General features: G+C 40.0%; 1 protein-coding gene across 3 annotated transcripts; it reads right to left on the minus strand.

Moving 5' to 3' along the window:
• Positions 1-248,846: 248,846 nt before the first annotated feature.
• MLLT3 (MLLT3 super elongation complex subunit) lies at positions 248,847-481,488 on the minus strand. Of its 3 annotated transcripts, none has more exons than XM_081150532.1 (11): positions 481,176-481,488; positions 479,621-479,801; positions 345,890-345,972; positions 338,536-338,679; positions 308,828-309,532; positions 269,712-269,787; positions 267,776-267,905; positions 265,094-265,193; positions 259,149-259,220; positions 257,845-257,916; positions 248,847-250,327 (listed from the first exon to the last, which is right to left on the minus strand). In XM_081150532.1, exons 1-11 carry the CDS (start codon positions 481,185-481,187, stop codon positions 250,196-250,198), a joined length of 1,707 nt encoding a protein of 568 aa, XP_081006658.1. In that variant the 5' UTR covers positions 481,188-481,488; the 3' UTR covers positions 248,847-250,195. The 3 variants fall into 3 exon arrangements, with proteins under 3 accessions (XP_081006658.1, XP_081006659.1, XP_081006660.1); XM_081150533.1 differs by lacking the exon at positions 481,176-481,488 and adding an exon at positions 480,737-480,980; XM_081150534.1 differs by lacking the exons at positions 308,828-309,532; positions 338,536-338,679; positions 345,890-345,972; positions 479,621-479,801; positions 481,176-481,488 and adding an exon at positions 282,576-282,846.
• Between the last annotated feature and the right edge of the window lie 6,099 nt (positions 481,489-487,587).

The following is a 487,587-nucleotide window of genomic DNA, read 5'->3' on the forward strand; positions in this document are numbered from 1 at the left end:
GGACCCACAGTGCCACTCTCACTAACGGCACTCCAGCCTACCCTCGGAGGGAAGTGGCTGGGTTTGGGGGCTACTTTGAGACCTGCTGGCTTCACCAAAAAACGAATTGCTGAGTATTTTCAAGTACTGGTAACTATTTTCCTACTGAGTCTTTAAGACTGTTACCTGGTTTGGGAATCACGTAGTAATGGCTCCTGTTCATGAGGTCACCAGCTAAGAGTAACCTGTTCCAAAGAAATGAGGTTTCACAAAGCAGTGCCTATTTTGATCAATCTCTAAAATGTTTAGTAGAATGCTATCTCCCAAAACGTGTTTCTTGAAACATTTGTCCCAGGATATAACCTCTGAAAAATGTCCATCATGGAAAGCATTTGTTACAGCCTCTCACTCATCAGCATATCAAAGGTGGGAGTACTCTCTGTATGAGTTTAGCACAGCACTTCCCAAACCTATTCATTCATTGAGTTCCTTTGCCTTTCATCACGCAGACACCTCCCTCAGCCCTGGTTTAGTGGAAAGTGCTTCGGTAAGTGCTGACACATCTGGAAGGATGGCTTCTGCAGCATGATGTCTAGTGCAGGGGCAGGCATGCTGCTTCTCACCCTGAGATTTCCACGCCAGGGAGCGATAGTAACACCAACAACGCTCACTTTATCTTCACATCAACACTGCCTATGTGGCTGACAAGCCAGCACTGCCTCACCAGCAGCTGGAACGTGCCTCTGAACAATGCACGTCGCTTCCATGTTAGAAAAACAATTAGTATTTTCTTCTGCAAAAAGCCTTACTGCAGTATTTCAACTTTTATTGTCAATAAAAATAGTCAGTTTGGTATCCCTTTGAAAAGATGATATATAACACCAGGAAAATCTATAAATGACCAAGGGGCACGATCAGGCATGAAAGCAGAATGACCTTCACTGCACTTACTATTAAAACCTTTTATTAGACCCATTTTACAGATGAGGAAACTGAAGGCAACTTCTCCAGGATCTCACAGGAAGTTATCTTTAGGTCTTGAACTCAGGCAGACTCAAGATCCCATGCTCTTAACTACAGAAGGCATAGGTGAGTGATGGGGACTCCAGGTTGGTACACTCAGAGTGGTTGCCACAAGGAGGCCACAGAGGGCCTGGTGCTGTCTCTTCCAGATGCAGAGCAGCAAAATACTTTCTTCAGATTTTTATGCCATCACTGCCCACTGCCCACAGTTCCAGGAGGGCTCAACAGCTGGGGCTGTCTTCTAGTTAGCAGGGTCCTTACTAGCTGTGCCTTCCACACACACCCACTATGAGAGGATTCTTCCCAAAATGTGTGGAGAATGTTTGCTACAGATGATACATGGCAACTAGCCAAACAATTGAATACATAATATATACTCATGTTAGAAAACTATGCCCATGACAACAGGCAGATTGATGGTTCTAAGACTCTATTCCAGCAATTAGCCATATATCCAGACATCTGCCAAAATCTGCACCTCTTTTTTGGGTTCAAATGGTGATCACCCTATTGTCAAAGAAATGCACCAATATTGGACAAACTGATTTGTTTCATGAGGTTTTATCTAGAAATTATGAGCTATCCAAACATTCATACCTTCTGATGCAACAATTATACATGAGGGAATTCAGGCTAAGGAAATCCTTTTTGAAAAAAGAAACAAAGTATAAACCCTGATATTCAGTGAGGTGGTAGTAAGAAAGAAAGAGAAAGCAACCTAGATGTTCAGAAACAGGGGGATGGTTAACTAAATTATGGAGCTCAGCTTGATGGAAAGTATGCCAAGGGTTGGTAAACTTTTTATGTAGACGGTCAGAGAGTAAGTATTTTAACCCATGCAGGCCATAGGGTTTCTGTCACAACTACTCAATTGTGCCATTGTAAGGGCCACAAGGCAATACAAAAGTGAATAGATGTGGCTGTTTCCAATACAACTTTATTCACAAAGACAGGCAATAGGCCATTTTTGGCTAGTGAGAAGTAGTTTGCCAACCTATGGCACCACAATTTAAGTAAGGATTATAAAGACTGTATTAATATAGCATAATTAATGAAAAAGAGCAGGATAGAAAACTGTATATTTAATGATTCCAACTCTGCATAGGTGTATAAGTCCATGTATATTTAGAAATCTGGAAAGAAAACATACTATATAAACCAGTAGTTGTTGGGCTAGAGAGCTAGGATTATAGGGTGATTTTCTTTACTTTGCTCTGAGAGTGATTTTTTTTCTCAGCCTTGATACTCTTCCATACGTCTAATGCTGAATATCTATAAAATAGACATAAATTCAGGTCTGATAACTGGGTCTCTCCACCAAACAGCCAAAGGATGGTGAGAAAGCACGGACTGTGCTTGTGCAATCTGTATTTTTATAATAGCCTTTGTTCCCTGACTCTTTAGTCCCTACCTTTGGAGGCTTCCCTCTGATTAGCCTAAAATCAGAGAGGAGGACATTTTTGCTGACCTTGGCTCAGCTGGGCCTGTGGCCACCCTTGTGGTTGGCCTATTTCAGGGAAGCTGGGCACCCCACTGAGCACCCAAGAATCTGTAGTGGGGAGCACAGGAAAGAGAAGTGACATTCTTTAAGAAGGAAAAAGAACAATGCTGACTCTATCTCACCATGAATCCTTCCAGTTAATAACTGAACATAAGCTATCTTGAATCTGCGTTAGGAGACCACCTGCCTGCAAGACTCCCTTGTTGTGTGTTGTTTTATTGAACTATGGGGTGGTCTCCATTAGTGGATTTCACCCTATACAGATTTAGTCAAAGTCATTATTATATTTAAATTTGTTGAGCTGGAGTTTTATAAGGGATTTACCCCCAAAGGAAATCGACTTAGCTTTGTATATGTGTTCATTTCAAAATGCAGTATCTTGTCTCATTAAATCCCAAAGAATGAGGGATTATAGCAAAACAAAGCAGGCACTGCCTTCAGTACGCAGACCCAACAATGCGCTGTGGAGACAATGCGCTTTCTTTTCTTCCTTTGGGATTACATAATTGAACCTGAGTTGATGTAAAGAAAAGATTTCTGAATGAGGCAAACTTGAACACAATATCATTTTTTTGAGGGAAAAAAAAATTGTTTTTTTCTCTTTCCTTGAAAGTTCTGATATTAAATAAGAAATTTTCTTTCTAGTGCTCCAGTCTGTTATCACAATGAAATAATTTCCCAAACGACACCTCTTGTTGTCGGTTGTCATGGAAATAGTTGTGCTCTACCCAAAATTGAGCATTAAATGTCACAATAAAATTCATAGAGAGAAGAGTACATGGGGGAGAAGTCACTTTAATTTTAATCTGTATGCATCTGGTAATCACCACAAAGATAAATGGTTGGCGTTCCCTTTATCTACAATTGATCTCAAAGTTGGACAAATCAGAAGGTCCTCTTCTCTTTTGTATAAATTGTTGGGCCCAGAAAATTATCCCATGAAAAGCACTGGGACAAAGGCATTCAATCACCTGATGATGCTAAAAGTAAAAGGGTTTAGGGAATAATAATTAAAGAAACACATTTTGAGGGCTGGCTCTATACCTAATAATGTGTTAAGACTTTTGCATGTTAGCTCATTTCATCTTCACAGTAGCCCAAGGAGTAGACACTGATATTGTACCCACTTTACAGATGAGGAAATAAATAAGAAGTCCAGCATGTTGCTTAAAATCACGGAGTTACTAAATTGTTGGGCAAACACTTGAAATCAGGTCTCTGAGATTCTAAAACCCTTAGCCAAAGGAAAAGGTCCTAATGATTGAGAAGGGGGGGCATTTCTTTAGTATTTCAAAGGAGGATTCTCCCAGGAAGAAGTTCTATTGGGTAAGGGTGAAACAAAATAATTTTACATTGTTTGCAGAATGTAAAATTATTCTATAAAACTGAGGACCAGTGATTTAACCAGGTGCTAAAGATGGAGTGGAGATGGGAAAAATATAAAGCTAGAAATCAGGAACTCTAGGATCTCATTCCCTAATTCTAAACAAACAAACAAACAAACAAACAAACAAAAACACAAAAAAGTTAGGGTTATTTATTATATGAAATTGACCTGAAAGTTAGGGGTGGGAGGCATAGCTAGTAACTAGCATTTCAATAGCTTCTCTTAAGAAATTTATACATATCTTCTGTCATATTGCATTCATGTGCTTATATACACATAAGTGCAGTAACCCAATTTATCTGGCTTAATAATGGACTATATGATATAGTGTAGTACAATATATACACATAATAGACCATGTAAATAATATTTAAAGCATTTTCATTAAAAAAATTAAAAATATATTTTATATTTACCTACCTTCCTTTTTTATAGAACATATTAATTTAATGTTTTCTTAATGACTCAGGGTAATCATCAGAAACATTATGTATTATCCTATTTTAAAATTTATGCCTTTAGGTCCCATTGATCTAGGGGACTTTCTGCTACTATATTACATGACAGCAGGGAACTATACTCTTGGAAACCTTAAGCCTATAATTTTTTGGGAAGGGTGAGGTTGGAGCTTTAAAGACCTGGAATTGATTCCCAACTGTGTGATCTTATTTAAGTCACTTAAGTTCTCTGAGCCTTAGGTTTTGTCATCTATAAAATGGGAATAAATTTAATACTTAGCTTAGAGCACTGTTGTGAGGATAAAAGAAAATATAGATAAAGGTCCTGGAACAAAGTTAAAAATGCTTAGTAAATGGAAATTATTTTTATTATGTCACCTTTTTTTGTCAGTATCCTGGCTTCCTACTGTTAGTGCTGTTTATTCCAGTAAAATCCCAACTCTTAATTAGCTTCCTCTTTCATGCTGTGGAGTGATAAATCAGATGACAGCTGATAAAGCTTACGAGAATTAAGCGCACAGTAAGAATAAATAGGCTGTGGGCAAATAAAAGGCATGGTCTTCATGACTGCTTAAAACCAGACTCCCCGCTCCGGGTCCGTGTTCTAGAATCTGGAGCAGGGATGGTAACCAGGCTTCATGTTGGAGGCCAATCCGCTCTCCTGGAAGAGGCTGCCTGGAGTGTTGGTTTGAAAGGGCTCTGCCTGGTTCCTGGGTCAGTGTGAAAGGCCACAGCGGCCAATGTGCAATGTCTGCCTTGGGCATGGGGGTGGGTGGGGGTGAGGTGGGTGCCATATGTGCCACATATTTGCTAAACCTAATCTAGGTTCTCAAGCTTTCCGACTCAGTTATCTTCGTGTAGGTGAGGGGGTCCATACATGCGTGAATGTATGTGTGCATAAATCCATATCTATGTCTATAAAGTACCCGCTTCACTGAAGACTTGGAACGCAGTGGGAATTCTAACATGGAATCGTTTTATTTTTCACTAATCACTGTTCTCAGCTGGTATGTCAGAGGTCTCTTCCATTACTGTTTGTTAAAACTTTGTTACTTAAAAGAGATTTAGTTCGGCCCAGTTTGAATGTTTTAATCCCAAAACTGTTACAAATCTCCCCTCCTTTTCTCCGCAGCACAGGCTCGATATGTATTTCAAGAGACTTGCAGAAAGTGCAAGCTGGCTTCTTGTTTAATTTCTCTTTTCCTTCCTCTCCTATGTCAGACTCTGGGATGCCTTCTCTTCCCCAGCCCCAGCTGCTTCTGGGTCTCTGGATCCATTTCCTTGGAATGGGAATGGGGAGAAGATAAGGGTCCCCGGCTGCCTGTCTACACTGGGAGGCATCTCTAGTCTCACTGCGGCTTGGCCTGGTTCTGTCTGCCACTGGTGGGTAGTCTCCACATGGTTTTAGGAGGTAATGTTCACCTCTACTCTCCATTGCTCAAGGGTGCTTGTGTCTACCTTTATAGATGCAGTTTCACGTCTCCAATCCCATCTCCAGACGGGGCAACCTTCCCTTGGTAGCCACCTGGGTAGCTTCATAGCTTCTGCCCCCTGAACTAGAGCCCTAGGGAAGCCCTCTTATAGACTCTCAAAGGCAAGGTGGGTGGGAGTTTGCTGCCTTCTCAAGCACTCTGACCACTATTATCAGAGACCCCTAGGGAAGAGGCAGACTCCAGACTCCATGTCCACTCATGCCCCAGACTCCAGAGGATGCATGGAGTTCTCCCGCTTACTCCCTCTCCACGCACAGTGGCAGGAGCAAGGACAGTTTTCAGGTTCCCAGCTCAGAGGAGCATGCAGCCGGGATGGAGAGATGCTGGTCTTCCCTTCAGTAGGGAACCATCAATCTCCAAGTGCACTCATTCTCTTGAGTGCCCCCTCTTTCCATTTAGGGCTTATGTACAGCTGTTCTGTCTGCATCTGGTGCGGGGCCTGACGTCAGCAGATCAGGCAGTCAGACAGGAAAGGTGGATGTAAAGTGGGGAGAGCAGGGATAAGCTGCAGCCCACAAGGATGGACTAGAACCTGTGTCAGTCTCTCACTGCCTCAAGTCTCCAACTTCAAAGATGGGGAGTCCTGGAGAAGCTGCCACCTTTGTCCCGGAGCTGAACACACGCCTGACCCAGGAGCTGAGGAGAAGGGGGAAGCTGAGAGAAGTAGAAGGGCTCTGGGCTGGGCTTCTGCCTTACGCCTGTCAGATCACCAGTAGGTTCCCAACAATATGCTTGAGCTGAAACAGCATCTCATCTTTTAAGAGTAAGATAGCTGCTGCTTTACTGTGCCTTCATGTTCTCAGGAGAATTTCTCTTGTGGCCAACCTGAGCCCAGACCATACTGAGAAGGGAATTCTGGGAAACGCTGTTCCAACTTAGCTATGTTGACACAGTACAGAATATCCCAAGGCCTGTGACTTCTGACCCCAATGATTCATTCCCCACCCACTTCTGGTCTTCTCATATAAACTCAGATGGGGATCAAAATTGGGGTGGGTAGTGATAGCAGAGCTAATCTCAGTAGTCCTGGGTGGGAACTGAGCCCCAGGTGTTTGAAGGTGAGGGTGGGCCTCTCATTCCTACGGTTCTTAGCTTCAGGCTCTAGTCACCATTTCCAAGGAAGTAGGAAAAGTCCCACTACATAAGATTATATTTACGTTAGATTGTATTTTATTAGATTATATAAGATTCTATTTTCCAATCCCATTACATAAGATTACATTTTAAATGCATCATCTGAGAGGGAAGGGATTGGTACTGGACCATGCTAGTGTAGCCTTAGCTATTTAGATGTTTCTCTCTATCATCACTTGAAAATTGTTCACAACAGTAATGGAAATACTGAAGTGCACATAACAATTTTACTAATTTAGATCTGTACTGCAGACTGGAAAATCTAAGCCAATGCTTTTTAAACTATGAGAGGATTGTACAAAATGATACCAAGTAGATCCATGTTTATCTTAACTACATAATCTATCCCCTTTCTTAGAAATGTCATATTTCTATGGGACCAAAATGTTATTCTTAGCTTGATGTTATTATATTATTAAAGAACTCAGAATCCTTTCACTAGAATATTATTAGAAAAAACACTAAAATGTAATATATGCTTTGTTGATTGATACATACAATATCTAATTCTAGGGCTTGGATTAGAAAGACATCTACTCAGGCCGTAAATGTAGATGTATAATAGAGAAACTTAAGAAATCGTTTATAAGGTCAAATGAACTGTATTCTACATTGACTCTTAAGTGATTTCCTGACTGTGTTTGGCTTGTAATCTATGCTGCATTTGCCCATACCCATCCACTACCAAAAGGATCTGAGGTGACTGATTTTCTAGATTTAACCTAATCCTATGCATAATTCAAGATAAACAAACTATGAACTATGTATGATTTATTTTACTCTTCAACTAAAGCTGTATAAATATTTTCTCTAAGTACTAACTATTTCTAAATCATAGAGGATATATTTAAATTCAGTGACTGATTTGCTGAAAAAGAAAGTAATAAAAACCTCCAACTACACAGGCACGCACGCACACACACACGCACATGCACACGCACACGCATGCAGGCACACATTTAGAAAAACCTGTGGAAGGATAAGGTCCCAAATGTGAGCAGAAGTTCTTTCTGTAGAGAGTGAGACTGATGATGGAGGAGGAAGGGGACAGCTTGGTATGAGGGGAGATAAAAGAGGGCTTTACTTGCAATCTTTATAATAAATGTGTGTTTATGTACTACTTGTATACTTAAGGAAACAAACACTATTTTAATTGAAAGATGATAGATTTTAATTTAAAAAGGCATAGATATGGATAAAATAAAATTAATCTAAACATTTATAATACGGTATGCATAATAATTATAATTATAATAAACTTCTATTTTTGGACATGAAAAGATCTTTATCATACATTATTAAGTGAAAAAATATTAAAAGCTTGCTTTGGGCGATTGAAATTTTACAAGTCTATAATCTATCTGTCTCTATCTAGAAAGTATGTGAATGCTTGTGTTTTTGCATGTATATGTAGAGGAACTGGCACAAGGATAACCATGCACTAAAACATGAAAGTGATCACCTCTAGGTGGAGATTGCAGGTGGTCTTTCTCCTCCCCTTATGCTGCTTTTACCTTTAAAATTTAGGAAGATCAAATAAAGACATTGAAATAAAAAACTCCATCAAATTCGACATCATTTAAATAAGAATATATTGAAAGAATATTTTCCACGTGACTCTATCTCACTAGTCTTTATTTTTTATTTGTCCCTTGGAGATCAGCAGTTTACCCATCACATGTACACTAATATACTTCTGAGACCACATACTGTATCCATAGACATAATATATAAATACACACACACACACACACACACACACACACACACACACACATCTCCAACAGAGGAGTAGGAGCCTAAAAAATAAACATCTTTACATTAAAATAAGTAACCACTCTTATACATACAAATAATTGAATAATTTTTATTTTTTAAAGAGTTACATAAACTAGAAGGGAAATGGGTATGTGTGTATACTATATTTGTTCTTAAAAGTATTTAATAGATTGTGAAGATTTCCCCCTTCTTTATATATTAAAGCCTTAATGAGAGACTGTGGGAAGCCCATATTATATGTGGTTCACCAAACCGCAGCACCAGGAGAATGGGCTCCAGGCTTCCTTGTCCTGAAGTGTTTTCCATGCTGGGAAGGCCATCAGGTAAAAGAGATGAAGCAGCGAGGTAGCATGGGTTTACACAGGATCAGACTGCAGCACCACAGAAGTTTCCAGCACACAGGTGAGTTCGGTACAATCTCCTGTGTGGATAGCTCTGTCCGTTTCCCTTGTGCTGTCTTCTGTCTACTTTCCAACCCTGTTCCTAACTCTAGCTCAGATTGTCCCCCCATGTGTTGGGCTACTCGGAATAGCCATTTACTTATTTTACATCTGTTATATTTCATTAAATTACTATGAGTGCGAGGAGCCGCTGGTCCCCACTGCATCAGCATCACCTCCCACCAAGCCTGGCAGGAGCTGGGACAGAACAGTCCGTGCCCAGCTCCCCATTCTCAGCAGACTCTGCCCCAGTTGGTTGAACTCCAACCATGATCCAAACTCACCTCACTCTAGAGATCCCCAGATGAAAACAGCCTACATTTATGCCCTGCCCGTTCCTCCCGATGTCTCCCCTAAAATACCTGATCTAATTCATTCTATATATACCACCTAAACCCGACACACCTCCCCCCTCTTCAGTGTTACTACATTTAAGCCATCTTTTCTGGCCAATACTACCCAACACTCTCTCAAACTATTGCTCATGACTTTCTAAAATGTCCTTCTTCTCTGCCTCTAAAAGGAAGCACATCTCTGTATTTCCTTACACTCTTTTCTTCTCAGTATCACCTTTCAAATTTCTTTCCACTGTTTACCACAGAGATGAGGGTATTTTGAATGATAATAATATAAAAAATGTATCAATCATAACCATACAACAAATATTTTAAAGCAATTTATATATTATATTAATATATATTATATTTATATATTAATATATTATATATATAAGGTGTCTCCCAAAAATGTATGCATAATGCCTGTAGGTTCTATTACATTTTGAAAATGAAGTGTATTTTAATAAACAATGCCTTTATAATTATTCAAAGTGTGTATACATTTTTGGGGGACATCCTCTATATTAACTTATTTAATCTGTATTTAAAAACCCTCATGGTAAGTAAATTATTAGCCACAGTTTATAGATGAAGAACTGAGGCACAAAACAATTAGATAATTTGCCCAAGTTTTCACTGCTTGTAAGTGGTAAAGTGGTGTGGCTCAGTGGTGGAACACTGACGCGTGCACCAAGAGGTCACAGGTTGGATTCCTTGTCAGGGCACATGCCCAGGTTGTGGGCTCAATGCCCAGTAGGGGGCGTGCAGGAGGCAGCCAAATGATGTTTTTCTCTCATCAATGTTTCTATCTCTCCCTCTTTCTCTCTCTCTCAAATCAATAAAAACATATTTTTAAAAAATCAGTCCACTCAGTTATAAAAACACAACAGACTGACTCTTAAATCACACCCAGTATATATTTTCACAACATATTTGAGTGAGGACGTGGAAATAAAATGCCTGGTTCAAAGGTTTGAAATGATCCATTTGACCTGATATCAAGCTGGTACAACAGAATATAGTTAATAAGATCAACACACAAAAGATGGATTTCCCAAGCTTGCTTTTAAAGAATATTTCATGTGAACCACTCTGCATTACCATGGAAACACAAAGGGAACTCCATAGTGAGGTGAGCAGGAGGTAACAGAAAAAGGGGACAGAATTAGCAGCCTTGGTTACTGTTAATAATTACCTGGGCAGCAATGACTGCTTTTGGAAATCATACAATCTTTGTAGCTGTCACTCATTTGTGACCTCAGATCTCACTTGGACTGGAAGTCAGGGGTTTTATTTCTTTCTTTTTCAGAAAGCCCAGCACCTACCACCACCAACCCAAGCTATGTTTAAGGACTTTTCTCTGATCTTGCTTAGAAAGGACACTCACTTGTGGGAGAAAAGGCACAATCTGTTTAGCCTTAAGGTACCTACTTTTCCATTTTCCCAGTTCTTGGCTCCTGGTGATTTTGTTCAGATGAGAGAAGAGTTAGCCAAATGCCCAGAGAGGCAGCTGTTCCTCAAAAACAAACTGGGAAGGAAAACAATCGCCCCTCCTGCCCCTCGTTGGGAAAGGCAAATGGCTGGCCGACGTGTTCACAAAATGATGTCTTTTGGGAGTGCCTACCACTCTACTTGAGAGGATATTTTCCAAAGAGTGAAAGCCCTGTGGACATCCTAGGACTGGGAACTTCTGTACTGTAAAGGAATATGGTTCTCAGGCCTAAGGAAGAGCCCAAGACCGGGCTGGTTACTTCAGCCTTTAATTAGCTGCATCTCCACGGAAACGCTTTCCCATTTTCCCAGTTGTCTCCGTAAATCAATTTAGAGGCGCTTAGCTTGGGCTCCAGGCAGACAGAGTGGAATCACAGCCCTTCCTAGAGGTGTGAGTTTCTCCCATTTATCATCCTAGGGCGTGTGCTTCAAAGCCTAGTCGGAGGACTACTTAAAGGAAAACAAATCTAGACAAAACGGGATTGTGCTGTCTGGATTTGGCTGAAAATTCTTGAGGATGTGTGGCAGAAAATTCCAAGCACAGACCTGGAAAACGATTTGCAGGAGACTGCACAAAGGGCTTAGAAAAAATAAACAACCGAACTCCCATCAACAAACACACACATATACACAAGCGATGGGACTGGAATCAAAATATAAACTTCATTGGAACTCACATTTGGCACAGGAATTGGTTTTCCTGGCTTTGGTCTTCAGCAAGAAGGTTACTACTGAATTATTGACAACGCTGCCAAGCTTGACAGCCTTTTTACATTTATTGGTTCCCACTCAACCCTGTAAATATTTCAGCTATCTGTGACATTGGGAATGTGATTATGTGATTAAAATTAGTGGATTCTCCAATGAGAACGCCTTGGAGCTTACACATTAAAAAAAATTATAAAAATATATGCATGTGCGTGTGTGCGTGTGTGCGTGTGTGCGTGTGTGCGTGTGTGTGTGTGTGTGTGTGTCTAGCTAATTTCAGGCACTATCAAAGAGGGGCAAGAAGGTTTTAAGGCCAGAAAACAGTTCTAGTCCCAAAGCATAAAGCATCTGAGAATTTTGGACTAGTGTTTTCAAGTGCTTTTCAATCTGTGGACATCTGTTGACTTACCGAGAAACACCTGAGGGGCAGAGGAAACCCTTGCGATGCAGCCATCTGGTCATCTTCTTGTTCAAGCATCTGTTCTGCGCCCCTTCCCTGGACCACCAGACCAGCGGCCTTCAGAGCTGTTTGATCTCTCAGCCTATTGTAAGAAATGCTCTTTACGACGCCACTCAGGATATTCACAATGCATTCATAGATACTGTGGAGATAAACTCATAAAATAATACCCGAAGTTCAGTTTAGTACCTGCTATTCTAGTCTCTTTCATTTTCGTTAATGCTTGTCGCGACTCACTAAATTAATCTTATGTCTCACTAATGAATTGTGTCTTGCTGTTTGAAAACACGGCACGAGGACATATTAACCGTAAGCTCTGAAATTCTAATCTCTCAGTTTCCCAGCTCCTAATATCGGTCACTCTGACAAGTATTTGTTGACTAAATGAGTGATGAATAAATAAACGCAAACCCTGAAGCTAATATTCTATATTTAATATATAAGAAGGAATATTGACCAACCTGGAAAATTATTTAATTTACAAATTAATTGGAAAAGATATACTCATAAAATAAACGGCAAATGTCACTCTCAAGTGTTAGCTTTAAATATTTGGGTGAGTGTTATTATCTGTTAACCAGCTCCTTGGTAGTAATAGTAATCACAACAACAGCAACAACAATAACACTACTAAAACTACGACAATAGCAATAATTATAACCCACACTTATTGGTCAACTACCATGTACCAGTTTCTGGGCCAGGAGGTGGAGTTATGAAGGTGGATGCCACTAGTTTCTGTTCTGTGGCACTCTTTTCATGCATCTCCCAATCCAGAAACCAAATGCCCCGGAGCTCTACTCACAGGTGAGATGAGAGCCTTTGGCTAGTAGGGAGAAAAAGAAGTGAAGCTTATAAATGAGGTAAAGATGGGAGGGACAGCATGCATGTGCTAATAGTTTTTATAGACAGCTGAAGTGGGGAGCTAGGAAAGAAGAAGAGGCATCGTGGCTATTAAAGTGTTTAGGACAACTTTTCTTGTCCCTAAAGAAAGACACTATACCGCCCTGTGGAAACCTCACCATGATAGTACATTGACTAAGAGCTTCTTCTTTGGTGAGAAGAACTTATTTTCAAATCCTAACCTACTCACAAACTATGTGGCATTGGTCAAGTTGCATATTCTTTCTTTGTCACAGCAATAAAATGGGGACCACATATGATTTATGTCATTGGGCTGTTTTAAAGCAGAGGTCGCCAATACAACTGCCTACAGGAGCTTGGTGATAATATAAATGAATTAAGGGGGCCTAAATTAGGGAGTGGTGTGGAAAGCAGAAAACCAAAGAGTACAGATCCCATTTCAAGACATTCAAATTTACAGTTAGAAAACAAAGTTTCAACCTACAGGCTGGATTTTCCTGCATGCCACCAGTTTGCAATTAATAAGACAGTGGTCATAAAACACTTCTCGCAGTGCCTAGCACATAGTAAGCACTCCATAAATAGGAGCTATTATTAGCTAGTATTTTATCACATTTTAAAAATCCCTGGAACCGTTTGCAGATTCTCTTTAAAAGAGAAAATGAATGGCCTCAGAATTACTTCTTTGCATGCCTCAATTAATGGCATCATTAAAAATAAGTGGGCTTTAGGCCAACGCAGGGATAGAAGAGTTTGCAGTCGATTGTCTGCAGATGAGAGGATGTGAATAGACTCGTGCTTAGTATGCCAGACCCATCCCTGGGGTGCAGGAAAATCATGAGGAGACCCTTGGGCCCACACTTTGGGTAGCCCTCTACCATTGCTACAAGGAACAGCAAGCAGTCGCTTAAAGAGGCAGAGAAGAGTGAGTTCCTGCAGCTGGCATTAAATTCCTGCCTGCCCCTTCTAAGGAAAGCATGAGAAGGCCCTGGAGTCAGGTGGAGGTGCGGACCATCCTCACTTCCCCCTCTCTCAACATACATGATGAACGAACCAGCCTGCGCTTAGGCCTGACGTTAAGGATGGAAATGGGTCAGCATTAATTGGCCAGCCAGCACTCAGCGGCATAAGAGGAGCTCAATACTTTCAACCTTCCTTCCTCTCCATTTCCTGTGAATGGTTTTAAATTGTTGAAGGTTATTTTGTGCTCAAACGTCTCCTCGATTTCCATCTGCCTAAAAATTGGGGCAGGACAGTGCCCAGAGTCTCATTTGTCCGGCAGTCTTCACCCCTCCACTCCCTTCCCTGATTAACTCCCCTGGGTCCCAAATGACCCAAATGGCTCTCACTCTCTCCTCTGCAGTCATTCACAGAAATGTGCTCCGGCTTCCGCCCCCACCCCACGGGGTCCATTGGGCTTACTAGAAAGCTCCCCAAGCGGCAATGAAAGTTTATGTCCATCTCGGCCCACCTGTGGCATCTCTCAAGTACACACCCTCCTGCCCCAACCCCCCTTTGACTCCAGGCTTTGTAAATCTTTCACCACATGTTGTCCAAAGCCTGGCAGATCCCCAAATCCTTCCTTGATAACACTCATTCTCTTTAAACAACCTGGCAGCACTTCTAAGTGAGAAAAAGCCCTAAAATAAAATACACCGTGTTTAGTCTCTAAGGTCATTTCCTGGCTTTGTCCTGCAGTTTCTGTTTCCTCTAACTAATCACCAAGCGACAGTCCTGGATTTACTGTGGAGGCTACTTGAAAGTTTGGGTGAGCCTCTCAGCCAGACTGCACACACCCTCCACCACTCTTCTTCCCCAACAATTTATCACTTGCTGGGATTTCGCGTGGGGGCTCTAGGTGCAAAGGTAGCAGGAGCCAGATCTTTGTCACCAAAGCTTTTCAGGACGCAAAGGGGCCAAACCAGCATGACCTGCACAGCTGAGCACTGTGGCCACAGTGGAGCCCATGGGTCACTGCCTGGTCAGGGGCAGCAGCCTCTATGTCTCAGGCAGTCACTGGCAGTGGGAGCTGTGTGTCCCCCTTGGCACTCTCATCATTCCTTTCCAACTTAGTGGAGGCACCTCACCTCCACTAAGTAATCATACGAGCAAGAAGAATCGCTTTATTTCATTTGCAATTCACACCAACCCTGTGAGATTAGAACTCTTATTATACAATTTTTAGAGATGCCATAGCTCAGCCTTGCAACCCAAGCCCGTGTGATTCCAGAGTCCATGCTCTTCACCCCAGTCTTAGTTGAGCTGTGCTCTACTTGACCCATAGTGTTGATCCCACAGAGTTGAATGGTTCCTGGTCACAAGGAAAATATCATCAAATTTACTGAGCACTTATGAAATGTCAGGCAGTGTTTGAGAACCTACATAGATTGTTGCATTTAACCCTCACAACAATCCTAGGTGATTACTCTTATGAGCTCCGTTCTACAAATGTAGAAATGTGATTCCATCTAGAACAGAATTTGAACCTAGACAATATGATCTTTATTTCTGATGTTGGCTAAAATTGTTAGGACATATTCGTGTGTGTGTGTGTGTGTGTGTGTGTGTGTGTGTTAGGAAGGTGGGCTGAAACAAGCAAACAGTGTGACATATATAACAGGTGACAAATACCATGTTAAAGTTGTACAAAGAGTGTTTTGGATGCTTAGAAAATGGGGCTATTGTTTAGTCCATTCAGGCTGCTGTAACAAAATACCATAGACTGGGTGGCTTATAAACCACGTAAGTTTATTTCTCACAGTTATACAGCCTGGGAAGTCCAAGACCAAGGTGCTAGCAGATTCCATGTCTGGTGCGAGCCCACTTCTTGGTTCATAGATAGCTGTCTTTTTGCTGTGTTCTCACATGGCACAAGGGGTAAGAGAGCTCTCTTTTATAAGAACACTAATCTCAGTCATGAGGGCTCCACCCTCATGATCTAAATATCCCGCAAAGGCTCCACCTCCAAATATCATCACATTGGAAGTGAGGTTTCAGCATATACATCTTGGGAAGACAAACATTCAACCTATAAAGCCTCCATTAACCTTGAGGATGTTTGGATTGGCATCACAGAGTAAGTAGGTGATGTTGGAGATGAACTTAAAAGGAGTAGAAAATTCGCCACATTAGGAAGGCAATGGGGCATCTCTGGAGAGCACATTTCAGACCTAAGGAAGAGCAGGTGCAAAGGCATAAAGCACCACGGACGGATTAAGACCCAGCGCCGGCGCAGTGCGGCTGGAGGGGAGGGACATGACATGAAGTGGTTTTCGAGTGGAGCAGAGGCCAGATGTGAAAGGCCTTTTCATTCTGAATGCTACAGGGAGCTTTGAAGGCTTTCCAGGAGAGGAATTGGGTGGCCACATGTGTATTTTAGATAAATCATGATCTAAGGAGTAGACCAAAGAGGAAGCCATATCTGAGGTCTGGGGAGAGGGAGGCAAGGAAGAGGCTGCTGCAGGGATGAGCTTAGCAGTGGGAGGACCTGAGCTCCTCTCACACAGTCCTGTAGAAATACCACGGGAGAGCGCAACTGCTTCCCTTAGGAGGACTTCAAAGGCCGTATAGTGGATAGAGAGGGGACCAACTGGCTGCGTCACAGGGTGGGCCAGTCATCTGGTCACTCATCACATTTCCTAGGTTCCCGTGAGATCTGGGGACTCTGTACCATGTCAGGACAGAGCGCATTCTTTCCAGCCCCGTATCTTTGCTTATGCTGAATTCTTTGTCTGCCACGGACAGCCTTACTCACACAGCTGCAGTGCAAACATTAACTCCTCTAATTCTTAGAAGGCAGGTAGGAGGCAGGTGTGACCTAAGCACAACTGTATAGATGGGGAGACCATTAGTAGCTAGTCAACTGAGTGCTTGCAGGGGGACAGCCAGGAGAGCTGAGGAAGACAGGAAAGCCACAGGTGTATGACCTCTTAGAATGGGATGCAGGGTAGTAAGTGACACGTTTACCCAATCACAACCCCCACTCCCACCTCACCTCCTCGCGAGCACTTCTCTCCAGAGGAAACCCTGTCTGTGAGGAAAGCGTCTGTGAGGCTGCTCTGCTATTTCTCAGCCCCTGCAGAAACACCATGCATGCTGTTTCCACATCATCCTGCCTTCAGTAAACGTAAAAGAACCCAAAACATAAATTTTATTCAGAACATGTGTATATATGTACATATGCACCCTTTACAAGTAGGAAAAAAATCTTACTGTTTGTAAAAACGCTAAGAATGTATTAAATTTTGAAAAATTAAAGAGTAAGCCACTGACAAGTGGATGATAAATGTTTTAAATTAATGGAGAGTAACTGAGAGGGAAGTATGTACTTTTTTCAAATCAAAAGATTGCTAGCAACGGTAACAAGGTTTATCAGGGTTGTTTGGGGATCTGCTGAGATGAGAGGTGAAGAGCTGCCACAAGACTGGTCATAGAGCAGAGACTCAGTTAACTGAGTTCCATTCCCAGGTCCTCAGAAACAGAACACCAGTCTGCAGGCCAGCCTCGAAGCTGACTCAGATTTTGGCACTTGTAGATAAACAAACAAGGACTCGGCCATAAGTCGCCTCTGCTGCTCTAGTTTAACAGTCAGCACTCAACAAAAATCTTTTTAAAAAGAAAAAGGAAAAGCTCTGATTTGTAGTGTACCCAATTGCCATGGTGTAATGGTGTACCCACGATGACTGATTTCAAGCTGTTAAAGTGATGGGGAAGAATAAAGTTGGGAAGAGAGTCATACAGTTGGTTTTCTTGAGCCACACAACTTGCCCCTGGGACTCTGACCATGTGTCCAGTCTGATGGGCTCTTGCCTTGCTCCCAAGGCCTATCCTTTCTTTGTCAACCAACCATCTTGTTAGGTTCTGTAGTGTGTGTTACCCTGGATTGTATTAATTGATTAATTCTTTGGGTGGGTGTTGAGGCTAGAGCTGCTCTTGTCTCTTTTAAATGGGAAATACTTCAACTTAAATTCCCTAATTCTCCTTGTTACAAGGATTTCAAATCTCTTCACTGTTTAATTAACAGAGGAGAGCTCTCTTGTATATTTGGCCCAGAGCAATTAAGCCACCAGCAAAGTTTACAGGGAAAGGAAGGATGATTACTTAATTAGACATTAAATAATGATTAATTATTGAATTGAGTTAGTATTCATTAATTAGTTTATAAAGTGCAATAATTACATCTTTTGTGTTCTAACACAGAGCGGTGTTTTATAATTATCTGCTAAGTCAATTATGTAGCCATTAGCATTTTGCCCAAGGGTCAGGTTACTATTGTTTTTTGTTCTCTGCAGACTGCAGATGACAGAAATACTGTAACTGTGTTCTTTCACATAAATGGTATCCTGTTTACAGCAAAATGTTAACCAACATGGGTCACTGAGTCAACTAACTCAGTGCAGTTAATGTAGGCAAGGGAACAGAGAATTCTGCATCATTTGCTCTAGAAGAAATTCTGTCAATAGGGAGGATTTCCTGCTACGAATGAGGTGGTGCTGGGAGCTGGTTCTGCTGGGGACTCGGAAGGACCCAAGCCAGGGAGAAGGGGGGTGAGTTGGGGTAAGGATGGGCATCATGGTGGGGAAATAGAGAGTGTGAAGACTGCTTCTCTTTCAAGCTCACTTAGTCATTCTTCATTCTGTAGATCAAAAACTAAAAAAGAACAAGACACAATTCCAATTTTTTTCTTTCATAGCTGATGTTCTTTGCCTTTTCGGGGTCAAGGACCCTTTTGAGAAGTCGATGAAACATAGTCTCTCAATAAATGTACACAGAACACTTGCACAAAAAGTTGAATGCCATTTCAGAGTTCACAGACCCCTGAAGTCCATTAATGAACCCCACCCTAACGATTCTCAAACTTGAGTGTAAATGGGGATTGTTTGGGAATCTGCATTAAGATGCAAATTCCCAAGCCCCATGTTTGGAAATTTGAATTTTAAACAAGCACTTAAGGGAATTTTGATGTGTCTGAGAAACATGATCTGTGGTTCTGCAGGTTAAAAATCCAAACTCTCAACAATAAAGATAAATAAAAAATAAATTCTAAAAAACAACAACTCTAAAACCCTCCTAGTGCTTTAGAACGACCTTGGGCTGCATGCTAATAGTGAGAGGAAAAAAGAGCATGTGACTCAGACAGACCCAGCTCCAAAGCCACGTCTCTCCACTTAATTGCTGAGCATGTCATTGGATTGCTCTCAGGCTCAGGTTTTTTCACCTGTAAAACAGTTATAATATCTAACTTAGCAGCAGGGCTGCTAAGAGAACTAAATGAGAAAATGAATCGGAAAATGAGCTCATAAGAAGTGTTTGTGATTTCCCTTTTAGTTTTTAGTAGACAAGCTGGATACTTGATTGAAAGAGTCTGGAACAATGGAAAGAACTCTCATTTCAGAGCTGGTGAAAAACTGCAGAGTTGCTGAAGACACGCGTGACTTTTAGTACGTGTCGGCAGCATCTGCTGTCCGAGTAAATCATTCTCGCCTTGATAGAGTAAATTGGAAATATCCAGGCCAAGGAGGAGGGGCATTTGGCTGGAAAAATTGGGAAACATCCTAGCACTGTAGCTATTTTGCTAAACTAGGCTGGAATAGTGAGAATGAAGTTGACTGAAGAGACAAAGTTATGGATGGACATGGGGGTGCTTTTGCAAAAATCTGAAAATCGTTGGAAATGTCTCAGCACTTTCAGCTTCACATCGGCAGTTCTCTGTGTTTGGTTACTGACATGCTCCTTCCTTACAATTTTTTTTCTTTCCTGTTGGAATACTGGTCAAGTTTTGTAGCAGATGTTGATGTAAAAGCATAACATTTGCTCTACACAAATGTTATTTGTGAACGACATCTCAGATGAAATCAAAGATGCCTGCATTAATGTTTGGGCAACTCTTTATTTAAGGTGCTGCATTACATTTGTCTTCATCCCATTCTTCAAAATATTGACAAGTTGACTCAGCTACTGGGGAAAATGTGCTTATTCCTAAGCACTTTGGCCCTTTACGATTCAAGAACCAGTAGAGAGTGTTTAAAATAGAAGTAGCATCGATCCTGCAATTGTCTGTGAAAGCTCACTAGGGAAAAAAATCTCCATGTTAAGGGCGCTTATGGTATAAAATTATATTGGTAGAAATGGGTGTTTGAAATTCATACTGCATTTCCTTTGTAAGAATATCATAAGTAGTGATATTTTCTAGGTTTTCTCAAATAATTAATTTTTCTAGAATGTAGTTAAAATATACTATATAACTAAATAGAAAAGATACAATGCTACTCTTAGAAAAACAATATTATGCTATTTTTAGAAACTGAGGGGGGAAATCACAACATTGAATTTAGTGAAATACTAATTACCAGAGTGCTTGAGTCCTGGTTCCAACTTTTCCTGACTTTGCGAAAACCATTGAAGCTCTCAGACTGCCCACAAGGCTTAAGTATGCAAACCTTAACTCAATGTCTGGGATGACATAAATTCTGAATAATTCTGTTAAGTTACATTTTGATGATTAAATAAGACAGTACTTGTAAAACCCTTAGAGTGTCCATCATACCAGTAGTATTCATTTGGGACTGCTGAAAATTTAATTATGATACATAGGTTTGCTAAGAACATGCTAGTTCCTGGAAAAGCAGACTGACAACGAAAAATGAAGTTGCAGAAAAAAGCTGCTATCAAGGTACTGAAAGGGACACCTGTCTGCTTTCGAAAGGTTTCAAGCTTGATGACTCCAGGGGTTTTCATCTCACACAATGTCATGTCCCAACGTCTGCCTCGCCTTTTCCTGGAAAGGGAATTATCAATTGCAGAACAGTTATTCCTTATGCAAAATGGCTAGATTATATTTGAGCCCAGACGGTGGAGAGGGAGAATGAAAACGAAAGAAAAGGGAGAAATAAAATGACCCATGAGGTAACTGGAAAAGAGGTAGAAGAGAGAAAGGGGAAAGGATGTGGGGACAGCCCGAGATTGGTAAGAACGGAATGATTCTCTGAGGGGCATACATTGTAAAAGTCAAGAGAAACATATTCAAACAGCTGTGCACACCACAGTCCAAGTGAAAAGAATATTTTGGTTAAACTCTGGGGCAAGGCTGAGTAAGACACTGGTCCCATACAGACCATTTGCAAGTCGAGTGCTTATGATCTGGGTAACGTCTAACACAGTGGGTCTCAGCTAGGATGATTTTTCTCCTCCCCCCAGGAATTATTGGCAATATCTGGAGACATTTTATTAATATCTGGAGGCAGTATCTGGAGACTCTGGAAAGGGGGAAAAGAAAGGCAAAGGGATGGCTTGTGTTCCTGGCCCCCAGTGGGTAGAGGCCAATGTTGCTGCTAAACATTCCACATTAAGCCCAGCCTCTCAAAACGAAGAATTATCCTGCAAAAATGTCAGTAGTCCAAGGTTAGGAATCCTGACCAAATGCAACCTCAAAATATTACTCTTGGATTATGAATCTTGAATTACTAAATTAAAAGGCTAGGTCTGAAAATATCAGAATTGGCAGAGTTCGAGAAAGTGTGATGATTCTCCATTGTCTGATAATATAAAGGTTGGATCCTCTAAGGTCACAGCCCCTTGGGCTCACCTTAATTCTAATGTATGGTAAACTGTTTAAAATTGAGTCTTCCCAAAATATTCTTGTATAATTAAGGGCACTGACTCTGGAGCTAGGTTTTCCAGCACTTGAACTCTAGCTCTACCTTTTACCAGCTGTCTAAATTTGGACAAGTTACTTAACCTCTAAGATTCAACTTTTTCATCTGTTAAATGGAGATCATGAGAAGACAGCCCTTAGGAAGTTGTGAGAGATCAACAAGCTAATCAAGGTAAAGTGCTAGGTCCAATACCTAGTATAGTATAAGTGCTCCTGAAATATGAGCTGTCATCCTTTGCATTATAAAAATATCTTTGTGCCCAGTACCCCAGAAAGGACCTTTACTATTCCTTCCTTGCTTTTAAGGATAGAACTATGCAGTATCAGAGGTGGAAGGCCCGAGGCTGGAAGCCTGACTCTCAATGCAGTGCTCATTGCAGGTGACTTTATGAATAAAAATTTAATATATGCTTCAGAAATGCTGTGTGGGGCACTTTCACATGTGGTGTTTTCCCTTCCCTCTCCCCTTCTATAATCTACCTCCAGCAGAATCAGTAAAGGTACCAGAAAGAAGGCTTTTCCCCAATATAACATTAGGAATTAAACTAAAACCACTAGTCGCCTCATTTGCATTTAAATACTACGAATTTCACAAATAATAAGCGAAAATAGATTGTTAGATTACAGTCCTGATATTATAGGGCGCAGATAACGAGCAAAACCCATGTGGAGGCAGAGAATTTCTGCTGCTAAGGAGGCAGGAAAGATAAGCCAAGAAAGGTGCTAGAATGAAAGAATCAAACTGAATTTTAAAAAAGTTATATAAAAAAATTTTTAGAGCCGACTCAAAATGTGTTTTTAAGTATGAAAAATGAATGGGTCTTAAATGGAAATGGAAATTCAACATAATATAAAATGTCACAGAAATAATGGACTAAGAGAGAACAGATGTTAAAATTTAAATTAAAAAGGTGTGGGCGAGGGAGGAAAAGCGAGCAAGAGGAAGCTAGAGACAGTGAGAAAAGCAGGCAGCATGGTGCGGTGGGGAGATGCTGCGCCAGGTCTGGGCTCCCGAGCCCAGCTCTGTGACCGTAACAAAATCCCTGAACTTCCTCGGCCTTGGATCCAAACGAGGGGTTAGGCTAGGTGGGCCCTGCTGTGTGTAGAGATACCCTGGGCTTGTCCTGGTTGATTTCAGGGGTGCCGGTCAGACCCGGGGGAGCTGTCATCTGGAATTGGGTGTGCCCACCGGCTGGGGGAAGGGCCGGGTGAAAGGGTGGGGAGGGAAGCCCAGTCTGGGGCAGAAGCGTGTACCTGGAGAGTGCAAGAGCACTGACGGGCACCAGGGGGCAGAAGGTGCCAGAACAGAGATGTTCCTGCAGGGAATCCAACCATAGCAGGTGAACCGGACAGGTAGGAGGCTGGCAGTGTGGTCATTGGCAATAAGACCTCTGTTCCCGGGGTTTGGGTCTGGAGGCACATTTCTACTACCTGAAATGGTGGCTTACTGGTGGGGCGAAGTGGAGCTCCATGGTGGCAATACAGAGGTACTGGGTGGGGGAAGGACATGGTGACCTAGCTGTAAGAACTGAAGAACGTGCCAGGCATTAAGTCACAGAAACGAGGGTCAGTCTGTCCTACATTAGGAGATGGACAGCGCTGGAACTGTCGCGAAGACAGCAAGGAACAAGGGTGAGGGACGCGGGGATGTCGAGAAAGTTCTCTGAAGCTATAATATTCACCCATTCCTCAGCTCGGTATAGGGCAAAAATTAAATATTGTGCTGACATGCAGTTGTCCCATGTCTTCCATTTTTCCAGTTTCATGACACTGGGCGAGTGACTTAACATTTCTAATGCTCAGCTGCCTAATAAGGTCGAGAGCACCTCCTAAGGCTGTTTTGAAGTCTCTAAATATGTGTTTGGCACAATCCCTAGCACAAAGTATGTGCTTAATAAATGTAAGCTATCATCATTCATTCAGTCAACATTTACTCAACGCCTACATGGGTCTAAGTCGAGAGAGATGGAACCACGTTCTGTTGTTATTTTAGAGAAACCTTGATGCTATATACAATAAAAACAGGTATATGTGAGACGTTCGGGCGATAGTTTGCTCTTGAGGAATGTGGAAAGCAGCCGGGGAAACACATGCTAACGCGCACAGTGCAGAATGATTCCAGGTTTCGGGTGGGAAGGAGGGTGGGCTCCGATGGAATAATGAGTCCGATGCCGGCTGTGCTGTTGCCAGGAGCTCCGAGCTGACAGCGAGACGCCCGAGGGCCTTGCCGGCTCCATCCCAACGTGCGTCATCGGTTCTTTTGAACTCCCACCAAATGACCGAGGCAAAGCTTGCTTCAAGTACAGGAATCTGCGTTCTGTTTGGGTCTGCTTCCCCGAGCTCCACTTTCAGTTTGTTCTTTGTGGCTGCATGAAAATACATGAAGTCCTGAGGTTCTAAGTGGTTCCAGAACTATCTGGGATTGCCCAGCATTCCCCATGGCTCATTAGTGGAAATGCAAGTCAAGTCAAACATCAGGACTCCTTGCGGTCATTGTCCCTCCTGGCAAGCTGAGCCAGAGAAGGGAGAGGAGGGCTCTACTCAGAGCCCACTCGGGGTGCTTTCCACACGCGTTTGGTTGTTTAATCTTCACAACAAACCTGTTGTGAAAGTCTTTTGTCCGCTGGTGGCAGATGAAATTTACAGGTTTATCATTTTCTCTGGGTCACACAGCCTATAAAATTGGGAGAGAGGACTTGAGCCATGGCTTGTTTAACTCCCAAGATGGTGTTTCTATTCTCTCCTACAAAAGGCATCCCTGAATGTTTAGGACATTTCCTTTTTTAAAAGAAGTAACATCTAAAGGTGTGTGCATGTGAGCAGGAGATGTGCGTGAGAGAGGGCGGCATTTCTTCCGTGTATAAAGCGGCCCCTCCTCACTCTTTTTCACTCCAGTGTTATCTGTGCACATGCAAAATAATTACTTCTTCCTGTAGGAAGTGTCAGTCCTCCAAGCAAAGAAGAAAAGACCACAGCATATGTTACCGACACATGTTTTTGCTAGTCTTGTCTCTGTTCCGCCTGCTGTGGCAATCAGCTTTTGCAAATACTGTCACTTACCAAATACAAAAAGCATGTGGATGCCCAGCCAATGGCCTGGGATAAACACAGCCAGGCTTTCTGACTTGGAACATCCACCCAGAACAGAGGCTTTGTTTCAAAAGAACAAAACCAGCCTTGTATCATCAAAACCGTTGGTGGGGAGAGAGGGGGCAGCGAGGGTAGAGGACAGACATGGCCCCAACCCAACAAACTGCTCCAGGGTCAGCCTCATGCATAAAAAGGAAAATTGATAGTATTTGATAGTGGGTCTGCTCAGTCCAGCCAAGCCAAAGATGGGTGGGGTTCAAAAACACTGCTGGAAACGTTGGTATCTGTCCAAATGGCCAAGTAGGCAGTTGGGGGTCCGAGAAGCACATGCACAGAAGGGCTTTGAGCTCTGCCTCTTGGCAAGTTGCCCACCCATCAAGTTCTTCCAGAGGGAGTGCTGGCAATGGGCACTCCTAATCCCAGAAGCACTTGACAGGTAGGCTGGCTGCCGAGAGCCCCCCCATGCCCCCTCAGGTGCCAGACTCCGTACTTGGGCCACAGCAGCTCTGAGCACTGCGATGAGACAAAGGAGGGGAGTCTGGCACTTACAGTGGGGAGCCTGTTGTCTGGTGGTGGGCATTTCTTTGTGCTTCCTGGCCTGGCAAGTGTGGCACTGAGGAGTGCACTGTCCCCCGTGGGCAGACTGTGATGGGAATTGGTTGAGGTCAAGAGGGCACAGCTCTGGGCATCTCTAGCCTGCCACTAGTCCAGCACTATCTTGAGGGCAGCCTCTAAGCACATTTATATAGTGGAACAGGGAAAAAGTGGTGGAAATTTGTGGTGTCAGTGAAAGGAAAAACACGAGCTCTTTTAAGGATAGTGTCTGTCCCAAGAGAAATTGGAACTAAGTTTGCCCCCTGTGGAGCTCTAGGATGTTGAGAAGGCATTAGGGACTCCATTCGTGTAAGGACGTTTGAGCCTCCTGGATGACACACTAGAGAGCACTTTTGAAGCCTATAGTTAAATTCTACAATCCCTAGAACTAAGGTCCCTGGAGAAATAAGGAAAACCAAAATTGTCTAACCCTTGGGGACTGAGTTCTGGGAGGAGGTGCCCCTTCTTCCAAGTAGGAGTGAGATGGTGCAGGCTTCCTTGTTGGTCCGAGGACTCATCGGTGAGGTCTTCCAACACCCCTAGTTCAGTAATGAGGAATATATGTTATGGACTGAACGTCTGTGCCCTTTCCCCCTCCCCATTTCTACGTTGAAACCCTAATCTCAAAGTGATAGAATTAGGCTGTAGGGCCACTGGGAGGTAATTAGGTCATAATGGTAGAACTAGGGTGGAACCCCAATGAATGGTATTAGTGCCCCTGTAAGAAGAGGTCAGAGAGCTAGCTAGCTCTCCTTCCACATGTGAGGATACAACAAGAAGCCAGCAGTCTGCAATCCAAAAGAGGGCCCTCACCAGAACCCCACCATGCTGGCACCCTGAACCTGGACTTCCAGCCTCCAGAACTGCAAGAAGGAAGTGCTTGTTATTTAAGCCACCCAGTCTATGGTGTAATTTGTTATTTGCAGCCCAAAGTAACTAAGGCAATATGCTAAGCTTTAGCAGAAAGGCTTTTAGGGCCTAAAGGGCTAAAGTCACAAGAGGGAAGCCTACCATCTCTGGCTCTGGCAGACGCAGGATTTGTGAGAGCAGGATCTTGAGCTGCTGCAGAGCTGTGGGCTCACTTAACACTTTGAGGCAGGGTGTGCCCAGGGGTGAGAAGGCATCTCTTCCCTAACCCAAATTCTGTTTGCTGGGTCACAAGAGGCAAGTTGGCCTAGGAGGAAAAGTCTGGGCTTAGGTCCTACCTGGGCTCTTGAGAACATTTTCTCCCATACAGTAAATTGGGGATAAAACTGTGCAGTGACTCAGACTATCATAAGAGAAAACTGATGTGGAACTACAAAGCTATACACCTCCAAGGAAATGCAAATTATTAATTTTTACTTTACAATTAGAATTCTCCTAAGTTATCCTATTTCATTTGTCTGTTTGTGCACGGGCCCTAATGCCAGTATGCGTACACCTATTATTGTAACACATTAGGCTTCCATAATATCAAGTGAAGCAAAAAGTCTCCCAACTCCTACCTGGTTGCTGTTAGAATGAATTGCATGTGGTGGACACGAGACTTCTACAGGCTTCATCCCAGTGTGGTGATGGACCTGACTCGTGGTTGTTGAGCACAGACTGGGTTTTTTAAGGGCAGGAACCATCTTTTCCATCTCTGCCTGTTCAGGGGTGAGCACAATGCCTGGTACAGAGCAAGTGCTCAGCACAGTTTTGTTCTATTAGATAAAACTTATTGATTTAGTTGCTTTAACCATTTCTATGTGTGGATCATTCACTCCTGCATTTGGCAAGAGTTTGTTAAGAACCTAGAATGTGCTGGACACTGTGCCAGGCACGGGGCATACAGTGATCAAAGGGAGCTCACAGCCCAGTGGAGAAGACAGACGTGTGCCAAGCGAGTACATTCAGAAGCATGTGACTGCAAAAGCAGAGCAGGTTTCTTTCCTTGAGGATGTGACACTTACGCAGGGACCCTAAGGAAGGGTGAGGGTTAACACGCTTAAGGAAGTCATAAAAAGGAACAATTACATGCTGCTCCTCTGTGCCACACATTCTTCTGTTTGCTTTACATACCCACTCTTTTCATTCTCACAACGGTCCTGGGACCAAACTGCTACCATTATGCCTGATGGCGCAGGTGAGAAAATCAGGGTGGAGGGGTTGAAACTTGCCTGAGGCCGCAGAGCCAGAGCGGAGCGCAGTCTAAACCTGGCGGGCCCTGGAGTCATGTTCCCCACATTGGCGAGAGCAGCTTGTGCAAAGGGCCTGCGCCTTAGGGAGCCGCAGAGAACAGGTCTACTCACCTCTGGGCTAGACAGGCTCCCAGCGGCTCTCATACCAAGTCTTTCCCAATACTGACAGCTCCCCTCCCCTGAGAATAATTCTGGCGTAGGCAATGCCCACCGCCTTCACCTGAAAGGCTCCTTTCACGGTGCTAACTCACAAATGCTTTAAGAGCCAAGGCATGGGGATGAATGGCCAGAAATGACAGAGAAAAGACAAGTGCCCGCTGTGTGGCGTGGCCAGGAAGGGCCTTAGAAGGAGGCTTGCTGGTATCCAGCTCCACATGTCTAATTGCTTCTGGAGGAGAGGAAAGAACAGGGAGAGGAAAAGCTGGCCCAGCAGGTTTCTCTGTTGCATCTGGTGACTGCGAGCCACAGAGTTAGGAAGTACTTAGGCGAACAAAGGCAAACCTTGGGCCAGGATGGCAACACCACGGGGCTTTTCATGGGCACTTAAAGTGGGTTGTCAACAGAAATGCAAACTGAGCCCATCTTTGTCCTGAAGCCATATGTCCTCTGGGGTAGGAAAAGCATTTTTCCTGCGGGGAATGCTGTTCAAGATTTACTTGGTTACAGCCCAGCAAGTACTGGATGGTAATTGAGGGGGCCAGTAAATGGAAAAGAACACCCAAAGAGTTACAACGGAGCCTCTACAATCTTTAGAAAGAGAGAAGGGATTTGCAAGCTGAGAAGCAGCCTGTATGGTTCATGGTGGAGAGCAACGCTATTTTCCAGGGGCCTCTACTCACCTCCTTCCATCCCCAGAGAAGCCCTCTGCTATTTGACTTCACTTATTGCCTTTCAATTTTTTAAAGCAAAGTTTTCTCTCCCCTTAAAACAGTGTTTCTTCACAATAAATCTCCAGAGTGTTATCCTGTCTATCTTCTTTCCAATAAAATGCAGGACTCTTTTTGTTTCTTTAATTCCTGATTTCAATGTCCACATGAAACAACCAGGAGGGCCGCTTAGGAAGCCTTTGCTTCTTACGGGACTGCTGTTCCCCTCCGTAGTTATATAGCTCTAGTTCTTAGCATTCGAATTTAGGAGGGGCCCCTCTTAGCAAGAGCCTATCGGGACCGAAATCCAGAATAGCATCGGCAGAACCTGGGGTGATGACAGGTGGGGCTGACTGACACTAAGGCCCAAGGGCCCAGGCGGATGGCCCAGCATTGGAGAACACAAGCTCTGGAGTCAACTTGCCTGAATTCAATTCCTGCTTCTGCAGGCATGCTATGCAGGCATTTCCACTTAATCTCACTAACCTGTAGTTTCTAATAAGTGAAAAAGGAAGGGCAATAGGACCTATTGCACAGGATTCTATGAAATAATACTTCCAAAGCACTTAGCATTGTACCTGACAAGAGCAAAAAGTTAGGTTAAATGTTAGCTGTTATGATTATTAAGACAAGGGGATTAAAAGCAGTTACTAGAACCAAGGTTAAAGTGGATAGGTTAGTTAGTAGGCAGATAATAGTACTAGTATGCAAATAAAGTGGATAGGTTGGTTAGGAGTTAGGTTAAAGTGGAGAATATGGGCAGAATCACATGGCCTGTATGCTTAGCCCAGCTTGGTTTCTTACAGCAGGGAAAGCCCGTGATCCGGATATAAGACCCCAGGTTATTAACAATAACTACCATTTACTGAGCACTACTGTGTGCATGAACAATGCTATGGGGATTATATTTAAACAAGTGTTGAAATGCTTGTTTAAATATAATCCCCATAGTACTGTGACTTTAGTTGTTATAAGCATCCTTGGAATGCCTATCATAGTGCTTGGCACATAGTAGATGCTAACAAAGTATTTGTTGATTTTGAAACATTTGGCAGCATTCTCAGATGATCCTTTTTGAATACACACAATTTGCTTTGCAGTTCAAACATGGGAGGACTATTACAGGCGTTTGCCTGTTAACCACCTGAAGCACAGGGGAACATACATCAGATACTAAGATCTTTCTACATTGGTGAGAAGGCTTTTTGACAGTGGCCTAGATTAAAAAAAAAGTAGCACAAGCCAGTGATGTGTCAAAGGGGACATTATTTAGAGAGATTGCTTCAAGTTTTACAGTGACACAGGACTAGACTAAGAAGTATTCTTCTTGGCAAATGAATAACAAAGTAATTAAAGGAGTCAACATTCAAAACAGGGAAGTGAAAATCTGAAACGGACACTGAGACAAATTAAACAGGAAGACAGCCTCAGCTGAGTAGGAAATGCCAATAACAGAGCTACCCTAAAAGAAAGAATGGAATTCTCTAATGTAGTTCCTCTTAGTACATTTGTCTTTAAGCAAGGACCTCGGTATTTCTAACGCCAAGGAATTTTATAAGTAGCAAAACAAGGTCTAAAAATCCTTCCAGAATAAGTTAGGTTTGGACTTTCCCCCACCCCAGTTCTATTTTTAACTATTTAATGATATTTTATCAGCAATCCCAGGTGTCGGGTGACTGTTCAGATCTCCTATCCCATTTAGAGGAAAAGTGTCATAGAAGAGCAACTACACTGCCTGTGGCAAGGGTTTCCCTGGGATTATCTAGCAATAGAAAAGATATTAAGATGAGCATCAAATTCTGTTTTCTTTCAGAGAATGAGTTCAAGAAGAAAAGGAACTATTTTCTATTTTGTAATGCTCCGGAACCATCATATTAATTGATCAAGAACTATATGTTTGAACACCTATGAAAATGTTCATTAATTCATAGCATCACCCTTCACTGAATGGATACAGCAGCAGTTACCATTTTCTGGCAGCTAATAGGAAGCCACTGTCACTAAGGTGGGAGAATGTACTTTAACTCACTCCTAGAGATAATCTCCCTCTCTCTCTCTCTCTCTCTCTTTCTCTCTCTCTCTCTCCCCCCCTTCTCTAACACCCCCCCCCCCACACACACACAGTTTCAATCATGGTCCAACCAGGATGACTGAAGCCACACTAAGTGTTTATACAAGAGGGTGACAGGTTACAAATATGAAGGAAATACTTGAGAAATCACATGGGCAACATGGAAGTAACCCAGAGATTAGAAACATGAAGAAGTTGCTGCCATTTTAAGTTAGAGGAATTACAGGAGGTTCCCCCCAGGTAGAAATCACCGAGTAGCAGTTAGAAATCTACTGCATCTGTTCAGAGGACATCTGAGCAATGGGAGAGACACAGCCACCAGGGGGAACCGTTCCAGATGCAAAGAGAGAAGGGAAACACACCCCAGCTTCTTCCTTCCTTCTGCCCACAATCCCACTGAGGCATCCCATTGGTCAAACCTAGCAAGAAACCAGCTGACAGGGGACACTGGGAAGGACTGGTTTCCATTATCAGTCACCATGCGAAACTGAGCAGAGCAGGAAAGGGCATGGAACATGCTTGGTATCAACAGGCCAAGAACTGACAGGCATATAACCACATATGTGTGTGCGTGCACACACACACACACAACTGGGTTCTCACATCAGAACTGTCCCTTTTTTAATTTGAAGCTAACCAAATCAATGTCAAATAAATAAGGCCAGACATTTACAAAATAATTTAACTTTTCAAGTCTACTTGACTCTAAGAATCCAGGGTGTTGTCTTCAATATGGCCAGGGATAAACTTAGGAAAAGAAAGGGGAGAGCAGAAACCTGATGCTTCCCATGTGTTAGGATCAGTGTCTGACGCTTCTCAAACAGCGTCTCACTTCACATCAACCCCATTTGTTTATTTCAGAGTTTAAGGTGATAAGGGGATATCAACCTTATTGCCCAAGTGAAGAAATTCAAGGAAGTGAGTACATTGTCCAGGAAAATACAAGAAGTAAATATTAGAGCCCATTATATAGGTGGGTCTGACTTAAAATTTTCACTGACAACATACACCCTGAGATGCAACTGATATAAAGCTGTAACCTATTCATTTGCCTTGTGTTCTGCTATTTATTGTAATGTTACAGTGATTGAAAAAAGGAAAAGAACAATTTGAACTAAAAAATAATGAAAGGGTATATGACTTTCAAGTTAACAGGAAAATGGAAACAATTTTTGGCATAATAAAAATAAGGGAAGAAAAGGAAAATAAATATGTAAAAGAATAAGTATTAGAAAACACATAGTGAGATTATAGATTTAAGCCCAGATACATCACGAATTGCATTAAGTATAAGTGGACTAATGTTCCAGATAAAAGATAAAGATGATCAGACTAGCTAAAAACACAAAACTCAACAATGTGCTGTCTACTAATAACACATAAAAAACAAGATAGAAATACAGGGTGTCCCCAAAAATGTACACACACTTTAACAGCTGATAGCTCAGTTTTGAAAATGAAATGTACTTTAATAAACACCGCCTTTATAATTATTAGAAGTGTATGCATACATTTTGTGGGACACCCTATAGTTTAAATGCGAAAGGATAGGAAAGGTTGTACCAGGCAAATACTAACCAAAATAACAATAATATTAATATTAAGCAAGAGGCATTATTAAAAATAAAGAGGGACACTTCATAATGATAAAGTTTTAATCAGTATCAGAGATCAGTCTACTTTTTTGTACACTTAACATAAACCTTTAGAATCACATAAAGGAAAGTTGACAGAAGCACAAGAAGAAACAGATAATAATAGAAATCCGAGGACATTTATCCATCCAAGTAATTGACAGAACAAGAACAGACAACAAATCATTATGGATAGGAAGATGTGAACAACATAATTCACAAACTGAACAACGTGATTAACAAACATAGAAAGAACAGTACTGTCAACAACGGCAACGCATCCATCTCAGTGAAGCACCCATTGAAACTTTAATAAAAGTTACTATATACGAAACCATAAATTAAGACCAAGGCACTCTTTATCTCTGTTACTGTGGGTTTATTTCTTATTTTTCTTATTTGTTTTCTCTTCTTTCTTTTTATTTCTCCCTCTTTTCAATTTTCTTGTCTTGGTCATTGTATTTCATTTTGGAGAATTTCTGAAATGTATGGTAATCCTTGGCATTCTGTTAAAATATGTAGGAGTGAAACATTGGAGAGCTGGTTTTAAGCTCTGAGTATGGAAGGCAGAGGATTCATCGTTCACTAGGGGACCCCTTGTGGTCTTTTTTTTTTTTTTTTTCCCTGGGACGATTTGGTTTCACTGAGAAGAATCCTTTAATCCTCTGTTTTCTCCTATGTAAACTCAGGATGACAACTGTTCCTAGCTCACAGGACTATTGTAAGGATTAATGAGATAATCCATATCAAGTGCCTGCAATAGTTCCTGGCACATTGCAGCATTCAATATATATTAGCTATTATTATTTGAAGTGTTCTACCCCCCTCCTGGTTTCAATATCATTGATTCAATATGTTGATGGTACCTGAATGTATATAACCAGTCATTTCTATAACCTCTCCACATGGATGTGTCTCAGCCAACTCACACGTCACATGACCGCTCTTCTCTGTCTCAGTCAAGAATCACTGAGTTAATCAGCACTGTCTTATCGCTAAGGCTGCCATAACAAAATACAAGAGACTGAGTGGCTTCAGCAATAGGAATTTATTTCCCGTAGTTCTGGAGGCTGGAAGTCTAAGGTTAGGGCACCCCCATGGTTGGGCTCCGGTGAGAACCGTTTTCTTGGTCACCTTCTCACTGTGTCTTCATAAGGTGAGGAGGGAGTGCAGTCCAGCCTCTTCTTCTTATAAGGACACTAATCCCTCCATGGGGGTCTCACCCTTATTAACTCATCCAAACCGAATTACTTCCCAAAGGCACCACCTACGAATACCATCCCAATGGGGATTAGCTCTCCCTTGTAACATTAGCTGGTGAGAACTCTACTTGGTTCCCACTTGTCCTGCCATGGCTGCTGTCTCCTGGGCTCCCGGACATCATAAAAGACCCTTGGATTCTTCACGGCCAACTGCAGACTTTGGAAATGCAGACCCTCCTTCAGCTATTTTTGGCTTTCCCTTTCAGTCTGCACCGTGAGGCCTTTGGGGCTTCATATTGTTTATCCTTGCAGACTTCCCGGAGTGTCAAAAATGGCTTAACACGATCCCCGTGCTGGGCATTGGCCTACGTGACGTTCGATCGCCCTGCCCCGAGCTGAATTTCGATGAGATTTGTGAAAATGAGTCAGGAACACGTGGAGGTCATCCTCTTGAACTCCCTCTACTTTTTCAAAAGTAGGAACTCGGCATTTGAGCTTCACTGCTATAAAATGTTTGAAACTGAACCAGATATTTGACATCAGAGTGGGAGAGGCTGTCATATACCTGAATGGCATTTGTCTCATCCCTTTCTAGTTAGTGATGCATTCGTTGGTGTCTGCTCAGCTTCACTGCCCTCTTGTTCCTCTAGTCTAAGCCCCCATTCACCTCCACCTCCCCCGTCCTTCTGTCCTAGAAATAGCTACCTGTTGGCCACTGCTCTGTCCTACCTGTGCCCACCTCCGAGAGAGGTAACAGGTATTTATGGCCCAGGGACTCCAACACATTGTGAAAGTGACACAGTTGCGGAGCGTACACAAACTTTGAAGGAAGGACAACTCTGGGGCATTTTGTATTTTCCTATCTTTTGTTGGCTTTACTTCTCAACTCTCTTCACAAAAAGCTCTCTCCGTTCCACTTATCTCCTTGCTCTGGTCTCTATCTCCTTGCTCGGGTCTCCACTTCCACTCTTATTTCTCCCACCTGAGTTTGCAGCCAGCCACGTTGGCTCTTTCCAGTTCCCCACAGAAAAAGCTCTTCATCTCCGTCCGTTGCTATACATGCACGAGGGTTTGGTGCTTTCCTCTCCTAGGCCCTTACCCATTGTCCCGGGGGGGGGGGGCTCACAGTGGGAGCCTTTTGCTGCTCCCCGGCTGCCTCAGCTCAGTGCGGGTCCCCGGGGAGCAGGGCCGGCTTCTGGCAGGGCCTAGCTGAGTGACTACATTCAGGTCTCCAGTTGCACAGCGCAGAATATGTGACCGTGAGCAGACAAGACTGATGAAATCCTATCACCGTGAGGAAACGGAATGAAGCGTTGAATTACGTGGATTACCACAAGGGATACAGCCCCTAGGACAGTCGGCAGCTCCGATGAATATTGCCTCCCTCTGACCACAGTCGCATTACCTTAGTCCCCAAAGTAGTTTTCCAAGAACTTCCTCAGTGAATGAGTGTCCTTTCTGTTCACCTTTAGCACATCCGAAGCATTCTGCTAAAAAGCAGTATTTTATCAATTATGAACATGGCAGGCTAGATACGAGACCTTTGAGGGCTAGGACTGCTACGGACCTGAACATTTCGGTAAGTTCGGGTGTTCGTTAAGCTCTTTCCATTCACCTACGCATTTCCTGCCCGCATCAAGTTCTTTATCATCCCATAGCAAATCCATTAAACATCTACGGATCGAGTGTTCCACGGGAGAGCAAAAGAGAAAATGCTACTTCTTCTGTAAAATTTCCATTATGTGATTCACAAAATTAGAATTTAGGTAAAACTAAAGGGAAAAAATACATGGTATGAGAAGGGTTAAAGTACATTTTATTTTTAACATTTTACCTATCAATTGTTAATATAGTACTAGACTATTTGCCAGGCACTATTCTAAGCATCTTACAAATATTAATATGTGTATTTTCATAACAACCCTCAGTAGGGGGACTGCTATTATCTATGATTTACAGATGAGAAAACTGAGACATGGCAAGATTAAGAGATTTGTACATGGTCACACATTTTAAAGGGTAGAAGCCAGGATTTGAACCGAGACATACCAGCTTCAGAATTTATGTTCTTACCACTCCACTATCCTGCTACGCTATGTTAGAGATAACAGATATGTGGAGTATTTAAACGTTTTGAAATTGATATTTAGTGTCCAAATTCTAAAAAGAACCAGACACATTCCGCCTCACAAAGGTCATATGTAAAATGGGAATAGTATCTCTCACAAAGGAAATTGTGAGATTTAAGTTAGCCAACATATTTAGCAAAGAGCCTAGCAGTTGATACAGTGTCCATTTTTTCCAAGAAACAAAAGGCAAACTGAGTACTGTATACATGCATTAATGAATGGATGAATAGCTGCCTGTCTGGCTGGATAATTAAATAAGCAAATAAACAAATAAACATTTCTTTCAGACTCCAAGGGAGGAAAAAGACTCAACTTTCAATGAGTTGAGTGTCAAGGTCACATTGTTTGACAAGGGTGTGGAATGGGAAATATCTGCAAAATACTATCTGCCACACAATGTTCTAGTCCCAGTTTTATGAGGGAACCAACAGATGCTTGGATTAGTCACTTGAAGGTTTAGCAGTGTCTGGTTATCCTGGTTATATACCTTTTCTTAACAAGTTAATTGTGTAATAAGTAGTGGGCATTTATTTTTGGCTCATTGGTATCCGAAAGTTTTCTAATTTGGGAGCATCCCTATTGAATATACCTAAGTGGAAGTCAGATCCTTACCTTTTACTATTAAATATACTGGCTATCAAAGCAAGGGTACATGACATGATCTCAGGCAATTCAACCTTTTGTGGTTTCTAAAGCTTGTTTGGGTGGCATCAAGACCTAGGGATAGATAGATGTGGCCACATGACTTTGCTCCTGCAAGGGAATGCCAGTATGTGATATGTGCATTTCTGTGTACTTGAATAACCCTAATGAACAAAGAAACTATATTTCTCTGTTTTATCTCCTTCTTCAAGTAAAATGGAAACAACAAATCTTTCTCTACTATAGCATTACATTCTTTGTAAATCATCTTAAATTATTTGGAGAGAGTCATTTCCCTTAGTTCTTCTTGGGTGGTGTTGGGAGAAATTATTTCCCTGTAGAGCACTAATTTCCATTTCAAACCTACGATGGAGATTAAAGACATAATTTTAAAATCATGAGTAACTTTTGGCTCACCTAACTCAACAAAATACACATGTATGTGTGTACATGTGTGTATACATCATACATATTTACATAAGAAGATTCATATTCTCAGTGAATATCCTAGTTGCTCATGCTGTTTTCAATACTACCATTTTAAAAAGACTAAATTTGAGAATGTGACAGTCTTTATCATTCATAAATTATTAAATAATTATTTATCAATATTAGTGACCATATCCCTGGTCTTTTGTTTTACTGGCATAAACGTGGCACATATGACTTAGCAGTAAAGGGGTTTGTGTCTTCAGCTCCTCTCTTCTATAGTAGGGGTGGGTTTGTCAGATCTATCCAGTCTTGGTAACCAGGTACCAGTGATTTGTGAGATGCCTGGTCAGAGTTAGGCTGTGGCAAAAAAGTAGAGGGAAATCTCATTTGCTCACATGAAGATAAATGAAAATAAAATATTTGCGTTTATCCCTTTGGCCCCATTATCTAGATATCTGAAACCTATCATACCCTTGGATGGAGCACCTGTTCCCACAAAATACATTCATTCTTAATTATGGCAATTCAGTTATGTGCAAGTTCATTATTACCACTTAAGATGGAGTGTTTTGTTTTTTTTTCATTTGAGAGGAATGTAATCCATTTCACTTGTTTATACATAACACTTTTCAAAGCATGGTCTCATAACTCTCAAAACTGTCTGAGGTAGCTATAACTATCCATTTTTACAGATGAGAAAACTGAGGCTCAAAGAGATTATTTGGCTTTCCCAAGGTCACATAGGTACAAGAACAAGAACCGGGGTATGAAACCATATCATTTGACTGTACTCCAGTAGGCTATCAAACTATTCCCATGTTATTTTCTACTGGACTTTTCAGTTATCCTTCAAAAGTCCTCATCTTGGTGAACAAAAGCTTTAAACTAAATTATAACAAAGAAGCTCAACATTGAACATTAAATTTACTGGTCAGAAAACTTCTTGGCTCATGACTAGAGATTTCTAAATGATGGAAAGAGGGCAGTTAACATGCTGTGATGTTCTGTTTTTCAGCCATAACTTTTCTTCTAGGTTTATAGTAATGGTTTGGCTTTAGAGTACAAAGCAGTAAAACTTAATTGAATAGAAGTCAGATCAAGGTCTTTTCAAGCTGGACATAATGTGAGTAACAGAAATACAGATGAATCAACATTTAAAAAAAAAAAGTTACAAAGACCCCAGTGGGAAACATAACTCCTAATTTATAAAATCTCCTAACTGTGAAGTATATTTTGTGTGATATACACAAGAATAAGCCCATAACTATTATTATTGGAAAGAAAACTATACCGTAAAACTCCTATCGAGAGGCTCAAAGTGCACTTTAGGTACAAACCCATGTCCTTAAAAAAATTAATAACCCAGAAATATTTGTGGGTGACTCACACTATTTCTATCTTAGAGTATAAGAAAAAACAACTCCCCCCGTGCAAAACCTCTTACGTAGTCACATTAAATACAGTTAATTCAATAAATATATTAAATATACTTTTCTAGCCTAATTTCCCTTGTCCTGTAAATTAAAGTTCCATTTTATTCTGATGGAATAATATCCATCATTCTGACAATTTTGGAACCCTTCAAAATGCTACTTTGATGTGAAATTTTGCCCCAAGCTATTGTAGTTGCATACTCTTCCCCCTATTTCTGAGTCAGTGCTGTCCTACCCTGGAGGTCGTGAATGTGCTAACTGTAGATAAGTATTTAAACCAAAACTGTATAGTTACTGTGGTAGGCTGGATAATGGCCTCCCAAATATATCCACTTCCTAATCCCTGGAATTTGTAAATATATTCCCCTAAAAGGAAAAGGGAGGTTGCAGATGTAATTAAATTAAGAATTCTGAGATGGGGAGATTATCCTGGATTATTCAAGTGGGCTCAATGTACTGTAAAGCAACTAGATCTAACAGATATATATGAAACAATCCATCCAACAACAACAAAATACACGTTCTTCTCACATGCACATGAAATATTCTCCAGCATAGACCATTAAGCCACAAAGCAAGTCTCAACAAATTTAAAAAGATTGAAATCATACAAAGTATCCTTTCAAACCACAATGGAATGAAACTAGAAACCAATAACATAAGGAAAGCTGGAAAATTCACAAGTATGTAAAAATTAAACAACACACTATTAAATAATCAATGGATGAAAAAAGAAATCAGAAGGGAAATTAGAAACACTTTTAGAAGAATGAAAATGAAAACACAACTTATGAAATGCAGCAAAAGCAGTGCTCAGAGGGAAATTTATAGTTGTAAATGCTTACAACAAAAAGAAAGATCTCTCTCAAATCAATAACCTAACTTTACACTTCAAAGAACTAGGAAAAAGCCCTGGCCAGGTGGCTCAGTTGGGTGGAGCGTGGCCCTGTACATAAAAATGTTGCATGTTTGATTCCCCATCAGGACACATACCTGGGCTGTGGGTTCAGTCCCCAATTGGGGCACATACAGAAAGCAATGGATCAATGTTTTTCTCACACATTGATGTTTCTCTCTCTTTATCCCTTTCTCTCTCTGAAATCAATAAAAACATGTCCTTGGGTGAGGACTTAAAAAACCCCCAAATAAACCTAAAGCTAGCAGAAGGAAGGATATCATAAAGCTTAGAGCAGAGCAAAATGAAATAGAGAATAGAAAAAAATGAAAAAACAAAATAGAGAAGAGAATACAAAAGTTGATTCTTTAAAAAGATCAACAAATTTAACAGACCTTTAGCTAAACTGACTAGGAAACAGAGAGGAGATATAAATGACTAAAATTAGAAATAAAAGTGGGAGCATCATTATCAACTTACAGAAGTAAAAGGGATTATAACAGAACACTAGCAACAACTGTAAGCCAACAAATTTCATAATATAGATAAAATGGACAAATTCTAAAAACACTCAAGTGACCAAAACTGATTCGTGAAGCAATTGAAAATCTGAACAGAATTACAAGTAAAGAGATTAAATCAGTAATCAAAAGCTACTCAACAAAAAAGAGTCCAGTACCAGATGGCTTTACTGGTGAATTCTATTAAACATTTTAAAAAGAATCCTTTTCAAAATCTTCCAAAACAATAGAAGCAGAGAAATACTTCCTAACTCATTCTAAGAGGCCAGCATTATCTGTTACCAAAGCCAGACAAAGATATCACTAGAAAAGAAAAGACCAATATTTCTTAAAACCACAGGTGCAAAAATCTTTAAACTACCAGCAAACCAAATTAGCAACATATAAAAAGAATTATGGACAATGACCAAATGAGATTTATCCCAAGAATGCAAGGTTGGCTTAATATATGAAAGAATTACTATAATACATCATTATAGATAATAAAGGACAAAGCCCACATGGCTATCTAATAGATGCAGAAAAAATATTTGACAAAATTCAACACCCATTAATGATTAAAATCGTCCAGCAAACCAGAAATAGAAGAAAACTTCCTCAACTTGATAAAGGGTGTCTATGAAAAATCTTCAGCTAATATCATACCTAATGAATAAAGACTGAAATCTGTGTACCGAAGAAATTAAAGGCAACTGGATTGGAAAGCAAGAAGTAAACTTAAAATTTCAGGTTATATATATGATCCTATATGTAGAAATTCTTAAGAAATACACACACATTTACACACACAAAATGTGAAACTACGAGAAAAGCTATAAGCAAGGTCTCAGGATGCAAACACAATATACAAAACTCATATTTCTACAAATAATTCTTTAAGAAAGTAAATTCAAGAAAATAATTTTGTTCACAAAGAAAGACACAGAATAAGATACTTAGCTGTAAATTTAACAAAAGAAGTTCAGTATTTGTACAATAAAAGCAAAAAAAATTGCTGAAGTAATTAAGGGACATATCAATAAAATGAAGAGAAATTCTATGTACCTTGATTAGAAGAATTAAGAATCTTTTGTAGAAATTGGCAAGATAATACTAAAATTTATATAAAAATGAAAAGATCTAGAAGAGTCAAATCAATTTTGAACAAAAACCAAAGTTTACTTACTACAAAGCTACAGTATAAATACAATGTGATATTTGTACACAAATAGCCCTATGGATCAGTGGAACAGAATTGAGTCCAGTAATAAACCCTGGCATTTATGGTGAACTGATTTTTAACAAAGGCATCAAGACAACTCAATGAGGAAAAGATAATCTTTTCAACAAACAGGTGTACCAGCACCACATACTAGAATTAACTCAAAACGGATCATAGATATCAATGCAAGAGCTAAAGGTACAAAACATCTAGTAGAAAACACAAAAGGAAATCTTCATGATCTTTGGTTAGGCAAAGAGCTCTTAGATATGATATCAAAAACACAAATCATAAGAGAAAAAAACTGATAAATTGGACTTCATCAAAACGAGAGCTTTTGTGATTCAAAAGACACCACTAAGAAAATGAAAGGACAAGCCACAGAGTGTGTGAAAATATTTGCAAATCATATATGCAGGGTGGGGCAAAAGTAAGTTTACAGTTCTTCTAGTAGAAAATAATACAATAATTATTAAATAACAATACAAGAATAAACTGTGTTTTGCACACTTACAACTGCAGACCTACTTTTGCCCTGTATCCAAAATACATAAGAAACTCTTAATGTTTAATAATAAAACAACTTAATTACAAAATTAGCAAAATGGCATATGAATGGCTAACAAGTACATTAAAAAGTGTTCGACATTATTAGTCCTTGGAGAAATTAAACCACTTTACATTACCATTCTATAAGCACTAGAATGGCTATAATTAAAAAGACAGACAATATCAAGTGTTGATGAGTATGTGATGAAACTGGAAAGTGGATCCTCATAAATTGCTGGTGGAAATGCACATCTGCTTTGCAAAACAGTTTGGCAGTTTCTTAAAAAGTTACATAAACTTACCAAATCCCACTCTTAAGAACCTACCCCAGATGCCCTGGCTAGTGTTGCTCAGTGGCTAGAGTCAGCCTGTGCACCAGAGGGTCACAGGTTCGATCCCTGCATATGGGAGGGATCAGGGTGCATGTGGGAGACAATCAATCGATCTCTCTCTCTTTTCTTCCCTCCCCCTTCCTTCCACTCTGTCTAAAAATCAATGGAAAAAATATCCTCACTCCTTGGGTAAGAATTAAAAAACAGAAAGAATCCACCCTAGAAATGAAAACACATGCACAAAGACTTGAACATAAATGTTCATAGAATCATTACCATAATTGCCTCAGATTGGGACCAATCCAAGTGTCTGTCAACCTGATGAATGGATCAATAAAATGTGGTATACCCATTCAAGGGAATATTATTCAACAATCAAAAGAAATTTAACAATGATACATGCTAAAGCATGGATGCACCTCAAAAACGTTATGGTAGATAAAAGAAGCCACATCCACAAGAATACATTCTGTGTGATTCAATTTATATGAAATGTACAAAAATGCACATTTATAGAGACAGAAAGTAGATCAATAATTGTTGGGGCTGGGGTGCGTGAGTGGGGATTGACTACAAATAGGCTTGTGGGAAATTTAGGGGGGTGATGGAAAAGTTCTAAAATCAGATTGTGCTGATGATTGCACAACTTTATACATTTGTTAAAAATCACTGAATTGTATACTCACTTATGGTATATCCCAGTAAAGATGTTGTTAGAGGGGAAAAAAAGTTAGCCAAGAAAAAAAATAAGCTTAAGCGGCTCTTTAATCACAAGGCCTGCTGGCTTTCTCTTATTGTAGCTCTTAATTATACTCATTTCAAATCAGCTGCCGTATTCTCCAACTTACATTCCCCACCAGAAATGTAAACAGAAGCATAATTGATTAATTTGGTAACTATTCAGGACATTATTCAACATCAGCTCTTTAGGTGGAATGTATCTGTCTTGGCCAACTGACATCTCAAGCACCTGGCACTGAACCCAGCGGCAGAAATCAGGAGGAGGCAGGAGACTAAAGAGCAGAGGCGCACAGTGTACGAGTCCAAAGAGGCGGCTCCAAAGAGCCCAGTGCAGCCCAGGGGCCCAGCGTGAGGATGCCACTGTGCAGCCCAGGGGCCCGGCGTGAGGATGCCACTGTGCAGCCCAGGGGCCCGGCATGAGGATGCCACTCTGCAGCCCAGGGGCCCGGCGTGAGGGTGCCACTGTGCAGCCCAGGGGCCCAGCGTGAGGATGCCACTGTGCAGCCCAGGGGCCCGGCGTGAGGATGCCACTGTGCAGCCCAGGGGCCCGGCATGAGGATGCCACTCTGCAGCCCAGGGGCCCGGCGTGAGGGTGCCACTGTGCAGCCCAGGGGCCCAGTGTGAGGGTGCCACTGTGCAGCCCAGGGGCCCAGTGTGAGGGTGCCACTGTGCAGCCCAGGGGCCCAGTGTGAGGATGCCACTGTGCAGCCCAGGGGCCCGTGTGAGGATGCCACGTGTAGCCCAGGGGCCCGGCGTGAGGGTGCCACTGTGCAGCCCAGGGGCCCGTGTGAGGGTGCCACTGTGCAGCCCAGGGGCCCGGCGTGAGGGTGCCACTGTGCAGGCCAGGGGCCCGGCGTGAGGGTGCCACTGTGCAGGCCAGGGGCCCGGCGTGAGGGTGCCACTGTGCAGGCCAGGGGCCCGGCGTGAGGGTGCCACTGTGCAGCCCAGGGGCCCGGCGTGAGGGTGCCACTGTGCAGCCCAGGGGCCCGTGTGAGGGTGCCACTGTGCAGCCCAGGGGCCCGGCGTGAGGGTGCCACTGTGCAGGCCAGGGGCCCGTGTGAGGGTGCCACTGTGCAGGCCAGGGGCCCGTGTGAGGGTGCCACTGTGCAGGCCAGGGGCCCGTGTGAGGGTGCCACTGTGAAGACTACAGTGTGTCTGCCCGTCAGCCTGGGTCAGGGAAGAGATACCAGCCCAGAGGAGAAAAGGAAGAGAGAGGCCTGGGGCAAGTGAGGAGACAGAACAAAATGCCAGCAAATAACCTTGTTATGGGCCATTTGTTATTCCAAAACCGCATCCAACCGACGAGCTGCTAGACGAGGGCCATTTGTATTATCAGATAAACTGAAAACATTTGGTTCATGGCCCTAAACCAGTGAATCCTAGGGACTTACTATCACATGTCATAGCTTTGGGGAACCCCAGAAGAGGAGAGGCTGGCAGGGGTCCAAAGAGGAAACGCCTTCCATCGAACCGGGCCACCGGAGCTTCCCGTCTGCGCAGCGCCCGCTGAGAGTGGGCTCCGGGGCAGCGCTGGCCCAGGCTCCCCCGCAGGCAGCGGCCTTGCCCGTGAGTCAGCGCTCACCTCACCAGCGGCACAGGCGGGGGCAGGCTCACATCTCATCCACATTTTTCCCTGTCGAAGGCAGAGAATAAAATTAGATGCAAGCTCCACGTGTGTGCAGTGGATGTTTATGTGGCTTAGGCAGAGGAAGGAAGGGAAAAATGGGAGGCGATCCTCAGAGGAAGGTAGGGGCCCAAGGGACAAGCACTTCTAGGCAGTTTTCTTTCATTTAGTCCTTCCAGCAACCTTATGAGATGGGCATTATTACACTTACCTTACAGATAAGAAACTGAAACTCAAAAATCTTTCCTACCTATCAACTAGGTAACATTACACATTATGTATATTATATACAGGTAAGAACTTAAGACTCAAAATCTCGAGTGACCAGTGTTACATATTTAGTGAGCGGCAGAGCTGGAATTTAAATTCAGGTCCGTAGGAGCCCTGAGCTCCTGTTCTTTCTATTATACCTCACTGCCCATTCAGGTTTGGATAGTTAAAAAAAAAAAAAAAATTCGGGCTTTCAGTTTAGGCGCTCTGATTTCTTGTTTCTGGATGAAAATAAGCCAGCCAAAAGTCCTCCTGGGAATTCCTTCCTCCCCTCGGGCTAGAAGAATAGAAAATCACCACCGCGCCCTTGAAGCTTCACTAACAATCACAACTATAAAGGCTGGAGTCAATGCTGAGAGGATATTATTAACAAATGGCTTAAGAAAAACCTTCTGAGGGTTTGCAGCCACCCACACCATTTGTAAAATCTTAGGGAAGAAATCTGATCCAGAAAATGGTTGGAAAGAAACAAGCCCCAGTACCAGAAATATAAAAGGAGGGGGATCATTGCCTTTAGACAACTTGTTTTATCGTGAACAATAAAAGTGTTCCAGTTGATTCAACAAAAAATAACCAAAAACAAGGCTATTTTTAAAAAGGCATTTATGGGACCGCGGGTTTCATTTCCTTTGCCTTTAGATCTTTAGCCTCTCATTCTAAGCAGCAGATGCTGTTCTGTAAGGAAGACCACCTGCTTTCCAGGGCATCACTGCAACAAATAGCTTTGAGGCAGAGGGAAGAAAGGTCACAGGATGAAAAGGAAAGAATTAGAAAGGGGGAAACGGAAAATTAAGAAGTTGGCTTAATGCACATCTTCTGAATTATTCAACTGCTAAAAAGCTGACAGATTTCTTTTGACACTTGACTGTCTCACTGTGTCTAAATCCATATTCCACTTCTTAAGGACCTACTTGAAGAGAATTCTGTCCATCTGCACAGCCCAGTTTAGTGACATATTTATCTTTCTTTGCAAAGTGGAGGCATAAAAATTTTAAAGAACATGGGTATTAATTAAATGGTGTTTTAGTCTTGGAAAGTTGCTAAGCTTTAAAAAAGACTCCCAGGGGTGAATCTTTTTGTAAAAGAAATATTCTCTTGGAAATTAAAATTGCCCACACTCACTCACTCCTTTCCCCCAATAAAGTAACTTGAAAGTATTTTTGAGTTCCAAAGTTTCTAAAAATGTCATAAACTCTTACTTGAGGCAACAGGTATGACTTGAGTCACCTGAAATTGTAATCTCAAAGGCTGATCCTTTGGGGAGAACTGGGCCCCCACATGCCAAGGAAAATAAGATATTAAGGAAATTATTCATATAATTCCAACCAAGTTAACACGCTCACCTGAAACACACCAGAAATAAAATAACAGGGAAACGTCTATAGTTTGGAAGTCTCAGGAAATAATTTGTTTTTGAAAGCTGGATTTTCCATACATTGAAGGTTTTCCTTTTATTAAATACCCCAAAGTTGTTATTTTAAAACTTTAACTGGTTTTAAGATCTTTGTCAAATATACATTGCTTTGCTTTCTTAAGCAGTGTTTATTTAGTTATAATTTATTCTATTAATACTTTCAAAAAAGATTTCAGAGAACCATTAAACTATGTTCAGAACAAAATTTGAACTCTTTGCTGCCAGGATCTTGACCTCAAACACCAGTGACAGCGTGAGGCTACACTAAGGCAATGGCCGCGGAAGACAAGCAGACTCGGCCCTCTTAACTCTGTGGTGGTCACAGACTCTCCTCCCGTGTCTTCATTCCAGTGTGTGCTTTCCAGAGTTGCCCTGTCTCTTCCCTTGCTGCCAAGCCATCACTTTTTGTTCATTTTGTTCATTTTGCTACCTCTGAGAGTCCCCTCCCTCTTGCAGAGTAATACTTCTAATATTCCACAAGCTTGCAAACCAAAGGACCCATTAGGATAAAAAGGTACTAAGTCAGGGCTCAAGAGAGGACCCGCTGGGTTAGTAACATTAGAGCTCTTCTCAAGCACAGCCTAGCAACCAGAAAGCAAAAACAAAGACCAGGTTGAAGCCGCTTTCTCTAAGAGTATGGGTGGCAGGTGAAATCCGGGGAGCAGTATTTGGGACAGACTTACACTAAAAAATTATTTGCTGTTTATTTGAATTCAACTTTAACAGGACATTCTGTATTTTTGTTTATTAAATCTGTCACCTCTAAGAGGTGCTGCTTACCTGCTTCAGCCTAGTCTGGCTCTTGATTGTAATGGTTGAGTAGATTTGACCTCAACCAGGTGGCTCTCAAAGAATTCTTTAACTTTAGATATTATGGCAACAAAAATATTCATTAGGAAATGACTAAAAGAAAACTCTCTATAAAGAGCCATATACTTTTAAAATATAGTTGACATATACAAAAACATATCAATAAATTATAAAGCTCACCTAACAGAGTCCTGGTATCAATCCTCAGCTTCTCTCTGTAAAGTAACACTTAACCCACATGACTAAAGGAGGAGACTCTGGGCTGGGTCTTGTTCCTGGATTTTGCTGATGTTTTTCGTGACTTCGTGGTCTGTACTTGGGCATTCTAAAAATTTGAAGCTAGCTGAAAAGTATTCTCAGTTTCTGCTAACTTATTCTATAAAAACATCCTCAAATATTGATTTTTCTGGGGGTATTTAACCTCCTGGAACCTATTCTGCAAAATGACCATTAGAATTCACATTTTTACCTTGAACAGCTTGTTTTGGCCTTAATCCGAGACACTGCCAAGTTGTAGAAGTTAATAGTCTAAACCTTCTGGCAAGGAGATTCTTGTACTGGCACAAACTTCCAGAGTAATAACATTGATATCCCTCCCCTCCTCCACTGCTACACACACAATCCAGAGTCACTAAAAATCTGAAACACACGAATGATATAACAATGATGTTGGTGGCATATACACTGCTTTAAACTTTCTTTTTGGTTATTGAACGTATTCCAGGTAAAATAGTTGTCTCAATAATTGAGATCTGGATAAATGAGATGTGTCAGCAGTGGAGCAGACCAAATAAATTAGGATAATTCTCCACTTCAAAACGTAAAAAATAGATGAGGCCATCCCTTCTGTGGTACTCCTGCCAAAATGCAGAATTCAAATCCAATCACAAGGAAATGGACAAAACCAACTCGAGGGACATTCTGTAGAATAATTGTCCTATACTCTTCAAAAGTGTCAAGATCAAGAAAGACAACATCTTAAGAACTCTTCCAGACCAAAGACTTAAGAAACATGACCATAAATGGACTGTGTAATCCTCAATTAACCTGATCAAATAGATATAAGGAATTTTATTGGGATAATTGGTGAAATTTGGATATAGATGGTAGATTAAATAATAATATTGTATCAAGTTAAATTTTTCTGATTTTGATCATTGGACTACGGTTATTTAAGAGAATGGACTTATCTAAGAAATATACAGTTTGGTGTTTAGGGATAGAGGGATGATATGGCCAACTTATTCTCACTATACACACGTAAGGAGAGAGAGTGATAAAGCAGATTGGGGCGATACTTAAACAATTGGTGAACCTAAATAAAGGGTATGCTTGAAACTTTATTGTATATATATGTATTTATTTTACCTTTCTGTATATTTAATGTTATCACACGAGTTATGCAAAAAGTAAGGTATATAACATTTATCTTACTAATAACATAAGGCCTCTTTTAAAATGTGGAAATAATACTATATGCAATTGTACTATCAAATTTGTATATCAAAATAAAATGACATTTGATAATCATAGTACCATAATTATAATAATATCATATGGAACTATACTATCAAAGTGAAATGTCACTTGACGGTTAAAAAAAATAGACATAGACCTAATGTTTCTGACATGTCCATGAAGCGAAGGCTTCATCTTAACTAGAGGTTCAACAGAAGAGCCATTACTTAAACAAAATCCTTAACATCGAAATGGGAAAAGATATTTAGGGCAGCTAAATGGGAGAAACGTGATAGAGAAAAATGCATGATGACCAATTCTGTCTGATGATATTGTAGCCAAAATTGCTTAGAATCTGTTTTGCTGATTCTAAAAACAAGACTCAGTTCATAGATGCTGTGGGAAAACAGTATATTAAATAGCTGCATTGGTTCCCTTCATAATGATAAACCACCAGGTTATAGAGATCCAAAGTTTTCTTGAAAAATTCTCCCATCTAAATATCTTTAAAAAGGAGCTGAGTCTTTGGGCCTTCCAGTTTCCAGTTTATATAAGGAGCATGAAAGCCACCACTTCATTCTAACAACAAGTGAAACCATGAAGAGACTGAGAAATCAACTACTCTTCTTGGGTCCTTAAGAGAGGGGAGACAAGGACATACCACTGCGCCCAAGGCTGAGCAGACAGACAGGTGAACACGGGGAGGCACAACTTACCTGGAGTAGAGACTCATGAGTGGAAACGTCTGATTGGAAATCACTGGAGCAGAAATTGCTGCAGGAATGGTTCAGGGGTAGAAACGCCTAAAATGCCATTGAAAAATTACTGGGAGTTTAGTGTGCACACTCTGAGAGCTAGAAACTTCAAGAGGGCCTGGCCGGCGTGGCTCAGCAGTTGAGCACTGACCTAGGATCCGGGAGATGGCAGTTCGATTCGGGGCATATGCCCGGGTTGCGGGCTCAGTCCCCAGCGGGGGATGTTCAGGACTCAGCCTATCAATGACTCTCTCTTATCATTGATGTTTCAATTTCTTGCTCCCTCTCCCTTCCTCTCTCTGAAATCAAGATATGTTTTTTAAAACAACTTCAAGAGGAACCAGTAATTGTCCTCTGCCCCCTTTATTTTTGTAAGATTTACCTCTAGAAGCTCAAAAAGTATTCACTGTGAAAACAAAAATCATCTATACCTACACAGCATTCTGTCTACGTTAACATAACTCTATTCTGTCACTGTCTTAATCAATTCATTAATTCAGGAAAATCTTGCCAAGGACAATAAAAGTTGTAAATAACTTTATTTTTTATTTCAGAACTTCTCCAATACTTCAGTGGACGGTGTCAAACAGCTGAAACAACTCCTTGCTTTCCATGATTCTTTGAGCACTTATGTCTATGCTGAACTATTATATCATGATTGCCACCCAATCCTAACCAAGCCCCCACATTGAAAGACTTGCTTTAAACCAGACTCCAAAACTCCATAAATAGCCTGATTTTGCCCTCTGCCCTCTGAGATGCATTAAAATTCTGTCAAGATAGTGGTTGGTAATTACAATGAGCATTTGCTCTATAACTGTTACCTTTGCCATGGTAAGAGTAAATTCAGCTTTGGCTCATTAACAGGTTGTCTTGATGATATTTTCAGGGAGCCATCATCACACATTTGATTGAGTTTGTAAATGAACCAAGGAAACCACAGGCCGCACACTCAGGTTAGAGAGTCAGTGTGCTTTGGCACCACACAGCATTCCTGCTGACTGCTTAAGCATCCAGTGCTTTGCAAACAATAACAGAGAGGCAAAGACTTTCAGAGAAATCCATTTATAAAAGCTTGGTACTTAAAGATTCTGCTTTATGCAAGATCATTAGGAAAGTCTAAAAATAGATCCTCAGAACAAGGTATTAATGATGCTCAGCAATTCTCTTAGGAGCTACAAATAGACCTTCAACACAAGACTGCTTAGCCCACACTTCATGCTTTCTAAGAAAAGGTGGACTCTCAGGGTGTCTGGACAAATGCATTTCATGGCCAAGTGTACTGGCCCTGAGAAACTGGGGTTCCATTCACTGGAAGAGGTAGAGGGTCCAGAGTTTCTAATAATTGCCATGACCATTAGCATCAACAACACCTCACCCTCATCTCACAGTAATCTCCAGATAAAGCAACAGTGCTATGGGTGAGACTTTTGGGAATCTTAGGATGGAATGGATGTATTTTGCATGTGAGATGGATGTGAATCTTTGGGAACCAGAAGGTGGACTGTGGTAGGATGAAGAAAGGACTCCAAACATATATATATGTGTGTGCGTGTATATATGTGTGTGTGTGTGTGTGTGTGTGTATGTGTGTGTGTGTGTACATATATATTCTTATCCAGGAAATTATTCTGTTTTATTTATTAGAAATCTAGGTCAGAGAAAAAACAAATTGTTACCTAGAATTATAAAACAAACAAGTGGAGGCCTGGGATCAAAACCCAGGTCTCAACAATTCTTGTTTAAAGCTCTACCCACTGTACCATAATGTAATCAGTATTTGCTTCTAAGAAAACACATAATGAGCTCAGTATGAGAATTCAGATTTATATGCTATTGATGTCAATAATTTCCAGCAGGAGCCTATAATACAAGTCCTCACAAATGCTGGTGTTTTTCCCTTCATACCCCCAGGGAAGCGTAATCTTCCAATACTATCAATTAAGCACTGATACTGTGTTCTTATTGCCTTGTGTGTGTGTTTAAAAATTGACATGGCCTCATTGCTCAATGTATAATACTATTTATAAAGTTCATGTCCTTGCCATTTAATCATGGATTCCAATAATTTATTATTCATTTCATTTAGGACCATTCATTGGTTTTGAGGGCAATCATTTTGCAGCTACAATTGGCAGTCCTGATTAAGTCATGTCCAGTAGCCTCATGAAAATAAGAGAAGGAAGGGAGGGAGGGAGGGAGGGAGGGAGGGAGGAAGGAAGGAAGGAAGGAAGGAAGGAAGGAAGGAAGGGAGGAAGGAAGGAAGGAAGGAAGGAAGGAAGGAAGGAAAACACCTTTATTTTTGGTCCTTTCATTCAGAGCTGTTACTGGTAAAACAAGTTTTTATTCAATGTTCTGACCATCATAGTCCCAGTAGGGATCTAGTAGGATAAGAGTTTTTTCTAATATTTCATAATGCAAATAATGCTTTTTCCCCCTTTTCTTTTGCCTTCTCCTGGAAATCAGAATTTCTACTGCAATGGATAAAACTCTAGGACAGAAGTTCGGCTTCTAGCTCCAGCTCTTTCTCTTATAAGTTATGCAGCTTTGGCAAGTTATTCTGGGCTTTGGTTTTGCATCTAAGAAGTAGCAGATGATCTGCAAGCTCCATGCAGCTCTAAAATTCTATGATTCTCTACTGAACGAAATCCAAATGAAATTCAGTATATTTTTATGAAACAGTATTTTGTGTCACTACTTTGATATAACTCCTTTTATCACTTTTTAATAGCTTGGAATCAACTCACATTAACTGTAACAGCAAAGTAGAAATGAAAGTGGGAGCAGAAATAATGATAAAACTGCCATCAAATGAGTACTTAGTATGTGCCTAGCTCCCTGCTAAGTGCTTATACCTTTTATTTAATCCTCAAGACAATGCTCTGATAGGATTATTACCACCATTTTTCAGATGAGGACCCGGAGTCTAGAAATAGGTAGGTGACCTCCCTAAGGTCACATCGCCAGCTTAGCAGCAGAGCTCCAATTAGACCTACACCACCAGGCGCCAAGGGCTGTGCTTTCAAGTTGGGCTCCCCATTCGCCAGCGGCCCCTCACTTTGTGACGGCTGATCGAGCCCAGCACTGAGTGGGGGAGGGGAGTTGCCCAAGCAGGCCTTGCACACTGCTTCACACCCTCCCTCCCACACCCTGTGGGAGCACACTGGCAGGAGATTGAATGGCTGTAAGTGTGGACTCCTTTCTGCTTTCAAATATTCCGCTTCTCAGGGTCTCGCCTCCTCTCATCAGCATTCCCCATGGCTTTAGGAATCAGGGGAGTTAAAAGATCAACCTTCTGGAAAATCAGGAAGGCCAGTTGCATCGCTGCATCCCAAAATACTCGCCGTCACCAATATACAACAGGGGGCAGAAATCGACCTCTATTTTCCTATTTTTAAAGAAATGATTGTAAAATTAATATGTGACAAATAAAAGTTTAACACTGATCAAAGAGTAAAAGTAAAAAGTTAGCGTGACCTAGAACTTCATAGTTGGACAAACATTAGAAGTCCTTTTTATTTCCTAGATGATAAACTCGAGTCAGTGAGTTTGTACAAGTCACTCGGCTACTCAGTGTGGTAGGAACAGAATTGACACCCAGTTCCCTAACTCTCCAAGTTTGGTGCTTTTTCTATTACCGGGAAGTTCTGGTTAAAGAAAGAACACAAGACACGCGAGGGGAGAAAGCAGGGCAGAGACTGAAGGAGGCAGACACTGCAACTGCAGGCCAAGGAATGGCGAGGGCCTGTAACCCGCAAACCCAAGAGGCCAGGAAGAAGTCTCCCCTGTTGTTTTAAGCCCCAAAGTTTGTGGTCATTTGTTTTGATAGCCCTAGGAAATTAATAGGCTTGTTGATTAAAGTAATAGTATTGCTGCCTCTTGGGTATAATTTGCAATGGATATGCCAGAAAGACAAAGTACCATGAAAGAGTGAGCACTGGATTGAGGGTAAAACGACCTGAAGTTCAAAAAAGGAAGAACACAGTCATGCAGCTACCTTCCCAAGTGAAAATGTGCCGAGCAGTTTTTTGCATAACCTTCCTGCGATTTTCTGGGCAAATATAAACATACATTTACCTATTCTTCTGTTTATCACAAGTGGGATTATACTATTCTGTTTTGCCACTTGTTCTTTCCACTTGATATATGACATACACATTGCACATTGGCCACAGGGAGATTTGCCTCTTTCGATGGCTGCAATATTGTCATAAGTATGGCTCTGTCACAATTTACTGAACCGTTCTCTGCAGAAGGACATTTAGTTTGTTTCTGTTGTTTGCCATTTTAAACAATGATACAATGACAGCAGGGCACATGTATTTTTGTGTATTTGGCAAATATATCTGTGGGATAAATTCTTAGAGATTGAACTGTAGGTCAAAGGGCATGTGTTACTCAATTATTTTCCAAAATGATTACACCCAGTTTTAATCTCACAGGGTTTGAGAGAACCCACTTCCCCACATCACTGATCACACTAGGTACTATCAACAATTTTAATCTCTACTGGCCTATGTTTTTCACATTCCTCAAATGTTATTGGGTAGGGGTGAGGAGAGAAAACTTCTATGCCTGGTTTAGGAGCTAAACCTCAAATAAAACCCCTAAGTAATGTTATTTTTCTCATCTAAGGGAAAATATCCTCCCCAGATAGATTACACTGTAGCTTTGTTCCCTCAACCCCACATGTAGTGTTGGATTAATCCCAGCCATCCCTCATCCCCTTTCAGGGGATTCTCACCATGGCCTGAAAAATATTTTGAATTTCTAAATCTTGGTTTGATGACTTAAGTGAATTTCATGCTGCTCCCTTAATCGTATGCCAGATAAATTTGTCTGTCGCACATTGTACCTTAGGTCTCTGTTCCAGTTGACTCAGATTTTATTTTGTGATTGTTTGACATTGATTGACAACATTCCAGGAAATAAAGATACAAACTTGATACCCTCAACCAGAGTGCCTGCCAGAGCAGGCTGCTGCGTTTGCTCGGGATCCCTCGCCTCTTTTTAACCCCGGTGTTGTGTTTGTGCACGTTGGCTTCTCAGTTGCATGGCCGATCCAGGTCCTGAAACCTCCTTTTTTGTCCGTAGGGAAGTCCTGAGGAAAGAGTATGTTGGAGGGGTCCACATGGCCTTGTTTCATGCCCGGTTATTTGCTGTCTGCAGAGCCCTGTGACTGACACCCAAAGCAGCAGATCTGCTGCTGTGCAAACCCGCCGTTCCCACCGCGTCCTTGCCAGGAGCTGCAGCCTGGCCCCCCAGCTCCGGCTCTGTGGTGGTTTTCTCTCTGCTTGGCTGCCCCCGGGCACCATCACCAGCTGGCTGCCTGTCAGCAGCGTGAGATGAAAATGCCCTTGTGCTTCCAGCCCGCCTTCACCATTTCTTGACATTTGCTGTAATCTGGAAGACGCTCTGAATTCCCCACCTCTAGTCCCCATGGTGGGGCAGGGCGAGGGAGCTGCAGGCTGTCTCTTGGAATGAATTTTTAATTCTTTCTAAAAACAAATTAAAAATTTTATGTTATGCAGATTTGACCATAGTAAAAACAAAACAAAACAACACAACAGAAAAATTAAAAGCTGGGAGCATCCCATTATTTTCCTTCCTAAAAAGCCGCCTAAGCAAGGTACTTAACAAATGGTGCCTCTCCCCTCTGCATTATTCTGTCCTAATAGGGCAGCCTGATGGCAATTGGGCCTTTCCTTGGCCTGACGTCCCTGATGCCCAGCGTGCTGGTTGGCTGTCAGTGACGGACCTGGTGCTGGTGTTGGGGAGAGTTAGCATGTCCTCTAGCAGATCTCACTCAGGCAGCACGTGATTAGATCATGACTTTGAGCTTCTGAAACTTTGATCTCATGGTCACAGCAGAGCCGTGGGTATTTCACCCCTGGATTCCCTCTACCCTCCCCTTCTATGGTGCTTCGGACTACAGGAGCAGAGAATCACAGTGAACAAGGGCATTGTCCAGACCCTTTCTCCTGATACTTCTCAGCCTGCCTACTTGCTCTTTGGGACTTCAGGAAAGGCTGCCTTCGTCTCCGATGTCCCCTTCCCAGCAGCTCTGCAGCACCTCACCGCTGACCCAGCTCCAGCTGGGGGGAAATGGCAGACACCGTGCTTTTCACACAACAGCCCAGGTCTGGGTGGGGTCTGGGCAGAGACCTGAAAAAGGTGGAAATAAGTGAGAAGTGAAGCTGAGTGTCAAAAACTGGATGGGGGTCAAAGATGGAAATGAAAAGAATCACAGAGAAGACTTTTGATCCCAGCAATGTGACCTGATTACCGCACCTTCTCACACTCTGTATTAGAGATGCATTAGCAGCCCAATTGCCATTCACTCGCGTCTGCCAGTGTCTGGAAATCATTTAAAATACCATTTAGCAGCATTTAGATTATTTTATGATAACGCAGTACCCATTGAAAGGATTATTAAGCTCATATTTGCAGTGGCCTGGGAAAAAAATAATAAAACTTATCTCTTCGAAAGCTGACTCTCACAATTGCCCCTTCAGCAATTATTCATTTAAGAGCCGCTCTGCCTACATTAGAACCTGAGATAAATTGGCACATGCTAATGCAGGGCCCTGCTGTGGGTTTCTCCTTTAGCACTCAGGCCCGCATTACCTACCAATTGATGCACAGGATCCTGGACCCCATTTCCTTTGGTTTGGTGTCGCAGTTATATTGTTTGCTCTGCGCCAGAGTAATTTCTTTTCCTTTCCATGTTCCTATTGCTCCTTTGATAATGGGTTTCCAGAGCAGTATTGCAAATAATAAGCCAATGGTCAGAGCTCGTCTGCTTGCCTCCAAAAATAATACCTCATTAAGCAGCAGATCTGGGCTTTTCACTGTGGAATGGGGATATTTTATAAAAAGCACCGGTTTTCATGGCTCACAGAAGCCCAGGATTCACTCGAGGGAGATAGTGTTGCAAAGTTAAACCTGGTAAGCTTCTCAGCAGGCACCTGGAGGTTGGAACAGGTCAGAGGTGTGCTAGAGTTGACTTGGTTTGGGGAGTGAATGTTACACATTTCTTCCCAACTCCAAGTTCAGTGACCTGCTGTCAGGCTGGTAGCCTGTAATGGGCCATGAAAATTGGGAAATGCTACAAATCAGAATTTCTTCCCCCTCCCTTCCTCTCTGTCTTTTCTGTTTTGTGTTTGTTTGTTTGTTTTACAGAGCTGATTATTAAACATTTTCGGCATCCCACCACCTCATTGGACTCTCCAGAGTGAAATAGTTTACCAGATACAGCTGGCTGAAAACCAAGACTCATTCATTGCTAAAGGCTGACCATGAAAGGGGCCGGCCTGTTCCCGGGTAGCACCAGCTCTGACACCAGGCTCATTATTTCTCTGCAACTCGTTCAATCCAATACCTACAACTTCAGCTTCTCACACATACCCCTGGATCATCACTAAGAAATTCCTGCAATGAAAGGACCATGAGCCTGGTTATACTTGGTTTTGAAAGGGGGGGGCGAGACCTTCTCTTCAATGAGTTAGTTATGAAAAACATTGAGAGGCTGGGTGCATAGTTCAGGGTTTTGAGAGCGAGAGGAGATGGGAAAGGGTCACTTCTGTTATTATATATATTGTTTTCCTAAAACACTGAAAACAGGACAAGTCTCAATGTCTGTTTTTAATTACTTTAACTTAAGGCTTTAATTATTATTGAATCAAAATTTCATTACTTAAATTCACCATTATATTCTAATGTGAAGGGAAAATATTTTGATGGGGATAAAAGACATAGAGGAAAGAAAGTTCTTGAGAATGGAGTTCCCAAATAAAAAATTCCTCAGTTTATTATCATTTCTAGAAGTAGCCTAGACTATAATAGTATTACTTAACTAATATTTTAATTACACAAGCACATTGTTTAAAAAATACTTAAGTAGCATGAAGAATACAAAATGAAAAGTAAAATTTTTTCCCCACCCACACGGCTCCCCATCCTGCTGTTTGTAGTTAATTATTGGCAAAATTTTATTGTGACCTTTCCGATTTAAAACAATATATTTGAATGCTAAGTCCATTATTACAGTTGATTATTACATGTTCATTTCACAATAGTTAAAAACAATTTTTCCAAATATGCTTTTACTCAGACATCAAACAATGGTCATTAATATTAAAAACGTGGCTTAGTTTGCTGCATTAATTACAAAAACCTGTGGCTTTGCTGTTTTCTCTTTAGAGCTGTTTTACAACTTAACCTGAATACGGTGGAGAGAATGCATGGGAAGTGGGAGTTCAGGGCTGACTTAGCTTCTCCTGGCAGGATTTTCTGTCCGGAAAGATTAGTGATACCAGGAGAATGCCCCTGCCCACCTCTCGTGCCCTACATCGCAGTTCGCTAGACTCATAAAACCAAACACCACAACTGCCCCTCTCTCTCAGAGTAAGGACTCTTTGGTAGAGTCAAATCCCTAAATCTCACCGAAGGTCTGCAGTGGCAGCCTTCTGAAGTGTCCTCTGCAGCAATACCAATGGCCTGGGTTTCCTGCTTAGTGACCTCAAACACTCATCCCTCGCCCCCAGCCCCTGCTGTTTCATTTCTTGGACCTCATGGCCCATGTTGCAAGGCTTCTGTTTCAGGGCCTCTCAGGCTTGCAGTTCATCCCACAATTCACAGTGAGTCCCAGCCTCCAACCTGAACTACTGCTTTGCGTTTGCCTGCTTCTGACTTCTGACTGAAGAGGAAAGGGTGGAATCCTGATCTTGCTAGAGTGGCCTTCGCTGCATTCACTTGCTTAGCTACAAGCCTCCGAGTAGTTTCTTGTCAAGAGAAGTGCATGTACCCAAGTCCCTTGCTAAATGCTCTTCTGTGGCTGGGAGACCTCCCATCCCAGGTCTTGTTTCCGTTGTCACAGCCTCAGCCTTGTCTCAGCAACAAGCACCTTTGACTGGTTTCCAGCCTTTGCTCCTCTGTCACCTCCTCCTTGTTTTGTGTGCCTCTCAGCTTCCTTGTGCCACCCAACTCCTAAAGCCTGGACAGTCCTAGCCTATTTAAGAGAAGTATTATGTTAATCTTTTTACTCCTGCCCGTGAGCACCTCATCCGAGCTCCACATCATGGAACAGCTGGGAAGGCACTGGCAGGGGTTGTGATGATTATATGCATGAGGCTTGTTTTCAGCCACATTTGCAGGAGGTTATTTGAGTAGTTGATTTACAGCCCCCTTCCTCTTCCCCATACTCCCAGTATATTCTCTTCCTTAGAATGATGTTGCAAGGGAATAAAATACAGCTCAGATCCTCCCAGAGTGGCCATGGAGATTAAATTTCCCACGTGGAAAATGGTAGCTCTGGCTTTTGTATGGATTTTGTGCCGATTTTCACTGCCTTGCCCCCATCCCCATCATGCTAATCTCAGTATCTGAACTTCAAGGGGGATCCTCATTCATTCTGCTCCCAAATGTGGACATTCATTCATTCAATAAATGTTTTATTGAGCACCTACTATATATACCAGATATTGTTCTAAATGCTAGTGATAAGAAAGATTCTTGATTCTCTTTAGCTCCCCTATAGTACAACTGAAACAAGAACAGAATGTTTACATAAGAATAGATGTTAATAACAGGGGCATAAATAAAGAGAACCCAAGAAATTGAAATTATCTGGTTTACAAGATACACTTGATGTCTGGGGCTCATATGTCAGGTCATATGTGAAATCTCGGCCTTAATATTAGACTCACCACTCAGGAAACCATTCACATAAATCTACTGCCCTCAAAGCATAGACCTCACTGCTCGAGTCTCAAGATAATATTACCTCTTCCTACAGTTTAAAGCCTGTCTTGTTCTACAGGAGGTAAAGTTGATATAAAATCAGCATGCACTATGTGGATGCCCTGTAGCCTGCCTTTCTTTCTTTCCTACTTGATCTAAGAAAGATTTAAAAAAAGATGCATTAATTTACCACTTCCAGTATCTTCTTTTCAACTTCTGCTTATATTAGTATGCCTGTTTTCATTTTGTTTATTTTACTGTGTAATATATCTGGTTCATAAATGTCTAGGGAAGCAGTTCTTTCTTTGTAGAATGAAACCACAACCATTGTAAATAACTGTCTTAGTTCTGTTTAATGATTTCTGCTGTGAATTGTACTTTGATGATATTTTGATTCTTACTTCCTTTATATTTTTGGCTTTTTAAAAATACATTTATGCATCTCTTTTATCTTGAGTCACTTTTTTTAGGTCTCTTTAAAATAGGATACAAATTAATTTTGGTTTTTGATCCCCATGAAATGTTTGTCTTTTAATGGAGAGAGTAATATGTTTGGTAAAAATATGTAAGACATCTTACAAACTTTGTCTCTCAAAATGTGTATTGCTCCTTCATACTCTCACATTTAGAATTACAGAGGCAACCTGATTTTTAAAAAATTCCTTTGTAGAATACCTATTTTTGTCTGTCTAGATGATTACAAAGAAGTGGTTCTAAAAGTGTGGTCTGGAGACCTAGGGTCTCAGGACCCTCAGGCAGCCCATGAAGTCAAAACTATTTTCATTATATTACTAAGATACTATTTTCTTTTATGGTGTTAACATTGCATTGCAAAAGCAATGATGCCTTAGGAAGAATCAGGGCAGTGGCACCAAAATGCACTAGTCATGGTATGTTCGTTCTATTTGGTAGTAAGGGAAGGAACACATAAGGTGCTTCTGTAACACACCTACGACGTGCAATGACTATCTTGAAGAAAACCACTTGGGCAATTGTTTGAGTTGTTAACTGAACTAGTCAATTTTCATGGAACAACACTTTTTTACCTAAAAGAATAAGTAGCAGACTTAGATATTTCTCAAGCATTTTCTTAAAACTGGACTGAAACAACCACTTCAAGGAAAAGAACTGACAGTATTTGTTCTCAAGGAGAATATTCAAGCTTCTGGGTGAAAATTATAATTTTGGAAATCTTTTAACCACCACATGAGCTTGCTAGCTTTCAGTAAGACATTTCTGATGATATCAGTGGTGATATAAAGGAATGTGATCTTTAAAAATTGTATAATGAAATGTGTCTACATTTGGAAGGTCTGAATAACTCAGGAAAACAGTATATTTCCAAGTTACCAATTTGTGATGTTATACAGGTAAAGATCCATTTGAAGTATAAGATAGACCAATGGATTTTACTATAACTGAGCATGAGAAGTTATGAAATATGATTTCAATCCCCATAATACAATTAACCTTTAAAAACTACCACTTTTCAAGTTTTGGTGCAGTATTTTAAAAAATATCTACAATTGTCTGTTAAAATGCTCTCTTTTCTAACTACATATCTGTGTAATGCTAGCTATTTTTCATATATTTCAACCAAAATAACATATTAAAACAAACTGAATACAGAAGTAAATATGACTCCTTCTGCTTCTAGTAAGCCAGACACTGAGGAATTTGTAAAAATGTAAAAACAATGTTACTCTTTCCACATTTTTTGTTTTGGAAAATATAGGATTTCTCCCCCATAAAAATATGCTATTTATGTTAATATGTAATGGTTTTCATGTTTTAATGAATACATCAATATTTTCTTTAAATTCTCTATTTTAATTTCTAATGTGGTAAACATTGATAGATATAGTCTATATAAACAAAGTTCTCTGGGGTCCTTTTTTAGTAATTTTTAAGAGTGTAAAGGCATTGTGAAACCAAGAAGTTTGAAGACTGTTGTAGAGTATACAAGCTTATATAAAAAATATTGCCAGGGTGTGACCAAAAGTGAGTCCTTTATTGACTCTGCCTGGGTAAGCCATCTTAATTCATAAATTATTTTTTCTCTCAGGAATATTTTCATATATATGTACATATATATATAATTGATTATTGATTGTTATCTATTTACTCTCCTGTAGAAACACCAATTATCCACATGTTGATTCTTCATTGTCTGTCCTCCATGTCAATCGTCATCTCCCTCATCAGTTTTGTTTACTTTTCTTTTGATTTTATTCAGGGCATTTTAATTCTGTTGTAAGCCTCCTGCATTTTATACATGTCTCATTGCAGCTTGTTCTGTCGGCCTTTTGCCCAGCATTTTATATCCACATGGCTTTCTATTTCTGTTTCATAGAGGCAAGGTCTTCTTCTTCTCTATTGTTTATTCCAAATAGTTTCCTAAGAGTTTCTTCTTGACAGAAAAATGTTAATTTGAAAATGTACCTTTCCTCCAAGCCTTTTCTTATTATGTAGTATTATTTCTGTGGCTCTAGCTGGATTTTCTTCTTTCCTCTTCTTTTTAATGTTTCTTTGCGAATCCTGTAGTTAGAAAATTCTTTTTAAATTTGTTTGTTTTGTTGTTGTGTGTTGACATTGGTCTGCTCACTGCCTTTGCTGTAGCAATTCCTCCTCTTTCCACAACTATATCTGGAAGATAGAATGACATGCACTGGGTCCCAATTGATTAGGGCTTTCACCCAGTTCAAATCTTCTTTACCAAGGTAATATCTTCTCTTTTCTCTACAACCTGATTCTTATACCTGTGAACCAATATAATTCATGAGAAACTATAATTCTTGGCTTACCATTATGCCCCACCTGCCTCTTGTCCAGATCATTAATGTTAACCTTTATCTCTGATGGATATAATCTGATGATTGGGGGCAAAGAAGATTAACAGAGCGCTCATGCTGCCTCATAATTCATTATACCTTGAGGTGAATTCTAAATAACCTGTTTTCAATATACTTCAACCTGCCTTATATTTATAGTCAGCAAAGATTCACTGCCAGATATTGGCAATGGCTTGTCTGCTAAACTTAATTTTCAGTATTGATATGAGTTTTCCTCTTTTTTCTGTATCTTTACAAAAACTGTATTTGGAGGTTGTGAGACAAGGTAATGGAGAAAAGTAGACAATTGCCACTTTGAGATCATCAGAGATATTAAACCAATCTCTAAATTATTACAACTCTGTGAACCCAATGAATAGCCCTGTGTATGATATGATTTCTTCTACTGGGAATACAGATTAAACTTCTTGCAGGATAAACAGGGTATCTAATTCCCCTTTAAGGTGGCTTAGGCAGTCCCATGTAAATGCCAACCAGGTAGACAGTTGTCAAGATTCACCCCAGGTTTTCAGGACCTTGAACAGTCTAAAGCAGATAGTCCCAGGAAATAAGTATTAATGTTGGGGAAAAGACGCAAAGGTCAAGGCAGAGAAGGCTACTTATTCCAAGAAAAATGGCTAATGACACTCAAGGTCATTCATTCAAAAATATTCATTCATAAATAGTCATTGAGTGAAGATTATATTATTAGTGCTCAAGCCAAGGAAAAAATAGGAATCAAGCAGGAAGAAGGAATAAAGTGAATGGGGAAGGTCTAGAACTTTTGTGGATATAAGGCTATAATGGTCAAAACCTTTTCTTCTCCAGTGCTGGGTTTCCTGATTTTAAAGAAATGGAATGAAAATAGATACTGAGAAACATTTCAATGGCATAATACACACCTTATGGATCTCTCCATTTGATCCCCCATCAAAGCTAAATGGGTGTGGAACAAACCCAATGTGTTTAAAGAAGAAACTGGCCTTATGTTCTAAATGTAAGGAACTAGGCATTAGGTTCTACCAAAAGGCCTCTGGTTAGCTTCCCAAAGATACTGACTGGCTATTTTCTCTTTGTCCCTAAAGTGGGAAGAAACATTGAAGCACATCATATTCCTTGAATAAAAATGTCAGGTTATAAGCCTGTCTGCAAGTGATTTTTAGAGAATTTATGTCCCACTTGTGACTGTCTCTTACTAAAAGGCAGGATGAAGGGGAAGATAGTTAAATCCAAGTCCAGCTCCCTTGGAAAATCTCTTATAATTTCTTTACTTACACAAGGAGTAGCTCTGGCTTGGTATTTTCAAGGTGCTCCTAGCTTATTTTCTCAGTTTCCCTGCCACTGGTTTTGGATGCTGCTTTCCTTTTCAAACAATGATTTAGGATATGGGCAATTTAAGGAAAAGAAAGCCAAAGAGGAATAAAAGCTTTAAAATACATCATTATGCAGATGGTAATGCATGTGCTGCTTCTGCTGCCAACAGAGGAAAAAATAATGGTGTACGTAGCAGCAGACAGACAAATTTAGGGTAGACAGCAGAGGAAACTAGACATTACTAATCAAAAGATGAAAATAATGTATTGTAGGTTTCCCAAGGGAGATTGTGTAGCTTCCCCAGTAGGTTTTTGAAAGAAATAGTTGACAATAATATTTCTTGATATATGTAAATAGAATTCTATCCATAGTTAGGAGAAAGTAGCTGTTCACGGTCCCCTGCCTGTCCTTTGCAGCCAATGATTATAAATCACGTAACTGTAATAATTCATTCGCCTGGAAAAGGACACTTCCCTTTATTTCCTTCTTCCTTAGGCAAGGAAATCATTACCCTTTCTGAGTTGAAATCTGCTCATGGGTTGCTTTTTTTTTTTTTTTAAATATATCTTTATTGATTTCAGAGAGAGGAAAGGAGAGCGAGAGAGAGAGACAGAAGCATCGATGATGAGAGAGTCATTGATCGGCTGCCTCCTGCACGCCCTGGACTGGGGATGGAGCCCACAACCCGGGCATGTGCCCTGACCGGGAATCGAACCGCGATCTCCTCCATCCTAGGGCCATGCTCGACCGCTGAGCCACACAGGCTGGGTGCAGGTTGCTTTTTGTCCTGATTTTGCTGTTCATTTATCAAACTGATGAAAGTATGTATATCCCATAAGGCCTTCTAATTGTAATGCAATATCAGAAATCTTCCATTAAACAAGCAAGCAAACCAAAGAAAGAAAAAGTAGGTTTTAGCAGGATGAAATGGAGACAAACTGCTTGCACTTCTGTTAAAGGCCAGGCCCCCAAAGCTTTCCAAAGATACTTTTCAGGCTCTTTCCAGGATTACAGCAAACATCAAATCCACATAAAACAGTCAGATATTAGAGCCATTATCTTTTCTGTCTCCAAAGTAGGCTGACAAGCCTCAGCTACACTTTCTAGGTACTACAATTCTATGATATTTTTTTTTTCTGTAGAAAAAAGCTGTGATATATAAGGCCTTGATAATAGTGAAATGTTAACAGGAATTTTTTCAAATCCTCACCTACCCATATATGCCCAAATCCCACCTCCCCTGACAATTTCATAAGTCTCCTTTAATAACCACTTACCCCTGAGCATGTCATGAAGACATTTTGTGCTCTGCTGATTAGTTGCATTACTATCTCAGGCAAGATTTTCCTGATATTTCAGATTTGATTAAGTGCCTTCACTACACACTCCATACCCAGCTGCATTTTTTTTGCACAGCTTTCATCATAAGTGAAGGTATTTGTGCAAGGTCTGTTTCTCACTAGATTCAAAGTTCCTGAAAGTGAGAACCTTGTCCAAGTTCACTCTCTAATTCCAACATCTCATACAGTGCCCAACACTTAGTAAGTATTCAACAAATATTTTAAGTTAGTTTATTCATTCGTTAATACATTTCAAATATACCAATGCCACTATTAATAGTCAACTTTTTATTACCATATAATCAAGTTTTTATTACCATATAATCAAGTTTTCAGTCTTAACATTCTACTTCATGATTGGTATTTATTTAAAATTCCTTCTACCCTGATCATTTTCTCTCTTCAGGGGTGGTTTCTGTTATTGTTTTTTCTTTTTCTCTTTTTCATTCCTTTCCACTATCACCCATCCTCCTGGCTCTTTTAGCCACCCATCCTCTGGCTCTTCCTAGAGACACGTGGTCTCTCTAGAACTTTACTTATCCAACAGGTACAAATCTATAGAGGTAATTCATTCAGGTGGGCAAGACTGATTTCTTGGAGCCATGATTTCATCTTTGGAATTTTGAGGAAATCGTGCTTATACATCACCCGGTTCAGATGCTGCTAATCCCATTAGCAGGCGGGATGTTGAATTTCACAGTCAGAGCTATGGCTTTAAATGTAAGTCCTTACAAAAGAAATTGTACTTTTATCCAAGAGTATTTTAGAACTATAAATGCCAGGGCTCCTCCCAGCCCTACTGAAACAGAATCTTCATTTTTACAGGACCTTCAGACGACCTGTGTACATTAAAGTTTGAAAAGCACTGGTTTAACACATCAGTGGGTATAATCAAATCTGGCATCAGAATGTTAATGGCTTATTAAGAGACTATTTATTATCTGGTCCTCAGTGTCCATTGGGGGATGCTTCTCCATATCTTCTTACTTTATTTGAACCAAAAAGAGAATATAATTATCTAAAATGAAAAGATCCCTACTTGGCAAACATAATGAGTCTTAAGTAAAAAGTTGTTGGTTCTCATCTCGAAACAATTTCACTTTAAAATCAGTAGAACATTTGGAAGGAAAAGGAGAGGATAACAGTGCTTACAGATATAATTATGAATAATAGCTAGGTTCTCCTATGCCAAATAACATTAAAATAAGAAACCACTAGGGTTAACTGTTGAAAATCTTTGCCTTATTGCATACAACTATTGGAAATTGGAACCTCATTTATCAGCACTAAGCTATTCCTATTGATTTTTCTACTTCTGCAAACTGGAAGTTTGGGATGCAGAATGAAGAAATAATTGTAAGCAAGATCTCTCTGGATGAAAAAAAAAAAAGAACATTTAGTCAAACTAAGTGAGCAATCCTCGATAATTTTTGACACTTGTGTAGACAGAAAGCAAGGCAGACTCCAAGGGAGGCTTTGAAACCCTGGGGATTTACTGGTCTGTTTAAACACTTCACACATCATTCAAGGAAAACTGGGCGCAGACACCCTTAAAGGCTTCCTTCTAGGTTAAAGAAACTTATGAAAATGAGGTTTAAGTTATTCATCCTTCTTACCATATGAGATTACCTCACTTTGCACCAGGTGTTCTTGAAAATAATTGGAAACTTCCTTATATTAAAGGAGAAATGTTTGATTTATAGCTTGGGCTTAAACCTATAATGAGGCATTCCACCCTGCCTGAGCTCATGCACCCAGAGCAGTAATAACCCCAGGGAGCTGTGTACGGGAAGCCCTGCCCCGATGGACATCCTGCAGAGCATGTGTCAGCCCTTCTCCCTGCTCAGGGGTGCTGGGAAGTGTGGCCTCTGGGACCGGGGGAGAGCTTGGCTGAAGGTGAGCCGCCTCACTGAATTTAGTGAAGTCCCCTCAACTGCCCGCCTGCACCCGCTACAGCTTTCTTCTGTCTAGTGGCACAAGTAAAAGTTAGGCCTTCAATCCCCAGATGTCAGGCCAATAGTCTTGGGGTGAGAGGCACCTGGTTAGAACTGGAAGGGCACAGGTGAAGCAGGTAGCTCTGGGTTCAAATCATGGCTCTATTATATTAGCTGTTTGGCCTATGGCATATGTGGCAACAACCCCGACATCTGCTCAGTCCCCAGAGTTTTGAGGACAGAGCCCTCTCTTATACGTGAGTATCTCCCAGTCCTATTGCCGAGGCCTTGGGATTTCGGTCACCAGCAGCTCTTTCCCCAGGTTTGCTCAAGAAAGCTCCTTTAGCCCTTGCTACCCCAGAGTTCTTGGGAGCAAGGCAGAAGAGCACGGTGACAAAGAACAGGCTCTGGACCCAGCCCGCCTGGGGTCAAATCCTGGCTTTGCAACTTAATAGCTGGGGAAAGTGGCTTAAACTCTTGGTGCTGCCCTTTTTCAATAGAGACATAATTATTGCTATTTTAATGGGTTGTTGTGAGGACTAAATGATTAATATATAAAAAGCACTTAGAATAGTGCCTGTCAAATAAAAGAGGGCTATTTATATTATGATTATTATGTTCATTAAAAATAGGTTCCCTGCCAGGCCAGTGTTGCTCAGTGGTTGAGCACTGACCTAGGAACCAAGAGGTCATGGTTAGATTCCCAGTCAGGGCACATGCCCAGGGTTGTGGGCTCAGTCCTCAGAAGGGGGCGTGCAGGAGGCAGCCGATCGATGACGTTCCTCTCTCATTGATGTTTCTCTCTCTATATCCCTCTCCCCTCTCTCTCTGTCTTTAAAAATCAATAAAAACATTAAAAAAAAAATAGGTTCCCCAATAAATATCTTGACTTAGAGTAAAATTTAGCTTTGCAGGTTCTTTATTGAAATCCCTACTTTTAAAATGTTTGATTAATATTTTTACTTGATTATTATATATTGATTGTAAAAATTAAGAAAATATAGCACTTACCATTTTAATGTATTTGCTTTTGTCTTTTTTTCTCAGAACATATTTTTGATCCATTATATTAAAGACTATATATATGTTCCTTTTTATACATACATATTAAAATATATACATTTATATAAAAAATATATATTTTCATATATATTTAATGTAGCAGACACATGCATTTGTATATTATATATTCATTATTTATATTTATTAACATATAAATTATATATTACATATATTTATGTGATATTATATACATATATTTATATAATTTGCATACTGAATTTAATATATTAAATTATATATAAAGTATGTATTTATATTATAGTGTATATAATATATACATTTTTACAAAATTGAAATTATAAAAATAAATTTATATATGATCTTTTCAATGAACATAATGTCACAAATATATCCCTGTTAGTAAATATTCATTGAAAATGTGATTTTTCATGGTTATATAGTAGCATATTATATGGACACCACAATACATACTATATGAATATCACAACTGCACAGATCCCATGATTTCTATTTTTGTCTTGCTTTTTGTGTATTTCCAATTACTCTTCAAAAACAACAATGCTTTGATGAATGATTTTATACATAATCTTTTATGCACTGACTGCTGCTTTCAGCCAGGATGGAAAAATAGAGATCAGATTTACACTCCCATGTCAAAAGACTAAACCAATAAAATAAAATATGAAACAATGGTCTCAGACATTGAGCAACAGGCAGCTTAGGACAGTGACCCCTGAGAGAGGGGAAGCAAATGAGAGAAGTCCTACGATTGTCCCCAACTTATTACCTGGAAAGGGATAACAGACTACATCCCAGGAAGGGAGAATCCAGGCAAAGCTCAGTGGTTTATCCTGGGTGGAAAGGGATGACTTTGGGTCTTCAAGAAATCTAAGGTGACAGAAGGAGAGAGTGACAAATCTACAGTGTCAAAGAGGAGAGAGCTGCACTATTAGATTGGCTATTAGAAAGAATATTGCAGAGATCTGCACAGGAAGCCCACTGCACGCCTCCTAGCACACCTGTGCGGGAAGGCCGAAGGAACAGATGAAATGCCCATGCACTTCACAGGGTTAGGAAGAGTCTATGTTCCCAGCAACCACTGGGAAAACCTCATATAACCTGCAGTGTCAGGAAGAGTCTCAGAAGGCAATCACCTCAGTTGTGGGGCAAAATTAGCCATAGATTAAAGGCTGCTCTGGCTCCACCTAACAAGTCTAAAAGCAAAGACCAGAAAGGACAAAATGTTTCCAAGGAACTTACCTGCATCACCCGGTAGTATTTGCTCACAGTGAAATCAGGGAGAAGTGCCAGGGAATGCAGTACATCATCACAGAAGGGCCATGCTGTGCCTAAGGAGACATGTTTGATAGAAGACAAGCCCTCCCTGCCATAGAGGAAGGGATATAATGTGCTACTATATAACCATTAATGTGAATTAATTAATTCATTCAAGTATATAATGAGCACCTACCATGTACCATGAGCCTCCTTGCATTTTAGCACCAATCAGTACACACACCCTTCTCCACACTCCATTCATAGAGCAGGTGCTCAGCCACTGTTTGGAGAACGAGAGTATGGCCAATTCCATTGCACCCTCTGGCCAGCTTCTCTGGAATATGCCTGTGTGATAAAAAGAAAGAAAGCATCTGATGAACATGGCAAATCTGGTTTCTTAAGATATGATCAAACTGCATTTCCTCTGAAGGCTTGATTTGATTTGTGCTAAGCCAACAAAAGGATCCGCTGGTCAAGACCACCCTGTTATGGAACTCACTGACTCTCTGTGTCCGAAACAGCACAAACTGAGAGTCCTGCTTTTTCTCCCTGTTCTTGGATTGCACACTGGCTGTCTGTGGCATGTTGAATCTCTTCCATTTTCTTCATTCCAAAATTGGCTATTAGATGGTTTCAATTTGAGACAATTTTAAAGCAATGATTGCATCAAACTAGAATCTAATTGGGGGAAAGTAATTTCTGGCAAAATCCCAAGCCAGGGGATTTTCTATCTCAGAAAATTATATACTGAGGCTGCCAACTCAGAATGGAAAGCTTAGCAGCATTAAGCACAACTCTGCCATTGTTCATTTTTGTACCCTGGATTTGGTGAAGAGCCACCCAGGACAAGGCAGAAGTTACTAGGATTTATTCTGCAGTTGTCTCAAGACCAAAGAATGAGACGTGTACCATTTCAAGGACACTTAGTGATGTCTAGTCCATTTTCCCACTTCAGGGAGTCAGCACATGCCATGCCTTTGTTCAAACCGCTCCCATACTGGAATGCATGCCCTCCTCACATCTCTAAATCAACCCAAAATGTTCTTGAAACTCGCCTTATCCAAAAGCTTTTGCTGTCTGCTCCAGACCTCATGGATTTTCCTCTCTACATGCCTGCAGATCTTAAGACCCTTAAGCATTTAATGAGGTGTGATTTCGAAAAGAGCACTCATTGTTTTCTGAGTGTTTTGATGGAGAGTGCCACATCCATCACAGCAATGAATTCAAGTCAAGGGCACCCCCTCCCTGAGTAGTCGTCTCCAATCGGCCCTCATAAGATCCCGGGCTTGCTTCTTTCTCAGCATCTACCCACTGGCACTGTATTGTGGTCTGTTCAATGCTTGTCTCTCTCAACCACTCAACAAGAGTTCCTTGAGGCCTGAGTTCATGGCTAAGATGCATTAACATTTCCAGAACATAGTGCAAAGTAAAAACTAAATGGATACTTATGGAATGAGTAGAAGTGAGAGGGTGAATAAATGAATGCATGAATAAATGATTGAATTCTAGAAGCTCGGTAATTGTTGATCAAGTCATTGACTCTGGGGCAAGAGAGCAGAAGAAGGATTGTTCCTCTCTGTGCTGAATGAAAGTTGAAGATAACTTGGTCATCCTTAACAAGCATGAGTTGTAATAAAGGAAAAAAACTGAGAAACAAAAGCATCCACTGTCGTGTTAAGCCCTGTTAATGCCCAAAATATAAGGCCAGTTATGCAAGCATACCAGTCTCCATCTTTTGAACAACTGAACACAGGCAGCACTTTTTTATTCTCATTCCCAGGAATCTCACCTCTACCACTTTAGAGGGAAATTGGGTCTCAACCTCATTTCATCTGGTAGGTTTAGGCTAGAAATATATCTTGGCAGAGACTGATTGCCTCATCTGCCACCCCCCCATCATGCAGAGCCAAAGGTAACACCTCCTTTCTTAGCAGCTAGGTGTAGTCAAATAACTAGGTTCCAGCCAATGGTGTATGATCTGCTTTCCTGACAGAGAGGAAGGGGTTCTGCCCTTGGAGGGTGAGGGAACAGGACAGAATGTGCAGGCCCATACCCTCCAGTGTCCTCGATGGCAGGGACAGGTGGCTCAGCTCAGGTGAGTTATAGAGCAGGGTGGACTGGTATAGGCAAAGGGTGGGGGTAGGGGGTCGTCATGGGACAAGGCACAGGAAGGATGGATGGGATCTTCTAACGGGGTGTGTCACTCCCAGATACCTCATCTCCTTCACTCCCAGCCCCTCCTCCTCCTTCCCTCCCTGAGCTCTCAGCCCCGGGTCTTGGCACCCCTACTTTCCCAAACAAGGCTCAAAGTGGGTAAGATGAACTCAGATGTAGGGAACTGCCCCCAACACCTTAAAATCCTATTTACACTGAACCAAGAATCTCCACTTCTAGAGACCTGTCCTAAATAAAGAAGATGTTCTCTTCAACACGATGATGGGAGTGAAAAATTGGAAATGGCCCATGTTCCACAGCAGGGCTTCAGAAACTCTGGTATGGGGACAGTTAATGCTGAGGAGGAAAAGGAATGACTGGCAGTGTCCGTCCCTAGGGAAATGAGGTTTCAGAAGGACACATGCCCCAGAAATGTCCCTGCCCAAACCCATAAGTACACACACACACACACACACACACACACACACACACACACACACACGAACATGCACAGGCACCCATGTGCACGTATGAGCACGGGAACACAGGTAAACGCACATGCACATGCACACACAATGTGCACACCCAGGGAAAAGGCGAAGAGTGAGCACCTCTGTCAGGGTTCTCCTCCCTGGAAGGACTTTGTTCTTTTATTTGATTCTGAATTCCTTTAGAGTTCATTATTGTACTATAATAAATCTTTATTTTTTGTCCTAAATCCTTTAAAAATAAAAACTAAGTAATGTACATTACTCCACAGACAACTTAGAAATGGATAATATAGAACATATGACTTGAACATATGACTTCAATATTTTTAGAACTATCAAAGTCAAACATGCATTATTAAAAAATTAGGAATCACATCGAGGAAAAGATAAGAATTAGCAAGCCCCACCCCAGAGGTGACCATCATGAGTGGCTTGGTGGGTATTTCTCAGGCTCCACTTCCCACTCTGTTTGTCTGTCTCTGTCATAGGCAGACTCATTTTCACAAATGCGTTTCTGCCTATTGAAATCACATGTATGGGATCTAACAGGTGGGATCCTGGATGCGGATGGTTGTTCCACATTTCTCACAAGAAGACTCCTGAAGTTTATCTGTTGGCACATAGAAAACCCTGTGCCCCTGTTAGAGCTGCTGCTCAGATTTCCTCATTCATGTGGACCAGGACGTGGACGTGTTTTTCCCAGTTCCTGGCTATTTCATCAGAGTTCTGATAGGTAGTCTTAAAAATACATCTTTGAAAACTTGTGCAAGAACTCCTGTGGGGTGACCTCCTAGGGTGAGCCCTGCTAGGTGAAGGGGGCACCTGTAGAACTTTGATGGGTCCTGTTCCCTGTTCTCCCAGAGGAGGGGCCTTTCCCCCGTGTTTCCAGGCAATCTGCTGGGGCCTCTGCTGCCTCACTTTGTCCCCAGGGCTAGTCACCTCTAGATCAGAAGCCTGCCAGTCTGATGGTGACAGCGCTCTCTCCCCAGTGTTGACAGTGCGTGTGTCCCCATCAGGGAGGTTGGGCATCTCTGACATGTACTGGCATGTGCTCTGCCTCTCCTTGGAAGTGCATGTGTTTGCCTTCTGTCCCCTTAGAAAACACTGACTTTCCAGAGTTTTCTGCACCACAAGGATGTGAAACCTTTCCCTCGCCTTGGGTTGTGAGGAAGGCTTTCCAGTTCGTGGTTTGTCTTCCCAGCTTTCTGCATTTTTCTTATTTTTATTTTGGGCAAAGGAAGAGCCAGCTGTCTAACCGGTTTCTGGCCCTGGGGTCACACTTAGCACAGTGGTCTCTACCCCGAGAGGATGCTCACACTTACTAAAAGGGCTTCTTTTCTTACATCTGATCTCTAATCCATCTCAGATTTCCCTTTCAAATAACAAATATGCTCTCTGAGATAAAAACAAACAAAAGTATGTGAGCAGACACAGAAAAGCACTATTGTAAGATTCCATTTATAGGTAACGTATGGAACAGTTAAAGGAGCAGAGACAGAAGGCAGATCAGGGGTTGCCAGGGGCAGGAGGAGTGGGGAGTGAGCACTGCTGGTGCAGGGTATTTTGGGGGGCAATGGAACATCCTGCAACCAGATAGTGGTGGTGCTTGCATAGAATCCAAAATGTACTTCATTTTTGGATGGCACAATATAAAATACAAACAATGAATTTTATTCGTTACTTAAAATGGATTAAACCAAGGAATAATGGAGGCTAAAGACATAAAAAAGAAAGTAATTCAAGCAAAACCCCTCCAAACCTCCAAATAATAAAAGTAAAAATGTAAAAAACTGAATCAGGCCAAGAAGAAAAGGAAAATGTAATCATTAAAATAAAAGATAAAGGTCAAAGAGTGGGGGTAAATCCAAGTCTTCTGGGGGAAGAGGGCGATCACTTTCGACACGTAGCTGCACGGCCAGCCCTCATGAGTGTTCCTCCTCTACGGCAGGGCCCAGGGCAGGTTCTGAGGAGCGTTCTCCAGGGAACAGTGGTGGGATCTCAGTTACATCAGGAGACGCTGGACAGGCCAGCCCTGCCCCGGAGCTGCAGCTGGAGCGGGTGTTACAGCAGGAGCCACCTCTGTCTCCTGGGCTGGTGCTGGAGTTGTGAGAGGAGAAACATCACCCATGTACCTGCATGTGTTACCTCTGTGTGCTGCCTTGAAAAGGGCCACAAGCATCTGGGCTGAGTTGGGACCCAGTGGTGGCCATGGCAGAAAAGACTGTCACCTCTTTTGAGGCCTTGGCCTCAGGACACTGGCAAACAGCAGAATATGACATGCTCTCCAACGTCTCTCACCAAATGATCTGGGGTGAGGTGCTTTTAGGATGTGGCTGCCTGGATACCAGGCTTCCAAGTTCTGTTGGGCTCTGTCATCAGGAAGCAAGGTTGCTGCCTGGGTCCCCTACCATGAGCATCTGCTCAGACAAGAGCAGTGACTTCATTTCCTGACAAGGAGTGACATCACTATACCAAACAGTGACCTCACTTCCTGATGATGGAGCCCAACAGAACATGGAACCCTGGTAAGCAGGCAGCCACGCTCTATAACTGCCCCTCCCCAGCTCATTTGGATCGAGACATTGGAGAGGACGCCATGTTTTCATGTTGTCTGCCAGTGTCCCGAGGCCGAGGCCTCAAAAGAGGCAGTGGGGAGAGTATATTCCACCATGGCTGCCATTGGATCTGAAATCAGCCCAGACGTCTGTGGCCCTTTTCAAGGCAGGACCCAGAGGTAACACAGGGAGGCCCAGGACAGTTTTGTTTGGGCCAGGCTACTACTCTGATTCCACCTCACCAGCCCTATGTCCAGATGTGTGTGTGTGTGTGTGTGTGTGTGTGTGTAGAAGGGGGTTCATGTGGGGAGGGCCTGCCCCAAGCAGGAATAGGTTGAGGGGAAGTCAGAAGCCTGGTGGGCCTGTCAGGTTCACAGCCCAGGTCAAGGCTGGCTGGGTGGATGTGGAGTGTGGGTGGCATCCTCTGCCCAAGGTTTATCCCGAGCCCTGGAGGTAGAGGTCTATGCATACACAGGGCTGGGCCTGATCCAGGAGCAGAAGGTCCAGTGGGCAGAAGCAGCAGTGACTATGGCCAGGCAGGGCTTGAGGCCTCCTGACCCACTTCTGGTGACTGTCATTGCAAAGTTCAATTCAGGTCATGGAGGAGCAGCAGCTGGTCGACAGAGCGCCCTGGTCCATGTCCACCAGTGTGGGGCTGATGAGCTACACCACTGAGAGCCAGAGCAGGCCTGAAATGAGTATGTCCACCTGGGGGTCTGGGGAACCAGGGCCCGTGGATGGCCAGAGAGGGACACCTCCCCCAAAGCATCCCAGATTCCACAGGCTTCCAACCCCAAAGCAGCACAGGCTCAAAAGGAAGCTCAAAATTTTCAACTGCAACCTAAAGCATGGCGCCTATGTCAAATGTACCAGGCCAAATGACCTGGAGCCCAAGGAGGCAGAGCCCAAGGGTGAGCAGGTGGGGGACGTGGGGGTAGGATGAGGGGTGGAGGTGCATGTGAGCTTATGGGGAAGAGTTGGTGCAGATACACAGATAACATCCCCAGAGGCTTGCCAGGAGCAAAGACTGGCCTCAGACCACCCATCTGCTAGATTGCCTGCAGGGAGGACATCCTGTGGTGGGTCCTGGTCTGCGGCTGTGTTCTGTCTTTGGGGAGCACAGGGACATGCAGACATGTGGATGATCTTTTCTTCTCTCATAACTGCAGCACCTGCCCAGGAGGCAGAGATATAACACCTGCTATAACACCTGATGTCCATCCCAAGGAGCTGGAGCAGGGGCAGACCTGGAGGGGTATCCACTTCCAGAGGTCATGCCACCTCCAGCAGCCCCTCCAACTGTAGCTCTGGAGTCAGGATCAGCCTGTGCAGCATCTGCTAATGTAACTGAGGCCCCACCACCCCTGCCTGAAGAACCCTCCTTAGAACCTGCCGTGGTTCCTGCCACAGAGGACCAGCTACCTCTGGAAGATGCATCAGGGCCAGCTCTAGATCTGCTCATTGAATGTGCTCACCTTGTTCTACCAGAGAAACTTGTTTTACCCACACTCATTGACCTTTTTCTTTTATTTTTAATTGCTTTATTTCTATTTTCTCTATAGCATGATTCAGATTTTTATTTTTTTATTCTTATTATTTGGGGGGTTTTGCTTTTGTTATTTTCTCTTTTATGTTTTTAGCCTTCAGTTTTTCGTGCTGTAATTCATCTTAAGTAATAAATAAAGCTTATTGTTTATATTTTAAATTGTGCCATTTCTGAGCATGAAGTATATTCTCGATGCTGAGCAAGCATCACCACTATCTAGCTTCAGGATGTTCCATCACCCCAAAAGGAAACCCTGCACCAACAGTATTCACTCCCCACTCCTGCCCCTGGAAACTCCAGATCTGCTTTCTGTCTCTGCTCTTTTACCTATTCTGGATGTTTCCTATAAATGAAATCTTACAACAGGTGCCTTTTTGTGTCTGCTCACATACTTTTGTTTTTAACTGAAGTAAAATTTTGGCTCCTACCTGGTGACTTACTAAGAACCTAGTCATGCAACTCCCATATTGCCAGAGGCTCTTTCAGTGACAGCCTAACAGGCAGCAGGCAAGCGGAGGCAGATCTCGGAGTTCCTTGAGCCTTTTGCTGAGCTGCTCTCCAGGCTCATTACTGGTGGAAGCCTGCCTTGATACACAGCCTGGCCCCTCCATGTGTAGCCAGGCCCAGCAGAGACAGCCACAAACTTTGGATCACTCTGTAGTTTCAAATTGGTTGCCCAGGGCTGGTTACAGACAGTGTCTGACATTGACCTGAACTGGAGTCCCTCCCCAGAAGCCCCAGAACCATCACACCCAGTGGCAGGCTTCAGACCACATCAGAGCACAACACAATTAACTCCACAAATGGCACACCCAAAGAGACATCTTGGCAGGCTCCAGACTCTGAATTTAGCTTTGTGAGTTCAGACCCTACACAGTAGCTCATACATGTGGTTGGGGTTGATCCTCATAGTCAGCCAGCCTGAGGGTCAATTCCACCCACATATGGGCCAATAGCAATAAAGACTCCACTACAACAAAAAGACTCACATAACCCACAACAAGGAACATTCCTGCAGCACTTAACTCAGGTGATCAGGGAGACTGCATCACTGAGCCCCACAGGACACCTACTACATAAGGCGACCATACCAAGATGAGGAGACATACAGACAATACCTAATACACAGAAACAAAGACAGAGGCAGCCTAAAAGACCAAAAAAAAAAAAAAAAAAAAATGCTCCAAATGAAAGAACAGGAGAAATCCCCAGAAAAAGAACTAAATGTAATGGAGGGAAGCCATCCACCAGATACAGAGTTCAAAACAATGGTTATAAGAATGCCCAAGGAACTTAGGGGAAGAATGGATAAACTCAGTGAGAACTTACAGAGATAGCAAGCATGGAAAAGGACATAGAAACCATTTAAAAAATAGTGGGAAATCAGATGGAATCAATAGCAGGTTAAATGAAGTAGAAGACTGAATCAGCAATTTAGAGGACAAGATAACAGAAAACACCCAAGCAGAACAACAAAAAGAAAAAAGAATTCTTAAAAATGAGAAAAGTCTAAGGGACCTTCAGGACAACAACAAGTGTGACATCATCAAGTGTAACAATATTTGAGTCATGGGGGTACCAGGAGGAGAAGAGAGAGAGCAAAGGATGGAGAACCTATTTGAAGAAATAATGGTGGAAGACTTACTTAACCTGGTAAAGGAAAAAGATACATTGTCCAGGATGGGCAGGGCATCTCAGTCAAGATGAACCCAAAGAAAATCACACCAAGACACAGCATAATTAAAATAATAAAGGTTAAAGACAAAGAGAGAATCTTAAAAACCACAAGAGAAAGGCAGTCTGTTATCTGTAAGGGAGCTCCCATAACACTATCAGCTGATTTCTCAACAGAAACACTCCAGGCCAGAGGGATTGGCATGAAATATTCAAAGTGAAAAAAAGCAAGAACCTACAACCAAGACTATTCTACCCAGCAAAGCTCTCATTTAATATGGAAGGAGAAATAAAGAGCTTCCCAGACAAGAAAAAACTAAAGAAATTCATTACCATCCAACCAGTATGATAAGAAATCTTAAAGGGATTTCTTCAAAAAAAAAGAAGAAAAAAGAGGAACATAGTTATAAAGAATAAAATGGCAATAAATATGTACCTGTCAAAGATCACTTTAAATAAAGGATTAAGCATTCCAATCAAAAGACACTGGGTAGCTGAATGGATAAGAAAATAAGGCCCATATATAGTCTACAAGAGACCCACCTCAGAACAGAAGACATACACAGACTGAACGTAAAAGGGATGGATAAAGATATTTCATAAAAATGAAAATGAAAAAAAAAAAGCTGGTGTAGCAATACTTATATCAGATAAAAAGACTGAAACAAAGACGATAATAAGAGACAAAGAAAGACATTGCATAATGTTAAAGGGATCAATCCAACAATAGGCTATAACACTTGAAAATATTTATGCATTCAACACAAGAGCACCTAAATATATAAAGCAAATCTTGATGGACGCATTGGGAGAGATCAACAGCAATACAATCATGGTAGGGACTTTTAACACCTCATTGACATCAATGGATAGATCTTCTAGACAGAAAATCAACAAGGAAAAAGTAGTCTTAAATGATACAATAGACCAGATGGATTGAATTAATATTTTCAGAGCATTTCACCCTAAAGCAGCAAAATATACAGTCTTTTCAAGTGCACATGGAACATTTTCCACAGTAGACCACATGTTAGGACACAAAACATGTCTCAATAAATTTAAGAAGATGGAAATCATATTAAGCATCTTCTCTGACCACAATGGTTTGAAACTAGAAATCAGTTACAAGAAAAACCTGAAAAACACACAAATACATGGAGGTAAAATAACATTACTAAACAGTGAATGGGTTAACGATGAGGTCAATAAAGAAATGAAAAGATATCTTGAGACAAATGAAAATAAAACACAACAACACAAAATTTGTGGGACAGTCTTATATGGGAAATTCATAGCAATACAGGCCTACCTCAAAAAGCAGAAAAATCTCAAATAAACAATCTAACTTTGTAGCTAAAGCAACTAGAAAAAGAACAACAAACAAAGCCCCAAGTGAGTAGAAGGAAGGAAATAATATGGATCAGAGCAGAAATAAATAAAATAGAATCTAAAAATAATACAAAAGTTCAATGAAACCAAGAATTGGCTCTTTGAAAAGATAAACAAGATTGATAAATCTTTAACCAGACTCATCAAGGAAAAAAGAGAGGACCCAAATAAATAAAACTAGAAGTGAAAGAGGAGAAGTAACAACTAACACCACAGAAATAATATAAAGGATTATAAGAAACTATTACAAGCAACTATATGCCAACATATTGGACTATCTTGAAGAAAAAAAAGATAAATTCCTAGAAACATTCAATCTTCCAAAACTGAATCAAGAAGAAACAGAAAATCTGAACAGACCAATCACAACTAATGAAATTGAAGCAGTAATAAAAAATTTAAAAAAAACTCCCAGCAAACAAACCTCCCAGCAAACAAAAGTCCAAATTAATTAATATGATATATTACCAGATGGCTTCACAGGTGAATTTTACCAAGCATTCAAAGAAGAACTAATGCCTATCCTTTGCAAACTATTCCAGAAAATTCAGGAGGAAGGAAGAATCTCAAGCTCAGCAATCTAAGCCAGCAATTTCTTAATACCAAAACCAGATAAAGACACTACAAGAAAGAAAATTACAGGTCAATATTCCTAAGGAACATAGATGAAAAAATCCTCAATAAATGCTAGCAAACTGAATCCAGTAATACATTAAAAAGATCATACACCAAGATCAAGTGGGCTTTATTCCTGGGATGCCAGGTTGGTACAATTATCTGCAAATTAATTACATGATACACCGCATAAACAAAATGAAGGGTAAAAATCATATGATCACATCAGCAGATGCAGAAATAGCATTTGTTGAAATCCAACACCCATTTATGACTAAAAACTCTGAGCAAAATGAGAATAGAGGGAATATATTTCAACATGATAAAGGTCATATATGACAAACCCACAGCCAACATCACACTCAAGGGGGAAAAACTAAAAGCATCTCCCTTAAGATCAGCAACAAGACAGGGATGTCTGCTTTCACCACTTTTATTCAACATAGTGCTGGAACTCCTAGGTACAGCTTTCAGACAAGAAGAAATAAAAGGCATCCAATAGGAAAGGAGGAAGTAAAACTGTCATTATTTGCAGATGACATGAAACTATATAGAGAAAACTCTAAAGATTCCACCAAAAACTACTAGAACTGATAAAAGAATTCAGTGAAGTAGCAGGATACAAAATAAATATTCAGAAATTTGCATTTTTATACACCGATAATGAACTTTCAGAAAGGGAAACTAAGAAAACAACCCCATTTACATTTACATTTACATTTAAAAAATACCTATGAATAAATTTCACCAAGGATGTAAAAGACCTCTACTCGGAACATTATAAGACACTGATGGAAGAAACTGAAGATGATACAAATAAGCGGAAGCATGTACCATGTTCATGTGTAGAAAGAATTGACATCATTAAAATGTCCATACTACCCAAAGCAATCTATGGATTCAATGCAATTCCTATTGAGATATCAATGGCATATTTCACAGAACTAGAACAAATATTCTAAATATTTATGTGAAACCACAAAAGATCCCAAATAGCCACAGCAATCTTGAGAAAGAAGAACAAAGTTGGAGGAATTGCTACCTGACATTAAAGTAAACTACAGGGTCACAATAATAAAAAGTGCATGGTACTGGCATAAAAACAGACATAGATCAATGGAAAAGAGTAGAGGGCCCAGAAATAAACCCACACCTTTATGGTCAATTAATATTTAGGAGGCAAAAACATACAATAGAGTAAGGATAGGCTATTCAATAAATGATGTTGGGAAAATTGAACAGATGCGTGCAAAAAATGAAACTATACCACCTTCTTACACTATACACAAAAATAAACTCAAAGTGGATTAAAGACTTAAAAATGTTAGAGTTGAAACAAAAAAAATCTAGAAGAAAATATAGGCAGTAAAATCTTGGGTATTTCTCATAGCAATATTTTATTCTGATATAGTTCCTCGCTCAAGAGAAACAAAAGAAAAATAAACAAATAGGACTGCATCAGACTAAAAAGTTATGCAGGGGAAAGGAAACCATCAACACAATGAAAAGATAAGCCACTGAATGAAAGAACATACTCATGAATGATAAATCTGATAAAAGGTTAACATTCAAATTTATAAAGAACTTATATAACTCAACACCAAAAAAATCAAACAATACAATTAAAAAATGGGCAAAGAACCTGAATAGACACTTCTTGAAAGAGGACATACAGATGGCCAATAGACATATGAAGAGATGCTCAAAGTCACTAATTATCAGAGAGATGCAAATTAAAACTACAATGAGGTATCACTTCTCACCTGTAAGAATGGCTCCATCAACAAATCAACAAACAAGTGTTGGTGAGGGTGTGGAGAAAAGGGAACCCTCCTGCACTGTTGTTGGGAATGCAGACTGGTGCAGCCGCTGTGGAAAACAGGAGGAGTGTCCTTAAATAATTAAAAATGGAACTGCCTTATGACTCAGGGGTTCCACTTTTTCGAAAGAATAAATGCACCCCTAATGCACACTAATTCGAAAGAATAAATGCACCCCTATGTTCATTGCAGCATTATTTACAATAGCCAAGATTTGGAAGCAGCCCAAGTATCTGTCAGTATATTAGTAGATAAAATCTGTGGTACATTTACACAATGGAATACTACTTGGCAATAAAAATGAAGGAAATCTTACCTTTTGTGACAACATGGATGGACCTGGAGAATATTATGCTAAGTGAAATAAGCCATTCAGAGAAAGACAAATGCCATATGACTTCTCTTATATGTGGAATCTAATGAACAAAAAAAACTAACAAAATAGAAACAGGCTCATAGATACAGAGAATAGACTGACAGCTGTCAGAGAGAAAGGGGCTTGGAGGCTGGGTGACAAAGGTGAAGAGATTAAGAAAGAAAACAAAATTCATAGATACAGACAACAATATGGTGATTACCAGAGGGAAAGGGGCTGGGGGAAGGAAGAAGAGCGTAAAGAGAGGGAATAAATGATGATGGAAGGAGACTTGACTTCGGGTGTTGAACACACAATACAATATACTGATGATGTATCATAGAATTCTACACCTGAAACCTATATAATTTTATTAACCAATGTTACCCCAATAAATGTAATTAAAAATATTAGCAACTCAAACCACAGAAATAATAGTATATTGTAAAAATGTAAAGTTGGTTCAACATTCAAAAATCAAGAAATAATTTTGCCACATTGGTAAAATTATATCAATAGTTGCAGAAAAAGCATGTGACAAAATTAACACCTTTTTAATAAACATTTTTAGCAAACTAGAAAAAGAACGGAACTTCCTCAATATGATAAATGGCAACTGTGAAAAACTCACATTTAACATCACACTGAATGGTGTAAAAGCTTTTCCCAAAGATTGGGAACAAGACACGGATGTCTGTTCTCACCTTTTCTTTTCATCATTGTATCAGAGTTCCTATCCAGTGCAATAAAGAAAAACAAAGAAGGAAAAGTCATAAAGATTAGAAAGGAAGAAATTAAATTGTCTTTACAGAGACAACATGATTGTTTACATAGAAAACCCTAAGGAATTATATTTGTTTCCTATTGCTGCTGTAACAATTGCCACAAACTTAGTGGCTTAAAAATCACACTAATTTATTCATAAAGTTGTGTAGGTTAGATGTCCAATATGAGTCTCATTGGGTTAAAATGAGAAAGATCTGGGATATTTTAAGAAAATACAGGTACCCAGACCCTACCCAAAGCTACTCATAAACAGAAATTCAAAGCTTCCCTCTGAAGAAGTCATTCCAAAGTATTATTGACAACACGTTCATTTTGGTTGTAGTGGTGTTATTTTTTTTCTTCTTAAAAAAAATAAAACACATGCAGGCCCTGTTTTACTGTATTACTTTCATCTTTAGACACCTAAAACTTTGTGCATAGCACACATTATGCATAACCTCAAAGGATGGGCGGATAATTGCTTGCTAACAAAAACAAAACGTTAAAGGAAATCTGCTAAAGCTGCATTCCAAGCCATCTCCTGGGAAAGTGTTCACTGGACTGAAGGTGTTTCAACGAGGTGAGCTGGACTGGCTATGTAGTTTTGGGGCCAACACAGAATGAAAATGTAGATGCCTTGTTCAAAAATTATGAAGACTTTCAAGGCAGAAAGGCACTTATCTGAGCATGAGGACCTGTGCAACACACGGGATACTTTTCCCGAGGCCTGCCCCGGCTCTGAGGACCAGAGTGGTCCCTTTCCATTCAGCCCTTTTACACACTTGCCAGTAATCGGCAGGCAGGGAAGCAGTCGATTGCATTTTCATCCCAAAGGTCATGTTAAAAAACAAAACAAAACGAAAAAACCCTCTTTGGTTCTTAATGTTTTAAATTTATCCTCTCTTTTGACTCCTAGAAAAATCATCTGAAATGTAATCGTCCTATCTGCTGCTCTTGTTTTGGAGAAGCATACGTATTTTTAATGTTGCAAGTTTTCTTTGTTGGACAATTCCCAGAAAACTTGAAAATCTGAGATGAGGACTTGAAGTTCATTCAGCTCCATTTTTACTTGAGAGTCGGTCATTAAATGCCATTTCTGCCACTTTCAGCTGTTGTCTTAAATAGAAGCGACATTTACTGAGTACCCACTAAATGCATTATATTGACCCTCTCTTAACAACAGAACTATGAGGGAAATCTTTCCTCTACATTTCAAATGATGAACTTAAGGCTCAGAGAGGTTAAAACTTGTCCAAGTTGGGGTACAGAGAAGTCATTTAGATTATGGACTCAAAATCAGGCAGATTTAGGTTCAAATTTCATGTTTTACTTGTATATATAAGTACTAAACTCCTGTGAATTATATTTTTTGTAACTGTACAATAGAAAGAATAATATGAACCTCATAGGATTGCCATGTGGCTAGAGTTAAGTAAAGTTCCCAATTCAAAATAAACACTCAATAAAAGTGGTGATTATCATTAAAGTCACATCTAGTAAGTAGTAATGTTCAGATTTTTTTCTCCCTCTCTGAAGATAACATTGGTAAATTTCCACTCTCTTGTTTTAGATAATCTGTGGATTAAAGATAAAGTAATAAGCATCAATTACTTTCAAGCTGAGCCTGAGGCTAGGAAAATAAATTATTACATGCAAATATTGGAGGAGATACAAAATACAGTGCAAACTAGCCTTTTGAAAATACCATACTAAACTGTTAAAAGCCTTGGCTGTCTTCCCTATTCCTGATTATTAGGCTTAAAATACCAAGAGTATCTTTAACGAATAGAAGAGTGTGCAGAGTTGTCTTATAGATGCACTTAAATAAGTTAACAGCTCATTTAAGTTAATAGTTAACTTTACAATACTTTCTACTCACCCCTGACACAATGGTGGACACCTGGCATATGTTACCTCCTAATATGATTTTCCTCTCTCTATATCTCTGCTTCTCAGGGGGTAGTGAGATCAGAGCCTCAATCCTATTTTATTCTTTCTGCTATAACTCTGTGTTTGGCAAAGTGCCCTGTATATAGTAGGCAGAAGATATGGTGGTTGATTACAACGTGCAAGGGAGAGATGATGTCAACCTGAGTATTTTTAAAATGAAATTTGTGATTCTACTGAAAACCTGTAGAGAGAAAAGATACATGTTATTATTATTTTTTTTTTAGATAGAACTTATCACGTTTGTTTGTTTTTAATTACAAAAACCCCTTGCTTATTGTAAAAATTTTGGATAATACAGAAAAGTAGAAAATTTTTAAAGAAAAAAGTTATCCAAGTTTCTACCCTCAAAGTCAATTACATTCTGATGCCTTTTCTTTGAGTGCCTTGTTGTTATCAAGTCTCTGCATGTGTCCTTCGCTCCCTTCTTTTCTCCTTCCTTTCTCACATACCTAGTGCCTTCATGCCACTTTTTATTCATTCCCCCATCCACCTACCCTTCATGCTGTCGTCAAGTATTAAAACCTGACCCATACACCAGACTTCTCATAATCCTCTCACTCTCTATAAAAGTTTTCAATGCCCTGGGTTCCATTTCCTAGGGCCTCAGCCCTCTACTTAAATTAATCTGGTAATGCACCTGTTTATGGTTGTAACTATATTCCACAGAGTTTATTATTTTCAGAAGAGAAATCAGAGGGTAGGGATTCCAGGTAGCCCAATGAAGATCCATTTAATAGAGGTAAGACAATCAAATGTATTAAACAAATATTTACTGAAACCAACTGGAGGTAGCATCACAGTATGGTAAAAAGAAAATGGAAAACCAAGTCTAGGGACTTTAACAGCCCATGGACATCAATAGATACATCTTCCAGACAGAAAATCAACAAGGAAACAGCAGCCTTAAGTGACACATTAGACCAGATGGATTTAATTGATATTTATAGAGCATTTTACTCCAAAGCAGCAAAATATACATCCTTTTCAAGTGCACATGGAACATTTTCCAGGATAGACCACATGTTAAGCCACAAAACAACTTTCAATACATTTAAGAAGATTGAAACCATACCAAGCATCTTCTCCCACTATAATGTTATGAAACTAGAAATCAATTACAAGAAAATGACTGAAAAACACACAAACACATGAAAGCTAAATAATATGTTACTAAATAATGAATTGGTTAACGATGTGATCAAGGAAGAAATCAAAAGATACCTTAAGACAAATGAAAATGAAAACACAACAACCCCAAATCTATGGGACACAGTGAAAGCAGTCCTGAGAGGAACATTCATAGAAATACAAGCCTAACTCAAGGAACAACAAAATCTCTAATAAACAACCTAACATTACACCTAAAGGAATTGGATAAAAAACAACAAGCAAAGTTAAAGTGAGTAGAAAGAAAGAAAGAATAAAGATCACAGTGGAAATAAATGAAATAGAATCTAAAAAAAAAACCCAAAACAATACAAAAGTTCAATAAAACCCAAAGCTGTTTTTTTAAAAAGATAAACAAGGTTGATAAATTTTTAATCAGACTCATCAAGAATAAAAGAGAGAGAACCCAAATAAATAAAATCAGAAATGAAAGGGGAGAAGTAACAACTGACACCACAGGAATACAAAGGATTATAAGAAAATACTGCAAACAATTATACTCAACAAGCTGGACAATCTGGAAGTAATGGATAAATTCCTAGAAACATTCAGTCTTTCCAAACTGAATCAAGAAGAAACAGAAAATCTGAACAGACCAATAACAGATAATGAAATTGAAGCAGTAATGAAAAAACTCCCGACAAACAAAAGTCCTGGACTGGATGGCTTCACAGGTGAATTTTGCCAAACATTCAAAGAAGAACTAATGACTATCCTTCTCAAACTACTCCAAAAAACTCAAGAGGAGGGAGGAATCCCACTTTCATTTTACAAGGTCAGCACTATTCTGATTCCAAAACCAAATAAAGACTTTACAAAGAAAGAAAAGTATAGGCCAATATCCCTGATGAACATAGACGCAAAATCCTCAATAATATTAGCAAACTGAATCCACTAACGCATTAAGAAGGTCATATACCATGTTCAAGCAGGATTTATTTCTGGGATGCAAAATTGGTTTACTATCTGCAAGTCAATTCACATGATACACCACATAAACTAAATGAAGGATCAATATTATATGAGCATATCAATAGATGCAGAAAAAGCATTTGACAAAATCCAGCACCCATTTATGAGAAAAACTCTCAGTAAAGTGGAACTAAAGGGAAAATCTCTTGAGATAATATAGGTCATATATGAAAAACTCACAGCTAACACTATACTCAACAGGGGAAAACTAAAAGTATTTTTTCTATCATCAAGAACAAAACATAGATATCCATTTTCACCACTCTTATTTAACATAGAATTGGAAGTGCTAGCCACAGCAACTAGACAAAATAAAGAAATAAAAGGCATTCAAGTTGGAAAGGAGAAGTAAAACTGTCATTATTTGCAGATGACATGGTACTATATATAGAGAACCCTAAAGATTCCACCAGAAAACTACTAGAACTGAAAAATGAATTCAGTAAAGTAGCAGGATACAAAATAAATATTCAAAAGTTGGTTGCATTTTTATACACCAATAATGAACTATCGGAAAGAGAAACTAAGCTATTTACATGCAATTTACAATTGCATCAAAAAAACAAAAAACCTGGAAGTAAATTTAACCAAGGATATAAAAGTTCTGTACTTGGAAAATTAAAAGACATTAAAGAAAAATATTGAAGAGGATATGAATAAATGGAAGCATATACTATGCTCAAGGAGAGGAAGAATTAACATTGTTAAAATGTCTATATTGTCCAAAGCAATCTATATATTCCATGCATGTTCTATTAACATACCAATGACATTTTTCATAGAACTAGAACAAATAATCCAAAAATTTATGTGGAACCACAAAAGACCCCGAATGGCCACAGCAATTTTGAGAAAGAAGAATAGATGTGGAGGTATCATGATATTTGATATCAAAGCATACTACCAGGACATAGTAATCAAAACATCCTGGTACTAGCATAAAAATAGACCTTAGATCCATGAAACAGAATAGAGAGCTCAGAAATAAACCCACAACATCTATATGGTCAATTAATACATCACAAAGGAGGCAAAAACATATAAGGTGAAAAGACAGTCTATTCAATAAATGGTGTTGGGAAAATTGGACAATAAATGCAAAAAAACGAAACTAGACCATTTATAAGAATAAATTAAAAATAAATTAAAGAATTAAATGTAAGACTCAAAACCATAAAACTCTTAGAAGAAAATATAGGCAGTAAAATCTCTGACATTTTTCTTGGCAATATTTTATTCTTATATAGCTCCTCGAGCAAAGAAAACAAAAGAAAAAATAAACAAGTGAGACTACATCAAACTAAAAAGTTTTTGCACAGCAAAGGCAACAGTCAACAAAATGAAAAGACAATCTATTGAAGGGAGAACATATTTGCCAATGATACATTGGATAAGGGGTTAATATCCAAAACGTATAAAGAACTCATACAACTCAACATTGGAAAATCAAATGATCCAATTAAAAATGGACAAAGGGCCTGAATAGATAGGTCTCCAAAGAAGACATAGAGAAGGCCAATAAACATATGAAGAGATGCTCCTCACTAATCATCAGAGAAATGCAAATTAAAACCACAATGAATTATCTATCATCTCACACATGTCAGAATGCTATCATTAATAAATCAACAAACACGTGTTGGCTAGGATGTGGAGAAAAGGGAACTCTCATGCACTGTTGGTAGGAATGCAGATTGGTGCAGCCACAATGGAAAACATTATGAAGTTTCCTTTAAAAATTAAAAATTGAACTACCATATGACCCAGCAATTCCACTTCTGGGTCTTTATCTGAAGAAATCCCAAACACTAATTTGAAATGCTATATGCACCCTCATGTTCATTGCAGCATTATTTATAATGGCCAACATATGGAAGCGATCCAAGTGCCCATCAATAAACAGTTGGATCAGGAAGATGTGGTACATATATACAATGGAATATTATTCATCCATAAAAGTGAATAAAATTTTACTCTTTACAACAGCATGGATGGACCTAGAGGGTATTATGAAATAAGTCAGACAGAGAAAGACAGAAACCATATGATTTCACTTATATGTGGAATCTAAAGAACAAAATAAACAAGCAAACAAAATAGAGATGCATAGACACAGAGAATAGACTGATGGTTGCCAGAGGAGGTTTTGTGGGTCTGGGTGAAAAGATGAAGGGATTAAAAAGGGCAAATTGGTGGTTACAAAGCTGTCATGAGGATATAAAAGTACTACTTAGGGAATATAGTCAACAATATTATAATTACTATGTATGATGCCAGATGGGCACTAGAAATATAATTGCTACACACTAGGCTGTACACCTGAAACTAATACAAAATGATATTAAACGTCGGTTGTAATTAAAAATTAAAAATTTTAAAAATCTAGATTTAAGTCCAACTACTCACTTGCAGGCAACCAACTTAACCTCTCTGAGCCTCAGTGAATTAGTAAGGCCAACTTTATAAACTTTTCATGAAGCTTTAATAAATAAGACATATAAAATGCCTCGTCCATGAGGGTTCCTTTAAAGATTAGTACAAAGTAAAGTGAAGTGAAAATTTTAAAAAATGAATCATATATGACTCATGTCCTCAGGGAGCTTACTATCTAGGAAAACAGATAAGACACATAAAAATAACCATAATACTGAATTTTTAAAACTCATTAAGATCCATGTACATGTGCCCATTTTATAGTTGAGGAGACCGAAGCTCAGAGGGAGGGAAATGACTTGACCAAGGTCACACAGATAGAAAGTTGCAAGGCCAGAATTTGAACCCTTGTCTGCCCAAATGCACAGTGTACTTATACAACATAGGCACTTGCTTTTTAAAACCTATTTATATTACTAACCCTTGATGCCAGCAAACATAATCTTGCTAAAACAAACTATGGATCCCATTTTGAAATTTTGTCTAAAATTTAGACCATGACTTAATACAGGAAGGGGCTGGGGAATAGGTCAGAAGATCTAGGGCTTCAAATTTAAATTTTGACACCATTCAGATGAGACTACAAATATAGTCACAGAGATACATTGTGAAAATTTTAATCACATGACTTAAAACAAGTCCCACTGCTGGCTTGCAAGGTTGCTTACACCATCTGTACTGGTATTTTTTAAATCAGTAGTATAATTATCATGCCAATATCATATTGCATTGTATTTTCTCAGGGTTAAAAATGTTAACTTGTTCAATTTAAATATTTAAAACATAGCACAATTTTTGTAACCCTATTTTGTCACTTTCTTATTTTTATTCTGAAAGCCTCAAAAAGTAGAAAAGGCAACACTTCTCTCCACCAATTCTTCAATGTTCATCAAGGCCCAAGCAGGAAGGGAATCCCACCGTCCACATAGGCAGGGCCTTGTCTTTCACATATCCCACACTCTTTCTCAACAACAATGCTGCGCCCTAAGAAATAGGGGCAAAGGCTTCCAGGCCCAGCGGCTTACCCCAGAATAGATTTGCTACCATTACTAGGCGGCCAGGCAGCAGACTGAGTCATCAGGGCCTCTGGGTCTCTACATAGCCCCAGAGAGATGAGCCATACTGGCCAACAGAAGCATTAAACAGAAATTTCTTCTTACATCAATCAGTGTGAAGACTCTGACCAGACTCGATTTGATTGTCAGGCAAGACTTCCATATTTTATTGACCTAAAACTCTCTTTTTTAAAAAGATGGTGGGACTTCCAGTTTCTGGTCTGGCATGCAAGGAGCATGAAAATCACAACTCATCCTAATGTGAAGAAAATGCTAAAGAAACAGAAAATGAACAACTCTTCTTAGATTCTAAGGGACATTAGGACACAGGCCAGATCGATGCCCCACAAATGGAGAGACAGACAATCGGATACAGAGAAATCACAACTTACCAGAGCAGGAATCTCTGTGGGAACCAGTACTGGGGTAGGAAAGCCAGAATTGTAATTAATCAATTGCTAGAGGCTCAGCACGGACAAGTCTGAGAGTGAAAATCTCCAGGGGCACTGGCCGGTGTAGCTCAGTTGGTGGGGTGTCGTCCTGTGCACAGAAGGGTTGCGGGTTCAGTTCCCCATCAGAGCACATGCCCAGGTTGAGGACTTGATCCCTGGTAGGAGGCAAGTCATGGTGTGGGGGAGGGGAAGCGACACTGGCTTTATGTGAGTTTTACCTCCAGAAGCTCAGCCAGGTTCTCACAGTGAATATCAGAGAAAAGGCTCCTCTTGCCTCGGGCAGGGGTGGGGGGAAAGTAACCATTTGAAATTTGCCAGAGCATTCTGTTCTTCTTCACAACCTGCCAGAGTTTCATCAGAACCTAACTGACCTGGGGCAAGGAAAAGACCCAGCTCCATTTGGCTCTGGCCTTTCAAGTGGAGGAAGGGGATTACCAACTCCAGCCCATTCTAGTCACTTTGTCCCACCTAAGAGGAGACAGAGAAGCACTTGCGAGGTTCCCAGTCCAGAGGCACAAACTCACTGAAAGACTGAGACCTAATCATAGGGCTACAGGGTGCTTCTCCTCCAACCACAGCCATCACCGCGTTAGCAAATGTCTGTTTACAGCAGCTCCTTTACCCATTATATCCTTTCCAGCTATCGAGAACAAACTACAAGGCACACTAAGAGGCAGAAAGCAAAGTTTGAATCGACAGAGCAAACATCAGAACCAGACTCGGATATGGCAGGAATGTTGGAAAGATCAGACTGGGAGATCAAAATGACTGTGATTCATATGCTACGGGCTCCAATGAATCAAGGAGACAGCAGCACCAAACTCCTTCCCAAAGTAACCCAACCCCCTTATACTCCTACAACATTGGATGAGGGTCCTATTGTGCTACATTTTTACTAACTCTTAGCATTGCCTGAACTTTTAATTTTGACAAGCTGCTGGGTCTGAAAACAATCTTTAGGTGGTCTCAGATTGCAATATGTTGATTAGGTTCAGCATCTCTTTAGATGTTTAGGAAAACAGTTGCATTTCTTCTGTGAAAGTGGGATCATACCTTTCTCCCTTTTCACCACTAGGTTGTCCATCTTCTTATTGACTCGTAGAAGTTTCTTTATGGATGTTAAATTCTCTCGGTTAATTGCCCTTAATCTTCCCATTTCCACTAAATTATCCATGGTAGTCAATCAATGAGGTTAACTTTCCGCAGAAACTTTCACCATATGTGCTTATCTAATTGTCTTAAAATTCTTTTGAGAATTCCGCAAATAAAAATTTTAACAAACAGTTCAACATAATTGATACAATTAAACACACGTTTTCTTTCATCTCATCCCAAAGTTAGGGAAAGTGCCGGAAGTGAGTGAATCTTTAAGGATCAAAAGTTTTCAACAATATCTTAGAAGAGGAATTCTGCTCAATCACTGCTCATCTTGATCTTTTTGCTTTGACAGCACAATTAAACACACATGTATTTTATGTTCATGAATATCCTTAATTCCCCTAATTATACCAGCTCTGAACTGTAGGCAGAATCACAAGGTTTTGGGGGGAGGGCGGGGAGAATGTGGACCCAGAGGCAGGGAACTTTATTGATGTTGCCTCTGTCTACAGGGTGTATCATATTTTAGGGGGAAAAAATGTATTTTGAACTGGTTTCAGTTACTTACATTACAGAGGGACTATCCATGCTGGGAACAGCTTTCAAGGATTTATTTGCCAATTGACATAAATTAAAACCAGACCAAATCTCATTCCTCCTCTCTTTTTTTTTTTTCTGTAGAATTTCCTTGCCTTCTCCCCATCCTCTCTACCCTACCCCAACCCCTTTCTTCTTAATGTCTTTAAAATTAATTTTGCTTTGTATACATTCTCTGCCTTCCCAGGAAACATTTTCCCATTGCGCTGGCTCCCATTCTGCCTGAGGGAACATTTCCCCCTCTCCTTTATTCCTTCCTTTTAATCCTTTCAATTATCTAGGCCCCTGCCTAGAATCCCTAATAAATATTTAGAGAGAGAGAGAGAGGGTTCAGTCTTGTTGAATAGTTTTGATTTGTGGAGTTTTTTTTGAAACCAGGAAACTTCAGTTTCAGTCTAACATATTCTTTTAAGGAAACACCCTTTTTGCATGAAGGCAAACATTTACGTTTTTTGGTCATTTTAACAACAACCAAGGACTCCTTAAAATCATAAAAATGTCTAAACCCTAAAGCTTATCCCGCTCTGGAGAGGCAGCCTGCAATGATGGAAAAAATGAAGAACATTTCCTTAGTAAGACATGGGCTCAAACCCCAGTTCTCTCTCTTCCCAGGGCAGGGCTTCCCTCTGAGCCTCAGTTTACTTCTCTGTAAAATGCTGAATGTGCAGGTATGTTATAGAGATTCTCAGTAAGATAATATAAGAAAAGACTTTGCTTGTTGTCCCAGTTAAAGTTCTAACTTGAGATGAAGGGTATTTAATAGGAGGGTGATGGGAGCTAAGAGATGGAGAGCAGATTAGGAAGCACCCCTCACCAGGGGCAGTAGCCACTCGGGCCTGCAGGATGAAACAGCGGCAACCACAGCATCACCAGGCAGCAGGCCCGGGAATGGATACACTCAAACCGCTTTGAATCCCATGGCAGTTCCTTAACCAAAACAGAAATGGTCACCCTGTTAACACCCAAATCTTCCCTCCGATCAGAGAGCGAATTGCCTAAGGAAAATGGGAATTCCTTTAGGAAGGGGAAAGGGATACAAGATCAACCAGTGCCCACTACATAGGTTCTTAGTGCCAATTTCAGCCTTGAATCTTTTAATTTTGCTTAAAGTCCCCAAAATATAACCCCTAGGATGGGATTCAAGAGGCATATCTACTCTGTGTGAAATGTAACAGCCACCCACCTGGGATGGCCTGGCTCTTCTCTGTCTGCCTAAATCTTACCATCCTCTAAGGTTCAATTAAAACCTCACCTCCTCCATGAAGCTTTCTTCTACTACCCCAAACTGAAGGGCTTTCCTCTTGCAAAACAGCCTACACTCACTCCAATACTGGACGCACACAGGCAGCAATTCTAACTATTTGTGTGTGTGTGTGTGTGAGAGAGAGAGAGAGAGAAGGCGCGTGTGAGAGAGAGAAGCCTTACACAACAATATTTAGCTTTAGTATGTGATGCATGTTGATATTTTAAAATTTTATAATGTTTTATTTTTTAATGCTCAATGATACTAAATTGGTTTCACAATTCACTGATGGGTTGTGACAGTTTTTAAAACATTGCCTAGTAGCTGAATGTGGACTATGCACTTGGAAGAGCCAGATTGAAGACCTGCCTCTGTCACTCAGACGTGTGGGCTTACACGCAAGTGACTTTACCTCTCTGAGACTCTGATTCTGTGAAATAGGAATCATAGCAAACCATTTCCTCTAACATGACTGCAAAATGATATATGAAAAGTGTATAACATAGTTCCAGGAACATAGTGATGCTAGCGATTTTTAATATTAAGCATTTAATAACTAGTTTAATGATGAGTAAAACTGAAATTAAAGAATAAGGACTGTAAAATAGGGAAAAAAGAAAAGTAAGCCCAAATATGGTAATTTAACATCACCCTTCAAACGAACGTGATCTTTTTACAAGACTCAGGTGACTATTATTACCATTGGAAAGCCCCAAGCCAGGAAAGTCAAATCCATAAATTATATAGAGTCTCCTTTTTGCCAGATTATCTGAATACACCTGCCATTAATAAGGACATAACGTGGCCTGGGGTTTGGGTTTCTCGATCAGGCTATAATCCCTCCCCTGATCCATCACCACCCTTACCATTCTCCCATCCGTAAGGCTTGGCCCTCCCTCTCAGTCTTCATTCCCGCTGCTGGCTCATAACCCACACAGGTCCTCAGGCTAGAAACTTGGCCATGCTCTTCAACAACCCAGCCTCCACTCCTCACATGCAGTCCTGCCAATTCTACCTTTAAAATGTCCTTGGGACCCATCATTTCCTCTGTATTTACTGACGTCGCCCTAGTATAGAGCTTTCCTCGACCTTCCCTTGGTCTATAGCAGTCTCCTCAGTGGCCTCCCTGCCTACCTCACCAACCCCAATCCACTTTCCAAAGTGTTCCCTGAGTATTCTCTCTAAAGTACAGATTAATTTTCATGTGACTCTTGGTGTTCCCCACTTCTGCCACTAACCTGGGCTTATCAATGACCCATGTTTCCCAATAGCCTGCAGGATAATCTCCAAATTTCTTAGTATCATTTGATGCTCCCTACAAATTAATCCTTGGCTGCTTTCCATCCTCACCTCCTGCTATCCACGCAGCCTAAGACTCTTGCCACCTTTCGTTTCTCAGTGGAAGAATCACACTCTTAAACTTCTATGCCCTGTATATGCTGTTCCCTCAGCCTAGAATTCTCCTATTCTCCTTCTCTACATGGAAAACTCTATTCATCACTCAAGTGTTAGCATGTATATTTACTCAGCAAACATTTGTAGTTCACATAACGCTCAAAAATTCTTCTCAGCAATGGGGGTACAGAGTTGAAAAGAGAGAGAGAGTTCTCATCCTCAAGTAGCTCTGTCTAATGGAGGAACTCTTCTCCATGCTATCTAAATATTTTGTACATAACATTTTGTGAGGCCTTTATCACATTATAGCGTAGCTCTATGCCTATGTACCTATGCCATTCTTGGATAGTAAATGCCTCAAAAATAAAGAATATCTCTTAGATTCTTGCAATCCCAGAATGCACCCCAGGGCCTGAAACTCCATAAATAATGTCTCCTATAAAGTAAGTGTATAAACCATGTAAACTGGAGTAGTGCCGATTGATCTCAGCAGAGCCCATATCACCGGGTCCAGGTGAGCCTTTTGAGTCTTCATGGTGACAGAAAGGGTAGGAAAGGCAAGTGTTCTAGAAATGGTTACATATTATATCTCAATTATTTTTCCCCCTCTGTCTGTTATTCAGTTCTTAAGATTGTGGAAGTACTGGTGAGATGAGATGACATCTTCAAATGTGGCCAGAGAAGAGACTCGAGTCTTGAGAGAAACATTAAACTAATATTTATTATTGAATCATATGTCTTAAAAGACTGCTAAGATTCATTTAAAATTCCCATTACTGTATCGCTAATAATATCATCTCAGCAGGAGGTTTTGATCCTAAACTACGGTAAGTACAATAAACTTGACATTGGGTTGCGTACCTCTAATGTGTTAAAACCAGATTCATCAGAACAATATTTAAATGATAGCATAAATTTTTAAAGGCCTCTTTCCCCAGGATCTCAAGATACATTAGCAGTGTCTCCTTTTAAAGAGGTTAGATTTTCTATAGAATTGAGAGTTCAGGAATTAATCTATTCATCTATAGTCAATTGATTTTCAATAAGGGTGCTAAGACTACCCAATGGGGAAACAATACTTTCTTCAACAAATCATGCTGAAACAATTGGATATCCACATGCAAAAGAATGAAGCTTAATCCTTACCTCACACCATATATAAAAATTACCTCAAAATAGACTAAAGACATAAATGGACCAAACTCTTTGAAAGAAAACAAAGGGATGAATCTTTGTGACCTTGGACTTGGCAAAAAATTCTTAGTTATGACACTAAGTGCCTGAAGAACAAAATTAAAAATAGATAAAATAAATTTCATCAAAATTAAAAACCTTTGTGCATCAAAGGACACAAGAAAGTGGAGACAATCCACAGAATAAAGAAAATATTTGTGAATCATTTATTTGATAAGGATCTAGTATCTAAAATATAAAGAACTTTTATAATACAACAACAAAAAGGCAAACAACTGATTTTTAAAATGGGCAAATGACCTGAGTAGACATTTTTCTTTTAAGAGAAATGGACATACAAATTGTTAAAAAGCACTTGAAAGATGCTCAAGACCATTGGTCATTAGGGAAATGCAAATTAAAACTACAATGAGATACCATTTTATAGCCACAAGGATGGCTATAATTTTGGTAAAAACTCCAAAAAAATAAAACAAGACAAGAGTTGGTAACAATGAGATGTTGAAATCCTCATACACTGCTGGTAGGAATGTAAAATGGTGCAGCTGCTGTGAAAAAAACATTTGGTGGTTCCTGAATGGTGTATTAGTGTTCTCTAGAGAACAGAACCAATAGAATATATGTATGAATACATTTACTACAAGGAACTGGCTCTCACAATTTTGGTGGCTGAGAAGTCCAACTATCTGTTGTTATCTGTAAGCTGGAGACCCAGGAAAACTTGTGGTATAATTCAGTCCAAGTGCAAAGGCCTGAGATCCAGGAGCCCATGATGTAGATTCCAATTCAGGGCTGAAGACCTGAGAACCAAGAGCACAGAGAGCAAGAGAAGGTCAATGTTCCAGCTCAGCATTCAGGCAGGAAGAGCTCAATTCTTCCTTTCTCCAACTTTTTGTTCTATATAGGCCCTCAGTAGATTGGATGATGCCCATGCACGTTGAGGCAGGCAAGCCACCACTTTACTGAGTCCACCTATTCAAATGCTAATTTTATCCAGAAACACCTCACATACACACTCAGAAAAAATATTCAGGCAAATATCTGGGCACCCCAAGATCCAATCAAGTTGGCAATTAAAAGTAACCACCACAATAAGTTAACACATAGAATTACCATATGACTGAGCCATTCCACTCCTGGCATTTAATCAAAAGAACTAAAAATGGGTGTTCAAATAAAAATTTGTACAAGAATATTAATACAGCACTATTCACAATAGCCAAAATATGGAAACAACCTGAAAATGTCTACCAGCTAATTAGTGGATAATCAAAATGTGGTATATCCATACAATTGAATATTATTCCATCATAAAATGGAATGGAGTATCGATATATACTACACCGTGAATGAACCTTGAAAGCATACTAAGTGAAAGAAACCAGTCTCAAAAGGTGACATGTCGTATGATTCCATTTATATGAAATACCCAGATAGGCAAATCCAGAGACGAAGCAGATTAGTGATTGCTATGGGTTGGAGGTGGACAGTGGAACAGAGTGACTGCTTCATGGATATGGGTACATGGTCTCCTTGGCGATGCTGAAAATGTTCTGAAACTAGATAGAGGTGATGGTTGCGCAACACTGTAAGTGTAATGAATGCAACCAATGATAAATTTTATGTTATGTATACTTTAGCACAATAAAAAAAGTTAAGATTTCCTAGCACTGTTTGGGGGTCTTGCAATTCCCAGTCTCTTCAACCTGAAGCAGCAGAGAAAAGATTCTTTCCCTTTGATCCTAAAACGTAGTCCTCAGTCACACACCTTTGTCTTCGTTACGGTAACCCAATTCTCCTGTGTATAACTCTAAGAACAATTTATAATTGTGTGCCAGGAATAATTGATTGATTTCTTAAATACTTACAAAACTCCTGCTATGTGGCAGCCTCTGTATTAGACACTGGAGATACCGCAGTGAACAAGACAAATGGGAAATTTATTCTCAGAGAACTTAAATCACAGAAAAGAGAGACAAAATAAATAAATGAAACAGGTAATTTCACAAGTGCACGGTGTTATGAGGAAAATAAAGCAGAATGACATGCTGGGGAATGATAGGAAGAGAGGGGAATCTAGTTGAGTTGAGATCTGAATCAGGAAGAAGCTGTCTGGAAGAATCTTCCAGGGAGAGGGAAAGGCACGTGAGATGGCCTAAGGCAGGAAAGGCTTTGGCTTGTTCAGAAAAGGCCCAAGTGGCTGCAGCACAGGAAGTGGGAAATGTAGGCATGGATCGATCCTGTAAGGCCTGTAGGTTTATTGGGAAGCCATGGGAGGGTTTTAGGCAAAGGAAACCATAATCCGGTTGATGTTTTATGAAGACCACCACACTGGCTGCTGTGCATAGCATGCTTTGTGGGACACAGAGTGTAAGTAGGGAGATCAGTTAGGAGAGAGTTGTGTCGGATTCCACAGGAGAGGCAGTGGTGGCTCAGAGCTGTGTGGGAGCAGTGGAGGTGAAAAATCACGCAGGACTCTTCGCCCTGTCCCCTGCAAACCATTTTTGGACACCCCTGCCTTTTGCCTTTTGGGCACCGTGCACTCTACCCTAAACCCAGCCTCAGTTCCCTGCTCCAGTATGACTTTCCTGCCTGCACCTTGTCATGACCAGAACTGTCTTGATGTCCTTGCACGGACAGAGGGGCAGAGGTCTGAAAGCATCCATGAGCAACAACAAAAAAATGCAAGGAAAAACAATAGGCTGAGATTCCTTCTATTTTCCAGAATGTGGGCTCTGTTACAAGTACACTGGTCCAGACACTTCCTGTTTATGAAGGGAGATCCTGCAGTTCAAAGCAGGGCTTGCTTTCAAGGGAGGCCGTACGTGCCCTGCACACACGATGGGAGCACAGGCTCTCGGCTTGTCATTACTCCCTGAAAGGTGATCCCCAAAGGCCACAACCTACCTCTGAGAACAGTTCATTTGTCCCATTATCGGTGGTCAACCCCAGGCAGAGTGCCCAGCTGCTGGGTCCCCTCTCTTTCCCCCTCTTCTCATCATTGAGGACCAGCTTGGGAACTGAACCAGAGGCAGATAAAGTGGACAAGGAATCCAAAGTAGACAAAGAATTTGAATGGAGGGAAAATGACACCTGTCAAGATATGCCTTGGAAAACAGAACTCCTTCACGCTTCGACTTCCTTAGGAAAGGCCTGAGGTCTTGAAGGAAAATGCCTCACACTGATTCCCTGTTTAAAGAAAAATATAGTTTAGTTAACAAGAAGCCAAAGGTCTATAAAGCAAGTCTGGGAAGTTTTCATGTGATGAGAGAAAGCTGGGGACCACTGGAGGCTTTTGATGACTCTCATTTCAATTGGTGTAACACATTGCAAAGGGGGACCAGAAAGCTGGAGAGCTAAAATGGGCTACTGCAGAAGTTCAGAGACGTGGCAGCGAGAGCCTGGACAAGCGTCTCTCTGAAGTTTTTAAGTTTGTAAGTAGATCTCCAGACAGCATGCATGTGGGCTACTGGGTAAGAGAAGCAGTGATGGAAGTGGGCTACACATACGGCCTTAGTGTCATAATGGAACTTAGCGCCGGGTTCATCTGCCACCCATCGCCAATGGAGTGCACAGTTATGCCCGTGCTTTGGGCTAATTAGGCGCAAATGGTAAACAGTTTATATAATTAAGTGTAATTGGTGTTACTTTTACATAACCGAACACATTTTAGCTTTTCTTTTCTCACTTCAAGTTTTCCGGTACCCACACTGCTATCAGTCTGGCTGGATTTCTCTGATGCTGACACTGAATTACCAGCATCCGAAGGAAGGGCCAAGCCAATTAGTGAGGAAGGTTCACAGCCTCTCCCTTCTGCCTGCTCCTAAGTCTTTAGATCTCCCTGGTCCTCCGAGGAGGGTCCTCCTTGGTTAGAACAGTTATTTGGGGCTTGACCATGCAGAAGAAGAAAAGGGGAAAGAAAAACATACCCAGACTAGGGCTGAGAATTCGAGAAAAGTTTGCAGAGGGAACTGCAGACATGTCGTGTGTGGGAGTTGGCCAACAGACAAAAGAAGGATTCTTTTAGAAGTGCTGCTGTGATTGACTATTGCATCAGGAAATGCAAACACAACCCTCATGTTATTTTGAAATTTCTTTTGATTGCTGGATGTTATTAGAAAATTTTTTACCATGATATAGCTCTGAGCCTGGACCACATAAATCATGGGATTATAAGTATTTTAGTAACCATCATTATCAAGCACTAATACAAATATATTCTAAAGTTTTCAAATCTCACTCCATAATTGAATTCCATTTTCCATAATTCCCATTCTATGTCAGGCCTGAGGACTCTTGCAAACTGTCCAGTTCTACTCTGCAAGGCTCCATTAACTGAAGGTTTTTTTTTCACATATGTGGAAAGCTCTGTGCACTTAAAGGACTATCTGTAGCTATTTGGTTCATTATAGCTGCTAAAACCGTAACTATTAAAACCTAGGTTTTTTCATGTCTTTACATTCAATTTATAAACTGTATCATTCTATTTATAAAACTAGCAATTCTATCTCAAAAGAAAAAATATAACTTTTACTTTGCGTTATGTATAATCTGTATAACAGATTAAATCTCACTAAAGTGTACAACCGATTTACAAATTAATTAAAATATCTCAAACATTCTGTGATGGTTTTTGATGTGTCAGCATGGCTCCGCTACAGCCCTCCGGTTAATTAACCATACATTAATCTAGGTGCTGCTGGGAAGGGATTTTGCAGATGTAATTAGCACCTTTATTCAGTTAACTTTAAGGGAGGTTTGTCTGGGTGAGCCTGACTTAATCAGTTGTAAGGTCTTAAAAGCAGGGCTGAGGCTTTCAGGGAAGAAAAATCGAAGTTCCTCCTGTGGACAAAGCTTTGGCCAGTATTTATGGAGTTCCAGCCTCCTTGTGGTCTTCCTTCCAGCAACCTGCCTGCCAACTTCAGAGTGGCTTAGCCAACCCCCACAATTTCATAAGCCAATTTCCTAGTGATAATCATAAATCATGCACGCGCGTGCACACACACACAATACACAAACACATCTACCTACTGGATCTGCTTCAGACTGAACTCTGACTGACACATTTCAAATGTGGTACAGCCGATTCCCTCACAAACTCAAATACCTGACAGGGCAAACTTATAAACCCTACAAGATAAACTTCTACAAATCTTCTAAAAATTTTTAATGTTAAAAAATCAGTTTTCTTAAATATGCAACACTGTTTAGAAAATGAACCGTAGTCTTTTTCAAGTTAAAAAACTAAAAATCTAATCATAATTAAAACCACAAAGTAAATATGCCAGTTTCTCTAAGCTGTCAAATTTTCTTCCTATTTCAAATGCCTAAAGTAACAAACACAATATAGTACGACAATTGTTTTAATTTCCCCCCAAATCACACAATGTAGTAACTATAGATTTAATTTACTTCATTATGTCTATATTTCTATTTTTACATTGCCAAAGTTATAACATCACTCCCCAACTCTTTAAAGGTCATACAAGTCAAACTGAGTTTGAACCAGGGTAGCTTTATAACTTAAGCAAATGGTACAGGCAACTGGGCAGTAACCTCAGCCAGCCTGAAATACATTTAAGATATTTAATTTTTATGAATGTGTCAGAGACAGTTTTAAAGACAAATACTTATGAGGAGTACATACATGTGAATTTCAGTTTAATTTAATAAGGTAAATTCTATTTGAGTCTCTGCTGTGTTAACAGGGGGAAAACCGCCAAAAAGCTGGAGGTGTCTGAAGTGTAGAGAAGGGGATGGCAAGGGAAGAAAATGGGAGATGGGACACAAACCCTCCCTTGGAGAAGGTTGCAGCCCGGTGGGCAAGACTGTGACTGATTCTTCCAGTTCTTTGGGAAATTAATTTCGCAACAGCTATTAAAAAGTATAAAATTTTATTCACTCCAATAAATCCAATTCCTAGAAATTTGACCAAATGAAATAAATTTTTACTTTTTATTTAATTTTTAATTCATTTCAATTTAATATTTATTTCTTAATAGCTTTAGTCAGCCTCATGTCTGTTCAATCCTGTTTCTGCCCCTTATGAGACTTTCAGCTTCCCCTGGGTCACACTATCTGCTGTAACATGAAGATAACAATTCTAGCACAGGGGTCATTGCAGGTATTAACTGAGGTAACGTCAGTAGAGTTTATCCCTGTGCCTGCGACATGGAAGATGCTTAATCAATGATCATGCCTGCCTTAAGTGGTAACTATAGAAGGGTTACAACTACACAGAAGTCTACAAACATGTAAACAAGGCTGAAAAATATGTGCTCAGATTAAACAATTTTGCTAAGGTGATATGATTATTGGCTTATTTTATATTTTTAAAATTTGATTTCCTAGAATGTTTTTCTGTGGAGAAACTTGGAGCTCCAGATTCTGAACTATAGTCATACAGTCATTGTTTTGGGGAATGTGATTGTTTTTCTTTTGCCAAAGGCCAGGCACATTTTGAAATATAATAAGAACAACACTTCTTGGTTTCTATGCACCATTGGGGTTGGGTGTTCAACACTATCCCATTAGCCACTCACTTATTAGCAGCTCAATAAACATTTATTGAAGATCTACTAAGGGCCAGACACTGGCCTGGGGACTGGGCATTCAGAATGAAATGATGAGATTCTTGACCCTGGGGGGGGGGGTGGTGTCTATTTCTGGTATTTGCTGATAAAGAAATCTATTATTAGAGAACACGTAAATCCTCCCATGGGGCTATGCCTCGTGTTACTGTGGGGATCTGGAGGAGAGGCATCTAAACCAGAAGTAGTCAGTATGGAAGGCTTCCTGAAGGAGGAGTGCCAGAACTTCATTTTGAAGGATGAGGAGAGTAGCTGGATAAAGAATGCAGGAGTCATGCCAAGAAAGGAAAGTATAAGCAAAGGCAAAGAAACCATCTTTCTGTACTTAATATTTACATTATGTTCTCTGGAATTGTTCTTGAGATGAATTTAAACCAGTTTTCCCACAAGAGAAGAAAGGAAGCCTTCACTCTGAAAGTACCCCAACATAGTCACACTCTGCTCCTTGATTGGGCCTCTCTCCAAAGAATACGGAACAGCAGTGATTCAAATGAGCAGGGAGGCAGAGTACCACCTGAAACATTCATTTTCTTGGCCATGCTAGTCTGGCAGAAGATGAACTTCATTGGAGGAACCAACAGCACTGAGCCTTTACCCAAAATGTGGCTGCACATCTTTTCCCTTGGAGCACTTTCACCTCCCATCAGGGACTTTCCAGTTGCATTAAAGGCAAGAAGTGGGGATGGGCAAGTTGAGTAAGACTGGTGAAAAGAGTGTGTTTTGTGATAACTGAAATAAATGCTCTCTGATCTATGCTCTATGCTCTCTGATCCATAGATATTATAGTAATGGAATCATATCTCATACAGGGTCTATTTCTGAGACTTACTTAGATGTAAGGTACATCATGAGTGTGGTCAAAAGTACTCTGGAACATCCCATAGGCCATCCACAAAGAATAACATGAATGTTTTGTATCGACAGCTCTGTTAGTATTGTACGTATATAAATATACAATGCATACAGTAATTAAAGTCTATGATAAATGGCACAGGTGCAAAATAAAATTTAAGGCATTTTCAAATTAATTATTTAAAAGAGCACTTGTATAGTTGAAAAATCTTAAACATGTGATGGGTCTCCACTTTGTAAATTCCTATTTAATATTTAATGCAGGTCCAAGAGCTTAGGATTTTTACAGGCCTAAGGAATTTATTCCAGCAGAGACAACACTGGACTTGGAACCAGAAGCCCTGGTTCAAGTCCTGCTCCTGTCACTCACTAAAAAAGAAAGTCTAAAGATTTATAAATCTCTGGTGACATCTTTGGTGTCCAAGTCTTTATAATATTTGTCCAAAATGCCAGGACAGTCTTGGAAAATATTCACGTCTATATGTGTCATTCAGTGTGTAAGCACCATGTATTTAATGTGGGAGTAAAGACCCCTGGGCCAACCAGCCAGGTACCCACAACTTCTATCCCTTTCTACACCAAATAAAAATCAATCAGGGACCCCTTTATTTCCCTTGGGTATCTTCACTCATTCTCCTATTCACTGCTCAAGAAATGCTTAGACTTTATTTATTTATTTATTTATTTATTTATTTATTTATTTATTTATTTATTAAATATATCTTTGTTGATTTCAGAGAGAGGAAAGGAAAGGGAGAGAGAGAGAGAGAAACATCAATGATGAGAGAGTCATTGATTAGCTGCCTCCTGCACGCCCCCGACTGGGGATCGAGCCTGCAACCCGGGCATGTGCCCTGACCTGGAATCAAACTCTGATCGCCTGGATCCTAGGTCGATGCTCAACCACTGAGCCACGCCAGGCTGGGCTAGACTATTTTTAAATTGTAACTAGATTTTAAAACAGAGTTAAATAAATTTCCCCATCTCTTCATACATGGAAAGAAAGATAGCCACAGGAATCATAATGTATACAATGAATTGACCACAGATTTTTTTTTCTTTCAGGAACTCAGTCTCATTCAGCATTGATAATGACTGAGTTTCAAAATTAGGGAACAGAGTGAACAGCCAAGTTTTGAGCCTATCTGCCAAAACTAGTAATAAGAGGAAGGAAAACAGAGGGAGAGGGAGACAGACAGAGGAACTGAGAATCCACATTGCCTCACTGGCTCCAGCCCAGAGAGTTCTGGTAAGTTAAATGTATGATCAAGACTGTCCAGGTCCACTCATCTGTGCAATCCCTCAAAACCTAGGCAAAGCCACAAGCTCTTCCCTTCCCTTCCCTTCCCTTCCCTTCCCTTCCCTTCCCTTCCCTTCCCTTCCCTTCCCTTCCCTTCCCTTCCCTTCCCTTCCCTTCCCTTCCCTTCCCTTCCCTTCCCTTCCCTTCCCTTCCCTTCCCTTCCCTTCCTTTTTTTATCTTGACCTCTATATACTCTAATGGAGACAGCCCTTTTTATATGAATGGCTAAATTTCATTTTTCAAAAATGGTTGGTAAACTAAGCTCCATTTGGAACTTCTAAGGTATCATGAGACTGTTTTCCATATAATTCAAGCTTAATAAAACTGCCAAGTGTGCTTTGTCTTTTGATTTTTTTTTCCAAATATGGGTAATTTAATCCATATGTTTCTCATTCATAAAAAACTGTACGATGAAGTTGAAGACTTTTAAGAGCCCCTTGTTTTCCCAGGAGGCACTGGGGCTTACCTCATCGTTTTCTAGAAACTATTTAAAAATCAAATTTCAAAACAGGCAGCTCTCTTTTCCTTACATAATCTGGATTCTGAAATTTTAGCTTGGGTTGGAGAAGAGATTCCAAATGTTTTGCCTGCGATTTTGTTTGTGGGCTATTTGTTCTGAGATCTATTTCAGTAGCGACTCCATGGCAGCTTTGTGTGGAACTTAGAGTCTCTGTTAGGGAAAGAAGGCGATTGGATCCCACTGCACAACATTTGTTAGGAGCAAGCAGAACCCTCCATCCCAGGAGTTAATGGGAGATCCTAAATGTCCTTCCTGGTGTGGGGGCTATATTTTCCCAGCGAAATGAAGTTTCGTTTAGAAAATTACTTTCTCAGTGTTCTCCGTATCCTACTGCCCTGGAAGTTGAACTCACTCCCTGCAAACATGAGTGACATCTGTCTCAGCAAGAAGAATTCTCTCCCAATGCATGTGACTCAAGTTCCAACCTCAAAGAAGTCACTTGGCTCCCAGGCGAAGGCCTCACCAATGATGCAAATTCAGAGGCCCTGCCGGTTTTCTCTCTCTCTTTTTTTTTCCAACTTTTATCTTAAAAAAAAAAAAATCTGCTTTAAGAACAGCAAAGAAATCTGTTCTCACCCCCACTCCTCCCTGCCTGACGGTCACCCTCCACTTGTGTTGGTCTGCAACCAACTATGTAAATGATTTCACTTCTATATTGCTAATTGCTATGAAAGCTGAGGACTCAGAGACTGCAAATATGTCTTTGTTTTTCTTGTCATTTTAAAGTACAGCTAGCCTTTTAACTGCCTTAGGAATAAAACTGCTGCCCAAATGGAAGAGAGAATTCCCTATGACATCGTGATTAAACGTAGGGCTTTGGAGGCAGACTGCCTGTGTTAAAATGCCAGCACCACCTCTTACTAGGTGTGTGACCGCAGGCAGATCACATTAATCCCTCTGTGCCTCAGTTTCCTCATCTATAAAATGCGGATGACAATGATATTTACCTTAAAAGATTACTGTGAGCAATGAATGAAATTAAGGAGTTAGACAGGGCCTGACATACTGCCAAACACAAAAAACATCAGCTTTACCAGGCTCTGTCCCCTCCAAATGGCTCCCCCTCTGCTAGAAGATATTCTTTAGAGAATTCCACCTTTGTTTCAAGAGACGCACACTCTAGGTGTGCCTCTACCTGCTGTTTATTTCACGAATATCTATGGAGCTCTTGCTAGATGACAGGCTTTGTGATAAGCACTGGGATATTATTTTGTCCCCATAAAATACAGACTCAAGACTCCCTTTCATCAAATGGTAACAAAGAAAACCAATTTCTCTCCTCTCCCTCCCTTCAGCTCCTATGTGCATCAGCCTGCTGAGGTTGCAGAACCAGATTTGTCCCAAAGGGTTCTCACACACCAGAGAACCATGAAATTACAAAGCACCAATGGCCCTGGGAGAAAAAGGCTGGAAAATATCAGCACTTTGCATTAACAGCGTCCACCCAGCCGACTGGGGCTCCTGACCCAGCAAAGGAGCCCCTTCTGTAGGGAAAGAGCCCAGGCCGCCGAATGAGACGAAGTGATGCTTCCCACCCGGGCGCCCAGGGACCCATGCGTGCTGCTCATTAGCAGTAGATGGTCGCTCCACGTGTAAATCCCAGCACATTGAAAAGACAATACAACCCTGAGGAACCATAAATCACCCACATTGATTCTAAAACCGACTGAGATGTGGCCGGAGTGCTGTTTGTTCAGAATTTAATTTGATCACCAGTCATTGGACAGGCCTTTATTTGGTGCTAAACTGCTCCTTTCCCAGCTGCTGAGGCTGGCTCAGGTGTTCCTGACCCTTTGCCACCCCCTACCCCAGATTTGTAGCTGAAGAGAGTGACATCTGTTCCTTTCAAATCCTGCCTCTGCCCGTGTTGAAAAGCACTCAACTCAAGAGTGCAACACGCCGATCGAGTGACGTGGTAGATTGTGATGCCTGCTGCAAGTGTGGATTCACAGCTGGGCACAGCTGGGTACAGCTGGATGTGGGTTAGGTCTGGCATCTTCCAACAGCGACCTTTATATCCCCTTACGAAGACCAAGGCACAGTGGAAAATACAGCTATCGGGTACCCATTGGCAGGCAAAAGAGAAAAATACGAGCCCCTATTCCCAGCACTCAGTTAACTAGGTGAATTTCACACCTTTTGCTCTCCGCTTCCTTGCATGCCCTTCCGTATCAGCTGCTCATGGTGCCAAGCTCAGCCTGAGCCACCCGTGGCCCCGTTCCGTCTGCAAGGGCATGGTGCTCACCTTCTCCATCCACAGCCTTCCCCTCCCTCATTCCCCACTCTAAGGCAGTTCCTTTCCTGCTCCTTCGCTCACTCCCTGCCTCGCAGCCCGTGGGCGTGCTTCTGGCTGCATTTGCCCCCTGGCTTAGCTTGGGCTCTGAGGTCAGCTACAGTAAAACAACATTGACTCACTCATTCCTTTAAAATGCTTCCACAGGCAAGCCCACCACTCTAGCCACCTGTAGCTTGTGTTCTATTCCTGAGCCTGGAATAGGAGAGGAGTCTTGAATTAACTATTGCCAGTGTGCTTATATATGCCATCCTTCCAGGCTCCCCTCCAAAGCCCTCTCCTTCTAGATGTCCTTGATGGTCTCAACCAGATATGACTTCTCCTATCTCTGAATCCCACAGCTCCTTTCTTGTGAGCCTTTTACCTCCTCATACCTTTTAGTGTTTCCATTTAGTGTCTAAATAAGCTTATCTTCCTTGCAAGATGATCACTCTCTAAATGCAGGAACTATGTTTTATTCATCTCGAGTGGATTTCTTTGCTTTTTGACACAGGATATGTGTTTTGCTGAGTTAATTTGAGTGAGCGATCAAGTTGTCACTTGGAAATACTGGTCATTTTTAACCATCACATATTCCACATTCATAAACAAATTGTTGTTTTCATTATATTTGCAACAAGTACTTCCAAGCATCTCTCTGCCATTATGGCTAAGTCAGGAAGCTTAAATGAGTGTGAGAGAAGCTGACACTGAGGGAAACCCCCCCAACAATAAAGAGGAATAGCAGTCCTTCAGCAAGGAAAGGCCAGCTCTAAGTGTATGAAAGGAAGGAGATCAGCGATGTGAAGATACAGACTCCCCCAGGATTCAGCGAGTTTGGGTGGGGCTCAGGGAGAAATTAAAAATCTTAGATAAACTGGGGAGGAAAGTGGAGAAGAAGGAATCTTAACTTACTAGGATTATGCCAGATACTACAATTTTCGTGAAGAAGACGTGAAGCCAGCATAGGGTCACCTCTCAGCGGTGCAGAGGTGGTGGCCTCGCTGACTTGGGTGGAGAGAGAGCCTAAATTAGTACGCTGGCTTCCTTTTGTTGCATAAGCATAGAAGGGAGCTATATATCCCCTTATGCCTGCGAAGGTAGCAAATTAGAGAGCCAGGGACACAGCCCGGGGGCCCCCAACGCAAAGAGTGAAGTGAACTAAAACAGGGTCTTCTGGGTGAAATGGAAAATGTGAAAAGGGGGCAAAGGGGTGAAGAAAAAAGAAGAGGAGGTCCCTGGGCCCTGACCACGTTAAGAGCATAGCTATGAATCCATCAACTGCAAGCGCTAGCCAAAGGCCTGGTGTCCAGATATGCAAGAGCCATCCCCACGAGACCTGGATACTGCTCTCCTAAGGGTACCCTTCCTGCTCACCAAAGGCTCATCTGCTTCTCAGAAAGAAACTAAGGTGTCATTCATTGGAAAGCTTAAGTGGGCCCTGCCCCCCCGAGCGCAAAGAGTTCATGAAAAGGTTTAAATTAGCTGCAGAAAATAAATTTTCTTTTGCACAACTGGATTACACTGTATAAATATGCACACACATAGTGATGGTTACATGTGTTTACATGTCCATAAGTACATACACATATGCATGCACACACATATAAATGTATACACACACACACACACACACACATATATATATATACACACACATATAAATATGTATAGTTGTGGAAGAAGACTGATCCGCTTCCTCCAATTCTACTCAAGGAACACAGCAAAGCTTTGGCATAAAAATATAAAACCTTGGGTTGAATGATCATCATGCTGGACCTGATGGTGGGTTGGGGATGATGCTTGGATCTAATTTCTTATCCCCAGTGGGAGCTGGTGGCTGCCCTCTGCTCCATCTCTGGCTGCTGTCAAACCTGTCTTATCTATTGGATTGCCCATGGTCAGAAAGTCAGTATCTGCACAAGATTATGGGATTTAATGTTTTTTCAAATACCTGATCTGCCACTTAGTAGCTATGTGAGCCTGAGCAAGTTTTCATGTCTGCAAATTGCAGGTTATCATTTATATGACACACTCAGTACACCCCTTATTGGCAGTTTTGCTTTCTGAGATTTCAGTTACCCACGGTCAACCATCGTCTGAAAAAGTTAAATGGAAAATTCCAGAAATAAGCAATTCATACGTTTTAAATTATGTGCCACTCTGAGTATGTGAGGAAATCTCATGTCCCCCCTTTGCCCCGCACACTGCCATGGACATGAATTATCCCTTTGTCCAGCTTATCCATACTGTGGGTGTCCCCCCTCCCCATTAGTCACCTAGTAGATGTCAAAGTGATCAAATCCACTGTTGTGGTATGTCAGTGCTCGTGTTCAAATAACCAAGATTTTAATTAATAATGGCCCCGGAGCACAAGAGCAGTGATGCTGGCTATTTGAATATGCCAAAGAAAAGCGGTATAATTGTTCCATTTTATTGCTAGTTTTTGTTGTTAATCTCTTACTGTGCCTAATTTATAAATTAAACTTTATCATAGGTATGTTTGTATAGGAAAAACATAATATACATAGGGCTTGGGTCTATCCATGGCTGCCGGCTCTTACTGGGGGTCTTGGAACATCTCCCCTGCAGATAAAAGGGACAACCATATTGTTATAAATGGGAATGAATACAGCTTGGTACACGCAGTAGACTGCATTCTGAAACCAGGGGTGCATTCCTTTCTTCCCTCTACCTCCTGCATGTCTCCACCGCTTCCCCACCCATGCTTTCTACTTTATTCCCTTCACCCTTTCCGTGGACTGGATCCCACAGCTATCCTCCCTCCCTGCGGGTTCTCCCATAGTCCTCTCATTGTTGTTTCCCCTGATTACTTAACATGCACTATCTTCCCTATCCTGAATAAAATCCTCTAAAGAGCTACAACTATCTTGGCTAAGTCTCATGTTTTCACTTCCAAAATGATTGCTAAGAGTATTTTGCTACCTCCTGACTCTATTGTCAAGGCCGACAGTCTCCTTAATTAACTGCAATCTAGTTTATATCCTGACGTTCTACTTGAAAAAGCCCTTTCTCTGAGTCTCACCAAGGGCCTGGTACGTCACCAGTGGCCCACCTTTCTCAAGCATTACTTAGCTACTTGAATCATGATACTCCCTTTCTAGAAATGTCAGTGCCTTTCAGGTCAAGTTCCGATTTCTACTTTGCCATTCACTTTCCATGACCCCAATTTACCTTTCTACACTGAATTGCCATAAAGACAAAATTAAACAATCCCATGATCAAGTAAGTGCAGAAAACTTTGTTTACTACTCCCTTCTTAAACATTCTTAATGTATGTTGTGATATTAAAGGCTCTATGTGGAGTACCGCAGGCAAGAAAATTTATTCAATAAATGTTTGCCTATTGCTTAGTAATATCCATGAAATACTTATTGTTATCACTATTTGACTTTTTACTATACAAATCTTATCTCAAGTTGTTTTTACGGTACTATAGGTTTATGGTGCATATTTATATCCCTCCCAGAACCTGTTCTAGGACTTGGACATAGTATATGCCCAATAGAACCTGGACTGCTAGGTTGCTTTCCATCACCAGTATAAAAGCATGTATTTTTCTTGCTTTAAAAAATTAATTTATACCACATTTGTCTGAAATGATCAGGAAAGCAATGAAATATATAGTCCCTATGACACAATTTTTTTTTTCCTCTCTGAATGCCTCATTTCTCCTTACCCTTCACAACTTGAAGAAGGAAGGGGGAGCAGGCTTTTTTCTCCCTACAGAGCCACGGTCGAGGCTCCTTCAGGTACCTGATCACATGTAAACTCCTCAACCCTGTAAAACAGACAAGAGTGTACACATTTTTACTGATGATAAACTGAGGCTCAGAGTCATCCATCAATTAAGTGGCATTGTCTGTATTCAAATTCAGGCATGCTGATTTGAAAAATCTTTGATCTTGGCACAAAACTGAAACCTTTACAAGTAGTGAGATGGGTAGAAGTGACACAAATGTAGGTGATGAAAATGGAGGGAGCCCAGTAAAGAGAACCATTTGTCCAGTGGCCTAGGTGATAGTCTTTTTAAAAACTCCTCACCCAAAGACTTGTTTCTATTGATTTTGAGAGAGAGAGAGAGAGTGATAGGTTACCTCACGTACGTGCCCTGACTGGGAATTGAATCTGCAACCTTTTGGTGGCCAGGAGAATGCTCCAGCCCACTGAGCCACCCAGCCAGGGCACTAAAATCTTTACTAAGAGCATTATGAGGAGCTGGGACTATGGTTACCAGCTGCCAAGTCGCAGTCCTAAGCCATGCAGAACCAAAAAGAAGGAAGACTGAACAGAGAAAGAAACAATAATGTGCTCAGATTGCCTGAGCTGTTGCAGTTATTTGCCTTAGGGAAAAAATAAACTGTGAACTGTTTTTCTTGCTTTGACTTAGCTCTGATCACCTGGTATTAAGAAAATTTGACTAGACTATGCCAAGCAGGTTGTCTACTACCGAAAATGATGAGAGAAGAAACTATAAGCTTCCATCAGAGGCACAGACTGTGTTTTATAGTTTCCACCATGTGTTTCCCACTTCCTAACAATTAAATACATGAGTATTCATTGAATGCCAATTGAATGAATGAATGAAAATAGGTTTGTCAGAGGACTTTAAATTCCCTACCACCCTATAACTAGTGACTGCGGCCCTCATAACTGTAAGAAACAAGGCATTTAGGAGTGAAATTATTTCAGAATTTGTATTCTGAAAATAAGAAATATGTCAACAATGCTTGTGGGTGGCTTAGTACATCAGTCATCAAAATGTCAATATTTCCACACATATGACTGTAATATTTTGATGGTTCATTATCATAACATCTAGTATTCACTCCACACTCCTGTGCATTCCTGACCTCAAGAGCAAATCAAACTGTATCTTGTTGATGTACAATGAGTGCAAACTCCACGGATGGAATAAGCCCTCCCTCCACAAGACACTGGTAATGCTCCTTACATGTTACACAGCAAATAAAACCAGCACGTGAGAAGGAAGTGGCTTCGTGGCAGCGCTTCACTGAACTATAGGATGACATGGGCAGGAATAAAATAAGAAACCCTTTGTTCTTGGTGCTTTTCGCAGAGGATTCTTCGACCCCCTGTGAAAGCCCAATTCTGCAAGGGTTTTTTTTTTCTGCGAAATTACTGGCAGGTAGGAGATTTTCAGCTAGCACATGTCAAAGCCTCTGCCAGGAATGTAAACTGTACAATAATTTTTTTATGTCTTTAGACACCTAGAACAGAAACCTTAAACACCCAAGTGTCAAAATAAGACAGATAACCCAATAAATTTGCTAGAGCAGAGACAGGGAAAACAAACACAGCCTTCTGTTATACGGATGTCTGTTAACTCTCTCTGACCACTAGCCTGAAACCTAAGCCTGCCACACGTCTTTCCTGTCGGGCTGTTTATTTAGACTCCCGTAAAGCCTCTCGGCACCCATTTTTAATTTTCAGCTTGCGTCTTGTCAGCTTTCTGAAAAGCATAGCAAGATTCACTGTTTAACAAAAACACATACAAATCAGGGAAGGAGGAGATGGATGGTGGGAGGCGGTGGGTGCAGCCGTCTCCCAGCAAGTGGGAGAGGACATCATTCCTGGTCCCGTTTGTTTGCAACATGGTTCAGGGGTTGCCCACCGGGGTGATTCAATCATGCATGCTTGGGTTTAACTATATGATTGTCCCCACAGAGGAAAGGTTTTGCTTTACTCGGTGTTGTATTTTGCATTCGTTCATGAAACACTCTGTAGATGCAGTTTGGTAGTATAGGAAAGAAAAGCAACCTTCACTGGCAGCTCATTTCATCTTCATGATTAGAGGGCTTGAGGAGGCTGCAAGCAATTATTTGTCCTAAAGAGGAAAGACTTGAATCCAAAGATCATCATCAGGGAGTGTTCTTTTTCTGCGATGGGACTGATAATCCACGAGGCAGCAGCTATTTATCAAGTAACTGTTACATGCAAAGTGCTGTGCCTGGATTTATGGGTAGAGTGAACATATTTTGTGAACCAAAAATTAGATTTCAGAGTCTCCTGTGAAAGAACTGGCAGGTTCCAACTCAAGAGGCGGCCCGGGAGATGGAGAGCCTGTGCCTCAGATGCTGGAGTTTACAGGCATTCTGATTACTGAAGGGGAACAGTGTCAAAGACAATTGAAAGGTGGGCAGCTTGCTTGCAAAAGCAAGGCTTATGGTCTCTGCAGTTGGAGGAAATATAACATTTTTCTATCTCTTCACTGTCTTTAGACTCCCACCCTCATGCAATTGGAAGCAATCTCTCAGTACATAGGAACTCATATCAAGTTATACTTCTTTTATAGTATTTATCAATTTCTACAGTGAATAATAATTTATCCCAGAAAGTAGTGATTTCCTTAAGATTGTAAGGTTTTCAAGGACTGTTGGCAAGAGAAGGAGAAAAGAGGTCCTTAAGAAAAACACAAAAAAAACCCACAAAGTAAATTGCACCTATAACCCCACAATGTGCTTGTGTGTATACATGTATGTGTGTGTGTTTGCACACGAAATCCTGCTCTACCTATTAATATACAACTTGTTTTTATAATAGCATTTTATTATATCTTGTCAAGTCAGTACATATTGTCCTATGCATTCTTTCTAATGGTTGCATAGTATGCCTATAAATAAAGATATCATCTTTTATTTTACCAACCCCGCAACTGATAAACATGTAGCTCATTGCCACTTTTTTTTGGTAGTACAAACAAGGCTGCAATTAACATCACTTGTATGTATATTTTTACTGATTTGTGTTACTATTATTTCTGAAAGATCAATTCCTAGAAATAGGATGCTGATGACCGGAACTTGCCTTTAATTATTAATTTATCAAAAGGAAGAATTTGAGATTGTGAGGGAGGAATCATTGGCAACAGAAGTTCAGAGAGTCTGGAAGACAAACATTGGTGGAGCCCATCCAAATGCTGTTGAGAGAAAGGGAAGTCTGTGACTCAGACATCAGGTACCTGGTTTGATTGGCACGTTGTCTCTTTGAAGGGAGACTTGCGTCCAGCCCTCTTAGATGATCATATTCATTTTAGGTGATAATTGAATAAATTTAATGGTATCTAACTTCTATAACTTACTCATACTCTAAGCTCTTTAAGGAACATTCTGAATACATATTATTTCTCGAAAGGTCTAAACTGAGAGAAAGTTGAACATGGGGAAAATGTAGGTAGTAAGCTCTCTGCTGGTCTGTGCTTTGGGTTTGTGTAAATCCACCCCTAAGACCTGGATCCTTCCAACATGCTTATAAAATTAGTTCTGAATCTACAGAATTACCACCCTGTGGGGCCTTTTGAAAGACATTCTGTGATTAACATGGTCAACACTTTGCCCCCATTATGTATCTTGAATTCCAAGCTTGGATAGATGGCAAGCCTCTAGAAGGCAAGAGACACTCGTGATTTGATTTGTCATCTCTACAGCTAGAGGACAATGGCAGAGTGGGCATCATTACCAAGTAAATTTCTCAATGTCCTTTGCCCCGAGATCCTCCTGGTTCAGGCTCGCATCCACGTCAGCACTGCTCAAAGCTGACTCCATTGTCTTTAGTCTCACACTCCTTGAAAGCACACTAAAATAGTGTCGTCTTACTTATGAAGTACAATCCTCTAAGGACTGGCATTTAAGTCCCAAGATTGGGATCCATCACAAACATTGTAGTCCAATTTCTCGCTATACCTTTTCATTCCAATCTCCAGGCCTCTGCTTAATTATTCCCTTCACCTGAAAGATCCTTCCATTCTCACTAGCCTTTCCTTGAGAATCTAAAATATATTTGTAAGATAGAAGGCATAAATGTTTCACAAAGGGCAGACATTTTCATAGTAAAGCAAAAGTTGATAAGTCTGGGAGACTTAGGCAGGGATGTGGAGAGTTTTGAACTCACCAGGCACGAGGTCCTATCTACTCCTCTCTCCCAGCCCTGGCTTTTCTTTTGAGCTATGGCATCCAACTAAGAATAAGATTTAAATAAAATTATTTTTATAAATAGCTATTGTTATTTTATATTTTTATTTTTCATAAGGTAAAATTGGCATTATATCTCAACCTTTCTAGGGTGACAAAGATGGCAAAGAAAAGCTGTGAAACTCAGAAATTAAATATGTATTTGTTGGATTAACATGTTTCTGTTTCTTACTACTGAACAAAAAGAGAATTATTTGTTGAAGAAAAAGACTATTTCTATCTAAAATTGACCAATTTGATGTTTATTTCCTTTTTGAACTTGGTTACCTGACACCACCACCAAGCAATCATTTATAATGTTGTTTTAGAAAATTTTTGGTCAAGTTCTTCATATGAATATTATAAGTTTAAATTTTTTCTCTTTCCTTGGGAAAAACATAGAAATGTTTAAAAATTGTTGTTAAATGTTATTCTTATATAAGGCACTTCAAGATTTGGAGCACCATTCTCAGAAGGATTCTTATTTTACTTTACTATAATATATGGAGCATGTACTGCTTTCTAAGTTCCAGGAATAAATCTCTGTCTAAAAGTTTCCTTGACTTCCTGTTTACCTTGCTGCTAAAGAACAGGGAGAGCCTGGCCGGGTGTGGCTCAGTGGTTGGGCATCGACCTAGAATCCAGGTGATCGGGGTTTGATTCCCCGTCAGGGCACATGCCCGGGTTGCGGGCTCGATCAATGACTCTCTCATCATTGATGTTTCTATCTGTCTCTGCCTCTCCTTTCCTCTCTCTGAAATCAATAAAGATATATTAAAAAAAACAAAAACAAAAAACAACAGAGAGAGACCTAACTATGAACCCATCTCAAATAAAGTATAGATTTATGCTCAGATAGCTTTGTTGCCAATCGGGTCTGTCCCAAGAAAGGTTATAAAAAGACCCAGAACACCTCTCTTCTTGGAATCAGGTGTCCAGTTCTCTGAATACCCCACCTTCGAGGTTGGGATATCCAGGTCTGTTAGATATATGAAATAAAGTAAAAATTTCACAAAGGACTGAAAACTATGTGATGACACATGAATATTGTGTAATAAAGTTTTGAGGCAAAAATAAATGGGCAGCTTAATAATGACTTGACTGATTTTTAGGTTTCTTGATCTCTGGAAATACCTTATTTTAGAAGAAATAAAAATGGGTTCAAAGCTAGAGATAAGAGCTAGTCCTGAGTTTGGCAAGTGTTCAATGCAGATGTGCAATAAATATGTGACTAAAACTCAAAAGATTGAAGCTTTAATCTGAGTTAAGGATTTTGTTTTTAAAAGAAAAACTCATCTACAATAGCTAAGATCTGGAAACAGCCCAAGTGCTCATCAGTAGATGAGTGGATAAAAAGCTGTGGGACATTTATACCATGGAATACTATGCAGCTGTAAAGAAGAAGGACTTTGTACCCTTTGGGACAGTATGGAAGGACCTGGAGAATATTATGCTAAGCGAAATAAGCCAGGCAGAGAGAGACAAACATCACATGATCTCACTTATATATGAAATCTAATGAACAAAATAAACTGATGAAAGGAATGAATTCAGTGACATGGAGGCATGGATCAGACTGACGAATCTCAGAGGGACGAAGAGGGTGGGTGGGTGGAGGGGGAGAGATTGACCAAGGAATTCATAGGCATGTGTGCATGACCCAGGGACACAGACAGTGGTGTGGGGAAGGGGTCTAAGGAAGGGGTTGGGAAGGGGTGGAATGGGTCATTGGGAAAAAAAGGGGACATCTGTAATATTTTAAACAAAAATAAACACACACAAAAAGAAAAGAAAGAAAAACCCATCTACAAACTTTAGGGGATGGCCTGTGCCAGTACCTATCCTACCAGTCTTGGGGAGAGAGCATCACAAAAGAGCCTAATTAACCAGGGACAAAGAGAACTGGATCTCTATGCAGCGATCACCACCTTAGGCAAGTCATGAGTCAGAGTCTTATTTTTCTTCCTGAAAATGTGGATAACAACACTTGCCTTCCCTGTCTCAGAGGAAGATTGATAGAATTAAATGAAGTAATGTATGTGAGAATGCTTTACAACTATCATACACTAGTGTTCTTATCACAATATGATTTCCTATTTTAGCCCAAAATCGTCTCCTGTGTTCTACATAGTCTGACAAGTACTAAATGGGCAGGGCAACTATGTCCTAGATTTTCCTGGATGACCTAGATTTCAACAGTTCTGCCCCACTGTCCTCATGAGCACACTTATCAAATCATGTGTCCTTATTTAGATTAGAAATCACATCAGCTTAGTTTTTAATGAACTATGTAAATATATATCATATAATTAGAAGTCTTCACACAGACAATATTTTAATAATAATATCCTTCTGAAAGATGTAGTATGCTCAATAGTTAAAGTCTTATAAAAAAAAATTGGTGAAGTGCAAAAAGAAAGAGAATGCAATATGGAACTAGCTCCGGAGAGAAAAGGGAAAGAAGCTCCCAGAGGTACCTGTTTCTAAGCCACAGTACAACTTACTTTCGACACTAGATAAAACTACCCTCCTTTACCCTTTCCTACGGCACAAAGCCACCAGAGACATTTCTCCAATGAGAGGTGGGTGTGAATTATGACTAGTTTAGAAGAAAATGCCTTTCAGAGGAAGTCTGGCAGCTGTGGAAGCTGGATTAGAAAGGAGTTAATTTAAGTGCACAAATAAATGGAATCTATATACATAGGTATTAAGAATGTCATTTGCAACATTTAAGAAGAATAGATTTTGACCTCCGTTGGAATATGCATGTGATGTGTCTCCCATCTCATTCCTAGCATTACAAACTGGTGCATTATTACTTGGCCGCTACAGGAAGAGAAATGGCATTCCGTCACTGGATCAACATGTTAGTTACTTTAGAAATCCCAGCTTTAACACAAGGAGTATGTTGACAACGGATGGAGCATATACTCTGAAAACCTCATACAGCGCAGCTGGTAAATCACCCAGAAAGCCACTTCTATTTAAATGCTAATGAAACCTCTGAGGAGAAATCCAAAACATTTTTTAAAATCACAGTTGAAAATGCACTACAGTCTTCCAAGAGTAACAAGCTGGGAAAGTTAAGGCAAAATTCAGGATCTTTCCTTCCTTTATTTCTTATTTATTTATTTTTAACAGGAGGCAAGGAGGGCTTACATTTGTATCCAGGTTGATTCTAAAACGTTGAGTAGGTTTATATAACAAATCCTCAAGGAGGTGAAAGGTCCGTGAGAAACTCAGCTGCAATATCTGATTCAGGTGAGCTCCTAATAACTCTCCTGGCTTTCCTCTCCAATTCTAGTCCAATTGGGATGTTGGATCTCAACTCTCATCCTGCTTCTCTCCATGGCACTGCCATAACCACAGTAAGTATGCATACTAACCATGAAAAGATTTCATTTTTCTGTTTTCAATCCAATGAGTTAAATTTGAAACATCTAGCAAATAATCACTTCCCAGGCAACCATATTGAAATGACCATGGTTTTCCTCAGGTCCATGCCTAGGATCAGTGATTGGCAAACATTTTCTGTAAAAGGCTGGAGAGTAAAATTTCTGTTGCAACTCTGCAATTTTGCCACTGTAGCACAAAAGCAGTCATGGGCAATACATAAATAAGCATGGCTGTGTTCCAATAAGACTTTATTTATAAACATACGTTTGACTTTCATAAAATTTTCATGTTATGCAATATTATTTTTCTTTGCACATTTTGCAACTATTTAAAAATGTAGAAATCATTCTTAACTAGCAAACCATACAAAACCAGACAGCAGGACACATTCATCCATGAGCCAAAGTTTGCTGACCACTGTCTTATAAGCTAAGAGGGAAGAGAGTATGAAGGGACACTTCCAGGAGTCACTTTAGGAGGTTAGCCATGGGAGCAGCCCCTTCCTCAAAGGTTAAAGGTCACTCAGGTGTGACGGTTACTAGACACTCAGATACGTTGTCCAGTGCCTATTCTCTGGTCTGTACCTGGGCTCAGGGTAGCATTGGCCTTTCCTATACTCTGTAGTCAGTATGGCCACAAAGCTTACCTTGAGTGGAAATAACATGTGTCCCTTCTAGGTAAAAAAATTAAAGAGCAAATACATGACTTACTATATTCCCTTCTCAAGGTTAGAGAAACTATGAATGGCAAAGAATCAACTATTGACCCGCAGTGCAAGTAGCCTGAACAAGAAGTAAAATTCTATTGTATTAAGGAACTGAGATTTTGAGGTAGTTTGTTATCACAGGTTAGCCCAGCCTGTACTAAATGCAATAGGCTTGTTACATATTATGATCAGAGGCCGCCTGTGGTTCCTTAAAATAAAACATTTATACCCTCATCAGCAGGAGACAGCCACCTTGCCAACTGAAGATCAGTTACCAAACATATCATGGATTTACTGTCTTTTAGTCTCTGGACTGTAGAGAAAATGATAAAAAGTCATAGATAATATTTGTAATGATACTATTTAATGCAGATGAAAGTGTTATAAGACAGGCAATATCATATTCTGCTGGTGGAAAAATAACCTGCAGCAGTCTTTCTAGAAAGCTATTAAAGATCTCTCACAATTTTCAAAATCTTTACTACAAATTCTACTATTAGTAGGAATCAATCTTTAAAAAATCAAGAATCCAAGTAAATATTTATGAATAATGATATCCATTCTTGTTAAAATAATATTAAAGGCCTGGAAATAATTTTATCCAACTTTATGGGAAATGCCCAAAATTATGATATATTCATATAATGAAAATATTACACAATTATTTAAAAACAAGTCTGTGAAAAATTTTAATGACAAAAACATTATATATTACAATTAGTAACATATTGTAATTATGTAACAGATATCTTACATATGTTATAATTAGTATTTATATAAATAATAAATTCAGTAATTTATATGTGTATTACATATGATATATTCAGAGATGGAGGGGAGGGACTGGCATAAAATACACCAAAATGTGGAAGGATTACAAATAGTTATTATTTTATTCCATTGACATTTTTATATTTTCCAATTTTTCTACAAGGAGTGTGCATTACTTTTATAATCAAAAAAGCAATAAAATGTATTTTTAAAGTAGTCCCAGGCCAGCTAGCTTTAGAGTCACCGTCAAAGCACACCAAGTCCTTTTCCTCTTTCCATAGGCTATAAAATGCCCAACTACCTCCTTACTAAAGAAGCCCCCCCTTTCTAAATTTTTTACTAAGGACCCTAAATTAAGTTGTCAGCATAAAACCAGTCCCCCCCAAAAGTCATGACTTGTGGAGGTCCACAATGGAAACAATGAGCTATGCCTTCTTCCTGATTCTGGCCTGTACTAATTCAAACCTTATTCCTATTTAAATTAATTTATTATCCTAATCCTTGTAAATGACTTTCTTCAGGAGGATTTCGTAGGCCTTTAAGACCTACTTTTTAGCCTTGCCATTGCCCACCACAATGCTAGCTGCTGTAACAACAAATCTCAGTAGCTTAACGTAATAATTCTTATTCATTTCACAGTCTAATGTGGTATTTGGTGGGCAGGCTTCTGTCTGATGAGTTTATGGGACCACCCTCTGCCCGGGCCTCCTCAGAGGACTTTGCTGGATCCTCTACATTTAGCTTGCCAAACAAGCAAAGAGAGAAGCTTAGGGCAAAATGACTTGCCATCACTCGACCTTGGTGTCATTTGCCGGAAGACAGTAACGTAACCACATGTAACCTCAGGGGGGCTGGGGAGCGCAGTCTTTCTGTATGTTCCAGAAGAGGAGATGGGGCTGGGGAACGTCTAGTGTGTCTCTGCCATACTGGCTGCAGGTAACTGGGAGGAGCTCTCAGCTCTCAGTACTATGTATTCTGGTTCACCTTAATCCCTTTGCTAAAAAAAACTTTCCACTCAGCTGCCTTTCTCCTTCTAGGTCCTTCAAGATGGTTTTCAATTTACCCCCAAGAAGCTTTGCTAAATGCTCCAGTCTGAACGAAGTGGTCCCTTTCTCCACGGTTCAATCGCATGACTCTCTATTACATTCCTTCTCATAGTCTGGGTTGTATTAAAGGAAATCATGTATTATTTTTCTTCATCAGAGCGAAGGGAAAGAACCAGGTGACACTTTCATGACCTGCCATGGTGCCCAGCATGATCACACAGTAGGAACTCACCAAATGTTAATTCCCTCCCATTGCCTTTCAATCAGTATTTGTGAAAGCCAACTGGACAGAAACACACTGTTCTAGTGTTTCACACACATACTGATGGTTTTAGCTCTTCCTCTTAGCAGATGTCATATGAAGAACATTTATAGTGAGGTCCAGAAGAAGCATCCAAAAAACATATGGGCTTTAAAACTTCTTTGGGGATTGATTTAAGCACCAAAGGATCTAGCGTAAGATTTCTTATTCATCTGATAATCCTGTCGTATGTTACACATGTTAGAACTCTCTGTGGATTTTCCTTTTCCTGGAAAATCCAAGTTCTTCAGTAAATTAACTTTTCAGCCCAGTGGGTGTAAAAACAGACCATGTAGTAAACGTGCTTCAGCTTTGCTGAATTCGCAGGGAAATGGAAAGAAAAGCAAAGAAATAAAGTAAAAGTGAGAGGTGTGAACTTACCGCATCCATCTTAATGGAGTGCTAACCTTCCTGCCTCAAGGTGACCGTTTGAATTCTAGAACTATTAAACAATGAGCTGAAATCCAAACACTCTGTCCGGGAGTGAAATCTCCTTGAGAAAGGACAGCTGTGTCCAGTGTTGACTAAGATTTGGGCTTAAGAAAGCAAACACACACCAAATAAAACTGATCTTGGCTGTCCTCTGTCAGCTTTAGGCTCTAGAATCTCCTCTTTGCTCTGCTCTGAAAGGGTCACCCTGTTTAAAAGGTGAAAAGGGTGCAGAGAGTGGCCTTGCTTTTAGAGGTGGCACCTGAGGCAGGCAACACTAAATCAGAGGCATTACCTTTTGTCGAGGAGTGTCTCAAAACTCTTAGAATTTGCAACCTCAGTGATTGGTGTTCATTGTTTGGAGTGATTTCTAGGGTGCCTGGAACTATGCCCTGACCATTGAAATAAGCGCTCAACAAATGCGTATGAATCGCAGGGAGGGAAAAGGCTCAGAGTGGTCAGACAGACCAATAGAGCTTCACAAGAGCCCAGGGAGCGCGAGCACGAGCATTCATTTCCCAAGTGCTCTTCTTGGTAGTCTCCCCCTCTGTGAAATAAAAGGCTTGGGACCAAAGGACCAACAACTGCCTGCTGGTTCTGATGTTTGGGAACTGGGTAAAAGCACAAGAGAAAAAGGAAGGCCTGCTTTGAAGTCCGGTCAGACATGGGCCTCGTTTCCAGTTCAGGACTCAGCAGCTGTTCTACCGCAGGCATTTTCCTGAATTTCCCTGACCTAGGTATCTCATCTTTAAAGTATGAATAACAACATTGTTTCATAATTACGCTATTTTGAGAACTAAAGGACACCATGAACACAATAAGCCATCAAAATTGTAATTGCTCTTCCACGATGAATAGGTGCTCAGGAGGGGCCTGGGGCTGTCCTTCTTAACATGCACTCCTTCAGTTTCTCCTCTTACCTCAGTTCTGTCTCATCAATAGTTGCAAACAAGCAAACAGAACCCCCCACTGAAGTAAAACACCAAAAGGTTGGCAACATTGTTCTGGAGTGCAGGGACTTGGGTGATTTTTGTTTGTTTCTCTCTGTCTGCAGTTTTCAAATTTTCTATACAAGCATGCATTGCTTCTAAATATTTTAAAGTATATTTTTGACAGGAAAAAAAGAATGAACAGTCAACAAATATGGAGGGATCAGTAGACTAGTTATTAAGCAGCCCTTCGCAGGTTGATGTATATAAATCATGTAAACACATACCCCAGATTTCATGGGAGAGCTCTAAGAGTGGATATTCTGTTCCATGTGTTACTCTATATATCAAAGGCTGTATCAAATTAGGGAAAGCACCCATGATCCTACTTATCTGAGGACTTAGATCCTTAAAAAGTACTGTGTGTATATTAAAATAACAATAAAATCAAACTGTGTAATGCCTGAGCAGAGAGCAAGCACATAGTGTAAGACAGTAAGTGGGGGAGTCACACTGGGTACAGACAGCCTGTGTTTAGGATCCCAGGAACCCTGGATCCAGCAGAGTAGTTTATGTCGATTGGTGGGAGAGATGGCAAAGAGGAGAGAATTTGGGGAAGTTTAAAATGCAAATTAGAAGTCGCTAAAGGCTTTTCACCAAGGATGGAAGAAATGCAGTGGAGAAGGGGTGTTGAGAATAGGATTCTGGAATTATAATCCTTATAAATTCACAGACTCTGGGTTATAAAAAAAATTGTGACTACAGATGTCAGTCAGGCATCAAAATTATGTATGGTGCAGCTACAATCACATTTGTTTGTTTTTTGCCAATTCAACACTTTTTAATGTGAAAAATTGGTTACCATACTTAATTAAAATGTGTTTGGCTGCATATAATGGAATGTGTAACTAAAAGTGACTTGAATAATAGAAACCCAGAGGTAAGTGGTCCTAAGGTTGGCCCAGTGCCTCAGCAGCACCAAGGATGCAGACTCTCCCGGGTGTGTTTCTCTTTGCCCCCCTCTTTGCCTCCGTGCCTTGAGGAGCTGCAAGAGGGCTGCAGCCATCCCCAGCATCGTCTCCTCATTCAACCTCCAAGATAGCAGGAAAGAACTGTGGTAGGGATGCGGCAAGGAAGGCCAGAGGGGCCTGGACATTTTCCCCACGTGTCTATCTTTATCAGGGAGAAAGATATTTCCCATAAGCTCCTCAACAAAGTCCCCCTTATGTTCAATGGCCACAATTGTGTCGAAAGGCCACCCCCGTCAAAGAAGGTCCGGAAGTAAGGGTCTGCATTTTCAATTCCTAATATGGGCTGTTGCCCCTACCCACATCAAAACAAACAAAACAAAACAAAACAACAAAGCAAAGCAAATGAAGTAGCAATTAACTGTTGTGTAGAAAATCAACAAGGGGCAATTTTAAGTACAATAAAATGTCTTTCTTCAGTTAGTTCACTCACAAATTCTTTATTCTTGCAGAAAACTTACCCTTTCACCAAGTGATTTAATTTGATTAACTATTTTAGCAGGTACTGCTTAAAATAAAAGTACTGTACTATTCTTCATAGCCCCCCATCCAATACACACACACACACACACACACACACACAGCAAGCACTCCTAATACTGGCCTCTGCTTTTATTTTCTCTCTTTATACTCCAACAATGTTTGTCCCTTGGTTGAAACTAAGAACAAGATCATCTTAAAATTACAAAAGACAGCTTTTTATCTTGTGCTTTGGACATTTGTGAACTTTCCTTTAAAAAAAAAAAATTCAGGTGTAACTAAAGGAATTGTAACGACAAAAACCAGAAGCCAAGGAAGTGTGGTTTCTGCAAATGTTTACCTTTTTTCTGTAAAGTTGGAAAGAAATATTTTATAAACACTTTTGAAATCATACAATAAATGATGAACATGGTATGTCCTTACGTGTGGAAAGAAAATAGAAGTTACATAAAAATGCAGTGCGTCATTGGAGCAGCTTCCATTCACTCAGATGCATCAACATGGTAATTTAAGAAACTGAAGGTGATATACATTCATCATAGTTTCATTTTTGAACATATAAAAGTTGTTTCTGAATAGTGTTTGAAATTAAAAGTTAGCTGCTTTGGATAAGTTAGAATATGAAAGAAAAACTAAAAATAGGTGACAGATTTTTATGTTTTGTTTTGCTTTCCAATAAAAACTAAATGCAACACAAAATAAGGAGAGCAATTTAAAATTGTCATGCATTATAATAATGCTTTGTAATGAACACACTTCATCTTTTATAAGAGCTCATTACCTGTATAGTGCATTCATCTGCACAAATATTCCTGAATTCCCTCAGGTAATTAGTTTTATAAAATATTGGCAGATGCCACATTCTCCTTCACCATTACTCCGGAGATTTCATAAAATACAAGAACTCTTACTACAATGTTATGTTCAGAAATGTAATTAACAGAAAGTATTATATGATATTCAACTCAAATATTATTTGGGTAAAATGCATACAGACCCTAAGTATTCCTAGAAGACCTAATTAGCAAACCGAATTTATCTCACAAACTTTAATGTCATATTCCCTTTCCAGAAAAGGCATTCAAGGTCTTAAGAAGCATTTGATTCTATGTTTAACCTCATATAGATTCCCAAGATTTCATATCATACAGTCAATTTCTGAAAGGAACCAGGTGAGTTCCCTTCCACTCCTTTCCAGTGAAGTCTTCATCTCTCTAATCCACAGGAGCCCGTCCCACCTCCCTGCTGGCTCCTCGTTGTGACATCTTTATTACTTGCCGTCTTGAAAACCATGGTCCATATGAGATCTTTTGTTCATTAACTCCCCACGCAAGGTACACATGTTGCTGAATTGAATTCTCTCCAGTAATTCATAAGAAGGGAAACTTCTTTGGTTAGATGGTAACATCACACAGTTTTCTTTTTCCTGTTCATACTGAATCCTACACATGCTGTTCCACCTACCTAATGGTCCACCAATGTCTAGAGCTTATCTTCGCATCTGCACCTTGCATCCTGGCACTGTTCTCTTGGTACTAAGTATAAGAAAGTCATTTCTACCAAAAGGTAACTTTTGCCACAGTATCTCAGTTAACTTTTTCCCATGTCAATAACACAAAGATCCAGCCCTGGCTGGTTTGACTCAGTGGTTAGAGCTTTAGCCCGAGGACTGAGGGGTCCCTGGTTCAATTCCCGTAAGGGCACACACCTGGGTTGCAGGCTTGGTCCCCGGCTCCGAGGCATGTGCAGGAGGCAGCCAATCCAATAAATGTGTGTGTGTCTCTCTCTCTCCCTTACACTCTCTCTGAAAAACAATGGAAAAAATATCCTTGGGTGAGGATTTAAAAAAAACCCATGAAGATCCAAGACCAAGGTAAAGAAAGAAAATGCTTTTATTCACCAAATTGCGATTGGTTTTTCAATTAAGAGTGGCTGTCATGAGAAATGATTGGTTCCAAGACTAAGATAAAAATTATTTTTATAAACATTCATATAATTTTTTTATATAACTCTGAGTTACAAAATAATTATAGTACTTATACTACGCTATTACTGTATTACTTTCTCATGGTCATCTAACTAAACAGTAAGTTCCTTTGGGTTGAAAATCATTACTTATCTTTGTATTCCAAGACCTGTTGTTATTGGATAAGTAAATGAATGATGAAGGAATAGGGGGATTAATTAATTGAACTAAGGATTTAAAGAGCTATTATGAGCTAGAGAGAAACTAAAACTGGAAAGAGGGAAGAGATCATGGAGGGGTGTGATCTGAGCTAGGATGTCATGGGGGACGTGGAAGGGCAAAAAGATAAAGTGGGGACCCATTGAGCATAAGAAACAGAGAGGCATGAGCAAGTCACATGCTTCCATGAAGCTCTAATAGCACTAGGACTGTTTCATTCTTACCTTAGAGGCACTATGTCAAAAGCTTTGCTTCTAGAGTAGAGACTCAATGAAGGTCAGATTTATCAGTTGATCAAATTAAAAAGCTGAAAAATGAAATAGTGAGTCTTTTTTCCTACCCTGTCCAAAATAAGCCCCCCCCCCCATTTTTTAAATAAAATATCTTCTGATTTAGTTAATTTTAAGATAAGGTCAAATGATCTATAAAATTGTAGCTATGATTTTAGTTAGATGAATCAGATGGTAAATCAAATCACAGAGAAAGAGGCCCTGGCCAGGTGGCTCAGTTGGTTAGAGCGTTGTCCTGATACACAAAGGTTGCAGGTTTGATCCCCAGTCAAGGCACATACAAGAAACAACCAACAAATGCAAAAATAAGTGAAATAACAAATTGATATTTCTCTCTCTCTCCTCCCCTCCTTCTCCCCCTAAAATCAATAAAAATATTATTTTTAAATCACAGTGAAAGAACCAACAGCCTGTGGATCAATCAGAAAATATTCTAACTAGAATTTTAAGTATAAAAAGAGAGGTCAATAAAGGTTTTAAGAGTAGTAAGAAACCTCTTTCAGAAACATAGACATTAAAATTCTTCCTGTAATCTCCTCCACTAGAAATAAACTCTGGAAGATTCTGGAATCAGCAATGTCTTGGGAACACAGTGTACTATCTGGTAGATGAGAAGTACCAGCCATAGACACTGCTGAACATGCATAAATTTTATTTCCAGGAATTCACCCAGGGTTATAAATGAGGGAGTTTGTAGACATTGATGACTATGGGTCTTACTTAGGTCTGTTTCTTGTATAAACATCACCATGTCTATTCTTCCCTCACTAGTTTTAGCAAATAACTAGTCTGGATTTATAATGTATTGAAATCAAAAGATGCTGAATGAAAAAAGCCAGTTGTAAAATCTAGAAATAAACCTATAAATATATATGTACTAATATAAGTCTTACAATTCTGGAGAAATATACACTAAACTTTTAATAGCTATCTAATAGTTATCTAAAGTGGGAGGTGAGTGGGGAGAATGGAGACACAGGGAAAATTAGAGACAACTGCCTTACTATTTATTGCTCTGCACGTGTTTTAATACTAGCAGTATTTATTAACATTTAGTATGTACTAGACACTGTTCTAAGTGTACTTCTGATGCATAAACTCATGTAACCTTCACCTAAACCTCATGAAGTAGGGAATACCATTGTCTCATTTTATAAATAAGGAAACCAAGGCCCAAAGAAATTAAACAACTTCCCTGACCTCACACCGTTGGTTTGGTTAAGGAGCCAGCATTCACACACAGGTAGAATAGCTCCACTGTGCTCTACCTTAAAGCACACAACAATCTGATAGTCACAGAAGAGGCAAAGCCATAGCCCCTGAAGGAGCACGGCATTCCCTTTAAAGAGCTATCACTTTCTGGGGCCTCCTGCCAGAACCACCTCCTTCATCTGGGAGCTGCTATTGTATTTCTTGACCCCATCATCATTGGCTGAGCCTAGGGCGGGACCCAAGCTCTCCAATCAGAATTGTCCTTCCAGATTTCCTCAGCTAGACCTGGAGGCATGGCAGCCCCTATCAGGTGGTGGGAGCCATGGGCTGTGAGGCTCAGAAGTGCCATAGCGCCACGCTTCCCATGCCATGGGTCCAGGACACACATGAGTGAGAAACACATCAGCAAGCAGAAAGAGTGGAGAGGGTGAGCTTGGGCAGCGACACCTAAGTCCCTGGCTCTGGTTGTCCCTGAGGCCCAGCTGCAAGCCTGCCCTTCCACTGCTGGCCTGTTCCAGTCTCTGTCACTCATTAGAGACCCTCCTTTAGCCTTGCAGTCCACTTCTGTTTCTTGCTTCTGCTATTTTGACCTGGGGTTTAGGTGGTTTTGCTTCTGCTACTTTGATCTGCTTATGGCATGTAACAACAGAAACAAATTCATATCAATCAATGGGAAAGGGACTGTTTTGATATTTATCTTAGGGGCCCAGAATTTCAACTGCTGATACTGAATAGATTTTATGCAGTATGTTTAGAAAACAACAAAAAATGTGTCTTCACTTTAAAGAAATAAATCTACCATTAAAAAAGAGTCACTGATTCATAGAAACTTTTATATTAAACCATCAGCATCATTACTTTGGCCATATGTCTCCAGAGCAAATATTAGGTTAACTGGTATTTATTTTTACTATTTTTGTAAAGTGCTTTGCTCTTTTCATTTACTCATTCTTTATAATATAGACCAGTTGTTAAATGTATATATGTGAATTTAAGTTTTACATTATCATAAGATTTTTTACATAAACTTTCAAAAGTAAAAAACACCTTATCTGACCATGTTTCCTGGCTTCTGATTTTTTAAATGGTCACCCAAAGCTGTGCTAGCACCATATTTTTTTGGCCTATTTCCCTGTTCACCATCTTTAGAAGGAAATATTCATTTCCTTTCTCTAAATGATCTCTCCCCAAGGAGCTACTTTGTCTCCTCTGTAGCAATAGAACAATTCCTACTCTTAAGATTCAGGTCAGAGAAGCAAAGAGGCGCAAGTGTTCCTTTTTCCTGAGGAGGGGCATTCGGGAAGAGGTGTCAACACTGGTTACGTGATCTGATCAAGTCTTGAGAGGAAGTGTGTGGTTTGTTTAGCACCTACAGAGTTAGATGTCAGATTGGGGAACCAAATTCTAACCTGTAGTAGCCACAAGTCCTAAATTGATCCTTTAATCTTCAGGTGAATAATTAATTAAAATATATTCTGAAATATAAAGAAAATATGCAAGACAAGAAAACTAGCATTGATTGAGTGCCACTTACACCAGGTACAGTATACTATATATTATTTCAATGAATGTTCACAATAACCCTGAATGAGAAATAAGCATCCCTCTTTTTAATATGAAGAAAACAGAGTCACAGAGAAATTACATAAATTGCCCAAGGAGACACACTAAGTACATGGAGAGTCAGGATTTGAACTCCTCTGTCTGCATGCAGAGTCCATACTTTTCCCACTACACCAAATTACCTTTATCCAAGTCAATATGCTCCTGCATCCATTCTAAATAATGAGTCTATCATTTATAGCATCCAGTATTAACTGTAGAGTCTGGATTGATAAGGTTCTGTTTATTTCTCTAATGTAAACTTAAATATTTTCATCCTTATAGGTAAAAAGGTTGATGAGCTGAAGTGTTCATGGTGAGTTCAGATCCACAAATAAGACCACACTAAGCCAGTGTTATCAAGACAAAATGTTTCCTAAAAGTCAGTAAGTCTTTGCAAGGGTCCTGTAGCCCAGCAGCTGTAACTGCCTTGGCACCTCCTGTCCTTGGGTGCTAGGCTCTGTCCGCCTCCGCAGAGCAGCCTGCAGAGGGCTTTGTTATTATTACCAGCTGAGAGCCAGGGCACGTTGTCACTACAGTTTGCTGCCCCACATGTCAACATTTTCTGAAAGCTAGTGACATCTGATTTCAGCTCTTTGCTGCCTTCTGTTCCTCTGACTTTGACAGATTTTAATGAGACAAAAGCTAGCTATGGGTTTCCTTTCCCCATCTTCCCATACCTTACCCCCTCCGGAACTCACTTTTTGCTGCTGTCCTTTGCAAAATGGCAAGTGACATGAAAAACTGCCGATAAGGAGGAATAGGCTTGTGCCCGGAGGGTAACCTTAGCAGAGCTTTCCCAGCCTGCCTGACATTGACTCCTGCCTCGAACTTCTCAGAACCGCTGGCCAGGCCTGCTCCTGATAGTCAGGGACATGGACATCAAATGGCTCCTAAGAGAGAAGCAGCTGATGCTTCCAGAACTCTTTTATGTAATATAAATACCAGGAGATTGTTGGGTATGGCTCAGGTTCTCCAGCAAGTTGATGACCTTAGGGTTTCTTAGGGAAACCCACGTGAGTTAGAAGGTAGATTCTCAATCCAAATACTTGAGAGAATATCAGAATAAAGACATTTATTAGAAATCAACCATGTCAGCTACTTTATATATATTGTCTTAATTATCCTCAGAGTTGAACTACTAATACAATACTCTGACACCGAAAGACCAACTTATCTTTTTTTTTTTTTTAAGACCTTTTAAAATTGATTTTAGAGAAAAGAAGGGAGAGAGGGAGAGACATTGATGTGAGAACGGGGATCATACCCACAACCTGGGTATGTGCCCTGATGGGGAATTGAACCCGCCACCTTTTGATGTATAGGACAATGCTCCAACCAACTGAGCCACCCTGCCAGGCCCTAAAATCTTATCTTTACCACATGTGGAGTTTCCTTTAGAGCTTGAAAAATTCCACATGGCAGACATTCAACTAGGTGATGGGAATTATCATGGCCAACTCCTTTCCCTCACCTCCTGCCAGATTTTCTAACATCTCAATCAAGAGGCTCAAGGTTGGGGGCCGATGGAAGAAAGAGGAGATCATAGAAACCCTGCGCAGGTGGGAAAAGACGCTAGGGCACAGGGGGTTTGTGACTTGCTTGCCTGGAAAACAACCACTTACAAATTGCCTGTGGTGCAGAGCAGCAGCTCTGTGGTGCTTGAGCCGAATGCACTAGAACCTGAGGAGTCCACCTTGTCCCAGGAGGAGCAAAGGGCATGCAGCGCCTGGTGCACAGACATGAGGCCCAGGCTATGACGGCATCGCAAATGAAGGCTGTGGTAGGACTTTCAAACATCACCAGAGGCCAGGTGAACCCATTTCATCAAACACAGAGACTGGACAAGGCCACAGAGGCCACAGGCCCTTCTCCTGTGGCAGAGATGTTATTTCTGAAGGCTTCCCTCTGCGCACAGATGTCTCCTGGAAAAAAGGAAGGAGAGTGAAGGGGAAGGAGCCCTGAAATACTGCGCTTTTTTTCAAAGTGAACGGGTTAAGACAGATAATAACACTTATAGTGACAGAAAAAGTCAATGCAATAAAAGGGGGTAGCATAGATTGTGAACTTAAGAGCAAAGTTGCATTCAAATATAGAGCAAGGAGAAAGCTACATTTTGGTATGTCTAAGTTGCAGTGTGTGCTAATATTCCCCGGTACACGTGTTGTTCATGTTTTTATGTATTACTTAAAATTATTGAACTGGACAAAGAAGAGAGCTTGGCACACACAGTTCTGAATAATTCTTTTGAAGATGACATCAACTGGTAAATCAATATTAATGGATTACATTGGTCAGACAATCACAATGCAATATATTTGCAGTCATCCATTATGCCCTGTACTTCCATGGGGATGCCAATGAAGATTTGGCCATTGCTTGGCTCAAATCAAGATATGCAATATCTATGGAGAGTATGATATATGATATAAGAAACAAGTAGAGGCCTTGGAGTTAGAAAACCTCTTTAAATTCTACAATGTGCTAGGTGAGGAAGATTGTATAAATTATTTAACTTCTCCAAGAATCTGTAAAATGAGGGTCAAGTTTATTAATAGTACTTGACTCAAAGACTTATTATGAAGAGATGTGGACCAATTGAGGTCACATATATTAATCACCACATAGATGTTGGTTTTAGCTATTAATATATAGATGAGATTTATTTGAATCTTATTATTTTAAAAAGAAATGGTTGACTTAAAATATATCTCTGTAATAAACCCATGTTGGCTCCTGGAGATTTCCAATTAATTTTCCAAGTACTTATAAACCATCTATATTTAAAATTCATCCAAAGCTTTTGCCAAAGACAGTTTCAGAACTCCTTTGTCCTTTCATATTCAGCAGACTGAATAAAAGGACTTTTCTGGGGGGAAAAAGGACTCTTTTGGCATCTCTCCAGTTCTCCATGATTCCATGGAAATAATTGGCCTGGTTAATGATCACATTAAAAGTTGTATTAAGTTTCCTGCGAGATTAATAATCAGAGCCTTAAAGACTTGGGAGTAATTATCACCATCATTTTCACTCTCAACTAACCTGTTTTTCTTTTCCTGCATCCAGTGAAACACAGACCTCTCAACTATGTGGACTTGCTCCCCCTCCAGTTTGAAAATAATCTTCCTTAATAGAGAAGAGACAAAACAGAATTTAAGAGCATTGCTTTCTCTTCATGCTCTTGGAATATACCTTAAGTGCCACCCACTGTGAGCTCTTTCCTTCCCATTTCACTTCCTTGCCCTGAACCAGCCTCAGCTCATGTTGGGCATTAGTCTTCCTGACACTGACAGTCTTCTTGGGAGTCATGCTTTTCTTTGGCAGCTGTCTTTGTCATGAGCCCCTTCTACCACCTTCAGCACATGTTCACATCAAATAGAAATTGTCTTCAGAGAGCCCATGCAGGGAAATTGCTGGCATTTGAGAGAACTCCAGGTACTAAACCAGAGTCTGGGGTTGTGAGGGACACTGACTGACCAGGAGGCCAGGAGACAAGCCACACCAGTGCCAATTGGCGAGGCCAGTGCAGACCCAAGTGCTTCCAGCAGCACCAAGTCCCCCTGCCCTGGCGGGCACATAAAAAAGCTTGGTATAAAATAAATAAATTTATTTAGTATGTAAGTATAAAGGGAGGAGGGGAACCTAACGGAAATAACCAAAATCTTAACAATTGATGTGTTTGAGGCTCAAACTTCTGTTCTTCTTTCTACTTGCTAGAATGTTCTAAGATTTCCTTAAGAGGCAAAAATTACTTTTAATATTGTTTTATAAAAATAGTTTAATAGTTCAGTGCTGTCTATGTGACAGTGATAAGACAAAAGGTTTTAAAAAACAAAAAATGACCATGTTTTTAAACATTACTTAGAAGAAACACCTCCTGCGGAGAAGACAATGTTGGACTGAACCTAAGATCCATTTCTTTTTGTTGGGAAAAGAAATTTTATTTGCATTTGAGCATGTATTGAGTTCTTATTAAGGGATCAGCCCTAAGATAGGTGGGGAGAGGAGAGGCTAGGATAACACCTGATTCCTGACCTCAAGGAGCATTTGGCACAGCTGAAAAAGATCAAGAGTAATACAAATAAGTGTCCCATTTTGCATTATGAATCACAAATATAAGAAAGAAGTTTACAAAACAGGAAGATGGGTATGAACAGGAGCACTATGTCCCACACTGTCCTCTACAGAAACCCAAGGGGCCCCTCTCTTGGAGAGTCATATTGTTCATTGTAATATTTAAGGCTCTGAGAAGTCTGCAATAAAGGGAGCTATTTAACTTTGAATAACTGTACTTTTTCAAATGTATTGACAATAGAAGCTCTTTTTTCAGGGACTACCTTTAGTATCATGTAGAATTGTCCCCAACACAGAGCTGATGTTATCAGAAACAGACTCATGCAGGATGCTCACTAACTCTGGGCCTTGAAGATGGATAACTCTTGCATGAGCAGAGAATGGAGGTGGCTTCAGAGGGTGGAAAGAATCCTCTGGGGCTGAAAGCACAGATTCAAGACATCATAGTCAGGGTAAGATTGGTCATGAGAACTAGAGACAGGCTGGAGGGAAGGAGAAAGAGTCAAGTGGCCCCAGGTGTAAGGATCAGAAGGCTGTAGAGCAACGGTTTCCAAAATGCGAGCCTAAGACCACCTGTATTGACATTTTCTGAGCTGTTTGTTAAGAAGTCCTCAGTTCCACTGAAGGTGGGTTCTGGAAATTTGCAATTTTTAAATTTGCATTTTAAAACGGGTGATTCTTAAGCATTCTAAAGTTTGTAGAGACTGGAAACCAGTTAAGGATGGGAAAAAATAGATTGGATGGGCACATGGAGTTTAACTGAAAAAGCAGACACCCCCACGCCCATGCATGTACTCATCGGATGGATACTGAACACCTGCTGCATGCCAGGCCCTTGCTGTTGTGATTGGAACAACACCTGTCCCTGACCTCCTGGGGCTTACATCCAATGGTTAATTAAGACACTTCTTTTTTATATGCCTCTTACTACTTGACTGGTTTTCAAAATTTGGCTTCTGCCTTAGCCCTGAGACCCGGCCCTAACGAGTGTCCTGTTCGGGCAAATGGGCTTCGGCCCCAGCCCGGTGATCTGCCCCTGCTGGCTGCCTGTGCCACCAGCAGCCCCTCCCCTGCCTCTGCCCTCCGAGCATTCTGGCTGGAGGGTTCTAACTGCGGTCCTAGGGGCTGAATGACTGACCCGCCCGGAACTGGCTCAGTCCTCGCCACCTCCTGGCTAGAGTAACGTGTCTGGCCACTCCGATTCTCAGCCAATGCCTGGACCACCTCACTACTTCTTCCTGCTGAACCCATCCTTTGTCAACTATCTACCTGAACTACAACAAACCTGTTGATCCTGGTGTATGTTTTTAAATAGCTTATTGATTTTTTGAGAGAGGAAGGGAGAAGGAGAGAGAAACATTGATGCAAGAGTGTAACATCGATCAGCCGCCTCCTACACACCCCCTACTGGAGATCGAGCCCGCAACCCGGGCAAGTGCCCTGACCCAGAATCAACTGGCAACCCTTTGGTGCACGGGGTGACACCCAACCAACTGAGCCACACCTGCCTGCATGATCCTGGTGGTTTGGTAGAACTGGCTTTGGGGTCAGGCAGTCCTGAGTTCAAATCCTGATTGCTACAATTTCCAGCCACATGACCTTAGAAAGTTTAATTATTTCTCAGAGTCGTAGTTTTCTGATGTGAAGAGAAAAAAAAACCACAAGTAAAAGGAATAATAATTCCTGTCTCACCAGATCAGCTGAAAAGCCTGAAAGCCTGGCACATAGGTATTCAATCAGTGAGAGGCATTTTTATTCGTGGTGGGGATCTTTGCCCTCCAGGCTGTAATTTCCTTTTAGCACCTACATCCTGGTGGGTTTCCACATGTCCGTGCTGATCTTTGGGCAGGAGCATGGGTGGGGCATGGGGTTGAGCTCTGAGCCCTGGCCCCACACACTCTCTGAAAGTGGCACATTTTAAAAGGTGACCTGCTGACTAGATATTTAGACTAAGATAAAAAGAGGTGAGCGAAAAAAGTGTAAAAGGAAGAACTTGGGACACTGTCCTCACCAAGCAGCAGAGCAGTCCTAGTCTTCCCATCCCTGCACCCAGGCCTACTTCCCATGGTGTCAGAGCCTGGGTCAGCCCCAGCCACCACGCTGCAATGCAACCGAGCACAGATGACCTCAAGTATCCCATCGCCCTGATATGCCTAAGGGTTCTAAATAAGGTCTGTTTTTTAGAGACAAAGTTTCCTGTCATTTATTTAATTGCCCTGTAATTTGCCAACCAAAACAAGATAGACATTTCCCAGAATGGGTCGTAACAGAGATAATCCTCTGCCTCCATTTTCTCCTCTCCCTTAGCTTAAAAACCTCTTTCCTTTGCATACTTGATGAAGTCCAAACTGCTTAGCTGGGTGCAAGGTCCTACGTGATCAGCCTCATGTTGCTAGCTCAGTAGCTTCATCTCTTGCCACTCCCCCATCCTCAAGCTCTTTGCTGCTGTCATTCAGCGATACTTGGAGTTCTAGAAATCTCCCGTGTTCTCCCTTTGTATGTGCTGTTCCCTTTCCCCCAGTTCTTTGCCCGGAATGCTTCCATTCAACCTTGTCATTTCCTCTGGTAATGATCCCCTCCCCTTCCCCCAGCCTTGGGCAGGCGCACTCCTTTGTGATCACATCTGTGGATTTGCCAGTAAAGTGCCTGGCATATCATATCATAATTAATTACTAATTTATGGTCAGCCTCCCCTAGACCCTTGCTACCTGAAGTGTTAGAAGTGCAGAATGTCCAGGCCCATCTCAGGCACCAAGGAATCAGAATTTTCATTTTGACAAGATCCCCCTGTGATTCCTCTGCTCATGAAAGTGTGAGGAGGTTTCCCTAATGGGTAGATCTGTGAAGGGCCTCAGGAGGTGAAACTGGCATCTCTGAATCCCCAGTAACTACTGTGGCACCTGGCACATCCCAGGGGCTGAGTTTGGCGTCATGCCTATGCCTGAACCCCACCTGGCCTCTCAGGTTGGTTTGGCCTCCCTGCAGAGAGAGAGTTAATGCCAGAGCTGTTTACAACAGAGGCCTTATAGAAGTCCAGTCGCTAGCAATGTTTTGTGGAGCCCACGTGACAGCCCCAGAACCAGAGAGAGGAACATTCCCCGCATTTCCCCTGTGGGACCCAGCACTGCTGGAGCATGAGTCCCAGGTTCAGGCCTCGGAGTCCTCACCTTGGGTGCCACGGTGAAGCTTCCTCAGGTGAAGCTTTTCGAGTGTCAGCAGACCTCAACAGGGGGAATCTGTATTGAGCACCTGCAGAGGGGTGGGGACACTTTTCAGGAACCCCAAATAACACTGTAGGAGTAACTGCATGAGTCAATGGTCTGCATAAGCAAATGGGAGCAAGATAGTGGAGTATGCAGAATAATGACCCTAGATACATCCATGTCCCAGTTCCCAGAATCTGTGAGTATTACCTCATATGGGAAAAGGGACTGGCAAATGTCACTCAGTTAAAAGTCTTGAGTTGGGAGATTATCTTGCATCATCCAGGTAGGTTTGATGGGATCGCAATGGTCCTTATAAGAAGGATTAAGGAGTTAGAGTCGGAGGAGTGAAATGGCAACAGAAGCAGTAGCTGGAATGATGTAAGAGGGGGCCAGGGGCTGAGGAATGAAGAAAGACTCTAGGAATTAGAGAAAGCAAGGAAACAGATTCTCACGGAAAGTTCCTGAGGAAACCAGACCTTCCCTGGCCAGTGTGGCTCCATGGTTAGAGTGTTGGCCCATGGACCGAAGGGTCACGGGTTCAATTCCCAGTCAAGGGCATGCACCTGAATTGCAGGTTCAATCGCCAGTTGGGGCACATTCGGAAGGCAAACAATCGATGTCTCCCTCTCTCTCTCTCTCTCTCTCTCTCCCTCTCTCTCTCTCCCCCCCATGGATGTTTCTCTCTCTCTTTCCCCCTCCCTCGCTTCCTTCCACTCTCTAAAAAAGAAAAAAAAAATCAATGAAGAAAATATCCTTGGGTGAAAATTAACAAAAACAACAACAACAACAAAAAGAAACCAGACCTGCTGGTAACTTGATTTTAGCCCAGTGAAACCCATCGGACTTCCATCCTACAGAACTCTAAGAGAATAAATGTATGTTGTTTTAAGCCTCCACGATTTGTAGTAATTTGTTGCAGCAGCATCGGAAAACTAGTACAAGTAGGAAATCTGAGTTGTTCATATTAATGTGAATTCCTTTGTTCACACAAGCTGGAGCATGTGGCAAAGTCTAGGTTACTCAAGCTGAACTCCTACTGTCCTGGACTGCCAGAAATTGGTTTTATTTCCAGTTGATTGGCTTTTGGAAAGCTCTAGAAATAAAACATATTCCCTTGGGGGGGGGGGGAATGGAGCAAGGGCTTGGTTCTATCTCAGTTTCAAAAGATCCAACACACTTCAAGCAGATTTACTACTCCGCACAATACTCTCCCAAAGGTACCTTGCTAGCCTAAAACCCCAAGTAGTTCTTGAGAGCCAAAGCTTCCAGAGAACAACAATGAACTTGTCATTCTGTGTTGATAAATTGACTGCTAGAAGCTCTGGAGGCTTGGTGGGGAAAGCCAGTCATCATAACCATGTAGAGAAAGTCCCTGGAGCCATCAATGCAGAAAAACAGTAGCTTCTATTAATAAATCAATCCCTTCCCAGAAGAACGTTATATACTTTTTTCATTCCTGTTGGTTTATGGGGAAATCTTAAAGAAAAAAAGGGGGGCCATGTCCGATCTGTCTAGACCATGAAATTCACCTGACATTATGATTCTTATGAGCCACTTGAACCATCCCCCTTTGAAAGGCCTCATTAAGAGTGGAGCTCTCAGCAGCTTTGAATTCCACACGGCACCAGCCTCCCTTTGGAGAACTAACAGTGGTCTAGATGCCGGAGAATCCCCAATGCTGAACAGTCTCCTTGGTGTCCACAGCTAAAGCTACTTTCTCAAGGTCTCTGCAAATCACATTACTTTAGCTATGGGTAACTGATTCTGAGCCCCTTGGAAGAGGTTTCTCCGGAGTTTCCAACCCTCAAAACAAGAGGCAGTGACTGCCCAATTCTGCGTCTGAAAGGAAAGGCCCATCCTTCATGCTCAAAGCAGCATTCTCAGTCCAAGGGGAGCTGAGAGGGGAGGGAAGATGGGCTGCTGGTCAGTGTCTGAGACAGCCACTGAGAGGGGCCAGTCCATGAATCCAGGAAGAATGACAGCGAATTCCTGGCCCCCCCACCAGAAAGCTGTGGCAAGGGTTAATTAATTTCCTCTCCAGCAGTTCCCTGGGAGGGTTTATGTTGGTTCATAGCTGTGTGAACCCACAATACTCTATCATGAGGCCTGGCGAAGGAGGCAAAATGAGCTTGTTACTTACCGGTATCTTTGTTTCTCCATCTCTGGAGCTGGTTAACTCAACAACTATGCTTAGAAGGGGCAGCAGCTAGGGCAGTCTTCAGGGAAACTGCAAAATTTATTAGGGTTGCCCCTGACTTCTCAAGATAACCCTTTTTGGGCCCCTTCCATCTCCCTCTATATATGTGTGTGTGAAGTTGATTCCTAGGCCCATTTTATAGAGGAGAAAAGTGAGGCTCAGAACAGTTAAATAACTTACCCAGCATCGCATAACTAGTAATCTATAGACAAAGCAAGAACTTGAACCTAGTCTGCCTGATTCCAAACCTGTGCCTTTTTCTGTAATAGTTATGATCAACATATCAAAACAAAGCTAGGTTCAAATCTTGGCTTTGCTACTTAGTAATTGTATGACTTTGGCCAAATTACATAAATTATTTGTCTTGATGTTTTTATCTTTTAAGAGGGATGATAAAAATAGTATCTACTCTATAGGGTTAATGAGTATTAAATAAGATAATGTTTATGCATTATTTAGTACTGTACTGGGTACACTATGAGCTCTCAAAAACTATTAACTATACATGATAATTTTCCATGCTATTCTTAAGGAACTTATCCTGTGATAATAATTCCCTCACCAACATACTTCCCCTTTTCTAAAATGCTAATATTTTTAAATTGACTTTTTAAGATTGTTTTTCCAGTTTAAAAAATATCTCTGATTAAGTGATTTTGAGTCACTCAACTCATAAAATTAGCCTAATCAAGCTGTGGCACCATGTTTTCTGGACCACTTTTTCTTGGGACAGACTAGACCTTTGGATCTCTTAGTCCTGCTCATAAAATTATCTACTATTGATTTTAGTTTATAGAATATCGTTGATGATCTCCTTAGTAAGTGTATAGTTTTAATAATTATTGCTTTAGCAGAAATAAAAATATCTCAATGACTTTTTGTAAACACATAACCTCAAGATCTTGACTCACTTTTTCCTATAAGATCTTGCATTCATAAACAGTGCCTGGCCTTGCCAGAGTGGCTTATGGGGACATAGAATAGATACAATATAAAAAGTGAGTGGCTGAGATCAGAGGAGAGGTGCAACTGCAGGGCATTTGGTAATAGCTGGTGAAACTGAGAGAGCATATGTGCTGTGACTAGTTAGTCCATTCTTCAGTTGGAATTTCAGAGAAATTCCCACACAGATCCATCAGGGACCACCCACAAAAATGTTCATGGCAGCCCCCTTGAAATAATAGAAGGTTGGGGACAAACTGGAATCTGTCAAGAGAACAGACAAGTAAATGTGGTGGTGAATGCCCCCTAATAAATATAATGTAGCAAGTAGAAGTAATAAATTTGATTTAATTTAGCAATATGCATAAGTCATAAAAATCTGGGATAAAAAAAGAGTGAGGTATATAGCATAAAACCATTTGTGTAATTTTAAAGTCTCTATGCACATACACAAAAATGACTTCTAAAAGGATACACACACATCTATGGATACTTTTGAAACATATTAGAGAGGTCTGGCACTGACTAGTGACAATAATGTGCCATGCCAGAGAGGTATGATGAACTTATCTTTCCACAGCTCAAACCAAACAAAATAAGAGAAAGCTCAGCCACTTGCAATAAGCATATAGAGAAAAGCGTGAATTGTCCTAATTTGGAAAAATCATAGTTTCATGGAAGTGATGGTGTTCTAGCTGCTGGGGAGCAGGATATACGTGGGCCAAGGTGGGAAAGGCCTTTGAAGGCAGAGGTAACTGCATAAGCAAAGGCTCTGAAAGAAGGCAGAAGCTGATTCTGAAAAGGATCCAATATGCATGTAATGACAGGTCAAGAAGATGTATGAAAGCTGGAGGGGAAAGACCTTCAAAGCCATACTAAAGGTGGTCTTTTGAGGACAATGGGAAGCAGTGAATGTTTTTAATTGGGGAAGAGATATGTATTTAAGAAAGATATTCTGAGAGCCAAGTGAAAGGTAGATGGAGATAGAAGAGACTAATGTCAGAAAGAACCATCTTTGTGGAAAGCAGGAGTCATTTACATCACAATCACGTGGACTTTTGTTAGGAATGCAGATTCCTAGACTCTACTCCAATTCACTGCCTCCGAAGGTATCTAGGTAGAGCCCTGGATTCTACATTTTTTAAATTAGCCCAGGTGACCCTTTGCTCTGTGGGGATTGAGAACTATGTCATTTTCAACCATGGCTGCATATTAGAATGAGTTGGAGAGATTTTTAAATTCCTGATAACCTAGCTGCTAATCAGACCAATTAAATTAGAATTTCTGGGGGTGGGGTCTGGATGTCAGTATTTTTTTAAAGCACTTTGAGTAATTCCAACACTCATCTAACACTGAAAACCACTGCACTCCAACCATGCTTCTTTAGAAAACTCAGGAGCAAGCAAGACTTCCCCTCATTCCATCTTCATTTTATCTCCAGCTAATTTGATTCTCTACTTAATTGGATCAAAGCCTCAGGCTCTAAATCACTTATATTAAAAATATAAATTACCCAACCTTTTATTTCGAGACCCCCCCCCCAGGCACACAGTATAGTGCTTTTCCATCCTTGGTCCTGGGCAATTGACATTTGATTACCATAAAAGAACTAAAGTTGGAATTAAATAAAAGTAGCAAGATTCCTGCTCTGGTTGGGTCTGGTGAAAAGCAACAATGACAGGTGGTGAAACACGCCACATATACGTGGTATCCTAAGCACACCTTGAAATCATATACATTAAAAACCGAAACATATACAGATATTAGATGCATATGTCAATGACAGTGACAGGAACGGGTTTGAAAGCAAGCAAGCAACACACTGGATCTGTAACCTCGAGCAGCACTAAGACACATGAGTTATGCGTTGGAATTCTATTATTTATTAGTCAGTGAACAGACTTCTGGTTTAAAATAGTGCCTGGCTAGAGTTGCCTGGTGCATCCTCCTCAGCAGCCCACTAAACCATCTACGGAAACACAGAAACACAAGAAAACTTGAAAACTCACACTACCCAAAACAAAAACTGTGAACTCAGTGCCAGAATCCGAGGGTTGGGTTTGATCCCTGGTTGGGCCCTGTGAGGGAGGCGGCCAACTGATGTTTCTCTTTTATATAGATGTGTGTTTTTCTCTCTCTCCCTTCCCCCTCTCTAAAGTCAATAAACATATCCTCGGGTGAGGGAAAAAATATATAAAAGGAAATATAATGTATTTTTTAAAACCCAGGTGACATCTCCCAATGAAATGCAGCTAATTTTTAATGTACATAAATATCCATCAAACTAGGTTCTAAAATTAATGCTGGATCCTGAAACTGATAAACAAGATAGCTTATTTAGAGATGATAAATATTTAGAATATTGATAAAGAAAAATCAAAACCCAGTAGAGAAACATACAAAAATAACTGAATAATTAGGGACACAAGGATCCATTCTCTGTGTTGCTACTCAAAGTAATCTGTAAAGTCTATGATTACCATATCAAAGTCCCACCAGAGTTTTGTTTTGTTTTCAACTTATTTTGTTCTCAAAAGTGGCAAAATAAATCTAAGATTTAAAAGAATCGTCAAATGGGAAGTACCAAGGAAACACTCACAAAAAGGACTTTTAAATTTATCATAAAACTATAGGAGTTTTAAAGACAGCAATAGCACAGAAATAGAATCCATGGAACAGAACAGAAAGTATGTAAACATGCAATTTAATATATGAGTAAATGAGGCATTTTAGATTATCAGAGAAAAAGATCGAACTGGCTTTCGGGGAAAACAAACTGGAGCTCTCCCTCATCCTTACACTATGTAAATTTCTAGGCAAATCTAGGATTTTAAATATTTTTAAATGATACGATGTCTTTCAAACATATTATAAAAACCAGAAATCAAAAAGTCAAGGCTGATAAACTTGAGTATCTCTAAGTTTTAAATTTCTGTAAGGAATAAAGAAGTAGGAGGGGGAAGAAGAGAAAATCCTGCCATAAACCAATATACGTGGGCATCATTCTTGGGGGACTTAATTCCATTTGGCTTAAGCTCCCATTCCAGATCCTGTGAGACTCCAGCCCCTCGCTGAGGTTTCTGTAACATCCAGGCTCACACCCTCATGGCCACTCCTCACCGGTCCCAAAGAACCTCTGATCTAAATCTAATATACCTCCCTCCCTCTCTTTTTCAGGCCAACTCCTTGGCTTTTCATTGATTTTCCCAAAATCTCAGAAAAAATGTTTAACAAAACTTCTTGAAAGTTTATAATGAGGCAAAATATACTAACAATGTCAAATTGAATATTGGATAGTTTTGTCCTGAAAATTCCTTTGTTCACTCTACCAGTAAGAATAAATAATTAATATTTCTCTGCAGGCTTTAGTTTCCTGCTGTGTCATCTAACCCCTTCTCTCACAGTATTTCTTTTCACCTCCTGTATCCCTACTTCTCTGCTCTTTCTAACTCCCCAACTTCCTATTTTATTGTTAAATATAAAATGCATTTTAAAAATGCATACAAGTTAAATAGCAAAGACTTAGGTAAACATTAAAAAAAAATTTAAATTAAAAAAATACATCATTGGCACACTAGGACCCATCTCAGAAATAAACAGGTACGCACACTCATTCTTTCCCATCACAATTACCACTCCACCTTCTAGAAACAATCAATATTCTAATTATTAACCATGTCTTTAAGTTTTAATTAGTAATCAAGTCCTTGCTTTTCTTTATAGTTTTACTACCTAAGCATACATCCCTAAATCATATAATTTCGTTTCATTTTGAACTTTTTATACGTGGAATAATACTGGGTATGTTCTTTGTGTCTCATTTTTCTTGCCCAATCCATGTTGGTAAGCTTTATCCATGCTGGAGCATGTCGCTTTAATGTGTTTATGTTGCAGTTTTCCTCATTATAATTCATGTATCTATTCTACGTTGATGGCTTTTTTAGTTGTTTCCAGTTTGCAGAAATAATAAACAAGACTTCAGTAAACATTTAGATTGGGATATAGAAAATTATACATTTTTCTAGGAATAAAAATATGTCCCTTGGTCATAGGATATTTGTGTACACACTAGAAACTTTTGCCAAAAGCTTGAATAGTCCTATCAGTGAGTTATAAGAATTCTTAATCTTCCACATCCTTAAAAGCATTTGACGGCAATAAACATCTGATAGGTGTGTTTTTACTGATGTTTTAATTTAAATTTATCTGATTACTAGTTAGGTTTTAGGAAATTTTAATATATTTATTGGCCATTTGGATGTCTTCTTTTGTGAAAAGTTTGTTCAAATCTTTTATAGTGGTTGTCCACTTTTTTCCCCTCTCAACTTTTGGAGTTCTTTATATATACTGAATATTAATACTTTATCAATTATATGTGTTGCAAAAATTTTCTCCTACTTTTCTTTCTTTTTGTTGTGCCTTTTGCCAGCATTTCACTGAATCTGGCTGTTCCTTAGTTTGAGTTTTTATATGAATTTCATCCTCACTGTTTATAATCTGATTCCTTAAGTTATTCTCCTAAGCAAAATTAGCTTCCCACTTAAAATAATAAAAATTTTGAAGGTGAAAGGAGTAGCCAAAGAACATATAGGTATAACCCATAGACACAGACAACAGTGTGGTGATGGCCAGAGGGAAGGGGGTGGGGGCTGGGTGGAGGTGGGCAAAGGGGTGCGGGCAAGTGAGGACATAATAGTGCCAAAAATTAAAAATTTTATTATATTTAAGAAATAATTTTTAAAATTTGGCATATATCTTAAAAATTCTTTTGTCTATGCCTACGTATCATCTTCTGTATTCTGGTATTTTCCAGCATTCTGTGTCCAAGGCATTGCATCATAAACAGTTTTTGAATATTATTCCATACCATGGAATAAAACATAATTTACACAGCCACTCTTCTAATGTTAGACATTTAATTAGATTCTGTGTGTTTTGTGTGGGGGAGGGGGTTATTTTTGGTCTTGTTTTTGCTTTTATTGTAATAAATAATGCTGGAGTGGAGGTCTTTTACTATAGTAAAACTATAGTCTAATGCATTTCTTTATTACCTGTACGAGATATTCCCAGAAATAGGACTTCTGGATCAAAGCATATGAGCATTTTTTTTTTTTAAAATATATCTTTATTGATTTCAGAGAGAGGAAAGGAGAGGGAGAGAGAGAGATAGAAACATCAATGATGAGAGAGTCATTGATCGAGCCCGCAACCCGGGCATGTGCCCTGACCTGGAATCGAACCCTGATCGCCTGGATCCTAGGTCGACGCTCAACCACTGAGCCACGCCAGGCGGGGCACCTATGAGCATTTTTAAGGCCCTTGATATACAGAGGACTGACACATTGCTTTCCTAAGGATTAATTGGATCAGTTTACATTCTCACAAGAGGAGAAAGGGCCCCTTCTCAAGTCTGTATGTTTTCCCGTAGATACAGACACTTCGGGGCCATTTCTAACATGAAGGCTTCTAAAATCAGTTTAATTCTGTTGATTGGAGTCATTACCCGTATTAGTTAACACCGTAATAACCTTTGTCAGTCAGGGCCTCGCCTGACCATAGAACAAACACCGGCAGAATTGGTTCAAAGAGACTATATCATCCGTAAGGTCAAGCCTGCGATTGCTCATGAATATAAAACTGAAAATGAAAGCGTACCTGCCACCCTGACCCTGACCTCACTGTCTTCCCTGCCAACCCTTACTCTACGAAGACCAGACGGTTCTCTCCCAAGGACAAAACTGCCAGAGACTTCCCTGCCACTTGGCCACACCAACAAGCGTAAAAGGGGCTGACAAGACGCTCCACTTTCAGAGGCAGTTCCCTCCAGATGTGCCTGCCCCAGGTACCACGGCTCCGGGCCAGATGTGACCCCCAGGGAGCTGCCGGGTGGGAGAGCGTGGAGCGCACAGCTGCAGATGGTGAGGTCACAGCACAATCTGGGGAATGGATGAGTTCACTGGGGAAAGGAAAAAACAACAACATGTCACTTTCTTTTTTCTTGTTTGAAGTCACTAAGCTTCAGGGTTCAGGAGGGAATTGTTGCTCTGACTTTTTTCTTTGGGAGGCGGGTGGCTGCGTGCCAGAGGCAGCTGCACACGGGGTCATTTACATTGCACGCAGTCTCTGGTTTAAGAGGGAAGCTCTTCCTTTTCTTAGATCATCTGCCTCTTTAGAGTCAGGGCCACTGCCTCACACAGATTGTATTTGCCCTTTAATCTTTTCCCCACCCCTCCCTCTCCCTGACTTACTTGGAGCAGTTTAACAAGCTTCCCAGACAGGTCCAGCAGGCTCATCCCAATAGCTTTGAAAGCCAGCTGGCAGACAAAGGAGGAATTATTTCATACACTCGTGGCTGGGTGCAGGAGAGAGGCACTTTGTGGGACACATGGGGTCCTCTTACCTCTCTCTGTCTCTGTCTCTGTCTCTGTCTCTGTCTCTGTCTCTGTCTCTGTCTCTCTCTCTCTGGTCTAACCTGAGATGCTAATACCTTATAGCCGGGACCTTAGCTGGGCCTGACCTGGAGCGCAGTGCAGATTGCTGGACTTTGAACAGGCTCTGACAAACCTGATGGGGCCCCGAGGGAGCAGTTTCCCAGAAGGAGGGGTAAATTGGCTTTTGTGTGTGGGCACATTCTTGAAGTTTCACCACGGTGATGCCTGGGCGAAAAGGGATGGGGATCTGGTTCTCTAATGTGGGGAAAGTTGCTTTCAGTTAAATGAGGTACCTTTGTTTCTTTCGGATGATGCAGGGGAAAGAAAGCAGAGACTAGGGTAAGGGAAGGTAGCCTGGGCAGGGGACAGGGACGCATGGCCTATTTTTCAGCAGAGAAGAGCTCATTTCTAGCCAGCAGCCGGTTGCTTATTAACTGACAAGAATGTGTCAGGTGTCATTTTATTTTTTTATCTCTCCGGTTAGAGATTATTTCGTCCATTACTTTAGAAATGACACCAAATGGAGAGTAAGTGGTCCATTTCAACTTCATCTTTAAAACTCAGACTGGAGAGAGGCTGTGCCCTATGAGCCAGTAAAAAGAGAATCAGAGAGGCATAATAGTTGCTGTTGAGCACCTGTGTCATGGGACCGGCACCATATACTATTAAGCCCCAAAATGTGCTTCCTGTCCTCAGAGAATCTAGCAATCAATAAGGCAGTGAGCTGCTTCATAATATCAGATGGATTTTGCTTCTTACCGATGGCATTTGGAGGATCCAGATTCTTACTATTAATGGTGCTATGAAGCACCTTAAGGATGTTTTAAATTTTTAGTCATTTAAGAGTGAGAGCATTTCTAGTCCCTGGAGTCCAAATAACCATCATCCTCAATATTTTCTCCAGCAACTCCCTAGCAGAATAAGTAGGCAAAAAAAGGGAAAAAAGTAACATCAGATATTTATTTTTTTAAATAATATGTTTCAAGGGTTATCGCAAACTCCCAAGAATCCTCACAGTGATGGATACTGTGATGCTTCAAGTAAGAAAAATAAGTACCTTTATTTACCAACTATTTATACTAGAAATTGGTTACCACACACATTTTATTTTATTTAATCTTTATAATAACTTCACAGTATATTTTATATTATTATAATATAACAATAATATAACACAATAATAATCATATAGATATCATTTTAAATTATATTTCACAGGCTAGTCTCTATCTCCACGCGTTTCAAACCTCGTTTCCTCTCCCCCACTGCCCACATGTTTCCAGTGCCAAGCACCAAGGGACACTTTCACGGGCCCTGCCTCTTTCCCTGCCTCTTTGTGTCTTGTTTGCAGACAGGTCAGCACAGTGGGCTGTAGGTACGTACCTGTAAACCACTTCTATACCGAGATGGCCAGCAATAAGTGATCATACGTGGAACTGACTTTGATTCTGTTAACTCTATCTCACTAAACCAAACTAGATACATCACCGACTCAACTGTCTTGGGCCACTCCAACCCCATGCAACAGGAAGAGAATACAATAGAAGGGACGTCGAAATGGAGACAGCAGTCAACTCATCGGGCTTAAAATACCTTATTTTTGCCAATTTTGCAACAAAAATACAAACCTTGTTAAGACTCCTTCTCTGGGCCTCAAAAGGAGCCCAGAAGCTTAAGCTTTATTAGCTTCATGGTAAATTGGCCTCTGCCCAGGGATCCTGCCATTGTCCAAGCATTTGGCATTGACTTCAGAGCTCACTTCATGCATGTCTGAATAGTCTCACTGGTAGCTTTAAGGGTTGATTGGACTTTTGGAAACAACCAGTCTTTTGGACTCAAGTGCTGTGGTTCAGGTAATTGGTCAAGCTGTGGAGTCCTGTTTTAAAGTCAGAAGTGTGGTGGTTTTCTTCTGTAGCTCATTAACTGTAGATGAGAACAGTTCTCTAAAATAGGGTGTTTGCCCTGCAAACCACAAAATACAGCCCAGGATTTTTCCAAGAACATTCAACAAAGAAGAGACAGATTCCAGTTTGCATCTCCCTAGACCTAATGTCCACATTGTAACCTGGCCCACGGTCTGCCGTCTGCTGACCTCAAGTGCACAGAGAGTGGAACCCAGGCTAGAGCGCCCTTGGCTGTGCACTCCAGGCACCAGGGATTACACCCTTATAGCCAACAGCTATCATGAGTTGTCTTTGAGGAAGGGTTTTGTTTTGCCCAGACTTCATCCCATTGCTTTAATCCCATGCATTTGTCATCTTTGGCCTCACTGAATACAGAGAAAGGGAGACTTCACCCAGCGTGCCAGAAAGGTAAATGGGTTTAAACCTCACCACAGATGGCTGTGTCTCTCGGTGCCAGATTTTCATCAACAACTGGTATAGCTAGTGACATGGCAAAGAACCACAGCTAAGCCTGGCTCTTGTCCACCTTTCTAATGGAGACCAAGAGGGGGATGGAGGAGACAGAAACGACCTGACAGTATGGGGTGGAGGAGAGAAAAGGAATTGAAGGAGAAAAGAGCACTACCATGTTACAAACTGGGAGCAGGATCTTAACAGAAAAGAATGGGAACTTAGGCATATTGTCTAATTGATTTACTTACTGAATCCCTGCCTCATTCTATAAAGAACTTACACCCCTCCGCATTTCAAATTTAGGGCTATCTTAAGCTAAGAAGTCTTTTCAGTCTCTTCTTTGGGTTTAGACAGAAGGGGAAAGTCACATTTTAAAATGGCCTATTATTTTAAAATTTCATTCTTTCGTTTTCCCTGTGTAGCTGGCCCCATACTCTCCCACTGGTCTCAACTTATTTTCTTCAAAAACGTAGCAATTACATCCAGTATGCCGTTACCATTGCTGTAAGGCTACACCTCAGTGGTTCACTAAAATGGGGAGAGAAAAAAAGAGAGGGAACCACAAAAAAGAAAGAAAAAAGGAAAGACATGACTTGGCCTGTAATCTTTGGAAAGTTGCCAGAATCTTCTTCTAGCAAACCAATGTCATTCCATGGTGTGTGTGTGTGTGTGTGTGTGTGTGTGTGTGTGTGTGTGTGTGTGTGTGTGTGTGTATGTGCCACACATCTCTAAGCCTGGGTGAGCACAGAACACTCGGATCTCCATGAACTGCTGAGAGATACATGAGGCAGAAGGGGCGCTTCTAGCAACGGTCATGGTCCACACGATTATCAAAGAATTGCTCTCCTGAGCAGGTTTTGTGCTAACCGCGCCGGAGGAAGAAAGGAAGGGCTGATGGTGCTTGTTTGGCATTTCTTTGTAGTCCGGGATTTTCTTCCCCCGAGGTGATTGTTGTTGTTCACCGGGGCTGTGTGAAACCCCTCCTGTGCAGAAACTGGAGCGTCCGCTTTGAAGCCGCGGGTCATTGTCCTCCACCTAAGTTGGCCGGTTTCCACAGGCGCGTTCGCTTGGCAGTGTGGCCAAGGCCCGCCGGCCAGAGGCAGCGAGGCGTCTCCAGGTGGGCCGGGCCGAGGGGTGCGGGGAGGAGTCGTCTGCACATGAAAATACAGAACAAGGTGCTGAAAAATTGCTTTGATTGGGGGTCAGAGTTCACGGTTCCCCTCTGGGATTGCAATGCTCCGAAAAAGAGTGACTGGGACCAGAGGAGAGAACGGCAAGTGGGATATATTGCTAGATTGCAAAGAAAGAAAAAGAGAGAGAGAGAGAGAGAGAGAGAGAGAGAGAAGGAGGGAAGGAAGGAAGGAAGGAAGGAAGGAAGGAAGGAAGGAAGGAAGGAAGGAAGGAAGGAAGGAGAAAATGGAGAGATGGATAGATATTTACAAATTATAATTATAATAGAACCGCTTGATAACTGGCATTGAGATAGTAGATATTAACAAAGCAGTAATTGTCAAGGTTTCCCCAGAACACTTATTCCAATTTCACGTTTGAAAATTATATTTAAAATTTTAATATAGAAAACAACTTAAATGGGTTAAATACTAAATTTCTAATGCACTGGAGTAAAGTAGATTTCCGTCTCATCCAGAGTTTGGTTTCCAGGTTGGCAAATATTGCTTATTAGGAAAATTGGCTTGAACAGTCTTAAGTCCCCCATTAATTACACAATCCCTGAATAATAACTGTTATCCACACCACATTTGGAGAACCACTGACCTAAAGGGAGAAATAAAAAAAGAAAGGCTGAGTTGGCAAGTCATTTTCTTTGAACAGCACTATTAAGTCCACTGTGAATGGGGCAAGAGCCGAGATCTCCATAGTGCTAGGCAATAGGGTTTACTTCTATCCCTCTCAGTCTGGAGCCCCTAGTGCCTTAATGCATATTATGATTTTGTTGTTGTTGTGACAATTAAGCTAAGTAGTATAGTTCCTTCTTATGGCAGGGAGTTGCAAATTTACATTGGCATATAAATTTGCTCCTAATTCAGTTCTACTGTATATCAAAGCATTTACTTATTGGCTCAGCCCTACTGTTAATTAGCAGGTGAACTTCAGCTTTCCCCTCTTGCATGTATTTGTGTACTTGATGGCTCCTGAATCGCCTCCAGCCCTAACAGTTCATGCTGCTACAATTAAAACCTCATCTTTATGCTGATAACATCACACCAGGCTTTAATTGTATACTATATTTTAGGTCAGTGGCAGGGTCATTCAAGTAGGAAGAGATCATCAGCATATGGACAGCCAACTTTGCTCCATTCTGAGGCCAGAAGCTGCTCCTGACACTGATTGGACACCTGCAATCCTGCATCTTGGGGTACATTGAGGCACAGGTAAAGATAGGCAAATACATCATCACTAACTGGAAAAAATATATATCCCAACTCAAGCTCTGGGGCAATGGTGCTTTGTCATTCATGTTTGTTGAGATGACCTGTGGTATGTACATGTTAGTAGAACCATAATATGATACCCCTTAAATCAATAGTCTTTGAATATTTATTGAACATGTATTTAGTGGAGATGGGCAGAAACTTTTTCTAGTAAGGAAAAATTGTGTTCAGAAACAGATTCACATTACTAAGTTACTCTTCTTGGCTGAATTAGACCCAATATACAAAAGAAAATTCAACAGTATATATTGGAAAGCAAATTCAGAGTTTAAAGATAAAAGACTTCAAATATTTTAAACATAGATGTAGAAAACTTTTAAAAGCCAAAAGTTATTGCTTACATCTTTTGGACTAGAAATAAAGAAGCCCAGAGGCATCTTATGGGGTAAATCATGGAATTGCATTGGCTAGAGACGCACACACAGTAGCTGAGAGACAATAAAGCCTTGTGTAGTTGAACTGAGAAATGCCTGCTGGATGAAAAGCCAGTAAAAGGAATTCACAGCACTGCCACCTCCCAACAATACAACAACTTGTTGAATGAAAGATTTAGCTGGAAACATGAAGACTAACTTGTTATCTTTTCTGCAGAATTGTACTTTTGCCTCTTTAAAAGAAGAATCTATAGACATGGATGGCTATTTTGCTTCTATTTGGCCAATATCAGAATCAACAAACATTAAAGAAGATTCTCTTTCATGTGAATGCTTGATAACAAACATGAGCAGTACTGAAATGTTCAGTATTCATTATCTTTTTAAAAACCTATTGATTAATCCTGGAACAACCATGTTGACTTTGGATCAGACCTCTGGCATCTTGGCGCAGATCAGGGCAGCAGCCCCAACTGCGTGTAGTTACTGTAATCTTCCCCATCACACAGTTAAAATAAAAACAAACACTTGTTTTACTTAAGGTTACCTTGATGAATCAATAAAAAGTGGTACTTTTATTAAGCTTGACCCTTCGGTACACATTTTTTAATTCTCTGTGACAAAATGGGAAATACACACAAAGTGCCTGTTGAAGTACCATGGTTCACTTCTGTGGAGGCCTTGATAAAAAGCGTGAGTGTGATTGAGTTACAAGCTGAACTACTTACTTTTTTCATGGAATGCCATTTTTACTTAAAAGAATGACTTACATAAAAACTATGACTATTTAAACTTCCATATTTGGCCAGCATTTTCTAGCAAATGGATGAAGTGAGCCTGTCTCTTTAAAGAAAACAGCTGGCGCTGTTTGCTACCAGTGATGAAAGTTGAACTTTCAAACAAAACTTAGAATTTTGGTAAACTTGTCACCATGAGCTTTGCAGCTTCCCAGTAGTTATGCTCTTCTAATGAAGTCAGCCATGATATTAATAAATTTTTATTTATGTTTACTTATGATATTTTATTGTTATATGTATATCATGTTTATATTATGATTTGATGTTTTATAATGAAATGCATCTATGGCTCACTCAGTGAGCCAATATTTTCCAAATGACTAATACCTGATGTTATAATGCCTGGTTAAAAGATTCATTCAAAATGCAAAGTAGATCAATAAATATTTATGTGACAGAATAGGAGAAGTTTATTAATTAGTTTCAGATTTCACATTGCAACTAAATGTTCAGAAACTACCACTTGTCAAGTTTTCATGTAGTGTCAAAGAAGAATATCCATGATGATCTAAAAAGGTTATTGAAATATCTCTGCCTTTCCCAACCACATAACTGTAGAGGCTGGATTTCCTTCATGGATTTTAACTGAACAGATTGCAACAGATTGAATGCAGAAAACAGATATGAGAATTCAACATCTATTAAGCCAGGCATAGAGACTTGCAAAACTGTCAAACATTGGCACTCTTTTCACTAAGTTTTTGTGTGAAAGGAAAATAATGATGATATAGTTATTTTCATAAAAATATGTTATTTATGTTAACATGTAATTGTTTTATGATTTTAATTAATAAACATTTTCTAAATTTTCTGTTTTAATTTGTACATACAGGGTGGGGCAAAAGTAGGTTTACGGTTGTTTGTGTGGAAAACAATATAATAATTAATAAAATGATAATACAAGAATAAACTCTGTGTTTTGTGTACTCACAATTATAAACCTACTTTTGCCTCACTCTCTATATAAATAATATATGTAAATTATATGTATATAAATTACATATATAATACCCTCATAACAAAATGTTTTGGGATATCCAATAATATTCAGGAGAATAAGGAGTGGTAAGACCAAAATATTTGAGAACTGCTGACTTACACTGTTGTACCTATTTACTCTTGTTTAAGCAGCTGTCTCCCTCTCTACCACTGTATCTTATTTGAATCTGTAACTATCCTCAGTGCTTAGTTCTTAGTGGGTACTAAGTAAACAACCAGTGAAGGAATGAATGAATAAATTATTTAATTTCAGTGTCTGAAATTTTTCAGCATTCTGTAATGCCAGCCTTGGCCTCACTGACCAAGGAAAATACCAGCAATTACAATGCCCAGGTGGTGGAGAAAAACATAAAGGAAACAACACACATGATTTGGTGTGTCTTCTAAGATCAGCCATGACTTACTCCTCTAGCCTCACCTCCACCACTCCCTACCTCAAGCTTCATGTTTCAACAGCATCAACTACTACTAAATCACGCTCTTTATCATTGCCCCTGGCACTGGCATCTAGCTCACACACACACACACACACACACACACTTCACAATTCTAACTCTGAACCTTGAAGAGTCACATCAGGTTAAGACATGAGGTATCTCTCTATTCTTTGAGATCCCATAATACTCTATGCATATCCTTTTCATTGTATATGCAACACTTTGCCTTTAATTATTTCTTTGTGTGTCTATCTTCCTTTCTAGACCATCAGCTCACACATTTTTGTATCCTCAGTACTCTACATCAAGTCTGACATTTAATGGGTGCTAATAAATATTAATTAGGCTGAACTGAAATGCTTCCTATCCATGACATTAAAGCTTAGGTGTAAGTCATGCAAGTTCCATTCAATTTCACTCACTTTTATTGAGCACTTTCATGTTCCACTATGGTGGGCATTGGGGGTTATAAACATTTCTGTGAGTGAGCTTACAATCCAACAGGACAGATATATATACATATGGCAGAATATAAGAAGCAAATCCACATGCCCATGTTTCTGTGAGGCCAGGAGAAGCACATTCCCTCAACAAATATCTGAAACGCCTTCTACGTGGCAAGACACTTGTGAGAGACCTTCATAGAAGTGTGTGCTCTCAGTGAACTTAAGCCTTGTGAAGGAGATTGGCATTAAACAAATGTCACACAAATCAGTATCTTATTACGAATGGTGAGCAGGGCCAGGAAGAAAAACTAGTGAAAAGATACCATCTTAGATTAGGGCTGAAAAAGGGATCAGCGAGGTGTTTCTGGGGAAGCGACTCTGTTACCCCTGAGTGCAGGTGTGAGTGGGAGGAGCCACGGGAGGAGCACCGAGCAGCCCTCCAGGCCGCGGGAAGGGTGGGTAATTTGGCTGGGGTGGAAGGCTTGACACGAAAGTAGGCATTTGCCCATTTTGCCAGGCCAGGAATGGAGAGAGGGCAAGGGCTGGGTGAAAGGGGGGAAAGACTAACACAACCCAGCACAGAAGGTGGAAGAAGCCTAGAGCTAAGATTAGATGCTTCATTTTCCTCTTGGGATATGCAGAACCATAATTCTGGGTGGTCTGTGTCCACCTCACATAAGCCCTCGCAAGATAAATGGAGCCTGTTTCCTCAAGTAACTCCTGCTAAGAGCAAAGTTTTCTTCAGATGTATTTCTCCCTCAGCGCTTCCCCCATAGGGCACCTAAAAAGTTGATTTATCATAAATGTTTCACCCAGAATACACATATAGTGATACAAATGTGGCATGTTTAAATGCACTCCTCAGAGGAATTTTCTGGCAGTGATCACAAACCATAAATAAAGGAAAAATAGCCCAGCTATGGTTGTTTCCTGAATGGGTAGATAGACCCCCTATTCTGGCTACTGCCTGGAAGCGGAAACATAGCCCAAGAGGGCCAGGGCAGTGCTTTAGAAACACCCATCCCGGGCGGAGCCCAGCTCCCCCTGGAGGGTTGGGGTTCACACGGGAGGAAAGCTAGCAGAGCTCAGGGGGCACTCAGCTGGCTTGTTCGACTTGAGGCAGGAGAAAGCGGGGCTGGCCAATCAGCAGTGCAGGCCCAGTTGGGTAATGAGGGGTCACTGCCTAGGTTCAAACTCCAACTCAACCATCTACTAGCTCTGCGGCCTTGGTTAAGTTATTTGACCTGTCACCTATATGCTCCTCTGCAAAATGAAGTAATAGCTATTTTATAGACAGTTGTGAACATTAAATGAGATCATGTAAGTCCGTGTTTAGCAAACATTCATTACATGCCAGCTCTCATTACCATGATCACCCACAACCAATGAACCAACCAAGAGGATTTCCAAGTCTCAGCCTACCAGACCTCAAGACGAGCTTAATGGCCTGTTTTACCCCCACCTGTAACGACTCATTTGACATCTTAAGGACACAGTTTTTGTAATGAATCACCCTGTTTTTAGTTTTCCTGGGGATAAACGCTCATTTTATGAAATCCTAGCCCACCAGCCATGCAAGAAAACTACCTTCCCCCCACCCTTCCTTATTGCTCATAACCTTTATATCCTGTGAAAATATCCTAAGAAAGCCCTCTCTATTAAAATCTCAAACATGGTTCTAAAAGAGCCCTCTCTTCACAGAGTTTGCCAGCTGCTTCCTTTTACTGCTCTGAACAGACACCGCAGTTTTGAGATTAGCAGTGCCCCCAGCCTGTCACTTACTAACACCCGTCCTGCATCTCTGTCCAGCCCTGGGCGCCCTCACAAGCCCTCGTTTCACATCCAGCAACACCTCGAAACCAAAGCGCCTGCCACGCTCCCCCGAAGGCCGGGCAAAGCACGAAGTAATCACAGACTTTGATATTTTTCCAACCACAAGCCCCATCACAGTCAAATGTGTCCGTGAGAGAAAAGTGACCCTTTCTTACCTAATCCACGGTGGAACAAGGATCAGTGGAAACCACATCAAGACTGTGCTTGGTGAGAAATAAGAAAGACTCTCAAGAGTCTACATTTGGTTTAAGCATGTCTGAAATATGAAATAACTCAAATAACACCCTCGACCTCGGCTGAGGCCCTTTCATAGGAGTATCTCAGTATCTCAAGTGAAAGAAAGTACTTAGAACCTTGAAACGCTTTTTAAAATGTGCAGACAGCTGGGTTTAGGTCCCGAGCAGGTCTTGTGAACAGGTCGTTGTCAGGGGTTTCTAGTGTTATTTCTTCCTGAATTCCAAGAACCGAGTACTCTGAAGGCTACATTCACACAGGATGGAAAAAACCACCAGAGAATTAAAAGAAAAAAATCACCATAGCTTAAAATAAGAAAATGAGCCACGTGGCTTTCTTTGAGGGACAGGTTGAACCCCCGTAACACACGCTCGGACCCTGGGCTGGTAAGAGGCAGAGAGGCAGGTGGTCCCCGAGGTTGGGGCTACACGAGCATCACATACAACATGCAAAGCAAGTGCTGGCAACCAGGGGAGTAATTTACGACCGCAAACAAATGGCTCTTAAAAAATCTGTCAGGTGATAGAAAGCAGTGAGAAAAGACAAACATTTGGCTAAATAACATTTAAAGGAGAGAAGAAAAGATGTACAGAATCACCGTGCAGAAGGTTGTGGTGCACCTGAAGGCTGCCACACAAAGGGCTTGTAAGCAGCGAGGGGGAGGGAACCTGAGTAAGGTTATCACCCCATCACATTGCTGTTGCTGGACCCTTCCACTGTACCTTAGTCAGAACGGTTGACACAATCCCTTTGGGTCTAGAATGTGTTTCAGGACAGGCAGAGCTTTCATTACGAAGAGAAGCTTGATTTTGGTATTACAAAGAAGAGAAAAGAAATCCTTGTATTATGGCCATTAAACATATACCTGCTTCTAAGACATCCCTCAAAAATAGCTGCCGGGGCTAACGGCAGGAAAACCATGAACAAAGTTTTAATAAGCATTTGCTATCCCGATTGGTATTGCCACTTATCTTTTATATCTTCTAAAAATTCCTGCTTTTTATGTGGTTATAAAAATGATACATGTTAATTGCAAAATTAAGAGACTCAGAGTGAGTGTTGAAACCAGTTAGACATGGATGTCCATCTAAATAATTGTACTAAGGAGGTGATTACCAGAGAGAAAGGGGTGGGTGGGGGGAGGTAGAAGAGGGTATGGGGGATAAATGGTGATGGAAGGAGACTTGACTTAGGGTGGTGAACACACCATACAATGTATAGATGATGTATTATAGAATTCTACCCTGAAACCTATATGGTTTTATTAACCAATGTCATCCCTATAAATTCAATAAAAACATCTTTTAAAAAAGAAAGGAAAGACATTTCTATAATCCTCATCAGTGGATTTAGGTATAAATTCATGGGCTACAGGTAGGTCACATGGTCATTTATAGATGCAAGTAAGTCTGGGAAAAAGAGCTGCAGTGGGAGGCAGTGAAGTACTTTGTCCAGGGAGTCTAGAATGGTTTTTAGGGAAACAATCAGAAAGATCAATCCCACAAGGCAATATGAGCTGATGGAAAAAATTATGCATTGAATAAATTAAACTTTAACCCTAAAAATGAATGAATGAATGAATAAATAAACTGAGTATGGTTGCAAAAGCAAGTGCCTCCATAATTAGTCTTTAAAAATTAGACATAAAATATAAAAAATAAGTCTTATAGTAATAATTAAATAACAATAATCTAGTGCTACCCTCATAAATTATATTTTCAAAAACTGGGAAATAAGAAGGGAAGAGAGCATGAAAAAATATAAGAATATTAAATTATTTATCTTAAATAAAGGGTCTCGAAAGATTCATGTTTATTTTTTATGTTATTATTTAAGGAGATACTGATCAAAGAACAATTTTAACTTAAAAAAATTAAAATAGAAAATAAACCTTCTAGAGCACGGTAGAAGATAATAATATTTATACTCTATAGGGGAGAGAAAATGGAAACAACAAAGAAGCCTAGAGAGAATAATTAAAATATGATATTAGAAGTAAAATCAAAATAGTTATGTCAATAAATGGGTTGACCTTCCCAATTAAAATGCAAAAGGCTTTCAAAATTCAATGATAATTTATTAAAAGTGATAAACCTAAATATAAAAGATACAAAATATTAATTGTATTTCCTCCTCCCAAAAATATAGGTGTCACTATACTGATATAAGAAAATTCAAGGCAATAAGCATAAGACAAATGTATAATTTCATGTTGATAAATGGTTCAATTCATAATGAAGATACAAGTTAACAAGTTTCATGTGCCAAAAACTCATTGCATCCAAATGTACAAAGGGAAAATGTTTGAAATATCAGGGGAAAGAGAGAGAAAATAAAATAGAATTGGTAAAAGAAAAAAAACCCTTGCAGTTTTAGGTAGATCAATAATGTCAAAGACTCTGTGCGTAAAATGTATATAAATATATATATTTATAAATCTTTATAAATAAATGTTTATATATAGAAGATATAAATGTATAGAGAAGGTATAAATGTTTACCAAAAAAGAGAAATTTTATCAATCCCATTGACCATGCTATAAAAACAATTGTAATACTTACCTGCCTAAGAAACTTCATATTCTTGAGAACTATGTTATAAAAACAGTTCTTTCAATGGGAAGCCTCACTATAACAAATTACTTTCCTGTAGGAAGTTTAATAATAATTTTAAATAGAAAACAAAAATGAGTAGCTGGAACAATCAGATACGCTGAGCTAATCTAGCCTCTGATTATGGTACATGCTTAAGCGAAGCATTTTCCTGTCTCTTCCCAGACTGTCATTAGTCCGGGACTTCTTGCACACACTTACCCGCATTATCGCCTTTATCAGACCACTTTTCCTTTTTCTGTTACTATTTCCATCAGTAAGCTGATGACTTCAGCTGTCGCCCTTGTAGTGCGAGGCCATTGCTTTTGTCTGCCAGCACCTCCCCTGACTCTCCTGGTGACAGACCTGCCCCTGAGGGAGAGAGCCCGTGACCCAGGCCGAGTTCCTGAGTCCGCCTCAGCCCAGCCCACTGCAGCCACCCCGACTGGCCCGAGGAACGAGCACTCATCCAGACTGGGTGGGCCCTACTGGTCAGCCATTACTTCAAGTCCTCCCAGTCCCCTTACTTGACAGAATCATTTTTAAATGATAAGTCACAAAGCCATCCAAACAAAACAAGAGTTCTTTCTTTCTTTTATTGTCCATTGCGGTGTTAGTTCCTGATATTAATGGTGCCTTGGGCAGCCGGTCTACCACAAAATGTTTTTCCTAAATAGTGCATCATATTGTAGCCAGTTCACCTTAGGAAAATGTGTGCTGTAAGGAAAATGTCAGCACTAGAACAGGATAACCTGTCAGAGATTAAACTTGATTTTGGTTTCTTTCTCTATCTCCTCTCCCAAAGAGGAAACAGAGAAGCATCCTTAGCCTTTCTTGGAGAACAAATTTCTTCTAAGGCAAGAAGTGGGGGATGAGTGGAGAGTATTTAAGATACTTTTGTTATACTAACCTTGGCTTCCATTAGGCATTAAAGCTCTACTGTCTTTATCAGAGAAGGGAGAATTATCAAGTGTTTCTGTTAAAGTAGCAAAAACTGGAGCGTGCCTTTTCTATTCTATGGCACATACAATCATGATAATATTTAAGTAGGCACTGGGGTAACAGAGGTTGGCCAACCTCTTTGGGGTTGGTTATGGAATTCTCAAAAGGCAGCCCAGGTAGGAACCCTTGGTTCGGACCCCTTTTTATTGTCTCCTCTGGGGCAGTGATAACATCCAGTGCCTCCTTTGTGGTAGGTTCAGTAGACAGCTATCTCTCTTTTTTTTTTAGTAGCACAATTGAGCAGAAAGCTGGCTCAATTTTTGAATAACAGTTTCTCACCAGATGCTTGTACACATCATATATTTCACTTGTAACCATGCTTCACAAAGATCTTAGTGTGACTTATTTGGGAATAATAATCACAACTGGTCATTTCCATCTTTTCCCAAGGAAGACAGAGGGAAAATAATAATTAAATGTGTCTTGAGCTCATGGGAGCTTCAGACATATTTGAGAAGGTTATCTCAAAAAACTCTTAAAAGCTGGTTAAGACAAAAACAAATGTGTACATATATATGCTCACCAAAACATACAAAAATGTTCATGATAGACCCAAACTGAAACAACCCAATGTTCATCACAAATAGAATGAATAAATATATCTACACAATGGAATGCTATGCAACAATGAAAATGTATAACTTCATGCAACAACATGCAAAACAACTGGCAAGCGTAATATTGAGCAAAAGAAGCCAGACATAAAAACTGCAAGTTCAAGGTCAAGCAAAAGTGATCTATGCTGTGAAGGGGTGAGTAGTGATCAGAAGGAAGGTATTGTTTGGGTGGCAAGAAAGTGCTTCTGGAGTTCTAGTAATGTTCAACATCTCCCCCGGGTGCTGGTTACACAGGCATGTTCAGTTTGTATACAATAATTCATCAAGCTGGAAACCTAGTGTTTGTGCTCTTTTCAATATGTGTGCAATACTTTGATATAAAATTCTTAATTGATAGTATTTAGGAAGAAGGACAGGCCTGTGGTTCCTAACCTTTTTAAATTTATGGCACACAGAGACCATGATAATATTTGAATGCACATTGGGGTAAGAGAGAGAGAAAGAAAGAAAAAAATTGGTTAGAGCCTAAAGATCTGGCCCAGGGGCTCCAGCTGCCTTGAAGGCTAAGAAGATTCATTTGTCAGAAGCCTTGTCTTCATCACAGTGCATCACCTATGACTTTCCCTTCTAGCCAGAGGGATCTAAGTGCACAGCCAGGAAGGACTGGGGGAGCATGGCTTCAGACACTTAGAACAACAGAATTACATCCCCCCTCCATATCCATTGACTCTCTCTAACTGTGACTTCCAACCCACTGTGACCAGTGTTGGTCACTGTACAAGCATCAGAGACCCTATTTGCCTTAACAGTTCTTCCCAGGTTTCTCACCATACAACTGCTCTCCAGATTGCTTTTTCCTGGAGAGTATCTGTTTCAAATTAGTGTCCCCCACAGGTTCTGGGTTCCTTTTCTCCAATCGGAATCACATCTGACTATTTCCCGGCCTACATTCCTGATCTCAGTCTGCTTTTGTATTACTTTTTTATCTTCACTGCAACTTTCACCACCTCCCATTTTTGCATCTTCCAAGCATTTTGTTAAATCAGTTATATCCATTTTTTTAAATGATCTCAAAGACAATAGATTTATTCCCTGAGATGATGCTATGTGGCTTTAGCAAGGCATTTTTCTTCTCTGGGTATGATGTGTGGATTGAGGTCACATTTTCCTAGCTCTCCAACAGAGAAGTACCTGTAGAAGTAGGTTCCCATAATGTAGAGCCTTGAGTTTCCAAAAGGTATTCAGGAGAAAATTAATTTTAAACAAGGAAGTCATCACAGGCCAACATTACTAAAACAGAAATCTCCAAGTCTATCCACTCATTTGCTCCTGTTGGTTGTCACATCAAAATCCCCATGAACTCTGAATCTCACATTTGTCTGCTCAGTCACTGGTATCTCTGATTTGACCCCTTTACATGTCACTTATAATTAGACTTTGCCTTTCCACTCTACACTTCCCTGGATTTTTAATGCCCCATCCAACTATTCTGGTCTCATTAAATAAGTTGCTTTACCACCGCTACAACACACACACACACTCTCTCTCAAGCTTGTATCAGGAGCATTGCAAACCACTCCAGAAAATCTGTACTCCATATTTAGAATGTCTCCAAACCAGGGATTTTATGGATCAGTAGAAAAACATAACAGGAGTAAGTGTTATAAGATTGTTCCCTGGAGGCCTAACATCCTATGAAGTTCTAGTTCTGATGCTACATATGGTAAATTAACCTATTCAAGTTCATACAGGATTGGCTCAAGGATAGGTGCCCAGGTTTTTTAATGCCCAGATGTATTAGTTTTCTATTCTGTGTAACAAATGACTACAAATTTAATAGCTTGAATCAACACACACATGTATTATCTCAGTTTCTGTAGGTAGAAGTTCGGGCACAGTTTAACTGGGCTCTCTACCTCAGGATCTCATCAGGTTGTAATACAGGTGTCAGCCAGAGCAGAAGTCTCATCAGAGGCTCAACTGGGGATGGATATGCTTCTAAGCTCTCAGATTTTGACATTCATTTACTTGCAGTTGTAGGACTAAGGTCTGCATCTTGCTAGCTATTGGCTTGGGATTGTTCTCAACTCTGAGAGGATGCTCCGCGTTCCTTATCATGTGGCTCTTTCCAGGGCACTCATATATAATATAATAGCCTACTTCTTCAAAGCCAACAATGAAGTGACATTTTCCTTTTTATTTTCCAGTTTTATAATGAGATATAATCGACATATAATATTGTATACTATGCTGTGATATATTTGATATATTGCAGAATGATCACCACCATTGCCATTAGTTAAACCTCTATCCCATCACATAATTACTATTTCTGCGTGTGTGGTGAGAACATTTAAGGTCTAATGTCTTAGCCACTTTGAAGTATATATTAGCTATAATCATCATATTGTACATTAGGTCCCAGAATTTGTTAATCTTATAACTGGAAGAAGAGGCCTTTTCTTTGCCAAAATAAAAATGTATCATCCCAAGGATCTATTAGGCTTCCTCCATTCTTCTATCAAAAGCTAGATAACTGACCATATGGTCCCTTTTCCCTGAGAGCTAGGAAACTCAGAGCCAAATATCTGGCTTGATCACAGCAGCAGTGTAGGCTAGGCCTACACAAAGGAATTTCACATTCCAAGGCACCTCCTTACAAATAAACGGCCACTACCAAAAACAGACCTCTGGCGTCCTCCAGGCCATGGTCTGCTTCTGGCTTTTTCATCAACTAATCTCTGAGTTATTGTTCAGTTAACAGCTTCTCCTTGAGGCTCTAGAAACCTCAGCCGTGCTTCTATAACTTTGACTTCTTGCCACCATAGACATGCTGTTTCTTCAAACAAAGTTACCGCGATTTGAAAAGCAGTGCTGGGATCTATTTTTTGTATTTATTACATTAATCAGTTAATGCATATTTCATGGCAAGCAACTTCACATTTCTTTTGTAAAACAAAAAATTTCAATAAATAAATAAAACTCAATAATTCAATTCTAGAACTTCCATATGAGGCAAAGTAAAAACCTAGAAAAATATTTGGTAAACCTCTAAATATATCCCTCCTATCAATCATTGCCTTCTCATTTAAAAGATTTCTCAGTATAAAGCTTGTCAATTTAGAATTCTCACTTTTTTGAGATAAATTAGTCCAAAACCAGTCCCTTCTTTACTCCTAATGGGAAGATAAAGTCACCACTGAGCCCTTTAGCAGCCCATAGTCACTCACTAGTGTTATGGTAAAATATAGGGCCCTCCAGAACGGGATAAAGAAAGGAAAGGGTGGGGAGACAGCCCTAGATCTTATTATGTAAATGCGCAGTGAATTAGTGGCAACTCTTAACCACTGGCAGTTTTAGTGGGGCCAAAGTGAACCAGAACCTTTTGGGACTCAAGGAAAATGATTTTGTGTTTGGGCGGATCCTAATGATGACGTGCTAGTTGCTTAATTTATTTTAACAAAATAAAAAAGTTAGGGAATTGAGAAAGAAAGAGTGACAGATATTCCCTCTGTTGTTGTCTATATATGAGTGAGGGAGATGGAGAGGGAAGTAAATTTAGAGACTGCTATATTTTTACCCAGTAGGATTAGGTGGGCCCCAGGATATTAGCGTTAGTGAAAGTCTTCACGAGACATTAACATGCACGGCAGATGGTATGGAGAAGACTGCGTACACTGGCTGGGAAAGGGAACGGAGAGAAGTCTCCTGCTAGCAGGTGGAGGCCTGCAGTGTGCAGTGGGTCTCCATCCCGATATAGGAAGCACACTGGAGCCTGCAGCCAGGAGATCTGCCACCTGTGTGTGTGTTGAAGCGGGACGCTCACTGTAAGAGAAAAAAAGGGTGAGGCTTTTTAGGTCACCTAGGGCTGGGAAGAAAACATTGTTTTGTTCTTCTTGAACCTCTTTGGCACTGCTTCCTTGAGGTTAGGTCAGTCTTAGATACTTTAATAAAATTTCCTGGAATAAATGAATTTGGACATTCTAGCAAGCACATTGGCTATGCCAAGCTTCTTCTAACTAGCGAGTTGTGCTTATGTTAAGCAATTCTTAATAGTGACTTCATTGGTAGATTATTAAATTTTAGGTAAATCAACAGTAGCTCTTCATCAGGAAGATCCATGACCCTTGGCACAGGATCATTGCCAAGAATGCTTGTCTTTTCTGTTCCTGCACCTGTGTGGTCTTTGGACACTAGCACACTGGCAGGGTAAGGGAGAGAATATTGAGTGCACAAGACTTAAAAGGTACTAGACATGCTCCTGAGTCCAGCTGTGCCATGCCTAGCTGCATGATGATTGGCAACTAGTAACTTCATAATTTCTCTCAATCTCAACTGTAAAATGGGACTTAATATAATAAAGAGGGATTAAGAGCTCTTTACGCATCCAGCACTATATAGATCCTGGTAGGGTAAGGAGGGCTGGAGACTGTGGTGAAAGAATTATGGCTCAGTTCCTGCTTTCAAATGGTCTGTCCTACCTACCTCAGAGGGCAGAAATATCAAATGAGGAGTTTTATATGCTTTGAAAAAGTGTAACATGCTATATAAATGCAATTTATTATTGCTTTTATTGAGGAATACATGCTGGTTCTTATAGTTGAAAGTAATTTGTTTTCCTGGTGACATGCTGCTTCCATGTATTTCTCACTAATCTCCATCCCAATAAAACGTGTGGTTCTTTAAGTCAGTGACAGCATCCCGTAATATCATCACCTGGAGGAATGGGGGTCATTCTTTCCTTTCTTGTCAGGAATTCTTACCCTCTATCCACCTCTACAAGGGCTTGGTGGGAAAGTAATCCCTTTGTTTCACCACCACCTTTGATGCACCCCCATGCTGACTCCAAACAGCTCATGTTCACTAAAATTGCACTTTCCCCTTCTCACATATTCAATCAGAGCTCCATATGGGTTAGCAGGAGATCCCAGATGGCCTGACCACTTCCTGGATCATAAAGCTTCTCAGTATATAAAATAGAAATCTCTTTGATGATCCATGTATTTGTCAGGACTTGTTACACAACACATGTTCCAGGGAAGTCTCCTGTGATTTCCAGCACCTCCGTCATAAGCCCAGAAAGACAGTTGGCTGGTTTGTTTGTTTATTTAGCTTTCACTTGGGCAGTTGGTTGCAGAGTTTCCCATTTCTTTTTCTTCCGCTTGTCTCAGCATCTCCTAACTTCGAATGCAGTCACGATGCCCTTACTTTAAAATTCACATGCATGCTAAGATCCTGGACGGAACACTGATTCTCTGAAACAGGCCCATGTTCTTTATCTGAGATATGTTTCCCAGCATTTATTTTAGTTCTCTAGCTCTCATCTACCTAAGTGGAAAATATCTAGTCTGAACAAATTTCAGCCCAACAGGATATGCCCAAGACTTGATAAATCGAAGAAAAATTTTACTTTAAATATATGTGTTTATTTAACAAGTATGTAATGAATTCTTACAATGGTGACACTGTTCTAGATGCTGAGCATATAGAGTTAACAAAATAGACAAAAATCCTTACTCTTCTAAGCACCCTTATTCTCACCTAACCAGAATTTACATACTAGTGAGAAAGGAAAAATTGAAAATATTAAAAGAAGAAGAAAAAGAATAAAATTATATATACCTAAAGTTAATCATGTTAAGAACCATGGAGAAAAATGGAAGATTAGTATAGCAAGGGTGGGGCGCAATTTTAAAATTTAAATGCTAAGAACAGGACAAGGGAGAAGGGGGAAGATTAGGGCAATTTAGGACAAAGTAGTGACAGTGAGGGTGAGGAAAAGGGGTCACTTTGGGGTTTATTTTAAAATGAGGGGCAACAGGTTGTTAGTGGATTGAATCTGAAAGAAGCTAACTTGTGATAGAAGGTAAAGGACTTGTTCTGAATGATGAAGGGAGAGGAAGTGTAAGATGTTTGAAGAAAGAGAAGGTATGAAATAGTAATTCAGGAAGGAACAGAATGAAGAAATATACATCTACAGCTACAATAAATAGCTTTCTAAAATTGAAAGAATACATAAGTCCTCAGATTGCACGTGCATCCCCAAGTCTTGAATGGAATATGCAAAAATAAATCCACAGGTAGACACATCATAATGAACATGTAGAGCATCAAGGAAAATAAGAAGACTTTTAAAATATATATATATCTTTATTGATTTCAGAGAGAGAAAGGAGGAGAGAGAGAGAAACAACAATGATGAGAGAGTCATTGATCGGCTGCCTCCTGCACGCCCCCTGCTGGGGATCGAGCCCGCAACCCGGGCATGTGCCCTGACCGGGAATCGAACCCCGATCGCCTGGATCCTAGGTCAACGCTCAACCGCTGAGCCATGCCAGCCAGGCGAGAAGACTTTTAAAGCTCTCAGATAGCAGACTTTTCCTTAGCCAAAAATGAACAGAATAATATCTTCAGGGTTGACAGGAAATGACGGTCAGTCTATAGTTTTCTGATCAATCTTTCAATTGTATAGGTAGTCATTTTTTGCCACATAAAGACTTAAAGCATTCACCACCTATAGACCCTCACGAAGGGAACTATTAAATTATTTACCTCAATAAGAAGAAAAATAAACCCGAAGACAGAAATGAAACAGCCAACACAAAATATTCCAAACTTCTCAAGAACATAACATAAAATTCAGTAACATAGTCTCCTCTAATTAATATATCAATTGAATTCCAATTGAAACCCAACAGACATTTTCATTAAATTTTAAAAGCTGGTCTTAAATTTTATATGAAATACAAAAGGACAAAAAATCTTAGAAATTTTTGAAGAACAAAATGGGTAGTTTGGCCCTATTAAATATCATGATTTATCATAAAGCTGTAGCAATTAACACACGATACAATATGCAGATGATGTATTATAGAATTGTACTCCTGAAACCTATATAATTTTATTAACCAATGTCACCCCAATAAATTCAATATAAAAATAATAAAAAGGTGAGAAAAGGGAAAACAATAAAGCTATAGCAATTAAGAGAGTATGCTATTGGTATAGGGGAAAAGACAGACAGATTAATGGACAGAGCAGCAAGACCTAAACACAGATCTGTCTATATAAGAAAAATTCACATGTGATGGATACAGGAAAAACCGACACATTATACATTCTGGGGATAACATGGATTATTCAATAAATGGCTATTTGTGTAAAAAATAAAACAAACTTCTACCTAATCTACAACCTGCCCCAAATTAATGGATGAATGAAGATCTAAATGTGAAAAATAAATTTTTAATTCTTTAGAAGAAAATAGAGTAAAATGTCTTCATGTCCCCAAGCTGAGAAGAATTTCATAATAACTGTACCAAAAAAGCATAAAACCTTAAGGCAAATATAGTCCAATTCAATTTTATAAAAATATAAAACTCTGCACATCAAAAGACACCACAGTCAGATAGGTACTAGACTTATGGGGGTGACCTCCACATAAGTTATATAAATGTCTAATCGCTGTGTTGTACACCTAAACTAATATATAATATTGTATGTAAATAGTAATTTAACAAATTTTTAATAAAAATTTAAAAAGATACCACAGAGTCAAGTCATACACAGGGAGAAGATATTTGCAACACATTAACATAGATATATACACATACACAAAGACCTAGAAATCAACAGGAACGAAGGACAATGAATATGAATGGTCAAGTTGCAAAAGGGAAACCTGATTGGGCTATAAATATGAGTTGCTCAGTTTGAGTAGTAATCAGAGAAATTCAATTTACAACAGTAATGATGTATCCGTTTCATAACCATAAATCTGGTAAAAATTAAAGTCTGAAAAGAATGACAAGTATCTACCAGAGGTGATAAAAACCAGAACTCTCATTCTATTGGCAGGTAAAACAAAAAAGAAGAAAAAAAAGATTAAACTCTGTAGAGCCATGTGGTAGCATCTACTAATTACCCCAGCAATTCCCCTTCTAAGTATATCCTAGAGCAAGGTTTTAAAAACTTCAGGTTGTGACCCATTAACAGATAAAATAAATTTGAGTGGGCAAAGAACAGAAGGGGTGGAGGGGGAAGAGAGGAGAGGGAAGGGACAACACATTTAGATCTTTGTTTATCTAAGAATTTGTGTTTTGTGTGTGTGTGTAGATTAGGGATATAATTTTACTTTACTTTGTACATAAATAGCCAATTGTTCCAGCACCATTTATTGAATAATCCATCTTATCCCCACTAATTCACAAAATTAATGAAATCAATCTGGTGGGCAATGAGCAGAAGGAAGGGGGAGGGGAGAGCAGGACAAATATCAGAATGCATCACTATGGGGAAGGTGTGGTCTGCTAGGATGCCCTGCCCAGGTCCCCTTTTGGAGCCGGTGTGCTCACCCCCCTGCTGTAGAAGCTGCTAGCTGCTCACAGTGGCGCTTTTGCAGGGCGTTGTCACTGGCTGACAGGGGCCTCTTCACCTGGAAACGCCTAGCAGGCTACACTCTCCTTGCCCCAGGCCTACCACCGCCACCCCAGGGGCGAGCAGCCAGTGGCTGGCAAATAAGAGGCATGAAAGCCAGACCCCCTGGCCTCGGTGAGAAAACCTGTGGTGCCCTTCACAGCCCAGAATTCCTCGAGGGTCAGGCTGACCCTCCACGTCCACAGAAAGCTTCCTCCCCTCTCGCCTCCCTCCCTGGCACAAGCAACTCTGACTCAGGCTCTGCTGCCAGGGGACCTGACCCGAGACAGAAGGGTAAATACTTCTGTTTGTATGTGTGTTGCAGGTTATAATGTAAAATGTATTTTTAAAAGTTTGAGCGCTTCTGCTCTAGGGAGACTCTTGAAAATGTGCAAGAGGAGATGTGTACAACAAGGCAAGTTGTTCTGTTGTGGAAACAGAAACATGTAAATGCCTGCCAGTAGGACATGCTGAAATGGGCATTGGAATAATAAATCCTATGTTCATAATCGCCTTCGGAGAGGTGAAGGGGAGTAGGCAGGAATTTTCACTTATTTCTGAAATATTGTCTTGATATGTATCGAAGCAATTTGGAATAATTTTAGGCTTTATTATAGCTGGGAGGTGAGTATATACACTGGGTGTTTCTAATGTTTTCTACACTTACCTGTTTATTTGGAATATTTCATGGGGAAAGAAATCCTCATTCAAACTGTCCCACTCGCTTCCCCTGTTCACTCCCATGGATCCATATATAAGAGGGGGCAATTTGTTTCCTCCTCTTTGACAATAAAACATTATGTAAGACATGAATCTCCCCTTTGATCTTTACTGGAAGGGCACCCATGGGAGAACTGCTGTGTGGACGCTCAACGATGATGAACTCTTGGTCTTTACGGTCAGCTGGCGCTCTCAGTCGCCATGGTACTGAGGTTACTGTTAAATTGCACTTGTTCTTGTTGACTGTCCCAAATCCTTTATGAAGTGAGCCAAGTAATATGCGCATACATAGGAAGGAGGAAAGGGGGGAAGAAGAGAGGAAGGAAAGAACACAAAAGGGAAGCGAGAGAGAAAAGAATTGGAAATCGCAGTTTGTCAGGTGGAGATGGCCATTCCTTTCAGCTCCTAAGGAGGAATCAGAACTAGCCACGTCAGAGGAAGCCCCGGTGGCCATTAAATTTGGACTGCAGGTTGTTTTCGTTTTTCTATTTGCTTTTTGAATGTGTAAGGAAATTAAGAAAAAGTTGACAGCCCCTCCATCACCCCTTATAGCTTCCTATACCACAGTTCCACAAAAAATAGAGGCTGCCCATCTTTCTGTCAAAATACTGCATATTTTCCTCTGACTCATTTGGAATAAAGTGAAGCATATGGGGAATTTGCAGGAGACCAAGTCCATCAGCCAGGCATCAATCTGTAATGATTTGTGGCCATGTACATATAAAGAGACCATAGTTGTCCGCTAACTGCATACATATGGCATCTGGGAGCGTAAACTCGCAGCCTTTGCCTTCAAAACCACATGCTACCCAGGGAGGTAAAACTGTGGTTCGCAACATGTGGGTTGTGATCCGGAGTAGTCTGCCAACATGTGGCAGGTGGTTGTCGAGAGATGAATTGTGTGCCTACTGCAATTTCCTTTCTGTGGGGCTCCCTTGGGGAGGGAGGGTACTCGCACATATTCTGTAGGCTATAATATATACCTGACATGAGCTGGAGCGGTACTGACGAAGGCCTGGGACAACACACACACACATTCCTGTCTCCTCATCTAGTGGGCACATTCTTCCATCTGTCTTTATTTTAAACACGTTACAGATACATGTTTATATATTGCACGGGCCTATGCAACTTTATAATCTCCATCAACCATGTGTGTGTCTTACAGCCCCTATGGGGAAACCTGACCATTTGCAAGTAGGTACATCCAGCCAGTGAGGTGGGCTCTGACTAATATCAAGGAAATAATTTAGGACTCGAGTATTTGTTCTGATTTGAGTGAACAGAATGGATGGGAGTGGTAGGGGACCCAATAATAAGGACTTACTTGAATAGCTGTCTTCCTTGACCTTACATCAAAGCAAAATTTCCAAATCTTTTTAACAGAGTAATTGCATCGTTCACTCTATAAATCCAAAATCAGCAGTAACTTCATTTTAGCATTATTAGAAGCCTCTTTTTATTCTGAATGGCCTTAAATGTTGCCTCTTTGCACATGGTCAGATTTTCATATATGCTATGACACAGAGTCAGTTGTTTTAAAATATAAATATGACATGCTGATTTTGCTGCTAAATTCAATTAAATATTTTAAGTACACTTTGCCAATAAAAATCTTTGGTTTGTTTCTGGTTTCTCTGGCATGTGATGGTGTAAAGCTCACTTTTCTTCAGGCTTGGGAAGCTGTACTCACCTGGCAAAGTGGTCTATACCTATCTGCACCTTCCTCCTGGCATTTTAATACCCAGTCAGCCACAAGAATATTTAATGACAGCTCACCCACTTGAGTTGAAGGTCTCATGGAGTACTAAAAGCATAATATTGTGCAAGTTTACACACTTCTAAAGAAAAGCCCAAGCAGAATGAATTGAAGGCGATGGATGCTATGGAGCAGCTGTGGTTCCTACACATTTCCATGCATAGCTATCAGTGTGGCTGGCCTTGTGACATTCTAGGACAGTCTAGACAGCCAACTAGGTTCCAAAACTACCTGAGCTCAGGCCCAAAGACTTGATCTCTTAATGATTCTTCCTAAAGTTTTCCCACTTCTCTGTTGGGCTAACTGCCCCAACAAGGTCTCACACACATCTCACAACAACTAACAATAATATTCAGGGACTGCGTGGTATGAAATATGTATATTTTGGCCAAAGGAAATACAGTTGCAGAATTTCCACTCCATCACCCTGAAAACAACCTGTTTCAGGGTAGTTTCTTGGACTCTTTCTTCCAGAATAGGATCTTCACTTCCCTTTGCAAAATCCAGAAGCCCAATGCAGTCGGTCATCCAGAAAACAGCTTATAGTTGTTATAGTTCTCCCCACACCTCCACCTGTATAGCACAAGAAATATTAGACGCTTTGAAATTGCACAGTCCTTCACTTGCATATTCTCAGTTTACTAACTTTCAAATATTATAAACGAAGCTTTCTTATCACATGACTTGAGAACCAGTGGAATCTGGACCTAGTTTGACATAATATCTCCACAACTAGAAGAGATTCTAAGCAGTGTTTTCCAAGGATCAGATGTTAGGGCTCAAAATCAAAATCCTCAGGTTTCCTTTTCTTCTCCTGCACAAGACATAAGCTTTTGTTGAGGTCTTGCTGTCAGGTACAGAGCACTGGCTTGGAGGGGAGGCTCACAGGCCTGTCAGCCACTTCTACAGTAAAGTCGGTTGACTCATATATACACTCAGAGTAGGAGGGGTGATGGTGGAGCATGAATCCCCAAGTAAGGGAGTAGGCACCGCCCCCCCCCCCAAAAAAAAGCTCAAAGGGAAACCAACTCGAGTCTAGAGAACTGGGAAGTTGGGTAACTCAAAGTGGAAGGGGGGCTGGTGCGCTGGAGGGTGCACACTTGCATCAATGGTTTTCTCAGAAGCTGTCTCTGTTGCCCTGAGAGGGAAGGAGGGAAGAACCCCCATTCTCCCTAATCCAGAAAGAGAGAGGTGGAGCCTAGAAGAAAAGCAAAGATTGTGATGATCCCAAGGTGGGTACAATCCAGCCTGGCACCCAGGCCCCAACCTGTTGTGTCCCCTAAGCCATGCACAGCCTGAAGCATGTAGAAGAGAGAAGAGCCCCAGCAGAGAAAGGAGAGATGAGGTGCTCGCTCTGGAGGAGGGGCACCTGACAGTGGTAAAGGGGCGTTGAAGTCTGTGGTGAGCGCAACATGTGGATTCTCTCAGAAGCTTTAAAAGCCACCAATGGGACCAGTCACCCCTGGCAACAGGGACATCTGTGGAGTCATGGAGGAAAATGTGTGCTTTGGGTGAAAGAAAGGGGTTTAGTGGAGCTGTAAAACCTGGGGGCAGGTGGTAGGGGTGAGTGTGATATAGCTGCATTGTTATTCCCTTGTTCCCTTGTAACCACCAGAGCGTTCATCCCTGGGGGAATACAGGCTGTTTTCTATTTCCATTTGTTTCTCTGACCTCATCACAGTCCACCACATCCCTAGTCAATGCAGAGCCCATTAACTCTTGAGGAGCTGTGTAGCACCATGGTTGAAGAAAAGATTCAAAAGTCTGATGGCCGAAGTTCAAATCCAGAGCCCACCACCTAATATCTGAGTGACCTTGCTCAAATGCCTGACTTCTTTGTGCCTTGATTTTCTTATTTATATAATGAAGGCATAGTACTCATGCCTACCTCAGATCTTTGAGGGAGAAGTGAATAGGCAAATATACACAGACTTAGAACAATGCCTGATCCGTGCTAGGTACTCAATAGACAGCATGTACAAGCTTTTACTTGTTGAAATTAGAGACTTTGAGCAAAAAAGGCCTCATAAAAGGTGATTTAATTTACACAATTAACTAACAATATTCCAGGCATTGGGCAAGGGCCAGAGTATACAAAATATAATATTATCCAGTTTGTGACTTTGTCAACATCTCCTTGTAGCAGCTTACTATCTTAGGTTCCTTATTATATGCTCCTTTTAGGCTATTATTATTATTTTTTATCAAAGCACTTATTACAGTGTGTAAATTTGGATTTTGTGTGATTTTTAAAAATTAATATTTGTCTCTTCCCCCATTATTGTAGGCTGAGTGCAGGGACTGATATCTTTATCTTGTTACAGCCCATTGTCCAACCCAAAATGTCATATTAGGTGCTCATTATGAATATTCGTTGAATGAATTAATGAATGAGTGAATGGGCCAAGAGAAATAACTAGATATCACTTTCTAAAAGATTCATTAAATTCAGTACAGCAAAAGAGACAGGTGGTGAGTGTTAAATAAACATCTTACCACCAATAGTCAAGAAGTGCTTTCTTAAAGTAAACCTCATGCTCCCCTGTGCTAAATAAATCATTTCTCCAAGAATATGGAATCTGTAATATAGCAGGTTCTTGAATAACATCATTTTGTTCAAAGTCGTCAATGAGAAAAAAATATCAATTTCCATCAGGCCACTGTCATTCTCCCCATCTATACATGGGCTTTCCCTGGGTACTCCGGTTTCCTCCCACATCCCAAAGATGTGACTTTATGTTGTTTATAATTGTCGTATCTAAGCTGTCCCAGTCTGAGTGAGTGTGTGTGTGTGTGATGTGCCCTGCAGTGGATGGGCATCCAGTCCAGGGTGGATTCTTGCCTGGTGGCCTGAGTTGCAGGGACAGGCTCCAGCCACCCTCAGTTCTGAACTGCAATAAGTGAGTTGGAAATAATTATTTTACTTGTTTTTATTAATCTTTATTCAATGTATGTATCGCTCACATTTAATCCAATGACTAATATTAGCAGTGTTTGGGGTCTGTATTTAGAAGTTGGGTGATTTTTTTGTGACCAGAAATATGCAGTAGGAACTTAACTCTGATTTATCTCAATTAGCCTATGATAAAATTGGTTTCTTTATACTTCATTTTACTTAAAGTCACAATTTCCAGGAACCCATCGAGGATGTTAACGAAGGACTTACTGTACCTCATCCTGAGGCTGATTTCTCATCTGAAACAGGAAAACATGGCATCCTGGTCGGCAGGCAGGTAGCCTACCCTCAATTTTAAATATTCAAGAAGGGATACATGGATACTATTTGAGTGGGTAGAGAGAGGGGAATTTACCTGAAATAAATCTCCTCATGACACATAAATTGCTGCTCATTGATTTCCAAAAATCTTCCTGCCAGCGTTGGCCTGAAAGGGAAGGATCATCCAAAAACTAAGCATTTGTAGCGGTGAAAGTCTGTGGATCAAAAATTTTCAAAGACAAATTTTCCTTTGTATTTGATTCTCTGTTAAAGGGCTGTCCATTTCTCTTGTCCATATTTCCTGTCACGTTTGAGAGACATACTGAGCAGGCCCGAGCTTTAGGACCAACAAATGCTGGATTTACTCAGAAACCCCCGAACTGAAAAAAGACACGAGCGTCCTGAATAATTGAAAGGCTGCTGCTTCCCAGTCAGGCCTCCCACCTGGGGGCGGTGCATTGTTCCCACCTGCGGTGGGCCGAGCTGTTTACAGCGGACCCGGACCCGGACCCGGACCCGGACGGCGCAGCAGGCTTGTCGGGGCGCTGGGGCCAGACAGTGGGGCACTTATGCTACCTGAAAGGTATGTGCCTGCGATTTCTTACTCATTGCTGCCTACTTGTTTGGTCTTGCAGGTAAACAGGTAAATGGGACCCAAATCAATGAAGGATGGAGGCGGTGGGGACAGACAAGCAGAGTGAGCCAGCAGAAGCAAGGTGTGTCTCACACTGTGAAGCCAAGTGGCAGGCTGAATGGCAAAAGCCAGGGACCCATAGGAGCCCTCTGAGCTGGGGCTCAGGGCAAGAGAAAACATCCAGGCTACTCCTTTGTCTGATTTCTGCTTTTGTGAAACTGTAGTTTTCCCAAAGAGAACTTTTCAGAAAGTATTCCTTCCATTTGTTTATGCTTTATTGAGCGTAAAGTATAATCTCATTTATACATAGTAAGCATCATGTTCAATAATAATAATGGCCACCATTTAATGAGCACCTTCTAGGTGCCAGGCACTGTGCCAACTGAAGACAGGTCGTATAATTCACTGTTATGTTGCTGACCGGCTATTTCGAGCCAGAACTCGCCCGTGCGGCCAGCTACTTTTCGGCTCTTTTAAAACTCTACATGGCTTTCAGACCTTAACATTACTTAAATTAATGTAAGTGCAGACACAAGTTATCTCATGACCAGTCAGCAACGTTCAGACACAAAAACACAAGTTTACTCATGACTGGTCAGCAAGGTGTAAGAAGCTAAGGCTCAAAAAGGTTAAGTAGCTTACCTAAGATTACATAGCCAGGAGTGGCAGGGCTGGTGCTGGGACTCAAGTCTTTCTGACACCATGTTTCCTGCATCACAGTACCCCACCTTCCCCTTAAAGGATTCCTGGTTCCTGAGGCTTGTGGGCAGATGATTAGAAATTAATTTGTTGGGAGGAAGGAAGGAGGGAGGGAAGGAAAGGGGGAGAAAGGAATTAGGAAGGTGCTGTGAGCAATGACTAGAGGAGGCTAGGGAAGTGCTGAGCACATGGTTGTGCCACGTGTTGGGAATGACCTGTGTTTCTCTTTCTATAACTTGCTATCTGTGATAAAGAAAGAGCACTAACCTGGTGCTAAAAAGGGGTCTGCTTTTTGTTGGTTTGCTTGATAATTCTTAGTAAGACTTGATCTTAGCAGTCTGAATAAAATTCAGGGAATAATTCAGACTTCTGTTCTGATGGATGATATAGCCCTATCTTGGTGGGTCCCCCTTGCCTTCTAGACAGAAGTCTCATTGTTTGCATGTTATAGAGTAATTTTGAGTGGCAGACCTAGAGTCAGATGTTTATGGAAGGACATGCCCCTGGGTTCATTTATCCAAAATGCTCCAGAGAGCTTTGGTAAATGTGACATCCCTGCTCCATGACTCAGGAGCCATCTCATATTGGCTTCACAAAATATCCAAGGGCCCCCAGGCTGGAAATGTGTGTGTAGTCCAGCTGACTTGGACAGAAGGAGAATGCCCAGTGTCTGTTTCTGCCTATTCAGACTCAACTGCATTTATGAGGCTTGACACCTGCCGAGTACTTTGATACTTTCATATGTTATTTCATTTCACCTTCACACACACTCCAGGAGGCTGAGGTACGTTTCACATGTCATGAATGAAAAAAGTGACCTCAGAGAGGTGAAGCATTTCATTCATGGTCTGGCACCTTATTTACACACTACAGTAAAAAATTTTAACCAAAAGTTGGCCAGTTTGATTCCCAGTCAGGCCACATGCCCAGGTTGCCTATTCGATCCCTGGTTGAAGTGCGTGCAACCAGTCAGTGTTTCTCTCTCACATCGATGTTTCTCTCTTTCTCCCTCTCCCTCCCTCCCCCCCCAAATCAATAAAAACATATTTTTAAAAAAAAACTTTGACCCTCACATCTAGAAGGTTTTGGGTTTTCCCCCCATTTCATAGACTGAAAAATCCATCAAGTCATCTGCTTCAACATTTAAATTTCTTGGACTAGAATTCTGAGTAGCTTGTTTTAGCACCTACCACTTCACCCCAGATCAAGTTGGAGGTGAGGACAATAACAGGGGTCATGATCTGTGGATGAAACTGACTATGGAAGTCACAGATAAAAATTTAGTTAGGAAATAAAGCAATCTATGCTTTAAGTGGGGTCTGAGAAGCAGGCATATCCCTAACAAGGACATGTGTGGAGGGTACCAGTCAGATCCCCTTCTCTTGCTCCATGGGCTCCTTCTATCCCTGAAACTGGCCTTGCTTGCATGCCTTTGGTATGCATGTTTGAGTTCTGTGCACATCCTACCCAAACAGCTACCAGGAAGAAGCCCATCAGGTTCTGGAAGTGGTCTGGGGCTAGGATTGCCAGAAGACATACAGGATTCCCAATTCAATTTGAATTTCAGATAAATAATGAATAATTTTTTGGCATTAAGCATGGTCTAAGTATTTCATGTGATATATATACACTAAACAATTGTTTGCTGCTCATCTTCAACTCAAATTGAACTGAACACACTATTTTTATTTGCTACATTTTGCAATCCAGCTAGAGTCTTCTGGTCAGAGAGTTCCAGGAGCCTGAGTATTCTGAGTAGAGTGTGGACCCTGAGAAGATTCATTGGACGTGAGCCCTAAGAATGAATTTATCTGTAGAGAGGGAATTCCCATGGTCAATCAAGGGCCCAAATTTTATAAAAAAATCTAGCAGCCATTTGCTGACAGGGGCTTCTCAAGTACTCAATATACTGGGAAGAACCTCAGACTGAACTCTGGAGTTCCTGCACTATGCCCTCATTGGTTACACAGTCTGAGTCAACAAATGCAGGGAATCCCTGGATTCTTTTTTCAACCAATGGATTGAGACCTGCCCCATCTGATCATAACTGCACAATTAGACCCTCATTTGCATCTATACAGAACAATCAGAACTGCTCTGTAATGACCAATCAGAATGCAAGATTCTGACCAATCAGAATTGCACGATTCAGGCCAATCAGAACTATATGAATTTTGAAACCCCACTTGCAAAAAAATGGATCAATTGGGAACCTAGACAGGAGCTTTCTCTATAAAAGGCAGCCTACCCAGTGAAGTGTACTTCAGCTTCCACTAGAGGTTACCATTCTGTGTTGCAAACTGTTTCACCAGGATGAAGTCTCTCCTTTTCTAAATCTCTCCCTTTTGGCACTTTGGGAATTTTGGTTTCCAATAGTCTGAATTGTAAGGGGGCTGGGTAGGGGGAAGGTGGTCCCTGGGTAAGCAGTGCATCCTGGTCCCTCTAAAGCTCTGAGCCCAGGACAGGGACCCCTCTTGCCCAGACCCAAGGGCATTACTGATGGAGATTTGGAAGGAGGCACATGAGAGTAACAGAGCTTGAACTTTGGAACAGAGACCTGGGCTCCACTATGGGCCTTGGGCAAAGTCCCTTCATTTCTCTGAGCCTGAAGTTGTCTGTACTTGGATTAATATTTCTAAAAAATCTAGCCCCATGCTCAACACCTAGTAGAACTCAATATCAGCAGCTTTCATTATAAACTTGAAAGACCTGTGCTAGGAAAATGCTTTGAATTTTTCTGCCTTCTGTTTTTTGTTGAGTTGATTGACCTCAGCTGAGCCAGGGAAAGGTGTCGATGTGTTTCCATTGCCCACATCTGGGTTAGGGAAGGGTCATTCTGTTCAATGGTAGCTGCCAGGGAATCTTAGGGAGAGAGACTGGGGCCAAGTATTTAAGGAGAGGTGAGGACTTGATCCCTTCTGACCAAGGAATCCCTTTCTCTCCCTTTTCCCTTCTCTTCCCCACTGTTCTTCATACCTGTCTCTGGAGCCTGGTGTATAGGTTGGTCACTGTCCTTTCCAAGGAAGTCGGGAAAGAGAATGGGAGGGAAGTGGGGTTGGGGGAGAGAGCAAGCAGCCACCTTCCCTGGCCAGAGGCGCTATGAAGTAGTTATTCGCCTAATTCACATACCTGCTCTTCCTTCTTGGGAGGGGCTTTCCTTGGAGGGGAATTTAAGCCCTTTGATTGTAACTTGGTGCTGCAGCAGTGCTCACAAAGGGGGCCCAAACAAGCTAGCCCCAAGTGCTGAGTGTTGGCGGAAAGATGTAAATGAACTTGGAACCTCATGAAAGCTAAGGCTCCCCTCTTGATTTCAGTTTCATTCCTAACCTCAGCCCTGTGGAATCTTACTCCAATGTCTTTCCGCTTAAAAGTCAAGAGTGAAACATAGGGGGTGAGGGCAAACTGGCTCAGGACCAAACGGAGAAGCTTCCTATTTAACTTGAGTGATTTAATGGGAGTAGAAATTTTTTTAACTCTAAGTAAGACATTCATGTTCCTTGTTTTTAGATTATAGCAGGGTTTAAAATGACTAGGGTCTGAATGGTTCTGCACTGAGGGGCAAGCAGATGGGATGAGGGCCCCAGGAAGAAGGGCCGGTGGATTGGGGTTTTCTTCCCCTCACCAGACCTGACTCTAGGATGAACACCTGACAAGGGAGAGAGCCTCCACCTAATGACCCCAACAAAAAGATCCTGATGCTAATTAAAAGCAGAATTTTTGCTGAAGTAGAAGTAAACTTTGCTCTGTGAATGGCTTTGTCTTTTGCCAAAACCTTATTTCTTTGTTGCTTTCATTTAGTTAATTAGCCTTTCACTGTTGATCCGCTGCTGTCAACTAGGCCATGTATGCAGATCACATGCCTAACTCCAGCCTGTTCCTCAGCCTTCGAAAGATGGGAGGGAGGCGGTTATAACAAATCTACAAGTCAGTGCAAAATGAAAAGTTTCATTTCCGGTGCTGAAGGTGCCAAGACCTTTCTTCAATAACCCAGCAGCGTTTTATTCCTCAGCTGGTGGAATTCAAATTAGCAAAGGCTTCCGTGGTTTCTCAGACCTCCTTGGTTTCAGGCGAAAGACCCCGCTTCCACCCCCCACATTGAGTGTTTCACTTCCCTTTTATTGCTCAGCTTGCATGTACCTTCTTTTTTACTTTCCCTTTGCCCAATTTTTAGAAAACTATAAATTAGCTCCTTCATTCCCTCATGGTTGGCCTCGGCTGCATTTCAAGTGAGAATGCATTAAAATCCCCTTTCAGGAGACTATCCCAATCAGAAAAGCATGTGAGCAGAATGCTGACATACTGGCTCCTTTTCTTATGATTATATTTATGAATATTCCATACATACAATGAGACACTATCTATAAAATTGTATAGCATACTAAATAGTACATGATACTGTTTTGGATACATATGTACATGGTTAGTAAATATATTTAGTAATGCTTAGAAATTATAAACGTCGCCTTCACTAACTGAGGGGATTGACCCAGGATACTTTTACTAGCCAGGTTGTAAACATGCTTACACACACAAATTTACATGAACACACACATTCTCTATTTGTTACATATATAATCAAGGTGTTCTGGAGTTTTATTACTAGTTTAGAGAAAGTCTCAGAAGACTTTTAATTTTACCTTTAAATGAAAAGGAACGCAGAACACGTGAGAGTTGTTGAGGGTGGGGGCGGGTAATGACCTCCCCCTGGGGGTTGACTTCCCTGCAGGAGGCCCTCTCCTGGGCTCATCTGAGGCGGGCTCAGGCTCGGCTCCAGGCCAGGGTGGCAGTCAGGGCCTGAGAAGTCTTCTTTCAGAGCCTTTCTCAGGCTTACCGTCCGGTGGACAGGAGGAGGGGCAGCGATGAAGGGGCAGGGACCGCGCAGGATGGCTAACCTCAAGCAGGACGGCCTGCTGCTGTGCCGGCTGCCCCCGCTCAGGGCTTCAGCTGGTCCAGGGAGTCTGGGCCGCATTGGAGTCCCGCCTGTGAGAGGCTCCAGACCTCCCAAGGGCACCCCGCACTCTCGCCTTCCAGCCAAGGTAGTTTAGAAGAACATGGAACTCGGGAAAAACAAAAACAAAAAAGGAAAGGAAAAGAAACTCATGTTAAAGCTCGTGCCTTGAAGCAGCTGTGGGCCAGACACCGAAAGGAGGATAAGCTGCCAAGGGGACAATTAGGGGAAGTGGGAACAAGTGCAGAATCGGGTGCTTTCAGCATTGCAAACAGCAGAGAGGAGGGGCGGAGGCAGGAGGGAGCCTGTAAGCGGGGTGAAGGGTGAAGGGCCGATGCCCTCCTGCCAGGCAGGGAGAGGCCCCGGCCCGGTGCCCGCGGGGCCAACGCGCAGCCCAGCTCCCGCCCATGGACACCCGCCGGCGGCCGCGGCACGGAGGGGGCGCCTCACGGGGCATCTCTGACATTCTGCCTGGCTTCACACGCAAAACTCTTCTGCCTCCAAAACCAAATGGAAGTTTGGTAGAGGCGTGTGCTTCCCTCGGGTTTTAGAGAAACGAACATCCCGCGTCTCTGCGCAGCTGCACTAGTTTCCTTCAAGGGAAAGGAGGGGTTAGGGCGGGAGGCGCCCCGCGGACACGGGTCAGAGAACCACGCTGCTGCTCCTGCGGAAGCAAGCCGTCCTGTGTTTCCTTTTCACAGAGAAATGCGATTGGCTTTAAAGTCCATCTAAACACAGTACAAAAAAACCTGTGGTTTTGGTAGGGTGTCATCGTGATGATTTACTTCCATTTTATTTTAGAACATTTGTTTGTGTTAGTGTTTGCAAGGCAAATGTCTGAAATGATATCCATTCACCTTGGCAGGAATTAGCACTGGGTGCAGGGACTACAGGGGACTTGCGCATCCTAACTCATTTATTCCTGTACAGATATAGAAATATACTTTTCCATGTAAATATGTTAATTTTGTAACAACAAAAAATAATTTATTGAACTGCAATCACGTATTAGGCCCCAGCCTAACACAAAAATAGATAAAGATCTCATGGTCTGTGGTTCTTGCCCTCAAGGAGCTCCTGTTTATGGGGGAGGCAAGGAAGGCAGAGAGGGGCAGGTAAACAAGTAACACGAAGTGATAGGTGCTATAATCAAGTTAGGAATCAGGTTCTGTGGGGCATATGTGCAGGAGCAATTATTTCTGTAGGACTCTCACATGGTATCAAGGAAAACTACACCAAGATGACACTGGTGAAACAAGAAAGGTAAGGGAGTCCCAGAGAGGGGTAACAGAGGCCGAGAGGAGTGGAGTCTGATATTTCCCAAAGCAGTAAGGAGGCCAGTGTGGCTGGAGTGTGGAGCCTGGGGGAGACAGGAGTGGCCCAAGATGGGCGGAGCATGTGGGTTTGGAGCCAGAAAGCAGTTCCTCAGAGGCTGGGATAGCTGTGCTCAAGAAGGTGGACTCCCAAGCAATGGGGAGGGAAATAATCAGTTTAGAAAGAATATCCTAGTCTTTGGAGGGAGGTTGTGTTGGACAAGAAAGGGAACCAAGATTTGCAATAAGAACCACTTGAACTATGGCAGTGTGGGGGCCACAAAAGCAGGGAGAGGCGAAGTCAAGTTAGCTCCTGGGAGAAGGCAGGAGGTGAGCTTGACAACAAAGTTTGTAACAAAGTTCCTAACCAGGTATTGGCTGAAACTGAAGATAACAATAGCTAACATGTACTGTGAGTTACGTGCCATATCCAAGCCAGTCACTCCAGATGAATCCTCACAACCACCCTAGAAGATAGGCACTATTGTTAGACCCATTTTACAGATGAGGAAGATGAGGGAAAGAAAGGTTTATATTCAAAGAGGTAAATATTCTAAGGTCACAGATTAGTAAATGAGAAGCCATAATTCAAATGGAGGCTGTTCAGTCTCCCTGGCCACTCTCACAGAGAAGGAGATAGGGTATTTCAGGGAAAGAAATGAGATCATGTGTGTATGTAAATTTTGAGGTTGCTGCAGGATATCAAGACAGATGTCCAATAAATAATTGGAAAAATAGGTCTGGCACTTGGAGAACGATTCATTCATTCAACAACTATTTTGTGAGTGTTTATTGTGTACCTGGCCTTGTGTCAGAGCTGGAGTTAGGACATCATCAAAATATTTACTAAGCACCCAAATGCAAAGTATTTGTGTATCAAATTTTAGTAAAGCAAATAGTTTCCCTCACCTAGTTGAATACATACTCTTTAAAATAACTCAGAGATAGCTTTACGTATAAAACAAATAAATCACCCGTTAAGTACCTGTTTTTGCAATTTTGGAATTACTCATATTGGCTTTTCTTTCAAACAAAACACCCAATAAAAGGGTAAAAATTCAGGAAGAAAGAGTTCATTTGAATTTTATGACCCACTCAGCACATGTGTTGGGCTCAGGAAATAATAAAATAAACATATCTCAGTCATTTGTGTTGATGGAATTAAACAGGAAGACAGTAATGAACGGTTACCCACAGGTAAACATGCAGATCCGCCTCAGGAAAAGAGGGGAGAAACTCAATCACGAAGCTCAAGAACACTGGGAGGGGGTCGATTCTGGGCCTGCCCGGGTCCCTGGGCCTCTTACACTGTCTGTACCACCAGGCCCGCCATTCACAGACAGACCTGGTGGCCTGGCAGGAGTGCCATGGGGGTTCCCTTCATGCACACCGCGCCCAGCTCCTGCTGCCGAGTGAAATCCGCTCCAGCCCACCCTTAAAGGGGAGAGCAGCCCGGACCCCCTCCGTCCCCGGAGAACGCGGCTGGCTTGTTTGTGCCAGGAGACCATTATGCAGTTGCCGCATTATTATAAAATGAGAATCCTTTCACAGAAAAACAACATTTGAGATAATTTATGCCTTGAACTGAATAGCACCTTCTGCTAAGTACCTCAACTGACTTTATTATCCCATTAAATCTTCACAGTGTTCAATATTAAAAATATTTTTCATCAGTGGCATAAAAATCAAGGCATTTCCGTGAATGTACCCAGGTGAGAGCAGTTACTGACATGTTCACCCACTAGAGAATCAACAGATCATTTTCTTTTCAAGCCAATTCCGTGGAGCGGCCCTACTCCCTTTGGCGGCAGCAGGCCCTCACCACAAGCTCCGAGCACATACAGCCTTGCCTCTCCCACCCACCTCCACACTCCTTACCAGCAACTGTTTTCCAGATTCAGAGCCTTTTCATGTGACTGTCACAAAGACCCAAGGGGCCACATAGCGTAACAGTTAAGAAGCTAAACTAATTTACTGTGTCAACTTGGGAAAGTTTTCCAACCTTTGTCAGCCTTAGTTTCCCCATCTGTAAATGGGAATAATAATAGTACCTCCCAATATGCTCATGAGAATTGAGTTATTACACAGAGAGTGCTTGGATGATGCAGGCACATTGAACGCCCTCAATAAATATGGCTCGGTTTAAATATGGCTTGGTTAGACCCACCTGTCTGTCCACATGTGTATGAAGCAAAGACCGCAAAAGTAGATGTCAGAAAATCTGGAGGCTAGACCCAGCTCTTGCACCAACTAGATGTGTGTTCTTGAGAAACTCGACCTCTCTGAGACTCAGCTGCTGTTTCCTAAGATAGAATGGAATATTCTATGCTGCTGCTTTTGGGGAAGTGGCTGCAGGTAGGACCAGGGATGAATGCAATGGACCCTTATGAGCATGCCCACCAGTCCACACTGTGCATCTTATAGGTCAGGATGCTCTGTCTTGCATAATAGATGTCAGAGGATGCCTCCCCCCCTCCCCCAAGAAAGAGCATTTCACTGGCATCTATTTTTCTAAAGCACCAACATGGCAAAGCTCCTATAGGGCCTTCATATACAGTAAAGGATCCTCTAAACAGTCGTTTCCTCCAGAGATCTGCTCATAGTTCTTCTGCTTCTGGTCTCTCTCCCTCTCCTCCAAGAAGCTTCTCAGTGGACAGCCACAGACTGCACAGGCCAGAGAGTGCAGTGGACAGAGCACAGGCTCAGCTCTGACAGCCCTGTGCTCAAGGCCAAGACAACAAAGTGTAGTGGACCCTAGAGTCAGCCTGCCTACCTATGAGTCACACAAGCTGTGTGACCTTGGGCAAACTGATTAACCTCTCTGAATCTCAGTTGTTTTTTATCAAGGGATAAAAACATGGATAATAAAGTACCTACCTAACCCGTTTGCCTCAAAGGTCAAATGAAGTAGCACATGTCAACAGTTAGGATAGTTCCAAGCACAGAGTGCTCAATGAATGTTAGATGTGATCATAATTCTCACTGCTCTGCCATTTTATAGCCATGAACTATGCACAAGTTACTTAAATTCCCCAAGCCTTGGTTCCTCATCTGTAATCTGGGTGACAATAAATATCTTATAGGTTTCTTATAAGGATTAAATGAAGTAATCCATCCATGAAAGGTCTTCATTATTAGTAAGCACTGAGAAAATATCTGCTATTCACATTACTACTAAGATGATTATTATATCTAATAGGAAGTGAGGATGGGGTGGTCACAGCACTGAGCTGACTCCCCACACTCACTTCTTGGAATCAGGACTTCTTCCACAGACATAGACAAATCTATACAGATTCTTCCCCCAGTTGCATGTTTGAATAAAATGAAATGTGTATTATAGAACTTCCTTAATGACTCAGAAACTAAAACAAAGAAAAGTTACATCTATAACCTATCTTGGATAGAAGCTCTCTTCCAAATTTTGCTAAATAATGAGCTTGCTGCAGTAAAGATTTTAAATAAAATCAATACAACAGAACAATGGCAACATTTGTGGGTATTGCAGCCCTTCTATGCGTAGCATCATACTTTATTCCCACAGTGAGCCTGAGGTGTAGGCAGGGAAAGGATCACTGACCCCATCTTGCAGGTGAAGAAACTGGGAGCTGGAATAATCACTCAGCCTCCCACGCTAGATAGTGGCAGAATCAGAACTAGAGCTCAGGTAGCCACTGTTTCTTCCAAATTCTCTAAAAGCTACTCTCCACCTCAGTTAAGACGTTCTCCAGGTCTTCTCTTCAAAATGTTGAGTGGTTGACCTTTAGACTCCAGGTGCCAATGAGCCCCCCATTTGGTGCCCATGGCAGAAATCACCAATCACTCTAGTGGCTCTTTTCTAATGAACCCTAGAATCCTTAGCAACAACCCTTCAGGAGCCAATACCACTTGATAAATATGGCAAATGAGATGACTAGACCAGACAGAATGAAAAAGCATTCCCTCCAACAGGGACCAGGCTGGTCATGGAAATAAGTAAAACAGGTGGGGTATGAGTATCTGCATACCTCGTGTGAGTGTGCTGAACATGCGATCATTATGTCCTGGATGAAGGAGCTGCCAAGTCACCTCCAGCTAATGTCTTCCTATGTTGAAGTGCAAGTTCAGCATTGCCATATCTTTATATTATTAAACATTTAAAAAAAAATCTAAATAGGTTGTAAAAGTAGTGAAATCCTTTTGTCAGAAGAAGGAAACTACTGAATAACTTTAAATTTGTTTGAAAAAAAATATAGTTTGCATATAGGTTAACAACAACAAAAATCTGAAATCTAGGCATGTACATAAAATCTCCCAATTATTCAATACTATGCAGACTAAATCACAAAGTATGCATTCATAGATCACACACAGCCACGAGACTGTCAGCTTGTAACCTCTGCCAGACACCAAGTCTTGCAATTCTTGCCCTTCTCTGAATTCTGAGCATTGCATGAGTTTTATGTCCTGATTCCTGGAAGCACAGCTCTCACCTCCATTAATGAGACCACTGAGATGCATCTGGACGAGCTGCTCAGAATCTGCAAGGCGCCAGCTGGCTCCAGCGTTCACGGCCTCTAGACAGAGGGTCAGGATTAGTCTCTGCAGGCTTAGCCCACAGAGGAGGAGATAGTGGAAAAGGAAAGGCCCCCCTTCCTTGACATGGCGAGGAAAGCCAGAGAGGGGAGCAAGGCCAACCTTTGAGGGAATTTTGAAGGTTACATTTTGTCTCAGAATTTCCTCTTCACTCCTCTCTCTTCCCAAACCTTTTGTACTCTTTGGTATTTCCTCCCAACAAGGTTTCCCAGATTTGCCCCCACCCTTTTTTTGACCTTCTAGAAGGACACAGATCTAGCAAAGCCTATTGTGAGTTTCCTCCGCCTCTCTTCAATCTTTTATAAGAAGTAAAGTCATGTTACTGTGAACACCAAGGAACAATTGACCAAAATGTTAGCTGTGGCTTTCTCCACGTTGGGAGGCCATTATGATTTATATTTTCTTCATTAAGTATTTCCATCTTTGCCAAGTCTACTATCATTAACAACCATCACTTTAATAATAAAGAAGATGGGAGTTATTTTTCACAAAGAGAAAATAATAATAAAGAAAAGTAAGTATCAAGACTTATGTAACATTATTGGTCAAATTAGAAGGTCTATAAGTTAAGATACCTTTGGCTGCAGCAATTTTAAATACCTTCTCAAATTGGCTCAAACAAAAAAGAAACGTATTCTCTTTGGATACAAGGAGTCTACAGGTAGGATGGCATTGGGGGTGGTTGATTCAGCAGCTCAGTGGTTCTCAAAGGTCTAAGGTTCTTTCTAAGTCTTCCCTCTGCCACCCACGATGTATCAGTTGTGCTATAAGGCAGCAGCTTCCCTCTTGGACTCAAGATGCTGCTGCTGCTGCAGGCACCCTGGCCAGGCACCACAGTGTCAGGAGGTCGAAAGGGATCATCCTTCCTCTGTCTCCTAATTGAGAGCAAGGACATCTAGTCCAGACCCCCCAGCAGACTTCACCACATGCTTCAGTGGCCAGGACGTGGGCCACCTGCTGATTCCTAGACCAGACAATGGCAAAGAGAATGAGACTGCAGTGAATAGTGTGGGCAGTTATTTGGGAGGAACAGATATTGGGAGCCAGTCACAGGAACTACGAGATAATGCGTCACATGGTAGATAAAGGTAGATCACTATGAACAGTGATAAGATCATTATAAAGGTCATTTTGAAGACCTCAGAGTCCACAAAAAAGGCAATATTCAATTAAAAGGGTGTGTCTAGAAAGGCATATGGGTTGTGATCCTAATGTTACTTGACATTTATGCAGCAATCAATAGTTTGTATTGCGCTTTCCCACAAGCTCCTTCGTTGGTATTTCACAGCTCCAGGGATAGCGCTGCAACTATTATTTCATTCAGAAATAACAGAAAAGGGGGCAGTGAGCATTTTGTCTGGTGTCTAATGACTAGCCAGAGATGGAGGTGGGTCGGGATGCCAGGCCTTCTGACATCTGGTTTACAGGTCTTTCTGCTACATCAAGCTACTCCTTCCAAATACTGCCTAATGGGGACAGAGCACCCTGATTTTTCCCAAGTGCACACACATAATCTCTCTTGTTTCTCAGAATATCATGAGACATCCTAAGAAGGGGCAATGATTTCACAGCTAGGAACATGGAGGCTCATGCAGGAGGACGGCAAAAAACTCAGGATCAGGTGAATTGAACGGTTTTATTTTGTTTCTGCTACCAAGTGGTAGTTCCTTCTTATATGTCAATAGCTGTCTCTCAACACCTAGTCCTAAATCAGCAAGCACTTCTCCAAAAAACATGTGACCCTATTCCAAAGTTCCACTCTGAGCCCCCTGGCCCCACTCCACCAACCTTCATGTTATGCCTGACTAAGCAGCTGGTTCTCTGAGCTCCTGCAATCTCCCCTTTTATTGTTGCCTCGAGGCTCTTGACCTTTCTGGGATCATCGTTAATCTTATCGGCTAATTTGCTGAGGAAAGACTCCAGGTTCTTGGCCTTCTGGGGAAGAGTAACAATAGCATCCTAAAGTCTAGGCACCCACTTTTGTTGTTTATCCCAGGGCAGTTACCCCAATAGTGAGCACTTTAGGGCAGGCTAGAGGGAAGTCTTAACCCTTAGCCCTTGGGTGAGAAGGCCCACTCCCCCTGTAACTGTCCTAGAGGAGGGCAAAGGGAACAGTGTGATCCAGTAGGAAGGGCAGGGGCCCGAGAGAAGACATGCCTACTGAAGACCTCCAGTCCAGGCCACTTCCCAGAGTTTTTATAGGACTTTATCAGATTATTTGTGAATGCATTTTGAGCTAACCAGTTGTTAGTTATTTTATTAAATGGTTGCATCTAGTTGAGCGGATGCCTTGCAATTTGGCATCACTTTGGTAATCATTGCTTGTGTCACTTCCAAGTGTAACAGAGAGACAAAATAGGAAAGACTCGATCCCACGGCTGTTTATCCAAGGCTGTTTCTAGGGCAGGGTTCTCAACCCTGGCTCTATATTAGGATCATCTGGAGAGGCTTATAGACCATGCTGTTTGGACTCTATTCCAAACAATTAATTCAGAATCTAATCTCTGAGGGGGTGGGGCGGGACATCAATACTCTTTTAATAGCTCCTGAGGCGATTCTCTGTGCAGCCGGGGTTGAGAACCTCTGCACTGGGGCGATTCAGTAGCAGAGAGATTAATTGGAGTCTTTTCCCTTCAATCACGCAACCACACTTGAGGGACACAGCGACACGGTCGATTCACAAGGGGTCAGAGCATCCCTGGTTCTCTTTCTTGGCAAGTGGGTCAGCGCTGCAACGCTCTGTCATGACCCATTCTGGCATCGCAATTACTTCTCAACCATGAGAGGTTTCATTTCAAAGGCTTTAAAAATGTGACTTGGGGCTTGAAGAGGGGACAAATGAGGAAGAATCGTAGGGGAGAGAGGGAATTTGAGGTTGAAAGAAAGAGGTAGAAGCAAAAAGAGAGACAAAGACAGGCAGGGGGTGGGGTGCAGAGAAGCAGCAGCAGAAAATAAAAGTGCTGATAGTGGCTTTCAGAATTGAGACCTGCTTTCAGACCATATGGCGGAGATATTAGCTTGCCTGTAATTACTACAACATTCTCAATTGCAGAATGACTTTCATTAAAACCCATGGATTGAGGCACTTGGAATTTGTGAATAATTTTGCTTTGAGCTCAGGCTCTATTATGCTTCTGTTTGGATTTGATATCTTTTAGGGAGGGAGAGACTCCACTAGTTCATCAAGCAACTATTTTGGAAATAATGCCAGCAAAATCAATTTAATGAGCATTTGTTTAGCACCCATTGTGTGCCAGGCTCTGTGCTAAGAGCTGGGAAGTAGGAATAATGAGAAGGTTGACCCCAGCCCTTGGCCACATCCATTCAAAAAATACTTTCAGCAGCAATAGCATTTCAGGCACCCTGTGAGGTGTTATGGGGATGGGATATCCTTAGAAGACTGACAAGAATACAGGCAGTTACTTGTAGTAGGGTCACTTGGGTACACACATCAGACATCCATTAGACTGTTTCAAGCGGTGAAGGGAAGAGAATGGTAAATACATTCATCCATGACCCCAGGGGCCCCTGGACTAAGTCAATAACACCAACCACCATCTAGTGAGCCATGAAGGAGGCAGAGGTGACAACTTTCGGTTTCATGATGCAATCAGCTTCCCAGAAGGCTCTAGGATAAGGGGTGGGGGTTGGGGGTCACTTTATCTCTCTTGAATGAAATGTGACCAAAAGAACTCCCAAATTCAGAGTTTAGCATATCTAATATCTATATCATACTCCTCGGTCACTTAGTCCAGAGGTGACAAAGTTCTGTTGTTATGTCTTGATTGCCCAGAGTACTGCTGATAAGGTTTCCAGGCTCAGTGAGGCAAGTTTGGTGACTGATTATTAATGTCCACTATGGAGGTTTCATTAAAGAGTATAGTTTCCATCCTTCACTTAGCACCACTCTTTTTCTAATTATCTATTGCTTGCTGTTCAATAAACCACTCCCCCAAACCGTCCTTTGAACAGTGGCTTAAAACAACAATTCTTTATTTTCCTAATTAATTTGCAATTTGGGTAGAGCTCAGAGGAGACAGCCCATATCCAACCTATAGCACCAGCTGGACAGCTCATCTGAGGCTGGAGGATCTATTTCTGAGATGCCTCATTCACGAGCCTGGTAAGTTGGTCCTGCCGATTGGCTGGGTGCTCAGTTGGGGTTATCAACCAGAGGCCTCAGTTCCTCTTCATGTGAGCCTCATTAAGGGGCTGCTTGGGCTTCCTCACAGCATGGTGGCTAGGTCCCAAGAGATGGCAAGTAAGAGTCACTAGTGTCTTAACACCTGGCTCTTGAAACTGGCCCAACATCACCTCTGCCATATCCTATTGGTCAAAGTAGTCACAGGATCCACTCAAGTTAAAAGGAGCAGAAAGACCATCAAGGAAGAATGGCCATCTCTAATTCTCCACACTATTCTACTTGGTGAAGCAAGCTGAGCCCAAACGTCAATTGTTCTGCTAACTTTAAAATGAAAGTGTGTGGGGAAACTGAAGACCAGTGTCTTGGGGAAAATGGTTTAGAATGTGAGACGTATCATTGCAGTCAACTCTGCTTTCCTCTGATGGGTCCTTCCTGCTACGCCTTTGTTCTCTTGTACATACTCAAGAGCTCCAAAGGCTACACAGTGAAGGCAGAGAGTCCTGCCAAGCCTTTGCCAGTCATTTCAGGAAGTGAGGTGCCTGAGCCTGTTCTTTATAACTTTGGGAGTTTTCTCTCCTTTACCAACTGAGGCGTACACTTTCTACATTATATCTTCTGCCCAACCCCCACCTCTTGGGGTGATTCTCTTCTTCAAGTTTCTCACACTTACAGGCTCTGCCATCAGCATTGTAAATGCTGTGGTTTTCCAAATCCAGCTGTGCAGGGGAGAGACGGGGCTCAGGTTTTCTTGAGCTGTGCATTCAGGGAGGGCTTTCTGAGGACCCTGGGGATGATCCCTCTACCTTATCCATGCAGTAGAAGCAACCTTTGGAGTTAATGATTCCAAACAAGCGTGTGGCTCTTTTTATTTTTATTTGCTTCTGCCATGTCCATTGAGCATAAAATGTCTCCCAAAGGAAGGAAGAAAGGAAACTGAAAAGAAAAACATAATAATAAAACCCTAGTGCATACACACACAGACACACACGCGCGCACACACACACATGCTTCCCTGAGGTGAATGCACGTGCACAGCCAGCATTATTGTTCTCTTTGCACAATAACAAGATCCTTCTATTTGCCTTTGGTTACCAAAAGTTTAATCATTTCAGATAACCAGAGGACTCAGCACTTCCTGCCAGTATAAATTAGAGGCACTGTCAACGTGGTTTTAAAATTGGGTGTGGGTTTTCTGAGGTATATCGTTTCAGCTTATCCCAATGCCTAGTTCTCCCAGGTCCCTTGGCCTGCTGTATACAAGGCCAGACCAATTTGGGCCTAATTTGATCAATACATAATAAGGTTAAAACTCTTTGTTAAGGCTTAGAGATTTAGAAACAGACTCCAAAAATAGGAGAAACACTCAGCAAACCTTTGAAAATTTTAAGCTCCTGAGATTAAAATCTACCTCTTTATAGTTGTTAGCCAAATTGAAGAGCCTGGTATACTAGCTTCTTCTATAGCTAACTTACTCTGTACCAGTGGTCAAACCCTTCTGATCATGCCAAGTTTCCAGATCATTAATACTGCACACACATGCACACACGCATACATGCACATACACACACCAGTGTGAGATTAGGCTCCTGACTTAAACTAGCGATGTGGCCTCGGCCTCTGGGAAACCACACATACATAAATGTGGAAAAAGAGCTGATTTCAAACCAGACTGAAAGGAGTTTAAATCCTAGCTCTGCCACTTACTAGCTTTTTTAACTTAGCCAGTTTACATACATCATTGACTTTCTTTTCTTCATCTGTAAAATGAGGACAAAAGTACCCAATTCATCAGTTTTTTATGACAAATAAGGCAAATACCTTGGCACACAGAAAACCCTCAGTTAATGATGGTTCCCTTCCCCTTGGCCTCTGCTCTTGAAAAAATGAGTGGGCCCATTGGATCTACATCACCACAGAGAAACAGTCAGTGTTCACCATGACCCCATGGATTTGGGGTATGAGTAATTAAGAAGAGAGAGCCATCCAGAAAGAGCCTCAAAACCTAACTTGGAAAATCAAGATGAATGCTGAGAATAAGTCCCTGGCTTCCTTGCCTTGAAACTCTTTTGTACTGTAATTTCCCTTTTCCCAATCTCCTCTCCCACCACACACACACACACACACACACACACACACACACTCTCTCTCTCTCTCTCTCTCTCTCTCTCTCTTAGTGTGATAGGCACAATAATGTCCACCCCCCCCCAAATGCCCTGTCCTAATCTCAAGAACCTGTGACTCTGTTATTTTACATGACAAAAGGGATTTTGCAAATGTGATTAAATTAAGGACCTTGAGATAGAAAGATTATCCTAGATTATCTGGGTGGTCCCTTTATAAACACAAGATCCCTTAGAAGTAGAACAGGGAACAGGAGAGTGTCAGAGGGAGATGTGACCATGAAGGAATAAATAGAGAGATTCGATGTTGCTGGTTTAAAGTTGGAGGGAGGTGGCTGTGAGCCAAGGAATTGGGCAGCCTTGTAGAACTGGAAAAGGCAAGGAAACATTCTCTCCAAGAGCCTCTAGAAAGAATCACAGTCCTACCAACACCTTGATTTTAGCCCAGTGACATCCATTTTAGATTTCTGTCCCCAGAACTGTAAAATAATGCATTTGTGTTATTTTAAGCCATTACATTTGTGATAATTTGTTATAGCAGCAACAGAAGACTAATACATGCAGATACTATTTTGACAAAATAACCACCCCAGCCCCAGAGAAAATTGTTGTTAATACCATAGTGTTGGCAGGTTAAAATTTCTTAACAAAAAATTTTAAATAAAAATTTGATTTTAATATGTTCACAATGCACCACCCACACACACACCTCCAAGATGAGAGGTTTTCAGGTATTGAACAAAAGCCCCTGGAAGCTCCTTGAAAGATGAATGAATCATAGACCTACTGTTTGGGATGTTGTCAGAGACATTAACTGGAACTTAATCCTCTCCAGTAATTAAATAATCCCAAAGAGTCCCCAGTCAGTCAAAAGAAAGCTCCCTCATTGAGAGAGTTAAAGAGGAATTAACAACATTTTAAGGTTGAGGGGCATAAGGGAGCATCCTTCATTCCACTAGAGAGCTTGGCTTTTTAGCTAAATACAATTAGATATCAATTCTCAATTTTATTTTTAGAAACCCACAAGATATAGGTCAGGATTAAAATGCTGTTATAATTGTATTCTTTTTCATGTAAAGTTTACTGTATTGGTAAAGTAAAGCCTGGTTATATTGGAAAATATGGAAAACACTAAATCATTTTAAAAAGCATCCCATAAACAAAAGACAGCATTGCTCAGGTTACATTTCCATAGGAAAGGGAGAGAGAACCCTGCAGTCCCATTACGCTCTGCCAACTCTTGCTTCCAGCCTGCTCAGAGTCGCCCTGGTAGGAAATAACCCACCCTCCCGAAGGAGAGGGCCCCCCTGGGGCCACACAAGCATGGCTGGAATCCCCATGTGGTGCTTCGCACCTGTGCCAGTGGCCCCATCAGCTACTCCAGTGGCCTGCATTTCCTCATCTGTAAAATGAGAACCATCAGACCTGCCTCCCTGGCTATTTATGTGAAGGTTGGAAGTAACTTATGTAAAGGGTCTAACTTAGTCCTCAATAAAGGAAAGTGGTCATTGTTGGGCCAAAAGTCACTTTTCAGGAACTTATCAACTGGGGCTTTTCTGATTTCCTGAGAGCTTTTGGGCCACTGATGCCCGAGACACCTGCAGCTCTGCTACCTGCCAGAAAAGGACCTTTGTTTTACCCCAGCACAGTCCAGAAATCATCAGCTAATACCTAAAATAGAAGTGGCTATTTTTTGCTTACAAAGCCCTATCATGGGCATTCTCTCATTTTGTATTTGGGCAGCACCCTGTATGAGATGGTGACCGTCAAGCTCGATTTGTTTAGAATCCGCCGTCTGGGCGTTTCGCGCCTGTTCCCCTTAGTGGACTCTCCCTGCTGTGCTCTTCTCACCCACCCTCCTACTATTCCCTGTCCCTTGCCATCCTTGGTATCCAAACTGGAGTCTGTGCATTTTTCTACCATCACATATCTCTTTCTACTCTGCAGGGTTGGTTTTTATTTTTTCCCTAATCTTGAGAACAAGACCCATGGTTAGGCAAGTCACTTAACCTCCATAAACTGTTGCTCCTGTAAAATAGACAGGTTGGTATCCGTGGCCTTCGGGGGCCTATCAGTTCTAAAATACATAAATCCCTGAGTTCAAGATGACACATGGAGTCATCATTGTTAGAGTGTCTTCTTGGGAATGTGCCCACTTTTTGCCACTCCAGCCGTGAGCACAGAGGGGCAGGTCTCAGCTCATGCTCCTGCCCTTGGGTCCATCAGCAGGGGGCTCTCACCACCTGAGGGAAATTCAGGCCAGCCAGAGAAGCAACATCTTGCTAATGTCCTGGGGCATGTCCCTCCTCCTGCAGCAGGCTAGAGCAGGAGAGCCACATATTTGACTGGCTGAGCCTCTGAGGCCTTCCTCAGTCATGCGAGGATTAGAGCAGAAGGACAGACATGATTTCCGGCACAGGGTGGACAGCCACTGTTGTCCACTGAGTAGACTCTGGGCAAAGGAAGGAAATTGACTGTCCTGGCTTATTGATGATCATAAAAGAGAGCTAAGGAAAAGTCACCCAGTCCCTGCCCTCAGATAACTGTTTTCTGGAATCCATAAAGGCCCTGGTCTCCTTGTTTTGCACAATTTGCTAAGCACCTCATGCAGTTTCTTTCCAGGACAATTCAGGGGACACACACCATTATTAACCATGGTACCCCCAGGCTTTCGAAAACATTGAGCTATGTTGTACAACCTACTTTCTTCTGAACACCAAGTCTCCCCAAATCCAATATGTTCCACATGAGCGAGTTTGAAAATCTCTGCGTTCTTGGAGAGTCGCAGTGCACATTATATCATAGCCAAGGCACTGAGAAGTTCCAAATTCAAAGAAAGCTAATGTGATTTTATTTAATTGAAAGATCAAAAATTTACATAAAACACAGAACATTAAAAAAAATTTTTCCATAGAAATACAAGTGTTCATCAGACCCAGCTGGGAAAATGTCAAGCTAGTGTACTTCTAAATGGAGATGAAATGGCCTCTTTCACCATGAAGGTATTTTCACTGTGTAGCAAATGTAGTTTTCATTATCACCATCACGACCACTGCTCACTCACCTCAAACTTGTCCAGGTCTCAGAAAATTTGCAATAAAAAATGGCAGCTGCTTGTCCATATCCCACTGGGAAGTCCCCTTCAAGGTCAGTGTGGCCATAGTAGTGGTCTCCAATAGTCCATGGCATGGTCAGGCCTCTTTCCATGTCCCCAGCACCCTAAGGCTTTTCTGGGGTTTGTTGGTAGGAGAAGAACAACATTCTGACAAATAAAGGGGTTCCAGCCTTTAAAGGGACCTAGAGTAGGCAGTCAGGGGAGACCCTGAGGTGAGACATTAGATGCCCCACCCTCCCAGGCTCCCCTAACACCCTGAATGCACATTCCCAGAGCCTAGAACAGTGTCCACCACATGGTAGGCGATCAATAAATGGATGACTTGTGCTCAGCACATTGCAGGACAATGTTCTGTTTGTGGGAGAGTCTTTGCCTCTCGGCTGTGAACTGCTTACGGGAAAATACAATTTCCTTTCCTTCCAGTGCCCAATATCTCTAATGGGCCTGGTTCACAGACTTAACAAGCGAGTGCGTGACTGAGTGAATGAAGTAACGAGTGAGTGACCTTGAGCTTCTTCTTGGTCCTTCCTTCTGGGTGCCGAGAATGGGAGCACCCTTGATTTCCTCTGGAGTCCCCATCCCGCTAGGCAAGCCTGGCCCCTCACCCCCTTTCCTCTGCCAGGGGCTTTCCCCTGCTCCCATGCTGTTCGGTTCTCTGCCGGAGAGAGAATGGGAAGTGTCTGGCCTGGGGTGCTAGCCAAGCCCTCAGCCACTTTTGCTTGAAGAGATTAACACTTATTGGGGAGCAGGATTTAGGGATTAGCTGTCTCCCACACTCACGTGAGGTTGTTTACACTGCCACTGGAAAGCTGACCATGGTCTGGGGGGCTGGGGGAGCAGGGGAGAAGGGCAGGAGAGCTGCTCACAGTCAATGGCAGTACCCCCATGGACCTTTCCCTACTATTACCAGGCCTCATAGCCACCTCTTCTGGACTTACTCTCTGCTCTCATGTGCAAAGGATTCAGGCATCCTTTCAGGGCCTATTGGAAGATACTTTGTCCTTTACTCACTGTAGACGTGCTGTGTGTGGGGAGAAATAGTAAAGGGGTCTCTTAGGAGAGTGCCATTCTGGGACATCTTCTCCAACAACTAGCTGACAAAAGTGGGACTTGCTTTGGACGCTTTGCAGCTGGGAACTTTTGTTGCTGCAATTTATTTTATTTTACTTTTTTAGGTATAATTTTGCAGCTAAACATTTAAACTTTGCTGCTTTGACAATTGCAAGTGACCCAAATAGACCCCTAGGGGAGGAGAGTCATTTGTTAGTTTGCCTGAGGAATGAATTTCAATGCTCCACATATCAAGGCTGGTGTGGGGAAGGAGTCTTAGCCAGGGGAGGGCCCAGACATCACTAAATCTCAGCCATTTTGTGCTCTCTCTTAGTATGAGTACATTTTGACCTCTGGGGTAGGCATAATTATCCCAGTTGTATAGATAAGAAAACGAGATGCATCCTTGATTTGGGAAATTGTGGACATAGCTATCTCAGCAATGTCCCTGCTATCCCACGGTGCTGGATCCAAATCCCATGCTTCATGCCTCAGCTCATCTCCTTCTCCCACCCCTGCCTCTCCCAAACTTCCTTCTCATTTGTCTGTTCTCAGGACTTAGAAGTTCCAAAGGTAGGCAGGGCACAATGAGAAAGGGGTCTGGAGGAGGGGGCAGAGTTCTGGCTGTGTCTTTTCATCCCCAGCAGCTCTGCTTCATTTGCTTTCTCTGAGTCCCTGATATCAGCTGCCCTTTAACATCCAGATGAGATCAGCCCAAACCCTCTTCTACAACCAGAAGGAAACACAAGCTCCCCTCAAGATTTCTTCAACTTCTTAGAGGCCTGCCTTTTCCAATCCCTTCTGTCACATACTTCTGGCCCACAGAGTTTTTTGTCGTTGTTTTTTATCTTCTAAGTGTTGACCCTTTCCTCTTGATACCCTTCCCAACCTCACACATAAGGAAGATGTGTGGACTATATTTTTCCTGGAGAATTGGGGGTTATAATAAGGTGTTTCCTCACAGCACCTACACACGGCCTGTAACTTAAAAGCATTAGTCATGACTATTCATGGCAAGACCAGTTCCTGGGCCTCTCCTTCCTTCCCTCTCCCCTCTCTCTTTGCTACCCATCTCCCCGGCATCAAATTCAGGTTTGTTACTTACGCAAAGCCATTAGCTGTCTCTCGGTTGCCTTCTTCCCCAGGTGACTCATCGAGCTATTTCCCTAACATAAGGCTCTTTCCCTAAGGAACTCTGGCATCTGCTAGAAAGCTAGTGATCCTTCTCGGCTCCACTACATACCTGCTCACTCATTCACCCAGGCATTTAACAAATATTCATTGAGTGCCTGTTAGGTAACAAACTCTAGCGAAACAAGCGTGAACAACAGGACAAAATCCCTAACCTCATGGAGCTTATATCCTATGGAACTGTGCATAAACTTCATTTGAAAAATAAAAGGTTCCAACACAATAAGAGCCTGAAAACTGATGTCTTAGAATGTTTTTAAGGAAGCACTCACAGTCGACCACACTGGGCCGCCACTGTTCTGCTGCTTCCTCTTAAATGGAAGGGGGACAGAGGAGGGACCTGGCTGCTGCTCTTCAGAACCCAGTTTCCCTTTTATTTTTCTCTTTTTGAAAGGACGATCCTCCTCTGCTCCCCCAGGCTGGGCTGGCCGCCTCCTGTCTCCGTTTAAGCCTCCCTCCGAAGCAGCACTGCCTTCTTGACTCCACCCCGCCGCACCTTCAAGGTTATTATTTCCAAGGGCTCTTCCTGCACAGCCCGGTCGGCCACTCACCCACCTCACCACTCTCTTCTCTCACCTAAATTAATCCCCTTGCCCTATTTCAAAGATGCTATCTGTGCTGGCTGGATGTACTGCTTTGCAGATCATTAAACTGTCCCCCATGTAATTTACAGATCCCTCCAATGATGCATGTCTGACTGTAGATGTCACCAACAGATGTCTGGGGAGTTCCATCCTACCCAGAATATGCTCTCCTGCAGCTTCCAGAGTGAGGCTGTGTCTTTATTCTTCCCCTCCTCCTGGGCTAGCGGGTTTTGCCAGAGAGATGCTGCTGCTGCTTTTATGGGATTTCCTTTTTTATTTCTCCTGCCATACCCAGCAGATCATCTCTGAAGAGTTCCTTTACAACTGGCGGAGATGATCAGGGCGCAGAAGGCCCGTCTCTCAGCACCGCCAGGCGCAACAGACACACGGCATCAGAGGTGGGTCTACGAGCTTTTGTTCCCGAAGCGGCTTAGGAGACAAAAGCTCAAGCAAGAGACTGGTGCAAATGTTGCACATAAAAGAAAATCGTCTACAAACAGCACATACTTTCCTAATAAGTTTATATTATTTTATTTTCTTGAACTCCATCTTGTTCTTTTGCAAGACACTGTTCTGAGCACTGAGGATATGAGAGAGCAAACCAAAGTCCAAAGCTTATATTCTAGGGCCGGGGCGGGGGGGGGGGGTAGACAATGAAACATTAACATAGATACCAATTGTTGGGGGGGTGCTTTCCACACAGAGTGAACAGAGGGGGTGTCAGTGGCTCTGCCGGAGCAGCCAAGGGAAGAGCGAGTGTAAAATGCCTGAAGCAGGAGCCCTCGGCCTGTGTGAGGACCAGCCAGGGGGCCTGTGGCTGGCGGGGAGAGAGAAGGGAGACGCAGATGGGGAGACTGAGAAAAGGTGAGGGGACAAGGTTGTGCACGCCAATCTAGGCCACATTAGGGACTTTGGCTTTAACCCTAAATGAGCTAAGAAGCCCTCAGAGGGTTTGATGAAAAGAATGGCTTGATGCACCCAAACTTTTAACAGGATCACTTGGTCTGCTGGGTTAAGAATCAACTTTCAAAGTACATGAGGAACAAAGAAGAGGCTGATGTCACCCCAGGTCTCTCTCCTGGCCACAGCGCTATAGCTGTAGAGTGGGAGAGGGTCTCTGGGGAGGACCTGGTCAAAACTGTGATAAAGCTCGGAATGTGAAGGGCCCTCCATTTCACCGTCAGGGTGAGGCGAGAACTGGGCCTCCCCCGTGGGCCTGGGCTCTTCTCCCTGAGCCACAGTGATGACAGTGGGGGTGTGGTCCCTCTTTTCTGCCCAAGGATGTTGGACCAATGTCAACAGATTCTCAGTAGTGGGCCCGAAAGCTAAAAGTAAGCATAGACATAGCCTGGCAGGAGGGTTCAGTTGGCTGAGCATCGTCCTGTGCACTGAAGGGTCGCCGGTTCAATTCCTGGTCGGGCCACACACCTGGGCTGCAGATTTGATCCCCAGTGGGGGAGCGTATTGAAGGGAGGCCATCGATGTTCCTCTCTCACACTGATGTGTCTCTCTCTCCCCCCATACTCTCTCCCTCTTCCTTTCTCTCTCTAAGCATATCTTTGAGTGAAGGTTAAAAAAAATAAGTAAACATAGAGTTGGGGTAAGGCTTACGACAAGCAAGCGATGAGGGAGCAGACCCACAGAGAAAGGCAAGGAGGCCATGATACCACGGGGCCCACGGGAGTCACAGGAGTGGCTGGATCATATTAATGCCAGTGCACTCACAGGAGAATCATGAACTCTCTTTGCTCAATTCCCTGAGCCAGCTCACCCCGGTTCCTGGTGGTTCTGCTTTTTGTTAAAATGGGTGGCATCTGCTCCTAAATGTTCAGGCCTTACAAGTGTCACCTCCACTCAGCCAGTCTGGACTCCAGACCACCAACATAAAGACCACACCTACTTCCCAGCTCTGATTACAAAACCTCAAAGCTGGTTCCTAATGCCACTACATCCAGGCCAAGTTTATAGTCAATGTTGTTTCACTCCAAGGGTATGTTGATTGAGATATGTCTGTAGTGTTATATATCTTGAAAATACAGCATGTATTGCTTATTTAAGATGAAAGCTATCTTTAAAAAGCTTATGTTGATGGCTTTGTAGGTCCATCAGCAACTCATTGATCTTTTACTAACCAAGACGTCTGGACAACCCTGCTGCCAGACTAATAGCTCACTTGGCTCATAGAATTAAATGCCAAGGGGCTCTATATTTTTACTGTCTTGTGTGAACTATAATTAGAAAGACAAGATCACATTTTAAGGGGCAGAAAAGCCTTTCCTTATATTAATGAACTGGTCACTTCACCCCCACCATAAAACAAGTGTTCTTTCCAATGGCTTGTGTGGCTGGTCATAAACGGGTCTCCAGGTTCAGGGACTCACTCTTGAATAATGTTGATCTTCCAAGCTGGGTATTTGTAAAATGTGTCAGTATAACCATTCAGGGTCCAGACTTTAGGATTCAGCTTAAATGGCGTCATTAAAATCTTCACACATGTGCACCTGCCAAACAAATGCAGGGTTCTATGCAGCACGGTCAGGTGGGAAAGATAGGCTGTGGCCAGTGGCAGAGGCACTGTCTTAGTTTGGGTCCCCAAGAAGCAAAGTCTGAGACAGGGATTCTTGAAAAAGGGATTTATTGGAGGAGTGTGCTCAGGAGAAAGGAAACATGAAAAGCAGAAGAGGGTGAAAAAGTATGTTAAGCAAGGATGTGGCTCCGATGGTTTTGGTGTGGCCCCCCAGGGAGCTCTGGGACACAAATCATATTACAGTGTTGATCCTTTCTTCAGTCAAGGGGCCACCTTGTACCCTTCGTCAGTCATTGGTCTGTCGTGGAAGGTGGGGAGTGCATAACCTCCAGGCTGAGCCAGCTCCCATCTGACCTAAAGCAATTCTCTGAAGAAAGTGCTGTGAGCTGTTAGCAGGACCACAGGGTGCACCAACCTGATGAAGGGGGTATGAGCCAGGTACCAACAGAATCCTCTGCAAGCAGCAAGAAAGGTGAGTAGCAAATTCCCAAGGCATTTTGTCTCCTCACTGGACTCTGACACATCCAAGGAAAACCAAAGGGGGACTTCTAATCACATAGATTAATTTTGCCTGTTTTTAAACTTTACATAAATGGAGTCATTCAGTATGTACTCTCTTACACATTGTTGAAGAGATCTTCCCATTTTATTGCATGTAAAGATGGATTCCTCATTATCATTGGTGTACATCACTCCATATGGGGAATGTACCACTGTTGGTCTATCTATTCTACTGCTGATGAGTTTTTGGGTTGCCGTCAATTTTTGTCCATTACAAATTGTGTTGCTTTAAATACTCTGTATCTTTTGGCAAACATACATATAGATAAATCTGGGAAAAATAGACCTCTCTACAGTATTAAACCTTTCAGAACACAAATATAGTACATCCCTCCATTTATGTAGGTGTTTTTAAATTTTTCTCTCAATAATGTTTTGTCATTTTCTTTGTTGAATTCTGTCACATCTTTCATTAGATTTAGTCCTACATGCTTTGCATTTTTGATGATATTGTAAATGGTTCAGGGACTCTGTGAGGTTTTAAGGAGATGGAAATTTTTAATAGTCTCAGCTTTACTGCCTCTCTAGAAAAGGATCATAAGATTTTTGTTTATTAAAGTTGTACAAGGAGAAAAATTGTTTAAATTTTGCAAACTGTTAAAGCTGATCAAAAGGAAAACAAATAGGACCAGGGGTGACAATTAGCCAATTAGAGTGTTAGTAACAAATTCTAGTTTTTATTTCCAACAGTATCTAATATGCCCTAGGAAACCCTTTCCCAGAAAAGTATCCAAAACAAAAGAAAACCTTGAAATTCCATCATTTGTGTAAAAAAAAAATATATGAATTCTTCTGATCTTTGGCCAGAGTTTAGTACTTTTCTAATTTCAAAAGCTTGAAAAGGGAGACAAAATCCAACATTCATATGCACTATTATCTGTCAAGTGCGTTTACATAATTACCTCTTTTAATTCTCATGACAAACTCATATACTGCTAGCATTTACTCGATTTTACAGTTGAGAAATATGAAACACAGAGAGATTAATGCCCCAAATCACACCCCATCAGTGATAGAAATGCGAATCCAGGCCCAACAGATGCCAAAGGTATTTCATTCCATTTCAAAAGTAACACTAATGAGTATCTTTCCAACTATTAAAATTAAAGACATGCTCATTATAGGGATTTTGAAAAAAATGTAGAAAAGTGTGGACAAATTATTTTCTAAATATATATTTTTCACTCTACAAACATAATTCTAATGCTGGCATAGTATTTCATCAGTTTAATCTACAATAAGTATTTTGTTTTATTGATTTGAGTGGGGGGGAAAGGGAGAGAGGGGAAGGGAGAGAGGGGAAGAGAGAGAGCAAGAGAGAGAGAAACATTTATGCATTTATTGGTTGCTTCTTGTATGTGCCCTGACTGGAGATTGAACCCACAACCTTGGCATATGGGGACGACACTCTAACCAACTGAGCTACCTGTCCATGGCTTCTACCATAATTTTTTAACCAAACGCTTTTTGTGTTAGATGCTTAAACTATTTCTGTTTTTCATATAATAGATAACTCTGCATCCATATCATTACAACTTTCCACACACTTATGATTACTCCTTTATGATCAATTCCTTGAAGTGCTCTTCTGGATTAAAGGGGTAGAAACCTGCTATGGCTCTTTAATATATAGGACCTAATCCTCTCCCCCTCCCTCATGCCACATGCCCCTGAAATAGGTCACAGTCCCCACCCCAGCTAGCATGATTAAACAGCCACCAACTGTGTCTTTGCCTGTGCTGGGTGTCATTACTTAGAAAAAAATTTGGCAATTGAACGGGTTAAAAATATTGTACTTTATACTTCTTTAAAAACTAGTGGTTTTTCCCTAGCTGGTTTTGCTCAGTGGTTAGAGCGTCATTAGCCCACGTACTGAAGGGTCCAGGGTTCGATTCCAGCCAAGGGCATGTACCCAGGTTGCAGGCTAGATCCCTAGCCCTGGTCGGGGTGTGTGTAGGAGGCAACCAGTCAATGTGTGCCTCTCACATCAATGTTTCTCTCTCTCTCTCTCTGTCTCCCCCTCTTCCACTCTCTCTGACAAAGCAATGGAAAAAATATGCTCGGTTGAGAATTTAAAAATAATAAAATAAATAAAAACTAGTGGTTTTGAGCATCTACTTCTGTGTATTGCTCCCTTGGACAGCAGTGTTTCTCAGACTAGTCTCTGGACCACCTGCATTAGACTGCTTTGGTGCATACTAACCAGGCAGATTGCTGAGTTCCTACCCAGACCACTTACTGAGGTCCTGGGGTGGGCACCCAGAGGGGAATCTGACTCTGCAAGCACTCTGCTGGCAGCTCACATGCAACTGGGCTTGGTAACCACTGTGCCCCTCCATCCCACTTCTACCAATTCCACACCTAGAAATAGCAAACACGTAGCAGAGCACCATTCCTTTGAAGGTCAAATCAGCAGTCACCTCACATGAAGCTCCTGTTCGTCTACATCATTTCAAACGTGTATTCAGGTATGTTTACAGCTGTAGAGACCTGCAGAGATGTGATGGTTCAAACCTGTCCATTTAAATAAACTTACAACACATTTTTGGTGCTACAGTCAAGTCAGTGACTTCAGAGTCAGCATCTGCACCCAGTAGGATACCAACAAGATGGCAAAGAAGAGATTTTTTTAAAGCAGGAGATAAAATTTTCCTTTTGAAGTGTTCAAAAAATTCGGTAAAAGCTGTGAAATTAAGGAAACAACTAAAGAATGAAGCAAAATAGCATGCGATCCAGTGCCCACTTTCAGGGCCAGATGGAAATATAGCAGAGTGGGCTCTCAGCCTCGCCTACCTCACGCCCCTCCACTGACTTGGGTCCCATCAAACAGAAACAAAAGCATTGCTTTTTCTGAGGACAGCATGTGTATGTCTCTGGGCATTTGGTCTCTGTTTTTAATGCCTTACAGGGAGTTTTAGGGACAGAATCTACAGCTGTATTGTTTGAGAACCAGCTTTTTCTATTATACTTTGCAAGTCAAACAAGCAAACCTTAATTCCAAAACAGTTTTAAAACATTACAGTTCAAGGAGTTTATTACCAGCAGGCCAAAATGACCCAGACGACAGCCCAGCGCTGGGAGGATGGGCAGGAGAGGGCATACCATGTTCATGCGTGGGAACCTTTCCTCCAGGAAGCAGAAACACCCTTCTCCTGGGGAGGAAGAGGAAACAGTTTTATTGTTGCTGACTATTACATATTAGCACCTCATTCCTGCACAGCACTGCGTGCTTTTCACGCACTACTTCATTTATCCCTAGGACACTAACCCGAGCGGGTGTGCAGGTGTTTATATCAGTTAGGAACAGGTTGGGTTGGCACCCAAGCCACCATGGTCTGACCAATGAAAGGCTGATTTTCTCACTTATAGTAAATGCAGAGAAAGCGCTTTCGGCAGAATTGGCACTCCACCGACGTTTATGGATAAATGAACGAGGCAACAGCAGGAATCGAACTCTCGTCTCTAGACTCCCAAACCCCGCCTCCTCTTCCATCATGCTGTCACTCTTAGGCCTTGCAGCCAGGAGAGCTTTTCTGGCCAGAAAATGTGTGCTGGCTTGGCCCGGAATGGAAGTATTTAATTTTTTCCCTAGGCTTCTAAGAATCTAGCATTCATAGAAACACAAATTCAGAATTTTAACACAAGCTACACACTGGCGCCATCCCACAGCGATCATAAATCAGGGCTGGGTGACCGCTCCTTGAGCACTACCGCCCCAGCCTCCACCGAGCTCTGCCCTCTAAACCGGCTTACAGTGCCCCCTCACCCTGCGCCCAACCCCAGTGTGAACTCTGTCACTTTCCCAGCCGGGCAGAGTGGCACTAGCTGCTCTCTGCTGGAAACAAGGCCCAGAAATCATCTCCTTTCCAGCCATGCTGAGAGCAGCATGCAGGGTAAGACCAAACTCTGTCAAACACACAATGTATAAAATCCGAATTAATACCACGATGGACCCAATTCTCTGACAGGCGTGTTAAATGGGATTAAGTCTACACAGCATTCTCTGCATACCCATCTGCTGCGCTGGGGAGCCCACAGCTGTTCTGATTTCCGACGGACAGTTTCTTGTCAGTCGTTTCAAATGCGTCTCATCCTGCGCTTAATCTGGCCGCCCTGCTCTGGCCTCGCCGGGCCAGCCGTGCCGGCTCCGTAAGAGTCGCTGATGGCCACATGCGGTGGCCGCGGGTCTGCGCAGGCATGTGTGAGCTCTGGCTGGTGCAAAAATGTGTGATCACAGGGTGAGCTTAGCGCTTTAGTGGCTGGAATGAATCTCTTGGATCCTAAGCTGTGGTGACGCCACCACCTGCGGCTCCAGCAGGCTTATGCTGTGGGTCAGAAGAAAGGACAGGAACAAATTGTTTTTGATGCTACAGAGAGCTGCCCCCGAGGTGCCCACCAGCGACCATAGAAAGAGGCACCATAGAAATACGTTATAGAGCTCTGCCAGGCCAGGGACAAAACCACAGAGGCCACTGAGACCTTGAGGGCAGAGGGCACAGAGAAGGCAGAAGAGACAGCTGATTTCAGGAGAACTGGCAGGCTAGCGCTGGCCCATACAGCATCTTCATGAGAATTTTTTAAAAGTGACCTCTCCTGGCCAGGGGTCCCCATGCAGTGAACAGCCTGCGCACCATATGCACCAGCTCTGGACAGAGGAAGAGGCCAGAGGCAGCAGAGGAAGTCACCGTCAGAAACGGGGAGACGAGATGAGCGAAAAATACCTGCCCCAAGTAACCAAGTAGGAGCAAGGCTAGAACGTGTATGTGGAAAATAGAGGGGAGCACAAGGGAACTAGATGAGAAACATACAGTGAGTGTCAAGTTGGTTCAAAGAGGCTGACCTGTCTTCCCAGCTCTGGTGGTTTGCTGGCAATTGTTGTTGCTCCTTGACTTGTGGATAAGGCCAGTCTCTGCCTCAGTCATCACATGCCTGCTCCCTGTGAGTCTCTCTGTCTTCATATGGCCATCTTCTTACAAGGACACCAGTCACACTGAAAGAAGTTATTGCTACAGGACTGGTTGTTGCCTCACATCGCCCTGGGAAGCGAAGCACTTGACTTGCTCCACCAGCCACCCAGCTGGGCAAGCTGCTGCTCTGCATTCCGGGTAAAACCTGGCCTCTTACTTGTCTCTGAAAGCAAAGCAAACTTTCCCCTCCCCCAAGCCCCAGTTCTTTCAGGTCTGATGAACAAATACTATCTTAAGATAAAGGCTGAAAACATCAATTCTCTTATTAAGAGAAAAACCTGAGTATACTCCCTTGAGTTCTACTAAAGACATCAGAAATCATTTTATGATTTTCTTAAAGAAAAATATGTATTAATTGAAAAAAGAAGTTTGTCATTATACAAGGGCTGCTGTTTAATTCAATAAACATTTGCTGGACACATTAGGTTTCAGGCACAAAGAATACAAGAAAAATCAGACGCCATCCCCAGCATCAAGGAATGTGTGTTGGTGGCGGCAAAACACACATGGCCACAGGACATGGGACTCAGTGTCAGGAGGTCACATCCCTTCAGCCCAAGCTCTTCCTTCCCCCAGATCTCAGACCCTGTAAAATTCCAGTTGTCACTCATTCAACACATCAATTTTAGATCAAGGATAAATAAATAATAGGATACATAAATAAAAGAATAAATAGATATCTGTGCAATAAATACACATATATATCATATACATATACAAATATAGTGTGCATGTGTGTGCATTTTTTAAAAAGCCAAGTGGAATCAGAAATGATACCAATCTACCACAACCACACTCATCCCACAGCCCAAACTGACTCATGGTCTGCTGAGAATGTGCAGTGGCCCAGGAAAGTCACACTGAGGATACAAAGGCACTTTATCTTTAATAATAAGGATGATTTAAAAAATTACCAGTACAGCTTAGGGAATATAGTCAACAATATGTAATAACTATGTATGATGCCAGGTGGGGACTGGAAATACCAGGGATACTGGAAATAACACTTTGTAAAGTACATGATTGTCTCACCACTGTGCTGTACGCCTGAAACCAGTACAAAATAATATTGAAAGTAAACTGTAATTGAAAATCAAAAATTTTTAAATTACCATTAAAGAAAAAGGGAATATATTTTAGTCCATTGCCTACTTTGTGCTTCAAGACCACAAAGGAAATAAATATTTTAAGGGACACACGAGAAAATAGTTACCATCTGAGCACTCGCTAGCGTCAAACATTACATTTATGTTTCACATCATACTTTTATTGAATGCATGCATTTGGATTGTCTCATTTAATCCTTACCTCCACTTTGAAAAGAAGGTAAAATTTTCTCCATTTTACCTGTGAGGAAACTAAAGCTGGACAAGCAATTGGCTCAATAAATGGCAGAGCAAGGATTCAAATCCAGGACTGTCCCATTCCAAAGACAGCCTTGGGTGAAGGTTCCAGAATGAGCCTCGAGGTCCAGGCTGGGCTCCAAAAGACCATATCAGCATCCCCAGTTTTAACATTCTTTCTGATCAAAGAGAGAAACCAGACACGAAGACCAAAGTAGCGGAATTGAAGGGTCTGGGGGAGGCTGTAAACAGGAGCGCCAAGGGGTCTGAAGCTTTGGGGAGGGAGGAAGGTAAGCTGGGCCTAGGGAAGGATCTGGCACGTGGAGCGTGAATGAGGCAAGGGTCTCAGGCATGTTCTGATTAGTCACTGGCTAGATGGGTGGGCCTGCCTACTTAAGGGACAGTGGCTGGTGTGGGATAGACCAAGGGGGGTTGGCCAGTTCTCTCACCGGGCCTTGTTATAGGTAGCTGGCCCCTCCCTAGCACATCTCCCTCTTCAGCAAGTAGAACCACTTACCCAAGAAACAGCAGTGGCGGCTTCCAGGGGAGAGTCCCGCGCAGAGGCCCACGCTGCTGGGTCTGGCCTGTGACAGCTCAGACGCTGTGCAGGTAGCTGTCTGGGCGCTTCCCTGGGGAGGGTAGGCACAGCCCGAACAACAGACAATAGACTTCACAGCCTTCCCCACCAAGCCTTTTTAGGTCACAGGCACAACTGTGTTTATATTCCCAGGCATGGAACATCCTTTGCTCACCGCCCCACGTCTCACCCCCACCTCCCATCTCCCTCCCTTTGGTAAATGCTTGGACTCTCAGCAGTTTGTGCAGCTATGTGTGAATCACTGTCAGCTCAAGTACACAATAATCCCTGACTTTAACCCCCATCTGCTTGCCCTGCATACTTCCCGCTCGCAGTGCTGGTGGAGGCAAACCCCACGAAGCAGCAGCCCCAACACTCGGGAACATTCGGCAAGATCAGGCAAGACAACCGCAACACTAGGTGACTAATACCCAGGATGCGCAGGCTGTGCCAGACGTGGTCCTAGAGACTTTCCCTCCCACACGCCTGTCCATTAGAAGGTTCAGGACACCGGCTCAGGGAGGTTGATTCCCACAAACACTAAAGTGAGGCGGCTGCGAATCAAAGACATGTTCTTTTTAAGATGCAATGTTCCATCTCAAATCATTATGTTCCCAATTATTTTTATTAGCAGTCGTAACAGCAGCAGCAGCTTGTGGACCAGACACTACGCTAAGTGCTTTGTATGTGTTCAGTTATTTAATCCTACTACAGGGCACTGAGAAGATACAGCTACAATCTCCGTTTTAGAGATGAGGGTCCGAGGCACTGAGGTTAGCCGGCATGAGAGGGTGAGGAGGAGCCATCCCGTGCATCCCTCATTTCCTTTCCCTTCTCCTTGGTGACTTCACGTTGTCACTAGCTCACCCACAGGCCCCTGCTGGGGGTGGAAGAATCTGAGATGTACAGCATGGAGTGTCTGAGAGACAGTTTGGAGGCTGAGATGTGTGTACATCTTCATAAAGTTGCTCCCTAAAGAAAGTGCAGAAAGAAAAGGTGGGGGTAGGGGTGGAGGGGGGTCTTGAGCTAAAGAGGCAAGAATGGCTGAATGGAGAAGCTTGGAGGTTTCTGAAGACTCATAGGAGAGGGGGCAGGAGTAGGCAGGGCAGGCCCATGAAAAGGACAATAAAAATTAGCCTTTTCATGTGGCAAACCCTTGGTTCCAGGTCACAAGTTTTCATGCATAAGGCAGCCTGACGTATGGGAGACTAGCTAGAGTACATGGAAGGATGCAGTTCTTCAGCGGGTGGGCACACACTGAGGGTGGTCCTCGAGGGGCCTGCCATGCCAGGAAGCAGATTGATGGGCTCCAGAAAGAATGAAATCAATGCTAGAAGGAGCCACGCCAGCATTAGCCATGTCCAGCCATGTTCTCATGCTCATTATGACATGATCACTCCCTTGAGGGGCATCCAATATCGAATTTGGACATGTCTTCACTCCAGTTGTCACATTGGCTATCGTTGGCCAGGAAGGGGAGGCTCCTTATGAATTCACTAAACTGCTGATTCCTGAAGACCTAGAATAGTCCCCAGGGGCTTGGGGGACAAATCCCTCTCTATTCCTCACTCTCACTACTAGGACCAAATTCAGCTTTACCTCACCTTCCCTGAGCACCAAAGTGATGCTAAGTGGAATTCTAATTCTGAAGACAAGGAACTTGGCAGCGAGGGACTTGCTCAGAGTCACAGAAATCAGTAAGTGGCAGAGCCAGGATCCAAACCTAGATCTCTTATTCCAAGTGCCCTTCTCTTTTTACCTCACCATTTTGCCTCCCAGAAAAATCAGCTAACCCTGCACTTCTATAGTAAACCTCAGGTTCAAAATCTATGACCACTTTGAATTTAGACAAATGCTTATCAGTTGGACCAGAGTCTGCTCTATAAGCGCATCTTTGTTTCTAGTACTTTCTGAGAAAGCATACAGTATTGTAAAATATTTATAGATAGAGGAAGGATGGATGGATGGATGGATGGATGGATGGATGGGTGGGTGGATGGATGGAAGGATGATGATAGATAGATAGATGATAGATAGATAGATAGATAGATAGATAGATAGATAGATAGATAGATAGATAGATAGATATAGATGATAGATAGATAGATGATAGATAGATAGATGATAGATAGATGATAGATATAGATAGATAGATAGATAGATAGATAGATAGATAGATAGATAGATAGATATAGATGATAGATAGATGATAGATAGATAGATGATAGATAGATAGATAGATAGATAGATAGATAGATAGATAGATTAGATAGATGATAGATAGACAGATAGATAGATAGATAGATAGATAGATAGATAGATAGATAGATAGATAGATAGATAGAATGGTGATAGACTTTAAATCAAATTTTGTTCTTAGCTCATTAAACTTTGTGACCTTGGAAAACAACCATTTAAATAGCTTCTTTTCTATAAAATGGCCTGGTCAAAGCCTCTACCTCAGGACCATTGTGAGAAAACTATCTAACAAGCCTGGTACTCTCATAGACTCTCACTAGCCTCCTCTGTGTTCACACCCCTTAGCCTTGAGCCCAAATTCCACAGCAAGGACCTAACTCAAACATCATTTGAAACATTCAAAACGTCTGTTTTTGACATCAATTTGGCCCTGAGGTTTGACTGCCTGGTACCTGCAGAGTCCCACCCAAGAACATTTCCTTCAAAACAGGTTCTTGTTACAGAAACAGCCCTGCTTTTAAATGTATTCCCTCCCCTCATAAAAATGCCCCAGCCAGCTAAAGTCATGCTGCTTCAAATATTTAATTAATACCTTCACAGGGGTCTGGTCCCCATTAAAGACTCTTGGGGATCATGTCTTAGGGGCAACGCTTTGTTCTAGCAGCTCTACGTGTTACAGATAAAATAAAGTGCTGGAATGTGCTTTCCATTAAAAGCAGGGAAGCTTGCCTGCCCGCTGCTGGAAGCCCCTTTGTCATCAGAGTGACACATTAAGGCATAATCCAAGTACAACACACAAATACAAACAGTGTAAATCCTCCCACTTAGTAAAAAGAGTCCCAGTAAAACCACAAGAAAGGTCTGGTAATTAGCTGAGGGGATTAAAAACTGGATGAGCATTTCCTTTACCTCATCTCCCCACTAAGGAGGCCACAGAGGCACATGGCTCCCCATGCACACAAGAGCCGACCATAGAGGCACAGGGCTCCCCATGCACACAAGAGCCGACCACAGAGCACAGGGCTCCCCATGCACACAAGAGCCTACCATAGAGGCACAGGGCTCCCCATGCACACAAGAGCCGACCACAGAGCACAGGGCTCCCCATGCACACAAGAGCCGACCACAGAGCACAGGGTTCCCCATGCACACAAGAGCCGACCACAGAGCACAGGGCTCCCCATGCACACAAGAGCCGACCACAGAGCACAGGGCTCCCCATGCACACAAGAGCCGACCACAGAGCACAGGGCTCCCCATGCATACAAGAGCCGACCACAGAGGCCCTCTGCTCTGCCCCTTCCAGCATCTTCTGGGATTCTCAGCCTTGCACAGGTAAGAGTCTCCTTGGTTAGACTCCCTGCCTTTCCAGAAAGCAAACGCACACTTTGCCACCTTTGCCTCATGTGCTGAAGACTGGCAAGTGCTTGCTTGCATTTTGTTGTTTGGGAAGTTTTTTTCTGATTATAAAAACAGTGTAGGCTCAATGTTGAAAACTTTGGAATACACACGAAAAAATGACAAAGAAGATAAAGAATTAGTTGCGGCCCTACCACCTAGAGGTGACTGACGCGCTTCACTCCTTCGATGCATGTGGTTTCACAAAACTGTTACCACGGCCTACACTTTATTTCCTGCCGCCCCTCTCACTTCTCCACCCTGGCATTTCCCTCTATGTCATTTGTTTTCAATCACCGGGGAGGGTATCGCTGTGGGGCTAGACCAACATGAATATGACCAATTATTTCTCATGTGATAAACACTGGGGTTCTCTGAGATTTTCACTGTTGTAAACAATGCAATGATAGCATCTTGATACATCAGTCTTTGTCTAGTTTTTGGATTATTTCCTTCAAACAGACTCCCCAAGAGGGACTAACTGAATCAAAGTCTATGTATATTTTTTTTAAATTGATGTATTTTGCTAAACTGATCTCCCAAAAGGCTGTACCACTCTATTCCTAGACCTACGTGAGCATATCTCTCTTACCACGCTCTTTTTTTTTTTTTTCCATTGTTACTAAGGTATATAGATATAGCTACTTTTTCTTTAAAGCAGAAAACCATCATGAGGCTGCTGCCCCTTTTCATGCCTCTTGGGAGCACACCTACCTCTCTTCTTGCCTTTCTATTTGCATGCGAAAGAGTCCTGGGGGAAATGCGCCTCAGGGGCCCCCTAAAAGAAGGGTTCACCCCTCCTCCCACCTGACTGAATTGGAAGGGAACACTGAGGGTCTTTTGCAAAATCTAACATGGTTGAGAACAGGGATTTAAACTTTGGCCCTTGTACTGCAGCCAAGATCTTGTAAGAGTTTGTTTATTTTTTTTCCACTTTTCTCTTTGATAATCAACAAATTTAATGCATTCATTTAAAATCCCACAAGTCTGTTCCCTTTCCCAGGAGCAGAATGAAGTAATCTAGTTCCCACGTTCTGACTGCATGGTTTGGGGGGCCACAAAAGATGATAGCCCCCAGCCCACAGAGCCAGGGGCAGTTCAAACAACTGGAAGTTTGCTAAAACAATCAAGCAAAAGGACGTTTGCACCAGAGCCCTGGAGGTCTTCCAACACTTAGCTGCCCAGCTATTCCCTCCTCGAGTTTAAGTCTTTCCCCTACCTGACTGTAGCCACATCTTAAAATTTAATTGAGCTCTGCTATCAAAAGACTCCATCTTCTCCTTGCTAGGGACACAGGCAGTGCTTTTGTTTGGGGGGTGCTTCTGGGATGACCTCACAGTGTCCCAGGTCTTAGCAGCCTTCCTGAAGCTAATTTGGAGACAGGGAGGTGAGCTCTCAGCTCATTGCATGTTGGGCATCCTGTTTGGGGGGGTTGGATGGGGACAGACAGGAAGTACCTTGAGCCTTATTGTCCCTAACTGACAGTGACCACACAAGATGTCCTCAAGTCTACTGACGCCCTCCTACATTTCCTGACACGGCTGTAAAAGTTTTCGGTACGAATATGTTCGTCTTAGATTTTATGCTGAGTGATCTGGGATATTGATGAAAGAGGCTAGCTTCAGTTCCTCTCCAAAGGCCTGGATGGATTTGCTGCTGCCTCCCAGGAGAGTGACTCAGGCTGGGTCTCTCCACTTAAGTGACAGGCATGCTAACTGTTCCTCTGCTGGACACTAGCTCCATCCCTCAGCCAGCAGCCCACTGCCCCCGGAGTGTGTCCTCCAAAGGCTCGTGAAGCACTGAGGAAAACTGATTGTCCAGTCTAAGAGCCTTTTTTTGAAGGCAAAAGAAGATACAGTGGTACCTCAGTTTTTGAATGTCACCCGCTCCAGAAGACTGTTCAAGTTCTGTAACGTTTGAAAACCGAGGGATCCACAGCCGACAGCGAGGCCTCAGGATCTTGCCCTCAGCGGAAGCCGCGTGGCATGTTCGACTTCCGAGGCGTGTTCGAAAACCGAAGCATTTCTTCTGGGTTTACGGTGCTCGTAAACTGAAATGTTCATCCACGGAGACATTCGAAAACCGAGGAGGCGCCACTGTATTTAGAAAAAGCTAATTGCGCTAAATACATTTCAAACTTGTTTTAAATTTTTTAAAAATACAGAGACACAAAGAAAAAAATTGTTTTAATTCTCACCAGGCAAATAATCCTCACTGATATTTTACATAAAATACATGGTTAAGTTAAGAAAGTTTAGATCATTCAGAAAGGTAGAGTTAAACGTGTGAAAATAATGCAATGCTTACTTTACCCATCAGAAAAGGATAAAGCTCATATATACTTATTTTTATAAGGTCAGTTGCTCCTTTGAGTATGAATGTTTTGAATTATGCTAGGTTTTCAGGAACACAATCCTTATATAAAATGAGACAGCCCTAAACTGTTTTTATCCTATTTCATAGAGGAAGAAACTAAGTTAGAGAGAGAAAAGAAGTCTAGCTAAAGCCTCAGAGATACTAAGCAACCAAGGAAGGATGTGGGCCCAGAGTCACTGGACCACGTGTTCTAGCTCCTCACAGCTCACCTATGTCACTGGTAACTGACCAGCATCTCTGCTGCCATGTCCAGTGTCCACCAGCCCACACTGAGCCTACTGTCATGCCATGCCCCCACTCTAATACCTTCCATGGCTCCACTTCACACACCCTCACTGGGAGCCCAGTGGATATGGAAAACACCACTCAAAAAACAAACTTTTAAAAGCAAGTGGGCTCTATCAAGCAAGGTGATACATTTGAATAGTTACAAAAGATCCTGTGTAGGTGACTACTTATCTTTGTAAGGGTTATATGATAATAGCAACTAACATTTTTAAATATTTTTTAAATTGATTTCAGAGAGAGGAAGGGAGAGGGAGAGAGAGAGAAACATCAATGATGAGAGAGAGTCATTGATCGGCTGCCTCCTGCACGTCTCCTGCTGGGGATCGAGCCCGCAACCCGGGCATGTGCCCTGACTGGGAATCGAACTGTACTCTCCTGGGTCCTAGGTTGATGCTCAACAGCTGAGCCAAGCTGGCCAGGCAGCAACTAACATTTAAGCTTTAGACCAAGTGGCGGCAATAATAGCTATCACTTTTTGCCTTAAGTCCTTTTTGAAATGGGAGGGAAAGGGAGGTTTATCTGAATAAGTAAATGAAAATAAAATAGTTATCAGTGATTTCAGAATCCACGGTGCAGCAGGTGCTGTGCTGAGTGTTTTACGTGCATATTTAAGCACATAACTGTGAGGTAGAAACTAGTATCCCAATACGGGGGGGAGGGGGCAAAAGTAGGGTTACAGCTGTGAGTACATGAAACAGCTTATTTTTGTATTATGTCTTAATTATTGCATTATTTTCCATATGAGCAACTGTAAACCTACTTTTGTCCTACCCTGTGCACAGATGAGAACATTGAGACTCAGGGATTTGAACTATCCAAGGTTTGTGGGTGCTGAGGCTAGTTTGCTAGCACTGCCATAACAAAGTACCCAGACTGGGGCTGTAAACAAGACATTTATTCTCTCACAGCCCTGGAGGCCAGAAGTCTGATATCAAGGCGCTGGCAGGGCTGCTTTCCTGAGGCCTCACTCTGTGGGTTGTAGATGGTCATCTTCTCCCTGTGTCTTCACAGGGCCATCCCTCTGTGTGTCTGTGTCCTAATCTCCTCTGTTTATAAACTCACCAATCATGTTGGATTAGGGACCATTCTAACGGTCGTTTCAAGTTAATTACCACTTAAAAGACCCTATCTCCAAATACAGTCCCATTCTGAGGCACTGGGAGAGACAAAATCAGCCCATAAAAGTGGCCGAGCCAAGATTCTGATCCTAATCTGTGATGTTTGAAGCTGGTATTTTTTTCTGTCCCCCTGTGTTGCCTCAGAATTCAGAGAGTTTCTCTAACTCCTTTGGCCTATTCCAATGGGATTTAAGGAAACAAAAAATAGACACTATGTATTTATAATCACTATAGCTCTTTTAACCATAGTGAACAAAAAAATTCAAGGCCTAAAGAACAGCAATTGATTTGTTTCTACTGCAGGCAAAGGCAAGATGATGACCCTTTATATAGTCATATTGTCGCCCCCCCCCCCCAAAGGCTCCATGATAGAAAAGGACCTAGCCCATGGTCTGGATTTAGCTGCACATTCTTGGCTGGAATCAAGACTCATCTCCATGTCCTGCCTGAGGACCAGAGGGTGGGGTTACCAACCAAGAGCCAGCCACAGGGAGCGTCCACAGACCCAGCAGGTCATGGCCAGAAATCTGTGTCACGTGCCCTTGTCTCCCGGTGAGTAACAGCCACGCCCTTTAAATTCCTTCCCATTATTATCGGAGGTGGACTCACCTGCATCACCTTCATAAATGTACTGTATTTACATTCAGCCTACACAATCACTTACTCTTTTTAAACATTATCTTACATGTCTTATTTAAATTTATCTTTAAAGGGAGGCCTTATAGAGTTATCTTAAATGAAAAACCAGTATGTTTTGCCCCAGATTAAAGGTAACTACAAAATTATAAGTAAACAAAACAGTGCTATTAAAGTTTAACTGAATACAATGGCTTGCCACCTTTCTGTTTAAGAGAGCGAGAAGGAGATTAGGAAATGTGAAAGAAGCGTTTGAGATGCACTAGCACTGAAGTGAGGCTTTCTTCCAAATTCCTTGGAAGATTGAGAGAAACAGAGGCATAACTCTCACCGGGTGATGAATGTCCTCTGGGTCTTTGTTCTCTCTAGAGTCAATCCCAACCACATTTTGGAAATGCTGCTTTCTACTCTTCAAAGCGCTCTCACAGCAGCCCTCTAATATAAGCAGAGCAGATAGTTTGCACTTTTTTTCTAAATGGAGAAAATTCCAGTGAACTGTAGGCCCTGTTAAAACTCCTAAACCCCAGGCAAGCCTCTTACTTTGAGTTTAGATTTGGACAACTGCGCTCAGGGTCCAGGAATGCAATCCCAACCCAGGGAGGGGGGAGGCAGGAAACACTTACTGCTAAAGAGATGACTTTCTATAGTTGGCTCAGCCCCTTCATTGGTCTTGAGCCAAGTGCTACACAACTGGAAACCAAACCTAGGTTCAGACACACGTGCTAGACCCACATTTCCTGGACTGAGTCTCTGACCAGGCTGCGGAGGGTGCTGGGAAAACATCCGCTTCTCCCAGGGAAGGAGGGACTACTCGCTGCTCTCTTTGCTCAGCTGTGGCAATTGATTTGACCACAAGATTGACCAGGTCCTTCCTTTCCTGCCTTTGTTTTGCAAATAGCTAACCCCGTTGTCAAATCAGAGAGCCCTCTAAACCCTGGCTGTTATGTCCCTCACCATCACCTGGGAGCTTATTGGGAATGCAGACTCTCAACCCTTCACCCTCCACATCCCTCCCAACCCCCAGAACAATGGACTCGGAATCTCCAGATTAACAAAGCCTCCAGGTGATTTGAGAGCACATTACATTTTGAGAAACACTAATTAAAAGATTGTGGCCAGGAGGTAGCTGTGGGCTTCAGGCCATGGATCCTTCAGCTCTATGGCCCTCAAGCTCAGAGCTGGGAGCTGCCACTATGAATGTTGCAACTGTTATGAGCATGATTCTCATCCAGGATTCCCTTCTTACCCAGCTGGGGGATCTTGAGCAAGTCACTCAGCCTCTCTAGGCCCCTGTTGGCTCACCCATAAAATAAGGGAAACAAAATCTACCTCCCAGAGTTGTGGGGAGTAGTCTGTGAGGATGCCTGCAGAGCATGTCACTCAGTGCCTGGCCCATGGTGAGCACTCAGTCAAGATGCTCACTCAGCAAATGTGCACTGAGCACTTAGAGCATCCAGGCTTTGCTCCAGGCTCCAGGGCTAAAGCACTGAACAGGACAGACAGGGTCCTGCTCTTACGGTGACTACGTTCAAGGGGCAAGACAGGAGAAACAAAGAATTAAGACTTTCAGTATGAATAAGGACCCAGAACAAAATGAATCTCATCAGAAAGTAGGAGTGAGAAGAGACACCATTAAGCAGGGTGGTCAGGCGTGGTGCGTTTAAGGAAATGACATTCAAGCCAAGGCCCAAACTGAAGAGAAGGGCAGCCATGTGGAGGCCCGGAGGCAGAGCATTCTGGACAGAGGGTGCACCAAGCGGAGAGGCAAAGGTTCTAATCTGGGACAAGCTTCGACAGAAGAGAAAGAAAGGCCAGGCCTGCTGGAGGGTAGGTGTTGTAAGATGAGGCTGCAGAGGCTTCATTTCTATCCCCATCATTACCTCTCCGAGACTCCACTCTTCTGCTCTACAATCATGCTTATCCCCCCATTGGCTCCATTCAGGAAGCCATTCACAGTAGCCCACAAGACAGATGGTGGAGAGACTTGGAGACCAAGAGTTCTCTTTGTCCCAGTGTCCACAGCTTCCTAGGGATCCACTTACCTGAGGTCGCGATAGGGAAAGAGCCCACACTATGGGCATCAGAGAGGGAAGTGACACTGTCCCAGGTAGAGAGCCCCGTGTGCTCTGACTAGAGAGAGCTGACATCTTTGGGGTGGGATGAATTTTCTGCTGATGTCACAGATAAGACACAGGTGCCAAATACTGTGAGAGGCATGGCCAAAGCAGTCAACAAGATCAGGCTGGGAGTTTTCACCAAATTGAGGGTGTTAGTGGAAGTCCAAGGTTGCCTCAAATGTGTCAACCAGAATTCAAGGAAGTTTGGGGCAAAGTGTAAAACAGGTAACTTGCTCCAGAGACTTAAACCTCACCTGTGACATCACACCAGGTTATGTATTAAAAATCACAACTGACAAATAACCAATGCCTGCTTCTCCTTGAGCCTAACCACCCTGGGAGGAGGGTAGTCTTACCATCCCTGTTTTGCAAATGCAAGTTCTGGTGCTCAGAAAGGTTATAACCTGGACTAGTAGAAACAGGACTTGAAAGCAGATCTGGCCCCGACCCGTGGTCTTTCCAGTGGACCAGCCATTGCCACGGGCGGCAGAACTGTGTCTCCCACAAACTTCCTTTCAAGAAGGTCTTTCATTCCAGCCTCCTGCCAGCTCCCTCCCACTCTTGTGATTGCTACCTTTGGTTTACCCTCTCCTTCCTTGCTATTTTCATTTTATCCAAAGCATAATCCAGGGTAATCGCCCTAGTTTAAGATCAGTTAGCACCTTCATTCCCCTTTGCCACGTAACCTGTCATATTCTCAGTTTCTGGGAGTTAGGATGTGGACATCCTTGGGTGTGGGGGGCATTACTTGGCATACCACATGCAGTCTCTCCCTGAGCAACCATTTCTTGGCAAAACTTGACACCATGGAAATTTACCACCACACTTGATAAATACTGACTGTCATCACCACCTTCATGTCTCCAAAGACCCAGTCAGGTGTTTCTAGTTTGCGGTGATTTAATCCTTAAGAATCTTTCATTTTGTACACTCTATTGACTCAATTTTTTATTTTTATTTTTTTAAGAAACCCTCCCACATTGAAAGGAAGAATCCCTCAGCCCCACCCCCATCCTCTCAGACGTTGAGACCTAGGGAAAGTTTAAATTCCACTTTGGGTGGAGCACAAACCTGTAAAGTTCCGTTCCTGAAGAAAAATGCACGGAGAACATCACTGCTGGAGAAAGGAGAGCCACTCGGCAGTCCTCCTGGGAACACGCCTTTCTTTACAGTCGCCCCAGACAGTGTTTAGGGCCACACAGCCCTGTGCTGCGCGTCAGCCCCTCGGCTCCTGCGCATGGGCCTGTCCGGGGCCGAGGGGAGGCTGCTCAGCTGCATTCAGCCAGTTGCGCTGCCAATTACATCACGCGCGGAGTTACCGAGGCTGAATCTAATTACGGTGAGTGCATCTGCCCCGAGATTCCCAGCACCCCAGGGAGAGGCTCCAGAGATGTGACGCTTTGGGGACGGCTGTGCCGGAGCCTGGCCTGGGGGCTCTGCTGGGCGCGGTCATGAGACACGGGGGGCTCTGCGCGCCGACTCTGCTGTGACCCCTTCAAGGGGCCGCGGGGAGCAGCGTGGCCCTCCCCGCAAGGGCTCCCTGGGGAGCTCTCGCCCACTGCATGGCTGCCCCCCTCTCCCGAGGCCAAGAAAATGCAGGACCCTCACCTGCCTCTTTCATGTCACAGAACTGGACTGAGCATGGGCCTTATCAGGAGCTCAGGGTGATGCGGGAAAGGAAGGTGGAAGAGACAAGCTCCGGGCAGGCCAGGGTCTGGGGGCCCATCCCAAGCAGCCTAATTATCTGGTGCTGCTTTAAATAAATATTCTTTAACTATTTTTTTTAATATTTATTTAGTGATGAGGAGGAGAAAATGACTTAATAATCATTATGCTGAAGGAAAGTCACTTACTTTACCCCTCTTGGCTAAAATAAACTGTTCAAAAATTTTTTTGCCGTTTTCCAGTTTTTGTTTTCTTTCTAGTTTCAAATTGTGATTTGTTTTCAAATCAGACAGCTTCCTAGGCAGAGGGACATAGTAAAGAGTTTGAATTAAGGCAATAAAGTAATTCACTCATTGCCAAAAAACAGCATCCAACCAGCACTGTGTGGTTTCAGAACTGTGGCTCCAGCTTCAGGCCACTGTCTCCTTGTAGTGCGGCCTTCGGTTCGCTGTGAAAGTTGCATGTGCTTGTCACAAGAACTCTCAGCAGGTTAAGTGGATCCTGGAAAGAGGATTCATGTTTTCATTCCAGGATGCTGTCTACCATAGCAGAAGAGGGACTCATTCCCATTTTGTCATGCATGTGAAGAATCATGTCCTATACCTGAGTCAAGACATGTTTTTAATTTTATTCATCCAACAAATATTAATTATGTGCCAGGACTGTCCCAAGTACCGAGCCTACTCCAAAGGACCCAAAGAATGGCCCTGTTCACGTGGAGTTTGCATTTTAGTCCGGTGCGTGGCAAACTAACAAATGGGAAGAGGTGGTTAAGAACAAGAGTCCTAGGCATTCAAGCACTCAGTATATATGCTGTCTTGTGACTATGGAATGGGGAGCCGATTTAGGTTTTTATTCGTAATTGAGCTGAGATCTGATTGGTGAAAAGGAGCTGCCCAAAGACCTTGGGGAAAAGCAGTTCCTGCAGAGGAAACAGCAAAGGGCAAAGCCCATGTGAGCTGGTGGCCTAGAGGAGCAGACGGAAAGCTGGTGGGGCTGCAGCAAGCCAGGGGTGACAGGAAATGAAAGGCTGGGTGGGGGGAGACCCAGATTTCACAGGCTATCATAAGGAGATTAGATTTTGTTCTAAATGTGATGGGAAACTATAAAGGGTTTAATGAAGGGAGCGACATGATCTCATTTAGCCTTTTAAGAGATCATGACAGTTACTGTGTGGAGAATGGATTATTGTGGGAAAAAGTGGAAATGGGATGAGCATTTAGGGCACATTGCAGGAGTCTAAGCCAAAAGTAAAGACTATGATTACAACTGTGCAGCGGGCGTGGTGAGAAGTACTGAGAACCAGGATGCGTCTGGAGGCAGAGCCTACTGGATTTGCTGGTGGCCCAGGGTAAGATGTGGGAAAGAAAGGCATCAAGGGCAACTCCTGCACCACTGGCTGTGATGGAGGCGGCTGTCAGGGGAGGGTGATCAGCAACAGATGGTGAGGCACAAGGCATCGCGAGTTCTGTTCAGACATGATGCATGTGGTGGTGTGGCCTGGACTTGTATACATCACTGGCAGTTGGATGCACTTGCTCAGAGGACAGGGCACGGCAGGAGCTGTCAATCGGAGACCATTCCCTGCAGGCAGTATTGAAAGCATGGGGCCAACAAGAGCGTGTAGACAGAGATGAAGTCCTCTAATGCATCAGTGTCCTTTATTAGATCGGTGCTTCCAGAAGCTGCTTGGCTGGTTCACTCTCCACCGAGCTCTGAACAGGGTGTCTGCTCTAGAACAGAGCTCCCAGCCTAAAGGAAGACAGGCAGATGGTTACAAACAGTGTATTATGCGTTATACAGAATGAATAGATGGGCTGGTGGTGTTGGAAAACAGAATAGAGGATGACAAATAGCCTGGGTCATAGGAAGACTCCACGCTAAACATGGCATATGAAAAGGGTCATGAAGGTTAAAGTTTGCTGAGTGAAGGAGAGAAAACAACGTGTGCACAGGCATGGAGGTGGCCACATCGCTGAAGTTCCATGAAAATATATATATTATATACATATGAATAAGAAAAATAATAAAGCAGCAATAAACAAAATTAGGACTAAAAAATCAGTAGCCTTAAATATAGGAACAATGATCAGTTGAAAAGTATAGTAAAAGAAAAGATCCTATTTACAGCAACCTAAAGAATAAAATAACTAGAAACAACCTAACACTTGCTTTCAATGAAAATTCATTACCGCCCGGCCGGGCGTGGCTCAGCGGTTGAGCATCGACCTGGGATCCAGGTGATCGGGGTTCGATTCCAGGTCAGGGCACATGCCCGGGTTGCGGGCTCGATCAATGACTCTCTCATCATTGATGTTTCTCTCTCTCTTTTCCTCTCTCTGAAATCAATAAAGATATTTTAAAAAAGAAAAAGAAAATACATTACTTTTTTCCCTAAATAAACTAATTTTAAATTGTTTATGTAACAAGAATACCTAGAAAATTATCAGGGGGAGGGAAAAACAGAAAAGGGCAGACTGGTTCGACGGGCTGGTATTACATAAAGCAAGAGCAATTAAAGCACTGTTGTACTGATTTTAAAAATAAAACCCAGGAGAAAAACTCCAAAACATACAAGAACGTATAATATGACAAAGATGGCATTTTATCTCAGTGGTTGAAAAACATAATTCAGCACATGGTGCTGAGATATCTAGGTAGCCATTTAGAAAAAAATTAAGCATGGTTAATTACTAAATTTACATCAGACAAAAGTAAATTCTAGTTAGGGGGAATCACTTAAAAAATGTAAGAACTATTTTATAATCTTAGAAGGGGAAAAATCTAAGTATGGGGGAGAGAAAGCCTAAAAACTATAAAGAATAAAATTGATAAACTCAAAGGTATAAAAATAAAAATTTGTGTACAATAAACACATGTGTACACACAACAAAATTAAAAGACAATAACAACACACAGAGGAAACAATTTTTAACACATGTAACAAAGGAATAATTCTCTAAATATATACTCACACTATAAATCAATTTAAAAAAAACTGAAATCACAACAGGAAAATGGGCAAAGGACCTACATACACAGTACACACACACACACACACACACACACACACACCCCAACAAATGAATTTAAAACCTCAAAAATGTATTTAAGAGAAAGCGAATAAATTACATTTCTCATATTCCAAACTGGCAAATATCAAACCCTTGGAAGAAGCCCTCTTGGAGAGAGTGCTAGGAAACAGCCACTCACCTGTATTATTGCAAGTGCAATAATATTGATGTAACCTCAGTGCAGGGCAAGTTGAAGACATATATAAAACGTGTAACATATATACACCCTTAAACCCTGCTATTCCACTTCTGAGAGTTTATCCTAATGATATACTGGCATACGTGCTCAAGGAGGGAGCCACAAAGACATTCTTGCAGCACTGTTTATATTAGCAAATGACTTAGGTGACAATCAATAAAGCCCTGGCTTAATAGATTATGGCATTTCCTTACAATGTTTCTCCAGAAGCCATTCAAAGAAGAAACGCTCTATCTGGACGAATACGGAACCACTGGCAAGATACAGTGTTAAAAGGTTTAGAATAACGTGAAAAGTAATCTACCATTTCTGGGAAAACAAGCAAACGAGAGGACGCGCATCTACGCTTGTGTCTGTGAGAGACCCAGCGTCTGCAGGGAGGGGGACGGGCCGGCGGGGACCGGGATGGGAAAGGCACTCGCCCCGCACACTCCATACTCGGGGTTTTGAATCACGTGCTGGCATTACCTCTGAAAAACCAATTACGGAGCAGAAAGACGAAGACAGCAGTCATTTGACGTCACGACTTGAGGTTGGAGTGCGGGGTGTGGGGAAGAGAGGAAACTGACCAGCGACAGCGACCTCGTGGAATCGTGACCATGAGAGAGAGAGTGCTGGGACACAGCGGACTGGGTAGGGTGTGACACCTGACGCAGGCTGAGCCCATCAGATTTCCTTCTTTGTGCCTCTGGACCTCGAACCTAAGGAGCAGGAAGCCAGCGTCTCGGTGGCTGCAAGTATAGTATTTACATGTGACAGTGTAGACTAGAGGAAAATCTGTAACAAAAAAGGAAAGAGGGAGGCACAAAGGGTGCGCTTTCACTTTCTGATTCCACTTTCCTCCCTTCCGGAGGCCCGGTTACATCGATGTCTTTGTATTTTGTCAGATGTCTCTGGGTCCTTAGAATTCGTGTCCCCTGCCCCCTGTTTCTTTTCCTTAGGCTAGATGAATTTAGTTTCTGGATTTTTGCAACGAAAACATCCAAACCAATACAGACACTGAAAACAGGGTAAATCCCTACGTCCCACTGATAGTAACAGAGGAACATGGAGTGAGACCCAAACAACTGCTTTTGACACTTCTCCCAAAAGATAAGCCTGGCTCACAGATTCACTCTCCCCCAGTGAAACCAGGGTAAAGCGTGTCTTCTATTTGTTCCCTGAGGCTGTCACACCAAAGTGGCACAGACCAGGTGGATGAAGCAACAGAGACTTAATGTCTTCCAATTTTGGAGGCTAGAAGTCTGAGATCAGTGACAGCAGAGCCATGCTCTTTTTGAAACCTATGAAGGAGAACCGTCCTTGCCCCTTCCTGGCTTCTGTCGGTGGCTGTCAGTGCTTGGCATGTGTGGCTTGCAGGTACATTGCTCGCTGCAGTCTCTGCCTCTCCCTTCCCGTGCTGATCTTCCTGTGGGTCTCTGTCTCACGTGGCATTCCCCTGGGCGCGTCTGTGCCCCAATTTCCCTCTTCTTATAAGGACACCAGTCATTGGGTTAGGGCCCACCTATTGACCTTATCTTAACTTAATTACACCTACAAAGATCCTATTTCCAACTAAGGTCACATTCACAGGTACAGGGTAGGAGATTAGAACTTCAACATATCTTTTGGGGAACACAGTTGAACCCATAGTAGCTGCCAATGGGACGGGAACCACTGCCACTCGCTGTGTTGGTTACTGTCCATTCGTTGAAGGCAACAAACCCCTCTGAGTTTAAGACAGGGGTTCCAGTGGTAACACAGGTTATAGAAAAGACTGAGATGCCAAACAGGCATCTTCGAACAACCCAGAGATTAGGAAAAGCAGAAAGCTACTGAAAGTGGAGGGTGGTCTTAGGGCAAAGTGGGGCCTGGATCACTCTCTAAGTGGAAGCAAGAACCAAGGCAGCTCTGTCCTAAGGAAGCTGGAGCTGGGGAGGGTAAGGGAGGGGGGAGAGATAGCTGGGCCTCCTCCCATCCGCTAAGATCCAACCAAGGCCTCCACTGGCCAGGGATCCAGCTGACACCAGAGCCCGCAGGGAAGGCTCTTTGCTGCACAGAGAGAGCAGGAAAGGAAAAGGAGTGGAATGAAGACAAGCCACCCGAGATTGGCCCTCCTGCTGTGCACCAGACTGCTAAGGCAAACCTCAGGACAACCTGGGAGCAGGGCTCACTGCCCTAACTTTAGGCATGGGGGGCTGGGGCTCTTAGAATTGAAGTAGCTCTCTCCATCCAGATCACCAGCAACAGCCCCATTCTTAGGTGGGGGTTGTTATAGCTGAAGTTATTTCCCCTCAACTGTTGCTGGTTCCACATCAATTCCTTCTCTCTTCTGTCTGTACTGTCCCCAAGGAGACACCCCCTTTACAAACCAACCACTTGAGGGGAAGCCCTTCCATACGGAGAAGGGCAGACTCAACCACCATTGACTCAACATCGCTATTTCCTTTCTCTCCTCCTGCCCTTTGGGCTTTTTCTTCTCAGGCTAGGCTCCCCACTCACTCGGACTCTGTACAGACCTTTAAGCCTCGAACCCTGCTCTCCCTGGATAGCTCCCTCTTTATCCTTGAGGCCTCACCCCGGTCATGCCTTCCTACCGCGGCCTTGTCCCTCGGACCAGCCTGTCCCGTGCCCCCTTGGCTGGGCGTAGCTCTTTCATTGTCCTCATGCAGCTTGTGGTTGCGGGCCTGGTGGGCCCTAACTCTGAGCTTGGTGGAAACCAGACAGGAGGGTAGCCACGTGTAGTAGAATAGTTTCCCTCAAGCACATTTTTCCAAAAATTCAGCCTTTTAAATAATCTTAAGTCATATATTAACATGGCTGCTGTTAAAAACATAGAGATGTTTGAAGAGAGTATAAAATACATCAAAAATTGGACAATATCTGCTCCCCCACCACCCGAGGGTGGCTCAGGTCATCCTGCAGAACTCTCCCTCCCCATGCAGCATGGACCTGCCTGTGTCTCAGAGTGAAGCACCGGGAAGCTGTGCAAAGACCGCGGAGGGATGCCCCGGGCTGCACCTGGGGAAGCTGTCACCTGGTCATGGCTGGTCCAGCTCTGGCAAAGAAGCGCATGCCCACAGGTGGTATGGAAGTAGAGAAATCTCTCTCGGCTGCCTGGCATCTCAGGCCTCCTGGCCCATCTGAGGCCTCAGGTGCAACAGGGATGCCAGCAGCAGCTACGATGGACTAGAAACTGGAGGCCCTAACTGTGTTTTCAAAGTTGGCACAAAAGCCCTGGGCTTCCAGTGCAAACCTAGGAGCTGGAATTTCCCGCTGCCCTGGCAGGATGAGAGCTTAGAGTCAGCTTTGAGTTCAAGAAAATAAACACAAGTGTGTATTTTTACACATGAATCATGGGCTGAGGTTCATGCCCATTCAATTTATTTCATGTCTGACTTCCCTGAGTCCCCGACAGCTATGACTGGCTGCCTTAACCCATGGCCCGACACATAGGAAGTGTGCCGTCAGTATTTGCAGAATCAGGTGAACAGATAGTTTGGAAGTTGAGTCTTGGAAGAGCATCTCTGTTTCCTGCAGCCATGCCCTGCACACATCAGCTCCTGCAAGAACTGGTCCTGACTGTCCCCTAAACCCTGCTGACACAGGAGCAGATGCTGCCAAACCGCGGGCAGTTTCTGTCCAGGCAGGCATTCCCTCTGCGGTGAGGAATACCTCTGAAGTTGCCTAGCATCTCGGGGCTCCTTGCCCATCTTTTGAATTTTCAAGTGCCCCAAGCTATTGTGAGTGCATTCTGTGTTTATATTCCAAGCAACTTGAATCTGTGCCTTGCAAAAGTGCAAGTTGGAAAGTTAATTCATTCCTTTATGTCAAGGTAATTGCAATTTCACCCTAATCCTCTCTTGTTAAAGATATTTCCACAATGCAGGGAGTTATCTTTTACAAGAGACACTCAAGGTGATTTAATAACAACGCTAGCCTGAGTCACATTTTCCCTGTAGTCATCCACTCTTCAGCTTGGGACAATAGGGTTTCAAGTACAGAAGAGAGAAGGCATTTGGCGAGGCTCACAGCCCACTTACACACTCAGCCAAATGCACACCTTCAAGGAAAAAGAAAACCCTAATGGGCACTTGTGATAGCGAGGGTGCTAAATGGGTCTTTCAAAGCAATGCTACTTTTCTTTGTTCACTTTGGGGCAACCTGTATTCATTTGATGCTTTGAAACTTCTTAAGACACTTATGAATTTGACAACTGTGGACAAAGAAAATTTAATATTGAGATCAGTTATTAATTTGAGCCAAGCACTGTACTAGGTATTTGGATATAACAGCTCATGGGCTTGTCTGCTAGATGCCCTCACCAAGCTTAGAGTCTACCAGAGTAACAAAGGGCTCTCTACCTCTTTACGTCTCTGTCTTTGTCTTTGTCTATGTCTATGTCTATGTCTGTCTATGTCTATGTCTATGTCGTCTACCTTTGTGTCTATGTCTATGTGTCTATGTCTATGTCTGTCTATTTCTATGTCTATGTCTATGTCTATGTCTATGTCTATCTCTCTGTCTACATCTATGTCTATGTCTATGTCTACCTTTGTGTCTATGTCTATGTGTCTATGTCTATGTCTATCTCTGTGTCTATGTCTATCTCTGTGTCTATGTCTATGTCTATCTATGTGTCTATGTCTATCTCTGTGTCTGTGTCTATGACTATCTCTGTGTCTATTTCTATGTCTATCTCTGTGTCTATGTCTATCTCTGCCTATGTCTTATCTCTGTGTCTATGTCTGTGTCTATATCTATGGCTGTCTCTATGTCTATGTATGTCTCTGTCTCTATCCTATCTCTATATGCGTATTAAAGGAAATGGGGTAGATTTCCCCACCTCACTGCACCGTGGGAGGAAGTCTGGACATGCTTCATGGTTTCTAGTTCCCATCTCACACTAGGTCAGAGAGCAGAGAGAACTGGCTGAACTGTGGCAAAGCTTCAGGAGATTTGGTTGGGAAGGCCAGCAGTTGGTCCAATCTTGAAGACTGTTCAGTTCCAGGGGGCTGAAATCTTCTCCCACCAGCTATGCCCTTAGACACACCATCAAATGTTAGCCTCAACCCAAGAGGAAATCGAGTTGATGAAGGGAAGGCTCTGAGGGAACTGTCTTTGAAAGGCTTACCATAATGTCTCTCCCCAAAATACATTTTTAAATCAAGACTAGGCAATTAGGACAAGAGGACAACCTTGCCAAGTGCCACTCACTTCCACCTCCAGTTGGAATTTTCTGAGCAAGCCAGCACTGGTGTTACTTGCTTTAGGCAGATTTCCTACCCATACTTATAAAAACCCATACTGGTTACTCCTAATGGAGTTCTTAGAGTGTCTCTTTCAACTGGATTTCTAAAACAAGAAACAATGTAATTGGCAGGTAACGACAGGTTAACAGGATTGTCTTAACAGATCTTGTGCATTTTCAGTTCAGACTTTCACCAGCCAAGATGTTCTATACAGAAAAAAAGGGACGTGTTGAGCCAAGCAAAGAGACATGGAAACTCTGGAGAGCTATAACCCAGAATGAGAGTCAGGTCTGCATCTTAATTAGAAAAAAAAGTTGCTACTCTTATGAATACGTTATATCATATTTTGAATATGGTCATTTAAAGTATACAATTACTTGGAGGTTAGCCACCTTGAACCCTTTGTGAAATTAAATGGGACACAACTGTCTGTGCTACATTTTTGGAAGAGAAACAGAGAGCAACAATAGCTGTCTTCATGTTGACAATCATTTCTTCTTCTAGCAGTCGGCTCTCCTTGGCCGAACTTAATCATTTGCCTTAACAGAGGTTCTAAACTACCAGCAGATGACCCTCATGCTTGGGAGAGATTCTTCTGAAAACAGAAAACATTTGAACCTGGGATCCCCACTTCAGTCTCATGTGTGTCTGAGTGTCTGAGTTTCCCTGAAAGGGGTCCATGCAGTCAGTGGAGTCACCTTTGCCTTCCAGGAGTTAGATGGCCTCCTTCCTGATGACCTTTGTATGAACTAACGATCCCACCTGAAACGCACAAACACTTCTCATGTGATTTCAAGACAGAAGTAAAAGTTTAAGCTGAGGAAATCATACAGGGTTCTGTTAAGGTCCAATTAAATCTCTTAAGTGTGGGGTCCAGACATGGGCACAGCCAAGGCTGGGAACCACTGGCTTAGCTTAAAACAATTGCCTTTCTTGACAAAAAGATATGGGTCAATAACGCACCCCATCTTCCAGATGAATAATGCACATAAGTGCTCTGATAAGGTGCTTGTGTCCCTGAGGATGGTGGCAAGACAGCTAGAGAAAGATTGCTCTGGAGTGGAGATACAGTACTGCCAGGCGCCAGATGTGTGGATCCCAAAGTGGATGTCAGTGCCCACAGAGGAATGGGAAATTCAAAGCTAGAGATTTACTGTGAGATACAGGTGCAGGACCCAAGAAGCCCAGGGGGTAGAAAAGGGGACATAGAGCTGGGCTATCAAAAGGGAAGGTGGAAATGGTTTGTATGTCAGAAAGAAGCCAGTTTTAACATTGCTCTCCCAGGGGGACACACAGAGGCAGACCTTCATCCCAGGAGTATCCCTGTTCTCAGCTCATTGGGTGGTTACGGTCTTCAGTGGTTAGTTTGGTTCTGTGTAGGACAGGCAACTTGGAGGGGGTAGTGGCCGTTAGTTCAGGTCAACAAACATGAATGTATATTTACTGGGCATCAGGTGCTGGGGTTTCAAAACACTGGACACTGATACAATACAGTGATTATGGAGCCATTATCTGAGCCACTCTGGAAAATCCAGGATGGTCACTGAATTAGTCAGGGTTATCCAGAGAAACAGAACCAATAGGCATTGGCTAACGTGATTATGGAGGCTGAGATATGCCACAGCATGCTGTCCACAAGCTGGAGAACCAGGAAAGCCCATGGTATAATTAGGTCTGAGTCCAAAGGCCTGAGACCCAGGAGCTCCGATGTTCAATGTTCATGGACAGAAGAAGATGGAAGCCCCAGCTCAATAAGAAAGAATTCGGCCTTCTTCTGACTTTATGTTCTCCTCTGGTCCTCAATGGGTTAGGTGATGCCCATCACATTGGTAAAGGTGGATCTCTACTCAGTCTACTGGTACAAATGCCAGTCTCTTCTGGAAGTACTCCCACAGGCATACCCAGAAGTAATGTTTTACCAGCTAACTGGGCATCACGTAGCCCAGTCAAGCGGACTCATCAAATTAACCATCACAGTCGCTGTACTTAAATTCCACAGAGAAGGTGTCACATGATAAGGGCTTTGGGCTCCAGGCCTTTGCTCATGTTTGTGCTGCTCACTCATGACCTCCCACAGGACCTAGTGCTGCCGTATACTAGAGATCTACTTATATGAGGTCTTCACATGCAGGAGACATGATACTTGGCTTCAACTTGGTGAAGATCTCTCACTCAGGCTTTCTCTCCAAATCTCCTTTCCACTCTCTTCAAGTGCCTTGCTGGGAGAAAACAACTTTGGGTTTTCAAACAGAAATGAAGAAAGGCCTAATGTGCACAGCGATGTGATCATGGCCTGTGCCCTTCAGCATCCCACTTGGATTCTCAGCCACAGCACCCTGTTTACTTCAACTCAACCATACTGCTGGCCAAAGATGGTTGGTGACATTAGGGGACCTTGCTCTAACAAATTTAGAGTAACCCAATCCCATTTTCTCTACACTGAATAAGATTTACAACTATCGCCTCAATAATCGTGTTGGCTCTCATTTACTGGGCCACGTATTCTCTCCATGTCCAAGTTTACTTGCAACCCCTGAGAGCTGGATGTTCAGTCCTAGTGGCATATTAGAATCAACTGAGAAAGTGCTGGTGCCTGGTGGCCCACCACTCAAGATTCTGACTTAATGGTGCTGGGTGGGGAGTGGGTGGGTGGCATTTAAAAATATATATATTTGCTAGGCTTCTTAATATTTCAGCTAATTACTACTAATTGTTTTTAGTGAGTAAGCACTTATAACCAATCTCCCAGCCTGTCTGCAGCCCCTATATTTCCTCCTTGACACCGTTTAATAATCAGCCATCTCTAGTTCCCTAAATGGAAATCTGAAGATTAAGGGGAACTTCTTTGCCAAATGGAAGCCTGGCATTTTTAACAAAACTAAAATAAACTAGTTGTTCTTTGTGAAGTTATTCTGAGAGGTTTCTAAGAATTTCCAATAACATTGAAGGTTAGTGGCTTAGAGTCCCCCCCAAAGGCGGAAGGTGTGCTTAACTGTGGGATACAGTTGTCCTTGACATCTTCCAAACATTACCTGCTACCTTCATATGTCATGGCCTTCAAAGCATTGACTCATAGAAGCAGCCTGAATTGTTTAACCCAACTTTAATGCTAGTGCGGTCTTGGCCATTAACAATGTCTCTTTCAACTTCAGAAAAAGCCACTCCCAAGTTTTACCAAGTCCTCACTCTCTCCACCTAACAAATAAGAGACAAGCTGCCAATTATCTGACCTGCTTGGATCTTTTTATCCCAAGGAATTTTTTTAAATGCTTATGTGGGTTGGGAGAAAAAAAGGTCAGGATTGGATTGATTTCAGGCTCACTTCTCGTTTCCCAGTGAACTTTGAATACATGCCATCTCTTCATGCTTATATTTAATCCTGATTATGAAAGGAGGAAGGAAAAAGTTTCCGTCATTCAGAAACATCTCAAGACTCAACCCAGAGTGAAAACGCCAGGTCCTAGTTCTCAGATACTTGCCGGAGGGAGGTTTTGCCTGCTAGAGTTTCAGTACTTTTTGTCTAAATCTGTACAGATTCATTATTTATTTTCATTAGCTGGGCTTGTTTCCTGTCTCCCTTCCATGAGGTTCTTCAGGGCTGAGGCTGCATCTTTTCTTCTAAAAATATCCAATCCCACACAGAGTAGGTACTCAAATGTGTGGCAATAAATGAATGAACAAATCAGTGAAGAGCTGACTCTCCCAAAGTGAGCTGATAGTAGACTAGTTGGAGGACAAGAGGAAGAGCAGGGCCCGGGGCCCTGAGCAGAGGCTGGCCTGCAGAGATTCACTGCTGAGGCTTCTGTTTGTGCCTCCATCTGCCCACTGTTGTGTTGCCAGTCAATACCAGCAGTTGTTGAATAACGTTCATTTATGCATTATTTAGTAGGTGCAATCAGTCAACGTCCCTGTGATCATGGCTCAGCTTTTTAAACTTGCCTCTTATCTGTAAACACATTTCCTGAGCAGCTCTATCTGTTCATCTTGTCGAGGTGATCTATGGCAATACCCCAGAACCTGCCTGTTTTCTTTTTAATCCCCTGATGGATTATAAATAGTCTGCTCTAAACCTCCCCAAAGCTTTGAGGGCAAATTCCTTCTTTCTGAATTACTATCAACCCTTTACCCACGAGGACCCCTTCAGGAGGCTGCCCTCCTTCCCCAGGGTGACACAAACGCCTTCTGCACTTTGCTCAAGTAACGCTGTGCAATGACCAGTGTGTGGGCCGATCGCTGCAAAAACACGCATCACTCACTGCCTCGCACTCTTCGTAGACGTGATTAAAGAAGAGGAATCTGGCAAAAATGGATGGCAGGGGCAGAGCCAGTGAAAGAGAACAACAGTATGTGACAGGAAAGCAAGGGGGCAAGGGAAGTGACATGAGGGGGACCTGCAGAAACGGGACTGAGGGAGGCATGAACAGTGGGTGACAGAGCGCGCCTGGCTGGCTGGCTTCGACTTTCAGACGCCACAGATTTGCTGGAATCTGCAGGTCTGTCCGACCACCGCTGAAGTAAATGCTGTTAGGAGCCCAAATGGCCCTCGCCGCTTTGGCTCAGTGGCCAGACTGTTGGCCTGTGGACTGAAGAGTCCAGGTTCGATTCTGGCCAAGGGCACATGCCTGGGTTGCAGACTTGATCCCAGGCCCCAGCCTGGGCGCATGCCGGTGGCAACCAATCGATGTTTCTCTGTCTCTCTCCCTTCCACTCTCTCTGAAAAGCAATGCAAAAAATATCCTCAGGTGAGGATGAAAAATAATAAGAAAAATAAAAATTTAAAAAAATAAAAAGAGGCAAAATGGCCTGGAAAGAATTCGGCTCCCGCATCAAGGCGCACAGTGGCCCCTGGGAGCCACAGTTTTCGAGGTGCCCCTTTGAGGAGCATGCTGGACGCTCATTTACAACAGGGGTGAGTTTCCAAGCCTCTTTTCACCCTCTGCTTTTAAAATTCACTCCGTTGCAAACCAGAACCCTCCCTCCCCAGCTCTCCGGGCTGCCGCCCAGGCCAGAGGTGAGCGGCGAGGCTGCCCTTCTCTGGGCTCAGTTCTTCCTGAGTAGCCTTCTCAGTTTCCAGTTACGGCCTAATCCATTAAGCCAACCTCGGGAGCGAGATCTAATTTGCTGTTTCTCAGCACACGCGCGTTTTTACCTTCTGGTTCAGTGTTGGCACTAATTAGGCAGAGCACTCACCCCCTCGCCATCACTGGCCGCCTGCCTCCCCCGCATCAGCCCCAGGTTGGCTCGCTCCCGCTCCCGCGCCATTGGATCAGCCTCGGCCTTCCCGGTGTCTAGCAGGCTAGCAGATGCGTGGCAGTGAATAAATCCAGTCTCTACAGAGCCATTAGCAAAAGTGTGCGCGGGACAGCCTCGGCCTGCTGGGGTGTGCTCTGAGCTGCTCTGGAGGCGCCCTTATGCACAGCTATGATTTTGAGCCACTAACCTCCGAACAGCCCTTATCCACCTCCATGAGGGGTAAACCCCACTGGTATGGAGTGAACATCCTTTATGAAAAACAACTGTTTCTTAGGATCTAAGGCCATTCATCTGGAAGACATAAACTTTGCAAATGTGTTCCCAAAGGCTTGATGCCCCTTTTCCCTGGAACTAACATTTATTGTTTTTTTAAACCATGTTCCAGGCATTGTGCTGATTTTCTTGCACTATCTCATTTAATCCACCCCAAACTCCAGAATGATCCTTAAAACAGCAGTCAGATGATGACACCCATCTGCACAGCACTCCCCCCCCCATTCTTGTCTCACTGGGAGGAAACCACGCCCTTGCTACAAGCTCGGTGAGGCGCCTGTGATCCGCCTGTTTCCTGAATGGCTGCCCTTCGGTTTCTCCACTCCGGCTGTGCTGCTCTGCGTGCTGCTCCTCCAACTTGCGATGCTCCCTCCTTTCCCTGACAGTCACACCACTGTCTCTTTCACTCTCCCTACGCCCTTCTCAGTGGGACCTCCCTGGGCCATCCGTTTACATGGCACTCACCTCCGCTGATACTCCCTCCTCCGCTTACACCCTCCCCATTCCCCCTCTGCCCCAGCCTGCTACGTGTCTGGTGTCCCTCCAGCTAGCATGTAGCCGCACAAGGGCAGGACTTCATTTTGTTCACTTCTGAACCCCCACTGCCTAGGACAGTGTTCTCAATAAAACATTCTCGAATACAGAAATGAATCAAGGTATCCTTCTTACCCCATGTTACAGTCGAGAAAGTGGTTTAGCGTGGCTAATTAACTTGTCCTGAGGTCATAGAACCGATATATGGCAGAATTACACAAATGGTACTGAGGGCTCATGAACAACCCTCCCCAAGCTCAAAGTGCCTTTGTGGGAAATAATTTTACTAGTCTCATTCAAATAGAGGCAATTTTGACCAAAAGAGGAAGCAGAGGTGGAAGACGATAAATAAGAAATCTGTGGGGAAGCTGGGTCAGGAACCCGCTGTGTGCTCTCACACTTCCTCCAAATTCACTTCCCTAGGAGGTGCTCTTCTCCTTGCACTTGACAGGGACCAAATTTAATACTTCCTTAAATATACACCATAGCTTTAAAGTAAAGTGGAGAGGAGATCACATAAATTTTTCAGCATTTTGAGGAACGATTTGTTGTTACCTGTAAATATTTTGAAACCATTTACTAGATGGTGCTTTTGTAAAAGGGCAAGATTATATAAAATGAGACAAGCCAACCTCAAAATATTCTAGAGTCTGTAAGCTCCTACAGGGCTGATACTGTGCTTTATTTTCCCTGACTGGCACTGAGACTGACATTCAACAGGCACTCAATAGATGTTTAAAACAAATAAATGTCACTGGAAAAGAGATATTAGTTTTGTCTAGGAGTAGATTTGGATTCTGGTCACCTTGTCTGGACCAGCCAATTACATACACATCCATGCAAAGAGTGGTGGCATCTTAGAAATTTGGGTGGGACTTGTGGAATCACTCGCATTGGAGAGAAAGTCATAATCCCAATGGAACATTAAAAAACAAAATATATAACTAGCAGAGTGGATTATCCTCAATCACAAGAGAGAAACCCAGAGCAGAATCTGCCATGTTAGTGCTGCTCAGGAATGCACTGGGTTGGGACATGTGCTCCAAAACCAAGTCAGAGGTGGCTGCTTTCCAACCACTAAAAACTTCCCATGGGGAAAGACAAATGGCCATGATTTACAAACCAGAGAGTTGAGCTGGTGAAGCATGAACAGGCAGTCTACAGGAATCTGAGCTGACACTTTCTAATATATAAAATCTTCTCTTCCCCCTCTCCCCTCATGTGGGCCTTGGAGCTCTACTGCATTTCCCTTCAGGGACAGAGGATGGAGCCCAGCTAAGGATAAAAATTACTTCTCCTACTTCCTCGAGCCTGTCCTAGGGTCTGGGATATCAGAAAGCACCTCCAAGAAACATTACTGCTTCTTATCCAACCACCAAGCTCCACTGAGAGAAAGGCTGGCCTTCCAAATGGGGAATCACCCAGATGGCATGTCCAGATTTCTCCTATTGACATGGTAACAGAGGTAACCTCTCCTTCAGTGGGGGCTGGACCTAGGGACTTGATTCTAGTGAACAGAATGTGGAAAAAGTAATGGATGTCACTTCCAGGGTTAGGTTATAAAAGACCATTGCTTCCATCTTGCTAGCAGACTCTCTCTTGCTGCCTTTAATAAAGAAGTTGTCAGCTGGAGAAGCCCATGTGGCAACAAACTGAGGGTGTCCTCCAGTCAAAACCAGCAAGGAACAGAGTCCCTCAATCCAACAGCCCATGAGGAATTGAATCCTGCCGACAACCACTAAATGAACTCGGAAGCACACGACTTGTGGCCTAGCCAGCATCTTGAGTGCAGTCTTATGAAAGACCCTGAGCCAGAGGACCCAGCAAAACCACACCTAAATGCCACAGAAACTATGAGATAATAAATAGGTTGTTTGAAGCTGCTAAATATTGGGGTGATTTGTTACACAGCAATAGGTAACTGATACAAGGATACTGAAAATACTGTGAGATTCATGTAACTCAGGTTCAGGCTAAAAGTTTCATGAGAGCACAGCAGCTTGGAGCCAGAGGGCGCTTACAGCGTACACCTTGTGGAGGGGACGAGTATGGGACCCTACTTAACAATGCAAAGCTGCTCATGCTACCATTTGTCATGCTGCTTCTCTATCCAGTGGCTAACGCCCATGTTTCTAAGTCTAGCAACAAGGACTGGCATCAACTAGACTTAGCCAACTTCTCCAGTTTTTCCTGCTGCTTCCTCCTACCTGCATCCTATCTTTGAGTCATACCAAACTCAAGGATGTAGTTGACAGAGACACTATATTTTCCCCTTTGTCCATGCTGTTCCTCTTCTTAGAATGCCTTCCAGTGCAGGCTCCGTTACATGCCTTCCTGGTGCTCGCTGGAACTCCACGCAAACCCCCACACCTGCGCCTTCAGCGACTCTCACACCACACATCCCGTTCTGCAACCTTGACTTTCTTGTTCCGCACCGCTTCTCTCTCTAAGCTCTATATCGGGCCTCTTCTTCAACAAGGCATCCTCAGCGCTCATTCAGAGTCTGGGAAATCACTTCAGTCAACAACTGATGGAAGAATAACCATGGGATGGAACTGCCAGGAGGATGGACAGTTATTTATTGGTTTAACTATAATTTACACCATGCTGCTGAAATAATAGGCAGCTTACAATGAAAAGACCTGTATTCAGGAAGGTCAGTGGCCCACAAAATCAAAAGCTACACAGGAGGAAGAAAAAGCAAAGCCTACACACTACAGGTAAATTTGTCACAACAGAGGGTTAGGTTTCACTCTGTTTGCCCCTAGACAAGCAAGGAAACTCCAAAAATTATTAATTTTCCTACACCTTCCACTTCAGTTCATGTCAAAAACTCCCTTAAGGCAAGAGAATGGCTTTCACAAGATTTGTCACATTACTTAGGTCCCCATCCTATATAACAGTTCTATTCACCAATAACCAAATCAACTGAAAGAGAAAGGGGAGGGTATAAAAAAATCAATATCTAATTTTTATGCCCTTCAAGAAATCAGTTTTCCTCCCCATTTGCTACCAACTGAAATGGACAGGCTGACCCAGAATTAAATCAATGCAGGAATCACTCAGGGGGTGGAGTGCTCAGGGAAGAAGGTAGCAATTACCCTTTAATAGAGAAAATGTCTTTCTTATGAGGTGTGGCTATCAGGTGGAGATATTTGATGACCCTTTTAAAATATCTTTAAGTCAGTGGCACCTTCACATGGGTACTTATATTTTAAAGAGAGAGAAAATATTGGGTGATTTAGACAGCTTATCAAAAATTTGTTCCCATATTATCATGAGGGATTTCAATGCAAGATCAACAATGAGTCTTGGAGAAAAGGCCTTGAATCCTATGAATGTGGAATGACATACAAAGAAATTACATTCCTGCTTAGTTGACTTACTGGAAATGACCATCATTTTTGGTCTATAGAAGATAAAACATCCAAAACCTAAACTGAAATCTCTTTTCCTTTAGTCAGGAGTGGGGAACACCCAGATTGTGGCCCCTGAAATCATTTGGTCTGGTCCTGCCAAGGCCTCGCCAAAGAGAAGCAGTTCCAGCCATCACATTAGAGGGAGTTAATTAAATGTTTGACCACATATAGCAGGCTAATTTTTAAGCTGATAATTTTGTTTGGCCCTCGAATGATGTTATAAATATTCAAATGGCCCTTGGCAGAAAAAAGTTTCCCTACCCTTGCTTTGGGTCATACATAAGCCAAGGTCTTCAGTCAAGACTGGGGATTCCTGGCAGGGCAAATGATGTTGGTTAGGTGTGAGGACACAGTCAATGGATTGATGATTTGACTATGGAAATTTGCTGGAAAATCGCAAGGAGGGCTTAGATGATTGTACAAAAATTCAGCTAACAAAGCTACTATCTGCCACCACATGAGAAGGCTGCATAATTTCAGGGAAACAATTTTTGACGTTGGTTACTGAATAGAGACATGAGAAAATAATGCATTCATTGAAAAGCAAACTAAAATGGTAAGAATAAATAGTTATTTTCTATACAAAAATTGCTAAAATATTTGATTATGTTAAAGAAACCTTAAAAATGTATACTTGGTGCAGGTTTGTGGAATCAAACAGGCTAAGGCTTTCACTGCCAACATGTCTCCATCGGAGAAAATCCGATTGGTACATTGTTAAGTACTTCTGGTTTATGGATTTGCATCTGATTTGTGTCTTTCCTATGCTTTAGAACAGCTCTGCCCCTTTCTTATTGAGAACCTATCAGATGACCTAACGGATCTACATATCACTTTCCAGGTGGCCATCAACACACACAAAGTCCGAGTAGAATCACCCAGGTACGGCAATATCCCATGCCACTAGCATGACACCTTCCTTACACGTGTCCTTCAGAGCCCACTAAGCCAGCCCCAGGAGCATTGGCCAAACGCCTGCACTGAGAGTGGATTTGTGGGCTCGATTGCTCAATGTACTAAGTAAAGGCCCAACTTTCAGCCCGTTGCCTCGGGATCCTCATTAGCCATTGGTGTTCCCTGCAGTTCCCTGGTCAGAACCACCTGGAGCCCGTGTCAAACCTGCCCCTCTGTAGGCACACCCCTCCCGGCCCGAGCCTAGGTCAGGAAACCTGAGATACAGATGGAACCCTGAATTTGTATTGGTAACAAGTCCCTGGTTAGCTTCAGGGACCCCTGGGAAACAGACCCCTGGTAGCTGAAAGATTGTTGCGAGGACAGCAGCCCCCAAACCTGGCTGCACATTAGAATCCCTGGGGAATTTGAATGATCCGGATTTGTACCCTAGTCTTACGCTTACTGGATCAAAATCTCTGGCAGTGGGAACCAGGACTTTATTTTTTATACTCCCTGCCCTGGCTTCACCTTAGAACAATCTGGGGAGCACTTGAAAATACCAATATCCCAGGCCCTGTGCCGAAGAATTGACTCAGAACTTCTGGAAGAGGAGCAGCTTGTAAACGCTCCCTAGGTGACCCTGCTGAACCCAGACCACAGCTGAGCATGCAGGAACCACTGAGTCAGGTGGTGCATGATAAACTGAGGTCATGGGCTTTTTCATCTTTATTCAACAAACCCGAGCAGCGAGGAGCAACGCTGCGCTGACTGTGGCAGACACTGCATGGCGGGTTCCTTTGTTTCGTCGGTGTCCCAGGCTGCTCCCTGCCTATGGCTTTAAGTGAACTATTTATTTAGAGTTATCCTTTTAGTGCTTGCGACTCAGATCAGATTGAGAAGTTTGCCTTCAGCAGTGGGTATAAGAAAACTGGGAGCCCAGGAAGGCTGTTCAGTTTGCTGCCAGTTAAGGACTCCCAGATATCGCTCCAAAGCAGCTCTAACCACATGAAGACATTGCTGCTCAGGAGTGAAGAGTCTCTGTCCCATGAAAATGGGAAGAAAATTCTGCAGGCACAGCTGCTACATTTTCACAAGCTCCTCGGGGGAGTGGCTGGCACATGGTAGGTACTCAATAAATATCTGGTGACTGACTGAATTTCCATCACCACAGCTCAAACCTTAAATAACCTTTTAACATGGCTCACTGTGAATTTTTCTCCAACTTCTGAAGAAATCACCACCACAGGCATCATCAGTAAGATGCCATGAACAATTGGAACTAGTAGCAAAATTACTTTAATTTTTATTGTGGAGCAAATAAGTCCTCCTCAGATAGTAAGTAGACTTACTTAAACTTCCAGAAGGATGGGATCTTAACACAAGCATCTCCTCATCTGTGGTAGGCGCAGTAATGGCCCCCCAAAGGTGGCCAATCCTAATCCCCCCACCTGCGAATATATTACCTTACATGGCAAAGGGACAGATATGATTATGAGTAAAGGTCTTGACATGGGAAAATTACCCTGGAGTATCTGGGTGGTCCCAAGGTGATTCTAAGAGTCCATAAAAGATGAGAGAGAGAGGCAGAAAGTCAGCCGGAGAGAGGTGTTAAGAAGCTATGCTGCCCACTTTGAAGATGGAGGGAAGGGCCACGAGCCAAGGAGCGCAGGCAGCCTCTGGAAGCTGGAAATGGCAAGGAAATGGATTCTCCCCTCGAGCTTCTGGAAGGAGCCCTGCTGACACTTGGATTTCAGCCCAGTGAGACACATTTCAGACCTCTGACCTCCAGAACTGGAAGATACAGTTGTGTTGTTTTAAGCCACGAAGTTTGTGGTAATTTGTTACAGCAGCCATAGGAGACTAATACATCACATTATACTTAAGGGGAAAGAGAATCCAGAGAATAGTGACTAGCGTAGCATTTCTTTGCATTTCAACATAGTGAAAGGCTACTCGACATAGTGTAGCGGGGTCCTCTACAAAGTGATGAAGCCGACCACAGCCCACCAAAACCGCGGCGTGGTTTTAAGAGTACAACGCTGAAACGAGCTACTGAAGTGCTTGCCCTACAAAACAGGCTCCCAGAGAGCAGGCTGACAGCTGTCGGGGGTGCTGGGGGGCCAAGTGTGTGTGTGGGGGTGGTGGAGTGAGCAAAATAAGAAGAGAAAAGCTCATGGACATGGACTACAATGTGGTGATTGGTGTGTGGGGGGGAAGGAGTTAGAAGAGGGTATAGGGGGATTAAATGGTGATGGACAGACACGTGACTTGGGGTTTTGGACACACAATACAATGTACAGATGATGTGTTGTGGAATTGTGCATCTGAAACTTGTAGAGTTTTGTTAACCAGTGTCACCCCAATAAATTCAATAAAAAGGAAAAAATGAAATGCTCGCGCTATACGTAAAATCACAGGATGGTTAAGATAACAGCGGCCATTTCTACACGATAGACGTGTCTGCCTTTAAAAAATGCTTGCTATCATTCTAAGGCCTGTATGGTGAGCAGAACACCCGGCTAACAAGGTCACAACCTGGGCTTCCTCAGGCGAAATGGCAACGTTATCAAGAGGATGGTCTTCTACCTGAACACCCCTCACCAGTGGTAAGCCACAGCTGTGCGAAGATGACAATGACCCCACTGTATAACCATGCCGTCCAGGTGTCGTAAAGCCACGTCTGGAACAGCATGTTCTCCCCCTGGCCCTCTGACCCAGCAGTCACTGCACGGTTGTGTAGGATTAGGAAGTCTGTAGCTACGCAAGTGGATAAACCAATGAACTCACAGGGGTCCTGAACCTATGGCCTCAGCTTCACCAACATTCCCTCCAGCGTCTGAGCTCATCAAGTGGAAGCGTGTTCCGTTCTGCTTTATGCGAACTAGTTCTGAGGCCTGAAAGAGACCTGAAAACCCCGATGCTTTATTTCTGGCTCCCTTTCCTTCCCATGGGCTGAAAACAGGTCAAAGGCAGCAGTTACGTAGCCGATGGCTGCCCTGCAAGAACGTGCCTGTGTCCATGGCTGTTAGTGTACTGAGCACATCACAACAGGCTGACAGCTGAGGCTGAACGAGAGGTGGCACCAGGACACTCTGCTGGCAAAATTATCCACCAATAAAAGAGAACAGAAAGCTCTCATTAGACTCCAACAGCATACTAAAAATTAAAGTCACTACCATTTACTGACACTTTGCTACAGAGCAGGCACAGTGTGCTAAGTGCTCTAGAAGCATCTGCTCTTCACAACACCAGCCAAACAGAGGTACCTGCTAATCTCCTCTCACAGGGGAGAAAACCGAGGCTCAGGAAAGCTTCAGGTTACAGGGCGTGAGTGGCAGAGCTAGGACTCGAAAACAAGCCTGACTCCAATGTCTGTGATTTTAGTCACTGTACTAAACTGCCTTTAATACAACAGCAGAGTAAAAGACAAAATTTTAGAGTGAGGCAGCAGAGAATGACACCAATGTAGCAACCCACTTGTAAGCGGAGAGATTTATTTACAGCCATTCACTCAACATTTCTTGAATGTTTGTTTTGCACTAAGAATTGTGCCTGTGCAACTTGGAATCATTAAAATATTAAAGGATATCAGGTAGCAGGACCTGGAGACGGAGTGGAAAGCAGCAAAATTCCAGAACAAGCTCCAGCAGTGAGAGAACCTGCTGAGTGGGCAGCTCCAGCAGCGGGCAGCAACTCAGCAGGCGGCCACGAAGAGGTCGCATCTCCAGCGAAGGTGTCAGGTGTCCTGCATGGAAAACCACCCAACCTCAACATGCAGCAGGCTCTGGGAACAGGGACCAGGGGCCCAATAAAAGAATGGGTCCTCCTTACATATATTGTAGAAAGAACTGATCATCACTACTAGCCCACCCACTGACTCAAATGATAGGCTAACACAGGCACAGCAGCGGGGGAGCGAGGGATGGCCCAGGGACCGCTTCAGCCAAGAGGGATCCTCAGCAACAATGAAAATGCCTTTACACCCTGGGTCCTGAGGGCCTGCTCTTAACATGAGGGAGATGCTCTCCCGTTGCCATAAAGAGCCCAAACACCTTTTATACACATGTGCCTAAGGGAGGGAGAAATCTGAGGTTGTATTTTCAGTTCAGCACTTCTCAAAGTGTGTTCCTTGGAAATGGGTGATCATGGATCCTGATTTGCCAAAGACAGGCCTGGTTTACTTGTGTTGTCCTTGAATAGTTGATAGTGTCCCATTTCATTCTGAAAAAGGTCCCAGTTTGGGCAATAAGTTAAATGATCACCTAACTCAGAAAACAATTTCCAGGTATGTGGAATAGCTACGTGGTCCTCCTCTGAATCTACAGCATCCCAAATTAGGTTGTAAACCTTGAAGAATGAAATATACCATAAGAACTATTTTGATTAAGGAATTTAAACGCAGAACATCTTTTACCATCTTGTGTAACTACTGTTGTGTTATATACAACTTGGGAACTATTGTGTTAAACAAGTTTGCTTATTGTTAGAACAATCTCAGAGATTTAACACAGTAGTAGCATGTCATGAATTTCCAAGAGGGTCACATACTAGGCAGTTTTTCCAAACTTATTGAAACACAAAATCATTTTTTAATGAAATGTCAAAAGAGATCAGTCTTCTACAAAATGCTCCCACATTTTTGTTTGACAAACATGGGTCCCTACCACGACCTGGGCTTGTTCTAGGTCCTGGGGAAGTCAGCAGTGAGAAGACAAAGTCCTTGTTCTCATGGGCTTTCATTCTAGTGGGGGACACAGGCAGTAAACCCGAAAACAGATAAATGAAATCTGGAAAGTGATGCTCTATCCCCCAAGCAAATGACAGTCAAAACAAAACCCACAACACCCACCAATTCTGAGGAATATTCATGAAGCAGCAACCAGTCTTCAGACATGAGCTGGCAAGGATTCATGTCTGTCAAAAGCCATCAACGGGTCCCATGTTTTCTGAGCAGCAGACATTCCCTTCACAAGTCTCCCTCCTGAACTGACTGTGCTCCATCAGCACTCTTGTGAGTATCCACGTGCCTTTGGGGGAGTCCATCTTCCTCTGGCTTTTGTTTGTGGACTGTGCTCATAACTTGTGCTTTTAGTGGTCTTTCCTGTTGTATCTAGACTAAGGTGTTATTGAAAACAGCATCCCTTCCAGAGAGATGTTTATAGTTGCCTAGCACCCAGGGAATCCGTCAGAACAAATGGAGAGTTATTACATTCTCCACCACACATCCCGCCCCCTAGGGCTGCGACAAGGGACTAGGAGGTGCCTTAGGAACAACACATGCACACACACACACAGAACACCCCTACCCTTTGGAGCGATTCTGTGCAGAACAGGCTCATTTAAATGAGTAAGCCAAGTTAACACTTCCCCTCCTGGAACAAAGCGAAGGGGAAGCCTCTCCATGTTGCAGGGCCTCAGATGCGCCGAGCCCTCCCAAAGCTTCCCTGGCCGCTCAGCTCAGCCCTCCTGCTGCACTTAGCACTTCCCAGCGGACCACCCACCCGGATGCGGATACACAAACCACATGTGTGAGGAATGCTGCTCGCCTAGGAAATCCGTATCAGTATCTCAACCTTATTACTTGCACAGACGGCCTTTTTCGCGAGACTCATTTGTTTTATCTTTTCAATAGCTTTGATTGTTTTAATGGCCTGGCCTTATCCTTTGCTACTCTTTTGAAACTTCAGAGCTCTGCGGTGGGGGCCGCATGTGGCGGAAGACATGGTTACGAGGGAAAAAGAGCCAACAGCTCTGCCTTCGCTCCCCAGCTATGTCCCCTCCCGCGGCCACCTATTCTGCGGGGCTCGCCCAGGGCCCCGAGTTGGGTAACGCCGGCCTCCAGGAGCCTTTGCATTCAGGTGGGAGGTTGCTGCTGTTGCTACTTAACAGCTATTGAGCCAGTTGTAATTACTGGACTGTTTTCTAGTTTGTGTCATGTACTTCTCTCCCCAGCCCTCAGGAACCATATGGGTTACCCTTCTTTAATTAAGGGGAAATTAAGACCAAGAGGCTGACAGCCCAGGGCAAGTTAACAGCCTGTGGAAAAGACTGGAATTGACTTAAAGAAGGGGACCCCATAAACAGGAAGGTGTGGATACTGTCCCCTGGCAGAGGAAGCAGAGCACTGAAATGTGCTCAGGGTTTCTATCTGGGTGGTATCCTGGGCAAGGAAACCAATAAAATATTCTTAGCTGCTCCACTAATCAGAACAAACAAGACCATTGGTTTGCACACCATGTCCCCGAATTACCAAGCAGACAGGTCTGGGTATCAGGCCTCAGTTAAGCTGACTTCTCTCTCCAGGACCGCTTGCATATCCAAGTGGGAACACAATCCTGAGAGATGGTGGGACAAACGTATTGGGGGACACTGGCTCGGCGCACTTCCTGCGTGGGGCCACTTGCAGACAACATCCCGAGTCCCGAGTCGTCAGCAGGCCCAAGATGCTCATCTTGACTTTCTCCAGGCTGGAGAAAATGCAAGGCCATTATTTTAAAATAAAAAAATGAGTATCTATGCTGAACCAAAAGATTAGTCCAATTCAAGCCTGGTCATTAGAAGGCTTAACTGTCAGCCAGGCCCATCTGGGACCGATGCTTATACACCTAAAGTCAGGTTCCAGTTAGTAAGACGCAAGGCAGTCACTATCATCTCCTCCGTGGCTGTCAGCCTGCAGATATGGCAAGTTTCTCAAATTTGATGTCTCTTACATCCAATTCCCTGGTTATCTGCCACACTAAAATATTCTATTCTCTTTGTTGAAGTAGTTTTCCTCCTTCCCGCCTAGTGGTGGTAGCATTTCTTGCTGCTAAAGTCAATGCAGGGCCTTTGTCAGACTGACTCTGTCCAGTGGTAGCACGTTGTTTAGTTTATGAAGAAAACCTTCCAGAGAGATTGGGGGGGAAAGAAAAAAATATCATGTGCAAGTAACCTGATTTATTCCAAGAATGTGTGCCACCGTTTCTTGTCCAACTCTGCAGCACTTAGAAAACATACTGGTTTTAGGACACAGAAAGCGGTGCTGGGACACGGGGACTCGCGCACTGACAGTCCTTGGCTAGGCTGGTCAGGGCTCACTCTTCCTCAGGACCAGCATCTCTTCTTGAGAGAGGGTCCAGGCCCATTTTTCTGTATGCAAAGCAAAACCAAACTTTGGTGAAATGACTCTTAACAAACCAGTAAGACTATACACTGTAAAGAAAATGGAGCCACAATAGCTTACACATGAATTTAAGTAAAACACCTATTTCTGTCAATCTGTACATACATTTCAACAAGGTTTTTCGAGATGGGAAAGACATCTTACGAATGCCTTGTAGTTCACATAATTGCATCTACACACATACACAGTGTACCTTTCAACATAACTCCATTTAAAAAGATACTGACAGATTCATAAAATGTACTGGCCTTGCACTATTAATCTCAAGAACCCATTTTTACTTAAATTTATTTTCGCACTGCATGGTAGCTCTGGCCACCGTTAAGGATCTGTCAGCATTTCCATCATAACTCTATTTTCAGAATGCTGGAGTGTAAGTGCCAAAGTACATATTTACAGTTTACAGACAGCAGTGGCTTTGTCTTCCTCTTAAATTGACTTCTTCAACGCATCTTTACAAGGAATATTCAGGGATGGCAGTGCCTACGTGATTAAAAGCATCAGATAAAACAAGAGGTCAAAAGACGCAGACTTCCAGCCCAAGACTAAACCATGGGGATTGACTCCTTTACGTTCACTGCAGCTGTAGTAGACTCTACATCACAGTCATAGTTTTACAGCAACGGTCCAAAGCAAGTTTGTAGCATGTGTGCATGTCTTCATGTGTACGCAGTACAGAGCATTAACACACACAGTGCGAAAGGTGGCAAGCAATGAGCATACAGCAAACTATTCCAGAGCTGGTCACATCCACAGTGAGAAAAGTGCACACCAGCCACTAAACACAAACACTGACCATTTCCAACACTGAACATCCAGCTCCATTACCTAGCCAGAGCTACAACATTTAAGAATAAGGTCTCTCTTAAACACGCACGCTAACTCGTTAACATGCACAGGGCTTGGAATGTTAGGCAGGTCTGAACTGTCTTTTATAAAGATTAGCTGAGTCTGCAGAAGGTATCTGCAGAAACACTTTTGGTGGAAGGAAACCAAATTTATTGGCTCTTTCCATGAAAAGCTGCATAATTATTCAGATTAGAGAGATTTGCTTAGCAATTTAAAATGTTTAGGACACTCTTTTATGATTTTTTTTCCCTCTAGTCTCCTGATGTTAAGTTTTCGTGTTCTCCCCTACTTTGACACAATATGCAAGCATATATAGACATTCCTATTTGTCTACATGGAGAGGTGGATTATGCAAAGAAACGAAATAATTGCAAACATTATTGCTGACATGACTGCCATTTGTTAAGACAGAAGCACCCACTTCCATACATATCCTGCTGCAAAACCAGAGGCAAAAGCTAATCTACTAGGGGGAAAGTTCTGCACATACCCCCCCCCCCCTCGAATTACTGGGGAAAATTTTAAAGTAAGTTTATCACATTCTGTCTGGCTCAAAGCACATTCACACTCACCCAATTAATTGTATTTGAAACACCTATTTATATATATACACCAAAGAAATGAAACCCTGCCATTTTTCTTTTGTGCTTAAAAAACCAAAGCCACTGTTAGGATACACATGTGCCAAAAACATTTTTTAACAGGTTTCAAAGGTGAGTGTATGTAAATGTGACAGAACTGAGTGGGTTACTTGAAGTATAACTATTTGAAATTAATTGAAAGGGGATTTATATTTCTGCATTTATAAATTAGGTGAGAGCAAGAGTATAACTTCTAAAAAGTTAATAATGTGACTCTTGCGCTCCCAGAATTTCATGGAAAACTCATTTTGCTATCTCCACAGGTAGTAAGTGGTGGATAAGTTTTTCTGAATTTTGTTATCAATTATAAACTTACATTTTGACGACATTCTGAAGATATTTGCTTTATTACCTACACTTTACGTCTAAATCTTATCACTGTAATAGTGTCCCTTCTTATTAACCTTTTGTTCGATCACTTATGTTACCTACTTGGTTAGTAGCCTAAGGATCAAACAAATCTTTACATTGCCAAATCATAGTTTTTGCCACGCAGTTTAGTTACAAAAATAAAAATGGCCCAAACTACATATATACATTCCTAATTAAGCTACACAGATATTTTAGTTAAACCACATACATTTCTCGCTTATTTAGAACATGTGGATTAGCAGATAGAAATTTTAAAGAGTTTTAAATTTTGCAAATAATTCCACATGAGCACTGCCCTCCCCCTTTACCTGTAAAGTTCAAACAAAAATAAACTAAACTAAAAGCACACTATTGGTCAGTAACCTAACGTCTAAAACGACTCAAAGTTTTTCTGTAATTAAACACTGAGGATTGGAACAGACAACGAATGCTTCAAGGACGGTTTGTGCCAATCATCAAAAGTCACGACGTTATTGAAATGTACACTTCTCCCCAGGGAGGTCAGCGACAAGAAGCATGGCTGTATTACTTTTTAAAGGAAAAAATAGTGTCTTTGGATAGAAAGAAGCAAAGGTTAAAAATATCCTTTTAAAATGCTGGAATAACTCCCTTATCGACTGCATTTACATTACTGCCCAAAAGAATGGGTCTGGAAAGACCATTTTCTGTACAGACACTGGTTAATCTCTGTATGAAAAGCCAGCATCTGGCAAGGGAATAAACAAGGGAGACACTGGCCTGTTAGCACATAGGGACCTTCTTAAGGCTGATCCAGTGAACGAACCTTTGGATCCAGAAGCATTTCTCCATTTCTTTCCTTTTCAGTTGAGTTTCTAGCAAAACTTGGAAGATGAGCTGTTCCCACTTTGCACTGCTCCATTTACGGAGAGGATGAATGACGACACCAAAAGTACTTTGGTTTTGTTTTTTGCTTTTTTTTTCTTTAAAAATAATTTGCTTTCTTTTGCATGCCACAGGACAGATTTCTAGTTTCAAAACAGGGTACATCAAGAACAAAAATATCCCCCCCTCCCCAACCATCTTTATTTTCACCAATACAAGAAATCCTTCTGGCAACATAAGCAAGTGACTAAACAGGTATCGAACCACTGAATCTACAAGTTAATACATAATCTGTTACGGCAGAATAACCAAGAGTTTCCCCCAAAGAAAGATTTTAATTTTCCAAATATAAAAAAGTCTGAGGGGGTCATATGTGAACAAACAAAAATCTCTTATTCCAGGTTTCATGGTAAAGATGAGTAACACACTGGCAGCTGAAGAAAGCTGAGACTCTTACTAATAAATAGATCCAAATTAAGAATTTCTACAACATTTCTTTAGAAAACAGAACCAGAATTCCTTTTTTAAAAATGACGATCCTGTGGAATGCCTTTACTTCCATATTCATCTAATGGTGTAACAGTGAAACAGACACACGGATGCTGACGTGACAGCTCAACAATGCTGGATGCAGGACGTTTACATGTACACTTTTGTTTAAAAGTCCTACAGGTTTATTGACTAAGGCTAGACAGCAAGTCATGATCCTATTTGGTGCTTTTTCTACCATGGTCCAAGATCATTATATGGATACAGCCAAGGACTGGGCCCCAACTTTCAGGAAAAAGACCACAAAGAAGAAAATCAGGGTGGTTATTTGGTCCCCCCAGTTGATCGTTTGTGTCCTGGAACTGGAAAAACAAGAGGTGGAAAATACAGACTGCAACGAGTTCAAGGAGTTGGAAAAAGTTGGTGGAGAGTGGCACGGTATACGAGTAAGGTCACTGGGCTTGGGATGGCAAGGGCGCTGCACTGAAAGAGCATCCACGGGACCGAGTACTTGTAATGTCTTGTGGTGTCATTCCCTCAACGACTTTAGGATATCTGTATGCGATAATAAATAGATCAGTTATGTAATAAGGCAGTGTGTTGAATATGCATTCGTCCTGTGGAACGAACCACCACAGAGAGAAATACAGGACACCATACACATTCTTTAAGTTTTCTTGTGTTGTGTTGGATTTGTTTTCAAGGCTATCCAGGCAAACTCTTCCCGGGGATGTCCTTGGAGAGAAGAGCGGTCCTCTGAGGCTGGTTTGCTTAACCTCTCCTTTATCAAGAGATGATGACTGGCTTTAAAGAAAAATAAAGCTGAAGGTTGTTTGATTTTTATTTTTTCCCTTTTGGTTGCATCATTCCGAGTGTTTTCTTATAAACAACAACAAAAAAAATCACAACCAAAAAAAAAAAAAAAACCCCAATAGTTTTTGATGCATCCAGTTGTTGTATCCTCAGGATGTTCCAGACGTTTCCAGGTAACTCTGTAGTTTACGGACTGTGGTTTTGTCCAGCGAGCAAAGGTCAAAATCAAATGTTGTGTTTGTGATATGAAAGTGTCCAGTTTCTTCTATAAGGTTCACGATCTAGAGGAATAAAGAAGAGAAAGTTTGAGCAATAAGAAATGGACATTAAAAAGGGAGAGAGACGGAGTGGGTAAAATATGAAACAGTTGACATACACAGTAAGAAGGTCCTACACTGTTAATGGCACCAAAATGTCTCTTAGCCAATTTGTAAACCAAAGGAATATTAACCCTTTGAAATTCTGAATGACAGCAGATTACCTGTTCTCATCATTCGTATCCTTTAAATTGATTCATGCTTTCAAGTGATCAACAGACTATTTTGCTGTATGGGTGGGAGCAGGAGTGATTTGTTAGGGGGAGATATAATTCCAAGACCCTTTTAAAAATCAGTTACTGACTCAATGGACAGTGACTATACCTAATAGATGTATGGAAATTCCAGCCTAGAAATAATAAAACTCCTTATTAAAAAAATAGTATATAGCCCTGGCCGGTGTGGCTCAGTCAGTTGAAGTGTCATCCAGGACACCAAAAAGGTTGTGGGTTCAATTCCTGGTCAAGGCACATACCCAGGTTGGGGGTTCGATCCCTGGTTGGGGTGTGTACAGGAGGCAACTGATCGATGTTTCTCTCTTACATTGATGTTTCTCTCTCTCTTTTTCTCTCTAAAAGAAATTTAAAAAAATAAAAATGTATACACACAACATACACACCTGCATCCACACATATATAATAATGAATATTTTTCTTTCTGATTACATTATTGTTGAACTTTCAAAAACTACGAGAACCCACAAAGAAAAAAATTGAAACCATCTACCATTTTGCCCCCTGAAGATCATGGGTAGTAAGCGACTGGAAGGAGGCCTCAGGGAGCCTTCTGGAACTGTTCTGTTGTTTAGTTTGGGTGCTTTATGAAAGATGCACTCAGTTAAAATTCACATAGCTCTACATTTTGTTATATTTCAATAAAAAATGAATGAAAATCTGTATTTGTTACTTATAGCCATGTTCAGTTGATTCCCTTGAGTAACTGGGGGTGATAAGTATTAACTAGAGAAAGAAAGGATGCCTTTATCTCCCCATTTTGAATAGTCATACCTCATTTCTTATTGCACTGGCTCCAACTCTCAGAAATATGATAAACAAAAGTGGTGACAGAGGTACTCTTGTCTTGCCCTGGCTTCCAGGAGGCGTCAAAGGTTTCCACATTAAGAAAGATGTTGGTTATTGGTTTGAGAGAATCTTTTACCATGTTACGTGTTTTTTCATTCCTATTGTACTAATAATCTTATCAGAAATGGATGCTGTGCCTGGGTAGTGTGGGATTTAGGCATGTTTGTTGTGGGTAAAATGGGATGGAGGGGGTTAATTTTAGGAAGCTTTTTTTTTGGGGGGGGGTGATTAGCACCAGGGTGAAAGAGAAAATATTTACACAGAGAAAACAATTGGCAAACTTTTATTTTTAGTTGTCACTATTACTCCCTTTCAAAGTATCACTTATATATGATCCTCTGGTTCAATAATCTTAAAAAAGAATAATTTTAATTATTTAGCCTATTCATTCAAAGAAATTTTAGATTACCTAATTTCAGGTTGAAAACAGCAAAACTTTTGACCTCCCCTTCTTAAAATTAATTTTCCTTTAAGAATAGTAATTTGTGAACTATTCCATATGGGCCAGTGGCTCTCAACAGAAAATGTGCTCCCCACTCCTGACATAGCTGACTTCCTCAGAAGCTAAAAGCCATACTGAGCCTCGTCCAACTGCTGCGCAACTCCATCCAGACTTAGCTGTTACTGCCTTATTCAATCTCCGGAACTATTTTTTACAGATGTAACTATTAGTCTAATAATAAAACAAGTTACTCCCATTGTAAAACCATGACACACACAGCAACTACCTACCTGATGTCCCTTCCTCTTTACCACCAGAAGCGTGACTTTCTGGGAGTGGCCACACACCCAGCTACAATGCCTGCCCCCAACCCCCCGACCCACACGCAGTGCTTGGCAGATACCGCTATTTACCATTTATTTTTCAGAAATCACTGGGCTTTCAGGAAAATTTTAGTCAAGGAAACGGACAACAGACAGGTGCCTTGTGCCCTCTGCCCTTGTCCTGTCTGGAATGAAGATGTAATTCTGGAAGTGCAGTGGCTATCTACCCCTCAAGAGGATGAATGCAAGACGTGAAAGATGGCAGAGCAGGACAGCAAGGAGTCCACGTCCTCAGTGGCATCTTTCAAGCCACCACACTGACCATAAATTACTTACCTCTAGGGCTGTTATTATGCAGGGTGACGTGGAGAGGGAGCCTTACTTGCTTAAACCACTGGACCTTGGGTTCTAGTACATGCATCAAGACATTATTAAAAGGGGCATTCTCAATTATGGTTAAACTACTACCATTCACATAAGAATTGATGAAGCAAGCTCTTGGTATTAAAACTAAAATATCTAAAATGGACCCTCATTTTTTAAAAATAGTTAATAGTTATAGAGCTTTGGATAAGTCACACACATGGTCTACATATATAGAGACACACACCCAGCTATGTCCACACACAAACCTTTCAAGGCAATCAAATGCTTACTATATAAATGCTTTATATATATAAATTGATTGATTTAAGAGTACGTTGCAGAGTAAATTATCTGTTTTGCTCCATTGTGTAGAAATATTATAGAGCTAGTGAAAATTTGTAAACTTCAGGATAGACCCAAATAGCCTCTTCAGAGAGCTCCTTCTGGATACAAACAAGTAGCCTTTCAATTGATACAATGGAAGTAAATGACAATTATTCCAGAGTGTGACTTGTTTCCCCAACTAGCAGGCCAGTAGGTAAGTGACAAAGCATTCAGAATAGAGAGCCCTGAATATGGCATATCAAGTTCTGACCCTGCTCATTACTTGAATGGCATCAGAATGGCATATAACCTCCGAGGCTCAGTCTCCTCACCCGTAACGGGAGGACAGTGCCAACTGGTCTACCCTCATACAGGGCTCTGCAGAGGGTCCAATAAGATACGGTAAATAAAGCTCCTTTATAAACTATAAACTGCTACACAGACCAGGGTCCCGTGATTGTGGCTACCACATAAATATAAACGCATCCTTAATTATCTGGGAAGTAACTACACAGCACACGAATCACCAGACCCAGTGCTTTTCCCTCCTTCCCTCATTAACTGTTAGCCATTCCATTAGCACTAAAACAGATGAAGCAGGGAAAATGCCAGAAGCAAAACTCACGGAAGATCTACTTGGATCTAAAAAAAAAAAAAAAATGATAAGAAAAGTTTGCAGCGGGAAGAAAAGAAAGCAGGGAGAACAGTAGATGAAGAAAACTAGTTGAAATGACAAACTAAAACCACAATGTGGGGGTTAAGGAAGTCCAACCCCACCTTTTCCCTTGAAAATGACCGGTACCTCACCATTTTAAGAAAACAGCTTTCCCTTGGCCAGTGTGGCTCAGGTGGCTGAGCACCAGCCCACGCACCCAGAGGCTGATGGTTGGATTCCCAGTCCGGGCACAGGCCCACACGCGGGGTGCCGGGCCCCGGGAACTGACCAACCCCCAGTAGGGGGCATGCAGGAGGCAGCCTAGCCATGGGTCTCTCTCATCAATGTTTTTTTTTTCTCTCTCTCCCTTCCTCTCTTTCCAAAATCAATTAAAAAACATTAAAATTAAAAATTTTAAAAAGGAAATAGCTTTCTGTAACTCAAAATAGCTGCTCACTGATTTCTCACTGATTTCTTCGTAAGTAGAAAGCAGAGAAAAATACCTTTTAGAAAAAGCCACTTGATTTTAAAGCAAATAAACACATCTGCCCACTATGAATTCAGCTTAGTAACCTCACATGCATTGTAATATCTTGTAGGTTTCCAGGGCTTCCATCCCAGTCCTCCTAGTTCCTCCACAACCAGCACATCCCGCCCCGCCTGCAGCCACAAACACACAAAGATATAACGGGGAACTGATCAATCCCACTAAATGAGCCCTGCATTTTTATGGGCACCTATAAGAGCACATCAAGGCAGATGCAGAGACAGCCTGAAAGCAGGAGGAGTGGTGGCAGCTGGGGTGTTCGGAACTATTTGCCAAAGGGAACGGCATTAATGATTTGAATTATTAGAGCATGTACCCAAGTCCTCAATTAAGTAAAGACTTCATAAAGAAAAGACAAATGTGGGCTCCTTTCCTGGAATCCTGAGTTAGAACATCAGAAACACAGCATTCAAACGCTTTACTCCAATGGCACAAGACTCAAAGCCTAACAACCCCATTAGTCCCCGAAGGAAACCACCCTGCTCTGTCAGAATCCCCTGCTCCGTGGGTGCAGGGAAGCCCAGCTCGGTGTCAGGACCCTGCATCATATCGCAATAATAAATGCCTCTCCAAAACAATAGTCATAAAAGAGAGAGTGAGCACAGATAAGAAAAGGGGGCAAGGGCACAGGGCGCACATGGGAAGTGGAAGAGTATATAAACTGCTTAACGCGCTCTTCAGATGATGGCTGTTGTGAACACACTGGTGACGGATCATTTCCTGCCATGTCAGCCTTTCAGGGGGTACCATGCAGGCTGGTTTTTCATGTGTATTTTTTTTTTTTAACAGGGAAGATCCATTTGTTAAATCAGAGACTCTTTTCCCCCAACCCTTTTAATTATCAAAAGGTAGAAGCATTATTTTCTATCTGATTATATATTTTTAAAACCAGGGTTCTTTCTACCTGAAGCAACCCCTTGACTGAGTGGGAGTAGTAAACAAGCTGGGTTTTACTGCATCTGTCTCAAGGGAAGTCAGGGCCGGGATGCGTTAGGTCTTCCTGCAGAATGACCGTGGCTGTGGACTGGGGAACACTGCCCTGCCGTGTGACACTGTGCGTCCTACCTTGGGTTAAGAGGCAGGCCGTCAGCCTCCAATCTACAGGGGATTCTAAAGCATGACAGGCAATTTCCCAGGACGGAGAAAAATCATCATCAGCAGAACATTTCTCAGGGAGGGCTCTCCACGTTGTTAGAAGGAACACTTGATACCCCACTCATTCCCTGTATCCCTGAAGATAATTCTGAAAGTGTAATAGCTATTATCTAAAGTGTCTCCTAAGGAAGCTCTGGCTTTCCTCAGAGCTTTCTTCCTCCTATGCAGATGCAAATCCAGACTCAGAGTTGCATTGCTGAGGATTTTAGAAGTGCTCCGTCTCCCTTTCCTAGTAAGTGCAGAACATGTGGTTTAAAGAGGAATCAAATGATTAGTCAGTCCTGGGACTGACATCTCTGGATTTGACTGTATCCCCTGTACTGCACCTTTACCTTATGGAAAAGCAGCTTAAGGACACAGGCCCTCTTGATGCAACGCTTTCTGCTCATTAAACCAGTACCGCTTGCCCCCAGATTAAGACAAAGGTATGAATCACTTTCTGTGGGCCAAATAAAAGTGTCAGAGTGGATTCAATGCATTTAATAGGAAAAGACTTAAGATGTGATCTGGGCTGACTAGAAACTCTGTCTCAGTTGTCAGGTCTGCATGGCAGAGAATACGTCGGCTTTGGGATGCATTCCACAACACGAGCAGCTCTCAAGGTGCAGAGTAACATCAGTCCTCCACGGTGCTAGGTTTTACAATAGGAATTAATTAAGCAGTAAACTGTGACAGGACATGCATCATGGTATCATAATCACAAGCCTCCGCTGCATTACAAGGCAAAAGGCCAAAGACAGAGAGCTTTCAAGCAGCCTGGGAATGCAATTAGGGTGAAACGCTGTGCGCCCTTGAGTGCCTTTATGCCGGGTTTAAAATTCATAGAGATCACTCTCTTCCTCCAGAACACTAAAATAATCCACTTCGAGAGAACTCTCAAGTAAGCCACCTTCCCTCAGAATTCTTTCAAAGGTCAAAAAAAAGGACAATGTGAAATTGGGAATGCCAATGATACCCCCAAGGTAAGACCGTGCCCAAAAGCCTAGTAGCCTCAACTCGTTGGCTGGGCTTCCTTTGTAAAGGTGACCCAACCCTGTCCAAATGTCTGTCTCACTCTCCTGCGAGACTCACTATTTGGGCCCAGCTTCTACATTAATAGCTTTATTGGACAACTGCTCCACAGTGGTTCAGAGCTGGCATTTGTGAAGGGATGGGGAAATCAGCTAATAGAGTTACCATCACCATTCAGCCAATTAGCTCCAAATAATTGGTAAATGGTGGCTGAACAATTGTCAGTTCTATAGAAGAAAGCTGAAGAAAAATATTAGCAGTGTCTCAGGGTGAGCCATTCAAATCCTGCTCCCCTACCCATACTCACTTAAATGGAAATGCAACTTATACCCAATTAAGAATCATAGATCTGTACTCTTTTGTTCAAATTTGAAACTCTAGAAGGATCAAAAAGCTTATCAGACCAATCAGGAAACTTAGCCAGTCTGAGAGTATTTATAGATTTAAGCAAAAACGTACACAGAATATAAATGTTACCATCAGCCATTAAACTTTAAAAAAAAACAAACATACACAGCTGGGGTAGATTAAGTACTAACTTCAAGTCATTTGAAAGTGGTAAAAAAAAAAAACTTAAACAGTGAAATAATCTAAAACCCACCCTGGAATTTAGAACACAACTTTCTCTTTGGGTGTTAAAGAAAAAATATTTTATCAATAGCCACTGTTCATGCAACGGACACATGTAACTGTATGAAAACCAAAAACCACCCTTCTTATCCTCTCAACACATCAAATTGTACTAATAGGAGTTTCCTCACTCTACAAGTATTCCAGAGTTGAGTTCATAATAGACTGTATGTTGTACAAGATAAGAGAAATGAGGGAAATATTTATTTCCCTTAGAACAGCATTGGCGAAAGGTTACTAAATTGAATCACAAATGTTTACAACACTTGACTGAAATTCTTATCACTGTTTTCCCAGGAAACCAGAAGCCTGGCCCCACAGGTTTCTGCATTCCTACTATCCCTTCCCTCAGCCCGTAGCACAGCATCAGCATGCTGAGGGATCAGAACATTCCAGCACCACCAGTCTTCACTGCCCACAGCACCAGGGAAGGGAGATAAAGCAGATTTCCAGGTGCCTTGGAGGTGAGCGCCCTCCCTAAATACAGTTGACCCTTGAACAGCGCAAGGGTTAGGGGGTGCCACACCTTCCCCCCACCCCTGCACAGCTGAATATCCATGTACAACTTTTGACTTCCCCAAAACTTAACTACACTCCCTCCATATCTGCACAAATTTGGATCCAGGACTCCCTGTGGATACCCAAATCCACACAATCAGCCCTCTGCATATGCGGAGTCCCAACTGCAGACTGAAAATACCATTTTTGATCTGTAGCTGGTTGATACGAAGGGCCGACTGTATATTCATTGACAAATATCTGCATAGAAGTGAAGCGGTGCGATTCAAACCCGTGTTGCTGAAGCAACTGTACTTTTTCTGCAGGCGGCATTAGCCCAGTTCTGACAGTGTGGGGCTGGCATGGCCACCAGGTGCTATCACATGAGTCCAGGACAAGCTAGGCCTTGAGGCTTCTGGAAAGGGTTGTGCCAGAGAGCATTTCTCACCTGCTGCAGAATGTGTCTTTCCCTCAACGTCATTAACCTTCTGTGAAGCTCTACCAGTTCATCTAGGTATGCCTGAAAGAGAAGAGCATGCCCCAAAGAACAAGCACGTTAGGGAGCAGTTCAAAAAGCAGAGAATAAATCAGTAAGACCATACAAACAGCGGTGCAGGTTCCTATTCTACCCCCACCCAGGCTGCATGGACTCGGTGCCCAAGGACTTTGTAGACCAAGTCTCTCTTGGCCAACTATGACCTTTATCAAGCCAGCTTTTTAAAAAGGAGCAATTCTTGTACTTATTTTCTCTCAAGATTCAAGTGAACAGCCTTACCTACTGCCAACAGTGCCTCTATAGAGAGAAGGGGGACTCAGCGATAAATTGTGAGTTATCAAATCTACTTTCCTTTTTAAAAATTCTTCTATCTTAGAAGCTTTAAAACTAAGAGAAAAAGTCTAAGTTTGAACATGGAGGTATCCATGCACATTACCAATTATGGCAGGGCAATTTTTTAAAATTAAAATAAAAAAGCCTTCTGGTTATCTAACAAATCCAACATTGCTAGTGAATAGCAGGTGAAAGAACAAAAGAATGTCTTATGAAGAATAGAGATTACTATCCAATTTAGCATGTAGTTTGTTAAGAGCTCCCTGAAAAGGCAGAGGTGACCTCTCCTTCCATATGATCAGACCCATGCGTCTCTGCTAGCATAGCACATGGGTGCTCCTACCACCATCTGCCATGAGGCAAAGGGCTGTGAAACATCAGCCCGGCCTGCCCTGTTAGGACCCTGCTCACAGCAGGAGATCAACCCCCACAAGGTCGTGCAGTAGGATTTCAGATGCATGATGCGCACTTGGGGAAAGCGCACTGTGCTGGGGTCAGATGTCCTGCTCACCTATGTCTGAGCTTCCTTCACCCTCTACCTCCACCACAACTCTCTCACCTCCCACTTCAATGTGCCTGAAATCCCTGGGCAATGTAGGCATCAGGACAAATGGTAGCACAAGGCCAAGCTTAACAATGGAGATATGAGGAAGACTTGGAAAATAAGCTATTCTGGGGGAGGGACAGCGGGGAGGCAGGCAAAGGGGGGGATGGGGGATATTTGCAATAGTGTCAACAATAAAAAATTTAAATAAAATAATTTAATGCTTTTATAATAATAAAAATTTTGAAAAACAAACTGTTCTCAGGCACTTCTGATGGAGACAATGGAAGGAGACCCAGCAAGGATGATCGAGGGAAACACAAAGAAACAGAGGACAGGTCAGTGCTGCGGCACTCAGAATGACGGACTGGAAACCTACCTTGTCACATTCGCCATTCTTTATTTGCTTATCTGATTTGCTTTGCTTTATTGGACTTTTCACTTCAAGAATCTAGGGATCCAAGAGAACACTGTTAAATTTGATTTCAAGCAGTTTGTAGCTAACCAGCCACCCGAACAAAGGCACTTATGGATGAAATGTCACAGGATAACATCGTTTTCCAAATAGCAGTTCTCCTTTATACATTTTCTTTCTTCTCTTCTAACCTTACTTTTTCTTGGAAAATGAATTACCTATATCTAAAATGCTGAGTCAGGGCAGTAGAAAAAAAAATTTTTAAGTTGACACTAAGGAAATTGAGCTAAGCTTCCAAGGCTGCTGCTTTGTGACAACACTCTCACACATATGTGCAGCAGCTGAGTTCTACTGGATTTTAGTTCCCTTTGGAAGAATTTTTTCTTATTCATTCTGCTGTTTCAGCATGTCTACCAGTGCTCAGGACACTAGAGATGATTCAACAAAATTTCAAACGCTTCTTTTAGTACCTGACTTTCAGATTCTTAAAATGACTCATATAGCCCTGGCCAGGTGGCTCAGTTGGTTGGAGCATAGCCCTGTGAACCAAAAGGCGGCGGGTTCCAATCCTGGTCAGGGCACACACCTAGGTCTGGGGGTTCAATCCCCGGTCTGGGCATATACGGGAGGTAACAGATTGATGTTTCTCTGTGTCTCTCTCTCTCTCTCTCTCTCTCTCTCTCTCTCTCTCTCTCTCTCTCTCTCACACACACACACACACACACACACACTCTAAACATATCCTAGGGGGAGAATTAAAAAAAAAATTACTCATATCCACAAACTTGATGCTGCTTTGAAAATAAAGATGGTCACTAGAGACACTGGTTGTTCCCAACTTGGGATCCTCCAATTCAAGAAATAAAAAGCCAAGACCATCTCAGGACTATCTTCTGTGTTTCAAGAAATGGTATATTTACCCATGATAAAATGCCAGGTGCCCCTCCTTTTAATTGAGCCAATTACGGCTTAGGTTATGAACAGTGGTTTTGCATACTCTTCATAAGCTTCCCTGGGGAGTGAGGTTTCTAATTAATATTAAGAAAAACCAAATTATTATTTAATAAATACAGTTGATTTCTTAGAATCTGCAAATTGAAAATTATGAAGAAAATATTTTTAAATGACCCTTGCTTAAAATGGCTGAAAACCACTGAACTTATTGTTGAATACTTACAAATGCATATAAACATAAAAAGCAAAGTAGTTTGTCTTTTTCATTATAACCCCATTATCAAGTAAGCTGTTATAATATAAAACTAATATTAAGGAGGAAATGCCAAATAAAGCATATTTAAGAAGTTTCATATTCCTATTGCTCTTCTCTTTACCCATTCTCTGCTTTCACACACACACACACTCACACACACACACACACAACCATAGTTCTGTTCAAAGATCTACCATATTCCATAACACAAAGAAAATTTTTAAAATGAGTCCACTTTTAATTTGTAGTGGAAAGAGCCCTGACTGGGCTCAGAAACCTGGTCCTAGCTCTATCATTTAACATTCTGGGGCTTCAAAAGAATGAGATGACAGAGGAAAACATGACAATGTCCAGCTACCCATTCAGCTGTAAAATTTTATACTACTAAACATTTTACCTTTTGAGGATAGGACCATGACATTCTAGAAAGGTATATATTTCCTTTGCATTTAGAAAAACGTGTGGGTAAGAAGTGAGCTTCTTTCTAACAGAGTCTTTCCTAAGAATTACCTTTATTCATTTTTAACGCTAAGATAACCAGATGGCCAGTTTGACCGAGCTAACTTAAAATACAGTACTCTTGGCAATACAAGGAAATTACTTAGTAGCAGAAGCAAGCTGGTCATTTTTTAACATGGTCCACTGTAAAGGAAACCAAACACTCCACTATATTCAGAATTTCCTTCTCTCTATTGTTGGAAATGAGACCTCAGGGGAAAACTCGGCACTCAGAGACCTAAGAGTAAGTAGGTCAGTAGATGGCACTCCTCGCCCAGTCAGATACAGTGCTGGGCAAACCTGAGACAATCTGAGATTTCAGGCCAGAAAAAGAAACAGTGCCTGCCTGCTTGCCTTATGCATTAGAAAACTGAATTTTGTTGCCATATCCCACCCTACCCACCCCCCTCCATCCCCAACTTACTGCACTTCAGGGGTCAGAGTGACTGAGAAATTCTATATTTGCAATGGAACTTTGCTAACTAGGCTTAGAGAGTTAGTTCTACCACCTTCTCTTCAAAGCAAAAAATAGACAGGACATTGTGCGGTGCTTAAGTCCAACCCTACACATTCTGTAAGTGCTACAGCACGGAAGGCCAAACTACATTGAAATCCTAGTTTCTTTCTTCTGAAGCTGCAGTGGCAGGAACAAAAGCTCCGGGTGTCAGTGATCCGCCTCAAGTTACTGAGTGGCTGCCCAGAGAGGGCTCAGTTAATCTTCCTCCTTTGATCTCTCCCTACTCCAAAATAAACAGCTTTGTCAAAACCTCATTCTGAGAGAGCTGAGCCATGCTATAGACAATTGTTTTATTTATGATCATTTCTTATCTTTGAGGAAACGACTCCAGAATATAAAAGTACAGCACCTTGTCTTCCACGGGCTTATTTCAAACCAGTTTAACTGGATACTCTTTAATTTCATTCAGCGTGCCTTGCAGGCTGATAGGTGATTTATGATATTCTGAATATTAACTCAGGTCCAATGGATCACTTCCTTCCTTCAAGGCCCCTCTCTCCTCCTGCCCATCCATACTTTCAGCCAAAAAGGATCTGGAATTTTGAATTTGTTTGAAATTCACATAAGGAAGTTTTAAAGGGAGGAAAAAAACCCCACACAAAACATCTCTGGTTAAAACAGCACAGCATTCACTGTTTCTCCCTATTAAGTTGTACTGAGGGAAACATCCACCCAGACTGCAGACACATCATTTATACACAGGGCAGTCTCTGAAAACAGAACTCGGATTAGCGGCACTTCTACACTTAATCTGAGGATATGGCTTGAGAATTAAAATCTCAAGATTATTATTTTTTCTGTATCCCTTTGTGAGGACTGACAACTCAATTATTCAGCAGATGGATTCTCTACTGATAGGTCTTTCATGCTAATGATCACTAGTTGCTCCTAACAATACTCAGGTTAATGACTTGCTTTGTTGACATGGGGCTATCTCTCTGCTCACTTTTTCCCCCCCCCAATAATTAACTGAGTCAAAATGTTTGACTCAGTTAGCACTTTCCCTCTTCCCTAGTCCCTGGAAGATTTGAGACAAGGTAAGGAAAACTCAGCTTTGCCTGGTAATTTACAGAAACTCGAAATATCATTATCAACATGCAGACAGAGAACAGACAAGTGGGATGAAAGAAGGAAACTCGGTCTTCCTATTTCAGTTAGGCCTTCCCAGAATGTTTTCATCTGTTTTATTTGATGTGAAACCTCAGTTAATCACACACCCACACTCACATATAAGGCTAAAAATACATTCCAGGGTGAAATTTACAGACTTTAGATTTCTAAGAATTTTTTACTACTTCACTTCTTTGGTATCAAGAGCTAAGGAAGACAAGTAAGAAGTCCCACGGACACCGATGGAAAGGCACAGCATCACACCTGTCCCAGTGCCCGTGATCTGAGGGGTTAAGAAAGCAATACCATGCCAAGTTTGAAAACCTTCTCTTGCTCTCAGTTCCAAGACACAGCTCCAAGGAGGGAGGCGCTCTTGCGGTACGTGTGTTTTCTACCCTGACTAGCTAAAAGTGAAAGCATCTGGACTTTCTTATTATGCTCATAGCGCAGGGAGAAAGTGACATATGACTGAGCATTCCTGACACATTGATGATTCACACGTGTGAAGCTACATTTGTTGAATAAACATATGCCAAGGAGCCAGTGGTATGCTATTTAATCAGATAAAGTACTTTACCCTCTCCAGGTAAATGATTCTATTCATTTTTGTTCTTGTTTTGCTAGACAAGTTAAAAAAGAAAGAAAAAAGTCTGATGAGGAATTTGGACCTTTCCCTGAAGCCAGGCTCAGCTCAAGTGCTGCCCATCCAGGTAGGGTGTAGGGGCAGCTATTAGGTTTGAAAGGCAAGAGAGGGGCTTGTTGGAGCTGCATTTATTTAGCAAGCACAGTCTAAACCCTGCCTGGGAAAGATGCTAAAGGAGCCTCCCGAGGGGCAGGTAGGCACCCCCTAATGCCCTTCGCCCCTGGCACTGCAGCCACAGCCTGTGAAGCAGCCTAACTCTACTGCACCAGGCTCTGGAAGCTAAGTTTAAGCTGCATATAAAAATATATTCAAGGTTCAAATCCTACTCTTTTGCCAGCTCATACTGAAGCACAAAAATTTACAAAAGAATTCCAGGTTCTCCAGTTAGCCAGCCCAGGGCTCGTCTCAACCGGTTGGCGATGATGGCGATGCCTTGAGCCTTCACTTCCCCCTGAAATGCTGCACTTGTGGGGCTGGGCCGCCATGCCAGGGGTGAAAGCTGGCTCGGCCCCAGGCATGGCTGGCACTGGAGATGGGGAAATGCTGAAGTACAGGGGGTTAGGACAAAGAAGAATTCACCACTCCTTGAACAGCTAGTCTGTAGCAGATGATGAGGCAGGGCTTGTACTCATATGTGGGACACAAGGAAACAGCAGCTGAACTGGAACTGGTAAGGTAAAGAACAGTCATATTCCTACCTAATAATGAGGGCTTTAAGATAGAGGTAAACATTATAAATGAGGAATTTTAAATTTTAGGAGCTCTTTGCTTATGCTTTATACAAAATTTGAAAAGAAAAAGTCTTCAGCTAGAAAATTACATTTTCCTAGTAAAACAAAGATCCAAATTCAAGGGCCAGGCCATTTAAAACTGTAGGACATCTGTGAAAGAGAATAATCTTAGAAAAACATAGTTCTTTTATTTTCAAATTAATAATATTCATACAGTAAGTTGGATTAAGCAATTATTGCAGAGGTCACCAAGAACCTAAACAAAGAGACAAGGATGAGCTTCGGTAATGAGAGTATCAACTCAATGCACAATGAGGCTTTTACAATATTCACGATATTTGAAAACAGTTTATTTTAGTAAGTATTTAAAATATCCCAATCCTAACCATTTGTTTAAGGAAAGCTCTTCATCATAGCTTTCAAAGTCCTGCCTAGACTTTATCCAAACAACTATATTCTGAGTTAACTATCAAATTAATAAGTTTTCCTTTAGCTCTATTGTAACAACAATGTAATGGCCATTATTTACTCTGCATTTTATTAACAATTCCCTACATTCCCAAGTGGTGATCCTCTTTCCCTGGATAAGCACACAGAGGCAAGCACATACAATAATAAACCTCTGCCGTCAACTGAGTGCCAAGCAGGGATACAAGCACCTATAATAATAAACCTCTGCCATCAACTGAGCAGCAGGCAGGGATGGGCACTGCCTCATGCTCTTCACATGTATCATTTATCCTCTCGCTAATACCCAGCAAGGTAGGTATTAATACCCGTGTACAGATGAGGAAAGTGAGGATCGGCAGTTAAAGCTAGTTTCCCACCAGCAAATTACTGTCAATTAGTAAAAGCAAAGAACCAGGCTTTATACTAGCCCCAAAGGTCTTACCGTCCTAATCCATTAAGTTGCCTACTTACTGCCAAGGGGAAAAATATATACAAATCAAGAGTAAATGCGCAATACTTTTTGTCACCATCCCTTCTTACATCTATTTAACTCATCCAATGGAACATACTTTCCATGGCAATAGAAGTTTATAAAACCCTAACTACATGTTTATTTCTAAGGCTGTACATTACCATTTATCTGAGATCAAGAGGGATTTGCTTAAAATTAAGGGGTAAAAAGTTTGAATGCTTTGTAAAATGGTCACATGTAGTTCTGCGGTCTCAAGCAGTGCAAACCCAGAGATTTACCTGGTTGTTGTTGGTTTTTAATAAGGGTGGCGGGGGTTCATGATGTAGGGGCGAAGAAGCAGAACTGCTTTCACTGTCGCTGCCATCGCTTAAGCTAACTCTGAAAAGAAACAGAGAGACGTCATGTGCATCACTCCAGACCATTCTCCTATCTATGAAAACAGCGCAGAGAGTGGTATGTAACCACTCTAAGCATTGAAAACTGCTTTAATTTATACAACTGCTAACACATACTGACACTTTGTATCTGGGTCTGTGTTGTGTGTTGCCTGCCTGCTATTTCTCATTTAATAATCCCTATTTCACAGATGAGGAAACTGAGACTAGGAGAGACTAGGTCATTCACGTAGGGTCACAGAAGTAAACGTGGTTCTTCTAGGATTCAAACCCAAGCAATGTAACCCAAAGCCGGTGTCCAGCCACTAAATTTAACTGCCTCATGTATTCATGTATCTCCCTGCTCCAGCTCCACCCACCTACTATCATCAAGCATGTCACCCAACCTTGCAGAAGGTCAGCTAAATTAGACAGTTTTTAAGTTACAACCTTTTATTTCCCTTTCCCCCTGCCTCTTTGCTACGGGTGAAAATTTTAAAAATATGGCTAAATTCAGCTTCTGGAGTGAAGCAACGGCTAAGAATGTGGACAAGAGCCCCGCACAACTGACAGCTCAGGGGACACCTGAGATGGGATGTGTGAAGCTCGTCATGCTAGAACCGCCACCTATCATTTCTACTGTGTGATTCAAAGCTGTCCCTAGGCCTGAACACTGATCCAGTTCACTGGGAACATACTACAGCAGTTTGCAATAACTGCTTTAGAAAGATACAATGATATCTTTCAACAACTAAAGACAATAAAAATATCACCCACTTCCCTATTTTTTTTCTTTTCAGAACAAAACGAAATTTTCTTCTAGCCAAAGTAGGAGGTATTTCTTTATTCTACACTGCTGAATGTATGTATGTCCTCCCTCAGAAATGCCCTTCAGCATGTGCTCCCTCGCTTGGGTTATGTAGCAACCTAATAGAATATTCTTCTCAGAAACACAAAACGCTTTAGAAAGCCAGATAGTTTTTCTCTCACTCTGAATAGGCAATCACATTCTAGCTCTATAATATATTCAGATAGACAAGATACAAGATAGGAAATGAAAAGGATACTGGGACATCCTTTTAGTAAAAACTGATGGAACTTGTTTTTCTTAAGTAAATTACATTAATGAAGTGTTCAGTTGAAGCGCTGCTTTAAAATGCTTCTTGACTGAAGTGGAAGGCTGAGTATTTAAACTGATTAAACAGTTGAGACTTCACAAGTGCAGTGAAGATCAAGTGTTACACTGGTGCTGCTGTGCTAACAGCACATGGCAGGCAGGGGAAAAAGAAGAGCATCTCCAACAATGTGTATCACATCGGACAACTCGCAAATGTGTATGATCGGACCCACACTGACTCAGAGGATGGGACAGTAAGCGGGTTGGCTGCAGCTAATCAGAATATCTACCTCTTCTAAATAACGATAACTTGGGTAACTGTCTACACAGGTCAAGCATTTTGCATCAGCTAAAATTGAGAGCAGCCAGTGGTCAGGATTTTGATTGTTATAAACACACTCCTCACCTCCAAGTTTCAGTCCACTTTTAGCTCTTTTTGCCCTAGCAGTTTCCTTCTTGTCAGATTAAAGACTCCTGAAGGGAAATGTTATAAGGCCATGGCCATAAGGTTCCTTATTTTCTCCTATTTAAAATGCATACAGACAGGTGAGTTTGGGAGATAAGGTGGAGAAGAGGTATTGAGCACGGCCATAAGGAGAAACTGAGGGATCTGATAGGACATACATGCTGAGGAGTCTCTTCCAAAAGGGCACTAAGAAATTACCAACCAGGAAACATGGTCTGTCCAGTTTGGGCTCAGATCGCATTCCTTTTAGCAATTTTAGGGCCTTCTAAATCATAATGAATAATGGGAAAAGATGTAATGCAATATATTATAAATGTAATTGGATTTTAAGTTCAAGTAGTTTCATATTTTTTTTCTACTCAAAACACATTAAAGTAAGCATGCCTATTTGTTTTCCTCATGATAAAGAAATAAAATCCTCAAGGCAATTTCAAGCTGACTATTAATTATAAGTGACATGAATTACCATCTTATAATGTGGAATTATGCCTCACAGCATTAAAGCTACTTAAGGAACCTAATTGTCAGCACACTTAAAAGGAATTTATTTTCTGGAAAACACACAGGTGATCCTAGTTTTAATTAGGTCACACACATAATTCACTGAAGCCAATTATGTATTTCTAACTACAAACAGCAAACACATTTCCTCAAATTCTGAGACTCCCTACAGCAATGGATCTACACAAACTCTTCAAATGAAAACAGAGTTCATTTCAGCAACCAGGCCTGCCACCTTGTCGTATACTTTCAAGAACAAGGACTTCTAATAGGACTTTTTCCCTATAAACTTTGTAGAGGAAAAACCTCTCCTTACTGATAAAAGGGATAAAGTTCTCTGCAGAGGTGAGTGCAAGCATGCCAAGGGGCCCCAGCTTAAAACAAATGTGGCCATTTACTGCCCTGTTTTGGTGTTTCACACCTTGGCTGTAGTTGCACTAGTAGCTCTAGTAAAAAGGTGTGATTCTATCACAGGGAACCCTTTTCCTTCCAAGACACTCACCTGCGACTTCGGCTGCCTCCTCTATTTACAGGTCTCTCCATTTCGGAGTCATTGTCATTATCCTCTGCCTCATCTGATTCCTCCTCATTGTCATCGGAATGCAGATCTTTCATTATAGACCTTAAAGGACCTGAATAATGAAAGTGAACCACAGGCAATCAAACATACTATTTCAAACACTCTTAGCCATATTAGACACAGGGGAATGTTCACCAGCACTGAACACTGGTAAAAATAACCATCATCACATATATTTCCACAATTTACAAGACAAATTTAGTAGTTTCTGGAATGAAACCTCCACCAAAACACTACTGTTTTCATAATAGATGCTATTCAAAATGTTCACTAGAAAAACTATTTCCTAGGAATTGTTTTCTATGTATTTTTCTTCCCTAAAAAAAAAGTCCCCTAAAAGAAACAGAAAGATCTATTAGTAAATTGAATGTTTTGTTAGGTTAATCCATGTATTGAAAAGTTGAGACTAATAAATCACCGTGGTTGTAACTTGTTCTTGGCAATGCTGCCTTTGTGTGGTAGTTTTTGATCTATTAAGGTTTAGCTGTTCCTTTTATTTCAAGGTCAATTTCAGGTCAAGCAAGCATTTCAGTCAAGTTCAGATTATAAAGTATTTCAATTCCAGGGCATAATGTCCTATCTTTGATCTTCATATTGATCTCGGACACAAGGTCTAGTTACAACAATTTTGTACAGCCAATTTTTAATTTAACTTTTAAAGAAATTCTTGGCAAAATACCAGCATATATTTACATAAATAAGACCATGTAATAAATCAGGTGCCCAGAAAATTCAAGAGAGTATTCAGCATTAGATGGAAGAAAAAAAAATCAAGTCATAACTGATTGTATTCCAGAGTAGAACAAAATAAAAAAAGAAACCCTCAGAAAAACACATTAGTGTAGCTTATTTTCACTTTACTGCCCTAATGAAATGAAAACAAGATAGATACTTTTAATCTTAACTGAAGAGATTGTAAAGACAATGAAGAAAGTGAGAGAGGCACTTTCATTCTGGATTAGGCAAATCCTAAAGTCTAATCTAATAGGAATATCTGAGCTATCACTAACTCAGTTCTAAAGTAAGTACTGACTCGGCAATCTCACATTCTTCAAAGCCCACATTTCTCTGCTTTTGTCCTGGGTTTATACCTTTGGAAGTCAGTGGAACAAGAAGTCTGAATAGCCTCAATGATCAGTGTCTTTTCTTTTTTCCTGGAAGCTTAGCCTTAGCCCAAACACATACAACAATTTAATCCCTTTCAAAACACACAAGGCCATCAGGAATTCAGTGTGGTCAATGAAAGAGGCAATGTGCAACATGATGCTTAAAAACAAATTATTCCTCGATATTACTCCACTTTTCATGTTTCCATTTTTAAAAAAGGACCCCATAGTTGAAGATTTTTCACACACAAAAGTGAAAATTATTCAGTTAATTTTCTGGTTTAAATTTCTTTTAAAAATTTCCTAAAATTTAAATTTCTGAATTTGAATATATATTCAGACAACAAATTAACACTTGTCAAAGAAAAAGCTTTATTAATCTGTAGAAAAATAAACAAGTAAAATGAAAGATGTCCAGGAGGGAAAGTAAAAACCTCTTTCTCTAGTCAAAGTCTCTCAGGTCCAGCTTTTGCTATAGTATTTCCTTTGGGAACTCCCTGGAATGGGCTGTGTCTATAATCTTTTTGTAAAATGGGACTCTGATGGCAGGGACTGGAGAAAGGGGAATTTCTGGAGGCTGGCCTCATACATCAGAACAATACTCAAGTGCATTCCTAGGGGAAATAAATACAACTACATAAAAGCCAAGTTATCATTCAAATAATAAAGCAGTAAAAAATAGACCATAAATCAACTCATTAAGATGTTTTCTGAGAAAAATGTCTCATAATTTGCCTGGGAGATGTTGATACCTTGTTGCCTTGTCTGGGACGGTGTGAAGCTGGAGCTGGAGCTGGAGCTGGAGCTGGCAGGACTGGGTTGTTCAGACTTTAAAGAAGAGAAAGGCATCATCAATATATTTATGGAACACTACATCTCTAGAATTAAAAACAATATTATTGCTCAAAAATATTTTGCTCTGCAAAAACAGCCTGACACTGCACAAGAAAAGTGATAACACACTGCATTATGTCAAATGCACTGACACAGGAGAGTCAGGTGTCCTTTTCATTTTACCCACCATATTTTTGCTAGATGCAGAAACAACCATGTAAACTCAAGGAGAAAGAGATAAACCCCTGGGTTTTCCATGAGGAAGGAACCTGGCTTTGATTTCACTCCTATGCTTACTGCTTCTCAGATCTTTCTAAAAGATACCTTGATTACACTTTCTGCAATGTTTGATTGACTCAACTGGTTAAAACATAGTGGTAATGAGGCCAAGGTCATTAGTTCAATCACATTATGAGCCAGTTAATTTCACTCTGGTCCAAGGCCATGACCCAACCCTAACCCCATTCATCCACAGTTCACAAACGGAGGCCAATGTTCACAGGAGACCTGGCCAAGTCCCACAAATGAGTCGGGGAAAATGTTGCCACTACTTAAAAAACAAACAAACAAACAAAAAAAACCCTTTAATTCCACACAGTCCATTGATGCAGGAAAGCACATCATATACACACCCATTCTCTCACTCTCGTGAATTCTCCTAACCCTTTAATGAACAGAACAAGTGCCGGAGGCTACTTGGCCTGCCCGACTAACTCACAGTTCTCTTCCTTCACTCCCACTGAAAATACAGATCACCTCTGTGCTGATCGGATATGCTGCAGCATTGTGCTACTTCTGATGTGTGTCATTTCTCTCCAGTAGACTGCCAGCGCTTGAAAAACTGGGGGTGAAGGGCCTGTCCTGTGCTTCTTGTTAACCCCTCCTACTTAGCATAAGGTATTGCATACATACAGCAAGCACCCTGTATTTGCGACTGAAGGCAGCACGTTGGGCCCTCTGTTCCACCATCTGCCAGTTTTTGAGACTTTATAGTAGGTAGAGATGGGGAGAGTAAATACATGTTCAGAATTATGCAAAGAATCTGATCATACTATCAACACACTTAAAACATGTATATTTAAGGCCAAATTTATTTTTAAAAACTTAATAAGGTAATAAATTTGATTGTAAGTGTGGGCTACTTCTATCCCATTTCTAGCGCACTTATAGTCTCAACTACATCCTCAGGTTACTGAAGCAGTATTTGAGGTCTTCTCGTGGACAGGATACATCTTTCTACCTTGCTCAATAGGTGACCAAGTTTATCAGGGCCACATAGAGGACAAATTAGGAACACAATGAGAAGCCACTAAGTGAGGATGGAAATCTCAGTTCTGTTTATATTGCAGTTTCTTGCCACTGATTTTTTTCATCACCCCTCCCGGCACTGAACCCCCACCCCCTCCTCTCCAAGCAACTCCAAGCTCAGACTGGAACACAAGGAAGCACTTTCAGGCATTCCTAATGCACACTTCACATCCTCAGGCTGGATGGGAAAACAGGTGTCAGCAATCTACCACTCATTCTGCAGGAAAAGAGCCAGACAGGATCTCTAATGAGCAGCAGGCGGCCCACCAACCCTTCACCACGGCAAGATTTACTTGATATTTGCAGTACAATGTCCTGCATGTTGCCGTTTGCAGCCACAAAGAAGAGCTGGTTTACCAATGCACACGCCTGTGTGAGGCACTCTTCATTTCTGTTGAGTGGCTCTTCCACTGGGAGGCACAGCAGTGAGGTACACAACTGAAAGGGCGTTCAGTTAGCATTTATGGGCAATGCCCAGCTGCAAAACATTTCTCCCATGGTCTGCACAGTACTCCTTTTCCTCTCCAACTTGCTCTTTTCAGCCATGAAAAGTGTCTGCAAACAGTATTATTCTGATAGCTCTGGAAACCATTTGGGAGCTAAGAAAGAGGTTTCCTTAGAGTGAGTGGGGAGAGCTCTGATTCCCGATCTTGTCTGAACAGTACATGTAGCACTGGACTTCAAGGAGCCATTCTGCCAGAGCTGTTTGCTAGGAATGACATTAATTAGGATAGCAAGAGAGGATGGTGGCCATCTCTCCAACTACCCCACACTAAACTTGATCCATCTGTCTCGAGCATCATGCCAATGCCAGAACCAGACCTGCAGGCAGCCTTCTTTTAGCTTCTTACCCATCAACAAGGTTAATAATTTCACAGTTGCTAACCATTAGAAAATTGACAAAGAGTCAAAAACATAACACGATAGGAGAAAAAGGCTTTTTACTCAACATTTTCCATTAACACTCTGCCTCATCCACAAAGCACTTGAGGAGGTTTACAACAGAAGACACATTAAACAATGAGACTGTTTAAGTAGAAAGCATAATGCAGCAGAAGTGGAAAGACAGGAATGAAATGCTGAATGGTAGGGACTTGAGAAATTTTGGAGCTGAGGAGACCGTTGGCGGAAGACGAGATTCTCACTTTCATGGGCATTAGATCACCTGCAGGACTTGCTGCAAAGCCTGCTGAGCCCTGCCCCGGAGCTTCGAATTTAAAAGTCTGGGATAGGGATCAGAACCTGGAGTTCTTACAAGTTCCCAGGTGATGCTGATGCTGCTGTTCTGCAGACCAACCAGACCTGAGAGAACACTGATCAGGACCAAGATTCACAGCCATGGATGGAATCAGGTGGAGGGATTGTATACACGAGGACATTCTGATTCAACAAGTTTGGTGTGGGGGTCCAGGCATGTTTATATTTTAAAAGCTCAACAAATGATATTAATGAAATTCCAGGTTGAATACCACTGATACTCGGTTAATCACTGCTTGTTTTCTCAATGCAAAACAATTTTTCTTTAAATAAATCTTAAATTTAAGATGTCATTAGAGAAGAAAGCATGAGAAAAATTGGAGACATTGATTTATCCAGAGATAGTATCCCTGAATACTCTTCAAGGTGTTTTGTAAGAAAGCACCCAGAAAGAACACGGCCACCACTCAATAAAAACATTTATAAAGTATGTACAATTGTGTTCTGGTGAACAGACTTCAAACTAACCTAAGAGATCAGGATAGAATTCAACTAAATGTTAACTGCTCAAAAAGCCATTCAGCTACTAGATGAGGTTGACACAGTCTTACATTTGATCAGTCCAACAAAACAGAGCTGCAGCTCACTTTAAGTGAAGTCCGTGTTTTATTTTGTAAAAACTCAGATTTACCCTCTAAAACACAAATTAAGGATGACTATATAAACTAGGAAAGATTATTTGCTTTACAAAAAATATTCATATTACCAGGGCTAGATTAAGATCTTTATAGGCCTTAAGGATTGAAAAGATTATGGTTTGCTCTTTTCCCTATGCATGTATGTGCCAGAAGCTAAGTGTAGGGAATTTCAGTGAGGTTCTGATTTTTCCCCTAAATTGATACTTGCTTTTGAAATATCAAAATTCTTCCGACTAAAAAACTGTCTTGTATCTTCTTGCTGATGCCCTAAGCACATGCTTAGCTGACCTACTGAGTAATCAAACACTAGACATGAAGTTTCTTTAAACGGTGTGCTCCAGTGACAAAAGTATGGGCTTAAGAATCTCAAATTCTATTGCTCGCTAGCATGTTTGGGGGAGGACTGCTTAGCATCTGTTTCCTCACAGAGTGGGGGCAGTGGCCCTCATGTAGACGAAGTGTTAAATTGATAAAACAAAGCCAAAACTCCTAGCCCACTGCTGTTATAATAGCTCATCAACATTTGGTTGCTACTCTTATTTACAATAGATCAAACTCCTCTGTGGCCTAAAACAAGATATATCTTTACTACCAAAACAATGGGCCTACCAAGATTTGCAATGCAATCTTCAGCATTAAGTGGCTATGCAAAATCATTTCGTAAAGGATTTTCTACGGAGGATTACTTTTGTCCAAGACAAGTAAAAAAACCACATGTTTACAACTCCTAGAAGTTAAGTGCTTCAAAAGAGAACACCTGTCAAGGTAGGTCACAGGAGAAGGCTTGTAAAACCTGGCACTGTTCCTTACACTGGAAGCAGACTTCCTCCTTAGGTAATCAGAGGACAGAAGCCGTTTCATCTTTTCTAATAAGCAACTAGACTTATAAACAGAATTTCAACGTGATCTTTAAAACAATCTTTAAAAAGGGGGAGAGGGAATAATACACACCTTTCATCAGAGGAAAGAGGAGAATGCAGTATAACAAGTAAAACAGAAATTAGTTTAGACACATTGCTCCATTTCCCCCCCCATAAAATATATACCTAGTTTAGGGGGGAAAAAATAGAATAAATATCTTTTCTTTGCACAAATATCCAGAGAGACTGTGTCAAGAATGAGTCCTACTCAAAGAAGAAAACACAAATATAATACACTTTATTTATCATTCAATTTTCATTAGTGACTGATGTCCTAGTTCTGGTCAGTTTAGTTTTTCCTTCATTAAAAATTATAATCATCTGATACTTTTTTTTTTTTTTTTTTTTTGCCTAGCATAAAAAAGTCACTTTAAGGACTGACAGATGTTAACTAAACTTATTGCGGCAATTATTTCACAACATGTACATGTATCAAATCATTGTTATAACCTTAAACTAGTACATTATAAGTCAATGATATCTCAAAAAAAAACCTGAAGAAAGACTACCTCATTTAGTTTCTCTTCTATAAAAAGTTTAAGATAATCCAACTCAAGTTTAAAATATACAATTAATTATAAAGAAAAATGACATATAACATCCATTCTAAACAATTGTGGAAAATGTTCTTCATGTAAATACACTCTACTTACCAATTCCCATTAATAGGTAATGTATTGTGAGAACTATGTCAATAAAAGGTTAAGGTCAAAGTTAAGCAAATAAACAAGTTTTAAAAGTTATAAAATTACATTTAGGTTAAGTTAACCTGAGAAGATCGATGCAAGAGTGAATTGTCAAAAGACTATCAACAGAACTTTTATTTTCATTTGGTTTTATATTAATAATTGCTTCAAAATAAACATGCTAAAAGTACAAAACTTTATTATATACAAAGGTATATTTTAAAAAAATTGGGTAAACATCTATCAATAACTCTAACCTCTTAATGTAGCTCTATCATATTCCTTATTTCATTTGCTCTACCATGAGCAAGGAAAGTGTTGTGGACTGAATTGTGTCCTTCCAAAATTCATACATAGAAGTCCTTACTCCCTATACGATGGTATTGGAAATTGGGCCTTTGGGAGGTAATTAGGTTTAGATGAGGTCATGAGGGCGGGGCCTTCATGATGGGATTAGTGCCCTTATTTAGAAGGGACACCAGAAAGCTTGCTCTCTCTCTCTCTCTTGTCCCTCCCACGTGAAGACACAGTCAGCTGTAAGCCAAAAAAAGAATCCTCACAGGGGAACCAAATCAGCCAGCACTTTGATCTTGGACTTCCCAGCCTTCAGAACTGTAAGAAATATATTCCTATTGTTTAAGCCACCCAGTCTATGTGGTATTTTGTTATAGCAGCCCAAGCTGACTAAGACAGCAGGAGACATTTTTCCTCCCCTTTCTCATGATGATGAAACTGAAGTACAATAAAATGATCAGTGGGTAATATTTAGGTGTATTAGAACCAAGCTTTCTAACTTCTAGTCCAGTGCTCTTTCTACTACAGCTATTAACTTAGAAAAGTGCAATTAATTTAAGGCAGTTCTGAACAAACTAACCGTCATTTACAACACTAGTGAAAGAGAGCAAAGTTTTCAATGTCACTTTGAAGGATGAACTGAATATCCCATCATCCAAAGTGGATATCTTGTGATGGGCATCCTAAGCAAACCAATAGTAAAAAAAACCCCTTCATTTCTTGGGTGTGAATGTGTCTGTATCAATTGCTTCTAACATTTGTTCAATCGATACTACAATGATCCTGGCTTCTCACCTCACTAGTTTGATAGTTTTGTTTATAAAAGCGACAAAGTCTCTCCTCTGAATTGTCCTAATCCTCCTGACATTGGCACTGATCAAGAGGATTGAGAAATCCATCAGGCAATGCACTACAATAATTTATTTTATTTGCCTTCAAAGGCAATCTACTCTCTTTTCCCAACTCCTCTTTACAAGTCCCATAACCTCCAGGAACGAATAATGGATTTAATGCTTTCAATAACCTGACAACCCTTTCTTTGAAAACAAGGTGAAACTGGGAAAAGGACACTGCAATAGGAAATTGCAACCTTTATCGCTGGACAGTAACTTAAATCTGTGACCACAGGGAAGACACACCTCTCTTTGGCAAATCCTCTCCATTTGTAAGTATTATGACAACTTGAATGAACTTGATGTTAAATTAGAACTATATTTAGCCTCTTTAGCCCTTATATTATCAAAAGCTATTTTTATGTGCATCATTTTCTGGTAACAGAGCAAGATCCTAAGAACTACCCTTCTCTACTGTTAGCCAAACAGGAAAGGTCCTTATTTCTGTTTTATTTTCAGCTTACAGAAAAAATCATTATGGCTGCTGAGATAACTGGCTTTATATTGAGGTGCCTCTGGTTTTACAAATTCATTTGCTATCTTAGTTATCATTGTCATATTCACTATTATTATTAAATGCTGTCATCATTTGTACCCATCACTCCCTGAGAACATAAAATCCTACTAGGAAACAAAATGGTCTTGGGGAACAAGGGTCTATAAATCTTTCCGTAAGACTTTTTTCCACACTTAGGGATGGCTATAATTTTCTTTTAGCTTCCTCTCTTTTAACAGAAGAGCCTCAAGTCTTTTATCTCTCATCACCAGTTGTACCTTGAAGGCTGCTACTGACTATTGTGGCCAGAACACATGATCTTTCAAAATATCCAGTTGTTGCAAGACGGTGTATGTGCCAGACGTATTCCAAAATCACTCCCTTGTTAAGAGCTTTAGGAATGAAAAATCATTTGGAAACAGACCATTTACAGTTGCACCACCTATAAGCATGATACTATTCCTTGAGAAAACACTGTGTGCATAAAAGTTGAGTTTCACAACTGGCCCATTAATAGGTGTTTTGAGGGTGGTGGGTAGAGAAGGTAAAAAGTTACAAGTGAAAGGGTTTCAAGCTATAACACTACATGAAAGAGAAATAGAGGGAAGAAGTTTCCTCCTAGAATTGCTCCATAATTAACTGTTATTGAAACAGATCAATGAACATCAAAACACCATTGCTCATCAGTTAACAATACGATCCTGAAACTATTGTCAGAATAACTTATTCAGTTACTCATGAAATAACCCACCTGTGCATAGTACAAAAAGCTTGAAATAATGGAAAAGTATTATTGTATTCTCTCTATATATACAAGGGCAGTACTGAATTGAACCAAGTCCTAAAAAGTATGTTATATGTGGTTATGTTCTCAGCTTTGGATAAAATTTATAATATTATAGTACGTTAAACAGATTGAATTTAGGGTATCATAAAGGTGGTAATTAATTAACATGAACTAAAACATGGGTACACCTGAAAAGATCATCTTGACAAGATATTGAACTGCATTTCCTTGTTAACTTTAGATCTTTTTTTTTTTTTAAAAAAAGGCTTACTTTAAAATGATGAGAGCATTTGATTGACACCAACAGAATCTTTGTAGACTTACACAAATGTCAAGAAGCTTTATTAACTTTAATCTTTTGACAATCGTGGAGAATTTCCCCATTAAATGTGAAGCTTAGATTTACTGTTGTGGCAGCAACCTGAAGAGTTCTTTTTTTTTTCTTTCTTTCTTCCTTTTTTTTTTGGCTAAGACCTTATTTCCATGGTACTCTGACTTCCAAAATGACCAAAATACGCTGGGGGGAAAAGTGTTGTTTTAAAACTATCCAATCACCACCAGGTCAAAAATGCAACATTTCTCATTATCAGGCTATACAATTAGGACTGTCAATAGCTGCAAGTATACTTCTTTATAAGCCTTCTACCTACTACATAGAATAGCAGTACATTTTCCAGATAACATGCTTGAACCCTTTCTTCTAGATCAGGCCACTCCAAAGTTCTTTGGGTATGGATATACTATACCAGCAATGTTCAACCTTTTTCATCTCATGGCACACATAAACTCATTACTAAAATTCCGTGGCACACCAAAAAACATATCTTTTGCCAATCTGACACAAAAGAAAATAGGCATAATTTTGATTTATTCACACTGAACAGCTATTGCTGTGTTGGCTGTTGTCATTTTTTACATTTGGCAATCTAAAGGAAAAGAGGTCAGTGCTCTGACTAAACAGTCAGGTGTTGCATGTTTTAAAAATTCTTGCGGCACATCCACCAGCTGAAAATTGCTGGTATATACATGGATGTATATAAGATAATCCATAGGAGTAAAAGAAAATAATAGAACCTTTATTCATATTTATTTTGTCTTTTCCTTACAGATTTTTAAATTTTTATATGTACTTTCTTATTCATAATATGTCATTATGGCTATTACTACAATTTGGAAATACACATACATTCAGGGGTACGTGTTTCCTAAGAGAGATGAGTTTTTATACCAACTCCATAGATAATTATCAGTTTTAATCCTATAATTTACCTGCTCAAGTCTTAATTATATCACATAGATTTCAAGTTCTGGAGTGATATGGGCTAACTATGTCAGGCAGTATTATAAGAATTTACTCAGAGGCTATCTGATTTTTGTATTTTTATAATATTTTATGCTCAAAATTGGCTTAGAGGTTAAAAATTTAATTTTTAAGTTAAATAGAAATACCGTAATAGAATTCCCTATTAAATAAGAGATAACAAACTTATTTAAAAGATTTTATAGTGTGCATAAATGTTAAACCAAAAAACCAACACAAAATACTTTATATGACCTGCCCCCTCTCTGAAATTTGAAATTATTTTCATTGTGGCTCTCTTTAAGACTACAATTTTATAGTGTTTACTGAAATTATGAAGTATTAAGTGAAACTCAAATTTTTATAAACAGGTTAACATATAAATATGCTATACTACTTACATTCACTTCTATTTAAAATGTCAAGTACTAACCAACAGTTTTACATCCCTTTATTTTAATGAAAATAAACTGAAATAGCAAAAACACAGCACATTTAAGAGACTGTTTTCAATGGAAAACTTTAGGAGGTAGATTTTTTTGTTTTGTTCTCAACATACCCCTTTTAAAAATGCGGTATTTGGAATCAACACATTCCCTAATAGTAATATTAGATTCTTGTCAAGAACAGGAGGAGTGCTACTGCTTATCAGGCTCTAAAGAAACCTACGTTTCCATGCACACATCTTATATAAGCCTAACAGTTGCTTTTCTTCATAAATCAATCTATTGTTGTACTTCATAATGAGAAGGCAGATTTACTGCCTTTTACCGCCTTTTCTCACCATCAGAAAGATGCCTATGTGGGTAAGAGAACGCTTCTCTTCTTCAAGGGTGTTTGGGATTAGGGAGGCAGGGGCAAGAACCTTTAACATCTGCCCCCTTCAAGTGAATGACACCCCCAGTTCTCACAGCTGGGATGCTGAAAAGCAAATACTCATAAGTTGATAAAATTCTCTAACTTGAAGAAGCACAACACTTTAAATACACCAAAGACGCATCTCTAAAACACACATATGGGATTTGAAGGTTATACTGTAACACTGCAGAGCACACGACTTTGATTGCTAACACTTTAATTCAAACGCCGTAAGATCATCATCATGGAACAATAGGGGTTTAGAATAAAGGCCTTCAGTTCCGTCATCTTGAATTTTCTCTAAGCCTAAAAACAAATTTAAAGTACTGGCTGGTAAGACTTTAGTCATTTGTTATATCAATATTGAGCAGTAATAACAAAATAGTTTATAATATAGACTTACATTCTTCTGTTTTTATTTACTTAACATATTTTTCCCTTGGGGAGAAATATTTAAGAATTATGATCTCTAGACTTTAATTTAAAAATAAGAGAAAGGCACTTGTTGCCATCTAATTCCTAACCATCTGCCTTTTAAAAATACACACACATACTCATCCACTCACTCTTAGTTAGGCTAAACATTCCTAGCAAGTAAGTAGATCTTGATGGATCGAAACAGGAGTTTCAGTAATCACAGTTCTACTTTTGGAAGCACAGCTATCTTTAAACAGGCCTCATGATTCCTACTAGAAAATGCAATCAACCATAAATTGAAACCAGACACCATCCAAAACAAAACAACTAAATAAAGTAGGGCAGGTACTGGATTCAAGAGGAACCTCTATTTTTGAAGAAAACTAAATTATGTCTTCTGTCCATGAATATAGAGTATTGCCTAGGGAGTGAACACTTTTTGTTACTTTGGGCTATCTTTTGTCACTTAAGCAATGCTTTCTGACAGTTTTACAGGCTGCTATCGCAAGGACTTCAGTATTTATGGCCTTTATTCACTCGGGCTTTCTGCTCTTATCCGCTGGTTACTAATCACTAAATAGTTGTGTTTTTTTTTATGGGACTGAAATTAGCTCAAAGGATGTCCTTCAACAATGGCAGCTTAGGACGGCACTGGCGAAAGGTCTTCTCCTCGGCCTCCTCCTTGCTCTCCTCAATTTTCTCTTCCTTACAGACAAGTTAATGAGGGATCAGAGCCACGCTGTTCAATTAGAGCGACGGCACAGATGATTTACAGAGCTCTCAGAGGATGGTTTGGAACCGTTTCTGAATTGATAGTCAGGAACTCATTCAATTTCAATATTTCAAGAATGATTTAAAGGCCTAAACTTATTTTTACTCTTCATGGAACAAGAGCACTTTCTACTCATAAAATCATTATTCAGGAAAAGCTCAGTTCTACAAACCTTGCTATACTCACATATGTAAATGTTTCAAATATATACATTATATTTAAAATTTTTGGAGCATTTAGTTTATAATATGGCATTTGAGTATCTTTCTACATAGCAAAGGTTACCCATTACCTTTTTATGCACTACATTTAAAAGACCATGTGCTGAAAAGCAAGGAGAAAACACAGACTCTTGTTTCCACTTAATTGGATTTGACTTAAACATCTCCTAAGAGATTGGTTTTTATCTCACGAACAATGTGAAATGTGTAATAGATCACGTCCTCTTTACCAGCTGGCTGCTAGAAAGCTGAAAGTCAAATTAGTCTGGAAACTGGTATTTTCTTATAAACTGAAAATCTGAAGGAAAACTAGAAATATTGACATTGTTATTCTCATAAGTTTCCTGATGAATTGAGCAAATTGCCCAATTCCCTGAGTGAGTGGGCTAAGCACGGGGAAGGGGGGGAGACTAGTTTTGAAGGAGCACTAAGGCTCCACTGTATTGCTCTAGAATAGAATTTACTAAATATGGCTGTTCCTGGGACAAATGAGATTTATTATGATCAGCTTCTGTTTTCTATGAAATTATGCTGGAATGAAAACATTTAAAAAAGAAATGTTATGCAAAAAAAAAAAATGTTTCTTAAGCCTTTGGATATTTCCATGTCTGGGTAAAAATAATATGTTCTGCTCCACGAGAAAAACAAATTTAATTTATCAAGATTAGTATTTACATGAAATTACTTTGTCTATTTATATATAATATTAAATATTTGGGCATCAAGTGATTGCATTTAATTTATAGAAACCCATATGATGAATTTTACTTGAATATAGTTCCAGGAAAATTTATCTCTGCCAATGAATGTGTATGCCTTTGATATTCCACATGTAAAACTACATAACTTTCATATTTCTCTAGGAAAGAAAATGTTAGATCTTATTGCCCATGTATAAAATTTGCCTAACTCTGAATGAATGTACTGTTCTCTAAATTTTGTTACTACTTATCTTAGTTTATATTTGTCACATGTGTTAATCTGTAAGGCAAATTCTATTAAAACAGGCATTTAATATAAATATTAAGTAAATTGAAAATTAAATACATGTACATGTCTAAGAATTTACATGGTAATAATTTTTAGAAAATAGGATAGTCTCTCTAGGATTATAAAAAATATTAAGGAAACAACATTTTAATGTGCGATTCAGTGATGACTAATTCTTTATCAGATACTCTAGTGGTTAGATGACAAGGGGTGTTCTGTTATTACTTTTTTTTTTTTTTGTAAGTTAAATTTTACACTGTTCAGATGTAAACATCTAAAAATATGTGAATGTGGAAATTAAAACATTTTGGATATACTCCTTTTCAAAATACAATAAGCTATATAATTATGGCAAAATGGAACAGTATGATTCTTTCCTGAATAAAAAGATATATTTCAGATTAGTAAGATATTTAAAAGTCTAATCCTTAGCATCTCTTAGAAAATTAAAGGTAGTATATAATATAACAATCATGAATAGAAAAAACTTCAATTTCTTTCATAAGTATTTCAATAATTCCCAGGTAGATAAAATATGTCTAAATGCTTTGAAGTCAGAGGAAAAGGGTATCTTTTTTTTCTTCCTTACATGACTCTGGGGGGGGGAAATGCACTAAGGGCTCCATTATACAATGAGGAATTATAAAACCATACCTCCTCTTTGATAAACATTTTCTCTAACCTTTTAATAACAGGTTAAAGCATGTTATATGCAAATTAGTTATCTAAAATTGATAATGTTTTCCTGAATTCTTCTGTGTCTTTCCCTGAAACCCTGTGTCTTTTACTCATCTCATCATTCTCACCCCACCCCCACCTTTCATTACCTTGTGTAACATCCTAAAAGCTATCTTTCCTATGAAGTTACTGCTTACACTAAATAAACTTTACACTCATCTGGCCTTTAAAAATCAGAAATACAGCAAGCAATGAAGTCCTCCTCACCTTATTTAAAAGAAAACAGAGTAGCCCTCAGGAAAACAGAAGTGCCCCAAAGTTCACGTTTGACGGCAGGGAGTTGAGAGCTGTTAAGAATGATCCTCTTGAAAAGAAAGAAGTCTCCTTAGGCACCCACATGTATATTTAGATTAGATTGGCAGTTTAAATGACAGCAAACACATGCTCATGACTTCCCAATTGCTCATTCATCTAACACACACACACACACACACACACCCAGGATAATCAGAAGCAAACATCCACCTCAAACTGTTTTAGAAACTAGCTTTTCCCATCTGATACGACCGTATGTGTGGTAAGCATACATTCTGTTGTAGAGATCAGATGTCAAACCTTAACTCTCTCTCTAGGATTCCCAGGGCTGGAATCACACTGCTTTAGTATTCCAGGACACTTCCCTAAAGTAAGTCCGACTTACCAACTCACGTCAGTTGAGTAAATTCCCTGCTCTAGCCTACTTCAGTTTTATGAAGCATAAAGAAATGGCCACGTAAAGGTTCCAGAATCAGTTTATCTAATGAGTATTCTAACTGTAAGCCCTGCTCATCCTATCGGTAATAGCACACCTATTCCACAAACAAAGTCAAGTCACTAGAAAGCATCACATTTTCTTATGCAAATAAAGAGTGGTCGAGTTAGAAGACAAAGAGATACCAAATATGAACTTGACGCTCCTATTCATTACTGGGGCTCTGGTAACATTTTCAATAAACATATATGTAAATAAGGAGATTCATTTATATTAAGATGTATTAGTGAGATGCAGAAAGCCAAATGCTCTATGATCGAGGGATAGGTTATTTAAAAAATGGAAAAAGATTTTAAAATAATTATACTTTTGACATGAATTTTGCACTCAAATCTAAATGTCAAATGCTTTGAAAAGTCAATATGAGGGTAAAGGTGGAAATAATGGAATAATGAAATGATTCGAGCTCAGGTTTTGGAAACATCAGGCCTGGTTTGAATCCCAATTTCACCACTTTCTAGCTGTGTGACTTTAGCCAAGTAACATTATGTCTACTTTTCTTCACCTCTCAAGTGGGAAAATGAAATGAATACCAGTAATAATTCATTTAGTTACTATGAGAATGTAGATAATGCAAGTAAAACACTTGGGACAGAGCATGGAATACATGATGAATAAATAGCTACTATTATCATCAATAAGAATAACTGAAAGTCTGATGTAAGGAAAGTCAGGTCTGAGTCCATTTGGCTTGTTTACCCTCTCCCTCTAAGATAGTCTCCTCTAAAATAAAACTGATATCTCAAGAAATAAGGCAACCACCTTTAGACTAATTCAAAATTTATTTTTCCTCAAACTAGTCTTAAAGCAAGGAGCTGAAAAAATGCCTTGTTTAATGCCTGATGTATAAGACATTCTAGAAAGGGCGTCTATACAAATAGAACAAAGAAGAGAATTAAAAAGGGACCATCTAAGTACAATCTGCCTGGTCAAGTAATAATTAAGAATTCACAGAAAAAAAGAAAGTGAAACTCATGTAGGGCATCCCACTCACTTGAGACCCAGAAGGTTTTCCTCCTGCAAAAAAGTGTGGGCCCCAAGAGTCTCAAGAAAAAGATCCATTTAAAGCACACACTAATACCACTATACTGTTCTTACTTCATCTCAGTTGTACAGACATACATACTTCTGTCTTATGTTAACTTGTCTTAGTAGTAAAAAGACAAAAAAACAGATGGATTCTGAGGGCTTAATGGCAGAAATATTTGTCCTGTGGTTTCTGATACTTTATAAAAGTATTACAAAGGAATTCAGAAGTGGGGTGAAACCTCAAACTTAATTGAAGCTCCTTTATGTTGTCTGACAAATTAAGATTGTAAGTAGCCTTTATTATATAACATCTGCTCGTGTGGTATCATCTATGTCAAGTTATTTCCCTTTTTTCTTTAAAAACCACAATTACTACATGCAGTTCCTGCACTCCTAGTAAGAGGTTTTGTTATACAATAAATCCTTACTTAATGTCAATAGGTTCTGCGACTTTAAGCGAAATGATGTAAAGCGAAACCAGTGTTACCAGAGGTCAATTGATATAAACAAGAGTCAAATTCTTACAGCATCTCATCAACATTTTAACAAAGCAATGTTGAACGAAACATTATTGGAGGACCTGCTATGCATACTGAAGTAAGCAAACTTGATGTACTTGAGAAATAAGATTATTTCCAATGTTAATGCTACCCCAAAACTTGTTTTAATGTTCACTTCTACCTATCATTAAAATTTAATATAACCTAACACAATTATCATCAATCAGATGCAGGTGTTGGATAATTATATTATTATCAACACTACAGGCAAATTAAGATTTCTTCCCATGCGATGGAGTTCTGATAAATATCAATTCCTTAGTTTACTGAATCCTGAAGATCAAAAGGCCCTGCATATGGCACTAATAAATCAAAGAGAGTCATCAAATCTCCAGTCTGTTTTCTTTGGCTAAAACTGCAAAGTTTTACTCACAGAGCCTTATTTACTCCTAAAAATTCCCTGCCAAACCAAATTTAGCTCACCAAGAGGACAGAAAATATAGCATTCCCCAGCTGCACCCTCCTGGGGCTTTTGAAGTTCAGGGGTACTATTGTGTGGTGGGTTAGAATATCTGGTCTTTTCCTCTCTGTTGCTTTTTTAGATCTCATTATCAACTAAAAATTCATCCGGAAAGTAAAAAGTAATCTCTAGTTTCAGACTGGAAACTTACAAAATACTTTTATTTATTAGTGAAACCTACCATGATTAAAGGTACTAAATAAAAATCTCTAAGTTACTCACACACACCCCTAAAATAAATTTTTAAAAAATCTCACAAAAATTTTCCTCACACTACTTAAATATCAATAAGAACTCCTGATGGTGGGAATTCTACTTAGATATTTATAGTCTAAATAATCACTTTCTGATAAAATGACCTAAACTTTGTGTGATGGCTGCATTATTTGAAAGATAAGGGGCTTGGAAAAGATAATATAAGCAGGATGAAAGCCCAGGAAAAATTCTACTATCTTTCAGTTGGTTTCTCTAAAGAGGATATTCTGATGGATTAACCATTCTGTTCCCTGGTACTTCCAATCTAGAAAGAAATTTACAAGTGAGTGCTTGGATTATATGTTTTTTCTTTCCTTATAAAACCATTCTTTTCGAAATTTTTTACATAATTATGTTGGAAATATATAAACAAAAATGTAACAAAATATATTTTCTTAGCTCAACTGAGATCATCCTAAAGCAGTAAGAAATACTCCCTTTTCATTTCCAAAAGGAATTCAGAAAGGTTTAATAATCTGCCCTAATAAACTGAAAGCTCGGCTAAGAATTTTTGTTCAATATTCAGTTTCTCAACCTTGGCATTACTGACATTTTGGACTGGAAAGCTGTTTGTTGTGAGCGCTGGCCTGTGCGCTGTAGGATGTTTAGCAGCGTTCCTGGCTCTACCCGCTAGATGCTGGTAGGAGCACACACGCACACCTCCCCACATACGCACGCCCAGGTCATGGCAATTACAAATGTCCCCAGACATCGCCAAACATCCAGGGGGTAGAGTGGGGCTGGAGAGAGAACACAATCACCCCAGGTTGAAAACTGCTACTCTAGGCTAATATTTTCTTTTAAAGTCACCGTTAGGAGTTTCATATAATCATGCACCACTATTGGCACAGCATTCCATTTCAATAAAGTTCTAATTCTGAGACCACCGTGAAGTGACATTTTGGTCTGACAAGCCACATTTCAACGTTCTCTCTCTGGTATTAATGAAAAGATGCATTTTAGAGGAAACTAGGATCTTTTCCTTCTGATACATTTGCATCCAATCTCTCCCTTTAGTGACCTGGCCTGTCACTCCACTATAGGATACCACTGCTGTCCCTTAGGTTGAGACCAAATTCCCACTCCCAGCTGGCACTGCCATTTCCGTATCCCATACACAGAACAAGTACAGACGCATGCCGTTTGGTGAACAGGGTCCACAGGCACCCTGTGAAGACACAGACTTTACGTAATGTCATTTAAAACAAGAAGGTCTGCAGTTAGATAGAATAAGAGTGGGAGAAGGATCTTCCAAATACCTCTCTGGTCCGCAGTCCCAGGCCCACTCCCTCAGAAGCCAGTAAGCCTTACGAGTTAGCCTCTGCAGTTTGTGTGGTTTTCTTCTTCTAGGGCTATAGCTTTGCTAAAGAAGGAGCTGGTCTCGTTCCTGTCATCAAGATTTGTTTAGAGGCCCAATCACTGGAGTACTGAACCTTGCAGGAGTGGACAAAGCCTATTAATAGAAGCTTTCAGCTGCCACAGGCATCACTGGAGGTGACAGGCCCCATTCCATGGATGCCCCAAGCTCCATTCTAAAGATGTGCTGGAATGAGACAGCCAAGGGAATATATGACCACGTCGAATATTCCAGACCTCAGAATTCCCAGTAAGAAGTGATAACTGCTTTTTATAGCTATTAATATTGGCCACTCTGCTCCTACAGTAACAGCCGTGGTATTTTCTGTGTATATATACCATTCCATATATATATATATATATACCATTCCAAACTCTTCTGAACTGAACCTAGATCATGAATTTTAGGCCAACTAGTGTTTTATCCTGATGGCCATTACTCTCCAACATACCAATTCTGCTTCTAATGGGCTTAATATATTAAGATGCCTTTTATCACTGATAATTCTACTATTCTATTTTGCTTTGTATATGAATTACCTGAATAATACTAATATTAGCCACTTTCCCCACAATTCCACTAGATAAAGATGAGAATCAGGACAGAAATTATGATTACTTTAGACCTTCTATAGTAGGAGTTGGCAACCTTTTACTATAAAGGGCCCAATAGTAAGTTTTAGACTTCACAGGTTATACACAGTCTCTGTCAGAGCTACTCAATTTTGACCTTTACGGTGAAAGCAACCAGAGACAATATGTAAAGGGGGTATGGCTGTGTTCTAATAAAACTTTATTTATAAAAGCCAGCAGAACACCAGATTTGGTCCAAGGGCTATAGTTTGCTGATCCCTACCCTCTTGGTACTTAGTACAACTTCGTGCCTATAATGGGTTAAGCCAAATTTCTCTCATTTAATTTACCATATTATTTCTCTTGGTCTATTTCTGTTTATACACACAACATACTTTAGTTTTTTGTAAAAAAATTTAATGACCTCATTCACTTAGCTATGTGGTTTTCAGTTCCTTTAAGACATCTGTCCTATGGCAACTAAAAAGTTTTGTCTCATGAAAGAGCAATGTTTTGACCTCGTTGTCCAAGTTTCTCAGAGTTACTATGGAACATATCTGTGATATATTATCCTGAAGGTTAATTATATTTTCATGCAAATTATATTTGTGAATGTGTACAAAGTTTCATCAATAAAAGAAAGTACTCTGTACCAGATAAACAGCTAGTTCCTCTAACATAGCAACATCTTGGAAAAGGCAGTTGGAAAAAAGTTACAAACTTAGAATTCCAAAGCCAGTGTAAACCCCTACAGGAAGGCTATCCAAAGGTCACTCATCTAGGAAGAGCAATTCATTAATTGTTTCAAAAGTTCAAGAATTAAAAATGGGTAAGTTTTACATGTATGTACAAATATACAATGATATTCCATTTCTGGAAACAAAAACATAGGACCCTGTATACTTAATGCATATAAACTTGACTAAAAGAACAAAGATAATAACAAAATAGAAAACCCAAAAATAATTAGCCAAAAGACTTGGACAGACATCATAACCTACATGATACCCATGAACAGAGTTTAAGAAGCCATATACAAACAGCTACACTGTATACGATTCCATGTGCATAAAATTTAAAAACAGGGAAAACCAATATGTTCAGGGTAGTGGTTACCTTTGGGAATAAGGGGTAGTGACTGGAAGAAAATGATGGGAGGTTCTAGGGAAGTTCTGTACCTTTTATCCCCCTTTTTGGCTTTATTGAGTTATAACTGACAAAATTATAAGATATTCAAAGGGTGCGTTGTGATGACCTAATACACATACACATTTGTATATATATGTATGATGAAAATATTCTCATACCATTTTTTGTTTTTAATCTGCTCTATCATTTTAACAGCTGCATAACTTATATAATTATTGTGCTTTACTCAAAAATTACCTATTAGATAAAGGTCTTCTACATGTCAGATACTGTGCTAGATTCTGGGAATAAATGTTGAGCAGGATGGATTTTTTTTTAAAAGAAAGAAAATATAATCACATATTGTTGCATATAAGCATTATTTCTATAAGCTACAATATTTTTCCTAAACAAGGCAGGGTAAAAATATAAACCTCTTTGTCACTATCAAATGTAGACATCTAAATTGAAGTTAATCAAAGGAAGAGAAGTAGGTGATAAATGTCTAATTAACAACTAAAAGTTATGCAAGTTTGTAAAAGTTAAGATTTTAGTAAATATTTATTCGCTGTTTCTCCCATTTCCAAGGCTAACTACTCATATTACTCATTGTAACACTGTCGTTAATGTATTATATTATCTTCAGTGAACTTGCTACAAAGATTTCCCGTCACTTTTAAAATGATTCAATGATAAAATTAAACAGAGGTCTGAAAGTTTTAGGTTATTTGCTATGGAAAGGCCAATGACTGAAGACTATAAACATGTGCAGTGCCCCCTTTCTTTATCCCAACAGCTATGCCTGAAATAACTACTTTAATTTCCTGGCCAAAGTAATGCTAAATGAATGAGAAAAAGGTCATTATTGGCCCTATGTAATAATTAGTCATGATTTTTTTTCTTCTAAGTACCCATCACTTAATAGGAACAGGTAAATATACTTTGAAGCCACAGGAAACTAGAGTAACACGCAAAAGTGACATCCCTAACTTGAGATATACTTGTAAGTGTCATTATTGATGTTTCAACATATAATACATTGGTTTCTGATTATTTGACACTTTACCTGAAAGCATTTCATCACTGATTAACAGGAGTTATCATTCATTTCTGCAGAGTCACATCTAAAAGAGATTTATAGTCATTTGCCTTTTCCATGACAACAACTCTGTCAAACCCTTCACTGCCATCATCTCTCTCTTTCCAGATGAGGAAGATGACTCACACGCAGTTTGTAGACTTTTCACCAACACAGCACAGCACGGAGCTCGCTGGACTCCTGCAGGCTGAGAGACCAAGCGCGGGAGATCTGACCCCCACCCCCTGCCGACAGGGGGAAATGGGTTGAGGGAAGGTACCTCTTTCAGAATCAATATCAAGGTTTCAGGTATTTCCTATGTGTGGAGGGGGGGAAACAGAGAGGTTCTTCCGAACCTGAACACAGAGTAAGACGCCAGCTGTGCAAGACAAGAGGATGGTGTGCGGTTTTAGAATCCAGCTATGGTTCCTGCTACCTACACGTAGAGCCTATTGGTGACCTGGGCCCTGAGTTAGCGAGTTAACAGTTCGAGGAGTTGGGATGGGGGAAGGGCAGGTGAGGAAAACTGAATGATGGTAATTTAATTCAATACCCCTAACAGGCAAATTTGGGGTCCACAAAGAGGATGCCAGCTCCATGCCTAAGTATATAACTGTATCATCTGGAGGAAAGAACTCCTCTACCCAGTATGGAACCAGCAGCAACTTTCCTCTACCGTTGCGAGATAACACCTTGGCTGGGAGTTATCTTTATTCATTCACAAAGTGTTAGACATTGGTGGTAAAATAGACTTGTAATAAACATGGAAAGTGCTTTTAACTTTTTCTCAGAAAAGACAAGAAAAAAAGGAATAAAGTGTTAGGAAAAGAGTTTGGAGAAATAAGAGAAAAATATAGACAAAGTCTTGGCCTATTTAAAAAAACAACAACAAAAGAAAAACTATGCCCTAATTTTTTTCCAGGATAGGGGGATTTCAGTCCAAGGTGACCCATGTGAGAGAAAGCAGGTGGAATAAAGTTCCTACAAGAGTTATGAAAGGCCGTAATCTCCCCAAGAGTTCATTGGTCACCACCTGTGAAGCTAATAGTTGCAGGAACCTACCCATAGTGTCTCCCAAGGCAACAGATGGATCAAATGAATTAGTCAGTACCCCTCCCAATATGCTGGGCATAAAACCCTTTGGAGGGAAGGCGGTTAAGCAGTGCATCCTGCCGAAACGAACCTGACATCTGCTTAATCTTCTCCCTCGGACTCCAACACCATACTGGATATTTCAAATGGATAACAACGGGAAAGCTCCGTGTGGACTTCTCTTTCATTATTATTATTTCAAATGCTAAATGTTATCTACTTAAGGATCTTATCTTGGCTCCATGCCCTGGCAGAAGGCAAGATTTTTCTGCTAATAAGAGCCTGGAGGCTTTACAAGACCATGGGAGTTTTCAAAAATATTCCTACATATTCATAATAGTCAAATTAATAGATCTGATGCCAGATTGAAAGTGGCATTTTATGGGCAGCTTTAAAAGGTACTAATGGGGTAACTTTTAAAGCTACTTTAAAACATACAGCTACGAATCTAATGTAAAACTGTGTTCGCTGCCTTTTGATTTGGCTATGTGTTCAATATTCTGAAATGAACTAGCCAGAAAAAACATGGCAGTTTTCTCCCCTGAAAAGATATTTAGCATTCAATAAAGAAATTTAGGTTAAACACCTTTTAACTGTCCTCTATAACAATTAAAATATTTTCCTTTAACTTACTGACACGGTTCACAATCACACACAATGAAAGCAAAATGAATCTGTGTGGTATATTACGTGCCCTTAGATTGATTAAAAATGCTAGCCAGGTCTGAGTTTTTATAGGCTTTTGGCTGCTAAAAAGCCATCAGAAGTAGTGACAGCTGAGCAGTAGGTAAACAAAGTATAAGCAGCAATGATGTTGCGGGTTCAGTTCCAGGCCACCATAATAAAGTGAGTATCACAAAAAAGGGAGTCATAATCTTTTTGTGGGTGGAGGGTCTTGCCCTTAATTTGTAAAAAACGCAACATCTACGAAGTGCAATAAAGTATGAGCAATAAAATAAGGTATGTCTATAAAGAAAAGCCACTGCTAACTGTACATCAGGATCTTCTGACCGTGTGGTTAGGGCAGACATAGGCTTGTGTGAGAATAAAGAGTCCTCACCTTCAAAACTCACAATCCTAAAAAGGGACAAGAAGCATACTGGGCAAAACTTAACTAACACAGCCTGGCCGGCGTGGCTCAGTGGTTGAGTGTTGACCTATGATCCAGGAGATCCGGGTTTGATTCCCAGTCAGGGCATATATCCAGGTTGTGGGCTCAATTGCCCCAGGAGGGGGCGTGCAGGAGGCAGCTGATCAATGACACTCTCATCGTTGATGTTTCTATCTCTCTGTCTCCCTTCCTCTATCTGAAATCAATCAATCTACATATATATATATAAAAGTTAACTAACACATATGAACAAAGCATACATAATGGCAATTTCACATCAAAGCAGAATAAAATCTATCAACTAGAAGAATAAAATGCTTACTATAAACTATGTTTTCAGTACTTTTTTAGATAAAGTCATTTCTTTAACATCTTTTGAGCAGTATTTTAAAATTTGGGAAGTCTTTTACACATATAACCCTAACAACCCATAAGGTGAGCATTACCAAGAAGATCCCCGTTTTATTAAAAAGTGTGGAGGAGGGCTAGTTTAGAAATATTCCAATTTTACTAGCATTTACAGACTACCGAATACGTGTCAGGTACTTGTTTGCTAGTCATTTGCTAAATATTTTGTCCCAGATCACAAAGCTAGTACAACTGTCAGACCTGGGGCCTTTTCCCAGGTCTCAAGATTCTTTCTGGAACGCCTTTTTCACTTGGTTTATAAAAACATATGGTCTGCGTTCCATACCAAAATAGAAATAATATGCTTTTTCCTTGGTCCAACACACTAGGGTTACAAGCAGATGCCTGTGTCCAGAGGACATTTACATGAGCATACTAAGGCTAAAGAGAAATGTTGGTGGGTGTGGATGTTGCCAAAGTTGACTGAACCTGAAAACGTCAACTAGAAAACACTGTAAGAGGTGAGATATGAATAAGATTGCCATTGATAAAATGGAATAATGAGGAAAAGGAGAGATAATTGTAGCTGAAGTAAGGCTCATGCTAACTCAAGATCAAGGGGGAAAAGTACCAGAATCATGGGTGAGGAGCAGTCAAGATTTCTGGCTAGTGAGCATCTGTCAGGTGGAACAATCTAGAACTGGGGGGGTGAGGGGGGAGTACACACACACATACCCCTTAGATATTTTACTTTAAAGTTTATAAGTATACATTAATCAACAAATCTTTTGATGTAGGATCAAGGAGTTTTCTTTGAGAGAAGTCGGAAAAGTCTTTTAAATAAACCACATTCAATGCATTATCTATGATCACCATCTGTAAGCAAGAAGCCAGAGACTTGCATAGCTGTCAGAATGCAGAGTCCTTCTAGGTTCTTAGGATTTTTTCCCTTGCTGTTTTACACTAACTTGAGAACAATTTTTTTTTCCAGGGATTCCCCTTCAGGTTGCAACTTAGTTTTTCATAGAACCAATTACTTTTGGTGTACATTATTGGTTTATACAATTAATTTATGTAATTACAAGTAGAACAGACATAGGTTTGAAAACAACTGCATTGACTTTCTTGGTGAGTGTACCGTTCAACCCGTGTGAGCAGAAGTGCACAGGATGAGAGCACCCACCAGCAATGGGCAAGAGAGCATGTCTCAAAGAGGAATGGAGAGCAGCGATCAGCACACGCCGATTAGTTGAGCTTCTTTCAGCTGCTGACTGTGCAGGGCCTCAGAAGAGCTGTTCACGACCCACCAGCCTGCAAATTCCAACTTAGGGAATCCCCAGAACTAAAGACAGGAAGGAACCCATCAATTTATAAGTTTTAGGATGCTTTAATAAGGTTTCAAAGTACATGTGCTGGAGTGATATCTTCCCATAAGATAAGAGAAGATAGTGTGGTAACATTTTTCTTTCCAAAATGATGGCTGCTGTCTTCAGTTCATTTTTTCTCTTAATAGATTCCACCTCCCACAGTGATAAATTATACTTGGCTATAATTTTAGTTTTATAGTGTAATCATGATTCTTTTAAAATTACCCTTAGAAATGCCAGCAGCCTCCAATGAGTATAATTAAATATACATCTGAGTATAATTAAATATATATTTGAAAACTGACTAATCTGATAATTCTTTAGGGGAACTAAATGCATCCCCACATCTTGTTTCTCTCAATATAAGTGTTATTGTTCAGTATAACTTTTTATTTTTTTATAATGCTTGTCCCTTGTGGTTAGAAACGTAAATCTTTTAACTATTTTTTCACTCATTCTTCCACATATACAATAAACATTTCATTGCATGATTGCAGAGACTCAAATGTGATGGTTTAATAAGTAACAACCAAATTAAGGTTATTAATTGAAAACTAACCTGTTATGACAATTATGCAACCTGAGGAAATAGAAGAGGGAAAAATAGTTTCTTTTATACAATATGCACATGGTATTTTACCAGTTCCAATAATTTCAAGAGCAAATATAAACACTGGAGGAAATATAATCATATTTCATGATCACAGACAGCAAAAACAAGGTGGTCATATAACTTTCATGTTATCACGCCTCTGCACAGTCCCTATAGGAAACAGGGAGGCAGAAATTTCTTTCACTTCAACATCCTGTTATTGAAATTTCTCTGAAAACTATTTGCTTTTTTAAAATACAGAAGCAAATGTTTGGGATTTTAGACTCTCACATTCCTCTGCTGTCTCAATAAAAGATTAATTTGTGGTTCTTGCCTCCCCTTTTGTTATTTTTGTGGTTTAATACTCTACATAGTACAGTAAGTTTAAAAAAAATCTCGGGTTGTTTTGTGGGAGTTTCAATAGCTTCACACTCCTTGGCTAGCTCATGTCGTCTAACACAAACGCAAGGGCTACAGAGGCAGGTAAAGCGCAATCCGATGTGTACAACTTGCCCACTTTGGCCACCAGTTTAACCACGAATTTATCTGTACAAGGGTGGCTTATGCCCTTAACTGTGTGCTTCTGAGAGGGCCAAGACCTATCTTGTTTATACAGTGAGCTCTCCCACTCCTTTTGCCCTGTCTACTCTAGGTGAGGGGCCAGAAATCACATTTCCATATCATTCAGATATATTTATAGTTGAGACTCCTTAGGACACAAGACTCCTCAACTATAAAGACATACCTTAGTTAAGAGGAATCTTAACTATAAATACATAAATACACATATATAAATATAAATACACCTTTGCACTATTTAAACATTTGTTGAGCATCAATTAAGTGCCAGGCATAGTGCAAAAAGCAGAGAAATCATAATTTCTCATATTTAAGAGATGTAATTAAGAGGCAATGTCTTATCTGCCCTGAAAATATCCCACTGATCAGGAGAAAAACACTTTAACATGAGAATAACAACTATAAACAACATATGCATGAACTGTTAATGGAGGGAGCACAAAGAGGTGGCGTTAAGGTGGGGCAGATTATGTAGAAAAGCTTCAAAGAAAAAGTGACATTAACCAGGTCTTAAAGGACCAAGGGTACTTCACCAGGGCACAAAATGGCATTAAATGATCAAGGAACCAAAGTTTGCTAGTATTCTAGGATCACTAAAGCAAAGGGAGAGTAAAGAAAGAGAGAGGAGAGTCAAGGTCAGATTAAAGAAGACTTAAAATAATACTTTAAAAAAATGGCCATTGTTGAAGGATGCTAGGGAACCAAACTCATCCTGAAAACTGCTAAAAAAAAAAGGGGGGGGGGCAGGGAGAAAATCATGCAAACTGTACTGTTGGTTAAACAAAAGGTAGAGGAGAAAGACTTTGTCTTTATAGGTGAATTCTGGCTCATAAATGAAGAAAAAACACCACCAACCCACAACTCCTAATGAATCGTGCATAGAGGTGCTGAGCATGAGTGGGTGCCAAGCGCGCGTGCGCGCGCACACACACACACACAATCACCTCACCTTACGGGCCTCCTGATGAAAGAACACAACTCTTCCCATGAAACAGTCTTGCCCCAAACCCAAACCCAAACCTAGCCCAAATCTGGCTATGTCTCTAATTTACAGAACATATACCACAAAGATTCTATCAGCAAAAGCCAAACTGAGAAATTCTATAAAACAATCTAGGTTTTTTTTACTTACATTTTTTAAGTTTTTAATTGATTTTGAGGGAGAGAGGAAAAAGACGGAGAAAGAGAGAGAAACATCAATGTGAGATCGAGACATCGACTGGCTACCTAATGAATGCCCCCCCCACCGGGGATTGAGCTGCGATCCTGGCATGTGCCCCTGACCTTGAAGTGAACCGGCAACCCTTAGATGCACAGGACAGGATGACACCCAACCAACTGAGTCATACCAGCCAGGGCTTTCCTTACACTTTTATGTGAAAAAAGAAAGATGAGGGAGACCCTATAAATCACAAATTTATAAGATATTTTTATAAACTGCAAGATGTGGATCTAATTTGGATTCTGATTCAAACTGTAAAAATGAGGAAAAAAAAATTATGACATATTGATTCTACTGGAAATTTGCCCAGAAATTTAATATGTTAATTTGTTCAGATATGATACTTCAGTTGTTTTTAAAAAGCTCTTATCTTTTAGAGATTCATAGTGAAATATCTATGTGTGAAATAATATGACGCCTTGAATTTTATTAAAAATTATATTGGGGGAAGAGTAGATGGTGCTATAGTTGAAACAAGATTGTCCATCAGTCAACAATTGCTGAAGCTGACTGATAGATAAATGGGGGGGTTCGTTATACTGTTCTGCATAATTTGTGTATATTTGAAATTCTCCATAATAAAAGATTACAAAAAGAAAAAAAGCAAGGCTAAAGAGAATTTGGTGTTTAGCCCATGTGGCATCTGAGGTTTTGTAACAATGAAATGCTTTATAAAAATGGCTACATGAAACATAATATTTTGAAAATGACCCATAACACCATTTTAACTAGTTGTTTCATATTCTTTGCATATTTCCTTCCAGAATTTATGTTTTCGATAGTTATACGGAGAAGGGCCTGGGAAAAAGAAGAGACAAGAATCAGGTAATAGGTGATTGTCCAGGGGAACATTATATAATAGAAAGGAGACTGGTGATGGCCAAGTTATGGGTGGTGGAAGATCAGCTGGCAAAGGAGACTGGCAGAGAGCGGGTGGAGAGATCAGGGCAGGTACAACAGAGTCAAAGAACAGAACAGACAAGCAAACCAAAGGTGGCAGAAAGGCAAAATCTAATGCTTAGAAAACGGTTTCTACGTTTAGAATCAGGAAGGCACTGATGACCTTTTCCAGTGCTTTTTAAAAAAAATTTATCTTTATTGTTGAAAATATTATAGATATCCCCCTTTTCTCCCACTGATCCCCTCTACCCAGCATCCACCCCCACCCACCACCCCAGGCGTTCTCCACACTATTGTCTACATCCATAGGTTATGCATATATGCGTATAAATTCTTTGATTAATCCCCCCTTCTTCTACACAGAGAAAGAAACCACCAACAAAATGAAAAGGGAGCCCACTGTATGGGGGAACATATTTGCCAATGATACATCTGATAAGGGGTTAATTTCCAAAATATATAAGGAACTCAAACAACTTAACAAAAAGAGGACAAACAATCCAATTTAAAAATGGGCAAAGGGCCTAAAATAGACACTTCTCCAAAGTGGACATACAGATGGCCAAGAGAAATTTGAAAAAATGCTCAAAGTCACTAATCATCAGAGAGATGCAAATTTAAACAATGAGATATCACCTCACACCTGTCAGAATGGCTACCATCCACAAATCATCAAATGACAAGTGCTGGCGAGGATGTGCTGGTGGGAATGCAGACTGGCGCAGCCACTATGGAAAACAGTATGGAGTTTCTTCAAAAAAAAAAAAAAAAAAGGAACTGCCATTTGACTCAGTGATCCCACTTCTAGGAATATATCCTTAGAAACCCGAAATGCCAGTGGTATTTTAAGAACAGTTTCCAAGCCCTGGCAGGTAGCTCAGTTGATCAGAGTGCTGTCCTGATATGCCAAAGTGGCTGGTACAATACCCGATCAGGACACATACAAGAAGCAACTAAGGAATGCATAAATAAGTAGAACAAATTGATGTTCCTCTTTCTCTCTCTCCTTGTCTTCCCCTCTCTCTCTCAAATCAATTTAAAAAAATAAATAAAAGAGTAGTTTCCGAGAGCAAAAGCCATACCACAGTGGTCGAGGGATAAGGGAGCTTTGAGATGTCTGTCAGTGAAGGGAAAGGAAATGAAGAAACTAGAGTCTGAAGAGCAACAGGGTTAATCGAAAAGTTGGAGGCAGGTGTGTGTGTGAGCAGCTGGCTGTGTGGTATGAAGGATGCCTCGGTACAGATGTAAAAAGACTAAAGGGAACAACTCAGGACAGAGGCAGACACTAAAGATACTGGCACCAAAGGAGTAGGATTCAGGTTTCATTTGTTAAGAATATCAGCTAGTCCAAGTAAAGGCTTCATTTATGTTGGAGATTTTTAAAGCTCTTTCCATGGTTTTATTAAGCAATATTAAGACTTTTGATTCGACAGATACCTCAATGTGTCATTTTCTGTTTTGCCTAATGATCCTCCCCACACACACATCCAAAATATATCAAGCCATGATTATTCTGCTTGGTAATTGCTCAGAGACAATCAAGGAGAACCAGAGCGCAAGGTCTATCAAATTTTTCACCAAATAATCTCTGCGATATCTACTGAGACTTACACCCTTACCCTCACATAGATGTCCCATGAGGCTTTCAGGTGCAGTTCTGCTGAGGCTGTGAAATATAAGGTTCATTCATTCAACAAAGGGGCACAGACTAAGAGGTGGGGCTAGGAGGTGACATGAGCCTTATGTCTAATGGGCATAACCAACTAATTAGGAGCCACTTTAAATGTTCAAGTGAGGAGAGTCTGGGAAGGGAATGAGGGACATGTGAAAGATTATAAACTGTTCCAATTGGAAATTATAAAGGCATACTAATTGGGGACCCGCATTCTATGGCCTTTTGGGGGGGCAATGAGAGCTCCATAATCTTGGGCAAATTGTAAGACTTGGTCTCAAGACCTCTGCAAAATGCAAGTTGTTAAAGGAAGTTTCTGAAGTCTTTCTGTTCTAAATATCCCATGATTTTCTCAATCATGAAGTAAATGCTGTATTAAAGACAGTTGTTCATGGTTTCCAAACTTGGTCTTAAATCTTTACAACAGTACATATTAAGGCCTTGAAAGGTTTTCTAAAGATAAAGAGAGACACCAGAGTTATTAATATGATGTGAACAAGGAAATGGGCAGCACAGGAGACAACACCTCTTTCCTTCAAACCTTAGTTTTTGGGGAGTGAACTATGAGACTCATTGGTCTTATTACACAAAACAAGGGGGAAGATGTATGGCTTACCTCTGAAAGGGGTAGGGACTTGTTGCAAGTTCTCCCTCTGAATGCTGCTGGACAATGAAGGCGGGTTTGATAAGGCAAGAGAAATGAGACTCTGCTCTAAGATTATCAGATAAGCTAGCACTTTCAAATGCCCCATCACAAGATCAGCAACAAGCCTGATGTTCACCTTTAATTAAAACAATCCTGCCCGGCCGGACGTGGCTCAGCCATTGAGCGTCGACCTGGGATTCAGGCGATGGGGGTTCGATTCCCGGTCAGGGCAATGCCCGGGTTGCGGGCTCAATCAATGACTCTCTCATCATTGATGTTTCTATCTCTCTCTCTCTCCCTCTCCTTTCCTTTCTCTGAAATCAATAAAGATATATATTTTTTAAAAAAAAAACAATCCTGGAAAATAATGAGGAAGGAGAGGAGACTTGAAAATACGGTGAACACTATAATACTGAAAATGTGTCAGGTCATCTTTGAATAGAATTTGTCAGATAAACAGTTTAAACTAGGGTGGACTTTCAGCAAGACTCTGCTTTGAGTCCCAGTTTGATGTAAGGCTAGGCCAAATGGAAAATGACATTTTAGAAACATGTGCAGGAATCAAAAACTATACTGTGGCCATGGATTATAAATTGCTAAATTCCTGGACAGCAGCTTTGTCTCTTGATTTTTAGAAGAATACCTACCAACATCAGGTCTTCACAGAATACAAAACATAAATTACTGAACAAAAAGATGTCTTTGTCTGTGACATAATTAATATTGTTGCTTGAACTAAAACCCAAGGGACAGTTAGCATCTATAATCTCATCATTAGCATTAAATGGTCTTAGACCGTGGCTCCAGAATCACTCCTCCTAGGCCCAGGAAGGTAATTTATTAGCCAGGTATGGCTACATGCCAGGTCAAGGGAGCCCTACCTTCCTTCCTTACAGCCTTCATGAGTATGATCTTCAGATAATGCAATACAGTAGATGGAAGTTCTTATAATAATACTGGCCATGTCCTTGCCCCTAGTATGAGGTACATGAAACACCCTAATAAGACAGTGCATTGGCAAACAAATGCCCTTGGCTAGACTCTAAAGTACTACAGCTTTTTAATACATTCTGAAATTCTGCTTCTTAGAAAATGACACTGAGACATATGGAGCATGATTGATCAGCATTTTGGATATCACGGCCAGGTCTCCTTGCACCAATAATTCATAGTCAAGTATCCACCTTTTGAGGCTACCTCTTATTTCTTATTTTCCTCCTTTCACTGAACTGTGGTACCATTACCAGAGGAAGCCAGATGTTGAGAAAGTTAATGTTGCTAATTAGATTTTTCTTGAAAAGGTTTAATCAGTACCACAGTGGTTTGAATTTGATGTGATTTATCTCTTAAGGAGGTGTAATCGGTGTTATGGTACAAAAAAGCATGGGCTTTGGCATTCATCAGACCTGGATTCAAATTCTGGCTCTCCCACTTCCACGTCAGTCAGATGAAAACAAAAACTCTCTTACACATTGTCCAGATTACGTAAGAGACAGAGAGTAAAAGGGTCCAGAACAATCCCAGCGTGGAGTAGAGTTCAATAAGCCTCCCTTCATTCCTGACAAACTAGTTAGATAACTGAAGGGCTTCATTTATAGGATCTCTCTTCAATTTCAGTCAGGACAGTACAGTCTTGTCTGCATTTGCCATCAGTTCATTTTTTTCAAGTTGCTTCTTCCAATCAAGGACCCTTCCTGCTGTCCACTCAGCCCTTATCTACACTAATTCACGCCTCCCTTTTCAAAGCTCAGCCTAATTTTGTGCCATCTGTACCACCTAATACAGGGTTTATATACAGGAGTACCTACCACAAAAATGTTATCAAATGTTACTGAACATCATTCACGTAATCAAAGAATACTAATTACAAACACATTTAGAAGGAAACACTGGTAGTTACTCAAGTGACATGATGGTTTATCATATTTTAAAAAAATAGAAGGACCACAAAATAAACCAAGGGTAAGCAATTTAATTAAAAAAACAAAAAATGATACTATGATTCTAAGCACTAAGGCCTCAAACCAGGATATGTAAGACCTCACACATACATTTTCTTTCCATGACTGAGAAAGGCAAGAAAATTTCCTTTTCTCTGTGTCACCAACTCTAAAATACTTCTCCCTAGTCGAGCACCGCCCCCCCAACCCCATCCTCTATGTCTTCTAAACTCAAAGGCAAAGTCTGTTGTCGCCACTTTAATAAATGCTTTTCCATTTTCTCCTGCCTAATAGAAGGATCTTTGACTTTATCTGGGAATATCTCACTGTGCAGTCACCTTTGGTGACCCAAAGAAGCCTGTAAGGGGTGATTTTTCTTTGTGGACCTTGACACTGCCTTGAAAGTTTACAGTCATAAATTGTTACCCACTGAGAACAATTTCTCAAACTTGGTTAAATAATTACATAGACACCAAAAGAAAACCACCCTCTACTTACATCATTGCATTATCTTGTCTCCTAATTCAAAGAACGCACACCTACATTTTGAATACTCTAGAGATGGTAAAAAAAATAAAATTACAAAATGTAACTAGAAGATTCAAAAAGCGGGAATCTTCAAACTGGAGGACACCATTTGTTATTTGGTGGCACCTTCTGGGAAAGCTCGATATTGCAGCTCAGCTCTGTTAAACATAAATTCCCATGCAAAACCAAGTGGAAAAAATTCTGGGAGCAGGGAAATAGTGCTGATGATATATTATAACAATGTGAAATCCAGACCCATGAGGGTCTGTTTTATTTTAAGCAAGTATGTATGAGAAGTTAGAGGTTCCTGGATGTTTCACAGCTCTTCCCTCAATTCTGGCTGTGGATGCCAAATCCACCTATGACAAAAACCCATCACCTCCTGAATGAAGGCTGTATGTAAAGCCCACACCAAGAGGTAGGTCAGAGCAATATGATTTACAAATGGGACAGGAACATATCAAAGGCTTTCTTGGTAGTGATGCCAACTATAAGATGAATTCATGGGAAAATAAAATTTGTTTCACCCCAAAACTCCTCCTGAGGGCATTCCCTACTTTTAAACATGGCAACCATGGGCATGTTTCTTAATTTTTGAGCCTCAGTGTCCCCATCTATAAAATGGGGATAATAATATTACCTATTTCATAGAGTTGTTTCATGGGTTAGATGCGTTAAAACAAATCAAGTGCTTAGAATGGTGACTAGCACATAGAAAGCACTCAAGGAAAGTTTAGCTACAGCTGTAAGGTATCTCCATGGGATGGTAAAGCTAGTTGTGCAAAATCATGTTGAGTTACATGATTTAGACTTTGTGTCTAAAGATGACAGATGGGACAATGACATAAAGATCATGGGCCCTAGACTAAGAAACAATAATGTACTGAATAGGCAACGCAGCTCTCTTGCGGGAGGCTCATGGAATTTATTGAGAAACAATCCAATACAAAGTAAGTGAAAATGCCAGATTTGGGCAATTATTGATGACAACCAACCTATGCAATGTTAGGGCCCTCTGTCTATTCATGACCCTCGGCTACCTAACACTTCTAAGGAATTACTTAATTTAAAAACAGAAACCATTTGGGCTTAGTATGGTATCCAAACAAGGAAGAGAAAACCTTCTAACTCTGATTTGTTTTGTTTTAAAAAAATCTCCCTTTTAACTGCTTCAAATCTTTTTTTGAAATTAGCCAGGAATGTGGCTGAATAAATGAACAGTTGATTGGTTTGACTGCATGACCTTCTTCTGATTACATCTAACACACAAAACAAACAAAAACAAGGTCAGGTGAAATTTCTCCATGCACCCAACAAAGGTAACTTTCTTCCAACTGTTTTACTTAATGTTGCACACTGAGATGAATCTACCAGAGGGAGAATTGCAACTCTTCAGGTATTTTTACCTCCAGTTATAAAATACAAAGAACAGGAGTCCAGAATGAGGGCCCCCCCCAGGAGAGCCCGGCAGCCCTTTAATGAATGGCCTCTCCAGCTGCTCACTCACCGTACTTACAGACTTTACAGCTCTTGCATGTGCTGGAATTACAAGTCATTAAAAAGCCACTTTGAAAACACAATAAAGACCTTCTTCTCTGACTGCAACAACCTTCCATCATATAAAAACCTAAGGCCAATGCTTCAACAGCAGGACATTTACTGCCAGCTCCAGACAGTTTAAGCAGGGCAAGGAACAGGGTGGGGCGGGAGGAAATGAGGCACAACAAAAGAAGGGAAGTTTCTTTTTCTTTCTCCTTCCTTTTTTTCTTTTCAAAAGAAACTTCTGCAAAGGTGGTTTGAAGTCTTTGTCCTGTAACTGAACTACCACCTACTCTTGGGAAAAATGCTCCCATCTGATGAGATTTCGCATTTCTCCCTCAAAAAAATAGATTTTACCCAAGAAAGCACTTTGGTAAGCCAAAACTATCCAAAGACATGATTAAAATCTCATTTCTCACACTATAGACTGAAGGATGAAACATTTTACCAAACGTAACCTGCCCATTTTCAAGGAAAAATAATTAAAACTTTTAACTTCTGCACTTTTAAATTATGATTAAATTTCTACAAAGCAAGGCAAAAAAGTGTAGGCAATGATAAGGAATTTACTACCATACATGAATCCGACCATAAATGGTTATTTTAATTTTCTTTTACTGTTTTTTCCCTCCTGCTCTGCCATGAATACCAAACTTCCTCAAATCACAAAACAAGATCAACTCAACAGAGAAGCAGAGTTATATCAAAAACAAAAACTAGGAAATTACAGAAGTGAAAGACATCTGGGGTCTTTTTTTTATTGTCAATTAAAAGTTTAAACAGGTTAGCACAAACCACAATTACAAACTTTTGATTGATGTTGATACACTTAGATCCTTACCCTTTCCTAGCTCCTAGTCAATGCCTTCAGTAGTAAGAACAGTAATTTTCCGTAAGTGACCTCTACGGCCACAAAAAGATAAATTCCTAAACCAAAAACAGCTTCACTCTAATTGGAATTACCTAGGTTCTTGAATGCAAAATATTCTCAATGCTAACATTTATGTACATAGCAAAAACATGTTCTTACCATGTTTTCTGTATTTGCTAAATGCTCAGCTACTATAAAAAACAGTCCTTCTGCCTCCCAACCTGCCCTCCCCAAACCTCACCTCCTAAATTCTGTAAGGGAAATGTACTTACGGACTTCCATGTGACAATATTATATTTCTTTATAAAATGGGAAATATTTCAGGAATTACAAAATATATTTAAAAATTACTCTTTTGGTCATATTAATAGTAACCCAAAGGTAAGTCATTTCTTAGTATATCCTCTGTTAAGAGTAACAGTAATTAAAAGAAAAAACTACCAAGAACCTACTCGATGCAGTGATAGGTATGTTTTTATCCTTTATCTCATTTAATTAGAAAGCTAAAAGATCCTTGGAAACGTTGACTTAACTTTTAATTTAAAACTTAGAATCTTTGCAAGTAACAAGTGTTGACAAAGATGTGGACAAAAGGGAACCCTTGTGCACTGTTGTTGGGATTGTAAATTGGCATAGCCACTAAAGAAAACAGTACAAGGTTCTGTATAAAATTAAAAACACAACTACCATACAATTCACCAATTTCAGTTTTGAACATTTATCCAAAGAAAATGAAAACACTCATTTGAAAAGATATATGCATTCCTACTTCACGGAAGCATTATTTACAGCAGCCATGACATAGAAGCAACTTAGATATCCACTGATAGATGAATGAATAAAGAAGATGTGGTATATATATCTACAATGTAATATTATTCAGACATAGGAAAGAATGAAACTGAAATAAGGTATGTGGCAAAACCAACTGCAATTGATAACAGCTATAGGAATTGTCAACAAGGAAGTAAGATTTATGATATAAAATCCCCTCACTGTATTTATGGCTTAAAATTGGCAGAGACCAGCTCAATCCAACATGGTGACTAGGTAACCCCTAGTCTCATTATATACTCATTGTAATATATTAGTATGCTAAATGACACACCACACATTGCCATCATAGGAAACAGAAGGCCCATGTAAGGACAAAATATGGCCAACAGAGCTCCTCCGAGAAATTTCCACCCCATTCCCAAGAAGATCCTAAATATTCCTCCCTTTTATTGAATAACCTACACCCCCGCCCCCTATTAAATGCACCTCAATAAAGGAAGCAAATTCTGCTAACAGAAGGCTGCTCTGCCTGTGAAGTAGCCTCCTATCTGTTTCACCACGTCACTAATAAACTCACCTTCACTTTAAACTCTATGCTGGCTTGCGTTTGAATTCTTTCCTGCACAAAACCAAGAACCCACAGTGGGTGGTGAACCCTCATGTTCCCAGGCTCCCAGAATGCCTGCATCAAAGTCTCGCCATTTGAGACAACATGGATGGACGTAGAGGGTGTTTATGCTAAGTGAAATAAGTGAAAGACAGACAAATACTGTATCATTTCACTTATATGTGAAATCTAAAAAGACGGAACAAATAAAACAGATGCATAGATACAAAGAACAAACTGATAGTTGTGAGAGGGTTGGGTAGTGGTGAGATGGGCAAAAATGTGAAGGGGATTAAGAGGTACAAAGTTATAGTTATAAGATAAATAAGTCATGAGGATGTAATGTACAGCATCGGGAATACAGTCAATAATATCACAATAACTTTGTATGGTGATAGATGATTACTAGGCTTCTTGTGGTGATTACTTCATAAGGTATATAAATGTCAAATCACTGCTGTACACCTGAAACAATATATATTGTATATCAACTATTCTTTAATCAAAAAGAGGTCTAGCCCTGGCTAGGTGGCTCAGGTGGTTGGAGGGTCATCCCACACACCAAATAGGTGGCGGGTTCTACTCCCAGTCAGGGCACATGTATGGATTGCAGGTTAGAGCCCCAGTTGGGTGAGTATGGGAGGCAGCCAATCAATGTTTCTCTCTCACATCAATGTTTCTCTCTCTCAAAATCAATTAAAAAATATATCCTTGGGTGAGGATTTTTAAAAAAGAGCTTTACATTCCAGAATGAAATTTAAAAAAACAAAACAAACTTAGAGTCTTTGTCCTGTGTTTTTCCACAGGATATACGTAACACGTGCATATCAATATTGCTATCATATATCTCCTCAAGGCAAAATTCAGAGCAACATGACAGATATTCCAAGTACCTTTTCCCCTTTAAAATATATAAGCCACACACTTAAAAAAGGACAGGAGAATTCTGCAGTATTTTTGAATATCAAAAAATCTTTCAATGCTTTGGGTTATAAAGGTTTCCAGAAGCCAAATCATACATAACAATGGCTAACTCACATTTTTAGATCAGTGTACTAAGTGCTTTACTATTTAGATTGACTGTTTTCACAATAATCTTACAAAGTAAATACTATTTTAGTTGCCATTTCACAAAACACACACACACACAAAGCTGAGAAACAGAGAAGATTAAATCGTTTGCCCAAGATCACAGGTACAGGTGAGATTCAAAATACAGTCAGCCTGTCTCACACCAGAATGCAAACACCTAAATACTTCATTACTTGACTACCTATCTACCTAAGCACTTATCCACAAATAACTGATCCCACAAAAACCATGCAGGCAAACAAACCATGGATGAAGATTTTTAAAGGCATTGCTTTGAATAAATATACCAAGTTGAACATAAAGTCTGTGAAAAGAAAAGCCATACCTTATAAATCATATGTAAAAGAGAGGGCACCAGAGGCAAACAAAAACAAGGACACACAAAATCATCTAAAGAGAAAGATAATCTATGAAATTTTCATGTACTTTCATATGAAGCTTTAATACTGCTTTGTGAATGCCATTGGTCTTGTCATAAATCAGCAATCATTTGAGAAAGATGCCTTTAAGAATTTTGACCCTGACCAACTATAGGAAATGACCCACCTTCTGAAATAAAAATTTCACAAACCATTATTTACCCATACTAATTACAATGTATTCTGACTTTTTAAAAATACTGACAATGACATGTTAAATTGATTTCATGGCTCACCAGTGAATCACAACCCATAATTTAAAAACCTCTGTTCTAGAAGAATCGCAACATGTCAGAACAAAGTTGCTAAACTTGACAGTCTTGATAGACTAACCACACCCCAACTGCATCACTGAACATTTCAGGGTGATTTGAAATAGAAGTCAAACATACAAAAAAGTTAAAGGTAGCATCTGCCTTAGAACAAGTTTTGATTTAAAAGGAGGGGTAAAAAACAAAGGAGGAAAAATAAATGCTTGAAATATTGGAATAAACTTATTAGCACTCATCTCCATTTCAAGAACTATCACTATAAAGCCTTTACCAAACACTGGAATGAATTACTCAACCTCCAGTATTTTATATGCTACTCTGCTCCTAATAATGATCTTCTATTTAAATTTCAAGATTAGCTATAGAGTTGAGGGGAAGGAAGTGGTCTCTGGATGACCAGAGATCAGTACTGATGTCATGTCCTAACTCTAGCTGGCTTTCAACCCAAAACACAACAAACCCAGGAGAGATAATCTGCTACTAAAACCCCTTAACCCTTGCCAGCATTTGAACTAGGAACATTTGTGAAGTAACTCCGGGGAACAGAAAGAGAAGTAGTATTCTAAAATTGCCAGCAATTTTTAGCCAGACATTTTCCTTGACCATTGTCTAGAAATATTGACAAGCCAAAGTAAGGAGATTATTGGGACTGATCATGACTGATAAGTATTGGTAGAAGGTCAAAGTTAGAGAAAAAGGAAGTGTGAGGAAGAGAGAACTTCATAGTAAATAATGTTTCTATTCTATTTTCCAGAAATAGAATTGAATACTTTTAAATTACTAATAGTCCAGTCACTAAATGTAGGATTTCTTACACTGGTAGGTTAGAATAGATAACCTGAAAATCCCTTCCAACTCTGAGAAATCTGTAATTATAAGTTTAAATCTGAACATCAGGTAACATTTGGGGGAATACTGGATGGTCTTTTAGGTACCCACAAAAGGTAATCCCACTCATCGGAAAAAAACTTGTAATGAAGATCACAATAAAAGCATTACTACTCTGAGAAAACTAATAAGGAAAGTACAACTGTTGTACTTTTAAACCAGTGGTTATACAATGAAAAGAAAATTAAATATTTTTTATTATTTTTGACGGTTTTCAAAATACTGTCACTTGATTTCAGGAGCACATATATATGTTAAAATTTATCAAATTACATATGCATAGTATATTGTTATGTCAATTTTGCCTAGAAAATACTGTTTAAAAAATACTATCACTAGCTTTCCATTTACTTCAACAAATTACATCATTCCATTGATCAAAAAGATCAACATTATAGCTACACCCTAATATTTTCTAGGTTTCTTTTAAATGTATTGTCCTTTGTAGTCAACTTTTATTGTATTTTCCTTACTTCCCTAAATCAGCAATCACTGAAAAGCATAGTACCTAAGCTCTAATGACCATGTAAGTTTTTCTGCTGCAATTCGAATGACCCATTAGTCAATAAAGATATTGAATATATCTTTTCCTTAGCAACTTAAATCACAGCCTAAAACTCTGCAGATTTCTTAACGATTTCATGTCCTTCTTTCCATTAGTTAAAGAAATTCATTTCTAGGCACTTCCACACCGCCAGGCCGCGGTTCAACTGCCGTTTTCTTCCCTCACTCCTTATCCTGAAGCTATCGGAAATAAAAATCTGAAAACTCAGAAGGGAAAGGAGGGAAGCCAACAAGACTACTCACATCAGATTTAGAGGACATATTCTCCTCAGCGTCGGAATCGTTGGGATCCACGATGTCATCGAATGGCGGTAAAGTTGGTTTCTTCTTCTCTGACGTCTCACTCTCAATTTTGACCTTTCCCATCTTGACATGAGATTTGTCCTTTATCTGTTTTTTGTCAGCAGAACAAGTGAGAATCAGCGGTGGTGCGCTAGAAAAACTTTTAAATAAAGCCTCTGAGCTACTCTTTTTCCTTTTTTTGGCTGAGAGTTCTTCAGAATCTGAAATGGGGGGCCTTTTACTAGGAGCCTTCTTCTCTTGCTGTCCACTGGTGATAGTGAGTAAGTTACTGTCTGGTTTTGGCTCTTTTGACATGGGTTTCGGTTCCTTGAAGGCCATCTTAGGAACTATTTTTTCTTCTTTCAGTGGTTTATTTTCTTTGGGTTTCTTAGAGGATTCTTTGGAAGATTTGTTGTGATCCCTGGAAGGTTCTTTGAAGGCACTTTTATGTTCTCTGGAGTCTTTAGAAGGTTTTTCCTTGTGCTCCTTCATTAATTTGTGAGGCTTTGAAAAACTGGTGCTGCTGCTGCTGCTGCTGCTACTGCTGCTGCTGCTACTGCTGCTGCTGCTGCTGCTGCTGCTGCTGCTGCTACTGCTGCTGCTGCTGCTGCTGCTACAGCTGCTGCTGCTGCTACTGCTGCTGGTATGAACACTCCTGTTAGGGTCCTGCAAAAGGGGGAGAAGAAATGAGACTCAAAGCTGAATGGCAACAAAGAGTCAAAAGCCACTTTCCTTGCATTCCCTCTGCACGAAATGATCCCCTTTTCATTGCTCTCGAAGTAATTTTCATGGAAACCAACCACCACAGAGTAACAGGTGGAAACAGAGTGTGCGTGTGTGAGAAACATGGTGAACGAGGGCTACTACGGATCAAGGAATCTAATGAGCCACGCTGTTTCCTTAATCATGAGAAGCGTGGCATTCTAAACATTTCAATTCAACAAATGTTGACTAAATGCTTGTTCGGGAAGATACAAAGATGGATAACACATGGCCCCACTTTTTAAATTTTATTTATTTTTCAATTATAGTTGATGTACAACATTAGATTAGTTTCAGGTGTACAACCCAGTGATTACGCAATTATATGACTTAACAAAGTGATCACCCTGATAAATCTAGGATCCATCTGACACCATACATAGTTATTAGAATATTATTGACTATATTCCCTATGCTGTACTTTACATCTGCATGACTGTTCTGTAACCACCAATTTGTATTTCTTAATCCCTTCACTTTTTCCACCCATCCCCCAATAACCCTCCCCTCTGGCAATCATCAAAATGTTCTCTGTATCTGTAAGTCTGTTTCTGTTCTGCTTGTTCATTTGTTTTGCTTTTTAGATTCCACATATAAGTGAAATCACATGGCATTTGTCTTTCTCTGCCTGACTTATTTCACTCAGCACAATACCCTCTAGGTCTATCCATGTTGTTGCAGAAGGCAAGATTTCCACATGCCCCACTCTTAATAACTGTGGCGTATCTATGATTCATTGTTGCTGTAAGAGCCACCTATATAGTGCTATGACAAAAAAAAAAAAAAGAAAGCAGGGGATAAATAATTCTGTTGGGAGTACTGGGAAAAAATAATTCAGAAATTTACAGAGAATTGACACCTGAATTAAGTCCCTGAGGATAAGCAGTTAATACTAGAAAGAGAAGAATGAAAAAGTACTTGGAGACTAGAGACTAGAATGAACGAAAACAATGAGGGATCAAAGCACAGATTATATTTGTGGAGCAGCATCCAGCTTTGAGAGAGAGCTGGAAACATAGCCCAGGGTCACATAGTGAGGCCAGATCATATTAAATTTTAAATGGTTTTTTAATATAAAGAATAAAGACCCCGGCCAAAAATAAAATTATTCTCAGTTTGAGATTAAAAGCAATTATTTTGTTATCCAAACTTCAGCACTTAAAAAATATGTCTCCCATCCACTAGCAAAGAAAATAAAGAAACCTAACAGTTTAAATCTAACAGAAATAAAGATTTCACCTAACAGTCATCAAAGGAAAGGAAAAATCTTTATCAATTACTGTTGTGTGATCATAAGGAAAGAGTTAATTGCTGTCTATTTTGTTTCAAATATGTTACCAATTTTTTCACTCATGTAAATACCTCAAAATATATAACCTTTCTCTCTAGGCACAAAATTCAAGTCCACACTTAGAATATTTGTGAACCTCTATCATTAACAGTAAAAATAAGAAACAGAAGTAAATCCTGGAAGTGCGAAAATACACAGAATACTAAAAGAAGAGCTCTTTCTCACTTACTTCCCCTTTCTAACGCAACCAAAGGCAAATAAATGTTCAGATTTCAACTGGAATTTACATCTTCAGGCTTGCTTATTATGTTTCACTCTAACTCACCCACTTAAGGTCAATGATATGTAAACCAATCCTCTATTCCTTAAATATCTAACATGACACAAAAAATATAGTAGGCAGGGACTATGCTTTTCAGTTACATGCACAATCCACTTATTGGATCTATTGGTGGGGGAAGCATATATATGGATAATAGAAAGTAATACCCAAAATGAAAAATTATTGTTCTGCGTTAGTGGGATTATGTGTCTTTTCCTTTTACAATTTTTTTCTTACTTACTCAACAACAAAATGACACATACCAATTATTCCATTTTTTCCCTCTCAAGTGAGCATTTGGTTTCAAAATTCTAAAATGGATAGAGTTACAAAGCAAAGACATGGTTTTATGCATCAAAGTAGATAATTCCTTACAAAACATCTTAATCTGAGTCCTGAAAGCAGAACACTAAAGATAGTATTCATATTACTGAAACTACATTATTTTACAAATTCTATTACAAGACATTTCCTGCCATGTTAAGCAATACAATGAATAATTAAAATAAAGTATAATGGACAAACTAAATTAAGGAAGAACATTTTGAAATCTAATATCCCTGAGTTTTCTTTTTTGTTGTTGTTAACCGGTTTGTTGACTCACTGAGTTTTGGCAATTTGCAATCAGTATTCTAATTATGGCTTCCAAAAACGCAAGCATTGTTGTCTAATAGTCAGCCTTATGGAGTATTACAGGTATTTTTATAAATGTAACTTATAAAATATGTAAGTTTTAACCTACCAACAAATATTCTAATGTTAAGCATTAAAATATAGTAACATGTCAGCACGAACAAAAATAAAAGGACTTCTATAGAGGGGTTCTTCCATGATTTATTTTTAAAATCCTTTTGTAGTACAAACTGTAATTCTTAACACAAAGTACACAGTGGTAAATGACACAGGTTCTTGTGTCATAGAAAGTTCAAATTCTCTACTTAATTGCATACATATGATGTTAAGTACAAAACTCCAGAAATTTTATAACTTTTACACCCCATGTTGGTCTAGGTTTTTAATGCATACCAGCACCTTTTAACCCACCCAACAAATCTTGGTACAAGCAAGTGACCCAACCATTCTTGTTCCTTAACTTTACGGAAAATCTTTCTTTAAGCTGAGACAACTCAGAGCTAAGAAGGGAAACATATTCAGTAACAACACCCCAGACAAATAAAAATTTAGAAAATAACAAAAAGATGAGAGAATGGTTTCTGCTTCATAGGGTTACATTTTCTGTGATCAATAGCAAAGTACAAATGTATGTCACCTGACACCATATTCACACATGTCACAAATGCAAAACAAAGGCTGACATACAAAGTCAGGAATTAAATTGTTACTGAAACAGAATAAAAGCTTTCATTGAATTTCAGCCCATCTATCCCTTATATATTGGGAATCAAGTCACTGGCTTTTAAATTTTTTTACTGAGCTATTAATCTCAACATGAAGTGCCACTCAGCAGCACAGACTAATTACCATTCAATGTGAAGTTTACACATGTTGTATAATTCAAATTCTTTTTGCCTGAGGCTGATTAAGACAAACTGAATATCAATATTAGGGACAGCATGTGTGCATAATTCAAATCTCAAATATTTAAGGTGAATGACTGTTTAAATATAAATATACATGTGTTTGTACTAACTTTACAGCCTGTGAATATAGGGTTCGGTATTTTTTTTTCATCTACGCATGCTTCCTTGTTTTAATTTTCTGGAACAGAGATTGTATAATCTGTTATACATTTAATGTATAATCTCTTCTAATACTACTTGTCAGCAACCCAGGCTTAAGAGAAGGTGTAACTATTGGTCAGAATAAGGTTTTCTGACTATATGTGATTTTTTAATTTCCATGTTATCACCATGTCTTCTTTCTAGTACCATTGATAATACAAAGATTATTCTCTATCTCCTGTTTCTTCCTCTAGCTATCCTCTTAATTTTGGCCTCTGTCCTACTTTAATTGGCTTTTGCATTGTGTAAGATTTTTAGTTCATTCATATCTTATTCAGTGAAATTTGCATATGGACAAATAAACTCTCCTAGAAGAGATTTATTCATCCCAAACCAATAGTGTTTATTTGTCCAAGGTACATGTTAAAAGGACACTTCCTAGAAATTGTACCAAGAGATTATGCAGATAAAGAGGCTGGGAAAACCATGATAATCAAAGACTGGCCTTCAAAATAGAAGCCTCTTCCATAATGTCATTAAATGCTTGACAAATGGCACAGAAGGATGAAATACCATCTGAGGCTATGAATAAAGTATAAATATTCAGAATTCTGGAGAAAACAATGAACCTTGAATTTGACTTGCCTTCCCCCACTTCAATCCCAAATCCAACCCATTTCTCTCTCCTGAACAAGTCAGCTCTGGGGACCAGTAGGGAGTGAGTGGGGCCTGAAGAATGTGGGCAGGAATTATAGTCATCTTCAGAGAGGACTGGTGCAGGAGTGCTCTGTTCTGGGCTCCAAGCAAGACCCAGAAGAGTTCTGCATATAGATAACTGCACTAGTGTGGACAGCATCCCTGGCCCAAAAGGAGCTCAGGAGTCACTCAGTAGAAGGGAGATTAAGATTATACTCTACTCTCCAGGTTGGGGAGTGCAAGAAGACCAAAAGGAAGGCAAAGAGTCCTCCAGGCCAAAAAAATACACAACATGTCTTTGATACAGTGCAGGCTGAGATGCCTGTGCCTTTCATCATTTACAGGATACAACCACCTAAGGTCCCCTAAGAGCTCAATCTAAACCCTAATGCACATATATATAACATACCTAAGGGTGAGAGAGTGTAGGAGAGAGCAGACCTGACAGTTCTGCAGGACACCAATGAAATATCAGAGTCAAAAATAGTATAACTACTTAAGGAGAGTCAACTAGAGAAAAAATGTAATTTATACAGATTACAAAATAAATTAAAATTTAAAAAGTAAAGTCCTCAAGCTGAATAATTCAGCAGATACATTAAAGGAGAAGATAGACTATAACTGGTAGCATGAAGGGTCAACTGGAAGAAACCTCAAAGCATAAAGTAAAAATACAAAGATATGAAAATCATAATGGTTTTAAAAAGAAAGTAGACTTAAAGAACAGATCGAGGCAATCTAGCTAGCATACCAACCATAGGAAAAGTTCCAGAAGAGGCTCTAGAAAGAGAAAAAGGGAATGACAGAAGAGAGGCAATAACTAAAGTAATATGGAAAAAAATTTCCACGAACTAAGGAAAAGACTGGACTGTGACTCTCCAAGATCCAGGCAGGACTAATGAGAGAAAAGAAACATGCAAAAAACATTTGCTAAAATTCCTGAACTTTAAGGATAAAAGGAAAATCTTACAAGTTCCCAGAAAGAATCAAATTAACATTGAACTTCTCATTTGTAATACTGGAATAAAAAAAAGTAACATCTAGTCTGCTGGGAGAAAAAGCAACACAACTCAAACATCCTACATACACATTAAGTGTGAAAGAAACATTTGCCAAAATGTAAGGATTCAAAGAGTACATCACCCACTGCCCCATCTAAGGAAAGGACTTGCAAAGGAATTCAACCAAACAATAACTGAGTCAGGAAAGAGAATTTTATGTGCGGGAAAGTGGAGAGGAGACAAAACTGGGGTGCAATGTGCCTTGCCCTCTACACACAATTAAATCTTAATGGATAATACACTATGTGAAATATGTCATATAAGTGCTTAATATGAATTCCTAAAAGACTGAATTATTAGATGGGTACAAGATTTATCGGGATGGTCACTTAGTAAGTTATACAAGGTCTAATCACTGGGTGTACACCTTAAACTAATATTATACTGTATGTCAATTGTAATTGAAAAATAAAAAATAGCCCTGGTGAGGCAGCTCAGTTGGTCAGAGCATCATCCTGATATGCCAAGGCTGCGGTTCAATCCCCAGTCAGGGCACATACAAGAATCAACCAGTGAATGCATAAATAAGTGGAATAGCAAATCAATCTCTCTCTCTCTCTCAAAATCAATAAATTAAAAATATATTATAAAAAATAAAAATTAAAAATGATTTGGAAATAAACCTGAATTATCTCCATAGAAATTTAGGAATGCTAGAAGAAGATCAGTAAGTGTCAAGGTGAAGGAAAATGTTGGTATCATTTTTCATATTAAAGTAGGGAAAAATCAGATTATGAGCAATTGAAAGGGCAGGTGGACAATAATAAAATGGAACAGTACAGGACTGCCACATAAACAAGGGGAAACTAGGAAATGAAAATTGACCTGAAAATACAAGCAAAACTACAAAAACTGAAAAAAAGTCACAAATATACATAATGACAAGGTATAAAGTGATAAAATTAAGTATCACTCATTAGAATAAAAGAGAAAGCCAAATTCCCCCACTAAAAGATAGACTGTCAGACGGGGGTAAAAGATAAAAGTCATATACAGATTGTAAGAAGCACTTGAAATCGAAAGACTGAAAAAAAGTTTAAAACAGGAGGATGAGCCAAGAAATATCAGCTAAGCTCTCCCAAAAGAAAGTATGAGTACTATATTAATATCACACAATGTAGAATTCAAGGTTAGGAGGACCAAACAGCATGAAAAAATTAAAAGCTAAATTATACAAGGCAAAAGGTAATGAAATGTAAAAAACAAAACTTGAAAAATGTTTCATTGAAATAAGAAATCAATACATCATTGTGGAAAATGGACATATCTAACAAGAAGAAATCAGCACAGACATAATGAAACTAAAACAATCCAGAAACTTGGTTTAATAATGACATAAGACTTTCTATCTCTTGAATAAAGCTTACAATTTTTATGTGCCCAAGGAACACTGAAAAAAATCAATCATAAAATAAGCTTTAAAATACTCTTTTCAAAATGTTTGAATAGATTATGCAGTTGACCATACTCTAATAAAATTAGAAAAATAAAGACAAAGAAATCAGTCAAAAGAAAACAATAAAAAGAGCGTTTGAAATTTTAAAAAATCTAGAAACACAGCAAAACATATGCTCAAAGGAAAATGCATAGCCTTTGTTGCATTCATTTCCAAACAGAGAGGAGAGGAGTTGGGGAGGAAAGATGCACGTAGCACTCTGAGAAACTAGAAATAGATCCACAAATATGAAAACATTATAATATCAAATATAATGGAGAGCGTAAAAGAAGTAAATTGCACCAACACATACTCTTTGAAATAAGGGCCTTCACTGTATATTTAGGGTTCAAATTCTAAGGTAAAAATTACCAAGTTAATTCTGATTTAAAGGAGATCTACAATCTGTTTTTCAAAATCAATTAAAAGAGGTGAAGTTTCTTGAATTTAAAATCATCATCTACCATAAAAGAAATAAAATTAATGAGAGGATAGCAATTTATAAATATTTCAAAAAAAGTAGGTAAATACCAAAATAGTCAAACAGTTCAAAATGGTTGTGTGTGTGTGTGTGTGTGTGTGTGTGTGTGTTATGGGGGGGGAAGGTAGAGCACAGCAGACTACTGATGACTTTTATGAACTTTTTAGCACAATTTGACTTTGTACTATAAATGTTTTATTTAAAGTTAATATAAGACACTAAGATTGTGAAGCAGAAACCCAAACCAAATTTACTGAAACACCAAGGCCAACTAGAAGTGACAAGACCCAAAACTTAACATTTATTAGTTAGTCAATGGGTAAGAGACTAAAAGAACATTACGTAAGTGGAAGAAAAATGGCACTTGAGAATAGCAATGGGGGTCTTTCATTCAATAATAATCTAAATGGCCTTGGCCTGTGCATAAAAATAAAACAAAAACCCACAAACTATTTACACACACATAATAAAGAAAAAGAAAAGTCTTCTGTTACAGGACACGATGCTTCAAAGGATTTTATTTGTTTTGATTTCTTTAAATAATATTGTACCATTTTTTGAAGGTGACACTCCACCAGGAAATTAGAGAGAACTCTGAAATATACCCCCCACAGCTGGGCGGTGAGGCATTTCTAAGCCTGACAGGGAGGGGCAGCCCACAATTTTAAGGAATTGAACAATCACATCCTCAAAGTCCTCAATTTGCCTGGGTCTGTAAAAAAGACAGTCAATGCAGATATAACTATACCTACAGAAACACAAGTAAGTCTGCATTGTGCACAGTGACAAGATACAGCAATCACCTTATCAGTTAAGCATGAACCAGTAAGTAGCACGAAAGGGGGTCAAACAACATGCTAACCATTCAAGGACAGAATCCAGACGATAACAGATTCCCCTCAGTCACATGAGGCTGTGAGTTCTGCCGGTTCTTTAAGACAAATTCGCCTTCATAACATGTACAAAGAACAGTTACATCTGAGAACCAGGGAGCAAAGGAGACCCACGTGAGGACTTTCACGAGGAAGTCAGTATGGACAGCTGTTCTTCGTAGGACAATCGTCTGGTAGCAATGTGGTAGGGAGGCTGGAATGGGTGGAAGGTGAGAAAAGAGGCCACTTGGAGGGCTACTGCACCGTGTGTGTGTGGGGGGGGGCGCAGTGTAACAGCTTACTGAACGCATACTAGTCCAGACTCCGATGTTGGAGTTTTATAACAATTAACAATCTTTCGAAGTGTCTATTAGCCACATTTCACAATGAGGAGACTGATTCACAGAAACAAATGTAACCAAGACACACATGTAATTAGTGGTAGAACTGAGATTCAAGCTGAGGACGTCTGACCCTAACACCCATCCTCTAAACCACTGTACTCCTATCAGGTCGATTGGTTTCAAAACCAACTGCCAATCTTGCCAACATAATCCGAGCTGGAAATGAAGGGGGGAAGAGTAGAACAGGGAAGGGCTCAGTGCCCTGAACGAGCATGCCTGCAAGCCTAGGCAGAACTACGGAAAGGAACTTACGTTCAGTTCCAGTAGAGGGGGTACAACTTTTTGGTAGGTGGCAAATATTCTGAAATCAGAGGCTCTTCCCGTATACATTTCAAGTGGCTTAAACTTTGAGCCTTTTATTACCAAATAAATATTTTCAGCTTGACAGACATTAAGATACTTATATTCAGAGGGCTTATGCGATGCTGGAAAATCAACCTTTCATATAATGTCTCTGCAGAACACACTATCTCCAATTATTTTAAATCACATCACAAAATACCTGTAAAATACTACATCTCACCTCACATATGCTTTAAAAATCAATGTAAATATCTGCCACACTACATAATTTGAAATGATAAAAATTTTTAGTGCTCAAATAAAACAAATTTTAAAGCTACAAAATAAATGGCTGTACAAGAAAGAAAATATGATAACAGCATACACATCTTAGCTATGAACAATCATTTTAACTAGTCATAACCATAAACAATGTTTACCAATTTTCAACTTTTAGAAATTAATCTACTCAGCTCAAATACTTGCTAAGTGACTTACATTTCCTTGTCAGTAAAATGGAGACCATATTACTTATACTATTATCAAGGTCAACTTGATAATTAAATAAGTTTAATATATGTAAAGTGCCTTTGTGTATATATGTATTATAATATAATACAGCCCTAGCCGGTTTGGCTCAGTGGTTAGAGTGTCAGCCTGTGGACTGAAGGGTCTCGGGTTTTGATTTGGTTGCAGGCTCCATCCCCAGCCCAGGTCCAGGCACAAGTGGGAGGCAACCGATCCATGTATCTCTCTCACAAGGATGTTTCTCTCCCCCTCCCTCCTTCCCTTCTACTCTCTCTGAAAAAGCAATAAAAAAATATCCTCAGGTGAGGATTTAAATATATATATATGTAATGTGCTTGGCACATAGAAGAAACTACGTGTAAGTACTTCCGATTACTACCACTACGGTTACAGCTACTACAGACAAGCGCATAAAACTTAAAATTTGTATTACATAATGCAATGTTATCAACTGTGACAATGCAAAAGTAAATATCTGGATGGCAAACTGAAGGTAGAAACAGAATTGGAGAAGGGAAAGAAACTCCAGGATACCCTGAGCTTACAAATTTGAGAATGAAGAGAAACTGTCCGCAGTTGGCAGAACAAGAAGAGAGTTTTATATTCAACATCTAGAAAGTTATATCCAAGACAAGAACTGAAACGGTGTCGTATTGGGAGGAAAAGGGGATGAAGCAAATGAGCTAGATTCTCGTGTAGCAATAGAAGCATAAAGTTTGGAAATTTCTGGCAGTAACCCTAGAACTTTAAAAAAAATCCATCAATCAACAAATAAGAAACAGTTCATTTCCTTCCAGGAAGTAGGAAGGAGATTGGGGAAGAATACAATATAGAATTTCTAGTTTTTGCTAAGTACTATCTATCCTTTTCTATTTAATTCTTTTAAACCATGTACATGCATTATTTTGATATAAATTTCTTCAATCCCCCTAATATATTTTATATTCTCCCAAGAATAATCCTTTATTAAAGTCAAGTAAGTAGTTTAAAATCTTCCTTCCAAAAACACAAAACAATGATCAGGCCCACAGGGTTTATAAGAAAGTTCTAGTAAAAGACCATTTCAATTTCACAGAAACTCTTCCAAACAATGGAAAAGAGAACACATTTCTCACTTTATATGACAAATATTATCAAAGTAACAAAACTTGCCAAAAACCCCCCCAAAAAACTAAGAGAAAGAAAAATACAGACTAATTTCACTCACGAATATAGATGCAAAAATTCTGAATAAAATATTATCACAATCCAATTATGACTGGCAGGGGGGTAGATGAATGGGGGGATGGAGGAAACCACCCTACTAGAGCAAGCCCACATTGGTTTTTATCGAAAGAACTCAAGAGTAGCTTAGCATGGCAAAAATGCTTGTCAAGCACATTAACAGATTAAAGAAGAAAAAAAATGTCTGCTGCTCTCAAGAGATGAAAAAACATTATCTGATAAAAATAAAAATCTATGTGTTTTTTAAAAACTCTTAACAAAACAAGACTAGGGAATAAATTCCTTAACTTGGCAAACAGTAGCTGTTAAAATCTCATACAAACATTTCAAATGATGAATTATGAGAATTATGCCCTTTAAAATCAGGAACTTTTATACTTAATATTTCACTGGTGGTCCTACTGACACAAAACCACAAAAGGCAGGGGACGGGAAAGACAGGAAAATTGAAAATAAAAATATGTGAAAGGTGAAGGGATTGAGAAGTACAAACTAGCAGTTACAAAATAGTCACGGGGATGTAAAGTACAGCAAAGGGAATAGAGTTAATAATACTGTAATAACTATGTATGGTGTCAAGTGGGTACTAGATTTATTGGGAGAATTAATGTGTAAGTTATGTAAATGTCTAACCACTACACTGTACACCTGAAACTAATAAAACATTGAATGTCAACTGTAATTTAAAAATTTTTTTAAGAAAGATATATGTCACTACTCATATATGATATGATTATCCACGAATAAAAACAAAAGAACCTATACAAAAAAATGACTGGAATTATTAAGTTTAGTAAGATAAAAGTAATATCAATATGCAAAGGTAAACTTCATATTACTCATTAGCAATGAACAGAAAAAAAATTAATGTTCTATTTACAACAATAATAAAAATATAAGGTAACTAGGAATAAATAAAACATAAAACTAGCTAGACTTTTATCAAAAATACTTTAACACTTGAACAACTTTAAAGAAAACCTAAGTAAACTGATATACTAGGTTCATGGATAAGAGCACCCATTATCCACAGATGCAATGTAATTTCAACCCAAATCCTAATAGAGTTTTTCAAAGCACTTAATTCTAAAATGTATATGAAGAAAAAATAAAAAAAATTTTAGAAAGTAAAATGTGTATGAAGAAAAAAGGATTATGTAATAGAATTTGTCACACTATACAGCAAACCACATTATAAAATTATAGCTATTACAACACTGGCTCTGCTACAGAGATCAACAAACTGACCAAAGGAACAGAAATGAACCACATCTCCCCAGCAGATTCATAAATATATGAAAGTCTGACCTTCGACAGGGTAAGCCCTGTAGATCTGAGTAAAGCACAGACAACTAAATAAAATGTGCTGGGACTGATTTTCTATATAGGAAAAAATTTAAATTAGACTCTTACCTCATACCATGCATAAAATGAATTCCAGATGTTTGAAAATATTTAAATGTTAGACAAACTTCTCAAAGGTGTTGAAAAATATATAGGAGGTTATCTATATGGAACTTGGGTTATAGAAGAATATATTAAATGGGTGACTAATAGAACTAACCATAAATTATCTGACTACATGAAAATTAAGAATTTCTGTCTACCAAAAAACAAAGAAAAAAATGACGGAAGTAAAAATACCACAAAATGGCTAAGTAGGAAAAGTTGCCTGTGGTAAATATAACCAACAATGGAATCTTATCTCCAGAATATAAAAAGAACCCCCAAAAATAAATAGAAAAATAAGCAGAATACGTGAACATTTTAAGAAGAACCATAAATGGCCACTGAAGTGTATGTTCAGCCTCATTACTACTAATCACTAAAATGCAAGATAAGATCATGATAAGATACAACTTCAAGTCTACTCAAATGGCACAGATGAACAAGTCTGACTAGAAAAAGAGCAATGGAATCTCTTTACATGTTGCTGACCTAGGACTCTAAATTGTTACAGCCGCTATATAAAATAACGAAAAAAGTGAAATATGTGAATGTCCTATGACTCAGCAATTCCATTTGCAGATATATACGCTAAAGCTGTATTTCTCTAAATGTGGTTAGGGGACCAGCAACATCAGTATTACCAGAATGCTTATTAGAAATTCAGATTTTTAAGCTCCATCCAAGACCTCCTGAATAAGAATCTGTGCAACGGAGCCCAGATTGAGAATTCTCATTCTTAAATTAAATGGTAGGTATATGGTGTTTGCTTTAGAATTTACATATAAAACACATATAATGCTCATATGTGTCAATGATAACGTAACAACATTTTTATTTTAAGTAAAGTTCAAAATTCCTGATGTCAGGAACCTTATTGTCCAGTAAGAGAAATGCACATTGTGACTCAACGGACACATTTATTAGCTGCTCTGAACAAAGTATACGCATCCTCTTGTTTAATCCTTTAAGAATCCTGTAAGATAGGTTCTTAGCAAAGAACGGGCAATCAAACATGTGCTGAGTGAGTAAGTGCTTGAATAATTTTATAATACAAAAATCAAAAGTTAGATTATATGCTATGCATTGTGAGTTAAATGAAATAACATAGATGATTAACTCTATTAATAGAAAGGATAATGAAAAAAATCACTTTCTCTCTCTCGAGTTATTTCTGGTCAAAGGTGTAGAAACTAACAAATTACAGGGTGGAGTTACTAATACAACATTTCTATATTACCAGGATTTCCATTTGGTGCTTTAAAAAAAGCAGTTAGCTATATGCAAGGCACCAATGTTCTTCAGGGTGGGAGAAAAGCAAAGCTCTAGTAATAGAAAAAATTACCAAGGCTAAAAAAAAAAAAAATCGGTGACACATTCAGTCTATGCACTCTGATAAGAACTAAAGTTTTAAAAGTGCCAAGTCAGAACTTTTTTTTCATTGAATACATATTAATGTAGAAAAAAACCCCACTTGGGGGAAAGGCTGCCTTACAAAATTATTTCCATCCTTCACAAAAAACTATTTCCCTTCACAGGGCTCCCACTTATGTATATTTTTTCTTGTTTTTTTAAATTTGGTTCACTTTTCTGTCCTCCTAGCACCTAGAATCATGACTAGCTCCTAAAAAGACACATTCTAAGTATTTGTCTTTGAATGAATTTATACCCTTATTGAGCATTTATTATATAATACACGCCAGGGGATGCCAGATGAAATATGTTATAGTCCCCACCCATGCAGAACTAATACAATGATTAAATCAAAACAAAACGTGTCCTTTCTCTTCCTGAACAATTCGGTCCAAAAGCTACTGGACGGGGCCAAGCAAAGTAGGCAACACGAGTGGAGAAGAGCATGGTGATGTGAGGTAGAGCATCCATGCAGTGGCCCAGAGCCGCTGAATATGGGCTGCTCTTTGAAGAGATGGCTGTACCTAGGGTTGGGACAATGGAAGTACATCTTGTAGTAATAAGTCAGGAAGTATGCAAAGACTGATCAGTACACAGAAGCCAGATTGAAGGGGTTTCCATGGCAAATCAGGACAATGTAAGCAGGAAAATAAATAACAGTAGTAATGGATTATAATCCATTGGAAAAAATAATATATCCATAAGTCTACGATGATATAATAAATACAAGAATAAACATAAGTTTGAGGAGGAATCGGATTTGTACATTTTCTCAAAGTACCAACCAATACAATACTCGTTATTTACAAAGGGGGAAAAAAAGTAATTTACAGTGGAGACACCTGACAGACACCATCTGAATCAAATGATCAGAGCAACTTCACAGTAGTAATGGTACAACAGAAATCACAACCACGTGACTGGGTGCAATGTGAGCAGTCCAACATCACTTATATAATATTCCTGCCAAAGATGTATAGCATGAATCTAGTCCTGAGAAAATATACAAACCCAAATTGAGGGTCATCTACTAAATAACTGTCTTGAAATCATCAAAAATTTCAAGTTCATGAAAGTCATGGAAAGATGAAAGAACATTTCTTGGTTGGAGGAGACTAAAGAGACATGACAACCAAATGCTGCATATAATTCTAGACTGGATCCTTTTGGTACGCAAATAAAGGAGTCCAGTGAAATAATCCTCCAAATTTGAATGGGACCAAGGAGTAGAGCTGTTGTAATGTCCCAGTGCTAATTCCTGACTTTGATAGTTGCATCACGTTATTTTATATATATAAAAGAAAATGTGCTTGTTTGCAGGAAATAAACACTAAAGGATTCAGGGTTGTTGGAGCATCATGTTGGCAACCTACTCTCAAATGGTTCAGGTAAGAAAAACTCCTTGTACTATACTTGCAACTTCCCTCTATGTTTGAGATCATTACAAAACTTTAAAAAACTATAAGCTAAATAATAGTATTTTGTAGAGCCTCATGTCTCAATCTATGCACAGTGGACTAAGGCAGCTGGGAAGGGCATCAAAATTAGAGGGTGTCCAAGAAGAGTCTGTTCAATTCCCTCCACTTGGTTCTCTCTCCAAGGACCCATATCACACTGAGCGGACCTAAACTGCACCACATTCTCCTAAGAGGAGTCTAAATGCCATTGCAAAAGGAGCCGAGGCTCTCTTACACAGATTTACATTTGCCAGCTGAATCAACACTTCCTAACACAGAGCAATCTCGGTTTTCGAACATCTCCGTGGACGAACATTTCGGGTTACGAACGCCATAAACCCAGAATGAAATGCTTCGGTTTTAGAACATGCCTCGGAAGTCGAACATGCCACACGGCTTCCGCTGAGGGCAAGATCCTGAGGCCTAACTGTTGCCTGTGGATCCCTCGGTTTTCGAACGTTTCAGAACCTGAACGGTCTTCCGGAGCGGATGACATTTGAAAACTGAGGGACCACTGTTACAAGGAAAGGCAGTGGTTTGCTTTCGAAAATGCCAAATGAGGCTGCAGTTTTATAACACACACAAAAACAAAACACACGTAACCTGAAGTCCTAGTCCTTCTCCTCTCAATTAAAACTGATTCTTTCTGTTGAAAATACAGACTATAAACGTGTAATATAAATTCAAAGATGTATCTGCAAACAACCTATCTATGGCTTATTTGGGAAAATCTGCCCCACTTTTAGGATCTGTTGTAGAAATAAGACAAGTTTACATACATTCATTTTGACCATCTAACAGATTTACGCGAACAACCAACCTTCCAAAAGAGAAAATTTTTTTTTGCCATCCTTGGACTTAGAAGCCCTCAGAGCCTGACTGAGGTGAGATGGAAGCAGGGTCCAATAACAGTTTGTGCCACCTCCCTAAAACAAGGAGATGCCTTCATGTGCTGCAGCTTTCTCTCCTAAAAGCATACCAGGGCAGCCTGGACTAAACAGCTAAAAATTTCTCTTTGTTTTGTTTTCTTTATTTTTAGGAAACTGACCTGGGTTATTTTAGGCCTCTGAGAAGATGGCAATGTATGAATGTATTAGCTCCTGAAATTGACTGAGGGTAGAGTTTGGTATAAAGAAAAAAAATCCAGTATTCATTCATGGTATACCTGGCATGTGGCATTAAGTGTGGCCCATAGTAGTGTACTCAAATATTTTTAAAGTACTTATACATCCTCAGAATGAGGCAAGCATTAAGCTAAAACAAACAAACAAAAGAAAAACCACTTGGAGGAAAATATTTATTTTTGTTTTATTAAACACCTAGAGCTTCCTGGGCAGGAGGTGGGAGGAATACAGGTTGGTACCTGAAAATTAGAAATAGGACAAGACTTAGGAAGGTCTTCTCAACTTGATTTTCAGAATCAGGAGACATCAGTTTTGTTCAGGGAATTTCGATCTATGAAGCAAGAAACGAAAGGATAAAAATCTTCTGCCAGAAGCCTTACAGGGATTGAAAAGCATCTTGGATTTTCTGAGCCTGTCTTATCTGTCCTAGATTGAATTACTTTGAACCAGTTTTAAGTCATGTATCCTGATTTTGGGGGGGGGGGGGGGGTAGATGAATCAAAACAGCTTCTCCAAAGAAGAGTGAACCAGTCTCAAGCTGATTCTAATAAAGTGTATTACCATCCAACTTTCCAACCCTGAGGAGAAAATCTTTTAATATCTTAGCACTCAAAGAATCACCACTACCCCGTGATTTATTTGCATCTCTACTTTCAAAACCTGGTAGATTACAAAGTTATTTGTTGACTTTATTATAGTCTTTTTCAGATGCTGTTGATGCCAAGAAAAACCACTTCTAAAGTCATATATACCCTTGTTATTCTGATGAAAAAAATGACTACAAAAATTATGCTTTCCTCTAATTTACGGAAAATGAAACGTAACCGATCCCCACAGATAGGTGGATGCTGGCTTAAGAAAGTTTGGGTGGTGAGAGAGTGGGTTGCTAATTATCATTTTCTCCACACAAATTGGATTTTCAGAAGCAAGAGAAACACAGAGACCCTCAGCCTATGAAGCAAAAAAAACAAAAGGATCCAGGCTGCTGCCAGCAACAAGCAAGCTGCTCCACTCAGCAGTTTATCCAGCTGCCTTCAGGAAGGGGACTCAGGCAGGATTACTCTGATGGTCAGTCCTAAGGCAACTAAGAGAAGCAGCCCTGGGCATCTGTCTTATTTCTAACTCCGTCTCTTTTAATTTCATTTTCAAAAGAAAACTACCATCACTCTACGTGAATATGTTATTGTAAAACAAATATGCAAGAACCCTGAACAAAAACCCTGACTCAGGGATCCCTTGCCTGACTAATCATTTCAGTACCTGATGCCTTAGCTTACTCATCTGCAGCTATAAAACTGTATGTATATGTAGGTTTTCTCTGTTTTATAAATGAGGAAACAACCAACAGAGATGAGTCATCTGTCCAAAGTTACACAGCTACTAAGTGCCAATGTCAGCACCTGAAAAAAAACAGGCTCGTTTCATAACAGAGTGTGTCCTTTTAACTGCTGTGCTCCGTATGTTCTCTTCACCAAAAGGAATCACATTAGGTATCCAGAAAATCGAGCGGAGAGGAAGCTTCTACGTGTCTCAACAACTCATACGGGTTTGAGTGTCACCTTCAAGGCTGGTCAGTCAAGTGCAGCATTGGCTTTGTGCCTGGGAGACAGTCACCCTGTACTGCTCTGCAGGGCAGAGGCACATCCATCTCTAACCTCAATGCGCTTTCTTTTTTAAGAAAAAGTAAATCAGAATCAAGATTTAACTATAACATTTTTTGAATCAAAAAGAAAAAAGAACTGAAGCCAAAATTGGGAGTATGTACATAAACCACAAAAATCACTTGAGGAGAAGAGTAAAAAAGAAAGGACGGATCAGAAAAGGCGATCCCAGGACACAGAGTGGATGGATGACAAGGGAGAGAGCACCAGGAACCTGACCCCAGCTGGGAAAGGGCGTGATGGTCAAAGAAACGAATGGCTGTCTGACCACTATGCTGAACACCTGAAACTAATAAAAATAATAGTGAATGAAAATGATAACTGGAAAAAAAATTTTAAATAAATAAAAAATAATAAAAGGAAAGAAAAAAGAGTAGGAACAGATCTAGGAAGAAAAAAATATATATAGAAGAGATACTAAAGAAGTAAGACTCAACGAGACCAAGTTCCAGCCCTAACTCTGGGGCTCTATGAAGAGTCAGAGCAGAATAAAGTGAGTCTTCAGACTGGAACAGAGTGGAAGGCAGTCTTATTAATGGGGACTGTCAAGATCTAGAATATCCCTGACCTGGAGTTAACTGATGCTCTCTTCACCCGAGCACTCAGAGCTCAAAATTATCAGAAAGGAAAATTCCACTTAGTTAATCTTTACTTAAAAAAATAGTAAATTGCTATCCATTGTGTGATTCCCAATATCGAGGGCTACATTACTCAACTGGTCTCCCAGTTTTTGTGACCATGCCCTTTCAAAGGGTTAGCCTGGTCTCATAGTACTGACGTTTGAAGCACAGTAGTCTTATTAAAAGTCCTCTTGCTCCCTGTGCTTAAGCCAGACCTTTAGAGACATCTATGGATGTTGGAGAATAGTGTCATAAGCGAAAACCCACAAAGCAGAGTGGCAGGACAAGAGGCTGGCCTAACCCTTCGAAAGGACATGGCTATTCCAAACTGACATACTCTGAGAACAAACTTTCAGGAACTTTTTATTTGTTACTTCCCCAGGTCACTACTGTCCAGACTATCTCAGACAAGACAGCTGTGTTCTACATCAAAGTCTCCTTTTTGTCTAAACCTATAAACAGAGCCACTACTGTACATGGTTGTCCAGACTGTACCCTGCACAAGGATGCTTGTCAATGGAATGACAAGTGGAAATCCAGCCGCGCTACACCAGCCACACTCTGTTCCTTGGACTGGGGCGTCATGAGGCGAGAAGTGAAGGCACTTATTTCTAATTTGCCCAAAGACACATCAGACACCATATGTGCAGACTTCTGCCAGTATAACCCACTCAAATCCATTCTTGAGTCACTAAGAGTTCCTGTTAAGACTGACACTCATGATTAACTAGGTTTTTATTATACCTCCATTTTTACTCTAATTGTGGTTGAGTGAACTAGTTTGTTTTAAGGATAGGGCATCCTTATTTTACTCAATGTTTCCATTAATGAAGCCTTTTTATATTTAACCATTTTTCACACTACCCACAGACCCTCAATCTACACTATAAGGGGAGGAAAGGTGAGAACGACGTTTATGAAATCTATAAAAGTTACAAAATCTACAGCTACAAAGACCTACATTAAAATATAAATTTTTCCAAATAACAGATCTAATATGGCCCATATAGTCGTACACACACACACAAAAAGACTAGCCCATCATACTTCTATATTTTCAAAACCATTAAGAAATAATCTCAAATTTCTGAAAAAACAGCTCTCTTGTTCATAATGCCATTGACAGTCTTTAGGCCTTAAGCCAGTAACTTTAATTTTGAGAAGCTGAGAACCATAAGGTGAAAACAATAACACAACCACCACCACCAACAACAACAAAAAAACAAAAGAGAAAGAAAGAAAAGAAAAAACGAAAAAAAGGAAAAGAACACTTTACTGATAACTTCCCAACCACCAAAATATTTACGTCAATACTCTTAAGCATGAGGATGTGTTTTAAGAACAAAAATTAATCACAGAGTTTAAAACCCATGCAACTTATATTTAATATATTAAGTAAAAATATAAACATTTGATGCGATCTTATCTATATAAAAAATACAATGTAAAATACAGTGGTTATAGTCACTGCAGGGATTATAACAATTTACTTTCTTCTTTCTACTTATATAAAAAATCTGTGTTTCTAAAGTTAGCATATATTTATTTCAAAGTTAAGTAAAACAATTCCTTCTTGAGAGTAAAATACCTTCTTTCTAGTACAGCACCATTATCATGTCAAAGACTTGGACTAGAATCTTTTATTTTTACCTTTCTAGGTAACCAAAAAAATGGCTTAAACCAAGACATCATAAAAACCTGTAGAAAAAAAGGTCATTTCAATAAATAAAACAATTATTTGCTGACTGCTTAACTATGTACCCACATTTTATTTAATAATCTCAAGTGGGAGGAAGGGAATATTAAGCTATTTTAGATTTACGCCAACCTAAATCCCAAGGTAAATTAGCAGCAGATCCAAGAATTGAATATGTGCCTTCAGATTTCCAATCAAACCTTTCTATCACACCATAGCTGTGTCCCTTGTGGGGATCATTATATTAAACCACCTACCATTTATTCTCTCTCCTCAAAAAGTAAACACAAATATCTATTTCAAGAGTCTCAGACATTTATTTTTAAACTGCAACCTTCAGATCCTTATCACTGTAGGGTTTTCTTATAATTTGTGGGACAAGAAAAATTCAGAAAATAAAATGCAAATCATAGCTTCCCTTCCCCTTTTCTACCCACCACCCCCAAATTGTTTTTACTTAATGTTATAGATTATGAATCCAAAAAATATCCAATGGAGACAGTCAAAATAGGCAGCTGCTCTCATATGCAGCTCCTTTACCATTCTAGGAGTAAGGGAACAGACTCAGATTAAGTAAACTTTGTGTGCAACTTTGAAACAAGTGCATAATGAACTACCTGAGCCCATAGGGAGAAAGAAACCAAACCAACAGTTTTCATTTGCAATATTTTTGTATTTAAAAAGAGAAAGAATTGCCTGGCTGGTGTGTCTCCGTGGTTGAGCGTCAGTCAACCTAAGCTCCAGAAGGTCCCGGGTGCACAAGCCTGGGTTGCCCCAATGGGGGTGGGGTGGGGAGGGCGTGCAGGAGGCAGCCAATTGATATTGATGCATTAATGTTTCTCTCTCTTCCTCTGCCTTCCTCTCTAAAATCAATAAAATTTTTTTTTTTTTAAAAAGAGAATTACTCATTTTTTATTTGAAATTCTCCAAGATTCACATTTTTAAATTTGTTTTCTTTTCTAATCATGTCTTACTTTCTCAGCTTTTTGTGCACTGGGGGCAGGAGCTAGGAGGCAGGGTTAAGTGATGGTTTTCTTTCAGACATCACAGCCTTTCCCTTCAAGGCTAAGTTAATCCCCTACATACTGGCAGCTAAACTGCTCCTCTAGGGAGATGTGTCACAAGAAACACAGCACACCATCCACTACTGACAGTTTACACAGGCAACGGAGCTTTTCCTAGTATCCATTCTAGGAACACTGACCTGTTTCATTTCTTTTTCATTTAGTCTTTGCTCAATTTATGCTGTAAGGGTATTTGAGTTTTGCACTGAGTGAAGAGAGTGCCCTATTTTTCCCCTTCTTGCTGAAAAGGTAAAGAGGTAACTGAGAAGGCAGGAAGGCTGCTTCATAACATACATAGTTTTTGGTGCAGATTTTCAAAAGTTTGTAACTATCTTGCAATCAGCCATGTGGCTCACTTTCAGAGGACAGTAAACCATAAAATGACCAAATATGCTGAGTAATGTAAATAACTTTCTACTATCATAACCATGCTTTCCCTAAACGTGTATGAGATCGATGTCATATCTGGAGCTAAGGCTCACACCTTGGATATCCTATTTATTGTTCATATGTATGTTCTACTTTCATGATTTAATTTTGGGAGAGAACCAAAGATACAGAAGGGAGAAAATACCAAATATGACAGAAAATTAACCTCAACTCTGAGAAATCACCAAAAAAATGAGGCAGCCTGCTTGATCTCACAGTTATTCAAATAAATCACCTTTTATTAGTGCCAGTGAAAAAGAGGAGTATCCTTTTATTTTTTGAGGCAGAAGATTACAGGATGATAGATATCAGAAAATAACAAAAAAGCATACTTGTCCCAAAACAAGTAACCAAAAATTCAATGAAGCTGTGCAGTAACAGCCACTACAATAATCTTTCATTATTTTTTGAGTCATTTTAAAAATAAGCAGCCTGTTAAGATGAGTTTGCCACAAAAGCCACTTATATTTTTAGAAGCCAAAGTCTTGACAAATCAGTTCCTGAGAAAATAATTTGTTACACATTGAAGAAAGCCTGAAAACACAGACCTTGGTTCAAGAGGCTTCCGTATCTTTTGGTAACCTCTCCAAATGTAAGTATGTGGGAAGACTACCCATAAATTTAAGTTGAAACTGAAACACTTAGAATATTTCCAACTTAAAAATAAATTAAAACCTGGTCTTTGAAAGGAAATGAAAATGGCTTTTAAACATTTGAAAAGATGCTCATCATAACCCATAAAAGAAATGTGAATTAAAAATAAGATATTTTCACTCATCAGATTGGGAGAAATTTTTTCATAAATCACCATGTGGGGAAGTAGCTACTCTCACATTGTTGATGAAAAAGCACAGTAGTATAACTTCTTTGGCAAGCAATTTGTAAATGTCTATCAAAATTTAAATTCCACTTTGCCTTGGAGTCACGATTTTACTCCTAGGGATTTATCTTCCAGATACACTCATCCATGTACACAAAGAACTACGTAAAAGGTTATTCAATACAGCTTCATTGGTGGCCTGAAGGGAGACTCAACTCATTGTAGGTCATTTTGTATTGTGTGTGTATTTACCTATTCAAAAAAAAATATTTTAGTTTTAAGGGGAGAAAATGCGATCTGTACTGTTTATAAATTAGAAGGGTTCCAAACTCTCCTATAAAAGGAAATAGTAAACCACCCTACACAAGATTCATTCCAGAACCCTGCGATAAAATGCTATGTGCAGATGGCTTGACCCAGCAGCATTAGTGAAAGCTCCTTATCATAAGACGCCTTTGGCCCTTTAATAACTAAAACCCCTGTTGGGGGTCCACTGTGGACTTGAATTCCTCTTTACAATAAGCAGAGTTAGAGAAAGATTCCAATTTATTCCTTGCAAAAACATACCACATATAAATGCAACTGTCACTCTGAAAAACAGGACTGCATTATGCTTCAGACTTAATACAAACTACAAGCATGTTCCCCATGTCTCCTCCAGCAAGTCTTGCCAAATGGGCGTCTGAGATGTCCTACTGAAACAGGTGGTGTCTGAACAGAATTGGATTTCTGCCTATAGAAACCCTAGTTGTAACAACTGCTGTGGTTAGTTTTAATTTTCAGTCCTCAAAATTAACTGCTTGCCAGTGATTCAGAAATAGACTGAACAACATGTTTAGACTTTGCCCTGTTTAATTGAAAAAAAAAAATAAAGAAAAGAGGGGGTGGGGGGGAGCCACCAACACCCTACCACTATTCCATAAAGAACAGAACCAAAGCAGATCACTTGATTTCCAGGCCAAAAAAGGGGAGCAGTTGTAAAATAAATTCAATTCTCCCAAGGTGCTTGCCCCTTTGTGCTTTTCTCATAGAAACATGAGGATGAAACTACCTTGCTGAACATACTACCCAGGTAATCTTCCCATAGCTTTAAGAGGCCTTTAATCTGTTAGAAATTTAGAACTAATAACAATGGTAAGAACTTATAATTTTTCTAGTGAAAACTTATGTCTTAAAAAATGATATTCCAAACAGAACTTTGTTTCGCTTTATACAAGCAAAATATAAACAGCCAGAATTAAACTAAAAGAAAGACACCATAAGCTAATGTATTTTTTGTTTTGTTTTGTTTTGTTTTGTTTTGTTTTAAGAGAGAAAAAGGAAAGGAGAGAGAGAAAGTGAGACATCGATTTGCTGCTCCACTTATTTATGCATTCATTGGTTGATTCTTGTATGTGCCTTGACCCAACCCTGACATATCAGGGTGACGTTCTAACCAACTAAACTACCCGGCCAGGGCACCATTGGCTAATCTTTAAACTTAACACAGATCCATCAATGTGTGGTGACACTAACTGGTGGTAGCCACATTTTCCTGTGAATACATCTAGAGTAGCTTACACTAAAGAACAAACCTTTACCACTGTACCTTAAAATTTTTGATAGGAAAATGGTTAAAGGTCTGGTGATTTTCTAAACCAGCATTCACAGGAAAAGGAACCAAGGGGTGGGGTATCTGCTATGTGTCACACAATACGGTTACACATTCCCAGTGAAGAAAACACTGTCTCATCCATTTCCCAGATGATAAACTGAGATTCAAAAAGATGTAATAATTTTCTTCAGCTAGAAATAGATAAAAATGAAGTTTTTACTCAAATCTGCCTCATTTCAAAACTTTTCCAATTGGATCACCTTCCCTCCGAACAGGAAACCTAGAGAGGTGAGTCAGTAGAATGGCAAGTTTTAGTTACATGACATACGGCTATCTATATCTTCACTTTGTCAACACCCCTCAAAAAACTCCTTCTCTTTTAAGCAAATGTAATAATTGTCAAACCCTTCTGCTGTTTTTCAGTAGGTCTGAATTTCAGCTACTAAGAAGATGACCAAGTAAATAGAAAAATAATCCATTGTGCTCATAAAGCCTTTTTTTAAAATCCTGATATTCTGAAGAGTATATCTGAAAATCAGTCAAAGAGGATTCTCAGTTCATGTTTTAAATAAACAAACAAACAGCAAAGAGAAATCTCTCAGCGGAATTGAGAAGTGCTTCTCTGGGGGGTACACTTGATCCTTTCGCTTAAAATTCTAGAATAGATTATATCAAGACTTACCCTCAAAAATGTATTGCTCACTGTCTTCTACTCTACCCCTCCTACCAACCAAAAAATTAAGATCTCAAAATAAAGGCAGTCTCCTTCCAGAAGCTCTCGGGTTGCTCTTTTTTATTTCCTGACCCCTACATTCTGTCTTTTTCTTACTTAAGTCTTGACAGGAGCGAGGTCTTCAACCAAATCCACAACTTCCCTGGCAAGCTCCAATAAGGTCTCTCATTTAGAGGAAGCTACCTTCCGAGTTTTGTAAATGAAATCATTCTGCATTTCAATCTTCTCAGAAAATAGTGCTTAAATCTAAATGTGTCTTTCCCACAAAAGTTTTTTTTTTCTTTTAAAGCAAAGGACGTCCGTAATATTAGGGAGTTGTTCAGCAGAAGAACATTTCTTCCAAAAGGAACTAAACCAAGGTTTCTCTGAGACTCTTTAGAAAAAGTTACAACATTTTTTTAAAATTCAGTGAAAAGAAGGGAATGTTACTGACACCCCCCCCCCCAAAAAAGCTGTCATTTAGCTACAGGTTTATAGATTATGAAGTAGAAAAAAATCTGCAATTTTTTAAGATTCTGCTGGCAAAAAGTTCCTTGGAACTGTTTTTTTCTAAGAGCTGAAAGCATTTTTATAAGATGATGCCAGCTCTATAAACAACCTTTCTGATCTCTTGAAAAGCCAAGTTCAGCTTTTAAAAGTGCTATGTACTTTTGGTTTAAAAGAAAGAAGTGCAAAATAAAAAACCATAGCCAAAACAGTAAGTTTACTCTACTCATGCCTCAAGCTGTACATGATAATTGCACAGAGTACATATGAAGAAAGGATTAATTTTCCCTTTAAAGGTAGAATATGTATGTCTATATCATAGATGCAATGGTTAAGTATAAGTAATACACTTTCTTACCCCAAAACCCAGTGGGGAAAAAAGGTTTACCTGAAGAGACATAGCCACGAGCAATATTTTTAATAGGCACCAAAAACAAAGGCAGAAAAGGAAAAATAAACAAGTAGAACTACATCAAACTAAAAAGCTTTGCACAGCAAAGGGAATCATCAACAAAATGAAAAGACAAACTATGAAATGAGAGAAAATATTTGCAGACCATGCAAGGTGTTAATATCCAAAATATATAAAGAATTCATGTAACTCAATAGCAAACAAAATAAAACAAAACAAAAACACCCATCTGATTAAAAAATGTACAGAGGAACTGAATAAACATTTTTTGAAAGAAGACATACAGATGGCCTACAGTACATAAAAAAGGTGCTCACCATCACTAATCGTCAGAGCAAGGAAAATCAAAACCACGGTAAGCTATCACCTCACACCTGTTAGAATGGCTATTACTAAAAAGACAAGAAGAGTAAGTGTTCTTGAGGATGTGGAGAAGAGGGAACCCTTGTGCACTGATGGCTGGAATGTATATTGGTGCGGCTGCTATGGAAAACAATACAGAGGTTCCTCAAAAAATTAAAAATAGAGCTACGATATGATCCAGCAATCCCATTTCTGGGTATATATCCAAGGGAAATAAAAACAGGACATTAAAGAGATATCTGCCTCCTGTGTTCACTGCAGTATTATTTACCCAAGATATGGAAACAACCGAAATGTCCATCAACAGATGAATAGATAAAGATGGGTGTGTGTGTGTGTATGCATGCAAATAAATAATTAAATATTATTCAGCCATGAGAAAAAGGACATCCTGCTGTTTTTGACAACAAGGAGGGACCCTGAGAGCTTTATGCTAAATGAAAGTCAAACAGGGAAGTCAAACACTGTATGACATCACTTCTATTTGGGATCTAAAAAAGCTGAACTCATAGAAACAGAGAGTAACTACCATTTACCAGGGGAAAGAGGAAAAGTGGGGGAAGGAGGGGGGTTGTTCAAAGAGTACAAACATCCAGTTATAAGATGATTAAGTGCTGGGGATCTAATGTACTGCATGGTGATTATAATTTATACCACTGAACTATATACTTGAACTTTGCTAAGAGAGTATATCTTAAATATTCTCACCACAAAAATAGAAATGGTAATTATGTGACATGATGAAGTAGTGCTAGCTAATGCTGTGGTGGTAACTATTTTGTAATACATATAAAATTAACACATTGTACCCCTTAAACTTACACAATGTTATATGTCAATTATATCTCAATAAAGTTGAAAACATTTCTAATAAAATCAAAATGGCTCATAAGTCAGTGACACAATGATAGGCTTTATTAATACTAAGATAATGATAAATGTTTAAATATCAGGCAAAAATAATTCAAGGTAGCCAAAAATCTAGGTAAGACAAAAAATATTTAGTAGTCTATACATTCTCACATTTCCATAAAAGACCAATCTTCCCATATGAAATAAAAAGAATCTATGGGATTACTTTTATTTCAAATGAATTTTTAAATTTTAATTTTACCCCCAAATTCACTAGAATTTAAGAATTTAAGTCAAATAACTAGTGTGCTTGAACATTTCACATTTCAGCTTATTATGTTAGAGTTGTCAAGGCATAATCTAAGTCTAATGGGAAAAAACTCTGCAGGCCTCAAACAGCACTTAAAGAAACACAAAAAAGGAAAGTTGGAAGTCAAGGAAGATAATTCTGAGATAAAGGCTGAGTATAGTAAAAGACAGAAATCTACTCAAGACCTTATCAGGAGGCAGTGCTACACTTCACTGCACTATCAATGACCTGTAACCTCTTCTCCAGCTCACAAGCAATCCTTGAGTACCCTGGGACTAAGTGGTTGTTTTAAAAAGTTCTTGTGTCTTACTTACTTTTTCCTACGACCCTTATCAGAAGCCTAATGTGTTTAAGCTCCATAATTCACATGCTCCAATTGCCTACCTAACTGTATACCCAAGAGGAATAATCAGAAGTGTAAAATGCCACCCTCATAAAAAGACAAATAATGAGAACTAGGATTTTTAATGGACTTTTAGCAGACTTTTAAGGGCATAGCCATAGATAAATAGCATCGACACTGTGCTCTTGGTAACTATAAAAAGAATATATTAGAGTTGTTTTATTTAATTAAAAAAAAAGAAGAAGCACCATTTCCTTAATAAATAAAGTCCTTAACTTTAAAATGAGTTGTCTCCTACTCAAGTACTAACCAGAGCCAACCCTGCTTAGCTTCTGAGATCACACAAGATCAGGCACGTACAGAGAGGCGAGGTGTAGTAAAGAGTAAAGGGGGTCAAATATATATGGTGGCAGAAGATCATCTGACTTTGGGCGGTGGGTACACAGTGCAATATACAGATGATTTCTCATAGAATTGTACACTTGAAACCTATATGATCTTATTAAACAATGTCACACCAATCAATTTAATTTAAAAAGTAAAATGAGTTGTATTACAAAAGCCCATTTCTTCATGATAATACATTTCCCCATAAAATACTATAAATGGTGATTCATTTCCAAAGCTGGTCCAATACCTATTTAACCCACAATCTACTGACATAGTACAGTGCTGAATAAACTGGTGAAAGTACCTGCAATGTCTCAAATGCATATTAGTAGTTCAACTGAAAGTATAGGAGCTTGTCAAAACAGAACTCCAAAAAACGGACTTCAGGGGTTCCACAGAACCCAAAATGTTCACCCAATTTATGGGCGATTTTGTTAAGAGACGGTCCATAGTTTTCCTGAAGTTCTCAAAGTGGTTGTCCATAACCTCATAAAGGGAAGGAACTTCTGTGCTACATAAAACCCAACTCTTTCCTACAAAGCCCTCAGGTAGATTTTATCAGTGCAATGAGGCATCTGGGGGAGTTACGGTCTACACATACTTACATATAATGGTAAGTTCGTGGATGCAAACCTATCAAAAACCTTCCAGGAAAACAAAGTGAAAGAAATTCTAGTGTAAAGAACACATTTCAACATTTTATAGGGTCTGAACTGCCAACATAAGATGACATAGGAAGTTCATCTGAAGTAGAGGCTGATGATCCCATTGTAAAGTAGATTTTGACCAGTAATAGTCTGTCTGTCAACTGACTTAGCTGCAAGCAAACATTTCATAATGTTTATATTTGTAAGAAATCACTTAAAAAATTTTCCGTATCCTAGACAAATCACATGGGCAAAACTTTACATCTTTGTGACTATTATTTTAAAAAGGAAAATCTATCTTTTACCTACATAGAATTTAAACAAACAAAAATGTTTTTCTAAATAACCCAAATATGTAATATTAATAAGTACACCTTTTCTATTAATTTTGATCATGAATTTCTGGACAGTAATTCCTTTTTATATAATTTTTAATGTGTTTTTCAACTTAACCCAAAAGTTTCTATAAATCAATATAACAAAGTTCAGATACTGTTCTTTTCTTAATTGGGGATACTAGTTTGGGCTTTTTGTTTAAATAAATTTGAACTGCATAGACTGTAAGGCTATTCTAACCAACAGTGTAAATTCAGACTCATATCTACTTAAAATGTTATTGTTCGCTTACCTCTTTATCTCAAACCACGAGTCTACAGCTAAGCCATACGTTACTTTATCTCTTTTACCTCTCTCAAAACATGATCATACTTCTTAACACGCTAGCAACTAGTTTGTATGGTAAGGCTTTTCACAAGATAGTACCACTCACCCCTCCTGCCTTCAGCAACTTTCTTCTAAACTCCTCTGTGGGGTTGTTGAAAGTTAGCTTTTCACAGCGAAGGTGATTCACTGGTGGATGGCCTTCAAGATGCAGGAATAAGTCATAATCAAAGCGGACTTTCTTAGGTTCTTCCTACAGGTTGAAAAAAATTAAGAAAGAGTTAGGCCTAAATAGAAATTTAGAAAGCAAAGGTTTACTCCTCAGATGGAACAGAAGAGACTCAGACATCTAACAGCTATAATGTCCAAGAAATAAAGAGGAAAAATGACCATGGAATCATCTACAAAGCAAAATGGAAATATCTGATAAATTAGTTTCGTATGTTAGGGGAAAACCGAAAAGAATAAACTCATCTTTCCTGCAAGCTTTCAAGTGGTATGAGAGCACCAACACAGCCACCCACCTAGAAACGAAGACACCCCTGAAAGCTCCCCTGCCCATTCCCACTCTCCCTCCCAGTACCCCATTCCCACCTCTTCTCTCTCCTAAATGCTTCTTGAACAAGCCCTCTACCCCGTACTGTGTGGAAGCTGAGAAAGAAGATACCCACTAAGAAGGGCTTCAGGTAGCTAAATTCGAAAAAAAACCACCAAAAACAAAAAACCGCCTAGCAGCCATTTCTACACGGGGCCTCTCCCACGAACTGCACCTCAGGCAGACGCCTGCATGACCTGCCTGCCCGCCCGCCCTGTGTCTCTCTCACCTGAGCCGGCCCTTATAAAGGAGGTGCCGGCATCCCATTTCAACCAATAGGACTGAGGCTTTCCCCATCCAATCAGAGCTGCGCAACTATAGCCCAGCAACTACTCCACCAACCAATCAGAGCAGCTCCGTTCTGACCGAGGCCTGCAGACTGCATTTCCCTGCAGGGCTGAGCACAGGCGCCTCACGGGCGCAGAGCTGAGCAGAGCTGCAAAGCCGCCTAGCAGGGAGCGGAGCAGCGCTGTCTAAGAGGACAGGGTCCTCGCCCGGGCTGCCTCACAGCCATGCTGGTTTCACAGCTGGGCTGTATCACCATCGAGCTATTTGGCACGGAATAAAGTTTCCTTCTTCATCACACCCCAGATTGGGGATTCCTACAGGCCCTGAACTGGTGCCAGTGACCACCAGTTGACACTGTCATCCCTTTATTCACTGCCTGAACTACTGTAAACTCCTTTCTCTAGCAGGCCTTCACACTTCAGGATAGATGATCTTCAGTGTCTCCTTCATTCAGGCCTGAAAATTATCTACTATATGAAACAAAATTCTATCCGTTTTCACTACTTGGTTAAAATTTCAACAGCTTCCAGTCGTCACTAGGATAAAAATGTAATAACCTCACCTGAATGCCACATAAGGGCTTTCATAATCTGGCTCTTGGTTCCGTATCTTACCACATTCCTTTCACCCATCGGATGGTCTGGCAACGCGTTACTGGTAGTTCCCAGTATTTACCTGCTTTGTTAACTCTGGTTTTCACTCTCGCTATAGGTTACTGCCTTCACGGTCTACCTCCCTGCCTCTGCCCGGGTAACTCCTGCTCATCCCTCTCCGCTCGGGCTTCACTTGCGGAAGCCTGCCTTGAACTCCAGTCCCAGCTCACCGCCGCCTCTCCTCTGTTCTGTGTGCACCTCTTATCCGTGCCACCTTTTAGAATAACTGCCTTCGTATTCTCTCTCTTTACCCCTGCCAGATCACAAGATTCTTCAAAGCAGGAACAATGGTTGAATATCATTGTATCCTCAACAACTAGTTTAGTGCCAGCGCAAGGCAGAAATGCAACAGATTTCTGTTGAATGAATAAAAGAATGGCACTTTCCTAAACTAGAAGGACAAATTAGCATTCTACCCAAGAGAACACAATAATTAGAATTTCATGATACGGAAGTTCTACTCTTGAGCCGCTACTTTAGTTAGATAAACACTTAAACCTCTCTACACACTGATTCTTAAGCATCCATGGGGAAATAAAGACTGAGGATAATAATAATAACTAATATGAACTTTACCATTTATTTCATTTGGGTCAGTAGTGAGTTGTTTTGCAGATTAAGAAATTAAAGCACTTGGAATGTGTTTTATTACTTTACATAAAAACTGCTTGTGTATTACAGATATTAACCATCCCTGTGAAATGTTATAATTTTTTTCATTTGCCATTAGCTTTGCCATTTTGTTTTTTTAATAGCAGCTATTTTTAAAATAATAGCTTTATTGAGAATAATACACAAACCATAAAATTCACCCTTCTAAAGTATACGATTTAGTGGATTTAAGTATATACACAGAGTTATGAAACCATCATAACCATCTAATCTCAGAACATTTTCATCACTCCAGAAATAAAACTATAACACATTAGTCATCATTCCCCATTCCCCCAGACCGGACATCCCCCACTACCACCAATCTACTAGTTTCTATGGAGTTGTCAATTCTGGACATTTCATATAAATACATGAACATACATAAAATATACACACAATATGTACTGGTCTCTTTCACTTAGCATGATGTGTTCAGGGTTCATCTATGTTGTAGTGTGTCAGCACTTAGTTCCTTTTATGGCTAAGTAATATTCCATTGAATGGTATACCTTTTTTTTATCCATTTATTGGTGGTTAGACATGTGGGTTGCGTCCACTTTTTGACTACTATGAATAATGCTGTAATGAACATTTGTGTACAAGTTCTTATGTGAACCTGTATTTTCATTTCTCTTGAGTATACACCTACAAGTAGAATTTCTGGGTCACTCTATTATATGGTAACTCTATGTTTAATGTCTTCAGGAATTGCCTTACTGTTTTCTAGAGTGGCTGCACCATTTTAAAATCTCACCAGCAATGTATCAGGTGTTTGTGGGGGGGTTTTAATACATTAAAATGTTACATAGTCAAATAAAGCAATGTTTCTCTTTAAAATAATTTGTTATATTACTAACATGCAATGAAACAAAATGATTTCAACCCAGTTCTTTTGACTCAAAGGTCTGAGCACCTGAAACTGTCAGAGTGTACTACAAATTTAATGTTCCCGTCCAAACTTCACCAAATCATAGACTCCACTCAGTTGTTCACTGCTGCTTCACCTCTACTACCAATCTGCTTGAAACCTGCTCCCCTCTTTCATCAGGATGCCATTCTCTCCTGACTACTAGCTCACACTTACTAGCATTCCTTCTCAGCCTTCTTCACGTTGCCCTTCTTTCTTCATTGACGCATTCATGTTCTCTAACTTTTGGCAAAGTTCCCCCAGGGAGATGATGCCCATTCACAGGGAGTCGGTTCTACCTACATGATAGTGACCCCCCCAATCTGTATCTCTAGCCCAGCTCTCACCTGACTGCCATAAGCATGTGGTCCACAGTCTACTCACATCTCTGCTAGGTTGACCCGCAGCAACATCAAATCCAAGCACTATCTTAAACTGAAGTTATCTTCATCGGTCCTTTCTCCTATACTCTACACCTAGGCAAATAATAATCCTAATTGCTTGCCATGGTTAAGATACACAAAAATCACCCCCCATTCTTCCTTCTCCCTCACTCATCACAGTCAAATTGTCTACAGGTTCTACTTAGTATCCCTCCAGGGAACTCTCAAATCTATCCCCTTTTCTCCAGTTACCATAACCAGCGCCTTAGTTGAGACCTTCACCATTCCTCATCTAGTCACCTCCCTTTTTCTGAAGTTACCCATTCTACTTCCCCCAATGGTAAGAGAGTGAACTTTCTGATACAAAAATTAGATTACATCTCTTCATTGATATAAAAGCCTTTAGTGACCTACCATTTTCTACAGGATAAAATCCCATTTCCTTGGAATAACCATCATAGTTTTTAGTCCCTTTCCTGCATTTCCTTGTTCTCTTACTACACCCTATCCCTCTATAAGTCTGCAGCACTTGCAGCTCCCCATTAATGCATATTACTTCATTCCTTTAGCCTTCCACATATAGTGTTCCCCATTCCTAAAGTGTCTTCCCTCCCAAGATACCTCCCTCCATTGTCCACTTAATACAAACTCATTGTTCAAGACCCAGCTAAAGCATGAAATCCTCTGAAGTCTTCTGAACTCTCCAAATTCAATCTGAATTAGACATCTCTCTTATAGCATTGCTCTGTTAATGTAATTATCACAGTGAATTATGATTATTGTTCACTTACTTGCTTCCCTCTAAATTGTAAAACAGTCCATACAAATTAGAATTTGTTAAAAACAAAAAGGGCTTTCTTCTGCCTTGTAATTTGGAGTATAAAGCCTTTTGGGAAAGACATTTTGGCAATATCTATCAACACACTAAATGCATGATACCTGACCCCGTAATTCTCTTTCATATAAATATTCAAATATAGACAGATAGATAATGTTCCTGGTAGCATTGTTTATAACTGCAAAAAAATAGAAATGATCTGCATGTGAGTATATCATTACCATGGAATACCACCCAGATATTTTAAAATACTGACTTGAAAAGGCATATTGCTAATTGAAAGCAAGTCAGAGTATGATATATTATGTGCCTCCAATCTCTATCTACCTTGACATACATTTTATCTATGCAAATGCATGGGAGGGAAATGGAGAGGCTACATCAAATAGTTAACCATGATTAAATAGAGTCAAGAGAACAAAACTTCTAAGTCTTACTCCATACACTTTTACAAGGAGTATATATCTGCATACTTTTTTAGAGATAAAAATATGCTGATGAACATACATAATTACCAGAAGAAAAAGAATGAAGTAATAGCATCACTACGTAGTCTGTAAGTTTAAAACAAAAACAAAAACAAAAATCAATTTTCAATAAAACTAAGGGTAAGCACTCTAGAAAGTGCTATGTTTCTATGAATCATAAGTGTAATTTTCTTTTAAGACTTTTGTGAGTAAGGAAAAAAACCCCATAAACTTGTGTTCTAGCCAAATGATTTCTTAGAGAGCAGATATCATTATTATATCAATCTATGTTCCTCAGAAAAGATCCTTCTCAAAGTTCAAACAAGAAAGCATGTATTTATTATATATGAAGCTGACACATTTTCTAGAGGAGAAAATCTGTTTTTGGCAACATCAAATTATCCCGCTTCTTCTGCTTCAGTCCTTGATATTCACTCAGGTACTTTCTCTGAGTTCAGGAAGAAACAGAGAAGCATGGGGTATTTCACACCAAAAGTGCTGCACGGTGAGTTATGTTTTAGTGTGCCTGTTGGTTTAGAGTTTCTGAAACACACATGATTCTCATACAATGTGTTGTTGATCACAAATACAAAATTAGACAGAATGAATATACATGAACTCAAAAGAAGCCCTGACACTCTATTACCCCTCTCGACTCTGACCTCTCAAATAAATGAACAGAACTGAAGCCAAGCTTATCTGGAAGCAGGGAAAGCACAATGCTAGAGATGGGACCAAGGACAGGATGGCAGCCTTGATACGCAGTAGGACTCCTCCAAGAGCACGTGGAGGTCTTTCTGCTGCTTTCTCTCACCTCCTATGAAAATTGTGAGTGCTGATTTTTCCATCAATCGTTGTTGTAATGGATGGTCATTCTTTAAGACAGAGTTGAGTAAACTCTGAGGATGACTAAAATAATAAATACTCAAAAAATGGCCTTAGACAAGCCATGCAATCTTTCAATGACTCAATTTCCTTTCTTTAAACTAGGAATATTACTTAGGCCTCAAAAGTCCTTGTAAACCTACTAAATGAAGCAACATACGTAAATGGCTCAGAGATTGCCAAGGACAAAGTAAGCATTCAAATATTTAACTACACAAAAATAGGTTACTGCCAAACATGTTCCCAAAATATAAATTAATAAAAAAACAATTAGCCCTAGCCTGTCTGGCTCAGTGGCTAGAGCATCAGCCTGTGGACTGAAGGGCCCCAGGTTCGATTTTGGCCAAGGGCACGTACCTCGGGGCAGGCTCCATCCCCGGCCTCAGTCCGGAGGCAACCAATCGATGTGTCTCTCTCACATAGGTGTTTCTCTTTCTATCTCTCTCTCTCCCTTCCACTCTCTCCGAAAAGCAATGGAAAAAATATCCTCAGGTAAGGATTAAAAATAAACAAACAAACAAACAATTAATGGGGGTATGGCTAGCAGGTTTGTAGGAAGGTGGTGCACCAGGAATGTAGAACGTGAGAAGATGATATCAAAAAATATGAAAAATAAAACCTATCCCCGTCATCCATACATTCCTATTTTTCAGGATAGTTTTATTATAGCTTAATTAGAAGTAAATTATCACTTAATCACAAAAGAGATTTTTGCTGGGCCGTGGACACATTGAAAAAGCCACTGGGACACTGCTGCAATGAGAGGTATTGGGCATTAGAGAGCAGCTTATCAGTGGTTCTCATATTTCATTGTGCATGAGAATCACCTAGAAGGTCAGTAAATATGCAGACTGCTAGGCCCTGGTCCCAGAGATTCTGATTCAGGAGATCTGGGATAGAGCCTGAGAATCTCACTTCTAACCTGCTCTTCTTAGGAGATGCTGGTGTTGCTGGTACAAGGACCATACTTTATGGAGTGGAGCACTGGTTTGGTTAACATGACATTCTATTAGCTCAGTTCCTTTAAAAAGGGGGGTGGTGGAATTATCTCACTTTTGGGCAAGTTTTGGAAACTATGATTACTTTAGAATAAATGAAGGGAATAGTGTAATTAAACATAACATAGCATTTAATAGGTGCTTACTTATATATAAAGCTTTGTTGTAAACACTCAGCTTTACAGTATCTAAAGGACCTCCAGTATTTACAGGACCTAGCCACCTTAGGAGGCAGATACTCTTATCCTATCCCCATTTTATAAATAAGAAGAGGTTGAGACATTTGTCCAGTATTTTATAATCTGCATGTTTTGCCACATTTGTACTGCTGAACACTTTTAAATCCAGCAGAATCCATAATATCTCAAGTTGATATAATTGTATTTACATGTCATGTGTGTGTATAACAGCTAAAGATGAGAGATTATTCTTTGTAAATCTAAAAATTCTAGAAATATGAAAATGAGAAAAGGTGTGTTTCACTGAAAAACCATAATTACTCTTTGTTATTTTACAAATATATATTAATCTTCTTTTTCAAACAGTAATCATCCTTCACTTAAAAAGAATGTTTAATAATTTCATATCATCTGACTTTGTATAATAGAAATTATCTTTTTCTAGCCACTTCCTCTATAATTAAGGGGAACAACAGCCAAAATTCCTAGAAGACAAATTCAACTTTTATTTTAAAATCATCTAGTGAAAGAAGTGCTTATGAATTGAAATTATTTTAAATATCATTTGGTTAATGGAGGATCTTCTACTGAAAGATTAATGGTGAAGATTACATACCTTGTTTTTAAAATAAACCTCAATTGGCAAAATGAAACCAGCATACCCAGATTCTTCTACCTTGTAAGGTGGGTCTTTGCACACTGCAACATTAAAAAGAGAAAATAGGTGAGATGAGCATAATAGACAGTGTTCTTTCCTTTAAGAAGAAAAACCCATTCTGCCATAGATCATCCTCATTTTTCACAGCCCTCTGCCAAGCCCCCATCTGCATCTCTGATGTATCCTTTATTTCTTCTCCAGAATCTATAATAATTCTCCTATGTAATGAAAATATGTAAGTTATTTATTCAAATCTTCATGGGGAAAGTCATTACAGTTAACCATGATCACTAATGACTTCAGTTGTTAGCACCCTGCCCTAAAGCTTTAGGGAAACGGAGGACAGCTCCTTATGACCCAAAGCCAGAAAGTTTACTAATGAAAGTACTATATATACGTAGTCTTTGATGTGAACCACTCTACCTCTAAACCCCTCACTTTTCGGAGATATCCTGACTTCTACGCCTAAAAGTGGCAGGACCACCCTCCTTTCTTAGAAAATCCCAAATCCACAGTCTTCCAATGGTATTTGTGCCCATTAAGTCACTATCCCTCATTTCTCCCCAAAAAAGAATGCTTATTGAAATATTGGTATACATACAAAACACTGAAAATCTATTCCCATCATAAGAATATATAAGAAACAATAAGGCTTTCGTATTTCTTATGGAGACTATTAGTCAAGATTATTTAGGAAAGCTCTTGGGAAATGAGAGACACCTTAAGAAGCTAACTATAATTTCATCCCACTAAAATTTCCATTAAATCAAAATCAGTCACAATCCAAGTGGAATTATTCTAGTTTAGACTGCATTTGGCAGTATCGCAAAGAAGTAAAAATGTAATGCTGAACATCAAGGACACACGCCCTGGTGGTCCAAGCCCTCCGCAGCAGGGCACCAGCCGACCTTTCCAGCTTTCCTCCTTTACACACCCACCAAACCCCTCCTGTGCTTCATCCAAATGCACCAATTCCCCTCAAATACGCCCAGCGTTTCCCAGCTGTGCCCAGTACTCCTGGTATGCCTTCCATCACCCCTTCATGCTATTCTTGGTATCCTCTGCAAGTTCAAATCCAAATTTCCAGGCAACAAAGTACTATCACCTCTTCTTTTACCCTCCCAAAGCATTAACTGTCTGAATCACTGGTTTGACACCCAATACAGTTCCTCATTACTATATCTTCAGGAATCTCATCTATAATTTCCTTTCATTCCTCAAAGACCGAAACACTGACCTCAGGAACATAAAGAGTGTCAAGGGCTCAGGCAAGCCTGGGTGGCAGCCCAGGATGCACCTCAGAACTAGCCAGGCCGGCCTCTATAACGTTACTCAGGTTCTCGGAAGCCCAGACCCTCTTCTGGACAGTGTAAGGATTAAACAGGATGATGCACACAAAAGACACAGCGCAGATCCTGGAATATGAAGTTCTCAATACAAGAATGAAGTGAGGCAGGACATCTAGCCTATAAAATACCCAACTGTCAGGTAACTTTTTGGATAAAAATAGAAAGGAGGCAGCAAGTAGAAAGCATTGGATTTGGATTAGAAGACTCAGGTCCACAGCCCTGGACCAAAGATTTCTCCAGACAACTTCCACTTCTTTTCACTTTGAATGAGAGAACATCATCTACGCATCTCTAAGCATGGCGGTCAAAATGCAAGAAAGCTATATAGTGGAGAAATAAAGTGTGGGGCATTTTTATTACAGACGACTATGACGATGCACATGAAAATGGGTCACACATTCCACAAGTACAAATACGGTTACAAAGAGGTATGCTGACGATGGGATTTTAACATCTGACCGTCTCCTTCAGTCCGTCTTAGAACCATTTCCCCAAACTGACATCAGAAGTTAATCAGGAGTGAGGGATTTCACCTGACCTCACAAGTTTCTCTAAGAAAATATGAAAAAGCACAAGGACTCAAGAATGACTCAGTCCTTCATCCACTGACCACCTGCCAACCTGTCATAAATATTCAAATACCCTGAACAGAGGGGTGGGGGTAATTCTACTAAATGCACTGAGCACCCCCACCACACCCCAGCTAGAAGGCTGGCATTACACCCACAACCTTTCCGGGCTGCAGAGCTCCTTTTTAGAACAGCAGTTGCAGTGTCCAGGTTGTTTGGGATTAATCATGCCAATGTCATTTGAAGGAAGTTTATTCTGTGGGTTGCTGTACATGCCAGAGGAGTTATAGCTCTTCCTCTATACACCCTTTTGTATAATTCATTTTCTCTATTCTGCATGCAAATGGCTCCTATTATAGGAAACAGCTGCTAGTGAGCATGTCTCATAGTTGAAAGTCTTAGCTTTTTCCACCCTCTAAAGGAAATGATGTTATGTATTAATATTCCATAGAAGTCTGGTTTTGTAAGAAACTGTTTACCAACACATACCTCAATTATTTTTAAATGGAATACTTTCATAAATAACAATGAACAATGTCTGTTGAACACCCTGAGCTCTTAATTAGAAGCGAACAATATTTTATACACAATAAACATTCCAGAAAATCAGTAGCAATACAAAAACAAACTTATAGTTTTGACCCGAAGGAAGTCAAATTAGGGGAAGCAGTTTGCTTGCTTATTTATTCAAGTATCTTACAAACGGAATCATTAATGTGAGTTTCTAACCCAGTTCTTAAAAAGAAACAGGAGTTAAAACCACGAAATACTTTAGCCAGGAGGAATCGTACATTAGACATAAAGCAATTATTTTTAAGCTAGGAGACATTTCCTGAACTCTCTGTCCAAGAAACCACATGTACCATGCAGCTCTACCAGCACACAACACCTCAAGTTTCACGCCTGAGATGAATGAATGGAAATGTTTGCAAATAATTAGTAATTAATTTTTTGCCCTAAAATAGCTTTTCAAAAATAATAGGCACAATAGAGACTCATATGCATAACATGTACTATGATGCTAAATATATACACTGACTATTAACATATTTAATTTTTAAGCTGAGCAGAAAATGTACACAAAATCAAAACACATAAGAGGGGGAAAGGGACATGATTTAACTAACCTGGAATAGGTCAAGTCCGTACTTACTCCCTGAGATTAATATTCTTCCTTTAGGAGAAAAGAGCTTCAAAACAGAGCTGAGCTTGATACAGAGAAACAAGTGTCCCTTAGATGAATAAATGAATTTATGCTTATATAATAATGACATACACAATAAACGAATTTAATTAAGAGATCCCACTTTTTAGCACTTAAAAAAAGAAAAAAGATGAATCTCTTCTAGATCCGTAAGACCCTCATTTAAGCTTTAAAAAATATTAGGCAACAGGTTTTGTTTTCCCCCACTAAGCCTTAGGAAAACAGCTGGTGGATTCCTCTCCAGGCCTCTCTCCAGTGCTTGCTTAGACACTATGATTTATGTCCACCTGAATACTTTAGTTCAGGACATGGCCCAGTTGGCCATTGATAATTATTGGTTTTACTTTATTTACTGTGCAGGGCCCTTCAGGAAGGAAACACCAAACTCCCTTTATATACAGACTGGTTATTAGCACTGCTTTATGACAAATGTCCCTTCCAGCTTGAGCATTCTGGACTCCTTCCTTCCTGCTTTAGTGTCACGGCATCAGAGCCCCCGAACAGTGAAGCAGGGTGCTGCATCGCCCACGTCTCTGCCCCCCAGCTCTTCTGTGTGAGGCTTTGCAAGTCCAGGACAAGCACCTAGCAGTCTGAGCACCCACTGTCACCAAACACGGATGGCCAAGCCTCTGCACTAGCAGCATGAAAAGAGCAAAAGTCAGCAGCTGGGGGTTTGGGTTTTGATTTTATGAGCGCACACACACACATTCTATTGCTGCTGCTATTCAGCCCATTTCTAAACAAAAAAAGGTTTTCCCCCCTTGGGTCACTTTCTCATTTGCCTGAAAAAGAGCTAAAGGTAACATCAGGCAATTTTTGAGTCCTATTGTTCAGTTGTTTTTACCTTGCTGATTTTTTAAATACGATTCTAAAACCCTAACTGATTCCTACACAATAAGAATTCTGGTTACACAAGATAACTTTCCAGTTACCTTTCACAAAGTTTTACAGAAAACAAACTAGGTGCAGTTGGCTAACTGGGCAGACACAGAACACCTCTCTCCCTCCTCGGGATTCCGCCAGTCGGTCAGCAAGGACCAACTCAAACAGAGCCTTGACTATGGAGAGCCTTTGGCCGGAACTTCAAATAAAAAAACGGTAGTTTTCTTTTTCTAGGTTGAATCTTTTCTCTCACTGCATCGTAGTGGCTCATTCTAAGAGAGGGTGGGGCAAAAGAAGGTTTACAGTTGTTTGTATGGAAAACAATAATTAATAAATAATGATACAAGAATAAACTCTGTGTTGTGCATACTCACAACTGTAAACCAACTCTTGCCCCACCCTGTATATATGCTACTGATAAGCCCCACCTTCAATTCAATTCTGTGCTTTCCAAGGGCCAAGGCTGTGTCTCAGGCCTCTTCCCACCTCTGAACCCAGCTCCCGTTATGAACCTGAGTTGAATTAATGAATCACAGCTTTAGTATGAGGTTCAAAGAGAGAGAGAGAAAGCCTGTCAGTTGAGAAGAAAGGCCTGGATGTCAATCAGCTGAGCAAAGGCACTGGAAAGTAAAGCAGCATAATAGATCAGTCAGTATCAGCAGAAAACAGAAAATAATGAAGAGAAAACAGTAAGGATGAAGTTTATACTTACAGAGAGAGCGTCAAACTATACACACTCAGAAGGTCCAGGTGGGTAAAAGTAGATTTCACATATGAAAGAGGGATTGCTGACTTCGAAACACATCAGAAAACTAGGTTAGGAGTAAGAGCCCAAGATTCCACATTAGCCATACTGAACAAATCTTAATGACCACACATAAAAATTACTTCATTTGTTAGTAACTTGGAATCTTTAACTGATAGACTCAGAATATCCCTAGCCTCTCTCTCCAGAGGGGAAAAATTGGGAGCATTTTTAAAAACTACATGAACATTTTCACCTTCCTGAGGAGTTCCATCATTAGAGTGAAGCAAAGCCCATCTAGCTGAGGTTAAATCAATACATTTCATCTTGAGGGAATATAACTGAGATATTAAAATAAGATCATCACCACAATCATTTCTTCAAGGAACATATAACAAATGAGCCAACAAAATGCATAAATTGCCCAAAACTATATAACATTACGAGTTGTTAGAAATATTAAATATAAATCCTCAAGCTTACATCTTTCACTAAAATTGATAGTACTTACACCAACTTGCCCTAAGCTCCCTTAACATAACTCAATATACAGCATTACTTCAAATGCTCGGCCCAGTGGAAATATACTTACTTCCAGGCTAATTTTATGGGAAAGAAAAAAATATATATCTTCATAGAAAGTTCATCCTAGAGACAGAGTCGATTCTTTTCTTGAGAATTATTCAAATGGAAAAATCTTGAGATTTCTATCTTAAGAATGACCATCATTTCTTTTTTAAAGTTAAACCTTGGGCAAAATATTTTTTAGAATACCATATTTCAGAAAGTCTATCTGGAAAAATAACAGCTACATGGAAAATGATCTTCTAGGGAAGTAATGTAGAACCTCCCAGTATTTGGGAGGAGCATCTTCATGTCCAGTGATTACTACTACATCAAAAAGGCATTTGACAAGCCCTGGAAGGGTAGCTCAGTTGATTAGAGCATTGTCCCAGTGAGCCAAGGTTGTAGGTTCAATCCCCAGTCAGGGCATCTAAAGGAATCAACCAACGAATGCAGGAATTAGTGGAATAACAAACTGGTATTTTTGTCTCTGTCTCTGTCTTTCTCTTCCCCCTTCCTCTCTCTCTCTCTCCAAAAATTAATCAGTAAATTTAAAAAAAAAAAAATTTAAAGCCACTTGACTTGGGGCGGTGAATGCACAACACAATATACAGATGATGCATTATATTATATAATTGAAAACGATATAATTTTATTAACCAATGTCACTCTAATACATTTAACTTTAAAAAAAAGAGAAAAAAGGAAAAATGCAAAAAAAAGCAGATTATGGCTTTTATTATTTATCATATAAAAGACATTAAAAAGCCCACTTCCTAAAACAATCCCCTCATGACATCTGGAGGCAGGAGAAGTAATCAATCCTTGGGACAACTCTCTGGCATTGAAGCTTTACCCAGTTTTATCCCAAGTTTCACACTTGGCCCAACTATCACTAAGACTGGTGCTGCTTTTCATTTAGAAAGGGAAAAGTGTCATCTTTGTTTAGAAAATTATCCTGTTTTCTCATTAATATTAATTCATTTTTTTCTCAGCTATTAGCCTAATTCATTCAACCCAACAGGCAATATATAATCATAGGGCTACAAAGGTAAGATGGAGTCCTGCTCTCAAGCAGGTGACAGTCTAGCCAAAGATATTGCTGTCTATGTGCAGATTCTATTCTAGGGACTAGAGACAGAGCAACAAACACAGTTGACATGGTACCTGCGCTTATTCAACTTACGCCCACTGTTGGAGAAAGGGAAGGGGAGGAGAGAAGAAAGAGAACACATGTCAGGAAATACCGAGAAAGGACACATTGAGTAATTAGTGCTACAATGAAAATAAAACAGTATTGAATAATAAATGCCGGTGAAAATAAAGCAGGCTGACGTGAGGAGAATGGGAAACTCCTTTTTATTGTACATTAGTATTCCCTCTCTGAGGAGGTGACATTTAAGCTGAGATCTGAGGGAGAAAAAAAAGGCCAGGCAGGGGAAAAGCGCTATTTATTTTCTTTCCGAGGAAGATGTGTAATCAGCCAACCTAAAGAAAACCTGTCCTTACGCTCCCGCCAGGGCTGCACCCGGTTTCTCCTCCCGAATCGAGGGGAGCGCTGCGTCCTGCTTCCTAAACGTTCCCTCCGCCAGCTTCTCTCCGCCCGAAATTCCCCTTTCAACGCCACACAACCTCATCTCTCAAATCTTAAATTCCCTTTGCTACAAACTCCCAAGAAAGCAATACATCTACTTATAAAATCTTCATTATAATTATTCATTATAAAGGTGCTTTTTAAAAGGAGATATAATTCTTGGGAATTATACAACCTAATTTTAAATAACATACTTTTTAAAAAAAAATTATGCCCTTTGAAATTTTAGAGTTCCTGTACACAATACGTATAGGAGGAGGAGTCTGGACTAAGAAGCACCAACCACAAAAAAAGCAGTGGCTTTAAGTGCGATTTGAGCAAAAAGAAAGATCACCAGTGAAAAGCTATATACTTCAAGGGGAGAGAAATGGTGCTGCAAGGGGAAAAAAAATCACGTTTCAGTGACAGGAAGAGCAGAAGAGTGATGACATTCAAAACATTAGAATACAGAAACTACAATTTTCTCAAACACATGTTCATATTAAAGGGCTATTTCTCAACTGAAATAATGTTTTTCTTTTAATAAGTCCGCTTTTAAATGTGTCGCCCGTCTGTCCTCCATAGCATGCAATTCCATTTTTAATACTTGCCCTTTACGCAGAGGGCGACGAAACGGCTTCATACACAAGAGAGCGTTAGCCTGCATCCGGAAGGTACAAGTGGCAATGCATTATAAAATAATCAAATATGAAATCAAAATCAGAACCCATTTCCCCTTTTTCTAAAAAAACAACAACACACAACAGCTTGAGAGATCACCATCACCTGACTTGCACAGAAACACCAAAAGACAATGATCCAAAACTAAGTCAAGGGTCCATTCTTTCTCTTCTCAATTTTTACTTTATTCTCTTTTCAGCAGGAAAATCAAATGCTTCCAGGGAGTAATCAAACTGTTCTAAGTTTAGAGGAAGGATTAAGGACAAGCTTTCTTTTCAGCATCTTTTGGACTCTGCTTTATTTTTCTGTTTAGCACTTGGCACAGAGATAGCCTATCCTAAATCTCCTAATTGATTTAAGCTCCATTAGATGTTACAAACGAAGACAGAATGAGGGTGACGCTAATATGATGGCAACTGTTTACACATAGTGCACACAGGAATGTGGTTCCTGTTTAGCCTGACAATCTCTCGATCTTCTCAGATAAACCAGGGAAAATCCTACCTCCATGCCACCCTTCCAAAGCAAGGGTTTTCAAGCTGTTTCAGGAAACCCTACGCCCTTGCAGTGTGTGTTAGCCATGTATGGCAGTTTGTATTGCTTTTACAAAAGCAATAGGGTATTTACCCCAAACAGTGGAAATTTAAATAATTTAAGGACCAATTCTGAGTTTTAGATACAGTATTAGGGTCCCTTGGAATTATGTTCCGGAAGAAAGTAAGCCACTGCTCAAATAAAATCTGAAACCACCATTCACAAGTATGTTATAAAAATTTACCTATATCATTAAAGTAAATCCTCTTTTATAGAGTATTATTTTTTTGCTTGTTCCTAATAAATATAGTAATGATCTGTTTCCTCCTTATTCTGCTCATGAAAGTGAGCTACATCAATTTCTCAGATTTGCAGCTCTGGTGTGTCTTTTAGCTAAACAGAAAAAAAGATAGAAACAAGAGAAAGAACGGTTTTTATTCTTTATAGGTCAATTTTTACAAAATATCTTCTGATTACCAAATGCAGTGCTAATTTTATGGTGCTTCTCATGGTCTCTGAATTCCAGGAATTACTTAGTAAGGGGGAGCAGTACAAATATAAATGAAAGCAAAATCAGAACAAACACAAAATCTGTAACAGTCAGTGTCACAGGTGGGAACTCACAAACTGCGAAGCTTAGGGAACAGAACCAGGGAGAAGCAAAGAGAGATAGTCATTAGGTTTAATTTTAGTTTGTTTAAAAAAAGCAGGTATGACACTGCCAAAAGGAGAAAGAAAAAAAAATTGTAATGAGTAGTAATGATTCTAGAAAAGAGCTTAGGAGAAGATTCTAGTACAGGCCAGGGTTATGAGAAACATCCCACTAATGGGTAACTGAATTAGGTATTTCTTTATGATACTAAGGAAATAAGTTTTCTAAGAGGAAGATAAAATAAGATATTAGTCAAGAATGTAGGAGCCAATGACTAGTAGCTTTGGATTTACTTGGGAATAACTGAGAATCACTCTTTTGAGAATAAAAATGAAGGTAGCCAAATAATGCATAAGGCACATTGAACTACTGCTCCAAATAAACCAAGGGGGATGGAAAGTGCAGAAAATGTTGAGACAGAATAAAAAGAGAAGGAAATAGGAGGCTAAAGATTAAGATGTTACCATAAATTACTACTGGACCCCAAATATAAGCATGAGAATTCTCGAGTATACTGCTGTAGTGTATTGTAAGAATTGTAAAAGGGTTTTGCTAACTTAAATCAAGGAACCACTGACAACTTTAATTTAGCAGCAGGCAGCGTTTTGTGAGAGAGGAGACTGTGTAACGCGGGGCAGAAGAGCCAGTGGTTGAGAGCCGGAGCTTTGGAGAAGAACCCCATGGTTCAGATCCCACCTTGGACACCTACATATATGTTCTGTTCTCTGTTACAAAATGGAGCTAATGCTATTACCTACATCATACAGCTCCTTGAAGCTTTACGAGATCACCCACGCTAAAGGCATAAATGAGATAATCCCTATAAGGCTTTAAAACACTTTCTAGAAACTAGAAATCATCCAGTTATCTAACAGTAGTCAAATACAAACCATAAACATCGCAGACTTGACCTTGAACTTTCCCAAATAGCTTTCAAAAAACACACATCACAATACAACCAGATTTAAATCCAAATATTTACAATCAGTTTTATTAAACATTCTTAGGTCTGATTTTATTTTTGGCCATATAGATTATTATTATTTTTAATTTACTGAATTTTAGAGAGAGGGGAAGGGAAAGAGAGAGAAAGAGAAGCCCCGATTTGTTGTTCCACTTATCCATGCACCCATCTGTGGCTTCCCATAAATACCCTGACCAGGGATCAAATCTGCAACCTGGGCATATGGGGATGACACTCTAACTGAGCTACTCGGACAGCACTTGGCCTTAAAGATTCTTGACAAGGATATGTGAAAAAAGGAAATATTCTTCATTGTGGAATTCTTTTGGCTCAACCCATCACTAACAGTATTAGCAGTTGGTCGACACTCAGCCTACCTTCAGACTCCTAAAGCCCAAATTAGCATACATTATGCAAATGAAGGAAATTAAAGCCTCTGAGGTTATGTATTACTAAGCAGTAACACTGAAATGCTGCAATAAAACAAACAAGCAGAAAATAGAAATGTAATCTGAATTTGAGTCCTGTGGTGTAGCAAAAGAAAAATTAATCAAGAGACATGGTTCTGGCTCCATTTCTCTCACAAACTCACATCTGACCTTCAGAGACTCCCTTTAACCACTCACCCCAGACCTCCTCTGTCATATAAGGAGCCAGCTTCCATTTCAGAGGCTGCTTCTAGATCTAAAATTCTATTATTCCAAAGACGAGTCATATGTGCTACTTACTTGACGACAAATGCATTTTGCTTTTTATATCTTCATTTAAGCATAAAACATCTATCAGCTAAATACCATATCTGCTAATACAATCAGGAAATTGGGACAAAACAAACAAAAGAAAAACAGAAACAGAACAAAGATTCTGACTCACACTTGAATTTTTAAATGTTTCCTGATAAAGGCTTTTTCTTAGAGAATTTTATTTTATTAGACCAGTAAATAAATGAATACTAAATGTCTTTAATAGAGGCTGCCCCATACAAAAAAATTCTATAAATTAGATTTTTTTTTAAATTTTCATTCTGATTATGAAGTCAGATTCAATCTACTGAGTAAGACCCTGTTTTATATATATAAATCAAACTCGAAATCTGATCCCTCAGGAACTTGATATAATTTAGTTATAGTAGCATATCCACTCAAGTATTAAGGAATGAAACATCAGAACATACTGGCAGCATTTATGAGAAACACCATGCTTTTAAAAAGCTAACGTAAAATATTAAGTCAACTGTTTGCACATTAGGCAGAGCACATTATGTAAAAAGCCCTGAGTGTTATGATTTTACTACACACTGCGCTTGTAACACTCTTGTTCTTAATCACACTGAAACATATTACCTTGCTTTTTAAACAGAGAGCACCCTGACACAGTGCACTCAATCTTAATAGTATTCCAGAATAGCATGCCCATGTGAGAGGGAGGCTGATGAATAGGTTTATGCCCTATTCAAGAAGATGAAACAGCTCAATAGGAAGATTAAATAAGGCTCCTGCCAGTGGCTGAATCTTAAAGTCAAAGAGAGGAACACAACTCAAACCAAATGTTACAGGCAAAGGTCAAACAAGAGAATAATTAAGACCCTAACCTGAAGAGCTAGCTAATGTTCGCTCATTCCGTGGAAATCAGAAGAAAAATTCTCCTCTTAAAGTGTGACCATGATAACTTTCACTACGTCAGCCCCACGAGATCAATTATGCAACTGAATGAAGGTAAGCTAAGTCTCAGGATAACATTTACACGGAACCCCTCCTATCACGAAACTATGGGGCCTTAAGTGCAAAATTACACATTAAAATCCTATTCTTATACCATATTTAAAAATTAATCCTAGAGTTATTAAGTATCAAATATTAATATAAACATAAATTTTGCTAAGAGCTAACAGGGGGCTTAACTAAGTGGATGAACATATTTCTATGTACACATACCGCCTACAGAATGGAAATACAAACTCAGCTATAAGAAAATTTGAAAAGTATAAAATAGTGTTAAAATAATAAGAAAAAGAAAAGCTGTTTATCATGATAATAAACATTATGGAGGCACTGTAATCCCATTTGGAAAGAAGCCTGATTTAAATTTATCAATGGATGCCCTGGCCTGGTGGCTCAGTTGTTTGGAGCGTAGTCCCATAACCAAAAGGTTGCAGGTTCAATACTCAGTCAGGGTGCCCCATATGAGAAGCAGCTGATTGATGTTTTCTCTCTCTAAAACATTTCCTTGGGTGAGGATTTAAAATTATATATATATATATATATATATACACACACACACACACACACACACACACATATCATATATATAAAAAATATATATATATATATATCATAGATATCATAGGGCAACAGACAGATTTGTGTTTTATAAAAATTATTCTCCTTGTGTGCTGTTATATCCAATGTTGAAAACCCACTATCCAGTTTAGTTTATCTTCCAAATAGTTACATTTTTGGACAATGACACTGATATCACCTAATGAACTAACTAAAGCACATGATTAATACACACATGCCCATACCATACCCATGGAGTAAACACAATGAACCAGAAAGACTACCAAGAAATCAAGTAAGTTTTTCCTACTCTATTAATTCCCTTTCCTTCTTACTCTATTTTCATGAAGAAGCTGTGGTAGATACGCTCTAAATTCATCTGACTGTAATTTGAGGTCATGGAGGGTGGACACTATACAACAGAACTTGAAATATCACAGGAAGATGCTTTTAATATTTTATAATGATGATTTATTTATAAATAAATGCATTTGCTCTCAAATACACTCCCACCCCCAAATAAACACATATCAAATAAATCATTTTCTTTCCTACTTATGAAAAGAGCGGTAAAATATTTAAAGTTGGCAAATTTCAAATAATTTCTTCCCTATAGATAACAAAGGTATGATTTATTTAACACCTTTCACCATGTCCCTGAAAGATTGCTGATGTCACATAAATCCATAACATAAGGAAATAAGTAGCATAAGAGCCCTTCCAGCCACCCCTTTTTACAGATGGAATATGACAACTTAAGCAATTTACTGAGAGGTCAGGGAGCTAATTCCTGGCATTCAATCAATAGATATTTATTAATGGCTTCTATGCCCAGCTCTCTGTGTTGGAAGCTTGGATAGAAAGCCTTTTCTTCTTTTTTGCTTATTTGTATCTTATTATTTTACAAAACAAAAATTATTACTTGTACAATAAAAGAAAAATGCTTAGCCCTAGCCGGCCTGGCTCAGTTGTTCGAGCATCAGCATGTCCCTCGGTTGCGGGCTCCGTGCCAGTGCTGGTCAGGGACAGTGTAGGGGCAACCAAGTGATGGGTGAGACATTGATGTTTCTCTCTCCCTCTCTCTCCCCCCTTCCACTCTCACTAAAGAGCAATGAAAAAAACATCCTCAGGTGAGGATTAAAAAAGAAAAGGAAAATGCTTAAAACAGTAATGTGATGCTGAACCAATTCAAGAGAAATTCAGGGAAGAGTAAGGTTTCTGAAATTGAAAATGGTTGGAAAGTCAAGGAGAAATGAAATAAAGGTCTCCCACCTGTTGTACCTTCCACTATCTACTTTTCCTACCTATATAAAAAAACACAATACATTGATAGTTGAATTTTACAGAGAAACCAGATTTAGAGCCAGTAAATCCACTGCCCAGCTCTGAAATCTCCTAGCTGGAGTAACAAACTTTAGGCAAGTTACATAATTCCTTTCTACCTCAGATTCTTCTATCCATAAAATAATTAAAAGCATCACTGTGCAGATCCAATGTAATATATTAGGTATGTTATGAGAAAATCATTTTGTAACTGCTGAATTCCCACCAAACATTAATCGTATCACATGACTATTTTGCCAAGAGTTATACATACTCCCCTAAATGGGGTCAAAGAGAAGGTACCATTTAGCCAAAATTTCTGACTAACCAAGAGTTAGGTGTTAGAGATATTCAAACATAGTCTCTGTCCTAAGAACAGTTCCCACCATTTTATGGGTATGGGACTCTATTAGGATGTGGATATTATGCCCCCACCAACAATGTAGCAAGGAAAATGAGGACCTCTAAAAAATAAGATTAGGATAACATGATTCTGCTAAACTATTAAGATAAAATCAATAAATTTAGAAGTTTAATTATTTTATAAATATGGTTTACTTGAACTTCACATTTTATGAATTTAATGCTTTTGTTCCCTCTCCATTCTTTAGTCCTGGCTTCATTTAGATAATGTGTTGTGGCTATCAATATATGTGTTTCTAGAGATTTGTACTGCTATTAAAAACCCCAATATTATTTCATCCTATTAGAGTTTTCATTTGTCATAAATTTGTTGAAATAACAAAACCTATTTTAATAAGCCAATATGCACATTTTTCAAGTCACCAGTTGATTTCTTGGGGTGGGTGAATTTTCTGGGATGGTTCCCACCACTCGCCACCACTACCTAATTATTTCCAACAAGTGTGTTACTGGTCATTTATTTACTCCTTTCACAAGCTCTGCACATGTATTATACACCAGGACTAAGAATGTAAGCATGAATAAAATAGGGACTTACTTAAAAAAAAAATCACAGGTATTTTCTATCCAAGCACTTTAGATCCCAATTAAGAATTTCAGGTAAACCTTCATTCCCCATCCCCAGGTTGCAGCATTAAACAAATGAAGTGCCAAGTCTCTAGTAGCAATAGTTGATCATTCTGGATAGAACAAACTTCAGGATGGTTTAAACCAACCATACACATAAGCACATGAATGTTTTTAAGACAGCTGTTCTTGTTTTTATTTTTACTTTTTTTAAAAAAAAAAAAAGCTTTTATAAGCTATAAGCTGTAATCCAAATACCAAGCAAACCAAATTTAGAAATATATTGTTCTAAACCACATCATTTCCTTGATCATATTAGTTCAGCAATTTGATTACAACTCAGTACTCTTTTAGTCAGTCAAGAGTCAGTCAGTCACCCTCACTAACAAACTTCAATTCTTTCCATTCTCTGCAGTTACTAATACTATACTTAAAAAGAAAAATCTCAGCTAAGACCGCATTGGTTTCATTACATTAGAGTAGTGGTCCCTAGATCAGCAAGATCAGCATCACCTGGGAAACTTATAAGAAATGACAATTCTGAGTCCCCACCCCAAACCACTTGAATCAGAAACTCTGGGGTAGGCCAGTAGGATGTGTGGTCGCAAGACTTCCAGAAGATTCTAATGCCTCCTCAAAGGAGAGAGCCACTGCTCTGGAGATTCTCTCAGACACTCACCCTTGTCCAAGCAAAGATGCTCTTTCTGTGAATCACTTTTTCTCACTGATTCAGTTACACAGCTGTTTTTGCCTCTACCCACTGGGGTTCCTTCCTTTATCCCACAAATAATATCACTTTCTAAAACATCATTATTTTTTAAAGGACCAATGGATTGTGTACAGTCATCCCCTAAAATTTCCTTCTCTAACACTATTTTAATAATCCAAAAATTGTCACAACATTCAGTTTCACCAACTGTAATTTTTAAAAAAAGAAACAGAAAGAACAACAAAACAAAATCTTCAAGAGTAAGCAAGCTCGATTCTTAATGTGATAATAACGCCAGAGGCGTGTCTGTGTACTGCTCAAGCAGTCCCTCCCAGGAAAACACCAACATGGCCATAGAAGAAATTTTCGAAGGATCAGAGGCTAAACAACAGTTGCTTTTCATTGGTTAGTAAGGACTAGGACTGGGTCTAAAATTCAAGTTTAACCCACCAGATAATATGAAAACTTTTACCATAAGTAATGTCAAGAACAGAGTAATCCCATAATGTCACTGCTACAAAAATGAGAATCCTAAAAATTAAAAAAAAAGAAAAAGGCAAAAGACAACAAAAATCCTAATTGTGCTAATTAATAAACTCAAAGAGCCAAGTAGTTGCAGGGTATTTAACAGTAACAGATTCAAAGCCTGGCCCATGTACAACAACGAAGCACAATACATAAATAATTATTGTGCAAGTGGCAGGTTATGCAATTTGCAGATTACTACTGTACTTTCTAGTCATTGCACAAATAGAATTTATTATACCACACTCTTGGTGGATGTCTGTTCCTAGAAGGCTAGAGATAATGCCCAAAAGAAGTGCCAAATGCCTAGAGACACGGAATAAAGTGGACTCCCTTAACTGATGATAAAATAGCCAGCCCCTTGACGCCCAGGGACTCTGACCTTGCTGCAGCTGCTTCTCATTTGCAAGTGTCGGCTGGGAATATCTTTTTCTGTCTCTTGGCTTCTAAAATTGCGATATATCATTTCTGAGGACCACAACATTATTTCTATAACTCTTTTAATTATTGGGTTGATTGGGAACAAAAGATTCTCCAGTAACTTCAGTTTAAAACCACACAGAAACTTTTATAGTAACCTACTTAAGTAAGTGAGCTGAGTATATCAGAGGAAGGGGTTTAGAGTAGTTGTGAGGAGTTTGCATCTGTTATCATCTAAATGCTAGCTAAATTTAGAAGACTAGTACACCCTGAAAATTAAGTTGGGGTAGAAATGAATGTCCAAATGTAGCTGCAAATACTTTCATTTTCAATGACTAGCTGACCCACAATTAATTTTCATTACACTAATTCAATTACTTGCAGGGTATTGTTTATAAATGGACCTATCTTATCTTGTCAGTCTGCCTCTGTACATGAATCCCCTCACCCATACACTTCAAGCCTCAGTCTACCCCAAAAAGCCTCTGCCTTCATTCAGTAGACAACTTGAACACATCTTAGCTTCTGTCCCATCCTAATTTGATTTCATTCAGTGCACAGCCCCCTTCTCTGATCTAGCTGTTAGCTCAAGAATATAGTGCCCTACAAACAGTTTGATCAAAGAGGAGAAAGAAAGCCATGAAATGTCCTATGACTATAATTTAGTTACAGCAATTGTCATCCATGGCTTGTAAACTGTTTCTGAAGGCAATATCCATGGAAAGCACTTTAAATAAACATACTTACTTACAAGAATATGTTCTAAATATTTCTATTCCAAATCTCATCAGTACTTTTTGCATATTTTTAAATGGTTGATTGGTGCAAAGAATGGTGTTCTAACCAATGAAGGACTTTATTGTCATAAGTCAATATCCAAGACTCATGGCTGAACTAGATGAAATTGATTCTATGAATTCACCATAGGACTATGAGCTTATTATACTGACCACTCAACAAGTCAACGCTTTGAAGCTACTTGACATTATAAAGCAATGGCAAGAGAAAAGAAAGAATGAAAAATCCATTGCCTTAAGAGTTGATTCATGCATTTTAAAGGTCAGTATGATTTATACAACCTTAAGGCTCAAGGTGAAGTTCTTTTGTGCTGATGGGAACACAGTCTAGAAAGCAAAAATTTAAGCACAGCAGAAATGCCAAGCACTTGGTTGTTAATGGCTATGCTTTCTACAGTAAATTTTTATAATGTAAAAGAGGGATATCAGCTAAACAGATATCCCTCAACAATTTACCTTAAAAAGGCACATCCCATGCCCCTAAGTCTTAACAAATTTTCACAAAGATATCCATCAAGTCTCCCTTCCTGGAAGCCATCCTGAATTTTATTAACTATATGGTACAATTTCAAATTCTGACCTGTTGCATTAAAAATAAGGCACAAATCACCTTCAGTTAAGAAAAATAAGACTATGTTAACATATATTAAACAGTTTCATAAAGCTTGCCACTATTACGCTGCTGTATTGAAATGAGTCATGCTGATTAACTATGGTGCTTAGCTCATTTGTTTTAAAAAAACAAAACTGGCCCAGGACCTTGGGTCAGGAATGAAGCTCCCAATTTTTACATTGGTTTTATGGAAAAAAAATCATATTTGACTTGCATTATTTTGATATACATTACTAACCTTTTCCAGGAATTTGCCATACTTTAAACATAAGGGTTATTGCCCTACCAAAGTTAAGTCATCCTCCAAAATACAGATATTTTACTTTAATGGGTTGAGGGTGGCATACAGTAAAACTGTCAGTCACGGTGTTATTTCGGTTAGCAACAAAACTGTCCCCCTAAAACGAACTACACATTTCATTAAGGCATATTTTCCTAAATATGAAATATGAGAATGCTACTTAAATTTTCCCTTCCAATTATTCCAAAGTTATTTGATCCAGAAACAGTTAGGAAGCGACTGTCCTAACATTAATGTTTCTATTTGGGAAGACATATCTGGATAAAATGCCTTATGATAAATAAAGCTTCCAAAACAGGGAAAGGGAACTAGTGTTTGAGAGATACATTCTTTTGATTTGGTGCAATCATCCCTACATGTGTATCTAGAGAAGAGGCAAGTTGGTGGATTTGTTTTCTAAATAAGCTAAACTCAAATCAGAGAAATACTTATGCACAGTCCCTGAAACAGAAACTATACTTTGATAACTATTTCCCAGAGTCAAATGTGTCATCTAGCAAAGGTCCCTCATAGACTTCAGCAGGCCTCACCCACATGTTCCTTCTTTACTATGCAAACATTAGTTATAGCAGTCACCTGTGAGATAGTACCAAAAAGAAAAAATGGCATAGGATTCATATCCTTAAAACAAAGAATGGTACCTTAATTCAAAACTCATGGAGGAATAGGTATTAGAGTAAATGGTAATATACAATTATACACCAAAAATTAAAATTTATAAAATTATACTGGAAACTCTATTAGTCATATCCTACCTGGCTGAAATTCCTTGGAAAAGCCAATGAAACCCAATCTTACAAGCCTTTAAAATGAAAAAAGTTTTACATTCAAAGACAATATCTTATCTTGAGGCCCCTCTATACCCATCTAAATACAAATGGCATCTTCATCCTAACGGCTGACATTTCATTGATTTCTCAACATTAAACACAAGTTGTTAATAATAAATATGATAAAAATCATCACTTGATAAAATGTCATGGATTAAACTTATGTCAATTGCTGTAGAGTATGTTAAGGAATCTACCCTTTAAAACAAAACAGCCTTTACTATCTGTGCATAAAGGCCAGGCTTTAAAACCTATAGTCTTTTGTTTTTCCACTATGCTATAAACATGCTATAAATAGTTTGACAGACAGATTCACCTTTAATTGAACCAATGCTGACTAGAATAGGGATATGGACTTTTGTCTCCTCCCTTCCCCAGGGCCCAGTGGGATAAATGCCGGAGGGATTCCACACAAGCTTTAGATGTCTTGGACTTAGACCCTATTTGTTTTGGAACCCTGGGTTCCTTTCTTATTAAATTCTTCTATTTGCCAGGAGAAAACTGGCTGGAACAAAAATGAAAAAAGTCTAATGTGTTGACTTCAAGATTTGTTTCATCAGTCATGGTAGAAAATTTCAAGGATTTTTTATTTCTTTTTAAAGCAATAAACTTGACATGTTGCTTATGCCCATTTTTTCCCAGTTAGTTAGTTAGTTAGTTAGTTAGTTAGTTTTAGAGAGAAGAGGGAAACAGTGAGTCTCTGGTTTACAAGGGCATTTGGTTAGCAAACCCAATGCAGTCTCACATCTCCAATTAAAAAATCTTTGAAAGTAGGCCCCCAAAAGTGAAAACTGTCAACAATAAAATAAAATTTTTTAAAAGATAAGAATAAATATTTAGGAGAGTTTAAAAATAAATAAAAAAAAATAACAGTCTTTGTTTAAAAAAAAAGTGAAAACAAACTTTGTCACTCAAAACTAAAGCTGACAATGTACCTATCACCTTTACATGAGCACATTTTTCTGTTGACCAAAAGGATGATAATACTGAACAGAAAAAAAAAATCTCAGTAATTTCCTCCTCTCCTATCTGCTCTGGGATTCAGGAGGCTCAGGCAGAGTCACCTAACTTCTCCCTAGGACTCATTTTCTTCTATAATGAGGGTGGAGCTACTGTCCTTTCGAATTGCATAGTCCTTCATTCTGTCGAGACAGAGCTTAACTATCCTAATGGTATAAGCTGTGTTTGCATACTCACTTTTATCCTAAATGAGATGATCACTGGGATATAAAAGCAACAAAGAAAATCTGACAGAGAGAGGAATTTTTTCTATCATTGTATGTTTCATGGATTACTAACCAGTAATATATTTAAGTATTTAAGATTGGGGGGGGAGTGGGGGTGCAGAGAAGTGCTGTTCCACCCTTTGCCAACTTCATCCCCTATTTACAACTGCCAAAGGAGGAAACACAATCATCCTTTGTGCCCGATCAAGAAAAACAGTCTCCTTCAAATACGAGATCCCCTAGGCCTGCCCCAGAGCAGAGCGGAGCTGTGGTTCCAGCACGATGGGGGATGAGGTCCTTTGCAGCCAGCCCACCATTTGTAGCCAGCAGCACTTTGTCCTCCATCTCTACACTCCCCTCTGTATGTGCCCTGAATTAGCATGCTGTGAGATGTCTCTGCCATGTCTGCGGAGCTCTATCAGCACTGCTGGCTCTCACGCAGAGGCGCAGAGAGGAGCGCACGTAAGTTCTGTGAAAAGCGCCGCGCTATCTTGTTCAGCCCTGTACCCCAGTGCCCAGCACAGAACAGGTGCTCAATAACCATATACTGGGTGACTGCTGTGTCTCTTGAAAGTAAGCCAGAAACATAACTCAGAATTATGGCTGGTGAACTGCAGAGTGGCCAGTGTACCCTGTCAAGGGACAGCTCCAACTATTGATCCTGGTCTTATAAAACCCTAAAATCTAGGTTGGAAGATGACCTCGAACATCCTCTCTTCCTCTGCAAAAGATCGCGGCAGTGAGGACGGCAGGCACAGCTAGGGCAAGGTGGAAAGGGCGCGGGGCTGGGAATAAGATGACCTGGTTTCGAATTAAATCCGCCACTTAATAGCTATGACCTGGGGCAAGTCACTCTAACCTCTCAGCTCCCCTCATGTGTAACAAGGGAATACTACTTGCTTCACAGTCTAGCTGTATTTAGAAATGAGGCCATGTCTGGGAAAGCACCTGGAGGGAAGGAGGAGAGGAAGAGAGGAGAGAGAGAGAGGAGAGAGGCAGGAGGGGGGCTGGCTTCACCTCAAAGTTCCATCTCTAGGAACTCAGACTAGACTTCCTTAGAGGGCTTGGAGTAGAACAGCAGCTGTGGGAATGAACTTGAGAAACTATGAAGAGAGAGACTGACAGGACCTTATGACACTTTGGATTTGATAGCTCTCAATTAAAGAGATCCTGGCCTGCCCTCCTCTGGCAGGGCGTGAATTCATTCCCCCCATGTTATTCCTAACACAACGGAGCCCTTTAATTACTGAGGATGGACAAATCAGAAGGAACTACTTAAAGTAGTTTCCTTTATAAGTTTAATGTTCTAATATGACCTAATGCTGCTGGCTGTCTTTTGGGGGGGGGGGGGGGGGTTGCTGATGTTTTTAGGTTTCTAATGAAAGTTTTTAACTTTGTACTTGTGCCCCAAGGCAACTACTGTGAAAGGTGCCTTTTAAGCACTAGAAGTATTTCTCTAATTAATTTGCTTTTTATGTTGTTACTGCTGTTGGCCTCTCTTTACAACCAGAGCAGACTAGTTGTCTTTTTTCTTATAGCTTATTATTTTATTTTATTTTTTACAAGAGAGAAAACAGGTGATTCCCTGTTCCCACCCCAAACTAAACCAAAACTTTTTCAAATTAGTGCCAGTTCTAAGCTGAGACCTTCCCTGGGAAGAGCTAACCTATTTGACTCAAAACAAGCAGTTCAGAGAGGAGAAAAGAATAAACCTAGAGAAGTGAGACACTATGGCTAAGAGTTCTGGGTCACCAGGAACTGGGTAACTATTCTATTTCAGGTTAGTTGCAATTTCTCTGTTTCCTTAATCAGGCATGGGTGGTAGTATCTGTCCGAGCTTTCTTTCTTGGGATGCTTTGAATAACATTCTTTTAAAAAGTAAAAGTATTCTAGGAACAAAAGGTATAAAAATTAGCATGAAATGTCACACTGATAAAAGTATCCATTTGTGGTTATAATTGAATTCAAATAAAAGCCATGAAATATTTTTCAGGGAAACAATGCATCACATTGGTTCAATTTTCGTAACTTATAAAAAGGCTACAGTACATAGGATATAACAGGCTAAATTCTGCACAAGTATGATCAGAAATTACCTAAAGTCCCTGCTCTGACCCACTGCAACACAGTGCTTCTGGTGTCCTTACCATGTAAAATGTGAAAATATCATAGCCCATAACAAGGTATAGTCCTTTTTACAAATACAAGTTATTTTATCTGCTCTCTTCCTTTGCCAAACCTCATATCCTTTCTTCCACTGATCTGGTGTTTAAAAAGCAGGTGTAAGGTAACGAAATAAGCAAAATGTAGATATACAATATGAGAACTAAAATGAAATAAAAAATTAGCCAAAAGAACAGATGCTGTCTCCTTTGAGAACCAAACTATAGGCCACAAATTTACTGGGCATACCTGTGGCCTTTCCATTTCAAATTCTTCCTATTTCTTCAAAGGAAGGGGCCTAGAAATAAATAAGCACGTGAAACAGCTCCTCCTCTGGACTCTGGGACAAGGCCTCCACTGCATTCACCCCTGGCTCCTTGCCTTTCAGATGAAGGCATCTAGTTCTGAAGTTTCCCTGCATGCAAAGAGATCCACCTGAGTAATTCCTAGGCTGTGTTAAGCAAAGACAAATTTCCATATGGAAACTCAACGATGGTGGGTTGACAATTTCAGATGGGGTCAGCCTGCTGCTGCTGGAGCCTATTTCAAAGCTGCCTCTGCAAAGAGGGTAAGAATTCCTTTTCCTCCATATGTTGAAGAGCCAGCCTCACTCTTCTGTGCTGGGCGCTTCAGAAAAATTGTGCTCTTTAAGACCCAAGTACATTTCTGTACAGCCCAATGAAAAACAATTCATAGAGCACCATGTACTGACTCACTGAAGCAGCCCTCCTACCCTTTTAAAAATGAGAAAGGGTTATCCACTAAAAACTCACTTATTTTAAGATCTCAGAGTGCCTCATGTAATGACAGGTACATAGCAGATGCTCCATTAGTTCCTTACTGACCACCTGTTAAGTGCCAGGTGCTGCAAATTCAAAAACAGCCAGAGCCGAGCAGAGAGCCCCTGGTCGAAGGAAAACCAAAGGCAAACCTGTAAATAATTATTATAACAGTGTTGGAAGCAATGGCAAAGTATGGTGGTAACACACAAAAATGAAAGGGTCAGGGTGGGTTTCACAGAAAGTATCTGAGAGAGATTCCTGAAGCTAAGCCTTGAAACATAAGTATTATTGATTAAAAAACAACAACAACAACAACAACACACACCTTACTTATGGTTCCACAGCCTGAAGCGAGGAGAGAGCGAATGAGCGAACCACTGCCAGCCAGCCTAGCAAAGTCGAGCCTTCCCTGATGGACTCTCTAAGAGTAGTTTTGGGGAGCTGGAATATTAATATACTTTTTCTATTAGATCTCTAAGAGTTACTAAATCTCCCATTAAGATTCTTGGCCAATTCTTGATTTAATCCCCTAATTGGTGTCATGGGAGCCAACAATGAACTACGTTCCTTAGGAATTTGAAGGCCTTCACACCTAAAACAATTTAATTTGAGAGACACCTAAGGGATAGCCTCGAGTTCCACAATTATCTGATTTTGTTACCGTGATGTCACTGTGAGGTACCTACTGGGAGTCAGGAAACAAACTGCTCTTTACACACACACACACACCCCCAACCCCCCTCTCCCAAATGTAGATCCTTCAATCAATAATATATCACCAGTTAAAAATCTCTTCCACTTCTTAGGCATGGGGCACTGGAGAAAATCCAGTTACTTCACACATACTTGGAAGAGGTTACAAGCTACTTATCAAAGTCAAGATTGTGTATGAAAAGCTAAAACAACCTTTTTTTTTTTTTTAAATCAAACAAAAGAAAAGTTTCTTCCTTAGCACTAAAACATAAGCATGGCCATTGATTTTGTCCAAGATCACACTAGTGCTCACCCGAGTAGTGACAACTTCAGAGAAGCAGGTTTTAACTTCCTGTCACTACAAGGGTGGTAGATAATTTTCTACTCATTCAGAGTACATAAATACAAAAGTAAATGATTAAAAGGGTCCATTAACCATATGAGGACATGGTTTTTTTAAAAAGTGATTATGGATACTACAGAGCAAATGGAATGGGGAAAGAGTTGGCCGTCTGTTAAAATAACTGCGGCGGGCCAAATCCTCACTGCATGTTATTTCAACCACAGCCTCATCTGTTTAACTTTCCTAGGATTTCACCACTAGAATCAAACTGGCAAACTGTCTTTCAAAAGAGCATTAAATTCTAGGGCCAGAAGGAACAAGGAGATCATTTAAAACACCTCTCTCTAATTCAAGATGACCACACCTTAAAGCCATCCCAAATAAATAAAAAACTTAATGGCTTCTTAAAATTATGTAGAGAAGATGTTTTTAAATGCCTAAGTCAAATGGCATTCATTTATAGTGTTCAGTATTTCAAGAAATAGTTATTTACTTCTCACCTAAGTCCCTCCTGCTATAGCTTATTCTTATTTTTTATTTCATCATTTCAAGCTATACATTCTACACTTTTAAAATACTTAATGTATTGCAAGCTCTTTTCATCTCCAAACCAAGAAATTGTATTTCTATTTCTTTCCTATAATTTTTGGCAACTATACAACTTGTTACTGTTTTAGATATATTTTCCTTAGAAATTTAAATACTAATTTTAGACAAATTTCAACTATTAGCTCTCCACTTTACTATGCAAACGAGCAACCAACTTTCTTAATACATACAGAGGGGGCATTTTTCAATGAGAAAGATATTTGTAAATAGTGCCTTTTGAAATTTCATCTTCTAATTTTATCCTATTAGCATGAGCCTCTCCCAACTCTACCATCTAGAGTAGATGACTCCCCATTTGTTCTGAAGCTAAAGCTAAAGCTAAAGCCCCTGACATCCAGAGGCTTTGTGTCCATCTTCTTGCTGAATAAGTCCACACAGTCTCAACACCTACTCCATCTGACATCTGAAACCTCCAACCTACACGTTGAAGAAATGTGCTCTAAACTCAGTCTTCTCTTATCCTGTCTAATTTAACCATTACTACAGATTCCTCTAGACATCTAGACATTACCTCCTAATCCAAGAGAGTTTGCCAAAAACTCGACTCTTCCTCATCACATCCTCTTAGTCACTCCTGAATTTAAATGATTACATATATAAAGCATATACTATTAGTAATCCTACCTGTTACCAATCAGGATATTAAAAAATAGTTTGTCATAAAAATACAGAGTTCTAATAAGTCCTAGAGAAGAGAATGCATATTGACTAAGATAATTACTGTAAGAGGCATTAAAGGACTGGTTTCATTTTATTATTTTTTTAAACAAGAAGAGTCTGAATGAGTGTACATTTATTTCTCAGGTAATAAACACCTCTCATGACAGGGGACACTCACACATCGGCCCTTTCCATTTACTTACCCTCATTTTTTTCTTTTACAAATCATGAATTTAACACATTATCCCAGAACCTACTGGGTGGCTGTTTATATCCTAAAAGCAGATCTTCCACCCTCTGGCCTTACCCCTCTCCAATTGTCTTTACTGAACTCAGAATTGTACTTCACTATTCAGGGGCTAAGACTTAAAACTGAAAAAAAGTAACCCTGGCATCTTTCATACCTGGCATTGCAGGTATGAAAAAGAAAAAGAAAACTAGAGGGTAACAATTGTGAATCATTTCAGACCCCTAAAAGTGAAATGGCAATCACACATCCAGTAATCCATATTAAGGCAATTGATTAGAAATGCTCAATGACACACCATCATGGATACCCATCACACCACTAAAAATAATTACAATTTTTAAAATTAGAAAATGTATATGGCATATGACTTTTTTAAATGACATACCAGCAAAATGTTAACACCATATTTCAAGTGTAAGATGCCACTGACTGTAAACGGATTCAACATTACGAAAATACCACCATGAAAACTCAAATTTAGTAAGGGTTAGTAGACAAATTCCACTTTCAGAGATGTCAAAATGGAGATCTTAAACTCTATGAAATACAGTAATGATATAATTAAAGTTGGTTAATTATTTGTGGTTACACGAACACATAATAAGAGATTAGCTAAAGATGGTATGCACCAAGGGGCAATCCAGCAAAGTTCATCAGGGAGTGAAATGTTATCAAATACATTTTATTTTCCTACTGGTGTCACAATATTTTCCATTTAGGCCTATTCAAAATTTTGATGAAAAGGGTATTATGGGAGAATTCAAATAAATACTCCACCATGCTCTCCAGGTTTTCCCTCCTTTTCTAACATAGAATAGTCATTCTGCCATCGTTACACTGCAGAGCTGGAGGAATTTCCCCATTATTTAGTAATTCTTCAATTCATAAACTCAACTGCCTTCAGTTTCTAGAACCATAAAAATTTCTGTCCTTTCGACCTTTATGTCCTCAGCACTATAATACTCTCTCTACTACCCCCCTGTGCTTGGAAGAAACCTACTCATATTTCAAATTCAACCTAAAAAGCCACTCCTCTTCCCTACCCTCTTTATTAAGACTTTTTTGGCATCTTCCTCTTAAGCCTCCCAAAATACCAATTTCTCTGGAATCCTCAATGAGGATACATATCCCATATATAAGCAATATTTTATTGCACTTAAAATTTGTTTTTCTGTGCCCCCTACTAGTCTGTAACCTGTAAAATCTGTAAAAACAACTTTTTCCCCCCTTTTAATTCACTTGGCATTACCAGGGCCTAGTATGATGCTTAACCCAAAATATTCAAAACATCTGATGAAATACTGAAAACAAATTGTGAACATAAGAATACTATGACACAGAAAACAGCAATTCTATAACCGCACCCACATCTTGAACGCAGTTAAATATTTTCAAAAGAGGTATGGCAAAGGTCTTTGAAAACAAGCCCCCTGATGAATATTCTACAGTTATTTTTCTTGATCAGATTTTTAAAGCAAGAGCATGTTCAAGACTCAGTTAATGGTTTAATTTGACATGTAAATTATCTGTTGTATTTAAATTTCTTTTAATTGGTGAAATTCTTAGGGAAATATAAATCATACACAATTTTAAGGCAGTTTTTAGTTAACTGGCTCACAGAATAATTGAATTATATATGTATAGAAACCTAAACAATTTATCTTATTTTCAAATAAGTCATTTAGTCTGATATACCTCCACTTGTTTAGTTCTCATATGCTCCAAACATAAAAAGCTATAAAATATCACCACCATAATAATATAGTACAGAACACTAAGCCAATACATTTAAAATCACATTAATCACTTAGAAAGAGATGTACAATATATCTTATTGCTAAGTGTAGAAAATTTACTATACTTTCTGCTTTAAATTACCCCATATTTGTAAAAAACATATATATAAACATATATACACACATACATATGTGTGTGCGCAGAGTGATTAAATACATACAGAAAAAACTGGAAGGATACGAAACAAATTTAACAGTGATTTTCCCCTTGGAGTTTGAGGAATAAGAAGAGCTTTTAAAATTATAAATATAAAAGTGCCATTAATTGTAACAGGACTGAGCAAACAGACTTCACTTGATCTAAAATCTGCACTATACATGTACAGCACTTCTTGACCAATTGTCAAAATAATGATAAAATATTAAGACTGGATGTTTGCACACAGAGGCACGTATCATTATTTTCAGCAATAATGTAACACCTCCCTCACTTGCAAGTCATGGTCAAGTCATACATTTCCTGAAATGCATTTCTGTCTGTCATCAGTTATATTCAAGTGCTGAGCTCTGCTTTTGTGTTTGCCAAAATGTTATCATTATACTCTTGTATGTCATCAACAAGAATAACCAGTGATACCACAATTCAAAATTGTTTTGAAAATCCTAGTGAATACAGGAAAGTTTTTTAAAAGCCATACATATTTACCTGTAGAAGATTACTGTCTACCCAAAAAAAAACAAAGGACATCCATTGAAGAAGTATTAAAACCAAAAGGATTTCCAGAAATAAGGTAATAATACACAAAAATATATAAGTTTCCTCCATGGCAGCAATAACTATTTTCTAAAATAACTACTTCCGAAATATAATGGAACAAAGGGCTCCATTTATAAAAGCAACAAAAACTTAATGAACTCAAGAAGCACAGATTACCTATAAATAAAGCCATATAACTTTACTGAGAGAGATATAAAATAAGACCTGAAGAAATGAAAAGATACAGCATGCTCTTAGATTGGGAAGATGAAATATCACAAAAAGGTTAATTTCCCATAAATCAATCCATACCTTTAACAGAATTCAAATAAACATCCTGTCCCCTATAAGCCAACATGACCATAAAGCAGTCTTGACAATTAATGAGAGAAATGGGAAAGCACACTAACTGGCAACTCTCCAAAGAAAAGAGCAGCTAGTAAAATACATGAAAGGATTTTCCACCTCACTGGTATCCAAAAGTGCAAAAAGCTGGTATCAAAAAAATGCAAAAGACAATTTTTCTAAAAGATTGGAAAAGAATTTAAAATAAGATAAGGCCACACTCGCCCTGGCTGGGTGGCTCAGCTGGTTGGAGCTTCATCCCATGTACCAAAGGTTGCGAGTTCAATTCCTGGTCAGAGCACATACTTAGGTTGCGGGTTCAATCCCCAGTCGGGGGCCTGTATGGGAGGCAACCAATCGATGTTTCTCTCTCACGTCAATGGTTTTTTTTCTCTCTCCCCCTTCCTCTCTCTCTAAAAATCAATGAAAATATATCCTTGGGTGAGGAAGTTTTAAAAAAAAAAAGGCCACACTCATATAATGCAAATCGGCAAATCGGCATTAGACACATGGAAATAAATCCTACTTACTCTTCAAGGGCCAGCTCATGATTCACTTTTATAAACTAAACTGTCGGGCAGAGCTACTCCCCCAGCTCTCCCCGAACCCTGCCCACTCACTCACTCCTTCACTGGATACTCAAGAGCCTCCATCAACTGGCATATTCCCCAAAGGCAAGGAACATAATCTTTACTATCTTTGTATCAGTTCTTGTTGATTTACAGAAAACTATAATAGAGAGAAATGGGGGGGGGGGGGGGCGGCAATGAAAACCCACTTAATTACCCATGACATTTAGTAACAACAACAAAACCACCTCCAACTGTTGTATGACAAGATTCTAAAATAGAATTACTTAATCAGACCATGAAAACACAAATAATATATATACATAATATAGAAAATGTATATATTATGTATATATATACATAACATATATATTACGTATATAATATTATGTATATATGTTATGTGTGTATATATATATTCATCATCTAAAATGATGGCAGAAAGGGTATTAGCTAAAAAGGTTCTAAATCGAGTACATAAAAGTTACAAGGCTGAAAGGCAGAACTAGTTGCCACTAAAACGTTCCTCATGTCATCACCTCACCTTCCATTCGTTCTTCTGGTCTACTAAGTGTAAGAAGGCGAGAAGGGGAAGGAGCGCGTCCTGTGAAACCCTGGTCTCTGTCATTGATTATGACTGTCCAAGGCTAAAACCGTACGGCCGGTTAGCGACATCATAGGGCCTTAATGCCTGGAATGAAATTCTATTTATGCCCAACATGTCGCTCAATTGTTTACAAAATAAGTGAACAAATACAGCTCTAACCCTGTCCTTGAAGGAGCTTACCGCCGCTCCGGAGAAGACAACCTGACCCGCTTTCAGCTCCAGCCCCGCTCTCCCCCGCCAAAGACCAGAGTTGTTTTCTATCCCGATCCGTACTATTCAGGAAGCCCCCGCCACCCGACAGAGAGAAACAAGACCACTGCCCCCATTCTAGGAAGAGTCAGTCTGTACTAATCATTTCATTATCAGGCATAGTAGCTACAACCCAAATGGTATAATTTATGAACATCTCGCTCTTCATCAAACTAATTTCAAAACAACCCTGTGGCGTGTGAGATACATCTGTGTCAAAAATCAAGACACTAGCTGTCTAAGGAAACAAGGAATTATCCCCACTGAATTCTAGTAGCCATAGACTAAACATTCAAGATGGAAGTAAAATGATCGGAAGAAAAGCCAAATTGAAAAAATATGTATTTGAGAGAGATGAATATCAGTTAAACCCATAACTCAAACTTCAAAGCTTTATTTTGTTTCCTCAAAGACATAGCACTCTATTTGAAAGACAAGTTATATTCATCTATTCCTAGTGTTCAAATTCTGCAGAGGAAAAGTAATCAAAGTACACAGTGGGGTAAAGGTGACTTATTACTTCCTTGGGCAGTAAATCAAATCTGATACCTGCAAACCAAGTCTTTCTCCCTGATCGCTGGCCCTACCCCCCACTCACACCTTGAAGGATAAAGCTTTTTAAGGTAAACATTACAAAAACAAACCAACAGATAGAAAGTAGAATGGTGGTTGCCAGGAGAAGTGGGGAGAAGGAAATGGGGTGTTAGTGTTTAATACACACAGACTTTTAGTTTGGGGAAATAAAAAAGTTCTGGAGATGGATAGTGGTGATAGTTGTGCATCAACATGAGTGTGCTTAATGCCACCGAAATGCAGACTTCAAAGTAGTAAAAATGGCAAATTTTAAGTGATGTATATTTTTATCACAATTTTTAAAAACTAACAGACCAGTGACCTGTAAACTGAATGATGTGTACCAATAGAAACGGACTGAAAATTTTGTCAATAATTTAGAAGACTCACAAGAAACAGTGCTAATTGCTCCTTTGATTATGGACTATTCACCTGAGAAAACAACAAATTACTCAACAAACTAAACAAATATGATAGCATTACCTTATTCTGATAACATGAATAACTTCTCAAAAATAGTTAAGAAAGAGCAATACATAGACTCTGGTTCGTCTAAAGACCTTCTAAAGGATCTGTCCTGAAATGAAATTGGTGAAGCAGGCTCAAGTTCGGTTTAAAAGCAGTTAGACGAGCAAGTACCCAGTTTTCTATGAGAGAAACTGGATTGCCAGATGAGTCTGCAAAACATATAGAAATATCAAAGAAACAGTGAATGAACAGTTAATCCTAGATTTCGACAGAAAGGCATTCTTGAAAAGGAGAACCATATGAATGCCCAGCCAGTCCTTGTAATGAAATTCAAAAACAGCAAGGTAAGCAAAATACTTTGGCAAAAAATGACAGGAAAAAAGAATCTACGATATCATTTATGAAAGAAAGGAAGTAACCAAGTGAGCAGCCATTTCACAAAAGCATATTTTAAAAACTCCTAATTTCTTCTGGCTTAACACAGGATTATGGAGGTAGAAGTTGTAGGGAATAGAGGACTGAGAAGGACAATTTGATGAAAAGAGTATAAGAAAAAGAAATTTTAAAAAATTAATGAGGGGGTCCCTAAGACTCACAGGTTTTCATACCTACAGAGAAAGGCCTGTGTAAATATCCCACAGACACTGTCATTAGAAAGCCTACCCCTTCTCAAAGATCTTGGCATCTTAAAGGTGAAAATTTATATACTTCTTTCTTGGCAGGAGCCTCCAATACATCTAACATAATCATTAAAGGAAAACTTAGATTTTTTTTAATTAGGAAAACTTCCCAAAATAATGCGAGGAAAACTGGGTAATTATCACCTTGCCATGTTTGTGGTTATAGGTTCAGTAGTTAAGGATGCCACCCTGAAGAGGACAATGAGTGTCCCCAACTTTACACTCAATTACCAGCAATATGCTGTGCTTACAGACTATCTTCAAATCCAAGTTACAGAATACTTGGCTAAGAGTGTGTAAAAGACCAACAAAATCCTTTAAAAAAAAAAAAGCACAAAGCAAAGTAATTCAAAATTTGTGCTCCAATGACATAAGCTCTGTCAGGGCAGCTTCCTATACAAAAGTAAGACAAAGGTCAGGGGAAACTAAATGTTGCAATTAATCTTTCCAAGGAGGTACCGGAGATATTAAACAAACTACACTACGTTTACTGATTTAAATAAAATGAATAAAATCAAAATGAGTACACTCAAGCTATCAACCAATGGCAGAATTTAAAATAAATAACAGCAAACTGTAAGATCCTAAGGATACCAAAAAAAATAATAAGAAGAAGAAGAAACAGTGCCTACCTACAAGAAATTTACAATTTACTTTGTGCCCCTCGGGTAAAGATGTAATTTCTTGCACCACTGTAAGTCAACCTCGAAGTCTACCTCCATACCACCATTTCTGAGCACCATGATAGGCAGAATTCTAAAGCTGTCCCCCAAGATTCCTGTCCTCCAGTTATTCAATCAAACACTAATCTATGTACTGCTGTGAAAAGCTTTTGCAGATGTAATTAAGGTTACTAATCAACTGACCACCGGCTATGGGGATTACCCTATATGATCCTGATGGTCCCTAGCTAATCACATGAGACAACAAAGCTGAGAACTTTCTCCAGCTATAATCAGAGATGTGGTACAAGAGGAAGAGGGGGGAGGGAGCAGGAGGGGATGTCAGAGAGATTTCCCAGCCTGAAAAGGATTTGTGGCTCTCTCACTGGCTCTGAAATGTAGGGGCCCACATGCAAGAAATGGAGAGAAGCCTCTAGTAGCTAAGGGCTGGCCCAGCGGACAGTTCATAAATAGAGACTCGGTCCTACAACCAAAAAGAATGGGATTCTGCCAACCACCTGAATAAGCCTGGGAGGAGATTCTTTCTTCACCCTCCAGGAACAGCCCTGCTGACCAACACCTAGATTTTCAGGCTCATGAAACCCAGAGCAGAAAAACCAGATGAGGCAATCCCAGCTTCTGTCATATAGAACCATGAGATAATTAACTGGTATTGTTTTAAGCAGCTAAATTTGTGTTAATTTGTCATGGCAGCAATAGAAAATTAATGCAAGCACTTACATGTACTTGAACATAACAACTCATTTAATTCTCACAACGCTGAGAAGTAATCACCTTGCATTTTACAGGTGAAGAAACTAAGTAGAGAAGTTAAATAACCTGCTTAAAAATATACACTTAGGAATTAGTAATGACTTATATTCAAGAAAGCTTGGCCCATAACATTTATAACATGAGCTTAAAAATTCAGCTTGAAGATGACTAAATTTCACTCAACAAGGAAGTGACTTCTTCTTAAAGGTCAAAAAGTAAAAAGAAAATGAAAAGGTTCTCTAAATCAAAGGAGGGTGTTTTTTTTTAAAATGTCCTTATGCCAGAATATATAGTGTTAGCCTCACAGGAAAACCTACATTGCTGAAAATAAATGCCAACCTACTTAGCTACAGACTTCTTCCTAGAAGCATTTAAAAATCAAGATAAAGTTAGTTAATGAAAGATTAAATTTTAATATAAATTCAGTTTTTCTTTTTATTACTCCAAAAATCCATTTTAGGTATGGTATTATAAGGAGAAAAAAGTTAAAGTGATTAGAAGAGTCATGTAAGAAATTTTTTAAAGGAAAAGCAAAATGGCCCTGGTGTGGCTCAGTGGGTTGGGACATCACTGAGTACATCGAAAGGTCACCACCACAGGTTTGATTCCCAGCCAGGGCACATACTCAGGTTTCAGGTTCAATCCCCAGTTGGAATGCATTCAGTAGGCAACCAACTTATGATTCTCTCTCACATCAATGTTTCTCTCTCCCCCTCTCTCTCTCCTTTCCTCTCTCCCTAAAATCAATAAAAAACATATCCTCAAGTGAGGATTAAAAAAGAGGGGGAGAAATGAGGAACATCACTTATACCACACTAGTCAGACACTCACACTCCTGCGCAAGGAGGCAGAAAATTCCAGAGAAAAGCAATGATAATATGGAAAGAAATCAGAAGTAAAATATGAGCCAAAAGCGAAATCTAATATTTATTTTATGAGGAAGGACACAGTTGAATCACCTGCAATGGCTATCAGGGATGAATAAAATTTATCTCCTAATCTTCAAGGGGCTACTGCTAAAGACAACAAAATATTTAAAAAGAGCCTGGGTTTCTGTTCTGTGAGATTCAGTCAAAAATCAGTTTGAAAATCAAACACTACTACATTCCAAAATAGTAATTAACAAAAAGTACAAATGGAAAAATTGTTCTTTGAGGAAGAAACATGGAAAAAACTTTAAATAACCATATATATACCTGGAGTTTTATTAATCGATAGCACTTCCCTCTATTGTTGATATTTTCTTTGTGACTTTTAACCTTGAAGTCTTGATTCCTAGAATATGGGGCAAAGACCTGGGAGCACAGAAAATGCTTAATTGAAGGGCTACGTAATTTCCTTTCAAATAAACCGGCCTTGAATTTCCAACGTGTAATGTGAATTATATTGTTATAGAAAAACCTATTAAATGTTTTATGTACGAATAATGTACTCACAATGTTTTAGGTTCAGCAATAAAAGATTTAAAAAATAGCCCATTTAGAAAAATAAATGATATCTAGTCTAAGAAATTTAAAAGAAAAAGTTTAAATCTAGCTGTAGACAACATCTTCAATACTAATGTCCTATTTATAAAACCTCCTAAGTCTCTGTCATTATGAATTATGCATATGCATTGATGTCAGTCATTAATTTGCAGGTGTTGCTAATGTAATAGCTATTTAGATCTTTTCCAAAGGCTAGAAGCATACTGATTTAGAAAACTAGACACGCCAAGATCTCATTTAACCTGTAAGCTCTGCAAAACTGAGCAGACTAGAAAAGGAGCTCAAGGATCATTTGGTCATGGTTCTAGTTCTTACACTGGATTGTAGCTTTGTGGATGTTCACTCTAATTTTGCTTTGTAACATATATATTACATATACTCTCCTATATGTTCCAAGTGCTACCTAGTTAAAAATGAACTGAACAGCTGATATAAATTCTTCAAAATACAGTTACATGTATAAAGACAAAATGATGAAAATAGCACTTCATTACTTCCTATATGGATATATATGTTAATGATTTGGATTTAATAGGAAAAAAATGTTCTTTGTAGATATTTTAGCTATACAGAAAAGCACAAAATAGTTGCAATCCAGAGAAATTACAGTCCATTTGAAAACTAAAATTTCTAAACTAAATTAAGAACTTAGGTAAAATTCACATAGAATAATATACAGTTTATAGATCTGGTCTTGAAAACCTTTTGTTCTCGCTACAAATCTATTGCTAGAAGACTCTAGGGCAACTAAAATGCTGCAGGCTAATTAGAAGTTGGGGGGAAGGTAACTTTATGGAGCAACTACGATGATATCATGACCTACCTATGCAACTGACTGTCTTAGTTCTAAAACCTGGCCAAGGGACGAATGTTACAGATCAGTGTATGGTCTGAATTGTGAGCTTTCTTTTTTTTCCTACTAAAAGAGAAGTATAATTCTCATTTCTTTTTCCATTTGCTTAGTGAATCACAGCTACCTCAATACTTTTCCCTTTAAGTTCAGAGGGTTAGGAGTTAAACACTTTAAACTTATTCTTATTAGAAACTTTATCATCAAGTGTCCTGCTCTTATTTATGAGAAAAATATATTTAAAAGGCATTTACCATATAAACAACTCATTTCTTTAGAAAGCATCTTACCTGTGAAAACTTTTCAAAGGACAAGTTTTAGCCTTTTCAACAGGTGATAAAAATAGGTGTCAGAGATAGAAACAGGCTTTAAATTTTAAAAAAGAAAGAAAAAAAAAAGCATACGGAAGAGAAAAGGGAAAATAGAACCAGGTTAATCTGAGCTGTCCAACTCTAGTTTAGCTCTTAACACCTTGTCATAACATTGTTATCTTTTAACACTCAGGAAAGGTTAGTATTTCTTTGTAAACAGTCCCTTAACTTCCCAGACCAGCTATTAAGAAAAAGTTTCCTATAAGAACATGAATTTCAGTTCCGGCAATCTGACTTAAGGGAAAAATTCTGATCAAAGAAAAGCATTATACACAGATGTTCATTATAGTATGATTCATCTTAGAAAAATATACAAATCCACTTAAATATCTGATAAGAATGGTTATCATTCCTAAATGAGAACCATTACTTTTATAAATGGAATATTATGCAGCTATCAAAAGTAATGTTCGCCCCCAAAAATATGTAATTACGTGGGAAACAGCTTATGCTACAGAAAGTGTGAAAAGGACAATTATAATTTTTTTTAAAAATAGAAGAAACAGAAAGTAAACTTTTAAAAATTTTATTGTCTTTTACTCAATGGTACATATATATATAGGTAGATATATAGATATGTAGATATATAGATATATAGATTTTTTTTTATAAACCACATTTTCCTACACTTAGCCCCCAAGAAGCACATACCTCCTTCCTTACTTTTCTGGAATGCACACTTTCCACACTCAATCCTCCAAAACACATAATATAATACATGTGACAGAAACAGCCTCAATCTTTTGGAAAATGTATTTGGGAAAGTAAGCATTTATTATCTCAATGACAAAGTGAAGCTGAAGACTATTTAAAGTATCATAATTAAAAATAATTTGGCTAGCAATCATCATTATAGCAGATAAACATAATTTGGCCTCCAGGATCCCCGAGAACTCTTTTTCCCACCCATGTCAGGATCCTACAGGAGCCTTCACTATTGCTGAATGATTTCTGTGGTCAATCATATCACTCCACAGAGACATTGCCACTTGGTTACATCTTTTCCCATTCTTCTGGGATCCAGTAATCCTACATAGTCTATGTAACCCAGAAGGCTTCAAAGATGTTCATTGTTTTTAAATTACAATTTCATGATAAAGGTTCAACTTAAAATTAAGAAAACTGGGTTGGTTGCTTAAAGAAATTATATGCATAAATGCATAACCCATGGTCACAGACAATAGTGTGGTGAAGGCCTGGGGAGGTGGGAGAGGTAGAAGGGGTCAATGGGGGGAAAAAGGGGACATCTGTAATTCTTTCAACAATAAAGATAAATTTTTTAAAAATTAAAAATAAATAAAAAAGAAATAGGCAAATAACTCCTTGAAGTATTTGATTTTTATCTCCCTCTGAACACTTTTTCCTAACCTCATATTTCAATGACATTTTCCAGATAAATCCAATTACCTGAAGTTTTCTTTGAAAATATACAAGACCAATAGATTTTAATAGCACTTGGTGCGATTTTACCAACATTTTCAGGCTTCCCATCTTAAAAAGTAAAAAAACAACAACAAAATGTTGACAGTTAAAAAGTATTCTCAAATCAGTTCCAATTTCATCCTTCCAAAAGACAAGTTTTCCCACCATGAACGTTTCCTTAATATTGAACTGTTCTTTGTAAATAGCCAAGTTGGCCCTGAGTTTAATACCCACAAAAAACTCATTTAATTTTATATATATTAACATTCAAAGAAACAATTATTTTATTTTTATAGATACCAACGGGAACTTTCCAGAGAAAAGAAGTAAACTCATACTTGTATTCCTCACATATATAATTTTTTCTCCTTCTAGGATAATTAGCATCTCCACGAGACATTGGCTTTTAAACTGGCCCACTCCCATAAATTTTTAAAAATGTAGTGTGTTTGCAGCTAGCTGGATGGGAAATGCCTGTACTTCATTCCTGCCAAACTGTTAGCTAGCTACTTAATGGGAGTCTACCACTATTTTTTGTCCCCAAAACAAAGACTGGGCATATGTAAAAACAATCTTTAATTCTCTGTTTCCACCACATTTGCTATAAAATATTGAACACTGTGGGCAACCACACCAAAAAATTATATTCAGAGAAGTCTATACTCCCTGGCTTCTCAGAGTGCGGTCCCCAAATCAGTGACATCAGCATCACCTGGGAACTTGTTAGAACTAAATATCTCGGACCTCCACCCCAGACCTATTGACACAATCTGCACTTACCAAGATGCCCAGGTCATTTGTGGGTTCAGGAGGCAGCATGATTAACTCTCTCCCACTTGCTCATTCTAGGTTGTGGAAAGCTGCAGAAAACCTGCAGTAAGCAATGAATAAGTTATTCCTAAATATTATTGGTAATTTTAAAAATTAAATCAAGTCTTTCCACAAAGATAAAAATTATATGTGGCCAATGCTTCCCGCCTATTAACAGGATTTTCAGTGCATTACCAGAACTAGATATTTTTAATAACATACTGAAAATAGGTACATCTGTTCTGCATTCTCTGTCAAGAAGGCATTCTTGCTGAAGAATTTTCCTCTTTTTCAAACCTACAGTGCGTCTTGTGGATGAAATCTATTTTTAATTGTTCCCTGTTAAAAATGAAATAATCTTAATATAAGAATCCTAACTGGCCAGTTTAATTCGTCTTACAAAGAATTAAGCATGCATGTTTGAGACAAATATACGGCCCCTGTCATAGTCCCTGGTCTCACAGCAACTAGTCAGTATGTTATACCTGTAACAAAGGGTCCTCACACTTGCGAGGATTTTTGTAAGAAAATATCAAATTGCAGGCTACTGGGAATTCCTAATACAATTTGACTCACAAAAGTTTAATTTATTCAACTTTCCAGAGGTGTATCCAATATGCAACATGGTACACCTGCACTGACCTGTCCTGTTAGTCTACAGATTTTTAAACAAGATACTTCTATAAGGACTTTGACTACAGCCTTCCACAAAAGTGCTCTGGGAATAACTATCCCTCTACAATCAGAGCCTTGTTCTAAACAGAGCCCTTAAGTAAATTAAATCTTTAGAAAAACACACTTTTGTGTTTGTAAAGAAAGAAACATTTCCTGAATGCCAGAGAATGTTTCCTTGAGAAACTGTTTATGTTACTGTGTTGAAAAGGTGTTTATGTTGCTATAAACACCTTCCTTATAAGAGGGGATGCAGAGTCTCCCCATTGTTTACATTGTAATCAGCCCTGATTCAAAAGATCTACCCTTATTCTTCATGCCTGGACTAACTCTCACTCCATTCTGTCCCAATTAGATCACTCCCAAAGATATTCCGTATTTGTTTAGCATAATCAACCCAGTTCCTGAGAACACAGGAGCTTAGGTTCATAATCAGCTCTACAATGACCAACCTCATTAATTAGCAAGTTGTGGTGGTTTGTGCTGTGTCAACTTGGTTAAGCAGGAACAACATTTCCTGTAATCTTCTTCCTGTATAGTTACAGCGTACAGTTGACCGAAAGTAGAACTTGCACAGATTTGAAAGGATCTGCATGGATATGGAAGTCATTACTCTCTGAAGGCTGTCCCAGTTAGTATAGTGACCAGGCATGATATATGGGTGGTTTCAAGTTTATCTCTGCTCTTCTAAGATCCCTGTCCAACTTCTCAAGTTGGTACGACAGGTCAACAGCAACTTTAGGCCCACCACAGACCCACAGAAGTGGTAACTACAGGGGCACAGCCTTCCTTCCACAGACCTTCCCCCATGAGCGCTGTCTCAAGCTTGGCTTCCCAAACTGACTAGTTAGGGATGCCACCGATGCTCCAACTTGCCTCCAGGACCTTCACTGCCCAAACTCCTACCATAAATATCTACAGTTTAATTTCTATAATAAGTCTCTTACTCCATATACATTGTCATCTTTCTTCCATGATTGAATCCCAACTGATTGTAAAGGCATGGTTTATTTGTTAGTTCTAGATTTAAATGGTCTCCTGCCATTAAAGACATGGTGTATTCAACAGTAAATGACAAGGCGCACTTTCCCTTCTCACGCTCAGCTGATAGGTACAGTAGAACAGGGACTGTGTTTTAAGCCCTCGACTTAACCCTACATTTTCTCCATGTAACTTTTTTCTTTTTGTTCTGACTTTATTGAGACATTGTTGACATATTTTAAAAATCACATATTTAATGTGTAAAATTTGTTACATTTTCATATAAATATACACCCAGAAAACTATCACCACAGTGAAAATAGTGAGCATATCCATCAACCCTAAAAGTCTCACATCTCTTTAAAATCCTTTCCCCTCCCTGCCCTGCCCCACCTCACCTCCTATCTCCAGGCAACCAATGATGTACATTCTGTCACTATAATTACTTTGCATTTTCTAGAATTTTATATATATGGAATCATACAAAATATACTCTTTGCGGGGGGGGGGGGAGGGTCTGGTTTCTTTCATTCATCCATGTTATTTTGTGTATCAATAGTTGATTCCTTTTAAGTTGCTGAGTAGTATTTCATTATGTGGACATACCATAATTTCTTTATCCATTCACCTACTGGTGGATGTTTGGTTTGCTTCTAGTTTGAGGCTATTCCAAACAAAGGTCTTGTGAACTCCTGTGTAAAAGTCTTTGTATAGATATATCCTTTCAAGTCTCTTGGTTAAATATCTATGAGAAGACCAGCCAGGTAGATACATGCTTAATATTTTAAGAAACTGAAAAATTGTTTTCCAAAGAGATTACACCATTTTAAGTATCAATCACCAATGTGTAAGCATTCATTCTAGTTGGTCCACATCCTTATGAACATTTGCTATGGTCAGTCTTTTTAATTTTAGCCATTCTAATGGTAGTGTATGATATCTCATAGAAGTTTAAATTTGCATTTTCCTAATGACTAATGATACTATGTATCATTTCATGCGCTTATTTGACCTCCATATATCTACTTTGATAAAGAGTCTTTTCAAATCTTTTGCCCACTTTTAAGTTGGGTTGTCTTCTTATTATCGAGATGTAAATTCTTTATATATTGTAGATTCAAGTCCTTTTGTCAGATAGATGTTTAGTAAGGATTTTCTCCCAGCCTCTGGCTTATCTTTTCATTCTCATAACTTTAAAAGAGCAAAATTTTTTCATTTTCCCTAATTTTAGGAACTGTATTATAGTTTCCTAGGGCTGCCATAACAAAGTAACATAAACAAAGAACCATAAACTGCTTAAAACAACAGAAAATTAACCTTTCATGCTAGAAGTCTGAAATCAAAGTAATCAAGGTGTTAGCAGGGCTATGCTCTCTCTGAAAGTTCTTGGAAGAATCTTTCCTTGACTTTTCTAGGTTCAGTGGTTGCTAGTAAAATCTTTGGCATTCCTTACCTACGACAGCATAACTCCAACCTCTGCCTCCATCCTCCCATAGCCCTCTTCTCTTTGTGTCTCTGGGTCTCTTTATCTTCACATTGCCTCCTTATAAAAACAACAGTCATTAGACTTGGCCCACACTAATTCACTGTGATCTCAATGTTGATTACATTTGGGGAAAGCCTCTATTTCCAAATAAGGTCACACTCACAAGCACCTGGGGTTAGAACTTCATCACATCTTTTGGGTGGACACAATTCAATCCACAAAAGATACTCTGATTTTAATATTAAAAAGAGCACACTGAACAATAAATTAGTCAACGTAAGCTCTGGCCTCTCTGACCAACAGTCTGGTTTTGCCTCCTTCACTGTTCCCATAGAGGCATCTGCAAGTTCATTTGTAGAATTTCTTGTACATGGTCTTACTTCCCCAAAACAGATGGGTTCCTTGCAATATAATAAGCTTAGTTTAAGATCTACCTTTGGCTAGTCTCTCTTCCAGCCCTGTCTTCCTTCAATACCACCTAGAAGAAAATAGAAAATGCTTCTTCACAGAAACATGTTCTAATTATCACCCTAGACTTAGTCTAAAACAACAACAGCCATTTTACTATCTCTCACGGTTTCTGGGTCGGGAATTTAGGAAGGGTTGGCTGGGCAGTTCTGGCTCAGGGTTTCTCATTTGGCTATAGTCGTCAGATAGTGGTTGGAGTTGGAGCAGCAGGGATCATGGGGGGCAGAGGGAGGGCTGGGCATCTCTCTTAATGTAGTTAGTCTTCTCAGAGCTGTTCCTTGTGGTCTTACCTCAGGAAACGATGGCCTCAGGGCATCTGGACTGCTCACATGGTGGCTGTAGGCTTCGCAAACCAGCACTGTGCACAGTATCGGGTTGCACATCATCTACATAGTACCGTTGGCTGAAACAGTCACAAAAGCCCACCCAGCTTCAAAAGGAGGAAACATCAACCCTACCTCTTGATAGGAGTATCAAAACAAAATTGTAAGAAAACATGTAGATTGTGAGATAATGTTATGAAAATCTTGGAAAATACAATTTTCCCCAGAACATATCCTATGTTGCCCTGGGGTTATAGGAATAGTGGACTGTCCCATTCAAATTAAAAGCCAAGGACAAGTGATATACTAAAACCCCCATTCTTGCTTCTGCCAATACCATTTTCTATCTTGAAAATGTGTCCTGTATTATAATAAGTAGATTCAGAAAAATTACTCACCCTGGTCAGACAGAGAAACTGATGGCAACCAACTGACTCTGAGGTACAACATTTATAATGCCCACCACTCCAACCTTCTCCAGTATAGCAAGGTCCAAATACCTAGGTTCCACTGGAGCCCTACTAATAATTATTAACTGTTTATAATTCATAATTTCAAATCATCCTTTCATTGGTTTGAAATTAATTTCTCATTGTAACACACACGCGCACACAAACACAGCCAAATGTGAATGTTTTTTGGACAATTCACCAATTATGGTTCCTGGTATCTACTCTCTAGTTTGAGTGCCAAGGAATTACAATATTTCCCTTTCTACTTCCATAAACCATGATAAATTCCAAATCTTCATTCAAATATACCATTTTTAGGCACCTCATTTACTTTAAGATTCCCTCATTCGCTATAAAATGTAATGGAAAATAAACTAAATTCCATACAATAAATATTTATGGTACGCTGACTGCATGCCAGGCCGTCTGCTATGTGCTAGGTCACAAAGATGAGTAAGACACGGTCTCCTTTCCCTTACATAGCTAAGCATCTAACCATAAGGGCAAATTTACCAACAGCCACTGTACGCTTCACCACAGGAAGGCCATCTTTAAGGCTTAGAAGACTCAGCTGAAACCACACACACAAAAGATTACTTTTAAGGAAAAGTAGGTTAAGTATCTGCCAAGAAGAAAATGAAGGGCACTCATAAGCAAAGGGAAAAATATAAGCAAAAAAAACTCAGGGTATAGAGAATGCATGGCTTAATAAGAAACTACAAATAAACCTGAAGTCTGGTTCCAGGCACCTGGCTGTTTGGGATCAATCACGAGGCTGTACAGGTAGGCAAGTGCCAGTCTGAGATGTCGCTTACATTGTACTGTAAGGAATTGAGGTCTACAGGAAAAGACAGCCAGCAAACACTTGCAAGTGGTAGAAAATCCTGAGGAGACCCATGTTTTCAGAATGGTAATTGGCCACAATGTGGAAAACGATTTGAGGAAAGGGAGTCCAGAAGCAGGAAAACTAAGTTCGGGTAAAAGGAAAGGAGGGCGCCGGAGTTGAGTGAACAAAGCAGATACAGAACATCCAATCTGGTGACGGATACCTTGAACCGGGGGGGGGGGGGGAATCCAAGCATCCTGTCAAAATGAGCATCTACAGAAGCTGGTGAGAAGCATATGTCCAAGTCAAGCAGATCAAAGGCTAAGAGAGGAAATAAACCAAGACGACAATGATTTTAAACTCTCTCTCTGCAGGAAGCTTGGTTACTTATAGGACAACATCCAGAAATGGCATACCGGGTGACAGAATATGAGCTAAGTACATAAGCACAAACCCAGGGAGTGTCACTTTCCATCCTGGGGACCCTCGCACTCGCCTTATAAACCATGTTCCTCTCCGACAGAACTGGAAGGTAGAAACCAGAGGACCTGCGACGTCAGGGAATAAGCAGCTTTGAAAGCAAAGTCATCAAGAGGAATGCGAGAATAAAAATGGAGTCTGTACAAAGTACACATATATAACAGCAAAAATAACAGGCGGCAGAGGAGATGTGCAGCGGTTAGCCCGCGAGCCCTGAAGCCGGAGCCGTCCTGGCGCAGGCACCCTGCGGCTCCCCTCTGCGCGCCTGGCTCTCCGCGGCCCGGCGGTCCCTGGAGAGGTGTGACAGGACGGCGTCCCCTGGAGAGGTGTGACAGGACGAGCCACTGCCACTGGAGCTGCAGACACGAGCCCGTCTGTGCCCAGGCAGGCGGCCTTCCCCTCCCTTCTGCGTCTGCAGCCTCGCCCGGCGAGGCTGACGTTACGGGTTAGCATAGGCCTGGCATGTACGTTAGGGCATCTCCAAGCATTAGCTGTTCGTATTAGCTACTAGCCTTAGGTACCACTATGTCTAACCCCAGCTTGACCGTTTTTCAGCTCTTCTTCTGTGACCTGAGATGTCCTTCTCCATCCCTCTTCGCATTCCTAAAGACAGCAAGGAAAACGTGCACTTATGTCTTGTCATCTCTGAAAAATGAGGGACAGTGATCAGTGTCCCAAAGTCACCTCCCCTGCTTGTCCAGGGAGAGAGGCTGATGATCTTTCTGGGGCCCCGGGTTAGACTGCCGGCTCTCCCTCGCCTCTGCAGCCTCTCCATCCTGAACAAAGTTTCCAGAGCCATAACCATTGAGTAAATACTTTCTTTTTTTTTTTTTTTTTTCCCTTTTAAATATTAAACAACCATACAAAGCCAGTCTTCAGTGAAACATGTTGTTGGTATAAGGATACAGATTTCTGGCTTTGAATCGCTTCCAGTTATTATGCATTCCAAATCACATGCCAAAATTTTAATGAACTTTCAAATTTACATTTATGAAAACAGACCTTGGCACACATAAATGGGTTATTTTTCCATATCACTTTTCAAAAGGTTCCTCATAGCTAAAATGATCCTGAGCTGTCTTCTGTCATTCAAGATGAACTCTACAAAAGAACTAAGTGTTCTTACTTTCACACTAATTTATTCTACATTGGTTTTACTCAGCATATGGTAAGCATATGGGAAAGAGAAGTGTATCTGGAAGCTGTTAGAACTGCATGTAATCAAAATCTACCAGAAGAAACCTAATTTGATTAATTGAAAATTAAAGTAGTAGTTAATCACTTGCTATTTAAGAGACGGGAGGAATATCACTTAAAAATGAATCCTTCTCAAACACATAAATTTAATTCTCTTTGTTCAAAATCACCACTTACCATTCAATTGGTAGTAGCAAGAGTGCAAGGCACCCCTAAAATCTTCACTAGGTAGGCCCTGGCTTAATGCTAAAGTGAGTAGTAAATTTTAAAGACAATATCTACTTTTGGCAAAGAAACCTGTTCCTGAAAACATCACTTTAGCAGCTAATTGATTTTTAAAAGGGGGGAAGGAGGCAAGCTGAATCTAGGTCAAGTTTTCCACCCATATCTAACTCTAAGTTATAATGCTTATATGCAGTCTACTAGTTCATATAAATCTGCTAATTGAACATCTTCAACAATCTATTTTACAAGGTACCAAAAGAATATTAGCAACTGATGAAGAGCTGAGGGAATATTTCATAAATCAAAATTGCTTGCTCTAAGTGAGCATGGCCTATGCTCAAAAGTTTTATCATTTTTTTTAAATGACACTAGTATCACTCCTAAAGATTAAACTTTATATAACCTTCCTAAAGCTTGCCTTAAAAAACAGACCCTTATGAGTTTCCTCCTTCCCTTTCAAACTTCTGTATAACATAGCAATCAAAACCAAAATTAATCCCATGTTCAAAGCTAGCAGATGATTCCTCAGGATTACCCAATTTCCTCCTGCCCATGCATGCAAGATTTTGCTTACCAACCATGGCAAGTTCATTGTCTTTTTCAAAGGGAGAGCAGCAGTATTAAAAGAAAATTAGCCCAATCACATAATGCCACACATTATCTTCCCAAAATGAAAGGAAAAAAATAAAAAACTCAAGCCAAGACAATAGATAAAGTGAACAGGCTCAATATTTATAATGCTAAAATCATAGTCAAATAAAATTGAAAGGAAAAATACATTTTACAATAAGAATATATCATCAACCCAAAGGAAGTATGCCTAACATTTAGGCTAAGCACTAAAACACATAAAAGAAGAATAAAAGAAAGCAGCTTACATGGGGGGGAGGTAAGCATACTAACCATGAAAATTAATTGGTAGCATTAAGATATCCAAATTTACATTCCTGTTGCTTAATATAAAGGAGGAGGTTCTATTTCGATGTATCACAATTAAATGGTTTAGGTTCAACTATTGGCCAGAATCACAGTACCATGGCTTCTGAGATGGCTCTAAATTTAAAATATTTGCAACTTTCCTGTCAGAAAGTCCATTTGTGTTGGTCTCACAAAATCCCAGGTAAATGAAAAAACCACAGAATGCTTGACATGTACAAGCAATAACGACAAACAGATCTATTCCCTTAGCTTTCCCCCACATTCTACCCTTCCTCTTTTATAAAGGAAAATGTTTTCAGTCTTATCAGTTTCCTTTCACAAACACTCTGCATCATGTATCCTCGGGAGGCCCATCCACTGAAGGCAGAATGAAAGTGTTTACAGATGGGAGAAAGAGATAGGGGGAGGACACTACCCCAGAGCCAACACTATCTTCCCAGGATCTAGAGACCTAAAGAGAAGAAATTCTAGTCAACAAAACCCCAGTCATAGCCTGAGTGAGGAGCTGAAAGTAAACCTTGGAGGTAAAGAATGAAGAAGACTAAAGATGGTTAGAGATTCAGGCTGGAAGAAAGGACCAGACAGATAAGCACAAACGACTGCTTTTCAGAGTCAGACTCCATACAATTCAAGTTTATAGAGACTAGTCTCTCGAATTAAAAAGTACTAAACAAAACAAAAGGTAATCCATTTAAGAAAATGTTTTAAACCCAGCCGGCAAATCATAATATGTGGCCTGTTCACTAAAATAAGTATGAAATAAGTATATAGACCCAATAGGCCCAGCTAAAAAATAGGACAAGGGATCCCAATTTTACTGTATTCAAACCATTTTATGGCATCATTAATGTATACGGCTGTCATCTCTATAGCCTCAAGGAACTAGTAACCCAAAGAACATGGTACATGATTTCATTTTAAATAGATTCATTTTAAAAGTCAGGTGACTTTTGTATTGAGATAGGGGGTGGTGAAAACATGACAAGGAATTACAAGCCAAAATAAACCAATGGGAATTAGAAGAACTAGGGCTCTGCTCTTTTCACGAAAGAGAAATATCTACCGTATTAGGCTCTACATTTTCCCAAACATGCACAGTGGCCACACCAGCTTACAGTTTACGAAGATCTAAATGAACACCAGGTCTGCTTGGGCGCTCCCAACTCTCTCCATTCAGAGTCCAACTGGGCCCCATAACATCTGGTACCACAATCACTGAAGCCTTCCTGAGCTGATGATCTGTGTTTTGAGTATGTTCTCTATGGGAAGTATACTTATTAAACTTAGGCTCAAAGGTATATTTACTCTGTTCGAACTTAAGGTGAATATAGTGGGAAGAAGTGTTTACTATATTGTTTTTTAATTCTCCTTTATCTCCAAATAAAATTAATTATCACCCTCTAGTAGTGCCTGGTCTGAGTCATTAAAACACCCTGTAACTGTCCTGGCCAGGTAGCTCAGTTGGTTGGAGTGTCATCTGGATGCACCAAGGTTGAGGGTTCAGTCCCTGGTCAGGGCACATACAAGAACCAACCAATGGATGCAAAAAAAAAACTGGAAGAGCAAATCAATATTTTTCTCACTCCTTCTCCCTCTCTCTCGCCTCTTCCTCTCTCTCAAATCAATTTAAAAAAAACAAAAAAACCCTGTGAGAGAGTTGTTTCTCTTCTACCTTTATTTTTCTCCTAACACATTCATTAATACTTACACTTGAAGTTTTGGGTTGTTTTTAAGCATAAATAATTCCAACACTGTGTGATGCCATGTTAACAACAGCTCACCACTGCAAGACTGTCATTACATCACAGCTCCAATCACTTCTGTTATGTACATACCAGTGCATCCTTCACTAACAAAGTAACTCATACCTTTTATCACATACATCTTTGTAACCAGCTTGCTATTTCATTTCACTAATACCAGATATTTGTTATATATTCTGCTAAGTGATTTAAGTAACTTGTATTGTAAAAAGCACTATCAATCAGAGCACAGTGCAAGGGCTGGGGTGCAGGACTGCAAAAACAACTTATTTTGAATCTGATATGTACCACTTACAAACTCTGGCAGGCCAGCTAGCTTCTTTGAAGATCTGGGTCTTTATCTAAGGATGAGAATATCATTATTACTTAATATTAATCTCAGGTAAATTATGAGGATCAACTCTGAAAATGTCTCACATACCCTAAAATCCTATACAAAACCATACAGGAAAGGACTGACAGATTATATTACATGAACATTTAATATTTCTGCATGGCAAAAGACAAAGGCATTGCTCTCCAATAATAAACTAGAGGAAAATATTTGCAACACATTGACAAAGGATTAATATTTCTAAAGAACTTTACCAATCTGATAAGCAAAAGAGCCCAAGAGAAAAAATGGGCAAGGAATAAAAGAAATGCAAATAAATAAAAAAACATATGAAAAGGTGCTCAACCTCACCAGTAGGCAGAGAAATAAAAAATAAAGGATAAATTTTGCCAAAATTAGTAATAGATAATATTCAGAGTTGGCAGCACTGTAAGGAAATGGGCGTTTTCACACACTGCTTTTTGGGGGTAGAGGGGAGGAGTATCTAAGTCTACACAATCTTCTGGAAAGACATGGCAAAATGTTTTTTAAATTTCAGGTCATACATCCTTCAATCAAGGAATCCCACTTTTAGTATTTACTCAACTGAAATAAAAGCAGCAGTATTTAAAGATATATACTCAGAGATATTTCCCCATTACTGTTTAGAAGAACAAAAACTGGAAATGTGGTTGCCATCAATAGCAGAAAGGCTGAGTAAATCACAGTTGGTCCTCTCTATAGAATATTATTTAGACATTCAAAATAATGAATTCTATAACTCCGCATCTTATGGTCTCAAAATATGTCCAAGATATGTTTTGCTGAAAAATCCGAGGCCTAGAATCATGTGAATTGTATTATCATGTGAATGGTATTATCTAGTAAAGCTATATGTATATATTTACTTTTAAAAATTTTAATGTGTGTATTTTATTGACCATATGAGAAAGATGGTGCAAGAAACATATAATATTAACACTGGTCACCACAAAAGGTTGACACTAGAGGGGTTGTGTTTATTTGCACACATGTCTGTATGAAGGGATGTTTGTTAATTTCTGGGATGACTGATTTGTAAAAATTAAATGTATTAATTATTTTTATAATTTAAGAAACTTCAAAAAAAATAATTAAAGCCAAGTGAAACAGATCATACCCAGTATTGGAAAGAATATGTGCAAATATGTAATGTAATAAAAAATAAATAAGGCAACATTGCCATATCTTTTTTTCAACTAGGAAAAAATATATCTACTGAGAAAGTTAAAGTATAATACAATGGGTTCAATGTTGGATGCTTTGCAATACACTATCTCACAATTAATTCCTTGTTCCAAACTATTAGCAGGAGTAAAAGTAGAAGAAGGGTTAAGCTAGGAGGCCTCACTAAATGCATCACTTAGAGACACATAGATATCACAGATGCTTACACACACACACACACACACACAATCTACTGAAGGGGAAGGAGGGACAACAGTTAGAAGAGAGGCACCTGGGTGCTCAGGTGAGGTATAAAACAAAAGAAACCTATCTACCTCCTTGGCTTAGACAGGCAGATGGCTTAGCTGACCTTGCTGGAGGGAAAGAACATCCAAGTCTGAGCTGATGATGAGAGACACACCTCTGCCGACCCTTTCTTACCCTAGCACTTCAAGGCAAGCTTTCCAAAGTACACATTTAATAAATACTGCTAAAATATTCTTGATCTGCCCCCAAGAAAGGCTGCAATGGTGTAATTTTAGGGATTGTGGAACAATAGATGTCTCCATACCTGGCAGCTGATTTGAAATGCCATTTAACACACGTTTTCATTCCATAATAGATTTTTCTTAGAAGTCTGAATATGGCACTAGCACACCAGCATGAACTGGCAAAATCAGATACTTGTCCTTGTCTATAGGTTGGTATGCTCCCCTTACCTTAAACCAGTGGTTGTGAAATTGTGACCTCGAGACTAGCAGCATCAACACCACCTGGGGACTTGTTGGAAATGCAAATTCTCAGAACTCACCACAAAATAAATGAGTTAGAAACTTTGGTGGAAAAGTCCGGCTCATTTTTAACAAGCTTTCCAGCTTGTTCTAATTCTGATGCCACTAAAGTTTCAGAACCACTGCCTCAAACTGTCTATGCAAAAACAGCAGCTATGTGGAGACCTGTTTTTATCCTGCACACCTGCAAAACTTGACAGTAACAAAAACATCACATGTGACATCGTTAGTAAAGTTCATTTGTTGTTTCGTTCTTTTAATGAAGCTGATTTCATCTTCAAGAAACTTTGTTCCTGGAAGTCAGTAACTGAGGTTACTAAAATAGCTATCACCATCACCAAACTGCTTCTAACTTCACTGCCAGAGACAAAGCACAATACATATGTGACCAAATCTCTCCCCATACTAACCACGTAGTTTGCAGAGCCTGCCTTTTAGCTAGAATTCCTGCTGTTTATGGCCCTTGCCCTTTGGCATAACCAGTTGTAAAATGACTTCATTGTACATACTTACTCCACTGTACAAGGCAATTCAACAGACACAAGTGGTCTAACATCTACTATACAAAAGACATCATGTTAAGAACATCAAGTGAGGCCCTGACTTCAACCACTTTACAAACTAGCTGGAAAACAGCCCGCAGAGTGCAGCAGAGATTCCTCGCTCTCCACCAAAATCTGTTCTCCCCCCTTCCTTTTTATACATTATTTCCCAGCCTCCTTCACAATAGAGTGATCATATGAATAACTCTTGCCGAAAGAATGTGAGAAGTGACATGATTTTAGACCTGTTAAACTTCAGACATCGGTTATGTTTCTCCTTCTGTCCCACCCCCTTAAACCTGAAACTGGTAGCCACAGAACTTCAATCATGCAAACGACAACACCACAACAATGTGTCAGAGAATGGGGTCAAAAAGACTCAGAAGGAACCTGGATCTCTGAGTGACCGCAGATCCTGCAACCTGGATCATGCCCGCAAGGACTTATACAAATGAGAAAAAGCATCTTTGTTATTTAAGTGACTGTATACTTTACGTCTCTGTTACAGTAGTGTGGCATGGTCTGACACTAAGTGGAACACAATACATCATGGGCTACATACAGAGAGGGGCTCCCCTCTATAGAGAGCACTAGAGGGAAAACAAAAGTCCCAGGAACACAGTGGTGGAAAAGATCTGAGTCCTCCCTCCACCCCTACCCCCAGCAAGGGAAGTAGGCGGAAGACTTTAGAAAGGCCGTGGTCTGAGTTTTCTAGGACACAAGTTGCTGTACCTGGTGCTGTGAGTCATAGAGCCATTCACAGATGGCCCTGCTCACAGCTGTCTCCATGAGCACGGAGGCTGCAGTGGTTCTGAGCCATTTCTAAAACCCTCATGAAACCTTCAGACCATCCACCCAAAAATACGACTACAAAACATGTTCTCGCACATAAAAATCTCATACCGTTTCCAATGGCTTGTGGCCTCCTCCAAAGTTCATACACAGACCCCCTGATATGAAGGATCTGTGGCCGCGAGAACGTCTGAAGAAAAATAAGCGGAGGTGCATTCTGCTCCAAAGCAGCATCATTTTGTGAAGGCTCTCACACAAGAAAATGATGCACAAATGAAAGTCACTAGACATGCTATAGCAGGGGCCATGGGGGCATGACCATACATAATGACAAAGACATACAACATGGAAGCACTGCCACTGAGAAAGATGTCCACAAGACGTTAGCCATCACCCCGGCCCGGCTGCAGGCCCTCACAGCTGTGAGCGCCGGCCTGCCTTCATCGCATCTGCTCGTTCCCGCAAGGCTCCTTCACGCGTGACCCACATCAAGGGGGGAAAGCAGCTCCACCTCAAAGGCTTGGAAACCAATGTTTACACCACACAGCTCTCCCGGGCACCGCCAGCACAAAAGATACAGCAACTCTTTTTAGCTGAGGTATAAGTGACGTAACATTTTATTAGTTTCAGATGTGCCACATAATCATTCAACATCTGTAAATATTACGAAATGATCACCACAGTAAGTCTAATTACCATCGCAACATTTTTCAAAATCACAAAGTCCAATCTGATAGGTAGCCTCACAAAAATATACATAAAAGCATAAAACTCTCTCCGTATGCATACCCAAGTACTTCAAATTACAGTTAATCAGAGAGCTTCTACAGTCGAACAGGGCTCGTTCCTTGGCTCACCTCCAAAACTTTCATTACCTGTCAGGTTCCCCCTGTTATTGCTCACTTTGTGTGTCTCAGGAACGTTATTTTATTAAATAATTGTCATGCCATAAATATACTACTATAAAAGTTTATCTGCTAGGCCGAGCAGAAACATCTATTTCTTCTTTGTCAAAACCTATTATAATGCTCCACTGCCTAAAGAGTGTGTAGAATCATTTCCAGATACATTTGAACCAAAAAACAATCTGTATTTCTTCTAACAGGGTACCAAGTAGTTGCAATAATGTAGAAAGATTATGTGGGAATCATGAATTGGTAACAGATTTCACCTGAATTCCATTTCCAAATATCTTTTTAGCAGGTTCAATAAGCAGACTAAGAGGTTAAAAAAATCTTTGCCAAGAAGATTTTATTATTTTTACAATATTATGAGATAATTAAAAATGTATTCTAATAAACTCAATTCACACACATTTTAAGTACCTACTAAATTTGTGCTTATATGCTACAAATTATTTTATATCCAGATTAAGGATACATGCTCCACTTTATTAATTAGCTATAAGAAGTAATTAAACTTACATGGTATTTGTAATTTTTTAAACTAGTCTAATTCAACTGGTTAATAAAAATTTATTTAATGTCCACGTGCTAATATAGATTTTTTCAGACTTTAAAAAGCTCATAGCCTACTGTTATATAATGTTTATTGAATATTATAATGTCAGTAGAATTTTGGACAAATTTCCTTAGTGACACAGAATGGGGGGAAATCTGTATTAGGATTAGAAATATGGTATATATTGGCCAACAGTCACTAGCTACTGTAGAGGGCTATAAAACCAATACCAAACAGAACCTTACACATATTTCATAGCTCTCCCCACTGAGAGGCACTAAAGGAGTAGTACCCCAGTAACAGTGATTACAAAGAGCACCCAGAGTTGGTTTCTGAATACTATTTTCCATTAGAAGGAACCAAGGCTCTTTGGGAAATTGGTCAAACCCAGGGCTGGGGCTGTGAAAATATAAGGTGCACTTGGATAATATCATGAGGTGAGAAAATAAAGAAGTAAAAGGGGGGGTAAAAGATGAAAAATATGTCAAAAGACACAGAAGGCAACCTGCAAGAATTCCCACTGGCCAAAAACTGCAACAACTTCAATAACAAATACACAGCATTAGTATAACCCAAAGAATAAACACCCATGCAGCATACTGGTATAAATAAACAGCTAAATGAACAAACAAATAAACAGAGAGAAGAGACAACTTTTCCTTATAGAAAGAATTCCAGTTAATGAATGAGAAGAAATAAGGGCAACAGAAAGTCACCATTAGGACATCATCGTGGTAACTGCTGCAGACAAAACCCAAGGATAGATGCTAAAATCAGTGGGCAAAAGTTTAAGCAGAAACAAAATATCATGCAGCCTCAAAGTTTCTCTCCCAAAATATTTAGTAGTCATGAAGAGAGGAATAGTAACTTTGTAGTGGAGAATTCTAGCAGATGAACACACCAGCAGTACACAGGGACATCATCCACTCCCTGGCTTGGTGCACTGAGAAGGGCTCCCCAAAATAAATAACCACGATCTAATCATAAGGGAAAAAAAGCAGATAAACCCCAAATTGAGAGACATTCAACAAAACACCTGGCTAGTACTCTCCAAAAATATCAAGGTCATCAAAGATAAGGAAACACTGAAGACCTGTCACCAATTACAGACTAAAGGAACATGATAACTGAGTGCAATCTGGGATCCAAGATTGAATCCTGGAACAGAAAAAGGACATTAGTGATGAACCAGTGAAATCCGAATAAATTCTGTATTGCACCATAATTGTTCAGTGCTTATTTAAAATGTTAACATAAGGAGACGCTGGGTGAAGTATCTGTATGGGAATTATTTTTCCTATTTTTGAAAATCTTCATTAAGTCTAAAATTATCTCAAAATAAACATTTCAAAAAGTGCAATAGAAACAAAACGATCCCAATCACACCAGCAACACAAAATTATTAGATATTAACCTGACAATAACTGCAGTGTAATTATGGAGAACATTATTCAATTATACAGACAGAAAAAGAAACAGATTTAAAGAGGAAATACACTACATTCACAGAATGAAAGACACTAACAATTTCTAATAAAGGTTAAGACCAATGACTTTTGAATTTAAAAGGGAGGGAGCTATTTTAATTTTGCTGACCCTATAATACTCTTAAACAACTGGTCCAGTTAATTAAAAGTAAATTCAACCTTCCTTCATGAAAAAAGATGAAGAAAAGAAAAAACAATGTTTTTAAAAATTAAATAAGGATAAAAGTTAGAAATACTTATTAACCAGAAGAAATTTAAATTAGTATTTAAATTATAGGCTTTTAATATAAATATCTTCTAAAGATAACGCATTATCCTAGACTGGATCTGAAATACCAAAAAGATATCAGTGAAAACACTAAAGAAATCTGAGTAAAGTCTGGAGGTTAGTTAACAGTGACCTGCCAATGCTAGCTTCAGTTTTTACAAAATACCATGGTTATTAAGACTTTAACAACAGAGGAAACTGGGTGAGAGGTACACAGAGACTCTCGGTATTACCTTTGCAACTTTTCTGTAAATCTAAATTTATTCCAAAATAAAAAGGTTATTAAACATAGGTGTCTTATCACTTTAGTTATAGAAATGATTCCTGAGGGGAGCATGTCATTATATTAAGCCATATTGGTTTGACTCAGTGCTTTCTGTCCTTTAAATCAGTATTGGATATGTATATATTCACACACATACATACATATATGTCTCATGAAATACATGGTAAAACACAGAATATCACTACATGTCAACTGGAATAAACTGAGCTGCAGTCACATATTTGGCTCGCAAAACCAAATGGACTATTAATTAAAAAGTACTCATTCTGGGTTTCCCTTCCTAAGTGTTGTACATTCTAACTCCTTTCACGTGACATAATCTAGTAAAATAGAAAAGCATAAAGATGATTAGAGAATAATGTGAAGACTAACACAAGAAGAAAATTAGAGATTAACATGAAAAACACCACTATAAACTCACAAGGGTTAGGCACATGGAAAGGAGATGACTATGGGGACTGTTTCCTAGAGAGGGTGATAGCTGAATTAGGTCTAGAATGACAAGTGGGAGCTCAGCAAGCATAATGAAGAGAGGATGTTTTGAGATGGGGGAAACATGTCTAAGGCACAGGGACAGGAGAATCCAAGGCACATCTGGTAATGGAAAGTGTTAGGAGAGAATGCTGGCCTATGGTCACAGCACCACAGCTACACAAAAAGCCAGAGATGATGACAGATGATAGATAGATGATGATAGATAGATAGATGATAGATGATGATAGATGATAGATAGATAGATAGATGATAGATGATAGATGATAGATAGATAGATAGATAGATAGATAGATAGATAGATAGATAGATAGATAGATAGATAGATAGATATAGATAGATGATAGATAGATGATAGATAGATGATAGATTAGATAGATTGATGATAGATAGATAGATAGATGATAGATAGATAGATAGATAGATGATAGATAGATAGATAGATAGATAGATGATAGACAGATGACTAGATAGATAGATAGATAGATAGATAGATAGATAGATAGATAGATAGATAGATAGATGATAGAGATTAGATAGATGATAGATTAGATAGATGATAGATTAGATAGATGCCAGACAGACAGACAGACAGACAGATAGATAGATGAGAGATGATAGACGGACAGAAGGAAAATGGGAGAAAATGACTATGAAATGAATTCAAAATCCCAAGATGACAGAAAAATGAATCATTTAATTGTAACTCAAATCCAAGCCTCTATTGAGACTTTTGATTTAATACCATATTACAGTGACTCTACCATAAAAGGAAGGCTTAAACTGCCAAAGAATTTTAAATGTAGACACTCTGGGCAGGAACACATTTTTCTAATGTGTTCTCAAGTAATGTATAAAAAAGGCAACTCAGTGCTTTCTGGTCTTTAAATCAGCATTGAATACTGGATTTAATGAAGAGAAAGAAATCCCTTTTTATTCATGATGCCATAAGCAATTAAGACCAGCTAGAACTCATTAATTGCTGAAAAAACAGCCATAATATTCTCATTCTATTTATCCAATGCAGCTTGGTAGTCAGGGTTAACAGCAATTTAAAAGAAGAGATGTAAGAAAAAAATTGAAGTAGAAAAAATACAAAGGAACTAAAGAGAGAAAGATACCACTTAATATTAAAAGGGAAAATTATAAATTAATTCTGATTGTCAAAAGTTTTTTAATACTCTGAAATCATGCTGTGGGAAGCCTCTTCATTAAAGCAAATGTAAAAATGTAAAATACATTTATCTGTAGGACTCAGAGTCAGATTTAAATACAAAAAAATATATATTTATAGAGGAAGAAAGACCCCTCTACTATCATCAACAAACTGTCCATGTTTTTAAAGTATCAGTGAAGTACAGGAACAAGTTCCATATAGAAACTTCTTTGATAATTCACACTTCAAATAAGACTACCCAAGTCACCTTTCAGCTTTGAAAGCCATCAAAAGAAACATTAATTTAAAAAATTAGTCCCTAGTCAGGTAGCTCAGTTGGTTAGAGCCTTGATCCGATATACCAAGGTCGTGGGTTCAATCCCCAGTCGGGGAACATACAAGAACTAAAGAATGCATAAATAAGTAGAACAACAAATCCATGTTTCTGTCTTTCTCTCTTATCGATAAATTTTTTAAAAGATTAAAAGTAAAATAACCCTTTATTGTACTTAGGAACAAACTGGATATTAAAGCTCAAAATTATTTGGAAGAAAGCAACAGCATATTTTAAAATTAGCTTTTCCTCTCCAAAATATAAATATAACCATTCTGTACCACACCACTAAAATCATTACTCCTTAGAAAATATAATTATTGCCTGCTAATACTGTTTTTTAATACTCTCAGGTGGTTCTGTTTTTATGATATTAAATTTTGAGTTCACGTGACCTCAAACATGCAGGAAAGTGCATGCCCAGCATGTGCTTCTGGGGGAACAGTAATCTCCAGCGTGGCATAAGAAAAAGTAGAAAAACACAAGTAAAAAAAAAAAAGAAGAAGTGTTTTGCCTCTTAAAATACGATTTGCATCAAGGCACAGAATTACGATTTTCCTTACCCTGGCTCTTACACGACAATCTCTAAGAAAACATCTATGAAACTTCCACAGTACAATGGAGGAATGAAATATTTCCGCCAGATGGAATTGCCTATATAAAATTAAAATTATCTTTCATACTTTTTAAAGCCGAGCAACAGAATTACTGTGACTAACTAGAAATAACATTTTTAAATAAGAATATTACAGAACATGAGGTGGCGCAGGGTAGCTGTGACGAGTGAGCCACCAGTCTCGCCAGTGGTCTCGGGGACCATTACTGCTCGCACCTGGCCCCCCCCCCGCCACTTGTCCTGCGAGCCTCTGGGGAGGATCCTGTGGCCCCCACAGGACTGAAGGCTCCCCACCTCCAGAGCTCCCCCCCCAACACTTAATTTTTCAATTGTATTCCCAAAGGGAGACAAGAAGTTAAAACTTTTCCTTCCAAAGGGACTCCTGTGAGCCCCTTAGGCAGAGGGAAAAAGGACCCCGTCAGGCTAAGTGAGACGGGGCTAGAGGGTGGGGAGCCGTGGGGAGGAGGGGGGAGAAAGGGGGGGCATGAAGGAGAAAGGAAGGAGCTAACGAGAAAGGCCAGACAAAAAGGAGCAGTGAGAAAAGCAACTCGCTCCTTAACATTTTTAAGTTCTAGTAACAGAAAGACAAATTCAGTTCTTAGGGGTTTTTGTGTTTTTTTAAGTACTGAGGTTGTAAATGAAATGTAAAGCTCTTGTTTTCATTCCTCCTATCAAATGTAACAGTATCCCCACTACACATGCTTCTTATTTCATTCATCTGTAAACCATTCCTGTCAACTCTCAAATGCAGGTCTAGTCAATCTCAAGGTCACTGGGCACACATGCTTCTCCAGTTAATAGGTTTGGGATACAACCTCGTTGCTGTAAGATTTTTTTTAGCTCTTTTAATGTGTCAGTCCAGGCTTTTAATACCTTTCATCAAACTATTACTCATAACTGGTCTCTCAAGACCCATAGTAGTTTAGCTTGAAGCCTGATCCTCTAAATTTACATGTTGTGACATTCTTTGAAGGCATTTATTGAAAATCATGGGAAGGACACTTGTACTGAGACCAAACAAGCAGTATCTTCTGTAATTTGGGCCATAGCTAAGAAAGGCTTGTAGGCTTGACAAGGCGGGGCTGGGAGGAGGGTGGCTGTGGAAAAAATATGTGTGTTTAAGATCAGAAAGCACTATAATATTTCATGTGAAAATGTTCATAAAATACTAGGAATGTAAAAATCAAGTAAAACCAACAAATATTTATTAGGCACCATGAGCTGCCAAGCACTCTACTGACAATGAAGAACTTTCTGTAAAGTAAATGTGCTGAAGCTTAGTTGTGCATACATACAGAAAGTACAACAAATCATAACTATACAGCTTGATGAAATTTCACTAAATTAACAAACCTGACTGATCACCACCAAATTCAAGAAGTGGAACATTACAGACACATGCAAAAGAATGAAACTGGACTATTGTCTGACACACACACAAGAATAACCTAACAACAGATTAAAGACTTAAATGGAAGACCCGAGCCATAAAGCGCCTAGAAGAAAACAGAGGTGTAAGCTCCCTGACATCACTCCTAGTAATATTTTTTTTGCATATGCCTCGTCGGGCAAGTGAAACAAGCGAAAAAATTAACAAATGGTACTACATCAAACTAAAGAATTTTTGCACAGCAAAGAAAACCATCAACAAAATGAAAAGACAACCTACTGAATGGGCAAGGATATTTGCCAATGATGTATCTGATAAGGGGTTAATATCCAAAATATATAAGGAACCCATACAACTTAACGCCAAAAAACACACACACACAACAATCCGATTAAAAAATGGACAGAGGAAATACATAGACATTTCTCCAAAGAGGGCATACAGATGGCCAATAGATATATGAAGAGATGCTCAATGTCACTAATCATCAGGGAAATGCAAAGTAAAACCACAATGAGGCATTACCTCACATCTGTCAGAATGGCCACACCAGTAAATCAACAAATAACAAGTGTTGCAGACGATGTGGAGAAAAGGGAACCTCCTGTAGGCGGGATTTTAAATTGATGCAGCTACTATGGAAAATAGTATGGAGGTTCCTCAAAATATTAAAAATACAACAACCATATGGTCCAGCAATACTTCTGGGTATTTATCCAAAGACATCCAAAACACTAATTTGAAAAGATATATAGACCCCTATGTTCACTGCAGCATTATTTACAATAGCCAGCATACGGAAGCACCCTAAGTGTTCATAAATAGATGAATGGATAAAGAAGATGGGTACATATATACAATGGAATATTACTCGGCAGTAAAAAATTTTTAAAAAAAAATTGCCATTTTCAACAACATGGATGGACCTAGAGGGTCTTATGCTAAGGGAAATAAATCATACAAAGGAAGACAAATACCATACAATTTCACTTATATGTGGAATCTAAAATGAACAAATAAAACTCAAACAAACTCACAGATACAGAAAACAAAATGATGGTTGCCAGATTGGAGGGAGGTTCGGGGAATGGGTGAAAAGGAGTGAGGGATTAAGATGTACAAATTGACAATTATAAAAACAGCCATGAGGATGTAAAGTACAGCACAGGGATTACAGTCAGTAATATTGTAATAAGTATGCATGGTGTCAGACGGGTACTAGATTTATTGAGGTGATCATTTTGTAAGTTAGATATATGTCTAATCACTATGTTGTACACCTGAAACTAATACAATATTGTATGTCAACTGTAATTGAAAAATAAAAATAAATTTAAAAGAAAGAAATGAAACATTATAAGCTTCTCAGAAGCCTGCCCAGTCTCCCCCTACCAACACTATGCTCCTCCAAATTCAACTTGCCAAAGGTAGCACGACCTTTTTTTGAAATTTATATTAACAGAACCATATAATAGACATTCCTTTGTGCCTGGCTTCTTAAGGTAACACTATGTTTGTGAGATTCATTCGTGATGCTGAGTATAGCAGTAGTTAGTTCATTCTCATTAATGTACAGAATATATTAACCCACTGTAGGAACCTTTCACAGCATATTTATCCATCTACTGCTGACGGAAGTTTGGGCTACTATGAATACTCTTGTACATGTCCTGTACATGTACCCACACACACGTATGCACATTCCTAGGAGCAGAATGACTGCATCATTGGGTCTATGTTTAACCTACTGGCAGTTTCCCGAAGTGCTCGCACCAATTTACATTCCTACCAGCAGAGTGTGAGAGTTTCAACTGTCCCACATTCCCATCAACACATCATTGCCTTTCTTAATTTTAGCCATTCTAGTGGGTGTGCAGAGGTATCACACTGTGGTTTGACTTTCTTTTCCCGAAGGACTAATGAAGTTAGTCAACTTTCATATATTTGTTGTACATTTTAGACACTCTTACGAAGCGTGTGCTTAAGTGTTTTGTCAACTTTTTCTACTGGGTTGGCATTTTTTTTCTGTATTGATTTGACCAAGTCCTTTATATATTCTGGATACAAGTACTTGTGCAGAAGTTTTTTTTATCTACTTGGTACAAACCTATTATACACAAATGGAAACGACGAGAACAGTGGAAGATCAAAGGATGAGATTATGTCATCAGCTACAAGTGGTCAAGATACGATCAATCTAAGGCTACTGTAGACAAGGAAGGATGTACAGAGAAGGGAGAATTTGAAGTGGACCGTCAAGAAGTTAATACATTTATATAAGCAGAGTAAGATGAAGGAACCATAGTAGGAGCATTAAAAACCATGAGCAGCAAAATTCAAGTCAGAATGAGCCTTTATTCATGTTAAGTTTTTTCCTAAGGGTCAAGTCTTTATTGGGCATCAAGTTAGTTGGATAAAAATAAAGGTAGATAAAGGTGACTATGGGATTTTAGACAGGCCTTGTTTAATACTTTAATATATTTCCTTGTTTAATCATCCCAAGCTGAAATATGGGTATTACCCTCCATTTGCCAATGAAGAAACTAATTAAATAGCTTACCTAATATCATAACTAATCAGCAGAACTAGACTATGAATCAAGGTCTGCCTATGTCTAAAGCCTATGATTTTTCCTCTAAAGACTCTACATCTCAACAAGCAAAGTTATTATAAGATTTCGTTTCTACCATGGTAGCTCCTGGGAACTGAAGCCAAAAACAGTAATTAAATTAGAACATTAAAGGCTTCAGAACTTCACAGAGGTGCTGCTTGCTCTAACATAATGCAGTTCAGAAAATGTGCTCGAACTGAATACTCAAGTCAAATCTGAAAAGTCAAACAGACTAGGTGAAGAGCCACAATTCTAAAACACCTTTATTTCAGAACAACATCATTAACTCTGTAACATCTTTGGCTGAGGGAAAAAGAAGTTAATTGAACACATTTATTGTAAGATATCCTGATTTCAGAAATGAGGAAAGTGGTACACCTTAGAATCAGAGAAGCACAGTAAATGCTTTAAGAGATGATCTATTCCCAGTGCAATACAAGTTTATTAAAATCCCTAATTATCTCTCACGTTTTTAGAAACAACCTTCAACAAAATAGTTCCAGCATTTGGTACATGTTCATTAATTGTGTTCTTTTGCTTCATCATTAAACACAGCTTAAAACTAATGAGCATCTAATTGAGGTTAAAGACCCATCTTAATGATTTCCATCTTTATCTCAATCACATTACAATTATAGGCTACACCACACTGTGTGTATAAATATATACACGTGTGTTTACACATACACTAAACCTTTCTGTAATTTCAACTCATTTTCATAAAACGGGGTAACACAATAAAATAGTTACTCTACTTCACAAGTTTATACTGCTATGTAGACGGGGATAGCATGCCACCAAAGCCCAACTGTGAGCTGAGAGGCAGCTGTATTACTTTCCTAAGGCTGCTGTAACAAACTACCACAAACTCGGTGGCTTAAACAACAGGAATTTATTCTCTCACAGTTCTGAAGGCCACAAGTCTGAAATGGGTGTCACTGGGCAGAAAGTAAGGTGTCAGCAGGGCTGCACTCCCTCCAGAGGCTCTAAGGGAGAATCTGTTCCTTGCCTCCTCCCGCCCCTTCTGGCTGCAGGCATTCCTTGCCTTGTGGCCACATCACTCCAGTCGGGGCCTCCACCTTCCCATTATCTTCTCAGCGTTTCTGTGCAATCCCCCTCTCCTTTCTCTTGTAAGGATACTTAGAATAGCATTTAGGGGAAAACCAGGATAGGGATGATCTCCTTAGCCTAAGAACCTTAATCGTATTTGGAAAATACTTATTTTCCAAAAAAAGGTAACAGATTCTGGGGATTAGGACACGGACATATCTTTGGGGCACCTTTTAGCCCACTACAGCTGCCTACTGTAGGACTGTTCAGAGTACTCATTCGTTAATATATCAAAGCCCCAAGTGTGGGAAAGGGAATTTCAATCTGTACTGTATGAAAGTTCAGGGTGCACTGAAGTCCAATGTCCAGAAAAATCAAAGACGGCCAGTGTCATACTACAGATGTTCATTAGTAATAAGCATCTGGCACAGAGTTATCAACCCTGGCTAAACATTAAATCACCTGGAAACATTTTACAACTACTGATGCTAGAGTCCCAACGGAGACCACTAAAATTAGAATCTGGGTGAGCAGCCAAAGTTTGAGGTGGTTTCCCCCCCCCCTTTGCTTGTTTTTTTAAACTTGGGTGATTCAAATGTGCAACTGAAGTTGGAAAACAACCATCTCTAGCAGAAAAGGAAAAATTGGACGGAGACCTTAATTACACAAGGGAAGCCTTTTTTGTTTGTTTTGTTTTTATAACCAATTTAATGCAGCCACTTTTTCTCCTTAGGGAGAAAGGAGCCCTTTAATAATCATGTTCTTAATTTGAAAATATGTTAAGATCAGAAGTTCTAAAAACTTACCTCTATAATGCCTTTAGCCAAATCAGAACATGTGAGAATGGCCAGCCAAAAAAACAGTGCAAAATAAATGTCCAGTTTCATTACAAGGAACTTCAAGTTGGTTCATTTAGTCAACGCTGTTCGAACAGTAGCAAACAATGCTTGCTTAAAGCAAGGAGCTCACAGAAATATTCATGTTACAGTAGAATCATTTTATAGTTATGCTTACTGTTTCGTGATTTTTTTTTTTTTTGTACTGAGTGCCACCAGTGAGGCATAGGAAGTGACAGTAAAGATTCAAAGATGATCAGTCCAATTCCTAATCACCCAACGCTAATTATCCAAGCTTTCTTTTCAGGTCTGATTCCTCTCCCTTCTCTCTGCAGCTTCTCCTTCACTCATCTGCCTGGTGTTTTAACCAGCTCCACTACAGAGAAAGCTACGGGAAACTCAAAGTTCACTCAGTTCTATTCCTAAATGTAGAATTTTCGAAGTGCTTATTAGACAAAAGGAAACCTACCTATGTCAATGGCTGGGTATATGATGTTCATGTGCGTTCACTTTGCTTACTTAGGAATATCCTGTTTTATTTTGTTGATCAGTATGATAAATGACTTCAAAGGTGAGTGTCTCAATATACTGATTTCACAAATGAAAGATGATTGAATGAAGAAGTAATATAAAGGTGGGCTCTCCACTGTTACCCTTACTTCGCATTACCTGGATAGAACATTACCGAGACTAAAATACACGTTTCCATATAAAAACTCTTAAGGGTCACTAAACGTTTGATTTGAGATGTGCATTTTATTTTTATACAATAAACGGCAAAGTTTACGCTCAGTGGAAAAAGCATTTCAAAGTCCCTTAGGGAATATTCCACTGAACTCACCTATCAAACTTTTCAGAGCTTAAATTGGCCAAGATATAGAGGTTAAGGTGTCAGTTCCTGGATGACATAAAGGGGAATTTATCCAACTTTCTTTCAAAATCTGAAAAATGTTCTTCAGAAATTCACACATATTTTTACGTCCTGTTTCTGGTAAACGTCTTCACAAAAACAGTTACTGAATATAAACCAGTATCTAGTTACCCACAATCCAAAAGTCCTTTGTAAACTGCTTATACGTTTTGAATGCATTATAGATTTCTTTTATTTACATCATAGTTCTTCTTATCCAAATTTATTTTAATACACCTACTCATATTATTAGATACCACTTGCTTCCTCCCTCCCAAAAAAAGAAAAATCAAGGAATAATCTAGTTTTGCTTGTAGCTTTCTTCATGACACACTATCCCTTGCTTTCCCCCCTCTAGCCATTACACCAGGGATTTTCAACCGGTGTACCCCAAGAATTGATAAAACATGCAATAGCTGACTATTTGGTCAGGGGCACTGACCTCTTTTCCCTTAGATTGTCAAGTAAAAAAGTGACAACAGTCAATACAATAACAGCCATCTATTGTGAATGAATCAAAATTATATGTATTTTTTTTGGTCAGATTGGCAAAAAATATATTTTTTGTTGTGCCTCAGAATTTTAGTAATTAGTTTATGTGTGCCACGAGATGAAAAAAGTTGAAAATCACCGCATTACACAGTTGCTTTTTCAAACACGTTTTCCTTTCAACTTTGTATTCATCTGTTTTCTTTTTATCTTTTTTAAAGCACTGCTTGTCCTTATTTTAATTCTTTGTCGAGCACTTAATTAGGATTTCATCCTGCTGGCAGCCACTCTAATTCTATAGCGTCCTCACGGGGAAGCAAGTTTCACCTCTCATTTAGCCCCCCAAACTTACTCTTTTTTCTCTCATTCACTAGCAATATTAATTTCAACCGATTTCTAAGAAAGGAAATATACCAACAAATGTTTAGTTGCATTTTACATCATACTAAGAAATTGGTGATCCCCTGTCATTTTCAAAATACACAAAACAGTAATTAACAACAAGTTTTAAAAATTTTTCAGAAGAATGGTTTTGTGTCTCATTTCATATTCCAATAAGGCCTCACAGACTTATCTGTTTAAAAGCCTGTGTAAACTACTGATTCACAGAAAAGCTTATAAAAAAAAAACTCCATTTAGTTTATAACTAAATAACTAAAATATTTACAAAATGTCCACTATTTGTTAACACAGTGATAGGCAGCGCTACTCAAAATCCCACAAAAATGACCAAATTAAATTAATCTCAAAGTTGTTTTCACAGCTGTGTTCATTTGGGTATTGGCCCCTAAATGTCATGACTTCAAGCAAAAGATTAAACTTTACCAGCCATCATTTAATCTGTAAAATTAAGGCATTCGAGTATACGGTAATATGTATGTGACAGTCTTTACAATAATCCGGAAAATACTGTTCGGCCCTTAAAAAGATTCACTAGCAACACTTCAAATGGAGTTTGCTGTTGTTGTTCTGCTGTTAGAAATACAGTATGGAAAACCTAGAAAGTGTAGAAATATATTTAAAAATCAAAATCACTCATAAACCTACCAAGTAGGAGTAACCACTGTTAACATTTACAGAATAGAAAAAGACACCAAAATGTTACATGTTCATATATGTGAAAAATTAACACAGTTGCAATGTGTGGTAAATAATTTGGGCCAATTTTTTCAACTTATTTCATGAACTTTGTCTAAGGTCATTAGGATATCTAAGAAAATGTCATTTTAATGGCTGTATTCAACAGCTACCACATGAAGTGCAGTTTTTCAAAGGAGAAATATTTAACAAGTATATTTGTGAAAATTTTGTAAGATGCATCTTCGCAAAGTTGCTACTGTGGAAGAACTGCTCTCCAACTTTTAAAAAGGAATTAAGGCAGTAGCACTGGCAATGCTGGAAAAATCTTCACTACAGACCCATCTTCACCCTGAAAAAGATGGGGAAAGCTCCACCTGGAACAGTGATCCTGTGTTTCTGCTTCAGCCCTATATACAAGCTACAAACAGATGACTTCAAATGAGAAGTTCTGAGCTTCGGTAGCACTGCCCTTTATTTTTACCCTGCTTTGTTTATCTTACCTGACAAATAGAATATGAGAATCTGAATTAAAAAAACAGTTTTCTCTCAATACGCATATGAAGCCTGCAAGCAGTCACAAAACTAGAAGAAGAAAAAACAGTTCGAAACCAGACACTGACCATGATCTACACAAACAAGAATGAGCATTCTGGAATACAAATCCCACGTCTCTCACAGCCACATAAACACTGGGAAAGACACTCGGCAACCGCACAGTTAATCAGGTCTAGCCCAGAAAGCTCTGGTGCCAAAGAGGCCAGAGGCTGCAATGGTTTTTTAGACACAACACATTTTTAATAGAAACCAAGAGGAAGGAAGGAAATGCACATCCCCCCCAAAAAAAATCAATCATAAAATATTTGAGTAATGAGAGACAAAAGAGTTACTGAAAGAAAGCCGCGTTTACTCTGCAGGCATGGACTCTGCAAGAAGCACAGCTAAGATTACAGTAGGTTCTGGAGGGTGCTGAAGCAGCAGGGTCCCGCGGAGGCGCTCACAGAAAATGAAGTACAATCCAGGAGACCCGAGGAGCTGATCATCTCAACTCCTACATGCTCTACATCCTCAAAGACACTACTGCGTGCTCAAAAATGGTTTGATACTGGCAAATGTTAAAAAACAGACAGGAGAAGTGGGAGGATGTCAATCCGCATCTCAGTCAGAAATAGCTAAGCAAGGCATACATTAGGCCCAATGAGGTGGCCTTTTAATCCATCAAGAGGCAAACAGGGCTATGTGATTCTATTATTAAACAGGGGGTTGTGGTAGTGAGGGGAGAGGGCCTCAAACTTCTAAGGACCTTCTGCACTTATTAAATATAAAACAGCTTTTAAAAGTCCATCACAGGTATAGTTCTGACTGTAATTTTTAAAGGGGGATTTTTTTTTTTTTCTTAATGTAGTCAAGCAGGCAAAGAGCCAATCAATCCATTAGAAAAAATCAAAGAGACGGAAATCTATGCTTTGTCATTTATTCAGTCATGTGAAGAGCAATGCTACTAGCATTTTTTTTAACTGAACAGCAGTGGACAAATGCACAGCAGAACAGATAGTGGAAAATGCCTTTGTAGTATCCATCCTATAACCTGAGCGCAGCTCATACTTCTGGCTCATGCCACGTCCTTGGGAATGAGCAAGTGTCCAGGGTTTTGGCAGTATGTGCAATGATAAAAGAAGAAAGCATTTCATCATGAGAAGAAAGTATTTCATCATGAAAAGACATTTCTGACTTTAGATTTTGATGGCTACCATTTGGGCAGAATTCCAACCCTTTCTCCCAACCCCCCTAACCATGAAAATTTCATAAAAAAGCACTATGCTAGGTGGTAAATTTTAAATGCTATATCCCTATGGCTCTTTTGAAACTGTCTACTGAGCCAACTGGAGCTACAACTTTGAAGGAAAAGTTGAGTGAAGGGGAGGGTAATACCATAGACAAGACATAGAAACCCCACCTCCTGCTTACACAACACTTTAATCAAAGCCCCTCCAATTTAAATTTGCTCTTGAATGCTGATGAGTTTTCCAAAAGCGTAATCTTCTGTAGATGAACCTGTTTTGTTTCAATAAAATCTACTGTGTGCATTTTTTTTTAATTACAAAATTATTGCAAACTATCCAGACAAGGCTATTTCTTCTCGCTCTGGTAATGTGATTCCTTCAGCAGGTAGTGGCTGTTTAACTAGAAAAACAAAAACACTGCCAACTGGCACATACTATGCAGAAAACATAAGCGCTACATTTATAGACAGGAGCAGCTTTGTAGAACATCTACGATCGGCAGCCCCAGTGAAGAACAGCCATCTGGTTCTTCACTTACAACCAGGGTTTCAGCCACACAAACATCCAGGATCATGAAACCTAGGTGCCCGGCATGGCACTGCCAGCTGTAAAGCTATAGATGGGAAGCCACTAAGTAGTCAATTATTTAAGGTCATACATGAGATGTTCAACATACACATTTCTGTACACTTACCTTTCACTTAATTGCAGATATTAAAAATATTACACATTCCAAAATGGCTTGGAAAAAAAGAGAAGCACTCAATGTTATTACAGCTGGGCAAGAAACTGCTAAGACTCAATATATACCACCAGAGAAGACTGGTGCTGTACACAGGTGTGTCTCCCTTGATGTCAGAGATGCATGCCGCAAAAGCGAAAATATTCCATTTGTCTATAGGAAGGGATGGGGTGATTTTTAATGTGTTAGAGATGTATAAAATGTAGAGGAAAATATGGTTATATTTATTTTGTACAAGAAAATATATTTTAGATACACTTTCTTATCTGAAGAATTTTTTTACTTCCCTAGAGATGATCATCTCATCATTCACAAACATCTTGAATCATAAGATCTAAGGCATAATTTTTTCTAATAAAAAATAAATAAATAAACACTTGGTCAATACAGCTCAGTTGGCTGAGCATCGTGCCATGCCCCAAAAGGTCACCAGTTTGATTCCGTCAGGGCACAAGCCTGGGTTGCGGGCTCAATCCCCCATGGGGGGCGTGCAGGAGGCAGCCCATCGATGTTTCTCTCACATCAATGTTTCTCCCTCTCCCTTCCTCTCTCTCTAAAATCAATAAAAACATATTTTTTAAAAACAACACTTGAGATTTTTTATTCATGTATAGCTTTAAAAGGGGAGAGGGGGTGAGGAAGTCCTGTCGCTTAATATATATACATCTCAAACAGATCCGAGGTTCCAATGTGAATTTCGTGTTTACTTTTAAATGTTGGAAAAATTCAAATACAAAGCAACACAAGTTATAAAAGCTAAATGTAATTAAAACACCAAGAAAATGAAATTTAAAGCACTATCATTAAATTTATAAACTTCAGATCCTTCAGAGCATTTATTGCGATGCGAAAATAAAGTCTAAGTTGTGAAATTTATTTGACAGTCATGGCATATTATAAGCACTCCAATATCAAACTGTCACCATGGTTTATGCTGTTCAAATACATTAATCTTCATCCTACTCTAGGTTTTATACATACATTTTAAAAACTAATTACAAGCCAGAAGACAAATGATACAGTACATGGCAGCATTTGTAATATCCCTTAATATAAATGCAATGTTCATATAATCATTAAAAGATTTGGAAACCTCCACTGACCTAAGAATGTATAATCTCCTATTACACCATCTGGGTGTTGAGAGTTCTTAAGGGCAGAAATAATGTGTGCCCTGTTTGTTCATTCTTTCTAGTGGCCTTCTCAGGACCCAAGAATTTAGTCAGTGTGCTAGCTTTTACTTTTAATATTCCAAGTAATAAACACACACACTTATACAGCACTTAATATGTTCTGGGCACTGTTTTTAATTCACTTATACCTCAGAACATTCCTGTGAGGTAGCTTCTAACATTAACTTCATTTAACAGATGAGGAAACTACAACAGAGAGGTCAAATTACTTGCCCAGAATCTGTAGCTAAGTAAGTAATATAGCTGAGATTCAAACCCAGGCTACAGAGTCTGAACCCATTCCTGGAGCTATATTAAACAATCCCAATCTCCCTCCCTGCCTTCTCACCTCCATCTGAGTATCAGGAAGACCTGAGCGGCAAACATTCCTAACTAAATGCGCACCATCTGCCATTCCCTTTGAATAACTAGACTCGCATACCCGAGTTGTTCCAAACATGCTCGAGAAGAAATTCCCTTACACTGCTTAGAAAAAGATATTGGATACAAAAATGCAGAAAGTTATAAAGAATTAGAGAAGGCATTGTCAAAAGAGTTGTGTAAAGAATCCTAGTCAGACCCTTAAAAACATGAACAAAACCAACGCTTTGCTTTTAAAAAACTGGTACAACAGGGTAATCAAAACTGTTTGGTACAGGCTTAAAGACAGAGATATAAACCAATGGAATAGAACAGAGTCTAGAAATAAACCTTCAGATATAGGGTCAAATGATCTTTGAGGAGGGTGTCAAGACCACACAATGGGGAAAGGAAAGTCTCTTCAACAAATGGTGTCGTGAAAACTAGATATCCACACGCAAAAGAAAGAAGTTGGACCCTTGTCATACATCACATGCAAAAAATAGCTCAATGGGTTAAAGACCTAAACATAAGACCTGAAATGATTAAACTCCTAGAAGAAAACATAAGCAAAAGGCTTCAGGTTGTTGAATTTGGCAATGACCTTTTGATACCACACCAAAAGCACAGATAACAAACTAAAAATAGACATTGGGACATCAAATTTTCAAAGTTCTTCACAGCAAAGGAAACCATCAACAGAATGAAAAGGCAGCCAATGGAATGGGAAAATAATATTTGCAAATCACACCTGAGGAGGTTACCGTCCAGAATATGTTTAAAAACTCCTATGACTCAATAACAAAGATAACCTGATTAAAAATGAGTCAAGGATTTGAACAGACATTTCTCCAAAGAAGATATACACAAATAGTCCACACGCATATAAAAAGATGCTCAACCTCGAGAATAATCAGGAAAACCTAAGTCAAACGCCAATGAGACTATTGGGGAGAAAGGAACGTAACAAATGTTGGCAAGGATGTGAAGTGAGAGCCCCGTGTGCTGTTGGTGGGAAGCGCAAAATGGTACAGTCACTATTGGTATAGAACAGGAGAGAAAACAGCTCCTTAAAAAAACTGCAAATGGATCTATCATGTGATCCAGCAACCCCGCTTTGGGTACATATCTACAAGAATTAAAAACAGAATCTCGGAGCGATATTTGCACATCTGTGTGCATTGCAAAATTATTCACAATAGCCAAGAAAGAGGTGGAAGCAACCCGAAGGCCCATCGGTGGAAGGTGGATAAAGAAAATACAGCCTATCCATACCAGGGAATATTACTCATCCTGTACAAAGAGGGCAACCCGGGCAAACGCCACAGCACAGCTGAACCTTGGGTCCATGGAGATCAGGTGAAACAAGCCAGTCACAGAAAGACAGACGCTGCATGATTCCACGTACCTGAGCTTTCTAAAGTGGCCAAACTCAGGGAAACAAATAGAACGGTGGCTGTCGGGCTGGCAGGAGGAGGAGACGGAGTGGGCGGGTGGGGGTAGAGTTTCCATCGTACAGGGTGGGAGTGAGGAGGTTTCTGGGGATCTGCTGTACAACAGTGTACCTGTGGTTGACAATATTGTACTGAACACCTGGAAACTGTTGAGAGCGTGAATTTTATTTTTTTTGTGTTGTGGCAAAAAATAAAGGACATACAATGGGAATATATTACCTATACATAAAGTCTTATTAACAATTTCAGATTTTAGTCATGCCTCTTTAGCCCTATTAGATATAAATCAATCTTGGATGCAAATCTACTTGTAAAACACTCATTTAAAATTATAAAAAGGACAGGATTGAGATTGTTTTCCATATTCAATAAATATTAGGCTGTTTTATTTCTAGATGATTTTTATTTCTCAAGAACTCTTCCAGAACATGATGACATCTAATTGGTACAGCCCAAGATTAGCAGTTTCTCCTCCCCAAGGAAGATGGTTTTGTTTTCTAGAAAGCCATGAGTCCTTGAAATTTGAAAAGAAGTATAAATCATCCAGGGGGGTGCTAAATGCAGATGAGATTTGACACCCCATTGCTGTACTTACAGTAAGTGGGTTCTAATTGTAATAATTAACCATTGGAAAAACAAAAGTTTCAATATGCTTGCCCTAATTATGTGAAATTGCCCTGACACCCATTTGGAATGGTCCTATCAAGATTAAGATTCAAAAAATGTCCTCCCCTGCCCCAGGTGTAATCTCTCCCGAGGACTCTGAGCAGCAGGCTGATAAAAGGTAGAAAGAGGTGCAAAGGGAGCCAACTGTTCACATGAATGTCTCCGAAAGTTCCTCATGGCCAACATTATCATGCTGGGAACTTCAATCTGCTCATACGTACCACCACGCTCGTTTTACTCAAAGACATTAACAAAAACAATAAAATTAAACAATGTGTTATGAATACTGATTGCCTTTATTAGACAAGGCATAAACCACTCAAACCACCAATAAATTATGGGAGGCTCCTTGGAAACGTTGGAGAAAAGCAGAAAAAGGCAAGTAGCTATAATGTGTGTGGAATCAAACATAAAAGTGGCAACAGGCTTCCCTTTTTCTACAAAGAAACACCATTTCTGCTACGGACCCAATGTCGTTTGTAATAGCAACAATGACTAACTCTTTATTAAAGAGTCTCTAGTAATTAATAGTAGTAATAATAATAATAGCTAACACGTGTGGAACTCACGCTCTGCCAGAAATTGTTCTAAGCATATATTACATATACTTTACATATATTGTTTAATCTGTACAATAATTCTATAAATACTTTATGACCCCCATTTTGAAGAGGAGGAAAGTAAGGAAAGAGCGGTTAATAAACAAAGGCCACACAGGTGATCGGTAGGACGTCTGGCTCCATACGACTTGCCTTTAACCACTACCATGCACAGCCACGGCTGTCAAAGTCACCTGGGCTGCTTTGAGAAGAACTGTAAGACGCTAACTACTCGGACATGCAAATCCCAGCCAGGCAGAAATATAAGTAGATGCAAACCTCTTGTCACTCCTGACCACCAAAGATGCCTGGAGGTCTTTCCACCGTGACCTTTGTCTCTCTTCCTAGCACACGCACACAGGAAATCTCACTCCAGAACATTAATACAACCAAATTAGGGAATCCCTATTCCACTCCCTCTCCAGCCCCAGGGATTTCATACAACTGAATGTTGATGCCAACAAAAATCCCATGGCTTACTACCAATCTACAGGACTGTTAACCAGGGACTTGCTCCCAATATCACAAACTCCAAAAGACTTTTAGTAATGTGGGCATGAAACATGCACTGAAACCTCACCTTCCATTCAAAAACTCATAATTCCACTTTAGATAATAGTTCCAATTCCATGTATTAGGGCTGATAATGAATTGCCAACTGACTATTTAAAGTTTTACTACTCTTATTTGCCCCCAAAAGCTCAAAGCACCTTAAGAGGAAGGTAGCTTATAAATACTGAGGAACCCGAGTGGAAGACAGAGAAAAAAGGACCTAGATATGCAGCCCTTCCTAAATCAGAGATGTGTATTTCACCAGGGCTCCCACCCCGCTTGTTCTTACCATACAACTCCCTCTTTCCCTCCACGAAGATTTCTTCCTTGGTGTCATCTGTTTAACCACACAAACTTTTATACAGGGGTGGGTAAAAGCAGTTTTACAGTTGTAATACAAATAAATAATACAATAATTAATAAATAAAATTCAAGAATAAATTCTGTGTTTTGTGTACTCACAACTGTAAACCTCCTTTTGCCCAACCCATATATATCGTTTATTTAATATGCTAAAGTTTGCTTAATATGTTTAACAGTCTCCTCTAAATGACTAATTCTGTTGAGGAAAAAAAAACTCATTATGAAATTTTAATAGGTAAAGAAACATAAACGAACATCTTAGCTAAAATTTCCAAATGGCCTTAGCAGACAGCAGACATGAGGGCAAAGGGAAGCACCCCCGATCCTTGAGTTTATTTTTAAGCTTCCACAAAAAAAAATAACACACCTGGTCTCATTTCCAAGGTACTCCCATACTTGATAACTGACAGCTTCTTTTTGTGGCCTGTGCAACTCTTTAAACAAATATATTCTACAAAGCAAAGATTGCTTTTAAAGCATCCTGCTCACCCACCTACCCATCAGCCTCCTGCCCCCCAAAGTGATGTTTCCGTTTTTCAATTCTCTTTCAGTAAATTATTACACGGAATTACATTCCCTGGGAAAAGTCCAGACGAAATATCTTCTAATTAAAGGACTCTAACTTGGGCCCTATAAGTTCTCCCGAATGGCCATGAATTTAACAACCAGCGTTTCCTGTGACATTTCCATTCAAAAACAAACCCAAAAGCAACCTTCAAAGCTGAAAGTGCTGAAACTCCAGAATCAGACAGAAAAAAACAAACTTGCTTAGTAACTAGGATGACACAGCTTCTGATTTTAGTATTCAACATGGAGTCAATTACACTAAAATCAACTTTCAAAGACTCCCAGTGACAATACAAATTATTTACCTAGAGGCCCCAAAACATAAATTCTATGAAAGGAAGCAAATCACATACTTGTTTGTTTTAGCCTCTATTATGACAAAATTTTATTTTTTTAATTGAGCATTGACACCACACCCTATAGAAATGGTGCTACTGCCTAGGATTTATGTAGCAGTAGACTTTGGTAACCTCCTGAAATTGCTCATTGTTAAGTCTCTATTTGATCCCCACCCTGCAGTGTGCACACACAAACACACATACCTAGCTGCTCTGATAAAATCAACAATTACACTTGCTTTCCTCTCTCAGTTGCCAAGTCACCAGATCCACCCACCCAGATCCCCTTATGACTGTAAAGTTTATGGATTACTTATTTCTCGTGGGTTGTTGGTTTTTTTCCCTGACACACTATAACCACTTTGCTTTTACAGAACTCTGATCAATTCTCAGAAGCATACTGGGGACGGATAAGCAAAAAAAGCAAAGACGTTTTAAGATTTTTCTTTATTACTTGAAGTCTTGTTTGCAAAGAACACATCAGAGCCTTCTTAAAACACTCTAGAAAAGGAAGCATTTTTAATCCTAGTTAACACAGGAAAAATAAGGTTAAGCAAGTTGCAGACCACCCAGGAGATCCAAGGTAGAGTTCATATGCCAGATAGCAAAGTACTGCTTTTTTAAAAATTATCCTTTTAATTTTCTATGCTACAAAACTCAGAAAAAGAGGTATTTGTTTTCTGTTTTGTTTTGCTTTTTTAATTAAGGCCAACATCACTCACATGAGGCAGAGTAACCTTGATATTGCAACTACCTCATTACCTCCACCAGCACCACTAGCAGTCCAGCTGCTAGGACACCTCCCACTCGAGTTCTCATGGGAGTTACAAAGGGGGACGCTGAGGATTTGGGAGTGAAAGCCATGACAACAGAACCTATAAGCCCAATAACTGGTACGACATTAAGACTAAGCTTTGCGTTTCTGATAAGCTTTTGTTGTTAAGGACTCAAAACAGTCCACCTTGGCACTCTTCAGAAGTAATATGCATGTATGCATTGAGTAACAATATAATTATTATCCAAATACACCTTAGATTTGCTTGAGAAATAGTGTCAATAGAAAGTAGGCTGCATGAGATATAAAAATCCCACATAGAAAACAGGAAAAAAAAAATCTACCTCTTCTCACCTGGCAAGGGCCCAAAGACAAAACCAGTTTCTCTAATGAGCCTTATACAAGTACATCCTAAATGTTGTTATAGGTTTATTAAAAAGCTACAAGCTAAAAATTAACTTTAAAAAGAAAAAGTGAGAAACACACACAAAAACATATCTCTTAGAAAGACCTCCTTTGTATTGAGCATCCAAAAAGTACAAGAGAAAACCCGACAACCTGACCTTTCAGTATGAGTAACGGGCATTTTTCCTTCACCACCAGAGGTCAGAATCCAGAAGTCCTGGTTTTACCGACACTTTTATACTTTAACCTCATGAATCTCAGAGTCGTTTTAAATGCCACTTTAAACGCCCTCAATTCTCAACGCTAAGTGTAAGAGCTTCATAAAGCAAAAAAGAGAAGGCTGTCATTTTGGCCGCTTCCTCCAAAATGCCTAGGAGAGCTTACATTCGGATCCACAAGCAGGCGGCAGTCCCCGAGCCTGAACATACCTCATTCACAGCAAAGGGAGGCCGAGCGCCGTATGCCAGGCACGGCGTTAGGCAGAGACCCCTCCACTCCGGCAGCTCACCCATTCCAGCCGCTCTCAGTTCATTCTCAACACTCTGAGCAGCGCGTGCGGCACCGCCCGGCCCGGCCACTGCCCTGCGTGAACCGTGCCTAGAGAGGGCCCTGCTCTCGTTCCTGACTCCTTACTGAAGTGCAGTTTAACCCTTACATGTGAACAAAAATTCAACTGCAAATAGTAACGCGAGCGTTCACTGGGGCTTTCTCAATGAAGCTGGTCAAATTACTTGACCTTTTAAACACTCTTATCTTGCAGATCTAGAAGACAGAAAACAAACAGGAGCTTGAATATGTAACTTCGTTTTTGGAACTACTGTCAGATGCGTTCCTAACTTCTAGAAGAACAAGCAGTATTTTTTAAACTCATAACAAGTAAATATAGCCATTCACAACATGGCTGGAAAAAGAAAATGTCCCCAGACTACTAAATACTAATTTGTGGAAAATCTTACAAACTAGTATCACAAATCTCTGAGTCAAGTATTTCTCTTCAGAGGAAAGCAAATCAATTGTAATGGTCCAGCAGCTTCCCATAACCCTTGAGAATGACAACTAATTTCTTCCACATAAAAATGTTCCTTTTCCTCTCTCTTCAGTTCCAAATACTGTCTGTTCAAACTAAATAAATTTCACATTCATGATTTGTAACTGGCATCACACTTTCTGCCTAACATTTCTCATACAATCCCTCATTAAAGGGACATTAATGATTTCAATCAGACCAATTTCACTTCCTTACCCCAAAATTTAATTTCCTGTACAGTACTGCTTTCATTTCACCTTTGAAAAAAATCTAAGTTCACAATTTTTTAAAGACCTCTGTTCCTTATTACTTAAGAAAATTCATATCCTGACAGAACATAAACCAATACAAGTTGTTACAAGTTCTGTTACTGGTTTCTGACAGGAAAGCTTCTAGTACAGTCATAAAAACCAAGTTCCACATTCAAGCAATTGTTCCTCCTTAAAACTCATTTAAAAAAATTCTGAACACAAAAAAACGGGTGATATGAATAAAATACACTCACCAAACATGATATACAATAGGCAATATTACATGCAATAGGAAAGAAAACCAATGAGAGAAAGATTCTTATTTACTGGACAAACTCGATAAAACAGACTTTAATAAAACAAAGCTAATATATGTATTGTAAACTTTTAACTGGCTTCACTTCCCTCACTCTGATAAGAATACCTACTTTCCCTCCGTAAAATACACAAGTGATGTCTTCCAAATAGTAGATGCTTACAGCTACTAAAAACCTCTCCCATAATAATGTACTTAACACAAGGCATTTGTATATTCTCCAATCCATGGTTTTTTTTTGGGGGGGGGGGGAGTTTTGGCCATTTGCACCTGTAATCATAATTATGTAATTTATTGTCTTGTAAACCAATGAAATGAGAATGAAAAAGTACTTTTAAAAAAACTAAAGCTAATGCTTTGCAAACACTCAGTGGGGGAGCATCTAAATTATATCTGCCTGATCAACTATGAAAAGAGAATTTAAGACTGGAAGAAAAAATAATTTTAATCTGGAAAGATCCTAACCTCAGATTCCAGAGCTTCAAATTCTTGTTCCACCTTTAAGATGGATGATGTATCAGCCTGTGGTTAATACAAGAGAAACCCCTTAGAATTCCAATAGTGGAGCAATGTTTAAATTAAAAAATGGCCATGGCTGGTGTGGCTCAGTTGGTTGGGTGTCATCCAGAGCACAGAAAGTTTGGTTCAATCCCAGGTAGGGGGCATGCAGGAGGCAGCTGACTGATGTTTCTCTCACATTGATGTTTCTCTCTCTCTCCCTCTCCGTCTCCTTTCTTCTCTCTCTAAAATTCAATTTTTTTTTAAAAAAAATCTTTTAAAAAAAGAAAAACGTATCTTTCCTTGGGATACTGGAGAATGGAGCATATTTATGTATTCAGTTAACATGTCTAAGATAAATATATACATTTTAATTATTCCTTTTTAATTAACAACCTAACTAGAACTAGGCCAAACAGTCAGCTTACATGGAATTAAGGATTTTGTGGAACTGAACAATGTTGATAAAGCATTTGGTGGAGGCCACTCCCATCAACTCCCCTCCCCCATGCTGACAGACCAGTCACCTACCAGCCTCCTCCTGAAGGTCATCAACTGACCCCACAAATCATCTTCTTAATCTAAACTTAAGAAGGATTCTCTGGCTGATTCTCATACTTAAAACAGCATTTTGGTTTAAAAATCAGCTTCTTGTCTAAGTTTGGATGTATATAAGCCCCTGAACTACAGCTAAAACTGAATTTCTGAACCTGCAAAGCTGGGGAAATCTAAAACTTAAAATCTCACTGGCACACTAAATCCTTCAGCAATGGTCTTCAAACTGGGTTATGTATACCCTTTAGGGTACATGAAAACGGTTCAAAAAGAAAGTAAGAAATTTCTCCATCTTCAACTTCCTTGTGCCTGCTTTCCTAACAATGATATGCCTGAGAATGGTGCCCCTTTCTCACCTCTTCAAGTGAGTAGCTTCTCAGCCACACCCACAGCTCATCTGGGGCATAAAACCGCCAGGACACCAAAGAGGAGAGTCATTGGTTCCAAACAGGTCTTGGTGCAAAGAAATGCATAAGAAATAAAGGCATCTAAAAGCAGGAAAAGAAATGCTTTTGCAAGTCAGATTGCTTCAAACAAAATTAGAGGATCCAATTTCTGAGCCATCAGCGAATCATTAAAAGTATTTTTAATGACAGAATCACTGTGAGTTTTGCCATGTAATTTCAGAAAGCATTCAAAGAATTGTCTGTCCTTGCTATAATACTCCTTCCTTTTTCATCTTTGGGAAATAAGTTTTTTCAGTGCCTGAATATATAAGAAAGGAAAATAGAAAATATAAGTGATGTCAAATCTTTTATCGTCTACTGAAAAATGAATATGGGAAGGAAAAAAGCACCTACATACTTGTAAGAGAGAAATTTCTAAAGTGATACATGTTTACTTTTTAGCTTTATTAATCATTTATCAGAATTTGTAATATAATCATGTTATTTTGATCAACTCTGTTCTAGTAAAAATGAAATGTTTAAACAATGACTTCTGGATTGAGTAATCCTTGCAAGCACAAGATATTTTTAATTTTAAGTTTTTATACATTTTTATTGTATAAATATGACAAAATAACCAACAAAAGACTGAAACATGAACATATATCAGAATAAAAATTAGGAGACAAGAGGAATAAAGAGTTCAAGGTTAACAGGGAAAGGTAAGTTTTGAATTCAAGAGCTTGTTCACTTTATTTTTTAACGAATGGCTGGTATGAAAATTGACTATATTTAAGGGTATCACATAAAAGGTTTAAATTTAAATGTTCATTTTTACAATATACCTGACATTATACCTTTTGGAACAATCTAAACTTACGATGAAAGTTTAGATCTCAGAACAAGATTTGGAGACCACAGAGCTACATGGGTGGCATCAGTCTGCATGCAGTGACCCTCAGTCAGAGGAGCCCTCCGACTCCCTTTCCAGCCTCTCGCTAACAACAGGTCATCACTCTGTACCTGCAGTAGGAGTCTCAGGAACATCATTTCCTCCAGTGTTTGCACTTTCCCACCTCCTAGCCTGAGTTCATACTGCCAGGAAGACAGGCCCAGCCCTGCTCCAAATTTCGCCATTCTCGCTCTGAAGACCAGCTCTTGGTCAGGAGCGGTGATCTGCTCATTTGGCCAGAGGACAGAATAGCACAGTGTTGGAGGCATGATATCTAGAGACGAATTACGTGTTTTCAAATTCTGGGTCAGCCACTTGGTAACTTAAGCCAGTTACTTAATCTCTCTGTGGTCCAGTTTCCTCACCTATAAAATGAGGATTATAATCAACATTACCTGTTGGAGTTTTGTAAAAAAAAAAAAAAAAAAAGAATTAGTTAATGCATTCAAAACCCTTAAAGCACCACTTGACACACAGTTTTTGCTACGGCATCATTGGCACTAGTAGCACCACCACAATTATTACTACAACTACTATACTCACACCCTGGTACAGATTATTTATTGTATAAACTCAAGCCCACATCTTTATAAATAGATGATTCCCATTACCTATGTCAGGCTACTATTTCATTGAAAGGGACAGGCAAAAACATCTATCACATTTGCCCTTCCTAAAGGAAGGTGGCTAGTGAAAACACAGTAAGAACCAAAAAACTCTATGTAAATCAACTGGTGTTAAGAGAGACAAGCACTAGCAAGGGTATCAAAAACAAAAAAATCTAATAGCAAGAAATATAGGGAGAGAGTAAGCCAGGAGAAGAAAGTCATGGGAGAAATCGCACTTTCTTTCCTCAGGGCCTCTTCCCCTTTCTTATCTTGCATCAAGAGACAATATGTGGAAAATAATTGGTAGAGGAATCATCTGTATCGGTGACTAAGGAAAACCAAAGAGAATTCACTGGACTCCACTTTTTAAATAAAAATATTGATATGGAACCAGTGCCTGCTCCTCTCCAATCATTCTGGCCTACAGTCGGCTATAAAAAGAAAAGGTGACCGTAGGAAGGAAGCCAAAGAGAGGATAGCAACAGCCACCCTGGGGAACCTGGGCTGGCAGGTGTATGGCTACAGAAAGGCTGGTCTCACTGATCCTACAACACCTGCCACCCCACCCCAACCCCAATCACGTTTTTAGGAAAGAAACAATTTTTAACAAATAATTTGCCATAACAAATATGACCCTGTATTTGGCCTTTAGAAAGCACCTGTCTAAACCTAACTGCAAAAAAAGTTAACTCTTTAATTACAGTAAACCTAAAACCTAACTTGCACCTAATTAAAAAACCAACATCCTCAGCAGCCAGGTGAGGGAAAGGCTCTCATCAATTCAACAGCACCCAGGAGTCTTAGAGTCACCTTAAATACAGATTCCTGGATCCCCACCGAGTCTGGCTCAATAATCTGCACTTTAAAACAAACTCCCAGGGAATTCTTGAGTACACTGTAGTTTTACAACTCCTGCCTGAAGGACATGCCCGGAATATAATCACTTGGTAAATGCAATTCATATTCCCTCTGCCCACTCTGAAAAACTCAGACATGCTGTCGTCATTTTCATCACTGAGTTGTCTCCACAAGGCTGGAGCCATGACTGCAAACTGCTTTGGGTGGGACACCTGGCAGCCTTGCAAAGGGAGAGGAAGGGGAGAGCATCCTTCTCGTTGCTTTGTGTGGCACAATCCCAGCGAGGATCCGAATCGGCCTGGCTTGGATAATTTGACCACTGCTTGTCTTCCTGCTAAAAGGCTGAAGGCTGAGGGCAGGCGGAGGCACTGTGGTTGGTTTATCCCTGAGTCCACCCTTATGGCCTAGGTCCCTGTGGCAGAAAAAGGGGGCTTCACCTCAGTGTGTCTCCTAGAGAACTATTCTTGAATGGCAAGTTTCCCTAATTTGTGTCTATTTTAAATAATTTTATACAAAATACAAAGTTCTTATACTTTATTTATAATTCCATTTTAAAATACTGATATAAATACAAGTATTCTGGAATATTTGTTTCTAAAACAAGCGAGTAAAGGATGCTAGCTCCTACTCCTTGAAAACATATGTCTGAGTATTTTAAAAAGATAGGACCCACTTCAACTTTTGTTATTAAAAAGCAACTTAAAATACACCAAGCTCTGGTTAACTGGATGAAGTGTGTGGTGTTCAAGTTGATGCTCCAGCTTCTGAGCTGATTTTATGAAAGACGCCCAAGAGGGGGTTTCGGCATCAGGGCAGAAGCTGAAGCAGCACTCCGGAAGGTGAAACTTTTCTTTATTTTGGCGTTGCACCCTAACTTATCTGACTTCCCCCTCCAAATAAATTGCTAGGTTTATTTGATGGGGGATATTTGTTTCAAAGCTCAATACCTCTTACCAGAATGGCACACTGGCAGGGTGACAGGCCTGGCCAGAAGAAAGCTTACTATTACGAAGCCTTTTGCCAAATCACTTTGCACCCTGGAAACATGTTATACTCCCTTCTCCAATTTGAGTGTCTCCTCCAGCTGATTTATGTAAGATAAAGTACTCTGTGCTATCAAAGGCTGGATATCTGTTATCAACACTGCCTGAGGGAGTATGAAATACATATTCATGGATAAGTCATTCATGAATGTTTGATATGCACGAACATTCTAAAGAAGTTCGGGTAAAACAGAAAAACGTTACTTTGCGCCAAATACAGAGGTTTTGCAGCAGAAAGAGGAGCAGTTTTGAGTCGGATGACTGGGTTCTTTACCCCACTCACACACTACCCGATCTAGTTATTTTACTTTGGACAAAGCCAGGCAAGCTCCCTTTGCCCTTGGTTTCATCAGTTATAAAACAAGGGAGAGTTAGATGACATGGCTTCTAAGGGTTCTCACTATGATCTTGTACTTTTCAAGAAGTTGCGGGTCTTGTTCTCTGTGCCAACAAAGATGAAGCATATTGCAAGGTTTATGGAGAAAGTCATTATTGTCCCCTTATTCCTGCTGTGGGTTCTGGAATTTTAAGCAGGGGAAATAGCAAAATAATAGCTGTCATGCACAAGCTGAAGTTCTAAGAACAAAACAAAACGAAAAAAAAAAAGAAACAATAACATCTGGATACCCAGGCACCAGATCTTTTTTAATACGTGCAAGCAGAAGTTATGTAGTCATTTTTTAAAAAGCCACAACTTCTATTTTGGAAGATTTTCTCTATGAAAATTAGCAAAAGGGAAAGGCTATATTTATACATACTAAGTAAGCATGATTTATACCAACTATACTGTCACTTATTCAACAAATATTTACTGAGCACACATCATGAGCCAAGAACGAGGGAAAGAGCAAAAAAGGAGACAAAAATTTCCTGTTTTTTGGAGCCAGATAAACAGCAGGAGAGCAAGGTTACCCAACATTAAAGAATTATTACAAATTAATTATTACAAATTAATTATTACAAATGTGGTGACTATGGCACCACAGAAACACATAATGTGTGTGCCCCAAAATCCTAATAGAGTAAGAACCTGGTTCTGACGGTCCTGAAGGCTTTCCTCAGAAAACAATAATGAATCTACAGGGCCGAGTTCCAGTCCTTGTTCTGCCCTCCAGATTTTACCCCACCTAGGAGGACTACTTTATTAAAAAGAAGAAAAAAAAAGTCTATAAATGGATAGTTTAGATGATTTGGATACAGTGTTACATTTAATAATTGGAAAACAAAGGGACCAGGGAATATGCATCCACTTTGAGCACTACATTAAAAATTATGTTCATTGTGACCGGCAGGGCAGAGCACATACATATATAGAGTCATTAAAAAACAAGGTAGAATGCCCAGCTGGTGTGGCTCAGTGGCTGAGCATCCACCTATGAACCAAGAGATCCCTGGTTCAATTCCTGGTCAGGGCACATGCCTGGGTTGCGGGCTCGATCCCCAGTAGGGGGCGTGCAGGAGGAGCTGACATCTCTCACCAATGTTTCTCTCTATCCCTCTCCCTTCCTCTCTCTCTCAAATCAATAAAAACATATTTTTTAAAAAAACACGAGGAAATCACTGGCACACTTACATTCTCCTACCCTTTAAAAAATAACAATCAAGAAACTCAAACTCTTAATTCTGAAGACTCTCCCCAAAACAACTAATCTCAAAATAAACTGGTGTAATTAAAAGTCCTCTGATTTAAGAAAAAAAACTAGTCCTTTCCAGAGACCACCTGGGCCACCTCAGAACTATTCTTCTTCCATGATAATGATTCCTGGTTTTAATCATCGTCTTTATAAAAAAAACAACAACAACAAATAATCATTACATTCTAGTTGACAATTTGCATTCCAAGTTTCCTTTCCAAAGTCATCTTTAAAGTCCAAGGCAAATGAAAACCACAATACATAGTTGCTTATAGAAATGACAAGGGATCCTTGACTCCAACAGACCTGGTTGGCATCAACGATTCAAGCACATTATGAAAATCTCCACACGACTCAAAAATTTTTAAGTACAGAACTGTAGTTTACATCCACAAATCTGTTTGATCTCTGCAGTTGCAAAACCATATGGCACACAGAGAAACAAATTATCTCTGCTTATGAAATAAGAACCTTCTGTAGGCTTTGGGACAGACCAACAGCTAAGATTGTCCTGGTTGCTGCATATCACTATAATTAACTCTCTCTGAGCCTTCTGAAGAATTGGGGATTTTATTTTGTGTTTGTTTGTGGGGGTTTTTTGGGGGGTGGGGTGGGGATTAGAGACAAGAAGTAAGGAGGATCACCAGTGGCAGATGGAGAGAGTACTAAGAATAACCTCAGAAACAAGAATTTCAATATACTCTTTCCATGAATATTTTATAGATGATTTGTTTTTACTTTATTTAATCGCATTTATTGTTGAGGGGATGTACAAAGCTATCTGAGTCAATATTTACAATGTAGCTCAGAGAGTTGTGCTGGTGAAAAGGGATGTGTCCTTAATCTAAATGATTCTGTCATTTCCAGAATCAACCAGTTTCCTAATCAGTGTAATTTCCCACTCAGTGACTACACAGAATCAACAGCAAAAATATGGCATGGCAAATGAAATTAAGTAATTTAAAATGTCATTGAATTTTTCTGTTCCTGCTTCTATTCCTGTCACTACCCACCCTCACCCCCATCATTCATTCAGTCCCTGCCAAAAAAAAAAAAAAGTTTTAAAATAACTTAAACTTCCAAAAGCAAAGGGCAATACTTTCTATCTCTAAAGTAGTAAGGGGATTTAAAATTTGATCTATGACACTAACAGGATTTGAAAAACTACTTCATAAACAACCAACGGACTCTTAGCTCCAGCAAAGACAATTTCACGGACAACGTGGTTACAAAAATCCAGAAGTGTAACAAAGAAAAACACAAATAAAGAGTGACAAGAAAAAAGAGAGCAAATATTTTTAAAGATAGACAGAAGGATCTCTTCCTGGATACACAGTAATTTTATACAGAAAGCGCATTTAGAGGTGGCTGGGTAGAAAGAATCTATAATTTTGCTTTCCTAGGAGAAGACACTGTAAGAACAATAGCCCCGGGAGCCCTGCTAGCTTCGGGCTGGCGGGCCTGGGAGAAGGGAAGCATTGCCCTAATACTTGATGTGGCAGAACAGGTGACGCAGCAGGTTCATCTCCGAAGGACGGGCTTAAAGTCATAAATAATGAGAGTTGTGAGGTCTCAAAAACATTGGGTCACGGAAGCATTCCTTGCATTTGGTCTTTGTTTTACTTACACTGTACCCAACCCAGGGCCTTCCAGCAACACCATCCCGCTCCCACCAAATCACAGTCGGAGCTCAGGGCCCAGGAGCACGGCAGCCTGTCAGAGCTGTCCGGCAGGTTGGGGAACATCTCCAAGAAGCAAACTAGTCAGGGTTCAAGGGAGAAACTTTATCTCTTCAGCTATGACCACCTCCAAATTTAAATACCTTTAAAACATAGAGATTACAAGCGCAGTCCTGCGAAAATCAGTAACATGTCACCAAGTAACAGCATTAATGGGTTTACCTGGACTCCAATCTGCTTATTTCTAAATATCCTTATACTTTTTTTTTTTTAAGATCACTTTCTATGTAGAGGTGAGCTACAATGGAGAATACCTTTTATTCATTCAGTATCTGATCTTGCTGTCCCCAAGCCAAGTCCCTACTGAGGTGGGGGGTGGCGTTACATACTTGGCAGCCAATAGTTGAAGACAGCCTTTTCCTTGCCTTTTCTTTTGGTTGACAGTTTGTTCAGGTAAGCCATTCAAAAGACGCTTCTGAATTTTCTGCGTGGAGCAGGGAGAAATAGCCCAATAAATGTCCACAGGGACTCCAAAATATGCAACATCTCTACCTGCTCAAGGGTAATCACTGCTGTCCTGCTGTCCCAGTGGCACTTTTAATTCCTCCCACAACCTAAAGCTTCTCAGGTGGACTAGAAAGCCCATTGCTTCCTTCCTTTTTCCATTTAGTGACGGCCTTGTCTACACCTCTTGGCTACAGATAGAGAGAAAAAAGGGTAGTCAGAGCTATAGATTTCTATACTTGACCTTCTTTATAGGGTAAAGATGTTGGTGCCCAATACTACAACCAGACAAAGGAATGTTGAATTGCATGAATGACGGACAGAACCTACAACGGCAGATAAAGAATCAGCCAGAAGGTCTCATTACCCAACTTAGGATATAACAAAAAATGGCTTTAATAAATAAATAAATGACTTTAGCCAGGATAGAAATTCATATAGCAGGGAAAACCCATTTATACAGCATAGCATTTTTACAGTACCATGTTGGAGTTTTCATGTTTTGAAAAATGAGACGCTGACTGATACACTTAGCGAAATATTCTGATCTGTCATCATTCTAAATATATGGGCCCATCTTTCAACAAACAAATTAGCAGGTAATACATCACCACCAAGTGCTCACCCTTCCCTGGGAGCTCTATAAATACAAAGTGATCATGACTGGCACTTACTGAGCTTAAGACATGAAACGCTACTAACTTCACTGGGGACACACTGCAAAAGTCCACAATGGCAATTAGAAGAGGGCGTCAAAGAAAGGTTTATGCACTGAAATTCTTTTAGGGTGGGAAAACAAGGAGACAGAAGATAGATTACATTTATAACCCCTTTATTTGATCCTGGAGAAAAGAGAAATGCATCCTGGGCAATGAATGGCTCCAATATTTTAAGTGTGTCTAGGGTTGGATGAGCAGCCCTGAACTGAGAATTGCAAAGTGAAAGAAAAACAGCTCTTACCCCCAGTTCCTCCAACTAAGAACAATGCAAAGTACATAGGCTTCCCAATACAGTAAGAGCTGCGAAACTAGCTAAAGTCTCCGGTCCTCAGAAATGACTCATGCGGTCTCCAAGATTCTGATTTAAACAACAACCACTTTCTGAGGGCAAAAGGGGAGTCAAGTTCTTAAATCATTTAATTCTGCCAATTAGTTCCGCAACTATGGCATAAAAGAACTATGGATATTTATCCACTGGAAGTGGATCAGAAAGTGGGCTCTCTTAATGCCTATTAAATAGTGCTGATTTTCAAGCATCACTGACCAAGGTCAAATCTGAACCAATGTGAAAGCCTCCACTTCCCCATTACTAATCCCTTGAGCCATCCATTCTTCCAAAAGGCAAATGTTTTGTAGGAAGGGGAAGAAATACCACACAGTACGTATAGCACTTAATATGACTCCTCTCTACACTAAACTGAGCTTATATGCCTACCATTTATCTATGAGACGTTAAAAAAAGGAAAACACCCAGGAAACTTCCAGAAATGATATCACTACAGTACTGACATGTACAGAGAAACAAAGAATTGAGTGCTTTATTCCATATATATCAGGGGAAATCTCTGATTGATTGCCCAATCGTGTGTGCTTCTTCTTGGTATTTAGTTTTCTCCCATCAACTGGAGTAATGAAAGGATACCACCTTGAGCATTCGTTTCCAATTGACAAGATTATCTTCTGAAAATGTGATACTAAGGAAATTGTACAATGATAAAGCTTAGGTTCCACTGGATTAAAAACTATACTTAGAAAAGTTTGGACTCCGGAACTCAAAGGAATAGGAAAAAACAAAAAAACCACAGTGAGCTTTAATGCAACTGTGCACTTGGTGGGACGCAGGTACAATGAACTTACCCAATTCATGACCCAAAAAGAAAATCATCCAGAGTGCCCAAGAACCTAATTGTGTACTTTCTTTACAAACATCACTCCGCCCTCACAATCTAATACATACATCACCCCGTCCTCACAATCTAATACATACTGCTAGGTAGACTTCAACTTAATAAAATATTCCTGTTGAAACACAGTTAACCACAATCCATTTCTACAGTTCACTTGGAATCATGAGTTTAAAATCTTAACTGGGTTCACTAGAAACCTAATCACTTTTTCAAAATTATTAAATATATTTAAGCAAATATATTCCAGGTCCCAAAAGAAAACACAATTGCATGTTACCTCTCTACTCTCTGGGAAAGAAAAGCGGTGGTGCCCAGAGATCTGGTATAAGCTAGTCACTATTGAAGCTCACAACAAAACAAGCTGCTTTGTCAGTCTTGGGCACATTCTAGTCCCTCTGCATGAAAAGCCTTCCCCCTATGTGCCCCCCCCCAACTTGCCCCCACCTACGCAGGGGGGGGAAATTCTTTGAAAGCGTTCCTTGGCCCCTCCTCCCCATGGAACTAATCACTTTCCCACTGTATTTTTATATGCTTCTTGTACTTATGACAATGCATCTTCACTTTACTTTAACTGTATGAACAATGCATGCTTATAAAAAGTTCAAACATTACCTACACATACACAGTAAGAACAAGGGCTTCTCTTTCCTCCGTCCAATCTCTGTTAAACATTTGGTATGTATCCTTCCAGTCCAGCTTCTGTACTTAAACATGCACAAGCTTATCAGTTTACAGAACTATCCCACCTATTAGACTATGCTCTCCAACAGAGCAACAACTTATTCACCTCTGTGTCTAATGCCTGGCACACTGCTGGTACAGTCAGGTGCTCAGTAAACATTTAATCAATCAGTGATCAAAGAGTTAAAGCAACAGAGGAGCAGGTGTCTACTGGAGTCCTCACAGGGACTCCAGAGGCAGGAGGAAACAGATGTCAGCATCCCTACATGTGCCTGTGTCCATACCCGGGTGAGACATGGAAGTGGAGAAAGCAGCAGGTCGCAGCTGAACCGCCAGCTCCAGGTGGTTCACCAAATGGCCAATGGTTAAGCCAACACAGGGATACTGAGGCACAGCAGCACATTTCTATTTCGTGAAAATACCCAAAACAAATGACCTAAGAAACAGATCCATTCAGGATTCTGGGAGGCTGCTCTGTCCCTGATCTCAAGGGCAGTCCTACAGTCTAAAAGGTACCACCTACGCACTCCCTATAGGGCATTCAAGCATGATCCTCTCCTACAAATATGACATTCAAACTGTGTCCGAATCGTATTTTAAAATGTGTGAACTCTTCTTAGAAGAAAAAAAGGGAGAAATTTCTGGATGTACTCAAAAGAACAAGAAAAAGTCATTTCGATGTTAAAATAGGGCTATAAATTAGGGAGGGTCTCTTTTCTCCAAGCATCTCAACCTTCCGGCTTTCAAAACCAAACAGAGCTAGAAGTAGTACTATACACAGTAAAATTTTTAACATAAATTAATATATGATTCAAAAAATAGTATAAACAAACCCTTTAACTTTCCTTAACTTTTTAAAAAGGTTATTAGCCTTGCTCATTGCAATCTCAAGTTATCCAAGTCACCAAACGATGGTCACCTCAAACAATGAGCCTAAACATAAAATGGCACCGGAAACTATGTTTTGCCAAACTCTGTTTTAGAAAATCTTCAGATGTGAGCATTGAAATTAGAATTAAATCAGTTCACCTTTACCAGTTCATCCTTTCCTTCCCAGAGTTCCAGAAAGCATAACTTCAAGAATTCATTTGACACAAGAAATGTTCCACAACTTGGTCAATAAAATAGTTCTGACCACATTATCATAATAACCCAGAGATTTATAGATTGGGCCCAAGGCATTGGGTATGTGTCCAATAGTATCATATACTTTGAAATGCACAAATTGGCTTGTACATTAACCAAGCACATCTTCAGTTCAGTAGAGAATGGCTACAAAGACTAACCCTTGGCTTCTAGCTCTGAAAACTAACAGTCCTTCATTCTGCTGAGCATAAAAGGAAGGAAGGAGGGAGGGAGGCTGGGAGGGAGGGCCCATATTTTAAGAACTCTTCCCATTCCCACACACCCTTCAACCCAACACACCAGAATCCCCTACCTCCATCCCCCCCACCTAGAGCTATGTGCAGGAACAAATAAGATGTTGTCTTGGAGTTCCACTCCTGTGGCTATTCAACAATTCCAAATTAATGAAAAATCAACTAATGGAACCCCAAAGCTAAGAAGAATTAAGAAGTATGGGAGGGGGGACTAAGAAACTGTGATAGATAACTTTTAAAGCATATGCCACTGAGATATTTATAGGCTACATGATAAGATGTCTTAGATTGACTTCATAATAAATTCAGTTGGAGATGGGGGCAAAGGAGGCCTGGGTGATGCTACTGATGACACAAGATTGTCTGTGAGTTAATAATTACTGAGGCTGAGTAGTGTACACACGAGCGTTTATTATACTATTTTCTCTACCTTTCTGAATATTTTTAAATTTCCATAATAAAAAGCAAGGGGGGTGAGAGTATACACAGTAAAATGCTAATACTAACAACCCCTTGGAGGAGGGATTCTGGACAATCTTATTTTCTTCAGTGAGCTTTCGGTAAAAATAATATCGCTTTTGAGTTCAGAAAGTATATATTTACTATTCTCATCATGATGACTGTTAACTGCTAAAACATTGCTGGTGAGAACTGATACTCTTATCTGGATGCCTTTAGAAGCCTTTCCTGTCTCAGTAAACCAAGTTGTGGCAAGATCCAAACTTAAGTGAAAACTACTGTACCCTGAGGCACACACACCCAAAAAGCCACATAACAAAAGTTTCACATGAGGATGTAACAAGTATAGAATGAAAAGAATCTGACAAAAAAACAAATCCCAATAGAAAGTAAAGCAAATTAATTCCTTTTCCTGAAGGGTAATATCATCTGTTTAAAAAGGTTTATTTTCCCTTTTAGCTAAAGTTGATTGAGCCCTTGCTATGTACAAATAACCTGGCTGTATTCTCATCTAATCCTTGTAATAACCCTGAAAGGAAGTAGGAGTCTTATCCCCTTTTCAGAAATGAAGATATTGAGATTCAGAGAGTTTACATAGAGCGGGGTGGGAGTCGGGATTCCAATAAAGAATGTAAAAAAAAAAAAAAAAAAAAAAAGAATGTAAGAATCACATCTTTGTCTGCAGGATGTCTGAGAGAAAAACAGGAGAGGAAAAACCCAGGTAGACGGAGAAAACTTAATCTGCTTCAAAAAAGTCCCTAAGTATACAGAGCCTGCGATTCCAACCTATCCCTGTGTAAGAGTAACACTTACATTCCTCTGTCCACCCTCAGGGCCAAGGGGGAAGAAATTATTGTAAAAGGGACACATCAAGAAGAATTAAAAGGTCCAAAAACAGTGTGAGATCAAACACAGCAGCTAGCATTTGCAGAGTGCTTATGTGCCCAGTATTGGGTTACTCACAAACCCTAAAGGAATTATTGTCATTCCCATTTTATGAAAAGTGAACCTTAGAGAAGCCAGGTAACCTTCTCAAGATGCCTGCTAATAAGCAAAAACTGCTTTTAGACCCAAAAAGCCCCCACAGGCTACTGCACACACCACAACACAATGTTGCCCCTTGAAAAACAGGCTCACTCCCTCTATAAATCCACTCCGATTAGCAAGCACCTGTCTTCCCAAATTATTAAACACCTCATCCAAACAGTTGCCAAGATATCCCAAAACTTTCCAAAGTCTGACAGGTGTAAGGGAGATTACGCAGGGGATTCCCTACAACATAATTAAACCTATGGTAAGATATTATGAAAAGTACACAAGCCGACGATTACAACTGATAACAAGACTTCAGCAAACAAGCGCTACGGAAAACTCAGCGGTGTCCTCGGAATTCAGGCCAGGCAGGTTCAGGGAGAGACTTGGAGGAGAGAAACCATTTCAAATCCCAGTTTCTCCACTTACAAGTGCCATGACCTTAGGCATGTCACCCTTTAGCTACTTGGAATCTCACTTTTGGTCCCTATTAGTGGAGCTAACAAAATCTATTTCTGTGTAAAGCACCTAGCTACTCTCTTGGCTCTCCACATGAAGCAGAAGCTCCGCAAAGGCTTCATCCTGACACAATGCCCTGCGGTCTGCAGCAGCAAGCATTCTTCCTCCTGCAGTAACCCCAAGGGGAAAATGAACCCTCGACGCCCCATGTGTGGATCAAAGTAATGCCCCCATCTGGCCCAAACCCCTGCTCCTCCCCTCTCATAACACAATAACATCTTTATAGTAAAGATCTTCAAATTGTAGGGATTTAGTTCAGCAACTCTCTTATTTTGCAATACTATAATTTTACTTTATTGGACTTTCAGATGGGCTTTGTTTGGCATTTGATTATTTCAGAGCCAACTTCCCACTTAAAATTCTAGACCCTGGCTTTGATAATAGAATATGAAAAATGCCAGGACATTATATCTGTCCAAGGGACAAAACCTCTGTGAGCAGCCAGAGATTGTTTTATTTGTTTATACAGTGACAACAGTCAGAATTCCAACGAATCAAGTCATAGAATCTTGGTTTTCCTCCATCAGCCCTACTAGCTTGGTAGTAATAAAAAGCAACCCAGGACTCACGGTGTTTTAGTTTTTTGAATTTTGAATTTTGTTTTTCACTAATGCTCAATGTAGATAAAACTAAAATTAATAAGGCTAAATGCTGCATTTTCAAAGAAACAGGGAAATTCTATCACAGTTTTAACAATTTCTCAAGCCAGTTGCTTCAAACTATTTTATTTAAGTAAGATTTTTGGAATGTCTGTGACAACAAAAGAGCTTGAGATGTATGTATATTTATGATGTGAGAGGAAAAGGGGGTTCTGAACCCTTAAGAATTTTTTAGTTTGTTGTTTTTGTTAGTGTGATAGAGAAATCAAACATTTAAATGAAAATTAAAATCCAAAGTCCCACCTTTAATGAATGACACTGTTAAAAAAGATTAAGTCTCAAATTAGTTGGCAATTCTGGGAACTCCTAGCAATACTGTTCTCCTTTAAACAGCAGCCCCCCCTTCAAAAAAAAAACTCAAAAAAAACTATTGGTCTGGATCCAGACCCCAAAAATTCTCCATTTTTTACTCCTTTTGATTCTCACTTCCCACTTAGGAACGTCAGGGTTAAAAACTAAATAGACCCTGACCTTTAAGTGTAACTTGAAAAAGCCACAGCCTAAAGATGAGTCATACACAGACTTTGTAAACTAACTACACAATTGTTAGACTGTATTTCACACAAAGAAGCCAGGAGTAAACTACCGCCTGAAAATAGAAGACATGTCTTTGTAGCACAGAAACGCACATAGTTGCTCAGTCTCACAAACAAAACAAGGACCGCCACTCACACATACATACACACCCCTCAGCAAACAAAGATGTATTTTCATGTACTGCTATTTAACTTTGTAATGAAATAAGCATTTTATTTAAATCTTATGAGCACAGGTGAGTTTATAACTTCTAGATTTCTCATTCCACTTACTGGCTTCAAGAACAAAGAAAAATTCCAACCTACCCTTTTACTGTTTGAGTGAAAATTAAAATAAGAAAACCTCTTCTTGCTCAAAGTGTTTTCTCCAGCCATACATATAGTCTCTCCTATTAAAAATCATATACTTGTACACAAACAGAAGTATTTCCAGGCTACTGCCTAAACTGTCCCTAAGGAAACTTCGGCTTGTTTTCCTGTTAATCTTTTCACATGGTCCACCAAGTCTGAAAACTAGTTCAGAGTAAAACGGTCACAACATAAGAAGGATATTTTTAAAACACACATGAGCCTGGCCAGTGTGGCTCAGTTGGCTGGGAATCCCCCATGCACCAAGAGGTCTCTGGTTGATTCCCAGTCAGGCCACATGCCTGGGTTGCTGGCTCTACCGCCCAGTGGGGGGGGGGGGCAGGAGGGAGCCAATCAATGTTTCTCTCTCTTATGGATGATTCTATCTCTCTCTCCCTCTCCCTTCCTCTCTAAGAAAATATATTTTTAAAATAATAATAATAAAATTTTAAAAAATAAAAACGCACATGATACAGCCCTGGCTGGGTGGCTGAGTTGGCTGCAGTATCGTTCCGTGCACTAAAAGGTTGCAGGTTTGATCCCCAGTCAGGGCACATAGAGGAGGCAACCAGTTGATGTTTCTCGCTCTCTCTCTTCCCCCTCCAAAATCAATAAAAACATATCCTCAGGTGAGTATAAAAAACAAACACATACAAAAATTTAGTGATACAAAAATACCACTAAAATGGAAATAAATGAAAAAAGTGCTAGAAAAATAAGTTAAAGGAAATTCAAATAAAGTTAATTTTTAAATGGATAAAAATAAAGCTCTAATAAGCTAAATGCTACCTGAAATAGAAATTATAGAATCCAACACAATTTAAGCGGACTAAGCCAAATAGGTTAGGTGTATGTCCATCTAAAGTCTCCACCTGGTAAAATGAAATAAAGTTCTTACCTCCAGAAGTGTTTTTGAAAAAGCTGAACATAAAACAATACTATTAACAGTAATCAACTACTGAACTATTCTATGCACATGATGCTAATCATCTACCTCATTTAATCCTCACCAAAACTATATATTTTCCCACTCTTCAGATGAGAAACTAAGATACATACAGGTTAAGTTACTTGCCCAAGAACAAAATTTTGTTGCCCTTTTTTTTAGATTAGGATAGGAAGAATTGGTGACTGGTAATCCCTTTAGAGAAGAATATTGAACCTTTTCCTGTTAGTTTTTTAAAACCTGAACATTAAAATCACCTAGAGGCTTTGTTCAAATACGGATTGTGGGGTGCTACTGAACCAGAGAACCTGGAGGTCCGAGGTGGGCCCAAAGATCTGCATTTCTAACAAGTTCCCAGGTGATGATGCTGGTGCTGGGGACCACACTTAGAGACCCATTGCTTTCCACTAATCATAATGAGATACACTAAACATTTAGAGATGCAATAAAAGAATGACAAATTATGTTCAACTGATCCTAACTGCAGTGTCTAAATTTTCAAATTTCTTGATTTATCCACATTATGAAGAACAACAGTTCTGTGAAAAGTCACTATGATATAAAGTAGTGTATTTTCAGCCAGAATTAATTCTGCAAAATTGCCTGATGTCTATTAACTTGACCCACAACAGTCCCAAGACTTATAACTCTTATCCTGTTTCTTCCAAAATCACATACTGCTGTTTGTAGTGATTCATCCCCATATTTGATGTATTTCACAACCACAATAGAACAAAGGTAAGGCAAAAGTTTCAATTTAATCTCCCCTCTCCCATATATTAAGAGCCCTGAGTGTTCAAGCACACAAAAACATCATAAAATAAGCCAGAACACTAACCTAAATATTTAAACAACACTGATGTATTCATGTAGAGTTGAAATCTCAGAGCTCTCAAAATATGGAATAATAAAGTTTGATCCAGGAGTATTACCATTTGCTCTTCTCTTTCCAGAAGATACTGACCTGGAGAAACACCCTCAAGAGAAGAAAACACAACTTTCATGGCGCTTGTTTCTCTCAGCTCATGTACCTTCTCAACATCTCTGTGAAATTATCTCCGCAAGACAGCCCCAGGTCCAGCTGAGATTCACCTTGGCCCATCTCTGACTCCCACACCAATAGGCTAACCACTTGACCTGGGCAACTATTGTAGACTTGTTCACCCAAATATATTCTAGCCCCCTTATTGCACAACAGAAGACCACACTGCCAGAGCTTCAGCCAGACACAGCCAGGACAGATCTGAAAGGCAGAAGTGACACTGTAAGGCAGGCTGTGCTTCTGAGGCAGAGCCAACACCCTACACCCGCACCACTTGGCCAGCTGGGCTCTGATGTCCTGAACCCAGCTGCTGTAATAATGGGAGGCTGCCTGACTGCTCAGCTTTCCTGATTACGGCACAGTAGCCGTTCCCCTGGCTCACCGGCTCTACTGTATTAGCCTGAGAGTCATTCCTAGAAATTCAACCCAGGGCCTGCTCTTTCAGCTCCTCCAAAATATATGAAGGACTTAAATTCCTATTAAAATCCCTCCCTGCTAAAACTGGTTTGAGTAGTCTCTTCTCTACAGGTGAATTCAGACCTACAATACCACTAAACAGAAATGGATTCCTTTTAAGTTCTTATCAACAGTGAAAGGAAGCACTCCACAGCAAGAGGAATAATGAGAATATAGCATAATAGGAGATAGACAACAAGTTGGAAGATCTGGATGCTAGTCTAGACTCTTCCACTGACCTTCACTAAATAAGAATTTAAGAACTGGTGAATGAGTTAAAAATACATCTAGGTAAATCATCCCTTCCCTGGTCTTATCTGGTTCAAAATTCTTTAATCACTCAGAATTAAGGTCTGTTCTAAATATTAAAAAAGCATAATAAAAAATAATGATTGATTAATAATCTGGGCCTCCAGTTCATTTTCTGAACATGGGAACCCTATCAAAGAAAGAATGACAGATAAAGAACACTATGCTGTCCAACACGGCAGCCAACAGCCACACATGGCTATTGAGCACTTGAAATGTGGCTAGCTCAAGCTCAACTAAGAAACAGTATTTTTATTTTCTTTTAATTGATTTAACTGATTTAAAAATTTAAAATATAACTCATCAATTACCAGAAAACAAATATATTTGGAACAATTCAAGGACATGAATCTACTTTTTCAACTGTATATTTTATAAAATCTATATACATACCAGATTTTAAAGACTCAGTACAAAAAAATCTAAAATACCTTAGTAATTGTTTATACCAATTACATATTGAATGACAATACTCTGGATATATTAGGTTAAACAAATAATATTGTTAAAATTAACATTACCTGTTTCTTTTTACTTTTTAAATATAGCTACTAGAAAACTTAAAATTACAAACAGGGCTTTTATTTCTCCTGGATAGTGCTACCTTAAGGGATATAAAACACCTAACAGTTTTTGAAGGCAGGGTTAAGAATATGCATACATTCAATTGGCATCATAGAGAAACAACGGGAAATGTGCTTCTATAAAGAGCCCTGAGGACACTTAAAAAGCATCTGTCCAAATAAGACTTCTAAGAACCCAGATAAGTTACTCACAATAATCCTGACCTATGAATGAACAAATACACACACACACACACACACACACACACACACACACACACACACATAATCCTCACCCAGGATGTTTCTTTGTTGGTTTCAGAGAAAGAGGAAGGGGGAGGGAGGAGAGAAACATCAATCGGTTGCCTCCCATACACCCCAACCAGGGATTGAACCCACAACCTCGGTGTGTGCAACTTTTGGTGTACAGGATGATGCTCCAACCAACTGAGCTACCCAGCCAGGGCAATACACTTTCTTTTTTTAAAGAAAGAAATTTAGCAAGAACCTGACGAGAGACCTTACAGGAGCACACAAAATTATTTTCTGTGAAATAGCTAGGCACGGGAGGGAGGTATGAGGAAACGGAGCCTTGGGGTAAAGCGGAAGAGCTCTTTCTTCTAATTATCCTTTTCACTCAATGCTAAGTCCAAACTCGAGTTGGGGACACATAGGAGAGACTAGGCAGGACATGGTCACAGCCTAAATGTGGGCCGGGCCTCCGCCCTGGTGGCCCAGACGTCGGCGTGGGAAGCCTGGGGAGGGAAAGGAAGAGCCAGCTGCTTTGTTTTCTTCAGGGGAGGGGCACACGGGGTGAATCCAGCCCTCACATGTGGGGCCCCAGGTAGCTTTTTGTAAGTACAGCTAATTAGATCTCACCAGATTTGTGTGAGGTAAACAGCGATCAAGGCGGTCTACCCCAGTTATACTAATGAGGACAAATAAAGAAAGCCCTTGCCTGTTGTCACCTAAGTCAGTCCCAAGAGATCTGGCTTAGCTACCACTGCGGCACAGTACAAGGTCTGCCCATCTTAGTCATTAACATGCACACAACTCCAGCCTTGCTAACGGTCACAAAGACAAATGCTACCCACTCACTTCTTTGCTGTCTTTCTTCGCTGCCAGCATTTAATAACTCCTTCTAAGAAACAAACAACAAGGTGAACCCCCTTCTCTCCGCTTATGGGAAGGAATGAGAGCGGATCCACGGCCGTAACTAGACAGTGACAAGGGTTACAGCTAACATCTTCCCTTCCGTTAACATGACTTTTTTAAAAGCCCCATTTGGAGCTTAGAACAAATCTGTTGGTAAGTACTCTTCCACAGACATGCTCCCCACATTTTTTTGGTCTGGAATAAATTCAAATCAGGAACCACCACTGGAGAGCTGGGAACCTTCATAAAACTAGTCTGAGGCTCTCTTGGACAGCTCTTTAATTCATTCGCTTTGAGCAGTTTTATCCAGAACACACACTTTGTACATAACGGCTATTCCTAGAATATACTGCTAGAAGGCTGCTAACCAAAAAGCGATCTGGGGGAACATTTCAGATCTCACTCCCCGGCATATGTCATCAGTTTGGCTCAAATAAAGTACAAATTGGTAGTTACAGAAAAGTCACAGAGATGTAAATTACAGCATAGGGAATATAGTCAATAATATCGTAATAACTATGTATGGGGCCAGGTGGGTACTTGAAATATCAGGGGGAAACCACTCTGTAAAGTCCATGATTATCTAACCACTATGCTGTACATCTGAAACTAATACAGAATAATAATGAACGTAAATGAATTATTTTTAAATTGGCAAATACAGAATCTGTGAGTGCTGAGAAATTTTAGTATGCTCAAATGGAACCTGAAAGAAGGGAACCAAATGCTATTTAAGTTCAAATGTGTTTTCTTTTAAATTTCACAAAATTATTTGTTGTGTGCTTTCTGTAGCGTTTTGTTTGTTCATTTTCCTTATGGTTTCTAATTGCCTCTCCTTTTTCTTGTTGAATAAAGACCATTTGCCTTTTTCACCCCCAAAACAATAAAAATAAAACCTATCAGGGATGGATGACTTGAAATATAAAGTAGCTTTCCTTTCAAATACGAAAGGATTACCAATGTTTCCATTATGCACCTCCTCCCAGACATGCCTAGGGAGAGCCTTGAAATAAAGGAGTAGTCAACGTTCACTTTTTAAAATAGTGACTTATTAGGTACAGCATTCTAATCATATCAGAGTACAACCCAAGGAAAGACAGTCCCCCACCCTCCAGTGTGAGGGACTGGACTGGAACTACAATTTACACCAGGCTAACCCGCCCAACAGAAAGCTTCTGTCAACAGATTTTGTTTTTAAACATACACTGTATTCTAAACAAGCAATGCAAGCTAAGTTAATTGCGTCTGCTAATTCATACAGAAGGATATTGCCGAATTCCAATTCAAGACTGGCGTGGAAAGACCCATTTCTCTTGGTGCCTCTTCAAATTCAAGTTATCAATGGATTCATTTATGGATTGGGGATGATGAACGAACCTTTCAAAATCAGGTTTCATTTCAGAGTATGGATGAACTCAATCTTTGACTTCAGTACAGTAAACCTCAACAATTCGGACACTGCTAATTTTCAAGTTCTTTGGTGCCAAAGTGAAAGGGGTAGGTTAATGTTTACCTTAGCATTATCAATGTGAAGTGAGAGTGGGGCGAGACTTTTAAGCAAAGGAATTACATAAACAAAATTAAAGAGGTGTTAAACCAATTCTTTTCACTCCCTTTAGAAGTTTCATTTACATACTGACAATGTAAACAGCAGCCACAGTAGTGCTTTGATCTGCTAATTACAAAACATTTTTATCTTTTCATTAAATCAGGAGTCCTAAGAGGCCACTTTAATGATTAAAAGGGCAGCCTACTCCAACTCACACTAGAAATTGAGTTGAAATTTTTTGTAACTAAAGGAGGCTCTGCAATTCACCTTTAACTCTCGGGTGGGTGGCTCCTATCCCAACAGGCAGATCTCAAACCAGGGAGAGGGGACAAGGACAGTTGATTAAAATGCTAAAGCTGTTGGACCCCCTGCAGCCAATGAGGGATACTGAAGGGGACTCCCTCCTCAATTGATGAAGCACCTTAAGCTGATTTCCCACACATGCAGTGACCAGGAAACACTATGCAGTGCTCTCAGGTACCAGGAAAACACTGCATAGTCAACATTTCTTCACAGATCTAACCCTTCAATTTGGTATGAGAAATACCACCACCTTTGGCTATTTTTCTAAACGGTAACATAGGAGGGTCTCCATCAGTATTGAAGGAGAATACCCCTCCTTCTGATGTCTCCATTTTTCTCATTTTACTTTATTTTTAAAACAGAATAAAGTCTTGCATCTGATGTTCATTCCAACTACAATAAATTTTTTTTCTTTTTAAATTATCTTAATTTCCATTCTTTCACTTATGAAACAAGGATAAATCCCAAATACCCTTTTTAAAATTAATAAACTGTATTTTTAGAGTAGTTTTAGAACTTACAAGGAAAAAACTGAGCAGAAAGGACAGATTTCCCATATATTCCCTTACCCTACCTCATGTCACTCCAGCCTACTTAGTTTCCCTCTTAGTAACTTCTTGCACTGGTATGACACATTTGCTACCACTGATGTACCAATATAGACATAATATTCTTAACTAAAGTTCATACGTTAGGTTTCACTCTTTGTGTTGAATAATTCTACAAGTTTTGACAAACGCATAAAGTCTTACTGTTACAGTATCATACAGAATAGTTTCATGCCCTAAAAATCCTGTGCTCCACCTAGTCATCCTTCCCTCCCCACAAAATCCCTGACAACCACTGATCTTTCTATATTCCCATAGCTTTGCCTTTTCTAGAATGTCAGATAGTTAGTTACACAACAGGAGGCTTTTCAGACCGGCTTCCTGCACTTAGCAATACGCATTTAAAGGTTCTTCCTTATCTTTTTTTCCTATCTTTTTGTGGTTTGCTAGCTCATCTCTTTTTATCGCTGAATAATATTCCATTGTGTGGATGTTAACCACAGTTTGTTTATCCATTCACCTATTGAAGGGCATCTTGGTTGCTTTCAATTTTTGGCAATTATTAATAAAGCTGTTACAAACATTCAGGTGTAGGTTTTGTACAGACATAAGTTTTCAACTCATTTGAGTAAATACTTAGGAGCAAAATTTGCTGGATTGGATGATATATGTACAGGGAATGGCAAAAGTAGGTTTACAGTTGTGAGTACACGAAACACAGTTTATTCTTGTATTATTATTTATTTATTATTGTATTGTTTTCCATACGAACAACTGTAAACTTACTTTTGCCCCACCCTTTATTAGTCAGCTCAGGCTGCCATAACAAAATACTATAGACTGGGTGGCTTAAACAACATAAATTTATTTCTCAGTTCTGGAGGCTGAGAAATCCAAGGTCAGTGTGCAAGCTGAGTGGATCTCTGATGAGAGCTGCCTTCTTGGCTGGCAGATGGTAACCTTCTCACCAGGTCCTTACATGGGGAGAAGTGAGGGGGAAGAGAGCATCTCTTTACTGTTTATCTCTTCTTATAAGGACACTAATACACCACGTCAGGGCCCACCCATATGATCTCATTTGGCCTTAATTACCTCCATAAAGGCTCTACCTACAAATCCAGTTACATTGAGGGCTGAAGTTTTAACAAATGAATTTGAAGGGGATACAAACATTCAGTCGATAACATATGGTAAGATTATGTTAAGATTTGCAAGAATTTGCCAGAGTGTCTTCCAAAGTGGCTGTATCATTTAGCACCAGCAATGAATGAGAGTTCCTGCTGCTCCACATCCTCGCCAGTAGTATTTGTTGTTGTTAGTAGTAGTGCTTTAGATTTTAGCCATCCTAATAGGTGTTTGTGGTAACTCATGTTGTTTTAATTCGTAATTCCCTAATGATATACGATGTTGAGCATCTTTTCATATCTTTATTTGCCATCTGTATATTTTCTTTGGTGTGGTGTCTGCAAAAGTCTTTTCAGGATTCTAAAAGTATGTTTACCCAAGTGTGGTCTGATGGCCACCTTGGAGCGGGATCACCTGAGCTGCCTGTCAGAAATGCAGAAGACTGGGCCTCATCAAGTCCTAATGTATTAGGCTTCTCTAATGCACTCAAGACTGAGAAACATTAAACGGACAAATATATAATTGGAAAAGGGAGGGGCACCGACAAAGAATCACCAATAGTCATCCTCACTCTTCCTGGATGGATTGGTTAGATAACCTCCATCCATTATCTTTTCCGCACTGGCTGCTGACTTTTAAAGCACAGTCTTTTTAAAAGAATAACTATAGCCTGGCGGGGCGTGGCTCAGCAGTTGAGCATTGACCTAGGATCCAGGAGATCAGGTTTCGTTTCCCGGTCAGAGTATGTGCCTGGGTTGCAGGCTCCTTGATCCCCAGCAGGGGACATGCAGAAGGCAGCCAATCAATGATTCTCTCTCATCATTGATGTTTCTGTCTCTCTCCCTCTCCCTTCCTCTCCCTGAAATCAATAAAGATATATTTAAAAAAATAAAAAAATAAAATAAATATAAAATGGATGGGTACTGCCATGATCAGGAAGTCAAGGCTACTCAGTGGTAGGGAAAAAAGAGACTGAAAATTGAGATGTTTAATCCCAACCCCCTTGGAAAATCACTGGAGGTGGGGGACGAAGGAGGACTGGTTCTACCCCTTAAAAATAAGCTGAACTAACCTGCTGAGAAAGACAAGAGGCAGAAGTTGGGCATGCAGCTGGGAAGCTGAGATAAGCAAAATAACATGGAAGCAAATTATTCAAACTATGACAGGTCACAAATCAAACTCAAATTTAAACCCCCTAATAAGACTCAAAGAAATTTTTGTTTTGTTTTGTTTTTTTCTTTAATTATTTCTGTCCAAAGGAGGAGAAGAGAGAAAAGTGTGTAAAGCAGTGGGACTTGCTGGTTAGGACAGGGGTGGAAATGTCCATTCCTCCCGGGGATTGAAGGTAGGGAACAGAAGAAAAAAAGAGCAAAAATAAAACACAATAGGAAAGAACCATTCCTAGTAAAACACTCTCTCTTCTTATCTACCAGCAACATCCCTTATTTTTACTTTTAAATAAGTTTGAAATAAAACCTCCAATGTGTTTTTAAACCAAAAGCACGATTCTTCCCTGAGTAGTAAGCCTGATAAACAAAAGGCACGATTCTTCAGTTTAAAATAATGTCGATTTCTCTTAGATTTTTTTAAACAAAAGTTGATATTTTAATTATTGCATATTTCCAGCAGATAAACAAGTAGAGAAAATGCCTACCCAATAGGTTCATATCTGCAAAGGGAACTTTTTTAAAAAGCCAATAAGACACAAAACGGATAAAAATGATTTTCTTCCATGGCCAAAATGTTAAGCTATAATCAACTGTAAATCAGACTATTTACTCAAAACTTAATTCTCTTGGTAATGGCAGATGGTAACAAATTTTTTAGATCACCGATTTATTACCATTTTATCATTTAAAACACATTCTGATACATAGTCTCTTTTTTACTCAATGCTATTATCACTATTCTGAGTAGAGTGGGGGAAGCTAATACTACTCCATCCTCAATTTACAGATAAGAAAGCAGAGTCCTGGAGATGAGGGAAACTTTTCCACTACACAGTCTTTAGCCCACAGCAGAGCCAGAATTCAAACCCAGGACTCTACCTCCAGGGCAGAGGAGCCCTGCTCTCCACTTTGCCGTAACAAAATAAGGCCTAAATTATAAGGCAAAGAAATAAATTCTAGCCCTGGCCGGGTAGCTCAGTTGGTTAGAACACAGTCCTGATATACCAAGGCTGCGGGTTCAATCCCTGGTCAGAGCACATACAGGAGACAATAAATGCATACATAAGTGGAACAACAAATCTCTCTCTCTCTCCATTCCTCTCTCTCTCTAAAATAAATTTAAAACATTTTAATCCACATTTTAACCATTAAAAGAAAAAATTCATAATGCGGTTTTAGAGTATACTGGGAAATCATTTTTAAGAAGAGAATTTCAGGATCCAGTGTTCCTAAGCTTGGTATCTCTGGAGTTTCTTCTATGTTGGCACTGGTACCTCAGACCACGGCGCTAACTCGTGGTTTCCAGGCAGCCCTGTGATGCAAAGTTACCAGCCAGGAAGAGGCAGACACTCCACAGGTAATGAACGGGCCCTTTCCAAAGCCATCTATGCCAGATTGTCAGAAGCTGGGGAACCTCTTTCCACCTTTCCCTTCACCAAGGACTTGAATTTAATAAGCCCCACAGCTAACGTTATACCCATGTCAATGGGCCACAGCTCCCTGCAAGCTTTTAAGCATCCAAGAGCCAGGTGAAGACGGCAGCCAAGCCTTGCTAGGAATTGCGAGGCCTCTCCTACATCAGTGTTAAGGAGAGAAAGTTCCTACAATTTTTGCCATCCTGACATTTTCAAAAAGAACACAAGGGACACTTAATCACATTAATTCCCCCCAAAATATACCTATTCCAGGGTAAAAGATAATATTATCAACATTTTGAAGGCTTGAGTATCCGACAGTTTTTAAAACTTTGGTTTCTGAATCCATGTTCCTTTCAAATAATGTTAGCAGTTTAGTAAGTGCACTGGCCTTTTCGAACTTGTACCTCTTTCTTGAATCCAGTTTACTGTCCTTCCTAATTCACTCACTGTGCTTTTTCTCATTTACTATGGGCTGGGACACTAGGGCAGGTGAGGTAAGTTGCTGCCCTTATTCTACGGCAGAGATGCTCTGACTCAGAACCCCCAGGGAGCCTGTTTAAAATGCAGATTCCCTGCTCAACACTTCGTAATAGAGAATGCATGTTTATCACCTAAAAAAATAAAAATTAAAACAAAATGCAGATTTCCTGCTCAAACACATCAGACTAAAGAATGAACACATGTTTATCACCTAAAAAAATTAAAATTAAAAAAAATAAAATGCAGATTCCCTGTTTTCTCTCTCAAAAGGTTCTGAGTCAACAGGTTGGGGACAGTGCTCAGGAGGCAGCATCTCTAACACGGTTCCATTTTAGGTGGTGATCAGCAAATGCTTCCAGAGGACTCACCCTGGCCCCCAGGATAAACTTATAAATAGACATTTAAAAACAAGTGGAGGGGACCTAATATATGGCGATGATTTAACTTCGGGTGGTGGGCAATATACAGATCTTGTATCATAGAAATGTACGCTTGAAACCTGTATGATCCTATTAACCAATGTCACCCCAGTACATTTAATTTTTAAAAAACCACAAGCTGTGAGTGCTAAAGGCCATGAAAAGGGAGCTGACTACAGGTGGGGAACCAAGGCACAACTTATACAATGACATGAAATCATGAAGTGTTTAGGGAACAAAGAATCATCTGAAAATGAACCTATGTCCAAACTGTGAACTCACCCGCTAGGGAGTATCTTGTATGTGAAATGTTTCACAGAAAACCAATTTTCAAACAAAGGTGTTTAACATGGAAGTGAATGATTGGACACGTTATTAATGTGTAGCAACCTACCTCGGAGATTTTGCGGGTTGGGTTCGGACCAACACCACACGGCGAGCATCGCGGGGAAGCGAGCCTAATCTTTTTGCTGGTGGAGGGTCTTGCCTTCCTCGATTTGTAAAAAAAAAAAATGCAACATCTGTGAGGGGCAATAAACTGAAGCACAATAAAGCGAGGTACGCCTTATTAAATGTGAAAACATGTTCCCAAATGGAAAAGAAAGGGTGTTTTATAGGAGATGCTAAAGATTAACATTTTTTCATTCCCAAGGGAAACTGATAAAAACCTGCATCAGAGAGAAAACAGCAAGCTCATAGGTGGGCGTTTCCCCGACTCCAGTCGCACACTTCAACAACACCCAAGGATGGAGTGTGGGTCTTAAAGCTCACAATCCATCCTTACGTAACCTTAGCACTTGGTTATTTCTGATCCACACAGCCCCTTCCCTGCCTTACATGTGGCTCTAGACACAAACCAGAATAACTTATTTAACTGTACGTGTAAATACTTAGCACGATTACTGGATCGCATGGAGTATCAGTCTGCTCAGGCTGCCAATAACTAAATACCATAGACTGGGTGGCTTAAGTAACAGACTTATTTTCTCACAGTCTGGAGGCTAGAAGTCCAAGTTCAAGGTATCAGCAAAGCTTATTTCTTCTAAGGCCTCTTCCTCCTGAGCTTATTGATGGCCATCTTCCTGTGCTCTCACCTGGTCCTTTCTCCTTATGTCTGTATCCTAATCTCCTCTTCAATAAAGACATCAGTCACTGGATTAGGGCCCATCCCAGTTACCTCATTTAATCTTAATTACCTCTTTAATTAAAGACTCTGTCTTCAAATACAATATAGTTCTCTGAAGTATTGGGCATTGGAATTTCAATATAAGAATCTGATGGTGGGGGGGAGGGAGACATAATTTAGCTTGTAACACTACAGCAAGCTATATTTTTAAATTTTTTAAAGTAATCATTACTTTAAAAATCTTGAAACTTCCTTTATAAAAACTCTTAAGGGAAGGGGGGGGGGGGAAAACACAAAAACCATGACTAGGGCTAGCCAGACCCCTCCTAGAATCCATGCCCACTTCAGCCAGAGGATTACCAGGAGGTCTGTTTCAAACTATCCTGGGAATTTTAAGTCACGCCTTAAGGGCAACAAAATTTCAGACAAGCTGCTTTCACACCCATCCTTGGTGATAAAACCAAAGACGCAATGAAAGAGCAGGCAAAGGAAAAAGGAAAAGTTTATATAGTTACATTCCAACACTTGCTTCCAAAGCTGTTAAGTATATGATGGCATTCTTGACGTCCATGCCCAGAACTGAATAAAAGCTCCCCAAATTTTCCTGAACTGTTAGCTAACTCTACATGAGCAGAAATTTCTTCTGAAACAGCATCTCTTCAAAAGTCATAAGCATATTTAAAACCAAGGAACAAGGGCTTCAATATTGTAAATTAAAATGGCCATAAACATTTGAGTAGAATCAGTTTCCTCCCCCTAACACCACCTCCCCCATCAGATCTCAACACTTAAAAATTCTTAGAGAAACTAGATTACATACAGAATTTACATTATCACGTATTTAATTAACTAAATTAAAGCATAAAATCAGACAAAGAAAGCATTTTTGCCATGACATAAACTGTGTCCAAAAAAAACCCCACATATATTATCAAAAATGGATGAGGGGAACAGAATAGCTCCTATAGCTATCCTTTTAAAAAGTGCTTCTGAACTAGGAAAATCAACCATGCACAATACCAGCAAAATAGCTAATTCAGGTTCACCCACAAAGGATCATCAGTAAATGCTAAAACCGTTACACGAAAGAACACTGTGGAATATCACATCTGAAAGACACAAAGTATCATCACGCTTGTTACTTTGTAACTGCAAGGGAGACACTGCAACAGCTTTGCCACTCCCACCAAGTGGTAAAATTCAGTATCACTAACATTGGGATAATCCACACTAGGTACCTCCTGATGTTAAATACAAGAACTTATGAACATTTTTTCCTAAAAACACTTAACCTAAATCAAACAAAGCTTACAGATCTAACCCAAATTCACAAGAAATAGAGGGAACAGAGAATTCAAGTGAAATACCCCCAACAAGGAAATGATCAGATAAATCCACATTATAGGAGGTTCTGTGAAACAACTGACCTAGCCTTGTAAAAGATGTCAATGTCTAGATCAAATATTTTATATACATATATGGAGGTGGGGGAAATGTCCTAAATTAAAGGGTACAAAGAGACACACACCTTAAGGCTAATGTTAAACCTCAGGTGCGATCAGTAGTTTGTGGTTTGTAGGAGAATATCATGGTTCTTAGGAGACACAGTTACGAGTTTAAGGGTGAGAGGCCAAGATATCTGCAACTTCCTCTCAAGTGACTGTGAGGTACAAATATGAGCAAAGAGATAAAGCACATGAAGGGGGAAAAAATTAACAATTGATTAATCTAAGCATTCCTTGTACTATTTTTCAACTTTACGGTAAGCAGGCTTCTGCCAAATAAAGTTGAGGGTGTTGTCATTTCATGAAAATAAAATAACAAAAGGTGTGGGTACTACTGCTCAAGACTAAAGACCTGCATATAAACTCAATAAAATCCTCATCTGGGTAAGAAGAACCAAAAGAGGTATTTGAGATAACTGGATATTTAAACAGGTCTGGCATTATGATATTGGGGACAAACTGATCATTTCTTACTTGTGTGCTAATGGCAATATTATTAGATAGGACAACATCCTGACTCCTAAGGGATGCACGTCCTGAGTATGAAGGGGTCAAGCCTAGCATACAATACTCAGGTCTGTTTCTTCAGGTCTTCATTTCCTTATGAAGGCTCCCAGATCACGTAAAACATATATTTATGCTTTTCTCCTGGTTAAAAAAAAAAAAAAAAGGTAACTTATAATTTTATATAAAAAGTCCCATCAGGCCCTTTTCCTCTAACTTTCATTCCCTACAAAAGCCACATATACCAACTTTCTTTTCTTTTTTTTCTTTTTTTGTCTGTTAAATTATATTTATTCCATATCATGGGGGGGGGGATCTTTTTTTCCCCATCACCATTTATTCCCCCCTTTATGCTCTTCTATCTCCCCTGACCCTCCTTTGCCTCTGGTAATCGCCATACTGCTGTTGTCTGTGAGGTGTGTGTGTGTGTGTTTTACCTTTTTCACCCAGCCTCCCAAGCCCCATCCCCTCTGAAAGTTGTCAGTCTGCTCTGTCTCTACGAGTTTGTTTCTTATTTTGTTTGTCAGTTTATTTTGTTCATTAGATTCCACATAGAAGAGATCATATGGTATTTGTCTTTCTCTGACTGGCTTATTTCACTTAGTAGGATACTCTCCAGGCCCAGCCAAGCTGTCACAAAGAGTAAGAGCTCTCCTTCCTTTTTTACGGCCGAGTAGTATTCCATGGTGTAAAGGTACCACAGCTTTTTTTTTTTTAATCCACTCATCTACTGATGGACACTTACGCTGTTTATACCATCTTAATTCCACTATAAAAAGAAGTCCTATGGATATGTTCCCATTTCTCTAGACCAGCTCTGTCCAATATAGCAGGCACTAGCTACATGCAACTGCACTTGAAATGTGGCTACTGACTGGGGAACTAAATTTTTAATTTTATTTCATTCTAATTAATTTACATGTAAATTTAAATAGCCACGTGTCTAGTGGCTATTGTTTTGAACAGCGCAGCTGTAGAGTATATACAAAACCTAGACGTGAAAGGCAAGGTAATTTACAAGCTTAAATTAAGGACAGGCTTCGGGGAAAACTATTTCATAAGCTTTTATAAGAGCTAATTCTAGATCAGAAATTACCTCCTTTGGGTTTTCATACAGCACTTTTTCTTTACTATACAAAGAGCAGGTCCTCAATAGAAGTTTGCAGAATGAAACTAATACAGCTTAAACCTACCCCAATTCAACAGAATTACCAGAGAAATTACTGCATTCAATCAAATATATAGGAGTGTCCTGATTTAAGATGTCACAATTGTCAAGACTGATAAAAAAGGAACGGATTTATTTGCAGTTTTCATTTAAAATAATAGGCTCTTTTAGAAAACTAAAAATATGGTTTCACTTATAAAAAGTTATTTTAAACACACACTACCGGAAACATCTATTGTATAAGGTAAAACCTATCTGGCCCAAAATACTACAAAGCGTTGCTGCTACCTAGTAGCATATTCTGTCAATTACCTGCTATTTGACTTTGACGAAGCTACTTAAACCCCGTGCCTCAGTTTCCCATCTTTAAACTCGGGGATTTTATACTTACTTTATATATTTGTGAGATTTACTGAATAACATTAAAATCATTTAGAACAGTACCTATATGCATAAGCATTCAATGAGTATTAGTTGTTACTATTTCCTATCAACTAAGAGCTTATATTTCTGATAGACTGAAAAGCAAACACATACACAAAGTTGCATAGAGTAAAATCACAAAAGCAGCTAGATATGTATGGTTGTTTTGTGCTATTTTTAAAGGAAAGAGGGGTTTTTTTATTATTGATTTTGAGAGAGAGAGGAAGGGGGAGAGAGGAACATCGAAGTGAGAAAGCAACATCGATCGGTTGTCTCCCACACGTGCCTCGACTGGGGATCGAACCCACAACCTGGGTATATGCCCTGACCGGGAATCGAGCCCACCATCTCTTAGTGCACAGGACGACACTCCAGCCAACTCAGCCATCCCAGCCAGGGTTAGATATATATGTTTTTAATTAGGTCTTGCTCAACCTAGGAAACAATGCTCCTTTAATAAATCATACTGGGGCAATCAAAAGCCCTGTAATGTAGACATGTGCCTTCTATCAGAGAAAAGGCATGCCATCAAGGTTTAATTTCTTTCCCAAATGTCTAAATATGACGATACTGCTTTGTGTCAACATTTTTATTGAGTTAGGTAATTTTTTCTTTAAATAACAGCTTTATTAAGATAGTTACATACCATATATTCTTCACCTTTTTAAAATTTGCAATTTAATGGTTTTAGTACATCCCGATATGTGTTACCATCACCACAGTTAATTCTAGAACATTTCCATAATCTCAAAAAGGAGAAAATCTCTTTAGCTATCATCTGCCCTGTCCCCCCAAAATCCCCAGCTCTAATCAACCGCTAATCTACTTTCTGCCTTTATAGATTTCCATATTCCGGGCATTTCACATAAATATAATCATATAATATGTGGTCTCTGCCTGTCTTTATTCCCGGAGCACAGTGTTTTCAAGGTTCACCCGTGTTGTAGCCTGTATCAATATTTCATCCATTTTTATGGCCAAATAATGTTCCAATGTATGAATACACCACATTTTGTTTATCCATTCATTATTTGATAAACCTACGGGCTGTATCCACCTTTTGGATACTATGAATAATGCCGCTATAAACATTCATGTACGAGCTTTTGTGTAGATGTACGTTTTCACTTTTCTTAAGTAGATATTAAGGAGCAGAAATTCCGGGTCAGATAGTAACTGTCTCGCTGTCTACTCGACTGCCAAACTGCTCTCTAAAGTGGACGCGCCACTTCCCCAGGCGGCGTGGGGGGTCTGGCTTCTCCGCGGCCCCGCCAGCGCGTGTAATCTGTTCCTTATCGTTGCCATTCTAGTGGATCTAATGTGGTATTTCACTGTGGTTTTGATTTGCGTCTCCGTGATGACTACTGATGTTAGGCATCTTTTCGCATACTTATAGACCATTTGTTTCCCTTCTTTGAAGACATTTCTTTTTAGATCCTTTGCCCAATTTTAATTGGGTGTCATTTTATTGCGTTAAGTGTATGTGTGTTCTACATACAAGGCATTTTCAGACACATAATTTGAAAATATGTTCTGCCGTTTTGTGGGCTGTATTTACACTTTCTTGAGAGTGTCATTTGAGTCATAGAAGTTTTCAATTTTTATAAAATCCAATTTGTCTATTTTTTTCTTCTGTTGTTCATGCTTTTGGTGTCATATCTAAGAGCCCATTGCCTGACAAATCCAAGGTCATGAAGATTAATCCTTATGCTTTCTTCTAAGAGTTTTACAGTTATAGCTCTTATAACTCAGGTCTTTGATCCATTTTGAGTTAAATTTTGTATATGGTGTGAGGCAAGGGTCCAACTTCATTCTTTTGCATGTGGATATGCAGTTCTCTGAGCACCATTTATTGAAAAGACTATTATTTTCCTACTGAATGGTCTTGGCATGCTTGTTGACCAGGGACGCACAGGTTTATTGATGAATTTTCAATTCTATTCCATTGATCTACACACCTATTCTTATATTACCAGTACCTTCCTGTCTTAATTATTGTTGCTTTGTATTAAGTTTTGAAATTGGGAAGCATGAGTCTTCCAACTTTTTTCGTCATTTTCAAGATTGTTTTGGCTACTCTGGGTCCCTTGCCATTCCGCATGAATTTTAAATCAGCTTGTCAATTTCTACAAAGAGGGCAGGGGGGATACTGACAGAAACTGCACTGAACCTGAAGATCAATTTGGGGATCATTGCCATCTGAACAATATTAAGCCTCCTGACTGATGAACGTGGGGTATTTTTCCATTTGTTTAGATATTATTTCATCTCTTTCAATGTTTTGTAGTTCCAGAGAATATGTTTCACACTTCTTTTGTTAAATGTATTCCTATGTATTTTATCCTTTTGACGCTGCTATAAATGGAACTGTTTTCTTAATTTCATTCTCAGATTATTTATTGCAAATATAGAGAATACTGATTTTTGTATACTGATCTTGTATCCTGCAAATTGATGAATATGTACACATTATGAGGGTAGCATTAGCAGTACTCCAATTCATAGGGGGAACCGTTAGACTAATTAGGTAATTACTACACAGCACTCAGTTTGGCACATCGTTGGTGTTATATACCAGTTATCACTACTAAAGAATTTTTATATATCAAGTGCTTTACAAAGGCATCTTACCATAAAATATTTATTCAACACCTATGTGCTGAATGATACAGTGATTTTTTTTAAATCCTGTCAATAAGGAACAAGTGGTCTTAGAGCAGAAATGGATCCTACATGTCCCTCAAGTGATCTGTATAGATATCAGATTCTAAAACCTAAATAAGCTTTCTTTTGCAACAAATTTGCCTTCACACACTCTTTAATTAAGAGCCTCAGAAAACCATCTACTCTGAACCATGGAAATGAGGTTCACTGCTCCTTACAATTTTAATGTTTATTACCAGATTCTTACATATTTCTTCTAACCACGGGTATTGCTGCAGAGCAATGCTCCAGCACTGAGCGGGACCAATGTGACAGCCGAGTTTTAATCTTGTTATTACTATCTTTGATTTTTCTTTCTCTGAAACCTATTTCATGCTTTTGAATTTTCAGAGAAGGGAAACAAAGAGAAATAAGGCACCAGGGAGTGGAGGATTACAACAGGTAAGGTTCCTGAAGGGCTGCAATCTGCAATCCTACTATTCCATAAAAGCATACTAATATTTTTTTAACAGAAGCAATTTCATTCCTAACAGCCCTTTAAACCTAGACATCTGCTTATTGTTCTAAAGCACCATTTAAAAATCAACCAGGTCCACTTTTGTATCCACAACATTTGATTTACTTCTAAATAATTTTTTTAAATTACACTTATTTGTTGGAACAATAACAGCCGTAACCTACAAACCACAATTTGTGCCACAAAGTCCAATCTCAGCCCAGATCTATTTTTGGCTTCACAATAGCTTGAGCTAAAGAAGAATTTCACAGTATTGTTCAAGTTGGGTAATAAACAGTCTCAAAAAAATGAATAAAGCAAATAACATAAAATGCTGTATAAACCAAAAATGGTACAAAATATGAAGAGAGACAGGTTCTAACATCTGCTAAATAAATGGAAACATAGCTGTGCTCATCTTCAAAATCAGCTTCCCCTTTTATGTTCCCACAAAACTCCATCCTTACATAAATTATATTTTTTTAATAATCATTTTTTTAAAATACGTTTTTATTGATTTTAGACAGAGAGGAAGGGAGAGGAAAAGGGAGAAACATCAATGTGAGAGAAACATCCATTGGCTGCCTCCTGTATGCCCCCTACTGGGGCTCGAGCCCACAACCTGGGCAGGTGCCCTGCCGGGGAATCGAACCTGCGACCTCTTAGGGCCTGGGACGACGCTCAGCCAACTGAGCCACACTGGCCAGGGCACATCAATTATATTTCTTAAGTTGTTCTGAAATATATCTGCTTACAAGTCCATTTCCCTTTCCCCCTACAAGTCTCTGAGCTTTTTCAAGGGCAGATAAGTCATATTGCTGAACAGATGTATAAATCTGGGGGAAACTAGGATGACCAAAATGACGCATTTCTATCCCACCTCAACATCACCTAACCCAGTTCTTTAAAACGGCTTTAGCTTTACCTCAACCCCTGTGGTTGACTCAAACGCTACCAGATCACTGACATTAGCCCTTAGTTCTAAGTGACAACTACAGCCTCAGTGAAGCACTGCTGAGACCACACCGTCTTCTGATGGAAGGGACACATCATTTAAGAGAAATGACAGCGAGCAAAACAGGGTTCTTTAAGAACCAGAACGGATTACTAGTAAATCAAGCCTATTTAAGTTTTAGCTAACCTGACACACAGTACACCCTCTAAAGCTGCACCTTTCTGAAGTATTGAGCCATTTAATGGGAGCAATTTAAAAAAAAACAACACACACACACGTAACACAACAACTTAGTTCAAATTCTGATACCTGGGCAGAACTAATCACTCAGAACTTTTGTTTCCCCAGTTTTGCTTGCCGTCGCTTCATCAAAGCACTCATCTCATTGCGCTGTTTTTTTGTTTGTTTTTTGACATGCATGATGCCGGACTAACCACTCCTGGAAGACAAGAGCCACTACTGTCCCTGGTGTGATCCTCAACGCTTAGAGCAGTTCCTGGCACACAGCAGGGGTTCAGCGTCGGGTGAATTCATGATCACCACTTTGGAAATGCAACCTTCACTGCCCAGCCCTGACGCGGCTGTGCACTCTCAACCCACAAAGACGGCCTGCAGCGACCCGTGTCCTTACCTTTGCCCATTTTCACACGCCAGCAGCAATCCAGAAGGCTTCCTCTCTACGGAGTGGTCTCACCTACTTCTCTAAGGGGATAAATCCATCTTGAAATCCAATTAGGTTTTAGGTCTCCAGGAGATTTCCATTTTAAATCTTTATTCACACACTTCTGACCCTTCGCACACCTTATTAAACTCTAACTCTGCTCCGGGGGACCCCCGGGGGACCTCAAGGAGGTCACTTCGGAGCCCTGGAAGGAAACCCAAGATTCCAGGCAGCATCCCAGCGCCTGTGGACACCCACCCCCCAAGATTCCCAGCCCATATCGCACTCCCCAGTTTGTCTGCTGTAATTTGCTCTTCCCTACGTGATTTTTGTCATCAGAATAAAAATCGGAGGGGGGCAAAAATTCTTACTCTTCATTCAAAGAAAGACAAGACTGACTGTCTTTATCTCCACCCGTTTCCACTTCTACTCTCAGTGAACTCTCTTCATCCAGTCAAAACTACAGCACCTCTCCCCAGAAATTAAGGTACAGTAAAACCAAAGCAAATTCATACAGTCTCAGTAGGACCGCACTGAAATGCCTCCAATGGTAAAATGGTTTTTAAGTACTGAAGAAGCCCCTGGGGTCCCTAAGGCATTTCTAGGGTTTCTTTATTAAAAAAAAAAAAAAAAAAAAGGTAGTCAGTCACAGACATGTTTACTTTTCCCCTGCTCCGCTGGCCCGGACGCAGACCGCTCTGAGGCTGGGGGTTTCAAGGCAAGACAATGAAGCATTTGACAACCTCAAAAGGTCTGAATGACATCCTGGAAACAGTCACACTTCACTTTGGGCTGCTCCCTGAAGCACAGACAAACCACGCTACACCGTCCACCTTGAGCTTGGAGTATGCTCCAGATGAGAGGAGCAATTTCGGCACTCTGGATTCAAAGGGGCTTTTCTGGCTGACGGATCGGGAACAGGCATGAAAAAAATCTCCTCTTCGTGTTTCCTAAAAGCCATGAAAATTTACCTGGCAAATCAGCCACCGCCACAATAAACGACCTGTGACTGCTTGTTGAAAATATTACTTTTATTTGGAAAGAAAAATATCTGCTATAGCGACAGCAGATGGTTCTTATCCCAGGCTGGATAACAACAGTAAGATGAAATTTTAAAGGTCTATTAAGATAGCAATGGAAACTCTGTGATTTTTACTGTCCCTCCTCCGGAGAGTTTCTTCAGCTCCACAAGAAATAATTATAATCGGACGGGAATAGGGGGAAACTGCAAACAGAAAGAAATGTAGTTTCAGCGCGAGTAAAATATTAAATGTCCTGAAAGCAGACAGATCCTCAATAACGGAGCTTCAATAAAACTTCCTAAATCCTTTCCTTTTTTGTTCCTTTGAGAAAATGGTGAAGCAATTTGCATTTACAGCTTAGTTCCTGTTTCCAAAATACCCCTTTAACTTTTTCTTTTCTCTTTTTTATGGTACGTATAAATAGCACCAAATTGTCAAATCACAGCTACCTATACAAATAGGTCTGATTTCTGGCCAGCCATAAAACAATTACTGCCCGGATTCCTCCGGCTCTTTGATATCCAGCTTGTCCACAGGGCTTCAAAGCCAGCCTCCAGGACTTTTCTGGGGGCACTGCTGAAAAACAACCTCTACAGAAACACAGAAGATAAAATGTTCCCACTCCTATAAACACACAAAGAAATAACTACAGAAGTAAAACAATTCAGCAGCCTTGTGGTGGGGTTTCTACCCGGCCCCCCCACACACACCCCCCAAGAGAATTTAAGACGTCCTAGTGGCTGAATTGTTTTTTAGTGATGTTGGCCAACTAGAATTTCTTCCCCTTCGTGCATATGGCTATTTGCCCCATTTTTAAGCCTCCGAAAATTAAGAATCACTTTGTTTTTCAGAGAAATTGTCTGATTTACTAGAATAACTTATCCCATGGGAACTTACTGGGATGGAACGAAAGTTCAGCTTCTTGAGCACATAAATAGCTATACAGCACAGTATTTATTCAATGTTGCAAAACTCATCATGCTAGAAGCTTTGTATACGGTTAAATTTGATTAGAATATCAAATAGAGGAAACTTATCTATGGGCGGCTGTACGTTTTGATTCTAAATTAACAGGACTTTATTCTCACATGGCTTATGAAAATTCACTCCACGATATGTGGGATGGCAAACACACAAATACCTCGCATATACAGACAGCACATGTGCCTGGAGTACCAGTCAGGCTATTTCCTATTAAGCCCCAGAAAGAGCAATAGATCTATCATAAGAAATAAACGCTAAGTCCCATTAGAGAAACTTACGATTTGGGATCTTAAAGGAATGGCAAGTGTGACATGACTATAAAATCTCCCATTGCCCAGGTTCTTACAATAAAATTTTATTAAGGTTGATACACACAGAGACACACACACTCCCTATACCTAGATCTATATATCTGTACCTAAAAAAGAGAAAGATGTTACTTTATTTTTTTAATTCTTCCTACCAATGGCATCATACTAAATCAATTTTTCCTTAACCTAATACTTTGGCAGCTCTATCCTACTATGCCAGTTACATGGGAAAAGTATTTCACGAAGTAGCTGGCAAACATGTGGTTCTGAATTAAAAGTACAGATGTTATAGTCTCCGTCTGTACATAAAAGATCGCTTCAGATACTATGCGTTAAAGGTAAAGACTACCTTTGAACCCAAAACCTGCTTCTTATATCTCCTTCTCTTTACCACTTGTAAGAATCAAGCACTTTTAAAACATTAATCCAGGTCCGATTTTAGCACTCTCTTATGATCTTATCCCAGGAACCACTTGTCCATATTTATTCCAAAGCCACAGAGCCACTTTTTTTTAAAAAAATCCATACAATAAATCAACTCTTAGACGTACATAGATGAGTCCTCTTATTATAACCCCAAAAACTTACCGCTCAAAATTGGAGCCACCTGTTTACAGCTCCACGCTCGAAAGTACACAGCTTTTATCTCTTAGGTCAAATCTGGCACCTAACATTGGTACTAAAGTTCCTCATAACATTATGATTATGTAATCCCCCAAATTTAATTATATTTTTTCTCTGGATTTTTTTTTTTAACCAAGGCCAAATGCATTAACATACAACAAAAATTCTCAACACGAGTGATAAAATGCATTAAAAGTAACCTTTAATCCACGCTATTAACTGATTTTATTCTATTTTGGCACGTTTGAAGTAACTCATCTAAGGATTAGTTAGGCTTTTCTACACTCCTTTTTATCAGGACGCTACCATTCTTGGTTTAGTTTTGAGAGAAAAGGGTTTGCAAAAACTGTAATAATCTCACAGCTGGAGATGGCTGGAAAGTCTGTTAGTTCCCATTGTGCCCTTAATGTGCAGGAAGCCTTTGTGCTCTTCTACCCGTTTTACATGCTGAGCAGTTTTCACTGATAAAGTACTTATAGGCCAGTTATTTTGGATTAATGAAAAGCCCAATAAAATTTTATGTAAAATGGCTGTGAACTTTCTCTTTAAAATACTGAACTATATCTTCAGTCTTGATTGCATGAAAATCTTCGCCCTGATCATTGGCCTCAATAGTTTTCATGTGAGTAGGCAAAGGCAGTCCTGACATTTTTAAGAAGGATTATTTTCAAACAGAGACGGAATCCAAAATTTTAGACTGTGAATTTGGATGGAATGGCTGAAGCCTCAGGACAAACACACTGATTTAATCACATAGCAGTAGGTTTCAGAATCTTGCCCTCCTCAGCCTTAATAAACTATTCCTGTCCCTTTAAACCTACAGCAATAATGTAGACACATTATACAAAAGGAAACCAACGCCGTTGCATTTTTAACATTATAACATCAACTTCAGGAGTAGATGGTGTTGTCCTAATTCTACACTTAGCCAAAATGCCAATTTTAAAGTCAGTGACTTAGTATTTCCTCTGAACTTTGAGCCCCTAAACAAGGACATTTAAATATTCAATTATCATGGATTATAAATCAAATTCAATTTTCACACTTTTTCACAATTTTCACAATTCCCTAAAGATCTTTAGATACAAAAAGAAAAGCCTAACTTTATAGAGTCTGAGTTCAAGTTTTAAAATCTGTCTAAATATAAGCAAGAATGCTGAAATGTCATATTCTGAGACATGAAACGGTGGTATTGTAGGAGAGTGCTAAAATTATTCATTTTCTGCTCTGCTACCTTCCTGTAAATCAGAAGTTCAGATCATAATCACAGAGATCCAGATCTAACGCAGCAAGTACATTTGCAAAGTAGAAATGATAGTGTCTGCAACTAATAGGGTTAAACAATTTCTTTTGTGAGACTACTGGCAAAATCTACAGCAGCTGTCTAACTTTGCCTTTAACGATCATAGCAAAAGCTCAAGGAAGTGATCCAATACAGCGCTTGGTCTTTAGTAACCAGATCGTTTCTATTTCATTTTCAGCCAAGGGAATGGAAAATGAAAACAAAATTATTCCTCAGTCAGTAAGTTTACTTGACAAGCTAATTTTTACCAACCTTTAACTTTTATGCACATGTATATCCATAAGAGCTGTTTCTTTTTTGTGTGTAGACAACCTTAATAACTTTAAAATACTGGCTACACAAGATAAACTTCAGATGGCTATCACTTCTTTAAACCCACTTATAAAAAGTACTAGAAAACATTTTAGCTATTCGAGGACTAGCTAAAAAGCTAAAAAAGAAAAGGCAAACATTTAGTCATTGCTGTAAACTTGAGCCACAGATCTTTGATTCCATCAGTGAAGAAAACTGAAGATTTCACACCACGTTATATGACCTAAAACAACTATAATAATTTTTATACAAGAAACAAAGTCAGTTCCTCAAGGAGTACAAGTTACCACCTAAAACTACTCACATTGTTTAAAATAAACAAAAAGCTCTCTCATCATATATCATCGTCCAATTATTACCAACATTTCTGAGATACTTACTCCTAAATTCTTCGTTACTTAAGCCTAGGGAAAACAGGTATTTCAGGCATCTAACTAATCAGAATTTACAAATATTTATTTTAAATAGAAGTCCAGTATTCCTCAGAAAATTATTTTTCTGAAGAATGTAAAAGAAACAAAGTAATCAAATCAATGACCCAACAAAGTTATGTTATCACTCTGGTTAATAACCACTGGTTCATACTCTAAAATAATTATAAACTAAGTTACGTAGAAATAGTCATGACTGCAACATTCCCCATTTCAGTATTTACAATGAGTAAGTAAATACAATGTTTTATTCAAGTAAGTATGCATAAAGAACAATTTTGTTTTTACAAAGGGCATCCTTAATCCAGTGTTTAATTTATAATTCCAATTCTGTTTACTTCCACAAAGGTTTGGCCCAAGGCAATTTTAGTAAATTTCAAGCCAATATACATTTATGCTACATGCCACAGGTAAGAAATACTGATTATAAGCATATCTGATATGCTTTCCGATTATTACAGATCCTATATTTTACACTATCTCAAGAAGAAATGTGGCTTCAGCTACTAAACGTTCCAAAATGATTACTAGTGTTGATTTCTAAAGGAGAACAATTAAAACAAACAAAAAAATCTATGAATTAAAATACACCACAAATGGGTATTCCTGAAATGACAGATATATGAATGGCTCACTTGTTTTAAAAAGTAAACCTCAAATACTGAGTTAATATGTGTTCCTTGTAGGGATTTAAACCATAAATTCTTCAAATAAAATTAAATAAATTGGCTTGCAAGTAATTAACAATGGGACTTGAAGAATGTAAAGCTATCTCCATATATTCTCTATGGCTCAGGAATTTAACTGGTTATGTTCAGCATAATACTTAGTAGGTCTTGGAGCCCACTGCCTGTAAAATCTCCCATGGAGATTCAAGACCACCCATTGAAAATAGTACAACATTATTGCCTCAAGCAAGAAGCTGGTACATAAGACTGGTTATTCAAGTCTTTTAAATACTATTTTATTGAGGGATTGTGGGAGGTGGGGGAGGGGGAGAAGGGGGATTCATGAGTGGTGGGGGGGAACTCAGACAGAAAAAAGTAATTTCTAAAGCAGAGGTTCCTATAGTACCCCCAACTCCTCATCACACACCCCTTTTTAAACAGCTACATAAACAAAGTAATAAGTGCTCGATTTCGGAGAGAATTACATTATACTCCATTTGAACAGGCTATAAAGTACTTTTATTTGAAAAGCTGCTTCTCCTCTGTTATAAACAATTTTACTCTGCACCAATTTCAGACAAGAGAAGATGGCTTAGGGAGATGGGAGGTGGCGTAAGGAAAAACTCAGTGTCTTTCAATGCCTAAAACAGTTGATCCAATAAAGATCCTTTAGAGAAAACTTTAAGTCTATTTTTTTTCTCCAAATAAGCAAATCGTACAGGAGGGCTTTTCTTTTCTAGGGTACTGCACCCTGTCTCTTTAAATTCCAGGCCTGCCCCATTTCCCACGCATTCAATGAAAGCAACACGTTTGCTGGCCTCCAGCCCACAATGTCAAGTAGTTTTCTTGCTATTGAATTTCAAGATTATTCTTTTGGATCATTTGCCCTTTAGTTTTAAGCACGCCAAAGCAAAAATAATGTCTTTCTACAATAACATAAAGAAAACTCTGAGGTCTTTACAAGTCTGCAAGTAGAGAACACCTTGTCCCTTAGCTCCCCTTTCACTGCAAAATATGCTCCCACTCTACATACTCTAAATAAGGGCCATTTACACTTTATCTTGGTCTACTTTAGCTCTGTCTGTCCTATAATAAAATCCCATGAGTATTACTTATTTAAGTTAGTACCAAATTTGGAATCTCTAACCACCTGCAATATTCAAACCAAGTGTCCAAATTATTCAACATCTCAGCTCTTTGCTTGGTCCCTCGAGTTATGTCGTTAAGTGAGTTTTTAAGCAATTACTTTATTTTCTCTAATTGCAGTTAAGATATCTACATAAATTAATTTAATAATAAAAACAGCAAGCAAATATCGTGAGCTGAAGTCACAGTGCCAAAGAGTTTATTTACCTCACTCTCTCACACACCTTCATCCCAAAGAAAGGAATCAGGCTACTATGAGCCCCATTTAGAATTCTCTCCAAAGGAATAGAAATAGTTAAATTAAAAACTTACTCGAACTAAATTAAGCTCATGGAAAATAATGTTATCCCAAATGTTAGCAAACAGAACTTAAAATAGTAATTTTATTCATGTATCTAATAAAGAAATGCTCAGATCACAAACACCAAATGTTATAGTTTTAATACTAAAATAGTTTACGTTTATGCAATTATACATCAATTCCACATCCAAGGAATACTTCTCTCCCTGCCCTAGACATAATTATTTTTGCCTTGGTTTTGGTAGTAGTTTTAAGTACTTTTTATCTCTCATAATTTAGTGTTTGACTTCCAAAATATATACAGACACAAACTAGAAATGGATCTTTATTTCCAATTACAGATCCCATTTATTCCTAACTCCATCATCATACACTAAACATGATGAGAGTCCTTTTACTTGCAGTCAATTTTTAAAGTCAGATTTACTCCCTGAAAATTTTTATAACGCTACACATCAAGATAAACATATTATCAACATTATACTTATCAAAACTCCACAGAAAAAATCAAAACTTTTCCAAACATTCGTAAGTACTCCAAAAATGTATACTGTACTGAAATATTAAATATAGTTGTGTTTCTGTTACAAAGAATATCTTACATGAATCATGTACTTATAAATCGAGTTAATCTGATTAATTTTACAACTGTAACACAACAACAATAATTATTAAGGATATGATTTACAGAAAGCTTACAATCAACTTATGAAACACTGTGCATATATTCACATTAATATTAAAAGAAGACACTCAAGATGACAAGGTGATTAAATTTTTAAATAACAAAATATAAATGTGCTCCTTAAGGAAGACATTCCTGTATATATTCCAAATACTATAACTTAAAAAAAAAGGAAAGAAAAGAAAAAAGCTACTGTAAACATGTCCATATGCACATTTAAATATCTAGTATTACTGTCACATGTGTCATTCAAGAAAACTTGAAAAATCCAACAAATTTTACTGATGACAGAAATTTTCTGATATTCCACTTCTCAGAAATAACTTCTATTAGCATTTTGCTATAGTATTTTCTTCCCATATTTTCACTGATGTATGTTTATCACACAATTCTCAAAATGTGGATAAAGATGAACAATCCTCATATGAAGAAAATGGGCTGAAGTACTAAAATCAATGATAAACCCAAAAGAGCCTCCACAGAAATATACTATGTCAAGTAGCATTAACTATAAGCTACTGTGCAGCCTTTACAACATTAGAATATTCTCACGTATTTGCTGCTTTCTTTAAGATATCTGCATTTGTGTATTTTTATATAAATTCAACCCACAGCTCTAGTCAGTCATTAGATAATTCCCTTTAACAGACTGGAATAATAACTAGAATTATTTTCCTTTGACCTAAAAGTTATGCAGGCTGTTGCAAGTAAAGAGTGGAAGGGTACTTGCTTTTCGAGATGACTTCAATTCTATTGATACAGAAACACAAAGTAGTTATCTGAAACATGATACTTCATAAAAGCAAAACAAGTGACAAAATTTCAAGGTCCAGGTGACATTATATGAAATACAAAAAATAAATAAACCGGTCAACTTTCATGAAAAACTCAATAATCTAACGACCTGGTCAAGAACCATACTTAAAAGAAGTAGTTTCAAATAAACACAGGGTTGTCTTGAGTTCCTGGAATGTTCCAACCTACAAGTAGTTGATGGTTGGTGTAAATGGCACCAGAATAATCAGAAAGTAACTTTTCATAAGCTAAACTCCGTCACCTATTAAGTGAAATACCCGTATTATCTTCTAATTCCCTATTATTACAGCAAGTCTTTTACCCATTTCACTGTTCACTCACCATTAAAAAAAAGTTAAAATTCATATCAACATTTTATGTTTTCAAAAAAATCAATCTCCAAGCTACTAAGCTTATAAGTGAGAAATTAAAGCAGCACACACACACCCATTGTCTAGCCTGATGACTAACCAATATACAGATGATAGCCAACAAATGCTAGTTATTTCATCATTATAAAAATGCTAGATCAATGACACACTCAGAATTTATCCTTTTGTAAAAACTAAAGAAAAATAATATTACAGAGCTGGAAAAGCCCAAACACATCTCTTCTACCTCCCAGGCCTGGGCCTTTACTGCTACATTGCTAAATACTGTTCCTACCAGTTACTGGAATACATCTGACTCTTTATTTTTTTATTTATTTTTTATTAGAGCAGAAGTATATACCTTTTATTTATTTATTTATTTTTAATTTTTAAATTTTATTTTTGTTTAAAATATTACAGATGTCCCTTTTTCTCCCCAATGACCCCTCCCACCCAGTTCCCTCCCCCTCCCCTGACTCTTATTTTTAAAGCTAAAAGACTAGTTGTATATCATGGATTAAGCAGTAAAAAAATGACAGACCTGGCCAAGTCTCTCAAATTTGTGCCTGGCTTTTAAAAAAAAAAAGCATCCAAAGTAGGTGAAGGAAGAAAAGGAGAAAAACTCATTTTGCCTATAACATAAGCGAAAGTGTATTCTAGAAAATGTGATTCTCAGCCAACACAACGTTTCTTGCTAAATTCAAGTGGTGGTTCTGTTTGCACCAAGGCAATTATTAGAGGTACAGAAGAAACGAGTTTAACAACAGTGAGTCATAATTCACCACTTAGGGGAGTGGAAGCTAAAGTATGAATTCTAACACTCTTTTTCTGACTTGCAATAGCTACCTTTATGTTACATTGTTGCCAAAAACTTCCAACGTCTAGACTACATTGATCAAAGGAAGGAGTACTATCTACAGTGACAACAGAGGTCCCATCTCATCTGACCTGCCTCTACTGCGATGCACGAGAAACTACAGATACATACACGAGGAGAGGTGAATGCTGCACTGACTGAAGCAGGCAGCACGCGCTGGTGCAAGATGTTCCATAGGATGAGGAAAGTAGTTTTCCACGGCTCCTACTATTTTTGTGCACAGGTAGGAAAAGTCATACCACAAGCAACTCTGATAAGACAAATGTTATTCAACAATTTGAATAACCCATCCCACGAAAGGCAAGCAAACCCCAACAGCCTAAGCTCTCTCATTTTCACCGAGTCACTACAAAACAGCTGCTTATAATACAGGAACAGACAAAGAAATCTAACAAAGGAAACAACTTTGTAAAATAGAAAAATTTTTCTTCAATACAAAGAAAGCTTTCATTATTCAGCAATTCATATTAATGTAGTATTTTGGGTAAAAGGTATAGATGACATGAAGTCTACAATGAGCCTTGTTTTTAAAGCATTCAAAATGTTATAAATGTTTATTAGAATAAATAGGTAACCTGGAATAGTCTGACACTGATCTCTCCCATCACCACCCTGGGAGGAAGGAGGAAGAAACAGGGCACAAAACCTATTTGCCAAAATTAAAGGCATCATGGAGACTAAATGCATATCTAGAAATATCAAGAGGCAAGTAAATCTCCTTACTCTCTAGGCCACTGCTCTTGTTATGAATGTTTTAGAAAATTATTCATGTATATTTTGCTGTTTTAAAATTAATACACACACAGCACTTGGCCTGGCATTGATAGAAAAATAACTGACTAATGATTTCTGCTGCAAAGGAAAACAAACAAACAAAAATCTACATTCAGTAGAATTAAATATTTTTAAATGTATTTGTCTCTGAGAATATCAATCTTCTAACATGGGTAATAACTCTAATTCAATTCAACTGGTCATCTTTATAATCACTTATGAACATTATTTTAAATAAAAGGACCTCAGAATTAAGCTCAAAATAAGCCATGTTTCCTTAATAAAAAATGATGGTCCATTCATTCCACCCAAAAAGTGGGTATGTAGATATACAACATACCTACTACATTACGCCCAAATGCTAGCCTTATTTATTTAGAAATTCAATGGTAATAGCTTTCTTCAGGCCTCAACCACTGCAAACTTATCATAGTTAAGTTAAAAGAATTAGGTCATGCAACAATGTTCTGCATCCTTCATGGAACTGCAATCCTATGGAGGGGAAGGGAGACCAAAAGGGATGGAAATATTAGGGGATACCTACCGTTTAATAATAATTTTTGCTAATGATTTAATCTCAAAAGAAAACCTCAAATAAATCCATAAAATAAATTTAATTTTGCCTGAAAGTAGCTATAGAACGTCTGCCTTTTCAACAGTATCTACCATGGTTACCACCACTTAATTAAATCCTAGATCATGTCTACAAAAGCAGTTATTGCTGAACATTTGTCTGCTAGTATAAGTGAATAATTACTCAATGTTTTAAAAGTAAACATTTACTGCCATCTATTACTAGCTATCTTTGCACCCGCACACTTGTGACTCATTGTGTCTATGTGCAAGATCACTTCACATTTCTAGGCTACTGACTGAAAGTAAAATGAGAGGGTAAACAAAGATGAAGAATCTCAAGTGTGCTTTCCAGCTCTAAAAGACACAAGCACATTGAAGGCAGGGAACTCCTCTTTCTCTTATTTACATCTCCCCCAATCCTTTCACTGTATCCAGCATATACAAAGTCTGTTGGTTAAGCACATTACCATGACCACAAATTATATTCTTAAACAAAACCCCAAAACCAAACAGGGAAGCAAAACAAAATAGATAGTTTTGACACAATTAAAAACTTGTGTACAACCAAAAGAGCCATACATTAGGCTTCAAGAGAAAGAAACAAAAACAAGAAAAGCGCTTTTCAACACAAATAACAAAGGATTAACATCCTACAGATAAGAAAAAAACTAACATCTCAACAGCTTTTTTTTAAGACAAAAGATATAAAAAGAAGTCAATAAAGAGAAAATCAAAAAATGGTCAGAAACATATAGAAAATGCTTAACCTACTAGAAACTGGAGAAATGTAAATGAAACAAAATGCAATGAAACGCAAATGATATTTCCACTAAATATCAAAAATAAGAAATCTTAAAACATCCAATGTTGGCAAAGATGTAGAGAAAATAGTACATGTTCCCAGACAGGGTATAAACTGTCACAACTACTCTATAGAGCAATCTGACAATGTCTAGCACAAATGAAAATGTACCCTCAATTCAAACTAGGCCTGTGTCTAAAATCTTGTTCATCTGTACCAGGTAAAGCGCACAAAGACGTTCACTGCACAGAATGGAAAATGACCTACATATTCCTTAACAGGGGGACAGAAAAGTAAGCATAAAACATACCCCTATAATGAAATACTAAGCGGAAGGACTTACAGGGAATGAATTGGCTCTCTGTAAATGAAATATGGAAAAAGTTCAAAAACATATTGAGTCGGGGGAGCGGAGGAAGCAAGATGCAAAATTATTCACTCATGAAAATGTTCTGGAATTAAAGAGTGGCAATTGTGGCACATCCCTGAGAATATACTAAAACCCACTGAATTTTACATTTTAAAGGGTGAATGTTATGGTATGTAATTATATCTCCATTGAAAAAATTACTTGCCCAGTATGAAACTCTTTATGAATATTTTAAGATACAATATCCTATTACTTTTAGTAATATAAATGTGCAAATGTACATCAATAGATGGAAGAAAGGCTGAAGAGCTGAAAGAAAAGGCTGAGTAGCATTTAAAAATTTTAGCTGAATCTATAATACTTAAATCCCTAAAATCAAAACAAGGAAGCATATATGATAAAATGTAAACACTTTCATTCTTGGTAGTGGGGATTTGAATGTTTGTTGTATCATTTTTTTCCTTTGTATTTTCCTGTACTTTATTTATTTTTTTAGAAATACCAAAAGGAAACAAAACATGCCTATCACAAATGACAAATGGTAAATATGTAGTACATACATAAGATACGTGTCACTAGTAATCAACTAAATGCAAATAAAAATGAGGTATCATTTTATCCAGTAGATTGGCAAATATATATTTTTTAAACTATTAATTCCCAGTAACCATGTGGCAACCACGTGGCAACCACGTGGGGAAATGGGCAGTCTCCCAACTCCTGGGAAAGTATGAACTGGTAAAAACTTTTTGGAGGAAAGTTTGGTAATGCATATCAAAATTTAAAATCTATATAACTTGACTCACCTACCTCCTGTCTCGAAAGTTAACATAAGAAAATTATTGAAAAGCCATAGAAATAAATGTCAGGGCCCTCGCCAGGTGGCTCAGTTGGGTGGTGCATTGTCAGGACGCATGCTGGAGGCAACTGATCAATGTTTCTCTCTCTCTCTCTCCCCCTCCCTCTCTCTCTAAAAATCAATAAAAACATGTCCTCAGGTGAGGATTTAAATAAATGATTAAATAAATGACAAGGATGTAATAGCATTATTCATATCAAATTCAAGCTGAGAACAATCTAAATGTCCAAATAATGTATAACAAATCTATATTCAATGTAATACCATAAAATTCAGCTTTAAAAAGATGATATTCCACGATATGTCATCAGGGTGGGAATGCTCATCTGTGCTTTATCCCCAGCTCTGTACAAGTGTGCAATGTAATTTCTCAATTTCTATGATATTTATAACAAAAGTTTAAAAAACAAACAAACAAACAAACAAACTATGAACTACCCGTAATATCATCATTGGGCAATTATTTATCCAAGGACTCTTTTCAGACAAATTATAGTCCCAAAAATGAAAACAGCACTACAAACAAGAATAAAGAGAACCACAAAGTATAAGAGAATAAAAGATTTAAGCATTAAAATGTATGTTATTAGAAAGAGAATGAACTAAAGAGATTCTGGCCAAGTACACACAAAACAAAATGTTTTAAAAGAGTATTATTTTGTATCACTGAGACAAGAGAATTTCTCTTTCTACATGTCAGTGTCTTCTCTGAGGAGTGAAAGCAGAAACTAAAACTAAGTATGAAAACCAAAGGAACAAAATATAGAAATCTGTATTATTTCCATTAGGACAGTGAGAAACATCATGTTTCAGAGATCAAAAATATTCTACAATCTGGTCAAATAGATTTAAAGTCCAGTAAAGTTCAGTAATATATCAGGTCCTTGCTTAATTTTGTAATTGGTGTAACTGTGTTTAACATCTTCCCCCTTCAAGTTCTCTTTTGAAGACTTAAGTCACTAAGAGATAAAAAACAAAACAAAAAATGTCCCATCTTAGAACTATAAAAGCTGTGTTAAGTAGTAGTAGTCATCTGTAATAAATGACCAGAAAAAAGAGCTAAAGGGCTAAGGTTGGTCCATGGAAGACCACTGAAAGGAAACTTCAAAGAACTAAGAGAAGGAACAAAGGATCTTTAAGGTAAAATTATGAAACCCATTGATTCTCCTGCCTTGTCTACCTCACAGAGGTAATTCTACAGAGGGTCCCCTAATATAATAGATGTAAAAGGCTTCTGCAGAACACAGATAACACGGCATAAAATGGACTGCATAAAATGGATGTTAAGCATAAAATATATCCAGTAAAGCCCAAGTTTGGAATTTCCTTTTCTGAAAAAAAAATTGTTAGAGAATTGTTACACTGGAATTTAACCATGCAAATGCATTGAAAGACTTATCTTTTCTCTTTCCATTAAATGAGTGTTATATGAGCAACAATAATGGTTTTTAAAAATCAGCTTCCACATATTGAGAGGGCAGTTTATCTGTGCCAGGCTGTATGCTGAATATTTTATAAGAGAGGTTCTCCGTGTGTAGTCCAGGAACCCCAGGATCCTCAAGATCTTTTCCAGGGATTGGCAAAGTTAAAATTATTTTCATAACTCTAAGACATTATTTGCCTTTTTTCACTCTCATTCCCTCTTGAATGTACAGCAGAGTTTTCCAGAAGCTACAATGACATGTGATAACACAACAGACTGAGCATAGAAGCACATAGGAAGATCCAGTTGTCTCCTATTTAACAAAACATTAAAGAGGCTTGCACACAAAAAAGTAAAACAATGTCGCGCTTTTCACTCCTTTTGTTTTAGAATTTGTTTTAAATGTCTCAGATTTAATGTCTAATCCAGTAAATATTAATAGATAAAACTTGCACAGAAAAAGCTCTTTGGAGTCCTCAACTTTAAGTGTAAAGGGGTCTGAAGACCAATAAATTTGAGAACAGCTGATTTATATTTAATCAACTTGTGAGGTACTGGTTCTATTCTATCATTCCCTTAACACAAATGAGAAAAAGACACAGATGTGACTTGCTCAAGATCACACAAAATGCCTCTTAAATAGGCATTTGAATCCAAGTCTGTAATTTCTAACCTTAACTTCTCCTCACCACTGAGCAACAATATCTACCCAAGATAGTTAAAAATCACTTTTAGGTAGCTACATGTTAATCTCTGTTTAAAAGGCAACGTTAATCCCTGTTTAAAAGGCAACGTTCTATACTGGGTCTTTACTCTGCGTCTTTCAATATTAAAATGTAGTGAGTGCTCATTGGAGTGCTTTAAATATATAGTTAACTTTTTTTCTTAATCAAACACTACAAAAATAACCCCCATCACCACCAGCACCATAAGCACCCTCTAAGAAAACTATTGATAAGTTTGTGTCCACTCATACAGGATTTATTTATATACATACACACATTTAATTTTTTATCTGTTTAAGCACATTTTTAAATGGATCACACTAATTTAGCAACTTGCCTTATTTCACTTATTTATCTTGAAGATCTTCCTTCATCTACAAATAGATTTCCCTCTTTTTTTATAGATTACCATCATTTACTTCTACTCAGCTGAGGTCTCCTATATGGCTTGCTATTAAAAAACGGTCACAAGAAATATGCTAGGTCTCTGTGTAGATGTGAAGCCATATCTGTTAAAAAAAACTCCTAGAAGTCAAAGGGTATAAACATTTATAATCTTATTAGATTTTTCCAAATACCCACCAAAATGTCTGTGCCCAATTTACATTCTCACTAACACCATATGAGATTTCCTCCAGCAACTGAGTTTTTAGATGCCTTAGAAAATTACACTATATGTTGTTTCAAAATGCCAAGTAATAAAACTGTTCTCACTGGTCATCTTAATTCCATACAGAACTCTACGCAAATCTTATAACACTCACTGAATGTATCAGGATAGGTTTCCATCTTTATTTTTTTCTTACACTTCTTAAATACCTCAGAAGAGAAAATACACCAGGTGTACACAGTATCTGCAACTAGCAAACCCTCCAATGTTAAATACCCTGATAAAAAGTTATTCAAATTATTTCAGAAGACCAACACGAATCAGAACTACACCGTAAAGCTGGGTCAAACACTTAAATCAAAGGAAAGTTATAAATGTGGATTTATTATGCTTTATCTGCCCACTCAAAGGACTAAGGCTACAAATAAAAAGCTATCAAATCATACCGCTGGCCAAATTAGCTTACATAAAATAATAAGCAACAGACTTCACATCATAAATGTCAGTGGGACAGACTGTAATAGTAAGGATGGCTGTAATTGAAAAGAAAGTTCATTCAAATCCACATACTGAAAATGAAAACATTCATATTCTAAATGAAATGTTTTGAATGTGACTTTTCATTTCAGTCATATCAGGCTATTATAAATCTTTGGTACTAATACATAAGATACGGTCTTTTTTTTTTCAAGTAGATAGTTTTAAAATGCATTATGCTCTGACCTGCCTATTCTGTAAGGGTTAATGGATATTCCAGTTTCCACCATTTCATCAAAATCCCTCTTTTTTTTTTTTCAGGACTTTGTGTTAGTAGTTTCAAATTGAAAGTCTCCAATACATCTTTGGGACAGAGTAAAACCTCATTAATTCAAGTCCAATTAGCTCGATCTTGAAATGGTATGTGTAATTCCCATTAGGCAACAAGTTGATACTACTATAATTTCTTCCTCTACAAGTTCTCATGATATTACTGTGAAATAAAGGAAACCAACCTGAAAATTAATTCACTTTTCAAACCAAAGATTTATGAAACTAAAGACTCATCATCCATCTTCGTGGCTAAGGAGTTCATCCTCAGCTCTAAGGTCCACTCTGTTTATCTGCTACCATATATAGTGAAAGTGATTTAACGTGTTATTAATAGCCATTCAGAGTTAACAATACGTGCCTTCCTTTTAAATACCTTGTAACTCAGATTTTGCAGAAAGCCATTTTTGCAGTTTCTCTCATTTCCAATCCTAACACTTATAGGTGTGTAATATCACAAATTTAGCACCTTACAAGGTACAGAAGTAGACTTAGAAATGCCTGGCATTCTTATTCTGTGCCTATTCTTATCAGTTTGAAAGACATTACAGGCCAAAAAATAAGTTCCAGGATTAAGTGGCATGTTTGGTGTTAAGTGAATTTACAACTATTCCCAATGAACAGAGAAACCTTCCCCTGCAATCTGAATCATGTGTAATTACAGAATGACAAGGTCTCTCCTGGGCTATGTAAGCTGGCATTTTTCCCAGGACTTGTCACATCATGGGAAGCGCACATACAAATAAAAACCCAAAAATAAACATTTTAAAACAATGGCTTATAGACTGCATAAAGAAACTGCACAGATGAGAATAAAACTGGAGAGCCCAGTGGACAAGCTGACATCTCACCAGAGACACTGGGGAAGACTAGTATTATCAAGTGGCTTACCACGCCCAGCAACAGCTCCCAGGTGTGGGCTGTGTGGGCTGCACCCTCACATTCCCTCAGGCTGGACAGAAAATCATTAGGTATGGGAAATAAGGCGAACATCACCACACACCCCACTGAAGCAGAGAACAGTGGTGAAGTGTGGGGAGGTTCATCATCTTTAATTTCATAATGCCAATTTGCCGATTATTAAGGCACCTAAACAAAGTTATCTTAAGAGCTACATCTTCTGCCAACTGACTTAGTTTCCCTAATTCAATAAATATGGCTTTTTTTGTTAAGTGTATTTCACCTCAAAGTGAACAGCAGCCAAACAGTCACAACAGTGTGTACCAAGGATCTTAGAAGATGGTTTCTTTTGTTTAAAGTCCTCCACGGTGGCTCTACGGACACACAGAAAAGGGAGCGCGAGATTCAAGAAGCAGCATACCCAACCTCAAATAGTCACAGGAACTCGACAATACTCATCCTTACCACAGTTTTGAGGAAATATGAGTATAATATCCCTGGCTATATTTTGATAGAAACTGCTAACAAAACCTAAATGTTATTTCCTTTAGGCCATGCATATTCCTACCCATCTATTAGAAGCTGGATTCACTTATTAACTATCCAGCGAAGCCCATCAAATTCAACTGTTCAAAAGGAACTATAAAACAAACCACTAAAGGCAAAACATACAATCCTACATCCCATTACACGAGCTCTGGAAACAAAAATAAGCGTTCACACAAGCCTCTGCCACCTCTAAGGCACACGGCATTTCTCTTTATTCCACCCCTGAACGTTCGATAATTTCCACGTAGCTCTAAGCAGAAGGGATTTATTACGATGTTACCCTAAGAAACTGCAGGAGTTCTAGATGCCAATAAAGATTACGGGTCAAATGGAAGATAACTGCTAACCATTGTGTCGACTTAGATAAATAAACCTGCTCACAAACAAAGCACCTTATTGTATTTAGATTGTTGCCTCCACTAATCCAACTAAAACAACCAGACAGTAGCTTTCCAGAGGCTGTAGGGAATAGAAATCAGGATTTCTCAAAACCCTCCTTCTCAGTTTCTTTTAAAATAACACCCCGTTTCTTTCCCTCATCCTTTTTGGAAAATGTTTGGGAACCCAAGGCTCAGCAGGATTATGCAAACTAGACACCAAGGCTAAAAACCAAGGTGGGGAAGGGCTGAAGCACAGGGCAAAACAACATCGTTCCTCTCGGAAACTTAGACTGGACCTTTGCAGGGACGCTCTTCCCTGCAGATCACATGGGGCAGACATTTCGAAAGGTTGTTCAAAATCGAATGAGCAATTAAGTGCTATCTGCTATCGGGAGAGCTGGGGGCGAGTAAGTCCCCCAACTAAACATAAAATCCTGACCGTGGAGGCCACCCTACGAAAGGAAAAGTCTATGACAACCGGTGCCCAATGCCTCACATACAGGGAGGAAGGCAGAGCAGACCCCAAAGAGAGGCGGCTTCTCCAGAAGGAACAAGAAGGACCTCCCATACATCCTCTGCCAATAACACAGGTAACTCTCCCTTTCTTTTGGGGAAAAAAAAGCTCAAGCTGTTTATTCCCTCCAGCCCCACTCCCCACGCCTCCAAACCCAACAACTAATTGCACCTTCCCCACAGAACCCGCGGCTAACCCCAGAGGACCGGCGAGGGCTGGCTTGGGATGAACCAACACTCGACACCTGACAGTCCTTTCTCTGCGGCGACTTTCACCAAACCCAAGTCGCCGGCGCGCGGGCGGGCGCCGGGACTCGGCCAGCGCGGCGCCTCGCACCCGGGTCCCGAGGCTTCGCCGGCGAGCGCGACTCGGGGGGCGGGGAGAGGGGCAGGGGACCGCCGGGCCCGGCGATTGTTTCCTCTGCCAGCAAAGACATTTTTTATCAAGCTCCTTTTGTACTCGAGCCCTACCTCTTTTTGGCCTAGGAAAGCTTTCGTGCAAGTGGAAGACGACTTTCTCCACAAAGTGCTGTATGTTACTGTGCTCCGGGCCGCGCACGAACACCATCCAGTCGTGGGTGAAGCCCTCCACCGTGGGTTTTTTCCTCACCTGGGCGCGGTGCCCCAGCTCCAGCTTCACCTGCACGGCACACTGCGGGCAGCGGGAGGAGAGACAGCGGTGAACAACAGGAAGGCGACCGTTCGACACTGCACATTGCGCCTGACATTTCCCCCCCCCCCCTTAAAACGCACATAAAAGGAAACGGCCGTGCCCTCTGCATCCACGTTTCACGCGCGTGGGCGCGCACACTCCACACCCCCCCCAAATACACCCACCAGCCGTCCCGGCCCCCCGCGCCCCGGGCCCAGCATCCACACCCGCCAGGATTGTAACGGAATGTTACCCCCATCGGGAAGGGGGTCCGGGGTCGGGGGGAGAGAGGGAGAGCACACTCCGCCGCTACCAGCACGACAACAAACGCATCGGAAACAAATTAGGAGACTATTAGGAGACGGTGCCGGGGCGGTTTCCCGGCGTGGGAGGGGAGGCAGCTGGGACTCCGAGGGGGGTTCGGGCGAGTCCCCTCCCCGAAAGTACCGCGGCGACACACACACGCCGAGGAAGTCTTTGTGTACGTGTGGGTGTGCGTGCGTGTGGAGCGCTGTGCCAGGCTGAATGGAAACTACAGGCAGCCTCTGCTGATGGGCAAAAACTCCCGTGGTCTTACCACGGGGATCGTGCACAACAAAAATGAGACGTCGTCACACACATACACACGCCCGCGGGAAAACACGCCGAGGCATCCATAACTTAAGGCACCCCGCACCCCCCCCCCGGCGAAAAGCCCCACGCGATCGGCGAGGCCATCCTAACACAGCCCCCGCAACACACTTCCAAGTGCCAAAGTGGCCCCAAAGTACCTCCCACCTCCCCCCAAAAAATGAAATTCAGAAAGGCAGGGCGGCGGGCGGACAGCCACCGAGCCTCGACTGCGCGCAGCCGGGCGCGGGGGCAAAGTTGCGTGCGGCCCCGCCGCTGTCAGCCCGCACACTCCGGCTCACACACGCGCGCCGCGGAGAACGCACCATCGTAGCGGCCGCGGAGGCTGCTCACCGCGTCCCCGGACTGTGCCCGCGGCTCCCGGCGGCGGCGGCGGCTGAAATATGGCTGAGTTATTATTCGCCTCCTTCCACCGTGTGTGAGTGTGTGTGAGTGCGCGCGTGTGAGCGAGAGAGCGCTTCTTGCGATTGCAAAGAGAGGCGAGGAGGGAGGGAGGCGCGGGGGGTGGAGGGGCGAGTGTGTGAGTGTGAGTGTGTGTGCGCGCGCCGTGGGGGGGGGGGGGAGGGAGGGGAGCGGAGGCTGAGGGAGAGGCAGCAGCTCCCTGCAAACCGTACCAACCTTTTTCTAATTGAAACCGCGGAGCGCTGGCGCTGTCTGGGCTGCGGTGGCGGCACCGGGCGAGGGAGGAAAGGCGGGTGGGGGGTGGGGGGGGCGGAATCTTTTATTATTTTTGCAGGTACTTACCGAGCTAGCCATGCCTGGGGGCCCGGAGGTTTGCTGGGGTGTTGTGAGGTACCCCCCTCCCCGCCCCCCTCAGCTGTAATTCATAAAGAGGCTGCTATGAATGAGAGCGCGCCCAGGAGCGGAGGGTAGATGGCGGACATTCTCTGCCTTTTTCCCCCGCGTTCGCTCGCTCGCTCGCTCGGTTATTAAACTCAGCCCCAAAAGCAAAAGCAGCAGCAGCAGCAGCAGCTCCAGGGCCAGAGGATGAGATTCCGGAGCATGCGCCGTGGCGCCTGACACCGGGGCTCCGAGCCTCTCGGGGCGGAGGGAGGGCGCACGGGCGGGGCGGAGCGCGCGGGGAGGCCGAGCGAGCGAGCCAGGGGGAGCTCGAAAGAGCCAATCACCGGCCAGCTCCCGAAACCCCGGCGGCCGGCTGCGCCACACTGGAACGCCGCGCTTAAAGTAACAGGTTCCTGCTGGGGGTGGGGAGGGTGGCGAGGGGGCGAGAAGGGCGGGGCGGGGAGGGGGCGTTGGAGAGCGGACAGCGGCCAGCTGGGGAGCCATCCCGGCCCCTGTGTAAACTCCCTTGGCCCTACAATAAAAAACGGATTAAAACTGCTGGAATGTAGCCACCGCCTAGAGCCCCCCGCGGCCCGAGAAGGGGTGCTCAATCAAGTGTTTGGCGTTGGTTAGCACGCTGGAGGGAGGGAGGGGGCTCTCTTTTACTTTCCGCCACGTCTTTTTGTGGTTTTGTGCCGACAAGACCAGAACTCACACCCAAACAAACTTATTTCAAGACCGAGCCAGAGAAATACCGCCCTACAAATAAGCATCAAAAAGCAATCGCTAAGACTGTTGTAACCGGCGACAATCCCCCGGCCCCCTTCCCTAGCCACTCGCGGGCGCCCGCCCCCGCGCTCCCCGCCCGCCTGCCGCTGCCACCTCCGCCGAAAACGTAAAAATGAAATGAGCGAGGGAGAAACGAGAATGCTGTTTCCTTCCAAGGGCACGCCTCCCGCGTTCGTCGGTCCACGGCTGGGAGGCAGCACAGAGCAGTGCCCAGGTGAAGGCGAAAACTACCTGGGAGCGCCGGGTGCAGACCCTCCGGGAGGACGCGGGGAGCACTTTTCTTCGGGCTGTTTTCCCTCCGGGCGGCCTGCGGGGTTGCATCAGAACGTGGAGGATTGTCCTCCGAGGACGCGGGGGGCACACGGAGTCTTACAATATCAGATAAAGTTAATTCTGACTGTAATGTGCATAAATTGGATTATAATCTTTAGGCGTATGGGTGACAGCCAGCGTAATCCCATCTCTGGGTATTAATCCGGTTAGGTTCCCCGAGTGACAGCCAGCCGCGGAAGTGTTCCCGGCGGCGCGCGCCCGCAACGTTCCCACTCGGGGGCTCGGGCTCGGCGGCCGGGACGGAGCCGCGCAGCCCCGTGGGCGGGGGAGGGAGACCCGCCAGCCTCCCTCGGCGCCGCGGGCAGCCTCGGCGAGGGCGGCGGGTGGCGTCGCGACGGTCGGCCTGAAAGTGAAACATGGGTGGAACTGTGGTTCGTTACATGGAGATTCTCGCCTCTTCCTGCACCTCGGTCCCCGTGCGCCGTCTTTGTCTCCTTTCTTTTCTCGCTGCCCGGTTTCTTTCTGAACCTTTCCTGTGGCTTCACGCTCTCTCCCCAGCTTTTTCCCCCCCCTCTGGACTTTTCTTCTTTTCCTCCTTCTGGCTCCACGTCCTTGCTTTCTTTTCATTTTTCTTTCCTAAAAACCACGAAAGCGAGTTGTCTCGGCCCTTGGATTAAAGAGCGTAGTGCAACGGGGAAGGGGGTTACCTGGGGCACCCGGGGTCTTATGTGTTCATTTCCAGTTCTCCCAGCTGCTCACAAAAAAATATCATAATAATAATAACCCGACTCGGATGCGACTAACTTGAATTTCTAACCCAAGCCTCCAGTTCATGGTTTGAACCTCTAAAACGGACACTCTGCTCTTCTCCGCTCACAACCGAGAAAACTTGTCTGGCTTGAGGACCCCAGCGTCTCCCATCTCTCTATTGAGTTTAGCACAGAGTGGACAGAACGACGGAGGGGAGGAGCATTTTCATCCAAGTCCAAGGGCTTAGATTTCTCCACGGACCTACCTGTCCACTGACGCCCAGCAGGCGCATGCAGGTGCGTCTGCGTGTGCACACCAGGGCTAAATCTGTGTACACGCAGACAAGCTGTGTGTGAGGGTCTGTACGAAAGGGCCACCTACTTGCTATCTGTGCATTATTACATTTTTGATGAAATAGTCACATTGGAGAGAAGTCCTTCGATGAAATAAGATTGGAAACTGATGGTGGTCTGCATGTGCCATGAGTAAAGCCGTTTCGTTCCAGGCGGCAGCCAGTAGGCAGCCCGCGTAGCGCCCACGCGGGGGAGACACAGCAGCCTCGCCTCCCTGCCAGCGGGCTTAGGCTTTGCCGACCTTCTCCCAGGGCCACAGGGGCTCTCCCCGAGCTCCGACTCACGCCGAGGAACTGAGGTCTCCGTCTTTAACTATGCGTTTGCTGAATTCAGATGCACCCCAGGAGTCACCAGTAGGTCATAGAGTCGGAGAGAGTCTTTTCCCATGGCGTTGCCCCTGCTTTCTAGAAGAATGCTTTAAAAACCGAGGGCAGGGGTAATTCTCCGGATCCCGACCCTGGAAATATAAATTCCGTCAGTAGATGGCGCACAGAGCCCTTCCACCGACGTCCTTACGTGACCTCTTTAGACAAAAAAGACCAGGAAGGGGAGACAGGAGAAAGGCAATCCTGAATACCCTAGATTCAACTTTTGGGTAAATTCATGCCAGTCTCTCGAGTTATTATTTATAACATCCTAACAAGGTGGCTTTTAATTAAAAGCAATCAAACAGGAATAACAGCGGGTTAATTTTGTGTCCAGCCTATCTGAAGACTTCTGCATTTTAAATGAGGTGTGCACGTGAAACAACCTTTTGAGTATTTGACAATGTAATTGTAGATAATACTTTGCAAGTAAATTTTAAGACAAACCTCTTCCATATTAAATATGAAAAATGGAAGTGATGAGAGAGAAAACTGTCTATTTATCCTAAAAAAGCAATTATCTTACCAAAATTTGTACTGTAGGACTTAGCAAAATACCACGCACCAGAGGGTTAATTTTGTGGAGCAGAAAACAAAAGCAATTGACATCGTTATATCAAATAAAATGTTTGATGAAGAATAAAAGAAGACAATGTCTGGGGTAGATCACTACCACCACCATCACCCTCATTTTGGTTCCAGCCCTTTTATTTGCAATTTGTCTTGTTTAGTTTGGAAGTTGAGGCCAGTTTGGATGTTTCTAGCACAAAATAACTCCTTTAAAGAGTAACTATGGTGTAAAGAAGCAGCCGTTTTTTCTCATTAAAATTTTATCTATTTGTTGTGATCCATGACTGATGTATGAACTCAAATAATCATATCAGCAAAAATATCCACACAAGTAACATTGCTCATGCTTTTCTGTATAGATTTGGAGGGGGGAAACGATAATGGGACAAACACTAATCAGATATCTTGCAACTATTAGAATAATTAATGGTACACTTTTTCTGTGTGCTTCACCCATATGTTCATTCACCAGAACTATATTTTGCCCATTCCATGTGCCAGGCACAGAGTGAGGCTCTGAGGATATAAGAATGGCAGAGTTCCTGCTGTCACAGAGGGGAGAAGTTTCACCAAAACCATTTCTTTTTAATTTTATAATACTTAACTTTGGGATAAAGATGTGTGTCACACATAAGCAAGCAGCGTACAATCTTGACGTGAACACCCCAAGGACAAGAAAAAGAGTGGCACAAGATGAGAGGCCAGTAGTCATTGCCCTCAATTCCACCTTTTAATACTTAAAATAAGGTGGGAGGTGAGTGATCTCTTTTTTGCAACAGCAGCCAAGTCCTAATTTCCTTTCCTTGATCTTGAAATGTTTTCTCTGTTCACCTTATTGTAATTCTTTCAAAGAAAAAGAAAAAAAAAAAAATCTCACAATAAAAGAAAGCTTACTAAGCCTTTTCAAGATCATGAGCATATTTTCTCAGTTGAGACAGTCTGTTTCTTATGAAAATTTTTGATTCAGAATGTTACATTTTTAACATGTTTAATTCATGATTCTAGGATAGTGTATTAAGAACCCCAGAATAGTACGAATCATTTGAAAAAAACAATTGCTTTGATACACACTTCAAGACCTAGTCCAGGACTATTTCCAGAGATAAGAAATACACAAAGCACTTTTAAACACCAGAGTCTCTTCATGTGTAAATTATTCCCTGAGAGTAATTTAAGCACTGCATTTATACATTCAGAAGACAAGAGTGCCTCCACCATAATAATTTAACTTAGTGGGGGGTATCTCTAATTTAATGAATAGCACCTAAGAGCCTTAAGATTAATCAAGGATATTATGTAAGACCAACAAATAAGTATTGGAGATCAGTTGATATCGTGTGATTGAAAAGGTCTTTCTAATATATACAAGAATCCCAGTGGAACATTTATTTATAGGTAAAATACATATTAAATTGGAACTGCTTACTATAAAACTATCTAAAAAGCAGACCATTTCATTATATCTTTATGTATTTCTGGCAACTACTCAAAGGCTACTGCACAATTTCCTATCTTTAATAATGATGTGACTTTCTTGATTTTCAGTGGAAATCCTGTTTTTATATATGATTTCACTGCTCCCATTCACATATTATGAATGGAAAGTTAAAATAATTTCTTTATCCTAAAATCATAAACTATATTTTCCCTTATTTGATAAAAATGAAAAAATAGCATACCAAGCCTATGAACTAATGTAGACAGGTCAAACTTCAATTAAAACTGCAACAGAAACTTAGGAAGTAGAAATTACTTCCTTCCGTGTATTAAATGATCTGACAGTAGTTTGAAAATAATACTAAGCCTCTAAGAAGTGAGTGATTTACTACCTTCGGGTAGGATCAAATATCCTGATTGAGTTAAACTATTTACAGTCAGCTCTGAATAATCCATGAGTATATTATCCACTTTGTAGGTAATCTACAATGACACAATTTATGTGTGGGGTTTTTCAATATAAATTTATGAGTCAGTTTAAAAAAATACAAAATGCACATGACTGCATCTATTTGTTAGTTTCCATTCATAATTTTTCTCACAGAGAAGTTTATTAGCTCATCCTTCTCTTTTGGACCCTACTTTCTAACTTTTATTTAGCAACTTGTCATCCCAGAGATCGAGTGCTTTGGCAAGAAACTATTGATCTAGAGAGCAATACGAATCTATAGGGGAAAAAGGAATAGTCACTCACCAATGTGCTGAATCAAAAGAACTCCCAGAAGCTATTAGTAATTATAGTTCTATTACGTATTCTCCATGAAATCAAGTAAGGGACGTTAGTGAAGGATCATCTTCTAAACTGTAGTGGTAGCAATTTGGGGAAAATTTCAAGTTGTAACAAGGAGATAAAAACCACTTACGGATAGCAAAAAGGCTTTACTTATTTCTATACAATTAGACCCTTAACATATATTATTTCAGTCGTTTGGCTTATGTTTCATGACTTTGACATTTTGGTTTTACTCTTAATTCATTGTATTCAATTAACTTTTATTGGCTCTACGTTGAAGGTCAGCCACTCTTCTTGGCCCTTTGAAATCAGGCTGCAAATGTAGGACGCCTCTAACACTCTCATTTATTTCAAGGCATTTCACAATTATTACCTTGGAGTTGACAGGTTGTTACAAAAAATGAAAGATGTTACTAAGCACATAACAATAAATCCGTTATTCACGCGTACGTCTATTTAAGAAAGAAAAAAGATTTAGCTGTGACATTGGCAGTTACCCTAACTTAAAAAAAATATTGTCGAGATTATGAAATTATTTACTATGGTCACAAACAAATACTGAGAGTACTTCTAAATCAAAATTTCATCTTCAGACCTAGCTGTTTTGGCTCAGTGGTTACAGAGTCGGCCTGCGGAGGAGTCCTGGGTTCGATTCCTGCCAAGGGCATGTACCTGGGTTGTAGGCTCGAGCCCCAGCCCAGGCAGGGGCACATGAGGGAGGCAACCAATCGAAGTGTTTCTTTCACATACATGTTTCTCTCTCTCTCTCTCCCCTTTCCACTCTCTCTGAAAAGCAATGGAAAAAATATCCTCGGGTGAAGATTAAAACAAAATGTTTTTTCATTTTCAAGGGCTCCAATGGGTCAAAGTTGGGACAACTTGAGTCTCAAAAAGAATCTATGAGTCCATAATGATACTTAAAAAAAAATAACAAGCAGGTAAAAGCAAAAGCTTCTCCTTACAGAAAAATACCAGCTAATTTGTATACGTAAAAGGAATGTCAGAATTCGAAAAATCATTATTTTATAGACACCAATGCAGTA

Source organism: Miniopterus schreibersii, assembly GCF_964146895.1.
Source record: "Miniopterus schreibersii genome assembly, chromosome: 11".
Lineage (NCBI taxonomy): Eukaryota > Metazoa > Chordata > Mammalia > Chiroptera > Miniopteridae > Miniopterus > Miniopterus schreibersii.

What these genes read in the sequence shown, in the direction of transcription:
- MLLT3 (XM_081150532.1), bottom strand. An exon ending in CTTTCCTAGGCCAAAAAGAG is followed by an intron (nt 345,973 to 479,620) that starts GTAGGGCTCGAG and finishes TTAATGTTGCAG; the next exon opens with TGTGCAAAGACCCACCTTAC. An exon ending in AGTTGCTGAAGGCAGGAGGG is followed by an intron (nt 309,533 to 338,535) that starts GTGAGTGGTACT and finishes CCCCTTTTGCAG; the next exon opens with GACCCTAACAGGAGTGTTCA.